Below are 509,657 nucleotides of genomic sequence, written 5' to 3' on the forward strand. Positions count from 1 at the left end.
TTAATCCTACTTGCCAAGGCCGAGTACTGAAACTTGTGTTGACCAACTGGCCAATGTTTTCATGGATATCTTCAACATTTCACTCTGACTGCATGGTACCCACCTTTTTCAAAGAGGCCTCAATTGTACGTGTACCCAAGAAGAATGTGGTAACCTGCCTAAGTGACTAGTGACCAATGGCACTCACATCCACAGTATGGAGAGGCTGGTGTTGAAGCATATCAGGTCCTGTCTGAGTGGCAGAACCGACCTGTCGACGGAGGGGATGGGGGAGTACTGGCAGGGGGAACCTATCTGTTGTTAAGGCCATTTCCCCCCCCCCCCCCTCTGACATTGGACATGAAGGAGCTCTTTTTAATTGCATTTTCTGTCAGTAGACGCTACTGATGCTTGACACACGCTGGTGTCATGGCCGAGTGGAGAGTGGCTAGCGTGTCCCCCCACTTTGGCGCCAACTCTGGGCCTCAGTACCCACTATGTAATTGGATCCTGGATTTTCTCATCTCCAGACTCCAGTCAGGGTATTTCCTCTACAATTTTCATCAGAAGCGGAGCACCACAGGGCTGAGTTCTCAGGCTCCTGCTCTACTCGCTTTACACTTACAACTGTATGGCTTGGTACAACAACAACAACACTTTACAAATTTGCTGACACCACCACAGTAGCGCATCGTATAAAAAGGGGAGATGAGTCAGCATATACGAGTGTGAAAATTTGACTCAATGGTGTACTAACCATAACCTTTTAATCCCACCAAAACTAAGGAGCTGATTGTCGACTTTAGGAAGGGAAAACCAGAGGTCTATGATCCAGTGATCATTGGGGGATCAGAGGTGGAGATGGTGAGCTAAATTAAATACCTGGGAGGTACTTCTTGGAAGATATTTTATGAACCCAATGTCGTTAGCGCCTCTATTCCTCAGGAATTTGCGGAGGTTTTGTATGACATCGGAAACACCGGCAAATTTCGACAGAGGTGTGCTGACCGGCTGCATCACAGTCTGATATGGGGGTACCAATACCCCTGAGCATAAAGCCCTGCGAAAGGTAGTGAACGTAGCCCAGGACACGACAGGCAAAACTCTCCCCACCATCAAGAACATCAGAGAATGCTACTCTTAGCAGCAGCAATTACCAAGAATCCACACCACCCAGCACACGTTCTGTTCTCTCCATCAGGAGAGATGTAGGTGCCACAAGACTCGCACCACCAAGTTCAGGAACAACTGCTATCCCCCACCATCAGTTTCCTTAACAAAAACTCAATCAGGGACTCATTTAAGGACATCCTTTGCTGATTTTTTTATTACCAAATACTTATTTTTCTGTATTTTATTGATCACATTTTTTGTATACATTTCTTTCTCAAGTGCAGTTTGCAGTTGCCTATAATTATAAATTCTGCCTGGCTCACAGGAAGAAGAATCTGAGGGTTGTATGTGTTGTCATCTATGAACTCTGATGATGTGGGCATCTTTCAGTCGTAGCTGAGAGAGGATCACAACTGGGAACTAAACATGGTGTATTGGAAGGATAGGTAGGTGGGATGGTTATGCTGGTAAAAAAAATAAACGGAATTGAATCTTTGGGAAAGAAGGGACATTGGATTGGAAGATGGGGAATCCCTGTGGGTAGAATTAAGAAACTGATGGGAGTTGTAGACAGACCTCCAAACAGTAGCCAGTATGTGTGTATATTAGTGGGAGATAGAGAAGGCATGCAAAAAGGGCAGTTCCAATAGTAGTGGGGGATTTAAATATGCAGGTTGGGAAAACAGAGTTGGTGCTGGATCCCAAGAGAAGGAATTTGATGAATTTGTAGAATGCCTCCAGGATAGTTTCTTAGAACAGTTTGTGCCTGAGCTGACCAGGGAAATGGCAATTCCCGATTGGATATTGTGTGAAGAACCAGAGTTGATAAGGGAGCTGAAGGTAAGGGAATCCCCTAAGAGGCACTAATTATGATAGAATTCACCCTGCCGTTTGAGAGGGAGAAACTAAAATCAGAAGTGTCAGTATACCAGAGGAATACAGGGGACTACAGAGGTATGAGAGAGGAGCTGGCCAAAGTTGATTGGAAGTGGACACTCGTGAGGATGACTGTAGAGAAGCAGTGGCTGGAGTTTTTGAGATTAACTCGGAAGACACAATACAAATTCATCCCAAGGAAGAAGTGTTCTGAAGGGAGGATGAGGCAGCCGTGGCTGATAAGGGAGATCAAAGACAGCAGAAAAGCAAAAGAGGGTGTACAATTTGGCAAAATTTATGGGAAGCAAAAGGATTGAGAAGCTTTAAAAGCCCAAAAGAAGGCAATAAGGAGAGATAGATGAAATAAGGTAAGTTAGCCAGCAATGTAAAAGAGGATGTGAAAAGTTTCTTCAGGTACATAAAGAGCAAAAGAGAGCGAGGGTGGATAATGGACTGCTGGAAAATGACACTGGGAAGATTAGTAATGGGGGAACTAATAAATGGCAGACTTAATAAGAATTTTGTGACTGTCTTCATTGTGGAAGACATCAGCAGTGTGCCAGAAGTTAGAGAGCGTCAAGGGGAAGAAGTGTGTGTCGTTGGAATTACCATGGAGAAGGTGCTGGGAAAGGTGAAAGGTCTGAAGGTGGCTAATCAGCTGGACCGGACTCCCAGGGTTTTGAAAGAGGTTGATGAGGAAATTGTGGAGGTATTGGTAGTGATCTTCTGGGCATTGCTAGATTCTGGAATGGTTCCAGAGGATTGGAAAATTGCAGATATCACTCTACTCTTTAAGAAAAGCGGGAGTCAAAGGACAGGAAGTTCTACATGGGTTAGTCTGACTTCGGTGGTTGGTAAGATGTTAGAATCTTATTATGGATGGGGTTTCAGTGCACTTGGAGGCACACGATAAAATGTCAAGGGGAAATCGTGCCTCACAAACTTGTTGGAATTCTTTGAGGAAATAACAGGAAGAGTCAGTGGATGTGGTTTACCTGGATTTTCCAAAGGCCTTTGACAAGGAGGTGCACGAGGCTGCTAAGCAAGTTGAGAGCCCATGGTATAATGGGAAGGATACTAGCATGGATAGAAGTAAAACATCAAAGTCTGCAGACACTGTGGTTGAAGAAAAAATGCAAAGCTGGAGAAAATCAGCAGGTCAAACAGTGTCCTTTATGTAGCAAAGGTAAAAATACAGAACCAATGTTTCAGGCTTCATCAAGGTATGGTACCTATATAAAGGATACTACTTGATCTGCTGGGTTTATCCAGCTTTATTAATAGAAGGATAGAAGGTTGGCTGACTGGCAGGAGGCAGAGAGTGGGGATAAAAAGGGCCTTTACTGGTTGTCTGCTGGTGTTTCATAGGGCTTGGTGCTGGGCCAGCTTCTTTTCACATTGTTGTCTGATTCGGATGATGGATTGGATCGCTTTGTAGCCAAGTTTGCGGTCGATACAAAGATCCAGAGGAGGGGCAGGTAGTGTTTTTTTTTTAAATTTTTTATTTTTCACACTATAAACCACATTGATCAAGATACATACATTTTCCCTCTTGAACATATACAGTGTCGTTTTCTCCTCCCCTCCCTACCTCCCCTCCCATTCATTTAAAGTTCAGAAAATAGGATACATTAAACCTGTCAAACAATGTTGTCACTCAATAAAAACAAACAAGAAATACCACTGAGTCAGTTCTTTTCATTCTCTTCTCCTTCTGTCATTTTAGGTGGTAGATGTCCCTGGTAGGTTTTCTCTATTATGTTTCATGTATGGCTCCCATATTTGTTCAAATATTGTAATATTATTTCTTAAATTATATGTTATTTTTTCTAATGGAATACATTTATTCATTTCTATATACCATTGTTGTATTCTCAAGTTATCTTCTAATTTCCAGGCTGACATAATACATTTTTTTGCTACAGCTAGGGCTATCATAACAAATCTTTTTTGTGCACCATCCAAATCGAGTCAAACTTCTTTGTTTTTTTTATGTTACTTAGGAGGAAGATCTCTGGGTTTTTTGGTATATTGCTTTTTGTGATTTTATTTAATATCTGGTTTAGATCTTCCCAAAATTTTTTCACTTTCTCACATGTCCATATTGCATGAATTGTTGTTCCCATTTCTTTTTACAGCGAAAACATCTGTCAGATACTGTTGGGTCCCATTTATTTAACTTTTGAGGTGTAATATATAGCCTGTGTATCCAGTTATATTGTATCATACGTAACCTCGTATTTATTGTATTTCTCATAGTTCCTGAGCATAACTTCTCCCATGTTTCCTTCTTTATCTTTATGTTTAGATTTTGTTCCCATTTTTGTTTAGTTTTACCATTTGTTTCCTCATTCTCCTTTTCTTGTAGTTTAATATACATGTTTGTTACAAATTTTTTGATTATCATTGTGTCTGTAATCACATATTCAAAATTACTTCCCTCTGGTAACCTCAGACTGCTTCCCAATTTGTCCTTCAAGTAGGTTTTCAGTTGGTTAGTAGTATGCCAACACTGTATCATGAGCTATATTTATCCTTCATTTGTTCAAAGAATAATAATTTATTTCCCGAAAAGCAATTTTCTATTCTTTTGATCTTTTTTTTCTCCCATTCTCTAAAGGAAAGGTTATCTATTGTAAAAGGGATTAGCTGATTTTGCGTCAGTATTAGTTTTGGTAGTTGGTAATTTGTTTTATTCCTTTCTACATGAATCTTCTTCCAAATATTGAGCAGATGATATAATACTGGAGAATTCCTACGTTGTACCAATTTTTCATCCCATTTATATAATATATGTTCAGGTATCTTCTCCCCTATTTTATCTAGTTCTAATTTAGTCCAATCTGGCTTTTCCCTTGTTTGATAAAAATCTGATACGTATCCTAATTGTGCGGCTCTATAATAATTTTTAAAGTTTGGCAGTTGTAAGCCTCCTTGTTTATACCATTCTGATAATTTATCTAGTGCTATCCTCGGTTTCCCCCCCTTTCCATAAAAATGTCCTTATTATTTTCTTTAACTTCTTGAAGAATTTCTCTGTCAAATGTATTGGCAATGCCTGAAATAGGTATTGTATCCTTGGGAAAATGTTCATTTTAATACAGTTTATCCTTCCTATTAGTGTTAGTGGTAAGTCTTTCCAATGCTCTAAGTCGTCCTGTAAATTTTTCATTAGTGGATAATAATTGAGTTTATACCGATGGCCGAGGTTTTTATTTATTTGTATACCTAGGTATCGCATTGCTTGCATTTGCCATCTGAATGGTGATTCTTTCTTAAATTTTGAGAAATCCGCATTATTCATTGGCATTGCTTCACTTTTATTTGCGTTAATCTTGTATCCCGACACTTCTCCATATTCCTTCAATTTCTTATGTAATTCTTTTATTGATATTTCTGGTTCTGTTAAGTATACTATAACGTCATCTGCAAATAGACTGATTTTATATTACTTCTCTTTTATTTTTATCCCTTTTATTTTATTTTATGTTCTTATCAGTTCTGCTAGTGGTTCTATGGCTAACGCGAACAATAATGGCGATAGTGGGCATCCCTGCCTTGTTGATCTGCTTAAGTTAAATTGTTTTGATATATATCCATTTACTGTCACTTTCGCCAATGGCCCCTTATATAATGCTTTAATCCAATTAATATATTTCTCTGGTAAGCTGAATTTTTGTAGTACTTTGAATAAATAATTCCATTCTACTCTGTCAAAGGCCTTCTCTGCGTCTAAAGCAACCGCTACTGTTGGAGCTTTATTTCTTTCTACTGCATGAATTAAGTTAATAAATTTACAAATATTGTCTGTTGTTCGTCTTTTTTTAATAAATCCAGTTTGGTCTAGATTTACTATTTTTGGTACATAGTCAGCTAATCTGTTTGCTAATAGTTTAGCTATTATCTTATAATCTGTGTTAAGTAAAGATATTGGTCTATATGACGCTGGTGTGAGTGGATCTTTCCCTGTCTTTGGTATTACTGTAATTATTGCTGTTCTGCATGAATCTGGTAAGCTTTGTGTTTTATCAATCTGGTTGTTTACTTCCAGGAGGGGAGGAATTAATAAATCTTTAAATGTTTTATAGAATTCTATTGGGAATCCATCCTCTCCTGGTGTCTTATTATTCGGTAGTTTTTTTTATTATCTCTTGTATTTCTACTATTTCAAATGGTTCTGTTAATTTATTTTGTTCCTCTGTTTGTAATTTCGGTAGTTCGATTTTAGTTAAAAATTCATCTATTTTGTCTTCTTTCCCTTCGTTTTCAGTTTGGTATAATTGTTCGTAGAATTCTCTGAAGTTTTCATTAATCTCCGTTGGATTATATGTGATTTGTTTGTCTTTTTTCCTTGATGCCAATAGCATTCTCTTAGTTTGTTCTGTCTTAAGCTGCCACGCTAGAATTTTGTGCGTTTTTTTTTCTCCAGTTCATAATATTTCTGTTTTGTCTTCATTATGTTCTTCTCCACCTTGCATGTTTGTAGTGTTTCATATTTTATTTTTTTATCTGTCAATTCTCTTTTAGTTGTGTCTTCCTTCATTGCTAATTCTTTTTCTATATTTGCTATTTCCCTTTCCAACTGCTCTGTTTCCTGATTGCAGTCCTTCTTCATCTTGGTTACGTAACTTATTATTTGCCCTCTGATGAACGCTTTCATTGCTTCCCATAGTATAAACTTATCTTTCGCTGATTCCGTATTTATTTCAAAGTACATTTTAATTTGTCGTTCAATTAATTCTCTAAAATCCTGCCTTTTAAGTAGCATGGAGTTTAATCTCCATCTATACATTCTTGGAGGGATGTCCTCTAACTCTATTGTCAATATCAGGGGTGAGTGGTCCGATAATATTCTAGCTTTATATTCTGTTTTTCTTACTCTGTCTTGCATATGAGCTGATAACAGGAATAGGTCTATTCTTGAGTATGTTTTATGTCTACCCGAATAATATGAATATTCCTTTTCCTTTGGGTGTTGTTTCCTCCATATATCCAAAAGTTGCATTTCTTGCATTGATTTAATTATAAATTTGGTTACTTTGTTCTTTCTGTTAATTTTTTTCCCAGTTTTATCCATGTTTGAATCCAAATTAAGGTTGAAATCCCCTCCTATTAGTATGTTCCCTTGCGTGTCTGCTATTGTTAAAAAAATATCTTGCATAAATTTTTGATCTTCTTCGTTAGGTGAATATACATTGAGTAAATTCCAAAACTCCGAATATATCTGACATTTTATCATTACATATCTCCCTGCTGGATCTATTAATTCCTCTTCTATTTTAATTGGTACATTTTTACTGATTAATATAGCTACTCCTCTAGCTTTTGAGTTATATGATACTGCTGTTACATGTCCTACCCAATCTCTCTTTAATTTCTTGTGCTCCGCTTCAGTTAAGAGTGCTTCTTGTACGAATGCTATATCAATTTTTTCTTTTTTCAGTAAATTTAGCAAGTTTCTTCCTTTTGATTTGGTTATGTATTCCATTAATATTTAAAGTCATATAGTTCAACATAGCCATTTCATACTTTGTTTATCTTTCCTTTCCATTTCCTCATCATCACCTTTCCTTCTTATCCATTTCTGCTTTCTTGTTTTGAACACTTTATAAGACAACATTTCTAAAACATCCAACATTTCCCTTATTCTCCTATCTAAAATTTCTTTAACCCCACTATCCCCTCCCCTTCCTGAGTTGCCCTTTATCTTTTGTCGGGCAACCACATCTCCCCTCTCCATTTGGATTTGCGAATTCACTAGCAAGCGTCAACTGATTTCGCGGTGACCGTAACTCTTCCCCACCCAGCCCCCCCCAGAAAAGATTTTAATTTTCATATATAACAAAGGTCACTCTCTTAATTCCCCCCATACTTCCTTTCTTTCCCTTCTCAGTTCTTACCTATATTCTATTTTTTTTTATATATACATACACACATACATATACATACATATAGTTTGTGGTCATTTTTGTTCTCGTTACATATCTTCCTCTCTGTCTGTTTTGTGGTTCTGCAAATTTTCTTGCTTCCTCCAGATCCAAGAATAGTCTGTTTTGCTGCCCTGGAATAACTATTTTAAGTACTGCTGGATACTTTAGCATAAATTTATATCCTTTTTTCCATAGGATCGTTTTTGCTGCATTAAACTCCTTCCTCTTCTTCAGGAGTTCAAAACTTATATCTGGATAGAAAAATTTTTTTCGACCTTTGTATTCCAGTGGTTTTTTTGTCTTCTCTTATTTTCCTCATTTCTTTCTCCAATATATTTTCTCTTGTTGTATATCTTAAGAATTTTACTAGAATGAATCTTGGTTTTTGTTGTGGTTGTGGTTTAGGGGCTAATGTTCTGTGTGCCCTTTCTATTTCCATTTCTTCCTATAGTTCTGGTCTTCCTAGGACCCTGGAGATCCATTTTTTTATAAATTCTCTCATATTCTTGCCTTCTTCATCTTCCTTAAGGCCCACTATCTTTATATTGTTTCTTCTACTATAATTTTCCATTAAATCTATCTTCTGAGCTAACAGCTCTTGTGTCTCTTTAAATTTTTTTATCAGATTCTTCTAATTTCTTTTTTAAGTCCTCTACTTCCATTTCTACGGCTGTTTCTCGTTCTTCCACCTTGTCCACTCTTTTTCCTATATCTGACATAATCATCTCTAATCTATTCATTTTTTCTTCTGTACTTTTTACTCTTTTTATTTCGCTGAATTCTTGTGACTGCCATTCTTTTACTGATTCCATATATTCTTTAAAAAAATATATATCAATTGTCTTGCCCTTCCCTCCATCTTCCATTTCTCTGTGTTCTTCCTCTTCTTCTTCTGAGTCCCCTCCAGGATCTGTGTCCTTTGCCTCTGTCTCTTCTGGTTTTCTTGTTGGGTTGTTTGTTTTATTTTGTTGGGTATTTTTGGTCTTATTTTTATTAGAAGTGTCTTGCTGCTGGTCTTCTTCCTCGGGGTTGGTCATCTGTTGTTTCTTTGATTTCTTTTTACTCTCTTCTTTCTTGCTCTCGTTATTTTTTGTGTTTTCCTCTTGCTGTTGTGTTGTGGCTGTCAATCTCAGCTGTGGAGATCGACTCCTCAGCTGGTGCCCCCTCCTGTCGGTATTATTTTTGTCTTGCGTATCGCGCATGCGCGGTTGCGCACTTTTGCTTGTCTCCATGAGCCATTTTTGTAGTCCCGATTTCGGGACTTCAACTGACCTTAGGGAGCGGGCTTCTCTCTCCGCGGCGGGCCTCCTCGGACAGGTAAGGCCTTCACCTTCTTCTTCTGACGTCCTTTCTTCTCTTCTTCCCGTTGCTTTTGACTTTTCTTTTTTCGCTGCCATTTTCTCCACACCTTTATTTTCACTTTATTTTGGTTTTTGTGTTTGTACCTTCATTTTTTCACTGTTTATTTTACTTTTCTGGAGAGGGCTGGAGTTCCCCGACCGGCCACTACTCCATCACGTGACTCCTCTCGAGGGGCAGGTAGTGTTGAAGATGCACTGAGTCTGCAGAAGGATTTAGGAAATTGGAGAAGGAAATGGCAGAAGGAGTACAAGGCAGAGAAGTGCAGTTTGTTGGAAGGAAGAAAGGCGTAGACTAGTTTTTAAACAGGAAACAAGTCTAGAAACAAGGGGTGGCATGGTTATCGAAGAGGTTTGTGCAACGTTGTTACAGCACCAGCTATCAGCACTGGAGTTCTAATCCTGTGTCATCTGTACATTCTCTGCATGTTTTCATGGCATTCCTTCGGGGGTTCCAGTTTCCTCCTACCATTCAAAACATGCTGGGGGTTGTAGGTCAATTGGGTGACGGTCTCGTGGGCTGAAATGACCTGTTATCTTGCTGTAAAAAAAAAAAAAAAAAAAAAAAAAAAATCGGGGCTGAGAGGGACTTGGGTGTCTCATGCAAGACTCCCTAAAAGTCAGCTTGCAGGTAGAGTCAATGATAAGAAAGGCAAATGGACTGCTTGCATTCATTTCAAGAGGGATAAAATGTAAAAGCAGGGATGTGATGTTGGGCTTTATAAGGCATTGGTCAGACCACACATGGAATATCATGAAGTTTTGGGCTCCACATCTAAGGAAGGACATCATGGCATTAGAGAAAGGTCCAGAAGAGGTTCACAGGGATAAACCCTGGAGTGAAAAGGTTATATGAGGAGTATTTGAAGCCTTTGGGATTGTACTCACTGGAGTTCAGAAGAACGAGGGGGATGTCATTGAAACCTATTGAATACTGAAAGGCCTGGATAGAGGATGGGAAGAGGATGTTTCCTATGGTGGGGGGAGTCTGGACCAGAAGGCAGAATACAAAAATGATTCCTTTAGAACAGAGATGAGGAGGAATTTCTTAACCCGAGTTTGGGGGGGGGGGGGGGGGGTGGAGTGAGGTGAATCTGGAATTTGTTACTGTGGAGGCCAATTTGGGGATATTTAAAGTAGAAGTAGATGGGAAGGGAATCGAGGGTTATGGGGAGAAGGCAGGAAAATGCATTGTAAAAGTAAATCAGCCATGATGGAATGGCAGGATGGACTTGATGGGCTGAATGGCCTGATTCTACTCTCATGGCGTGGTCTATAATTCTGTGTACATTCATCAGACTTACCTGAAATACTCCTTGCATTGAAACAAACATACTTCTGCCCAAAAGCCCCAACATGTTTATTAGCCTCGGCCTACCATTTCTTCCCATTCGATTTACTAGGCCTACCCCCTCAATCCATCCCCTTGGTGATCAACCACTTTGGTTCCCACCCTGCCACACAGATTCAACTCCTGAGCAGCACTAGCAAATCTCCCTGCAAGAATATTGGTTTTCTGCAACCTATCTGTATACAAGTGTTATTTGCCCAATGATCTGTTCACTTGAAACCCTCCCTCCACACTAGCTCCTTGGTCACACATTCCACTGCACTCTATTTCATAATTATCTCTAGCACGTGGGACAGGTAGTAATCCTGAGATTACAACCCTCAAGTTCCTGTTTTGTTTTTAGCTTTCTACTCATTTCCCCAAATTCTCTCCCGAAGGATGCCATCTCTCTCATAACCCAAGTTTTTGTTACAACTTCTGGGTGCTCAGCCTCCCTCTTCAGAATGTCCTGGGTGCTCTCGGAGGCATCCATAAGCCTGACACCAGGGGGGGCAACCCCACCAACATGGAGTCCTGCTTGCAACCACAGAGGCTGGCCTCCCTTTGCCGTAGCTCGCCAAGTCTTGCAGCAGAGGCACTCCGTGCCCATCGGCAGCAGTTTGCCACATTCGTCAGCTCAAAGAACCCAAAAGGCCTGATCAGCGAGCAGCTCCCCCTTGATCAATGTCACAAACTCTGGAACTGAAGAAGGGCTCCAGCCCAAAATGTCACTGCCTTTCACTGACAATGGATGCTGGCTTTCTCCAGCACTTTTGAGTACTGCCCTGGAACTGATGAACATTCAGAACAAAAGCCAAGAGACACCCGCCAGCTACATTTGTATTTTATTGTGGCTTGACTACAAATAGAATCTTTTCAGTGCACTGTACATTTTATACACTTGTCAGCGCTGCACAATTGCTTGGCAAAAGGTTGTGTAAGGTGCTCCTTTTGTCCGATAGTCTACAGATCACCCTTGGGCAAGGTGTAGAACCTGTTTAGTCTCCCAATCGATCACATGAAGCCATGTTTTTTACAAGCAAATTCTACAAATGGGAATTTATGGTTGCAAAACTAAAAGCGCTGGGCAGATGAATCTGCTGATCAATGGCCAGGGTGACCAGTCCAGTATGGACATTGCAACTGAAGAAGGCAACAGGAAACCGCATCATTATTTTTCCCTTGTTTAATCATGAACTCAACATTGACTACGATCTCAGTTCAAAGATGGAGCCTTCACTGAAGAACAGGGGAGGTAACAACTACAATTCGGAGGGTCAGAGATCGTGAAGGCTGGAGAGACATGATCGCACACGCCCAACGGCAAGGAAAGTCTGCACTGGCATTATTTTTAAAGTAGAATGCTTAGAGTTAAAATCTAATGAAGCACCAGGTTAAGAGCATTATACTTTTTTTTAAAAAACTTTAGACTTACAGCATTGTAACAGGCCTTTTTGGCACACAAGTCTGTGCCACCCAATTTACACCCCATTAACCTACACCTCCCAGTACATTTTGAACAGAAGGAGGAAACCAGAGACCCCAGAGAAAACCCATGCACACAAGGGGAGAATGTACAAACTCCTGAACTTGAGTCCAGTCCCGACCGCTGGCAACTGTTATACTAACCACTACGCTAACCATGCTGCCCCACTACAGTGATAACATGTATTTGTGGAGCTGGTTACATTTCAGTAGTGCTGAGTTTAAACCAGCTGTATTTCTGGTTTAGGTGACAGTAGGACTACACCCAACTGCTGCTAATTCGCCCCTCTCAGGCGTCTTCACTGCATCCACAAGGAAGGACAGCTCGTTGCTCAGGGTCTCATATCGGAAAGCCATCCGGATCTGAGCCACATTGGTCTTGCGAATATCGTTGCCCTCTGGCCCGTCCTTCAGGTAATTCATCCCCAAAAAGCATTGCTTCTCCTGTGGAGGGAGATGAGGTAGGGGAGGTTGTCATTAGAACTGATGTGCTCACTTCCATCTCCAGGGGCAGAATGAAACAAAACACCCGTTAGCTTCAACCCCAATTCCGCCCTTGGAAACAGCCAGATAGAGGAGAAACGAGCTCATCTAAAAGCAGCCTTCCAATGGTTAGCACAAAGCTACAACGATTGAATATCACCCATTTAAAACAGAGATGCAGAGGAGCTTCTTTAGATTTTTTATTTAAATTTAGGCATACAGCATGGTAACAGACCCTTTCATCCCATGAGCCCATGCCTCCCAATTACACCACAATCCCCAGTATGTTTTGAACAGTGGGAGGAAACCGGAGTATCCAAAGGAAACCCATGCAGACATGAGGAGAACATACAAACTCCTTACAGACAGCGCGGAATTCGAACCTTAGTCCTGATCATGCCGCACTTTAGCCAGAGAGTGGAGGCCAGGTTGTTGGGCTTATTTAAGGCAGAGATTGATAATTAGCTAAAAAGTCAGGGTGTCAAAGATTATGGGGAGAAGGCAGGGGAGTGGGGCTGTGTGGGAGAATGGATCAGCCCATGATACAATGGTGGAGAGGACTCTGTGGGCCGAATGGCCTACTTCTGTTCCTATATCTTATGGTCTATGATAGTGTCAGCAACCCGAATTCAAATCCGTTGCTGTCTGTACGAGTTTGTACTTTCGCACTGTGACCACATGGGTTTCCTCTGGGTGCTCTGATTTCTCCCACGCTCCAAAGCCGACCGGGGTTAATAGGTCACTAAATTTAAAAATTTTATTTGAAATTTAAATTGTGCAGGAAACTGTGGAAGATGGAATCCAGAGCCAAAGAGCAACCTGCTGGAGGAAGTCAGCGGGTCGAGCACCATCAATGGGAGAAGAATGGTTGTCATTTTAGGGCGGAACCCTTCATTGGTGGTCTTGAAGGGATTGACCCAAAAAAATGAACATTTTCTCCAAATTAGTTCCTCCGGCAGATGGTTCCAACTGTGCATCTCTGTGTCAGTGCTTCCCCTCCCTCGTCTGGTTCCAATGGTGCACTCCTCTCAGTGCCCTTTCCCACAGAATCATGGTCCCTCCATAAACCCTGTGCCAGTCAGAGCTTTATATAGCATGGAAACTTGCCCAGTCCAACCAAAATGTCCCACTCACTTGCCCCACCTGCCTGCATTTGGCCCATATCCCTCCCCATCCATGTCTCCTTTCCTCTAGTTTTCGGTCTCTCCCTCTTTCTCTCTTCCCGCTGTCTCCTTTCCCCAAACTCTATATTCACAGAGCCTCCCCCTGTCAATTCTCACCTTTCCTCTCCAGATCACTTTAACACCTTTTGTCTGTTGGTCTAAACTCCTCCCCTGCACTTTCTTCCCATCTCCCCCAACCTTTTTATTCAAGTGTCTGCCGACTTGTTACTCACATCTTGATGAAGGGCTCAGGTCTGAAAAGATATGGTTATATCTCTTTACCTCCTATGAATGCTGCAAGACCTGCCGAGTTCCTCCAGCATCTGTGTGTTTTTACCCATATCCCTCTAAGCCATTCTGAGCATGGTTCCGTCCAAATATTTCTTAAACTTTGCCTGAACCCCTCTTCTCTAGAAGCCCGTTCCATACACCCTCCGTGTTTAAAGGTTTGACAGTGCCGACTGAGGGATTGAATTTAGGAGCAGGGAGGTTATGCTGCAACTGTATAAAGTATTGGTGAGGCTGCATCTGAAGTTCAGGTCTCCTTACTTGAGGAAGGATGTTCTGGCATTGGAGGCGGTGCAGAGGAGGGTCACCAGGTTGATTTCAGAGATGAAGGGGATAGCCTATGAGGAGTGAATGAGTTGTCGGAGATTGTACTCACTGGAACTTAGAAGAATGAGAGGGATCTTATAGAAATGTAGAAAATTATGAAAGGCATAGATAAGATAAAGATAGGTAAGTTGTTTCCATTGGTGGGGGAGACCAGAACTAGGGGACATAGCCTCAACATCCAGGGTAGTAAATTTAGGATGAGATGAGGAGGAACTGCTTTTCCCAGAGGGTGGTGAATCTGTGGAACTCGCTGCCCATTGAAGCAGTGGAGACGACCTAAGTAAATATATTTAAGACCAGCTTGGATAGATTTTTACGAAGTAGGAAAATTAAGGGATAAGGGGAAAAGGCAAGTTGGGAGAAATTAGCCCATCATTAGATCAGCCATGATTTCATTGAATAGCAGAGCAGGCTCGACAGGCCAGATGGTCTACTCCTGCTCCTAGTTCTTATGATCTAATGCTCCCCTGAAGTGCAGCTCTCCCTCAGTTAGGGCCTGACATTGATTTGGGTCCCGATTCTGCAGAGTGCTCACATTGCTCCAAACTCATTGCAGGTCGCAGATGATTCCTCCCTTCAGTTGTAGCGAAAAGTTTTACGGAATACAACTTCTTGCAAAGAAACAGTGACATAATTGTAGGTCCTTCCACTGCCTAACTTGGACCCTTATCATAATCGGAGTTTCGAGTTAACCCATCACTTTGCTGATCAATAAACACAGCAAAGGTTCAGAAGTCAGTCTCAACATTACTTCCCATGATGGAATTTAACAGGCTCACAAGACTGTAAAAGAGATCATTCTTTGCAATCTACCATCCTGACTCCAACCATATCGATCAAGAGCTCTGCCAGCGAAATGGGAGACCAGCAGACTGTTCCCAGAGGGAGGAAGATGCCGAAGTGTGCAGTCCATCACTGATCACGTTTCACTGCAGAGACCAGTCCCTTCTCCGCAGAACAGAACATTGTTTGGTCGTTGTTAGTGAGGCTGTGGAAACCATCTGAATGCTGAGATGCTTCATTGAGGCATGATTACAGTGCAGAGCAGGTTCACTGGAATGCTGTGGTTTAGCCCCGAGAAGGGAGTGAGGTTCTGGCTGCCCAGCTATAGCAAAGATATCAATGTTGGAAGGTGCCAAGCAGATTGTTATCGGGACTGAAAGGCTTGAATTGTAGGGAAATGGTGGATCACCTAGGAGGCTGAGGGGTGAAATTTTAGAGGTTTTTAATTTTTGAGGGGCACAGATAAAGTAAAGATGCTTCTATAACTAGAGAGCAGAAGTTTCAAGTGAGAGGAGAGAGATTTAAGAAGGACTTGAAGGGAAACGTTTTCACTCAGAGGGTGGTTTTTGTCTGGAATGAGCTGCCAGAGGAGGCCCTAGAAATAGACACAATGTTGGCATTGGACAGGCAGTTAAGGAGGATATGGTAGGCATATGCCAACCTGCTCGAGTTGGGCCGAAGAGCTTGTTCTGCGTGACTGACTCTCATGGAGATGGGAGGAGGAGAAAATGAACATTTTCTTTGATGGGGAAGAGGCTGGGGGTGGGGGGGGAGAGTTGTGATAGAGGTGAACGGAATGATGAGGGTTATGGATAGGATAGGTAGCATAAAACCCACAGCAGAGGTATGGGAAGCTATAGTCAGCCATTCTCAATGGGGGCCATGCTCTCCACTCACCTCGGTGGGGGTGGGGGGCACGCAACACATTTAAGGAAGGGCCACAGACGGAAATCAATTTTTTTTAATGTAGTTGGTGGGAGAGAAGTACAGCAGAAACCAAAGCATGGCTGCTTCACAAGGAAGGGTTCCATAAATTTTGAGCAGAGTCCCAAGAGGGCCATAGGCAAAAAAATATAGTTAAGAATGGCTGATACAGAGTACGGGTTTTGGGTTTAAGAGGGGACATGAGAAAGAACTTGGAGATGAGGGGTGTCATTCTCTACAGAGTCACTCGTGTCAGAGGGCCGATAGAAATTAACGGGGAGGAGTGAACCACTTTCACCCTGAGGTAATGGGGGTCTGGAGCCTGCCAGGCGAAAAGGTGCACACTCCCTGCAGGAACTGGTGGAGAGTGGGGCCCATTGATTCACTGCTGGAAGGCAGGGATGGGCTTAGGAACTCTCTGAGTGGCCACAGGCAAGGTGGACAACTATTTGTGAAATCGTGCTGTGCCCACGAAGGCCACTTTGTTTTATAATCAGCTATGAAGCTCCAGAGATTGTGGGAAGCACAGACGGAATGCCCATTCAAAGCGGTCCATGTTACCATCACACCTTTAGGACAGTGTCCCTGACTGTGCCCTGTTTAACCCCAGCTGATCACACATCCATCTCAGTGGTGTCCTCTCCATCTGATGAGACAGTCTGACACAAGCCAGTGTCCTCAGCAACAGGGCAAGGATCTACATGGGTCCAATATGCAATGGAAAGGCATAGGGGCAAATGTGCACCAAAGGATGGGACAGGTCATTCCTCTGTTGCACCTGTCACCTGACAGGTCTTCTCACCTGCTCCACAGTTTCAAGGTCCTGGATTTGTACAAGGGATCAATGATAGGGATCTCGCAGTGACCAACTATCTCTACTCCTGTGCTGACGTCTGTCCGTGGCCACATGTACTGTTAAACCAAGATCACCTGTAAATTGGAGGAGCAACACCTGGTTATCTGTCTGGCCACTCTCCAACGGGATGGCATTAGCATTGACCTCTCTGGTTTCTGCTCAACTACTCCCCATTCTAACTATCTTTCACATTCTTCTGTCTCCTTTCCTCCAGCTCTCCACCATCTTCATTTGCAGAGCCATTCCCACCTACCCCTGTTTAAGTTGTGCCCTCTCTCCCTTATCCACCTATTGCCTCCTGTCTTTGGGACCTTGGCCCTCCCCCACCATTTAGTTTGGGCACCTGTCTACATTTTGCTCATATCTTGATGAAGGGCTCTAGCCCAAAACACTGGTTATGTATTTTTATCTCTGCTACATAAAGGACACTGTTTCATCTGCTGAGTTTCTCCAGCATTGTGTTTTTACTTCAACCACAGTGACTGCAGGCTTCCATGTTTTACTTCTTTGTACAAGGACAATAGGAGGTCATGTTGCACCTTTTTAAAACTTCTGGTCATACCATTGAAGGAAAGACATGGAAAGGAAACAGTAGAGGTTTCCCAGGACATTGGTCGGTTTAGAGGGTACGAATTATAGGGAGAGGTTGACAGATGCCCCTGTCTCTGTACCTGGTGAGATAAGCCACTTTGGAGCACACTGTTCCTCGCAATCTCGCATAGGTCGCAGGTGGTGAGTTTCCAGACTTGTGCAGCTATCGCGTACTCCTCCATCAGCGCCTCCTGGTGAAGAGAGACCAGAGCAGATCATTAGGGCCTTGCCCATAACACTACATGGACACAAAACAGCACAGGAACAGGCCTCAGCTCACTGTATATAGGCTGAACACGATGCCCAAATCTAAACTGCACACCTGCTATATCCCACCATCCCCTGCCTATTCACGCACCTGTCCAACACGTGCTTCCACCACTGCTCTGGGCACTCACTGCTGTGTTTTTTAAAAAAAAACAACTTGCCTCACACATCTCCCAAAACTTCCATCTCTCACCTTAAACCTCTATCTTCTACCCTGGAGAAAAAGGCACAATCCAGACGATCTCTGCCTCCCATTATTTCCTACATGTAACTGTCAGCCCCTAGTTTGCAAAGATTACGCTAATAGAACCTCCAAACTCAAATTCTTATCTTCAGCAGAAGTGGTTGGAGGAGATGCCTTTCCTGAGAGAGTTGGGCTTGGTCAGGTCAGCGACCTTCACTAACTTTCAAAGAGCCACACGGATTGGAAAAAGCCATGTTTTTTTTTTTTTTTTTTTTTTTAAATTTTTTTATTTTTCACACCATAAATCACATTAGCCATGATATACACTATTTCTTTTCACACATATACAGTGACTTTTTCTCCCCCCCCCCCTTTCCTCCCAAACCACCCCCCCACCCCCCCCTCTCATCCATTTTAGGTATACAATCTAGGTTGCATTAATCCAGTCAGACAATGTTGTCATTCAACAAAATTACACCAGAAATTCTACTGAGTCCATTCTTTTCTTTCCTTCTCCTTCTATCAACTTAGGTAATGTTTGTCCCCGGTAGGTTTTCGCTATTGTATTTAATGTAAGGCTCCTATACTTGTTCGAATATTTCAATATTATTTCTTAACCAATATGTTATTTTTTTTTCTAATGGAATACATTTATTCATTTAAATTTGGTAGTTTCTTCCTTTTAATTTGGTTATGTATTCCATTAATATTTAAAGACATATAGTTCAGCGTAGCCCTTTTATATTTTGTTTATCTTCTCTTTCCGTTTTTCCATCATTACCTTTCCTCCTTTTCCATTTCTGTTTTCTTATTTTCAACTCTTCATAAGACAACATTCCTACAACATCTAACATTTTCCTTATTCTCCTATTTCTATCTTATTTATCCCCAATCTCCCCTTCACCTCCTGAGTTGTCCTTTATCCCTTGTCGGACAACCACATCTCCCCTCTCCATTTGGATTTGCGAATCCACTCGCAAGCGTCAACTGATTGTGCAGTGACCGACCGCTATTTCCCCCCACCCCGCCTCCCCCAGAAAAGATTTCACTTTTCATATGTCACAAAGGTCCCTCTTTTAATTCCCTCCTTATTCTCTCTATTCCATTACCTTCCCTTATTAATTCTTGTCTATACTATCTATATTTTCCTCTAAGTACAGATACATTCATGTATGCTCATTGTCTCTATTCACTCTTATACCTCTTTACCTGCATACATATCAATCGTGATCATTTTTACTCTCATTACCCGTCTTCTTCCCTCAGTCTATTTTTGTCTTTACCCACATACATATCAGTCGTGATCATTTTAACTCTCATTACCCGTCTTCCTCCCTCAGTCTATTTTTGTAATTGTTCTGCAAATTTTCGTGCTTCTTCTGGATCCGAGAATAGTCTGTTTTGCTGTCCTGGAATAAATATTTTCAATACCGCTGGATGCTTTAGTATAAATTTATACCCTTTCTTCCATAAAATCGCCTTTGCTGTATTGAACTCTTTTCTCTTCTTTAGGAGTTCAAAACTTATATCTGGATAAATGAAGATTTTTTGCCCTTTATACTCCAGTGGTTTGTTGCCCTCTCTTACTTTTTCCATTGTCTTCTCCAGTACCTTTTCTCTTGTAGTATATCTTAGGAATTTTACTACAATAGATCTTGGTTTTTGTTGTGGTTGTGGTTTAGAGGCCAATACTCTATGTGCCCTTTCTATTTCCATTTCATGCTGTAGTTCTGGACATCCTAGGGTCTTAGGGATCCACTCTTTTATAAACTCCCTCATATTCTTGCCTTCTTCATCTTCCTTAAGGCCCACTATCTTTATGTTATTTCTTCTGTTATGGTTTTCCATTGTATCTATTTTTTGAGCTAGTAGTTCTTGTGTCTCTTTAGTTTTTTTATTAGATTTCTCCAATTTCTTTTTTAAGTCTTCTACCTCCATTTCTGCTGCTACTGCCCGCTCTTCCATCTTGTCCATTTTTTTTCCCATTTCTGTTAAGGTCATCTCCATTTTAATTATTTTCTCCTCTGTGTTGTTTATTCTTTTTCTTAAATCCTTAAATTCCTGTGTTTGCCATTCTTTAAATGATTCCATGTATCCTCTAATAAGAGCAAGTATATCCTTTACCTTGCCTCTCTTTTCTTCTTCTATTTCACCATACTCTTCCTCTTCTTCTTCCTCTGGGTTGGCCATCTGTTGTTTCTTTGTTGCCCTTTCCTCCTCTTCTTTCTTGTTTCTGTTGTCTTCTGTGGTCTCTTCTTGCTGCAGGTGTTCTGCAGCTGTCGTTGCCGGCTGTGGAGATCGACTCCCCAGCTGGTCCCCCCTCCCGTCGGTGTGTTTTTTTTCATTCGCATCGCGCATGCGCGAAACTTCGCGCATGCGCGTTTGCGCACTTTTGTTCGGCTCTGCGAGCCATTTTTGTAGTCCATTATTTACCGACCTGAGGGAGCGGGTTTCTCTCTCCGCAGCGGGCCTCTTCGGACAGGTAAGGCCTTCACCTTTTTCCTCCTTTGTCTTCTCTTCCTCTCTTCTTACCGTTGCTTTCGACTTTTCTTTTTTTGTCGCCATCTTCTTTCCACCTTTATACTCACTTTTCTGTAACTTTTATTTCTGTGCCTTTGTGTTTTCTCTTGTTTTTCCCGACTTTTCTGGAGAGGGCTGGAGTTCACCGTCCGGCCACTACTCCATCGCGTGACTCCTCCCGGAAAAAGCCATGTTCAATGGAGAACCAGCTTCTGTTGACCTTTCAGTGTCCGTCAATTCTCAATAGGCTGGTTCACCCTTCGATCCCAGTCTGTTGCCAGTGTTGAGATAGGTCAGGAGTGGATCAGCCAATGATCCGAGTATCTCTGATCATGTTGCCTGGATAAATGAATTCAGATGTTTCAGGCATGTGAGTGCAGATATTGGAATCTGGAATTAACTGCTGGAGGAACTCAGTGGATTAAGGGGCATCTGTGGATGCAGAGGGATGGTGATGATCCAGGTTGTGACGTGCATCGGGCCTGTCCCAAATCATTGATAGACCCTCTCCCTCTACAGATGCTGCTTCCTCCAGCAGTTTGGCATTAGAATGCAAACTTTTGGTGTGTTGTAGTGTCAGTAAGCTGTTCGGTAGATTTGACCTGTGGTCGAAGGGCTAGAGAGGGAATCTCTCCTCAAGGAGCTCCGAGCTGCTTTAGCTGGGAGTTCCTGTCATCCCCTCCCGAGGTCACCCCAAGTAGCTCAATCCCCATGGTCTGGGACTCCCCCACTGGTTTTGAGGAATGTCACCTCATGTTAGCCCCGCACTCTGAAACCATGTGGCATTCTTTAACACCGCCCCCCATCCCACTGCAGGCACTTTCCACCAACATATAGCTCACACAAAGCTTAGGCACCAGGGAACAATGAAGGGACATTGGCCAGTTCACAACCCTATTACACAGTGGGATAGTGTGATGTGGAGTGGGGGGGAACTCCGACTCATGAGCACAAACAGGGAGACGTGCACAGACCTTGGTATAATGGAATTGCATTGGGTCATCTGTGGACAGCGACACCTTCAATCCTTTATGCATGAACTCTCGTAGTGGATTTTTGGAGTATTCCAGGAAGAGGCTGTTGTTGCTGAGAGGGGACATGGCAATGGGTATCTGACAGAGATAGTAGAGGTACTGAAGAACTGGGCTCTGGAAAACCAAGCACACAGAGCATCGTGTCAGTCCAAGAAACGTGGCATTGAGCTGGTAATCAAAATAAAATGTGGTGAACAAAATAACAATAATGGGGGAGGGTTGGTGTTGAGGGCAACACTGGGAGCGGCGGGGCAGAAGTCACGGTCTGCAATGCCAGGAAGACGGAGAAAGATAAATGATTTAAACGGCTGAAATGGGAATTGAATGGAAAGGAGGGTTTGTGTGTGTGGCGTGGGAGTACTCAGGCAGGTCTCTTGTTCGAGAAGCCCGCTGCTTGTGAATAAAACTCTGCTGTCTCCAATTACACAGAATTAGCTGGCAGTTTACCAGGGTGGATTTACCCCATCACAGAACTATTATCTTTTGTTTAATTAGCTCATTAAAAGTTTAACATCAGTGACTCCACCACCATCACTGATTAGCTTAGTATTCGATTGTTGATGACTTTTCGAAAACGGCAAAGAGAGGCTGTACTGAGGGTGGTGGGGGTGGTCACACTGTTGTAGATGAAATACTGAAGGAGGGGGAGGTCACACTGTGGGGGGGGGGTCCACTGGGAGACATAGTACTGAAGGAGCGGTTCATATTGTGGGAGATGCAGTACTGAGGAAGGGGCAGGTGTGAGGGTCACCCTGTGGGAGGGGAAGTACTGGGGGAGTCACTGGGAGATTCAGAACTGAAGGAGGGGCAGGAAAGGGGGGGAAATCACACTGTGGGAGAGAAGTACTGAAGGGGGGTCTCTGTGAGAGATACAGTGAGGGAGGGGTTCACACTGTGGGAGACACAGTACTAAGGAAGGGGCAGTACCAGAGAGGGGTGGGGGGTGGAGGTCACACTAAGAGAGATGTAGTACCAAGGGAGGGGCAATGCTGAGGAGGGTGCTGCCGGCTTGTCTGACCGTACCTTTTTGAGGTTGAGTCCGTGTGAAATGTTGTCTGCTGTGAGGAAGGCGGTGACGAGGTGCGTGATGGAGCCAGCCTCTCCACAGTGGGGTCGGAAGAGGAAGGTGCTCAGACCACGCTCCCTGCAACACAGAGACAGTAAGTGCCTAGCTGTAGGGGTAGTGTCGTGGTCAGTTCAGGTGGGGGCTCAGTCTGACCACACTGGGCATTGTCGTTCACCACACTGAACCACTGACACTTCAGTGCCAGGGAGACCCTTTTTGCTTTTTCTTCATTAGACCGCACCCCTGTCCAGGGGCTAGACCAGTGTTTCTCAACCTTTTTCTTTCCACTCACATACCACTTTAAGTAATCCCTATGCCATCAGGTGCCCTGTGATTAGTAATGGATTGCTTAAGGTGTATGTGACTGGGAAGGGAAGGTTGAGAATCGCTGTTTTAGACCCAATTGTTACTGAAATATTTTGCTTGAGAAAAATTGTCATTGGCCCATTTCCTTTGGAGTTATGCCACAAACGAGCCTGCAGCTGACGTGGACATTTACCCCCTCTATAAATCTTTGTCCGCGAAGCCAAGCCAAAGAAGAAGATGAACCCGTGCAGATTGCAAGTCAATTAGGTACAATTAAAACAGTGGTTTTCAAACTTTTTTCTTTCTACCCACATCCCACCTTAAGCAATCCCTTACTAATCACAGAGAACTAATGACATAGCGAATACTTAAAGTGGGATGTGAGTGGAAAGAGAAAGGCTCAGAACCACTGCCTTAGACAGTTGCATCTGGATGTTGCGTGACCTGCTAGATTCTTCCAGGACTTTGTGTCCTGTGCCAGGCCCCAACATCTGCAGACCTTGTCCGGACCTACCTGCGCAGATTGTTGAGCACCATGATGTTGGCGTACATGTAGTAGAGGTAGTAGCTGTAGGGAGGGTTCTGCTCCTGGGTCCATTCTCCGGGGCTTGGGCTCTTTATGGAGAACATGTGGGCAGTGTGCTTTGATTCATCATCCACGCTGTCAAACCCTGTCACCTGCCAGAGAGAAGGGCACAGACTTGCTGGTTCGGGATGGAAGGACACAGATGGGCACTCAGACCATTCCTCGGCCTTACATTGGAAAATGAAACCTTACCAAAATGCATGTAAGCAGTACACATGAATGTGTGGCTTTTACATTCACAGTGTACAGATGGTGTACACTTGTCCTGAGCAAGTTTTTTTTTAGACAAACAGCACAGTAACAGGCTCTTTCGGCCATAAGTCCATACTACTCAATTAACCTACATCCCTGGTACATTTTGAACAGTAGGAAGAAACCAGAGCCCCCGGAGGTAACCCATGCAGACATAGGTTTCATATAAACTCCATACAGACAGCGCAGGATTTGAACCCCAGTCCCGATCGCTGGTGCTGTAACAGCATTGAACTAACCGCTATGCCAACCATGCTGCCCCAATAGGTGAAACAGCCTGTCTGGCCCATGTGAATCATGTTGTCTACCCAAGATGGACCCATCTGCCTGCAAATGACAGTGGACCATCACAGCACTCTGCCTTTGCATTGGCCCATAGTCCCCCAAACCCATCCTATCCATGTATCTATCTAATTCTTTCTTAAACATTCCAATAATACCTGCCTTAACCACTTCATTTGACCTTGTCAACCTTCTTGGTCACATCTTCAAAAAACTCAGTCAGATTTGTGAGATGATGACCTCCTAATTACAAAATCGTGCTGACTCTCCCTAATCAGCTCTTGTCCATCCAAGTGCACATACATAGTCTCCCTTGGAATACTCTCCAGTGACCTACCCACCACAGATGTTAGACTCACTGGCCTGTTGTTCCCAAGCATTTCCCTGCAGGCCTCTTGGACAGAGGCACAACATTTACCACCCTCCAAACTTCTGCCACCCCATCCGTACTTAATTGTTGATTCATCAGTTTCAGCCAGGATGCCTGCTATTTCCTCTCCAGCTTCCCACTGTATCCTCAGATATTATCTGTATTATCTGACCAGTCCCAGATTTGTCTATATTCATACACACGAGGGCCTTTAACACTTGTTATGACTCATGTCTTTCTCCACAGTAAACACAGAGAAGTACTTATTGACGATCTTGCCCATCTCCTGTGGCTTCACACACAGTTGACCACATTGATTTCTGAGAGGTCCCATCTGGTTTACCCCCTTTCTCTATATCTAAAATCTCTTGGAATTATCCTAATATTATCTGCCTTAGCTATTTCCTGTCCCCTTTTTGCCCTCCTAATCATATCTTCTGACTGGACATCATCCAACCGGATGGCATTAATATTGACATCTCTGGTTTTTGTTACCCCCCCCCCCCCCCCACCGGCTTCTTCCCCTGTCAACTTCCCCCAGCTCTGTCTCTCCCTTTTCCCTGTCTCCTTTTCCACAGACAATAAATTCTCACCTCTCCCCTTATCATATCCAATCATCTTTTGTTGGCCTGGACTCCTCCCCCACCCAGCACTGTCTGAAATCTGAGATTTCTGGCTCACTCTGCTTATTCTTAGAGGAAGGGCCCAGGCCCGAAATATTGACAATATATCTGGATGCTGAAAGACCGGCTGAGTTCCTCCAGCATTTTGGTGTGTTTGTCCTTTTTTTCAAGCTTGCACATCACTTCTCGAAACCCCTGCAGGTAAACGCTTGTTTGTATTTGTCCTTTTTTTCAAGCTTGCACATCACTTCTCGAAACCCCTGCAGGTAAACGCTTGTTTGTACGTACCCCGTGCCACCTTCTTGCTCTTGATTGCTCACGTCATCTAAGCCTCCCGATGCTTGCATGTCTGACTCTTCACTCCTAACAGGATCCACCAGTAATAATTAACTCAAGCTAGTTTTTGTTTTAAGGTTGGCCTTGCCCCAGTTCTGAAGTTTAACATGTGGTCCTGCCCTGTCTGTTACGGAATAAGGTAATACAATTTATGGAATAAAATATATAAAAAGGGGTAAAGATAGATTGTGGGGGGGGGGGGTTTAGATCACACTTCGCAAACAGTAACATTTCACAAAAGACATTCTCATTTGAAATGTCAGGGCTATGCCCAAGGTTAGATTTCATGTCTGCCAGTGTCTTTACAGAAACCATGAAGACTTCACGAGTAGATGGTAATGGGCTTGCTATTGTAGAATTGAAATGAACTATTGTCTTTAAAAGGAACAGATGTCCAGGCTCAGAAACTGATAAACCTTTTGCTGTTAAAACTGGTGCCATCTTGAAGTCTGTGTTTCTAAGAAGGGTCATGTAATTTTGCAAACAGAGAGAGAGAGAGAGAGAGAGAGTCAGTTTTTACAGCAAGAGTTGGTGTTGGAAACTGCAAGTTTTGCAGACCTGTTGCAAGACCCCATTTGAAGACAGATTTTGAGTTCTGAGTTCAGCCTTTTAGTTAATTAAAAGAGGATGTGGCTGGTTCATGTGTTCCCCCTGAAATAGGGGAAAAAGAAGAACTCTATGTGGTAACCTGGAATAAGAGGTTAACTTTTGGAAAACCCATGAGGGGCTGATTGAAGGAGGTGGGCGGGGGGGGGGGGGGTGTCTCCAATGAACAATGAATATCTCTCTCTGAAACCAAGGAAGACCTTCCTTTGCAGGAACAATTTAGATTAAAGCACCAGAGCCCAGTGAAGATCATAAATGTTAAATACTGTGCACAGTATAAAAACTGCCTGATCCCAGTGAATGTGGAGAAGTGAAAAGTGAATGATTGGACAGTGGAAAAGAACTTTCCTGAATGCATACACATTACATATATGTGCGCTTAGAATTAGAAGAATTAGTAATAAGTTAAATATTGATCATATTATTAGGTTTTTGTTTATATAATCATTAACCTGGTGAATTTCTGTTGCTGCTGGTATTTTGAGTTCCTCTGGGCTCGTAACAACACTCCCTCTCTCTCTCTCTCTCTCTCCCTTTTCTTTGGCTTGGCTTCGTGGACGAAGATTTATGGAGGGGTAAAGTCCACGTCAGCTGCAGGCTTGTTGGTGGCTGACATGTCCGATGCGGGACAGGCAGACACGGTTGCAAGGGAAAATTGGTTGGTTGGGGTTGGGTGTTGGGTTTTTCCTCCTTTGTCTTTTGTCAGTGAGGTGGGCTCTGCGGTCTTCTTCCAAGGAGGTTGCTACCCGCCCAACAGTGAGGTGCCAAGATGCACGGTTGGAGGCAAAATCAGCCCACTGGCGGTGGTCAATGTGGCAGGCACCAAGAGTTTTCTCTCTCTATAACTATCTTAAACCTAATAGACCCATGTTCGCTGGTCTCCAAAGGCTTATCCTTAAACACCTCATTCACTTGTCCTTCCTAATTTCAGAAGACTGGATCAAGCATTGCCCCCTCCAGTGTGGGACCCTCTACCAATTGCCAATGGAAGCTTCCCAGAACTTATTTGACCAATTCCACCCCATCTGAACCTTTCACACTATGACTTACCCAATCATCATTTGGCAAGTTAAAATCCTGTACTACAATAGTCTTATTTGACCTACAGCTGACACCAATCTCCTGGCAAATTTGTCCTTCTAATTCCCATTGACTATTTGAGGACCTGTGTTGCACTCCCCAACAAGGTGATCATGCCTTTCCTGTTCCTCAGCTCCATCCATGTAGCATCACCAGCTGTAATGCCACCTCTGACCATTGCTGTGACATCCTCCTTAACCAATTACAAGGACCTCCACCTCTTTTACCCTGTCTCTGTCCCTCCTGAAGCTTTGTACCTGGGAATGTGGAACTGCCAGTCTTGCCCCTCTCCAGCCAAGTTTAGTAATGACTCCCACAAGCCAAGCACACGTTTATCTATGCCCTCTGTTCACCTGCTTTACCGTACAAGCCTCCAGATTAAATTTGGTGCAATTTAACCAACCAATCCTTTCTCACTCCCTGCCTTTACTAGAGATGGAACACGCGAAAGAGAGCGCAGGAAGGAGATCTACGCACGTATTTCAGGAAGAGATGGAGTTCCGGATTTTGTTTGGGATTGATTGTTGCTTCAAACAGAGGCAGGAAAATATTCTCCAACATCTTCCCAAAACTTGGTAGGATTTTTTTTGTTTGAAATATGTCACTAGAAAAAAAAGCAATATTAGAATGTAAACCAGTCCAGATATCAGCTCTCATTGCATCCTCACTTATCACCAGTTACTATGGATAATCTGTGTGCATTCCATCAGACAGCTGGTTTAACAAACCCATCCATGGGCTAAAGCTCATTAACTGAGACAATGGATGCTTACACAGGGAGGGTCACAATGAGGGAGGGGTGGCACTGTGGGGGTAGCAGGGCAGAAGTCACAGTCTGCACCGCCGGGAAGATGGAGAAAGATAAAAGGCTGAAATGGGATTTGAATGGAAAGGAGGGTTTGTGTGTGTGATGTGGGAGTACTCAGGTTGACCTCTTGCTCAGAAGAAGTCCGCTGCTTGTGAGTAAAGCTCTGCTGTCTCCAACTATGCAGTTCCAGCAATTAGCTGGCAGTTTGCCAGGGTGGATTTAATTATATGGTTATGGTTATACCCCCACTGCAGAACTGCTATCTTTTAGCTAAGTTGCTCGTTAAAAGTTTAAGATTAGTGACCCCATCACCAGTTCATCACTGATTAGCTTGTCAGTCGGGTGTTGATGACTTTTCAATGGCATCTCGAAGGCCTGGGAGCTTCAGCCTTACCTTCGAGGATTTTGTGAGGCTTTGGCGGATTGCCAGGGAGTCAGTTCACGAAGCATCCAGGGATTTCTGTTCATCGCTCTGCTATCTCATCATCCAGATAAAGGCGTCACATCTTGGACTCTCGTTTTGACATGGAGAATACGGGATGGTGTGCTTGGAGAAGAACTGAGTTAGCACGTCTTCAATCAGCATGAGGTGGCCCTCTCCTGTGGTGGACTATTGTTTTATACAGTGGTCTAGTCTGTTTGTTTCTTGTAAATATGTTGGACCGGTCTTCTGAAAGACCAAGGCCCTACAGGAGTTGTGCTGGGGCAGTGACTTCAACGACTCCTGAAGCCGGGAATTCTTTCACATCACTGGAAGACGAGAATGCGGTCATGATACTTGTCCCTAGCTATCATGGTTGAAAAATGCACAAAGGCCATGGTGGGGAGCGATGGCACCCTGTCCATTACAGCGAGTGCAAAAATAGAGGGGAAATCCGTGATGAGCCAATGAACTGTGAAGGCAGTGGTCTAGACATGAATTGAGTGAGTCACAGACTCACCAGCCATCTGTCACTTCAGCGGCTTGGTTGAGACCATATTTCATGGAGATATGGAATGTGCAAGGGTGCAGCCCCTGTTCGCGGGCTTGAAGGGGTTGTCCCTCAAGCTTTGGCTGCATTTCAGCCCCACGCTCCTGATCTTTGGGCACCTAGTACGGAGGAGGGAGCGTCTAGGGTTGTCCTCATCAATCTGGTACTGGGCCTGGCCAAGATGGCCATCCATGGGTCCAGGCAGCGGGCAGTCGAGGGTTCAGCTCGGGCTGACTACCTGCCCCTCTTCTGAGGACACCTGTGTGGCAGTGTATCCCTGGAGAAGGAGCACTCAGTTTGGAGGGTCTCTGGGAATGGTCGTCTCCCCAAGGGTTTGACAGTATCGATGGAGATAATCATGTTTCATTTGTAACTTATGTTTTGTGTGAATTGTAGATGAATGCAGTACTTGTATCTTTCGGACGATGAATAATAAAGAGGCGAGATTGATTTACTGCCAAAAAGGCATACAAAATGGGACAATGCTGAGGGATCGCTGTGTTGGCAGTGTTACATTGCATGGATTTCCTCAGAAATATATCTGTTGGGACATTTGCAATCTGGAACTTACTATATGCGAGGAACCTGGATCATCCAGCGGATGTTTGGTGAGTAGACTCTGTGTTTGATGAACCACCTGGATAGGCTCAGCCATTCGTCAGGGGATCTGCCATAGATCGAGAGGCGTGGTTCCGTGTAATGGTACTTGCTCTCTTCCAGATCACGGGAGACTTCCTGCGGGGAAGCACAAAGCATTGAGAGCAATTACAGCCCAAAACTCCACCTCAAAACATCCCATAATGTCTCACAGCCAGATCCCACCAACCAGACTGTGACCAGACAGAGAACCCTTGAGAAAACATTGGTCAGTTCTTCCATGTCATGCTCCCACTGGGTTTTGAGATCAGTAGGTCCCTGATGGTTTATTGCACTGTGGGATCTTGCTGGACACAAGAATATCTGATTAGTAATGAAGGGGTTTGCATTTACAATCCAGGGCAGCTGGATTAAATCCCATATTTAATAAATAACACAGGACACTAAAGCATCACCAGATTTCCATCTAGTGCAGCAGTGTCTCTGGGGAGCAACTCTGTCCTTGCCCAGTTTAACCCAGCATTTCCATGCCCAGCAGTGTATCCCACTGTGCAAAGGAGATTTACCAGGATGTTGCCTGGATTGGTGAACATGTCATATGGAGCAAGGTTGACTGAGCTGGCGCTTTTCTCTTTGGAGTGATGAAGGATGAGAGGTGACTTGATAGCGGGCATGGATTGGGTGGACAGCCAGTACCTTTTCCTGGGGTGACAATAGCAAATACCAGAGGGCATCTGTTAGGTGAAAGGAGGAAAATTCAGGGGAAAATTTATTTGCGCATAGTTGTGGGTGCCTCGAATACCTTGCCAGGGTAGTGGTGGAGGCTGGAACAATAGGGGCGTTAGACAGGCACACAGATGTTAGGAAAATAGAGGATTATGGGTGTGACGTAGGGAAGGGTTAGATTGTTGTGGAGTAGTTTTCCATGGTTCGGCCATAATCATGGCTGAAGGCCCTGTATGGTGCTGGAATGCTCTACAAACCATCCAGAAGGCAGCTCCCCACCACCTGGAAGAGCATCTGGGCAGGGGAGATGGAAGCCTAGATCCCCAGAAATTCCCAAATAGATAGGCTGTCGTGTTTCCATCAGGGAAGCCCACACTGTGAATTCCCAGCAGGTCAGCCTGTGTTCATGGGGAGAGCCACTAAGCAGATGGTTCATGTGGGAGAGTCAGTCTCTCTCCCCCCTCCCTCGCCTTCCCCATCTCATTCTCTCTCTCCCCCCTCGCCTTCCTCATCTCTCTCTCTCCCTCTCTCCCCCCTCCCCCCCCCCTTCTCCTTCTCTCTCTCTCTCCATTGTAAAGTCCTCACACACCTTGATGATGCGGGCAAAGTACTCTCCCTGGATGTAGTTGTCAGTCTTGAGGTAGAGATCCCTCAGCTCACTGGCTCCCACTGGGTTATACTTTGAATTAAATTTATCAAATCGATGGAAGGTCTGACGATCCTAAAATCATTAATTTTTGCAAATGAGCTTTTTCAACATTCAAACAATTTCATGTTATCAAAATAAGCTCCAACTTCATGGTGCTCCTAAGGAGAGAGGCCATTTGTCAGTGCCACCTCAGACTGTCCACTGCTCCAGAATCCCCTTGCTGTTGGATTGTTCCTGTCGAACCTGTTCTCACAGATTACTGCAGCTCATTGCACAACATTCCCCTCCAGACCTTCGACCCTGCTCTGTAACCCCTGGGCTTTCCCCTTCCCTCCCTCCCTCTCTGTTTCCTTCACTCCCTCTGTACACACTCCCCTCCCTTGTTCAATCCACAAATCTGCAAAAGGCAGTCGGTGTTTCAGCCTGAGCCCTTCCACCCTCCCTCCCTCAGAGCACCCTTCCTTCCTCCTCCACTCCCTCTGGCACCTTCCCTCCATCACTTCCCCCCACCTCAGCTTTCCTCCCTTCCTCCTCTACCTATTCTAGTTTCCCCCTCCCTCCTTCCTTCACTCCCACTGGCGCCCTTCCTCCTTCACACCTTCTGTCCTTCACTCCCACCTTCCTTCATCCTTCCCTCCCCCCCACCCACCCTCACTTGCTCCTTCAATCCCACCCTGCCACCAGACCATGGTGATCTGTAGCCTCATTGACTCTCCTGTGACCCTCTGTAATAGGGGACCAGACCCCTGCAGATCACCCCCCTCCCACCTCAGCTCCATATCTACTCTAAATGATCGGTGACTGGGCCCAGGGTCCAGTGATGGATCCGACTCCCACCTGACACAATGACTGGAACCCTGGAGAACAGTGAGTGATGGAATTGGAACAGGAGGTCATTCTGCCCCTCATCTCTGTTGCACCAATCAGAATAGATGATCTGCCCTGGCTCCTTAACCTTGAATATACCCACCACCCCTAGTGATACAGCACTGCAACAGACCCATCACATCTATTCTCCCTCCCCAGTAGACCCTTCCCCTCCAAGCGGATGGCCCCCACTTTCTTGGGAGGGGTAGGGAATGAACTCCGACCTGGGCACCCGTTCTACCACCCAAGGGCAAATTGTCCACATACTCACCGCATGCACATCCAGAGAGTCGATGGTGAGGTCGTAGGGGTCCATGTGGAGCATGGCGAAGAGCTGGCGCAGGGTGAGCAATTGACCGTCCCTCTCCAGGACCACCCGCTCTGCCTCTTCTTTGTTGGTCTGCTGGATGAACCTAAGCAGATGTTTCTGGCTCATACAGGCAGCAGCGTGGATGTGAGTGTCCACCTAAGTACAACCAGACACACAATACCCTTCAGTTCGATCCATGCTGCATCCCTGACCATCCAGGAATGGGGGAGTTACATTTGCATAGCACCTTTCACAACCACTACCCACCAACTCATCTGACATGAAGCCACTTTACAAGCTGTGTGCAGTCTGTTGCAAACTCCATAGCAAAAGATATGAAGTTTGGAAGAATTCTGGATCATATTGAAGGATGTCGTAGGTTACAACAGGATATAGACAGGATGCAGAGTTGGGCAGAAAAGTAGCAAATGGAGTTCAATCCAGTTAAGTGTGAGGTGATGCTGTTTGGAAGGACAAACTAGAAGGATAACATTCTTCTCCAACATTCCAAAGGTGTGCAGGTCAGTGTGGGTGAGGGGAGAATCGGAGGCAGGGGGAAGAAAAGGGAGAAGTTTGGGGAGTGTAAAGAGGGATCAGTAGAGTGGCTGTCACCGATTTGATGGACTGCAGGGTCTGTTTCTGTGCTGGACTACCAAGATCCTCCTCTGGAACGTCCACCTACATTATGCCCTGTCTCAGGTGGGAGCTGAGTCTCTGACAGAAACAGGACCTTAAGGCCACTGGCTCATGCTGACCCACATCCCCATCAACACCATCCCATTTTCCAGCATTTGACCCAGATCCCTCTGTTCCTTTCCCATCTACCTCCCTGATTGATATTGTTGAAACTGTGACTGTCCCACCTCCCACGGAGCTGGTATCCCTCCCACCATCTCCCCACCCTCAGAGCTGCTTGTACATTTACCCTCTCACCTAAACTGGCATCTCAGGCTATCAGTGAACAAGTGGTTACTGGTGCCAGGGACAACACCACCCAGTGATGCCCGGTGCCCAGTAATGGTGATTGGTTTATGGTGCTGGTACACAGCCCTGCTTAGTACCTGGTGATGGTGGCCAGTGTATGGTGCCTATACTCAGCCCTACCCAGTGATGGTGAATGGTAAACAGTACCTGGTGATGGTGACCAGTAAACGGTGATCAGTGATGGTGCCTAATGAACAGTGATCAACGATGGTGACTGGTGCTAATGCCAGCTGAATGGTGACCAGTGAACGGTGATCAGTAATGGTGACTGGTCCCTGGCCGGGCACTTCCTTTCCATAGTGCCCTTACCTTCCGGACATTGTAAAAGTCGCGGTGCGGCACGCCCTTCAGCTCCCGCAATTCCGCCATCTCATTCAGCATCTCGTGCAGGTTGAACTTGGAGGCCAGGAAGTTGAGCCTGCGGTGACAGTAGGTCTTCCTGCAAGGAAATCGCAGGAGATCGACATCAACCAGACCATCCCTATCGGCAAACCTCACGAGAGCTGCTGAGTCACTCTAGGACCAACCAATGGTGTGCTGCCTCTAACATGTCCCTGCCTCTAACATGTCCCTCCCTCTTGTCCAACCATGGCTGGTGTTGAGTCCAGCAGCACTGCTGACACAGTGGGTTCCCAGTGGGGTCTTCAGACCGAAGACCAGCTGTGGAAGACACAATTGTACAATTGCTGTCTAGATACAGGAGGCATTTAGTCCATCCAACTCCTCCATTGGAACAATCCCATCTATCCCATTTCTCAAGGACCTGAAACTTCTCCCACTTGGCACAGAGCACAGTTCCAGATGTATGGTGTTTGTGAGTGCTCTTTGCATTCCAGAGACCCCCGCATCCTTGAACCTTCATTATCCACCCACCGACCTGTTACCGGTGACTGGTGACTGTAATGTTCCACCTGTTTCGAGAATGGAGAGCTCAGGTGCAGGCTCAGACTGACCGATGGCAAGACACGACTTAGAGTCAGTGACCAACAGCGTTCTACCCCAGCTCTCTGTCGGAGGCACAGAGAAACCTACCAGTTGCCATCTCCGCAGAATCGTAACTTACATGGGGCCGTCTGCGATCAGTGCGAGGATGTGGCTTAGGTCCAGTGTGAACGTCTCCAGGTCAGGGTATGGGAGGCCTTTGGGCTCTCCCTGTTCCAGCCTCTCCTTGTTCTCATAGACAAAGATAACTCCTTCCTTCATCATGGCCACATAGTCCAAGTCCTCCGGGGCATCGCTGAGATCGTACGGATCCTGACCATCTCCGGGGGCAGAGTGGACATCTGGCCAAGCGAGCACGGAACAGTTAGGCATTGGCTGAACAAATTTCAAACAGCAGGACGTCCAATCACTGAACAGAGAACACCATAGGAACAGGCCCTTCAGTCCAACGTGTCTCTGCTGAATATGCTGCTCTAGTAAAACACAAAAATCTGCAGACACCATGGATTTTTTTTTTCATTTAAGAACCCTTACTTGGGCACTTTATTGATTTTTCTCTGTCTTTTTTAGACAGTTTTGTTTACATTTCTTTATAGAGCTTCCCACCTTATTCGTGGTTTCACTTTCTTTTTTTAAATTTTTTTATTTTTCACACTGTAAACCACATTGATCAAGATACATACATTTTTCTTTTCAAATATATACTGTGTCGTTTTCTCCCCCCCTCCCTCTTCCTATCCCACCCTCACTACCTCCCCTCCCATTCATTTAAAGTTCAGAATCTAAGATACATTAAACCCGTCAAACAATGTTGTCACTCAATAAAAATAAACAAGAAATTCCACTGAGTCAATTCTTTTCATTTCCTTCTCCTTCTGTCATTTTAGGTGGTAGATGTCCTCGGTAGGTTTTCTCTATTGTGTTTTATGTATGGCTCCCATATTTGTTCAAATATTGTAATATAATTTCTTAAATTATATGTTATTTTTTCTAGTGGAATACATTTATTTATTTCTATATACCATTGTTATATTCTCAAGTTATCTTCTAATTTCCAGGCTGACATAATACATTTTTTTGCTACAGCTAGGGCTATCCTAACAAATCTATTTTGTGCACCATCCAAATCGAGTCCAAATTCTTTGTTTTTTATGTTACTTAAGAGGAAGATCTCTGGGTTTTTTGGTAAATTGCTTTCTGTGATTTTATTTAATACCTGGTTTAGATCTTCCCAAAATTTTTTCACTTTCTCACATGTCTAAATTGCATGAATTGTTGTTCCCATTTCTTTTTACAGCGAAAACATCTGTCAGATACTGTTGGGTCCCATTTATTTAACTTTTGAGGTGTAATGTATAGCCTGTGTATCCAGTTATACTGTATCATACGTAACCTCGTGTTTATTGTATTTCTCAAAGTTCCAGAGCATAACTTCTCTCATGCTTCCTTCTTTATCTTTATGTTTAAATCTTGTTCCCATTTTTGTTTAGTTTTACCATTTGTTTCCTCATTCTCCTTTTCTTGCAGTTTAATATACATATTTGTTATAAATTTTTTGATTATCATTGTGTCTGTAATCACATATTCAAAATTACTTCCCTCTGGTAACCTCAGACTGCTTCCCAATTTGTCCTTCAAGTAGGATTTTAGTTGGTAGTATGCCAACACTGTATCTTGAGCTATATTATATTTATCCTTCATTTGTTCAAAGGATAGTAATCTATTTCCTGAAAAGCAATTTTCTATTCTTTTGATCCCTTTTTTCTCCCATTCTCTAAAGGAAAGGTTATCTATTGTAAAAGGGATTAGCTGATTTTGCGTCAGTATTTGTTTTGATAATTGGTAATTTGTTTTATTCCTTTCTACATGAATCTTCTTCCAAATATTGAGCAGATGATGTAATACTGGAGAATTCCTACGTTGTACCAATTTTTCATCCCATTTATATAATATATGTTCAGGTATCTTCTCCCCTATTTTATCTAGTTCTAATCTAGTCCAATCTGGCTTTTCCCTTGTTTGATAAAAATCTGATAGGTATCTTAATTGTGCGGCTCTATAATAATTTTTAAAGTTTGGCAGTTGTAAGCCTCCTTGTTTATACCATTCTGTTAATTTATCTAGTGCTATCCTCGGTTTCCCCCCTTTCCATAAAAATTTCCTTATTATTTTCTTTAACTCCGTGAAGAATTTCTCCCTCAAATGTATTGGCAATGCCTGAAATAGGTATTGTATCCTTGGGAAAATGTTCATTTTAATACAGTTTATCCTTCCTATTAGTGTTAGTGGTAAGTCTTTCCAATGCTCTAAGTCGTTCTGTAATTTTTTCATCAGTGGATAATAATTGAGTTTATATAGATGGCCGAGGTTTTTATTTATTTGTATACCTAGGTAACGTATTGCTTGCATTTGCCATCTGAATGGTGATTCTATCTTAAATTTTGAGAAATCCGCATTATTCATTGGCATTGCTTCACTTTTATTTGCGTTAATCTTGTTACCTGCCATCTGAATGGTGATTCTATCTTAAATTTTGAGAAATACGCATTATTCATTGGCATTGCTTCACTTTTATTTGCGTTAATCTTGTAACCCGTCACTTCTCCATATTCCTTCAATTTCTTATGTAAATATTTTATTGATATTTCTGGTTCTCTTTAGTATACCATAACGTCATCTGCAAATAAACTGATTTTATATTCCTTGTCTTTTATTTTCATCCCTTTTATTTTATTTTCTGTTCTTATCAATTCAGCTAGTGGTTCTATAGCTAACGCGAACAATAAGGGTGATAGTGGGCATCCCTGTCTTGGTGATCTGCTTAAGTTAAATTGCTTTGATATATATCCATTTACTGTCACTTTCGCCAATGGCCCATTATATAATGCTTTAATCCAATTAATATATTTCTCTGGTAAACTGAATTTTTGTAATACTTTGAATAAATAATTCCGTTCTACTCTGTCAAAGGCCTTCTCTGCACCGAAAGCAACTGCTACTGTTGGAGCTTTATTTCCTTCTACTACATGAATTATGTTAATAAATTTACAAATATTGTCTGTTGTTCGTCTTTTTTTAATAAATCCAGTTTGGTCTAGATTTACTATTTTTGTTACATAGTCGGCTAATCTGTTTGCTAATAGTTTAGCTATTATCTTATAATCTGTGTAAAGATATTGGTCTATATGACGCTGGTGCGAGTGGATCTTTCCCTGTCTTTGGTATTACTGTAATTATTGCTGTTTTACATGAATCTGGTAAGCTTTGTGTTTTATCAATCTGGTTGATTACTTCCAGGAGGGGAGGAATTAATAAATCTTTAAATGTTTTATAGAATTCTATTGGGAATCCATCCTCTCCTGGTGTTTTATTATTTGGTAGTTTTTTTATTATCTCTTGTATTTCTACTATTTCAAATGGTTCTGTTAATTTATTTTGTTCCTCTATTTGTAATTTTGGTAGTTCAATTTTAGTTAAAAATTCATCTATTTTCCCTTCTTTCCCTTCGTTTTCAGTTTGGTATAATTGTTCATAGAATTCTCTGAAGTTTTCATTAATCTCTGTTGGATTATATGTGATTTGTTTGTCTTTTTTCCTTGATGCCAATACCATTCTCTTAGTTTGTTCTGTCTTAAGCTGCCACGCTAGAATTTTGTGCATTTTTTCTCCTAGTTCATAATATTTCTGTTTTGTCTTCATTATGTTCTTCTCCACCTTATATGTTTGTAGTGTTTCATATTTTATTTTTTTATCTGCCAATTCTCTTCTTTTAGTTGTGTCTTCCTTCATTGCTAATTCTTTTTCTATATTTGCTATTTCCCTTACCAACCGCTCTGTTTCCTGATTGCAGTCCTTCTTCATCTTGGTTACATAACTTATTATTTGCCCTCTGATGAACGCTTTCATTGTGTCCCATAGTATAAACTTATCTTTCACTGATTCCATATTTATTTCAAAGTACATTTTAATTTGACTTTCAATTAATTCTCTAAAATCCTGCCTTTTAAGTAGCATGGAGTTTAATCTCCATCTATACATTCTTGGAGGGATGTCCTCTAACTCTATTGTCAATATCAGGGGTGAGTGGTCCGATAATATTCTAGCTTTATATTTTGTTTTTCTTACTCTGTCTTGCATATGAGCTGATAACAGGAATAGGTCTATTCTTGAGTATGTTTTATGTCTACCCGAATAATATGAATATTCCTTTTCCTTTGGGTGTTGTTTCCTCCATATATCCAAAAGTTGCATTTCTTGCATCGATTTAATTATAAATTTGGTTACCTTGTTCTTTCTGTTAATTTTTTTCCCAGTTTTATCCATGTTTGAATCCAAATTAAGGTTGAAATCCCCTCCTATTAGTATGTTCCCTTGCGTGTCTGCTATTGTTAAAAAAATATCTTGCATAAATTTTTGATCTTCTTCGTTAGGTGAATATACATTGAGTAAATTCCAAAACTCCAAATATATCTGACATTTTATCATTACATATCTCCCTGCTGGATCTATTAATTCCTCTTCTATTTTAATTGGTACATTTTTACTGATTAATATAGCTACTCCTCTAGCTTTTGAGTTATATGACGCTGCTGTTACATGTCCTACCCAATCTCTCTTTAATTTCTTGTGCTCCATTTCAGTTAAATGTGTTTCTTGCACGAATGCTATATCAATTTTTTTCTTTTTTCAGTAAATTTAGCAGTTTCTTCCTTTTGATTTGGTTATGTATTCCGTTAATATTTAAAGTCATATAGTTCAACGTAGCCATTTCATACTTTGTTTATCTTTCCTTTCCGTTTCCTCATCATCACCTTTCCTTCTTATCCATTTCTGCTTTCTTGTTTTGAACACTTTATAAGACAACATTTCTAAAACATCCAACATTTCTCTTATTCTCCTATCTAAAATTTCTTTAACCCCACTATCCCCTCCCCTTCCTGAGTTGCCCTTTATCCCTTGTCGGGCAACCACATCTCCCCTCTCCATTTGGATTTGCGAATTCACTCACAAGCGTCAACTGATTTCGCAGTGACTGTAACTCCTCCCCACCCAGCCCCCCCCAGAAAAGATTTTAATTTTCATATATAACAAAGGTCACTCTCTTAATTCCCTCCTTACTTCCTCTCTTCCCTTTCTTTCCCTTATTAATTCTTATCTATACTCTATATATTTTCCTTTAAATACAGATACACTCATGTACAAACATATATACATACACACACACACACACATATATATATATATATATATATATATATATATATATATATATATATATATATATACACACACACACACATACATATAGTTCGTGGTCATTTTTACTCTCGTTACATGTCTTCATCTCTCTGCCTGTTTTGTAGTTGTTCTGCAAATTTTCATGTTTCCTCCGGAACTGAGAATAGTCTGTTTTGCTGCCCTGGAATAACTATTTTAAGTACCGCTGGGTACTTTAGCATAAATTTATATCCTTTTTTCCATAGGATTGCTTTTGCTGTATTAAACTCCTTTCTCTTCTTCAGGAGTTCAAAACTTATGTCTGGATAGAAAAAAATTTTTGACCTTTGTATTCCAGTGGCTTTTTGTCTTTTCTTATTTTCTTCATTGCTTTCTCCAATATATTTTCTCTTGTTGTATATCTTAAGAATTTTACTAAAATGGATCTTGGTTTTTGTTGTGGCTGTGGTTTCGGGGCTAATGTTCTATGTGCCCTTTCTATTTCCATTCCTTCCTGTAATTCTGGTCTTCCTAGGACCCTGGGGATCTAATCTTTTATAAATTCTCTCATATTCTTGCCTTCTTCATCTTCCTTAAGGCCCACTATCTTTATATTATTTCTTCTATTATAGTTTTCCATTATATCTATCTTCTGAGCTAACAGCTGTTGTGTCTCTTTAACTTTTTTATTAGATTCTTCTAATTTCTTTTTTAAGTCCTCTACTTCCATTTCTACGGCTGTTTCTCGTTCTTCCACCTTGTCCACTCTTTTTCCTATTTCCAACATGACCATCTCTAATCTATTCATTTTTTCTTTTGTACTTTTAATTCTTCTTTTTATTTCACTAAATTCTTGTAATTGCCATTCTTTTACTGATTCCATATATTCTTTAAAAAAATATATATCCATTTTCTTGCCTTTCTCTTCTTCTTCCATTTCTCTATGTTCTTCTTCTTCCTCTGGGTTGGTCATCTGTTGTTTCCTTGTTTTCTTTTTACTTTCTTCTTTCTTGTTCTCGTTGTTTTCTGTCTTCTCTTCCTGTTGTTGTGTTGCAGCTGTCATCCTCAGCTGTGGAGATCGACTCCTCAGCTGGTCCCCCCTCCCGTCAGTGTTTTTTTTTCATGCGCGGTTGCGCACTTTTACTCGGCTCCGCGAGCCATTTTTGTAGTCCCGAGCTCGGGACTTCAACTGACCTTAGGGAGTGGGCTTCTCTCTCCGCGGTGGGCCTCCTCGGACAGGTAAGGCCTTCACCTTCTTCTTCCAACATTCTTTCTTCTTCTCTTCTTCCCGTTGCTTTCGACTTTTCTTTCTTCGTTGCCATTTTCTTCCCACCTTTACTTTCACTTTGTTTTAATTTTTATGTTTGTGCCTTTGTGTTTTGTGTGTTTTTTTAAAACTTTTCCGGAGAGGGCTGGAGTTCCCCGACCGGCCACTACTCCATCACGTGACTCCTCCAGACACCATGGTTGAAGTAAAAACACAATGCTGGAGAAACTCAGCAGGACAAACAGTATCCTTTATATAGCAATGGTAAAAAAACATCACCTACATTTTGGGATAGAGCCCTTCATCAGGGTATGGGAAAAATGTCAGCAGGCACCTGAATAAAGAGGTAGTGGGGGAGGCATAGGGGAAGGATAATAGTCCCACAGGCAGGAGGTAATAGGTAGAGAAGGGAGGGGGGGGCACAACAGCAAGCAGGGGGAGGAGGGATGGCTGGGTGAATAGAGAGGGAAAGGGTGGAGAACAGAGGGAAAGTAGACAGAGGAAGGGAAGAGAGGGGGGAAAAGGAGAGCAGGTTAGCAGAAACTGGAAAAAGTCAATGTTAATGCCATGCGGCTAGAGAGTGCCCAGGTAGAAAATCCTTTCATTTGCAGGTAATCTTGGTGGGATAGTACATTAGGCCATGGACAGACATGAGCATAGAATTGAAATGGTTGTTCACTGGGAGATTCCAAGTCACTGGTGCAGACAGAGCAAAGGTTGGTCAGCGAAGCCATCTCCCAGTCTGCATCCAGTCTCTCTGATTTAGAGAAGTCAGCTCTGCTGCTTTCTCCTGACAAATGCCCCACCTCCCCTTCAATTTCACTTGTCTCTATGGAAACCTCTTAACTTGCTGTAACACCATGCCCTGCACTCTGACTTGTTGTACCACTGCACTCTGACTTGTTGTACCACTGCACCCTGCGCTCTGTGGCTCACTGTAACACAGCACCCTGCACTCTTGCTTTCCTATTTAAGTGTGGGTAGGCTTGCCTGATAGCACGTAAATCAAAGTTTTTCATTGTGCTTTTGGTCATCAATAGTTCATCATGAGACCGAGACCACGGCCACTGCATTGTTGTCTCCACCTACCTGGCATAACATTGCCATCCTCCTGCCAGTCACCACTGTGGAATGACCGCATGTACTGTGCTGTGATCCTGGGGAAGGTCTGGTAGGCGAGCTGCATGTACTTCTCCCGAATGAATAAAGCTTTCATCAGTCCTCGGGCTGCGTGTTCGTAGTCCTCCACAGTGACCTGGGGAAAGCACCAGCGAGACACAGACTTTACCACAAACCACCCTTGGCCCACAACTCCCTCCCCTACCCCCCTTCCACTTCTGAGTCACACTCCCACATTGTCAACCATTTCAATTCTGGGTCACACTCCCATGCTCACATGTCTTTCCATAGCCTTATGTACTATCCCAACCTGACCACCCGCAGATTGGAGGAACAGCACCTTACTTTCTGTCTGGGCACTCTCCAGCCAGATGGCATTAACATCAACTTCTCTGCTTTCTGCTAAACTTGCTCGCCTTTTCTTCCCCCTCTACCCACCCAGCTATTTCTCCTCCCCTGATCACTGCTGACCCTCCCTCCCTTCTCCACCTATCATCTCCTCCTGCCTTTGCCTCCCCCCCCCCCCCCCATCTTTTGGTTTGGACACCTTTCGAAATTCGCTCATACCTTTGCTACATAAAGGACATTGTTTGACCTGCTGAGTTTCTCTAGCTTTTTGTGTTTTTACTTCAACCATGGTGTCTACAGATTTTCGTGATTTACTCCTCCACCTCTCCCTGAATGCTGCCCCTTCCCCCCCCAATCGTGTTCACCTCCCACCAGTCCATCAGACATGGTATAAAATGCCAAGGTGCTGACTCCAGCTCCTGAGAGGACAGGTGATGGACAGAGGCTGGAAGAGCAGAGGGTTCAGGAAGGAATTCCAGACCATATCTTGGCAGTGGATCTACAGTACTGGGGAGTCCCCAGGAAATGAGAGATTGGAAAGGGTTATAGGGAGAGTTGTAGGCAATGCCAGCGAATCGCACTGCATAGAAACATGTATGGCGATCATCTATGCAGTTCCCATTCACCTGCATTCCCATTCCCATTCCATATCAGTTTCTGAAGAGGGCATGCAAAATCATTGAGGACCCCTTCCACCCCACTCACAGCATCTTTCAGCTGCTCCCATCAGAGAAGATATACAGGAGGATCAGAGCCAGCACCTCCAGGCTGAGGAACAGCCACGGGCAGTGAGAACACTGAATGACCAAAGGAACAGCTCACACTCACCATCTGAAACTCTCATATTCATGAAACTATTTATTTGTATAGATCAGTGGTTCTCAACCTTTATCTTTCCACTCACATCCCACCTTAAGTAATCCCTATGTCATCGGTGCTCTGTGATTAGTAAGAGATTGCTTAAGGTGGGATGTGAGTGGGAAGGGAAGGATGAGAATCACTGCCCTTGACCCAATTATGACTGAAAGATTTTGCTTGAGAAAAATTGTTATTGGCCCATTTCCTTTGGAGTTCTGAAACCGTGCACAATTAGGTACGATTAAAACAATGGTTTTCAACCTTTTTCTTTTCACCCACATCCTACCTCAAGCAATCCCTTACTAATCACAGAGCACCGATGGCATAGGAAATAGTTAAAGTGATATGTGAGTGGAAAGAAAAAGGTTGAGAACCACTGAGATGAAATACTCATCCTGCATATGTGTTTTTTGTTTGTATGTGTGTTACATCTGGTTGTGTGTCTGTGAGTTCTTGCACCAACATAGGCCTATCTAGGGTATGGCAGGTGGGGCAGAGAACAGGGGCGCCACTTGCAGAGGGGCCCCACTGTCTTCGCCTTACACCCCCCCCACCTAGTATCTGAGTCCCTAGCCCAATAATTAATCTCCATCCCAGGAGCGCAGTGCTACGCTGTTGGGACTGAGCACCGAGGACCAGAAAATGCTGTTCTGTCAGGTTGTACTTGTGCAATCAGATGACAGCAAACTTGATATGCGTTATCCCCACTTCCTCCAACAGCTCTTTCCACACACCCTCCACCCTCTGTTTTCCCCTCTGATCCCTTTTAAATCTTCCTCCTCATCACCTTAAACTCTGTCCCCTCTAGTTTGGGCTCTCCAACCCCGAGGAAAAGCTACGACCATTCATCATGACTATGTCCCTCATGATTTTATGCCTTCCATGCCATCATTCCTTAGCCTCCTACTCTCCAGAGAACAAAAGCCGCAGCCTATCCAGCTTCTCTTTATAACTCAAGCCCACCAGTCCCTGTCACACTCTTGTGAATCTTTTTCACTCCATTTTTATTCTTCCTAGAAATGGGTGACCAAAACTTCACATAATGAGTGTGGTCTCACCAGTGTCTGTGATATAACATCCCAGCTTCTGTACTTAGTGTCCTGACCAATGGTCAGACACCACCTCCACCATGCTGTCTACCTTTGTCGCAGAAAGGTTTAGAGGGATTTGGGCCAAATGCAAGTAAATGGAACTAGTTCAGGTTGGCACCTTGTTTGGCATGGAGGAGAGAGGCAGAGATTTCTCAGACATTTGCAATCAAGATACGTAGATATTACATTGGTGAGGAGATGTGGGCCAAGGAGAGGGAGGGGGCTAGAAAGAGTCAGCCTAGTCAGTTGAAGGCAGGATCACTATTGACAGATTTTAGAGCCCATAGGGGACCAGAGGGAGGTTACAGAGACAGAGAGGGGTTTAGGAGACTGGAGGGGGTTGCCAAGATGGGGAGGGGTGCAGGGGACTGGAAGGGGTTACAGAGACGGGGAGGGGTGTAGAGGACAGGAGCAGCTTTCAGGTGCTTGGACGCAGATAATGCGCCAGCAGACCCAGCTGGGGAAGTGCAGCTAGGACGTTCAGGTGGCCGCAGAGAAGACACCTTTCTGTCACCTGAAAGTCCCAGCTGAAGGAGAGCCATGTCCGAGCGAATGCCGGCTCCTGTGGACTGTGGCTGTAGTCCCACTGTTGCTTTCAGGTGCAACAGGGGATTCTCAGAACCAGAGATTATACCTACAGGAGGAGGGTTAGGTAAGTGCTCCTCCTTGCCAGGTTCTCCACTTTCAGATGGCCTCCCGACAGCTGCATAGGGGTAGAATATGCGGCTTTACATTGGGGTATTTTGGCCACCTGGAAGTGCCTAGAGACAGGGAAGGGTGTAGGGGACTGGAGGGGGTTACAGAATCAGGGAGGGGGTTACAGAGACAAGGAGGGGTGTAGGGGACCAGAGGGGGTTACAGAGACGGGTATAGGGAATACAACAATGTTACAGAGACAGGGAAAGGTATAGGGGCTGGAGGATTCTGTGTGTCAAAATCAGAGGGCGAATGTGGTTCTTACCCCAGCACAGTAATCTCCACTGATGGTCACACGTTGAAACTCAGGCACTTCATAGGGTGGCTGGATCCCAGACTGAATGGATATCTGTGAAGTCATGGACGGGGAGGCCAATGAGAATGCCCCATCAATGACTGGAATCTGTAAGGACAGCGAATGGGATCGAATCAGCCTCAAATTCTTCTTCCTGTAGAAGAATCCAGAGCACAGAGCAAAATGAAAGCATGGTAATCTCAGCATCCCTGCATTGGTAGCAGGGTTTTAGTTGAAAATGTTACATTGAAAAGTTCAGAGACAGCTGTGCCCAACAATTCTGTAGATTGCACCTTTCATATCATAACCCTTCAATGGAGATTTCTCAAACAATGGAGATATTACTGGGGAGGTGGTCTGGGCCGGGGAGAGAGAGGGGGCTAAAAAGATGGGGATGAGAAACAGTGGAAGTGGAGTAAGATGGGAGAGGGGAGGGGAGGGAGGAGAGAGGGAGTGGCAGAGTGAGCCCAGTCAGCTGAAGGCAGGGTCACTATTGTCAGATGCTGGAGCCCATGAACAGGTAGGGAAATCACAGATGGGTAACAGAGACGGAGGAGTGTAGGGACTGGAGGGGGTTCAGAGACTGGGAGGGGGGTAGGGGGCTGGAGGAGGGGACAAAGTCGGAGGGGTGTAGGGGACCGGAGGGGGGTTACAGAGACAGGGAGGGTTCTAGGGGACTGGAGGGGGGGGGGGGTTACGGGGACGGGAGGGTGTAGGGAAGAAAAGTTGATTCAAACAGGAATGGATGGATTTCCGGTCATTGAAGGAATGAAGGGTCACTGACATTGTGCTGGAACACGGTGTTGAGGTCAATTAACCACAATGTTGATGAGTGACAGGACAGGTTAGAGGGGCCAAATGTACTTCCTGTTCCTGATTCTTCTGTTCGTACATAATCTGAATCTCCTTGTGCATGGTCCCATCACACACCCAGGCCAGTGACGGTTGGACTCAGAGTGACTCATTCTGCACGAAAACAGTAATTATGCCATGTGTGGGGGAGGGGTGGTGGTGGGAAGGGGGTTAACGAACACTGCTGTCTCCTCGTGCACCATCTCAGCTTCACCAAGGTGGCTGAAATGGTCACTTCCAGGAGTCAGCGTGGGAAGATCAAAGCCCATGGAAGAAGGGGTTGATAGCTCCAACCCCGGTGCAGAGTTCAGCCCAGCTGAGTGCTCCCCTACCCAATGCATGGACAGACCTTCTGGCAGACATCTCCGACTGTTGCTCAGCGATTTCTCTAAGCAACTCCCTCTCCTTCGCCTCCTGTTTGCCAATTGGGCAATCTTCGGCAATGTCGAACAGAGACAGCACATCCTTAGTGTCTTCTTCACGCAGAACAGAGGCAAACACCTTCTCCGCGATGATCCTCACGTGCTCATCCTCCTCCGACTGGGCAGCTTTTGGGAACTGTCTCGGCATCTCCACTGACAGCCGACAGGGAAGGGAGAAAGGAAAGTAATCAGGGCTTAGACTGGAGTTAGCATTGAACACTTCTTGTCTAGTGGACTCATCTCTGAATATTTCTGATCTAGCATGTATTTATTTTCTTGAATGCGGGCTTGATTTCAGCATCTCAGAAGAATTTGGTCAGGTACATGGGTGGGAGGGGTATGGAGGGCTATGGACTGGGTGCAGATCACCAGGACGAGGCAGAATAATAGTTCAGCACAGACTAGAAGGATTGAAGGGCCTGTTTCTGTGATGTAATGTTCCTTGGTTCTAATATTTTTATCAATCATATTCTTATTTTGTTGAATATTTGTTTTTTTTGTTTCTTTTAATTAAATCACTTTATTATTATAGTCTTTCTTTGCAATAAAATCCCCATCATCCAATCAACCAGAAACTCAAACAACTGGCAAAATATAGAGCAGTGCTTCTCAACCTTTTTCTTTCCACTCACATCCCACTTTAAGGAATCCCTATACCTTCGGTGCTCTGAGATTAGTAAGAGTTTGCTTAAGGTGGTATGTGGGAGGAAAGAAAAAGTTTGAAAACCACTTTTTTAATTGTACCTAATTGACTTGCGATGTGCACGGTTTCATAACTCCAAAGGAAATGGGCCAATGACAATTTTTCTCAAGCAAAATATTTCAGTAACAATTGGGTCTAGAGCAGTGATTCTCAACCTTCCCTTCCCACTCACATCCCACCTTAAACAATCCCTTACCAATCACAGAGCACTGATGGCATAGGGATTGCTTAAAGTGGTATGTGAGTGGAAAGAAAAAGGTTGAGAACCACTGATAGAGAGGAAATAAATAAATTTAAATCAATAGGTCCGGGCAGATAGACCCCACGGTGGAGCGCTGAAACTTTGATGAACACGTGCAGGTTTGCCCCGCTGAACTAGCAATGCCCCTCAATGTGCGTGCGTTCTTTTCGCTGTCGCCACTTATGTGGAGGTGAGTCAGGTCGTCAATACAAGGAAGGTGCACTGAGCATCTGACCAGGACACTGGCGAGGATGTGAGTCAGATTGTCAGTGCGAGGGGAGGGGGTTAATTATGATGGCATCATGGTTAGCCTAGTGGCAAGCGACTGCGATTCAAATTTAAATTTGTAAGTTACGGAAATTAGCTGATTAACTTTACATAATTAAAAACTACAATACTGATTTTTTTTTTCCAAATTACTTTACATTTTGCAATGTATTTTACATGGTGTGTGTGTGTGTGTGTGTGTGTGTGTGTGTGTGTGTGTGTGTGTGTGTGTGTGTGTGTGTGTGTATCTTAGTTAGGCATTGGAAGAGAGTGCCAGTCAACCAGAAACTTTGCATATCTGACACCTGCGATCTCCCTAGATGCCAGATAATGGGGATTTTACTGTTCCTGTTTGGATGCAGCAAGTGTACCTTGTACAATGTGTATGACAATAAACTGGTCATTATCCCCAGAGTGTGAAAAGGATAAGTTTACACCTTAGTTCATTGTGAGAGAATACTACCTCGCCCAGAACAAGGACTCATTACCATCAGCACAGGAAAATGGTTTAAAACAGAGATTGATGGATTTTTGTCTGCCTGCATTCTCAGGGAGACAGGAGGGCAGGAGATGGAGCTAAGGAACTGAGGAGTTTGTTGCCTTGTGTACCAATGCAGACAAGTCAACCTCCACAAAGAACAGCCTTTCCCCTCACGTATGACTTTATGTAATCCCTTACTAACCACAGAGCATCTATGGCATAGGATGGCAAAGGTGCTCTATGGATAGTAGGGGATTACTTAAGGTGATATGTGAGTGGAAAGAAAAAGATTGAGAACCACTGGTGTGGTGTTGAAGACGAATTTACAGTTAAACAGGAAGAACCGGTCCTTGAATCTGGAGGTGTGTGCTTTAATCTGATGGATTGTCCGCCTGATTGTGGGGGAGGGAGGGCTAGAGAATGGATAGGGGCAGCAGAGGGTACCGCAGGGGCTGAATGGCCACCTTCTGCTACTGTTCTGGGGCAAGCAAGGCAGTGGTGCTGCAGGTAGTGCTGCTGTCTCACCGCTCCAGGGACCTGGGACCAATTCTGACCTCCAGTGCTGTCTGCGTGGAGTTTGCACGTTCACCCTGTGACTGGATGGGTTTCCCTTGGGGGCTCTGGGTTCCTCCCACACCCCAGGGACATGCGGGTCAGTGGGATAATGCCCCCCCCCCCAGGGTGTGGGTGAAGGGTAGAATTTGGGGCCTGGTTTTGTGCTGTAGAACTCAGTGACAACGTGGCGGACTTCTGCCTGAACTCTGGAGAGGATCAGTGAGGTGCTCAGATCAAGGACAGATCTTGGGAGTAATGGAGTTCACTTTGATGGGGGAGGGGGGGAGTTGGGGAAACAGAGCGACAGCTCGTGCCTGCGACATATCCTGGCAGGAAGCAAGCTGGCATGGATCTGCTTGTTCACAGGAGTTCACTTACGCTGAGTGCTGCCAAGTTAGACACAACTTGTTTTCAAAATCCCCCTACAATTAGTCAGGATGTAAATATAATTTCTGATGAGACCCCCAAGACACAGGAGCAATGTGAAAATGAACCTGCTCTGTCCTAATACCACTTTCTATTTATTCCTCCAGTCTCACTTACATCTTTATTGTTGCATAATGGCATTTTGAAATGAACCAGGGGCAGGAGTGTTGCACTGACAACTGTTCAATGACCATAATGTTTAGCATGAAGCTTCAATTCACACCCATAGATCGTTATAGCACAGTACAAACCCTTCTGCCCAGGATGTTGTGCTAACCCATATACACCCACCCAAAAAGTACTAAACCCTCCCTATCTCACATCCCTCTATTTTCCTTCCATCCATGTGCCTGTCTAAGAGTCTCTGAAATGCCCCTAATGTTCCAGACTCCACCACCACCAAGGCATTCCAGGCACCCACTCTGTAAAAAAAAACACCATGATGTCACCCCTAAACCTCCCTCACAGGTCTCTCCCCTACAGTCCTGAATCAGTCCCATACTAATCCCACTGCCCTGGTTTCTCCCCACAGCCCTACTCTCCCCACACCCCCCCCCCAGCCCTGTATCAATCCCACACTGATCCCACTGCTCCGCTCTATCCCCACAGCCCTGAATCAGGCCTACACTAATCTCACTGCCTCACTCTCTCCCCATAGCCCTGTTTCAATCTCACATTAATCCCACAGCCCTATATCAATCCAACATTGATCCCACTGCCCCACTCTCTCCACAGCCGTATGTCAGTCCCACATTAATCCCACTGCCCTGTTTCTCCCCACAGCCCTACTCTTCCCACACCACCCCCCCCCCCAGCCCTGTATCAATCCCACACTGATCCCACTGCTCCGCTCTATCCCCACAGCCCTGAATCAGGCCTACACTAATCTCACTGCCTCACTCTCTCCCCATAGCCCTGTTTCAATCTCACATTAATCCCACAGCCCTATATCAATCCAACATTGATCCCACTGCCCCACTCTCTCCACAGCTGTATGTCAGTCCCACATTGATCCCACTGCCCCACTCTCTCCACAGCCGTATGTCAGTCCCACATTGATCCCACTGCCCCACACTCTCCACAGCCATATGTCAGTCTCACATTGATCCCACTGCCCCACTCTCTCCACAGCCGTATGTCAGTCCCACATTGATCCCACTGCCCCACTCTCTCCACAGCCGTATGTCAGTCCCACATTGATCCCACTGCCCCACTCTCTCCACAGCCGTATGTCAGTCCCACATTGATCCCACTGCCCTGTTTCTCCCCACAGCCGTGTCAGTCCCACATTGATCCCACTGCCCTGTTTCTCTCCACAGCCGTATGTCAGTCCCACATTGATCCCACTGCCCTGTTTCTCCCCACAGCCGTATGTCAGTCCCACATTGATCCCACTGCCCTGTTTCTCCCCACAGCCGTATGTCAGTCCCACATTGATCCCACTGCCCTGTTTCTCCCCATAGCCGTATGTCAGTCCCACATTGATCCCACTGCCCTGTTTCTCCCCACAGCCGTATGTCAGTCCCACATTGATCCCACTGCCCTGTTTCTCCCCACAGCTCTATATCCAATCACACTAGTTTGCCAAATGAACAAATTATGCTCATCAGGAATAAAACATGAAAGTCTGAAGACACTGTTGTTGAAGTAAAAACACAAACCTGTAGAAACTCAACAGGTCGAACAGTGTCTTTTATATAGCAAAGGTAAAGACACATAACCAATGATTCAGGCTTGAGCCCTTCATCAAGGTCCTCTCTCTCATCCCCACTCCTTCCCCCTCCCTCTCCCCTCTTTTTCCCTCCCCTTTCCCCTCCCTCCATCTTTCCCTCCCCATCTATTGCTCCCCTTTCCTTCTCTTCCTCCCTGTCCATTCTCTTCCTCTCTCCACACCCTCTATCCTTCACCTTCTCTCACTCCTGCCTCTCTCCCCCTTCCTCCCCTCCATCTTTCTCCCTTTGTCCTCCTGCTCTCTCTTCATCTCCCCTTCTCTCCCTTCCCCCTCTCCCTCCCCCGCAGTCCCTCCCTCCATTCCCCTTTTCCCAGCCTCCACCCCTCTCCCTCCTACCGCCCCTTCATTCTGAGCCTCAGAGGCACAGTCCAGCTGCCCCCCTGACTCCAACAACGAACCTCATCGCCAGACCGAGAATGCGACAGGTGCTCCAGCAAGACTTCTGCCTGCTGTCACACCAACAGATACAAAGTCTGATCCCAGCCCGATCCTGCCCTTACCTTCCATGAGGGTCCCGGCCATTCGTGCTCTAGATTGCTGCTTTGTCTCCCAGAATCTATCCCTCTCCACAGCGACCACCCCGTTATGTGGTCCACGACCCCTCACCCTCTCTCTCCCCTGGTTTCTCTCTCTCCTGGTCTGTCTGTCTGTCAGTCTCGCCCTCTTCCTCTTGGTCTGTCTCTCTCTCTTTCTCTCTCCCAGGCTCTGAGTCTCTGTGTGTTTTATTTCTGGGACCTGTGGCTATTTTCAGAAAATGAGACAGAAGAGGGAGTGTTTCCGAACCTGGATTAACAGCATCCCTGAGTGACAGATACGGCAGGGTGTAGGGACACTGATAAGCATGGCAGGGGGTAGTGACATTGACAGTAAAAACACACACAAATGCTGGAAGAACTCAGCCACATTCGGTGGGGGGTTGGTCGGGATGGGAAGAGTATGCGGCAGGTTTGCTCTGGAACACAGGAGAGTATGAAGGAGCTGGAGACCAGTGCGGGAGGGGGACGGGAAAGTTTTGCTTCAAAGGGGTTAGTTGAAAGTAAAAGCCGAATCCTCTGTACTTCCTGCCTTCTCAGGACGACGGCCTTCCGCATCTTCCTGGTCCCAAGCAGAAAGAGCCGTTTCGGTGGGGGTGGGGGTTTGGGAAGGGAGAGGTCACCAGCCCCAGAACTACCCCATCCCCGGGTTGTGTCCCGGTGTGGGGGGGGGGGGGGGGGCGCCAACGATCCCTGGGCGAGGACAGCGCAGCATCGGCCGCAGGTGTCCGTGCCCTGTGCCCCCCTGGCCCGAGACGGGACAGCGGTCGTTGCCCACACTGACCGGCAGGAGCGGCCCGGCGGGGACAGGGCAGTTGTCTAACCTTTTATCCGGGATCGTTGGGACCCGACACCCGCCGTTGTTCGGAATCTTCCAGATTTTGGAATTATTTTGATCCCTTTAAGCCTGCCCGCCCGAGTCGCGCTGCCGTCTCTCCACTCCTTCAGCGCGGGGCTCCCTCACTACCCATCCCACAGCACATTGCTCCTCCCTCAATCCTGCCCCTTCGAACAGAGCACAGGATCAGTGCTCTCCGAAAGTCCCTGCCTCCCCTGAGGCGCTTCCTGGTTGTAAGTGCAGGGACTGCAGACCTGCCCCAACTTGCTCCCTCATCTCCACCCAGGGCCACAGGGACAGGTAAGGCTGATCTTATCTGCATGTCGGCCCAGTTCGGCTCCTCTCAACATCGGTTTGGGGACCGCTTCACCTGCGCAGTGTGGGTCTTTCTAAACCCATTACTCTCACCCTCGTCGTGAAATTATGAAGCCGACCATTTCAACTCCTCCAACAGGCCTGTCCTCTGCCTCATTCACTGTCAGGATGAGGCCATAAGTAAACGACCAGAGGAACAGCACATCACATTCCTCCTGGACAAGCATGAGGAATGAACATTGATCTGATTCCATCTCTTCCTTACCTACTCCTGTACTTGGGTTCCCCCCTCTCTAACATTTCTTCCACACACGCCCCCCCCCCCCACTTTCTTGGTGGCTTCTCTTACCACCTCTCCCCCTATCCCATTAGTCTGGGGCCCCTATCCAGCATTTTTCCCCTTTATGTACCCAACATCTCCCCTTATGTCTGGTCCTGTTTAATGGTCCTCACCCAACAGAATCAGAGGGCAGAGAGCTTACATCGTGGGACGGGGGAGCTGGGATGGACTGCCTCTGGATTATGGAAGTAGGGAGTGAAGAGGAAGGTGAATTGAAAAACAAAGGGGTGCAGGAAGGGGATGATTTGGGCAGTGGGCCACTGCGGACTGGCGAGTGCTCTCCCACTACTGGGTCAACTCCACCCAGCAGTCTGAGGAAGTTGTCATGTTGCAACTCTACAAATCTTTGGTGAGACCAGTTCTGGCCTCCTCATTATCGGAAGGATGTGGAAGCTATCGAGAGGGTGCAGAGGAGATTCACCAGGATGTTGCCTGGATTGGAAAATAAGTCTCATGAGGCAAGGTTAGCAGAGCTGGGTTTTTTTGGAACAAAGGAGAATGAGAGACTTAATAGAGGTCTACAAGGTAATGAGAGTCAGAGACAGGGCGGACAGCCAGCACTTTTTCCCAGGGCAGAAATAGTAAACACCAGAGGACATCTGTACAAAGTAAAGGGAGGGAAATTTAGGGGAGACATCAGAGTTAAGTTTTTTCCCCCCATAAAGAATTGTGGATGCCTGGAATGCCTTGCCAGGAGTGGTGGTGTAATAGGGGCATTTAAGACAGGCACATGATGGAATAAAAATAAAGGGTTATGAGGTAGGGAGGGTTTAGTATGTTTTTTGGAAGGAAATGTTTTTAGGTCAGCACAACATCAAAGGCTAAATGGCCTGTACTGTGCTGTAGTGCTTTATGTTCTATTTATGTATCCCCCTGCATATCTTCCATGGGGTGTGGAGAAAGCATGGCATGGGGAAGGTCCCTGTAACCTCTATCCAGAAGGCAGCCTGGGATGGCCAAGACATTCCCTCAGGCAAGAATAGAACAGGAACGTGCAACTGCCAGGCACAACTAGGATTTAGACCATGGCATGTTATTTACTGCACTGCTGCTTGCTCTCAGCTCCACATTACAGAACAGAGTTCAGGGTGACCGGCTACTGGCAGTCAGAAGTTCAAGTTCAGCATCATCTGACTACTGACTCTCGATAGTACTATTCAGTACAACCAGGTGGAATGGTACTTTTCTGGACCAGAATGCAGACAGACACACACACACACACTGACTGCAGCGTGTGGAGGTAACAGACACAAGGTTTGCCCTTCACGGTGTTCATGGACTTGAGTGAGTTACAAATCGATCATAAAAACCCTCTCCACAAAAGCAAACTAACTGCACAAGCCAAAAATTGTAAATTGAAACAGAACAATTCCGCAAACACTCAGCAGGTCAGGCAGACCCTGTGGGGAGAGGAACAATGAACCTCTCAGGATGAGAACTCCTTGGAGTTCCAGGGTGGAAAAGAAATTGTCTGCAGTGAAGCAACAATAATCTGCTTGGGTGTCCGGCGGAGAACTTCCTGACCCAAGACAAACCCCATGTACGCCCACCTCCAACCTTCCCCACCATTCAATATGAACTCAGCCAGCTCCATCATGGGCAGTCTTCAATCCATCGAGGACATCTACAAGAGGCGGTGTCTTAAGAAAGGCAGCCTCTATCCTAAAGGACCCCCACCACCCAGGCAAAGTTTAGGGGAAAGATCAGGAGTGAGGAAGGAGGTACAGAAGACAAACACCCAATGATTCAAAAGGAGCTTCTTCCCCTCAGCCATCAGAATGGACAATGAACCCTAGACACAGCCTCGCTTTCTTTTGCACTAATTTATTTATTTTTGAAATGTAATTTGCGCCTTTGACGCTGCTGCAAAACAATGAATTTCATGACATGTTCACGACAATAAATTCTGAATCTGACTTTCGCATTGAAGCTCCACAGCATGAGGGACCTTGTCACACCTTACTAAAATCTACGTAGGCAACATCCACTGCCTGACCTCCATCAAACATCTTTGTATCCTCTTGAAAAAAACAATCAAATTGAAAGAGAAAAAATTCCCCATGAAGCCTTATTGACTGTCTCTAATCTGACCACGCCAAACTTATCCCCAGACATCCCTTCCAAAATCTTGCTCGCCACTGATGTCAGGCTCACCAGTCTATAATTTCCTTACCTGCTTCTTGAACAAAGGGACAGCATTGGCCACTCTCCAGTCCTCCAGGAGTGTTCCTGTTGCTCGTTAGATTTTCACCAAGGACCCGGCTCACTCCTCACTGGGCTCTTTCAATGCCCTGGGACATGCATCTTCAGGCCAAAGGGATTTGTCCATTGCTCCACATACGACCCAGCATCACCTCTTCCTGCTGTAAAGTATCAACAATCCCCACACTGCTCCCACCATCTTCCACGTTCTCTCCCCTGGTAAACTCTGATGCAAAACACTCGTTTACCACCTCGCCCACTTCTGCCGACTCCAAGCACAAATTTTCTCCTTCATTCTTGAGTGGTCCTCTCATCTCCCTCTTGTTTTTAATCCAAATATAAAATACATGGGAATGCTCTTTAATCCATTCACCTTTAGCCTTCATTTCCTATAGTCTTTTAATTCCTTCAGGGCCCTGTCTGATTGGAGCTTCCTGAACCTCACATATAACTCCTTTCACCTTTTGACTATTCAGGACCTCTCTCGTCATTCAAGGTTCTCTCACCTTGCCTTCCCTGCCCTTCCTTCACATTGGAACATGCCGGTCCTGGACCTTAATTAGTTGGCCCTTAAACATCTCCCTCAGATAAGTTGTGGGCTTGCCTGATAACAACTGCTCCCAGTTCCTCCCCCCTCCCCCCCCTTACAATCTAATGCAGTACACAGACGGGCTGGAGAAACTCAGCAAGTCATGCAGTGTCCAAAGGAATTAAAAGGCAGTCAGTGTTTCAGGCCTGAGCCCTTCTTAAGGGGACCGAAAATCAGGCAGACACTTGAATAAGTTGGCCAGGGTGGGGGTCAGGGTTGGGTGGAGGGGGAGTATTGGGTAGCAGGTGATAGGTGGATATCAGTATGGGGGGAAAATATAGAACACTACAGTACAGCACAGGCTTTTCGGCCCACAATATTGTGTCAATCCAATGTTGTGTCCATCCATGAGCCTACGAGTCTCTTAAATGCCCCTAATGTTCCAGCCTCCATCACTATCCCTGGCAAGACATTCCAGGCACCCACAGCTCTCCATATAAATAAGCTTACCCTTGATGTCTCCCCTGAATTCTCTTTGTACACGTGGCCTCTGGTGTTTGCCCTGGAGAAATGGCACTGGCTGTCCACCCGATCTATGCCTCCCAGAATCTAGTAGAATTCTATTAAGCCACCATCCCCAGCATTTTTGCGTACTATCCTAGACCCCAGACCTCTTCCAATCTAGTATTTTCCTCACAAGGTCTTGGATTATCCATGTAACAATCATAAGAATTGTAATCACTTGTCCCTGGTTGAGTATCTAATGGTGCTGCAAGACCCCATCCTGGGTGCACCAGATTCTGCCCCATCTCAACTTCTGGCACAAATGACATGCTGGTCAATACTGGGGAAATTCATATACCACTGCCACAACCGAGTTGTGTTTACATCTATCCACAATCTGTTCCTCTCTCAGTGGCAATTGGGTGGCCCAGGTGATTGCATTTTTCTTATTTCAGATCACTACCCATACTGTCTTGGTGGACAGGACATCCTCTCTGAGTGTCTCTTGTACAGATCCCACTAGCCCTGTAAGAGAGCCCAATGATACAGCTACCTGAAGCCCTCTCTCCCTGCACAAGCTCCTCAGCCACATATCAAACTGTACTATCTTTGTCTAGCCTCAATAGCATGTGGCATCATTAGAGGTTACAACCCTGAAAGGCCTGCTTTTTAAACTTGCTACCCAGCTCCCTAAATCCTTGCCAAGGATCACATCTCTCTTCCTACAAGGACCATGACCTCAGGTTACTCTCGCTCTCCCTCTTCTCTCCCCCCCCCCCCCCCCCGCCAGAATGTCCTGCACCCACTCAGAGACATCCAGGCAGGTAACACCCCATCTTGGAGTCTCGTTTGCATCCACAGAAATACCCATCTGTGTTCCTGACCATGGAGTCTCCAATCACGGTTGTTCTTCTGACTGACTTCACCCTTTCCTGCTGAGCCCTGATCCAGTGATGGTGACACTGACCTTGCTGTTGCAGGTACCCTCTGATAGATCATTCCCCCTAGTTGTAGCCAAAGTGCTTACTTGTTACTGAGGTGAACCCTGTGAAACAAAGAAGTCTGATTGTAGTAAAAACAAAATGCTGGAGGAACTCAGCTGGTCTTGCAGCATCCACAGGAGACAAAGATAATATTACTGACATTCTGGCCTGAGCCCTTCAAGGTACAAGAACTCTGACCTGACTGCCTGATCCTTTTTTCTCTCCCAGTGGTCACCGGACTCTCTGCAGCCTTTACCTGAGGGGTGACCACCTCACTATACCTGTTACCCATGACCCTCTCTGCCTCCCAACCGATCCTGAGTTCGTGGATATTGTCTGAGCCGCTGATCCCCTCCACTGTCTAATAAAAACACACCGAAATGCTGGAGGGACTCAGCTGGTCTTTTCAGTATCTATAGGAGACAGATACATGGCCAATATTCCGGGCCAGAGGCCTCAAGGAATAACCAGAATGAGCCAAAAGTGGAAAATTTCAAAATTCAGACAGTTCTGGCTGGGGGAGGAATCCTGACCAAATGATAAAGGGGGAGGCGAGAGGTGGCTGTCCACCTTATCTATACCTCATATTTAAATTTAGACATACAGCACAGTAACAGGGCCTTCCACAAGCCCGTGCCATCCAATTACACCTGATTGACCTACATCCCAACCCCCCCCCCCGCCCGGTATGTTTCAAACAGTGGGAGTCCCCAGAGGAAACCAATAGACACGGGGAGAACATACACACACCTTACAGACAGCATGGGATTTGAAACCCGGTCCTGATCACTGGTGTTGTAATGGCGTTGCACTAACCACTACACCAAATGTGCTGCCCTGTCGGGAAAAGGTGCCCTTCCGGTCTCTTAAATCTCTCCCATCACCCCCCCCCCCCACCTCATCTGCGCCCTCTAGTTTTAGGCTCCCCTACCCTGGGAAAAAGACAGTCACCATTCACCTTATCCATGCTTCTCTATAAGAAGAGGCCCTAGTCTCTGACACTCCAAGGAAGAAAGCCTCAGCCTCACCTCAACTCATTCCCTCTTGTTGTGGTTCTTCCTTATGAATCTCTTTGACATCCTTCTGGTAACAAGGTGTTATCTTGCTCCCTTAGAATATTCCCACAGTTTTACTTCTAGCTCGTGGAGGTTTAAAAAAAACCATGAGAGGCCATGATAAGGTGGAGAGTAGGAATCCCCAGGGTTGAAAAAATGGCAAATACAAAAGGACATGCAGTTAAAGTGAGGGGGAGGAAGTTTAAAGGAAATGTTTTAATTTTTAAAAAAAATTTAGACATATAGCACAGTAACAGGGCCTTCTGGCCCATGAGCCCGTTCCGCCTAAATACCCCAATTAACTCTGAACCCCCATACGTTTTGAAGGGTTGGAGGAAACCGGAGCCTCTGGGGAAAACCCACGCAGGCACAGACAGCACAGGATTCGAACCCTGGTCCCCATCGTTGGTGCTGTAACAGTGTTGCGCTAACCGCTACGCTGACCTTGCCGCCCCAATATTTAGTATCTTTTTTCCCCCACACAGGTGATTTAACGTACCCTGCTGGAGTCAGATGTTTGATTACAAAAGGCCCTTTGTGGCTGCAGTAGGAATCTGTGTGTCTGTACATCGCACTTGTGTGTGCATTACAGTAAGCTCGTTCTTGCAGGGCAGCCACCTTGGGAAGCATCCTGGAAGATTCTCAAATGTCCCAGTGAGAGTCCCACTTCCCTGCAGGATGGAGGTTGCAGTGAGGAAGGAGACATTGTTTCAAATCACCTTTATTTCACCATGGAAATGTACAACGTGTTAAATAAAGCAAGAGCAGAGGCAGCTGGTGCCCAGGGACTGGCAAGATCGGGCTGGGGGTGGACACGTGACCGAGTGAAGAATCCAGAGATGGTGGAGCTCTCAGCCCTGGCCCATCCCAACAGGTGGCAGACTTCCAGCCCAACCCCCTGGGCAATGGGTGAGCCGTTACCCCACCCCTCCGGGGTCAAAGGCAGCTCGAGCTCCGGCCGAGACCAGGTAACGTTCTGGCCCTGTGGATGCACACCACAGCAGTGTCCCCCAACCCAGGGCTCAGTATGGCAAGGAAAGGGTAACTGTGGGCAGTGAAGTTGCCTCTTTTCAAGGGGGGGGGGGTGGGAGGTCTACACAGGGCACCACCCATCCCCATCCTAACCACAGTGCCCTTCCCACCGTGGGGTGGGGAAGAGACCTGCGTACAGGGGGTGAGGAGAGAGAGACATGTACAGAGAGTAGGGAGAGGTCTGTGCATAGGAGATGGGGGTGAGACAGGCATACAGTGGGGAAAAAGATCCATGCACGGGGGGATAGGGAGTGGGGAGGGGTCCATGCATAGTGGGGTGGGAGGAGACCTGAATACAGGGGTGGGGGGTGAGCTGGGCAGGTAGCTGTAGGAATATCTCAGTGTGACCAGCCCCACATTGGGATCCTTCAGGTCAGGGAGAGCTTGCCAGTCCCAGACACCACCCCCACCTCCACCAGCTGCTGTGCCTGCCTCACCCTTGGGCGGCTGGAGGAATCATCCACTGCTCCACGCACCTGCAGGGACAGAGACAAAGATCGTTACACACCCTCCGTGCAGTGACTCTCTGCACCACAGCTCCCTTCCCCACCTCCCACACACCGCAGAGGGTGGGATAACGAGGGGAAAAGGGAGATTATTCTCTGTACATCAAATGGAGTCACTGAAAGCTGGGCTTCAGCTATGATCTTCCAACAGGAGGTGAAGAAATAGCTTCCATGGCAGTGGGGAGGGGTTAAATCGAGACAAGTTGCTGCTAGTAGGAGCTAGGTGGGGAGAGTGAGCTTCCCTTGTGTTGCTGCGGGAGACATGGCTCGGCAGCGCCATCATGTGATGACAGCTGCAGTTGCAATCGAGTTATCCTTGACCCTTCTGCAGTCAGACCTGTCTCCTCATTCCCCCTCCACAAGATCAAAGCTCCCGTCCCCTCCTGCCACCCCCCTATTTGCAGAGACCACCTTCCCCTCCCTGCGCAAGGTGGCCCACAGCACTCTACCCTAAGCATGTGAGCAGCCCGTGCCAGCTGACGGGAGGCTGGGAGAGAAGCTGTGAACCTCTCGGATGTTATTGAGACTCAGATATATTCATGGGGAAGCAGCTGTGGCCCTTGTGGTTGAAGGGACTGAGGGAAATGGAGAGAAGGCCCCTTAATTGTAGATTGTGGTGCAGAACGAAGGGCTGAATGGCTTTGTGTCTGTATCTAGTTAGTCAAAGATGTCAGTCTCCAAGATTCACCACTCAGCCCTGGATATCACCGTCTCTGAGCTCCTCACCATCCATCCCCAGGGGGTTTCCAGGAGCAGCTTGGGCTTCCTGTAGAGTGTCCCACCCCCAATACCCCGAGGACTCTCCCCGTCTGCAAGGGAGGACAGAGCAGATGGTATTGCTGGTCCCCATGCCCCACACTTAACACTTCCTCCCTCGCCACCACCACCCTGCACGTCTTCACAAGACACCTCTGACAAATCTACCCCCCCTGCAGGTTCCCCTCCATGCCTCACACACCCCCCCAACCTCCCCCCCCCCCCCCCAGCAGTCTCTAAACTCTGGTACATCCTCACACCAGCACCTTCCCCGTATGGACCGCAGCGGTTCAACTCATTTCCCAAACCCCCACTTTCGAGGGTTGGGGCCTGTTCAGTACTCTATCAAAAATATAAAGAGTTTTCACAGGAGCTGCTAATTTGTGACCCCATCTATATCTTCCAGCAGTGATGAGGCAAATAACAGGATTGTCTGCTCTTGACTCAGCCCTCCTCTGAGAGGATACACAGGGCCTGGGGGTAACGCGATCTGAGGGAGTTGACCCCCTTCGCTCTCAAACTGTGAGCCACACCACTCCTGGCTCTGCGCATTCTCGGATGCTGTGCTAATCCCCAGCCAACATCGTCGTCCTCCTTGTTCTCCGCTGACCCTCACCTTGGCCAGCTCCCTCCCTTGGCCGACTGCCCTTCTTCTGCTCCAGTATCCTCTCCCACCCCCCCACCAACTCATGATAACATTATCCAAGTGCTTCTCCCAACCATCTCCACCAGTGTCCACCCAACATCCACACTGGATAAGCAAATTCTCTCCATGGTATGACAGTATCCAGCACCTGTGGGGATTGGTAGAGGCCGGATAAGTGAATCTTCCGGTTGCTTCAGATTGTGTGTTGCATGATTGGTGAACTGACGACAAGGCAGACCAATTTTAAACTTCTGAATTTTTTACCTATTTATTTTCTGCAATTGTTTTGCCGGTTGCTTGAGGCTGCTGGTTCCTTCAATTCCGGATAACGGGGGTTTTACTGTATTGGGAAGACAGAATCCATCATCTTCCACCCATCATGGACTGCTCTCCCCAACTTGGACCCCCACTGGTGATTAGGGAGGGGTAGGGAGGAGGAGCGATTGACTGCTGGCACTGCCTCCGGATTATATACTTACCCTGGTCACAATATCACACATTTACAGTTATTGCAGTCTTGGCCACTGTCGTCGGGAGGATTCGACTTCCTGACTTTGTGCTGACTAATCTCTCGCACCAAAGTGTAGAATGCATCCTCCACGCCCTGAAACCCAGAGCAGACAGGTCAGGAGGAACTGAGAGGTCAGGGGCTGGGCTGCAGCAGGACACTAAGGCTGTAGGGGCGGGGACAGATCGAGGGAGTAGGTGAGGGTGCAGCAATAGACAGCGACTTGGAAAGAGAGGAGTGCCACTGGGGGAACAGATCTGTGCACGATGGCGAGAGGCTGAGAAGTGATCACAGGTTTTCCTCACGCAAAAATCTGTGAACACCAATGCACGGTTCCAACAATAATCTCGCTCACTGCAACATCACAGGGGGCTGGTGGAGTGTGGGTAGGTCCAGTCTCCCCACACAAGATGGGATATGCTTGCATTAGAGGGCTCGCCTGCTGGGGTGCCCTTGCTCAAGTTCAGAAGTCGTACCAAACACTACTGAACCACAATTCCGGAGATGTAGGTTCCATCCTGACCTCGGATGCGGTCTTTGTAAAGTTTATATGTGAATCCCTTCATCCTAGAACCCATCCAGTAAATCTTCACACTCCCTCCAACCCAGAACATGTCCATAAATCTTCACACACTCCCTCCATCCCAGAACCAGTCCACAAATCTTCACACACTCCCTCCATCCCAGAACCAGTCCACAAATCTTCACACGCTCCCTCCATCCCAGAACCAGTCCACAAATCATCACACACTCCCTCCATCCCAGAACCAGTCCACAAATCTTCACACACTCCCTCCATCCCAGAACCAGTCCACAAATCTTCACACACTCCCTCCATCCCAGAACTAGTCCACAAATCTTCACACACTCCCTCCATCCCAGAACAAGTCCAGTAAATCTTCACATACTCCCTCCATCCCAGAACCCATCTATAAATCTTCACACATTCCCTCTATCCCAGAACAGGTCCAGTAAATCTTCACTCTCCCTCCACACCACACACATCCACAGCTCTCCCAGGAGTGGTTTCCACAAAACCATCCAAGTTCACAGCCTCTGTGAAGAAACATAACTTTTTGTCCTGGCAACCTCCAGCCCAATCACTTGAAATGGAGGAGTGTTTGGGGTGGCATTGAGAAGGGGTCTATGGTCCAGGAGTACACAGAGACACCCACCCACTGCTGATCATCGGTGGAGCTACCTACAGTTCCCACATTGACCTCAGCACCAGGTCAGCAGTGTAACCCTTCATTTCGAGGAGCAGGAGGCAATTAACCTCCAGATTCCTGAATTCAAGACCAACGAACCACCTGTTGCCCCTGCCTTCACAGATCATTGTGCACAGATGTGTGTCTAGGCAGGTCAACAAGCCAGGAGCTGGTGAGACCTGGGAATGGAGGTGGACGGGACAGATTTTGAATGTCTCCTACCTAGAGCCACACCACATACCACAGAGACTCAGCAGGTCAGGCAGCATCCAAGCAAGGCAATAGAGTGAACATTTTGGGCCGGAACCCTTCATCGGGGATCCTGATCCCCGTTCTGATGAAGGGATTTGGGCTGGAATGTCTACCACCTTCCACAGATACTGCCCTGCTGAGTCTCTCCAGTCTGGGACTCCAGTTTCCCAGCGCCTGTGGCTCTCGTTTACCTGTGGCTCCTACCTGTCTGGTTTTGGCCGAGGTTTCGATGTAGGGGATGTTGTAGCTCCGCGCCAGCTCCTGGGCTTGTCTCATCTCCACAGTCCGAGATGGAAGGTCACACTTGTTCCCCACCAAAACCATCGGAACATCATCAGAATCCTTCACCCTCTTGATCTGCTCCCTGCATTCAAGGAGAGTGTGTGGGTTACTATTCACAGATATCAAGAGGAACCGAGATACCAGTCTCATCGGCATGACCCATAGGAGGCTTTTTGGCGCACTCTACCCATGCTACTCTCAACAGGCTTCTCCAATCAGTCCCACTTCTCTGAACTTTCACAAACTACAGCCTTCCCACATCTTAATGGTGAATGGAAATAGTCTGAACAAGCTCTTAAAAGAATTTCCAATCCCCATCAGTCACTCGCTTTGAGCTCCATACTGCTCCTGGATCAGATTTTGTCCATAACATCTCATCACCCACCTGAAGTGCCTCAGCAGGGTGGATAAATCAAGGCAAGCAATGGATTGTTGGGCTTCATTGTTAGAGGGGTTGAATTTAAGAGCAGGGATGTTGTGCTGCAACTATACAGGGTACTGGGAGGCCACACCTGGCGCACTGGTCTCCTTACTGTGGAGAAAGGATATCACCGGCTTTGGAGACGGTGCATAGCTGGTTCACCAGGTTGATTCCAGAGATGAGGGGGTTGGCCTGAGAGGAGAGATCGAGTCACCTGGGACCGTACGTGGAGAACAAGGGAGGATATGATGTAAAAGGAATCAATGAGATAGAATATGGAGGCTGTTTCCTCTGGGAGGTGAGACTAGAACTCAGGAATTTGGGTAGTAGATTTAGGACGGAGATGAGAAGGAACTGCTTTTTCCAGGTGGTAGTGAATTGGAGGAATTCACTGCCCAACAAAGCAGTGGAGGACACTGCATTTAATTTATTTCAGATGCATTTAGATGGATTGTTTTGCATCTTTGGGGAATTAAGGCAGACAGGTGGAACTCAGACCCCAGATAGATCACCCACAACCTTATTGCATGGCACAGCAGGTTCGACAGGCCAGATGGCCACTCCTGCTCTGGTTTCTGATGTAAATCCCCAGGGCTGGATGGTTTGGGCTTTGTGTGGAGACAAGGGAAGGATTTGCAGGGGCTCTGGTTGAGATTTTTACATCTTCACTCGGCACACGAGGTACTAGATGACTGGAGGAGTGAAAATGTAGTCCCTCTTTTTGAGAAGGGCGGTAGGGAAATGCCTGGTAAATTCAGACGTGTGCCTAACATCAGTGGAAGGGGAAGAAGCTGGAAAACTTCTGTGGGAGACGAGGAATCATTTGAAAGGCAAGGATTAACCAGACAGCTAATGTGGATTTGTCAGGGGTATATCCTGTCTGACCAACGTGACTATGGATCACCCAGGCATAAAAGACTATGGGCTAAGTGTTTAACCCCAGTGGGTGCCCACTGGACTGCATAGGTGAGCTGGGCTGAATGGTCTCTTTTCGTGCTGTACGATTTTACAACTCTAAATAAATTTAAACACTTGCTTAACAGGTTTTCCATTTTACAAACAGTTTCTAGCCCTTTTGCGGAGCAGACCGGGCAGGCTGGCTGGGGGTCTGGGTTGGGTGCAGGGAGCAGAGCCGGCCGGCCCGGGGTGGGGGAGGGGTGCATACACACGTCAGCCCCAAGGGGACAGTGTGGGAGGCAAGCACCAACCTGTACTGGTGAATGTCTTCAAATGACTTGGTGTTATTGATGGCAAACACACAGAGAAAGCCCTCCCCGGTCCTCATGTACTGGTCTCTCATGGCGCTGTACTCTTCCTGCCCAGCTGTGTCCAGAATGTCCAACAAACACGTCTCCCCATCGATGACCACCTGCTTCCGGTAGGAGTCCTGCAATAGGAATGAACACTGTCACCGCCGGCTGCCTCCACCCTGCTTCAGAGCCTATCCACCTTAACCCAATTTCATATTCACCACTAATAACCCTTCATTTATCTTCCTGGAATTGGAAGAAATTCAGAGCCAACAGGAAACTGCTTCAAGGTGGGATGATAATCTGAAACTGCAGTTTGTGTTGGAAGGTAGATGGGAGCAATGGGATTAGAACGCAAGGAGTCCCCACTCTCCCAGTGGGTGCACCTTGCTCAGTCTCCCCTGGTCCACGCCAAGGCTCAGACTTTTCCATCACCCCTCTGCCCTTGCCCTTTTCTGTAATTTCAAATACATTTCATGCCTAATCTTCCCCAGTCTGATGACAGGTAATCAATCTGAGACACCAACTGTTTCCCTCCCCACAGGCAGGAAGGGAGGTGGAGACGCGAGGGGGGCACCGGGGGAGGGCCCGCGTACTCTCCCCCACACACGGGAATGAGTGAATGCTGGTGTGGATCCAATGGATGAATGAGTTCCTACTGTAGTGTTACAGGCAAGTCAGATTGGTTTGTAGGGTTACATAAGCAGGGCATTACTCAATGCATAATTTCAGATGTGTAGAGGCAGACAGCGTGGTGGAGACAGGAAGACGGTGGCGAAGGCAGCATTCTTGCCTTCCTCTGACAGGGCACCGAGTACACAGGAGCAGGCATGTCATATTACAATTGCATGGAGTATGGTGTGAATATGCAGGCAACATTAAACTGGAAAAGTTTCACGAGAAGCTTGCTGGGACTGGTGGGCTTGGGTTACAAGGAGAGTCTGGCACATTTCTCCCTGGAGTGTAGAAGACTGGTGTAGAAGGACAAGGCAAATGCTCAGTCCTCTCCTGGAGGAAAATCTTAAATGAGAAGCCAGAGATTCAAGGTGGCTGTGGGTGGGGGGATTTGAATGGGACCCATGAGGCATCATCTTCACGCAGAGGATAGTATGTCAATGGAAGAGGGAGAGGTGGAGGCATTTAGACACATGTATGGATGGGACAGTTTGAAGGGAATACAGACTGAGTGTAGGCAAGGGCGTGTCACCTGCATAGACAATGTGGTTGGTATGGATGTGTTGGGCCGAAGAGTCAGTTTCAGTCTGTAAAACTCAGTGACTGATCACAGACTGAGGCAGAGATCCCTAGACTTTGGGCCAAGTGGTGATTTGTGAATGTTTCCAGGTACGAAGAACTGGTTGGGAGTTTGACCCTAATAGTAGCTGGGACTATCTCTGCTCAGAGGAGGGAGATGTTCAGAACTATACAGGGTCAGTTTATTTTAAAACCCAAACCGTTAACAACTTTTGGTTCAGAGCAGAAAAAAGGGATCGGGGTAAAGGTGGGGAACGGACAATCTCACGGAATGGCAGAAGAGCAAAATGTTCTCCCCCGCTCAGAAATTCCCGAAGGAGCATTAGCTCTGGTAGGGTGAATGTTCCATTGCTGGGAGACTTGGATGGATTCTTCCGAGACTCAGTGCCCTCTCTGCCATCATCACAGGGAAAATCAGAGGGGGTGGAAGGCCACTCTCTGGAACCAGCTCCCCAGAGACAAGGGGCATTTGTACTTTATTAGTCAGGAGGAAGTTTCCAAGCAACACTTCTGAGAGGGCCACAGCTCTGAGGTATGAGTCATGGCAGCCACAGTGGAGGGAGAGGTTAGTGGGCTGTCCTAACTACACATCCTGACCCACACCCAGGGACAGATGGAAGCTTGCGGAGGGACACTGTGGAGGTGGGGGAGGGAGGGGCAGAGTGGGGGGGGGGGGTTTCATGCTTCAGTCACACGCAGTATGTGGGCAGTCACTCCCTACCTCGATCGTTGGGTCGTATTCATCGACGAAGTGGTTCTGAATGAGTTGGATGGTTAAGGCACTTTTGCCAACACCACCTGCTCCAACCACCACCAGCTTGTACTCCGTCATGATCCGGATCAGCTGATGCCTGTAATCCAGACAACAAGAGATCAGAGACAATTCCAGCCTCCACCCAGACCCAGGTGCCCAACACCCCTTCTGTGGGGTGATATCCCCACCTCTCAGCCACACCTGGGAGTGTTCTCCAGGAGGGTGTTTCACCGCTAGTCAGTCATCACAGAAACAACCCTTTGTCTGTGTCACGCATCCTGCTCCATTCTCCCCACACTGACAAGGGGCAGGAGTCACGAGGCAGCAGTCCAGCTCAGGTTCTAGAATAATCCATCCCAGAACCAGATCAGTAGATCTTCATACACTCCCTCTTCCCAGCTCATCCCTTGCAGCCTCACCCTCTGACCACTGGAGGCAGAGCAGGAGGAGCATTGAGGCAGCAGCGATCCCAGCCTGACCCCCAGACCCCCTGTCCCCTCTGCACATCCCAATCCGAGGGGAGGCCAGCACATTGCTCCCTCCAAAGTATCAGGGAACTTAGGCACAGGGAGCCGTACCCAAAATCAAATGAAACCACGAGGATACAGAGTTAATGTTCACTCCCCACGAATGCTGCCTTACGTACTAAGTGTTTCCAGCCACTGCTGTTTCATTTCACACTTGCAGAATCTGCACGATTTTCCTCTTGGACATCAGTCTCTTGGTACAGGTCGGGGAAGGCCAGGTGACCCGAGAGGTGGAGGCACCTGCGCGTTCAGGTGCCTGGGCGGCTGAAGTTCTGCAGGCGTGGGGCACCCTTCACAGGAGCTTGTTATGTACACAGTTAGCAGGTTGTGCTTTGGTTATATGAGAACATGTGAGACCACATTTAAATTTTAAATTTAGACACACAGCATAGTGACAGGTCCTTCTGGCCCACGTTGCCCAAATTCTCCAATTGATGCACGTTTTGAAAGGTGAGAGGAAACCGGAGCCCCAGGAGGAAACCCATGGAGACACAGGGAGAACGCACAAACTCCTTAGACACATCAGCAGATTTGAACCCGAGTCATTGTTGCTGAAATGGCGTTGGGCTAACCATGCTCCCCTGTGTACAGTAACCGTTTCCTTGTGTAAAGAAAGGCGTTGATGTTCAAAGGGTGTTGTTGGACCAAGATCTAGAATGGGTGGGTTGTTGTTTGAGTTCTTTCTTGGGCTTGGCTTCGCGGACGAAGATTTATGGAGGGGGTAAAAGTCCACGTCAGCTGCAGGCTCGTTTGTGGCTGACCAGTCCGATGCGGGACAGGCAGACACGGTTGCAGCGGCTGCAGGGGAAAATTGGTTGGTTGGGGTTGGGTGTTGGGTTTTTCCTCCTTTGCCTTTTGTCAGTGAGGTGGGCTCTGCGGTCTTCTTCAAAGGAGGTTGCTGCCCGCCAAATTGTGAGGCGCCAAGATGCACGGTTTGAGGCGATATCAGCCCACTGGCAGTGGTCAATGTGGCAGGCACCAAGAGATTTCTTTAGGCAGTCCTTGTACCTTTTCTTTGGTGCACCTCTGTCACGGTGGCCAGTGGAGAGCTCGCCATATAACACGATCTTGGGAAGGCGATGGTCCTCCATTCTGGAGACGTGACCCACCCAGCGCAGCTGGATCTTCAGCAGCGTGGACTCGATGCTGTCGACCTCTGCCATCTCGAGTACTTCGACGTTAGGGATGAAAGCGCTCCAATGGATGTTGAGGATGGAGCGGAGACAACGCTGGTGGAAGCGTTCTAGGAGCCGTAGGTGATGCCGGTAGAGGACCCATGATTCGGAGCCGAACAGGAGTGTGGGTATGACAACGGCTCTGTATATGCTTATCTTTGTGAGGTTTGTCAGTTGGGTGTTTTTCCAGACTCTTTTGTGTAGTCTTCCAAAGGCGCTATTTGCCTTGGCGAGTCTGTTGTCTATCTCATTGTCGATCCTTGCATCTGATGAAATGGTGCAGCCGAGATAGGTAAACTGGTTGACCGTTTTGAGTTTTGTGTGCCCGACGGAGATGTGGGGGGGCTGGTAGTCATGGTGGGGAGCTGGCTGATGGAGGACCTCAGTTTTCTTCAGGCTGACTTCCAGGCCAAACATTTTGGCAGTTTCCACAAAGCAGGACGTCAAGCGCTGAAGAGCTGGCTCTGAATGGGCAACTAAAGCGGCATCGTCTGCAAAGAGTAGTTCAAAGAGTAGTTTGAGTGAAGATTAGATAGACCTACATCACACCCTCAAAAGCTCAGAGCAGTAGATGGAGGTAGTCTCCTCTTGGGGAGAATCTACGACTGGAGGTCACTGTTTAAAAGATCTCACACGCAAGATAGTAATGAGGGGATTTTTATTTTCTCTCACAGAGCAGCGACGCTTTGGAATTCTCTTCTTCAAAAGTTGGAAGACATCAAATGATTTTTTTGACAGAGGGTGGAGTTTTGTATGGTTGGAGGGAGGTTACAGACCCAGACTGGTTCGATAAATGGCAGAGGATGTGTGTTTGACTGGACTGGATACAGGAAAGGTTTAGGGGTCTCTGGGCCAATGCAGGCGATGAGCCAAAGGGCCTTTCTCTGTGCTGATCCACTCGACCACTTCTCCTGGCCCTGATGTACAAGTTAAATCACTGCACTGGCCCAAAAATCAGGTGGTTTTGTTTAATCCATGTAAAAATCGACCCCCCCCCCCCCCAATTTTTGTCCCCAGCAGCCCACCCATCCGAGCCCCTGACAGCAGACCCTCACTTCAGCCGGTTGCCCACCAGAGCTCCTGATTCCCCGGCCACAGACTTTCCACCCAGTCCGGGCTGTCCAAGCTCCAGAGGCCTTGAACCATGTAGGGACTTACCAAGGTCAAAAGATTGACCTGTTTAAAAGACGACCCCCACCTCCCCCCCCCCCCCCACCAACCTTATTTTCTGGCCTGAAAAAATTGGCACACACACACACCTCCGCCCCATGCACAATGACAGGATACACCTTGTCCTCAGCTACCAGCCCATCAGTGTCCGCATTCAACACATTATCCCCTGCCATTTCCTACTACAGGATCCCACCACCAGACAGATCTTCCTTGATCCTCCCCTTTTCCACCTTCCACAGAGACCACTCCCCAACTCCTTTGTCCATTCCTCCCTCCCTACCAATTGTCCCCTTAACACCTATCCCTGTGACCGCAGGAGATGCACCACTTGCGCCCACACCTACTCCATCACTACCATTCAGGGCCCCAAGCAGTCCTTCCAAGAGAAGCAACACCTCATTTGTGAAACTGCAGGGGTCATCAACTGTATCCGGTGCTCCCATTGTGGTCTCCTCTACATTGGAGTCTGGATGCAGACTGGGAGATCACTTTGTTGAGCATCTCGACTTGGTCCACCTCAATATTGTGGATCTCCCAGGGACCACCCATTTCAGTTCACCATCTCATTCCCTTGCAGACATGTCTACAGCCTCATGCACTGCCAGACTAAGACCTCCCGCAAATTGGAGGAACAACATCCCATCTTCTGTCTGAGCACCCTCCAATCGGATGGCATTAACATTGACTTCTTTGGTTTCCATTCCCCCCCCCACCCCACCCCCCAATCTCAGCCCCTGGCTCCAATCACTGGGTCTTCCAATTTCTGGAGGGAGAGATCATTCTGTCTGTGCTGACCACACTGGTACCTTACTGTAAATGAAGGCAGAGACCACTCTGTGCTGACCATTCTAACACCACCCTGCTAGTATTTCATTGCAACCTACTTGCAGCCTGCCCAGTGCCTCTCAACGCACAACCAAACACAGTGACAACTGGTCAAACCCATCTTCCCCTTGATGAAGGGCTCAAACCCAAATCACTGACAGCCTTTTACTTCCTATTGATGCTGTGTGACTAGCAGAGTTTCTCCAACACGATTGTGTTATGCTCTCGATCTCAGAGTGCTTTGTTCTCCAAGCAGGGAGAAATGGATTACTATAGAGCCCACATATCACCCTGGGAAATCGATATGGCCTCTCTCTGAACTGGATTAAATTTAATCAGCAATGAAACAACAAGTGTTCGGACCAATGACATCATCCCTGCTCGAAGCCCAACATCAGCATTTCAACATCTGTTTGGTAGTCAAAGCCAGATTGGTTACTTTCCCAGTAAACAAGAGGGTAGCCACAACAGTTAGGCCCAACCGTCATGAGTCATCAGGTCACACAGTGGGGAAAACAGGCCCTTCAGCCCATCCTGACCAAACCGTCCCACCCATATTCGTCCCACTTGCCTGTGTTTGGCCCATATCCCCTAAACCAGGGTTGCCAAATATGCTTGATGCAAGAGCCACACACAAAGTTCAGATGTTTGAGAGCCACAAGAGATGAACAAATATTACACACGATCTTACATGAACATTTTGTTACAAAAATTGCATACAAATATTAAGAAATATGAATAGGTAATATTTATTCATGCATATTGTTTTTAAATTGCTACTTTGAATCAACAATAATCAACAAGTACACATACCACAAATATGTGTGTAAGTGGAATTTGTGGACCAATTTTAGAAGGTTGACCATTGCACGCATAATACTTTTGAACATGACAAGTACCTGCATTGTTCGAACTGCCAGGAGCTGGTTGGGCAGGCAGCCGGGGTGCTGGGAGCTCAGGCAGGCAGCCTGCCTGGGCCCAGTTGAGTCTGCAGTCACATGCAGCTCTGACATCTAGCACACAGCTCGCACATGATATGTCAAAGAGCCGCATGTGGCTTATGAGCTGCAGTTTGGCCCACGTTCCTCTAAACCCATCCTATCCACGTATCCATCCAAATGTTTTTTAAACATTGTTCTGGTCTCTGTCTCAGCCACCACCTCCGGTGGCCTGTTCCATACACCCACTTGTGTGTTTAAAAAAAAAAATTACCCCTTGGGATCCTGTTAAATTTCTCCCCCCTCATCCCAAACCTCTGTCCTCTGCTTTCCAATCCCCTACTCTGGCAAAAGATGAAGTTTGTGGAAGAATAAGTTTTACAAATATGCTTAATAAATGGTTAATGGATTAGGTAAGGCTTTCAGTTACTGTTGCTTGTGCAGGCGTAGCTTGCTTAACACCTGTGCCGTTTGTAAGATAACTAAGTTCGCAAGTATGTCAATAAGCCTTGAATTCGGGACACTCCAACTTTCCCAGAAACATTTGTAGACAATATGTAATGGTAAACACAAAATACAGGTGTGTGAGGCTTGTGTGAAACTTGAGGGTCTCATGCAGACAGACCCCTATCCAAATTGTGTATAAACGAGTGATGAACACTCTTGATACTTTGAGCGAGTGGGATTCAGTGCATGAATCCTCTCACTCCCGCTGGCGTTACAAAGGGTTAATAAATAAAAGCTGTTGTACATTTACTCCGTTCTCTGCTGTTGATTTCTGACTTTAACACATTCACCTAATCATTCCTTTTGTACACCTTGTGTCACCAATGGCCTTAGAATCAGTTTTAAAGCACAGAAACAGATCATTCAGCCCATCTCATCTATACCCGTCACATCATCTATTTGACCCCTTCGAACAGGGATGATGTCATTGGTCCGAACACTTGTTCCATTGCTGATTAAATTTAATCCAGTTCAGAGATCCCTTTAAACCTTTCCTATCTGTGCACCGAGCCAGATTGAGATGGGGACGATAAACAACACTCTCCAACAGGAGAGCATCTAACCTTCTACCCTTGATGTTCATTGGCATGACTATTGCCGATTCCTCCATCAACGCGCTGGGGAGGTCACCAAGATAACTGAAAATTCATTCACCATGGCCAAAGAGCAGGTCGGAGGCTGGGGAGTGAGTCACCAGCCAAGCCTTGCCAGACAAGTCAAGATTACTGCAGCTCCAATGACCCTCAAGAATCTCAACACCACCCAAGACAAAGCAGGATATTTCTCTGCTCCCCGTCCCCACCCTAAATATTCATCCCCAGCACAGTGCATCTGCTCCAAATTTACTCCAGCTCCTGCCCCCTCTACCCCAACACCACCTCCCCAAGCCAATAAGCTCCCAAGGGGAACACCACCATCGTCAAGTCCCACATAATGGTGGATGTGGAACTATCTCACCATTCCACAATCGTCACCAAGCCTGGATCCCGGAACTTGTTCCCCTTCACTGGAGGAACTTCACCAGGAGCAGCCTCCCCAGGGACACAACCAAGGTTCTGGTACAAACACCACCACCACAACCCTTCCCCTTGCTTCTCACAGCCCATGTCTTCAGTGTCACCGATACCTGGAATAACCCATTGAACACCTCCACCTCTGGTTGCACAGGGCAGGTAGAACAGGCCTTCTGCCCCACCACATCCATAATGACCACTGATTATGCTTAAATTTAGACATACCGTATGGTAACCGACAAATAGGTGCCCAATTAACCTACAACCCCAGGTCATTTTGAAGGGTGGGAGGAAACCCACACAAACACAGGGAGAACATACAAACTCCCGACAGACAGCATCTGATTCGAGGATTTGAACCTAGGTCACTGGAGCTGTAATAGCATCGTCCTAACCACCACACAAACCTTGCCGCTCAAGATTTTATACCAAAATTCAGTAATTAGCTTTGTTTTATGTGCTAACCAGGCAGATTGCTATCCAGGGCAGCACGGTTAGCGTGATACTGTGACAGCATCAGCGAAAGCAGGTTCAAATCCCGTGGGTGGTCTGTAAGGAGTTTGTACGTTCCCTCCCCTCCCCCCATCTGCATGGATTTTCTCCGGATGTTCAGGTTTCCAAACATACTGCAGGTTGTAAATTGGGTGGTATGGGCTCGTGGGCCAGAAGGGCCTATTACCGTGCTGCATGTCTAAATTGAAATTTATTTCACCACAGGTCGTGCAATAAACAAATAATTTAAAACCAGAGCATAGAGTCATGCAAGGAGTGGAGAAAGTACCAAAACAGTACAGGGAATAGAGGAAAGTACTATCATAAAAGAAAGAGCAAAGGCATCATCTATCCCAGTGGGTCCATTCAGGAGCCTGATAACAGCAGGTAAGAAACTGTTCTTGAATCTGGAGGTTCATGTTTTCTAGCTCATGCACCTTCTGGTGGGAGAAGGCAGGTGACCAGGTGAGATGGGCCAATTAATATTTTTAACCAGCTTTCCCAGACAGCAGGTACGGACATAATTGATGGAAGGAATGGGAAGTGCATGTGCACGTGACGGCCTGAGCTGTGTTCACAGCTCGATGCATTTTCTTGTGGTCTTGGGTAGAGCAGTTCCTTTCCTAAGCTGTGATGCATCAGGACAGGATATATTCTATGTTGCATCTGTAAAGGTTGGTGAGAGACCTTTGGGAATTGCCAAATTTCCTCAGGTTTTTGAGAAGGCAAAGTCTCCCATCCATGTAAATTGGATTGATGTGGAGTAGGTTTCCATAGGTTGGCACAACATTGTGGGCAAAGGGCCTGTACTGTGGCTATCACCCAGATAAGATTGCTTGCATTAATCACATTTAACTTCTATACCTTGGCCATTCACGTTTGAAGTCAACTGTGCCTTCCTGCGAACTCGTTTCTGCGGTGCTTTTAGTATTTAGAAAATAACTTTTCTCAAGGAGTCAGATTGCACAGACCTGAGTGGAGAAGAGGGATGGGCTCCTAGTGTGTTATTCCAGATCACCATCACTCCCATCCTCCAAGGATACCAGCCTACCCTAGTCAAAGCCAGCCACAAAAGCTGCAGTGATCTGAAGAGTGGTGGGAGCAGTTTACTAAGTGAATGGGAGCCATTCTGATGAAAGGAACAAGCTGGGGTGTGGACTGACTCCAGAGATTGTTCACAGAGCTAACACACACAACTGGTGTAGTTGTCTCAACATCAGGTTCACAGGACACCATCCCCACCCCACTCCCATTTAATGTGCTCTTTTGGTCACATAGCCCAAAGCATGTACACATTCTTTTCCACAACAATGGAAGGCCATTCCTTTGTTCTTACAGATTCAGAGAAAGCTCAGGCAGGTGAGGAACCAAGCCCACCTCACATTGCTTGCCTTGAACCTCAAGGGTCAGGGCAAGTCCTCCACCCTGCCCCAATTTATCCTGCTTCCCTTGACAAAGGCAATGATCTCTGTCTCAATCACTCCTTGTCATTTTGTATTCAACAAACCTTGAAAGCACACCCACTTCTCTCCTTATTCCTATGGTGACTCTATCCTGTCAACCCTCCACAGCCAACTCTCTCACAGATGAGCACCTTCCAACCCATCAAAACTCCCTTGATTGAAGAACCCCAGTGAACCTCCCCGTTTGATTAATACTGTACTCTGGCTCAATCTCTTCTCTCTCTCTCTGGGAAAGCAGGACTCCAGTGGGACTTCAATGACCTTTCCTAGATGTTGACCAGAACTCATTCCACATTGCTACTTCATCCCCATTTTTAAAAATCCCAAATTCCACTTCTCTTTAAATGAAATCTAAAAGGCACAGATGTGACAAATCATGTTTTGGATCAGATTTCAATGTGGGCATGCAGTACAATCCTGATTTCTTGAAGGCTGCTGTGGACATTATCTTTGACCTGGCACTATCAGCGACTGCTAGCCCATTTCTTCCTTGTACCTTCATTGCTGCTTCCTGACCTCCTATTACTCACCCCCCCCCCCCCCCACCTCAAATGTCCAGAATCATTGATCACTCCCTCAAACCAAATCAGGCTTAGTAATGACCCCAAGAATTCAATCTTTCAATCCAAATGAATTCAATTTCCCCTTGTCAACTGTTGAGAAACTTTTTACTCAGTTCTTCAACTCACAGGTCTGAAGCTAGCCTCTTGAGACCCATATTGATTGTCCTGTGCACATCTCTTGCACTGTGTTCCTCGGGAACAGGGAAGGAGAGGGGGATTCTCTCAGTTGCCCTCATCACATAACAGCTGATCAATGCAGAATTCCCTCCCCACCTTGGTTCTGAACTGCAGTGCCATTGTTCAACACAAATCTAAACAATAAACACCAGTTAACCAGACCCTGGCACCAAACAGCTGCCATCACCAAATTCAAGTTCAGGAAAATGTACAAAAAAAAATGATTGCCCAAGATTTGTTCAAAGGTTCTGCAACATATGAGCAACTAAACATTATTTCTCCACAGATTCAACTCAGCACTGCTGCAATTTCCTCTGGCATTTTACCAGCCCTCACACAGATCTTCCTGCTTGGCCAACACTGGGGTGGCCATTCCATTCACAAGGCAGTCTGTCTGAGCCAAGCCTGCTCCACATTCATGGTTTGGAGGGTTACAACATCAAACCTAGCCAAAGCCCCTCTTGCTGAACATAATAATCTCAGACATTCTCTTCCCAGCTGGATCAAGCCACCCTAGTTGGGATACAGCATCGTCCATCCACACCCTGCTGTTCTAATACCAGGATCGAGGTTCAAGTCAGCCTGCCACACACAGCCATCTTGCCTTTGGTTTGGGTTCTAGTCCAGCACATTGAAATTCTCTCCCTGGATATCACACTCCCCTGTGGTCTCATTTCTGAGCTACCTCCAGGCCCATGAAATATGCAAAACAGACCTTCAACCCATTTATTCCAGCCCAGTTTGCCCATAACCTTCCAAACCTTGCCTATCCTAATTGGATTAGCCACCTAGATGTCCTTTAAACACTGTAATTATACCTGCCTCTATCACTTCCTCTGGCAGCTAGTTCTACACACACCACCATCGTGTCTCTTTTAAATCTATCATCTTCAATCTGTTTTCTAGTTTTAGATTTCCCTACCTGAGGAGGTGGGGAGAAAGAATATGATTATCTACCCTATTTATAACCTTCATGTTTTATAACTGTCTCTAAAGTTCCCCAACCCATCATGTCTCAAAAACATACTTGTGAATTCTTTCTCCACCTTCTCTAACTTAATCATGTCCTTTGTATTAGAATGGAGGCTGTGGAAATGGTTCAGAGGACATTCACCAGGATGTTGTCTGGTTTAGAGGCTTTGAGCTACAAGGAGAGGTTGGACAAACTGGGTTGCTTTATCTGGAGCTGAGGGGATACCTGATAGAGGTTCACAGGATCATGAGGTGTTGATAGTCTGTCTTTTCCCCAGGGTAAAATTTTACAGAGTGCATGCACTTAAGGGGAGGAGAAAGAGGATTGAGGAAGTTGGGGAAGGGGCCATTTTTCTTTTGATCAGAGGTTCCTGGAACAGGCTACCAGGGCTAGTGGTGGAAGCAGATGTGGCAGTATCATTCAAGTGGCTTCTAGATAGAAACAGGAATACAAGAGGATTGCATGGGATGCATCACATGGAAGCCAGCTTTAATTTTAATTGTACATTGTGTCCAGCATAGACATATGGGCCAAAGGGCCTGTTCCTGAGCCGCACTTCTCTATTCTTCCTATCGCGTCCAGAGCAGCACACAACTCTGTACAACCTAACCAAATGACTTGTATGGCAGTAACACACCATCCCAGATGCCATAGACCATGCTACATGTGCCAGGCAGCTTCTTCACCACCCAGTCTACCCATCTCACTACTTTGGGGAAATAATACACCTGTACTTGATCTCTCCAGAGCCTCACCATTCACTGTGCAAGCCCTGTCTGGGTTTAACTTCCCAATTTTCAACACCAATTTTGATGTCAGCTGTAACTAATCAGACTACTCATTCTCTTTCAAAACAACAGTGGAACCAGCACTGATCCCTGTGACATACCACTGGCCACAGGCTTCTAATCTCAAACACAGCCCTCCAGCATTACCCTCGGACCACCAGGCCAAAATTACCTGTAACAGGCCAATTCACCCTGGATCCCAAGCACTGACCTCCCAGATCAGCCTTGTAAAAGGCCTTGCTGAAGTCCACGTCAATTACATTTACTACCTTCCCCTCATCAAGCTTTTTCACTTTCTCAAACACCACTCAGACATTTCCCAAAGCCATGCTGACCATCCTTAATTAGTCACTGAGCTCAGAAACCAACCCTTCTGTCTAACTTGTCCACATAACTAAGATATCTACCTGAACTGGTCCTATTTACATGCATTCAGCCCATATCCCTATAAACCAGCCCTATCTTGGCAACAACAGAATCAGGATTTATTGTCCTGAACAAGTCATGAAATTCAGTGTTTATGGAGCAGCGTCATAGAGCAAATATTCATATTATAACCATCTTACAACATCACTATAAATAAATAAAAAGGGCATGAAAAGGCAGTTAGTTCATTGATCAGTCAGGAATCTGATGGCAGTGGGGAAGAAGCTGCCTTTGAGTGCTCGTCTTTAGGCTCCTGCACCTTTTTCCTGATTGTAGCAGAGTGAAGAGGGGTGGCCTGGGTGGTGGGGGGGGGTCTTTGAGGATAGAGGCTTTTTTTTTTTTTAAAAAAGACACCTCCTGGCATAGATGTTCTTGAGTGAAGTCCAGTGCCTGTGATGTCACAGGCCAAGTTAACAACCCTCTGGAGTTTATTCTTGTCCTGAGCATTGGCGCCTCCATACCAGGCAGTGATGCAACCAGCCAGAAGGCTCTCCTCAGTACACCTGTAGAAGTTTACGAAAGTCTTTGGAGACATACTGAATATCCTCGGACACCTCACAAAGTGTAGCCACTGACAAGCCCTCTTTGTGATTGCATCTTAGTGGAGGCTCCAGGGCAGATCCTCGGAAATGTTGACATCCGTGAATTTGAAGTTCTTGACCCTCTCCACTACTGAGCCCTCGATGAGGACTGGGTCATGTTCCCCGACTTCCTCCTGAAGTCCACAATCATCTCCTTAGTTTTGCTGATTATTGTCATTACACCAGTCAACAAGTTGATGTATCTCCCTCCTGTACGCTTCCTCTTTGCAGTTTATGATTCTGCCAAAAACTGTAAATAGCATTGGAATTGTGCCTGTGCAACACTGTGACTACTTACCTTATCCAGGTTCCTTGTGATTTTATAAACCTCAGCCTCCTTCACTCCTGGAAAAAGATCCAGCTCACCTTGGACCTTACTTTCGAGACCAGCCTGCCATGAGGGACCTTGTCAAAGTCCTTGTCAGGTTCTTGAGATGCAATTCTCCACATACACAGACCTTGCCTTTCAAATGCAGAGAGGTCCCTTCCAAGAAATTCCCACAATGGACATCAGGTTCACCAGCTCTGGTTCCCACAACCTGCTCGCCCCAACACGTGTCCTTAAATAAGTGCACATCCCCAATTTCCACCTCAGCCCTTCCAGCTGCTCAGACATCACCTGGAAACTCTCCACACACCCCTGCTCCGTTCATTAGCTATTGCCAAACTCTGCCCTGCTCCCTCCTCACACATCTAGCACGAATCAAACACACCATTTGAGACATGGCTCACAGTAACTCCAGTCTGACATCTGAAGAAGGACTCAGGCCCAAAGCATCGACTGCCTATTGCTTTCCTCAGATGACGCGTGACCTGCCGAGTTTCCCCAGCACTGTGTACACTGCAACTTCACTCTCCACCCTGTCCAGGAGGAGGAACTGTCTCCTGATGGGTGGGAAGGCCATGAGATAACAGTCAGTACTCTGACAGCTATCAATCAACACCATCATCCATCAATCACATGCAGCCATGTCCCACAGACTGTCAATCGTACACCTACTCACTCCTGTGGTCAGCAGTTAAGGTAAAAACACACAAAATGCTGGAAGAACTCAGCCGGTCTTTTCAGCATTCATAGGAGACAAAGATATATTGCCGACATTTCAGGTGTGAGCCTTTCTTCAAGGAATAAGTAGAATGAGTAAAAAACAAGGAATCCTGTGTTCACATTGGCTAACCAGTAAATTGGCAGTGCAACAAACTGGTTCAAAATAGCATTTTTGCTGTTCACACTGGACCAATTTCACTCACCACCATTCTCTACGCCATTTCACACTCACCACTTGGCATCCCAGAGTAATGGGGCACCTATCCTCCAGCAGTGACATCCTGCATACCCCCATCCCTTTTACACTGAGCCAGTACACCGATTCAAAATTAGTTGATGCTGAAACACCCTCCCTAAGAGGTTCATCCCTGGGGTGATTGGACACCTGTGTGTTGGTTCTTGAGTGTTCACACTGGCGTGTTAATCGATAGATTAGCAGTTAATTACTGGGTTAAGTGCCAGTACAAACAATACTTTCTGGGCCCTGGGAGAGGAATCCAGACCAACAAAAGGTGTTAACTGGATATTATAAGGGGAGAGGTGAGAATTGATTACTACTGTGTGAAGGGAGACGGGGGAAAAGGGAGAGAGATAAAGCCGTGGGAAGGAGACTAGGAAAGAAATGGGGGAAGGTTTAAAGAAAACTAGAGAAGGCGCTATTAATGCCACCTGGTTGAAGGGTGCCCATTCGTTAGATGAGGTGTTGTTCCTCCAATTTGCGGGTGGTCTCAGTCTGGCAGTGCATGAGACCATGGACAGTCAAGGGAATGAGATGGAGCATTGAAATGGGTAGCCGCTGGGAGATCCACGCCATTACAGCGGACGGAGCAGTTAAGGTTCACACAGACAAGAACTGCGACTGTTGGCATCTTGAGCAGACAATAGAGAGGCTGAACAACATCCATGGAGGGAAATGGTCAGTGCTTCGGGAAGAGACTCTTTTTCAGGAGTCCAGTTTGTGAACACAAGCCTGAGTGGTCAGTTGGAATGTTTAGGTTAAGGCATTAACTCGCAGGCAGGCAAAAAGTTTCCAAACGGAGTACAAACCCGCTGGTTTATAAAATGCCAATCGTTACAGAAATGCAACAGCATATCTGTAAGAATTTACATTTCCTCAGCCCAGGGCTTGACGCGGAACACTGGCCCATCCCTCTGCCTCCACAGACGCTGAGATCCCCCAGCAGTTTGGCCAGAAAGGGCGTGCACGCTGACTGCTGGATCCAGAGGCAGCGGGAGGGATTCAGGCATAGCCAGCTGAGAAGGTGCTGCCCCACCCCGCCTTCCCCTCAAACCCGGCCCCATTGCCTCGACCGCTCCACGCCTGCAAGGCAGGCACAGCGTCGGGGTTTTGGTGGACAAGGCTAATTCACAACCACTCCAGACCAACACTGCGGGTGCTTCAGCCATAACAGCGCCTGCTCCGGTGTGCTTAGCCAGCGCGGCGCCCCGAATCTCGAGTGGATGACAGGTCGCTCTCGCTTCCCCTCACTCCACATTCCCATCTGAAGGGTGAACGCTGCAACAACAGCGTGCAGGTAGATGTCTGCCTCTTGCCCGCAGCATCTCCACTGCCTCTCCTGCATTGGAATATTGATCCCATTTACTCTGATAAGCAGAACTGCCCAGTGCCCAAATTGATTACTAATCAATTGATAAACAAAACCAGGCCGCGCCTCCCTTACCTTGTAAAGAAACAAATACAAAACGTTCTCAGGAACAAATACAAAACACTTATTTTTAAAACTTTTTCCCCCGAAAGCCGAATATTTGTAAATGAGATGTTATTACCAAACATTTGTATTATACAAGTGAGATGTTAAATTCACCCTCCATTCTAAGAGGGTTTGCAACCATGTGCGTGGAGCCGTGTTGTGCGGTGGGCTCGTCGCCCAGCTGCCGGGGCGGCACCCAGCGATGACATGCCTTGTAACTGTGCCTGTGTGAAGTGTTCACTGAGTGAGGAGTGCGGTGGGTTAGTCGCCCAGCAGCCGGGGCGGCACCCAGTGCTTTGTAACTATGTGCATGTAGTGCTCCCTGAGCCGCGTCGGGGGTTCGCTTCCCAACAAGCGGGGCTGACTTACCAGAAACTGCGCCGAGGAAACGCCGCAATCAGAAGCAGATCGAGAGACAACACATAGCAGTGCTGGGCGCCGGCGGACGCGGAGCTTGGCGGCTTCTGTCGTTCCCCTGGCTGCGGCAGCAGGAGTGGAGCCGACGCGGCACCCCCACTGCACGCTGTCTCGGTACGGTGCCTTCTGCCCCTTCCACTACTCCGGTGCCCGCACCCCCGCCGGTCTACGCTGCCCGGCAGCCGCTTCCAGCACTCCGGTGCCCGCACCCCCGCCGGTCTACGCTGCCCGGCTGCCGCTTCCAGCACTCCGGTGCGCAATCCCTCAAGCACGGGTGCCTGCCCGGCTCTTCGGTCCTTCGGTTCCCTCCTCCCCCCCCCCAACCCCCGGACCCGGTACCCGCTCCTCGCCACCCGGCTCTCTGATGCCGGCTGCCGCCTCCAAGCCCTCCGCGGCCAGGACAATGTAAAGTTAGATTGAGATGTAAGGTCCGCCTCAACCTAACTCGCTCGCTCCGTCTTATTGGTCCGGACAGGCTGCAGCAACACCGACACCTGATTGGCTCACATCCATCATCGAGAAAGCGGTTCGAGCGGGAATAACAACCGAGTTATAAGAACAACGAAGCAGACGAAGTACACGTGTATTTTCAACGTTTCGATGATTAAAATGTGATAGACTTGATTTATCTCCATATTTGCCTTTTTGAGCAAGATGCGTTCACTCATTGGAACAAGTGAACGATGTTTACTGACGGCGCACGCGCAGGTGAAAGGTGCCGTGGCCGACGGGAGTTGAAGTTTAATGTGAGGGATGGACATAGCATTTCCAGGACTACAGGTTCCATCATGCACCTCTCCCCGCCCGGAAAAGGAGGGACGCCTGGTGGTTGCTAAGGGAAACTGGCCAGGCTGGTGTAGCTGTCGAGAGAACGGGTGAGTGGTGGAGGCGGCTGCACCGGGTATAGGGGATGCCTGGCCTGAACCTGGGTATGGGAGGGCACCAGGTCCAGGTCCGGGCCTGGGGAAAAGGAGGGAGGGGGAGAAGGGGGATTGGGAAGGAGGGAGGGGGAGGATTGGGTGGGAGGGAGGGAGAGGATTGGGTGGGAGGATTGGGAGGGAGGGAGGATTGGGAGGGAGGGAGGATTGGGAGGGAGGGAGGGAGGATTGGGAGGGAGGGAGGGAGGATTGGGAGGGAGGGAGGGAGGATTGGGAGGGAGGGAGGGAGGATTGGGAGGGAGGGAGGGAGGATTGGGAGGGAGGGAGGGAGGATTGGGAGGGAGGGAGGGAGGATTGGGAGGGAGGGAGGGAGGATTGGGAGGGAGGGAGGGAGGATTGGGAGGGAGGGAGGGAGGATTGGGAGGGAGGGAGGGAGGATTGGGAGGGAGGGAGGGAGGATTGGGAGGGAGGGAGGGAGGATTGGGAGGGAGGGAGGGAGGATTGAGAGGGAGGGTAGGGGGGGATTGGGTGGGAGGGAGGGTAGGGGGGGATTGGGTGGGAGGGAGGGTAGGGGGGGATTGGGTGGGAGGGAGGGTAGGGGGGGATTGGGTGGGAGGGAGGGTAGGGGGGGATTGGGTGGGAGGGAGGGTAGGGGGGGATTGGGTGGGAGGGAGGGTAGGGGGGGATTGGGTGGGAGGGAGGGTAGGGGGGGATTGGGTGGGAGGGAGGGTAGGGGGGGATTGGGTGGGAGGGAGGGTAGGGGGGGATTGGGTGGGAGGGAGGGGGGGATTGGGAGGGAGGGAGGGGGGGATTGGGAGGGAGGGAGGGGGGGATTGGGAGGGAGGGAGGGGGGGATTGGGAGGGAGGGAGGGGGGGATTGGGAGGGAGGGAGGGGGGGATTGGGAGGGAGGGAGGGGGGATTGGGAGGGAGGGAGGGGGGGATTTGGAGGGGGGGAGGGGGGGGAGGGGGGGATTGGGAGGGTGGGGTGAGAGGGGGATTGGGGAGGCCAAGGGGGGGAGGGAGGGGGAAATGGGGGGAGCCCGGGAGGGGGAAATGGGGGGAGCCCGGGAGGGGGAAATGGGGGGAGCCCGGGAGGGGGAAATGGGGGGAGCCCGGGAGGGGGAAATGGGGGGAGCCCGGGAGGGGGAAATGGGGGGAGCCCGGGAGGGGGAAATGGGGGGAGCCCGGGAGGGGGAAATGGGGGGAGCCCGGGAGGGGGAAATGGGGGGAGCCCATGGAGGTGGGGTCCGGGAAGAGGAGGGGATTGGATGGAGGGGGCCCGGGAAGAGGAGGGGGCCTGAGAAAAGGAAGGGATTATATTGGGGGGCCCCGGAGAAAGGAGGGGATTGGATTGGGGGGACCCCGGAGAAAGGAGGGGATTGGATTGGGGGGGCCCCGGAGAAAGGAGGGGATTGGATTGGGGGGCCCCGGAGAAAGGAGGGGATTGGATTGGGGGGGCCCCGGAGAAAGGAGGGGATTGGATTGGGGGGGCCCCGGAGAAAGGAGGGGATTGGATTGGGGGGGCCCCGGAGCAAGGAGGGGATTGGATTGGGGGGGCCCCGGAGCAAGGAGGGGATTGGGGGGGCCTGGGGAAAGGTGGGGATTGGGGGGGCCGGGGAAAGGAGGGGATGGGGATGGCAGCGGCCCTGGGCAGGGGATGGGGAGTGGCCCTGGGAGGGGATTATAATGGGGGGGCCTCGGAGAAAGGAGGGGATTGGGGGGTGCCGGGGAAAGGAGGGAATGGGGGATGGGGATGGTGGCGGCCCTGGACAGGGGATGGGTAGTGGCCCTGGGAGGGGATTATAATGGGGGGGCCCCGGAGAAAGGAGGGGATTGGGGGTGCTTGGAGAAAGGAGGGGATTGGGGGGCCCGGGGAAAGGTGGGAATGGGGAATGGCGGCGGCCCTGGGCAGGGGATGGGGAGTGGCCCTGGGAGGGGCAGGCGCTGTGTTTCGTAAGTGTCACAACCACCTCCTCTGTCATTAAACTAGAAAGTCTGCAGATGCTGTGATTGTAGTTTACATAAAAATACTGAAGAAACTCAGCAGGTCATGCAGTATTCTTTATGTAGCTAAGGTAAAGCTGCATAACCAATGTTTCGAGCCTGATTCCTTCATCAAGCTATAGAGGAAAAAGCAGGCACCTCCTCTGGTAGCTTGTTCCATATACCTACCACCTTCTGTAGGATAAAAAAAGTTGCCTATCTCTTCCTGCTCCCTACCTTGAGCCTTTATCCTTTGGGTACTGATTTCCCCTACTCTGGGCTGGCAGAATTAATTATATTTGCTTGAAACATTGAGAGGAACAGTAGGATTCTATCAAAAGTTTTAATTTATTTTGCAATAGTACAAAGTCTAGAATCTCGCAGAGAAACAGCTGCTACTTATAGCAGCTCTGTACTACCTGTAGCACATCTGAAAATATGATAAATACTGCTTTCCATAAAGACGACTAATGCGATTAAAGATCTGCACTTTCCCTGTCTGCTTATTGTGTAACCAGTCATATCTTTGCCTTCTGGCTTGAAATGGTGCCAGTACTTGAGTACTGGTGGTTGCAAATGGCAATAGTTTGTGAGGGGATAATTAAGAGTGATGAAGCAAGGCGGTAAACCTTTCTGTTATGGACTTCAGTGAGGCATTTGACAATGTCTTGTACAGTAGATTTCTCTAGGAGGTTAGAGCACATGGGACATTTTTTTTTTAAATTTTTTATTTTTCACACCATAAATCACATTAGCCATGATATACACTATTTCTTTTTCACACATATACAGTGACTTTTTCTCCCCCCCCCCCCCCTTCCCTCCTCCCAAGCCACCCCCCACCCCCCCTCTCATGGACATTTTAAAGCAATGAGAGCAGAATAATTAAATCCTCAATTTCTTCGTGATAAGAGGCAAAAAAAAAAAAAAGCTGCTGAAGGATATTTTTTCTGGTTGGAAGACTGGTGCACAGTGTGTATCCTGCAGGGATTGGTGCTGCAACCCCATTTGTTTGTGATGTACATTAAAGAGTTGGATATGAATGTTGGAAGTGCGAATGGCACATCTGTGGATGACCTGAAAATTAGTGGTGTATGGATATCAAGGAAGGTTATCTCAGCTGCAGCAGGATTGCGGAACAGTTGGAAATTTAGCTCAAGACTGGATCAGTAATAGGTAGTGCACTAGTGAATGTTGTTGATGAGCAGAGGGACCTCGAGATCCAAGTCCATACGAAAATGGCAACAGCATAGATTGGATAGTGAGGAAATGTTGGGCCATAGAATGCAAAAGGTGGGGTATCATGTTGAAACTATACAAAAATTGGTTAAATTGCATGTGGCATGTTGTGTGTATTTTTGGTCACCTCACTTGGGAGGATGTGGTTGTGTTGAAGAGAGTTCAGAATGGATTCACCAGGATTTTCCTGGATTGGAGGACTTTATGGGGGGTGGGGGTGGTGAGATTGGATGAGTTAGCCTTATTTTCCCTGGAGCAAAGGAGACTAAGGTGTGACCTGATAGAAGTAAATAAGATTTTAATTTTAAAAAAATTAGACATACAACACTATAACAGGCCATTGAACCCGTGCAGCCCAATAAGCCTGCAACGTGGGTACGTTTTGAAGGGTGGGAGGAATCTGGAGCCCCCAGAGGAAACCCAAGCAGACACAGGGAGAATGTACAAACTCTTTACAGACAGTGCCAGATTTGAACCCCTGTCCTGATTGCTGGTGCTGTAAAGGCGTTGCGCTAACTGCTACGTTAACCTGAAATAGAGGAACTTGGGATGGGCAATAAATGCTGGATTTGCTAGTGATGTTTGTGTCCTATCGCTCAAAAGGAATGGGTATCCTTAGGATCTGAAAACACTTATGCAACCTGCAAGGTGCCAACTTTGGACGTCCCACATACATGTTTGTATGCTTCAGTTAACATCCTAGGAGCTGACTTTCAATGTGCCTTGCTCACATTGCTCTGCCTGGGAGGAAACTCCTTTGGCCTATAAACAAGTTAAATTATTGAACAAGCCATTCAGAAATACAGCTAATGATCCAGGGGTCCCAAGTTCAAATCCATCCAAGGCAGATGGAAGGTTGAAATTCAGTTAAATAATCAATAATTTAAAAGGCTATTATCAGTACTAGTGACTCACCTGCTTCAATAACGTACATTAGACGGGGAAATCTGATGTTCATTCCAAGGCTTAAAATTTATAGCATGCCCAGTAAAACTGATAATCTGGCACCCTTTGCATTGGTGGTGGACAAGCAGAGTTTCTGTACTATTGGATGTTACTTCTACTAATACCCAACAAACATATTTCACATTTTTAAAATGTTTTTTCAGAGCAAAAATTATTTCTTATTGAAACTGGTGAGGAGGAAATGTAACCTTTTCCCCTTGTTCCTTTGTGTGATATTCTGGGTGCAGACCCTGCTGGCACTGTAGTTCCTTAGAATGTCTTCTGTGCTGAGTGATCCAGATGCTGAATTTACAAACAGTTGTATGTTGGACAATCAGGGTTTACTGTAATTGATTGGTATCTGTCCTGTGAAATGGCTCAATTAGCTCCTCTATTCAAGGGTAAATCATATTTGTGATTAGGCAACATCCTGAAACATTACAATATTCCCATTAAATTTGCTCTGACATTGGGGACCATCAGAAGAACTTGATAACAGGCTTGAAAAGTTTCCTTGGATCAAGGATTTCAAAGTAGCCTGAGAAAGGTGCATTCATTAGATGGGGCTGGCAGATCTTTGGGATAGATAGCGCAGACACAGCCCCTCTGAACAAACTCATCCACGCAGACCAGGTTGTCCACCTGAGCTAGTCTCAATTGCCAGAGTTTGGCACACATCCTCCTCTAACCTTTCCTATCAAAGTACCCATCTAAATGTTCTTTAATCATCTTAATTGCATGTGCCTCTACAGCTTCCTCAGCAGCTCATCCCATTACACTCACCAGCACCTGTGGCAAACATTTTCTCCTTGGGTCTCTTTAAATCATTCCCCTCTTTGAATCTATGCCCCTTAGATTGGAACTTTATTGTCCTAGAAGGACTGTGCCCTTCACTGTATCTGTACTCCTCATGATTTTATAATCCTCATATGGATCACCCATCAGCTGCCTCACCTGCAGGGAAAAAATGCTCCAGGCTATCCATCCTTGTTGCTCAACCCTGCCAGTCCTGGACACATCTTCGTGTATCTTTTCTGCATCCTTTCCAGCTTAATGCCGTCCTTCGATTCGCTGGGTAACTAGAACTGTATACAAGACTCCAAATAAGGCCTCACCAATGTATAGTTGGAACGTGATGTCTCTACTCCTGAATACTATGTCCTGATCGATGAAGGCAACTCTGCCATGCATTTTCCTCACCAAGTTGTTTACCTGTGTTGTCACTTTTGGTTACTTTATCCTGATATGCCTAAGTCTGTCTGATCAACAGCATTCTCCATGGCCTCACCGTTCACTGTGGAAGTCCTGCCTCAAATTACCAAAGAACAACACCTCACATTTATCAGAGTTAAATTTCATCTGCCATTCTTTGACCCGCATTCCTAGTTGATTTAGATCCTTTTGTTATCTTGGACATTTTCACTCACTCTCCACTATAAAACCAATGCTGGTGTCACCTGCAAATTTACTAATCATGTTAACTATGTGTTGCAATCTCAGATGCTGATGGAAAAGATGAATGACAGCCAACCTAACATTAATGCATATGACACACTGTTGATTACAAGCCTCTAATCTGAGAACCAATTCTTCATGACCACTCTTTCATTCCTTCCACTGAGCCAATTCTCTATCCAATTGGCCATTTCACCTTGCATCCCATGAGATACAATCTTCTGAACTAGCCTAAAATGTAGGATCTCAAAGGCCTTGGTAAAATCCGCTAGACTGCCGAGTGTCCTGCCTCTTTGCTGTCTTTTCAGAACAACTCCGTCGTTTGTGAGACATGCCTCTCCTGCACAATCTTATGCTGAACATGATCATTTTGGTATGTCCTGTCCATCAGAATCTCCTTCAGTAACTCCCAGCATTGATGTTAGGTTTACTGGCCTGTAGTTCCCTGGGTTGATCTTGAAGATCTTCTTAAATAAAGGTATAAAATTAGCCACATTCCAGGCATCCTGTACCTTTTCCATGGCTAAAGATGATGCAAATATCTCTGCCAGGGCTCCAGAAATTTCCTCCCTAGCTTCCTGCCATTCCGAGGATGGACTTGGCCAGGCCCTGGGGACTTGTCCAACTCAGCTGCTTTACCACCACGAACACCTCTTCTGTAACAATATCCTAAATGAATATCTGAGAAGTGTATCATATGTATGCAAGCAATCCAAAGTTGGGATGAAATTGCATTGTTTGAAATAAGGAATTTGCTTGGGTATAATACCTTTCAGGTTCCCAGAAAAGATTTGGTAGTTAATAATTTGCTGATAATAGGTTAACAATATGTACATGGATTTTTACCAATTCAACTAAAGTTGCATCACTTTTTAGAAACATGTTGGATCTATTGCATGATCACAGTTCATAAGTATTTTTTTAATTACAAAATAATTAAAAACATTCTGAAAAGAGGCAGGTTTTTTTTGCACATCTTCATTCAGTTGAAGACACTGGTCAGAACTTCTAGGAAACCAGCATGGAGGAAGATCTGAGGGTAGACTTGTTAAGGAGTAAAACAGGAAAGTCTGCAGACTCTGGTTGAAGTAAAATCTCAATGCTGGAAAATCTCAGCAGGTCAGACAGTGTACTTTATATAACACAGATAAAGATAACCAACATCTTGGATTTGAGCCCTTAATTAAGGTATGAGCAAAATATAGGCAGGTGCTCAAAACAGGTGCCTGCCTACATTTTACTTGTACCTTGAGAGAACCAAAGAACACTACAACACGTAAACAGGCCCTTTGACCCTTCTAGTCTGTGCCAAAATCAAGTGCCTGCTTACATTTTTCTCATTCCTTGATGAAGGGCTTAAGCCCGAAACATTGGTTATGTATCTTTATCTTTATTATTGTAAAGTACACTGTTTGACTTGCTGAGTTTCTCCAGTATTGTGTTTTTACCTATTATTTATTGTGCTGTTTTGTGAATTTTGTCTTTGGTTTCCTTAAACCCCCTTAGATTGAGCTTATTTTGTCTTCTGCCTTTCACATTCCTTGGCTCAGTGTCAGATTCCACGATGTGCCTGCAGAATTTTGCAACCTGACAATTGAAAGCTATTTCTAAACAACAACATTCTTTAATGGCACAACTAAGGCACCTGCACTTGATTAGTAATTTGAGTTTGATTCTTGAAGGAAATTTATTATAAAATTAAAAATAATATTAATTAGTAACAATTTTAAGAGCTAAAAATTGAGTGATGATAGTCGGTCCAAAACTGAAGGGATTCACAGTTTTGAAAGAGTTAAGAGTGTCTACATCTCTGAAGATCTGTCCTGGAGGCTCCATATTGATGCAATCAAGAAGAAGTCTCACCAGCACCTATACTTCATGAAGAGTTTGAGGAGGTTTGGTATGTCACTGAAGGCTCCTGTAAATTTATGCAGATGTACCGTGAAGAGCATTCTGAATGGTTGCTTAGCTGTCTGGTACTTGGTATACAGGTGTCAATGTATAGGAAAAGGTTATAGAACTCAACCAGTGCCGTCGTGGGCATCAATATTCACTCCTTGGAGGACATCTTAAGGTTGTGTCTTAAGAAAGTAGCCTCTATCCTCCAGGACCCTCATTGCCCAGGCCATGCCCTCTTCACACTGCTACCATCGGGGAAGGAAGTACAGGAGCCTGGAAACGGACACCCAACGGCACAAAAACAGCTTCTTCCCCTCCACCATCAGATTTCTGAATGGAGAATACTCCTCTTTTGCATTAATTAATTAATTTTTAAATATAATTTATAGCAATTTTTGCATTGTATTGCAGTCGCATATTTTGTGACACGATCATGACAAGAAATTCTGATTCTGACTCCTCATCATTCTGTTTTTCAGGGTATCAATGGAACTTCACCAATGCCCAGCCTTTATTATGAATAGAGGGACTACAACAGTCAGGGTGCTGGAGTTTGGACATCCTGGTTTACTGAATCCCAAGCTGGATATTAAAGATGAAACTGCTCTTCTTATTGAAGAATATCTCTCCCCCTCCAAGCTGGTGAGACATTTTTTTAAAAAAAATTATAGAAGGAATTTTGTGCAAAAAAAACTTTTAAATGAACAAGTTAAATTATAGATATCTTTAAAAAGATGGTGTTGGATCTGCCAGATGCAGTGAGAGTTGCTGTCTGAGATGTGAAAGCATGGAGATGCGTACTGTTGTAACTCCAGACTCGACCAGCTATTGGCCTTTCCCTGGCCACGGGACTTGTGTCAAAATGGCTTTATACCATGTGCACTTGAAATTCATGATCATGCTTTGGTCCTGTTCTAATTTTTTTTTGAGTTTGCACTGCCGATCTGCTTTTGCTGTGCTAATTCATGTAAATTAGTGTAGGATGGCTGCTTGAGATATCAGCAATTGTTTGGAAACTAACTTTTTTATTGCGGGATAACCAGAAGGCACAGACTTGAAGAAATTGTAGCAATGTGTGAAGAAAATTTACGCAGAGATATGTTGTGATCTAGGATGTGTCTAAAACAAGTGGGAACTGATCCAGTATTAATTTTGTGGATAAATATAATCAAGTCTCTGAGGAAAGATTGGAGGAACTATTGGAAATCCCATAAGCATAGGGAATGAGAACAGGAGTAGTACAATTAATCCAGCACTACTTTTCAATGCTAACCCATATCCTTTAATTGCCTTCATATTTAAAAATCTATTGAATCCTGGTTTGAAACTGAGCCTCCACTGCCCTCTTAGGTAGAAGATTCACCACCCTCTGGTGGAAGAAATTTAGTCTTCTCTCTACTGAATGACACCTCTTTATTCTGAGACTATGATCCCTGGTTGATGACATCCCAACCAAGGAATATATCCTCAGGATTTACCTTGTGAATCCCATAAGAAACGTGAGAAATTTCAATGTGATCACCTTGCGTTCTTCTGAACACCAGAGTACTAGCCCAGTTGCAGTCAGTACAGGCACTACCTTATGGCACAGATACATTGATTCTTTCGGTCATTGGATGCTGCCTGTGTGGAGTCTGCATGTTCTCCCTCTGACCATATAGGTTTCTTCTGGGTGCTATGATTTCCTTTCATATACTCAAGATGTCGTCAAGATTATTGTCACCTGATTGTACAAGTATAACCCGATGAAACAGAGTTCTCCAGTCCTTGGTGCAAAACACGCAGACACACAAGAAGGCATAATATGTTTTTACAGACAAACAATATATATGCAGACAAGTATTTTATCCATACAAACAAATGAATAAATATTGTCCTTTACATATGAAAGTCTTGGATGGTTAGTGTGAACAGTTCCTTTGGTCGTTCAGCATTCTCACTGTCTGTGGGAAGAAGCTGTTTCTCAGCCTGGTGGTCCTGACTCTGATACTCCTGTATCTCTTCCCTGAGAGCAGCTGAAAGATGCTATGTGCAGGGTGGGAGGGGTCCTCAATGATTTTGTGCTCCCTCTTCAAACAATGATCCCAGTAAATTATGTTTGGTTGGGGGGGGGGGGGGGGAAAGAGGAGAACTCCAGTGATCCTCTCTGCCACTCTCATGGTCCTGTGGCAGTAACCGAATTACACTAATATGGGTTGGCAGGTTAATTGTTTGGTGTAAGTAGAATCTTGGGGGAGCTTGTAGAAATTTGGGAGAATAAGAATTGGAATCCATGCATTTGGGCTGCATCCTGTTTCTTTGCCATATGGATATATTAGAACATTGAACAGTTTGTAATAGGAAAGGGTCTTCAGCCCTCACATCAGTGCTAAACATAATGCTCAAGTTAAATGAAAGCTCTGTTTGCACTTGATCCATATGCCTCTATTCTCTTTGTACTTGCATATCTATCTCAAAGCCTTTTAAACACTACTGTTTTATTTGCTTCCACCACTGCTCCTAGAACCTAATCCAGGCACCCACCAATCTCTCTGTAACCTTGATGAAGGGCTCAAGCATGAAACATTGGTTATGTATCTTTGCTATATAAAGTACACTGTTTGACCAGCTGAGTTTCTCCAGCGTTGCACTTTTACTCTCTCTGTAAAATAGTTGTCCTGTACATCTCCTTTAAATTTAGCCCTCCCAATTCCTAACGCGTGCAATCTAGTGCAGTCATTCTCAACCTTTTTTTTTTGCCTCTGACCCCGTTTGGACTCTACTCAAAGTTTATGGACTCCCGTTCCTGTGAAGCAGTTTTGGTTTTTTCTGTACTTCTCTCCTACTGACTACATTAAAAAAAATTGTGTTGCGTGAGGTGAAAATAAAACGAGGCTTTTGCTTAAACATGCTATGGCCCCTGGTGGGCTGTAAGACCTCCATTGCAAATGGCCACTCGAGTGTGCGATGCTTTTGCCCTGGTGAAAAGAATCTTCTCAATCCATTCCAATATCAGATTTTATTCATTAATGTCTTGTGGGACCTTAATTGAAGGCCTCTGAAATCTTTTTGCATCACATCATCTGTCCTCAATGGTTCTTCAGATCAATCAGAGATGATACAAGCACAGCAGGTTCAATGACATCCTAGTCCATGATTTTACCATGAAGAAAAACAGAAAATTAGGGAATAAATACAAAGAAAGAATGAGTTCTGAAAGTGTATTAAAGCAGAATCCATGAATTTATTTGATCTGATGAGAAGTGTATGAAAGGTAAGAGGGTAATGGCTCGATGGGAATAAAGCAGACAGTGGTTCACAAGTTCGGATCATGGATTCACTTGACAAACATAATGGTGCATTTTATGAAGTTCCTTTTAATATAGACAAACATGGTATGAAATTTCACAAGTTGTTATTGAACACAATTTAACACTGAGCCAAAGATTAGGGCAGCTGACCTAAATTTTGGTCAGGGTTGAGTCTTAAGGCAAGGGGGCTGGAAATGTAGAGAGGTTTAGGACAAACCTAGGGCCTTGCTCACTGAGGTAAAACACTTAGTTACTGATAAGTGGTTGAAAGAGAAGGGGGCTTGGGGATCCAGGTTTGTCATGGGGTCTGAATCCCTCTGTCTTCCCAACTCTTTGTCAAATAGCAAATGTTGCACTGAGATATTGAGAGTGATGTGACTAGTGGTATGCATTTTATTAATTTTTGGAACCTGATGTTATTTTGGATAATATGCAATTTGTTCAATCCTATAATCTGTTTCTTACCAGTCAGATTAGAACAATATATTCTCCATGAGACCTGTGTGCAAAACCTGTTGTGAATGGGTTTTAAAATACAAATGCTTTACACTCTTGTCTATCCTGCTAGCTGCACTCTCCAAAAGGAACTCTTGGCTTGGTCAAATACCAGCTCTCTTTTCATCACAAATCCTCAATGATGTTGCCTAATTGTCTATTTTTTCCCTGTAACTAATAACAAAACACAAGGTCAGTACAGAATTGATGGGAGCAGCTCTGAGAAAGGTAATGCAGGTCTGGGAAAAAACTACTTGAAATTCTGTACAGGAGACAACGTTCAGTGTGGGTGAATTTCATTGATTGTTTTGAAATTTCAGATTTCTGGTGTGAAATATTGAAAACTGTTCAGCTCCAAAGTAATTACCTCAGTGAGTTCTATATGCATTTGCAATATGTACTGAATAGCATAAAATAAGGATACAACTCTCTACGACAACATACTATAATACTGTTACCAATGAACCAAATATACTGGCTTACTTTGTCTTTTCATGCACTATTTTTTTGGTAAGGTGGTTTACATAAATATTTACACTGTGATGCTGCCACAAAACAATAAATTTTGTGACTTGTTCATGACAATAAATTCTGATTCTGATAAAAGTAGTAAATTGTTAACAATATTAATGTCGAGATTTTTTCTTGCTCCAGAGAATTGCATTACTTTGCCATGGAGAGAAAAATGGACAATGTGCTGTCCTCCACTTCATCCTGACTCCATTAGCCTCCCCTAATTCTTTCAGCCTTGTGTGGCACCATTCCATACATCCCAGCCCATCTGTGGCAGGGTATTACATTCACCCCACCCTCTGGGTAAAGTAGTTTTATGGAATTTTGTATTAGATTTATTGGTGGACTGTAATAGGAGTAGGTGAAGGCCATTCAGACCTTCAAGCCTCCACCATCATTCAGTACTATCAAGGACAATCACATTAGTCCCCTATTCCTGCTTTCTCTCCATACAATCCTTTTAGCCACAGTCTAGCAGCAAATTACCAGCAACTCTCTGAAAAATATAACCCTCAAATCTCCTGTAAACCTCTGGTCTTCAACTCCTACTATGGGAAACAGACAGTGGCTATCTACCTTATCAATGATTATAATTCATATACTTCCATCACGCTGCCTTTCATCCTCTTTTGCTCCAGGGAAGAGAGTCTAACTTATCCAATTTTTCTTGTAATTCAAATTCTGCAATCCTGCCAACATTCTTTCAAATCTTTTTTGCACCTTCTAGTTTGTCACATCCTTCTTAAAGCATAGCAACCAGAATCGTGCACAATATTCTACGTGTAGCCTAATCAATGCTTTGTATATCTGTAAAAAGATGTTCTAAGTGTTATACATCACCAGTCAATCGAGCCAAGCATGCCATATACCTTCCTCGCTGCCCTTCCACCTGTATTGTCCCCCCAGTCTCTCTGCAACAACACTCTCTGGGTTTTGTCATTAGCTGTGTTTGTCCTACTCTGGCTTCCTTTCAGTCTCTGCCTCTAACATCTCAATAATTGAGGCTGAGATCCAAATCATTGCCAACTGATTCACTGAAAGATACAAGAGGATGTCCTTGCACTCAATATTGCAAGTTAAAGGTTCTCTGGCAACTTGTCCCCATCGTTAATTGAAAGCATTTATGTGAGCCCTGTCTTGAGAAGGCAGCCAATATCATAAAGGACCTTCAACACCCTGGTTGCAACCTCTTACTGCTGGTATCTGGCAAAAGTCTCAGAATCCTGAATACCAGCACCTTTAGGTTCAAGGACAGTTTTTTTTTTCCAACTGCTATCAGGCTCTTGAGCTACTCGTTACACTAATCAGGGATTAGTACTGACTGCATGATTACTAAGTTGCTTATTTTGCACTAGGATAATTAAATAATTGAATATTTATTATCTCTGTTTATTTTGACTCTTTAATTCAATTTATATATTGTAGTATTTTTTACAAAGTATGGGTTTGGCTGCAGCAAGTAAAAATTTTGGTGTACTACTCGTATATAAGATATTCTACACTCCAATGACATTTGTGGTAGACCTTAAAATGTGGACTGCTCTCCAGATCTTGAGAGCCACGTGTCGGTTCCGGGAGAGATTGATGGAAAGAAACCACCAATACTGCCTCTGCAAAATCCCCCTAATTTCATCGGCAAATAAGTAAAACAATGGTTTTCACCAATGAGGTCCTATTACACCTAGTAGGGCATGAACCTGACACCAGACATTCAAAATCAGACATTGCTCTTATTTTTAAACATTAGAAGGAATTACTAGCCAGACAGAAGAAAAGATTCAAGAGTGTTCTCATACCCTTTTTTGAGAAAGTTGAGGGCAGTCAGTCAGTAGGTCAAGCAGCATCCATGGGGAGAAATGAACAGTCAACATTTGGGTCAGGACCCTTGGGGAAGAAAATCTCACTAGCTACTGGGAATGCCTCGACTATGACCACTCAGTGACAAAGAAACGTCCTCAGAATGGCACTGAAAATCTCGAGCCAATGCATTAGGATCACACAAAGGCCCAGCAGAAAATGGAGGGAGGAACTCCACATCTTGCAAACTAACACTTGCCTACCTAATTGGGTACCTCCTGACCCATCCGTGAAACAATCTATGGGTACCACATTGGCCTCATCAGTTGTCATTATCCACAAAGCTGACTTGAGGGACTCCTGGGTGGTGGGGGGGGGGGGGTGTGGGGAGGGTGGAGAAAGTGTTATGCTCATTTATGGAATACATGTGTCATCCACTTTAATTGGAAAAAAAAAATTCTAGGGAGTTTAAAAATTGTCTACACTGATTTTGATTGTTAGTTTTTGGAATGGAAAGGTGCTTTAACCCATTAAGAACTCTTCATGGAATTACCCCAGTAAAATCTATTTTTTCAGAAGAAACCTGACAGTTTTTGAGGATATCCTTTCATTGTTCTTGTTTGTAAATGCTTTTCTTGCTGAGACAGCAGTCCCAGCTTGTGCAGGTTCATGTAAAGGGAACAAAATGAGTAACTTTCCACTTTGTAACTGTACATGTTAAGTAAATGATGCATGAAAACCTCTGTCCTCTGGCACCACTTTCTACTGAATGCTGAAGAAGCATTACTGAAAAAGTAGCAAACCATATGATCAGAGAAACTTGGTTCAGGAGGTATCTGTTCAGCCCATTGTGTCTCTAAAAGACCCCATAGTCTAGCATTACTGAAGTGTGGATATGATTCTTAAATCAAAGCTACTTGAAAATCTGCTTCTTTTACTGAAAAGATGGTCTTTTATCTGAATCTGCCTGGTGATGGGGGAGCGAAGAGTTGATGCTTTTGAGACTGGAAGCCTGTGGCCAATGGTCTACTGCAAGGATCAGTGCTGGGACCCTTGCTTTCGGATGTATGCATTAATGATATGGATGTTAGAATTAGGAGGAATGCAGATGACAAAAATTTCTGGTGGTGGGCAGTCTTCAGTTACAGAACAATATTGATGAATCAGTAAATTGAGCAGAGCAGTGGTAGATAAAATTTAATCGAGAAAAATGTTGTGTGGTAGGACTAGTAAGTCTGGAATCTACACCATCAATGGAAGGAATGTCTGCAAAGCAGAGGTACCTTTGCATACAAAGATCTCTGAAAGCATTATCAAAGTTAGTTGAGAAGGTATACAGGATAGCCTTCTTCATTGGCTACATGAGACCAGAGGGGTTATGACACAACTATATAAATTAAGTACTATATATCGTTTGATCACCACACCATATGAAGGATGTGATTGCATTGGTGGAGGAGCAGAGGAGATCTGCCAGAATGTTGCCAGGACTGCAGTGTTTCCCTTGTGAGGATGGATTGGCTTTTTTTTTCAGGAAAAGAGAAGGCTGAGGTGGGGGGGGGGCATTGAAGGGGAAATAGTAGAGACACCATGATGGATTTTGTTTTCATTCAGAGGGGTTTAAATCAGTAATATACTGCCTGAGTGGGTGGTGAAGGCATGTACTCTCATGGCACTGACATGTTTCATGGCGCGGAAGCCTACATACCACATGCTGGGAATGGACGACAATAGATAGATGCCTGATAGGTTGCTAGCTGTAAAGCACCTCACTCAAGGGATGGTGGTTGTGTTTGGAGGCCAAACATCCCAGTTAATTGTTGCTGGGCTTCCTTCACTGTTTCATCATTGCCATTCCTCTATCATGAGGTCAGACATGGGGATTGCACAATGCTTAATAATGTTGAATTTTTTTTAGTACGTTGTGTGGAAAATGATATCTGCTATTGCTAACAAATGAGAATAACCAACAGTGCTCTGTTCTTGAAATGCAGTGGCATTACTTACATTGGATCCCGACTGGGAATGTTCAAGAGTCTTTGGTCATAAATGACCGGTAACATGACTGTAGAATGCACACAACTACTGGGCTCTGGTTCAGATGTACTACTGAGAAAGGGCAGCAAAATTCAGCAAAATGGAGGATGTGTAGTATGAGGAACTTGTCAAAAACCAAAAGCTCAGCTCAAAATAAATCAAGAATGAAAAATAGAAAAGTCACTAGTTACCGAGGGGACAAAGCAATTATGTCACTGTTTTTAAATGTTCAGAAATTACATCTTGAATTGTAACTGGCAAAATACTAAAGTTGAAAATAACGTTGGGCTCAAGAATGGAAAAAAAAACAAAGAAAACTCCGAACATTGATATTTGGTTTGAAATGCATGATGCGATTTTTTTCATTTGCAGTTTGTTTTGGGATTAAATCCAAGATGGAATAATGGAAGCCAGGCCCTTCTAGTCTGTACAGAACTATCACTCTGCCTAGTCCCATGGCCTGCACCCAGTCCATAACCCTCCATACCCCTCCCATCCAAATTTTTCTTGGAGCCTGCATTCACCATTTCAGCTGGCAGTTCATTCCACACTCACTACTCTGTGTGAAGAAGTTCTCCCTCATGTTGAGAACCACTGGTTTAGGGGGAACCTTTTTCTTTCCACTCACATACCACTTTTAAGTAATCTCTTACTAAGCACAGAGCGCCTATGCCATTGGTGCTCTGTAGTTAGTAAGGGATTACTTAAGGTTATATGTGAGTGGGGAAAAAAGGTTGAGAACCACTGCCCTAAAGTTTTTCCCATTCATCATTAACCCATGTCCTCTGATTTGTATCTCACCTAACCTCAGTGGAAAAAGCCTATTTGCATTTACTCTATCTATACCTCTTGTAATTTTATATTCCTCTATTATCAAATCTCCTTCTTCTACGCTCTAGAGAATAATGTTCTATCCTGTTTAACCTTTCCCTGTAAATTGATATTTATTATTGTATATTATTTTCTTGGCATAGCAGGTCATGTCAGCTCTCTACATTTCCATTTATTCCAACCCCCTCCACGTGTTTCCCTGTAATCTATTTTCTCTCATATGTACCCATCAATTTCATGCCATCCATTTATACGAAGAGCAGTTACATAGTCAATCAACTTAACAACACATCTTTGGGATGTGGGATGAAATTGGAGCACCCAGGAGAACGCGTCCATTTAGAGGAAGATGTGCAAATTCCATTCAGACAGCATTCAAGCTCAGTGTTGAACCTTGGTTACTGGGAGCCGTGCCAACTGCTGCACACAGCTTTTAATTAATCTTGGATTTTCTCCCCAAAACTATAAATCAGCAAAAAGTCCCCTCCAAAATTATTCATCTGTGTTATGGGGAGAAGGTCAGGCAGTGGGGCTGAGTGGGAAAATGGATCAGCTCATGACTAAATGGTGGAGCAGACTTGATGGGCTGAATAGCCTATTTCTGCTCCCAGGTCTTATTATTTCAATTTGGTGAAAGAGGCAGCCAGTTTTCTACAGGGCAAGGTAAGACCAGAAGACGTGAGAAGCACACTTCAGCGGTTGAGTCTGCTCCACCATTCAAATTGTGGCTGGTGTATTTGTAAAGCCAGGAGATGCATACAAGCTCCATACAGACGGTGATCGAACCCCAGTCCCGATCACTGGCATTGTAACAGCACTGAGCTGACCACGACACAAACCATATTGTTTTTTTTAATTTTTTTATTTTTCACACTATAAACCATATTGACCAAGATACATACAGACATTTTTCTTCTTAAATATACACAGTGTCGTTTTCTCCCCCTTTTCCCCCCCTCCCTTCCCTCCCTCCCTCACTCCCTTTCCCATTTATTTAAAATTCAAACTATAAGATACATTAAACCCGTTAAACGATGTTGTCACTTAATAAAAATAAACAAGAAATTTTACTGAGTCAGTTCTTTTCATTGTCTTCTCCTTCTGTCATTTTAGGTGATGGAAGTCCACGGTAGGATTTCTCTCTTGTGTTTCATGTATGGCTCAAATATTTGTTCGAATATTGTAATATTATTTCTTAAATTATATGTTATTTTTTCTAATGGAATACATTTATTCATTTCTATATACCATTATTGTATTCTCAAGTTATCTTCTAATTTCCAGGTTGACATAATACATTTTTTTGCTACAGCTAGGGCTATCATAACAAATCTTTTTTGTGCTCCATCCAAATCGAGTCCAAATTCTTTGTTTCTTATATTACTGGGTTTTTTGGTATAGTGCTTTTTGTGATTTTATTTAATATCTGGTTTAGATCTTCCCAAATTTTTTCACTTTCTCACATGTCCAAATTGCATGAATTGTTGTTCCCGTTTCCTTTTTACAGCGAAAACATCTGTTTGATACTGTTGGGTCCCATTTATTTAACATTTGAGGTGTGATGTATAGCCTGTGTATCCAGTTATATTGTATCATACGTAACCTCATGTTTATTGTATTTCTCATAGTTCCGGAGCATAGCTTCATTCTTATCTTTATGTTTAGATCTTGTTCCCATTTTTGTTTAGTTTTACCATTTGTTTCCTCATTTTCCTTTTCTTGCAGTTTGATGTACATGTTTGTTACAAATTTTTTGATTATCATTGTGTCTGTAATCACATATTCAAAATTGCTTCCTTCTGGTAACCTCAGACTGTTTCCCAATTTGTCCTTCAAGTAGGTTTTCAGTTGGTAGTATGCAAACATTGTATCGTGAGTTATATTATATTTATCCTTCATTTGTTCAAAGGATAATAATTTATTTCCTGAAAAACAATTTTCTATTCTTTTGATCCCTTTTCTCTCCCATTCTCTAAAGGAAAGGTTATCTATTGTAAAAGGGATTAGTTGATTTTGTGTCAATATTAGTTTTGGTAGTTGGTAATTTGTTTTATTCCTTTCTACATGAATCTTCTTCCAAATGTTGAGCAGATGATGCAATACTGGTGAATTCCTACGTTGTACCAATTTTTCATCCCATTTATATAGTATATGTTCAGGTATCTTCTCCCCTATTTTATCTAGTTCTAATCTGGTCCAATCTTGTTTTTCCCTTGTTTGATAAAAATCTATTAGGTATCTTAATTGTTTGGTAGTTGGAAAGCTTCCTTGTTTGTACCATTCTGTTAATTTATCTAGTGCTATCCTCGGTTTCCCCCCCTTTCCATAAAAATTTCCTTACTATTTTCTTTAACTCCTTGAAGAATTTCTCTGTTAGGCGTATTGGTAATGACTGAAATAGGTATTGTATCCTTGGGAAAATGTTCATTTTAATACAGTTTATCCTTCCTATTAGTGTTAGTGGTAAGTCTTTCCAATGCTATAAGTCGTCTTGTAATTTTTTCATTAATGGATGGTAATTGATTTTGTATAGATGGTCGATGTTTTTATTTATTTGTATACCTAGGTATCGCATAGCTTGTGTTTGCCATCTAAATGGCGATTCTTTCTTAAACTTTGAGAAATCCGCATTATTCATTGGCATTGCTTCACTTTTATTTGCATTTATTTTATTGATATTTCTGGTTCTGTTAAGTATATTATAACGTCATCTGCAAATAGACTGATTTTATATTCTTTCTCTTTTATTTTTATCCCTCTTATTTTATTTTCTGTTCTTATCAGTTCTGCTAGTGGTTCTATAGCTAACGCCAACAGTGAGGGAGATAGTAGACATCCCTGCCTTGTTGATCTGCTTAAGTTAAATTGTTTTGATATATATCCATTTACTGTCACTTTCGCCAATGGCCGCTTATATAATGCTTTAATCCAATTAATATATTTCTCTGGTAAGCTGAATTTTTGTAGTACTTTGAATAAATAATTCCATTCTACTCTGTCAAAGGCCTTCTCTGCGTCTAAAGCAACCGCTACTGTTGGAGTTTTATTTCCTTCTACTGCATGAATTAAATTAATAAATTTACAGATATTGTCTGTTGTTGGTCTTTTTTTTAATAAATCCAGTTTGGTCTAGATTTACTATTTTTGGTACATAGTCGGCTAATCTGTTTGCTAATAGTTTAGCTATTATCTTATAATCTGTGTTAAGTAAAGATATTGGTCTATATGACGCTGGTGCAAGTGATCTTTCCCTGTCTTTGGTATTACTGTAATTATTGCTGTTTTGCATGAATCTGGTATGCTTTGTGTTTTATCAATTTGGTTGATTACTTCCAGAAGGGGAGGAATTAATAAGTCTTTAAATGTTTTATAGAATTCTATTGGGAATCTATCCTCTCCTGGTGTTTTATTGTTCGGTAGTTTTTTTATTATCTCCTGTAATTCTTCTATTTCAAATGGTTTTATTAATTTATTTTGCTCCTCTGTTTGTAATTTCGGTAGTTCAATTTTAGTTAGAAATTCATCTATTTTATCTTCTTTCCCTTCGTTTTCAGTTTGATATAGTTGCTCGTAGAATTCCCTGAAGTTTTCATTGATCTCAGTTGGATTATATGTAATTTGTTTGTCCTTTTTCCTTAATGCCAATATCATTCTTTTAGTTTGTTCTGTCTTAAGCTGCCACGCTAGAATTTTGTGCGTTTTTTCTCCTAGTTCATAATATTTCTGTTTTGTCTTCATTATGTTCTTCTCCACCTTATATGTTTGTAGTGTTTCATATTTTATTTTTTTATCTGCCAATTCTCTTCTTTTAGTTGTATCTTCCTTTATTGCTAATTCTTTTTCTATATTTGTTATTTCCCTTTCCAACTGTTCTGTTTCCAGATTGTAGTCCTTCTTCATCTTAGTTACATAACTTATTATTTGCCCTCTGATGAACGCTTTCATTGCGTCCCATAGTATAAACTTATCTTTCACTGATTCTGTATTTATTTCAAAGTACATTTTAATTTGTCATTCAATCAATTCTCTAAAATCCTGTCTTTTAAGTAGCATGGAGTTTAATCTCCATCTATACATTCATGGTGGTGGGATGTCCTCTAGCTCTATTGCCAATAATAGGGGTGAGTGTTCCGATAATAGTCTAGCTTTATATTCCGTTTTCCTAACTCTCCCTTGAATGTGGGCTGATAACAAGAATAGGTCTATCCTTGAATATGTTTTATGTCTGCCCGAATAATATGAATATTCCTTTTCCTTTGGTTGTTGTTTCCTCCATATATCCAAAAGTTGCATTTCTTGCATCGATTTAATTATAAATTTGGTAACTTTGTTCTTTCTGTTAGTTTTTTTTCCAGTTTTATCCATGTTTGAATCCAAATTAAGGTTAAAATCCCCTCCTATTAGTATGTTCCCTTGCGTGTCTGCTATCTTCAAAAAGATATGTTGCATAAATTTTTGATCTTCTTCATTAGGTGAATATGCATTGAGTAAATTCCAAAATTCTGAATATATCTGACATTTTATCATTACATATCTCCCTGCTGGATCTATTATTTCCTCTTCTATTTTGATTGGTACATTTTTATTGATTAATATAGCTACTCCTCTGGCTTTTGAATTATATGATGCTGCTGTTACATGTCCTATCCAATCTCTCTTTAATTTCTTGTGTTCCACTTCAGTTAGATGTGTTTCTTGTATGAATGCTATATCAATTTTTTCTTTTTTCAGTAAATTTAACAGTTTCTTCCTTTTGATTTGGTTATGTATTCCATTAATATTTAAAGTCATATAGTTCAACATAGCCATTTCATACTTTGTTTATCTTTCCTTTCCGCTTCCTCATCACCACCTTCCCTTCTTATCCATTTCTGCTTTCTTTTTTTGAACACATTATAAGACAACATTTCTAAAACATAAAATATTTCCACTATTCTCATATCTAAAATTCCTTTAACCCCAATAGTCCCTCCCCTTCCTGAGTTGCCCTTTGTCCCTTGTCGGGCAACCACATCTCCCCTCTCCATTTGGATTTGCGAATTCACTCGCAAGCGTCAGCTGATTTTGCAGTGACTGTAATTCTTCCCTACCCAGCCCCCCCAGAAAAGATTTTAATCTTCATATATAACAAAGGTCACTCTCTTAATTCCCTCCTTACTTCCTTTCTTCCCTTTCTTTCCCTTCTTAGATACATACACACATATACATATATATATATCACTTTTTCTTCTGTACTTTTTATTTCACTGAATTCTTGTGACTGCCATTCTTTTACTGTTTCCATATATTCTTTAAAAAAATATATATATCTATGTACTTGCCCTTCCCTTCATCTTCCATTTCTCTGTGTTCTTCCTCTTCTTCTGAGTCCACTCCAGGATTTGTGTCCTTTACCTCTGTCTCTTCTGGTTTTCTTGTTGGGTTGTTTGTTTTATTTTGTTGGGTATTTTTGGTCTTCTTATTTTTATTAGAAGTGTCTTGGTGTTGGTCTTCTTCCTCTGGGTTGGTCATCTATTGTTTCTTTGATTTCTTATTTTTATTCTCTTCTTTCTTGCTCTCGTTATTTTCTGTGTTTTCCTCTTGCTGTTGTGTTGTAGTTGTCAGTTTCAGCTGTGGAGATCGACTCCTCAGCTGGTCCCCCCTCCCGTCAGTGTTATTTTTGTCTTGCGCATCACGCATGTGCGGTTGCTCACTTTTGTTTGGCTCCGTGAGCCATTTTTGTAGTCCTGAGTTCGGGGCTTCGACTGACCTTAGGGAGCGGGCTTCTCTCTCCACGGCGGGCCTCCTCGTACAGGTAAGGCCTTCAACAACTTCTTCCGATGTCCTTCCTTCTTCTTTTCTTCCCATTTTTGGTTTTTCTTTCTTTGCTGCCATTTTCTCCACACTTTTACTTTCACTTTGTTTTGGTTTTTATGTTTGTGCCTTTGCTTTTTCTCTATCTTTTTTTTACTTTTCTGGAGAGGGCTGGAGTTCCCCAACCGGCCACTACTCCATCACGTGACTCCTCGCAAACCATGTTGTTTGATGAAAGATCAATTACGCAAAGACTGAAATTACTGGAACTGAAGGCTTTTATTAGCAAGAAGTGGACAGCATCCCTTGTGTTGCTGGTTCACACTGACTTGGGCTCGAACTGGGGGCAAGATTGTGGCATGACGACCTTTATGGGGGATAGAGGGGAGGAGTCACTAGCCGGCCAGTAAGAGCAGGATCAAACATAAAAGGTCATATCATTTATATACACAGTAGTGGTTTCACCACACTGCTCATATGCAAGACATTGATGAAGACATTCTTGGAATATTATGTGCAGTTTTGGTCACCTATCTATAAAAAGGATTCAAGTTAAAAGGGGATTGGAAGAGGTTTACAAAGTTGTTGCCAGGATTACGGAAATTGAGTTATCATGAGACACTGTAACACCAGGCCTGTTTTCCTTTGAGTGTGGGAGGTTGAGTGGGAATCTTATTGAGGTCTATAAAATTGTAAGGAGAATTGATAAGGTGAAAGTCAGACAAGAGAGCATAACTAAGGTGAGGGGTGTGGTGCCAGACAACATGGCGGAGTCAGATACATTAGCTTCCTTTAAGAAACACTTGGATAACTACCTTGATGGGTCAAGGCAAGTTGAACTAAAGCAAGAGGCCACGATGTTCAATATGGACAAGCTGGGCCTGTTCCATGCTGCAAGACTCTATGACAAAGTATCTTAAGATTGTTTTCTATTTAAAGTCATAAAAAAATCCAACATATTGTTCAAAGGCACTTTCAATAAGAAGCATATTTTATGAAATCCAGACTTTGTTTTTTCTTGATAATGTCAAAGTTGTTGCTTGTTATAAAAGCTGAGCACCTAGCAAGTGCTCAGACCTCTCGTATTAACGTTTTTGTTAAATCCATGGTTTTAAAAGATTTTTCTTTGGAAAGTGAGCTTCATGATTTTGAATATTGCAAAATTTTTTTTTGCCAAATTCTGAGGCTTGGTTATTGCACAGCAGAAAGTGGAATGTGTGGCGATTACGAGCAACCAATTTAGAATCCACTAAACATTTCCCCACTTACGCAGGTTGAAGGAGGCAGTGCAATGCTTGAAGGCTTTTACCAACTGGAGTTGTCATTTCACAGTTAAACAGTTTCAGTGTTATGAAAGAGCAGTCCCTATGACTGAACTGAAAGTACATTCGTGTTGCAGCAAATCACTGAATGTGGGCACTGTTTATTTAATTGAAAGTCAGATCAGAGACTGGAGTGATTCCATGTTTTCTGGGCAGAATGCCATTGAGAGATGGTGCATTGTTTGTATACGGGGCCAGCAGTCAGGGCTTCCCTGAACCAAGGTGGTCTAAATGTACTTTGGATGTACATGAGCGATCAAAGCAGGGTTGGGTCTTTTGATCACTTGCACCTGTGCCATCTCTAACTCCCGCTGTCTTGGATTAAGAGACGCATCCTATCCTGGCAATGCTCTCTTCACCCCTCCCCCCCATCAGGAAGAAGATTCACAAGGATGAGATCATGTACCACTAGATTCAAGGACAATTTCCTTCCTGCTGTTATTTAAATTTAGACATACAGCACAGTAACAAGCCTTTCCGGCCCACGAACCCATGCTGCCCAATTGACCTACAAACCCCGATATGCTTTTGGAGTATGGGAGGAAACCAGAGCACCCAGAGGAAACCCATGCAGATGCAGGGAGAACGTACAAACTCCTTACAGCATGGGATTCAAACCCCAGTTGCTGGCGCTGTAACAGTGTTGCACTAACAGCTCAGCAGCTTTTACAAACCTGGTGTTTCCCTCTGCAAGCTGCCCTTGGTGGTAGTGGAGGGCATGAATGGCTAGAGGGTGCTTATCAACTGGGCTGCTTTGTTCTCCATGGCATCAAACATTGAGAGACATTGGTAGCGTGCTCATTAAGAGTAAGTCAAAGAAGAACACCTCCCCCCCTCCCCCCCACTAGCTGAGAAGGAGTAAAGACGACCTTACAGGATGGTGACCATGGCAGCAGACTGGTGAGGCCCTCAGCAGCTGAGGGACCTACACAGGCTGTGGGCGTCCTGTGGTTGGGGGACCCGCATGGGTTGTGGGCTGCTGGAGACTGGCTCATGAGAACCAGATATCTGAGTCGAGATTCAAGAAAGTGCTGAGGGCAAGAAGGGCTCCCAAAGGGGCCTCGGGCTCCTGATCTTGTTGGAGGTTTGGATCAGGAGCTCAGGTTGCCAATGGATCAAACAGGAGTCTATGCGGCTGCAGGAGTGCTGGAGGCAAATCCATTGACACTCAGTGACTCTGAAGAGACTCTCTTTTGTTTCTATTTCTCCTATTGTTAGAGGTGCTGGGCAATGCTTTGGGTGACTTTGCCTTACAACAGACAAAATTATGGTATATCATATACAGTGCCTTCCATAATGTTTTGGACAAAGATTTTTTTTTCCTTCATTTGCCCTTGTGCTCCACAGTTTAGCTCATACCTTGATGAAGGGCTCAAGCCTGAAATGTTGGTTATGTATCTTTATCTTTGCCTTATGAAATACTTCTGTGTTGGTGCTGTGCAATTGCTCAGCAAAAGGAGGGGTAAGGCGCTCCTACAGGTCACCCTTGGGCAAGTTGTAGGACCTGCTTAGCCTCCCAATCAGGGTCCCGTGAAGCTATGGATTGCAGATGGTGGAGAGTTTTTACAAGCAGATTCTACAAATTGGAATTTATGGTTGTAAAACTAAAAAGGCTGGGCAGATTAATCTGTTGATCAATGGCCAGGGTTACCCGTCCAGTACGGACACTGTGTAGTGAACTGGGATTCACTAGAAGTGTGCTGTACTCGCGACCACTGCAATTGAAGAAGGCAACGAGAAACCACTTCCTATTTTCCATTGTATAATCATGAATTCAGCATCGGTTACAGTCTCAGCTCAAAGATGGAGCCTTCACTGAAGGAGAAGAGGCAACAACTACAATTTGGAGGGTCAGAGATTGTGATAGATGGAGAGACATGATCGCCTATGCTGAACCAGCAAGGCACCTGAATAAATATAAAGTACCCTGTTTGACCTGGTGAGTTTCTCCAGCATTGTGTTTTTACTTAAATCACGGTGTCTGCAGACTCTCATGTTTTACTACTGAATATATCGTTTGGTTCTGTCTAGGCAAGGATATTGTAGCAGGAGCCCCACGCGTACAGCAGAATCGCACATAGCCACGGCAGTTAAGCAAGCACATTACCAGAGCGCATAATCTCTAATGACATCCCAGTCCTTCAGCTACAGATCAGGAACCAGCAATTAGGAAAAGGACGCGAATAAGAGCCCGCACTTTTTATGGCACCCGAGGCTGGAAAGTGACTTCACTACCGCATCCCAGAAGGCTTAGCGTGAAACATGCAGTGGGAACAATAAAAGCTGTGGTTAAGCACAATAAAGTTACTGATTCCTGACTCTACTGACTCCAGTATCATTTATTGCCACTTGCGTAAGGTAGTGTTGTCAGATAGGCTACTGCAATGTGGCAGATGGAATATAAAGGGGAAAACGGTGAGTTTATCCAGTTTGGATGTAAAAAAAAAAACTGGTGAAGCAGGCATGAGAAGATGAATGGCCCATTCACTCTCCAGGTTTTCCTAATTTCTTGCCCAAGGGAAGACTGCTCACATGATCTTTTCTAAACAAGCCTGGTTTGGTTTAATATGTAATTCAAAGATGGTCCTTTAGTTTTCTTAATTTAAAAAAATATTTAGACATATAACACGGCAAGACGTCCTTTTGGCCCATGAGCCCATGCATTCCAATTGACCCACATTCCAGGTATGATTTTGCAGGGTCATTATGGACTCAGATATGTGAGCAAAAATTGAACACTTTGTAGACCCAAAGAATTTGCAGATCTGCATCTGCTCATAATGATAAGTGTTTCCAAAATACAAACGTGCAAGTTGTACCCTGAACAAATCAAGCATGGGTGTAAAGCAATTAAATGAATTGCTTTGATATGTGTCTCACATCATGATTGTCGATGTTTATGGTCACCTTTTAACTGAAATAAAGGTGTGGGTTAGAATTCTTTACAATTTGTATACTGAAATGGTTTCCTGTCTTTTGCTGTCTGATCCTTGTAACCATGTTGCAGAGTTACCGGCATCTGTCTTTATTTTTTCTTCCAGCGTGCCCTGACTGTGACAGAGGACTTGCAACAGGTGAAAGTTCTGGAGATGTGTGTGGACACGCAGGAAAACAGTCTGGGAAACTTCGGTGAGAAACTTGTTTCTAGAGGCACAGTATTTATTTGCCAAATTTTGTTCCAGGATCTTCTAGGTGGTTACCTTGTTTTCACGGAATTAGAGATTGTTTTAAAATGTTAAGAAGTTATCAAGAACTTTACTGGTACTTGTGACTATTTGAATACACATCCCTTTGCTGTGAAATTTATTCACTATTTAACCCAGGAGTGATCACAGGAACATTGTGAACTGAATATAACTGATCTGAAGGATATCTGACATCCCAGTGGCATTGGATTGAGGTCCATTCAGATTTTCCCATCTGCATCTTAACTCTCCCCATCCCATTTATCCTTCTCCTGCCCTTGTTAGCCTGCATTGGCTCCTAGTTTTAGAGCGACTCAGATTTCAAACATTTTATCCACATTTTCCAATTTGTCCCTGGTGTCACACTTCCCCATCTCTGTAATCTACTTCAGCTGCCAACAATGAACAAAGGACAGGCTGCTGGAGGAGCTCAATGGGTCAGGCAGGATCTGTGAGGGAAAATGGACAGTTAATGTTGAGTCCTGCTTCAGGGCTGAGCTACTGTGATTCCATTGCCAACTCTGCTTGTTCTCTTGTCTCTTGCTTAACTCTCATCATTAGGAGCCACATCTCATTCAACCAGGGTCTGAGGGCGAAGTTAGCTTAACGGTTAGTGCAATGTTCATACAGCACCTGCGACCCAGGTTTGAATTCTGTGATGTCTGTAAGGAGTTTGTACGTTCTCCCATGTCTGCATGGGTTTCCACCAGATGGTCTGGTTTCCTCCCTCCTTTCAAAATGTACAGCGGGTTGTATGTCAATTGGGTGTAATTGGGCAGCACAGGCTCGTAAGACACAAGAGTCTGTTACCTTGCTGTATGTCTAAATTTAAAATTTAAAAATTTGCATGTTCTTTCCAAACCCTTCTGCCTCTCCACCTTTCTGTCCTCTCTGACAGCCTTTAAAGTCTCTCTGGCAAGTTTGAAAGTACTGTCATATGCATAAAGATGAGATGCTGAGAAATGTTTCCTTCCCGTAGACATACAAGAACGCAAGATACACCAACAACAATCATAGACAAATTATCATATGCTCCATGAGATTTTAAAAAAATACATAAGAATATAAGAAATAGAAGCAGGAGTACCCATCAAACCCATCACGCTTGCTCTGCCATTCATATAAAAGGTTAAATATTCAGAGTTAAAACACGAGGCTGGAGAAACTCAGCAAGTCAAACAGTACTTTATGTAGAAAAGATAAAGATACATCACCAATGTTTCAGGCTTGTGCCTTTCATCAAAGTATTAGCAAAATGTAGGTAGGTGTCCGTTTCGGTCAGTAAAGACAAGTGCTCAGAGATTCTGTTTTTGTAGTTTAGAGGTGACAAATTGAAAGACTGATCGTCTTGGATGAGATTTATTTCGGTGATAGCCAGTCTTTCATCGTGGTTAATGGAGAATCCACAAGCCCATTTTGAGGCACTGCAATAAACCAACACAAAGAATGTGGTTCTGCTGTGAAACGGATGCAAAATGAATTCTCCATTCCCACCCCATCACATGCCTTTCCTTTCTTCTTGTTCAGGATTGTTTAGTGTTCAGGAAACAGAAGAAAATGATGAGATTGTGAGGTTCAGGCATGCCTGTTTGCTGCAATAATTATTCAAATTCCACAAATGTACTGTTTTGATTCAGAAAAGGTAAATTAAATGAGTGGGAAAAATGTAGAATTTCTATATATTTTGAAACATTTTTTTTGGTTCCTGAACTAGAAATAGATTTGATTGTGGTCTTGTTCTTCCAGCTGCTATATTATTTGTAACAGAATCATTTCTCATTATTTTTCTTTTTTGCCCACTGTGAAGCTTTATCTCTGGGGCTTCGAGACCTTTGGATGAAATAAGTACTATCTGTCCCTTTGTTAAAATTGTGAATTTCCCTGAGTAAGGCAGTGACAACCACACATGAAAACTTGCCAGCAATTGCATACTTTAAAGTACTGAGTTATGAGATCAGCCTTCTTAAGGAAATTGATTCCTCGGCCTTTCTGAATGCATTGTTTGTATTGATATTGTATGTGGCGTGCTGGATGTAGCTGGGACTGATTTAATGAAGTTCAGCAGCAGCTGCTGCAGGCCCTGGTCATTTTAATGTGCAATTTTAAATGTATGTTAACATTTGGGAACATTTTATTCATTCTAAAATTAAATTAATATAAAATTTTATCTATTTACAGGTGAATATTTGCCTAGTTTGGTTCAACTAAAGCTGAACAACAGCTTTATTGCGTCAGTAAGGTAGGTCAACAACAACATGGAGTAATACAACAGTGAAGCAGGCCTTTTGGCCCATCCATACTGACTATTAGGCATCCTTCTGTCCTAATCGCATCTCTCATTTCTTGGTCCAGAGATTTCAATGTCTGGATGATTCAAGTGATCATTCAGTGGCTTTTTAAATGCAAACAGCAGGTCTACTTTAACCACTCTCTGGCAGTGCATTCCAAGTATTCACCATCCTCTTGGTAATCTCCCTCAGACCCCTTTGAAATCTCTTCCCCTTGTCCTACTGTTTTATCTACCTTTTGATAAGGGGAAAAGATTCCTGAATTCAACATTCAAGATTTTATATATACCTCATTCATGTTCCCTCCTCTTCTCACAGTGTCTCCTTGTAATCGAGCTGCTCGATCCTATGCAACGCCCTGTTGAGTGTCCTCTGTACTCTCTCCAGTGCTACCAGATCTTTTAGCACTATGACCAGAACTGCATGCAGTACTCCAGCGGAGTCTCTTGCAGTCCTGGGTGGAGCAGTTCCTGTTTCACGCAGTAATGCGCTCTGACAGGGTACTTCGCTGAAGTTGTTGAGGGCTGCAGGATGACGTGCTGAATTTCCATGGGTTATTGAATAAGTAGAGGCATTGCTGTATTTTCTTGGCTGTAACATTGATGTGTTTTGACCTGGGCAGGTCATGGGAGGTGTTCACTCCTAGAAACTTAAGGCATGTCTACATTTTCCACCTCAGCACTGTTAATTTGACCGGGGTGTGAGCCACATCCCTCTTCCAGGAATCTGTGACTAGCTCCTGAATCTTGATGACATTGAGGGCGAACTTGTTGATTTTGCACCAAGCCACTCATCCCTCTATATTCTGACTTGTCACTGAGATCCCGCGATGGTGGTGGCATCTGAAAATTTATGGACAGAGTTGGAGTGGTGTTTGGCCATGCAGTCATGAATGTCAAGGATTTGGCTTCTTGGATCATTGGGATCTCTTTTGGGGAAGGCATGATCTTTACAAGAGGGACGGGTTGCACCTAAATCGAAAAGGTGTCAACATTTTGGCAAGTATGTTTGGTACAGCAGTAGGGCAAGGTTTAAACTAATTTGGCAGGGGTATTGGAACCAGAGTGATAGGGAAAAGGGTAGGGAAGATAAAGAAATGGCCAGGAAAAGTAATGTTGGGAGGAGAAAGTAAAAAATCAGATGGTGTAGTGAGTTTTCGGGTCAATGATAGTGTTAAGAAAATTACAAAGAAAAATAGTGGGCAGAAAAATCAAAAGAAAAGGTTACAGAAGTCACTAGATATTAAAAGGACAAAGAGCAGAAGAGCACTTTATCTGAATGCCCGCAGTATTCAAAATAAGGTTAGTGAACTTGAGGTGCAAATCGGTACCCATGCCTATGATTTGGTAGCCATCACGGTAACATGGCTACAAGGTGACCCTAAATGGGAATTAAAGTTTCAAGGGTATCAGGTGGTGCAAAGAGATAGACAGGATGGTAAGGGAGGTGGAGTTGCATTCTTAATCAAAGATGAGCTCCAGGCAATAGTGAGGAATGGTATAAGATCTAAAGGGTATAATGTTGAGTCCATTTGGGTAGAGATAAAGAATAACAAAGGGAAAAAATTATTGGTGGGTGTTATCTATCGCCCACCAAATAACAATAGTTTAGTGGCACAGTAAATAAATAGAGAGATAAGTGAGGCATGTAATAATGATACGTCAGTAGTCATGGGGGACTCTAACTTCCACATAGATTGGGAAAATCAAGTTGGTCGTGGGAGTCTGGAAGAGGACTTCATAGAATGCATCCGCGATAGCTTTCTTGAGCAGCATGTTAAGGAACCCACAAGAGAAAATGCTCTCCTGGATCTAGTGTTGTGCAATGAGATAGGTAGAGTAAATGATGTAATAGTCAGAGACCATCTGGGAAATAGCGATCATAGTATGACTGAATTTCTCATTCAGATGGAAGGGGAAATAGTTGGATCTAAAACTAATATATTATGCTTAAACAGGGGTGACTACCATAGGATGAGGGAGGAATTGGGCAGAGTGGACTGGGAGCACAGGCTAATTGATGAAACTGTTGAGGAACAGTGGAAGATTTTCAAAGAAATATTTTGTAATGCTCAACAAAAATATATTACGGTCAGGAAAAAGGGCAGCAAGGGAGGGTAAAATCAACCGTGGTTAACAAAGGAAATAAAGGAGAATATAAAATTGAAGGCGCAGGTGTACAAAGCTGCAAAGAGCAGTGGGAAACTGGAAGATTGGGAAAACTTTAAGAGACAACAAGGGGTTACAAAGCGGGTAATAAGTAATGGGAAAAAGGATTATGAAAGTAAATTGGCACAAAATATAAAAACAGAAAGCAAAACATTTTATAAATATATAAAACGGAAGAGGGTGGCCAGAGTTGACATAGGACCCTTGGAGGATGAGAAAGGAAAACTGGTAGCAAAAAATGAGGAAATGGCCGAGGCATTAAACAAATATTTTGTGTCAGTCTTCACGGTGGAAGACAGATCCAGCATGCCCAAGTGTGGAGTTAAGGATGCGAATGTTGGGGAGGGCCTTGATAAAATAGTTGTAACAAAGGAAGTAGTGATGGAGAAACTAATGAGACTAAAGCCAGACAAATCACCTGGTCCTGATGATATGCATCCAAGGGTTCTGAAGGAAATGGCAGAAGTTATAGTTGATGCATTGGTGGTCATATACCAAAATTCCTTGGATTCTGGGCAGGTCCCGGCAGACTGGAAGACATCAAACATCACGCTACTTTTTAAGAAGGGATGTAGGCAGAAGACTGGAAATTATCGGCCAATTAGCTTGATGTCTGTAGTTGGAAAAATGCTTGAAGCCGTCATTAAAGATGAAATAGTGAAACTTTTGGAACGTAAGGGTTCAATCAGGCAGACGCAGCATGGTTTTAGAAAGGGAAGATCTTGTTTGACAAACTTGTTAGGATTCTTTGAGGATATAATGGGTGCAGTGGATAGAGGGGAACAGGTTGATGTTGTATATTTGGATTTCCAGAAAGCGTTTGATAAGGTGCCGCACAAGAGACTTCTCAGTAAGTTACAGGAAACTGGAGTCCGGGGAAGTATATTGGCCTGGATTGAAAATTGGTTGTCTAACAGGAGGCAGAGAGTCAGGATAAATGGGAGTTTTTCAGGTTGGCAGAGAGTGGTAAGTGGGGTGCCGCAGGGGTCAGTGTTAGGCCCTCAACTGTTCATCATTTACATTGACGACTTGGAGGAGGGAACAAAATGTGGTGTAGCCAAGTTTGCGGATGACACCAAATTGAGTGGAAGAGCAAATTGTAATGAGGATGTGGAGAGTCTGCAGAGGGATATAGTTAAGCTGGATGAGTGGGCAAAGGTCTGGCAGATGGAGTACAATGTTAGTAAGTGTGAGGTTATCCACTTTGGCAAGAGAAATAAAAGAGCTGAATATTATTTAAAGGGTGAAAAACTACAGCATGCTGTTGTGCAGAGGGACTTGGGAGTGCTTGTGCATGAATCGCAAAAAGTTAGGTTGCAGGTGCAGCAGGTTATTAAGAAGGCAAATGGAATGTTGGCCTTCATCGCTAGAGGAATTGAATTCAGGAGTAGGGAGGTAATGTTGTAACTGTATAAGTTACTGGTGAGACCGCACCTGGAGTACTGTGTCCAGTTCAGGTCTCCATATTTGAGGAAGGATATACTGGCTTTGGCGATGATCCAGAGGAGGTTTACTAGGTTGATCCCTGGGATGAAGGGATTGACTTATGATGAAAGATTAAATCATCTAGGATTGTATTCGCTCGAGTTCAGAAGAATGAGAGGAGATCTTATAGAAACATAAGATTATGAAGGGTATGGATAGGATAGATGTAGGAAGGTTTTTTGAGCTGGCTGGGGAAACTAAAATGAGAGGACACAGTCTCAAGACTCGGGGGAGTAGATTTAGGACAGAGATGAGGAAAAATAGTTTTTTCCAGAGAGTAGTGAATGTTTGGAATTCTCTAACCAGGGAAGTGGTTGAGGCTGCCTCATTAAACATATTTAAAATTCGGTTAGATAAATTTTTACATGATAGAGGAATTAGGGGATATGGGGAGAAAGCAGGTAGGTGGAGTTAGGTCATAAATTAGATCAGCCATGATCGTATTGAATGGCGGAGCAGGCTCGATGGGCCATTTTTGGCCTACTCCTGTTCCTACTTCCTATGTTCCTATATTCCTATGTACAAGGAGTACTGTAAAGTGCTGAGTACACAACCTTGTAGGACATGCTGAAGCTAATGGTGGAGAGGGGACATTGATTGCAGACTACAGAACAGGAAGTTGTGGGTCAAGTTGCAGAAGTGGTACTGAGGCAGTCTCGGAGTTTGGGAATGAATGTATCTGGCACCATGGTGTTAATAGTGAGGCTGTAGTCAATGAATAATAGTCTGACATGGGTGTCCTTAATATCCAGATGTTCAAGGCTAAATGTAAGGTCAAGGAGATGGGGTCTATGTGGATCTGTCTTGGCAGTAGATAAATTAGAGTGGGTTGACCCTGGAGTTGATGTGAGCCATGACCAGCCTCTTGAAGCACTTCATGATGGTACTTATTCTATTCAGAAGTACTATATTAGCTGTAACATGCATTAAAAGGTGCTGAGTGTGTGTAAAAGGCTGCACAAATGCATGACTTGCCCTTTTAGATTTTATATTCATCTCATTCTACATTACACAGGTTTGCAAGGTCACAAGCTGAATGAAAGAAAAAGGAAGTGTTTGTGCTTTTGTCATTTTGGTCTGAAGTCTGAGTCTGCCTGCCATCCCATTCTAGTTCTCCAGCTGTTTTTTGAATGAGTCCAGAATCTGGTGTCCTGACCTCACCTCTCTTCCCTAGCAACCAGATCCAGCTGTGCAACCGTTTTTGTTGCAAAGAAATACAGTTCGAGCTGGCATCTTTCTGTCAATTGCGTTTGATACCAACTGGCTTTCAGCCATTTCAGGATTTGGATTGTTGATGCCCCAAATACTTGACATTCTGTTGGCTTCTGTAAGGTAAAACATCATGAGATGGGAATGTGTAGGGAGTTACCCTGTACAGGGCAGTAACAAGAAGGGGAGGTGTCCTTGAACTCCTGTTAGGTAAAACATCATGAGATGGGAATGTACAGGGCTGTAACAAGATGTAAATGCATCCTTGTACTTACAAGATAAGAGAGACATTGATGGATTGAGAGGCAGGAAGCTAGCAGGGAAAGGATAGCAACAGTTTTAGTCATTGGACAAGTAATGATATGATGATGTTCTAAGCATGTATCCAAGGGTATAAAAAATCACCATTTTGCTGATAACGGCAGAATGCATTCTCCGACTAACCTGGTTGGTCGCAAGTGTTACAATCCGGTAATAAAGAACAAAGAACCCTGATTTCGACTCAGTCTGGTGTTTGTCTCACTCATTCATGAACAAAGCAGACCTAACACTTCCCCTCACTACCTCGTTCCCCCCCACATCCCCACCTTTCCTACTAATCACAATGCAATTTTAAAAACTCAAATATGCCTGTGATAATTGGGCAAAGCTCATTTCATTGGATCTATTAGGCGATCTCTGAGAAATCTTTCCATTTTGTTTCCTACTTTGGATTTGATTTGGTTTCTGCTTGAGGTTGAATCCATGACCCTTGGGTTAACACCAGTTCTGTCAATGTTCTGTGTTTTCTACTGCTGAACTCAATGAACTTAAGTTGCAAGTCCACAGCTCTCTAAAGGGCCCACACACGATGGTAAAGAAGGTGTGCAGCAGATGTGTCTTCATCAGTGGGTGATATATAAAAGTCAGGAAGCCATGTTTTAACTCTGGTTAGACCTCATCTGAAGTATTCTGGTCTCGCCATTACAGGAAGGCTGTGGAGATTTTGAAGAAGGTCACCTGAACGTTGTTTGCTTTGCCTGCATCAGGAGAGGTTGCACAGTTAGCGTAGCAGTTAGTGCAACACTCTTACAGTGCCAATTATTGCAATGGGGATTTGAATCCTGCACTGTCCGTAAGGAGTTTATACATTCTACCCATGTCTGTGTGGATTTTCCCCAGAGGCTCCAGTTTCCTCCCGTCATTCAAGACGTAATGGGGGTTTGTAGTGAACTGGGATTCACTCGAAGTATTCTGTTCTGATGACTGGCCCCGCCTCCTGGCTCCTCCCTGGGAGCTCGAATATAACCCTGGTTTCCCACCTCAACCCTGAACCCCTCTGAAGCCAGTTCATGAACCCTACCTGTGTTGTAAGCTAATAAAAGTGTTAGTTCTCCCTACAGTCAAGGGTGAATTTTATCTACACTACATGGTTTTAGGTTAATTGGATGTAATTGGACAGCATGGGCTTGTGGGCAGAAAGGGCCTATTACTGTGCTTATGTCTAAATTTAAAAAAATTAAATTGAAAGTTGTTTTCTCTGGAGCATTGAAGGTTGAGGGCAGATCTGATCGAAGTTGATAAAATGATGAGAGGTATTGACAGGGTCAATAGTCTTTTTTCAGGGTGGAAATTTCAGATATTAGAGGATTTAGGACTAAGATGGTAGGGGGAAAGTTTAAAGAAGATTGCAGAGGCAGTTTTATTTTAACAAAGAGCATATTACGGGTCTGGTTTGTGCATCCTGAGGTGGTGAAACAGATAGGGTACCAACATTATAAAGGCATTTAGGCACATGAACAGGCAGGGAATAGACCACGCACAGGCAGATGAGCAGTTTACATTGGTGTCATGCTTGGCAGATATCATGGTGTATTTTTTATTTAAATTTAGACATACAGCACAGAAACAGGCTCTTTTTGGCCATGAGCCTGTGCAGCCCAATTACACACAATTAACCTACACCCCCAGATCATTTTGAAGGGTGGGAGGCAATGTTCCCTCTCATTTTCAGTAGTCAGTCTGCACAAAAAATCTTATGTTGTGCAATTTTTTCCTGAAACAAAAGTCTGTGTGCACTGAATGCTTGTGCAAATGTAAACTTGAAATTGTTTCAAGATAATTTTGGCACAGTCAATTTCTCATGGTGAATAAAACTGTCTCGGCATGTTTTAATATAATACAAGTATGATTGTATTCTATGAAGTAACATATTTAGTTAAGATTTTATTTTATTTTGGGTAACTAAATTGTGTGTGCACATTAATTTCCTTTGTGTGCTGGTTGCAAAAACGTGCACGCAGCCATGCGCACAGCTTAGAGGCAACATTGGTAGGAGGAAACTGGAGCCCCTGGAGAGAATCTCCGCAGGCACAGGGAGAATGTATAAACTCCTTACAGACAGCGTGGGATTCATATCCCAGTCCCGCTTGCTGGCGCTGTAATAACATTGTGCTCACTGTGCCACCCTGTGTACTGTTCTATACAAAAAAAACAGAAGTGCTGGGGGAGCTCAGCAGGTTTTGCAGCATCCTACTTGCTGAGGTCCTCCAGCACTTCTGTGTTTCTACTACCATCGCAGCATCTGCAGACTGTTCTATGTTGACCATTCCAAGTCTATTGCTCTTTTTGAATACAATCCCAATGCATTCACCTGTTAGAAGTTTAATTCAACTTTAAAAAAAAATGTTTTATTTTTCACACTATGAACTATATTAACCAAAATACACACAAATATTTCCCTCTTGAATATACACAGTATCATTTTCTCCCCTTTTCCCCCCTCCCTTCCCTCCCTCCTTCACCCCTCCTCCCACCCACTCAACGTTCAACATATATGATACATTAAACCCATTAAACAATGTCCTAACACAATGAAAATAAACAAGAAAATTATGTCATCTACATTTACATACTGGGTCAGTTCATTTCGTCTTCTTCTCCTTCTGTCATTTTAGGCGGTAGAGGTCCGCAGTAGGACTTCTCTGTTGTGTTCCATGTACGGTTCCCAAATTTGTTCGAATACTGTGATGTTATTTCTTAAATTATTTGTTATTTTTTCCAATGGAATACATTTATTCATTTCTATGTACCATTGCTGTATTCTCAAGCTATCTTCTGATTTCCAGGTTGACATAATACATTTTTTGCTACAGCTAAGGCTATCATAATAAATCTTTTTTGTGCTCCATCCAAATCGAGTCCAAGTTCTTTACTTCTTGTATTTACTTAGAAGAAAGATCTCTGGATTTTTTGGTATGTTGATTTTTGTGATTTAGATCTTCCCAAAACTTTTCCACTTTCTCACATGCCCAAATTGCATGTACTGTTGTTCCTGTTTCCTCCTTACAGCGAAAACATCTATCTGATACTGTTGGGTCCATTTATTTAACTTTTGGGGCGTGGTGTGTAGCCGGTATAACCAATTATATTGTATCATGCATAACCTCGTGTTTATTGTATTTCTCATAGTTCCAGAGCATAGCTTTTCCCATGTTTCATTCTTTATCTTTACGTTTAGAGCTTGTTCCCATTTTTGTTTGGGTTTACAGCTTGTTTCCTCATTCTCTTTCTCTTGCAGTTTGATGTACATGTTTGTTATAAATCTTTTAGTTATCATTGTGTCTGTAATCACATATTCAAAATTGCTTCCTTCTGGTAACCTCAGCCTGCTTCCCAATTTGTCCTTCAAGTAGGTTTTCAATTGGTGGTATGCAAACATTGTACCATGAGTTATACCATATTTGCACTTCATTTGTTCAAAAGATAATAATTTATTTCCCGAAAAACAATTTTCTATTCTTTTGATCCCTTTCCTCTCCCATTCTCTAAAGGAAAGGTTATCTATTGTGAAGGGATTAATTGTTTTTGAGTCAATATTAATTTTGGTAGTTGATAATTTGTTTTTTTTACTTTCTACGTGAATCTTCTTCCAAATGTTGAGCAGATGGTGTAGTACTGGTGAACTTCTATATTGCACCAGTTTTTCATCCCACTTGTATAGTATATATTCAGGTACCTTCTCCCATATTTTATCTTGCTCTATTTGGTCCAATCTGGTTTTTCCCTTGTTTGATAAAAATCTGATAGGTATCTTAATTGTGCTGCTTTGTAATAATTCTTAAAGTTTGGTAGCTGTAAGCCCCCTTGTTTGTACCATTCTGTTAATTTATCTGTTTAATTCAACTTGATAGGTGTTTGAGCATAGCCCTCATGAATCTTCCCTTGAGTAAAAATAAATTTAAAAGTAAAAAAAAATGAATTTTCCCTCAATTGTTCATTGGGTTGTTCCCTGTTTAAAAGATGCCTGTGAAACTGGGTTCTGTCCATGGCCACCTTGTGTCTGCTCCAAAATGTGCACCCTTGGAACACAGAAGTATGCAGACCATCTGCTCTTTGCTCTCGTCAAAGCCAAACTATTTCTGTCATTTTTATTTTCTTCCTTGGTTGCCTTTGTTATGTAATAGTATTGCTTTTTTAAATATATTTTTGATAATGTACACCCTGACTGCTTATTTTGAGATTTTTTTTCTAGGTCATTCTCTTTTTTTTTGGCCATCCCATGCTGCTCAATTACACCCAATTAACCTACAACCCCGGTATGTTTGGAACAGTGGGAGGAACCCAGAGCCCCCAAGGAAAACTCACTCAGACACAGGGAGAATGTACAAACTCCTATAGACAGCACAAGATTCAAACCCAAGTCCCGCTTACAGTGCCAAGCTAACTGTTTCTTTTGTCAAAATGGAATGCAAATCCCCTTCCCTAATTGCCTGTAAACTGATAAGATGGTTAATCGACAAGCAGCTGGGTGCAAATTCCCCTCACTCAACAGATTGGGTAAGGAGGGCAGGATCCAGTGATCTAGCTGGGTTTTTATGTCCCTTCCTGATCATTTCATAGATTCCATCATTGATAGCAGCCTTTTTTTTTTATTGTTATGAGTTCAAAGTGATGGAATTATTTGAGTTCAAATTCCCTGTGAGACCTTTGTCTCTGGATTAATGATGTGATTGTCGTATACATGTTCAATATATAAATGCAGTGAAATTCTTCCTTGCTACAGCCACTCAAGTACACAAAACATACTATCAAATGATAAATATGAATTAAGTTAACAAGTTTCAACATAAAAGAGAGGAAAAGATAATAAATATTCACAGAGGGTGAAGACTCTGATGGCAGAGAACTGAAAATCTGTGCCAATCAACTAGCCAGAATGTTCATGGATACTTTCAGTCTCTCAATGCTGCAGTCGAAGGTTCCCACCTGCTTCAAATGGGCATCAATCATCCTGGTGCCCAAGAAGAACAGGGAGAGCTGCCTCAATAACTATTGCTCAGTAGCACTCATACCTACTGTGGTGAAATGTTTTGAGAGGTTAGTCTTGGCCAAGAATTAACTCGTACCAAAGTAAAGAACTGGACCTGCTGCAATTCACCCATCATCGCAATCATTCCACAGCAGATGCAACCTCACTGGCTCTCCGCTCAGCCCTGGATCACTGAGACCACAGCAGTACTTTCATCAGGGCTGCTTTTCAGCGGCTGCTGAACTGTATAAATGGAGCACTGAATTTTCTCTCCCTCTCTGTGAAAAAAACCACATGACCCTCTTAGAACAGCAAACTGCACTCAGACTGCAGCGCCGTGAGTTCATTCATCTGCTGTTTTCCAAAACACCTACTTGTGAAGTCCTTATAGGCATTTTGCAAAGGCGCCTAGACTGTCTGGCTTGATCACAGCTCTGGCATTTTAAATGAGATCTATTTTGAAGTGTTTGTATGTGACCTACACTTTAAAAAAAAAACCTGCCACAATTTGTCCTTTTAAAACATCTATATACAATATAAAATATAATCTGTCACAACAGGAAGTGGCTATAGAGAGTTGTGAACTCAGCCAATGCCATCATTGGCGTCAATCTTCACTTCAGCGGGGACTTCTACATGTGGCAGTGTCTTAAAAAAGCAGCTTCTATCATCAAGGACCCTCACCTCCCAGGCCATGCCCTCTTCTCACTGCTACCATCGGGAAGGAGGTACAGGAGCCTGAAGACAAGCACTCAGCTGCACAAGAAAAACTTCTTCCCCTCTACCATCAGATTTCTGAATGGACAATGTACTACAGGCATGACCTTTTTTCTCTTGCACTATTTTTTTTAAGCAGTGTATTTATAGAAATGTAACTTATAGCAATTTCTGCACTTGTGTGCACAATAATTCTGCCGCAAAACAACAAATTTCGTGACACATGCTCATGACAATAAATTCTGCATCAGTGGTTCAGGTTGCTGGATACTGGTCTAACTTGATTGCTTTGCCACTGTACTCCTGAACCTAAGTTTAACTTCAGCGAGTTCTGCCATGTAGGGTCCAGATAAACATAAACCTAAGATTTAGCTCTTGGAGGTCAAACAATGTATTCAGCTCATGTCTATTCTCATTGGATTCGATGTGATAGAATAAAGATCTTTGTGTAAAGCTAGAAGTTGTGGAAATATTTCTCTCTGTTTCTCATTTGGCTACTTTTGCTTTTCAACTGTGGATAGCAAAGCAGTGTTTGAACCATAGAACATTACAGTGCAGAAACTGGCCCATTCGACCCATTTAGTCTGTTCCGAACCATTTTTTTTTTGCCTAGTCTCGCTGACCTGCACCCTGTCCATAGCCCTCCATGTCCATAGCCCTCCATATCCCTCCCATCCATGTACCTGTCCATATTCTTTGTAAATGTTAAAATTGAGCCCACATTCACCACTTCGGCTGGAAGCTCAATCCACACTCCCACCACTCTGAGAAGCTGTTTTCCATCATGTTTCCCCTAACTTTTCCCCTTTCATTCTTAACCCATGTCCTCTGGTTTGTATCTCACCTGCCCTCAGTGGAAAAAGCCTATTAACATTTACTCTGTCTATTCCCCTCATAATTTTAAATACTACTATCAAATCTTCCCTCATTCTTCTATGCTCCAGGTAATAAAGTCTTAACCTGTTTAACCTTTCCTTGTAACTCAGTTCCCGAAGTCCAGGCAACATCCTAGTAAATTTTCTCTGCACGATCTATCTAATAGATGTCTTTCCTGTAGTTAGGCGACCAGGACTGTATGCAATATTTCAAATTTGGCCTCACCAATGTCTTGTATAACTTTAACATAACATCCAAGGTCCTATACTCAATTCTTTGATTTATGAAAGCCAATATGCCAAAAGCTCTCTTTACTACCCTATCCATCTGTGATGTTACTTTCAGGGAATTATGTAACTGTATTTCCAGATCCCTCTGTTCTACTGCACTCCTCAGTGCCCTACAATTTACTATGTATGTCCTTTCTTGGTTTGTCCTTTCAAAATGTAACACCTCACACATCTGCATTAAATTCCATCTGCTATTTTTCAGCCCATTTTTCCAGCTGGTCTATATCCCTCAACAAGCTCTGAAAACCTTCACTGTCTACAACACTTCCAATCTTAGTATCATCAGAAAACTTGCTGATCCAAATAGCATCCAGATCATTGATACAGATGACAAACAACAATGGTCCTAGCTCCGTTCCCTGAGACACATCATTAGTTACAGGCCTCCAATCTGAGAACCAATCATCCATGAGCGTTTGAACCTTCCTGACTAATCTCCCATGTAGGACCTTGTCAAATGCCTTACGAAAGTCTATGCATACAACATCCACAGCCTTTCCTTCATTAACTTTCCTGGTAACCTCCTTGAAAAACTCTAAGATTGGTTAAGCATGATGTACCACATCAAAGCCTTACAACTCTGACTTAGTCCGCTTCCTCGATGACTGCTCTGCTACACATTCCCTTACTTTTATCGGATACTCAGCTTCTTCCTCCAATCAGCTTTTTACATTCCAACTGCTGCTGCTCCTCAGGTCACCTGACCTCTCTTGCTCCAACAGCTTCTTCCTCCAGTATGATGGAAGAATGGGACATTTGTTGGGCATTTCCACATATGGGGAAGGGCAAAACAAAAGATCATCACTGTCATTAAGACATCAATAGAGTCAGAGGTATATCAGTCCTCAAACATGCCCTTTGTTTCAAGCCTATCAGAGCTTCACCATTTTCCGGTGTCCAACCCATGTCCCTCGAAACCTTTCCTGTCCATGTACGTCCAGTTGCGTTTTAAATGTTGTAATGGTTTCCACCTTTATAGCTTCCTCTGCCAATTAGTTCCATTTACCCATTCCCCTCTGTGGAAGGAAGAAAAACAAGGAATTAAAAAGATGACAAGAGCAGAATTTATCCCCACAAGGAACATTTGGGATGTATAGGAAGAATACATTTAAAGGGATGCTAGAAAGAGCAAGGAGGGGAAGATTTAGGAGGGCCATGTAGATGTAGTTAAAAAGGGAAGAAGATAAGGAAATATAAGTGCAGTTTAAATGCTAATATGTATTGGTTGGGCTGAATAGTCTACTGCTGAGATGTAAGTACTTGGTTATGCACTAAGAATTTGAGGTGTATTTTGAGGTAGGATGAATAAAAATATTTTGATTGAAGGCAGTCTGAAGAATTTCACACAGAAAGTGGTGGGAGTGTAGGATGAGCTGCCAGCTGAATTGGTGAAGTTAGGTGCAATTTTGACATTTGAGAAAAATTTAGATAGGTTAATGGGTGGGAGGAGTGTGGAGAGCTATCATCTGGGTGCACATCAATGGGACTAGGCAGAGTAATATTAGGTATAGAGTAGATGGGCTGAATGGCCTGTTTCTATCACACAATGGACAGTTAACCACAGACTCTACCTAACTTTTTTCTCTTCTTTTGCATTAATTTATTGATTTTTTTAAACAGTATATTTATGGAAATAAAATTAATACCAATTTTTGGACCTGTAATGAATGATTCTGCTGTCACAAAACAACGAATTTTGTGACACATGTTTATGACACTAAATCTGATTCTGAAATGCCCAACAAATGTCCCATTCTTCCATCATACTGGAGGAAGAAGCTGATTGGAGCAAGAGAGGTCAGGTGACCTGAGGAGCAGCAGCAGTTGGAATGTAAAAAGCTGATTGGAGGAAGAAGCTGAGTATCCGATAAAAGTAAGGGAATCAGAATGTTGCATGTGTTTGTACACTCATTTCATTTGTGTATGAGTGCGAGTTGAGGAGTGGGCAAGATGTTTGATCCTGTCAAATCAAATTCTGATTGCACACTGGCAAGATATTCAAGAGTTTAAGCTAAGTCCTTTAGCAAGGAACCATGCCAAGGTATATTCTGAGTAGACACCAATGTCCACCAACAAGACTAGTTCAATTGCACCAAATAGGTTGAATCTTTTTCAGACATTGTGTATTCAACAACTTATTTATTGAAGTCATCTGGATATTAAAAAAAAGTAATGGACACAAAATGAAATGTAATTTCCCCAGGAGCAGCATCTTCTTTTGTTAGCATGGCACGACCACCAGTTGAGGAGAGAGAAAGGAACAATAAATGTTAGTGGCCTTTCCTTGAACCGTGTCGATGCCAGGCCGTTTCTTAGATAGTTCCTGAATGATGAGGGAAGCACCACATGGACTCTTACCACTGCCTCTCCCCACACTCCCAATGAAACAGCAACAACTGCTCACACTAACCATCTGAGCCTCTTAAATGTAGAAAACAATGTTTATTTATATGGATAAAATACTTGTCCTGCATTTGTATTGTTTATCTGTATTTGTATTTATGTCTGGTTGTGTGTTTGTGTTCTTTGCACCGAGGACGGAGAATGTTGTTTTGTCGGGTTGTACTTGTATAAGCAGATGTCAATAAATTTGATTTGACAGGATCAAACATCTTGCCCACTCCTCAACTCGCACTCATACACAAATGAAATGAGTGTACAAACACATGCACACAAAAACACACTCACGAACTATGTGGAGTATTGTTTAATAAATCTGATCACAGTTGAAGCTATAGTATATTATATGCAGTGAGTTACACAGAGACCAAAGAGAGGAAAACATTAACTGAGGCAATCTGTTCATTCAGTACAATATAGATCATCTTGTGTTTTGTTTCAAGACTGCAATCTGTGTAATGTCTCAAGCAGTTTGCTTCATGTGGTCTAGACTATTGCCTCTGAGGTCTAGTTGCCTGAACAGTAGAAGTTGCTGTCTGGAAACTCCATCTGATGAATTCATAATTGCTTAAAAAAAATTGTTTTTAAAAGTTCTTTACATTTGAAACATGTTGCGCCTTTCTACAACTTCACTCAGCCTGTATTTTACTGGCAACCCATAAATAATTGTTAAAACAGTGGTGAAAAGCGTGATGGCGGCCACGGATGACTGATTTGGTTCTTTGCAAGTGACTCGAGTGCTGTTCTGTGCAGCTGCAAGGGTGGGATCATTTGGACTGTGAGGACTTGCAGGGTCCCCTGTGGATAATGCTCCATGCTGTCAGTTCATGGTTCATTTCAAGCAGGAAGCAAGCTCGTGTCTATCAGTCTTATTTTTTTGGCTCAAGTTCCTTCCCCCACCCCTGAAGCTGGAAGTGAACTGCTTTTTATATTGCTTACTTGATTACTTCAAGTTACAGTACAGATTGACATTGTAGAAAACCAGATTATCTGAGGTAGAAATGTTTTGAGTGAGATATGGCTTCAGGACTTGGTGTTGCAACATTCTGCCTGCTTGAGAAATGGGGTTTCCTGTTTTGTGTTTGTAGTCAGTTAAAATATTACCTTCTGCCTTTTTAAGACAGATATTTTTGCATTCTGAGGCTATGTGCCAGACTGTAGCTAATTCAGTTAAAAAAAATGGTGAAGCTGCTGTTACGGCAGTGCTGTCACTGGTGCAGACCTGGAGAGAGCAAGGAGCGAAGACACAGCTCTCCTCCAAAGGATCCTAGCACCCAGTCCACCTGCTGATGGCTTTGTACAGGCTTTAGACAGTTTTATTTAAAATCCTGCAACCTCAGGGTCTAGACCCAAGATGATGACACTTGTGTAGAAGAAGGAGAAGCAGAGGATACAACCCTAAGGTTGGTGACCATGGTGGGGAACCAGTGAATGGCTCTGCAGCTGAAGGACACACATGGGTGGCGAGCTGTTAGCGACTTATGGGTGAAGAGCCTACGCAGGTTGTGAGCTGCTGGCAACTTGAGGTCAAAGGACTCACTCCAGGCTGTGGGCTGCTGGAGATTGGCTCACAAGAGCCAGGTATCGGAACTGGGATTCAAGAGGGTGTTGAGGGCAAGAAGGGTTCCTGAAGGGTCCTGGACGCTGAAGGCTTCTTCATCATGTCAGAGGTTTGGATCTGAGTTAGGGTTGCCGATGGTTTGAAATGAACAAGAGACTTTGCCGGCAGCAAGAGCACTGGAGGTGAATCCATGGACATACAGTGACTCTGGGGAAACTCTCTTTTCCTCTAAATGTGAGGGGCACCAGGCAATGCGCGTAGAGAATCTGCATTATGGCAAACTAAAGGCAATTTTGTGTAATATAATATTTTTTTTATCACAATAAATAGTTTCCGATCTGGTCTGAAGTTACCATCTTTGTTATATTTGTTTTTCCAAGAATTCCTTTCATAATTGATAACTGGCAACCTCCTGGAGACATACTGCCTGTTTATGTGGTTCTGTGGCACAGGTCTTCATACAAGGTAATGTTGTGAATCTCTGAAGCAATCCTTTAAAACTTTCCTTTTCAATTTTCTCTTGGTGATCTTCTGTGGTTGTTGACAAAATCTCTTAGATGTCTCGACACAGTGTATTGGAAGGTGTCTGACCTCTTCCTGAATGCTGCACGTTAGATCTATTTGATTGGTTTGATTGGACAAGATGATTCTGCTGCAGGTGGTGATGGCATCTAATTACTTGCACTATTTATAAGTATGGCAAGTAACATGCAGAAACCCATAATACTGAATCATCAGAATTACAGCATGTGAAGAGTTGTTTGACCCATTGTGCCCACATTGGAATACTTTGAGCTGCATTTGGGTAGTTTCCTTAACTGGGAACTATGCTATATATAAATAAAATCAAGGCATGGACCTGAGGAATACAGGGGTTCAGCGCAGCTCCTGGTTTCCCACTGCCCCATTCCTTCCCTTACTTTGTCTCTCATGGCCAAGCAACTTTTGTTAAATTCTCCAATCCTCTTTCCTCGCTAACAGAAACTGCTCACCATTCAAAGGAACTAATGTTGAAAACAGTTTAATTTTCTCACATCCTTCTCAGCTGCAGAGCATTTCATTCCCAGATGCTGATTTTTTTTTTTTGTAACTGATGTTTTTGCACTTAAATGTGCAAAATGCTCTGTTCTTAACATCATGCACTTGAATCTGTATCATCAAACTATGGAAAGAATGCAAGTGTTCACTCTTACATTGACCCCTCATCTCCAGGTTCACTTGTCATGAGAAATCTGTTCTAATTACTGACCCTTGTACTGAAGAGAATTTCTCTTTATCTCATCTCTCAAAACATTTAACAACTTTGAGTATAATTATCAATCTTTTCCAGTGAATGTTTCCATTTCTCCATGTACCTGAAGTCTCTTGTTTTTAGTATCTTCTGCACTGTCCAGCAGAGACCCAGGTTCAGTGCTGATCTGCAGTGCCGTTGTTGTTGATTTCGAATGGTCTCCCTCCTGGTTTTGTTTTCTTTTTTGTTTTGTTTCTTAGTTAAAGGGAAATTTTTGGAATAAAATTTGATTCCTTTTCACGTTTTGGCCTTTAAGAGACTGAGAGCTCAGTTTACATATGCATTCGATGTCTGTTTGTATACGTTTGTTAATGCAACCCCAATCTCTTTGTATCATTCTTGTGTTTATTAATCTGAAACTTTAAAAAATTGAAAAAGAAATAGGAGCAGGAGGATGTCACCTGTCCTGTTGAGCTTGCTGCACTATTTAACAAGATTATGCTCTGCCTTCCCACTCATAGTCTTAATTCCCCTATTCATGAACAATCCATCTATCTGTGTCTTAAATACATTTAATGAAGCAGCCTGTACTGCTTCAATTCTTTGAGGATGTTACGAAGAACATTGATGAAGATAGGGCAGTGAATGTGGGTTTCAGTAAGGCACTTGATAAGGTTCCCATGCAAGGCTCATTCAGAATGTAAGGAGGCCTTGCTTTGTGGATTCAGAATTGGCTTGCCCACAGAAGGCAGGGAGTGGTTGTAGGTGGTTCAACACGAACCACCTACAAAAAAAAATGCTTGGAGGTCGGTGACCAGTGGTGGTCCGCAGGGATCTGTTCTGTGACACCCCCCTTATGATTTTTTTAACTGACCAGTTGAGGAAGTGGAATGGTTGGTTAGTAAGTTTGTGGATGACATGAAAGTGAGTGGTGTAGTGGATAGTCTAGAGCAGCCATTCTCATTGGGGGACTCTGGGGGCCACAGGACATTTAAGGATGGGCCATGGATTAAGATCTCAAATATTTTTTCATGTTTTTTATGTAGTTAGTAGGAGAGAACTACGGAAATAACCAAATAAACTTGACTGCTTCACAGGGAAGGGGGCCCATAAATTTTGAGCAGAGTCCTCAGGGGATCATTGCCAAAAAAAAGGTCCAGAGAGTTGCCAGGGTCATTGGTGGAATGCAGAGCTGGGCTGAGAAGTGGGAGATGAAGTTTCACACAGAAAAGTTCAAGGTGATTCATTTCAGTGGGTCAAATTTGAAGGCAGAATACAATGTCAATGGGAGAACTCTGAGCAGTGAGAATGAACTGAGAGATCTGGGTCCACGTCCATAGGACATCCAAAGCAGTGGTGCAAGTTGATAATGTTGTTAAGAAGGTGAATAGTGTGTTTTCAGTTCTGGTAACCTCATTACAGGAAGGATGTGGATGCTATAAAGAGGGTGCAGAGCAGATTTGCAAGTACATTGCCTGGATTGGAGAGCATGCTTTATGAGGTTAGGTTGAGTGAACTTGATTTTTCCCTCTGTAGTGTTGGAGGATGGCCAGAGGCTTTTTTCCCTAGGTCTAAAATGGCTAACATGAGGGGGTCATAGTTTTAAGGTGCTTGGGAGTAAGTACAGGGGGGATGTAAGAGGCAAATTCTTCACATAGAGAGTGGTGGGTGCATGGAATGCATTGACAACAACAGTGGTGGAGGCAGGTACAATAAAATCTTTCAAGAGACTGTTAGATAGGTACATGGAACTGAGAAAATCGAGAGTTATACAGATGGGAAATTCTAGGCAGTTGTTAGAGTAGGTTATTATGTCGACCAACTCTGTGGGCCAAAGGGCCAGTACTATGCTGTAGATTTCTATGCTTTGACTTTTATAAAGGTAACATGGAATGGAAGGTTGACATGGCATGGAAACAGGCTGTTCAGCTGACTGAGTCTGCTCTGATCATCAAGCAGACGCATCACTCAAAATTTTATTTTCTCCATATTCCCACCAACTCGCCTGGAGGTGGGTGGGGGTGTGACGTTGCATCAGGACCAAATTCATGAAGCTCCCAATCTTTGAGCATTGCTCAGACACCTCCAAAGTTACAGTCAAAAGAAAATCCCAGCTATTTTAACCCCACCTAGTCTTCTTTTAAGTTATCGCCTCACCATTCAGTGCACACTATATTCTCACTCACTCTGTGCTTTATGTTAAGGTATTAGTAGGTTGGTCATTCAAACATCAGCTATGCTGCAGTTGTGCTAGATTTTTAACACAGCAAGCTTGGATATGTCTGGACATTAATATCCTATCCTTTGTCCCAAAATATTCCACCCTCTCTTTAACTGTTCTTCCAATTTACTTTGATGAAATCTTGTATTATCAAATACCTCCTGCCTTTACCAAATTCCTTATCCTCTTTTTATATTTTTCATGTTAGTAGTGCTGTTATCATAATTTCCTTTCTGTTCTTGACTCTCCATGTGAATTGTGTCTTTTGCAGCCCCTCAGGGCAACCACTAGAAACCAATCCTAAACTAACAATATCCCCACACCCTTATTTCCTTCTGTATCTCTCTTGAAAAAGATATAACCAGCCATTGTGCACTTCCAAGTCTATCCCATCGGTTGTAGTTCTAATAACACATCCATCATGCTGCTCCAGACTGAAAGCATTGTGGAAATGGTATTGTTCCCCTTTAACTTTAACTTCAGCCTGATGCACTGTAAAGAAAATGGAAGCCTGAAGACCTGGGAAATCTAAATGAAAAGCATAAAATTGCTCCAATGAAAGGTGATGTGAAGTGTTACCTATTTCACTTATCACAGGTGCTGACATTGCCTGCTGACCTATTCCACGGTTTCTTTTTTATTTCAGTCTGGTGGAATGTATATAGAGCAGTTCAGTACAGGAACAGGGCTTTTGGATCATGTGGCTGTACCATCCATGATGCCAAAATTAAACTATCCCTCAAATGTCTGTCTCGAAGTCTCCATATCTGCTTCCCCCACTATCTCTGGCAGCTCATTCCAGACTCCTACCTCTCTCAAAAAACCTTGACCCCACATCTTCTGAAAAGTTTCCCCTACCTACTAACCTTAGACACAAAACCTCTAGTGTTTGACATTTTTGCCTGGGAGAAAGGTGATGACTGGCTATCCTTTCTACACCTATCAGAATTTTACAAACTTCTCTCAGGTCTCCCCTTAGCCTCTGGCACTCCAGAGAAGGCAACTCATTTGTCTGGCTTCCCCTTGTAGTTCATACTCTCTTCCAGGTTCCATCCTGGTAAACTCTTCCATACCATTTCCAAAGTCTCCCCATCTCTCCTGTAATGTGGTGACTAAAATCGTGCAAAATAATTCAAGTTTGACCTAATAATGTATAGCTGCAATATGACATTTTAATTCTATATTCAATACTCACCCAGTGAAGGCAAGCATACTATATGCCTTCTTTATTTCCCCAGCTATTTTTCCTGGCCACTTCACCTAAACCCCAGATCCCTCTTCGCATGAATGCTTTTGAGATTCCTGTCATTAACTGGATGCCTTTCCCGGTACGAGATGCTGAAGTTCTATTGGGCTGCTGCTGAACCTCATGATAATGTTGATCTTTCCCTGGGAAACAACATGAACAGCTAGTTCGAGCCACTTCTAACAGATTTCTGGGAATTTTAAATATTTTTAAATTTTAGACATGCAGCATGGTAACAGGCCATTTTGGGTCTGCATATTGTTCAAATTTATTTATCATCCAATTGTACCAGGACAACCCAATGAAACAGTGTTCTCTGGTCCACGGTGCAAAATCAGAGCACATACAGATATTCTTTGGCTTGGCTTCGTGGACGAAGATTTATGGAGGGGGTAAAAAGTCCACGTCAGCTGCAGGCTCGTTTGTGGCTGACAAGTCCGATGCGGGACAGGCAGACACGGTTGCAGTGGTTGCAGGGGAAAATTGGTTGGTTGGGGTTGGGTGTTGGGTTTTTCCTCCTTTGCCTTTTGTCAGTGAGGTGGGCTCTGCGGTCTTCTTCAAAGGAGGTTGCTGCCCGCCAAACTGTGAGGCGCCAGGATGCACGGTTTGAGGTGTTATCAGCCCACTGGCGGTGGTCAATGTGGCAGGCACCAAGAGATTTCTTTAGGCAGTCCTTGTACCTTTTCTTTGGTGCACCTCTGTTACGGTGGCCAGTGGAGAGTGCAAAATCAGACCACATACAGATATTACAGACATACAAACAATACAGATACACAGAACCTATATCTAAATACAGTATATTAAAAATAAATGCCATGAATAAATAGTAGAGTCACAAGGGGTTATCAACTGTCATTCAGCACTCTCACTGCCCATGGGAAGAAGTTGCTTCTCAATCTAGTAGATCTGACTCTAATTCTTCCCAATAAATGTAGCTGATTGATGCTGCGTGTGAGGTGGTAGAGGTCCTCACTGATTTTGCTCTGGCTAGTTAGTTGGCGCAGATCTTAGTACCCTTCCAGGTACGCCGTCAGGCCCTGATGCCTTGTGAGGGTTCACCCTCTTGAATTATATTCTTTTTTTAAAATTTTTAAAATTTTTTATTTTTCACACCATAAATCACGTTAGCCATGATATACACTTTTTCTTTTTCACACATATACAGTGACTTTTTCTCCCCCCCCCCCCTCCTCCCAAGCCACCCCCCCACCCCCCCCTCTCATCCATTTTAGGTATACAATCTAGGTTGCATTAAGCCAGTCAGACAATGTTGTCATTCAACAAAAATACACCAGAAATTCTACTGAGTCCATTCTTTTCTTTCCTTCTCCTTCCATCAACTTAGGTAATGTTTTTCCCCGGTAGGTTTTCGCTATTGTATTTAATGTAAGGCTCCCATACTTGTTCGAATATTTCAATATTATTTCTTAAACTATATGTTATTTTTTCTAATGGAATACATTTATTCATTTCTATATACCATTGTTGTATTTTCAAATTATCTTCCAATTTCCAGGTGACATAATACATTTTTTTGCTACGGCTAGGGCTATCTTAACAAATCTTTTTTGTGCATCCTCCAAGTCAATTCCAAATTCTTTATTTTTTATGTTACTTAGGAGAAAGATCTCTGGATTCTTTGGTATATTGTTTTCTGTTATTTTATTTAATATCTGATTGAGATCATCCCAAAATTTTTCTACTCTCTCACATGTCCAGATTGCATGAATTGTTGTTCCCCTTTCTTTTTTACATCGAAAACATCTATCAGATACTGTTGGGTCCCATTTATTTAACTTTTGCGGTGTAATGTATAGTCTGTGTAACCAATTATATTGTATCATACGTAGCCTCATATTTATTGTATTTCTCATCGTTCCAGAACATAATTTCTCCCATGTTTCCTTTTTTATCTTTGTATTTAAATCTTGTTCCCATTTTTGTTTAGTTTTACCATTTGTTTCCTTATTCTCCTTTTTTTGCAATTTAATATACATATTTGTTATAAATCTTTTGATTAACATTGTATCTGTAATCACATATTCAAGGTTACTTCCCTCTGGTAAACTCAAATTGCTTCCTAATTTATCTTTCAAGTAGGATCTCAGTTGGTAATATGCCAGCGCTGTATCTCCAGTTATATTGTACTTATCTCTCATTTGTTCAAAGGATAAGAATCTACTTCCTGAAAAACAATTTTCTATTCTTTTAATCCCTTTTTTTTCCCATTTTCTAAAGGAAAGGTTGTCTATTGTAAAAGGGAGTAGCTTATTTTGCGTCAATATTAGTTTTGGTAATTGATAATTTGTTTTATTTCTTTCTACATGAATCTTTTTTCCAAATATTGAGGAGATGGTGTAATACTGGAGAACTTCTATGTTGTACCAATTTTTCGTCCCATTTATATAATATGTGTTCAGGTATCTTTTCCCCTATTTTATCTAATTCTAATCTCGTCCAGTCTGGTTTTTCCCTTGTTTGATAAAAATCTGATAGGTATCTTAATTGTGCGGCTCTATAATAATTTTTGAAGTTTGGCAATTGTAAGCCTCCTTGTTTATACCATTCTGTTAATTTATCTAGTGCTATCCTCGGTTTCCCCCCTCTCCATAAAAATTTCCTTATTATTTTCTTTAACTCTTTGAATAATTTTTCTGTCAGTTGTATTGGCAATGCCTGAAATAAGTATAGTATCCTTGGAAAAATGTTCATTTTAATACAGTTTATCCTTCCTATCAGTGTTAGTGGTAGCTCTTTCCAATGCTCTAAATCGTCCTGTAATTTTTTTATTAGTGGATTGTAATTGAGTTTATATAATTGGCCTAGATTTTTGTTTATTTGTACACCTAGGTATCTTATTGCCTGCATTTGCCATCTGAATGGGGATTCCTTCTTAAATTTTGAGAAATCCGCGTTATTCATAGGCATTGCATCACTTTTATTTACGTTTATCTTGTATCCCGACACTTCTCCATATTCCTTCAATTTCTTATATAATTCTTTTATTGATAGTTCTGGTTCTGTTAAGTACACTATCACATCATCCGCAAATAGACTGATTTTATATTCCCTGTCTTTTATTTTTATTCCTTTTATATTATTATCTATTCTTATCAATTCTGCTAGTGGTTCTATAGCTAGCGCAAACAATAACGGTGATAGTGGGCATCCCTGCCGCGTTGACCTGCTTAAGTTAAATTGTTTTGATACATGTCCATTTACTGTCACTTTCGCTAACGGTCCCTTATATAATGCTTTAATCCAATTAATATACTTCTCCGGTAAACTGAATTTTTGCAATACTTTGAACAAATAATTCCATTCTACTCTGTCAAAGGCCTTCTCTGCGTCTAAAGCAACTGCTACTGCAGGTGCTTTATTCCCTTCTACTGCATGAATTAAGTTAATAAATTTACAAATATTGTCTGTTGTGCGTCTTTTTTTGATAAATCCAGTTTGGTCTAAATTTACCATTTTTGGTACCTGTTCTGCTAATCTGTTTGCTAATAGTTTAGCTATTATCTTATAATCTGTGTTTAGCAAAGATATTGGTCTATATGACGCTGGTGAGAGTTGATCTTTCCCTTGTTTTAGTATCACTGTAATTATTGCTGTTTTACATGAATCTGGTAAGTTTTGTGTCTCATCAATCTGGTTGATTACATCCAGGAGGGGCGGTATTAATAGGTCTTTAAATGTTTTGTAGAATTCTATTGGGAGTCCATCCTCTCCTGGTGTCTTATTATTTGGTAATTTTTTTATTATCTCTTGTATTTCTACTGTTCCAAATGGTTCTGTTAATTTATTTTGTTCCTCTATTTGTAGTTTTGGTAGTTCAATTTTAGTCAAAAATTCATCTATTTTCCCTTCATTCCCTTCGTTTTCAGTTCGGTATAATTGTTCATAAAATTCTCTGAAGTTTTCCTTAATTTCTTTCGGATTATATGTAATTTGTTTGTCTTTTTTCCTTGTTGCCAATACCATTTTCTTAGTTTGCTCTGCCTTAAGCTGCCATGCTAAGATTTTGTGTGTTTTTTCACCTAGTTCATAATATTTCTGTTTTGTCTTCATTATATTCTTCTCCACCTTATATGTTTGTAATGTTTCATATTTTATTTTTTTATCCGCCAATTCTCTTCTTTTAGTTGTATCTTCCTTCATTGCTAATTTTTTTTCTATGTTTACTATTTCCCTTTCCAACTGCTCTGTTTCCTGATTGTAGTCCTTCTTCATCTTGGTTACATAACTTATTATTTGCCCTCTAATGAATGCTTTCATTGCGTCCCATAGTATAAACTTATCTTCCACTGATTCCGTATTTACTTCAAAATACATTTTTAATTGTTTTTCAATAAATTCTCTAAAATCCTGTCTTTTAAGTAGCATGGGGTTTAATCTCCATCTATACATTCTTGGAGGGATGTCCTCTAGCTTTACTGTCAGTATTAAGGGTGAATGGTCCGATAGCATTCTCGCTTTCGTTTTTCTTACTCTATCCTGCATACTAGCTGATAACAAAAATAGGTCTATTCTTGAGTATGTTTTATGTCTAGTCGAGTAGTATGAGTATTCCTTTTCTTTTGGGTTTTGTTTCCTCCATATGTCCACAAGTTTCATTTCTTGCATTGATTAATTATAAATTTGGTTACTTTGTTCTTCCTGTTAATTTTTTTCCCCGTTTTATCCATATTTGGATCCAAATTCAGATTGAAATCCCCTCCTATTAGTATGTTCCCTTGCGTATTAGCTACCTTCAAAAAGATATCTTGCATAAACTTTTGATCTTCTTCGTTAGGTGAATATATATTAAGTAGATTCCAATGCTCCGAATATATCTGACATTTTATCATAACATATCTCCCTGCTGGATCTATTATTTCCTCTTCTATTTTAAATGGCACATTTTTGCTAATTAATATAGCCACTCCTCTTGCTTTTGAATTATATGATGCTGCTGTTACATGTCCTACCCAATCTCTCTTTAATTTCTTGTGCTCCAATTCAGTTAAGTGTGTTTCTTGGACAAATGCTATATCTATTTTTTCCTTTTTCAGTAAATTTAGTAGTTTCTTCCTTTTAATTTGGTTATGTATTCCATTAATATTTAAAGTCATATAGTTCAGCGTAGCCATTTTATATTTTGTTTATCTTCTCTTTCCATTTTTCCATCATTACCTTTCCTCCTTTTCCATTTCTGTTTTCTTATTTTCAACTCTTTACAAGACAACATTCCTACAACATCCAACATTTTCCTTATTCTCCTATTTCTATCTTCTTTATCCCCAATCTCTCCTTCCCCTCCTGAGTTGTCCTTTATCCCTTGTCGGACAACCACATCTCCCCTCTCCATTTGGAATTGCGAATCCACTCGCAAGCGTCAACTGATTTTGCAGTGACCGCTATTTTCCCCCACGCAGCCCCCCCCAGAAAAGATTTCACTTTTCATATGTCACAAAGGTCACTCTTTTAATTCCCTCCTTATTCTCTCTATTCCATTACCTTCCCTTATTAATTCTTGTCTATACTATCTATATTTTCCTCTAATTACAGATACATTCACGTATGCACATTGTCTCTATTCACTCTTATACCTCTTTACCCGCATACATATCAATCGTGGTCATTTTTACCCTCATTACCCGTCTTCATCCCTCAGTCTATTTTTGTCTTTACCCACATACATATCATTCGTGATCATTTTTACTCTCATAACCCGTCTTCATCCCTCAGTCTATTTTTGTAATTGTTCTGCAAATTTTCGTGCTTCTTCTGGATCCGAGAATAGTCTGTTTTGTTGTCCTGGAATAAATATTTTCAATACCGCAGGATGCTTCAGTATAAATTTATACCCTTTCTTCCATAAAATCGCCTTTGCTGTATTGAACTCTTTTCTCTTCTTTAGGAGTTCAAAACTTATATCTGGATAAATGAAGATTTTTTGCCCTTTATATTCCAGTGGTTTGTTGCCCTCTCTTAGTTTTCCATTGTCTTCTCCAGTACCTTTTCTCTTGTAGTATATCTTAGGAATTTTACTACAATAGATCTTGGTTTTTGTTGTGGTTGTTGTTTAGAGGCCAATGCTCTATGTGCCCTTTCTATTTCCATTTCTTGCTGTAGTTCTGGACATCCTAGGGCCTTAGGGATCCATTCTTTTATAAACTCCCTCATATTCTTGCCTTCTTCATCTTCCTTAAGTCCCACTATCTTTATGTTATTTCTTCTGTTATAATTTTCCATTATATCTATTTTCTGAGCTAGTAGTTCTTGTGTCTCTTTAGTTTTTTTATTAGATTCCTCCAATTTCTTTTTTAAGTTTTCTACCTCCATTTCTGCTGCTATTGCCCGTTCTTCCATCTTGTCCATTTTTTTCCCCATTTCTGTTAAGGTCATATCTATTTTATTCACTTTCTCTTCTGTGTTGTTTATTCTTCTTAAATCATTGAATTCCTGTGTTTGCCATTCTTTAAATGACTCCATGTATCCTCTAACAAGAGAAAGTATATCCTTTACCTTGCCTTTCCCTTTATCTATTTCACTGTATTCTTCCTCTTCTTCTTCCTCTGGGTTGGCCATCTGTTGTTTCTTTGTTGCCCTTTCCTTCTCTTCTTTCTTGTTTCTATTGTCTTCTGTGGTCTCTTCTTGCTGCAGGTGTTCTGCAGCTGTCGTTGCCGGCTGTGGAGATCGACTCCCCAGCTGGTCCCCCCTCCCGTCGGTGTGTTTTTTTTCATGCGCGGTTGCGCACTTTTACTCGGCTCTGCGAGCCATTGTTGTAGTTCTTTTTCTACCGACCTGAGGATGCGGGCTCCTCTCTCCACAGCGGGCCTCTTCGGACAGGTAAGGCCTTCACCTTTTTCCTCCGTTGTCTTCTCTTCCTCTCTTCTTACCGTTGATTTTGATTTTTCTTTTTTTGTCTCCATCTTCTTTCCACCTTTATACTCACTTTTCTTTAACTTTTATTTCTGTGCCTTTGTATTTTCTCTTGTTTTTCCCGACTTTTCTGGAGAGGGCTGGAGTTCTCCGTCCGGCCACTACTCCATCACGTGACCCACCTTGAATGATGTTCTGATGTCCCCCTCAGACACCAATATCACAGGGTCCTCAGCCTTGGTTCTTCTTCTTAAGTGGGCATAGGTGTTCAGCTCATCAAGTAGTGAACCACAGCCATCTATTGTGTTCGCCCTCACATTGTAGGCTGTAATGGCCTGCACTCCCTGCCATAACTGGTGTGTATCTGTCTCTAGCTTCCTCCAGAACTGCTACCAAACCCTAGGCCTCTCCACCCCCATCTGCTGCAACTGGATTGTTGACTTCCTCATCAGAAGACCACAGTCAGTTTGAATTGGAAACAACATCTCCTCCTTACAGACGATCAACACAGTATGTGCGATTAGCCCCTGCTCTATTCACTATAAACCCTTGACTGTATGGCCAGGCATAATTCCAAAGCTCGCTACAAATTTGCCAATGACATTATGGTTGTCGGCAGAATCACAAATTGCAATGAGAAAGCATACAGGAGGGAGATAGAACAGCTTGTTGAGCGGTGTCATACCAACAATCTTGCACTCAACATGAGCAAAACCAAAGAGATGATTGTGGAAATCAGAACACTATCCAGTCCTCATCAAGGGCTCAGTATGGAGAGGGTCAAGAACTTCAAATTCCTAAGGTCAACATCTCCGAGGATCTGTTCTGGAGCCTCCATGTTGATGCAATCACAAAGAAGGCTCGCCAGTGGCTATACTTTATGAAGTGTTTGAGGAGATTCGGAATGTCACAAAAGACTCTTGAAAACTTCTACAGGTGTGCCATGGAGAGCATTCTGTCTCGTATGGAGGTGCCAACGCTCAGGACAAGAAAAAATTCCAGCTGGTTGTAATTTCAGCCTGCAACATCATGGGCACAGACTTCACTCTATCAAGGATATCTATAAGAGGGGGTGTCTTAAGAAAGCCGTCTCTATTTTCAAGGACCCCCATCAACCAAGTCATGCCTTCTTCACTCTGCTACCATCAGGGAAAAGGTACAGGAGCCTGAAGGACATCACAAGGACAGCTTGTTCCCTGAAGCCATCAGATTTCTGAATGATCAATGAACCAAAGACACGGCCTTACTTTGACTTTTCGTGAACTATTTTTATTTATTGTTGTAAGGTGGTTTATTTGAATGTTTGGACTGTGATGCTGCTCCAAAACAACAAATTTCGTGACTTGCTCATGACAATAAATTCTGATTCAGAAGTTCACATACAGAAAGGTACTATAAATATGGAAGTATTTTTGACAAATTTCATTTATCATATGACAAAGAAGTAGGCCAGTTTATGACAACTTGCAGCAATGCTGTTTTTTCACTAATTTTCCCCATTACCTCTTTACCTATATACCCATTAGCTCCCCTCAGTTGTTCCCACTCACCTGCACACTAGAGACAAGTTACATTAACCAATGCATTTTCCAGCCCACATGTCTATGGGATGTGGGAAGAAACCAGAGCATTCAGGGGGAACCAACATGTCATGGGGGAGAATATGTGAACTCCACCCAGACAGCTCCAGAGGTCAGCATTGAACCTGGGTCTCTGGAGCTGTGAGGCAATGGCTCTGCTACCTGCACCGCCATGCGACTCTGTCTTCTGTGTCCTGGGTGATTTCTGTTCTCTTGTTGGGTTTGTGATATTTTATCTGCTTGAATACTGCACTTTTGTACCAGCTCGTAGTGCAGGAATTTAATACAAAACAGCTGATATGTTGTCACTTTGCTATATATTCCAGATAAGTATGCCATTGATGGGTGAAAAAATGTGAGTAAATGCAGAAATCTAAACAACATGTCCCATTTCTAATTCTGTGCATTTGATAACTGAGCATTGATGAAGATGTATGGGCTGAGACTGTGGAGTAACTCAGTAGGTCAATCAATGTCCAGTGGAATCACAGCATCCTTGACCTTGACAGACTCTCTCAGATGAAGATGACTTGGTTACTTTCTAATCTCCTGTCTTAACCAGAATAAAATGTTTTCTCTGTACAATGAATGCACATTTCAATCTTTTTTTTTTAAATCTCGATGGCCTTGGTAATATATGATGTACAGCTTCTGTGTCATTTCTTTTGACACGTAATAACTTCATCCAGCAACTTTCTGAAATACCAGACTAGCGTGTGACTTAATCATGAAATCCTTCAACAAAAGACTCTATTGGAACATGTTGATGTTTGGACCTTGAATATAATGCAAGTGGCTCAATCATAAACAGAGTCTTTTATTTATTAAAAAAAATTCTGTGATGCTGATAACTATTACAAAGTGTTAGACTTTGCTGCTAAAATCGAGCATTTCAGTCAGTTCGAAAGTTTGATCTTCAATATTTTGAATGTTTATATCAACTTTTCAGTTATTGTCATTTTCAAAAGCAAAATTAGATTAAATCCTTTTTCACAAGTAGATATTTCCATTCTAAACACTTCATCTGGCTCCTCTGATCAATGTAAGTACAAAAATTATGTGACGGGCAAATGAACAGGAGACACACTAACACTTGTCTCGTGTACATGGACAGGAAACATACTATCACAAGTCTCGTGTACATGGTCAGGAGGTGGCTGGCATGAGTATCGTGTACGTGGACAAGAGGCATGCTCAGACAAGTCTCAGGTACGTGGGCAGGAGATACGCTGATACGAGCCTGTGAACATGGACAGGAGACAGGCCGGCATGGCCTCGTGTGCATGGGTAGGAGATGCGCCGGCACTGACCTTGTGTGCACGGGCCAGAGGCACACTAACATGAGTTCAACAGGAAAGTCAGGAGATGTTGTGATTCGGTGCTATACACAAAAGTGCTGGAGAACTTCAGCAGGTCAAGCAGCATCGATAGGAAGCAAGGGGATATAATCAACATTTCAGACCTGAGCCGTTCATCAAGGTATGAATAAAAAGGTGGGGAGTGTGGGTCCTTATTATTGCAGTGGACCTCCCATTCGCCAACCATTTTAACTCCACACCTTTATGTCTGTCCGTGGCCTCATGCACTGCCAAACTGAGGCCACCAGCAAATTGGGGGAACAACACCTAATGTTCCACCTGGATGCCCTCCAACCAGATGGCATTAACATTGACTTCTCCATTTTCTGTTATTCTGTTAGGGGACTTTCTCTCTCTCTGTTTCCTTTTCTCCAGTGCCCTACCCCTTCCCTTTCCATTCAGAGAGCTACTCCCTCCTCATCACTTCCCAGCTTTTTTTCTCTTTTTATCCTCTTACCCATATCCACCTATGAACTCTTGCCTATGGAGTTGTATTCCTCCCTCTGCCCCCTCTCTCCTTCCCCCACCTTTTTGTTAAGATGACTGCCCACTTTCTGCTCATAGCTTGATGAAAGGCTCAGGCCTGAAACATTGGTTCTCTAGCTTGGCTTCCTACGGATGCTGGGTGACCTGCTGAGGTTCTCCAATGCCTTATGTATTACACACTGACATGAGACAGTGGACAGCACACTTGCCTTTCCTACTTCACTGTCTTCATGCAATGTCACAGAAAGCACTATCAACTGAGCACAAAGTTTTGGAATTTGGACAGACAAGCAGAGGTGTGCCTTAGTACCTTTCAAAGAAAAGTAGAGTTGATAAATTAACAAATATTTAATCACCTCCACTGGTAAAGCAGCTTGGGGAAAGTGTTGAAATGGGAGAGGGCTTGAATTTTGGTTCTTAAATAAATGGAGTCATGGCAGAATCTCTGTCCATAGGAAGAACATCCTGCAGAGTGTGGGAAATCAGAAAGCATCCCACATCCTGAACAATCATATGTGGCATATAACATATGTCTGCAGATGCTGTGATTGTAGTAAAACACACCAAAATGCTGGAGGAACTCAGCTGGTCTTTAAAAGCAAAGATATATTGCTGGCATTTCGAACATGGGCCCTTCTTCAAGGAAGAAGCAGAATGTGCCAGGACATGTGGTGTAAGCATTCCCAACTGAAAGAACCCAAGGTCTTGATTTTGGACTAGGAACAATGACTGATCCCATGGATCTTTGAGACTGAGAGCTACCTTCAAAGAGATGGTCGCACACAGCTAGCCTGTCCTCTGCAGACAGAAACAGTATAGGAAGGCCAGCCAGGTCATCCACAGTGGATCAAACTAGCAGATTGGTATTCCCCTTTGAGTAATGGAGGCAAAGGCATCTAGGATCAGTCCAAGACTCCTTGGTATGGAATGGCACACTGACACATCTGTCCATGACCTTATGTATTGCCTGGTGAGACCACCCACAAATATGAGAAAACTCTCAAAAACTTCTACAGGTGTACTATGGAGAGCATTCTGGCTAGATGAAATAAATTTATTTCAACCATGGTGTCTGAAGATTTTCTTGATTTAATTCTGGTTGGTTACATCACTGTCTGGTAGGGAGGGGCCAATGGACAGGACAGGAAAAACTCCAGAGGGCTGTTAACTCGGCCTGTGACATCATGGATACCACTCTTCACTCCATTGAGGACATCGACGAGAGCCGGTGTCGTTAAAAAAAGCAGCCTCAATCCTCAAGGACCCAACCACCACCCAGGCCATGCCCTTTTCACTTTTCTACCATCAGGAGGGAGTTACAGGAGCCTGAAGACGAGTACTGAGTGGCACAAGGGCAGCTTCTTCCCCTCTGTCATCAGGTTCCTGAATGGACAATGGACCCCAGACACTGCCTCACGTTCTCTTCTTTTGCATGAATGTATTTATTTTTTATGTAATTTATAGCAAAATTTGCACCTGTAACGCTGCCACAAAACAACGAATTTTGTGACAAGTTCACAGCACAGCATGACTTTGACTTTCTTTAGCATTTTTTAAATTTTATTTTGTAAGGTGGTTTATATAAATATTTGCTCTTTGATGCTGCTGCAAAACAAGGAATTTTGTGACATGTTCATATCAATAAATTCTGATCCCTTCTCTTTTTGAGAGCTGACTTCCTTGTCCTTCTGCCCTCCTCCCTTATCACTTCGACCCTCCCACCTGTATCTACTGACTACCTCTTACTTGAGCTTGTGCTCCCCTTCCCCCCCACACACCTTTTTTATTTGGGTGTCTGACTTATTTACTGCGCACTGAATGAAGGCTTTGTCCTGAAGCATCATCTGCCTTTTATTTCCTGTGGCTCCTGGGAGACCTGCTGAGTTCCCCAGTGTTTATGTGCACTTCACTAACTAACATGACCCACCAACATCTTTCACAGGCCCACAGATTCCCAGATCATCTCTCCCTGCTTCCCTTCTCCATTTCTTCTGTATTTGTTCCCATGACGAGACCATCTGTTGAAATGGCCTCTCATGAAATGTCTTTTTCCCTCTGCTGTGGTGGATACACCACAATATTTCCCCACATCTTCTCGCATCTCACCCTCAGGAAGAGCAAAGCCAGGGCACCCCAAGACTCATCTTCCTCTACATCCACCTTCACATTCAACAGATTCTCCAGTTCCAATATGATCCCACCATCAGTCACAAAGCCCTCTCCTTTCCTTTCTGTATTTTGCAGGTACCAGCCACTTTGTGACTCTTGGTTTGTTCTTTCGTCCCCACCCACCATTCCCACAGCACCTCCCATGCAACCGAGGAGATGCAATACTTGTCCATTCACCTCTTCCCCTTCCCACCCAGGGATCCAAACAGTTATTCCGAGTGAAGCAGTGATTTGCTTCCATTTCCTCTCATCTTCTCTACCGCATCCAGTGCAGACGGGGGCCTTTAAAAAATTTTAGACATACGTTACGGTAACAGCCTCTTTCAGCCCATGGGCCCATTTAGACCCAATTGACCTACATCCCTGGTACTTTTTGAAGGGTGGGAGGAAACCAGAGCACTCTGAGGAAACCCATGCAGACACGGGGAGAACGTACACTCCTTACAGCGGTGGATTCAAACCCAGGTCATTGGTGCTGTAACACCGTTGCGCTAACTGCTTTGCTAACCAGGTCTTCTACTGGAGAAACCAAACACACATCAGTGATCATGTGTGGGGTGTCTGCTCTCAGTGAACAGGATGCCACAGACCTTACTGTAGCCTCCAGTTTAACTCACAATCCCGCTCGCACTCTGACCGACCGGTCTGTCTGCAGCCTTCTCCACTGCTGTATTGAGGAATAACATCCCATCCATAGTGTCTCCACCTCTGGGATGAATGTTAAATCCTCCAACTTCATGCTGATCACTCTTTCTCACTTCTAGAAAATTAATCCTAAAGATTAGTTCTTATGCCCCTCTCAACCTGATTTAGTCTTTTGTTTTACATTTCATTCCCCACCTCCCCTAGCTCTGGATCTGAACATTGGTAACCTTGCAATTTCCTGCCAGTTGAGAGGAAGTTTGACTGACCGGAAATATTAACCGGTTTTTCTCTCCACAAATGAATTCGTCCAGCTTTTCCTTTTATGTTTCATATTTTGGCACATTCTGGGTTTTTTTCTAATTATAATTAACAATCTTAGCTCTGTTGTTTCGGATTGTCTTTTGGGAAGACTGACTATAACCTGACTGCTTTTCTTTAAGGGGGGATGTGAAGTAACCCCCCCCCCCCCCCGCCCCCCGAACAAGTGAACCACCAGGGTGTGAGGTGTGAATTGGTGCTGATAGATTGGGGGACTTCACTAAAAAAGGTTGATGTGCATAGGTCATGGATAATTGTTAATGTCTACGTCAATAACAAAATGGTACATTCTTGAATGGCACGAAAACAAGTATGGGTGGCTTACATAGGAAATTAGGGATGATGTCGGAGGAAACATTGCCAGAGAAAGCAGCTGGCCTGAGTTTAGAATTCAGCAAAAGTGCATGAAATGATTGATTAAGAGGCACAGGTGGAGTATGAGATAAGTTTGCAGGGAATAGAAAAACTGCCTGTTAAAGTTTCTATAAATATGTGAAGAGGAAAAAAAAGCAGTGAAATCAAAACAGGATCATTGGCAAGTGAGAGTGTGAAAAGGGGCTAGAGATGGGGGGAGTGGAACTGGGAACAAAAAAATACTGTCCTGTTTCATAAAGGCCACAAATCACCTGAGAAAGATCAGGAACTTGAAGGGCTCGTCTCAAACGTAGGTTATGTATTTTTACCTTTGCTATATAAAGGACCCTGCTTGACCTGCTGAGTTTCCCCAGCTTTTTGTTTTGACTTCAACCATGGTGTCTGCAGATTTCATGTTTTACTTCCCCACCACCAACATTTTGGGTACACTGCTGTCCAAGCATAAGAGAGATTCTAAGGCTTGATATCTCTCGTGACTGACTCACCTCTTGCAGCCTTCACAGTATCTACAAGACACAAGTCAGGAATTAAATGTAAACCTATGTAAACCTCTTCATGCAGCTCCAGGAACTCTGAGGAAATTCAATACTAGCCAGATCAAAACAGCCCACTTCATTGACACCCTATATCAACCCACTAAACCTTCCTTGATCATTGCTGAAGTGTTCAATATCTGTGTAATGTGCTGTAGTTATTTTCCCAGGCTAGTCTGTCAGCATCTTCTAGTGCAGACCTCGATCACCAAGAAGGATTTGGGCAGCAGGTTTTTGGGAACTTAAGCCTTGCAGGTTCTCCTCCAGGTCACACCATTTTGACTGAAGGTATTGCCTCTCCTTTGTTACTGCTGTCACTAAATCCTGGTATGTTCTCCTCAGAAGGAGTGCAGTGGTTTAAAAAGGCAGATCACTACCACCTTATGGTGAAGGCGCTCCCAAGAAGTAATTAGGGAGAATATACCACAATTTAGGCACTGTTTGCACAATGCTGTTACAGCACCAGGGGATCTGGTTTTCTCCCACCCTTCAAAAAAAATCGGGGGTGTAACTCATTGGGGTGTAATTGGGTGGCATGAGCTCATGGGCTGAAAGACCTGCTACTATGCTGTATGTCTAAATTTAAATTTAAAAAATTCTTGAGTCCATTTAGGGATGGGCAGTAGGTACTGCTCTGTAATTATTGCCAGATCTTGAAAATCAAAAAGTACTGTAATAAAAGTCTTAATAACTCCAGAGGGAGTTGTGTTTCAACCTGGAGCCTTTTGGGGTGAGGGTACAGGCATTGGTGGTTTGAACTGGGCTTAGTAGGAGAAAGGCAACCATAGATAGATCAGTTTCCGAGAGGTAGGGGCTAAAATTGGACATAGAAGAGAGCAATTCAGCACAAAAGCTCAGAAATGTGTTTAGAAGGCACAGGTCTTGATGGGCTCAGGCCTGAAGCATCAACCATTATTTTTCTCCCACGGATACTGCTTGCATTTGTGTTTGGCTTTTGAGTTATATAGATTGTTGATAAGACTGCATCTTGAGCATGGTGTGCATGATCTCCAATCCAGCAAGAATTAACGTAAATTGAATGTATCAAATTGTGGGAGTCCGAGACCAGGATGAACAGAAAAGCTAATTTCCTTAGCCATTATGGAAAGGGCATAGCTTGAAGCTGATTGGTAGAATTATGAAAGGGAGATAAGAAAATGTCTTCACAAATTTCCTGGTCAGAAATGGAGTTCACTGCCTTAAAAGGTAGAGGGGGCAGAAGCCTTCACCACACTTCACAAATACTTGGAGGAATACTTGAAGAGCCCAATCTCCAGGCAGTTTACCGAGAGGTAGATAGCAATGAGCTGATGAATTAGGCACTGTAAATTTCAGTGGGTCTATTCTACTGTCCTCATTCTTTTGAATATACTTCAACAATGAATAGCTCTCCAACCCCATTCCTCCTCACCCTGCTTGTGTTGTGCCCTCCCTCTCTTATCTACCTATTACCTCCTGCCTTTGGGACCGTGCTGCATCCCTCTACCTTTTTGTTCGGACACCTACCTACATTTTGCTCATACTGTGATGAAGGGCTCAAGCCTTATGTATCTTTATCGTTGCTATATAAAGTATCTTTATCATTGTTATATAAAGTACACTGTTTCACCTGCTAAGTTTCTCTAGCATTGTGTTTTTACTGAATATACTTCAGAATCAGAATTTGTCATGAACATGTCACAAAATTTGTTGTTTTGTGGCAGCACTGCAGATGCAAATGTTGCTATGAATTACATTTTTAAAAATAAATAATTTAGTGTAAAAGGAAGAGAAAGTGAGGTAGTATTTGTGGTTCACTGCCCATTCAGAAATCTGTTAGTGGATAGGATGAAGCTGTTTTTGTACCACTGGGTGTTCGTCTTCAGGCTCCTGTACCTCCTTCCTGATGTTAGCAGTGTGAAGAGGGCATGGCCTGGGTGGTGGGGGTCCTTGGTGATAGAGGCTACTTTCTTGAGACACCGCCTCTTGTAGATATCCTTAATGGAGTGAAAACTAATGTCTGTGATGCCACTGGCTGAGTTCACAACTCTCTGTATCCTTTTCCTGTCCTGTGCATTGGCAGCTCCACATGAAATGCAACCAGTCTGAATGCTCTCCACAGTCCACCTGTAGAAATTTGCAACAGTATTTGGTGACATATCGAATCTCCTCAAACTCCTCACGAAGTATACCCTCTGGTGAGCCTTCTTCATGATTGCATCGACTTGGAGGACCCAGGACTGATCTTCTCAGATGTTGACTCCCAGGAATTTGAAGTTCTTAATCCATTCCACTGCTGATTCCTTGATGAGGACTGGTTCATACTCCCTTGACCTCCCCCCTCCTGAACTCCACAATCATAGTCCAGCCTGATAACTATGCAGCACATTTAACACACAGTTGTCAGTGTGAATGGACTCGCTCAATGGTATAGTCAAAGAGTTGGAAGTTCCTTCAGAGTGAGTTTTCTCATGTGGCAGTTTCTTTAGAAATTGTTTCTGCCTTGTGGCATCATTTGAACACCTTGAGACAAGACAACATTGTTCCTCCTTGATGCTATCTGCTGCTGTACTGTGAATTGGCCTCATTAATTCCAGTTTCCATTGCATTGTGGGAGTTGTCCAGAGGGATTTTTGGGGTGCCATTATCTCTCTTCCATGTACTTTGTGAAATTGGGAGGAAGAATAAGAGCACAATTAACTTCTCTATCTTAATTAGCTAAATCCAATAAAGCGCTGAAATGCATAGTAATGTTATTGCTGCACTCCAGTCAAATATTCTGCTAGATTTTGGCAATATTGATAGGTTCAGCATTTTTTAAAATTGCCTTCATGCTGCATATTGACGTCCCTGTGATTAAACATACCAAAATGCTGGAGGAACTCAGTGGTCTTTTCAGCATCTATAGGAGACAAAGATATATTGTCAACGTTACAGGCCTGAGCCCTTCTTCAAGGAAAAATAAGAAAAGGCAGAAGCAGGATATATCAGAATTCAAAGGGGGAGGAATCCAGACCAACAAAGGGTGTTAATTGGATATGATAAGGGACCAGGACTTCTATGCCAGATTATCAGAGATGTCCTCTTTCTTTAAACAATGTAGCTTTCCCTCTACCACCATCAACTCGACACTCTCTCGCATATCCTCCATTACCCGCACATCTGCCCTCGCCCCATCCACCCCCCCCCATGTGCAACAAGGACAGGATTCCTCTTGTGCTTACCTGCCACCCCTCCAGCCTCAGCATTCAACACATCCTCCTCCGCCACCTACTACATGATTCCACCACTAGATGCATTTCCCTCTCCTTCCCTCTCTGCTTTCCGCAGGGACTGTTCCCTCCGTGACTCCCTTGTCCACTCCTCCCTCCCCACCAATCGTCCCCTTGGAACCTACCCTGTGACTGCAGGGGATGCTCCACTTATGCCCAAACCTCCTTCCCCAGCACCATTAGGGGCCCCAAACAGACCTTCCAAGTGAAGCATCATTTCACGTGAATCTGCAGTGGTCATCTACTACAAATGGTTCTCCTGCTATGGTTTCCTGTACATTGGAGATACTAAACGCAGACTGGGAGATCACTTTGTGGAGCACTTCAGCTTTGTCTGCCGCAATAGCATAGATCTCCCAATGGCCACCCATTTCAATTCTCCATCCCATTCCCTTGTCGACATGTCTGTCCATCGAGATTAGAATTAGATAAAATAGGGGAAAAGATACCTGAACACATATTATATAAATGGGACGAAAAATTGATACAACATAGAACTTCTCCAGTATTACATCATCTCCTCAATATTTGGAAGAAGATTCATGTAGAAAGAAATAAAATAAATTATCAATTACCAAAACTAATATTGATGCAAAATAAGCTACTCCCTTTTACAATAGACAACCTTTCCTTTAGAAAATGGGAAAAAAAAGGGATTAAAAGAATAGAAAATTGTTTTTCAGGAAGTAGATTCTTATCCTTTGAACAAATGAGAGATAAGTACAATATAACTGGAGATACAGCGCTGGCATATTACCAACTGAGATCCTACTTGAAAGATAAATTAGGAAGCAATTTGAGTTTACCAGAGGGAAGTAACCTTGAATATGTGATTACAGATACAATGTTAATCAAAAGATTTATAACAAATATGTATATTAAACTGCAAGAAAAGGAGAATGAGGAAACAAATGGTAAAAATAAACAAAAATGGGAACAAGATTTAAATATAAAGATAAAAAAGGAAACATGGGAGAAATTATGTTCTGGAACGATGAGAAATACAATAAATACGAGGCTACGTATGATACAATATAATTGGTTACACAGACTATACATTACACCGCAAAAGTTAAATAAATGGGACCCAACAGTATCTGATAGATGTTTTCGATGTAAAAAAGAAATGGGAACAACAATTCATGCAATCTGGACATGTGAGAGAGTAGAAAAATTTTGGGATGATCTCAGTCAGATATTAAATAAAATAACAGAAAACAATATACCAAAGAATCCAGAGATCTTTCTCCTAAGTAACATAACAAACAAAGAATTTGGAATTGATTTGGAGGATGCACAAAAAAGATTTGTTAAGATAGCCCTAGCCGTAGCAAAAAAAATGTATTATGTCAACCTGGAAATTGGAAGATAATTTGAAAATACAACTATGGTATATAGAAATGAATAAATGTATTCCATTAGAAAAAATAACATATAGTTTAAGAAATAATATTGAAATATTCGAACAAGTATGGGAGCCTTACATTAAATACAATAGCGAAAACCTACCGGGGACAAACATTACTTAAGTTGATGGAAGGAGAAGGAAAGAAAAGAATGGACTCAGTAGAAATTCTGGTGTATTTTTGTTGAATGACAACATTGTCTGACTGGCTTAATGCAACCTAGATTGTATACCTAAAATGGATGAGAGGGGGGGGGGGGTGGGGGGGTGGCTTGGGAGGAGGGGGGGGGGGGGGAAGAAAAAGTCACTGTATATGTGTGAAAAAGAAAAAGTGTATATCATGGCTAATGTGATTTATGGTGTGAAAAATAAAAATTAAAAAAAAAAGACATGTCTGTCCATGGTCTCATGTACTGCCAGACTTAGGAACAACACCTCATCTTCCAAATGGGCCCCTCAAACCGGATGGCATTAATATTGACTTCTCTGGCTTTCATTAAACCATCCCCTCTTTTCCCCCCCCCCCACCCCCCCCCCCCCCCCCACAACTCCCTTTTTTGTCTCTCCCACAGACAAGATAAATTCTTACTTGTCCCTTATCACATCCAATTGTCACCCTTGTTGGTCTGGATTCCTCCCCCATTGTTTGAATTCTGAGACTTTTTAATATTACCTGCTTCTGCCATTTCTGATTTTTCCTTGAGGAAGGGCTCAGGTCTGAAACATCAGCGATATATCTTTGTCTCCTATAGATGCTGAACAGACCAGCTGAGTTCCTCCATCATTTTGGTGTGTTTACTATAATCTGAAACCTATTGTGTTTCTCCCCATCTGTTTTGTTCAGGTCAAATTGAACAATCCTGTGAGGCACTTTGAAGAACAGAAACTTTCCCCTAGCATTCATCACCAATCCATTCTCACTTATCCCATCTGCTGTTTGTGGAATAACTACAAAAAGTGTTGAAAATACTTAGCAGGTCAGTTACATCTGAGGAAAGAGTTAACGTTTCACATCTTAGTCAGAACTGAAAGTAAGAAAACAAGTTAGCTTTAAATTGCGGGGGTTGGGGGGGTGGTGGAATAGATAGGACAGAGCAATTATCTCTAATAAGGTGAAGGCCATGGTGATATACTGTATACAAATTACAGGATTAATCAGGACTGTTGGAGAGAGAAAACATAGGGACATGTAAAACCTGAACAAAGATGTTCCACAAAGTGCCTCTCTGTCACCCAATCATTCCGTCTGGGTGGACTGAACTTACAGATGCCTGTAGTAAAACACAAAAGTCTGCAGACACAGTGGTTTTTTTAAAAAAATTTATTTTTCACACTATGCATCTTATTAATCAAAAAACTCACAAACATTTCCCTCTTGAATATACACAGTATCATTTTTCTCCCCTTTTCCCGCCCTCCCTTCCCTCCCTCCTTTCCATCCCCTCCAAACCCATTAAACGTTCAACATATACCCACTAAACAATGTCATCACACAATGAAAATAAACAAGAAAATTGTGTCATCTACTTTTACACACTGGGTCAGTTCATTTCGTCTTCTCATTCTATCGTTTTAGGGGATAAGCCCTCTCTGTTGCTCTGTTGTGTTCCAAGTACGGTTCCCAAATTTGTTCAAATAATGTGACTTTATTTTTTAAATTATATGTTATTTTTTTCCAATGGAATACATTTATTCATTTCCATGTACCATTGCTGTACTCTCAGGCTCTCTTCTGATTTCCAAGTTGACATTATACATTTTTTTGCTACAACTAAGTCTATCATAATAAATCTTTTTTGCGCTTCATCCAGTTTGAGGCCTAATTCTTTATTTCTTATATTACTTAGAAGAAAGATCTCTGGATTTTTTGGTATGTTGCTTTTTGTAATTTTATTTAATACCTGATTTAGATCTTCCCAAAACTTTCTCAATTTCTCACATGCCCAAATTGCATGTACTGTTGTTCTCATTTCCTTCTTACAGCGAAAACATCTATTTGATAATGTTGGATCCCATTTATTTAACTTTTGGGGCGTGATATATAGCCTGTGTAACCAATTATATTGTATCATGCGTAACCTCATATTTATTATATTTCTCATAGTTCCGGAGCATAACTTTTCCCATATTTTTTTTTATCTTTATGTTTACATCTTTTTCCCACTTTTGTTTGGGTTTATAGCTTATTTCATCATTTACCTTCTCTTGCAGCTTGATGTACATGTTTGTTATAAATCTTTTTATTATCATTGTGTCTGTAATCACATATTCAAAGCTGCTTCCTTCTGGTAATCTCAGTCTGCTTCCCAATTTGTCCTTTAAGTAGGTTTTCAGTTGGTGGGATGCAAACATTGTACCATGAGTTATTCCATATTTATACTTCATTTGTTCAAATGATAATAGAAAATTATTTTTTGGGAAATAATTTATTCTTTTAACTCCTTTTTTCTCCCATACTCTAAAGGAAAGGTTATCTATTGTGAAAGGGATTAGTTGATTTTGCGTCAATAATAATTTTGGTAGTTGGTAATTTGTTTTTTTCCTTTCTCCGTGAATCTTCTTCCAAATGTTGAGTAAATGGTGTAGTACTGGTAAACTTCTATATTGTACCAGTTTTTCATCCCACTTATAAAGTATATGTTCTGGTACCTTCTCCCCTATTTTATCTAGCTCTATCTTGGTCCAATCTGGTTTTTCCCTTGTTTGATAAAAATCTAATAGATACCTTATTTGTGCTGCTCTATAATAATTTTTAAAGTTTGGTAGCTGCAAACCACCTTGTTTGTACCATTCTGTTAATTTATCTAGCGCTATCCTCGGTTTCCCCCCCCCCCCCCTTCCCTTTCCATAAGAATTTCCTTATTATACTCTAGTTCATTGAAGAATTTCTCTGTTAAGGGAATTGGTAACAATTGAAATAGGTATTGTATCCTTGGGAAGATATTCATTTTAATGCAATTTACCCTTCCTATCAGTGTTAGTGGTAAATCTTTCCAATGTCCTAAGTCATCTTGTAATTTCTTCATTAATGGCTGATAATTTAATTTGGAAAGATGGCCTAAATTATTATCTAATCTAATACCTAGGTATCGGATTGCTTGTGTTTGCCATTTAAATGGTGATTCTTTTCTAAACTCTGTGTAATCCGCATTATTCATTGGCATCGCTTCACTTTTATTTGCGTTGATCTTGTATCCCGATATTTCTCCATATTCCTTCAATTTCTTATGTAATTCTTTTATTGATAATTCTGGTTCTGTTAAGTATATGATGTCATCTGCAAATAAACTGATTTTATATTTCTTCTCTTTTATTTTTATCCCTTTTATTTTACTTTCTGTTCTTATCAGTTCTGCCAATGGTTCTATTGCTAAAGTGAACAGTGAGGGAGATAGTGGACATCCCTGCCTAGTAGACCTGAATTCAATATATATCCATTTACTGTCACCTTTGCCATTGGTCCCTTATATAATGCTTTAATCCAATTAATATATTTCTCTGGTAGGTTGAACTTCAGTAATACTTTGAATGAATAATTCCATTCTACCCTGTCAAAGGCTTTCTCTGCGTCTAAAGCAACAGCCTCTGTTGGTATCTTATTTCCTTGTACTGTATGGATTAAGTTAATGAACTTACAGACATTGTCCGTTGTTCGTCTTTTCTTAATAAATCCAGTTTGATCTAGTTTTACTATTTTTGGTACACAGTTGGCTAATCTGTTTGCTAGTAGTTTTGCTATTATCTTATAATCTGAATTAAGTGGAGATATTGGTCTATACGATGCTGGTGTTAGTGAATCTTTCCCCATCTTTGATATTACTGTAATTATTGCTGTTTTACATGAATCTGGCAAGTTTTGCGCTTCTTCTATCTGGGTTCATTACTTCCAGGAGAGGAGGAATTAATAACTCTTTAAATGTTTTATAGAATTCTATTGGGAGTCTGTCCTCTCCAAGCATTTTATTTTTCGGTAGCTTTTTTAATATATCCTGTATTTCCTCTATTTCAAATGGTTTTATCAATTTGTTTTGCTCCTCTTCTTGCAATTTTGGTAGTTCAATTTTAGCTAAAAACTCATCTATTTTGTCAGACACTGTGGTTGAAGTAAAAACAATGCTGGAGAAACTCAGCAGGTCAAACAGTGTCCTTTATATAGCAAAGATAAAGATACATAATCAACATTTTGGGTTTGAGCCTTTCATCAAGGTATAGACAAAATGGTGAAGGGAGGAGCATGGTATCACAGGCAAGAGGTAATAGTGGAATACTAGCAGTTTATTTATATAGCACATTTAACCCAATGCACGTTGATCTAATGCACGGAACATACAATTAGGAATCAATTGGTTACTGTCTAAACGATGACAGGCACCCAAAATACACTGGCGCAGCCATCTTTTTACATAGACTATCCAACTTAGAACATTAATTATTTAATCACAGCAATGAACAACTTCCCAATTTCAAATGAACAACAGTGCTACAAACACCAGACTTCAAAGAACAAGCAGTGAACACAAATAAGCCCAGTTGCAGTTCCATTTGGATGTTACAAAAAGTCCAACCGCTGCCATCATAGGGCTGGTTTACCAGCATAGGCAGGACTTAGATGTTAAAGTCTACCAGCTTCAAGAGGGGAAATACCAACCAAGTCACAGTTTATCGAGGTGGTGGAGCAACAGTTTGCCTCAAACCCCAACCCCACTCCCTCCCAACCTTGGGCAATCCTCAGGTTGACATCGACCATGACCAACAGATCCTTTGGAATTTCTCAGGGCTAACACTGCTCCACCGCTCCAGTCATATTGGGACACCATCTCCGTCTCTGCCTCGTTGCATCATTTCCACAACTATCAAAGCAGGCACCACTAGAAGACCATGGCCAAAGCCACATCACCATGATACTCACAGCTCGGTCTCTTCAGTAGACCTCACTCCACAACCATCGAGATGCAAACCTTGTGGCTTCGTCTCAGCGACCTGCTCATTGTTTCGCAACCCAGGTTGCAGTTCCAGACACACTGTGTTTCACCAAAAACTCTTGTCGAATCCAAGTTTGTGCCCAGCGGGTCTACTTGTTAATTACAGCAGTCCTGGGATCCAGAGCAGCTGCAGCTGCGACCGGAAGGGAGGGAGGGCATCCCTCTATCTTTCCTACAGCTCTCCATCCCCATCCCTCTCCATTCACAGAGCCACCGCACCTCTCCTATTTGCTGGTGTGCCCTCCCTCCTTTATCTACATATTGCCTCCTGCCTGTGGGTCTGTGCTCCTGGTCCCTGCCCCTCAATACCCCATCCCACCATTTTGTTCAGGCCCCTGCCTACATTTTGGTCATATCTTGATGAAGGGTTCAAGCTCAAAACATTGGTTATGCATCTTTATCTTTGCTACATATGTATTGTTTGTCTGTACAGTATATGTGTTATGCTGGTTGTGTTTTGCACCGAGGACTGCAGAATGTGGTTTCGTCGGGTTGTACTTGTACAATCAGATGACAATAAACTTGACGTGATAAAGTACAGTTTGACCTGCTGAGATTCTCCAGCATTGTGTTTTTACATGCCTATCACTTGAATTCTCCATCCCACTTCCACTCATGCTTGGCATTTTGCCTGTTACATCCAAGCCCAGTGCAACCTGAGGGATCAGTTCCTCGCCTTCCATCTGAACACCTTGTAGTCTTCAAGATTTAATCATTCCCAATATCTTGCTTCTTCAGATTGTATCCAGACTGACTGTTTCTGCTGTAATCAAGTCATCAAATTTATTGTCATCTGATTGTACAAGTACAATCCAATTAAACAACGTTCTCCAGCCTTCAGTACAAAATACATAGACACACAACCAGGTATAACACTCTTACAGACAAACAAAACAATCCGATCCATTTCTCTGCGGCAGCCATACCACACTGTGATGCAGCCAGCCAGGATACTCTCGATATAGCTTCTCTAGAAGGTTGACATAATGGTGGCCAGTAGCTTTGCCTGATTCAATCTTCTCAGAAAGTGCAGTCACTGTTGCACCTTCCTGACAAATGAGGAGATGTTGAGGGTCCACAATAGGTCACTAGTTAAATGAACTCCACTCTCTCTACTAGTGTAGTGGAGGGTTGTCGTTCGTGGTCCTCCTGAAGTCCATGATCATCATCTCCTTTGTCTTGTCCACATTGACGTTCAGGTTGTTACTTTTACACCATTTCATGAGATTCTCCACCTCTTCTCTGTAGTGCGACTCATTGTTGTTGCTGATGAGGCCAATGACTGTTGTGTCATCTGCAAGCTTGATGACACTGTTGGAGCTGGGTCTGGCGACGCAGTTGTAGGTCAGTAGCAGGCTGAGCACACAGCTCAGTGTGATGGTGCTCAACATTCTGCTACTGACCCAGACAGATTGTGGTTTTTCTGTTAGGAAGTCAGGTTCCAGTTTTAAAGAAATTTTGAGTCCCATCAAGGACAGCTCTACCAGCCTCTAGGGAATGATTATATTAAACAACAAGTTGAAGAAAATGAACAGTAGTCTGGCAAATGAGCTGACATTCTCCAGGTGGGTCAGGACAGAGCGAAGGGACAAGGCTATAGCGTCGGTTTCTTCCATAGGTGAATTGAAATGGGTCCAGCATCCATGAGAGGTGTCCTTTGATGTGTTGTATCACCAAACGCTTGAAGCATTTCATAATGGTGTTCAGTGCCACAGGGTGGTAGTCATTGAGACCTGTTGCCCTGTGGGATGATGGTGGCTGTCTAATATTAACTTCCTGAATCATAATAGGCTACAGATGCTGTGACTGTAGTGAACAGTCGAAAATGCTGGAGGAACTCAGCTGGTCTTTTCAGCAACTATAGGAGACAAAGATATATCGCCGACATTTTGGACGAGCTTCTTCAAGAAAAAAAATCAGAAATGGCAGAAGCAGAGTATATCAGAAAATCTCAGAATTCAAACATGGGTGAGGTGTTAATTGGATATGATAAGGGACGAGGTAGAATTGATCATGTCTGTGCAAAAGAAGACAGGGAATGGAGAGACGATGGGGTGGGGGTGGAGAAGTGCATGGGGGGGTGGTTTTAATGAAAGCCAGAGGTGTCAATATTAATGCCATTCGGTTGAAGGTACCCAATTGGAAGATGAAGTGTTGTTCCTCCAATTTACAGGTGGCCAAAGACTGGCAGTGCATGAGACTATGGACAGACATGTCGGCAAGGGAATGGGATGGAGAATTGAAATGGGTGGTCTCTGGGAAATCCACACTATGTGGCAGACAGAGCCAAGGTGTTCAACAAAGCAGTCTTATGAACTTTCTCCTAACTTTCTTCATTACTATCAGTGGGCATCCCCAGCAACCTCCTTTCGATTTTGGGTCTCGGTAACAACTCTGAACTGGATTTCACAGCCTTGGTTTGATTTTTCTTTCTGCTGAACCACACTTGTTTGGTATGCACTGGCTCTCAGTAAAGCAGCGAGAGCTGTGGTCTGAACTCCCCTGGATAGCTTCCAGTGATCACTGCTCCAGATTGAATGTTGAAAGTTTTTTTCTGCAAGGTAACATAACTATGTTTAAGTTGTAATGACTCAATAATTATAAAATAAAAGTAATTGATGTTCCTCTTTCCCTTTAAATGTTCAGGGACCTCGGAACATCATTAACAAATCTCCAGGTGCTCTGGATGGCTCGCTGTGGACTGACAGACTTGGATGGAATTCCTTCTTTCTGTTCTTTAAAGGTTTGTAAAGTCATTGATTTATTAAGCAGTTATCACCAGTGAGGGCCACAAAGTGTTTAAATCTGTTATTAAGGCAAGGGAACAGATGAAATTATGCGGAGAGGAATGAGAGGCTCCATGGACATTTTATTGTTTCTTTTTTTATTGGATTAATGAAGCAGGAGCTCTCTAAAATAATTTGGGCACCACCCAGTCCCACATGTTCCTGTCAGTAAGGATATTGACGTCTATGCCCCATCCACATTCACAGCACCAAAGGAGGCCATCTACCCCATCTTTGTCACTGCATTTCAACATATTTCATTCCTTTCTTTCCATGTGCTTGACTTGCCCCTGCATCAGTCCACAACTAGCCTACTAACTCTACTGCTCTTCATAACCACAAATCAATCCCAAATTAATTCCAGTGCCTTCTCTCCTGGATCAGTTCCAAATTGCTTCTGCTCTCCTGGTATTCCCTCACATTTCCTATTCTTCTCTTCAATGTTTTTGTGGCTTCTATTAACGATGCAATTGTCTGCCTCATTAGCTTCTTGTCACAAAGCATTCCCTGCTCCATCACTCCTCTGTGGAAATGTTGAGCTAACCTTTTCCCTTGCTCCCTTGGTGATAATTTTCTTTTTCACTGATTCACATGAAAGGAAATGATCTGTCCCCATTTACTGAATGTAAGGTTGGCTATTAATACCCAGGCCTGGGTGTTTAGACCCTCAGCAGGCTCTGCTTCTGTGTCACTAGGATACACAGTGCTGTCGAGGTCTTTTTTTTTGCTTTGAATGTGCAATTACATTTTATGAATTTTTCATCTTTATATCTGAAAGTATGTGACAGAGTGGAGCAAAGATACCTGTGGATCCCTGCTGTTTAAAGATTAATGTTTTGTGTTGGAACATGAAAGGAGACATAAAATCCATGAAGTAAGGGTTCATGTCACAAGATTGGTGAATAATAGGAATGGAAAGTGACCAGTTGGAAAAGTGAAATTGCAGAATGACTGTGGCACACTAAAACCTGAATATTATTGCAGCTGGGGGAGTCACGTGATGGAGTAGTGGCCGGTCAGGGAATTCCAGCCCTCTCCCGAAAAGTTTAAAAAAAACACACAAAGCACAAAGGTACAAGATTAAAATTTATAATAAAGTAAAAATAAAGGTGAGAAGAAAATGGCAGCGAAGAGAGAAAAGTTGAAAACAACGGGAAAAAAAGAGGAAGAAAGAATGTCAGAGGAAGAAGGTGAAGGCCTTACCTGTCCGAAGAGGCCTGCCGCAGAGAGAGAAGCCCGCTCCCGCAGGTCAGTGGAAGTCCCGGGCTCGGGACTACAAAAATGGCTCGCAGAGCCGAGTAAAAGTGCGCAACCGCGCATGAAAAAAAACGAACTGATGGGAGGGGGGAACAGCTGCGGAGTCGATCTCCACAGCTGAGAGAGACACCTGCAGCACAGCAGCAGGTGCAGAACACAGACAATAACGACAACAAGAAAGAAGAGGGTAAAAAGAAAACAAGGAAACAACAGATGGTCAATCCAGAGGAAGAAGAACAGAAAGAAGTGGAAGAAGAAGAGACAGGCAAGACAATGGATGTATCTTTTTTTAAAGAATATATGGAATCAGTGAAAGAATGGCAATTACAAGAATTTAATGAGATAAAAAGAAGAATTAAGAATGCAGAAGAAAAAATGAATAAAATGGAAATGGCCATGTCAGAGATAGGAAAAAGAGTGAAAAATATGGAAGAACGAGAAACAATTGTAGAAATGGAAGTAGAGGAATTAAAAGAGAAATTAGAAGAATCTAATAAAAAAGTTAAAGAGGCACATGAGCTGTCAGCTCAGAAGATAGATATAATAGAAAACTATAATAGAAGAAATAATATAAAGATAGTGGGCCTTAAGGAAGATGAAGAAGGCAAGAATATGAGAGAATTGGATCCCCAGGGTCCTAGGAAGACCAGAATTACAGGAAGAAATGGAAATAGAGAGGGCACATAGAACTTTAGCCCCGAAACCACAACCGCAGCAAAAACCAAGATCCATTTTAGAAAAATTCTTAAGATATACAATAAGAGAAAATATATTGGAGAAAGCAATGAAGAAAGTAAGAGAAGACAAAAAGCCACTGGAATATAAAGGTCAAAAATTTTTTTTCTATCCAGACATAAGTTTTGAACTCTTGAAGAAGAGGAAGGAGTTCAATACAGCAAAAACGATCTTATGGAAAAAAGGATATAAATTTATGTTAAAGTACCCAGCGGTACTTAAAATAGTTATTCCAAGGCAACAAAACAGACTATTCTCGGATCCAGAGGAAGCAAGGAAATTTGCAGAACAACTACAAAACAAGCAGAGAGATGAAGACATGTAATGAGAGTAAAAATGACCACGAACTATATGTATGTGTGTAAAGGGGTATATGTGTGTATATATATATATAGTGTGTATACATGAATGTATCCGTATTTAGAGGAAAATATATAGAGTATAGACAAGAATAAATAAGGGAGGGAAAGGGAATAGAGGGAATAAGGAGGGAATTAAAAGAGTGACCTTTGTTACATATGAAAATTGAAATCTTTTCTTGGGGGTCTGGGTGGGGAGGAGTTACGGTCACTACAAAATCAGTTGACATTTGCGAGTGAATTCGCAAATCCAAATGGAGAGGGGAGATGTGGTTGCCCGACAAGGGATAAAGGGCAACTCAGGAGGGGAAGGGGAGAATGGGGTTAAAGAAGATAGAAATAGGAGAATAAGGAAAATGTTCGATGTTGTAGGAATGTTGTCTTATAAAGAGTTGAAAATAAGAAAACAGAAATGGAAAAGGAGGAAAGGTAATGATGGAAAAACGGAAAGAGAAGATAAACAAAATATAAAATGGCTACGCTGAACTATATGACTTTAAATATTAATGGATACATAACCAAATTAAAAGGAAGAAACTACTAAATTTACTGAAAAAGGAAAAAATTGATATAGCATTTGTCCAAGAAACACACTTAACTGAATTGGAGCACAAGAAAGTAAAGAGAGATTGGGTAGGACATGTAACAGCAGCATCGTATAATTCAAAAGCAAGAGGAGTGGCTATATTAATTAGCAAAAATGTGCCATTTAAAATAGAAGAGGAAATAATAGATCCAGCAGGGAGATATGTTATGATAAAATGTCAGATATATTCGGAGTTTTGGAATCTACTTAATATATATTCACCTAACGAAGAAGATCAAAAGTTTATGCAAGATATCTTTTTGAAGGTAGCTAATACGCAAGGGAACATACTAATAGGAGGGGATTTCAACCTGAATTTGGATCCAAATATGGATAAAACGGGGAAAAAAAGTAACAGGAAGAACAAAGTAACCAAATTTATAAATAAATCAATGCAAGAAATGAAACTTTTGGATATATGGAGGAAACAAAACCCAAAAGAAAAGGAATACTCATACTACTCGACTAGACATAAAACGTACTCAAGAATAGACCTATTTTTGTTATCAGCTAGTATGCAGGATAGAGTAAGAAAAACAGGATATAAAGCGAGAATGCTATCGGACCATTCACCCTTAATACTGACAGTAAAGCTAGAGGACATCCCTCCAAGAATGTATAGATGGAGATTAAACCCCATGCTACTTAAAAGACAAGATTTTAGAGAATTTATTGAAAAACAATTAAAAATGTATTTTGAAGTAAATACGGAATCAGTGGAAGATAAGTTTATACTATGGGACGCAATGAAAGCATTCATTAGAGGGCAAATAATAAGTTACGTAACCAAGATGAAGAAGGACTATAATCAGGAAACAGAGCAGTTGGAAAGGGAAATAGTAAACATAGAAAAAAAATTAGCATTGAAGGAAGATACAACTAAAAGAAGAGAATTGGCGGATAAAAAAATAAAATATGAAACATTACAAACATATAAGGTAGAGAAGAATATAATGAAGACAAAACAGAAATATTATGAACTAGGTGAAAAAACGCACAAAATCCTAGCATGGCAGCTTAAGACAGAGCAAACTAAGAAAATGGTACTGGCAACAAGGAAAAAAGACAAACAAATTACATATAATCCAAAAGAAATTAAGGAAAACTTTAGAGAATTCTATGAACAATTATACCAAACTGAAAACGAAGGGAAAGAAGGGAAAATAGATGAATTTTTGACTAAAATTGAACTACCAAAACTACAAATAGAGGAACAAAATAAATTAACAGAACCATTTGGAACAGTAGAAATACAAGAGATAATAAAAAATTTACCAAATAATAAGACACCAGGAGAGGATGGATTTCCAATAGAATTCTACAAAACATTTAAAGACTTATTAATACCGCCCCTCCTGGATGTAATCAACCAGATTGATGAGACACAAAACTTACCAGATTCATGTAAAACAGCAATAATTACAGTAATACTAAAAGAAGGGAAAGATCCACTCTCACCAGATAAACCAGATAGACCAATATCTTTGCTAAACACAGATTATAAGATAATAGCTAAACTATTAGCAAACAGATTAGCAGAACAGGTACCGAAAATGGTAAATTTAGACCAAACTGGATTTATCAAAAAAAGACGCACAACAGACAATATTTGTAAATTTATTAACTTAATTCATGCAGTAGAAGGAAATAAAGCACCTACAGTAGCAGTTGCTTTAGACGCAGAGAAGGCCTTCGACAGAGTAGAATGGAATTATTTGTTCAAAGTATTGCAAAAATTCAGTTTACCGGAGAAGTAGATTAATTGGATTAAAGCATTATATAAGGGACCGTTAGCGAAAGTGACAGTAAATGGACATGTATCAAAGCAATTTAACTTAAGCAGGTCAACGCGGCAGGGATGCGCTAGCTATAAAACCACTAGCAGAATTGATAAGAATAGATAATAATATAAAAGGAATAAAAATAAAAGACAGGGAATATAAAATCAGTCTATTTGCGGATGATGTTATAGTGTACTTAACAGAACCAGAACTATCAATAAAAGAATTATATAAGAAATTGAAGGAATATGGAGAAGTGTCGGGTTACAAGATAAACGTAAATAAAAGTGAAGCAATGCCTATGAATAATGCGGATTTCTCAAAATTTAAGAAGGAATCTCCATTCAGATGGCAAATGCAGGCAATAAGATACCTAGGGGTACAAATAAACAAAAATCTAGGCCAATTATATAAACTCAATTACAATCCACTAATGAAAAAATTACAGGACGATTTAGAGCATTGGAAAGATCTACCACTAACACTGAAAGGAAGGATAAACTGTATTAAAATGAACATTTTTCCAAGGATACTATACTTATTTCAGGCATTGCCAATACAACTGACAGAAAAATTCATCGAAGAGTTAAAGAAAATAAAAAGGAAATTTTTATGGAGAGGGGGGAAACCGAGGATAGCACTAGATAAATTAACAGAATGGTATAAACAAGGAGGCTTACAATTGCCAAACTTCAAAAATTATTATAGAGCCGCACAATTAAGATACCTATCAGATTTTTATCAAACAAGGGAAAAACCAGACTGGACAAGATTAGAATTAGATAAAATAGGGGAAAAGATACCTGAACACATATTATATAAATGGGACGAAAAATTGGTACAACATAGAACTTCTCCAGTATTACATCATCTCCTCAATATTTGGAAGAAGATTCATGTAGAAAGAAATAAAACAAATTATCAATTACCAAAACTAATATTGACGCAAAATAAGCTACTCCCTTTTACAATAGATAACCTTTCCTTTAGAGAATGGGAGAAAAAAGGGATCAAAAGAATAGAAAATTGTTTTTCAGGAAGTAGATTCTTATCCTTTGAACAAATGAGAAGTAAGTACAATATAACTGGAGATACAGCGCTGGCATATTACCAACTGAGATCCTACTTGAAAGATAAATTAGGAAGCAATTTGAGTTTACCAGAGGGAAGTAACCTTGAATATGTGATTACAGATACAATGTTAATCAAAAGATTTATAACAAATATGTATATTAAACTGCAAGAAAAGGAGAAAGAGGAAACAAATGGTAAAACTAAACAAAAATGGGAACAAGATTTAAATATAAAGATAAAAAAGGAAACATGGGAGAAATTATGTTCTGGAACGATGAGAAATACAATAAATACGAGGCTACGTATGATACAATATAATTGGTTACACAGACTATACATTACACCGCAAAAGTTAAATAAATGGGACCCAACAGTATCTGATAGATGTTTTCGATGTAAAAAAGAAATGGGAACAACAATTCATGGAATCTGGACATGTGAGAGAGTAGAAAAATTTTCGGATGATCTCAATCAGATATTAAATAAAATAACAGAAAACAATATACCAAAGAATCCAGAGATCGTTCTCCTAAGCAACATAAAAAACAAAGAATTTGGAATTGATTTGGAGGATGCACAAAAAAGATTTGTTAAGATAGCCCTAGCCGTAGCAAAAAAAATGTATTATGTCAACCTGGAAATTGGAAGATAATCTGAAAATACAACAATGGTATATAGAAATGAATAAATGTATTCCATTAGAAAAAATAACATATAATTTAAGAAATAATATTGAAATATTCGAACAAGTATGGGAGCCTTACATTAAATACAATAGCGAAAACCTACCGGGGACAAACATACAAACATTACCTAAGTTGATGGAAGGAGAAGGAAAGAAAAGAATGGACTCAGTAGAATTTCTGGTGTATTTTTGTTGAATGACAACATTGACTGACTGGCTTAATGCAACCTAGATTGTATACCTAAAATGGATGGGGGGGGGTGGGGGGGTGGCTTGGGAGGAGGGAGGGGGGGGGGAGAAAAAGTCACTGTATATGTGTGAAAAAGAACAAGTGTATATCATGGCTAATGTGATTTATGGTGTGAAAAATAAAAAATTTAAAAAAAAAGAGTTTTAAATAGGAGAATAAGGAAAATGTTTGATGTTTTAGAAATGTTGTCTTATAAAGTGTTCAAAACAAGAAAGCAGAAATGGATAAGAAGGAAAGGTGATGATGGAGAAACGGAAAGGGAAGATAAACAAAGTATGAAATGGCTACGCTGAACTATATGACTTTAAATATTAACAGAATACATAACCAAATTAAAAGGAAGAAACTGTTAAATTTACTGAAAAAAGAAAAAATTGATATAGCATTTGTGCAAGAAACACATTTAACTGAATTGGAGCACAAGAAATTAAAGTGAGATTGGATAGGACACGTAACAGCAGCGTCGTATAATTCAAAATCAAGAGGAGTAGCTATATTAATTAGTAAAAATGTGCCAATTAAATTAGAAGAGGAAATAATAGATCCAGCAGGGAGATATGTAATGATAAAATGTCAGATATATTCGGAGTTTTGGAATCTATTCAATGTATATTCACCTAACGAAGAAGATCAAAAGTTTATGCAAGATATTTTTTTGAAGATAGCAGATACGCAAGGGGACATATTAATAGGAGGGGATTTCAACCTGAATTTGGATTCAAATATGGACAAAACTGGGAAAAAAATTAACAGAAAGAACAAAGTAACCAAATTTATAATTAAATCAATGCAAGAAATGCAACTTTTGGATATATGGAGCAAGCAACACCCAAATGAAAAGGAATATTCATATTACTCGGGTAGACATAAAACATACTCAAGAATAGACCTATTTTTGTTATCAGCTTGTATTCAAGATAGAGTAAGAAAAACAGAATATAAAGCTAGAATATTATCGGACCATTCACCCTTAATATTGACAATAGAGTTAGAGGACATCCCTCCAAGAATGTATAGATGGAGATTAAACTCCATGCTACTTAAAAGGCAGGATTTTAGAGAATTCATTGAAAGACAAATTAAAATGTACTTTGAAATAAATACGGAATCAGTGAAAGATAAGTTTATACTATGGGATGCATTGAAAGCGTTCATTAGAGGGCAAATAACAAGTTATGTAACCAAGATGAAAAAGGACTATTATCAGGAAACAGAGCAGTTGGAAAGGGAAATAGTAAATATAGAAAAAGAATTAGCAATGAAGGAAGATACAACTAAAAGAAGAGAATTGGCAGATAAAAAAATAAAATATGAAACATTACAAAAAAATAAGGTGTAGAAGAACATAATGAAGACAAAACAGAAATATTATGAATTAGGGGAAAAAACGCACAAAATTCTAGCATGGCAGCTTAAGACAGAACAAGCTAAGAAAATGGTATTGGCATCAAGGAAAAAAGACAAACAAATCACATATAATCCAACGGAGATCAAGGAAAACTTTAGAGAATTCTATGAACATTTATACCAAACTGAAAACGAAGGGAAAGAAGGGAAAATAGATGAATTTTTAACTAAAATTGAACTACCAAAATTACAAATAGAGGAACAAAATAAATTAACAGAACCATTTGAAATAGTAGAAATACAAGAGATAATAAAAAAATTACCAAATAATAAAACACCAGTAGAGGATGGATTCCCAATGGAATTCTATAAAACATTTAAAGATTTATTAATTCCTCCCCTCCTGGAAGTAATCAACCAGATTGATAAAACACAAAGCTTCCCAGATTCATGTAAAACAGCAATAATTACAGTAATACGAATGCAAGGGAAAGATCCACTTGCACCAGCGTCATATAGTCCAATATCATTACTTAACACAGATTATAAGATAATAGCTAAACTATTAGCAAACAGATTAGCAGAGTATGTACCTAAAATGGTAAATCTAGACCAAACTGTATTTATTTAAAAAAGACGCACAACAGACAATATTTGTAAATTTATTAACTTAATTCATGCAGTAGAAGGGAGTAAAGCGCCAACAGTAGCAGTTGCTTTAGACGCAGAGAAGGCCTTCGACAGAGTAGAATGGAATTATTTATTCAAAGTATTGCAAAAATTCAGTTTACCAGAGAAGTATATTAATTGGATTAAAGCATTATATAAGGGGCCATTGGCGAAAGTGACAGTAAATGGATATATATCAAAGCAATTTAACTTAAGCAGATCACCAATGCAGGGATGCCCATTATCACCCTTATTGTTCACCTTAGCTATAGAACCACTAGCAGAATTGATAAGAACAGAAAATAATATAAAAGGGATAAAAATAAAAGACAAGGAATATAAAATCAGTTTATTTGCGGATGATGTTATAGTATACTTAACAGAACCAGAACTATCAATAAAAGAATTATATAAGAAATTGAAGGAATATGGAGAAGTGTCGGGTTACAAGATTAACATAAATAAGAGTGAAGCAATGCCAATGAATAATGTGGATTTCTCAAAATTTAAGAAGGAATCACCATTCAGATGGCAAATGCAAGCAATAAGATACCTAGGTATACAAATAAATAAAAATCTCGACCATCTATATAAACTCAATTATTATCCACTAATGAAAAAATTGCAGGACGATTTAGAGCATTGGAAAGATTTACCATTAACACTAATACGAAGGATAAACTGTATTAAAATGAACATTTTCCCAAGGATATTATACCTATTTCAGGCATTGCCAATACACTTGACAGAGAAATTCTTCAAAGAGTTAAAGAAAATAATAAGGAAATTTTTATGGAAAGGGGGGAAACCGAGGATAGCACTAGATAAATTAACAGAATAGTATAAACAAGGAGGCTTACAACTGCCAAACTTTAAAAATTATTATAGAGCCGCACAATTAAGATAACTATCAGATTTTTATCAAACAAGGGAAAAGCCAGATTGGACTAGATTAGAATTGGATAAAATAGGGGAAAAGACACCTGAACACCTATTATATAAATGGGATGAAAAATTGGTACAACGTAGGAGTTCTCCAGTATTACATCATCTACTCAATATTTGGAAAATGATTCATGTAGAAAGGAATAAAACAAATTACAAATTACCAAAACTAATATTGACGCAAAATAAGTTACTCCCTTTTACAATAGATAACCTTTCCTTTAGAGAATGGGAGAAAAAAGGGATCAAAAGAATAGAAAATTGTTTTTCAGGAAGTAGATTATTATCCTTTGAACAAATGAAAGATAAATACAATATAACTCAAGATACAGTGCTGGCATATTACCAATTGAGATCCTACTTGAAGAACAAATTAGGAAGCAGTCTGAGGTTACCAGAGGGAAGTAACTTTGAATATGTGATTACAGATACAATGATAATCAAAAGATTTATAACAAATATGTATATTAAACTGCAAGAAAAGGAGAATGAGGAAACAAATGGTAAAACTAAACAAAAATGGGAACAAGATTTAAATATAAAGATAAAAAAGGAAACATGGGAGAAATTATGTTCTGGAACGATGAGAAATACAATAAATACAAGGTTACGTATGATACAATATAACTGGATACACAGGCTATACATCACACCTCAAAAGTTAAATAAATGGGACCCAACAGTATCAGACAGATGTTTTCGCTGTAAAAAGAAAACGGGAACAACAATTCATGCAATTTGGACATGTGAGAAAGTGAAAAAATTTTGGGAAGATCTAAACCAAATGTTAAATAAAATTACAGAAAACAATATACCAAAAAATCCAGAGATCTTCCTCCTAAGTAACATAAAAAACAAAGAATTTGGAATTGATTTGGATGGTGCCCAAAAAAGATTTGTTAAGATAGCTCTAGCCATAGCAAAAAAATATATTATGTCAACCTGGAAATTGGAAGATAATTTGAAAATACAACAATGGTATATAGAAATGAATAAATGTATTCCATTAGAAAAAATAACATATAGTTTAAGAAATAATATTGAAATATTTGAACAAATATGGGAGCCTTACATGAAACACAATAGAGAAAACCTACCGGGGACATTCACTACCTAAATTAACGGAAGGAGAAGGAAATGAAAAGAATTGACTCAGTGGAATTTCTTGTTTATTTTTATTGAATGACAACATTGTTTGACTGGTTTAATGTATCTTAGATTTTGTACTTTAAATGGATGGGGGGGGAGGTAGGGAGGGTGGGATGGGAGGAGGGAGGGGGGAGAAAATGACACTGTATATATTTGAAAAGGAAAATGTATGTATCATGGTTAATGTGGTTTATGGTGTGAAAAATAAAAAAAATTTAAAAATTAAAAAAAAAATTATTGCAGCTGAAAATCTTGCAACAGCATGTCATGCAGCACCATGACGAGTGAAATAGAGTTCAGAATTTAGGTAGAAATACAGCAGGTCTTGCAGCCTGCATAGGAGGTAAAGATACAATACCAATGTTTTGGGCTTGAGCCCTTTTTCAAGGTACGAGTTAAAAGCAGGCCGGTGTCTGAATTAAAAGGCTGGAGAGAAGAGAAGAAAGGGCAGGGGGAGGAGTTCAGACCAACAGAAAAAAAGCATTAATTGGATATGATAAGGGGACAGGAGGGAGAATGCTCATACCTTGATGAAGGGTTCAAGCCTGAAACATTTGTTATGTATCTTTATCTTTGCCATATAAAGTACACTCTTTGACATAATGAATTTCTCCAGTATTGTGTTTTTGCACCACTCTTTAGAAGTTGACTTCACGATATTACAGTTTTTGTCCCTACTGCATTCTTGCAGAAGAATGGGCTGTTTCACTAGTGTTCCACTACCAAACTGGCATAATAACTTGGAGCAAGATTAGAATAACATCTTGGTGAGGCAGTGAACTAAGATGGGGTAATTTATAGACCAAAACAGCAGGGATTGGTAATGATTTAGATGAGAATGCAGATGACAGTAAAATTGGTGGTATTGCGAACAATGAAGAAGGTTATAATAGGTTTGTAATAGGATCTAGATCGGGGGTGGGAAACTATGCCCCACGGGCCACTTGTGGCCCACGATCTAAATTTATCTGGCCTATAACACAATGCTCAGCAATTAGCTACATTTTTTAAAAACTTGGTTAACATTGTCTTGTGAAAAACAGGACACAAGAAGGCCATTCAACTGCTTGAGCCAACTCTGTCATTCAACTACAATGGTTCATCCATACGGCAACCTCAGTCAGGCAGCTTGGTTCCACATCCTGAATCACAAAATCAACCTCAAGTTTTCAACTTTTAATTCACTCCTAGGATTCAAACAGTCTGCAGTTTGCTTCTCTGGACAGGATAGGAGTCTCCTCTGCCATTCTAATCATCCCACTCAGCCCCACTCCCCGGCTTTCTACCCGTAACCCTGACTAATCAAATACCTGTCAATCTCTGCCTTAAATACACCCAATGATCTGGTGGCAACAAGTTCCACATGCTCACCACCCTCTTACTAAAGAAATCTTTCCTCATCTCTGTTTTAAATTGACATCCTTTTATCTTGAAATTATGCTGCAGGAGCTGTATTTGGCGTATAACAGTATTTCAGATGTTAGTCCAGTGTGCATGCTGGAGCAGCTGGAGGTATTGGACCTGGAAGGCAACAACATAGAAGATATTGTCCAGATCCACTACATTGCCCTGTGCAATGAGCTGAATACTCTCACACTGGAAGGAAACCCCTTGTGCTTTCGAAAAAAAACAGGGGCCCCAGAGGTAAAAAGAGTAAATGCATTTTTACTGAGTGTGTTTGAGGTTTTAATTCATTAAATTTTATAATCACCTAATTTGAGGGCTACAGTGATGTAGAGATTATATTACTGGATGACAATCCAGAGACTGATGATCTGATGAGTTCAAACTCAACATTACACTTCGGGATTTGAAGTTTCTTTAATGAAATAAATGTTGAATAAAAATTACCAATAAAGTACACGTGGATAAATACTTGAGGGAGAAAACAAAAATCAGTCATAAACTAGTATAATTAAGGGACAAAGAGAATACCAGATTGTGGTAAATCCTCACTGGTTGGGAGAAGGAAATTCACCAACCTTGCCTCTTCTGGCCTTTCTGTGACTCCAGACACACAGCAACATGGTTAACTCTTAACTACCCTGGAAACAGCCAAGTGGATCATCTGGTTTTGGAGTAATTACAGATGGGCAATAAATGTTGGTCTTGTAAATGATGACTGGAACAGATCTTCCTGCAAAGGAAAGACATAGATTTACTTTCTCCTTTGTGATATTTTCTTTTCAAATGGTGAAAAAAATAGTAAAAGATGTTAAGATATAATGAACTCTTCGAGCTTTTAACTGATTGAGGGAATGTTGTGGTTAAGAACGTCGAGCATTAAAGCACAATAAAGGCCTTTCAGCCCACAAATTGTGTTGACATATGTCAACCTACTCCTGATTCCAATCTCGTGCTACTGTAGATGTGCACATTAAAGTTGTGAGAAGCTCTATATATTCTGGAATAAACTTCAATGGGGAACATGTAAGGCTTTTGTAAGAACATATTGGACTAATTAATTCAATCACATTAGAAAGGAGATTCTGATAATATGAATATACTTATGAATATCATTTATCTAAAACAAAAAAGTTACCAATTAATTTTAAAAGATAAAACAATTTTTTGTTTCTCATTATTTCCCACACTAGAAGCTGCTCAACTCCCTTTCACTGCTAACCAGTAACCAATCTGTGTGCTCTTGCACACAGCATTACTACCATCCCGTGTCACATGTAATTTATTGACTCACTTCTTTTGTTTTAATACAAGTTCACCAGAAATGGGAAAGAATTCTCACTGCATTCTTTCTGTCACCATCTTTGCGCACTGAGGTAATGCCATTAGATTCAGTCAGTGGTTCTGAATGGAGTTGTTGGAAGCGTCAGTGTTCAAGAGTCCTTTCTCTGCCCATGTAACGGAGGGTTGGATCTCTGTAGAGACAAGAGTGTGGTGCATTTCCTGCCTCAGTGTAGACCCACTGTAGACCCATTGTAGAGATGGGAGCACAGGGCATCTCCTGCCCCAGTGTAGAGAAGGAGGCATGGAGTATCTTTCCCATTGTAGAGATGGTGGCATGAGGCATCTCGTGCCCCAGTGTAAATCCAGTATAGAGTTGGGGGGAGTGGGACATCTCCTACCCCAGTGTAGAGATTGGGGTGTGGGGCATATGTCCCAGTGTAGAGATGGATTGTGGGTCCTCTGCTGCCCTAGTATAGAGATGGAGTATGGAGTACCTTCTGCCTCAATGTACAGATGGGGGTGTGGGACATCTCCTACCCCAGTGTAGATAGGGGCATGTGGCATCTCCTGCCACAGTATAGACCCAGTTTAGAGATGGGATCAAGGGGCATCTCCTGCTGCAGCATGGACCCAATTTTGATATCAGTGGATTGGGAAATATCAAAATTTCCAGCTGTGAGTACTGTTCATGGACAAAGTTTCTCTTCCAGTGCTTTTGTGATGACGAGTATCATTGAGGAATTCCCTTAGTTTTTTCTTTATTTATTTTCATGTTTTGTCCTATCCTCACAGGTTTATAATCCTTTCTATGGATGTATTATCCCTTCTGCTAAGATTCCAGTCTCACCTGAGTTTATATTATATAACCATAGAACATTGCAGCACGGCAACAGACCCTTCAGTCCATCTTGTCTGTGCCAAACTATTATTCTGCTTGTCCAATTGATCTGCACCCAATCAATATCCCTCCATACCTCTCCCATCCAGGTATCTGTCCCAATTTTTATACAATTTCAAATTGAGCTCACATTCACCACTTCATTTGGCAACTTGTTCCACACTCCCACCACTTTCTTTGTGAAGAGGTTTCCCCTAATGTTCCCCCTAAACCTTTCCGCTTTCATCTTTAACCCATGTCCTCTAGTTTTTGTCTCATCTACCCTCAGTGGAAAAAGCCTGCTTGCATTTACTCTATCTATAACCCTCATTTGTATGCCTCTGTGAAATCTCCCCTCATTCCCTGATGTTACAGGGACTAAAGTCCTAACCTGTTTAACCTTTCCCTAACTCAGATCCTCAAATCCTGGCAACATCCTTGACAATGTTCTCTACACTCTTTCTATAGTATTGTTATTTCCTGAGCATATGTGCATACAATATTCCAAATTTGACTTCACCATAGCATCCTAACTCCTCTACTCTACACTTTTGATTTATAAAGGCCAACATGGCAAAAGCTCTTTTTACCACCCTATCCACCTGCGACACCACTTTCAGGGAATTATGTACAGGTGCCTAACCTTTTATTGGGGATTCCAAAAAATGGCAACCTCCAAAAACCACACTTTTTTCAGTAGATGGCATCTGCTCATCAAAAATGGAGTTTGGCACCAAACGCAACCTGACGTGACCTTCACTCAACTCCAGTGTATCCTGTCACTAATTAGTGGTCTCATTACTTTATAAGTACCCTATCCATCCAGCATGACCCTCATTCAATAGGTGGTTTTAAAGGGACTGCCATTTTAAAATGATACCGAAATCCAGAAGATTCCGAACAACGGCAGATGTCCACTCCCGACAATCACGGATCCTCCACTCCACCTCCAATCTTTGTATCATTTACCACATTATCACCAGCGTGTTGATCTAGATGACAAACGACAATGGACCCAGCATCAATCCTGAGGCACACCACTAGTCACAGGGCTCCACTTCGAGAGGCAATCATGTACATCGAGTAGGATAGCACTTTCCTGTTCCATTGCTCACACCAGCATCCCATGAAATGGTGTGCTTCCGTTCCATCCAACACTTCTGTTACGTGCCAATTTCAAAACTACCAAGACCAAAGAGCCTGGAGCAAAAAACAGAACCCTGGCGGACTTAGCAGGTCAAGCAGCATCTGTTATGGCAAAAGGTTTGAGTCTAGTCAAAGCCATCAGGACTGAGACAGAAAATCGACAATGTATCACAGTGCCAAGGGCAGGTTGGTGATAGGTGGAAGATGAAGAGGGGATGATGGGCAGATGGAACTAAGTGGGGGAGGGAGCTAGGACAAAGGCTGGTTGGTGATAGGTGGAACAAGATGGAGAGGGGATGAAGGGCAGATGGAGGCAGCAGTGGGGAAGGTACAATCAGAGCAACTGATAATTAGAGGCTCAAAGCAGTAATTTTTTCCAAAAATTGGTCGAATACCCCTTATCCGAAATGCATGGGACCAGAAGTGTTTCTGATTTTGGAACAATATGTTTAGGGTAACTAAGCAGCACACTGGCATCAGCAGAATATCTGTATCAGCTGGTAAATAACAACAACAAATAACGGCAGGCTTTCTGTCTCCACCTATGATGCTGTGTTTTGATCAAAAGGTTACAATAAGCTGGATTTTATTTTTTCAATCCAATAATGTTGCTGGTCATGTTGCACTCAAATGTGGCATTTTAGGTAGAGATAAATTTCAGATTTCACATGAAAATAATGTTTTGTACTTACCAAAAAAAACCTTTATCTCTGCTTTCAAAAGAAGGTAAATGCAGTACCAAATACTAGAAATTCTGCAGGATGGCTTTTTAAAATGTTTCCTCCAGAGTTGTCTGCCCCATTAAGAATGGTTTTTGACTGGCGGTGACAATGGTTAGTAACAAACTGGTGCCAACAGACCATCAGAGCCCCACATGGCCAAGTGAAGTTAGGTGTGCAATTTTCCACTTGTGGCATCATGTCAGCGCTCAAAAGGTTTCAGGTTTTGTAGCATTTTGGATTTTAAGATAAGGGGTACTTGACCTGTAGCTGCCTTTGCTCTACACCAGCTAATCCCTCCCTGTAACTCTGTACTTTTGTACTATCTTATTTATTGTACTACATATGAGGTGCCTAACTGATATACTTGCAAAACAATCTCTATCACTGCATCTTGTTTCATATGACAATAACCTTAAAATTGAGTCAAGCAAGAAAATCTGCTAACACTGGGGTCAAGTGCAATACACAAGTAGAGAAACTCAGCAGGTCACACAGCATCCATAGGAGGTAAAGGTAGCCACCATTTGGGGCCTAAGCCTTTAATCAGGAACTATTTCTGACCAAGAACCCAACTTCTCTTGAACTTGAATTTTAAAATGCCAGAAAACTTTTATATAACTCTTCCTTTGCTAAATCCTTGTGCACTGGGAAGATAAGCCAACCAACAATGTCCTCACCCATTATTGAGGCCCTAATTACTGTCCACAGGTCCACAGTATTCACCTGCCTAACACCAGCCTTGGGTCTGCCTGAGAAGACCCGGAAGGACGAGGCTAATAGGTTTGCTGATGAATCCTGAGTTTTGGTTTTCTGTGTGTGTGCCTAGTCAATGAAGACACCGTCTGGTGCTGTATCAGTATCTGTGTGAGCAGCTGCCTCTGATTATGGATTGACTCTTCTTAACCACTTGGGCAACTGCTCTTAGCCTGGCAAGAAAGTCAGAGTCACAGAGAGTGCCAACTAGCGACCACCGAGTTAAGTTGCTCCCATGATGATGCTGTGTTTTGTTTTATCTTCCCCACATTCCGATCAACTCCTCCACATTCTACTACTCATCCACACACTCAAGCAGTTTACTGTGGCCAATTAACATCCAATGATTTAGGGTGAAGGGGAGTCAAAGATAATTGGAGACCTTTCTCTGCTGTCCTCACTCGTGTGGACACACCAACTACCAGATTAAGTACGCAAATGCTTTATACATACCTCCTCATGGACTGCTCCTGCTTTCTCCTGATCATAATGCTTTGTTTCCCACAATCCACTCAACCCCATCACTACACCAGCAGTCCTGTTCAGACCAGGTTGGGCAGAATAGGCTTGTTTCCCTTGGAGCTTAGAGAATGAAGGTGCGATGGGAACATCTCTCCAACAAGAGTGAACAGATGTTTTGACAAAACATCAACACTTTCTTTCCTTCCATAAATGTTGAGTTCCCCTATCAGTTTGATTTTTATTTGCACCAGATTTCAGTGTCTGCAGACTCCAGTCTCCCTAGAATTATTGGAAGTCTGGTGTGTGCATTGGTATTTGCAGCTTTGGCAGCATTGTATCAATGATATGCAAGTGTAGATTTAGGAGATTTTCTGGCAACCTTAGAGGCAATTAAAACAAATTTTACATCCAGAGCCTTAGGAGGTCAAGAACCTAGAGTTGGAAAGGATGGTGAAAGCAAAAAGATTCAATATATTGAAGTTAATACATTTAAGTGCTGGAGAAGCTCAGCAGGTCTTGCAGCATCCATAGGAGGCAGAGTTAACAACTCTAGCAGTAGGCATTTCTCATATCAGTCCTGTGGGTAAACAAGAAAATCTGCAGACACTGGGGTCAAATGCAGCACCCCATACCCATACAAATTTCCTAAGGATGCTTCATGACCTGCTGAGTTTCTCCAGCACTTTTATCTTAATAGTATAGCATCGACCATCAAGAAAAGAATAGAAACTGATCCCCACCACCCTCTGCGTAAAGAAATTTCCCCTGGGAGGAGTCACGTGATGGAGTAGTGGCCGGACGGTGAACTCCAGCCCTCTCCAGAAAAGTCGGGAAAAACAAGAGAAAATACAAAGGCACAGAAATACAAGTTAAAGAAAAGTGAGTATAAAGGTGGAAAGAAGATGGAGACAAAAGGAGAAAAATCAAAATCAACGGAAAGAAGAGAGGAAGAGAAGACAACGGAGGAAAAAGGTGAAGGCCTTACCTGTCCGAAGAGGCCCGCTGTGGAGAGAGGGCCCCACTACCTCAGGTCGGTAGAAAAAGAACTACAACAATGGCTCACAGAGCCGAGTAAAAGTGCGCAACCGCGCATGCGCGACTCCTCGCGCATGCGCGATGCGCATGCAAAAAAACACACCGACGGGAGGGGGGACCAGCTGGGGAGTCGATCTCCACAGCCGGCAACGACAGCTGCAGAACACCTGCAGCAAGAAGAGACCACAGAAGACAATGGAAACAAGAAAGAAGAGGAGGAAAGGGCAGCAAAGAAACAACAGATGGTCAACCCAGAGGAAGAAGAAGAGGAAGAGTACAGTGAAATAGATAAAGGGAAAGGCAAGGTAAAGGATATACTTGCTCTTGTTAGAGGATACATGGAGTCATTTAAAGAATGGCAAACACAGGAATTCAATGATTTAAGAAGAAGAATAAACAACACAGAAGAGAAAATAAATAAAATGGATATGACCTTAACAGAAATGGGGAAAAAAATGGACAAGATGGAAGAACGGGCAATAGCAGCAGAAATGGAGGTAGAAGACTTAAAAAAGAAATTGGAGGAATCTAATAAAAAAACTAAAGAGACACAAGAATTACTAGCCCAAAAAATAGATATAATGGAAAATTATAACAGAAGAAATAACATAAAGATAGTGGGCCTTAAGGAAGATGAAGAAGGCAAGAATATGAGGGAGTTTATAAAAGAGTGGATCCCTAAGGCCCTAGGATGTCCAGAACTACAGCAAGAAATGGAAATAGAAAGGGCACATAGAGCATTGGCCCCTAAACCACAACCACAACAAAAACCAAGATCTATTGTAGTAAAATTCCTAAGATATACTACAAGAGAAAAGGTACTGGAGAAGACAATGGAAAAAGTAAGAGAGGGCAACAAACCACTGGAGTATAAAGGGCAAAAAATCTTCATTTATCCAGATATAAGCTTTGAACTCCTAAAGAAGAGAAAAGAGTTCAATACAGCAAAAGCGATTTTATGGAAGAAAGGATATAAATTTACACTGAAGCATCCTGCGGTATTGAAAATATTTATTCCAGGACAACAAAACAGACTATTCTCGGATCCAGAAGAAGCACGAAAATTTGCAGAACAATTACAAAAATAGACTGAGGGATGAAGACGGGTAATGAGAGCAAAAATTATCACGATTGATATGTATGTGGGTAAAGACAAAAATAGACTGAGGGATGAAGAAGGGTAAGGAGGGTAAAAATGACCACGATTGATATGTATGCGGGTAAAGAGGTATAAGAGTGAATAGAGACAATGGGCATATGTGAAAGTATCTGTAATTAGAGGAAAACATAGAGAGTATAGACAAGAATTAATAAGAGAAGGTAATGGAATAGAGAGAATAAGGAGGGAATTAAAAGAGTGACCTTTGTGACATATAAAAAGCGAAATCTTTTCTGGGGGGGGCTGGGTGGGGGAAAAGAGCGGTCACTGCAAAATCAGTTGACGCTTGCGAGTGGATTCGCAAATCCAAATGGAGAGGGGAGATGTGGTTGTCCGACAAGGGATAAAGGGCAACTCAGGAGGGGAAGGGGAGATTGGGGATAAAGAAGATAGAAATAGGAGAATAAGGAAAATGTTGGATGTTGTAGGAATGTTGTCTGGTAAAGAGTTGAAAATAAGAAAACAGAAATGGAAAAGGAGGAAAGGTAATGATGGAAAAACGGAAAGAGAAGATAAACAAAATATAAAATGGCTACGCTGAACTATATGACTCTAAATATTAATGGAATACATAACCAAATTAAAAGGAAGAAACTACTAAATTTACTGAAAAAGGAAAAAATAGATATAGCATTTGTCCAAGAAACACACTTAACTGAATTGGAGCACAAGAAATTAAAGAGAGATTGGGTAGGACATGTAACAGCAGCATCGTATAATTCAAAAGCAAGAGGAGTGGCTATATTAATTAGCAAAAATGTGCCATTTAAAATAGAAGAGGAAATAATAGATCCAGCAGGGAGATATGTTATGATAAAATGTCAGATATATTCAGAGCTTTGGAATCTACTTAATATATATTCACCTAACGAAGAAGATCAAAAGTTTATGCAAGATATCTTTTTGAAGGTAGCTAATACGCAAGGGAACATACTAATAGGAGGGGATTTCAATCTGAATTTGGATCCAAATATGGATAAAACGGGGAAAAAAATTAACAGGAAGAACAAAGTAACCAAATTTATAATTAAATCAATGCAAGAAATGAAACTTGTGGACATATGGAGGAAACAAAAACCAAAAGAAAAGGAATACTCATACTACTCGACTAGACATAAAACATACTCAAGGATAGACCTATTCCTGTTATCAGCCCACATTCAAGGGAGAGTTAGGAAAACGGAATATAAAGCTAGACTATTATCGGACCACTCACCCCTGTTATTGGCAATAGAGCTAGAGGACATCCCTCCAAGAATGTATAGATGGAGATTAAACCCCATGCTACTTAAAAGACAGGATTTTAGAGAATTTATTGAAAAACAATTAAAAATGTACTTTGAAGTAAATACGGAATCAGTGGAAGATAAGTTTATACTATGGGACGCAATGAAAGCATTCATTAGAGGGCAAATAATAAGTTATGCAACCAAGATGAAGAAGGACTATAACCAGGAAACAGAGCAGTTGGAACGGGAAATAATAAACATAGAAAAAAAATTAGCAATAAAGGAAGATACAACCAAAAGAAGAGAATTGGCAGATAAAAAAATAAAATATGAAACATTACAAACATATAAGGTGGAGAAGAATATAATGAAGACAAAACAGAAATATTATGAACTAGGTGAAAAAACACACAAAATCTTAGCATGGCAGCTTAAGACAGAGCAAACTAAGAAAATGGTATTGGCAACAAGGAAAAAAGACAAACAAATTACATATAATCCAAAAGAAATTAAGGAAAACTTCAGAGAATTCTATGAACAATTATACCGAACCGAAAACGAAGGGAAAGAAGGGAAAATAGATGAATTTTTGACTAAAATTGAACTACCAAAACTACAAATAGAGGAACAAAATAAATTAACAGAACCATTTGGAACAGTAGAAATACAAGAGATAATAAAAAATTTACCAAATAATAAGACACCAGGAGAGGATGGACTCCCAATAGAATTCTACAAAACATTTAAAGACCTAATAATACCGCCCCTCCTGGATGTAATCAACCAGATTGATGAGACACAAAACTTACCAGATTCATGTAAAACAGCAATAATTACAGTGATACTAAAACAAGGGAAAGATCCACTCTCACCAGCGTCATATAGACCAATATCTCTGCTAAACACAGATTATAAGATAATAGCTAAACTATTAGCGAACAGATTAGCAGAACAGGTACCGAAAATGGTAAATTTAGACCAAACTGGATTTATCAAAAAAAGACGCACAACAGACAATATTTGTAAATGTATTAACTTAATTCATGCAGTAGAAGGAAATAAAGCACCGGCAGTAGCAGTTGGTAGTTGGTAGTTACTTCGACAGAGTAGAATGGAATTACTTGTTCAAAGTATTGCAAAAATTCAGTTTACCGGAGAAGTATATTAATTGTATTAAAGCATTATATAAGGGACCGTTAGCGAAAGTGACAGTAAATGGACATGTATCAAAGCAATTTAACTTAAGCAGGTCAACGCGGCAGGGATGCCCACTATCACCATTATTGTTTGCGCTAGCTATAGAACCACTAGCAGAATCGATAAGAAGAGATAATAATATAAAAGGAATAAAAATAAAAGACAGGGAATATAAAATCAGTCTGTTTGCGGATGATGTGATAGTGTACTTAACAGAACCAGAATTATCAATAAAAGAACTATATAAGAAATTGAAGGAATATGGAGAAGTGTCGGGATACAAGATAAACGTAAATAAAAGTGAAGCAATGCCTATGAATAACGCGGATTTCTCAAAATTTAAGGAGGAATCCCCATTCAGATGGCAAACGCAGGCAATAAGATACCTAGGTGTGCAAATAAACAAAAATCTAGGCCAATTATATAAACTCAATTACAATCCACTAATGAAAAAATTACAGGACGATTTAGAGCATTGGAAAGAGCTACCACTTACACTGATAGGAAGGATAAACTGTATTAAAATGAACATTTTTCCAAGGATACTATACTTATTTCAGGCATTGCCAATACAACTGACAGAAAAATTCTTCAAAGAGTTAAAGAAAATAATAAGGAGATTTTTATGGAGAGGGGGGAAACCGAGGATAGCACTAGATAAATTAACAGAATGGTATAAACAAGGAGGCTTACAATTGCCAAACTTCAAAAATTATTATAGAGCCGCACAATTAAGGTACCTATCAGATTTTTATCAAACAAGGGAAAAACCAGACTGGACGAGACTAGAATTAGATAAAATAGGGGAAAAGATACCTGAACACATATTATATAAATGGGACGAAAAATTGGTACAACATAGAACTTCTCCAGTATTACACCATCTCCTCAATATATGGAAGAAGATTCAAGTAGAAAGAAATAAAATAAATTACCAAATACCAAAACTAATATTGACGCAAAATAAGCTACTCCCTTTTACAATAGACAACCTTGCCTTTAGAAAATGGGAAAAAAAAGGGATTAAAAGAATAGAAAATTGTTTTTCAGGAAGTAGATTCTTATCCTTTGAACAAATGAGAGATAAGTACAATATAACTGGAGATACAGCGCTGGCATATTACCAACTGAGATCCTACTTGAAAGATAAATTAGGAAGCAACTTGAGTTTACCAGAGGGAAGTAACCTTGAATATGTGATTACAGATACAATGTTAATCAAAAGATTTATAAAAAATATGTATATTAAACTGCAAGAAAAGGAGAATGAGGAAACAAATGGTAAAACCAAACAAAAATGGGAACAAGATTTAAATATAAAGATAAAAAAGGAAACATGGGAGAAGTTATGCTCTGGAACGATGAGAAATACAATAAATACGAGGCTGCGTATGATACAATATAATTGGTTACACAGACTATACATTACACCGCAAAAGTTAAATAAATGGGACCCAACAGTATCTGATAGATGTTTTCGATGTAAAAAAGAAAGGGGAACAACAATTCATGCAATCTGGACATGTGAGAGAGTAGAAAAATTTTGGGATGATCTCAATCAGATATTAAATAAAATAACAGAAAACAATATACCAAAGAATCCAGAGATCTTTCTCCTAAGTAACATAAAAAATAAAGAATTTGGAATTGACTTGGAAGATGCACAAAAAAGATTTGTCAAGATAGCCCTAGCCGTAGCAAAAAAATGTATTATGTCAACCTGGAAATTGGAAGATAATTTGAAAATACAACAATGGTATATAGAAATGAATAAATGTATTCCATTAGAAAAAATAACATATAGTTTAAGAAATAATATTGAAATATTCGAACAAGTATGGGAGCCTTACATTAAATACAATAGCGAAAACCTACCGGGAACAAACATTACCTAAGTTGATGGAAGGAGAAGAAAAGAAAGGAATGGACTCAGTAGAATTTCTGGTGTATTTTTGTTGAATGACAACATTGTCTAACTGAATTAATGCAACCTAGATTGTATACCTAAAATGGATGAGAGGGGGGGGGGTGGGGGGGTGGCTTGGGAGGAGGGAGGGGGGAGGGAGAAAAAAGTCACTGTAAATGTGTGGAAAAGAAAAAGTGTATATCATGGCTATTGTGATTTATGGTGTGAAAAATAAAAAATTAAAAAAAAAAAAAAAGAAAAGAATAGAAACTCCTTGAGTCTTTTTGAAAAAGGCAGTAGTCCTGCTCATCATAAGCTCCCTTAAACAGAAAATGAGGGACACCTGGTTGAATGTTTTGTGAGGCAACATTTGAGGGAGAACTCCTCAGCCCTCATTGTTTGATGGTGGGGAATGTAGGTGGCACTCCATGGCTGATTTTACATTTTTCCCTTTCTGGAGTTGATCATCTTATGTTTATCAGATATTCAGATACTGTTATTGTCACGTAATAAAACAGAATGTAATATTACACAAAATTTCCTTCTGTCTGCCATAAGGGCAGACAAAGGTTCACCTAACCCCTCACAGTCAGAGAAAGAGAAACTAAAGAGAGTCGCCTAGTGTCCATGGATTCACCTCCAGTGCTCCCGCACCCTCTGCATCCACCCAAGACTCCAGTTCAGTTCAAACCATTGGCAACCCAACCCCAGATCCAAACCTTTAACATTATGAGGCAGCCCCAGGGCCCTTCGGGAGACCTCTTTGCCCTTAGAAGCCTTTCGAATCCCAGTTCTGATACCTGGTTTTCACTGGCCAGTTGCCAGCAGCCCGCAGCCTGGAGTAAGTCCTCTGAGCTCGTGGCCAGCAATCCACGGCCTGAGTGGGTTTCTCACCCACAAGTCACCAACAGTTAGTAGCCTATGCATGTCATTCAGCTGCAGTGTCCCTCACTGGTCCACCACCATGGTCACTATCCTGTGAGATTGTCTCTCATGTATGTATGATTGCAACAAGTGGAGCAGGAAACAATAATGATATGAAAAAGCAACTGGCAAGCTTCGGTACAACAGAGAGATGTGTAGATTGTCAGAGCTGTATTGATTACACCAGTGGTTCTCAACCTTTTTCTTTCCACTCACATAACACTTCAAGTAATCCCTATTCCACGAGTGTTCTGGGATTAGTAAGGGATTATTTAAGGCGGGATGTGAGTGGGAAGGGATGGTTGAGAACAACTGCTCTAGACCCAATTGTTACTGAAATATTTTGATTGGGAAAAATTGTCATTGGCCCGTTTCCTTTGGAGTTCTGAAACCGTGCACATAACGAGTCAATTAGGTAAGATTAAAAGTGTGGTTTTAAAACTTTTGCTTTCCACCTACATACCACCTTAAGCAATCTTAATCACAGAGCACCGATGGCATAGGGAATACTTAAAGTGGTATGTGAATGGAAAGAAAAATGTTGAGAACCACTGGATTAGACCCTGGAATTAGGTGGGCAGGACTTGCCGGGTACACATTTTCTGCCTAAGTCTGAAACTGAATCACAGCTGTTAAATTACTGCCATTCATCTCAACAGTTTTGTTGTATCCTTGTCCCATGTGCAAATCGATCTGCAGTGTCCAACAAGTAGTTTTCAGTCATGCAGCAAGGAAAAAGCCCTTTGGCCCAACTCATCCCTGCTAAACCAGTTGTCATTCTGGCTCAGCCCCTTTTGACTGCATCTGGTCCACATTCTTCTAAGGCCTTCCTATCCTCTTTAATCTGCATAGTAGACCATTGGTTTCACGGCAGAGACGAGAAAAAATTCCAGCCTCACACTCACAGTCCAGTATAGAAGGAGTAAGGCACTGTTGGCATTAGTTGTTCTAAAACCATGGAAATGCTGGAGGAACAGCAGGTCTTGCAATGTCTAGAGGAGGTAAAGGTTTATAACTGATATTTTGTGCCTGAGCCCTTCTTCAAAGTATAGTGTTCTCCCAAGGGAACATTCCACTGAGATCTGCCCTGACCTATCAGATGGGTGTAGGGGATCCTTACTGATCTGGCCAATCCCTGACTCAAAGTCACTTCAAATAACAAATTATCCAATTGTCATCAGTTTGCTGTTTGCACACAAATTGGCTTCTATGGGTCTGCTATGTTACCATGGTTATCTTTTAGGTGTAGTTAATTTTGTTTAAGACTGTAGATGTGAAAAACATATATAAATGTAAATCTCTTTGTCAGTAACATTAGTTACATTTCATTGTAAAGGTCTGCACATTCCAGTTGCTGTGAAGGTTATGTGTTTGATGCTTCATCCCTCAGTTTAGTCTGTGTGCTGCACTTGCCTTTCCTGCTGGCTGCAAGAACCACAAATAGCCCTTATTACTCCAGAACATTATGTTGACAGAGCTGAGCATAAAGACCTGATTGAAAACTGTCTTTTAACTAACGCCTGCACGTCTGTCATATATTTCGAAAGACGAGTGTGGATTACTGCTGAAGGATTATATCATTTATTTCTCTTGAGGATTTGAATATAACTAGTGCATTCCTCATCCCTTTCTGAACACCCCAAAACGCTTTAAAGTGATGAGGTATTTTGTAATGCAGGAAGAGTGGATCAATTTATGCAGTTGCCACAAGCAGCAATGTGGTCATATAATCAGCTTTCACATTGTTGGCTGAAGGATAGTGGTCCATAATAAGTAATGCAGATGAGCTCAGAGCCTAGATTAGTACATGGAACTCCAATGTTGTGGCCAGGACAGAGCTGTGGTTGAGAGAAAAGTAAGGCTGGTAATCTTAGCTTCAATCAATGGAATCATTTCGTTTCACCAAAACCCAGGAATTGAGTTCATGACAGGTGATACTGTGTTGGATCACTGCAGGACTATTATCTTTTGCCTTCTGACAAAGGATTCAAACTATGACCTTATGTGCTCATTCAATATAAAATAAAGTGAGATGGGAGAGGTGAGGTAGATTATTTGTAATTTGCAGCCTGAACTTGAATTTGGTCTGGCATCATTTGAAGAAGAGCAGCATACTAATCCTGCCCGTGAAAGTTCTTTCCCTTCTCATGGTGACAAAACAGTTACCTGATCATTTGCCCTGTGTTGCTTGTGGAATCTTTCAAAGCAGAGCAGCACCATCTTTCCCAAATGTGAAATATCTTCAGAAATGATTGGATGTATTTTTGTTGAATGACAACATTGTCTGACTGGCTTAATGCAACCTAGATAAGTGGGGGGTGGGGGGGGTGGCTTGGGAGGAGGGAGTGGGGGGGGGGGAGAAAAAGTCACTGTATATGTGTGAAAAAGAAAAAGTGTATATCATGGCTAATGTGATTTATGGTGTGAAAAATAAAAAATTAAAAAAAAAAGAAAAAGAAATTATTGGATGTGAGGCAGCTTGAATATATGAGAGAATTTTGCTGAAATAGAAAATAGAACTGTACCCTTTGGCCCATGATGTTGTGCCGACCTATATAAACCTACTCAATAATCTAAACCCATGGTTCTCAACCATTTTCTTTCCACTCATGTACCACTTTAAGTAATTCCTAAGCCATCGGTGCTCTGTGATTAGTAAGGGATTGCTTAAGGTGGTATGTGGGTGGAAAGAAAAAATTGGAAAACCACTGTTTTAGTGGTTCCTAATTGACTCATTAGGTGCATGAGTTTCATAACTCTAAAGGAAATGGGCAAATTACAATTTTTCTCAAGCAAAATAATTCAGCAACAATTGGGTCTAGATCAGTGATTCTCAACCTTCCCTTCCCACTCACATCCCACCTTAAGCAATCCCTTACTAATCACAGAGCACTCATGGCATAGGGATTACTTAAAGTGTTATGTGAGTGGAAAGAAAAAGGTTGAGAACCACTGATCTAATCCTTGCCTACCTCACACCCATAACCCTCTATAATTTTGCATCTATGTGCCTGTCTAAAAGTCCCTATTGTACCAGCCTCCACCACCACCCTGGCAATGCATTCCAGGCACCCACCACTCTCTGTGTAAAAAAAAAAATTACCCCTGATGTCTCCATTAAACTTCCTCCCCTCACTGTATGCAGATGTTCTTTAATATTTGTTACTGTCTCCTTGAGTAAAAAGCGCGGGGTGTCCACCTTGTCCGTGCATCTCATAATCTTGTAGACCTCTATTAATTCATCTCTTATCCTTCTTCACTCCAAAGAGAAAAGCCCTTGCTCTGTTAACCTTGCCTCATGAGATACATTCTCCTATCCAGGCATTATCCTGGTAAATCTCCTCTGCATCCTTTCTGTAATGAGGCGACCAGAACTGAATGCAATATTTCAAATGTGGTCAAATTAGAGTTTTATAAAACTGCAACATTACCTCATGACTCTTGAACTCAATCACCAGCCTCCTTAACTACCCTGTCAATAGTTGTCTTGAAATCCTGATGTATAAACATTTTGGAGACATAGGGTTGCAGGTGCTGGAATCTGAAGTGAAACAAAACAATCTGCTGGAAGAACACAGTAGGTCAGGTAACATCTGTGGAGGCCAAGGATGGTCAACATTTCAGGTTGAGAGCCTTCTTCTCAACCCAAAACAGCAGAATCAGAATTTATTGTCATGAACATATCACAAAATTTGTTGTTTTGTGGCAGCATCACAGTCCAAACATTCATTAAAAACCACTTTACAAAGTAAATCAAAATAGTGCACAAAAAGTCAAAATAAGGCAGTGACTTTCGTTCATTGATTATTCAGGAATCTGATGGCAGCAGGGAAGAAGCTGTCCTTGTGCCACTGAGTACTCGTCTTTAGGCTCCCGATGGTAGCAGAGTAAAGAAGGCATGGCCGAGATGATGAGGGTCATTGAGGATAGAGACTGCTTACTTAAGGCGCCGCCATTCAATGGAGTGAAGTCTGGTGGGGGCCATGATGTTGCAGGCCGAGTTAACAACCTTCTGGAATTTTTTCTTGTTCTGAGTGTTGGTGCCTCTATACCAGACAGTGATGCAACCAGCCAGAATGCTCTCCACTGTATACCTGTAGAAGTTTACGAGAATCTTCAGTGACATACTGAATTTCCTCAAACATTTTATAAAGTATAGCCACTGGTGAGCCTTCTTTGTGATTGTATCAATATAAAGACTCCAGGACAGATCCTCAGAGATATTGACAGGAATTTGAAGTTTTTGGTCCTCTCCACTATGGAACCTTCGCCTCCCTCCTGAAGTTCACAATCAGCTAATGTTGAGTGCACGTCTGCTGATGTGACGCCACTCAACGAGCTGATCTACCTCCCTCCTGAATACTTCCTCATTGCCATTTGTGATTCTGTCAACAACTATGGTGTCATCCACAAATTTGCAGATAGCATTTGAATTGTGCCTGGCCACGGTCATGGGTGTAGAGTGAGTAAAGCAGTGGACTAAGCATGCATGCTTGAGGTGCCTCTGTGTTGATCGTCAGTGAGGACAAGATATTGTTACCAATTCATACTGACTGTTTGTGAATTAATTCATACATCAACCTCTTCATTTAACCTGCACCTGCATCCCAAGACAGTTCACTGGAGCATTATGAAACAAAAAGTTATAGCTATAATTTTTGAATGAAACACGAAAGTCTGCAGATGTTGTGATTGTAGTAAAAATGTTGGTCTCACTGCATCCACAGGAGGAAAAGATATATTACCAACGTTTCAGGCATGAGCCCTTCTTCATACCTTGGTTTTATATGCCTTTACCTCCTATAGATGTTGTGTGATCTCCTGAGTTCCTACAGCATTATTGTTTATGCTAACTATAATTTTGTTTGTTTTACCCATTGAATCCAAACTATATTTCTCAGTTAACAGAGGTCAACATTACCACATATATCTCCTTTACTAGTCTGTTTATCCAATCAATCTACAAGGCAATAACCTTGATTAATGCAGGAGGTGTCAACCTTTGTCCCCATCCACACTAGAATTTATTAGATTGCACAGTTGGTTCTCTAACAGCCTGAGTAGCTATATTAATTGAGATGGTGATTCAAGTTCTGGACTTAGCAGACACATGTGTCTTTTAAAATGTCCAGTGTCAACGGTTACAAAGGTAAGTACAGATTAAGTAAGCTGTTCACTTAGATACACAGTTTCCCATCAACTGATCCTTGAGTAACTGCACTGACCTCCTTGGGGAGTAAGATGAATCAATCACTCACTCGGAACTAATACTATTTCGGACTACTGCCCCTAGTGGAAGATCACTTGAAATTGCAAATTCACCTTTCCAACTTCTGCAGACTCTAGTGTTCCCAAAGTATGGTTAACAGAATTAGCAGCTCACTATCTACACCCCCTTTAAGTTACCCTTTCATGAACCTCCCTTTAAGGTCAAAAATCCCCCAGGTTTTTTCAACTTGTCCTTGATTTTCAATGCAATGGTACCAGAGATCAGTTCCAGACCTCTCCAGGGTCTGCTTGTTGGTAGCTGTGATTCAACAGCTGTATTCTCCTCTGAGAATCAGTGTGCCGATCAGTGACATCAGGTTTGAGAGGGTGCTGCAAATGCTTTGAGATATCAAACCAGTGTGTCCTCTTTACTTTCATCATTTTCAAGGAAATGCTGCTGAGTTCTCAATATTTTGGTCATTGTTATCCTTCAAGCAACATAGTTAAAACAGAAAATCTGATCAAAATTTAATTCTTATTATGGGATCTTGCCATGTACAATCCTCCACTTCCAGAGTGTTTGACACTGGAAAGGAGTACATTCAAGGTAAGCTCTGTTGTAACCATCTCTGTAGTAACCTCTTCCATGGTAACCTCCACAGTAACAATCTGCATGGAAACCTCCTCTGTGGTAACCTCCTCCATGGTAACCTCCATTGTAACCTCCGTGGTAACTTTCTCCGTGGTAACCTACTCCATAGTAACCTCCTCTGTGGTAACTTGCGCCATGGTAACTTCCTCTTCCGTGGTAACCTCCTCCATGGTAACTTTCTCCAGGTAACTTCCTCTGTGGTAACCTCCTCCATGGTAATTTCCTCCTTGGTAAACCCCTCCGTGGTAACCTCCTCTGTGCTAACCTTCTCCATGGTAAACTCATCTGTGGTAACCATGTTAAAATTTCTGTAAATTCCCCATTATTATTACTGTTGAGGTAAGCAAATTCTTCCAGAGATTTATTGGTGATAATGTTGTAGTTATAGACCCTCATATTCCCTCAAATAGAAACATTTTCTCTATTTCCTCCACATCTCTGACTCATGTGGAAGCGGTGTGACTTGAAATACCAGGATTGATCACTCAGAGAGATTATGTCCAATCTTCAACTCAACTTTTGTTGCCTTATTTCCAGTGCCTCTTGATTTACTGAACATCCAAAGGAGAGGAGCAAATCTATAGAATTCTAAGCACATGGAAGCAGTGCAAACTGCTTCATTGAATGTGTTTAAGACATAATAGAGAATTTTGAATAATGGGGGAATTAAGGGTTATGGGGAAATTAAGGGTTATGGGGAATGGGCCGGAAAGTGGCGCTGAGTTCAAATCCAGATCAGCAATGATCTTGAATGATGGCCCAGTGGCCTGACTCCTGCTGCTAATTCCTATTATGCACTCATTATTATTAAACTCTGGTGTATACAAGTCTTTCCATTCTATGTCGGGAGTAAGGTGGGGTTGAGACAAAAAGATAAGCATTTTAAATTTTGTGACCACGAATCAGTATTTGTGTGACCGAGAATTGGTGCAGTCTAAGTGACAAGACAATGCACTGTAGGGTGCAGGCAATAGAGATTTCGCTCTTCTGCTGCTTATGAATCATGGGAGGTGGGAGGCCAGCCAATAGAGAGTTAGAAGAAAGAGGATTAATAACAAATTCCTGGTGTCAGCATCTCTGAGGATCTGTCCTGAGGGCCTCCATGTCAATACAATCACAAAGAAGGCTCGCCAGCGGTTATACTTTGTGAGGAGATTGAGCATGTTTGGTACATCACCGAAGTCTCTTGCAAATTCATACAGGTGTAGCGTGGAGAGCATTCTGACAGGTTGCATCATGGATTGGAATGGAGGTGCCAGTGCACAGGACAGGAAATGGCTGCAGAGACTTGTTAACTTGTCCAGCACCATAATGAGCACTAGTCTTCACCCCATCGAGGACATCTACAAGAGGCGGTGTCTTAACAAAGTAGCCTCTATCCTCAAGGACCCCCACTGCCCAGGGCATGCCCTCTTCTCACTGCTTCCATCAGGGAAGGAGGTGCAGGAGCCTGAAGATGAACACTCCATACAACCATATAACCATTTACGGAGCGGAAACAGGCCATGTTGGCCTTTTGAGTCCACACCGGTTCACTGATTTTGTGCACCCTCTTTCGGCATTGGTCCCGATAGATCTTCATTCAATAACGATGGGCGAATTCAATGCAGGTGGAATCAGACGTAGAAATGTTTGTAAAACATGAAGTTCAATACTTCTGGGCACATTCAATACAGGGTCAAATAGTCCGAGAAATGTTTGTGAAACGCATCTTGATTGATTTTCACTCAACGATACAAAACCAGCTTCTTCCCCTCCGCCAGCAGATTTCTGAGCAGATAATGAACCACAGGCACTAGCTCACGTTTTCTATTCCCTAGCGTTAATGTATTTGTTTTAAATGTAATTTATAGCAATATTTGGATCTATAATGTTGCTGCAAATCAGCAAATTTCATGACACGTTCATGGTTCTAGGTCACTCAGCTCCTTGATCTTAAAAATAATCACATGATTTAAAATGGAATTCAGATCACTTCACCATTGCCTTAGAGTGGGTATCATTCTCCTTCCCGTCCTCCTCCTGAAGATCATGTATGATCTGAAATCCCCAAGCGGTACACCAGCGATGGTCTAATGCAATATTATTGAGTGGATGTTTCTGTGTGAGAACAGAATTCTCCCTCCCAACCATATTGAGTTAATGGCTGAATGACTGATGAAGTGCTCATACAAACCCTATTTATTTAACAATAATATATTTATTTTAATAGTTGTATATAAGTACTGTACAAATGTATTATTTGCCTGGATGTGTTATGTCTGTATGTGAGTCTGCAGGTTTTGCACCAAGGACCAGAGAACAGGGTTTCATTGGGTTGTACTTGTACAATCAGATGGCAAGTATACTTGAACTTGAATCATATAAAAAGTAAATTGTGTGTGTGTGAATGCAGTCATTAAACATTCTTTATTGCAAGTTACCCAGAATAGCTAAATATTTTGTAATTTACATTTAATACAAAGGTTATGGGAGAAGGCAAGGGAGTGGGGATGAATGGGAGAATGGATCAACTCATGATGGATTGTTGGATTGGACTTAACGGACTACTTCTGCTCCTAGATCTTATTCAAAACATGGCCCTGCATTCGGTAATTAATGGGTGAAATTATTACCGAATTGCAGCTCAAGGATCTTCACTGCAACCCCCCCCCCACCACCCCCCAACAAGATGCTTTCCCTTACATTTCACTGATCAGTTTTCTGTGACATTGTCACCGTAACATACCATGTATTCTGCAGGTATTCTCTTCAGATCAGCAACATAGAAGTACATAAATGCTGAAGCAATCTGCAGTGTATTAAGGACAGCAGCCTTAATGCATTGGGTAATGCTTCCTCGTTAGCTGAGCACTTTACATTGCTTGAACCTGAGAAATGCAATTCATGATGGGTCTTGGAAGTGAACCACACTGTGCATTATTTAATGGATGTTGCTGACCAAAGAAGTTCCACAGAATGAAGATTGCTTCCAGAGGTCTTTTATGCATCCAGTAATTGGATATATTTTAAAAACTATTTTGAAAGATCAAATCCATCAGACGTTGATAGAAGATCCGTTCCGATTACCAGCCATTGCAATAGCTGAGACCAGACCAGGATTTCATTTTTAGATTGGTGATACCAGTGAGGATTTTTGAAGACCAGAGTGATGTGTTCACTACTGGGAAAGTTAGAGTCTCTCCAGCTGGACCACTCCTTGAAACAGAAGCTGTTGCTGCTTCCTGCTTTTACACCCTTCCCTTAGCCACTTCTGTGCTGTATGCCAGTGAGATTGACTTTGGGTGGTCTGCTTCTCGGAGAAAATGCTCCTGATCATTGCAGGCCTTATATGTCAACACACAAGATGCTGGAGGAACTCAGTGGGTCAGGCAGAATGCATGGAAGGCAACAGGCAGTCAACGTTCCAAGCTGCAACCCTTCATCATTCCTGATCAGCAGACGGTGACTACTCTGCAAGTAAATGATAGTCTCAGTCATGGTGATGTGGACAAGGGATCGGCCCTGCTGAAAGGTTTCAGCCCAAAACATCACAAGATATAGGAGCAGAAGTAGGCTTATCGGCCCATCGAGACTACTCCGCCATTCTAATCATGAGCTGATCTATCCTCCCACTCTCCGGCTTTATCCCCGTAACCCTTGATGTCCTGACAATACACAACATCCTCGCTTCTACAGTTGCTTGTGGCAACAAGTTCCACAGACTCACGACCCTCTGACTAAAGAAATTACTCCACATTTCTATTCTAAATTAACGCCCTTTTATCCTGAAATTATACCCTCTTGTCCTAGAATCCTTTACAATGGGAAATATCCTTGCCATATCTACTCTGTCTATGCCTTAAAGCATTCGAAATGTTACTTACCACCTATCTGTTCATGCATGGGGATTGGTCAGGTCTTGATGCATTTGGACGTTGACTGTTTCATCCTCTAAGGCACGCATGTCAAACTCTGGCCCGCGGGCCAAATTTGGCCCGCGATATAATTATATTTGGCCCGCAAGATCATATCAAAAATGTATTAGAGGTGGCCCGCTGGCCGCCGCGCCAGTATAGCGCATGCACAGTAACCGCTGTGTCCCAGGGTGAGAGAGAGAGAGAGAAAAATCCTGGTCCTTGAAAAGTAGTGGTGGGTGGTTTTATAAACACACTGTCGTGTACCCCCGCCCACCCCCCCACTTCCCAGCGCCCGGAACCCCAGTGGCACAGCGTTTCTTGGAGCTGCAGATGGAGTCGGGACGCCAGAGGGTAGATTGGGGCTCCCAATCTTACCGAATGCAGGGCCATGTTTTGAATAAGATCTAGGAGCAGAAGTAGTCCATTAAGTCCAATCCAACAATCCATCATGAGTTGATCCATTCTCCCATTCATCCCCACTCCCTTGCCTTCTCCCATAACCTTTGTATTAAATGTAAATTACAAAATATTTAGCTATTCTGGGTAACTTGCAATAAAAATTGTTTAATGACTGCATTCACACACACACAATTTACTTTTTATATGATTCAAGTTCAAGTGTACTTGCCATCTGATTGTACAAGTACAACCCAATGAAACCCTGTTCTCTGGTCCTTGGTGCAAAACCTGCAGACTCACATACAGACATAACACATCCAGGCAAACAATACATTTGTACAGTACTTATATACAACTATTAAAATAAATATATTATTGTTAAATAAATAGGGTTTGTATGAGCACTTCATCAGTCATTCAGCCATTAACTCAATATGGTTGGGAGGGAGAATTCTGTTCAATATTAAAACATTTTAAATGTTGATAATGTTCATTTATCATACTGGAAATAATTATAATTTCTGTCATTTCCATGATCTCAGGATTCAAATGCTAACTACAGGGAGACAGTCAAAAAGCTCATTCCACACTTGAAGTATTTGGACGACATTCCTGTGAGTGAGACCTACATTCAGTCTAACAGTACCATCAATAAGGATTGGCAAATTGTGAAGGAAACCATTAAGGATGGCATCTCTGCTGAGGATCTGGAAAACCTAGGTCTGTGAAATAACTCCCATGATGATTAAAAACACCACAAGAACCAATGAAATGTGCTCATTAGCAGGAAAGGCAGAGTTATTTCTGGCATCTTGTGCTGTTGATATCTGTATAAAGAGTGGATCAGTCAGTTGTCAGTTAAAAAAATAAATTTAAAGTATTTTAAAATGGGCAACACGTCATGCTTTAACTTCAATCCTTTAACTCTAGCAGGACTCATTTTATTTATTTATTTATTGGAAATACTGTAGAGAACTAATCCCTAATTTGATTGTCTTGCAAAATTAAAAGGAAAGTGTATGTTTTGAATACCTTGCAGGTGATGATGTTAGCACAGGGAGGGCAGCTTCTCGATACAACCAAAGGTTTTCATCCCAGAGACCGTCAACTTGCCAGAGGCTCCGGAGTGCATGGAGGATCTGCACAGGGCCACCCGTCGGCATCTCTCAGGCTGGAGCTCTTGATGCCAGTCTACAAGATGGTGCCAGTGACCTAACACACGGTACTCAGTTCCAATTCATTCTGCAATTGACTGCTTTTGAACTACTGGTTTTCTATCCCATGAGTCTTCACCCTTAAGAATATTGGTTTTCCAAAGTACATTAGATGGATGGAATACCATGGGATATTTAGCATTCAAATAGCCCATTCAACCCAATCACTCCCAGTCAGCATTTGTGCACCACTCAAGTATCCTCCAATTGTTCCTTAACGAACCGTTTTGGGCGGCAGTTAGCATAGTGGTAAGCGCAACACCGTTACAGCGCCAGCGATCAAGACATGGGTTCGAATCCTGCGCTGCTGTAAGGAGTTGGTATGTTCTCCCTGTGTCTGCGTGGGTTTTCCCTGGGGTCTCCCACCATTCAAAATGTACTGGGGGTGTAGATTAATTGGCTGTAAATTGGGCGGCATGGGCTTGTGGATCAAAAGGGCCTGTTATCGTGCTGTATGTCTAAATTTATTTTTTAAAATTGTATAAAACATATTATAAAAGAACTCTCAGTATAACACAGTATTTCCCCTCACATTTACTTAGTTTTCTTTTGAATGCATGTACACTTTTTTACCTTGGTCCAGATTCAGCCCACATCCCCAAAGGCATGCAGATTGATAGCTGTAAATTTCCCCAAGTGTAAACAACTCCAAAGTTTTAAACCCCCTGTAAAGGAACTCAACTCTTTGCTGACCAAAGCAAACCTGTGGTTCTGAGATTGTCCGGAGTCCTTTGCCAAGCAAAAGAATCATTCAGCTTTTAGATGTTGTGGAGTGAAACACAGAAGTTTGCAGTTGCAGTGACTGTAATAAAACAGAAATGCTGGAGGAACTCAGCTGATCCCACAGTATCCATGTGAGATTCAAAAACTTGGTGGCTGCTTTCCAAGCTTTACTCAACTTAATTATACAGTTACAGTCTAAAAATGAGAAATAAAATCTGCTTAGTTCATACAACACATTCTACATAAGTGGATTTAAACTAATTCTTCTCGACCGTATACGATCTAAATAGTATGAAAATAAAGCTAATAGTACGAATTTTAAAAAGACACGAGGCAGCAGCTAAAAGAGAGGTCAGGTGACCTGAGGAGTAGCGGCAGCCAGGATCAACTAAATATGAATCGCAACCAGGATCAACTATGAAATGCAATCTCATTAACAATTAAAGAATAGCTTTGTAATACTACACAGGGCAAAGTGGAAGAGGTAGAAATGGAAAAGTAGAGAGAGAAGGGTCTTCAGATTTAAATAGAATGAGAAATCTTATGTAAACATTTCTGAACTAAAATCAGAAAACGCTGGAAAAACTCAACAAGCCAGACATCTGTAGAGATAGTAGCAGAGCTGATGTTCGTTAGAAACCTTTCACCTGAAACCGATAAGCCATGCTTCAAGTTTGGAAGGTGTGATGTGGGTCTGCAAGTTCATTGCACCTATGTAAGAGCCCACAGACATCAAGGAAATATACTTGGAGATTCATTCATGTGGAGGGTAGTTAGAAACAGGCAGTAAAGTCAACAAGGTTTTCAGATTCAGGTCAAACTCTGCAAAGGTCACCTATAAAGTGACAGAGATGAGAGGGGTCCTGTGTAAAATGAGCACAGACCCTGTGAAAGACCAGGCAGAGCCTGGATATCACTACATGTCCAGAATTACCCACTCACCATTTAATGGATCCCTTGATTTTGTTCCCAGGTTCAGGAAGCATCTTTTGTGGAAATCCTATCACAGCTCTTCGTGCAAGGAAGAAGAAACAAGGTGTAAGGTTTTAATTCACTGTTAATTGAACTAAGTCTGGCATGAAATAGTGTTGTACCAGAGCTTGTGCAGAGATGGGTTTAAATCCTTCAGCTGATGCTATATCCGTAATCCAAGTCAAAAGTGAATCCTGCATTCCAGTCCAGAGCAATTGAGTCTATCCACCCTCCTCTCCTTCCTCCTTTGTGCCTACCATTGATGCTGTCTAGGAACCCTCCACTCCTCATCCACAACCTTGCATCCAAAATATGCAGGCAATGTAGGAAGTTAAACATATTTACATATGTTTGGATGATATGATTAGCATTTGGGCAGCATGATTAGCACAATGCTGTTACAGTGCCAGCAACTGGGGTTCAAATCTGGTATGGTCTTGAGGAGTTTGTACTTCTCCCCGTGTCGGCATGGGTTTCCTTTGGTGCTCCAGTTTCCACCCACCCTTCAAAACGTACAGGGGTTGTAAGTTAAATAGGTGTAATTAGACAGCATGGGCTCATGGGCAGAAAGGACCTGTTACCATGCTGTATGTCTAAAAAAATGTGTGAGTGCCTGGTAGTCTCAATGGAACCTCCCTTTTATTGACCTTTGATTGAGCAAACATTGAAGAGCAGAGGGACTTGGCAGGACAGGAGGCTTCATGGGGTCAGTCAACTTTATCAAAACTAAAGTGGGAAGGGGAGATAGGAAGCATAAGAAGGGCAAGGGGAAGGGTCTGGGGAAGGATCAGGACAAATAGTGAGAAGGTGGAGAGATGAAGAGGAGACCACAATGGATGGAAGGGTGGGGGGGACTGAGAGAAAGGGAGCAGGTAAAGGACAGGTGTTGACAGTGGACTCAGCTCAGGCTTGGTCTTACCTCATGATGGGAGTGTTCCTGAAGTGGAGTTTTATTTTTTTAATCCCTGGCTTGGGCTGTACCTGACTCTAGACCCACAATAACTGTCTTCCAACACTGACCCCGAGGTGCAGGAAGTGCTTTGGCCATCACTACCAGAAAGAAACTCAGGGAGGGCAAGAAACGTGTGGTGGAAAGTGTGCTGACCAGCTGCACTGCGGCACCTGAGTGTAAAGCCCTGCAAAAGGTAGAGGACACAGCCCAGGACATAACAGGAAAAACCCTCCCCACCATCGAGAACGATTACAGGGAACCCTGCCTTCAGAGAGCAGCAGCAATCATTAAGGAGCTACACAACCATCAGAAAGAGGTGTAGGTGTCACAAGGCTCGCACCACCAGGTTCAGGAACAGCTGCTACTCCTCCACCACCAGACTCCTCAATCAGGGATTTATTTAAGAAGTGCACTTTATTGATTTTTTAAATTCTCTCTGTATTGCACAGTTGGTTTGTTTACATTCGTTATCGGTTTACATTTCTTTATTTGTTTACATGTATACATTGAGTACATTTTTTTTGGACTACCAGTAAGTGGTAATTCTGCTTGGCCCACAAGAAAAAGAATCTCAGTGTTATATGTGATGACATGTATGTATTCTGACAGTAAATCTGAAATGCTGGCTTTACCACTTACCATCACATCTGACTAATTTTATCAAGTCTGTAAACTTCACTACAGCAACACTGGCCTCCTTCTCCATTAAGATAAATGTAAACTATCTCTGGACCGATCATGGAAACTGCTGAAACAGACATCTGCTGTAAGCATTGTCACAGGAAGAGACAACTGGCCTCAGTGTGCACTCAGATCTGCCTCAGTAACTGCTCCATCTCCACTGACTCCTGAAACCTAGCCCATTTCCGCTCAGAGTGGAAAGTGGCAGAGAGAACCTCCTGTCCTTGTGTTCGGCTCAGCTTCAATGGCAGAAACTAAGGAAGATTCTGCAGTCTCAACATGGGCCTCATCATCCACCTCTGAAGCCACAAAACCAGACTGGATGTGTGGCCAGGCACAATTCCAATGCTATCTACAAATTTGTCGATGACACTACGGTTGATGGCAGAATCACAAATGGCAATGAGGAAGCGTACAGGAGGGGGGAATGGATCAGTCATTAAATGGTGTCACACCAACATCCTTGCACTCAATGTTAGCAAAACCAAGGAGATGATTGTGGACTAGAGGAGGAAATCAGAACATGAACCAGTTTTCATTGAGGAGTCAGCAATGGAGAGGGTCAAGAACTTCAAATTCCTGTGTATCATCATCTCTGAGGATCTGTCCTGGAGCCTCCATGTCAATGCAATCATTGAACTTCTTTACTCAGAGAGTGGTAGCCGTGTGGAATGAGCTTCCGGGAGAAATAGTGGCGGCGGAGTCAATTGTATTATTTAAGAAAAGGTTGGACAGGTATATGGATGAGAAGAAGATGGAGGGTTATGGGCATTGTGCAGGGAGGTGGGACTAGAAAGGGGTGTTTGGTTCGGTGCGGACTAGAACGGCCTAATGGCCTGTTTCCGTGCTGTAATTGTTATGTTATGTTATGTTTAAGATTTGCCAGGGTCTAATCTTTGTGACGAGTTTGAGGAATTCTGAATGTCACCGAAGACTCTCTGAAACCTCTATAGGTGTACTGAGGAGAGAATTCTGTCTGGTTGCATCACTGTCTGGTACAGAGGTACCAACACTCAGGCCAGGGTTGTTAACTCGGCCTGTGACATCACGGGCTTCAGTCTTCACTCCATCAAGGACATCAGCAAGAGGCAGCCTCCATCCTCAAGGACTCCCAAGGTCATGTCCTCTTCACATTGGTACCGTCGGGAAAAAGGTACAGGAGCCTGAAGATCAGCACTCAGCGGCACAAGGACAGGTTCTTCACCTCTGCCATCAGATTCCTGAATGACCAATGAACCACAGAATTTGAGGAGCACCATCTTCATAGAGGGCGGTAGGTGCATGGACCAATCTGCCAGAAGACATGGTAGAAACGGGTACAGTTACAATGTTAACAAGACATTTAGACAGGATGTAAAAGGTTTAGAGGGATATGGGCTGGAGGCAAGCAAATGAGACAAGCTTGGGAAGGGAACAAGGCTAGCATGGATGTGTGAGGATGAAGGGCCTGTTTCCATGGTCTATGACCGTGCTAGTGGACTTTTGGCCCAGCTATAATGACAGTCTTGGTACATGATTTCAGGCGCTGAGGTGTTATGCACACCAGGACGTAAGAGTATATCAGATGAAGGTTGAAATTAGGTTGTTGTGGCAAGATTTGTATTGATAGCTGTTGCTCTCAATTCACAGGCATCAAGTAGTTTCACAAGCAATTGGTTCACTCAGTTCACTCACGCATCAGAACACACGTATGATTCACCAGACGTTGACAGTAGAACACGTGAAGATATTTTTGCAGAGCTGAGGGCCTGGAGGGAGGAGCACAACAGGTAGGTCCCTCCAGCCCGAGCTCCGCTGACACCTTTAAATCTGATAAGTTGCATGGAAGAGCCCTCATGCCACACCCATAAATCAGAGGAGCAACACCCAATATTAATTCTGGGCACTCTCCAACCAGATGGCATTAACATAGACTTCTCTACTAGTTTCGTTAGGACCCTCCCTGTCTGTGTCTGTCTCTCTATCTACCCCTCTCTCTCTTTTACCCCCATCCCTCAGTCTTCTTTCCTCCAGCTCTCCACCCCCTTTCCTCTCCATTTACAGAACCATTCCCCCATCCCTTTGCTTACTGGTGTACCCTCCCTCCCTTATTCACCTATTACCTCTTGTTTGTGGGCCTGTGCTCCTCCCCTTGCCCCTCCCACCATCAATTTTATTTAGTCATCTGCCAACATTTTGCTCATACCTTGGTTCAAGCCCACAACTTTGGTTACTTATCTTTTCCTTTGCTATATAAAGAACACTGACCTGCTGTGTTTCTCCAGCATTGTGTTTTTACTTCAACCACAGTGCCTGCAGACTTTCGTGTTTTACTTTTTTTTTACCTTAATGTTGTTTCTTCAGATCTATTCAGAAAGTAAACCGAAAGATGGCTTTCCAGTATGAAAGAGTTTTCTTTGAAAAAGAACTGTGTTGAGATGGGCTGGTATTTCCTCAAGGATGAAGGTTGAATTGATGTACATATTTGGGAATTGATACTCTGAAGACACTTGCAGCCTCCTGAAACCTCTGTCCAATACTGGCCTCTCCTAATCGCTGAAATTATTCGTTTCACCATTGTGCCATGAACTGTGCCATGAACTGCCTATACCCTGAGCTCTGGACTTCCCTCTCTGAACTCCAACTCTATTTCTTATTCTAAATTTGCAAACACAATGATTCACAGAGTTGTAAGTCTTGAGGAAGATTGTCAAAGATGGAAATATGGGTAGAGAAGTGGCAAATGGAGTTTAACCTGGACAAGTGTGCAGGAGGTCAAATGTCAACTAAATTATGTACCTGTTCCCCTAAACCTCTCTGTTCAGCAATTGTCAGGGCCCTGACATTCACTGGGAGTGCCCTGCCTTGGTTTAACTTCCCAAAACTCATTACTGCAAACAGAATGGTATGGCACAGGAACAGACCTCTCACCCCATGAGTCTGTGATGAACGTGATCTCCAAATCAAGGGCACTATAATTTTGCTGATGAGAGGTGCATTCAGTATTCCGATAACAGCAGAGCAAGACTGTCTGAAGATGTGTTTTCAAACTCGTGTATCTTCTGCTGAACCTAAGTGTGGAGAATAGAGTGTGGTCGGGGTGGGACAGTTGCTTTTCTGAGACAGCAGGCCTTCTAGTTGGTGTGCACAACTCTCTATATAAACATTGGTGAGATACTTTGGGGCCATGCCAAATTTCTTGAGGCTTCTAAGGGAGTAGAGGTGTGAGAGAAAGAGGATGGAGGTGGAGACAATTAGAACCTTTAAAAAACATTTGGATATGCAGGTGGACAGGAGGTTCAGAGGGTTAGGAACCCAATACAGGCAGCTGGGTAGACCACCTGGCAGTGTGTAAAAACTGGGCCAAAGAACCTGTTTCTGTTCTGTATAATTATAATTCAACATCCAGATAGTCTACTCCTCTTATTATGTTATTTCCCCCTAAAACCTCTCACTTCTCTAATTTTTCTTCAAGGTAATTTGACGAAACTGTGATTGCAGAGGTGTGAATACATGATAGCTGAGCATTGAAATGCATTTATACTTAAATGTGCCAAATCTCTTGCAAATCCCCATGGCTGAAGCCTCTTCTGAGGTAACATCTCCTTCCTTAGTGAAAGAAATATCAAAGACACGAACACTGCACCAACACTTACTAACTCCCTTTTCAAAAGGCGCCTTGAAGCTATTGTTCAGGAACAAGGACCGGAGGTTTTAAAGATTGGTGATGGTGATGTTCTAAAAGACAGCACTGATGACGAGGAGGTGGCAGACTGCCCCGATGTACAGGGTGACTCACTGTTACCAGAAGCTGCGCACACATCTCCACAAGGCCCTTCACCCTCGAGTAAGATAACCTTGTTTGATTTAATAAAGCGTTTGGGTTAGCTGTATTTTTTTAATGTATGCATTCAGCAATATGGACATTGCTGGCATGGCCAATGTTTATTGACCATCCCTGCTTGCTTCCAAACAGAATGGCTTAATGAGCATCAGCCACATTCGCCAGCTTGGGCAAGGATGGGAGCTTCCCTTCTGTGAAGGACGTTAATAAACTCCAGGATTTTACAATCACCTTCACCATCACAAATCTTTTGTTGCAAATTCATTTAATTCCTTCAGTTTAAATTTCCCAGCTGTCGTGGTTTTATTTAAATTACTGGTTCCGATTAATAGTCCAGGCCATTGCTTGTCAACGAACTTACGCCATTTATTTTTGACATACGGGGCTGGTCCCTGGTTGTTCTGCCATACTGTCAAACCTTTGGTGGAGAGAAAAATGGATTCAGTGTTTCAGGTCCATGACCTTTTGTTGGGATAGTTTCCCTTTAATAACACAGCCAGCTTAATAAAGATTTGTCTACAAACACACCCAGTTCTCTCTGTACCTTCACCCTGTAAAATTCTACATTTCATTTACATTGCCTCTTCATTCTTTCACAAAAATCTATCACATGGTTCTGCTTAGCTTCTCTTGAGACAGCACCATTCCTAAAACCTCTAATTTTTCTTCAAGGTAATTTGACGAAACTGTGATTGCAGAGGTGTGAATACATGATAGCTGAGCATTGAAATGCATTTATACTTAAATGTGCCAAATCTCTTGCAAATCCCCATGGCTGAAGCCTCTTCTGAGGTAACATCTCCAGTACACTGGTCTGTACTTTCCTGAACTTTGTTACTACCCTGTTCATTTCCATCCTTTGTGTAATATACGGTTGATATTCTGAATTTCCAGCTCCAGATTATAATGCATAGTCCCTGCACCAGGTCCTTAGAAACACCAAGGCATGGAATCATTCTGCTGGTGAAGCTCCTCACAGTTTAGTTTTCAGATACCTACAATCCCCTCACAGGTCAATGTGTCATGAAGTACAACGAGAACCCATTGCTTTGTTGCTGTTACCCAGATGAGGAAAGTTTGCATCCTTTTCAGGGGGTAATCACTGGGCTGGGAATGTTCAGCACAGAGTGTAGGGGGTTTATTGTCATGTCTCATTCCAATGCCACTACGCTCGCTCAGCAGAGTTGGAGGCAAGCTTGTAAATAACAGCTGGAAGTGGTTCATTCAGCCCATCCAACCACCTTGAGATAACACTGTTCAATATCAGTGTGGAAACAGGCCCTTTGGCTCAACTTGCTCAAGCTGACCAAAATGTCCCACAGACACTATTCCCACCTGCCTGCAATCGCCTACATCTCATCCATGTATCAGTCTGAGTTTGGGTTCACATTCCATAAATCACTCTACTTTGAGGTTTTCATTGAGGTTGACCTCAGCAGAGCTCAGAGAAGATTTCCGTTATCTACACTGTGAGGATCATGCCCCTCGTCTGGCCTCCTTTCACCAGGACCAAAGGTTTTGTCCTTCTGCCTATACCCTAGCAAGTTGAATTACCCTCAGCACCTCACTGCAACAGTCTCCTAAACATCTGCAGTCAGTGTACACCAGCCTGGTCCATTACCTCTTGTCACAGTGGGGCCCAGAATCATCCAGGTGAATGTAGGCCACATGCCTTCCAAGGCCCAGATGCAGAGTCCAGACTCGGCAATCTTGCAGAGGTGTACTGATTGACAAGGTCAGATGGTGCTTCACTAATCAGTGCATGTATTTCTCTTTCAGCTTTGACTACTGATACTGAAGGCTTGCTGATGACGGCCTTTAATCAGGCACTGTCTCCAAGTCCTCCATCGCCTGAGAAACCAACTGCAAGATCACACAAAGTGCGCGACTTCAGGTTTAGATATTTAAGAGGAGCTCCCCAGATGGAAAATGAATGGTTGCAGGAAGATGACAGGCCAGCCACATCTTCACTCAGAGTGAGGGCTAAGGATAAGCTTGGCACTGGGCTAGATGTCCACTGTAGCATGGAGGGCCTCAGACCTGTGTCCAGACCGGCAGCTGTTGGCCTGCACACTGGGAGGTATGACTCATACTGCTGGGCTTTCGATTTCACACTCACAGCGTTTTGGGGAGACAAAACGGGGCAAATGGCTGCTCAGACCAAAATGTTGGTTACCCTTTACTTCCTATAGATGCTATGTGACCTGCTGAGTTTCTCCACACATTTGTGTACTGCAACAGCTTGGAAATGCTGCCCTGTGCTTCATAGGGTAGAAGGAAGGGATACACAGCTGTGCACCCTGGGGAAGTGTCAGTCCATGTACCCTAAGACTGTGCCAAGACCAACATTCATGATTCCTTTTTTGTCATATAATAATACAGAATATGTAAGAATACATGAAATTGCATTCTTCTTGCCTTGGGGCAGACAAAGAGTCATCATCAATGTCGCCCAGCGCACCCTTACAGTAAGAGACAAAGAGAAGATTCCATTTTCTATGTCCCCAGATTTTCCTCCAGCGATCCCCAGCCTCTGCAGTTGTACAGACTCTTATTTGATTCACCGGCAACTCAAGCTCCATGATCAACAAAGCACGGACACCTGAACCCTGTCCAGACCAGTCCCATTGACCCAAGACCCATTGACATAGTCCCACTGAGCCCAGATTCATGGACCTCAGTCCCATTGACCCCAGTCCCACTGACTCCAGTGCCACTGACCCTAGACCTACTGACCCCAGTCCAACTGACCCAGACCCACTGAGCCAGAACCACAGACCCCAGACATTGATCCCAGTCCTGTTAGGCTTGTAGGAAGGTGTGCAGAGGAGATTCACCAGGACATTACCTGGATTGAGGACATAATGGGTGGGAGGGGGTGTGGTGGTGGTGGAGATTGGATCATCTGGGCAAGTTTTCCCCTGAGTAAAATAGGCCGATGGATGATCTGGAAGAAATCAACAAATGGCAATAAAACTGGTTCCAGGAACCAAAGAGCATCCTACTGGAGGAACAGCAGGTCAAGCTGAGTGTTTTGATCATCCACTATTCCCCTCACCTACCTTCCCCTCACCTACCCACCCCGACCCCAAGTTCCTCCAGCATCTGCAGTCTCCCATGAGAATGGCCATGATTATGTCAGTTGTGTGCACACCTGGTGACCTCACAAATATCCCGTTGTGGGCCACAGGTTGAGGAAGAGTGAAGAGTCCAAGGCTTTAAAAAAATTTAAATTTAGACATACACCACGATAACAGGCTCTTTTGGCCTATGAATCCACGCTGCCCAATTTACACCCCCAGTACATTTTAAAGGTTGGGAGGAAACCGGAGCCCTCGGGGAAAACCCACGCAGACACAGGGAGAACGTACAAACCTCTTACAGACAACGTGGGATTCGAACTCACATCCCGATCATTGGCGCTGTAACAGCTTTGCACTAATCGCTATGCTAACTGTGCCACCCCTAGTTGTGGGAAATAGATTTGTCGGTCCCCTCTGGCGCTCGGACATGAAAGTGGCAGATTACCAGCCTGTGAGTGAATCATCTGTCCCCACTCCCATACCTGGACTTGCCATCTTTAACAACCAATGGGTTGGTGACCAGACCAGAGATCAGGAAACAAAAAGTTGAAATCTTTTGGATTGTAGATAGTTGTAAAAGTCCAGCATTTTCATTGGGGAAATATCTTGCCTTCACCTTGTGTGGGTTTTACTTATTCCCCACATCCATCACTTGCAGCCCAATGGAGCCACTGTTTAACCACGGCCAGAGCAACGAGAAATGACTCACTCATGTGGCCAGTTTGAAACCTGGATACTAATTTATTTAAGTAAATGACCCAGAACATAAAATCCGATGTTCCCTCAGATGATTCATTTTCTTTGGCAGGCCGCTCATTGACGGGAAATTACAAAAAGTTTTTGATAACCATCGGCCAATAATCCGCTCGTCCACCAAATCTCCAGAGAGGCCTCTTCCCTGGAACGCTGTCCGACCCCTGACGGCCAAGGCTGCCTTACAGCGGTTGCCCAACAGGTCATTCCTTCTGCCCAACAAAAGAGGCAGCACCAGCTGATGACCAGGTAGGATCCACAGTACTGGAGAGATTAGCTCAACCTTAACTCTTCCCTGTTGCATGGTGTCCATAGTGCATTAAATCTTTGTGATCCTGAGATGGGGAATGTAATACATGATAATTTCAGTGCCCTCAGCTCCCATGTCTATCCTATCTAAATCACCCACCCGCATCCCATCCTCCCAGATCCAGAGCCCTCCCACCCTCTGATCCCCTGCCCTTGCTTTCTCCTGGCACACTGTCTAAATCAATGTTGGAACCTTGCCGTTCACAACTTTCCTCAGCCATTATCCTCTTCCAGCCTTGCATCCTTCTGTACTCACCTCCCTGCCTCTGTCTGCTACCCTACATCAGTTTACACTGACAGGCGAAGCTACCTGACCTTGGGCCCTTCACTTACAACTCCGCAGCTACTGATGCTCTCTGCATTACATTGATAGCAAGGCAGCGGCATCAGCTGCCTCTGTGCTGTCCCCTCTCCTTGTCTGCCTGTCAAACCTAACCCTAAACCTTCATTGGTGTCAAAAAAAATCTCCAGAGGATTGTTAACTCGGCCAGCGTCATTATAGGCACCAGACTTCACTCCATCGAGGAGATCCACAAGAGGCAGTGTCTTAAGAAAGCAGCCTCTTCAAGGAGCCCCACCACCCAGGCCAGCCCCTCTTCACTCTGCTACCATCAGGAAAAAGGTACAGGAGCCTGAAGACACCACCAAGGACAGCTTCTTCCCCCTCCACCATCAGATTTCTGAATGATCAATGAACCACAAGCACTGCCTTACTTTAACTTTATGTACGTTATTTTTATTTATTGTTGTAAGGTGGTTTATATGAATGTTTGCTCTATGATACTGCCACAAAACAATGAATTTCATGACTTGTTCATGACAATAAATTCTGATTCTGATGGTGTGTATCTCCGTCTTCCTGTTGCTCCTTCTGCTCCTATCACATCCTGAGACAACTTTCCTGCACCAGTGGCTTCATTCCTACTTCTGATCACATAGCTTTCATTTGATTCTCTCCAAGCGGCTGATGGCCACTGCAAGCAGTTGTTTCTGTCACAGTCACTCCTCTCACCACATCCATGTACTGCAGTCCACAGTCTCACCTCCACTGCTTGACATCAAAGCTACCATTAGACTCCATCTCCTGTCACTGATGGACATGAGCCCCCCCCCACATTTCCCATAATTGATGGACATAAGCCCCCCTCAGACCCTGTCATGACAATCACAAGGTCCCCTAAACCCTGTCACTGATGGACACGAGCCCACCCAGAGCCCATCTCCTGTCACTGACTGACTCGAGCCCCCGCCCCAGATCCCATTACTTAAGAGTGAAAGTGAAGAGACAGAGAAAGAGGTGGTTGGCGCACAAGTAGAGAAAGCTGGTGTCGAGTTTGGGGAAGGACAGGCAGATGGAAAGTTGCAGCCATGAGAATGCGTTGCAATGCAACGGGGACACAAGGTAAAATAAAACAAAGGCATGGCTAAAAACTTTATATATAAATGCACACAGCATAAGAAATAAAGTGGATGATCTTGTAGTACTGCTACAGATTAGCAGGTACGATGTTGTGGCCATCATGGAATTGTGGCTAAAGGATGGATGTCTGGGAGCTGAATGTCCAAGAATACACAGCATATCGAAAGGATAGGCAGGCAGGCAGGGGGATGGCGTGGCTCTGTTGGTGAGGAATGACATTAAATCATTAAAAAGATTTAGGATGATGTAGGATCAGAAGATTTAGAACCATTGTGGATTGAATTAAGAAGTGGCAAGGGTACAAGGATAATGTTGGCTGTTAAAAAGAGACTTCCATACAGTTGCCAGGCTGTGGACAACAAATTGCAATAGCAAATAGAAAAGGCATGAGAGAAGGGCAAAGTTATGGGATTCATGGGGGATTTTAACAGCCAAGAGAAAACCGGGTTGGGAGTGGATCGCAAGAGACGATTTGTAGAATGCCTACAAAATGTCTTTTTAGAACAGCTTGTTGATGAGCCCACAAGGTATTGGATGTTGTGTAATGCACCAGAGGTGATGAGAGAGCTTTGAGTAAAGGAACCATTAGAGGGCAGTGATCACAATATGATTGAGTTCATTTTGAGATTTAACAAGGTCAAATTAGTCAAACTGGTCAGATGTGTTGGTATTTTAGTGGAGTAAAGGGAATTACAGTGGCATGAGAGAGGAAATGACTAAAGTAGATTGCAAGGGGCCATTGGTAGGGAGGAAGGCAGAGCAGCTATGGATGGAGGAAGGTGCAGGATGGATACACACTGAAATATTCAATTGGAAAAATGTCACAATTGTGGCTGACAAGGGAAGTCAAAGCCAACATAAAAGCAAAAGAGAAGACATACAAGGAAGCAAAAATTAGTGGGAAGATAAAGGATTGTGAAATGTTTAAAAACTTGCAGACAGTAACTAAAAAAATTCATAAGGAGGGACATATGAAAGTGAGCTAGCAAATAATATCAAAGAGGATGCAAAAGAGTGAAAGAGAGGAGAGAGTAGATATAGGACCACTATAAAATGACACCAGAGAAATAATGGGAGACAAGGAACTAAATACATTTTGCATCATCTTCTCTGTGGAAGACATTAGCAGTGTGCCAGATTTCCAAGGATATCAGGGAAGGGAAGTGAGTGCAGTTACTATTTCAAGAGAGAAAGTGCTCAGAAAGTTGAATGGTCTAAGGGTGAATCAGTCATGATCTTTCAGGATTCTGGTAATGTCCCGCAGGACTGAAAAATTGCAAATGTCACCCCACTGTTCAAGGAGGGAGGGAGGCAGCAGAAAATAAATTATGGACCGGTTTCCCTGACTTCAGTAGTTGGGGAGATATTGGAGTCGATTGTCAAGAATGAGGTTATGGAGTACGTGGAGGCTTATGACAAGATAGGCCAAAGGCAGCATGGTTTCCTCAAGGTAAAATCTTGCCTGACAAACCCAGTGGAATTCTTGAGGAAGTGACAAACAGGCTGGATAAAGTAGATCCAGTGTATGTTGTGTATTTGGATTTTCAGAAGGTAGTCGACAAGGTGCTTGTACATGAGGCTACCTAAGAGTTCCTGGTATAACAGCAAACACACTAGTGTGGGTAGAGCACTGGCTGATTGACAGGAAGCAGAGAGTTTGATTACAGGGATCATATTCTGCTTGGCTGCCAGTTGCTAGTGGTGTTCCAGGGTTGGTGTTGGGGCCACTGCTTTTTGTGTAGAATATTAATGATTTAGATTGGGGAATGAATGGCTCGGTGGGCAAGTTTGCAGATGATACAAAGGTAGGTGGAGGAGCAGATAGTGTTGAGGAAACATGGAGGCTGCAGAAGGACTTGGGCATATCAAGAGGCTGGGAAGAGAACTTGCAGATGAAATACAATGTTGGAAAGTGTGTGGTCATGCACTTAGAAAAAAAATAAATGGACAGAATATTATCTAAATAGGGAGAAAATTGAAAATTCCAGATCCTTCAATCGTCTTATCCTAGACTCCCACCATGGGAAACAACCTTTCTATATCTACTCTGTCCACGCCTTTTAAATTTCAATATGTTTCAATGAGATATCCCCCCCCCCCCCCCCATTCTCAATGAGTGCAGGCCAAGAGTTGCCAAATGTTACTCATATGATAACCTTGTCACTCCTGGAATCATCCTTGGGAACCTCTTCTGAACCCTCTCCAATGTCAGCACATCCTTTCTTAAATGAGGAGCCCAAAACTGCACACACATTACTCCAAGTGAGGTCTCGACAGTGCCTTATAAAGCCTCCACACATCTCTATTCTCTTGAAATGAATGCCAGCATTGCATTTGCCTTGTTCACCACCCTCTCAACCTGCAAGTTTACCTTCAGGATATCAAAGGTTATGGGGAGACAGCAGGGAGTGGCGTTGAGTGGGAGAATGGTTCAGCTCACGATGGAATGTGAAATGGTCTTGAAGGGCCATATAGCCTACTCCTCCTATATCTTATGGTCTATGGTCTTAAGGATGAAGGTCAGCATTAGTACAGTGGGCTGAAGAACCTGTTTATGGGCTGTATATCCCTATCTCAAATGTGTCAACTGGACTCCATTTTATCGATTCCTTTAATAATTCAAATGACATCAGGAATACTTAACATTAAATGGTCATGTCCAAAGATGAATTGTTTCTATGCACACGATTCCTTCCCAATCATATCACACCAGACTGCACATCTAACTAATGTACAGCCATTAACAATAAAAGAAAGTAAGTTGTCAGTATTTGTAAACCTAACTGACATCATGGTTCCAGCTAATCAAATGACTCGCCCTTGTTGTCGGGAAAACTCTTGCTCAGTAATCATGTGATTTCATTCTATTTTTCTGAGACAAATGTGATTATGAACACTTGTTGCAATGGTGATATAAACCTTACGAAGAGTAATTGGATTTGCAGAATGAATCAGTTGACTGAGCACAGTCCATCCTGCTGACCAAGTAAGTTGCAGTCCCTGAGCAACTCATCCTCACCACCCAACTCACTCTGCTGGGCATGATGCAGCATCAGGGGGTGTAAATCGCCCAGCCCATCCTGTGACTCACCTTCCTCCACCTGACCCCTTTTGGCCTCTCTCCCCCAATCTACTGCTTCTGTATGTCATAAGATATAGGAGCAGAAGAGGCCATTCTGCCATTGACTCCGCTCCACCATTCTATCATGAGCTGAGTAGGGAGGCACAATTAGCGTAGCAGTTAGCGTAATGCCATTACAGTGCCTGCATTCAGGACCAGGGTTCAAATTCTGCACTCTCTGTAAGCAGTGTGTACATTCTCCTCATGTCTGCATAGGTTTTCCCCAGGGCTTTAATTTCCTCCTACCATTTAATTTAACTGGGGTATTTGGACGGCATGGGCTCTTGGGCCAAAAGAGCCTGTTACCATGCTGTATGACTACATTTTTAAAAAATTTGATCCATTCTCCCACTTAGCCACACATGCCTTCTCTCCATACCTTTGATACCTTGACTAATCAGATACCTATCAATCTCTTTCTTAAATACACCCAATGACCTGGCCTCCACAGCCTCCCCTGGTAGCAAATTCCAGAGGTTCACCACTCTCTGGCTAAAGAGAGTGGTGACCCTCTCCCTGGTCCACCAATCTCACCCTGCCCTTCCCCTTCAGTCCTGGCCTCTTGGCTTCGCTTCTACATATCCCAAGTCTCACCAGACACGTCAACTTTTCTTTTTCTTCCACTGATGCTGCTTGACCCGATGAATTCCTTAGGCAGATCATGTTTAGCACCTGCAGTCTCCCTCACCTCCAATCCTTGTCACCTTGTTCACAACCACCCTTCACAATTCCTCAATGCATTAGTTTGAGTTTATGGATATATTATGATTATTGCACTGTTGGTGCTTGCCAACTACTTCTGCACTGGAGCTACCATACAATCTCTCCACCTCACCTCTCCTCCACCCTCAGGCCCTCCTTTCCAAATATCTTTACAGCTCAATGTCCAGCAAGTTGCTTGCAAATGCTTCTCTGCACTGTTTTTCTTCTTTGGCTTGGCTTCACGGATGAAGATTTATGGGGGGTAATGTCCACGTCAGCTGCAGGCTCGTTTGTGGCTGAAAAGTCTGATGCAGGACAGGCAGACATGGTTGCAGCGATTGCAAGGGAAAATTGGTTGGTTGGGGTTGGGTGTTGGGCTTTTCCTCCTTTGACTTTTGTCAGTGAGGTGGGCTCTGCGGTCTTCTTCAAAGGAGGTTGCTGCCCGCCAAACTGTGAGGCGCCAAGATGCACAGTTTGAGGCGATATCAGCCCACTGGCGGTGGTCAATGTGGCAGGCACCAAGAGATTTCTTTAGGCAGTCCTTGTACCACTTCTTTGGTGCACCTCTGTCTCGGTGGCCAGTGGAGAGCTCGCCATATAACACGATCTTGGGAAGGCGATGGTCCTCCATTCTGGAGACGCGACCTACCCAGCGCAGTGGGATCTTCAGCAGCGTGGATTCGATGCTGTCGGCCTCTGCCATCTCGAGTACTTCGATGTTGGAGATGAAGTCGCTCCAATGAATGTTGAGGATGGAGTGGAGACAACGCTGGTGGAAGCGTTCTAGGAGTCGTAGTTGATGCCGGTAGAGGACCCATGATTCGGAGCCGAACAGGAGTGTGGGTATGACAACGGCTCTGTATACGCTTATCTTTGTGAGGTTTTTCATTTGGTTGTTTTTCCAGACTCTTTTGTGTAGTCTTCCAAAGGCGCTATTTGCCTATGTCATTCCAACCTGTTGTTGTCTTCATGTGTCTGTGTGACTCATAATCAGAATTTATGTCACAAAATTCACTGTTTTTCAGCAGCGTGACAGGTCCAAAGTTGTGATAAATTACTTTTTTTTTAAAATAAATAAATCAGTTCAGAAGAAGAGTAAGTGAGGTAGGGTCTGTGGTTCATTGTCCATTCAGAAATCTGATATTGAACTGTAATTCTCTTGGCAATAAGTGATGTTTTATAGAATTGCTGCAAGTCATTCTGAAGCAACGCTGGTTCCATTATGTGGCAGCTGGGAGGTGCATGGCTTGCTTTTGCAGGGGACTGTCAGAGAAAAGAACAAAGGGAGAGCAGTGTACAGGGATCCCCTGAGTGTCAAAGCTGAGGAGCATCCCAATGCCTGTCATGTCCCTCTGCTTTGTTCATTGAGTCTGATCTTCACAAAGGTTGCAAGCCTTCAGAATCCAGCAGTGGTACAGAAGTGTTGTGTGGGCTCCTCATCCTTCTTGCTTTTATCTGAGGGTTCAGCATTTAAATCTGAAACATGTCAGTTGATGCATAAATTGAACTGTGGAATAATTAGAGTGAAGTACCTTAAAAGCCAGGCCTGTCATGAAATTGAACATTCTGTTCTACATATATTGTGCTTTTCTTCAGGAATGAACAGTGCAGAATGGATATATATCCCAATAGGCACATTGGCCTCCATTGCCAGGGCAGAGGTCTGGAGAGAAGGCAGCATGTACACACGTATTCGGGTGAAGTGCCCTGGGGGTTGATGAAGGCTGCAGCCTTTCCTGATGCTCTGCTCCACTTTGAAGTGTAAATGATGTTCCTTTGTGATGCCCGGAAAGAGTTGTGGAAGTGGGCAGTAAGTAGGCCACGCCATTCAAGTGTAAAGTGGGCCTCTCTCTAGCGCTTTGCTGATCAAAGGGGAGGGAGTACTGTAAACAACCCCTCACCCACCACCTTTGTGTTGCCTGGCGTTCTCACAGCTTCTGATTCACCATTTCCACAGGGTGTGCTTTTGCTGAACCTGCAGGTTTACTGAGCATAATTTCACCCTAAACTTTATCACATACCATGGCTCCTTCAACACGAGTTTTTTTTTGTGGTGAACTTCGAGTGATTTTAGAGAACACAACTGGACGTCTGCATGAGCAAGAACCTGCCATGGGCTGGAATGACAATAGACTCTGGCACGCATTGCCACACTCGGTTAATTTTTCTCCGTCTTTGTGTAAGCAGTGTGTGAATTCTGCAGGGAAGGCACCGTCCTTGAAATTGACTGCACGTGTACTATGATCTACGTACACCGACTCATCTCACCTGCTTCTCCTTGTACCTCCTCAGTGCTTGGGGCGGCCTGCCCTTTGCCAAATTCATAGGAAGGAAGCAGCTGGCTAAGTCTATTATGTCCAGAGTCTTGGAAGCCTTGACCTAAAAGAGCAGCTTTGTAAAGCAACAGCGACCGTGTTTAAACCCCACCACCCACCCTCACCCCGGGGATTGAACCATCAGTGCTGTGCAATAATGTGATGTACCTCCTGGTCAAATGAGATGGAAAGAATGATGTAGAATTGTACTTAATATTTATTTTTACTTAAATTCTTGGATTGTCAGTGCTTAAAATTGATTGTTTTTATAAATAAAACAGCAGATTTGTAAAATGAGGGAGTGTCTCACTGGGGGGGGTAACATTGTGGTAGTAGGGGGGCAGAGGTCATGGTCTGCACCGCTGGGAAGATGGAGAAAGATAAATGATTTAAACGTCTGAAATGGGATTTGAATGGAAAGGAGGGTTTGTGTGTGTGGTGTGGGAGTACTTGGGTAGAATTCTTGCTCAGGAGAAATCCGTTGCTTGTGAGTAAAGCTCTGCTGTCTCCAACTACGCAGTTCCAGCAATTAGCTGGCAGTTTCCAGGGTGGATTTACCCCACCGCAGAACTGCTATATTTTGGCTAATTTGCTTGTTAAAAATTTAACATTAGTGACCCCACCTCCAGTTTTTACTGATGAGCTCGTCGGTCGGGTGTTGATGACTTTTTGATAGCATTTCGCAGGCCTGGGAGCCTTGGCCTCACCTTCGAGGATTTTGCGAGGCTTTGGCAGATTGCCAGGGAGCCAGTTCACAAAGCATCCAGGGATTTCTGTTCATTGCTCTGCTATCTCATCATCCAGATAAAGGTGTGACATCTTGGACTCTCGTTTTCGATGTGGGGAATACGGGATGGTCTGCTTTGAGGTGGGCTAAGTTAGCACGTCTTCAATAAGCATGAGACTTTCCCTCTTCTGTTGTGGACTATTGTTTTATACAGTGGTCTGGATTGTTTGTTTCTTGAAAATATTCCAGACCCATCTTCTGAAAGACCTGGGCCCTACAGGAGTTGTGCTGGGTCAGTGATTTCAACGACCCCTGTGGCCGGGAATTCTTTTACATCACTGGAAGATGAGGATGCGGTCATGGTACTTGTCCCCCAACTATCACGGTCAGAAAATGCACAAAGATAATAGTGGGGAGCGATGGCACCCCGTCCATTACGAGTGTGAAAATGGAGGGAAAATCTCTCTAGCGCTTTGCTGATCAAAGGGGAGGGAGTACTGTAAACAACCCCTCACCCACCACCTTTGTGTTGCCTGGCGTTCTCACAGCTTCTGATTCACCATTTCCACAGGGTGTGCTTTTGCTGAACCTGCAGGTTTCCTGAACATAATTTCACCCTAAACTTTATCACATACCATGGCTCCTTCAACACGAGTTTTTTTTTGTGTGGTGAACTTTGAGTGATTTTAGAGAACACAACATGAAGTGGCGCAAAGGCGGTGGGTCTAGTCACGAGTTGAACTGATTCACGGACTCACCAGCTGTCTGTCACTTCAGCAGCTTGGTTAAGACCGTGTTTCACAGAGATATGAAGTGTGCAAGGGTGGAGCCCCTGCTCGTGGGCTTGAAGGGGTTGTTCCTCAAGTTCTGGCTGTATTTCAGACCCAAGCTCCTGATCTTTGGGCACCTGGTACGGAAGGGGGGGGGGGGGTCAGTCTAGAGTTGTCCTCATTAGTCTGGTACTGGGTCTGGCCAAGATGGCCATCTATTGGGTCCAGGCAGTGGGCAGTCAAGGGTTCAGCTTGGGCTGACTACCTGCCCCTCTTCTGAGGACACCTGTGTGGCGATGTATCCCTGGAGAAGGAGCTCTCAGTGCTCACGGGCCGTTTGGAGGGTCTCCTGGAACGGTCGTCTTCCAATGGGTTTGATGATATCGATGGAGATAATCATGTTTCATTTGTAACTTATGTTTTGTATGAATTGTAGACGAAGGCAGTACTTGTAACTTTTGGACAATGAATAATAAAGGGGTGGGATTGATTTACTGCTGAAGACAAAAAAATGGGCAGGGAAGGGTCTCATTGTGGGATGGACAGACACAATGAGATTCTCCTGCACCGTGTCAGTCATGGTGCGTGGTGGTGACATGCCCGACAATCTCTTCTACCTTGAAGTTAAGAAGGAAGCTGTTCACGGTGGGAGCTTCCCTCAGTGGGTTGCTGTCCATGAAAGATACAAGGATGGATGTAGAGAAGACCTTGGCCTTGGAGGGGGGGGGGGTGGGGTGGGGGAGGCTGATGTGAGTCATTTAGATGTAGAGGGATTTACAGCTTCAATTTAATCCAGACCCAAAGTCAACTTTCCATCAGCTCCCCAATCCTTTTCCTCTTCATTCAAAGATCTGCCCTCCCCCTTCCCATCATTTCCCAGCCTTTTTCTCTTCTACCTGCCCACCCGTATCCACCTCTGACCTGTAGGCTTGTTCTCTTTTCTCCTCCCAACCGTAGTATTCAGGCACCTGCCTGCTTTTAGCTCTCACTTTGATGGGGGTTCATTGCACTGCAGTCGCCGCGTCTGCACACATTCCTGTTTAACTCTAGCGGGTTCCATGTTGTCTGCTGTCCAAGCCTGCTAACCACTCCCATCCTCTGGCAATGTGTCGACATGGCAAGCCAACCCCAGGTCTGATCATGGCAGTGTCCAGGGGACATGTGGACCCCCAAGTCTGACCTGGGCAGTATCCAGGGGACTTGTGAAGCTCCACATCTGACCTGGGAAGTGTCCAGGGGGACGTATGCAGGTATGATGCCCTTCTCTACCTCTCACATTTAGGATCTTTTCAAGCTGCCTTGTGAGTGGGGCACTAACCGGGCAAATTGCTCGGTTAACCCGATTTTACAAGGCTGCTTGAAAGCGCCTAATGTTATTCAAGTCTCTGACCTGTACCTGGGTCTGAGGTGCAGTGGGTCTGTTGCTGGAGCTGGATTTTACTGGCAGACTAGTTGTCCGGTTGCTGACCACTCGCTTTATGGTCAGTTGACTACCCATCGCTCTGCTATCTCTGACCTCATGCTCAGATCCCAGGCCCCTCCCTAAGTTCTGGAGAGGCTGTGTGACTAATCTCCAGCACAGCCTGTGTCCTATAGTGCATAGGCCCATCCTCAAACACATTGCCTGCTCCTGACTCTCTGATCATCCCGTCTCTACAATAAAGGTCTTGGCAAGACAGGCCCTCGTTTGCCAGGCTAGGCAGGAAATAAACTTTGTGTAACACAGAAGTCTGCATAAGCTGTGACTGTAGTAAAAACAGAAATGCTCGAGGAACTCAACAGGTCTTCCAGTTGTCCATAGGAGGTAAAGATTTATTACCGACATTTTGGGCCTGAGCCCTGCAAGACAAACCTCATCAGGTGTCAGGGAACTGTGTACACGGATCAGGCTCCAGTGCTGTGGGAACTTGCTGGGCGACTCTCCTGCCCTATTGTTCTCACTTTGCCTTTACACAAAAGGGTGATTCAACTCCAGACACCAGCAGAGCTGTCCCACATATGAGGAGCATTTCCTTGTCACTGTGCCCTGTTCCCATCCCCCATGAGAACCTCCTGGATGTTAATCTGTGCTTGTGAGAACACACTGAAATCCTGGAGGAACTCAGCTGGTCTTGCAGTGTCCATAGGAGATAGATATATTACCAAGGTATAAGCAAAAGCCAGGGATGGTCAGAATGCTTGGCTGGGAGTCCAGACCAACAAAAATTGTAAATTGGACATAAGAATTAACTTTATCTGTGTGAAAGACAGGGAAAAGGGAGAGAGACAGAGCTGGAGGAAGGCAGTGGGGGGAAGAAATGGGGGTCTGGGGGAGTTTAACAAAGGCCAGAGGACTTAATCTCTGTTTGCCCAAGCTCCTGTGAAGGCCATGTTGCCTCAGTGGTTTGGATTCTGTCAGTATTGGGTCAGTGTGAAGCGCAGCAGAATCACAGTGAAGCCACAATATACTCAGCAAATCAGGCAGCATCTGTGCAGAGAGATGATGGCCTTTTGACAGACAGGTCAGTTCTGTCACAAACTGAAAGGATGGGGTATCTGAGATGGCTATATTCTGTGCTGAGACCCGTGCGTGGTGCAGCAGATGATTTGGTGTATAGGAGCTACACAGTGTGATCACATTCACGCAGCACAGTACAGGCTGTTCGGCTGTGTGCATCCATGCCAGCCATCAACAGTCACCAAATTTCCAGCACTTCTGTCGCGGCTATTCCAGTGGTCCTCTGGATATGTGAATGTTGTCAAAAAATCAGCTTCCACCACCTTCCAAATTTCCCATCCCCTTTGTTCCCCTGACACCCTTCTACCCCTCAAATCTTGGAGGGGACATGAGAGGGGAATGTTTCTCACAGCCTGCTCTGAGAATAGCCCCTTTTGTCACTCGCTCTTCCATGCCCTCCCACCACCCACGCCAACTGTCCCAACATAACCCCACCTCTGTTCCTCACTGTATTTAAACTGGAACAGGGAACACACTTCCGAGTGGGAAGTCCCAGTCCCAAATAAGAAGTGGCAGGTCCCCCTCATTGTAAACCCCCTCACTGATACCCCCTTCATTGACCCCACTCACTGTAATCTCCTCCCACTGTAACCTCCCTACTGAACCCCCCTCACTAAATGCACCCGTATCTGAACCCCCCCCCCCCAATGTCTCCAAGACCCACTATCGGCAGTCCACTCCCTCTGGGCTGTCTGCCCTGACTCTCAGTGCGGTGACCAAGTCTATGGTGCAGCCATGACTTGGTCACCATGCTGAGCTACTGGGCCAACTCACCCTGGCTTCACTCATTCACACACAAAGATCCACTCTCACACCCAGACACAACATTGATGTGATCAGTGGGGAGGGGACGGGCAGATCCATCAATGAGGGCCAAATCCTTCATTGATGAGGGGCAGAATGTATTTCTCCCAGTGTTAGTCACCACTGCCTCCCCCATCCCAATGGGACGCCCCAGCTCCTGAGAACCCAGCCTCCCCTCACTGCTCCGGGAGTAGGGGGGCGTTCTAGAGCTCACAACAGGAGCGGGTATCCGATCTATGGGCCAGTCGGGCTGGTGTGGATTGGGAGTCACCCGGATCAGGCCCAGGGATTTTGATGTGAGTCGGTGGGGAGTTATTTGGAGGTGAAGCCTGGCCCTGGGACGGTACATCAATATCCTGGCCCCCACCTCATTCAGCACTGGGTCTGGTCGGGTCGGTTCGCAACAGGACGAGGCAGATTCCCCTCCTCAAGGAGTTTGGTGACACGGGGAACTCCTGGTGACGATCCTGTCCATGGGCGCTCATCGTTTCTGACGGTCCGGCTTTCCCCAACTCTCTGTGTTCACGCCCACAGGAGGTGACACGCCTCGATCTCGCCAACACCAGCCCAGTGTCTGTGACAAAAACACGATGGCTCGCACACATTGACTAAATCCTCGCATGGTGCAGGGGCACACGTACTCCACCCCCACACACAGACTTTCCCCCAGTGGGACTGACTGATCGTGCTCCACATCCCTCTCTGTCACTGTAAACATCCAACATTGGGAAGTTGAGTGGTGGATTCGTTCTCTCTGCATTTGACTGATTGTCTGATTTGATGTGGAATCCCAGCTCCGAAAAGCAGAGGTCGTTGCTGAACTTGAGACTGTTCTTGTGTCGCACTCAGGGTCAGAATAATGACAGAGTCCACCTGCACCGACATTCCCACCTGCTGCAGCCGAGCAGGTTAAAACAATAAAAGGAATAAGACCGATAATAAATATTTACAGGAATCCTAGTGCAGAAAAAAAGTGACTCAACAGCGCGGCAGAACTTCCTGGAGCCGTCGTCCCCCGACCATGGGTCCCACCTGAACCGGAGAAACTGCCGATCTCCCTACTCCCACCTGCCCCGCCGCTTCCACTGAGCGAGGCGACGCCATCCTGCGGGCGAGCCTCTCCCTGCCCTGGTTGCGGAGGAGGTTCCAGCGCCGGCACCTCCCACACCTGTTGGAGGGAGCGCGTCCTCGTCCCTCATCTTCCCCGGGACCTTCGTCCCAACTTCCCGCCGCCTAGACCACGTCCCTGTCCGGGGCGAAGCGAGACGGAGCCCGAGCGCCGGGGCACGGTGAGTGTGGGGTCGGGGGAAGGCGGAGGCGGGAGAAGAGAAAGGGGACTGGGGGGAGGAGGGAGGGAGGGCGAGCCCCGGGGGGAGGAGGGAGGGAGAGCCCCGGGGGGAGGAGGGAGGGAGAGCGAGCCCCGGGGGGAGGAGGGAGGGAGAGGGCGAGCCCCGGGGGGAGGAGGGAGGGAGAGGGCGAGCCCCGGGGGGAGGAGGGAGGGAGAGGGCGAGCCCCGGGGGGAGGAGGGAGGGAGAGGGCGAGCCCCGGGGAGCTGGGGGGGAGAGAGGCGAGCCCGGGGAGCTGGGGGGGGGGGGGAGAGGGCGAGCCCCGGGGAGCTGGGGGGGGGGGAGAGGGCGAGCCCCGGGGGGCTGGGGGGGGAGAGGGCGAGCGCCGGGGGGCTGGGGGGGGAGAGGGCGAGCCCCGGGGGGCTGGGGGGGGAGAGGGCGAGCCCCGGGGGGCTGGGGGGGGAGAGGGCGAGCCCCGGGGGGCTGGGGGGGGGAGAGGGCGAGCCCCGGGGGGCTGGGGGGGGAGAGGGCGAGCCCCGGGGGGCTGGAGGGGGCGAGCCCCGGGGGGCTGGAGGGGGCGAGCCCCGGGGGGCTGGAGGGGGCGAGCCCCGGGGGGCTGGAGGGGGCGAGCCCCGGGGGGCTGGAGGGGGCGAGCCCCGGGGGGCTGGAGGGGGCGAGCCCCGGGGGGCTGGAGGGGGCGAGCCCCGGGGGGCTGGAGGGGGCGAGCCCCGGGGGGCTGGGGGGGGGGAGAGGGCCCCAACCTCCGCAACGTGAATCTAGCGAAACTTTAGATGATCCTGGAAGGTGCGGGACCGGGACGCCTTGGGGGTGCAGGTGAGTCCCGGGTTACAGCCACCTGGACCCGGTGTTGGTTCACCTGCGGCCGTTGCCCTGCAGAAAGGGAGGAGCCGGGGAGGGAGGGTTGGGGCGGCAGGCGCAACAGTGAGGAACGCAGGAATTGTTGCTGTGACCTCCAGTCGGAGATCGGACGGGGGTTCCCGGGAGCGGGAGGTTAGCGTTGGACCTGCTGCAGGTCATGGATCCGTGGACCAGGTTAGGGGGAGGGAGAGGGGAGAGAGAGAATGAATTACGGAGAACTGGAGCACAGACCAAGCCCCTCCTTCCCCCAGTTCATCCATATCACCTACTTATCTGGGGCGTCCATCTCTCTCTGAATCCCTCCATCCACTCACCTATGCAACGTCCTCACTTTCCCACTTCCTCAGGCAGCTCGTTCCACATACCCACCACCCCTGTGTGGGGAAAACCTGCCACTCAGTTCTCCTTCATGTTTAAAATGCGTGCCCTCTAGTTTTTGATCCCCTTCCCTGGGGAGAAAGGCTGTGACCTTGGCCGTCTTAATTTTATAAACCTCCATAAGGTTGCCCCCTCGCCCTCCTTGTAACTCCAGCTCTCCAGTCCCGGTAACATCCTGTTGAATGTTTTCTGTGCCCTTTCCAGCTCAGTGTTGTCCTTCCCACAGCTGGGTGACCAGAACTGAACTGAATAATTCAAGTGTGGTTGCACCAATATCTGTCCCTGCTCCTGTACCCAATGCCCTTCCTGATGAAGGTGAGCATGCCAAATGCCTTCCCCACCACCCAGTTGACCAGTTGCCACTTTCAGGGAACTACATCGCTGCAGTCCAGCTCTTAAACTCATAAAGCATGTGTGGTATAGCTGTAAAAACACCATAGGGAGACTCTGAGTGACCCAGCCTGGAACCTGGTTGTTCAGCCACACTCTCCACTGTGATTACCTTTCCTTGGTTTGATGTATCAAAATCCAACACCTTGCACTTATCCAAATTAAACTTCATCTGCCATTCCTTTGCCCACTGATAGGCTTGGTTAAGATCCCACTGTAGTCTAATATCTTTTCTCTCTTCCAACTAATCTCCCTGTAATTCTGTGCTCTTTTATTTAAAAAAAGACTATTGTCCTATGTCTGGGTGGACTAGCTGAACTGCTCAGAATACAAACTTTCTCAACCTCCCAACAGGACAGTGATCTTGAAAGGATTCACTTCTTTTGACCAGAGCTTTGATGTTGAGCTTTGATCTGTTGTCACCCATCTTGTGCAGTGAGATCTTAGAGAGGTTTCATGGGAGGATTCATGACTAGAAAACAATTAGTCTCCTGTGGGAATTCTGTACCTTTGTGTAGAAGGGAGCTGCTGCGACGCGGTAGAGTGTATGAGCTCAGAATTTGGAACCAGAGGCGTGATGGTAATGGCTAAAGATGCTGAAAATCTGAGCTAAACAAAGTAAAGGAAATACTCAACAGGCCGAGCAGCGAAGTCACTAGGGTTGGTATCACCAGTGCAGTAGTTCGTAGTGTTCCCCAGCCCCACGATGGACTTGCTACCGTACCAGACCAGACAGAAACCTTAGTAATGTTTTTTGTACTAATGTTCCTCATAAATTGTAATTCCCGTTGATCACTGAATGTAATAGTGAGATAAACAACTAGCAAAATTAAAATTACACCTTTAAATTACAATATCATACACACAGCCTAAACGTATTTGTATAGTTTCATGTGGTTAAAGTGAAAATTCGGTAAGAAAACATTATTAATTACAACATAATCAGTTACCACAATATTAGTAACTGAGCAGAACCTTCTGATTTTTCTCCTTTTCCTTTAATAGAAGATAGGAGCAGGAGTAGGTCATTCGGCCGTTCGAGCCTGCTCCACCATTCAACAAGATCATGGCTGATCTTAAAGTTCAGTACCCCGTCCCCGCCTTCTCTCCGTAACCTTTAATACCCTTCGACTGAAGAAATAGATCTAATTCCCTCTTAAATACATTTAATGAACCTGCCTCTACTGCCCTCTGTGGCAATGAATTCCACAGATTCACCACCCTCTGCGTAAAGAAATTCCTCCTCATCTCGGTCCTAAATGGTTTGCCTATTATCCTCAAACCATGGCCCCGGGTTCTGGATTTTCCCATCATTGGAAACATCCCATCTGCATCCATTCTGTCCAGTCCTGCCAGAATTTTATAGGTCTCTATGAGATCCCCTCTCAATCTTCTAAACTCCAGCGAGTACAATTCCAATTTGCGCAATCTTTCCTCATAAGTCATTCCTGCCATTCCAGGTATCAGCCTGGTGAATTGCCTCTGCACTCCCTCCATTGCAAGAACATCCTTCCTTAGATAAGGTGACCAAAACTGCACACAATACTCCAGGTGGGGTCTCACCAAGGCCCTGTACAGCTGCAGTAAGGTATCCTTGTTCCTATACTCAAACTCTCTTGATATGAAGGCTAACATACCATTTGCCTTTTTAACCGCCTGCTGTACCTGCATGCTCGCCTTCAGAGACTGATGTACAAGTACCCCTAGGTCTCTCTGCACTTCCCCATCTCTTAGTCTATTGCCATTCAAATAGTAATCTGCCCTCCGGTTTGTATTACCAAAGTGGATAACTTCACATTTATCCACATTGTAGTGCATTTGCCATGGATCTGCCCAGTCCCTCAATTTATCCAAATCACACTGGAGCTTCCTGACCCCCTCTTCCGTGCACACAACCCCTCCTAGCTTAGTGTCATCTGCAAATTTGGAGATATTACATCCAATCCCCTCATCCAGATCATTAATGTAAATTGTGAACAGCTGGGGTCCCAGTACAGATCCCTGTGGCACCCCACTGGTCACCACCTGCCACTCAGTAAACGAGCCATTTATCCCAACTCTCTGTCTTCTACCTGCCAGCCAGTTCTCGATCCACATCAATACTTTGCCCCCAATCCCATGAGCCTTGATCTTGGAAGCCAGTCGTTTATGCGGGACCTTATCGAAGGCCTTTTGGAAGTCCAGGTACACCACATCCACTGGCTACTTCATTCTCAAAAAAGTTATTGATATCGGTTCACAAATACAAGTGACCACAATATTGTTGTTAAAACACCAGAATATTTGAGAAAAGCAACAATGAAATCAACAGTGCATGCTTGGAGAGCGTGCAGACGAAACCACGTGATTCAAAATGTCATTGTCATTGGGTAATAATGGAAGGTTCATAAGATAAATTGGCATAGAGTTTTAGGATGCATGTAGGATGGGCTTCTGAAAAAATGTTTTTGTTTTTAAGAAACACTGCACAAAAATTTGATAGGTGATCATTTTGGCATCTCGTGACACCAATGATCCGAGCAGATGGCTTGGGATGGTTTTCTTCAGGATGCCTCCAAATTAATGAGGAATGAAACATTAGGCCAGAACAAACACGGAACATAGACATTCCCACACAGTACAGGCCCTTTGGCCCACAATGTTGTGCTGACCTAGATTAACCTATTCAGCACACTAAAATTTCCCTATGTCATAACCAAGTATTTTTTTGCATCCATGTGTCTAAGTTTCTTAAATGCCCTTAATGTTCCAGCATCCATCTCCATCCCTGGCAATGCATTTCAGGCACCCACAACTCTGTTTTGAAAAAAAAAAATACCCCTGATGCCTCCCCTAAATTTCCTTCCCTTCACTTTGTACAGATGTTCCCTGGAGTTTGCAACTGTGGTTCCAGGAGGAAGGTGCTGGCTGTCCACCCTATGCCTCTCATAATCTTGTAACCTCCAACAAGTCTTCTCTCATCCTTGTTTGATCCAAAGAGAAAAGTTCCAGCTCTGCTAATCTTGCCTCATAAGACATATTTTCCAATCCATGCAACATCCTGGTCAATCTCCTCTGCACTCTCTCCGTAGCTTCCACATTCCTTCCTATAATGAGGTGACCAGAACTGAACACAATATTCCAAGTGTGATCTAACCAGAGTTTTATAGAGCTGCAACATCTCATGACTACTGAACTCAATCCCCAAACAAATGAAGCTAAGCCTTCTTAATTACCCTATCAACCTTCATGGTCAGCAACCTGAGAGATCTACGGATTTGGACTTCAAGGTCCTTCTGTTCTTCCACATACTTAAGAATCCTGCCATTAACCATGTACTCTCCCTTCAAGTTCAATAACTGAGCTGGGTTTATTAACAGCCAATTAATGTGTGAGCATTTATCAGCAACTTTGTGTCAGTATTTATAAAAAGGTGGAAAAGCACTAAGTGCAGACCGAAAGCAGATGTGGGGAATTTGAATGAGAATTTATTGTCATAAAAATTGCTACAAATTACATTTTGGGAAAAAAAATCATCAAGTAATGCAAAAGAAAAGTCTGTGGATTATTGATCATTCAGGAATCTGATGGTGGAAGGGAAGAAGCTGTTTTTGTACCAACGGGTGTTCGTCTTCAGGCCCCTGTAACTCCTTCCTGATGGTAGCAGTGAGAAGAGGGCATTGACAGAATCTCCCATCTGCTCACAGGTCTGATCAAATCAGCAGGCAGAGCAAGGATCAGTGGCAATGTTTTGGCAGAAAAGAACTGGTAGAAGTTTTGTCACAAAACATTTGCAATTCTAATGAAAGATCACTGACCTGACCAGCTCGTTCAGTTCTCTCCTTGTTTACTGAGTATTCCTGGTGTTTGGTGTTTACTGCCTCTTATCTCTATGTGTGAGCAAGGTTGACTCAGTGTAGTAGGTCACGCGCTTTCCAGTGTGCTGGCAAGACCATGTAGAACCGCAAGTGACGTGGAACCAGGCAGGGATTAACCATTAAGCAAAATAAGCACGTCCTTAGGGCACCAAGGGAAGGGGACACCACAGAGTTTTATCCAGTGCTAGATGTACCATGTAGTGGGGTCTGGCCTGGAAGTAAACTGAATTTTTAATGTATTATTTCACATCAGCACTTATTGAGTCTTAATGTCTTGACCCTTCCATTGTCTAACTGACGAGGGGGGACCATTCTTGGGCTGTGCTGAGGGCATCAGTTGGCTTTCATCCAGCCCTGCATGGAGCAACTTTCAAAAGTGTACCTGCTGGCAAAACTCTCACAACTGACGAGCTGGGGATACGTCTCAGTACCCATGGAAAAGCAGCCACAAAGCGAAAAGCTAGGTTTTTTTTTTGAACTGCCAGTGAGTGGTAATTCTGCCTGGCCCACAGGAAAATTAATCTCAGGATTGTAAGTGATGCCATGTATGTACTCTGGCAATACTCTGGATTCTGGTGTGTGGACCAACAGTGACAAAGATTCCATTGAGCAATGGAAACGGAGGATGGGAGTGGAGGGAGTGATAACATTGATGATGAGATTATTGTTGTACACATTGTGTAACGTACACAACCCCAACGTTCTTACTTCCTGCAGCTGAAAAGGTACTTGTAAATCAATAATTCAAAAATAATTGATTTAAATTAAAAGAGACAACATACACACAAGCTAGGTAATAAATATTCACAGTGATCCTAATGCAGAAAAATGACTTGAAATAGTGCAGTCCCTGATCAATGCAACTTTGGAAAGTTCAGGAGCCTGATCGCTGTTGGAAAGAATCCGTTCTTGAACCTAGAGATGCTGGTCTTCAGGTTTCTGCATCTTCTGCTTGAAGGAAGCAATGAGAAGAGGTTGTGACCTGGGTGATGGTGACCCTTTATGGTGTTGGCTGCCTTCTTGAGATGTCTGCAGCAGTTGGGAGGTCAGAGCCTGTGATGGACCTGGCTGTGTTTGCTGCCTTCTGCAGCCCTCTGTGTTCCTTGGCATTCTCAAACTGGGCTGTGAGTCAGTATATGCTCCACAAGGCACCTGTTGTTTGATCTGCCAAGTCTCCTCAGAAAGTCAAGGTGTTGGTGTGCATTTTTCATGGTTGCTTTGATGAGCTAGATCCAGAAGAGGTCCTCTGACGTGGACCCACAGGAACATGAAGGTTCTGTCCGTGCAGACAGGAGTGTGGTTCGCCCAGCCTCTCCTAGAATCAACAATGAACTCCTTGGTGACTTTGAGAGGAAGGTTGTTGATCTGGCACCACCAACCAGGTTCTCCATTTCCATTTTGTATTCAAATTCATCATTTCCAGTTATTCGACCAGTGGCTGTGGTGTTCCCCTAAATCTTTCCCCTTTCACTCTTAATCCACGTCCTCTGGTTTGTATCTCACCTACCCTCAGTGGAAAAAGCCTACCTACATTTACTCTGTCTATCCCCCTCATAATTTTAAATACCTCTATCAAGTCTCCTCTCATTCTTCTATGCTCCAGGGAATAAAGTCCTAACCTGTTTAACCTTTCCCTGTAACTCAGTTCCACAATACTCCACATTTGATTTTGTACAGCTTTAACATAACATCCCAAATCCTGTACTCAATACTTTGATTTATGAAGGCCAATATGCCAAAAGCTTTCTTTATAACTCTATCCTCTTGTGACACCACTTTCAGGGAATTATGTATCTGTATTCCCAGATGCCTTGGTTCTACCGCACTCCTCAGTGCCCAACCATTTACTGTGTATGTCCTTTCTGCATTAAATTCCATCTGCCATATTTCAATCCATTTTCCAGCTGGTCCAGATCCCTCTGCAAGCTTTGAAAATCTTCTTCGCTGTCCACAACGGCTCCAATCTTAATGTCACTTGCAAACTTACTGATCCAATTTACCATATTATCATACAGGTCATTGATATAAATGACAAACAGAAATGGTCCCAGCACTGATCCTTGAGGCACACCACTAGTCACAGGCCTCCAGTCTGAGAAGCAATCATCCACCACTATTTTGGCTTCTCCCATTCAACTATTGTCGAATCCAGTTCACTACTTCACCGTGAATACCAAGCATCTGAACCTTCCTGACTAACCTCCCACGCAGGACCTTGTAAAAGACCTTACTAAAGTCCATGTAGACAACATTCACCATGTTTTCTTCATCAACTGCCCTGGAAACCTCCTCAAAAAAACTCGATCAGATTGGTTAAACATGACCTATCACACACAAAACCATGTTGTCTATCCAAATAATTATATATCTGATCTCTTAGAACTCCTTCCAATAATTTACCTCCTCCTGATATCAGACTCACTGGCCTATAATTTACATAGTTACTTTTGGAACCTTTTTTTAACCAATGGAACAACGCAAGCTACCCTCCCATCCTTGGGCACCACACCAGTGGCTAAGGACATTTTAAATATTTCTGCCAGGGCCCCTGAAATTTCTACTCTAGCCTCCCTCAAGGCCTGAGGGAATATTTTGTCAGGACCTGAGGATTCATCCATCCTTGTTTGTTTTAAGACATCAAGCACTTTCTCCTCTTTAATCTGTATAGGTTCCATTACCTCACTGCTTGCTTTCCTTACTTTCCAAAACTCTGCCCTTTTCCGAAGTGAATTCTGAATGGGGGGGGGGGCACATTTAAGACCTCTCCCATCTCTTTGGCTTCATACAAAGCCAAACACACTGATCTTCAAGGGGATCAATTCTGTCCATTACTATCTTTATACTCCTCAAGTACCTAATTTGCTCCTTGTTGCTTATACCTGCTATACCCCTCTTCTTCCTAACCAGATCCTCAATATCCCTTGAAAACCAAGGTTCCCTATGCCTGTGAACCTTGCCTTTGATCGTGACAGGGATATAGAAACTCTGTACTCTCCAAATTCACCTTGCTCAAAAGCTATTTATCCCAATCTGTGCATTCTTGATTCTTTCTTATTTCCTCAAAATTGGCCTTGCTCCAGTTTAGAATCTCAACCCGAGCCCCAGACCTATCCTTCTCCACAATTGACTTGTAACTAATGGCATTATGGACCCAAAGTGTTCCCCTACACATACTTCTGTCATCTGTCCTGTCTCATTCTCTAATTGAGATCCAGTAATAGTACTCTCCCTAGTTGATTTAGAAAACTTTCATGAACACATTTGACAAACTCCAAGCCATCCAGCCCCTTTAAAGTATGGGAGTCCCAGTCAATATGTGGAAAGTTAAAAATACCCTACTATCACAACCTTGGGTTTCCTGCAGCTGTCTGCTATCTCTCTACAGATTTGCTCCTCCAATTCTCATTGACTATTGAATGGCCTGTTATACAACTCCATGAGGGTGGTCATACCTTTCCCGCTCCTCAGCTCCATCCATGTAGCCTCAGTAGACGAGCCCTCTGGTCTGTCCTGCCTGAGCACAGCTGTGATATTTTCTCTGATAAGCAATGCCACTCCTCCCCTTTTCATCTCCCCTGTTCTATCACATCTAAAGCAACGGAAGCCAGGAACATTAAGTTGCCAGTCCTGCCCCTCCTGCAACCAAGTTTCACTAATGGCCACAATGTCATATTTCCACATGCCAATCCACGCTCTAAGCTTGTTTGCCTTTCCTACAATACTCCTTGCATTGAAATAGATGCACCTGAGAACATTTCCACCACATTCAACCCTTTGACATCTGACGGTGCAGTTCATTTTAACATAATCTTTTCTCTGCTCTGGTTTTCTGGTTCTCCTCCCCCTGCAAATCTAGTTTAAACCCATTGGAGAAGCACTAGTAAACCTTCCTACAAGCATATTAGTCCATTTCCAGTTCAGATGCAAACCATCCCACCGGAACATGTTCCACCTATCCTCCTATTTCTAACCTCACAAGCACGTAGCACTCCCCTGGAGGTCCTGTCCTTCAACCTAGCGCCTAACCCCCTGATCTCTCCTTGCAGGTCCTCCTTACCTTTCCTACCCATGTCATTGGTCCCTACATAGACCACAACATTTGGCTGCACACCCTCCCTCTTGAGAATGCTGTGAACTTAATCTGAGATATCTCTGATTCTGGCACCAGGGAGACAACATACCATCTGGGATACTCAATCTCTTCCACTGAACCTCTTCTCTGTCAGGTGATCCGTGCACAGGCAGGGAGTTGGAGGGATATGGTCTGCATGTAGGCAGTCCGGGCCCCCATATGCCAATCAATCCACCCCCAACCCCAGCCCTGTGCTGACCAGCCAATCTCCCACACTCTGTGGGTGTGTGAATTGGAGCTCACTCTACACGGTGTCTGAGATGCTGCAGGGTTTAAATGACTCCACCTATGCCTATGGACCCCCGAGCCTCTTGCTGGGCACTGCACCCTGCCCACATCTGGCACAGTCCATTTAAACTACAGGGTCGAGCTGTGGGGAAGGGGTCCGGGATTGGGGATCACAGCATAGAGATTGGGTCCGGGATCTGGGGTGATTGGGTCCGGGAAGTCAGAAAGGATGGGGTCTGGGGCGAATGGGGTCCAGAGTCTGGGGGAATGGCGTTTGAGGGGTTCAGAGTTTTGGGGAATGGTGTTTGGGGGGGTCCAGAGTCTGGGGGAATGGGGTTCGGGGTGGGGGCCCCAGAGTCTGGGGGAATGATGTTTGGGGGGGGGGCCCAGAGTCTGGGGGAATGGTGTTCGGGGGGGGTCCCAGAGTCTGGGGGAATGGTGCTCGGGGGGTCCAGAGTCTGGGGGAATGGTGTTCGGGGGATCCAGAGTCTGGGGTAATGGGGTTCGGGGGTCCAGAGTCTGGGGGAATGGGGTTTGGGGGGGGTCCAGAGTCTGGGGAATGGGGTTCAGGGGGTCCAGAGTCTGGGGGAATGGGGTTCATGGGGTCCCAGAGTCTGGGGGAATGGGGTTCGGGGGGGTCCATAGTCTGGGGGAATGGTGTTCGGGAGGGGGGGGGTCCCAGAGTCTGGGGGAATGGTGTTTGGGGGGTACCAGAGTCTGGGGGAATGGTGTTCGGGGGGTACCAGAGTCTGGGGGAATGGTGTTCGGGGGGTACCAGAGTCTGGGGGAATGGTGTTCGGGGGGTACCAGAGTCTGGGGGAATGGTGTCTGGGGGGGTCCCAGAGTCTGGGGTGGGGTCCCAGAGTCTGAGGGAATGGGGTTCGGGGGGGTCCAGAGTCTGGGGGAATAGGGTCTGGGGATCAAGCTCTCCTCTCCTCCCTCTGCTCTCTTCCCCGCCGTCTGTTCCTCCCCCCTCCCAGCCTCTCCCTCCCTCCAGGTACTCTGGTGGGGAGAGGACCCAGTGGTAGGTGAGCTGGTGCTGTGGACTGGACCCATACACATCTTGCATGTGAGTTGCTCCAGCTGCTGGGAGCTGTGAATTAGCCACTAACACCAGTGAGCTCCACATAACACTCTTGCCTCAGCGTTGTGGAATGTCTGGCAGAAAGTGTCTGGTCGCTGTGGCAACCAGGGTAGCAGCAGGCATGGGACCAGCAGTGACCCAGACAGACCATGCGACCTTAAAGAGACCACCCTGGGAGCCTGGTGATCAGAGGCTCTGGGTGAGGGAGAGTGTGGCAGATGAACCACTCGTATGCCTGTAGTTACCATGGATGGCACGGATTGGTGCAGTGGGCACGAAGAGGCTTGCCCAAGTCTCCAACAGGTTCTGGATGCCCTGGGGAAATGGCAGATGGGGTTTAACTGGGTCAAGGGCGAGGCGTGGGACTTTAGGGGCTGGATCAGCTCGGGCTCTTTATCCTGGAGTAATGGAGAGGTAACATTACGAGGGGCATGGATAAAGTCAGAATCTGCTTCCCAGATCTAAAACTTAGATCTCAGGCAAGGGGGAGTGGAGGAGTAGGTCTTTCATCCAGAGGTTGGAGGGAGAGGAGGGAGTACAGGGGTTTTGAGGGACACAGTCTGAGTGCAGTAAAACGGGAGGAAAGCAGACAATGGTCAGCATGGATGTAGGGCTGAAGGGCCAGTTTCCATGCTGAAGAACTGACCAGTTGCCTTTAGCTGGAGTCCCTGTCCTCACCCATTTTGAATTGTTTCCCAACTGGACACTGGGACTGGGGTGGGGGCAGTAGTCAGCAGGTTGAAAGATGAAGGGTAACTGGTGCTGCATTAACATGGTGCCTGTCTCTATGCCCGTGCCCCTCCCACGTGTGCTGGTGTCCATGTGCCTGGCACACGTTCCCGTGTACTTGGCAAGCGTTTCTACATGCCAGATACCTGACACACATTCCTGTGTTACCGTGATCCTAGCGTATGATACTGTTTGCTGTGTCCCTGTGCCCCCTTCTCTCCATGGCCACTGTCTGACCTGTGGAGACCCTCCCGTTCTTTGTTGCTTCTCTCGGGGACCAATTACTTGGAGCGAGGACAGGCAGTGGTGCCTCTGCCCTGGACCTGCATCTTAATCATAACCTGCGAGCTCACCATTCACTCTGGGGGGCATTGTCCCCTCTTCAAGTTTCCCCACCCCTTCCTCAAGGTTCTCAGCCAGATACAAACTTCCCTTGAAATGATCTCCACTGGTTCAAATGACAGACTGGGGTCCAGAGGTTACACCAACTGCTCAGTCTCTTTGAGCCCCAGTAGCTGCTGGTCATCAGCTTCTGGCCACAGGGTCAGAGCCCACATCCCTGCCCTCCCCATCGCTGGGGTTCTCCCACCCCACACCCACTGGTTAAATGCATGCCTGATGACAGTTGCAGAATATTTGGGGTTAGCGGTGAAGAGTTAATGATTACACTGTTCGTGTACTGTGTGAACCTTTAGCTTTCACTCGTTATACAGAACCTCCCATCCGTGTGGCCTTGGGGCAGAGCAAGGGGACCCAGGGCCTCAGAGACAAGCCCCTCCTTCCTCCTGGGCTGGTCTCCTGTCAGTTACAAGGACGGGGCTCCTCAGGTTAGCTCCCACCCCCACCTCAACTCTCCATCTCCTCCCTACCCATATCTGCTCATCCCTCCCTCTCCTCCCCACTCATTCCTCCACCCCATCCCACACCTCCCTCCCCCTCACTACTTCCCCCTCCACCCCTCCCCACGCCCTCCTCTCGCCCCTCCCCATCCCTCTCCCCATTCCCTATTGCTCCTCCCTGGTACCTGACCATAACTGGTCCCACCCTGGGAATGCCCCATTGCCCCGCACAATGACTACATCACGTGCATCCGTGTGGCGCCTATCGAGTACACATCCGCTTGTTCTCCTCTCGCCCAGCCGGGGAACTGGAATGCATTTGTCTTTGACAGGGGAGAAGGGTGGAGATGTGTCGCTGGGCCCTGCAGGGTAGGGCAGCTCCTCTCCACCCCCCCCAAGGCTGCCGGCTGCTGGCCTGGAATGCAGAGCAGGCTTGGAATGCGGAGGCTTTCTCAGGTGGCCCTGCCCCCTTCCTCTCCCTGTCCGCCTGCCAGCAGCAACCTGCAGCAGCTCCCTGCAGACCTGTGCAACACACTGTGTAAAAGGTATTGGGTGTTGCTCACTGAGAGCTCCAACCTCTCCTCCATTACACTTCCGGAATCATAGATCAGACCCGCGTTCTCGCCTGTGGTAGGACTCCCATCTCACTCTCTTCTCTCCCCACGGCCTGTAAGTATTCCTCTCATGTCGTGCCCTTCAGGAAGTTTCTGCTGGACCTAAGACAAACAGGTTTTGGGGAGGAGGTCTGGGATTTAGGGAAGGGGGCACAGTTCATTGAGGATCTGGGGTTGTGGGAGGGGGTTACAGAGATAGGGAGGGGTGTAGGGGACCTGAGGGAGTTATAGAGACGGGGGTGTAGGGGACCAGAGGAGGTTTACAAGTACAGGGAGTAGTGTAGAGGACTGGGGGGGGGGGGGGAAGGGTCACAGAGACAGGGAGGGGTGAAGGGGTTACATAGATATGAAGGGGTGTAGGGGAGCAGAGGGATTACAGAGACTGAAAAGGGGTGTAGGTGCCTGGAGACCAGAATCAGTATAGGGGACCAGAGATGGTTACAGACACTGTGAGGGGTGTAGGGGACTGGAGGGGTATAGACAGGGGAGGTGTGTTGTGGTCCAGAGGGGTTACAGAGACAGGGATGGTATAGGAGACCAGAGGGAATTGCAGAGATCAGGATAGGTAATGGGGACCAGAGGGAGTTACAGATTCGGGGAGGGGTGTAGGGGACCAAAGGAGTTTCAGAGATGAGGAGGGGTGTAGGGGACCAGAGGGGGGGGGGTTTCAGAGACGGGGAGGGGTGTAAGGGATCGGAGGGGGTTACAAAGTAGTGTAGGAGACCTGGGGGGGTGGTGATTACAGAGACAGGGAGAAGTGTCAGGGGATTTCTGAGGCAGGGAGGGAATGTAGGGGTCTGGGGGGGGGGTGTATTACAGAGAAAGGGAGGAGGGTCAGGGACCAGAGGGGGTGACATTGATGGGCAGTGCCCGGATCACTGTAACACCATGTACAAACATTTCACGTGTAGGATGGTTTGTTACCAAGGGTGCTGGTTGTCTGGTAGAGGGTGTTAGGGAAGCTGTGAGAGCAGGGTTTGAGGTTGGGGCAGGGTGGGGGACATGAGTTGAGTGTGGGTTTAAGTTGAGCATTATTTTCAGTGAAGAGTGGGAGAAGGAGGTCTTGACTCTTGTTGCTTACAATCACACCCCCCCTTATGTTTAAGAGCCATTCAGGACCTGACCCCAGTTGGACTGGATGCCGGAATCGAACAGCGCCCTGATGGAGTTGAAGGTGTGGGTGGACGGGGTACAGAGGGTGGTGTGTGGCGTCACCGAGGGCACCAGCTGCCAGCAAGTGGTGATCGCGTTGGCACAGGCCATGGGTGAGTGATGGCACCATAGGGTTGGAGGCAGCGAGGGGGGGGCCTAAGGGTGGGGCAGGTGGTGAGGGTGGGGCTGGAAGGAGATTGGGGTCCCCCCTCCCTCCATCCCTGAGACCCCCAGATGAGATGGTCCCCCCTCTGCCCTCCTGCCCCTGGCCTACTGATCTCTCCTCCCCATCCCCTCACAGCTACATCTTGGGCCTGATGGCCTGGGTGGGTCATTCAGTGTCCGTGGAGGGAAGACTCCCAGACAACAAGCAGAAAGGGCTGCTGACCCTGTTTCCCCACCCCTCCTTCGGACGCTGCCCGACCCTCTGACCCTTTCCCATTCAGTGGTCAGACCCTGTCCCTCCTCTTCACACCCTCCCCCCCACCCCAGCCCTCTCTCCAGCCCTCCTGCGCTCCCCCCCCAATCCTTATCCCAAGCCCCTGTCCTTCCCTTTCCCCCTGTTCCTTCCCCTCAGGCCCTGCCCGATCCACTGAGCATTCTCCATTCGTTGATCGGACACCCCCTGCATTCTGATGATTTGAACCCTGATATGTGACCCTTTCTCCCGCTACAGGTCAGACTGGCCGCTACGTGCTTGTGCAGACCCTACGTGACTGTGAGCGGCAGCTCCTGCCCAATGAGTGCCCCCTACAGCTACTGGCCAAGAGTGGACAGTCGGCCAGCGATGTGTGCTTCCTGCTGCGTCGCACAGGATCTGCTCAGTCTGAATGGCCCCCCTCAGACATGGCACTCCCCTTGAGGAATATCACTCCCAGCCAGCCCCCTAGGCGCAGGGAGCCGAAGAAGTCCCTGAGCTTCACAGGCGGGGCGCTGGATGCTTCCCCTCGTCACAAGCGGAGGCCCCAAAGGGCGGATGCACCGGAGGCTGGGGTGGGGCCTCCTCCGACTAAGGACCAACTCTTTAGACTGATCCTGAGACAGCAACAGCAGCTGATGGAGATCGCAGGGCGCCACGCTTCGGTCAACTCAGAGATGGAAACCGTGGAGGCGAAGGGCTCCCCCGAGCTGGCCCACAGACTGCATGAGCTGGAGGAAGTGGTGAGGAGGAACGAGGAGCAGGGCGAGGAGGAGGACTACTGGCAGCAGGAGCTGCGAGCAGAGAAGGAACGGGAGAAAGAGCTGCAGAGGCAGCTGGCCCAGCTGAGGAAGAACTTGCAGGACAACGTTCAGAGGCTGCTGGGCCTCAGCCACAGAGCGGAGGTGCTGGATCAGGAGGTGGTGGAGGAGGGCGAGAAAAACAGGATACAACAGGCAGCGCAGAGCGCCCAGACTCGCAGCACGAGGGAGGCCATTGCTCAAGTGCGGGCGGAGATCGAAGCCAAAGCCCAGCAGAACCAGCAGATCCAGAGCTCCCTCGTGGAGGTGGGCCGGTCTCTCCAGGATACAGAGAGACAGCTGCAGGTGAGACCGAGAAAACTGATCAATCAGGTGGCACTGACAAGCCATTTGGCCCATCGCTGCAGTGTGCTCTTTGACTGAATCCCTAATCGGTCCCACTCCTTGTTATTCTGCCCCTCTTCCAGGGTTTCTCCAACTTTTTACTGGACAGTTTCAGTTGGATCGCAGCCACTCCCCAACTCCTGTCAGTTCCTCCGGCCCGAGGGGCTGCCACCACCTTCAACTCTCAGGTTTAATTCTCCCCCAATCCTCATCAGCTCATGGGGACAATCCAACTGCTCCTTGGAGAACTGTCACATACTCCCTCCCTCTCCTCTCACCTCCTCCTTCCTCCACCCTCCCCTCTCCACCCTCCTTCCCTCCTTGCTGTTAAGGGATGTAAAACCTGGTGCTGCTCCTCTCTCCCCACCACCCCTGGTTATAGCCCTGGGTCAGAGGAGTAGGGATAAGCAGGAAGAGAGAGAGAGAAGGCCCTGCTGACCTCCACCCTGTGCCAACAGTGAGACCGGCCTGGGGAAGAGACCCAGGGGTGCCATCTGCCCAGGCTGAACCCCTGCAGCCGGGATCTTGCCATGCCTTCCCACCTCTCCCCTGCTCTGTGCCGACTGCTGTGAGGTGAAACTCTGCTGCCACACAGTGGAGGAAATCGGTTACTGCTGAGTGAGTGATCTGTGTCCACTGACCGACTGAGCTCCCTGCAGCATGGAATTTGGGCAGGACTGTTTTTTCAACTCAAGGTTCGTGCACAGAGCAGTTTAACATCTCAAAAAGCACCACAGCCCTCCCTCTGTGGCACCCTTCCTCTGCCTGTGACCACTCAGCCCTGCCCCAGCCTCCTCCCTCCACAGTCCAGGGATCATTCAGAGTGTTCTTAAATCAACAAAGGTACTGAGGAAATTACGAGAGATTTCAAGCATCAGAGGGCCGGCAAATTACTCAGAACAGGCTCTTCAGCCTAACCTGTCCATGCCAACCAAGGTGCTTCATTGGCTAGTCCCAATGCCTGCGTTTGACCCACGTCCCCCTCACCATTCCCCATGCTCAGTGGTGCTCTTGTTTAAAACAATGCGAGACGGTTCGCTGGGTCGATTCCTGGGATGAGGCGATTGGTTTGGTTGAGAAGGTGGATCTGAAACTCATTGGAGATCGGAAGAATGAGATGTGGGGGGAGGAGGGGAGTGTTCCATAGGGTGGGAGTTGAGAGAGTATCACTGTCAGAGGAGGGGTTCAGAATAAGGAGTCACCTGTTTTGGGCAGAATGGAGGTGGAATTTCTTCTTGCGGTTTGGTGAGTCTTTGGAGGTTTGTGGAATAGAGGTGTTGAGAAATACTAGAGGAACTCAGCAGGTCTCACAGCATCCATAGGAAGTAAAGAGATATTAGTGACATTTCGTGCCTGAGGCTGTCCAAAGCATTGATAAAACAGTACATCTTTATCTCCTATGGATGCTGCAAGACCTGCTGGGTTTCTCCAGCATTTCTACGTTTTGACTACAATCACAGCATCTGCAGACTTTCGTGCTTCATTTGAATATATCGGTTGGTTGGGTGGAGGACAGCCTTTGGAGACTTTCAGATTCATTGTCCGAGTACATACATTACATCACATACAACCCTGAGATTCTTTTTCCAGCGGGTGAGCCAGAATTACCACTTTTTGATATGGCAAAAATAAACCGTACTTAACGTATACATGTCTCCAAATTATAGGAAGGATATCAAGGTAGAGGGTGCAGAGATTTACTAAAATGTTGCCTGGATTGCAATATATAGAATACGGAGAAAGATTGAGTTGACTGGGTCTTTATTCATTGGAGCATAGAAGGTTGAGAGGGGATTTGATAGAAGTATATAAAATTATGAGGGGAATAGATAGAGATGTGAATAGGAATAGAATGGATGTGAATAGGCTCTTCCCCTTGAGGGTAGGGGAGATTGGAACGAGGGGTCATAAGTTAAGGGTTGGGAGCAAAACTTTAGGAGTGATTATAAGAGGAAGCTTCTTAACTCAGAGAGTGGTGGCTGAGTGGAATGACCTTCCGGAAGAGGTGGTTGCAGCAGGGTCAATTCTGTCATTTAAGAGGAGGTTGGATGAGTACATGGATGTGAGGAGGTTGGAGGGTTATGGGCAGGGAGCAGGTAGGTGGAACTAGTGGAGTTTCACTTTAATCGGTGCGGACTAGAAGGGCCAATATGACCTGTTTTTGTACTGTAATTGTTATGTGGTTATATGTAAACAAATAAAGAAATGTAAATAAACTGACAGAGAGAGAGAGAGAGAGAGAGAGAGTGTTGAGGAGTCTGGTGGAGAGGTAGCAGCTGTTCCTGAACCTGGTGGTGCGAGTCTTGTGGCACCGAGACCTCTTTCCTGATGGCAGCAGCCAGAAATTATTGAAAGGAGGGGCATGGGCAGCACAGGTGCTGAGGCTGAAGATTGATCAATTCTGGTCAAGATGGTGGTGAGATTAGTTGAGGCATCCATGTTGGTCATGTCCCAGGGACGGCATGGAGCAAAGCTGGCAGAGATTGACTGGGAGAGGCTGTTTGTGGGTAAGTGGGCTTTTGACAAGTGGAAGAGAGACTGTAGGGGCTGTTCCTTGGATTTGTTTCTGACAGGAGGAGCTGGAGGGACCGAGTGGCCTCCTGCTGCCCTTGTGTCTTCCTGCCAGTTCCGGAACATCTTGTATTATAGGCCAAGGCGCTGGACCTGGAGGAGCTGAACAAGGAGCTGAGGCAGTGTAACCTACAGCAGTTCATCCAGCAGACGGGAGCAGCAGGGGGGCACCCAAGGACAGAGGAGGAGCTCACACCTGAGGGACCTCATCATCACAGCCTGCAGCCCGACAGCACTGGAGGTGAGATGTCAGAGCCCTGCACCCATACAGCACTCCTGCTGGCCCACAGCAGGCACAGCCCCACACTCGTGCTAGCCGAGCACCCCTCGGGTCTCTCCTCTGTACCCTCCTGGGTCCTCACTGCCCTCCTGGTTCCCCCTCCCCCTGGACACCCACAGCCTCCCTGAACTCCACCACACAGTTACCCCCCCCCATACACCCCTCATGAACACCCCCACACTCCCATCTGGACACCTCACTCCCACCCCCCAGGACACACTCCCCATTCTGAACTCACTACACTCTCCTCCCTTCTCCCCCCACCCGGACTCTCACACTCCTCTCGTGGTTTCCCCCACCACAGCCCTGCACACACTTCTCTTTCCCCCCCTAGACCCCCCTACTCCCATCAGCCCACTCTCTCTTTGGGAGTAGCCCCCCCAGCATCCCTCCCATCCTCACTGCTCTCCTTTCTTTCCTCCCAGAGCCGGACCCTCTGAGAGACATGACCTCCAGGAACACGGTGGGGAATCCACGGATGCTGCAGAGCCCGCTGACGGTGAACTTGGGCCCGGATGGCGTGTTTGTGTGACCTGAGTGGCCCAGGGGTCCACAACTCACCCCACTGAGGGCAACGCTCTGTGGTGAACCCCATCACCCTGCCTCATCTGATGCTTCAAGTTGCTGCAGTCACCCTGGGGACCGGTGACACTTGTCCTTCAACTAGATTCCAGCAACTCCCACCTCCATTACATGAGCCCCTGAGTACTCTCAGCCACCCACTTCCTGCCCCCTCTAAGCATCACAGAAAGCTAGAGACACATGGAGCCCCTTTGGCCCATCAGCTCTGCCAGGATGCACACATGGGAAGGCAGACACTGGAAATGGGGCTGAACATATCTGGCAGAGGAACTCGGCAGGTTGAGCAGCTTCTGTGGAAGAGGAAGAATGGTTGACAATTCCACTAGAACCCTTAAAGAAACAAAATCACAATAAAAGGCTCCAGCCCATAATGATCCCCCCCCCCCCCCACGGATGCTGCTCCAAATTGCCAGGAGGTCCTGCCTGTTGCTGGGGTTGGGGCTTAACAGTGGTGTGACCAAATCATCAACTCCCTCTCTTCCCGTGTCCATCCAGCCTCTCCTCGAACCCCTGCTGCTGTAACCCTGATCCCAGTCGTGGTGACAATGCTGGGGGATCTGATCTCTGCAGTTGGACGGGTGATTGTGTTGGGTGGGGTACAAGAGAGAGAGTTCTGTGATTGGAGCTGTGTCATAAAGGATATACATCAGTGCAGCAAGATCCCACTAACCAAAGCTTCTGACCAACCTCTTCCCCACCCTCAGCAACTGATCCAAGCTCTGGGGGTTTCTCAGTTCACTCAACACCCCCCAGTCCTCTTGCCCACTATGGGGAGGTATCAGGTCAATGGAGTGTTGTTTAAGAAAGCTATAAAGAAAACCTCTAAGGAGCAGGTAGCAGTAAATGTGAGAATAAAATTTATTGTAGGATAAATAGCTATTTGAATTTCCTCTCCCTGTAACTTATTTACATGTCTTTGTTTCAGTGTTTACCCATTGGTAACTAACAGATTGAAGGAATAGTGGAAGGTGTAATCTCACTTTTGGACAATCTTTGACAACTCCAGCTAAGCCTGCCTGTGCACTGAGCAGATGTCAGCTTGGCTGTCTCAGGAGCACCAGACTCTATCCAAATTATTTTATGTTCATAATAAATAACAACTGGAAATTGTTGCCTCATTTTTTTTATTGAGTATTTATGTAAAGATCAATTGGTTATGGCTGCTGAAGCGTTAAGAATGCCTGAACTTCCCCAGACTGCAGTTGTTGCCTATACGTGTCTACCTGTATCTGCCCAGTGCTGCCTGTATCTATTTTGCCAGGGCTGCCTCTATAGACCTCTGTCCAGGGCTGCCTGTGCCCATCTCCCTTGGCAAGTTAGCATTGTAGTGGAAATGATTAAGCCGACCACCTTCTCCGAATCACCGCTCGTGACTAATCTGTGGGTTTTATGGAAATCAAAGTTCCTTTTATTGACACTTAACAATACATAAAAATAGAATATATTTCAACATTTGATATGAGTCACCATTAGATTTGCCCAATACCCTGAACAACAGGAGAAAGAAGCAAAAGAAAGTCCCTTCAAAGTTACCGAGTGCCCATATATTCCCCTCCAGCAGCCTCTGTGGGCGCACAGACCCCTGTCCAGCCCAGTGACAACCTGATCCCCAGGTTCAAACCTCTGACATGATCAGGAAGCTGCCTTCCTTGCCAAAATGCATATGCATTGCATCCTTATCTACTTTGCTGGTTACATTCTCCAAGAGTGCCAACACACGAATCATGTTTTCCATAAGTCTGTGCAGACTCCCATTGTTCTGGAGGTCAGATGCAGTATTTCCCCATCACTGACCACAGGCAACAGGTTGCTGATTTGATGGGTCAAATTTGGTACCTCCAATCCGAGGAACGTTTCAAAACATGTCCATAGAACAATACAGCACAGAAACAGGCCCTTCTAGTCTGTGCTGAACTATTCTGCCTAGTCCTACTGACCTGTATCCCGAACATATCCCTCCCATCCACGTACCTGTCCAAATTTTTCTTAAATGTTAAATAGAGGAACAGCTCATGGGTCACACAGCACTTTGCCAAGTGGGTTTGATGATGGATGCATCCCCACTGACCATCCCAGAGACCGGGTGCACATTGACCATCCTCACCCAGAGACCGTCTACCCTGACCATCCTCACCCAGAGATCATGTCCCCACCCATAGACCGCGCCCCACTGACTGTCCCCGAGACCATGTCCCCACCAACCATCCCCTCATAACAGTGATCATCCTCACCCAGTGACTGTATCCCCGCTGACCAGCCCCACCAACTGTCCCAGAGCCCAGGTCATCCCCGAGAGACCCCGTCCCTGCCGTCCGACCCCACGGACCGCCCAGAGACACTTGTCCACCCATAGTTGGTGTGTCTAGAGACCACGTCACAGAGACTGCATGTCCACCCAGACAATGCACGCCCACCCAGAAACCATGTGCCCAACCACATGCCCATTCAAAGACCATGTGTCCAGAGACCAGGTGCCCATTGACACGAGGCAGAGACCATGTGACTAACAACAGTCTGCATGTCTAGAGATCGTGTATCCAGAGACCACATCCCCAGAGACCATGTGTGCACTGAGACCACATGTCCACTCAGACCGCGTGACCACCCAGAGACCATGTGTCCACTGACAATCAGTGCGTCCACTCAGACTGCATGTCCAGACACCACGTGTCTGAGAACACGTGCCCACCCATGGCTGTGTGCCAACCGAGACCGCGTGCCCATCCAGATACCATGTGTCCAGAGACCACATGTCCACCCAGAGACTCTATCCACCCAGAGTTCATTTCAACCCAGAGACTACATACCCATGCAGAGACCATCTGCCCACCTACAAACCATGTCCACCCACTGACCGCATGTCCGCACCCACAGACCATGTGCTCGCCCAGAGACGTGCCCGCCCTGACTGTATGCACACCCAGAGACGTGCCTACCCAGACCACGTTCCCACCCACAGATCACATACCCATACGGGCTCCAGGCACTAACCTGAGACCACATGCCCATGCTGACCACTTGCCTACCAACAGACCTCGTGCTCACCCACGGACCACGTGCCCGCTGCTCCACTGACCACGTGTCACCGACACCCTGTCTGCACGGCTGTTGTCAGTGAAGGACGTCCCGCGAGGATGATTTAACGCATCGTGGGGCCGGGGACGGTTCCCGCAGGTCTTCCGGGGGACAGGGAGCCCTAACCAACGCCGCCACGCTTCCCTTCGATTCCACGGGCACTGCAAGATCCCACATCTGCAGCGCGGGCGGAGCCTCCCCTCAGCACAGCCAGGCAGTTAGGGGTGTCACCCGGGTCTGGAGCGCCATCCCTCATTGGCTATAGGGCCAGTTCATCTGGTGCTAGCTCGCCTTCATCTTCTCGCCATTGGCTCTCTGACACGTCCATCACAACCATGGCTTTCCTCTATTAGTCGGGTAATGTCTATCATCGCCTCGTCTCACCCCTTGGCTGATTGACGGGATGACCAAACAAACAAATTCCCCTGCAGACGCCGGAATACCGACACCGAGACAAACCGCGTGGGAACATTTAGCAGGCCGGGCAGCGTTGGTGGAGAGGGAAACAACGGTGCAGGTCAGTGTCTAAACCACACTGGGATTCAGCATAATCTTTTCTACACCTGCTGACTTACTTGGATGCCACGCTAAACAAAGCTTTTCCATTTTGGAATATGTGAGTGTTTCCATTGGAGGAGATAAAGGAAACTTATAAAGAGGCACAGAGGTTGGGGATGCATCTGGCAGGATGGACGGGGTGACCGTGGGGAATCTGGTCTCTGTGTCCAGCATAGTGGAACAGAGGTGACCATGGGGACCTGATCATTGTGTCCGGCAAGGTGAAATGGGGTGACCATGGGGATCCGCTCACTGTGTTTGGCAGGGTGGAATGTGGGTGACCATGTGGATGTGATGTAACTGGTCAATGTATCCTTCGGGGTAGAACAGGGCGGCCTGGTCAATAAGGGGGAGTAGTTAAAGAGTGAGAACATTGACAGAAGGAGTTGTTGAGCTGGGGGATGGGTCTGGCAGGTCCCCTGAGATCCAGAGTCTGGTGGACAATATGGCTGTGATCTTAGCCTTCTGTTCTACTCACTTTACACCTATGACTGTGTGTCTCGGTATAGCAATAACACCATCTGCAAATTTGTGGACGATTCCACAGTAGTGGGTTGTATAAATAAAGGTGATGAGTTTGCATACAGGAGGGAAATTGAAAACTTGGCTGAATGGTGCACCAACAGCAACCTCACACTCAATGTCACCTAAACTAAGGTGAATTTGACTTCAGGAAGGGAAAATCAGAGGTATACAATCCAGTGATCACTGGGGAAATCAAAGATGGAGAGGATGAACAAATTTAAGTTCTTGGGAGTCTCTATCTTGGAGGATCTTTCCTAGACCCAACACACTAATGATATAATGAAGAAAGCATGCCAGCACCTCTACTTCCTCAGGAGTATGCAGAGGTTTGGTGTGACAAAGGAAACCCTAGTAAATTTTTACAGAGGTGTGGTGGAAGTGTGCTGATCGGCTGCGTCACGGCCTGGTATGGGGACACCAATACCTCTGAGCAGAAAGCCTTGCGAAAGGTAATGAACTCAGCCCAGGATATCACAGGCAAAACTTTTCCCACCATTGAGAACATCTACCGGGAACGCTGCTGTCTGAGAGCATCAAAGACCTTCACCACCCAGCACACGCTCTGTTCTTGCTGCTACCATCAGGAAATGTGCTACAAGACTCACACCACCAAGTTCAAAAATAGCTGCTACTCCTTCTCCATCAGGCTCCTCAACAACAAACTCAATAAGGGACTCATTTAAGGACTCTTACTTGTGCATTTTATAGCTTTTTTAAATTCTCTCTGTATTGCACAGAGCAGCAACAGACCTCGAGCTCCCGGCAGCAGCGGGGACCTCATGCTCTCGGGCAGGAGCGGGACCCTTGGGCTCCTGGAATGAGTGGGGCCTCAGTAGGGAAGTGTTGGTGATCAGCAGCACTTTTCTGTTGAGAATTAAACTTTATTTTAATGCTTAAATAGCCTTACCTTGTTTGTTATTGTATAAACACTTACAAGTGATTTGCTGTTGCTACTGGGCTGTTTTTTAAAAAATGACCAGTTCTCCAAAAAAACCGTAATCGGAGTTGTACTGTATTTGTATACATGTGTTCGTTGTGTACAATTTTTTTACCTCACCCATAGGAAAAAGAATCTCAGGGTTGTATGTGATGTCATGTATATAATGTGACAATAAATCAGATTCAGTACAATTGAGTTGATGTTAGGAGACAGGATGGCGGTAGAAGCCTGTTACTCAGATTGGAGCCCATACAGCAGAGATCGGTGTGGGGTCCACTGGTGATTGAAAAACATATGAAGGACTTGGATGACAATGTCAAAGCGTGATTAGTGAGTTTGTGAATGACAGCAACATTGGAGGCTTAGTTGATAATGAAGATGGACGTGAAAGATTACACAGGATCTATGAAGTGGGAAAGTGTAACAAAGAATGGCAAATAGAATTTTACCCTGACAAACATGAGGTGTTGGACTTTAGGAAGTTGAACCAGGATTGATGAGTAGTGAGGTCTAGGGGAGAAGAGAGAGATCAAGGGGAACAGGGTCAAATTTCCATGAGAGCAACGGCACAGGTAGATGGTGTGGTGAAGAAGGTATCTAGCACATTTGTTGCCATTGGTGAGGGCACTGACTACAGGAGCAGGATGTACAAGTTGTTGATGAGACTACACTTGGAGTATTGAGGGCAGTTCTGGTCACCCATCATCGAACAAATTCACTAAATGTTCCTGTGGCTAGAAAGCTGGAGTTCTAAGAAAAGGCTGGACTAGCTGGGTAATTTCTCCCTGAAACTTGACCGTACAAGGTTTCTAAACCATGAGAGGCAGAGATGACATGCTTAGTCATTGTCCTCTTCCCTGGTTACTGGAATATTAAATTGGAGGGTATAGATTTAAGGTGGAAGATTTAAAGGGGATCTTAGGGACACCTTTTCTCCATTCTCCTTACAGCTTTACAGACTTATTTTGTCTCCTTTTCAGTTGCTTGGGCCTGAAATCTTGGCTCTGTTCCTCTACTCACAGATGCTGCCCAACCTGCTGAGTTTTTCTTTCTTCTCTTTGTTAGTTCAGCTTCTGCGGTTGTTTGTGTTCAGGAGCAGGCATGGCAATGGATGGCCTCAGAACCACATTGCAACATTGCCTCCTCCTCTTGTTTCCTTGTGATGTGGGAGACCATTCAGACTACCCAATCTGTGATGGTCATTTATTTCTTGGTCACCTGTTCTTCTTCAAAGTTGATGAGTGCACCTCTGATTCTCCCCCCACCCCCCACCTTCCATCCACTACAGTGGCCCATAAACAGAATGTGGTCTCCTCCTCATCAGAGAGACTGGGCGATCATTTTGTTAAGCACCTCGGCTCTGTCTGCCACAATAGCAGGGACACCCATTTTAATTCTCTGTCCCATTCCCTTGCCGACATGTTGGTTCATGGTCTCATGCACTGCCAGACGAAGACCACCCACATATTAGAGGATCAACACCTCATCTTCCATGCTCCAATAGGATGACATTAAGCATCGACTGCCCCAATTTCCATTAAACTCCACCCCCCCTTCTTCTTCCCTCTGTTGCCTTTCCCCCCACTCTGTCTGTGTCTCTCTCAACCCATTTCCCTCTGTCTTCTTTCACAGAGCTAAAATCAATTCTCACCTCTCCTCTTATCATATCCAAATTAACATCTTTTGACTGTTGGCCTGGACTCTTCCTTCAGTCTTTATTCTGATGCCATCCATACCTGTTCTTTGCTCATTCCTTGAGGAAGGGCTGGACACTGCCAGACCTGCTGAGTTCCTCCAGCTTTTCTGTGTTTTTCCTACAATTACAGCATCTGCAGACTTTCATGTTTGTTTCACTCAATAAACAGAAGGAGCAGCATTACTTTAGGATATGGGAGGTAAGTGGAGCACCCATGGGATACCCATGCAGTCACAGGGAGAACTCCACTGGCGGTCACAGTTAAACTCAGGCCATTAGGCCTGTGATTTTGTCACATTACCTGCTGCACGTGCCCCGTGGGGAGAGACAAAGCTCATCCACCTCCACAATTCACATCTGAGTGAGGAACACTCTCCCCTGCCAGGCTAAGTGCAGCACCAATACCTCTCAAGAAGCCAACTCTGAGTGCAGTGGAAACAGATTCACTGCAACTTTCAAAAGGGGATCGGAGAAATACTTGCATAGTATGGCATCCTTATAAACCATTCACTCCCTCTGCCTGCGCCTGTGCACCTGCCTCCACGCGCTCTCCTCATAGCCCACCATGTTCTCCAGCTCCCCTTTGAGAAGTGCTGTTGCCTCTGTTCCCACCGCTCTCCCAAGGCAGCCCTCTGTGCATACACTTCCCTGTCGCTGGGAGAACTTCTAGATATCGCATGCCTCACTGAGGCCTTTCTGGACGTGAGTTTGTTTTTATATATCCATCTGCAGGATGTTTATATGCTGGCTTTGTATTATATTTAGATAGGGCCTGTTACTGGGCTGTATGTCTAAATTTTAAAAAAAATCAACAAGTATGTGTGTGGCTGGGCTGTGCTTTGGGACTTCCTGAGGTGGAGCACCCTCTTCCTTACTTATTCAACCAAACTGTAGATTCTGGAATCTGGAGCCAAACACAATCTGCTGGAGGGTAGGGCAGCATCCATGGGAGAGAAAGATTTGAGGGGGAAGGTTTCTGGCCTGAAATGTTGACCATTCTCTCCCATTGATGCTGCTTGACCTGTTGAGTTCCTCCAGCAAATTGTGTTTGGCTCCTTCACGATCTTGAATCCTTTGATTAAATCTTCCCTAAACCTTCAAGGAGGACACTATCCTCTCCCCATGGTCTATTGTCCCAGGGCCATTCCAGTAACCCCCTCCACCCCTTCTTCCAGGATGGAATATCATGTTTGAGATAACATCTGGGATCACCGCCCGAGAACAATGTCCCAGGACATTTCTATGTCCCACACCAGATCTCCATCTGGTAGGGGTGGAGAATTGGATAAGCAAGTTTGCGGATGATACAAAGATTGGTGGTGTTGTGGACAGTGAGGAAGATTACCGTAGATTAAAAGGTGGTTGTTTCAACATGCCTTGATGCTGAGGCTGCAATTGTGGAAAGGGCCATCCCCTTTTCCAGGGAGCCATGAGAAGGAAGTGTGACATGACATCTGCCCCCCACCCCCCCCCATCTTCAATTGGGAATTTCAGATCCTTAGAGATGGGGCCTGGGGCCATGTCACGTTTAAATTTAGAGACAATTGGATGCTCAATTTATGATTTAAATGTAAATTTTCAAACACTGTGGAGACCCTTTTAGAATTACTTTCAAAACCTTTGATTTGATATGAAGGTAGAAATGTTGACTAATTAGGTAATTTATTACTCTGATAAGAATTTTGTCTTTATTTTGGCCAAACAGCTTATTTCTTGGTAGTGGGTTTAGATTTTCTTTTATTTTATATAAAATAATAAAAATATTAATACAATACAGGTATAATGTTTGTTTGAGAATCTGGGGTACCTCAGATGAAATGTTATGATTTAAGTGTAATGGATCTTTTTGACTTTTAACATATATCCTTATGTATAGGTACACAATCCTTTATCCGGACAACTAAAATCTGGAAAGCTCCAAAATCCGGCATTTTTTTTCCTGGTGCTGGTACAGCAGAGGGAGAGAGAGAGCAGCGTGACTTGGGTGGGCGGGGAGGGGAGAGATGGGAGCGCGACTTGGGTGGATGGGGGGGGAGACACAGCAGCATGACTGGTGGGCAGGGGGGAGAGAGATGGCAGCGCGACTGGTGGGCGGGTGGGGGGAGAGCCGCCAGTGTGACTGGAAGGGGCTGGACACAGCAGCACAATTCGGGTGGGCTTAAATCTGGGGCAGCCGGCTTTTGTTCTGAAATCCGGAAAAATCCGAAATTTGGAACACACTGTCCCCCAAGGGTTCCAGACAAAGGATTGTGTACCTGTACTCTGTATTGTTTGTTGTTAAATTTCAATGCTATTAAAAATATTGAAAAGACAAAGAGTGTAGTGTTAGGCAAATGAGAGAGACTGCAGTTGCTGGGAAAATGGAGCAATACACAGAGTGCCGGAAGAATTTGCTGGGTCAGGCAGTGTCCATGGAAAGCATAGACAGTTGACGTTTCGGGCCAGAAACCTTCATCTGGAGTAGGTAGGAGTGTAGATGGAGAGAGGTGAGTGTCCCTTCACCCAAGGCAAATCATTTCACTAACAGCAGAGAGGAAACGATCAGTCCCTGTTTCTTTCAGCCCCGTAAATGATTTAAATGTTTATCATCATCTGGATACTGGGCTCTGCTCTGTTCTGTCAACACACTCCTAGCACAACAACTCACTGCATGTAAACCTTTCTTCCCTCCTGCTGTGGGTTCTCTTCACTCCATGGCCCTGGGCATGCACTCTCCTGCAACAGGAGCCAGCTTTGCCTTTATTCAGTCACACTGACCCCTATCACCTGTTAAATATTTTCTAAACCAGCCATTCTCAACCTTATTTCAGCAATGGCCCCCTTAGGACTCTACTCAAAGTTTGTGGGCCCCCTTCCCTGTGAAGCAGTCAAGTTTAATTTTCTTCTGTACTTCTCTCGTACCGACTACATAAGAAATATTTATGTTACTTGAGGTGAAAAATTTCTGTTTTACTGAAATGGGCTATGACCCTCTTGAGAATGGCTGCTCTAAAACATTACCACCTCCTTGCCAGAAGTGCCCTTGCCTGCCTGTGACCACCCCCCTCCCCCACTACACTGCACGCACCCTATCACACGGCATGATTCGCACTTCTTACCACACACTCCTGCGCATGCACGCGCGCACGCACACACACACACACACACACACACACACACACACACACACACACACACACACAGAGTCCTTAACACATTCACCTGTGTATGCACACACAAACATTTCTCTACCACACACGTATATTCCTTCACCTTATACATACACGATCCAGACATACATAAACAGAGATATTTAGGATGTCATTGGTCACGGGGGTAGTGCCAAAGGATTGGAGGGTGGCGCATGTGGTTCCGCTGTTTTAGAAAGGGTCCAAATGTAAACCTAGGAATTATAGGTCCGTGAGTCTGATGTCTATGGTGGGTAAGTTGATGGAAAGTGTTCTGAGGGATGGTATTTACAAATGTTTGGAGGTACAGGGATTAATAGGGAGTAATCAGCATGGTTTTGTCAGGGGTAGATCATGCTTGACAAACCTGATGGAGTTTTTCGAAGGTTGATGAAGGGAAAGCTGTGGATGTTGTCTATTTAGACTTTAGTAAAGCTTTTGACAAAGTTCCCCACAGGAGGTTAGGAAAAAAGGTGGAGGCATTAGGAATAAATAAGGAGGTAGTGAAATGGATTCAGCAATGGTTGGATGGGAGGTGTCAGAGAGTAGTGGTAGAAAATTGTTTGTCCAATTGGAGGCCGGTGACTAGTGGAGTTCCTCAGGGATCGGTCCTGGGTCCACTATTGTTTGTTATATATATTAACGATATGGAAGTAGGGGTGGAGAATTGGATAAGCAAGTTTGCGGATGATACAAAGATTGGTGGTGTTGTGGACAGTGAGGAAGATTACCGTAGATTAAAAGGTGATTTAGGGAGGCTGGAGGTGTGAGCTGAGAAATGGCTGATGGAATTTAATACAGATAAGTGTGAGGTGTTACATTTTGGAAAGGCAAATCTAAATAGGTCATATGCATTAAATGGTAGGCTATTGAGATGTGCAGAGCAACAAAGGGATTTAGGAGTTATGGTAAATAGTACCCTCAAGGCTGATACTCAGGTAGATGGTGTGGTGGAGAAGGCATTTGGAATGTTGGCCTTCATAAATTGGAGTATTGAATTCAAGAGTAGGGAGGTTATGATGAAATTGTACAAGGCATTGGTGAGGCCAAATTTGGAGTACTGTGTACAGTTTTGGTCACCAAATTATAGGGAAGATATAAACAAAATAGAGAGAGTGCAGAGAAGGTGCACAAGAATGTTGACAGGATTTCAAGATTTGAGTTACAGGGAAAGGTTGTGCAGACTGGGGCTTTTTTCTCTGGAGCGTAGAAGATTGAAGGAGGACTTGATAGAGGTGTTTAAGATTTTAAAAGGGACAGACAGAGTAAATGTGGATAGGCTTTTTCAATTAAGAGTGGGGGAGATTCAAACTAGAGGGCATGGTTTAAGATTGAAAGGGGAGAATTATAAGGGGAACATGAGGGGAAATTTCTTTACGCAAAGGGTGGTAGGGATGTGGAATGAGCTTCCGGCAGACGTGGTCGAGGCGGGATCATTGGTTACATTTAAGGAAAGACTGGATCGTTACATGGATAGGAGGGGACTAGAGGGGTATGGACCGGGTGCTGGTTAGTGGAACTGGGAGGGTGGGGATTTGTTACAGCATGGACTAGTAGGGCTAAACTGGCCTATTCTGTGCTGTAAGTGGTTATATGGTTATATGGTTATAAACAACCAAACCACAGACACATTCTTTGCAACTGCATATGTGTAGCCAAGAGTCCTACTGTATATGCCCAAACCCAGACACACATGCCCTCACAAAATGTGGTATTACCTCACACAGACATGGCATACAAACACTGTACATCCTTTCAATCTTTCACCACATGCATGCTGCCAGGTCAGAGTGCCCACATAAGTGCAAACATACTTCCCACCCCATAACACATAATCCCATCCTGTTCACACTCAGAAATACTCTCATCCTCTGCTCACATGTACGCACACTCACACCCTGTGTACACACACAGGCAGACTCACATCAGCGTAACACACACCCAGCCCATGTATATGTACAGAAATGCACTCCCAGCCCATGTAACTCAGATGGACACACTTCCACCTCATGTATATGCACACATATTCCTTTTCTGTGTTCACACACTCCCAGGCTGTATACACAGTGACACTCTCCTGAGCCATGAACACACAGACACTTTCCCAGGCTGTGTACACGCAGACATCCTCCTGGCACATGTACACACATAAAAACTCTCCTGGCCTATGAATACACATAGACACACTCCTTTCCCATGTACACACACACACAATTTCCCTCCCCATGTATGCAGAGACACTTTCTCCCTGTGTATACACAAACAGACTCACTCCTTCCCTGTGTACTCACACAAACACACACCCTCCCCATGTACACACACAGACACAGCCCCTTCCCATGTAGACACACACAGACACACTCCCTCCCCGTGTACAGACACATTCCCTCTCTGCATACACACAGAGACACTTTCCCTCCCATGTACTCACAGACATTCTCCCTCCCCTTATACACATAGACTTACTCCTTACCCGTGTACTCACACAAACACACACCCTCCCCATGTACACACACAGACACAGCCCCTTCCCATGTAGACACACACAGGCACACTCCCTCCCCGTGTACAGGCACACTCCCTCCCTGCATACACACAGAGACACTTTCCCTCCCATGTACTCAGACATTCTCCCTCCCCTTATACACATAGACACTCTCCCTCCCTGTATACTTACACAGACACACTCCCTCCCCATGTATACACAAGAGACACTCCCAGCCTGTTTACACACACAGACACTTTTCTGGCCTGTGTACACACATATACATACTTCCTTCCCATGTACACACAGTGATACACTGCGGAGTGGGTGCAGTGTTTCAAGGGCTGGTCGTTGCCAGATTTCTGCAACAGTCAGGAGGAAGTTACAGTCTGTTGTTTTATATTGCTGACCTTTGCCTGAACTCCGGCTATCTACAAAATTCCATTCAGATAACACGAAGCCCCAGCTCCACCCTCAGCCGGGAACAGAGTCCTCTATCCTGTCAGAGTATCACGTGGGCATACACGGCCCATGTCCCAGCCCTAGCCAGTCCTGTTCACCAGCCTCGGTACCCAACTGGAACACAGTTCAGAGAAGCCCCCTGCCCCTGCACCCCAGGAAGACTACCCTGGACCCCCAACACTGCTCCTGTACCGCTGGACAGACTACCCCCTGTACCGCTGGACAGACTACCCCCTGTACCGCTGGACAGACTACCCCCTGTACCGCTGGACAGACTACCCCCTGTACCGCTGGACAGACTACCCCCTGTACCGCTGGACAGACTACCCCCTGTACCGCTGGACAGACTACCCCCTGTACCGCTGGACAGACTACCCCCTGTACCGCTGGACAGACTACCCCCTGTACCGCTGGACAGACTACCCCCTGTACCGCTGGACAGACTACCCCCTGTACCGCTGGACAGACTACCCCCTGTACCGCTGGACAGACTACCCCCTGTACCGCTGGACAGACTACCCCCTGTACCGCTGGACAGACTACCCCCTGTACCGCTGGACAGACTACCCCCTGTACCGCTGGACAGACTACCCCCTGTACCGCTGGACAGACTACCCCCTGTACCGCTGGACAGACTACCCCCTGTACCGCTGGACAGACTACCCCCTGTACCGCTGGACAGACTACCCCCTGTACCGCTGGACAGACTACCCCCTGTACCGCTGGACAGACTACCCCCTGTACCGCTGGACAGACTACCCCCTGTACCGCTGGACAGACTACCCCCTGTACCGCTGGACAGACTACCCCCTGTACCGCTGGACAGACTACCCCCTGTACCGCTGGACAGACTACCCCCTGTACCGCTGGACAGACTACCCCCTGTACCGCTGGACAGACTACCCCCTGTACCGCTGGACAGACTACCCCCTGTACCGCTGGACAGACTACCCCCTGTACCGCTGGACAGACTACCCCCTGTACCACAGGACAGACTACCATGGACACCAACACTGCCCCTATACCCCGGGACTGGCTATCCCAAACCTCACATTGCCCCTTCCCTCTTACACTCTCCCTCTCCCCATCTCACCTCACCTCCTCACCCCCCCACCCCTTTCCCTCTCCCATCCCATTCCTTCTAATCTTCTCCTCGAACCCCCCTTCTCCCCTCTCCCACTCCCCTCACCCCACTCCTATTTCCATCACCCCTCTCCCCCTCCCCCTCCCACTCCAACCCGCACCGCTGTGATCCATAAAATAAGTTAGCCGCTGTCACACGCACAGTGGATCTATGAATACGCAGTATGCGAGGGTCAGTGGCTCACTTGCCCTTGGGGTCTGTGATCCACCTCCCCCTTCCTCCACCTCCTCCCTCCCTCTCTCCTCTTCCTCTCCTCCCAGTCCAGCTTTTAACTTTCTCAGGATTTGCTTCTTTCATCCACATCAACCTTCCCCCTCCCCTACATCCTCACTCCTTCCTTCCCCCCTCTCCCCTCCCCTCCCCATCCTCATTGTCTCCCCCTCCCCATCCTCATTGTCTCCCCCTCCCCCACCTGACATCCCCTCCATTCTCGCTGCCTCCCCCTCCTCCACCCCATCTCTCCTCCCCATCCTCACCTCTACCTCACCATCATTGTCCTCACCCCTCTCCCCTCCCTCACTCTCCCCCCTCCTCCACCTCACCTCTCCCCCTCCCTTCCCATCCTCACCACCATCTAATCCTTCCTCCTCCCCTCCCTTCTATCCATGTCGTCTTCTCCCATCCTGCTTCCCGATCACTCCCTCCCCTTCATCACCACCTCCCCATCTGTTCCCCTTCCCCATTTCATCATCCACATCCCCATCCCTCTTCTCACCCCTCCCTTATCCTCACCTGTCCTCATAACCCCTCCTTTCCCTCGTCCTCATTCCCTGTTTTCCCCCTCATCCTCTCCACCTCCCCATCTCTCTCCTCCCCTTCCCCTCCGCCACATCCTCATTCTCCCCTCCATTGTTCTTATCCACCCTCTTCCTCAAGTTTGCTCCCCCTCGCCTCCTCCCACTCTCCCTCCTCCCTCTCATCCCTTCTCCTCTCCTGTGTCTCTCTCAGTCCCGATCTTGGCCCCGTTGTCCTCCCTTAGCATTACCTTCCCATCTGCACCCACCTCTCCTTGCTCCTCAATATTACACTCTCTCTCTCTCTTCTCCTCTCTCTCTTTCTGCTGTACACACTCTCTCTGCCTTACATTCTCTCTCCCTCTCTCTTTCTGCCTTTCTCTCTCTCTGTAGGCTTTCGCTGCATCTTTCTCAATATCTCTTCCCTTCTCACCCTGTCTCCTTCTCTTCATCTCTGCCCCTCCTCTCCCCTCCCACCTCCCTTTCTCTTCCTCATTCATCACTCTTTCACTTTCTCCTCGTCCCACCTCATCCCCATCTGTCAGTGACTGGCAGCAGAATTCACCAGTCACCAGCCCAATCCCTGGCACCTTACATCATGCATGTACATTTTCCCCAATGACCACACTCATGCATCAGGGAGGAACAAGGGGGAGGTTGAGGGAATGGGAGAGAGTAGGAGGGAGGGACATGGGAAGGTGAGGGAATGGGAGGGAGTGATGAGGGGAGGTGAGGGAGAGGGAAGGAGGGATGAGGGGAAGTGAGGGTATGTGAAGGGAGGGGAGAGAAGGATGGGTGAAGAGAAGGGGAACATGTGGGAGGAGGGGATGGAGCAGGTGAGGAGTGGAAGATGGAGGGAGTAGGAGGGGAAGGAGTGGAGAGAGGTGAAAAGCAGAAAAGAGGAAGAGTGGAAAGAGATTGTGGACTCTCCTTCAGTACCTCCCCCTCCCTGAGTCCCCCCACTCACTCAGTTTTTTCCTCCCTCAGTCCCCCACTCCCTCAGTACCTCCCGCTCCCTCAATCCCCCATTCCATCAGTACCTCCTCCTCCCTGTCCCCCCATCCTGTTCCCCCTTCCTCAATATCTCCCCCTCCCCTCCCTCAGCCCCCCTCAGTACCCCCCTCCCTCAGTACCCCCCTCCCTCAGTACCCCCCTCCCTCAGTACCCCCCTCCCTCAGTACCCCCCTCCCTCAGTACCCCCCTCCCTCAGTACCCCCCTCCCTCAGTACCCCCCTCCCTCAGTACCCCCCTCCCTCAGTACCCCCCTCCCTCAGTACCCCCCTCCCTCAGTACCCCCCTCCCTCAGTACCCCCCTCCCTCAGTACCCCCCTCCCTCAGTACCCCCCTCCCTCAGTACCCCCCTCCCTCAGTACCCCCCTCCCTCAGTACCCCCCTCCCTCAGTACCCCCCTCCCTCAGTACCCCCCTCCCTCAGTTCCCCCCTCCCTCAGTTCCCCCCTCCCTCAGTACCCCCCTCCCTCAGTACCCCCCTCCCTCAGTACCCCCCTCCCTCAGTACCCCCCTCCCTCAGTACCCCCCTCCCTCAGTACCCCCCTCCCTCAGTACCCCCCTCCCTCAGTACCCCCCTCCCTCAGTACCCCCCTCCCTCAGTACCCCCCTCCCTCAGTACCCCCCTCCCTCAGTACCCCCCTCCCTCAGTACCCCCCTCCCTCAGTACCCCCCTCCCTCAGTACCCCCCTCCCTCAGTACCCCCCTCCCTCAGTACCCCCCTCCCTCAGTACCCCCCTCCCTCAGTACCCCCCTCCCTCAGTACCCCCCTCCCTCAGTACCCCCCTCCCTCAGTACCCCCCTCCCTCAGTACCCCCCTCCCTCAGTACCCCCCTCCCTCAGTACCCCCCTCCCTCAGTACCCCCCTCCCTCAGTACCCCCCTCCCTCAGTACCCCCCTCCCTCAGTACCCCCCTCCCTCAGTACCCCCCTCCCTCAGTACCCCCCTCCCTCAGTACCCCCCTCCCTCAGTACCCCCCTCCCTCAGTACCCCCCTCCCTCAGTACCCCCCTCCCTCAGTACCCCCCTCCCTCAGTACCCCCCTCCCTCAGTACCCCCCTCCCTCAGTACCCCCCTCCCTCAGTACCCCCCTCCCTCAGTACCCCCCTCCCTCAGTACCCCCCTCCCTCAGTACCCCCCTCCCTCAGTACCCCCCGCCCTCAGTACCCCCCGCCCTCAGTACCCCCCGCCCTCAGTACCCCCCGCCCTCAGTACCCCCCGCCCTCAGTACCCCCCGCCCTCAGTACCCCCCGCCCTCAGTACCCCCCGCCCTCAGTACCCCCCGCCCTCAGTACCCCCCGCCCTCAGTACCCCCCGCCCTCAGTACCCCCCGCCCTCAGTACCCCCCGCCCTCAGTACCCCCCGCCCTCAGTACCCCCCGCCCTCAGTACCCCCCGCCCTCAGTACCCCCCGCCCTCAGTACCCCCCGCCCTCAGTACCCCCCGCCCTCAGTACCCCCCGCCCTCAGTACCCCCCGCCCTCAGTACCCCCCGCCCTCAGTACCCCCCGCCCTCAGTACCCCCCGCCCTCAGTACCCCCCGCCCTCAGTACCCCCCGCCCTCAGTACCCCCCTCCCTCAGTACCCCCCTCCCTCAGTACCCCCTCCCTCAGTACCCCCCTCCCTCAGTACCCCCTCCCTCAGTACCCCCTCCCTCAGTACCCCCTCCCTCAGTACCCCCTCCCTCAGTACCCCCTCCCTCAGTACCCCCTCCCTCAGTACCCCCTCCCTCAGTACCCCCTCCCTCAGTACCCCCTCCCTCAGTACCCCCTCCCTCAGTACCCCCTCCCTCAGTACCCCCTCCCTCAGTACCCCCTCCCTCAGTACCCCCTCCCTCAGTACCCCCCTCCCTCAGTACCCCCCTCCCTCAGTACCCCCCTCCCTCAGTACCCCCCTCCCTCAGTACCCCCCTCCCTCAGTACCCCCCTCCCTCAGTACCCCCCTCCCTCAGTACCCCCCTCCCTCAGTACCCCCCTCCCTCAGTACCCCCCTCCCTCAGTACCCCCCTCCCTCAGTACCCCCCTCCCTCAGTACCCCCCTCCCTCAGTACCCCCCTCCCTCAGTACCCCCCTCCCTCAGTACCCCCCTCCCTCAGTACCCCCCTCCCTCAGTACCCCCCTCCCTCAGTACCCCCCTCCCTCAGTACCCCCCTCCCTCAGTACCCCCCTCCCTCAGTACCCCCCTCCCTCAGTACCCCCCTCCCTCAGTACCCCCCTCCCTCAGTACCCCCCTCCCTCAGTACCCCCCTCCCTCAGTACCCCCCTCCCTCAGTACCCCCCTCCCTCAGTACCCCCCTCCCTCAGTACCCCCCTCCCTCAGTACCCCCCTCCCTCAGTACCCCCCTCCCTCAGTACCCCCCTCCCTCAGTACCCCCCTCCCTCAGTACCCCCCCTCCCTCAGTGCTTCCCCCCCTCAGTGCCCCCTCCCTGAGCAACCCCCTTACTGTCCCTCGGTACCAACTCCTCTCTCAGTACTGCCCCCTCCCTCAATATCTCCTCCCCTCGGTACTTCCCCTCCCTCAGTAATGCCCCCTCCACAGTATCGACCCCTCCCAGCTGTGCTCAACTACTTCAAGCCCTTACCCCACTGGTTCTGTTGAAGCCGAAGTCTCTGCTTCTTTGGAGAACTCTGCTGAGTTTTGTCCCATGCCTGCCCACTCGGTACCTCAGTTTCCCCCGTCCCAGTCAACCTGTCACCAAGTCCGTGTTCACAGTGGTGTGAAGGGTTAATCTTACTCACCATCAGCAGGGGATATGCGAGCTGGGTTCCTGAATTCTGTTTGTCTTTCAGTGGGGGATGGCCACTCCCAGCGTTCTTCACTGGCAGCTCCCCAAGGTGCTGTCTGAAAACAGCAGCTCAATGGCTCCTTGCCCCGTCCTTGCTCCTGTCCCTGCCCTGCACTGTCCCTGGCCCTTCCCCAACTTGTTCCCCCTCCCTGACCCATCCCCACCCTGCTCCCCCTCCCTGTCACCCTGCCCCATACCTATCCCTGCCCCCCACCTTGTTCCTCCTCCCCGTCACCCTCTCATTGCCCCCTCCCACCCTGCTCCTGCCCCCTCCTCACCCTGCCCCACCTTCCCCTAATGATTCCAATCCTTATTCCCGCCGCATCCCATTCTCCTTCCTGCCCATTCCCCATCCATACCCCTGCCCCGTCCCCACTCTATCCCTGCCCCATCCCCATCCTTGTCCTCTTCTCACCCTGCTTCCCCTCCTTGTCACCCTGCCTCCAACTCATCACCCTGTCTCCCACCCCGTCACCCTGCCCCCTCCTCTCCGTGCCTCCCACTCCACATTACCCTGCCCCCTCTATTCTTCCCACTGTCTATTTTTAATGTTTAATATTTAAGAAACATTTTGATGAATGCATGGATAGGATGGGTTTAGAGATTGGGGACCATATGCCTTTCCTCTGGGGGCCGCAGCACATTTAAGTGGGGGGGGGGAGGTGGTGGCACAGACTGAAATAATTTTTTGTTTTCTATTTAGTCTGTAGGAGAAAGTCAAAACCAACTAAACTTGACTGCTTCACAGGGAAGGAGGCCATAAACTTTGAGTAGAGTCATAAAGAGGCCATAGCCAAAAAAAAAGTTGAGAACGGCTGGTTTAGAAGGTTCTGAGCCAAACATAGGCAGGTGGGAGTAGGATGTTTTGGTCAGCATGGGCAAGTTGGGCCGAAGAGCGTGTTTCCATGCTGTATGATTATGCATCTCTGTGTTTGGCATTAGTTGTGTTGTGACAATTGTTCGGGATCAGAGCAACCCCTCCAGCTGCAACATTTACATCTCATCCAAATATCATTAGTTCCAAAACTGCAACACTCATAGGCACTATAGAAAATGAAGTAAGAAGGGGTTGTGACCAGGGGGAAATGGGGGTCCTTTATGATGTTGGCTGCCTCCTTGAGGACATCTGCAGCAGATGGACCTAACTATGTTCACTAACTTCTGCAAACTTCTGTGCTCCTCACCACTCGAATTGCCAAACCAGGCAGCAATGCAACCATCTAGTATACTTTCCACAGTGCATCAGTAGAAGCTTGATAGAGTATCCGACAACATGCCAGGCGTTGGTGGAAGTAAAATATGAAAGTCTGCAGGCACCATGGTTGAAATAAAAACACACAAAGCTGGAGAAACTCAGCTGGTCACACAGGGTACTTTATATGGCAATACATAATCAACTTTGGTGTGCGTCCTTCACAGTTGCTTCCATGTGTTGGCTGCAGGAGAAGTCTAATGAAGTATAACTACCTCAAATCTGGCCTTCTCAGTTGTTCTGTAAATATTTATTACTTATCCTGTGCTTATTGGTCTCTTTTTAATTTAATGTATGCTATTGCAGGCTTTTTTACATGCAATAAGTAGGAATTTCTATGCATATAGATATTGAAAATAAACCCGGTATCATTTTCCTCAGGAGGCTAAAACTGGTTGCTGCAAAGATGTTTGTGGAACTAGGAAAGACGGGCATTTGGTAAACGCTGGCGAGGGGCGAAGAGCCCTCTCGGTCAGCAGAGGGAGCTCCGCTCGGCTCTTTCCGAGGCTTCGCCACACGTCATACTCAGCACGACCAATCACTCCGTTCTTTTGACTTGCCAGGCTCGGCTTTCTCCGGCGGCCCTCCTCGGCTATCTCCGGCGGCCCACTCGGCCGTCTCCGGCGGCCCCGCTCATTCTGTGCTGCGTTCGCTGAGGGTCGTGAGGCGGCTGACAGGCGGATCAAGCGGTCCGGGAGTTTCTAGACCCGGGGCGCTGGAGCGGCAGGAGGTGCGTGGGGACGGGTGAGACGACGGCGGCGACTGGCCGAGGGTGCGGAGCAAGGCCCGAGCGCTGCCTGAGGCACGGCGCAGCCTGCGGCCTACACCGCCCAGGTGACTGGGAGAACGCGCTCACAGCAGCGGCCGCGGGAAAGACAGGCTGGGCCCGGGCCGTACAGGCGGGGAGGACAAGGGTGAAATCCTGCAGTGTCCCGGGCCCGAGGACGGGAGATCTCCGGCGGTCTCTGGGCCCTTATACGGGAGGTTTTCTCCGGGCCTCGGCCCCTGTGCTCACCCACAGCCTCTCTCATGGGGCCACACTCATGCACTCTCCTTGTGTGTCTCCGTTTGCAGACAGTTTATTGAAGGGGGGGCCGATTGAACTCACAGGGTTCCACATTAAATATCCTTCAAGCCTGTTCCTGCGATCAGGCTGATGACGAGGAACAGGATCGGCTTGACTGAATGGCCTCCTCTCATTATGTATGTTCTAAATTATACAATGTGTACCTACTGTGAGATCCCAATCTTGCAGCACAAAACGGGTCTCTGCTGGCTCTTTCTAGATCAATTTCTTCCCGACCAGCACTCAAAATAATACTCTATTTATCCGCTTTCCCTTTGAAGTTAACGGTAGCATCAGAATAAAAAGAAACATGAAATACAAAAGTAGGTCATCCATACGGCTCATGTATTCAACAAGATCATGGCTGATCTGTTACCTAGACATCTTTGTCTTTTGAATACATTCAGTGTCTGCCCCACCAGGGTAGAGAATTCCAAAGATCCAGTACTATTTGGGCAGCAAGGTCTCCTGGGCCTAAATTTAAAATGTGATTGGTTGAAGAACTTTCTCTTCATTTTGTTCCTTAATGGTGTATCTGTTATTCTCAAATTACGCCCCATGGTTAAACCCTTCATTGAGGGAAACATCTCCACATCCAGCTTGTAAAGCCTGCTATGAAGTTTGAATATTTCAACGTGGTCACCTCTCAATAGGCAATAGAGTCCAGGACTACTCAATCTCTCCTCATTTGACAGACAAGCCATCCTAGCAACCATGTTGTACTCTTGTCTGTGGTAACTAATAGCTATAGTTGGGGAAAAGCTTTAAAAGGAAGAAATAACAAGAGATTTAGATAGAAATTGTTCCATCAGGTGGACACAGCATGGGGCAGTGCATGTTTAGCTAATTTACTGGAGTTCTTTGAGGATACAATTGAGAATAATGGATAGAGGGAAAGGTGGATGTGATATTCTTGATTTCCAAAAGGCATTCAGTAAGGTGCCTTACAAAAGCAGTTTGGGGTAATGTTTTGGTTCACTGAGTAGAATTAAATAGATGTTTCTCTGGATGGCAATCAGTGGTGAATGGAGTGCCGCAGGGGTCGATGCTTTTTCCTTTATTTGCCCCTGTGCTCCACAGTTTTAAATTTGTAATCAATTTACATCTGATTAAAGTGCACATTCCAGGTTTTATTAAAGGGTATTTGTGTACATTTTGGTTTGACCATGTAGAAATTATAGCACTTTTTACACATAGTCCCCTCATTTCAGGGACCATGATATTTGGGACATAGCAATGGTATGTATATTAAACTAGTCACGTTCAGTACTTCACTGCATATCCCTTGCCTGCAATGACAGCTTGAAATCTGTGATTCATAGACATCACCAGGTGTTATCTTCTCCGGTGATGCTTTGCCAGGCCTCTACTGCAGACATATTCAGCTCCTGCTTGTTTAGGGGGCTTGTTCCCTTAGGTTTTCTCTTCTGCATATGGAAGGCATACTCAGTTGGATTTAGATCGGGTGGATGACTTGGCCATTCAAGAATTTTCCAGTTGTTAGCTTTGAAAAACTCCTTTGTTGCTTTATCGGTATGTTTGGGATCACTGTCATGCTGTAGGATGAAGTGCTGTTAATGAGTTTGGGGGCATTTTCTCAAGCTTGAGCAGATAAAATATTTTTATGCACATCATATTTCATGTTGCTACTTCGATCAGCTGCAACATCATCAATGAAGATAAATGCACCAATTCCTATGACAGCCATACATGCCCAGGTCAGAACACCCTCACCACCATTTTTCACAGATGGGGTGGTATGCTTTAGATATTGGGCAATTCCTTTATGCCACTACTCTTTACTCTGATGCAGGTTAATCTTGGTCTCATCTGTCCACAAGACCTTGTTCCAGAATTCTGAAGACTCTTTTAAATACTTGTTGGCAAACTGTAATCTGGCCATCCTGTTTCTGTGGCCAACTAGTGGTTTGCTTCTTGCAGTGTCGCCTCTGTCTTTCGAAGTCTTCTGCAAATAGTAGTTACTGACACATCCACACCTGCCTCCTGAATGTTTCTGATCTGTCAGACAGGTGTTTGGGAATCTTTCTTCATTTTGATGAGAATTCTTCTGTCAGCAGCAGGTGAGGTCTTCCTCGGAATACCAGACTCTTTGTGATTACTGAGCTCACCAGTACGCTCTACCTTCCTAATGATGTTCCAAACAGTTCAATTTGGTAATCCTAAGGTTTGGGTGATGTCTCTTACTGTTTTATTCTTGTTTTACAGCCTCATTGGCTTCTTTGTCTTTCATTGGCACAACTCTGCTCCTCATGTTGAAACATGGCAACTACAGACTCCAAAGGTGTCAGACTCAAAAGCTTCAAAGCAAGCCTAGCCTAGCACCAATGAAGCAATTAAACATACCTGAGTAATCACAAACACTTGTGAAGCCAAAGGACCCGACCATTATGATGTCCTGAAATGGGGGAACCATGTATAAACAGTGCTGTAATTTCTACATGGTCAAACCAAAATGTATACAAATAACTTTTAATAAAATCTGGAATGTGCACTTTAATCACTTGTGAATTGTTTGATTACAAATTTAAAACTGTGGAACACGGGCAAATAAAGGAAAAAATGTCTTTGTCCCAAACATTATGGAGGACACTGTACATAAATGATTTGAGGAGGAGATCAAGTATAGCTTGTCTAAGGTTGCTGAGGACAATAAATTGAGTGGAAAAAGCAAATTTCATAGAGGATGTCTCTGTAAAGTGATCTGTAGTTTATACTTATGACATTGAGATATTGATGGATTAAGTGAAATGGGCAAGGCTCTGGCAGATGGGGTGCCATGTTGGCAAATGTGAGATCATCTACTGTGGAAAGTAAAATAGTAAATCGTAAACGGTGAAAGCTTCAACAAGCTATTAAAGAGACCAGTCAGTGCTTGTGCATGAATCACAAAAATGAGATGTTGGCTTTCATTGTTAGATATAGCTGATGCAAAAAATTGTATTCTACCAATCTACATCTTACATTAATTGTATTGGTCATGCAGTCCTGACATAAATTGTTAGATAAGTTCTTATCCATCTCCAATACTAATATTCAAGTCTGATTCCCATCTTTGTTTTGATTTATATTACTCCCGCTTTGGAGTGCCCGACTGAAGTAAGGAAGATGTTCCCCTTTCAAATCAGAATCTCTGTTTCACTGCACTCTCTTAACATCATGGTCGGTCCTAATTCATCTCTGAAAAAAAACTCTTAATTGAAAGAAGCAGAAGATTGTATTTTTAAGAACATTGTATTTATTTTTAACTATTCAAATGACATTAGTTGCCCTTGCAGATAACAATCTCCCACATACCTGATCCCTTTATGTAGAATTTTATTATCCGTTGTTGAAAGAATTTATCTGTTTTGAGTCAAGGATATTTTTGGAGATACTTTTCCGTTTGATCCAATTAAATTATTCAATTTGTACCAAATATTCAAAATATACTTTGTTAAAGATGCTTCCTTTTCACCAGAAATAGATCTATAAGATTTTCTGCTACTCTTGCTCCGACTTTGTGCATTTCAATTTCTACCCATGAAGACTTGTCTCTTCTGTCAAAGAGGAAAGTGACAAATTTCATCTGGGCCGCCCAATAGTAATATTTAAAATTTGGGAGTTGCAAACCCCCCCCATATGGTATTTTCAAGTTAATTTTTTCATGGAGACTCTGGCTAACCAACCTTTCCAATTAAACTTCCTAACATTCAAACTTCTATGGTAATGGTATTGGAAGAGACTGAAAGAGGTACTGTATACAAGGAAATATATTCATTTTAATGCAGTTAACTCTTCTGATCAAAGTTATCGGAAGAGTTACCCATTTATTTAAATCTTCCTCAATCTTTTTAAGCTAGGGGAGGTAATTCATTTTATACAAATTTTTCAAGTCATTATTGTTTAATAAGTTTACTATGTGGGACACTTTAAAAGCTTATTTAAGGGGTCAAATAATTGGTTATACCTCAAGCATTAAAAAAGAATATACAAGGGAGGTAGACAAATTGGAATGAGATGCATCATTTGTAGAAAGACCTGCAGATGAGGAGCTCAGAACAGAAACAAAGAGAACTTATTAATAAAAAGCTCGAGTATAATACATTACAAACCTATAAGATAGAGAAAGCAATAATGAGAACAAAACAAAGGCACTATGAGCTGGGAGAAACTCATATTTTGGCAAGTGGAAACAGAATAGGTCTCTCCTACAATTAATGCAATTGAAACAGAAGCCAGAGAATTTCTTATCAATCACAGGAAATTAATGAGGCTTTCAAATCATTCTATTCCAAATAATATAAATTGGAATCCCAAAGAGATATTAATAAAATAAATGATTATTTGTCACAATTGGTTTTCCAAAATTTGGATTTGGTTGAGCAGATGGAACTAAGTGCATCTTTTACTCCATTGGAGATAGAGGAGGCATTGAATTCATTGCATGTTAAGAGATCTCCCAGCGAGGATGATTTTCTGCTGGAATTTTATAAAGAATTGAAGGATTTGTTAATGCCTCTTTTTATGGAGGTGTTGGATCACATACCTTGCCAGGTTCTTTCCCAACAGCAATAATGATGGTAATTCCCAAAAAAGATAAGGATCTATTAACCCATCATCACATAGGCTGATTTCCTTGTTGAATATGAACTATAAAATACTAGCCAAAGATTCGTGAAATTTTTGCCAAAATTAATAAATAAGGACTAAACAGGATTTGTAAAGAAAAAGCAATCAGCAGATAATGTAACAAGATTGCTTAGTTTAATTTATTTGGCCCAGAAAAGAGAAGATTTGAGTGTGGCAGTTGCCTTGGATGCGGAAAAGGCTTTTGATAGAGTAGAGTGGGATTTTTTAAAAATGTAAAGTACTGGAGACATTTGGATTAGGTCAACATTTTATAAACTGGATTTGAGCCCTATATAATGAACCTAAGGCCAGAGTTGCGAAGAATCGTCAAGTATCTCCAACATTCCCATTGCCCAGATCTAGTAGACAAGAATGTCCATTATCTCTGGCTCTTTTCGTTATTGGCTATAGAACATTTGGTGGAAATTATTTGATGGGATCCAGACATTAAGGGGTTCAGGATTGACCAAGATGAACATAAGATTAGTCTGATTGCAGATGATATACTAACATATCTGACAGAACTGGAAACTTCTTTTCAAAGGTTGCATTTACAACTGGAAGATTATGGGATGGTTTCTGGGTATAAAATAAATTGGGATAAGAGTGAGATTATGCCTTTAATTGATGGGGATTATACAAATTGTCAAAGAAATATGCAATTTATATGGCCGAAAAATGGGATAAAGTATTTGGGGATCAAAATGGAAATGACTTGAAAAATTTGTATAAAATAAATCATTGATATTTATGTTGTGGAGCACAGAAACAGGCCTTTTGGTTTATCATGTCCATGCTGACCCATTTGACCATCTACAATAATCCCTTTTCCCTTGTCTATGCTATGTGTATTTACGTATCTGTCTAAATATCTCCTGATTTCAGATACCAACCAAAAAAAAACTTTGCCCCTGAGATCCCTTTTCAAACTGCTTCCTCTAAACTTGAAACTTGTGCTTTGTTTTCTCTGTTTTTGATGCTGACGTCATGGGAAAATCGATTTTGATTATCCATGCCTTTCATAATTTTATGTTTAAGTCACCCTTAGCCTCCTTTGTTCTCAGCCTGTACAATCATTCCCCATAAAGTCCTTCAATTCTTGCAACATTCTGGTGAATCTCTTCAGCATTCTCTCCAGCACAGTCATAGTGTGGTGACTGGAATTGCACACTATTCCAATTGCAGTATGACCAGTGTTTGTAAAGTTGTAGTGTAATCTCCCAATTTTTATCTTCTGTGGTTCGACCTGAAGAGGCAATCATGCTAAATGATGCCTTAACCACCCTATCTACCTGCGTTACCTTTCACAGACAACTATGGACTTGGGTCCCCAAGATGTTCATGTTCATCTGCATTCTTTAGTGCTTGAGCATTTGCTGAATTTCTCCGAACCCTATTTGACTTCATAAGATGTATCACATTGCTCTTGTCAGGATTAAATTCCATCTCCGAACACTCCACCCAACTTTCCATCTGATCTGTAGCCTCCTGTAGCCTTGGACAATCTTCCTTGCAATTCACAGCACCACTGTTTTTGCATCATCTGCAAAATTCACACTTGGATGAGCAGTGGAAGTGTTAGCACTTTGAAGGCCCTAGTTGTGTTGGGAAGTGATACTTGTTTGGCTTACTTTAGCTGTGTATATAATTTCTATGATTACACAAACTAAAGGTTTAGAATGATATGAGTCAAATGCAGGAAAATGGGACTAGCTGGGAATGGACTGGTCAGAATGGGTGCATTGGGCCAAAGGACCTGTTTCCTTGCTATACAACTCGATGATTAATGTTTGAATCACCAGTGAAACTGGGTTACGTCTGTAATCTTGATGACTAGCCTCACTCATTCATTGCTACAGCGTGAGATGTTGCCTCTTGACACATCCAATTTGGAAGGATGATATCTTTCAGATTGGATATCCATTGGGTTGTCACATTGTGTTATCAGATCACTGTTGACTTGTGGTAGTGCACTGATTTATTGTCCTGGATTGTATAGATGAGTGACTGCTCTGGGAGCTTTTACATTAAAATTCCTTTAAGATGGTGTCTGCATGCTTTGTTTATAAATATTTAGAAATTGTTTGATAAAACTTCATTTGTTTTACTGGAGGTGATTTTGATTCATAGAGCCATTGGTGTTGGCAGTTTATCCGATTGCACCAAACTGCGATGGTGTCAGAGCATATGAGGTGAGTAGCAAGATGGCATACTCTGCAGCCATGTGGATGAGTGAGGTATGTGCATTAATGTGTTCTTTGGGTGAAAGTATCTTGAGAGTGTAGTTGGAACTAAGTGGTGATTATTTCACCTCACTGAACTGTGAAGATTTGAAGGGACCGGAGATGTATCACTAAGCTGATTGTGTTGTGCAGTCATGGGGTTGAACAGCACAGGAATGAGTCACTTGGCCCACTGGGTCCATGCTGAACTTTCTGCCCTTCTACACTACGACCATGACATAGGAGCAGAAATAGGCCATTCAGCCCATTGAGTCTGCCCCATCATTTAATCATAAGCTGATCCATTTCCCCACTTAGCACCACTGCTAGTGTTTTATAAGGTTGACTAGGAGATTGCTTCGATGAATACCTTCACTGTCTGCTGCAATAGCAAGGACCTCACAATGTCCAACCACTTCAATTCCACAACCCATTCCCACACTGACTTGTCTACCCATGGCCTCAGGTTTGCCAGATTCATGTAAGACAGCAATAATTACAGTCATACCAAAGACGGGGAAGGATCCACTAACACCAGCATCATATAGACCAATATCTCTACTTAATTCAGATGATAAGATAATAGCAAAACTATTAGCAAACAGATTGGCCAACTTTGTACCAAAAATAGTAAAACAAGATTAAACTGGATTTATTAAGAAAAGACGAACAGTGGATAATGTCTGTAAATTTATTAATCTAACTCATGTAGTTCAAGGAAATAAGAAGCTAACAGTGGCTGTAGCTTTAGATGCAGAAAAAGCCTTTACAGGGTAGAATGGAATTATTTATTCAAAGTACTACAGAGGTTCAGTCTACCAGAAAAATATATTAATTGGATTAAAACATTATATAATGGATCATTGGTGAAGGTATCAGTAAATGGATATGTATCGAGCCAATTTAAATTAAGTAGGTCAACTAGGCGGGGGAGTCCACTATCTCCCTCACTGTTTGCTTTAGCAATAGAACCATTGGCAGAACTGATAAGAACAGAAAATAAAATAAAAGGGATAAAAATAAAGGAGAAGCAGTATAAAATCAGTTTATTTGCAGATAACATCATAGTATACTTAACAGAACCAGAAATATCAATAAAAGAACTACATAAGAAATTGAAGGAATATGGAGAAATATCGGGGTACAAGATCAACACAAATAAAAGTGAAGTGATGCCAATGAGTAATGTGGATTATACAGAATTTAAAAAAGAATCACCATTTAAATGGCAAACACAAGCAATCTGATACCTAGGTATTAGATTAGATAATAATTTAAGTCACCTGTACAAATTAAATTATCAGCCACTAATAAAGAAATTGCAGGATGACTTAGATCATTGGAAAGAATTACCATTAACGTTGATAGGGAGGGTAAATTGTATTAAAATGAATGTCTTCCCAAGGATACAATACTTATTTCAATCGTTACCAATTCCCTTAACAGAGAAATTCTTTAATAAACTAAAGAGAATAATAAGGAAATTTTTATGGAAAGGGGGGAAACTGAGGATAGCGTTAGATAAATTAACAGCGAGGTACAACCAAGGTGGTTTGCATTTACCAAACTTTAAAAATTATTATAGAGCAGCACAATTAAGGTATTTATCAGATTTTTATCATACAAGGGAAAAACCAGATTGGACTAAGATAGAGCTAGATAAAATAGGGGCGAAGGTACCGGAACATATACTTTATAAGTGGGATGAAAAGCTGATACGATGTAAAAGCTCACCAGTATTGCATCATTTACTCAATATATGGAAGAAGATTAATTTAGAAAGGAAAAAAAAAACAAATGACCAAATACCAAAATTATTATTGACGCAAAATCCTCTAATCCCTTTTACAATAGATAACCTTTCCTTTAGAGAATGGGAGAGAAAAGGAATCAAAAGAATAGAAAATTGTGTTTTGGGAATTAATTTATTATAATTTGAACAAATGAAGTACAAATATGGAATAACTCATGGTACAATGTTTGCATACCATCAACTGAAAACCTACTTAAAGGATAAATTGGGAAACAAACTGAGATTTCCAGAAGGAAGCAGCTTTGAATATGTGATTACATACACAATGATAATAAAAAGATTTATAATGAACATGTACATCAAGCGGCAAGAGAAGGAAAATGATGAAATAAGCTATAAACCCAAACAAGTGGGAAAAAGATTTAAACATAAAGATAAAAAATGAAACATGGGAAAAGTTATACTCTGGAACTATGAAGAATATAATAAACACAAGGATATGCATGATACAGTATAATTGGTTACACAGGTTATATATCACGCCCCAAAAGTTAAATAAATGGGATCCAACATTATCAGATAGATGTTTTCGCTATAAGAAGGAAATGGGAACAACAGTACATGCAATTTGGGCATGTGAGAAAGTTAAAAAGTTTTGGGAAGATCTAAATCAGGTTAATACAGATAAATGTGAGGTGCTACATTTTGGAAAGGCAAATTTAAATAGGTCATATACATTGAATGGTAGACAATTGAGGAGTGCAGAGCAACAAAGGAATTTAGGAGTTATGGTAAATAGTACCCTCAAGGCTGATACTCAGGTAGATGGTGTGGTGAAGAAGGCATTTGGAATGTTGGCCTTCATAAATCGGAGTATTGAATTCAAGAGTAGGGAGGTTATGATGAAATTGTACAAGGCATTGGTGAAGCCAAATTTGGAGTACTGTATACAGTTTTGGTCACCAAGTTATAGGAAAGATATAAACAAAATAGAGAGAGTACAGAGAAGGTTCACGAGAATGTTGACAGGATTTCAGGGTCTGAGTTACAGGGAAAGGTTGTGCAGACTGGAGCTTTTTTCTCTGGAGCGTAGAAGATTGAGAGGGGACTTGATAGAGGTGTTTAAGATTTTAAAAGGGACAGACAGAGTAAATGTGGATAGGCTTTTTCAATTAAGAGTGGGGGAGATTCAAACTAGAGGACATGGTTTAAGATTGAAGGGGAAAATTATAAGGGGAACATGAGGGGAAATTTCTTTACGCAGAGGGTGGTGGGGATGTGGAATGAGCTTCCGGCAGACATGGTCGAGGCGGGATCATTGGTTACATTTAAGGAAAGACTGGCTCGTTACATGGATAGGAGGGGACTAGAGGGGTATGGACCGGGTGCTGGTCAGTGGGACTAGGAGGGTGGGGATTTGCTACGGCATGGACTAGTAGGGCCGAACTGGCCTGTTCTGTGCTGTAAGTGGTTATATGGTATTAAATAAAATGACAAAAAACAACATACCAAAAAATCCAGAGATCTTTCTTCTAAGTAATATCTTCTTTTTTTTTTTCTTTGGCTTGGCTTCGCGGACGAAGATTTATGGAGGGGGTAAAAGTCCACGTCAGCTGCAGGCTCGTTTGTGGCTGACAAGTCCGATGTGGGACAGGCAGACACGGTTGCAGCGGTTGCAGGGGAAAATTGGTTGGTTGGGGTTGGGTGTTGGGTTTTTCCTCCTTTGCCTTTTGTCAGTGAGGTGGGCTCTGCGGTCTTCTTCAAAGGAGGTTGCTGCCCGCCAAACTGTGAGGCGCCAAGATGCACGGTTTGAGGTGTTATCAGCCCACTGGCGGTGGTCAATGTGGCAAGCACCAAGAGATTTCTTTAGGCAGTCCTTGTACCTTTTCTTTGGTGCACCTCTGTCACGGTGGCCAGTGGAGAGCTCGCCATATAACACGATCTTGGGAAGGCGATGGTCCTCCATTCTGGAGACGTGACCCATCCAGCGCAGCTGGATCTTCAGCAGCGTGGACTCGATGCTGTCGACCTCTGCCATCTCGAGTACTTCGACGTTAGGGATGAAAGCGCTCCAATGGATGTTGAGGATGGAGCGGAGACAACGCTGGTGGAAGCGTTCTAGGAGCCGTAGGTGGTGCCGGTAGAGGACCCATGATTCAGAGCCGAACAGGAGTGTGGGTATGACAACGACTCTGTATACCCTTATCTTTGTGAGGTTTTTCAGTTGGTTGTTTTTCCAGACTCTTTTGTGTAGTCTTCCAAAGGCGCTATTTGCCTTGGCGAGTCTGTTGTCTATCTCATTGTCGATCCTTGCATCTGATGAAATGGTGCAGCCGAGATAGGTAAACTGGTTGACCGTTTTGAGTTTTGTGTGCCCGATGGAGATGTGGGGGGGCTGGTAGTCATGGTGGGGAGCTGGCTGATGGAGGACCTCAGTTTTCTTCAGGCTGACTTCCAGGCCAAACATTTTGGCAGTTTCCGCAAAGCAGGACGTCAAGCGCTGAAGAGCTGGCTCTGAATGGGCAACTAAAGTGGCATCGTCTGCAAAGAGTAGTTCACGGACAAGTTGCTCTTGTGTCTTGGTGTGAGCTTGCAGGCGCCTCAGATTGAAGAGGCTGCCATCCGTGCGGTACCGGATGTAAACAGCGTCTTCATTGTTGGGGTCTTTCATGGCTTGGTTCAGCATCATGCTGAAGAAGATTGAAAAGAGGGTTGGTGCGAGAACACAGCACTAAGTAATATAAGAAGTAAAGAATTAGGCCTCAAACTGGATGAAGCGCAAAAAAGATTTATTATGATAGCCTGAGCTGTAGCAAAAAAATGTATAACGTCAACTTGGAAATCAGTAGAGAGCCTGAGAATGCAGCAATGGTATATGGAAATGAATAAATGTATTCCATTGGAAAACATAACATAATTTAAAAAATAAAGTCACATTATTTGAACAAATTTAGGAGCCATACATGGAACACAACAGAAAGGGCTTGTCTCGGACCTCTACTCCCAAAAATGATAAGAATACAAAATGACTTGATCCAATGTGTAAAAGTAGATGACACAATTTTCTTCTTTATTTTCATTGTATGATGACATTGTTTAATGGTTTTATTGTATTGTATATGTTGAACGTTTAATGGGTTTGGAGGGGATGGGAAGATGGGAGGGAAGGGAGTGGGGAAATAACGGGTGAAAATGACACTGTATATTTAAGAGGGAAATCTTTGTATGTATTTTGATTGATATGGTTCACAGTTTGAAAAATAAAAAAAAATTAAAAAAGTACCACCGGATGGCCTCAACCATAAAATGGAGGAAGAGTGCTTTGTATTCCGTCTCAGCAGTGTCCAACCAGACAGCATCAATATTGAGGTCTCTAATTTTGGTTAATCCCATCATCCAGACTCTCTCTTTATCTCACTCCTGTGTTTTCCTTCCTCCAGCTTCCCTCCCCTTCTCACCTCCTATCAGAGAGTCATCTTTCTTATCTCTCTGTCCTCTCCCCTATAATTTCTCAGATTCTTTCTCTTCTACCCTATCACCTGTATCCACCTATTACCTCTTAGCTTTTGTTCCTTTCCCTTCTCTCTCTACCCCACCCCAACCTTTTTATTTGGGTGCCTGCCTGAATTTCAGCCTGACAAAAGGTTCAGGCCTGAAACTGCCTTTTACTTTCTCTGGATGCTGTGTGACCTGCTGAGTTTCTTCATAATTTTTTGTGTATGGCACTGCACCCCATCATCTTCAGATTTTCTTGTTTACCTTTGAAAGAGGCATCTGCTTCCTCTGGCCTCCCTGCAACTTTACAAGTTGCTTTTGGTCGGTTCTTTGGCTGACTTTTAATTGATAGAAGTTTTGTTTCTTTGCAGACATCTCATTTCTGAATGTAACCATGGATGAGGATCAGGATGAGCCGATTAATAGAAATGCAGCACTGGGAAAAGCACAGCGGAAGCGGGAAACTTTCTCCATTTTCAGCGATGAAGGTAATGTCACAGAAACAGGCCACTCAACCCATCTCATTAATGCTGACATGTGGATGTCCATCCATAATTAATTCCACTTTTCATAACTGAGCCCATGGCCATCTAGACCCAGGTGATTCAAATGCTCATCTGGACACTTCTCAAGTCAATCAGCACCTCTGTTTCCTCCATTCTTTCAGGCAGTGTGTTGGTGCTCACCACTCTGGGTTTAAAAAGGTCCTCCAATACCTTCTAATCCCTTACTGTAAATCAATAATTTATCTACTCCTGATGTGGAGGACAGTTCCCTGCCATCTAATCTATCTATAGCCTGTAATGCGCGTCTAAAGAACCAAAGACTTGTTGATCCAAACCAAGGCTTTTATTAACTAAAAGACTGAAGCATATCACAAGTAGGTTGACCAGTCCAGAATGACCTAGGAGCAATCCTTTAAGACCTGCCAGTAGGTGTGGCTACACTCTCAGCCAATCACAGTCATCCTACACTACCATCTGTACATATATACATATACACATTGGTGATAGAATCTGTACTATCACCTAGCCCTCATAATTTCATTTTTTAATTTAATTTAGACATATAGCATGAGCCCATGCTACCCAATCACACCCAATTAATCGACAACCTTATTATGTTTTGAAGAGTGATAGGAAACCAGAGCACTCGGAGGAAACCCTCACAGACATAGGGGGAATTATAAAACTCCTTACAGGCAGTACTAGATTCAAACCCAGGTCACTGGCACTGTATAGATAGTCTCCAATTTATGATGGTCCAACTCACGATTTTTCAAAATTACAATGCTTTGAATCCGTTCTATACTTTGAATTTTGTCTAGGCTGTGATGTTCAGTGTCTCACGACAGCACTGTATCAGTTCTCACACTAATCCCACTGCTCTACTCTCTCCCGCCAGCCCTGTGTTAGTCCCCACACTCATCCCTCTGCCCCGCTCTCTCCCGACAACACCTTGTCATTACCTACGTTGATCCCACTGCCCCGCTGTCTCCTCGCAGCCTTTGTCAGTCCCCATATCTCTCAAATTCATGTCCCCTCTTATCCAAACTAGAGTCCCAGCAGCTTCACTCTCTTCACTCTACCTTTTTAGAGCCATAGGAACACCACAGGAAAAACAGGCCCTTCGGTCCTTCTAATCTGTGCTGGATTATCAATCTGCCTAGTCCCACTGATGTGCATCCATTCCATAACCTTCTATATCCCTCCCATCCACGTATCTGTCCATCTTTAGCTGGCAGTTTGTTCCACACTACTCTGTGTGAAGAAATTCCCCCAAATTTTCCTCCTAAACCTCCCCTTTCACCATTCACCTCAGTGGAAATTCAAATAGTCAATGTAGATGATAAACAGCAGTGGACCCAACACCAATCCTGGTGGCACATCCTTGGTCATAAGCCTGCCTCCACCACAATTGATCTAACCCTCCAGAATAATCTATAATCTGCGTGTAGTGACTACCATCCTGCCATTGTCAATCCATTTTGATACCCTGAATCTTATAGTATGGAAACAAGCCTGCAGGCCCAGCTTGTCCATACCAAATCTGCTTTAATCCCACTTGCCCTTATCGGGCCCAACTCCTCCAATCCCCTCCCATCAGAGTAGTTATCCAAGTGATTCTTAAGGGAAGCTAACATACCTGCCTCCACCACTCTGTCTGGCAGCTTGTTTTGTATGCCCACCATCCTCTTGAGAGAAGAAATGAACCCCTCTTGAGAGAAGAAATGAACCCCTCATGCCCCTTCGAAACCCCACTGCTCTCACTTATAGTTATGCCCTATCAACTTAGCTTCTCCCACCCTGGGAAACAGACTGTCAGTATTCACCTTATCTATGCTCCCAATAAGATCTCTTCTCAATCTGTTATAAGGAAAATTGCTCTCATGAATGGAACTTCCCTAATCCTAACAACAACTTCAATCACATCCTTTCAAAAGCTAGGTGACCAAAATGCCACACTATTCCAAGTGTGGCCTCATCAGCAACTTCTATAACTTCAATATGATGTCCCAACACTTGTATTCATTGCCCCGACTGATGAAAGTAAGCATCCCAAACACTCCTCACTACTCTGCCTACATTTCCTGTCACCTTCAAAGAACTACGTACCTGCACGCCTTGGTCCCTCTGCTCCACAGCACTCTAGGTCACTGCCATTAACAGAATAAGTCCTGCCATGGTTCCATTTACCCAAATTTAACACCTCATACTTCTCTGAATTGAACTGCATGTACTATTTCTTGGCCTAGAATGGATTGCAATCCATAAGCACATTTTTGTGTCATCAGTAAATGTCCAAATCATTATGTATATTACAAAAAACAAGGGACCTAATACCAAACCTTGATGGCACTCCACTGGTCACGCCCTTCTTTTCTGAAAAACTGCCCTCTACAAACCTTTCTGATTCCTGTCACTACCAAATTTTTATACATATGGCCTCCTATCTAGTAAGCCTATAACAACCTAACATGTGTAACCTTATCACATGCTTCACTAAAATCTACTTAAATAACATCAATGACCTTATTCTCATGTAGCCTCTTTGTTACCGCTTCAAAAATTATCTCGCTCTTGAGACACGATTTCCCCTCAAACAAATTCATTTTCCCGTGCTATTCAACTGATGATAGATTCTCTCTCTCTGATCCTCTCCAGATGTTTCCCAACCATTGAAATGAGAATGACGGGTCTATAGTTACCTGGATTATCCTTACAGCCCTTTTTAAATAATGGCACCACATTTGCCATCCTCCAGTCTTCATGTTAAAAATGTTTGTCAAGGCCCCAACCTTTTCCTTCTTGCCTTCCCACAATGTTCTGGGGTGTACCTGGTCTGGACGGATTGCTAGCCCCTCTTTATTACTGAAGCATACAAGCCCGGGGTTGTCTTTAGTTACCTCCCTCTTCTCCCACTCCTGTTTATCCTGTTCCACACTAAACATATCCACAAAATATGCTTGTTCTGCTAAGGGAGCTTGCTGTTTTACTTGGCCTTTGCTGTTGCATAGAGATTTTGCTAATCTGGCCAAACTTGGACTACGGGTTGTCCACGTTCCCGCAGAAGAGGAGGATGGGATTCCAAACACAATGCTCTTTGTAAAGTACTGAATGATCCCTTTGCTTAGAGGAGTCCAGTAGTGAAGATGGTGATGACGTGGATGAGGGCGAAACAGATGAAGATGATGATGCAGAAGGAGCTGAAGATGATGACCTAGAGGATGATGACGATGAGGAAGAAGAAGATGAAGATGCAGAGGAAGGTAGATATCATTTAATTTGCCATTTGGTTAATTTTAAACCATGTACTCGTGTTAATTGATCAGATTGTCGCGGATTTGAAATTTGTAGCAGTGCTTGGTGTTTTCAGGTGTATTAATGCGATAGCAAAAAAAAGCTTTTTTGAAATGTAAGTTGCACTTTTGAGCTTGAAAGTAAGATATGGAAGCTCCAGTCCTGCAGCATTGAGATTTGATTGGTGCCAGATGACAGGTTACTGTAAAGGCTGGTGTGGTTCTGTCATTGGGTTTCCTCTGGTGTGTGACCCATTGATCTGTGTACAAGTGAGAACCAACTGAACCAACATTACGGAACCTGATTCTGCCCTGATCACACTTGCTCTGGTAGATGCTCTTGAGTGGTGATGGAGAACAGGATCTCTGCCCTATAGTTTTAACTACTCCCTTTCAGACTGGTTGTACCTGGTTGCCTGTGATCTGACACAAGGCCCTTTCATGTAGTGAAAAAGCCTGACTGTAAACGCAGAGGTCCTTGCCCTTGTATCAAGAGACTTGCTTCTATGAATGCACTGTGGCTGGCTCCAAGGCACCGACTGCAATCCTTCTTGGGGAAGGATCATCAGTGGAGTGCTGCACTCTGTCATCCTCATGAATGTATAGCCGCTGCAAGCAACATCATCAGCCCACCCCCCCCCATCTCCCCTCTATCTCCCACCCACTCACCCCTCAAGGCAGGGGGGGCCGGCAGGAGCCGTCAGGGCGGGGGGGCCTGCGGGGGCCATCAGAGGGTGGCTGGTGCGGGCTTCGGCCTTCAAAGCCACTCGTCAGCAGCTCAAAATGTAGCAGAGCAATGGCCATCTTCCTACCCATAATCCCCCACACAGCTGGAACCATTCTGGGAAACACAGAGTGGTTCAAGCTGCATGGGGGATTATCGGTAGGGAAGACAGCCACTGCTCTGCCGTGCATTATGAAGGCGGTGCCACGGCCCTAGTCATCCCGTCTCCATTGGCTCCTGAGGGCACTACAAGGTGTCGTTCAACATGAATGTGACACAAGAGCATTGTTTTAGGGCTCTGTCCCTCTGTGCTATAGATTGGGTCCCTCTGCAATCTGAGAAGAGTGAAATTTTTTGAAATTTTTTTATTTTTCACACTGAACCATATCAATCAAAATACATAGAAACATTTCCCTCTTAAATATACACAGTGGCATTTTCTCCCCTTTTTTCCCCCCTACCCACCCCCCTCCAAACCCATTAAACGTTCAACATATACAATACAATAAAACCATTAAACAATGTCATGACGCAATGAAAATAAACAAGAAAAATGTGTCATCTACTTTTACATACTGGATCAAGTCATTTTGTCCTCTTATCATTTTATCATTTTATGGGGTGGAGGTCCAAGGCAAGCCCTCTCTGTTATGTTCCATGTACGGTTGAGAAGAGTGAAAATTGAGCTCTTCTGAAATGCTCTGGCAAACAATGCCATAGTCATTAAAATACAGGTCGGAACTCTCGAGTCTGGCACCACAGAAATTGTCCCATGATCATCTTCCTTTAAGCAGCAGAACTGTTTATTATCAGCATGGTGGGATATTTATGGGGAAATGGAAGCTGAGAGTTCAGAGAACTGTCTACAATACCAAGTTTGAGCAAGCTGGAAACTTAGCTGAGATAATATAATAATAATAAGATACTAAGCTAAAGATTGGTCCAGATCTTTGTTGGAACTATTTAATGAGTATAGATCTGCACTACAGGTTCAAAATATGCCAGACTATAGGAATTTCAACCTATACTTCAAGCCATTAGCTACAGTAAAATCCCCATTATCTGGCACCTTGGGAGTTTGCAGGTGTCGGATATGCAAATTTTATGGTTGACTGTGATTCGCTCTTCCAATGCCTAACTAAGACACACACAGATTAAAAGACAAAGAGAGTGTAAAATGTAAAGTAATTTGGAAAAAAAAATCAATATTGTAGTATTCTGACAGTCCAGAGAAAATATATAGTTTTCCCATTTTTCCCTTGTATCTAGTACTCTATAATCCAGACAGCTTCTGATGAACCTCTTCTGTATTCTCTCCAAAGCCTCCACATCCTTCATGTAGTGTGGCCCAACCAAAGTTTTAAACAACTGTAACATGACTTCTCAAATTATACTCAAATGTCCCCGACTGATGAAGCAAAGTATTTATGGTCAGATAGTGAACTGGATCCCACATTGGGTGTACAGGAGAAGCCAGTGAATGGTAATGGATGATTGCCTCTCTGACTGGAGGCCTGTGACTAGTGGTGCCTCATGAATCTGTGCTGGAACCATTGTTGTTTGTTATCTATATCAATGATCTGGATGATAGTATGGTAATTTGGATCAGGAAGTTTGCAGATGACACTAAGATTAGAGGTGTGGTGGATAGCAAGGAAGGATTTCAAAGCCTGCAGAGGGATCTGGACCAGCTGGAAAAAGTGGGCTGAAAAATGGCATATGGAATTTAATGCACCCTTTAGAGAGGGTGTAGTGGAGATTTACAAGGATGTTGCTTGGATTGGAGAACAGGCCTCATGAGATTAGGTTGAGAGAACTTTGTCTTTTTTCCTTGCAGTGATGGATGATAAAAGGCATTGATCATGTTGATGGCCAGAGACATTTTCCCAGGGCTTGGGTATAGGGGGATATTAGAGGTAGGTTCTTCACAGACGGTGCATGGAATGCACTGGTGGCATCAGTGGTGGAGGCAGGTGCAATAGGATCTTTTAAGAGACTAGATGGGTTCATGGAACTGAGAAAAACGGCGTGTTATGCAGTAGGGAAATTCTAGGCAGTTATTTGAGTAGGTTATTATGTTGGCACAGCACTGTGGCCAAGGGGCCAGTACTATGATGTAGATTTTTGTGTTATATCTAAGACATGATGTACTGGCGCTGGATAGGGTCCAAAAGAGATTTACAAGAATGATCTTGGGCATGAGAGGGTTATAAAGAGTGTTTGATGCTCTGGGCCAATTCTCGCTAGAGTTAGAAGGATGAGGGGCGATCTCATTCAAAAGGGCATCAATCATTCAGGTGCTCAAGAAGAGCAGTGTGAGCTGTCTCAACAACTATCGTCCAGTAACACTAACTTCTACTGTGATGAAATGCTTTGAGAGGCTGGTCATGGCCAGAATTAACATGGACCTAAGTAAAGGTCTGGACCCACTGCAATTCCCCCATCATCACAATCGGTCCACAGCAGTTGCAATATCACTGACTGTCCACTCAGCTCTGGATCACCTTGAAAACAGAAACTCATATATATGGCTGCTCTTCATCAACTACAGGCCAGCCTTCAATGCCATTATTCCCTCAGTGCTGATCAAGAAGCAACAAACTCAAGGCCTCTGTACCCCCCTCTGTAACTGGATCCTTGACTTTCTCATCGGAAGACCACAGTCAGTATGAATTGGAAGCAACGTCTCCTTCTCCCTGATTATCAATACAAGCACACCCCAAAGATGTGTGCTTAGCCCACTTCTTTGCTCGTTATACACCCATGACTGTGTGGCTAGGCACAATTTCAATGCCATCAATGAGTTTGTCTATGATAACACAGTTGTTGGCAGAATCACGAACAGCAATGAGAAAGCGTACAGGAGGGAGATAGATCAGCTTGTTGAATGGTGTAATGACTGCAAAACCAAGGAGATGACTATAGACTTCAGGAGGGAGTCAGGGGAACACGACCCAGACCTCATCGAGGACTCATTAGTGGAGAGGGTCAAGAACTTCAAATTCCTGGGTGTCATCATCTCTGAGGATCTGTCCTGGAGCCTCTACATTGATGCAATCACGAAGAAGGCTTGTCAGTGGCTATACTTTGTGAGATACTTGAGGAGATCCGGTATGTCACCGAAGACTCTCAAAAGCCTCTACAGGTGGTGTGTGGAGAACATTCTGGCTGGTTGTATCACTGTCTGGTATGGAGGCGCCAAATCTCAGGACAAGAATAAACTCCAGAGGGCTGTTAACTTGGCCTGTGACATCACAGACACCAGACTTCACTCCATCGAGGACATGTACTTGAGGTGGTGTCTTAAAAAAGCAGCCTCAAAGACCCCACCACCCAGACTATGCCCTCTTCACTCTGCTTTCATCGGAAAGGAGGTGCAAGAGCCTAAAGACGAGCACTCAGTGGCACAGGGACACTGCCTTACTTTTTGTGCACTACTATTTTGTTCCCTGCAGCCATCAGGCTCCTGAATGAAGCCCTTAACAGACCTCTCATGCTGCTACTGCTTGGTGCTAATTCAGTGGTTCTCAACCTTTTCCTTTCCACTCACATCCCACTTTAAGTGTTCCCTATACCATAGGTGCTCTGTGATTAGTAAAGGATTGCTTAAGGAGGTATGTGGGTGGAAAGAAAAAGTTTGAAAACCACTGTTTTAATTGTATCTAATTGACTTGTTATGTGCACGGTTTCAGAACACCAAAGGAAATGGGCCAATGACAATTTTTCTCAAGCAAAATATTTCAATAACAATTGGGTCTAGAGCAGTGATTCTCAACCTTCCCTTCCCATTCATCACCAATAGTATAGGAGTGGAAAGGAAAAAATTGAGAACCACTGATCTAGGACCAGAGGATAAAATCTCAGAATAAATAAATGTTCCTTGAGAACAGAGAAGAGGCATTACAGCCAGAGGGTGGTGAATCTGTGGAATTCCTGCCATAGACAGCTGTGGTTTCCACATCATCGAGTAGATTTAAAGCAGAGGTTGATAAGATTCTTAATTAGTAAGGGGTCACAGGCTATAGGTAGAAGGCAGGAGAATAGGGTTGAGAGGTAGAATACATCAGCCATTATTTGAATGGTGGAACAGACCCGATGGATTGTCTAGCCTAATTCTGCTCCTATCTCATGATCTTATAGTGCCTTGCTATTTGAAGGTCACCTTGGGTTAAGAGTGATGCTATTACAGTGCCAGTGACCTTGGTTTAAATCTGGCACTGTCTGTAAAGAGTTTGTACATTCTCCCATTTCTGCATGGGTTTCCTCTGGGTGTTCCAGTTTCCTCCCACCATAGAAAACATAAAGGGGTTGAGGGTGTAATTTGGTGGCACGGATTTAAATGTCTGGAATTGGCTTCTGCCGTGCTATAAATAAAATTTAAAAATTTCAAATTACAAAAAAATAACATTTATCAGGAATGAATTCTTGACTGTTAACTCTTTTTGTGCTTGGTGTCAGAGTTGATTGGAATAACATTTTTATCTAGGTTCTCTGGAACTGACCACAATATTAAAGATGGGTGATAAATGCAGGCAGTAATTTGTTTGCTTTCACTGTTGTGCCCAACTGGGATTGAAAGTTGATTCATTTGAATGTCATTGATCTTTTGTTGTGACTTTGAAGATGACGAAGAGGCTGATGGTGCTGAAGGAATGGACACTGAGAAACCTGGCTCTGGAGAGAAGTGGGCAAGTGGCTCTGATGAGGAGGGCGAGAATTGCCCAATCTGTCTCAATGTTTTCCGTGACCAGGCTATTGGAACTCCAGAGAGCTGTATGCATTACTTTTGCCTTGATTGCATCCTTGAATGGGCAAAGGTGAGTGCTCTGAGCCACTAACGTTTGTGAAACTGTTACTAAATTTACAAACCTCCAAGCAATGACGACATCACCATCATCCTTGGAACTGTTCCAGAAAACTTTCGCTCCAAATCTTGGTGTAAGCAACGGAGTTTTATTTTAATTTGGGCATGATGGTCAGCACAGACACAATGGGATGAAGGGCCTGTTCTTGTGCTGAGTTATGGACTGGGTGCAAATCAGTGGGACTAGGAAAACAAATACTTTGGCAAATACTACAAGGCCTGAAGGGGCCTTTTTCTGTGCTGTAATGTTCTGTGGTTCAATGATATCCTTGGTGACATGCTTTGTCTGAAATGGAATATAATGCTCCAACTGGGATGGCACGGTTAGTGCAACACTATTGCAGTGCAGTGACATGAATTAGAATTGTACGCTCTCTCCATGACCTGCAGGAGATTTCCCTGGGTGCTCCAACCTTCAAAAATACATGGGGTTGGTAGGATAATTGGGTGTAATTGGGCAGCATGCGTTTCAATGCTTGGAATCCACTTTTACCATTTTGTAAATAAAATTTAAAAGTTTAACTTCAATTTGATGAATACTTTTTCTCCTAAATCACATACTGTCCTAGATTGGAAATATATTGCCATTTCCTCATCTTCTCTGAAACCAAATCCTGGAATTGCCTTGTCACAAGAAGGACTGCATTAGTTCATGAAGGCAGCTCACCATCACCTGCCTTAGAGACAGTAGGGATGTGTAATGCCCTTGCTGGCACTGCCCAGATCATGCATGTTAATAAAATTGTGCTCTATCACCTTCAAAGATTTGTATACATTCATCTCTGCATTCCCAACCTTCATCCCACATGTACACCTCAATTGGAGCCTCTATCCTCAAAGATCTCCACCACCTAGGCCATGCCCTCTTCACACTGCTACCATCAGGAAGGGGGTATAGGAGCCTGAGGACACACACCTAATGTTACAAAAACAGCTCACTCCCACCTGGCCATCAGATTTCTGAATGGACAATGTACCAAAAGAATTTGCTTCACTTTTTTTCTGTCCTTTTGCACTAATTATTTATTTTTAAATATTGTATGTACGGAACTAATATATAGCAAGTTGTACAGTACAACTGCTGCAGAACATTTTGTGACACGTTCATGACAATAAACCCAATTCTGATTCTGTATTTATCCTGCACCTTCTTCATTTCTTGCAGAAACTCTATCCATTTCTGCTCTGCCGTTTTCCCTACTACTGTCCCCTTCCAATCTACTTTTGCCAGTTTCTTACCCATGTCACTGTAATTCCCTTTACTCCACTGAAATATCAACACTTCTGACTTCTGTTTCCCTTTGTTAAATCTCAAATTGAACTCAATCATATTGTGATCACTACCCCTAATGGCTCCTTTACTCTAAGCTCTCTAATCACCTTTGGTGCATTACACAACATCCAATCCAGTACAGCCAATCTTTACTGGGCTTATCAACAAGCTGCTCTCAAAAAGGCATCTCGTAGGCATTCTTCCTGGCAGGAGGAGGGTGAATAGTGTGTAGCCAAGGTGGGGTGAGTTTTTTTAAAACATTTACTGCTGTGCCAATGCTTTAGAACCATAGAATGCTACTGCACAGAAAACAGGCCATTTGTCCCTTCTAATCTGTGCCAACCATCATCTCCCTAGTCCCACTGACCTGCACCAAAACTATAACCCTCCAGTCCTCTCACATCCAATTTAGTATTAAAACACACGATTGACCCCACATTCACCAAATCAGATGGCCGCTCATTCCACACTCCAACCACCTTCTGATTGAAAAGTTTCCCCCTAATGTTCCCCCTAAACCCCTCCCCTTTCAGCTTAAAACTATCGCCTCTCATATTTATCTCCACCAATCTAAGTATAAAAAGCCTATTCGCATTCACTCTGTCTATACCTCATAATCTTGTAAAACTCGATCAAATCTCCCCACATTCTTCTTTGCTCCAAGGAATAATCTTTCCCTGTACCTCACCCCTGAAGACCCAGCAACATTCTAGTAAATCTCTGCTCTCTTTCAATCTTATTGATATCCTTCCTGTAAGTTAGGTGCCCAGAACTGGACACAATATTCCAAATTTGGTCATACCAATGTCTTAAACAACTTCAACATAACATCCTAACTCCTGTACTCAATAATTTAATTTATAAAAGCTAAGATACCAAAAGCATTCTTTAGAACCTTGTCCACCTGTGACTCCACCTTCAGGGAACAATGTATCTGCACTCCTAGATCCCTCTGCTCCTCTGCACTCCTCAGTGCCTTATCATTTACTGTATATCTCCTACCTTGGTTTGCCCTTCCAAAATTCATCACCTCACACTTGTCTGCATTAAACTCCATCTACCACTTTCTGGCCCATTCTTACTGGTCTAGATCCCTCTGCAAGCTTTGATAATTCTTCTCGCTGTCCACAGCGCCTCCTATCTTTGTATCATCAGAAAATTTGCTGATCCAATTCACAACTTATCATCCAGATCATTGGTGTATACAGCAAACAATAATGGTCCCAACATGGATCCCTTTCTGCTTTAGGTTGAAATTATAATTTATAATTCCACATTCTTTCTAACAAAATGTATATTTTCATGTAATACATCAGATTTCATCTGACATGTCCACCATTTCAACTGCCTCTTTACCTCCTGCTGAAATGTTTTACTCCCCCCTCCTTCCCCTTTTTGCTTCACATGAAATTTGTATCTACACAGACGTTGGCATTTCTCCACAGTACCTACATCCAGGTCATTGATATACATTGTAGTCCTTTTTCAGGCTCCTAGGGTATATCACATTTTCTTCCATTAATCTGTCCTCCTTTTCATTCTTAAGGAGGGAAGGACTTGTGTTTCTTGACATTAGATTAACTGCTCCTTTAGTAAATCAAGATTTTATTCATTTTCCTTTGAGCAAATGCAAGATTTATAAACATTAAGTTAAATTAAGCATCAGGGATTTTGTTTTCAGCCAGAGAATGGGTGTGCAGATTCTGGTCCAAGAGAAGAGGTTGTTCCCTGAAAAATTGAATCGATAACTGTTGAGCAACTTTATTTTTTGCCACAGTAACAGTACTCCATTGTAAGACACCACCAATCCATTTAAGGTCAAGTGATAGCATTTGTTGGGCTTGAAGAGCTCTGGGACATTCTGGGCTGGTGAAAGATGCTGAAGAAATGTGTCTGTCTTTATTGCTCCAAGATGAGGAAGCACAGATCTTGGTGAGCAGGTCCTTGGAAGCACTTGGGATAAATCTTTAGGAACCAAGTCATAGAATTATAAAGCAAAAAGAAAATCCCTGATGGGGTTTAAAATTTACTTCTCCAACAGAATGCCAACTCGTGCCCTGTGGACCGAATAAAGTTCAAGTACATCTGTGTTCGCACACATTTCGGAGGGACAGTTTTAAAGAAGGTGAGTTGGCATGCACTGTTCCCTGTGCTGATACGTGATTGTTTAAACAGAGAAGACATTTGTCTTTTAGCACACTGAATTCTGCTTGGTAATGATGCTGATTGGTTGGGTGCATGGTTGGGATTCAGAGGCCATTCTCTGACACTTTGCCCAAGTCGAGAGAGACTCGGGATATTCCTCTCCTCTCCTGATGTTCAGAGTTCTACTTAACACAACCTTAATACTGGAACATGCAAGAGCAAATGTCTGCTATATGTTATTTCATGTGCACAAGTAAATCTGATGTAACTCCCTCTCCCATAACCAATCCCCACCCTCTGGAAAGCTGACACATGCATATCAATGAGGAAATTATTAGCCTAAGATTTATCAAATTCTTAATTGCTAAGAGCTGAAATTCCTTTTGAAGCTTCCAGTTCAGAATCCGAATAAAGACAATGAAGAGGAACAAGAGGACGTGACAAACTGTGAGGTGTGTGGACGAAGTGACCGGGAAGATAGCCTTCTCCTCTGTGACGGTTGTGATGCGGGGTATGTAAACAGCTGGACATGGTGGTGATGTAATACTATGGAGATGTTGGCAATTGCTTTAATTATAGTGGGAAGCTATTATCTGATCTGTTGTTAATCCAAAGGCTAGCACCATTGAAAGGAAAATTTCAGTCCATGTCCCTGGGAACTGAATCCCTCACTGTTGTCTGACCTTTGGGTCTATCTGTAGGCAGCATTGTCTCTGCTTCAGGTAGTGAACATGTTGAAGGACAGTTCTTATTTATGTCACTCCCAAAATAGATTTGTCTTTGATGTTCCTGAAATTAAGTGCACAGACAATAATTTGACAATAATTGCAAACAATTAACTGCAGAACTACTTCAGAGTTCATGCTGCCAGCTCTGAAGTTCAAGGTTCATATCTGCTCAACCCAAATTTAAATACCATGCCTCTCCCTTTTATGCCCTGACAACCTGAGAACATGCTGGTTCCATACCATTATCTCATTCAGTTAGATTATTTCCTCTAGGAATAACTGCAGTGTTTGCAATAACTCCTCAAACAATATCATTGTTTCAATGGCATGTTAGAACAGCTTACCAGTAATAAATGCAAGCCTCACCTCCATTTGATAACATCAAGAGTTAGCTACATCTCAAAAAATACAGCAATTAAAGCACAAGTTTATAGTCCCGAACAGTATCTTAACTAAACTGGAATCGTCTCATCTGGAGAGAGTTGCACTGAGATTTGTGAATGAGGACCACATAGGTTTTACCACTGGGGTTTGGAGGATGTCTCAAGGGAACACAGTGTCCTGTGTATCATTGGGACCAGAACAATGGAAACTTGCAGCTGAATACATAGAGCCAAATGTATTTGGTTAGCTCTGATTCCCATCTCCTTAAAGTCCAGGTATTCTAACACCTAATGAACACAAACATGTGTCTTTAACAGATACCCCTGGTGCACCAGGGAATACAATGAAAATGGAGGAGGAAAGGTTGCAATAGAAGCTGAGTGGCTGTATCCTGAACTTGCAGCACTGCCTAAAAGGCCCATGCTGACTAATTACATTGTTTTCAGTTTCAAATGTTGACATTATTTTTGGCTTTATGTTATTACTGCAAGAAAGTAAATTTAAGACTAGGATATGCATAGACACAAATTTCTAATGGGTTACTGGTGATCTCACATTGAGTTACAAAGTTGAAATGAATCCAGAACATAGAACATAACTGAACAGTACAGGCCCTACAGCTCTCGATGTTGTGCTGGCCTATATATTCCTATCAAAAAATAATAAACCTTCCTACCTATTAACCCTCTATTTTTCTTTTATAAGTGCCTGCCTAAGAGTCTCTTAAATGCCCCTATTTTCCAGTCTTCACCACCATCCCTGGCAAGGCATTCTCAATCTCTGTGTTTTTAAAAAAAAAACTTATCCCTGAAATTTTTCTCCCTTCACTTATTACAGATGTGCTCTGGTGTTTGCTACTCTTGCCCTGGGGAAAAAAGGCAATGACTGTCTACCTTATCTATGCCTCTCATAATCTTGTGAACACTATTAAGTACCCTCTTACCCTTCTTTGTTCTAAAAAGAAAAGCCTGAGCTCTGCTAACCTTGCCTCATAAGACTTATTTTCCTATCAGACAACAACCTGGTAAATCTCCTCTGCACCATCTCCACAGCTTCCACATCCTTCCTTTAATGAGGTGACGAGAACTGAACACAATACTTTAGGCGTGGTCTCACCAGAGATTTGTAGAGTTGAAACATAGAACAGCACAGAAACAGGACCCTTCAGCCCTTCTAGTCTGTGCTGAACCATTTTTTTTGCCTAGTCCTACAGGGGTGCACCCAGTCCAAAGCCCTCCATATCTTTCCCATCAATGTACCTGTCCAAATGCTTCTTAAATGTAAAATTGAGCCTGCATTTACCACCTCAGTTGACAGACATTCCACATGCCCACCCTCTGTGAAGAAGTTCCCTCGCATGTTCCTGCTAAACTTTTCCCCTTTCACTTCTAACCCATATCCTCTGGTTTGTATCTCACCTACCCTCAGTAGAAATTGTCTGTCTACATTTATTCTGTCTATCCCCCTCATAATTTTAAATATTGCTATCAAATTTCCCCTCATTCTTCAGGGAATAAAATCCTAACCTGTTTAAGTTTTCCTGAAGTCTGGGAAACATTCTAGTAGATTTTCTCTTCACACTTTCTATCTTATTGATATCATCCCTGTAGTTAGGTGACCAAAACTGCACACAATACTCCAAATATGGCTTCACCAATATCAAATCAGAATTTATTGTCATGAACAAGTCATGAAATTCAGTGTTTTGCGGTAGCATCATAGAGCAAACATTCATATTATAACCGTCTTACAACATTACTATAAAAAAAAGTAGGGCACAAAAAGTAAGGCAGTGATTTTGGTTCATTGATTATTCAGGAATCTGATGGCAGTGGGGAAGAAGATGTCCTTGTGCCATTTAGAGTATGGGTCCACTACAATTAGGTAGTACTCCCTATTAATTGGTCCTGCATAGTTAATATGAAGACAATTTCATGGCCTGCTTGATTGAGGCCAGGATTGTAGATTTGTCTTAATGGAATTTCACAGTTGAGGTACATCGGATACATTGCCCTGTCAGTTGTTTAATCTGGTCATCCATCAGAGGTCAATAAACATAGCTTCATGCAAGTGTTTTTCCTCTATTTGTTCCAGGATGTCCACTGTGAAACTGTTTGAGGATTGTAGATTGCAGAGCTTTGGGAATCACAATCCTTCCTGTAAACAAAAGACAGCCATTAGTGATTGCCAATGAATCTCATCTTTTGAGGATGGCTGGATTTCCATTCGTGGACAAGTTTTTGGCCACCCTGAATGATGATAATGCATTATCTCTTGCAGGAGGTTGTCTTTACTCATTGCTTGTCTGACTCTTTCTGCTCTAACTGGTAGTGAGTTAATAATATCTTTGAATACCTGGTTGACCTCTGCCTCTACAGAGAGTTCCATAAGAAAATCTTCCGGCTCTATTTCCTGCTCACAAATGAGTTGTGACAATGCATCTGCTTGCCGGAAACTTGTCATCAGGTATTTAATTTTGAAGTCATAACCAAAAAGCATGGTTGCCCATCTTTGCAGTTTGCTGTGTAAATTGGAATTCCTTTCTTTGAACCAAATACTGCTAGTAGTGGCTTGTGATTTGTCAGAAGAGTTCATTGCCATCCATAGAACATTTTATGGAATTTCTTCACTGCACAAATGATTGCTAGAGCTTCCTTTTCAATTTATCCATAGTTACGCTCTGCTGCTGTTAGAGACTGTGCTGCGTGTACTATGGCCTTTTGATTCCCACCTGGGAATATTGAGTAATGACTGCACCCACCCCAGACTGTGATGCATCTGAAGCTACGACAATCTCCAAGTTTAGATCATAGTGCATCAAAAGAAGGTTCGAGTTTAGCATCGACTTAACTCAATTGAACGACTCTTGATATTTTGATGTCCAGTTCCATTTGCTACCCATGGTAAGAAGCTTGTTGAGTGGATCACGGAGTTTGTGCATCTCTGGCAGAAATGAACTGTAGTGACTGATAAGACCCAGGAATGAATGTAGCATGGTCACATCTGTGGGTTCAGGCATGTGCTTGATAGCGTCAGTGTTTTATGGATCTGGCCGTTGTCCATATTTGTCAATGATGAAACCAAGATATTTCACTGACTTGATGAAAAATGCATTTTTCTGGGCGCATGCAAAAACCTTAAACTTTGATGCAGGTCAGAATGCAATCAAGATGATCAAACAATTCTCAAGGTTGTGCTCCCATTAACAGGATGTCATCTAGGGACACTGCAGCTCCCGGAACATCGTGTCTGTGATCTGTTGAAAGATAGCTGGAGCAGTCTTCACTCTGAATGGTAGACACGTGTATCTGAACAGTCCACGGTGTGCGTTGATTGTTAACAATTCCTTGGATTCGTCATCACCCTCCACTTGTAGCTAAGCCTCTGCTAAGTCGATCGTCACAAAGCATTTGACACCATTCTGCTTAGCGAAGAGGTCCTCAGGCAATGGCAGTGGTTATTGATGGGTATCCAATGCTGCAGTCAGACAGTTGAGAATTAGCACATGGATGTATGGAACCATTCAACTTTTTTTCATCACCACAATAGGTGCAGCCCATGATGAGCAGTTGACCTGTTCGATTACTCCTTCATGTTGTAGCCATTCCATTTCTTGCTCCACTTCTTGTAGTGTTGCAGATGGACAGGTTGTTTTGGCTTGAAAGTTGTTTTCACATTTGGACTTCGGAAAAATCCATTGCATGTCGTTGCTGTAGATGTGCCAACAACTTTTGTGGGATATTTTCCGCTGGTGGGGTATGTACTACTTGCAACTTCTGGCAAATATTGAGTGGCCGGTCTAGAAGATTCAACCTTTCGATTCATTCGAGACCCATGAGATCGAGGTTAGGACATTTTACCAGATAACGTATTCCATTTACTTCTGCACCATTTAAGCTGATGGAACAGTCAACTGAACCTAACAACTCCAGGATTCCCCCGGAAGCGTTCCGTGCTGTGTTTTCAGTTGGAGTCACCTCTGACTGACCAATCATTTTCCACAATTTCTTTGATAATTAGGGTATTGTTAGACCCTGTATCAATTTGAAGCCTTATTGGGATCCCATTAATGTCCACTTTCACATATTTTCTGCATTTGGTGTTAGCCACCTTCAAAGTCACTGTGATAGGTTTCACTTTTGAGGGTGACGCGAACTTATCAGGTGTTTTCTGTCTTCCAGCTCCACAGCATTCCGCTTTATGCCCCAGGCACTTGCATTTACTGCAGTGTTGACGTCTGTATAGGCAGTCGCGACGTAGTGCCACTCATTGCATTTCCAATAGGTGCTGGGCGGGATACACCTTTGTCTAGAGGGGTCTGCTGACTTGACTGTCTGAACACAACCGCTTGAAGATGGGAGTGCTGCTTCCACCATTTTACTGTCGTGTTTCAGATTAATTAAGCTTTGGCATTTGGTTGTTAATCTTTGAAGAGTCATATCTGACTCCTACTCAGTCTTCACTAGCAGATGTGTTCTGAGGTCGGCATCTTGGTGTGACTGCATTCCTGCTACAAAGACTAGACACAAACTGGTCTTCAGTCAGCGTAGGGAGTTTAAAATGCTTGCACTGTCGATTCACCATACTCGCATATGTCACAAAATTTTTGGTATCTTTCTTAGTCATTTTGAGGCACTGATTCCGAATCTTGAACTGTGATGTTTGCTCACCTAATATCTCTGCCAACACGTTAAGTGTTTCCCTGAAGCTGAGCTCATGGGGAAGTTTTGGCAGAATGAAGTTTGTGTAGCACTTGTGTTCTCGAGTGCCTAACTTCCAAAACAACAGCCTAATTTTTCAGGCATCATTGAATTTGGAAGTTAATTGCAAATAAGTCTTCATACTTTTTGAACCAAGTTTTAACTGTGCTTGACTCTGGGTCAAATGAGAACTCGGTGATAGAGCTCATTAAAGCATCTGCCGAATTTGAATTAACTTCAGGCTCACCTTCTACAATGGACTGACATTTTCTCTGCCAGCTGGTCACTTAGCCTCACTTGCCTTTCTTCGAAGTTTTTCTGCTGCAGCTTGAGGACACCCTGCAGCAGTTCCATTGTGACTGACATTGTCACCTCATCGCTAGAATGATGTAAATGTGCTGAATATTTGTGCTGTGCACGTTTTGTGTGGGGTACAAGCTTCCACCTTGTTAGACCCAGAGAAAAATGACAGATACCAGTGTTTCCCAAGTCCAAAGAACGTACCCTTTTATTTATAATTAGAGAACTATTTATAGTATTTACAATGCCTTTGGTCCCGAGGGAACTCTTGCGACCCATCTCACACCTCTGTGACTTGATTAGTTAATTGATGACTCAAGTCCCAAGAATCAGTAACACCCACTCCTGGTGACGGTGGGCTCACTCTGTTTAGGGTGCCCTAGCACACCTCACCCTTGTCTGCGTTAAATTCCATCTGCAATTTTTCAACCCGTTTCCTGCTGGTCCAGATCCCTCTGCAAACTTTGAAAACCTTTTTCGCTGTCCACAACGCCTCCAATCTTTGTGTCCTATACAAACTTGCTGATTCAATTTACCACATCATCCTTCAGATCATTGATATAGATGACAAACAACAATGGTCCCAGCACTGATCCCTGAGACACACCACTAGTCGCAGGCCTCCAGTCTGAGAAGCAATCATCCATCACTACTCTTTGGCTTCTGCCATCCAGCCATTGTTGAATCCAGATCACTACTTCATGAAAACCAAGCATCTGAATCTTCCTGACTAACCTCCCATGTGAGACCTTGTCAAAGACCTTACTGAAGTCCATGTTCATCAACTTATTTGGTAACCTCCTTGAAAAACTTATCAGATTGGTTAAACACAACCTACCATGCACAAAGCCATGTTGCCTATCCCTAATCAGTTTCTGGCTATCCAAATTATTGTATATCTGATCTCTTAGAACATCTTCCAATAATTTACCTACTACTGGCATCAGACTCACCAGCCTATAATTTCCAGGGTTATTTTTGGAGCCTTTTTTTTAAAGAATGGAACAGCATGTGCTACCCTCCAATCCTCTGGCACCACACCTATGTGGCTAAGGGCATTTTAAATATTTCTGCCATTTCTACACTAGCTTCCCTCAAGGTCTAAAGGGGTCTGCTGACTTGACTGTCTGGACACAACCGCTTGAAGATGGGTGTTGCTGCTTCCACCATTTTACTGTCGTGTTTCAGATTAATTAAGCTTTGGCATTTGGTTGTTAATCTTTGAAGAGTCATATCTGACTCCTACTCAATCTTCACTAGCAAACGTGTTCTGAGGTCGGCATCTTGGTATGACTGCATTCCTGCTACAAAGACTAGACACAAACTGGTCTTCAGTCAGCGTAGGGAATGACAGTCTTAGCAGAGAGTACTTGTTTTAGATTTGGGTTTTAGGCATGTGGACATCAATGGCTTATGGGAGGGAGCTGGTTCAACATGACAGAGCTTTGATCCTGCCCCTGCATGCTTGGGAGAAGGCACTGATATTCGTTTACCCGTGCTATTTATGAATTTAGAGGATTTTGCAGAAACGTCTTTGAAGTATCTACATTCTGCAGGTTATCCTTTTCCCTAAGATATACATGGGGTTGGGCTCATTGCTGTTTCATGAGCTTAGTGCTAGTCATGACGTTTCGTCCTTCAAATGCACTTTCTCTCAATCAGGTAAAGACTTTCCTGGTACATTGGAGAGTGCACATATGTACATGACTGAACACTGTAAATCTATGATTGCTTTTGGGATTAGGTTTCTGGGTTGAGAAGATTGAGCAGTTTCTCATTCACTTTGAAAATAAAGGATATGTAGAGTGTAAAAGTGAGGAAGATTGAGAAGTGTTGGTGTGATGGCCTAGCCTTCTTCAAGGTCTGTTGGTGCACAAGGTTCCCCATAAGATGTTAGTCAGGAAGGGGGAAGCATTAGGTATTAATGATGAAGTAGTGAAATGGATTCAACAGTGGTTGGTTGGGGAGGAGTCACATGATGGAGTAGTGGCCGGTAGGGGAACTCCAGCCCTCTCCAGAAAAGTAAAAAAAAAGGTAGAGAAAAAGACAAAGGCACTAACACAGAAACCATAACAAATTGAAAGTGAAAGTGTGGAGAAAATGGCAGCAAAGAAAGAAAAACCAAAAACAACGGGAAGAAAAGAAGAAGGAAGGACGTTGGAGGAGGAAGGTGAAGGCATTACCGGTACGAGGAGGCCCGCCGAGAAGAGAGAAGCCCGCTCCCTGAGGTCAGTGGAAACCCCGAACTCAGGACTACAAAAATGGCTCACGGAGCCAAACAAAAGTGCGCAACCGCGCATGCGCGATGCGCAAGACAAAAATAACACCGACGGGAGGGGGACCAGCTGAGGAGTAAATCTCCACAGCTGAAACAGACAAGTACAACACAACAACAAGACTCTCAACAGGAAAACATAGAAAATAACGAGAATAAGAAGAAAGAGAATAAAAATAGGAAATCAAAGAAACAACAGATGACCAACCCAGAGGAAGAAGACCAACACCAAGACACTTCTAATAAAAATAAGAAAAACAAAAATACCCAACAAAATAAAATAAACAACTCAACAAGAAGATCAGAAGAGACAGAGGTAAAGGACACAGATCCTGGAGTGGAGCCAGAAGAAGAGGAGGGAGAACACAGAGAAATGGAAGATGAAGGGAAGGGACAGTACATGGATATTTTTTTTTAAAGAATATATGGAAACAGTAAAAGAATGGCAATCACAAGAATTCAGTGAAATAAAAAGAAGAATAAAAGGTACAGAAGAAAAAGTGAATAGATTAGAGATGATCATGTCAGATATAGGAAAAAGAGTGGACAAGGTGGAAGAACGAGAAACAGCCATAGAAATGGAGGTAGATGACTTAAAAAAGAAATTAAAAGAATCTGATAAAAAAGTTAAAGAAACACAGGAGCTGTTAGCTCAGAAGATAGATATAATGGAAAACTATAATAGGAGAAACAATATAAAGATAGTGGGCCTTAAGGAAGATGAAGAAAGCAAAAATATGAAAGAATTTATAAAAGAATGGATCCCCAGGGTCCTAGGAAGACCAGAATTACAGGAAGGAATGGAAATAGAAAGGGCACACAGAACATTAGCCCCTAAACCACAACCACAACAAAAACCAAGATCCATTCTAGTAAAATTCCTAAGATATACAACAAGAGAAAATATATTGGAGAAGGCAATGAAAAAAATAAGAGAAGACAAAAAACCATTGGAATACAAGGGTCAAGAAATTATTTTCTATCCAGATATAAGTTTTGAACTCCTGAAGAAGAGGGTGGAGTTTAATGCAGCAAAAACGACCCTATGGAAAAAAGGTTATAAATTTATGTTAAAATACCCAGCGGTACTTAAAATAGTTATCCCGGGGCAGCAAGGCAAACTACTCTCGGATCCGGAAAAAGCACGAAAATTTGCAGAACAACTACAAAACAGACAGAGAGATGAAGAGATGTAACAAGAACAAAAATGACAACAAACTATATATGTATATATTAAAATAAAATAGAGTATAAGTAAGAACTAAGAAGGGAAAGAAAGGGAAGAAAGGAAGTAAGGAGGGAATTAAGAGAGTGACCTTTGTTATATATGAAGATTAAAATCTTTTCTGGGGGGGGGCTGGGTGGGGAAGAATAACAGTCACTGCGAAATCAGTTGACGCTTGCGAGCGGCTTAGCAAATCCAAATGGAGAGGGGAGATGTGGTTGCCCGACAAGGGACAAAGGGCAACTCAGAAAGGGGAGGGACTATTGGGGTTAAAAGAATTTTAGATATGAGAATAGTGGAAATATTTTATGTTTTAGAAATGTTGTCTTATAATGTGTTCAAAAAAAGAAAGCAGAAATGGATAAGAAGGAAAGGTGATGATGGAGAAACGGAAAGGGAATATAAACAAAGTATGAAATGGCTACGCTGAACTATATGACTTTAAATATTAACGGAATACATAACCAAATCAAAAGGAAGAAACTGCTAAATTTACTGAAAAAAGAAAAAATTGAAATAGCATTTGTGCAAGAAACACATTTAACTGAATTGGAGCACAAGAAATTAAAGAGAGATTGGGTAGGACATGTAACAGCAGCGTCGTATAATTCAAAAGCAAGAGGAGTAGCTATATTAATTAGTAAAAATGTGCCAATTAAAATAGAAGAGGAAATAATAGATCCAGCAGGGAGATATGTGATGATAAAATGTCAGATATATTCGGAGTTTTGGAATCTACTCAATGTATATTCACCTAACGAAGAAGATCAAAAGTTTATGCAAGATATTTTTTTGAAGATAGCAGATACGCAAGGGAACATATTAATAGGAGGGGATTTCAACCTGAATTTGGATTCAAATATGGACAAAACTGGGAAAAAAATTAACAGAAAGAACAAAGTAACCAAATTTATAATTAAATCGATGCAAGAAATGCAACTTTTGGATATATGGAGAAAACAACACCCAAAGGGAAAGGAATATTCATATTATTCGGGTAGACACAAAACATACTCATGGATAGACCTATTCCTGTTATCAGCCCACATTCAAGGGAGAGTTAGGAAAACGGAATATAAAGCTAGACTATTATCGGACCACTCACCCCTGTTATTGGCAATAGAGCTAGAGGACATCCCACCAAGAATATATAAACTCCATGCTACTTAAAACACAGGATTTTAGAGAATTAATTGAACGACAAATTAAAATGTACTTTGAAATAAATACGGAATCAGTGAAAGATAAGTTTATACTATGGAACACAATGAAAGCGTTCATCAGAGGGCAAATAATAAGTTATGTAACTACGATGAAGAAGGACTACAATCGGGAAACAGAATAGTTGGAAAGGGAAATAACAAATATAGAAAAATAATTAGCAATAAAGGAAGATACACCTAAAAGAAGAGAATTGGCAAACAAAAAAATAAAATATGAAATACTACAAACATATAAGGTGGAGAAAAACATAATGAAGACAAAACTGAAATATGAGCTAGGAGAAAAAACGCACAAAATTCTAGCGTGGCAGCTTAAGACAGAACAAACTAAAAGAATAGTATTGGCATTAAGGAAAAAGGACAAACAAATTACATATAATCCAACGGAGATCAATGAAAACTTCAGGGAATTCTACGAGCAACTATATCAAACTGAAAATGAAGGGAAAGAAGACAAAATAGATGAATTTCTAACTAAAATTGAACTACCGAAATTACAAACAGAGGAGCAAAATAAATTAATAAAACCATTTGAAATAGAAGAATTACAGGATATATTAAAAAAAACTACCGAACAATAAAACACCAGGAGAGGATGGATTCCCAATAGAATTCTATAAAACGTTTAAAGACTTATTAATTCCTCCCCTCCTGGAAGTAATCAACCAGATTGATAAAACGCAAAACATACCAGATTCATGCAAAACAGCAATAATTACAGTAATACCAAAGACAGGGAAAGATCCACTAGCACCAGCGTCATATAGACCAATATCTCTACTTAACACAGATTATTAGCTAAACTATTAGCAAACAGATTGGCTGACTATGTACCAAAAATAGTAAATCTAGACCAAACTGGATTTATTAAAAAAAGATGAACAACGGACAATATCTGTAAATTTATTAACTTAATTCATGCAGTAGAAGGAAATAAAACTCCAACAGTAGCGGTTGCTTTAGACGCAGAGAAGGTCTTTGACAGAGTAGAATGGAATTATTTATTCAAAGTACTGCAAAAATTCAGCCTACCAGAGAAATATATTAATTGGATTAAAGCATTATATAAGGGGCCATTGGCGAAAGTGACAGTAAATGGATATATATCAAAACAATTTAACTTAAGCAGATCAACAAGGCAGGGATATCCACTATCTCCCTCACTGTTCGCGTTAGCTATAGAACCACTAGCAGAACTGATAAGAACAGAAAATAAAATAAGAGGGATAAAAATAAGAGAAGGAATATAAAATCAGTCTATTTGCACATGACGTTATAATATACTTAACAGAACCAGGAATATCAATAAAAGAATTACATAGGAAATTGAAGGAATATGGAAAAGTATCAGGGTACAAGATCAATGCAAATAAAAGTGAAGCAATGCCAATGAATAATGCGAATTTTACAAAGTTCAAGAAAGAATCACCATTTAGATGGCAAACACAAGCAATGCGATACCTAGGTATACAACTAAATAAAAATCTCGGCTATCTATATAAACTAAATTATCATCCATTCATGAAAAAATTACAAGACGACTTAGAGCATTGGAAAGACTTACCACTAACACTGATAGGAAGGATAAACTGTATTAAAATGAACATTTTCCCAAGGATACAATACCTATTTCAGTCATTACCAATTCACCTAACAGAGAAATTCTTCAAGGAGTTAAAGAAAATAGTAAGGAAATTCTTATGGAAAGGGGGGAAACTGAGGATAGCACTAGATAAATTAACAGAATGGTACAAACAAGGAGGCTTACAACTACCAAACTTTAAAAATTATTATAGAGCCACACAATTAAGATACCTATCAGATTTTTATCAAACAAGGGAAAAACCAGATTGGACCAGATTAGAACTAGATAAAATAGGGGAGCAGATACCTGAACATATACTATATAAATGGGATGAAAAATTGGTGCAAGGTAGGAATTCACTGATATTGCATCATCTGCTCAACATTTGGAAGAAGATTCATGTAGAAAGGAATAAAACAAATTACCAACTACCAAAACTAATATTGACGCAAAATCAACTAATTCCTTTCACAATAGATAACCTTTCCTTTAGAGAATGGGAGAGAAAAGGGATCAAAAGAATAGAAAATTGTTTTTCGGGAAATAAATTATTATCCTTTGAACAAATGAAGGATAAATATAATATAACTCACAATACAGTGTTTGCATACCACCAACTGAAAACCTACTTGAAGGACAAATTGGGAAACAGTCTGAGGTTACCAGACGGAAACAATTTTGAATATGTGATTACAGACACAATGATAATTTTAAAAGTTGTAACAAATATGTACATCAAACTGCAAGAAAAGGAGAACGAGAAAACAAACGGTAAACCTAAAAAATGGGAACAAGATCTAAACATAAAGATAAAGAATAAAACATGGGAAAAGCTATGCTCCGGAACTATGAGAAATACAATAAACACGAGGTTACGCATGATGCAATATAACTGGATACACAGGCTATACATCACACCTCAAAAGTTTAATAAATGGGACCCAACAGTATCGGACAGATGTTTTCGCTGTAAAAAGGAAATGGGAACAACAATTCATGCAATTTGGACATGTGAGAAAGTGAAAAAATTTTGGGAGATCTAAACCAGGTATTAAATAAAATCACAAAAAGCAATATACCAAAAAACCCAGAGATCTTCTTCCTAAGTAATATAAGAAATAAAGAATTTGGACTCAATTTGGATGGAGCACAAAAAAGATTTGTTATGATAGCCTTAGCTGTAGCAAAAAAATGTATTATGTCAACCTGGAAATTAGAAGATAACTTGAGAATACAACAATGATACATAGAAATGAATAAATGTATTCCATTAGAAAAAATAACTTATAATTTAAGAAATAACATCACAATATTCGAACAAATATGGGAGCCATACATGAAATACAATAGAGAAATCCTACTATGGACTTCCACCACCTAAAATGACAGAAGGAGAAGATAACGAAAAGAACTGACTCAGTAAAATTTCTTGTTTATTTTTATTAAGTGACAACATTGTTTAACGGGTTTAATGTATCTTATAGATTGAACTTCAAATAAATGGGGAAGGGGGTGAGGGAGGAAAGGAAGGGAGGGGGGAAAAGGGGAGAAAATGACACTATATATTCAAGAAAAAAATGTCTGTATGTATCTTGGTCAATATGGTTTATAGTGTGAAAAATAAAAAATAAAAAAAAAACAGTGGTTGGCTGGGAGATCTCAGAGAGTAGTTGTGGAAAATTGTTTGTCGAATTGGAGGCTAGTGACTAGTGGAGCGCTGATTGTCATATATTCAAGTATACAATCCTTTATCCAGATATCTAAAATCCAGAAAGCTCCAAAATCCGGAAACTGGGGAGAGAGATGGCAGCATGAGTCAGGCGTGCGAGGGGGCAGACCGGCAGCACGAATCGGCCAGGCGAGGTGGGGGGGGGGGGTGTCTGGCAGCCCGAGTCAGGCAGGCGAGGGGAGGGGAGACCGGCGGCACGAGTCGGGGAGTCGAGGTGGGAGCTGGCAGCGCAAGTTGTGGCCGGGGGGGGCGGGGAATTCTGGCAGTGCGAGGCAGGCGAGGGGAGGGGGGAGATTGGTAGCATGAGGTGGGGGGAGACCGGCAGCACGAGCCTGGCGGAGACCAGCAGCACGAGCTGGGCGGCCGTGGGGCAGCGTGGGACCGGCAGCGCAAGTGGGGTGGGTGAGGGGTGGGGACTGGCAACGTGAGTCGGACTGGTGAGGCAGGGAGACCGGCAGCGCGTCGGGCGGGCAAAGGGGGTAGAAGAGATGGCAGCGAGAGTCGGGCGGGCGAGGGGGGGGGAGAGAGACCAGCAGTGTGAGTTGGGCAGAAGAGGGGGGGAGAGACCAGCAGCGTGAGTTGGGTGGGTGAGGGGGGGGGAGAGACCAGCAGCGGGTGGTAAGACGGTAGCGCGATTGGAAGGGGGTGGGGGTGGATACGGCAGCACAATTCGGTTTGGTTTAAATCTGGCTTTCCGAAATCCAGAAAATTCCGAAATTCGGAATACACTGTCCCCCACGGGTTCCAGATAAAGGATCGTGTACTTGTATTAACGATCTCGATGATAGGGTGCCAAATTGGATTAGTAAGTTTGCAGATGATACAAAGGTTGGTGGTGTTGTGGACAGTGAGGAAGATTATCAAAGCTTACAGGGTGATATAGGACAGTTAGAAGAGTTGGTTTTGGTAGAACTAATCAAAACAAGTCAAACACATTAAACGGTAGATAATTGAGGAGTGCAGTGGAACAAAGGGATTAGGAGTCATGGTACATAATTCCCTGAAAGTTGAATCATTTGTAGATAAGGTGGTGAAGAAGGCTTTCATAAATCAGAGTATTGAATACAGGAGTTAGGATGTTATGTTGAAGTTGTTTGGCATGGACCCCTCTGGGGGCTCCGGTTTCCTCCCACCATTCAAGACGTACCATGGATATATGTAAATTGGACGTCACAGACTCGAGGGCTGAAGTGGCTGTTACCATGCTCTATGTCTAAATTATTATAAAATATTGTGAAATTCAACATAACGTGGATGGTGTAAGTCTTTGCGTTCATCGTGAGTTTGCTTCAAGGTAAAGATCACATCAGAGGAACCACGTGATGACAGAATCCACTGTAATTCAGGGAGGAGCTCTTCAGCCACTGGGAGAAAGTTGTTGTGGCGGACCATAGCAATGAACTTATCTGAGAACCCTTGGCATTTGCCATCATAAAACAGGATGTGAGAATTAGTATTGGAAAAGGTCAGAGGAACTGCCTGCTAGTGTTCAGTTTTTGAATTTACATTGTTAAGTTAGTCGGAGCACTAATTTATTACAGGAGAGAGCTTTGAGTTACAGTCCAGCTCTACTTAACAACAGGACACAGTGTTACAAATCAGTTCTACATTACTACAGGGTACAGTGTGTTACAGACCAGCTCTACATTACAACAAGGCACAGTGTATTACAGACTAGTTCTACATTACAACAGGGCACAGTATGTTACAGACCAGTTGTACATTACAACAGGACACAGTGTGTTACAGACCAGCTCTGCATTAGAACAGGTCACAATATACTACAGAAAAGGTCTACATTACAACAGAACAGCTCTACATTACAGCAGGACTCAGTGTGTTACAGACCTGCTCTATATTACAGTTGGGTGCTCTATGTTACAAGCCATTTCTATATTACAATGAGCTGCTCTATGTTAAATGCCAGTTCTATATTACAGTAGGGTGCTGTATATAAGCCAGTTCTAAAAAAATGCAGTGCTTTTACAAGCTAGTTCTATGTTACAGTATGGTGCTGTTACAAGCTAGTTCTATGTTACAGTGGAGTGCTGTTACAAGCCAGTTCTATGTATGGTTCAGTGTGGTGTTGTTTCAAGCCAGATTAATGTTACAATGTGGTGCTGTGTATTACGAGCCTGGTCTATGTTACAGTGTGGTGCTGTATGTTACAAGCCATTTCTATATTACAGTGGGGTGCTGTGTGTTACAAGCCAGTTCTATATTACAGTGCAGTGCTGTGTGTTACAATCTAGTTCTATATTACAATGCGGTGCTGTTACAAGCCAGTTCTATGTTACAGTGTGGTGCTGTTACAAGCTAGTTCTATGTTACAGTGCAGTGCTGTTACAAGCCAGTTCTATGGTTCAGTGTGGTGCTGTTACAAGCCAGATTAATGATACAGTGTGGTGCTGTGTATTACGAGCCTTGTCTATGTTCCAGTGAAGTGCTGCATGTTGCAAGCCATTTCTATATTACAGTGGGGTGCTGTGTGTTACAAGCCAGTTCTATATTACAGTGCAGTGCTGTGTGTTACAATCTAGTTCTATATTACAGTGGGGTGATGTGTGTTACAAGCCATTTCTATATTACAGTGGGGTGTTGTGTGTTACAAGCTAGTTCTATATTACAGTGCAGTGATGTGTGTTACAAGCCCAATTCTATATTACAATGCGGTGCTGTTACAAGCCAGTTCTATGTTACAGTGTGGTGCTGTTACAAGCCAGTTCAATGATACAGTGTGGTGCTGTGTTTTACAAGCCTGGTCTATGCTACAGTCCAGAGTGTTACAAGCCATTTCTATATTACAGTGCAGTGCTGTGTATTACAAGCCAGTTTTATATTACAGTGCAGTACTGTGTGTTACAAGCCAGTTCTATATTACAGTAGGGTGCTGTATGTTACAAGCTAGTTCTATGGTACAGTGCAGTACTGTATGCTGCAAGCCCAAAAGCAATTTTGGGCCTAGGACACTGGGAAAAAATGCCCCTGTTCTTGGAGATACTGGCTTTGGGATCTTTGTGTTCACTGCTCAGAGCAGATTTAGACAGACATACAGCATGGTAACAGATCATTTTAGCCCATGAGTCCGCGCCACTCAGTTTACACCCAATTAACCTACAACCTCTGGTTCATTTCAAACGGTGAGGAAACCATAGCCCTTGGGGAAAACTCTCACAGACATGGGGAGCATGCACAAACTCCTTACAGTGCAGAATTCGAACCCTGGTCCAATCACTGGTACTGTAATGGCGTTGCACTAACCACTACACCAATCGTGCTGCTCAGATGGATCCTTCAAAATCTTACCCCCTTCCTTCCCACCCCAGCTAGGTAACACTACACTTTCAGTCTGGGTAAACAGGTTACAGTGGATGGAGTTGGGGAGAGCTATAGGTTTCTATGTGAATTTAAGAATGCATAGCTCGGCTCCCTCTGATAGATTTATAATATCACCAAGTGGCTTCAGTGGGTAGTTGTTCCCAGTTTTGTCAAAAGCAGGAATGATTACCACGGACTGCATCTTTGAAAATAAAATTGAAAATGATAGTTATCTATTATCATGAGTTGTGGGGTGTTGAAATTATTATTTGGACCCTAAGCATTAAAGAGTTCCCAAAATATACAGATGAATGAGAACAAGAGAAGGATGTGACATTTTACATTGATGCAGTGTAGTGGGGATGGTAACACTGTGGTTATTCACAAGAATGTTTTTGATAATGGGAGATCAGTGGGAGTCGGGGCTGTCAGCAATGTCTTTCTCTTTAGAGATGGATAGTCGTGGGCTTCCTGCCGACAAGATGACCAGACCTTGGAGGACTTGATCAGTCAGATGATCTTCTGGCTTTTCCTCCGTATCTGCTTGGAGGCCATTCCTTTGAGCCAGCTCCACCTTAGAATGCGGCTGAACTCCACCTAAAAGAACCAGCCAAAGACCTGAGGGAGGTGGCCAAACACACTCCATTGATGTCTCCCAGGCTACAGGGGTGAGTGTAAAAGACTATGTCTGCTCATCTCAAGTTGTCCCAGCAGCTGCGCTGCTATGCTGATGTGTGCAGAGCTGCTTGGAGCCTGTCTATTTGATGCAGTTGCAGGCTTGAGTAAGAATGCCTGTTTGTCTGAGCCTCTGACACTATCTATTGAGGACATTAGAAACAGGACCATTGTCCATGATGCCCCCTGAATCTGCTCTGACGTTCAATAATGCCATGTCTGAATGCCCTCCAGCTTTGCTTTCTGCCCAGAGAACAGATGCTTTGAATCCCTTGTGCCATAAAGTACCAGCTGGGAGCAGCAGTGCACTGTGTCTCCACAGTTAGTAAATCATGCTTGATTTGTATCTGAACACTGCATGCTGGCCTGGGCTCTGCTACTTATCCAAACAAAAATGAATCCATCTCTGGCCACAGAGTCAGGATTTTTTCTATTCGTGCGAAGTGCTTAATTATCTTTAAGACCACGTACTTTCATTCTGGATTTTTTTGGGGGGAAGGGAATAGTTAGAATCTACCCTATCTATTTCTTCAATCGACTTCAACAGAGTGGGCAGATCAAGCCTAATCGGCTGCCCACTGTGTTCCTCTGCTTTTGCACTTTTCCAAGTCTGCTGCAGTTCCAGTTGAGCTCAAGGCCTCGCTATTGCCATGAGTGGAGCAGCATGCAAGAGACTAGGCCTCAAAGGTGGAAACAAAGCCCAGTCCCCTGAAGTCCGTTTGGCCGTTCACACATTGAAATGATAACAATGATCAATAAATAGCTTCATCTCCCAGAGATTAATTAAGTTTGTTTGTTACAAAATCCCTAGTACAGTGAGAAGGTTGTTATGCGAGCAGACTAACAGGTTATGTCTAACATTCATACAGCCCTGTACAGAGCACAATTACAGAGTGTAGGTTTGTAGTGAAGGCTTGGCTTTTTAATTAAGGTCACCATCCCTATTCAGTGGGTGAGGGTCATACTGTGGGTGCCAATCCATCCCTTGGGTGAGGCTCAGGGGTTGATGCCTGAACGTTGACATCAGCAGAGGAGAGGCTGGTTGGGTGAGCTGGCACCTGACCTCCAGCTAATCGCAGTACACAGTTAGGGTATCAGAGGTAGTGGAGTGGGAGAATGGATCAGCTCATGGTAGAATGGCAGAGCAGACTCAATGGGCTACTTCTGCTCCTATATCTTGCCTTATGGACATCAGGAGAGCTGATTTTCAAGGAGGTTGAGCAGAACACACTGCTGGTGGAACTCAGCAGGTTGAGCAGCAATTGGGGGGGAGGAAGAACAGTCAGCTTTTTGGGGTGGAACCTTTCAGTCTCGACCCACTGAGTTCCTACCGCAGATTGTTTTTTTGCTCCAGTTTCAGCATCTACATTCTTTTGACTGTCTCCTATAAGGATGTTGTTGCAAACAGTTTGGTGCGAGCTGCTGGCTACATGATTCAACCTATAACTCCATGCAATAAGTTTCTGCAACTTAACCCTTGTCATTCCAGTCATTCTACCGAATCTGGACTGACTTCCATCCCAAGTCAACCCTTTGTAAGGTGCGAAGCCCAGAATTGAATGTTGCCATCTAAAACTTGTCTGAACTGGTTTGTAACAATACTGTACTATTTTTGAGAGTTAATATAGCTAGAGTTATGGATCATAGTTAATCCCCTAACCAGCATCACAAGAACAGATTGCCTGCACATTATCATTTGGTTATTTGGATATGTGGATAGAAATTCATCAGGAGCCGGAGAATAATGAGAGTGTCTTATTGGACAAAAGGGAAGAATGTTTTGGTACTATTTAATGAGATGATTAATTAATTATCCCTGGGAAAGGATTGAGGAAATGGCATAGCAGAACTTCAGACTCAGTTAAAGGGTGAGAAAGTTGGATTTCAAAGCCTGATATTCTCAACAAGTATTGGTATGAAGATAGAGTTGATTAACTCCTTGTTCCGATAAGTTCCCAGGGGTTCTTGCTATAAGCAATGCTTTTCTTGATTGTTAATGATGGAGTCATAGATGGTCATCGCTTTGCAGCATGGAAACAAGCCCTTCAGCCAAACTTGTGTGTACTGGCCACACTAGTCACATTTGCCTGCATTTGGCCCATATCCTTCTAAATTGTTCCTGTCCATATTCAGTAAAACCTCCCTTATCTGATACCTATATGGATTTTGGTAGATGCTGGATAAATTAACTTGCTGGTTGCTTGAGATTGTGTGTTGCGTGGATTGGTGAACTGACTGCTGGGGTGGGGGCACCAATTATAAACTGTTGTGATTTTTACCAATTTATTTTCCATAATTTTTTTTGCCGGTTGTTTGAATTCTGGATAATGGGGATTTTGCTGTACCTGTCTAAATGTCTATTAAACATTGTAATTGTCATTGCTTCTCCCAGTTCTTCTGGTAGCTCATTCCATGGAACCACCATCCTCTGTGCAAAGAAGGTGTCCTTCAGGTCCCTTTTCAAACTTTCCCTCTCATTTTAAATCTATGCCTTCTAGTTAGTTTAGATTCACCTATTCTCAGGGTGGGGAGAAGGCTATGATATTTTACCCTATCTATGTCCCTCATTATTTTATAAATCTATAATCCTTAGCTTCCTATGTTCCAGGGAGAATAGTCCCAGACTATTCGGCCTCTTATAATTCAAGCCCACTAGTCGTGATAACATTCTTATGAGTCGTTCTGCATCCTATCTTAAAATTCCCTTTAGCTGAGTGACCAGAACTGTGCACAATACTCAAAGTGTAGTCTCACCTTGAACAGTTGTAACATGATGTCTACTCCAGTTTTCAATGCCCTGACCAATGAAGGCCAGTGTGCCAAATGCTTGCTTCACCATATACTGTCTATCTGCATTGCCATTTTCCTTGTGCTATGTACCTGTGTTCACTCTCCAGGGCCTTGTCAATCGCCATGCAAGACCTGTTCTTATTCCATCTCCCAAAGTGCAACATGTCACATTTGTTCAAGTTAAATTCCACCTTCCATTCCTTGGCTAAGTTAAATTCTACCTTCCATTCCTTGTCCAATTGACCCAGATCCTGCTGTAATTTTAGGCAAACCTTCCACAGTGTCTTCTATACCATCAATTTTTGTATCCTCAACAAACTTACTAACCATGCCAAAACTATATTGTCATTCAAATTGTCTATATAGACAATAAGCATAAGTGGATCCAGCACCGATCCCTGCTGCACTCAACTGATCACAGGCCTTCAATCTGAGTAACAACCTTCCACGACCACCCTCTGTCTCCTACCGTTGCTAATTCTGTATCCAATTGGCCAACTCACCCTAGATTCCATGCATCTGAATATCCAGACCATGAAAGATCTTGTCAAAGGCTTTACTAAAGTCCATGTACAATGTCCATAGCTCTCCCTTCATCAATCTTCTTGGTCACCTCTTCACAAAACTCAATCAAATTCCTGAGATGATTTCCCACACAAAGCCATGCTGACTACCTCCAGTCAGCCCCTGACTAAATACTAATTGGTCCCATCTCTCAAATTATTTGTGCTTTGCTGCACATCGAATTTTTTCCCAGTATTCAGATGATACAAAACTTGGAGGCACAGCCAAGTGTGAGGGGGCTAGTCTTCGAGATATCATCAGGCTGATGGAATGTGTGACTAGGTAGCTGATGAAATATGCTGAGCAATGGCATTTTGGTGAGAAGAATGAGACCGGGTGATGTAAACAATTTAGCAAAGTTCCAAACGATGGATAGATTAGAAAGATCAGGGAACACACATATTATATTTATATATATGCGGGGGGGGAGTGTAGAACACAGGATTCTGTTGACACCGTGGTTAAGTGAAAAAACACACAAATGCTGGAAAAACTCAGCAGGTCAAACAGTGCCTTTATGTAGCAATGGTGAAGATACATCACCAACGTTTCAGGCTTGAGCCCTTCATCAAGGTGTGGGGGAACATGAAGGACTCAAGCCTGAAACGGTGGTGATATATCTTCACCTTTGCTACATAAAGGCACCATTTTGACCTGCTAAGTTTCTCCAACATTTGTGTGTTTTTTTCAGGGAATATATATGTATATTATATCGAAAGTGGGAGGCAGATGAGGGTAGTTTAAAAAAGCCACAGGGATCCTCAGTATTTTCTATAGGGCACAAGATGAAGGAAGTTGTTGTCATCCTTGGAAAAGCTTTGGTTTAATGAGTTTTGGGTACTGCACTGTTGGATTTATGGAAGATGCAGAAAAATTTTACTCTGATTCCAGGTATGGAGAATTTGAGTTGTGTGAATCTAGAAAACTTCCATTTATTCTTGGGAAAGAGAAGGTCGGGAGGGGATTTGATAGAATGTTAAAATCATGGACATTAAATGAAAGCAGTTAGTGAAAGAAAAGTTTGCACAGCAGATAATTGGAGTTGGGAATGTCTGGATGAGGGAGGAGAAGAAGCAGATACAATTGTAATGTTTCATGGGGAGCTGGATAAATATCTGAAGGGAAAGAACTTGCTGGGCTGTGGGAAGAGGCATAGGTGAGTAGTGAAAACTTGATGGACCAAATGGACTCTTTCCATGCTGTAACCATTATTTGGTTTTGGGAGTCCATGGGGCATAGTTTGGTTCTTGTATTTCCTGATTATCAGAATGTACTTTGGAGTGTCCAGAGGGAGTGAAGTGCATCATATCACATCTTCTTTTAACATGGTCTATCTGTTATTTTAAAAGAACTGAGTTATTTTGCTGAAAAAGTACACTAACTTCTACTTCCCATGACATGATGGCTGTGATAGATGTCAGAGTTAGCCTGTAGTTTGCCCCTAGTGTGTTAGTTGCTTAAAAGAAAACCAGATGATCTGCTTATGGAAGAGACAGAAACTCAGAAGGACATGTTTATTCAGATGCTTGCCTGCTTTTTGCTCATACCAGACAAAGGGCCCAGGCCTAAAATATTGGTTACCCTTTACTTTCTATAGATACTGCATTACCTGCTGAGTTTCTCCAGGACTTTTGTGTATAGCACTGCAACCCCAGTTTCTGCTGACTTTCCTGTTTAAATCAGTTGATATTTTTGTTTTGTGGTGACAGACTAGCAAGATTGACCAACTACTGAATTGTATTTGAGCCATGCCTTGGTACCGTGCAGGAACAGACACACTCATTAGCCAATGCAGCTCCATTACTGCTTTGCTCCCAACCCAGCCACTCTGCTGAATATGGGTAATCTGATGGGACATCTCTACCATGGCCATTTCCGAACTGCTTTCACACTGGGGAAAGTGACTGGCTGTCTGAAAACACAGGAATCATGATCGAACCATGTTCCAGTACAAGATATTCCCAAGGCACTCATTTCTACTGGTAATGCCCCCATTTCTACTGGTAATGCCCCCGTCTCAATGATAAAGAGTTTATTGTCAGAAATGTTGTACACTGTACATAAGCACCAACATTTTTCCATGCAGCTGAACTGAACCTACAACAACAAATGCAATAGTATGTTTGATTGAATTTAAACAGTGCATCTGTAGAGGTTTGATCAAGTATCTGAAGACATGTCAAATGTCCTTAGAAAGTAGAGGCATTGTTGTACCTTCTTCACAGTTGCCTTGAAGTGCTGGCTCCAGGAGAGAGAGGTCTAATGAAGTATGGATTCCCAGGAACATGAAGGTTTTGACCCTCTCCTCCATCCCATCAGTGTGGACAGAGTTGGCCAGAGGAGTAGGAGTTGCAATATCAGTGTCACTACTTGGGTTGCTGTGGAACCATTGAGATGTACTGTTCATTCAGTCCATGTGCATGCTGGCTGTGCAGGGTTTAAGCCCAGTGTCACAATCTCTTTTTTTAATTTTTATTTATTAAATCATGGTTAAACATACAATAATGGATACAACTTAGAAATCAGTGTCACAATCTCGAGTATAAATCTGTTCCAGATATTTATAAAGATTGTCACGAAGAGATTCAAAATAAATTTAAATACTGTGAATATTTATTAATGCCTTATTGTGAATTCATGTTTTGCATATTCATATTGAAACAATTGATTCCACAATTGAGCTCTGTTTTCGCAAGATAAACTGAGGGAGACAAATTGGTCTTTCCTGAGAGAACTAACTGAAGTGAGGCTAGTTCCCTTTGAAACAAAGCATGGGAAACTTGGAACTAGGAAAGTTCTTGAATTTGAAACTTGAGAGATTGAGTGTGTTAAACATGACAAGTCTCACATGAGGAGAGATTTGAAAGCTGAGCTCGCCTCATGGAAAGTGTTCTGGGTTTTGTGGAACCGAGGAACAGAACGAGGCCATTCATTCCATCATCTTTCACTTAGGTGGATGAAATGAGAATGCATAACTGTACCTCCATACAGTTAATGTGCTCTGTGGCCATGCATAGATTCAGCACTAGGTTCTCCTTTTGTACACAAATGTCACCTCAAGTTGTAAAAGTAAACACTTCCTGAGATTGGGGGTACTGGTCTGGAAAGTATTCACTACTGCTTTATCAATTATTGTTCATTGTTCTGTTTATCTGCTTGCTACACTCTCAACTCACCTGCTCTGCAGCTTTTTGTTGATCAGCCTGTCACCATTTTGTTAAAGGTACCACTTGGACTGTCTAACGCCTGCCCTTCACACCGTCCCAGTGGAAGAATGGTTTTGTCCAGAATGTGCTGTAAACAATCCCACAGCTGGTAAGTAAGCTAGCAATAATACTTTAAGCTGCATGGAATAGATGTGCAGAGCTGGTTTCATATTCAGCCTAGCTCAGATGGTGAATGGCCCTCACCATGCAGAAGATTGCAATCTGGGTGAGAAGTGGAGGAGCTAAAAGTCGATCAGCCCATTGAGAATGGTGCACTAAAGATGGAGGAAACTGGTGGTGAAATCAGCAAATAACAATCACAAACCAAATGCTGGAAGACTAAAACAAAAACTGGCATGCTGGACACACTCACCAGGCCGGACAGCATCTGTGAAGGGAGAAACTGGCAGTATGTGTTTAGCAGTTGGTACTGTGGGCACAGAGAGGCATGGATGATAATTGAGGAATGGTGGACAAGAAAGGAAGAGTTGTGCCAGTGATTTATACCAGATAAAATGTGTCAGTACATTTGGACAAGTCCTTGTGAGCAACGAGCAGCCAAACATCATTGGCCATCTCCTGAAACAATTGTAAATCCAACCGTTCAGAGTTGAAACAATCCCTGCAGAATAAATACTTGTATATGTGCCACAACTGAGTTATCACAGGAACAGGTCAAATACAACAGCTATTTTCACCACAGGAAATCAAAACGTCTCGTATGCCCCTCCCACAGTGTGTCTCCTGCTCAGAACTGCCCCTCCCACAGTGACCCCCTCACAATGTGTCTCCCACTCAACACTGCCCCTCCCACAGTGACCTCCCCTCAGTACTGCCCCTCTCACAGTGTGTTCTCCTGCTCAACACTGCCCCTCCCACAGTGACCCCGTCTCAGTACTGCCCCTCTCACAGTGTGTCTCCCGCTTAACACTGCCCCTCCCACAGACCCCCTCCCACAATGTGTCTCCTGTTCAGTACTTCCCCTCCCACAGAAAGCCCCCCAGTACTGCCCATCTCACAGTATTTCTCCCACTCAGCACTGCCCCTTCCACAGTGACACCCCCCCCCCCCCGCACTGCCCCTTCCACAGTGACCCCCCCCATACTTCCCCTCCCACAGTACAACCTCCTCCGTACTGCCCCTCCCACAGTGTGGCAGACATTGTCATGACAACACAGTGATGAACTGTTGTCATGACAATGTTCTCTTTTCAAACAGGCCACCCTGTTCAGTTGGATTGAATCATAGTGACCTAATTAGCATGGATTATTAATAGGGAATTCACACTCATCAAATGATCTCAAATTGTTTGAGGATGTAATCTCTAGAGTAGACAACAGTAAACCAGTTGATGTGTATTTGGACTTTCAGTTGTCCCCTGCAAGGGATTGGTTTGCAAGATTGGAGATGTGGATAGAAATCAAGCAGTACGTTGGTCTTTATTGTGAGAGGTTTTGAATATAGAAGCGGGGAGGTCTGACTGCAGTTGTACAGGGCCTTGGTGAGGCCGCACCTTGAGTATTGTGCACAGTTCTTGTTTCGTCTGAGGAAGGATATTCTTGACATTGAGGGGATGCATTGAAGGTTCACCAGATTAATCCCTGGTACGGCAGGACTGATGGATGAAATAAGGCTTTATGGACCACTGAAATGAAATACTCACTGAAATTTAGAAAATTAAGAGGGATATAAAATTCTGACAAGACGAGGCAGGTTAGATACAGAAAAAATGTTCTTGATGTTGAGGAAGTCCAGAACAAGGGGTCACAGTTCAAGGATAAGGGAGAAGCTCTTTTGGACTGAAATGAGAAGACACTTTCTTCATTCAGAGTTGAGGTCGCATGATCAATCACGATTGTATTGAATGGTGGAATAGGCTTAAAGGAATGAATGGTCTTCTGCTATTTACATTCTCATCAACTCTGACCACAGTTAGTCTTAGCTTTGATAGAATTTGTCAACATATAGAGCAATCTCATTTAGGGGTTTAAATTGTACCAGAATATTGATTATTCTGTTTTATAAATATATGATAGGTATTAAATATCTAACCATTCCTGAGGTTGATTCTAAATTAATCCTCTTTGCTGCTTAACCTCATTCACTTCTAGGATAATGAAAGATGGAAAATTCTAGCACCATACAGGCCCTTCAGCTCATGATGTTGTTCCAAACTACAGTATGTAAGCCTACTCAACAAACTAAACCTTCCCTACATCACATCCACAACCCTCTATTTCTCTTGCACCCATGTACCTGTCTAAAAGTTATTTAAATGTCCCCATTGTACCAGCTTCCACCGCCACCCCTAGCAATGCATTCCAGGCATTGAAAAGAAACAGCAACACCTTACCCTTTATGTCTCCCCTAAACTTGTACAAATATCCCCTGGTGTTTGCTACTCTTGCCCCGGGAAAAAGATGCTGGCTATCCACCCTATCTATGTTTCTTATAATCTTGTAGATCCGCTGAGATGAATGTGCCAGCTGTGTCCAGCAATAAATGAGAAAACTACTTACCCTATATACCATCGTATAGGATGTTTCGAAACTTTAAAATTTCAACTTAAAATCAGAATTTGTCAATTATCTCCCTTTGCTCTGGAAGATTGAGGAGAATCTCAGTCAATGGAGAACTCACCACATAACTTTAATGGGCAGAGTTAACTGTGTTAAGATGAAGGTGAGGCCAAGGCTACAATATCTATTTCAATCGTTAGCCATTCCGTTGTCCCAGGGTTTCTTTAAGATGATCAGCGGATGTGTCAGAAAGTACCTGTGGAACAGGAAAGGGACTAGAAACTCCATGGAAAAGTTGACTTGGGATTAAAAATTGGGGGTTTAAAATTCCTAGATTTCAAAAAATGTTACTGGGCTGCCCAGGTGAGGTTTATCACCGGACTTTTCGAGGAAGGGGATCCCCCCCAACCCCGGGCACAAATTGGATTACATGCAATAGATGAAGAGATAGCAGGAGAATTTATTTATATAAATGGGACACTAAATTAATCTCAAAGGAAATGAATAACCCCACACTAAAGCCTATATTTCAGACATGGCAAAGAATAAATCAATGTATTAGATTGAAGGTGGAGATATCTCTCAAAACGCCCTTGATCCAGAACAACTTTATACCCATGACTCTGGACAATAAGATCCTGGACACCTGGTGCCAGAAGGGGATCAAGTGTATTGAGGATTGGTACAAGCGAGGGCAGCTCCTGTCATTCGAACAGTTGAGGAATAAATGTGATTTGTCTAATAAAACATTTTTCTGCTGTCTGCAACTATGATATTTTTTGAGGGACATATTGGGACCACCTATGAACCTGCCCATGTGTAGTGACATGGGGATTCTAATTCAAAGGGGGAATGTGAGTAAATTTATTTCTATGATGTATTTCATATTCCAAAGTGAGGGCCTGAAGCTGGACTTGTACAGGTTGAGGGAAAGGTGGGAGTTGGACTTGGGCACAACAATCCACGAGAGGTGTTGGTCAGATCTGTGTCTGGACAGATTACAGCTATTATAATTGCCAGGTACAGATTTTTACATCAACGGCACCTCACACCACAAAAATTACATAAATCCAAACAGAAATTTTCGAATAGTTCTTTAGGTGTGGTGTTATCTATTCAACCTGGCTGTGTACAAAGGTGAGGTCCTTCTGGGGGACATTCTGAAAAAAATTACAAAGGTGGATTTTCCACAAGATTTGGAATTGTACCTTCTGGGTAACATTAAGGACGTGTGTTTTAAACTGTCCAAATACCAAATTCTGTTTGTGAAGGTTGCCTTGGCAGGAGCCAGGAAATGTATAGTGGTCGCGTGGAAGTCTGACTCCCAACTAAATATTACACAATGGAATATGGAAAAGTAGAGTTGCATTCCCCTGGAGAAAAACATGTACAATTTAAGGAAAAAATATGACACATTTGTTAGAGTGTAGGTATACAGACATAATTTTCTCCCTTTCAGAATAAAGGAAATGAAGTAATCTGTCCCAGCAGGGAAACGATTTGGATCAAAGAAGAGGGACATGGCGCAGATGACGAGCTCTTGTTTTTTTTTGTCCCTTACCATTTTTTATTTAAGTACCTGGGTATTTTTAGTTTTTCTTCAGTTTTTTGCAAGGGTCATTGACCTCACTGGTATTTGTGGGTTTTTTTGTTTTCTTTGTATTTTTATAATTTATATAACTTTATTCCTGATTGAATTTGGGGATGGGGGCAGGGGAAAAACAGACTTAGTTTGTTATACATAAGTGTTGTAAAAAAGTGTATTGTTGCCTGAATACATGAATCTTTGAAAATCAAAAATGAAATATTCCCCCCCAAAAAAAATCAGGTTGTCCTAAAATCCAACTCTTGACACTGCAATCTTGCCGTTGGCTCCAACTCTTGACACTGCAATCTTGCCACCGGCTCCGATGCATGCCCTGTTAATTATCAGCAAAGACTCAGTACTCCTCCGTGGGGTCCATTCGCCCTGTCTGACTGCTGTCGCTCTACAGGCTTAAAACAGCTGGTTACAGGAGCTGATGGTGGTTTATTTTAAAATATGCAAATAAAATTAAAACCTTTACATGGAATTTGTATTAAAATATTGTGATATGCTTTTAACAGCAATCATTGGTCAGCGGTAAGTGTCAGATTTTGGGGTCGTCTTATATAAAGACTATTGCTCAAACCTTAGGTGGAAATTCTGCATTGTCCTATACAGAGTTGCCCTATATGATTGCATATATGGTCATCTGCAAAAGGTTGAGAGTGGAAGAGCTTTATCAGAAAAGATATTGATGTAATATTTGACCCTGATTTCCTCTGTCTGCAGTTGTGGAAGAGATCGATGATGAAGAGGTTGCTTTCCTTGTTGCTGATGCAGCTCAAGAGCCTACTACTTCTCGATTACGTCCGACTGCTAGAAGAACCCGGGCTATAGCAAGGACTCGTCAGAGTGAGAGAGTCCGAGCAAATGTAAACAGGAACAGGATAACCCGTGCACATCAGATCAGGGTGTGTTGACTTCATTGTACAAAGCTACCTTGTCCAGAGATAGTGGTTTAATTACTAGCAAACAGAATCAAATGCTGGCATTTACGAAGATAAGAAATAGAAGCAGACGAAGGCAGTTCAGCCCCTTGTTCTGTCACTCAGTAGGATCTTGGCTGATCTTTCACTGGAGTTCCACCTTCTTGTGGTGACTACCTCAGATGTACCTCATTGTAATTTCATGTACAATTTCCTGCTAAGATGAGTCTCTGTTGGGAAGTAGAGTAAAACCCCACCGTATCTGGCACCTATGGGGATTGGTAGATGCCAGATGAGTGAATTTGCCAGTTGCTTGAGATTGTGTGTTACTTGATTGGCGAACTAACTGCTAGGTGGAGCAAATTTTAAAGTTCTGTATTTTCTACCTTTTTCTGCAATTTTTTTGCAGGTTGCTTGAGGCTGCCAATTGTTAGAATTCTGGATAACAGGGGTTTTACTGTAACTGGTTTAAGGCTGTGTTAAATCTCCTTTCACTATGTGTTTTGTGTAACCAAATGATTCCTGTAACATTATATCTGTGAGATAAGTTTTGTGACTCTGATGTCTTTGGAATTGAAAACTATTCAGTTAAATATATAAATCCTATTAGATATGATGCATCTTAGAACCTAAGATTCTCTGGCGTGCCCTTAGCAATTGATGATTTACTGCCAGCGTTAATGTTTGGGTTGTAATAGCTTGCTGCTGCTAATGCCTGAGATCCAGTACCCTCCCACTGGACAACGCCATAAACACCAGTTCTATGTTAGCTTAGCAGATGCCCAGTGATTTGCCCACTGACTTCACAAGGTTCAGTTCCTACCTGATTCCAGTCCAGGTACTGAATCTGCACTGGTCACCAGAGTGACAGGCTGCACCTACAAGTTGCACAAGAATACAGACAGGATAGTCTAGGGTTGCACTTAACACTATTTCAAAGAATGAGAGGGAGTCTCAATTGGATGTAAAAAAAAATCTTCACTCTGAGCATTGTGAACTTGTGGAACTGTCTGCTGCAGAAAGTAGTTGAGGCCGAATTATTAGATGTATTCCTCGGGAGTTAGATTGCCCCTTAAGGCTAAAGGGATCAAGAGGTGTGGAGAGAAAGCAGGAATAGGGTACTAAGGTGGTATGACCAGCCATGGTTATGAATTGTGGTGCAGGCTGAATGGCCATGACCTCACTTGAAAATGGCTGTAAGATAAGTTCACCATCTTTCCTGGAAGGAAGTAGCTTTGCATCCTAGCCCACACTTACTGCTCACAATGACTGCAGAGTTGAGGAATGTTTCCCTCATCTTTCATTGAGAAAACAAGGATAATTGAGCAGTCGGCCACTCAGCCCCTGAGTCTGTCCACTTGTTCATTGCTATCACGGGTGATCTGGCCCAGGACTCATCACTTTACTGCCAGTTACCCCCCAGCCCTCCACTCCCTGATCCACGTCTATTTGGGGCAGTGCTTTTAGCGCAACACTGTTACAGCACCAGTGACCTGTGTCTGCGTGGATTTCTTGCGATATGTATTTTTACCTTTGCTACATAAAGGACACTATTTGACCTGCTGAGCTTCTCCAGCATTTTGTGTTTTATTGACCAGCAATAAAGATTAGTTTGACAGAGGTGGAACACCTATTCACTGAATGTTAATCCAGGATGAAAAGGCAATGTAATAGTTCCAACTTGTTGATGACACAAAGTTCTTTGGGAGAGTGAATAGTTGAAGGGGACAGTTTTAAGTGAGGAAGTGAGGACAGAAGGGGCTAGTCTGAGAAGCTATTGTCCACGGCCACTCACTGGCTTCTCCCACACACCCAATGTTTTTGAATATTTTAATATGAGATTTCACATCCAAAGTACAGAGTACCTATGGATAGATGTTAAAATTCTCAAAGATACACTACACTTAAATCACCAATGCCTGAAGAGGGCGCACAAAATCAGTGAACCGGTGCGGACTCGAAAGGCCAACATGGCCTGTTTCCGCTCCGTAAATGATTATATGGTATGGGTATAATGTAGAGCACAGAGCAAGTCTTTCTCCAATTGTGATCTAATGAGAGTACACGTAGAAAACTACAGCTCTTCCCAAGAAGTACAAACCCACCACAGAGGAGTAGAGATGGTGCAACCAGGTCAAGCAGATTGTTTTCTGGGATGGAGTCGAATGTTTTTGGCTTGGAAGCTGGGGTCATAAAGTGTGAGAAATGATGCAAAAACAGAAAATGTGGGAACAGCAGCAAGTCAGGGAGCATGAGTGGAGAGAAACATCATTAATGGTACAGCTTGAAGTCCCTTCATCACAATAGGGAAAGGTGACCTGAAACCTTAACTATTTTTTATCTTTCCACAGCTACTGCTTGACCTGCTGAGATTTTCATTTCAGGTTTTCAGTATCTGTGTTTTTTGAGAGATACACTAACCATGATGTCAGATTTCTCAGGATTGATAGGGTTCCAGACAGACAAAATACACTAGGAGCATTCTCAGGATGAGAGGTTCCTCTTAGGTGTGAGGAGGACTTTTTCCCCCCTTGGAGAATTCTTTGGATTACTTCAAGAGTGTGGATTTGTTGTTGCGATTATTCAGTGTTGAAAATATTGGAGGTTTTTCCACATATTACTGAATCTGGGGATGTGGGCTCAAGTGAGGCAGTACAGTTAAGATGAATTATGATGTCAAGTACACAGGGAGTGTGTCCTACCCTTATGTTACTTTGGAAGAGGAAAGAATGATTTTGCAGGAATGTTTTTGATGAAAGCTCCAGGTTTAATGGTATTGGAGAGGAGACACTGGGTTTGCTTGCACAGCTGTGGTAATGGGGCTGTTTTGTGTTGGGAATTTTCACTGTTCTTCATCAACCTTTGTCACAAAAGTTGAGATGACAGAAGCAGACTGTAACCCAGCTTGGACTGTAACGTGTGCAATTCTTTTTGTCCACAGGATGTTCCCCAGTACCTAATGAATGCAAGTCTGTTGGATGAAACCATTGAGAGTGTTGTTGCAGGCTTAAACACAGCTGTATACCATCGACCCCTCATCCCTCGCAGTCAGAGCACAAAGAAACGTAGGAAAAGAAAAGGTAATGGAAACTAGCTTAAAGCATGCGAGAATGGAAATAAAACAAGGTGTCGTGGATGGAGCAACACCTGAACATGTAGTTGAGCTTTGAAGGTTGGCTGCAGTCCACGTAGTCTTTGTGGCGAAAGTCTGGGTTGAGAAGGAGGTGTGGGCTGGATGATGTTAGAAAATAACTCGTGTGTGGGGGGGTGGGAAGAAGAGGGGGAAGGACCCCACACTGTTTGGGGACAGGGATGGAGGTTCTGGGACATTCAGATTGATACCAGGGCTGGAGTAAGTGGCTGGACTGAGGATGGTCTAGTGGTTCAAGGAACCTTAGCTGCTTGGATTCAGAATTGGCTTGTCAACAGAAGGAAGATGGAGTGTGTTCTGCCTGGAGGTTGGTGGCTAGTGGGCCTTGCAGGGATCTGTTCTGGGATCTCTGCTGTTCACAAAGTTTAGAAGTGACTTAGATGAAGAAGTGGATGGGTATGTCACTAAGTTTGCAGATGATACAGTGTAGAAGTGGATAGTTTAGAAGGTAGTCGTAAGTTACTCAGGATGTAGAGTTGGGCAGAGAACTGGCATTTCAATTGAGAAAAGTGAAATGCACTTTGGAAGGTCAAACGAAGGTGGTGTACATGGTTAATGGCAGGGTTCTTAAATGTGGAGAACAGGAACCTTGGGGTCTGAATCCATAAATCTCTCAAGGTTGCCATGCAAGTTGATAGGTAATTGAGAAGGTTTTTGGTATGCTGGCCTTCATTAATCTTGGGATTGAGTTCAAGAATCGTGAGTAATGTTACAGCTCTTTAAAACTCTGGTCAGACCACACTTGGAATATTGTGTTCAGTTCTGGTCACCTCATTACAGGAAGGTTGTGGAAGCTTTAGAGAGGGTGCAGAGGAGATTACCAGGATGTTGCCTGGATTGGAGAATGTCTTGTATGTAAAGATTAACCAAACTAGGCTTTTTCTCTTTGAAGTGACAGAGTCTGAGAGATGACTTAATAGAAGTGTATAAGATTATGAAGTGGATAGCCAGCACCTTTTTCCCAGGGCAGCAATAGCTAATTTCAGAGGACATCTATTTAAGGTGTGAGAAACAGAAGTACCTTCACAGAAATTGCTCGAGACAAAAATTGAGAATAAAGAACATTTATTATACAACAATGCAAAGTTGGGTGCTTCCCCTTACCCTGGGAATACACACACATACTGGGGCTCACCCAACTTTTATACAGTTTATTTCAGTATAGAAGTACCCTCCCCCTTACATTCTTCTGCCTCCTGGGTGAGTTTGGCATGAGGCAATCCTGTCTGCCTATGTGCTGTTTCTGTGAACTTGGAGGACACATATATCCATACTAGTTTTCTTCATCTTTCATATTTTCATATTAGTTTTACTCATCTCTCACAAAGGTGAGTGAGGAAAATTTAGGGTAAATGTCAGAGGTAATTTTTTTTTAGAGAGTCTCTAGAATGCACTGACCAGGGTGGTATTAGAGGCTTGTACAATAGGGACATTTATGAGATGCTTTGATATACACCTGGATGTCAGAAGAATAGAGGGTTATGGGTGTGAGGAAGGATGAGCTGGTTGTGGAGTAGGTTTACATGGGTTGGCATAGCACTGTTGTTATAGTTCAGTCCTGTCAAGGTACAAGAAGTACAACACACAGAATTTATTAGAGTCTCGCTAGTGGGAATGAGCAGTAATTAGGGTTGGGTAGACAAGGTCACCTCCCTAATACTGTTGAACCTCATTCAAAGTACAAGGTTACAGGGTACAATGTTGAAGGCATTTTACTGCATATTATTAAGTTAATAATTCCTTTAAGGGTATTGTTTCAAGCTGAAGTTTTACAGTCAGTGTTTTGCTCATTTCTAAAGACAGGGAAAATATTTATTATCATTGATTGGCTTTCTATAATTAAAAGATATGGATTCGGGCAGACATGATCAAAAGGATCCTTTAAGACAGTGTTAACCTGGCTCTTTGCACATGTAAATGGTTGCTTCCCCAGTGATCTCCATATTCATTATCTTTAACAGGGGTTAGTTGATTTCTAGATTTCAAAGGCATTGGCGCCCTTGGTTGTTCTGCAGGGGTTTGATGTTTCCACATTCTGTTTGACAACTTGTAGTGCCATCAACTGCTTTTGGGCGGGAACCCCTTTATGAATGGGCTGCGTCTGACAGCTCGTTATGTGTAATGGCAGGTAATAGCACTATTGTGTACAGAGCACCAGGAGATGGCTTTATGGAAGAGGTGATAATGGATAGTAGTTGCAGCTGACCTGTCTGTGTGAGTGTCCCAATACCCATTTCTTAGTAATTTACAGCAATAATTTAAAAGTCTACTCTACCTTTCATAATATGGTTATAATAATTGTTTCAAAATATCCAACATCTTAACTCTTATACACAGCACATTCAGTTCATTACATTGTCAACCAATACCACACTGTGGGCTAAAGGGGCTGGATTGTGCTGTAATGTTCTATGTTCTATGTTCTAATGGATTGGGGAAGAGATTGAGTGGAGTTGAAGGCAGGACGAGAGATGTGGGATGATGAAGAAATCCACGTATCTATTAATTATGAGACAATATTTGTTCTGTGTTAGAAGTTTAGATTCAATCTTTTAAAATTCTTCATCTGTCATATATGTGGAAGCTTCAAAAACCTACATATCCCAAATACTTTTTCAAGCCCTAATCTTTGCATTATTGATTACAAATTCACATTATGTCAGTTATTTCCATGTTATGGAATATATTTTCAAGCTTTAGTAATTTATCTTTTTATTTCATTACATTTTTCTTCCAGTCCTTTCCCTGTCCCAGCCACCTCTGGAATATATTTGGGTCGTGACTCTGACTTCCACCTGCACTATTAGCCTATAAGGGTTGTGTGGCCTCATGCAGGCAGTCCGGTCTGTCATCTTAACATCTGAACTTACATCTGAACATATAACTCTATCCTCTTGCATCCTTTTGACTTGACGATGACCATTGGTGCTCAGCCCCAGCTCAGCTTATGCAGTAGTATGGTTGTTTAATTGCCATCTCCAATCTCTCCACTGTGACACCTCTTGTAACAGAGTGCTGTGGACTTACAGCAAGCAAAAGTTGTTCAAATGCTTGATGTTGGATCATGAACTGATTAGTGTGCTTTAAACTTGGGTCCTAAGTTGTGGTGATATCCAGCTGCACTACTCAGACTTGTATTTTGATCTAATTTTAGTTCTTGTTGCTTTCCCTCTTTGTTCTTGATGAGGTGTGTTTCTAATGGCACTTACCTGTGACCCTCTGGGCTTTGATGTCATGTATTGAACAGATCAAGCTTTGCATCAACAGGATGATGGGATTAATATTGTGCAGCAATAGATTGATTCTATCTTTGTGGCTGAGAATGCTATAATCTTTCTTTGTTCCTACAGGTAAAAAAAGGAAGCGAGCTGGAACACAGAAACCTCGCGGTAAAACCAGCCTCTCATCTGGAACGACAACGAGAAAACACAGGCGAAAGACGAGGAGAAGGAAAGGTGCAAAGAAAGTGGTGAGAGCAGCTTTAATTCTGCAGTGTGCAATAGGGCGGAATTTCCGCTTGAAAATCAGGGTAACGCTTCTGTCTCTTCAATTAGATCAAGGCTAGCATTACAACACGCTCACGCATTGCAAAGAGCCTTGGGCTGGGTAGACCTGTCAATGGGATCTTGGTTCCCTCTGTCTACAAGCCACTGGAGCCATCTCTGAAGGTTATGCGGACAGATATCGGAGCAGCTTCGTTGTCTGTGTACGGAGACCCCAATGACCTGGATCCATTTGAAAGGTGAGTTTTCTTTTGTATTCCAGTGGATTTTCTAAAATGCTTCCCGAGAGTCCCAGTGCAAAATCTTTTTGGAGCCAATTCCCATTAAGCCTTGCTGTAGGATTAGAGCCTAGGAAGATGAGAAAATGGACAGCACAGTAGATCTGGATTCAGTACTCTCTGGAGTTTGCACATTCTCCCTGCGACTAGGTGGGGTTCCTCTGGGGGCTCTGTTTTCCTCCCACATCCCAAAAATATGTGGATGGTCAGTTCATTGGTCTCTATTAATTGTCTGTATTGTGTAGGTGAGTAGGGGAATCTTGAGGGAGTTGATGGAATTGTGGGGCAAATAAAAATTGAATTAATGTGGGATTAGTGTATGTGGGTGGCTGAGGCTGATCTTGGTTAATGCCTTATTTCTGCACTGTATCACTCTAATGCTCAGAGGTCATCAGAATGAGAATCAGAATTTATTGTCATGAACATCATGAAATTTGTTGTTTTGCAGCACCTTCACAGGGACAAACATTGCAATTAAAAATAAATTAGTGCAAAGAAAGTGAGATAGTGTCTGTGATTTTTTTTGTTCATTAAGAAATCTGATGGCGGAGGGGAAGAAGCTATTTTTATACTGTTGGGTGTTTGTCCTCAACTCGTGTGTATCTCCTTCCCGGTGGTAGCACTGAAAAGAAGGCATGGCCTGAGTGGAGGGAGTCCTTGAAGAGAGAGGCTGCTTTCTTGAGATACAGCCTCTTGTAGATATCCTTAATGGAGTGAAGACTGATGTTGCTCTCTGTAGTCTTTTCCTGTCCTGTGCATTGGCACCAGACAGTGATGCAACCAGACAGAATGCTCTACTGTGGAGATTCAAAGAATGAAAACCAACTAAGGGGGGGGGGTGGGAATGAGAGCACAGAGGATAAATGGAATATTGCTGCTGATGGGAGAGGAGAAAATGGAATGAGGGAGGGATGGAATGTTGCACCCCTTGTGAGCATCTTTCACTCTCCTCTCCCGAACAGATCCGAACATTGGCTGTCTGGGTTCTGCCCTCTGGGTTTTCCTACTGGGACTCTGCATCTTACCAAACCAAGTGAATCCCAGTGTAGAGTGACCCTTTTGCTATCCCCTCAACTGGTTGATCAGACACTTTCTTTCTGCCCTTCAGAATATGGAGCAGAATAGGAGTGGGAGGAGGTTGTCCTTTCAGACAAATTCATGCCTGATCCATTTTCCAGCACTATCCCCTGTTACCCATCAACCTCTATTTAATGAGCTTGACAACAGAACCTTCACCACAGTCTAGCACATAGAACTTCCAGATGTTCATCAACCTTATATCCTTTCTGGTCCTGAATGGCCCCCAACTCCTCATTCCTACACATCAGCTGGGGCATCCTCCTAGCATTTAACCCATCAAGCATTGCTGTAGGTTTCAGGAAGATCCCATATACTTCTGAACTAGAAAGTACAGCCACAGTCTACACCACCTCTATCAATGCCAGCTCAGCATCACTGGAACCAGTCCAGTGAATCTCCCTTGATGAAAGCCCATCCTTTTATGAGTAAGGGATGCCCAACACTGCACACAATACTCCAAGTACGGTATCACAAAGACCATAAAGAATTGCAATGACACATGCCAGTAATCAAACCCTCTCATTATCTTCTGCACCTGCATGTTAGCCTTCATTGTAAACAATTTCCTGCAATATCCAGGTTCCAACAGGGGGAAACAGTCTCATGTGATGGAACAGATACTCGACATTTCTGTCTTGTGCCACAAAGTAGATGATTCTGGAGACACGAGACTGGAGACATACTGGAAGAACTCAATGGGTTGAGCAGCATCTGGAGGCAAAGGGATGGGTGGTGTTTCAATCCAGATGTTGCATCAGGACTTAGTGTTTAAAGGGAAGATAGTAGTATGTAGCAGTGAGAGGGAAGGGTGAATCAGACGCAGGTAGGTGATAGGTTGAACTAGATGAGGGGTTGAGACAGATGCTGCTGTGATAAGGAAGAATGATGGGCCAACGTAACCAGTTGAGAGGGGGAAACAAAAGGTGTACCAAGGCAGCAGGGAGATAATTGTGTGGGTGATGGGCACATGGAGCCAGGGAGGGGAAGAGGGAGTGGTGAAACTATGGAAAAGATGAACAAAGAGAGAGACAGGTGTGGCACCTGTGGTTTCAGGGGAAAATGGCAGGGTTTAGGAAGAGGCTCAGGTCAAAACATTGGTCACCCTTTACTTTCTATTAAATGATGCGTGTCCTAGTGAGTTTTATCAGCACTTTTGTGTATTGCACGATAACCCAGCATCTACAGACTTTCCTGTTTACCCTTTATCGATTGAATTAGTCACATAGGTTAGTTAATGTTTACTGTTCATAAACTTATGTTGACTCTGCTCAGCCCTTCTGTTTTATTTTGTGTTTTTTTATGGCATCTTTCATTATTGATTCCTGTGTTTTCTCTACTACTGATCTTAGGCTAGCAGCTTGGTTTACTTTTTTTTCTCTCTCCCTCATCTCTTAAATATTGGAGTAACATTTACTAACCGTCATTCCACAAATCCAGAAAATGTAGGACTGTGGAGATATACCCAAAGCATCCGTATCTCCAACCCAGATGGCACAAAACTTGAATGTAGATCATTGGACCCTAAGGAATTTTCAGCTCAGGTTCACCAACATCATAAGTACTATTTTTGATTAGTTCCCTCAGTTCCTCAGCCTCACTTGAACTCGATTGTCTGATATATCCAGTAGGTTTAGTGTGTGTTCTTTCACGATAGACAGAATTCAGTTGTTTAATTCCTCCTCAGTTTTCTTATTCCCAATTACGGGTGCTCTCCTACTTACGATGGTCCGATGTATGATTTTTCGAAGTTATGAAGGTACGAATCCGTACTTTCACTTTCAAATTCTGATCTATTCCCATGCTTGTGATATGCGGCACGCTACTCTCGCACAGTGGTGGGCAATTGTAGGTGCATTTTTCTTTTTCGAATTACGACTTTTTTAGACTTATGATGGGTTTGCCGGAATGCATCCTGTCGTAAGTTGAAGAGCCCCTGTATTGTATAACCTTTTCTTTCTATAAAATGGCTATACTTGCCCCTTTTTTAACCTTTAAGGGTGGTCTATTTTTCTGATTCTTTCTTGTTTACTCTGGTATCTTACTGTGCTTCATTTTTCTGGACTTGCTTTTGCTGGGTTTCGAATGCTCCCCATCAGCAGGCTTTCTACTTTTGCTGGTAATTTTTACAAGTTCTTAGATATAATACTATCTTTAAACTCTCTTGTCAACCACTTTCACTTTTTATTGTGCCTTAAAGGAAGGTTCAACTTTATCTTTAAATGCTCACACCCCTTTCCACAAGTGTTCACAATCACACTTTTCAACATTAAGCACTTTTACACAGGCACTGAGAAGCAGAAAATTTCCACATATTTTATGCTCCCCTGGCTGTGTAAAAATGTCCTGATGGAATTTATTTGCTCAATTCTATCCTGTAATTTTTCCACCAAGACCCCTACACATTTTTACGGAGTGGCTGCAGTGTAAATCGACTGCAGGCACTCCATAAGAAACTGGGCTAATGAGTACGACATTCACTCTCTTGACAAACTCTGCAACACAGGAAGGCAGTGTAAAAATGTTTAGGAAAAGTGCTGTGTAAACAACCTCTCCGGAGGTAAGTTACGCAAATTTTTAACAGAATTTTTCCTTTATTTCTGTGTAAAAATCATAATTAGTCTCCCCATTACCCATAGGTAACCCTTTTGACCTAAATAGTTTTATTTGTTTAAATTTAAGTCTAATTTCAAACATCTTATGCGTGTGATCATTTAAAACTTAGGAGCACAGAAATTTCTTCTCGTAAAGGGTGGAGAAGCTCTGGAGTTTTGTACGCGGAAGGTCACAGGCTGAGTTACGGAGGGGGGTTAAAGAAAGAGGCGATATATTTTTGTAAATTCTATCATGTTATGATCAGTCTCCCTTGAAAACTTAAGGCTCCAAAAAAATCAGATCATCAACCAACCTCTGCACAAAACCAAATTCAAAATAGGGTTTTCCCCAATTTGTTTCAGACAGATTTCTGGGTATTAAGGGAAGAGGTGTGGGAATAGTGCTAGGAACTGGCTTCCTGGTAGAAGGTATGCCATAACCTTGATTACTGAGCAAGTTCATGGGTCTGTGTGGCTCACTCTACTTGTATTTCTCTCGTATGCTGATCCAGAAAATCTTCTCGTATGCATTCTCTTATCACAGAGATTAAAGGTTCTCATGATTCTGTATTGCCCCGTCACATAAACTATTCTAATTCACTGCCTTCCACAATATTATGACAACCATATGGTCTCCAATAAATAACTCATCAAGATTTTGATGATGGGGTTTTCCCCCATGGGTGCTTCCCGACTGGGTAAGTTCCTCCAGCAGATTGATTTTGCTCCAGGTTCTAGCATCTGCAGCCTCTCGTGCACCTGCTATCAATGCTTTTTTTTAACCTTTGCTTCTTGATTCAACAAAAATTGAGTCCATTTCTGCTTCATGGTCCGATGAGTGAAGATCACCAATGCACTTCCCCCCCATAACTGTCAGGTGCCATGGAGTAGTCTTTAGAACACAAGAAAACAGGAGCAGATCCCCAGACCTTCAGTGTGACGATGGCAAATCTGCCCCAGGCTTAAACTCTTCTCATTCCCCATAGCCTGCTTTCAAAAATGGATCACTTCTCTCCAGTGATCTCGTCTCATGACTCTCCATGTAGAAAATTCCAGATTTACTACCCTTTATGAGAAGAGATTAATCAGTTTTACATAACCCTGCACTTTTCTGATCCGTACACTCCCACTCGTGAAATCATCTCAATATTTATTATGCCTCATTAGAACCCCAGCAATTTGTCAAATGTGATTCTTATTTCACAAAACTGGGTTTGCTTGCTTTGATTAGTTAGCTCTTCAAAACGGACAGTTGTGTTTCTTCCATGATTCCAGACACCAGCATTTTATTCCGTCCAGGGTGCTCAAAAAAATTGAGCAAAGAAATGGGGGCTGGAGGGATTTAGCAGGTCAGGCAGCAGCTGTGGAGAGAAATGGTCAGTCAGCATTTCAGGTTGGGAAATCTTTTCTGAAATATTGTTGGTCCATTTCTCTCTACAGATGCTGCCTGACCTGCTGAGTCCTTCCAGCTTCTTTCAGTTTGTATTTATTCATTCAAGGTCTTTGGGACTTTTTACATTGTAGAAGAGTTGGTGTGGAAAGATCAATGAGTGCTGATGTCTAATTGTGCATAGTATTTCTGCATAAAATCATCAAGGTTTTAATGCTTAAAAACTAAACATTGTAGAATTGGTTGTTATCTTTTAGTGCTTACGAACCTGTGTGTGAGGACACTACAAATCTTGGGTCCCCCTTCAGTAACAAGAGAAGGATTCTTTCCCACTCAGCCCTGCGATCTCATCGGCCAGTAGCTCGACCCATCTCTGTAAAAATATCAAGGTAGGAGATCTGTTGATTTATCATGACTATGGCAGGAAGTTTGCTTGGGCTATCGGTAACAGCTGTTCTCACTAACATATAGTGAGGTCACTGAGAGTGTCAGAGGTTTGTTCAGCACCATCTTGCTTTCCAAAGTCTGTTGGAAAGTCTAATTGCTTAATGTTTTAATACTCTTCAATGTTTCGCAGCCATAAACGTTTGGTGGTGGGTGCTGCTCATTCTTCCATGCACCAGCTCATCTCTACTCACAGAAGGATGAACTCATTGGCTTTTGTTGTTTCTTTCTTCACGTTTTTGATTCTGACCATCAGCTTATATTTCTTCCTTTGTCTCGTTACAACAAAAAAAGAACCATTTGACCAATCAGTTCCATACTAGTTCCAAGCAGGGAACCCCCATCAGTTCTTCAGAATATAGAACAGGATGGCCCACCTTGTCTATACTGACCATGATGCCAATTTAAACAGCTCCCCTGCCTGCGCATGGTCCTTATCCCTTTGTTCCCTGCTTGTTTAAAATTCACATTTATTATCAGTACATACATGACATCACATACAACCCTGAGATTCTTTTTTCTGCAAGCCAGGCAGAATTTCTACTTATCGGTAATGCAAAAAAACTCTACTCAAGAAAAGATATGTATACAAAAGAGAGAAATGTAAGCAAGAAGCAAGTGCAAACAAACTGCAATACAGAAAATAAATATTCAATAATAATGTGCAAAGTAGGAGTCCTTAAATCAATCCCTGATTGAGTTTGTTGTTGAGGTGTCTGATGGTGGAGGGGGAGCAGCTGTTCCTGAACCTGGTGGTGCGAGTCTTGTGACACCTATACCTCTTTCCTGATGGCAGCAGTGAGAACAGAGCGTGTACTGGGGGCATTTTAAATGATACTATAGTATAGAGTCATAGAATGAACATCATGGAAACAAGCCCTTCATTAAACCTATCCCCTCCAGCCTGGTTACCAATCCCATTTGCCTGCTTTGGCGCTTATCCCTCAAGCCTTCCCTGTCCATGTGCCTGTCTAAAACTCTTTTAAATAATAACATTGTCTCTGCCTCTACCAATTCTGCACACCTACCACCCTCTGTGGAGAAAAAGTTGTCCTGGTCCCCTTTAAATCTTTCCCCATTCACCTTAAACTTGTGCCTTTTTGTTTTAGACTTGTCCATCCTGGGAAAAGTGCTATAACCTTTCACCTTATCTATGCCCCTCATGAATTTATAAGCCTCTATAACAGGATTGGCCAAACTACAGCCTGTTGCCCATTTTTAAGTGGCCTGTAGAACATAGATTCTAACAATAAATTGCACTGAATGTACATTGCACTTCTTAGACTAGACTACATGGCAGTGCATAACTAAATAAATAAATAGATGCTAAATAACTAGAAATGATGTCATTTTTCTTGCAGTGTAAATGGTTGAAAACTGCTGGGCTTTATATTGTTTGGCCTGTGCTTCTTTATATTTTTCTGTATGTGGCCCACAACATAAAATGTTTGACCACCCCTGCTCTATAATGTCCCCCCCTCAGTCTCCTACAGTCCTGGGGAAAAGCACAAGCCCATTCAGTCACGCGTTAAGCCTGCCAGTCCCAATTACATTTTCGTGAATATTTTCTGCACCCTTTTCAGCTTAACAAAATCCAGTAACAATTGGGGTGACCAAAACTGCACACAATGCTCCAACCACGGTCTCACCAACAGCCTGTGTCACTGTAGCATGATGTCCCAAAATGCAATGATTCACACTTGTCTGAGATACAGCCCCTTGGCCAATTTCCCATTTGATTTAATCATGTTGAAAGCTTAAATACCCTCTAACTGTACACCGTACCACCAGTTTTGGTCTCTTCACAAACTTCCTAACCAAGCCCAATACAATCGTCAATGTACATTGGTGAGATCAAGTGCAGACTTGACAGCAGAGAGCACTTACACTCTGACAGCACTGGTCATCCTGTTGAGTTCCCAATTGCTGCCATTTCAGTTTCCCTTCCTGTTCCCACACCGACCTGTCCATTGACTGCCTTCTCCACTGTCAGAGTGAGGCCCAATGTAAACTAGAGGAACAGCACTTCTTCCGCCTGGGTGATCCACAGCCCAGTCCATGAACACTGAATCAGGTAACCCTTATCTCCTGTTTTCCCTCTACCCTCCCTCTCCCTCCCCCTCTCTCCTCCCCCCTCCCCCCACATCACCTTCCATCAGCCTTATTCTTTTACCCTCCCCCACCTTATTCCCCCTGACCTTTTCTTTCTCCTTGTCCAATTCCACCCATCACCAACCTGCTCTTGTGTCCTAAATATTCAATAATAATGTGCAAAGTAGGAGTCCTTAAATCAATCCCAGATTGAGTTTGTTGTTGAGGTGTCTGATGGTGGAGGGGGAGCTCTTGTGGCTCCATCTACCTGTCATTTTTCATTCATTCTCAGACTACCTATCACACATTTCCCCCTCCCCCCCTCTAGCCTCTTTATACTAGGTATCATCCCCCTCCTGATTCAGGGTCTATCTGATCTGAAATGAAATAGTGACACTTCCTTCCCCCCCCCCCCCCCCCCACCCCCATCACTTCTGCTGCTAGACCCCTGAGTTCATCTGGAGATTTGTTTTTTGGCACCAGTAACTGATACTATCCAATCCAGGCAACATCCTGGTGAACCTGTTTTGCATGCTCTCTGAAGCCCCCACTACTTTCCTGTAAAGTAGTGATAACCATTGGTCGGCAGCAGTTAGTGCAACACTGTTCTAGCACTGGCGATTGAGACCAGGGTTTAAATCCCATGCTATCTGTAGGTTCTCCCCTGTGTCTGCGTGGTTTTTCCCCGGGTGCTTCGTTTTCCTCCCACCGTTCAAAACTTACCAAGGGTTTAGGTCAATTGAGTGGCATGGTCCGAAAGGGCTTCTTACCATGGTGTATATTCAATTTTAATTTTTTTTTTAAAACTGCACGCAGTATTCCAAAAGTGGCTTTGCCCAGCTGCAATATGACCTCGCCTTTCATGCTCACTGCTCTGATGCACAAAGGTAAATTATGCCATAGTTTGAGACTGAATCAATAAATGGAATTATGATGTTGTAACCATTACACAGAGCTGGCTGCAGGAGAACAGGTATATCAGGTCGATATTCCAGAGTTTTGATATTTTAGATGGGATAAAAGAAGTGGAGGGATTATATTACGAGCGAAAGTGTTACTGTTGCACTCAGAAGGGACATGATCCACTAAGGCAGAATGAGAAGAGATCAGAAATAAGAAAGGTACTTGATACTGTAGGCTTCCCATTAGCCACTGAGAGACAGAAACAGGCATGCACTGGAAGTGCAGTTCTTTACAATGTGGTAGGAACAGGGGTACAATGTTTCATCATTAATCTGAATGTGGAGTGGAGTGGAGCAGCAAAGATTTAGGACCCAGCCACCACAATACTGATGCTTATGTTCAAAGCTGAGGGCTGCTCAGTCCATTGATAGTTGGTGCAAAATTAAAGTGGTAGAGCAAACATCCCAGAGTGGAGTGGTCAGCTCATCGTGCAACCAGATTGCAAAGGTAGGACCTGCAAGATGTATTCCTGAGGTTTTCTCTACCTCTGCACTTGCACTATGGGCTTGCAGCAAAGGGAATTGGTCCTGGTTGCAAGAAAACAATGAGCCTTGTTTTCCCTGTGTGACAGTAATGGGCGACTTCCAGCTGTGGGCTCAGAGGCACAACCAGAAGCCACGCATGTACCAGACGTGCTGGAAAGTATCCTAGCTGAGCAGAATGTTCTATTGATGGACAGCTCCAACATCGTGATTAACAGGGATGGATCACTGAAGACGAAAGGTAAGACCGAAACCGCAGCTTGTTCGTTTATCTCAACAGCTTGAACTAATTTCCATTGTTAATAATTCTGTTAGAGCCATAAACTGGTCCTTTGGCCCATCGAGTCCAAACTCTGTCTAGTCCCATTGACCCACACCCAGACCATAGCCCTCCATGCCCCACCCATCCATGCCCCTATCCAAACCTTTCTTAAATGTTGAAATCAAATCTGCATTAGGGTTAAGGTTCCCACCACCCTGTGAGTTAGATGATTAGCAAGCGGGAAACACCACCACAGCTGGCACCCATCCGCATTACTCAAACGTGTTTGAGCATCATTATATTCTCAGTCTCCTAGGCCCAGTTTGTTCAGTAGTTCCAACTTTACATACACTCCCAGTGGTCACTTACCTACTCTCAATGCATAAGTGGGGCTGAGGGCTTGAATAGGTTGGGTCGGTTTTCCCTGGAGTGGACAATACTGAGGATGGACCTTCTCAAGGTTTATAAAATCATGAGGGGCTTCTCTAAGTATGAATATTAATATAAATATAGTATAGCTGTATGACTCTATAAGGTGAATAGTCAGTGTTTTCCCCAGGGTATGGGAGTCTTAAACTAGAGGACATAGGTTCAAAGTTGCAAGGGGTGAGATTCAGATGGAACTTCAGGAGCATCTTTTTTTCACAGAGGGTGGTGGGTTATATGGAATCAGCTGCCAGAGGAAATGGTAGAGGAGGGTACAATAAAGGTATTGAAAGGACATTTGGATAGATACAGGGATGAGAAATGCTTTGAGGGATTTGTGCCAAGTGCAGGTAAATGGGACAAGCTTAAATGTGCGTAAACAAGTCTGCGGATGCTGGGGAACTAGTGCAATGCACAATGTTGGAAGAACTCGCAGCATCGATGGAAAGCAGCAGGAAATCTCCTCAGTATTCTCTCCAGTGCAACCACATACTTATAGTGTGATGACCAGAAATGCTCACAGCCTCCAAGTGTGGTCTAAAGTTCCAACATAATGTTCCAACCTTTATATTCTACATCAGACCTATGAAGGAAAGCACGCCACATGTCTTCTTTGGCATCCTCAGAAAACTGTGGACTTGAACCCCTAAGTCCTTCTGATCATCAACATTCTTTGGGGCTCCAACCCCCATTTGACTTCTCAAACAGATGGACCTTGGAGCTCAAATCCATGCAGCCCCTAAGGTTGCTGTGCAGATTGATAGGATAGTTAAGAATACCTATGGGATGCTGGGCTTCGTTAAATTTTAAATTTAGACATACAGCATGGTAACAGGTCATTTCACCCCACATGCCTGTACTACTCAATTACACCCAATTGACCTACAACCCCCAGTATGCTTTGAAAAGTGGGAGGAAACTTGACCCCCCCAGGAAAAACCCAAAACGCAGATATGGGGAGAATGTTACAGCACTGGATTCAAACCCTGGTCCCGATCGCTGGTGCTATTACAGGGTTGTGCTAACCCCTATGCCGACCATGCTGAGAGATTGAGTTTGAGTCAAGATGTCATGTTGCAGCTGTATAAATCTCTGGAGAGTCCATACTTAGGGTCTATGTTCAGTTCTGGTCTCCCTCATGGTAGGAAGAATGTGGAAGCTATGGAGAGGGTGCAGAGGAAATTTTAGAAAAAAAGCATTTTAGACAAACAGCATGGTAATAAGCCCTTTCGGCCATGAGTCTGTGCTGTCCAATTTACCAATTTACGCCCAATTAACCTACACCCCCAGTACATTTTGAAAGGTGGGAGGAAACCGGAACCCCCGGGGAAAACCCACGCAGACACGGGGAGAATGTACAAACTCGTTACAGACAGCGAAGGCCAGCATGCCAAACCCTGATTTTCCATTACTAAAGCTCATATAAACAACATCTACCACTCTGCATTCATCAATTTTCTTAATTACCTCCTCAATAAACTCAATTAAACTAGTGAGACAGGATTTCTCCTTCACAAAGCCCTGCCTTTCCAAATGTACACAAGTCCTATCCCTCAGGATTCTGCCCTTTCACTAGCTCACTGGCTTGTAGATACCTGGCATATCCCTGTTGCCCTTCCAGAAGAGAAACACTAGCTTTCCTCTGGTCTTCTGTCACCTCACACCCCTAGCTAATTCCTCCCTTGATTCCCACACCAACCTCAGATTAATCTCATCCACCCAGAGGGATTTAGCAATCTTTGCATGTCCCATGGCATCTAACACTTCCCATTTTATGATACTGATATTCTCTGGACTATCAGAGTACCCCTCCATGAATTCACCATTTTCCATGTCTTTCTCCTTGGTGGAAAACATTATGTAGGATGTTGCCCATCTCCATGCTAGATTGTCAATATTGCCCCTAAGGGGACCTGCTCTTTCCCTGCCTCACAACACTCTGTACATAAATGAAACAGCATTTTATAGTGGTTCTCAACATTTTTCTTTCCACCCACATACCATCTTAAGCAATTCCTTACTAATCACAGAACACCTATGGCATAGGGAATACTTAAAATGGTATGTGAGTGGAAAGAAAAAGGTTGAGAATAACTGGTTTAAACTGTGCTCCCTCTTTGTACTTGGTTACTTGTTCATTTTATCATTTGCTCTCTCCAGCTGCATCAGGCCAACCTCCGCTGTTACCATCAGATAGAAGTAAAACAGGGGAGACTACCAGTGGGTGTTCGTCATCAAGTGCTTCTAACTCAGGAAACTTCACAAATGCCCCAAAAGGGGGCTGGAAATTTGCTGGCTTCACTGCTCCTGTGAAATCCACCTCAGCTGCTTTTCCAACATCTGATTTGCCATCAACTCCTCGGAAACAAAGTGTATCCAGCAACTTGCGGCCTGCCTTCTCGGGAACATTTACTCCAATGCCCGAGGTATCAGTTGGCTGTGGACCAGGAGAGTCCATTTCTTTCCCTGGTACACAACGGGCAGGAGCACCTGGTAAAAGTGCAGGGGACAGTCAGAAGGGTCCCAGTGGCTTTACACCCTTCAGATGGTTAAATAGCGCTTCCAATTTGCATATAAAAAACAATGTAGGCACATTGAACCGAGCTCCACCTAAACTATCTCCTCGGCTTGATATTTCCGAGTTGCCAAGGATACCAAAGATCAAGAATCAAACTGGCAGTAACATGCAAGGTGATGGAATGCCTCGGATCAGCAGACTTGTGGGCAATGACAACAATACTCTTGCTGCAGAGTTTGAAAAGAGTAGCAAAAGTCCATTCCAGGAAAGACTTCAGTCTTCTCTTGCCTCTGGCTCAGCTAACTCCTCCAGCATTTTCCAGGGAAAGCTCCAAGCTCCAGGTACAACTCCCAGGTCGTCCTCTCAGAGTTGGAGGAAGGTGGTAGGTGGCACTGATCACCCAGCAAGGTTGCCTAAGTTGGATGCATACGACCCATTCGAACCCACAGACGATGAAATTCAGCACTGCGGCAAACAAGACTCTCATTCACATTTGCAACCCAATGTAAAAAACACAGATGATATATATGATCCTTTTGAACCCACGGGTTCTGACCCAAGTTCATCCAATTCTACCCCGGCTAGGAATGAGTCAAGATCTGAAGGTGAGAGAGAGTCCCCGGCATCCAGCCCTGGTAACACCATTTCTGGAGGAGATAAAAATGCAGCTGAAGCATTAAGTGTTTATTTTGATTCTGATGCTGCACAGTTATCCTACACACGACAAACTGAATCTTGCAGAATCGAGCCTCGAGAAACAGAAAACCCAGCCTCAAATCTTGATACTCATGAATCTTTGGCCGCACCTTCTTTGGACTCTGATTTGGAGCCCACTTGTGACTCTGGGGATAAGACTGAACCCAGGGTTATGACATTAAGTGCAGAATTCAGTGTGGACAATGAGCACACGAGGCAAATGTTTTGCAGCTTTTTGGTGTCTGAAGATGGTCCAAGGTCTGAGCAACAACCAGTAAATGTAGACAGTGCCAGTGTTCTGTCATCTACATGTTCTGATGAAGGGACTTTGAAAGCTGTTGACAAAATGGTTCCCACTAGTATGAGAAATGATGTTGATATCTCGCCAGAAAATGAACTAAGAAGCAGAATTGATAAAAAAGTCCACACTGACTCAAAGGTTCGTTCAAGGTCAAGATCAAGTTCTCGCAGCCGGCGTAGAAGCAAGAATATGGTTCACGAGAAACACGGGGGCTACAGATCAAGGTCAAGATCTAAGGAGTGGAAAAGGTTGAGATCACATTCAAGAGACCAATGGAGATCAAAATCTAGATCCCGGTCTCGGTCCAGTAGCTCTGAAAGGTACCGGAGGCGGAAAGTTAAACAGGAAAGGTTCCGGGAAAAGAGAGGAAGGCATTCTAGATCACGGTCGAGAGAGCGAAGGTCAGGCAGCTCATCCTCTGAAGCATCCACTGACAGCCACAAGAGGAGGAGAAGAGTCTCTGGATCATGGGACCACAAAGGTTCCTACAAACACTCCTGGAGTAGCACTGAGAAAGGAAAGAGAAGGCAATACCGACGGGACCCAAGTCGGGAACAGTATGAAAGACGAAGCAGGCGCTCAACCTCCTGGTCAAGGGAGAGAAGGCACTCGAGATCCAGTTCAAGATCCAGAGATAAGAAAAAGCCTTGGCCGAAGTTTAGAGAGAAGGCCAGGTCTTGGTCCAGATCTAGTTCTCGAGAAAGAAGATCAAGGTCTAGATCCAGTTCACGGGATAAGAGACGGTCACGGACTAGATCAAGTTCAAGGGAGAAAAGAAGGTCTTCGAGGTACAAGGAAAAGCGAAGGTCAAGGACTCGGTCCCGATCCAAAGAAAGGAGGAAACCAAGAACTCGATCAAGAACGCGTTCACGGTCAAGGGACCAGAGTAGATCCAGGTCTAGAGATAGAGGCTTACAGTCAAAGTGGCAAGCCATAGAAGTCGAACGAAGACGGAACTATACTCAGGAGAAAGTGGTATCTGGTGAGAAAGATTCAGAGCAAAAGAAAATGTCACCTTCCACCAAACTGGAGTCTACAGAAGAGGATGCCTCCATGCCAGAGCTAACCAGTTCCCGTCATGCTGAGAGCTCACAACATGCTCATGATGTGCCTGTTGACCAGAGCTCTTCCCACTCAGTAGACCTAAAAGAGGAATCAATGGTGCCCAATGAAGCAGTACAAGAAGAAGCAAAGCAGATTGAACTTCCTGAACAAAGCAAGGAGTCCAGCTCCCAATGTGAGAACTCAGGGGCCAACAATATGGACAGGTTTCCTGCAGTTGATCATGGCACACTGACAAGTCAAGCGGAAGCAGAAATTAAAGGTCATAGTGCTCCCTCTGAGTATTTCCTGGTCAGAAGTCCTTCTCAGGTGCATGCTGTTGCAGAGGAGGTTTCTATTCCGCTGTTATGTCTATGTAAAGAAGAGGAGATTGCACCTATGGCAGAAAATGAAGAAGCCTTGCCACTTGAAGACCAGCCACTTCCCCAACCTTTTCCAGCAAAAACTGAGCCACCTTTGGCTGGAGCTGATGCTTTGGAATCTGTTAAGCCAGCAATATCAGCAGATGATCAAAAAGAAGCTGTGGACATGAGTACGACGGAGAAGCCACAAAGCCCTGTCCCTTCAGGTATGGAGGCAGAGACCTGTAAAAGTGAGCAAGTAGAAAACGGTGCACCACGTGTGTGCTTCCAGAAGGAAGAACCAAAGCAAGAGACGGTGTGCCTTGCTTCAAGCAGTATAACTAAGCAAGAGGAATCGGAAATCGATGGAAATAAATCATCAGAGAAAAACCTGGGATCAGTGAAAACGGAGAGCAGTAAGGAATGTGGAGAGATTCCACTCCTGCAGTTGCCAGAGCCTGTGAAAATAAAGACAGAGCCTGAAGCAGGTGCACAAAGTACCGGAGTTAAAGCCAAGCCTCTCGTGAAGAGAGTAACTTGGAACTTGGACTCGGAGAAGGATGAAGTTCCCTCTGGGAGGCCTGCAAGTGAGTGTCCCAATTTCTTTTGGATCAGACTGCATTTAAATTCTGATCACAGTGTCATTACAGATTAATTGTTTTCAACACACAAAATGCTGGAGGAGTCAATGGACAGTCAACGTTTCAGTCCATAACCCTTCACCGGGAAAGCTGAGGCCCTCCAGCATTTTGTGTGTTGCTCCAGTTTTTCAGCATCTGCCACCTTTCTTGTTCATTGTTTTCACTCAGTTTGCACTGAAGCCCAAAATGTTGTTGGATGTTCCTCCTGCTGCAATTAATCTGGTGCTTGATCTAATGTCAATGCAGGATGGTGTATTTGCACAGTTTTAGAACCTAGATCAGTACGGCACAAGAATGGGTCTCTCAGCCCACGTGTCTGTGCCAAATATAATGTCCAAGTGAAACCAAAACTGCTGCTTGTGCACAAGAGATATCTCTCCTTCCTCTTCATATTGATGTGTTTACACACCATGACCCTCCAACTTCCATGGGTCAGCCAATTCTGTATCAAAACCTGTCAATTAGTCATGAACTCCATGCATCTGTAGCTTCTGGATCAGCCTACCATATGAAATGCCTCACTAACGTCCATGTTGGCAGCATTCACTGCCTTACCCTCATCATCCATCTTTGACACCTCCTCAGATTGGTAAGACATGATCTACCTCTCACAAAGCTATGTTTGCTGTCCCTAATCTGACTGTGACTTTCCAAATGTGCATAAATCTCATCTCTAAATTTCCTCTCCAATAGCTTCCCTGCAACTGATGTGAAGCTCATTTGCCTATAATTTACTAGATTATCCTTATTTCCTTCTTGAAGAAAGGTACAACAATAGCCACTCTCCAGACCTCTGAGACCTCTCCTGTAACTAGTGAGGATGCACAGATCTTTGTTAAGTCCCCAACAATCTCCTTTACTTGCTTGTGCTTCTTTCACTATCTGATGATATGTTCCATCAGATCCTGGGGACATCCACATTAATTCTCCTCAAAAGAACCAACATCACCCTTGATTTTCAAACAACCTAACATGTGAGCATTCTCCACATTATGCTCCCTGTTACTGTCCTCCATGTTCTTCTCCCTGGTAAACACTGAAGCAAAGTTCTCATTTAATACCTCAGCTACTTCCTCTGACTCCAAGCATAAATTCCCTCCTTTGTCCTTGAGTGGTCCTTCTCTCCCTCGTAATCCATTTGTTTCTAATGCAAGTATAAAATGCCTTGCTCACCAAGGACATTTCATTGCCTCTTTTGACCTTATTACCCTGCTTGAGCTATTTTCTGCCATCTATATTATCCCATTATACATCCCAGGCCCTGTATGATTGTAGCTCCCTGAACCTTGCATGCCTTCCTTTTTCTCACATCATCCCTCTTACCTTGCCATCCCTGTTCTTTTTATTTTGCACTGGAACATTCTGGTCTGGACGCTAATAGAGTAAAACCCCCGGTATCCACACCTATGGGGATTAGTTGCAGGATAAGTAAATTTTCCAGTTGCTTGAGATTGTGTGTGGCATATTTTGGCAAACTGGCCACTAGGGGGTGCCAATTTTAAACTTGCGTATTATTTACTTATTTATTTTACTTTTAAAATATTTTATTTTAAAATTTTAATTGTAAATCACATCAATAAGTACATAAATGTATATTTATTTTTTGCCAGTTGATTGAATTCTGGATAATGGGTTTTACTTGTTGATCCATAAACAACTCCTAAATGTCAATGTGGGCTTGCCTGATAACAGCTGTTCCGAAAGAAAATCCCTAAGCTCTGTCTAACTCTGTCATTTGCTTTTCTACAAGACTTAAGTGTGTCCTTATCCATAAGCTCCTTGAAATTTAAGGAGTTCTGATTACTCTTCAAGGTATCATTAACTTGGCACTGAGTGAATTTTCTGCCACTGCTTTAACTTCCATTGGCATCCTAAGCTTGAATTTGTGTCTATTTAGCATATTGTAGAAAAAACACACCGAAATGCTGGAGGAACTCAGCCAGTCTTTCAGCGTCCATAGGAGACAAAGATATATTGCCAATGTTTTGTAGACACCTAGTAGAACCTGGGCTGGAAGGTGTTATTGATTATAGAAATTGCATAATGTTTATAATAGCTGGTGACACTAGAATATCTCATTGCACCACCTCTAACCTCACCAGTGTTTCATACTACCAGCACAGAGAGCCACCTTTAGATAACACAAAATCTTTCTCATCTTGGGTGGGCTTCCTGATTTCAGAATTAATACCACCGACAATGACCAAGGAAATTGATAATAAAAGTGAGTGAGGCTGCTGGGATGGTTTCTGCTCGTCTCTATTGCCAAGTTCCCAATGAATCAAGGAACACCAAAGCTCAAAGTCAGCATTGCAGGATATCTGGTTTTTTTTAAATACCTTGTGTCATTCCATTATAGATCCTGTGGTTAAATTCTGGCCATACTTTATTTCTACGTTGCATACTCTTTATCAGAACCAGTACACAGTTTTCTACTTTGGTCATTAGTTGTTGCAAATAATAAATAGAAAGAAACATTCTGTGAACAGATCAAATCAAAGCTCTGCTTTGAATGATGGTGGATAAGTAATAAACTCCTGGCAGGAGGAAAAGGCTCCAACAATATTGTAAGCAATGGTGGATCACATGGCCAAACAGAAGGCTAAGCATTTGCAGCCATCTTATAATGAGGTGTGCGGAGGGTATAATCCATTCTGCCTTCCTCCTGAGCTTCCCTCTACAACCGTAGCTAGTCTCCAGCGAATTCAATTTCCTCTGTGTGATGTGAAGAAACTGTAGCTCCTGGGTGCAAAAGCTGGAGCCTGGGTGCAGCATCCAGGTGATGGGTGTGAAGCCATCACACTGCAACTAGCTCAGATAATGTTTTGAGAAGTTTAACCAAGATGGGACTTGCACAGTGAATGGTAGGGCCCAAGCCAGTGTTGTAGATCTTGTGGTGACATGGATAGACAGGGTGAAAAGGATGGCTTGGCATGCTTACCTTCATAAGGGCATTGAGTACAGGAGCAGGAACATGTAGGTGAGACCAGACAGAGAATTTTCCACAATTGTGGTGACCCAACTCTGGGAATGATGTCAATAAGCTGGAAAGGGTGTTGCAGGAACTGGCAATCTTGAGATATAAGGAGCGACTGAATAGCTTGGGAGTATTTTCTCTGTCATGTAGAAGACTGAGGGGTGACCTTGGAGAGGTTCATAAAATCATGGATAAGGTGAATGGTCACAGTCTTTCTCGTAGGGTAGGAGAGTCTAAAACTGGAGGGCATAGATTTAGGCTGAGGGGGAAAAATTTAAGAGGGACAACTTTTTCCACACAGTAAGTGAAATGACAAAACCTTTCAGAATGGGTAAGTCTGCTGGTCATGGATAAGCATTGAATTGTAGCTTCTGGCAGCATGGATGACCTCCACTCATAGGTATTAGCCCATGGGTAGCTTGAGAAAAGTTAGGTGTGTTGTTAGATTCATAAACAGGTCCTTCATCCCACTATCTCCCATCTATACTAATCCTATTTTCCACCATGAAGCCCTTCTAGACGAATGGCTCTCAACCTTTTTCTTTCCATTCATATACCACCTTAAGTAATCCCTTACTAACCACAGCATACCTATGTCATACTTAAGGTGGTATGTGAGTGGAAATAAAAAAGTTGGGAACCACTGTTCTGTAGCAAGTGCTCATCTTGATGTTTCATAAATATTGGGAGAAGATTTGTCTCCACCACCCCCACAACAGAGTGTTCCAGATAGCAAGATTTAAAAAATTCCTCTGCACTCCCCCAAGCCTTTCTTTCTTTGGCTTGGCTTCGCGGACGAAGATTTATGGAGGGGTAATGTCCACGTCAGCTGCAGGCTCGTTTGTGGCTGACAAGTCCGATGCGGTACAGGCAGACACGGTTGCAGCGGTTGCAAGGGAAAATTGGTTGGTTGGGGTTGGGTGTTGGGTTTTTCCTCCTTTGTCTTTTGTCAGTGAGGTGAGCTCTGCGGTCTTCTTCAAAGGAGGTTGCTGCCCGCCAAACTGTGAGGTGCCAAGATGCACGGTTTGAGGTGATATCAGCCCACTGGCGATGGTCAATGTGGCAGGCACCAAGAGCTTTCTTTAACCCGTTTTTAAACCCACATCATGTCTACTTGAATGAGTGGTACTATAAGGACACTATTTGGATTTTGCAAGATGGCTTGGTTTTACACTAACCTATCTGTTTATTTGCAGGGTCCTCACTGTCTTACAGAACGCACAGATACAACAAAGAAAGCAGCTGGAAACCCCCAGAAACCAGTCAACCACCAAACCAAGTGCCGATGTTTCAGCTTCCAGCCCCAAATTACATGATCCCTCCTCCGATTTTCCCCACTCTATTTCCACCGCAGGTTGGTGATAACACTCCATCTTGCTGTGCGTCTGCTTTATTCCTGACTGGTGGTTAGGCTTTACATCAAAAACAATGCTTTTAATTCCTTTCCAGGCAAGTTTCATGGTCAAATTCTCTCCACTAGCCTGACTTGTGTAACCTTCAGCAACACCACCCAGTCTTTGTAACATTGATGCGCCTGGAGCTTGCTCAGTGAAGAAGGCCTGTTGCATTTCCAACATTACAACAATGACTCTAGAACAAAGTATTTCACTGTAATGGACCCTGGGAGGTCCAGAGGTTGCGAGAAATACACAGAAACACAATTCATTTTTCTTTTTATCATTTCTTATTTAATTAAAACATATTGAATAATAGCAGAAAGTAAAAGTACGTCCCAAGTTAAGGACACACTTGGTAAGATAGTGCCCCAGAAAACATTTCAACATGAAAAGTTTTGGTGATAGGTTATCACCATGAATGCCTCCTTGCACACACTGCTTAATTCACTAAATATTTCATGCATTTTCTGATTTAGTTTAGACATCCAGGAGCTGTTTTTGTTTTTGCCTTTTGGGACGTCAAGTTTAGGGTACTAATTTTAATGGTGAAATACATGACTCGATTTGAAGGTTGCTCCTGTTGAGAAAAGACATGGTTAAAAGATCCTTGTAGCCAGATGTAGGCCTACAGATGGGACCACTGTTCTTGTAATCAAGGCCAGCTCTGACTGCACTTGTAGGGGGGAATTGTAGGTTAATTGGCTGTATTGGGCGGCACAAGCTCGTATGCCAGAAGAGCCTATTACCGTGCCGTATGTTTAAATTTAAATTTATAGGTACATTTGAAAATATGCAAAGGTCCATCACCCTCATGGGATTTTTCATTAAAGCCCAGTACAGTGAATATTTCCTTGCTGCTCAGGACTTTTCCTTGGTTGTATGTTGTTTTTGGGATGTAATAGACTGTCATTGTCCAATACTCCCATGTGTATCGGTGCGAGGTAGAGTAAAGCTTGCTCTTGGGCACAGCTGGCCATGTTAGTTCTCCTGGCCCAGTGAGCCCTAGCCCTCGCACTGAGAATGGTCTCATCACCCCTTGCATAAGGTGCATCTTGTGGGGGTGGGTGGCGGATCACAGAGCACCACGGAACCACCATTTCCCCACAGCTGTAAGGGTCTATGAAACAACTGCTCCAGTGATGGCTGTGTAGCAACCAGGGCTCGTTGGTGAACTTTGGGAGCTAGCACTCAAAACGGTGTCTCTGAAACAGCAGGGAGTGCCACTGCTTGTTGGTGGTACACTGGCTGAATGCTGACACAGACTGGGCATTGATTGAGTCTCACGTTAGCGGATGAAGCATGTGGTGCGCTAAGTCCTGTCGCCTGGCTTCTGTTGTAGCTCTTCATCCTCTCATATCTTTTCTCTTTCCCTCCTTCAGGCATTTAACCAACTCAACATGCCACCTCCGTTTATGCCACCGTTCCCACCACTTCATCCACCCCCCTACGCACCAGTCAGCCAGCCAGCCCCTCCGTATGTCGTCCAAGGAAATATCCCTCTGATTGGGTCCACTCCTGTGCCTCCATTACTGTCACAGCCCACCTACCAAGCTGGGACTGGAGCCTCTTCTCTGGCTGCTGAAACACATGGACCACAAGTGGAAGGAAATCTGGACACTGATAACAAAGCCTCCGAGGACAGAACTCAGAGTGAGAATGTAAGAGAATGTGAATGCAGCTCGTTCAGCTGCCACTGTCTGGTCAGAGCATTTCACATCTTGGGGCTCTTGCTTCATTGGTCTCAGCAGCTGGATCATGGAAGTGTTTATGTGGTCCTTTGCTTTCTGCAGATCCCCAATGAGCCCGTGATTCTGTGATGTGTCCCTCCACTAGCTTTAACACTGTGCTTGTAAAAATCTTTCCCACACAGCACTTTGGATGCCACCTACTCAGCAGGAGAGGAAATCTTTTGTTGCGCAGCCTACTGTGGCTTGAGAGTCATTGCTAGAGCAGGCAATGAAAGCAGATCTCATGCCAACTTTAAAAAAGCAATTCAGAAAATAATCAAAGATCTACAGTGAAAAGCAGGGTAGAGATCAAGGGATAGTGACATTTGTGTCCACTTTATTCCTTTATGGGATGGGGAAGTTGCTGATATCCACTATTTATTGTCTCTGAGGCAGGAGTCACCCGTAGGGCAGACTTCTTCCCCTGAGTCTCTTCTCTGGTCTGGAGGTTTCTCCAAACCCGTTACTGATGCCAGCTTTTGATTCCAGATTTATTTGCCTATTTGAATGTAAATTCTCTTAATGCCAGGGTAGAATTCAAACTACAGATCATGTGATTTTTACCTCTGAACACCAGTTAAGTAACTTAGCCACTGTGTGCACAGACCACCTCTAAGGCCCTACACTGAGCCTAGCTGTAAGGTCATCTTTATGGAAGGATTAACTGGAGACTTGCATCTTCTCCAGGTGACTAGTGTCTCATCGATTGAAGTGTAATTTCATCTTTGACACAGGATACAGCAGATGCTGGAATCTAAAACAAAACACTATTGGAGAAACTTGGCATCATCCATGGAGAGGAATGGACTGGGAGCATTTAATCTCCAAACATCATCTGTCTGTTACTCCACTCAGTTGCTGTGAGACTCTCTGAGTTCCTCTAGCAATTTGTTTTTGTCCCTATTACAACTTTTCTCTCCTTAATCAAATTCTCAAAAACTATTTTTTTCAAAACAATAACTTGGTTACCAACCCAAAACTATGTTCAAAATATTCTCCATAAATTTTCATAGTGAATGCTTGGTAAAGTGAGCTCATCCATGACCTGATCATAGTCTCCCTTACTCCTTTGATAGATTAATTTTTCCCTTCCCTAGATGTTGAGCTCAGCCACTGGCTAGTACACAATGCTGAATTATTCCTGGGCTATCAACTCTACACTCTCACTCCGCATTCCCATCAGCCACAATCTCCCAATTATTCGGATAGGAAGTCTGAAGGGATATAGGTCCAACGAAGGCATGTAGGAAGAGCACTGATCAGCTTCACAGTCAATGTGGATGAGGTGGGTACAGGGCTGTATAATTCTCCATTCCCTTGTTTCACCTGTCACTCACTCACACTAAGGATTAACCTACGAGCACCTGCTTGAAATGTGGGTAGGAATTGGAGCACCAGGGTGAAACCCATACATTCGCAGGGAGAATGTGCAATATCTACACAGACAGCACTTGAGGTCACTGGAGTTGGGAGGCCACCTCAGTGCTGGAAGAAGTCAGTAGGTTGAGCAGCAACACTGAAGGGAAAACAATGGTTGATAATTTGTGCACTGATGAAGGGTTTTGATCCCAAACATCAATCATCCCTTTGTTTCCACAGATGCTGCTGGAAACCTGCTGGGTTTCTCCAGCAGTGTTCTGAGCTCCTAAAAAAAAGATGTTCCTTTTAACAAGTTTGTGCTCCAGATGCCAGCACCTGTCATCTCCTGTGTTTAGTCTTGCTGGCTGTCTCACTGCACCATCCTTAGCTTACTTGAAATGTTAAATTACAGATGTGTTTACGTGCTCTGCTGCCACACCTATCACTAACATGTTTTTCATCTTGTTTACTCAGAACTCTTTGAACTGAAGCCTTCATCATAACACTGTGCTAGGAGCTGGGGGTACTCCAGGAGTTGGGGGAACTCTAGTAGAACCTAGGAACTCCAGGAGTTGGGGACACTCTAGTAGAACCCAGCCACTAGTAGGCACTCCAGGAGTTGGGGGCACACTAGTAGAAACTTAATGCAGCAAACTCCTGTATTATACTGCCAAACTAATTTCCCAGCATGTTCTCACTGTCTTAGTGAGGGGGGGGGTTTCACAGGGCTGTGGTATGCTAATTATTCCCCAATTCCCAACAGGTGATTGGGATCAAAGACAAGTTTATACAACATGTTACCACAATGAGGGCATTCACAATAGGTGAACATGCAAAGGTCTTGTCTGTGGCCAGGGGTTTTCACAATAGGCTCTGCCTTCATAGCTACAGCAGTAAATACTTGCCCTTCGTTTCAGATAAATTTGATTCTTCTGGGTTCCTAGCTCCTAAAAAAATGTTATTTTTAACATGTACATTGTTATCTGTCAGGAGTTGTTCATTCTCTGACCATGATGCATGGTCTTGATTTTGTTGTTTCATTAAACGCCATTCACTTGTCTTGTAGTTCTTTAACCTTTCTTGTGAATTGTAGAATTTAGCTCAATTTATACAGGCAAGTCCCTTCCCTCAGACGTGCCAGATGCCTTTGGACGGCCCTATTGGAGCTGCATGTGCTTCATGTGACAACCATTTATCCCGTCCATTCTCATAGTTGCTTCACTGATAATAGTTCCCTGCTCAAGCTTCATTTTCTCCTGCTCTTTTAAACCTTGTTTTTAATATTTTAAGGATGTTTTTTTTTTCTTCCTGGCAATGGGGAGAATGTTCAGCCAGCTGAAAAGAGCACAGGTGAACTGGTTCAACCCGGTGAACTGGTTCAACCCCCTGAACTGGTTCTGCCAAAACAGAGAAGGCTGTCAGATCCTTAACCAGTTAGATGGACTCCTTAACCTGAGGTAAACTTCTCCAAGATTTGGCAGCTTTTGTAGGTAAAGAATTCCAGCTTATTACTATTTTCTGTGATGTAATGCTTCCTGACATTACCGTCAATAGTCTGGCCCACATTTGTGCATTTCAAGACTCTTAGTCACATCCTAATCTCACCCAGGTGAGGAAATAAGTTTTCCCCCAGATCACGCTATGGTGTGGAGATGTGACCAGGTGACAAAGCCTCTGTCATCCAGGCTGACAGTGCAGTGAATGCTGAATCTGCAGAGGCCCCACCTTCAGATGAGGTGTTAAACAAGTCCCCACTGCCATCTTGGTTGGATGTTTGCAGAACATCTCCCATTTGCCTTGGCCAGTGTTTACAACTTGACCAAGAACCCGTCAATAAAAACATGGAATAGGACATCGCCTTCATTTTTTTAGAAGGACTTAGCCAGCAGAGAGCACCTCTGTTTGTACTCACACTGCAGCAGTTACTTCACTAGAAATATTGTGGGCATTAAAGCTTTGGGATATTCTCAAGTTAGGAAATGGTTATATTTGTGCAAACCTTTCTTCAACATCTAATGCTCTAAGATCTGTTCCTCTCCCCAACTAAAGAGTGTATAACTTTAGAGCTTAGTCCCAAATATCTTCATCATTACTGACTCTCTTTTCCCAATGTGGTCCTGATGTTCCAGTATCAAGGCTGTGACATCTATGTCACCATTCATTCATGGTGAAGCCTTCACCCTGCTGGTATTGACCACAGTAAGTGGCAGCTGTGGTTTTGGAACCGTCAGGTCATGTTACTGGCGGAGTTGATTGATCCTGCCTGCCTGCTGGAGAATTTAAAACAAAAATTATATTATAGACAAATTGGCTGAATGAAAATCAAAACACTGCAGATTCTGGAAATCTGAAAAGAAAAAAGAACCATAATAAGAAAAAAAAGAGGCATGGAATCAGCGAAACCTTAGCTGTGTGGATAAATTATTGGCGTAGGAAGAAAGCAGAGAGTAGGAAGAGTAGTGGTGGAAGGAAAGTATTCTGTCTGGAGGTCAGTGACTAGTGGAGGGTCACAATGATCTGTTCTGGTACCTCTGTTCTTTGTGATTTTTATAAATGACCTGGATGAAGAGGTGGAAGGATGGGTCAGTAAGTTTGCAGATGGCACAAAGGTTGAGGGAGTTGTGAATGAATCTGAGGGTTGTCAAAGGTTTGACAGAATGTGGAGTTGAGCAGAAAAGTGGCAGATGGAGTTCAATCCGGATAAGTGTGAGGTGATGCATTTTGGAAGGACAAACCAGAAGGATGACCACAGGGTTAATAGTTAGTTACTTAAGAGTATGGATGAACAGAGGGGTCTTGGGGTTCAAATCCATACATCCCTCCAGGTTGCCACACAAGTTGATAGGATAGTTAAGAAGGGCTATGGGATGATGGGTTCAAGAGTAGAGACGTCATGTTGCAACTCTACAAATCTTTGGAAAGCCGCACATAGAGCATTGTGTTCAGTCCTGGTCACCTCATTATAAGAAGGACGTGGAATCTATGGAGAGGGTGCAGAGGAGATTTACCAGGATGTTGCCTAGATTGGAAAACAAGTCTTATGAGGCAAGGTGAGCAGAGCTGGGACTTTTCTCTTTGTAGTGTAGAAGGATGAGAGGAGACTTGATAGAGGTCTACGAGATTATGAGACTCATAGGGTGGGCAGCCAGCATTTGTTTGCCAGGGCAGGAATAGAAAAACCAGAGTTAAGGGAGGGAAGTTCAGGGGTAAATTTTTTTACACACAGAGTTGTAAGTGCCTGAAATGCATTGCCAGCGATAGTGGTGGAGGGTGAAGTATTAGCGGCATTTAAGAGACTCTTAAGACACATGGATGAAAGAAAATTAGAGGTTTACGGGGTTAGGGTTGGTTTAGTACTTTTAAGGAATTTATGGGTTGGCACATTGAAAATAGGTGTAGGAGTTGGCCATGTTGCCCTTGAAGCCTACACTACCATTCATTTTGAACATGGCTGATCATCTACTCTATACCCAGTACCTGCCTTCTGCCCATACCCACTGATCCCTTTAGGCACAACATCAAGGGCCAAAGAGATTGGACTGTGCTCTAGTGTCCTGTGCTCTAACCTGCTAGAAATATTTAGCAATGAGACACAATTTGAAGCCCCTTCTTGAGAACTGATAAAGGACAAAGTTAATTTCTTTCATTGCCTATTCAAGTGAGGGAATGTTGACCTGAAACATTAGCTCAGTTTCTCTTTTCGTAGCTGATGACTGAGTGTTTCCAGCATTTTCTGTTCCTCTTACTGAAAATTGACCACACCTGTGGAATTGAAAACAATTTTGGTCTACCTAGACAAGCAATTATATATTTGCCTTGAAGCAGAGTGCAGTAGATTCAAGAGATTGGGAGAGATGGCTGAAGGAAGAGTGATTTACTTGGGAGTAGACTTTTTTTCTACTGACATCCCATTTAATTCATTGTGGAGTGTCCTGGTTAAAGAAGCTGTTTTTGCTGTTTCCACTGGGCCACTTTTAACCAGGACACCAACTGCTTTCCCACTGGCTGCAAGTTATCCCCAGGGATAGATGAATGGACTTTCTACAATAGTCCCAGGGTGCAACTTGTCCTTTGTCCACTGGTTTAATTGGCACGCTAGCATCAGCTGATGCTGGGGATGTGAGTAGGGGTCGAGGTCATCAATCCCCTGCGTGATTTTACATCATTTAACGCCAGCATGCTGATTGTTTCAGTTTTCCACTGTATCCTCAACGGGTAAATTGGCCGTCAATTCCTGGGATAAGGTTCCATTGGAAAAGGGGCTATTGACTCATGGTTTTACAGAGAGTTTTGACAAGGTGGATGCTGAGGGATTTGTTAGAGAGTGTAGGCATTGTTCTGGAGTGCGGTGGGTGGTGGCAGAATGGCCATTTAAGACTGAATAAGTAGAAGTTCTTTCACTGCAAGATTGCAAATCTTTGGAATTTACCTAAATGGCAATGGTAGTTCTGTTTTGGGGTATATTTGACTGATATGCATGGATTTTCACACTAAGTTCTGGGATATGGGGATTGTGTGAGAAACCTAACCTGAGTTGGAAGTTTAGCTGTAATACTGGATGCTGATCCAGTTCTCCATCCCCTCCCTCCCCTCTCTCTTCACCCAGCCTTCTCTCCTCCCCTTGGTCGCTGCTGTCCCCTCCCTCCCTTCTCCACCTATTACCTCCTGCCTTTGAGACCACACCTCCCTCCCCCTTTTACTCTTGTTGACATTTTTCAATACCTTGATTAAGGGCTCAAGCCTGAAACATCGATTGTGTATTTGTACCGTTGCAATATAAAGGACACTGCTTGACCTGCTGAGTTTCTTCAGTATTGTGTTTTTACTGGATGGTGGAGCAGTTGAATGGTTGTCCTGTTTTTTGTGTGTTGCTGAAGAAACAATAAATCAAATAGGTGAACAGTCAAAGATGTGCTGGAGGACCTCAGCAAGTCAGACAACGTCCATAGGTAGGCATGGTCAGTTGACATTTTGGGTCGAGACCCTCTCAGGAATGAAGGGAGGGGAAAGGGGTGATATATAAATAAAGGGGGAAAGAAGTTGGGGGAGAAGCCCAAAGGGGATGGGTCAGAAGGTGTGGGAGGTGGGGAGTGAGGGAGAGAAAATATTAGGAATTAAGGGGGGGGGGGAGGAGAAATGAAATCAGAGTAGGCCAAAGTGGAAACTGGAACCAGGTGAGGTTACCTAAAATTAAAAACATTCATGTTCATGCCGTTTGGTTTAAGGCTGACCAGGAGGAAGAAAATGTGTTGTGCCTTCAGCTTATGTTAACGCAAGTTGGGCTTGAGATGTTGTTAGCTAATAATGTCAACCAGAATGAGGAGGAAATATCTACCATAAAGGATTTCTGTCCAAGACCAATGGTGGTCTGAACCTAGCTTCCCAAAAAGTGGCTGAGACAAAAGCAGACATGGATTCAAAGACCACAAGAGTTGACAAAGAATTGCTAGAGAGACTCAGCTTGTCAGTCAGCATTCATAGATAGAAATGGTCAATGTTTCAGGGCAGGACCCTTCATCAGGACTAGAGGGAAAGCAGTGAAATGTATGTAAAGGGGGAAATATGCCCCCCTAATGTTTTCTCCACCTACCTATCTCTCCACCTCTCACACTTACTGTCCTATCCCTCTGCCCCCCCCCCCCACTTTATATATGTAATATCACCCCTTTCCCTGACACCTGTTAAAGCATCCCAACCTGAGATGTTGGCTGACCATTTCTACCCATGGATGCTGAGTTCCTCCAGCAATTCTTTGTCTGCTTGTGGATTTAATGTGGGGGAAGATGACAATAAAACGTAACTGTGTATAGCAGAGGTGGTGATGGAATAGCATGCTCTTCAACTATGTGCTGAAAGTTGTTAGAGTTATATTGGGGGTTTATGATGAGTGGAAAAAATGTTGATCTTAAAGCTTGCACTCCCTGTTTCAGTATATAAAGAAGCTTCATGTGCAAGAGAGAGCTGTGGAAGAAGCCAAGTTAGCTCTGAAGCCGTATTACCAGAACAAAGAGATCACCAAAGAGGAGTACAAGGAAATCCTGCGTAAAGCTGTACAGAAGGTGAGCTGAGAACATGTGACTGTAGCCTGCCTTCTGGTGGAAATGATGAACTAGATTTAGGTACTGAGTTCTCAGCTTGGTTTGCTGACTGTTCATTTGAAAATTAAAATTAAAAAAAGTTCAAATCTACTGCGGCTGTTTTGAAAATCTGGAAATGGAAAGAAAGCTGGCCAGTAAAACAGCAGTGATTGTGTTCTGCTGGAGAAATAAACCTCTGTCCCTGCCTAGTGCAGTCCTCGTCTTCCTTTTCTGTTCTGTTCTTTGCCAGCCAAAGCTAGTAAACATAGAAATCCCAAGGTGATGTTTACTGTGGCCATGTTACTTCCTATTTCCAAATTCTCAAGGCAGGCTTGAACGTGTTCTTTGAGCTGCTATTCTTCACCTGTTCCTGGTTTCTGGGAACAGAATACCTATTGGCCATTCCAACATTGAGTCCACACTACAGGTGCACCCTAACCCTAACCTTAACTCCTCAAAAAAGTTGTCAGTGGCCTGGATGAATTTTTACCATGATCTGACGGTTTTATGGTCATGAACTGACACTAGCTTTTTTAATTCCAGATTTACTAAATAAACTCTTTAGTTTCCCTGTGAAATTGAAACATGATTCTGGATCATTTCTGATAGAATATCTGCACCAGGGTGCTATAGTACTCTAATTCCACATTGACTAATTCTATCAAGCCCCCCCCCCCCCCCCCCCTTGTAGCATCAGGATGTGGCTTACCTGCAACTGTTCTCTCAGAATAATTACAGAGGGCAGTGAAAGAAACCTGGAGCATAGGAAACAGGCACAGGAGTTTGCCCCATTGACTGACCAATGGCTTTCTTTGGGAATCCCTTGGAGCAGTGCTCTACCTCCTGCTAGGGTCAACCACAGCAGCCCCTTTATACAGAGCGAGGGATCCCAGATACCAATTGAAATCCAGTTAATTTGTGATGTTGTTCAAGAGTGGACTGGGCAAGAGCAAGATAAAGCCTGCTGGAGCATTTATTACATTTGAAAATAAATGCCTGCATCATTCCCTCACCCCGAGGCTCCATTAGAGGTTGCTGTCTCTGCAGAGAATGCTACTGGATATTGCTTTATCACAGGCTTTGAGGAATGTCTTTGTTTCGTGCTGCAGATCTGCCACAGCAAGAGTGGTGAAATCAATCCCGTCAAGGTTGCCAACCTTGTGAAAGGCTATGTGGAGAAATACAAACATATCCGAAAATACAAGAAAGGGGCAGAGGGAGAAAGCAGCAAAGAGTCGGACACAAAGGCCGAGGAAATCTGAAGGCTGTGATGCTGCTCAGTTCATTGTTTCTCCTGTGAATGTGGAATCCAATCAGAGCAACACTGGCTGTAACACCGGACCCTTTCTATTTTGTGGTATTGTCAATCAATGTGTATTGCTGCTGGAAGAAAGGAGACAATCGGCTGGAGAATCATCTGGAACCTTCCTGCTTAATTTTCTTCTTGTACAATAGAACCAAATTTCACACTGTGACTGTCCCATCTCCCACCAAACCAGATCGGAGACATTGGTTTCCCTGAGTATAATGTTCCTTTTACTTAAAACAAATTGAATACTTGAAGCTCCATTTGGCCAGCCGATTCTGCCTGGAAAAGGTCAAAGTCTAAACAACTTGGGTTTATAAAACATTCGTCACTTTTTCAAACAGTCTCTTATTTTTTAGGTTCTTCATTTCTGGGTAAAACATAACATTCTTTGGCTTCTCAAAATCTGCTCTAAACTGCTTGTCATAAATCATAATTTAAAAGCCATAATTGCATCTTTTAATGCTGTAAATAATATTTGAAATTCATTTGTTAGAGATTTGGAGTGTTTTCTTTTTCTCTTTCCCAGTGTGAATAATTCTGGGTTGGCGATGATAAAATGCAGTGTAAATGGTATAAATTCATGCTGGGCTTATTATTTCTGTTTGCCCTTTGTTTCAACAAACTAATATTTGAATAACAGTTCACAGAAAACCCTGGCAGGGCACTCACCGCTTCTCTTCGATCATTTGCACAGAATGGTCAGTATTTCAGCTGCCAATGGACAAGGCTGGGGCTATGGACCATCTCTGAGATATGGCAATTTGACTTCTTGCGTCTGTTACACAGGAACTACAGCCCATTGCAGTCTGCTCAAACCTGTGACTCAAAAACCAGAAGTAATTGGGCCCCTCAAGCTGGGACCAGCATTTGGTCAGATCCACTGCTGAGCTGCACCATCCCAATGATCGGAGTTAACACCAATAAAACTGACAGTTCCCATTGTCATTTAGATCCACACCTCATTGGGAGAGAGTTACCCTGTAAGAGTGGTGAAGGTGTTTGTCCCGCACCTTTATCATTCTGGGTATTGAGTACAGGAGCAGGGACGTCATTGTTACAGTTTCACCAGACATTAGTCAGATTGTACTTGGAATATTGTGTGCAGGTTTGGTCACTCAGCGTAGGAAAAATACTATTACATTGGAAAGGGTACAGGAAGGTTCACAAGTCCATGACCAGTAGGCTTGCATTAGAAGCAAGGGTTGAAGAGGCTGGGCCCTTTCTATCTGGAACATAGGAGGCTGAGGAGGACCTTGTAAAATCATGAGAGATGTAGATAAGTAGATGTAGTCATCGTCTCTTCCAAGGTAGGCTATTTAAAAGTCGAGGGCACAGATTTAAGGTGAGGGAGGAAAGATCTAAAGGAAGCAGAAGGGCACCTTCTTCACACACAGGGTGGTGGGTATATGGATCAAGCTGCACAGGAAGTTATAGAGGTGGGGACAGTCGTAACATTCAGAAGGCAATTAGGTACAGGGATGGATATGGACCAATCAATGGCAAATATGACTAGCTCAGGTTAACGATTTGCTCAACGTGGACGAGCTGGGCTGTAGGGCCTGCTTACTGCTGTCAAACTGTGATTCTATCATGTTCCCTGATTGAGGTAATCAGATTATTTTTGTGTCTCTCCCCCCCTCCCACTCACAGCACCCCCCTTGAGATCGCAGTATTCACTGCCTGGCAACTAAGAAGCCTGTCTGTCCACCCTAATGTGTGAGCTGGTGTCACGTGCAGGCTTGGACTGGATGACCCCTTCCCTGATGTCCAGTGCTAGCCACAGAAATCTGAAATAAAACAGAACTACCCAGCAATCTGTGGAGAAGAGTCAGATCTATGAGCATTTGGAGAAGTCCAGTCTACTCAAGGATAGTCGGCATGGCTTTGTGAAGGGAAGGTCATGCCCCATGAGCTTAATTGAGTTTTTTGAGGAGGTAAAATAAATTGATGAGGATAAGGCAGTAGAAACAGTCTAAATGGATTTTAGCATGGCATGTGACAAGGTCCCCCACGAGAGACTCATCCAGAAAGTTAGGCATGGGATCACTGGAACCTTGGCTGTGTAGATTTTAAAAATTGGCTTGAAGGAAGAAAGCAAAGTAGTAGTGAAAAGAAAGTATTCTGCTGGAGGTCAGTGAGTAGAGGAGGGCCACAAGGATCTGTTCTGGAACCCTTGCTCTATGTGATTTTTATAAATGGCCTGGATGAAGAGGCGGATGGATGGGTCAGTAAGTTTATGGATGACACAAAGGTTGGAGGAGTTGTGGAAGGAGCTGAAGATTGTCAAAGGTTACAAAAGGATAAAGACAGAATACAGAGTTAGGCAGAAAAGTGGCAAATTTTCCCCATATGGAATGATAGGAAATTTCCAGGCGAGGATGACCTGAACTGGAGGCAGCTCTCCCACTGTGGTCGAATGAGTGTTTCTACAGGTTCAACTTTGTACTCTGCTTTTGGCCTTCCCTGCTCTTTACCAGCTGCTCTCTCAATATAACCCCAATGCACCCAGCTCCCTCTGCACCTCCTCTCCCTATATAGCAGTGCATTTTAGTCTGTAGAGTCTGTCAAATTCCTTTGCTTCAAATTTTGTCTGCTGAGAAACACTCAACATCAAGCCACCACTTCCCACTGGGTTGCAGAATTTCAGTAAAACCCCTGGTATCTGGCCCCTATGGGAGTTGTTAGATGCTGAATGTGAATTTTCTGGTTGCTTGAGATTGGGTGTTGCACAGATTGACAAATTGAATTTTAAACTTTCATATTTCTGCAATTTTTGAATTCTGGAGATTTTACTGTATTTATGTTTCCACCCTTCTAATGCAAGAAATTCTCACTCATTTCAGCCCGTATCTGAGACTGCACTCCCCACTTCCAGAGCGAGGTGGCACGGTTAGCACAACAGGTTTGAATCCCGCACTGTAAGGAGTTTGTACGTTTTCCTTGTGACCTGCGTGGATTTTCACCGGGTGCTTCGGTTTCCTCCCACACTCCAAAACATGAAGGGGTTTAGGTTAATGTGTGGCATGGGTTTCAATGGCTGGAATCTGCTTCTACCATGTGGTAAATAAAATTTAAAAGTTTAGCTGGAGGGAACAACCTCATAAACTATCTCTTAAAACCCTGCATATCTCCATCTTCTTAACTCCACTGACTATATCAGTCATACTCCTGAGCCAAACACTGTCTAGCTGCCAGAACACCAGGTAGAGCTGTGTTTCTCAACCTTTCTCTTTCCACTCACATACCACTAATTATTCCCTATGCCATCAGTGCTCTGTGCTTAGTAAGGGATTGCTTGAGGTGGGATGTAGGTGGAAAGAAAAAGTTTGAAAACCACTGTTTTAATCGTACCTCATTGACTCATTATGTGCACGGTTTCATAACTCCAAAGGAAATGGGCCAATGACAATTTTTCTCAAGCAAAATATTTCAATAACAATTGGGTCTAGAGCAGTGATTCTCAACCTTCCCTTCCCATTCACATCCCACCTTAAGAAATCCTTTACTAATCACAGAGCACTGATGGCACAGGGATTACTTAAAGTGGGATGTGAATGGAAAGAAAATGGTTGAGAACCACTAAGGTAGAGGGTAGCCTTGCACTGTGCACTGGCAGGGGCCTTTATAACAATCCTGGCCTTGCATTGCATTCCCGATTGGGATCTTCTGCAGCTCTGTGAAACGTGCCGGCTTACTTTGTTTTGCACTCCCAACACTTTGCAATGCTGTTTGTCTTTGTGCAGAGCTGCACCTCTCCCACCTCCCTCACTGAATTACAATACCTCACCGATGAAACCACTTCTTTCAGCCACCACCGCGTTATTCTCTTTGTCAACTCAACCCCAAATCCCTGCTGTCTAACAGCTCACTGTCCACTTTGATGTGTCAGCAAGTGAACATGTTTTCCATCAGCTGAGGGCCCAGGACTGAAATCTAACAACAAAAAGTATTTGTATTGTTAACTTTCTGCCCTTTCACCCATCCTTTGTGTCATATTTTTATCACTAGGGCCCTGGTTTCCTCTTACAGACACAAAATGAAGAGACTTATCCAACAATTGTACATCAACTGCTAATGCAGAGACTTGCTGCCAGAAGAGATACAAGAGATATTTGGCAAATGCTTAAACTGGCAAAAGTAGAATGCCAGAGGAACAGTCAGTTGAACCACATCTGTGGTGGCAGCAGGTGCAAGGGTCCACTTACATGTTTTCCCTCCACAGATGGAACTGGGTCAGGTCAATGGGACTAGCAGAATAATAATCCAGCATAGACTAGATGGGGTGAAGGGCCTGTTTCTGTGCTGTTGTTCTATAGGGGCTGATTGACCTCGGGTTTGTTTCAGTTTCTAGGGTCTCCTTTTGTCTCCATCCTTAAACATTCAAGGCAGAGGATACAGTGCTGACGTACATGGGCAAAAGGGTGAGCACAGGCTGAAGACCCTGTTTCTGTGCTGCACCACTCTAGGACTCCCCCCACCTTCTGAACCTTTGATACAACTTTATTTTCTAAATGAAAGACGAATGTCTGCAGATGCTGTGATTGTAGAAAAACAGAAATGCTGGAGGAACTCGGCAGGTCTCGCAGCGTCCACAGGAGGTGAAATCTGGTGATCCCATTGTGTCTCCTCTACATTAGGTGCCAACTGGAAGATCATTTTGTTGAGCACCACGGTTCAGCCACAATAGCGTGAATCTCCCAGTGGCCATGCATTTCAATTCCCCATCCCCTTCCCTTGTTGATCTGTCTCTTCCATGGTCTCGTGCGCTGCCAGACTGAGACCACCTGTAAACTGGAGGAACACCACCTCGTAATTCAGTCCTCAGTAAGTTCTTGAACCTTATTTAAGCAAAGAAATGCTGGGGGAAGTCAACCAGGCTCGCACCATCCATAGGAAGTAGAGATGCATAACCGACGTTTCCAGTCTGAGCCTTTCTTCAAGGAATGAGCAAAAGGTCAGCAGGCACCTGAATTAAAAGGCTGGGGAGGAGTGACAGACAAAAGGTGTTCATTGGGTCTGGAGAGGACAGGAGAGAAAGAATTGATGGGGGAGGGGAGAGTGTAGAGGGGCCTCTGGCTCTTGTAGTGAAACTGTTAATGTTTTTAAGATAATGCCTGTCAATCCTTTTTTGATTGCTTCTGCCCAACTTAGCAAGCAAATTATGTTTGTTCTTTTGCTTAATTACAGGTTGTTTATTTCTGAAGGTTCAATGTTCAGAGTGCAACTTAAAAGTTAATACGGATAGGCTTCTTCCTCTGAGAGTGGGGGAGATTCAAACAAGAGGGCCCAGATTGAGAGTAAAAGGGAAAAAGTTTAAGGGAAACACAAGGGGGAAATTTCTTCACACAGAGGGTGGTGGGGGGTTGGAATGAACTTCTGACAGTGGTGGTAGAAGCGAGATCGATGTTAATATTCAAGGAAAGGTTGGATAGGTATATGGACGGGGAACAGGTGTGGAGGATTATGGGCCAAATGCGGATCAATGGGTGGGAGATGATATTCAGCACAGACTAGAAGGGCTGAACTGGCCTCTTTCTGTGCTGTAAATGGTTATTTGGTTATATGGTTAGATTTATCCTGCCTGGATTATATCCTCAACATTCTTCCAACCTCTGAGAGCTTGAACACAGGGATGCAGGAGGAACTCAGCCGGTCTCGCAGTGTCCACAGTGTGGTGATATGTAATTACACCACTAGGTCACCAGGGATCATCCTGGTGACCTTGTATATAAAACAGTCCAGAGCTACAGTCTCTAGCCTTCCAGGTTCGTCTTGCAGAGAGAAGACCTCTTAGTGTACACATTAGTTTATTAAAGCTGTCTTATACTTGCACTGCTGGTGTGGTTATTGTCTTCAGTTTAATAAACTAATATCATAGCAAGTAGGATGGAAGTTGCTTCTGCTCCAATGCGCTTTCCCAACCACCTGAAGACTCTTCCTGAGGAATGGAATCCGGGGACAACCAGCACGCACGTGCATCCGAGGACAGAGACGGTGAGGAACCGCTGCACTGGAATTATGGTGGAATGTGGGGAAGACCACAGAAGTACAATAGGGCAGGTAAGAAACGGCCAAGAGCCCTGCCTGCTGAGTTTGCCGGTATAGGCACTGCCGACCCTAAATCCCAGTCCTATCAGAAAGGGGCCACTACAAGCGTGGGTGGAAGGATCTCCACAAGTCGTGCTCCCGATTGCCACATATGTGCAGAATTCCCGACCATTCCAGAGCCAGGAAAAGGAGACACCGCTACCATCACTCCCCCCAGCAGCAGTTTCCCCAGTACCACGGAGACCTGACTCTATTGCTGGGATCCCCCCCCTAAGCCCACTGCAAACGTTCCAAAGCCAGAGACTCCGCCAACAGCCCCAAGCACCCAGGTTACTCCTCCAGAAGACAAGCCCCACAGAGGCTCTACCAGCAGCTCCCAGTACCCCAGGAACTGCCCTTGCTACACCTAGACCCAGAGACCACATGGAGACTGGGAAAGATCCCCGGTGTGTCCCCACATTATCTAAGGGTTCAGAGGCTGCAGCTTAGCCATGTGCTGTGACCAGACAGGCTGGAGCTCGACCCCAGAAATCCCGGAGCTGGCATGCACTTCGGCCGCTGGCAGAGATGCTTTCTGAATTATGTGGAGGGTGCTGAGGCATAGGATAAAGAACTATTAATGCTGCTGTTAGCGCAGCTGAGAGACCACCCTTACTCCCTTATACAGGATGCCAGGTCCTACCAAGAGGCAATGAGCATTTACAGAGGCATTACAGTAAGGGTCATAGTGAACCCCACTCCCGGTACAGACTAATGACCAGGTTACAAACAAGTAGGGGAGTCCGCCAGAGACTTTATACTCTCTCTGAAAGACCTGGCGAGAGATTGCAACTTTAAAGCAGTATCAGCTCAAGAGTATGTGGAGGACCATATTATGGACAGAATTGTTGTGGGCATACGGTCCACTGAGATGAGACATTGATTGCTGGAGAAAGGAATGGTGGGGCTAGATGAGGCAGAGACTATTGCAGAAGCTTTAGAAAGCACCAGGAAAGAATTGGAGGAGTACTCACAGGACCCTGGGGCTGGGACAAATGTCACACTGCTGGACGCTCTAGCCCCACGAAAAGAAAAGTATGCTGTCTCACAGGAATTCACAGCAGCAGCAGCACAACTTGAGGGTCCCAAGTGCTTTTTCTGAGGATAATGAAAGGACCCCAGAGCCCTCTGCCCTGCCAGAGAAAATGTCTGTTCCAACTGTGGAAAACGTGGGCGTTATGCAAAAGTCTGCAGAAGCCCCAAGGCCACAGCCAAGGCCCATTCTCATGCTAATGAGAGGCGGGAAAGCTCTTCTTTCTCCACAGACAAACAGAAGAAGAAGAATGCCATGTGCAGCCAGCCATCTTGGACAAATGCTACAGAGCAGACAGTCTTGTGAGAGATGAGCAAAACTAATATGAAAATATGAGAGATGAAGAAAGCTAGGATGGATATATATGTAATGAATAAAGCCAGTATGAATAGGATAAGGGTAGATAATAGAATGTAGGAAGTAAAGTTAGTCTGAAAATAAGATAAGGGTCTTCTAGCCTAGACAGAGTCAGCAAGTTCTGCATACAAGAGTTAGTAAGCCCTGAGGGTCGGGAAGGTGTGAATAAGGATAATAAGGACAATGACATGATGGGACACCAACAGGATACCCCCCTGGTCCTCCAAGTTCACAGAAACAGCACATAGGCAGACAGGATTGCCTAATGCCAAACTCATCCAGGAGGCAGAAGACTGTAAGGGGGAGGGTACTTCTATACTGAAATAAACTGTATAAAAGTTGGGTGAGCCCCAGTGTATGTGTGTATTCCCAGGGTAAGGGGAAGCACCCAACTTTGCATTGTTGTATAATAAATGTTCTTTATTCTCAATTTTTGTCTCGAGCAATTTCTGTGAAGGTACTTCTGTTTCTCACAAATGAGGGCTCGTCCGGGATCCCACTCCCTCCACTGACAGAGTGCCCGACGACGAGGGTAGGTGTACCCCGGCTGATTCAGCTGGACTCACGGACGAAGGGTGACTGGTCAGTGGATGAAGCGAATGATATCCGAGAAGAGGCATTGAGAACAAACGACGGGAGGACGTTAAGGAAGCGCGCTAGGAATAGCTACTGGATCCCGGTAAGAGGAATTTTACTTACCTGTTAGTATGGGAGGTGTGAGTAGCAGGGGAGATAGTCCTAAGGAAGGATGGGACGATCAGATAACTAAGCAAAGTCCATTAGGATTAATGCTATCTGATTGGGGTGCGGGGAGAACCCGCGGGAAAGACAAACAGACCATGGTCAGGTATTGCTGTCTGGAATGGGTTAAAAACCTGATAAAAGGGAATTCGGTATATTGGCCAAAGTTCAGATCCGATGAGGACTGGATGTGTCAGGCATTGAACATCTGGCTCTATCAAAATCAAAGAGATAATATTGAAAGCAGAGAATATGCAGCCTGCTGGCTCAGTGGATCAGTTGATCAACTGGTTTTGAATGAAAAGGAATGTAAGGACAAGAAGGATGAGGAACCTTTTGTCCCTGAAACACAAGGATGGGATGCTCCTCCTATGCCGGCTCCTATCTTTCCCCTCTCTCCTATGCTCTACCCTTCTTCACTTTCCCCTCCTCCCCCACAGCTAAAGAAAGGAGAAGAAAGTAGGGGTGGTATGATGACCCGTTCACAAAGTACTAGATTACCACCTCAATTGACAAGAGAGGGAGGAAACTTTGATTCAAAACAGTGTGAGACCCTCCAGGAGGGAAGGGCAGAACCCTTTGATTCATTTCCCGGAGAACAGGAACCTAGACATTATAAAGTAGAGGACAAACCAGAAATTAACTGGATGACACCGTTACGGGAAGTTCCCGTGGGAGGGGGTCTTGGTTTCGTAAATGTGCCCATGACTAGTACAGAGGTGCGTAACTTTAAGAGAGAAATGACCTCCCTGATAGAGGATCCTCAGGGATGTGCCGAACAATTAGATCAATTTTTGGGACCAAATATATATACATGGGATGAGTTAACATCGATCTTTAGGGCTCTGTTCACTTTGGATGAATGTGGAATGATTCGCCAGGCAGGGATTAGAGTCTGGGATAGGGAACACCAAGGGGGACCAGAGGCGATACCTGGGGAACTTAAAATCCCCCTGGCAAAACCAAATTGGGATAAGAATACTAATGATGGTCACACATTAATGGAGGAATATAGGGTTAATCTGATAAAAGGAATCAAGGAATCTGTTCCAAAGGGACAGAATTTTAAGAAAGCATTTGAGGTTCCCCAAGGTCCCGAGGAGACCCCCTCTGCATTTCTGAATAGATTGCGTACGGCCATACAGCAATATGGGGGTCTGGATATAGAATCCCCAGCGGGTGAACAATTGGTATTAACGGGCTTCGTTATAAATTCAGCCCCAGACATTAGAAGGAAATTGCAGAAGACTGAGAACTGGCATGAACAGGGAATAACACAGCTTTTACAGATCGCACAAAGGGCATGCGTCCGGAGGTCTGAGGATAAACAGAAAGGAAAGGCTAAGATTTTGATGCAGGCAGTCAAGGAAGTCGAAAAGGGACAGCAAGGAAAGGGTAGGGGCTGTGTGCCAGCTCCTGGACATTGGGAGGAGTGCCGGGAGTGGGAGAATAGAGACCAGAGCAGGGACAAGGGTAGAGGGGAATTCCGGGGACGACGACCGTTCCCGGGACCTTGTGGTAATCCTGGTAGGAATTGGGAAACAGGAGCATTAGTTTACTACCATTGTAAAAGGAGGGACATTTTAAGAGAGAATGCCCAATGCGAGCCAGGGAGACGCGATCTTACGCACTGATGGAAGCAGATTATGAATAGGGGAGATCACGGTTCTTATTCAATACACACCGTGGGGCTGCACGGAGAACCATTGGTAAATTTAAGCATAGGACCCCACAGTGACAAGATGACCTTTTTAGTAGATTCTGGGGCAGCCCGGTCTATTATTTTACAACCACCCGAGAGTGTTAAGATAGAGGGGACAGTGATGATTTCGGGAGTAGGAGGAAGAGATTTTACGGTCCCTGTATTAAGGTATGTAAGAATACAAATGGGAGAGAAGATAGTAACGGTGGACATTCTACTAGTTCCCCAAGCTGGAGTTTGTTTGTTAGGACGAGATTTAATTGGCTATCAGCACCAGACCACAGGAATCAGGTATCGGGGTTCTATTGTATGTATTAACCAAGGAAGATCGGGAACTAATAAATCCTGGAGTATGGGCAAAAAGAGGCAATAGAGGAGTGTTAGATATTCCTCCCTTGCAAGTTACTGTAAAAGATCCTGAGCAAGTAATTAGATGAAAGCAGTATCCAATTCTGATGGCTGGCCGAAAGGGGCTGCAGCCAGTAATTGACCAGTTGGTGAAAGATGGTATACTCGAACCTTGTATGTCACCTTTTAATACCCCAATTTTGCCTGTCCAGAAACCAGACAGTGTGGCCACCGGAGTACTAACACAAGAGAGGGCAGGCTGTAGACAGCCAGTTGCTTTTCTGTCAAAAGTTTTAGACCCTGTTTGCCGTGGTTGGCCAGAATGTGTGCAAGCCATCGCAGCCACTGCTATTTTAGTTGAGGAAAGACGAAAGATTACGTTTGGTGCCCTGATGATAGTTCACACCCCTCACACAGTCCGCAATATTCTCTTACAACATGCTGGAAGGTGGCTTACAGACTCTAGAATTTTAAAATATGAAGCGATCCTAATGGATAGGGATGATTTGACCCTGATTACGAATAAAGAACAGAATCCAGCAGCTTTCTTGGTTTCTCCAAATTCTGACAATACCATAAATGTATGTTTGGAGGTAATAGATTTACAGACCAAAATTAGAGAGGATTTAAGCGATGAGCCTTTACAGGAGGGTGAAAGGTGGTTTATTGATGGATCTTCTCGTTGCATTGATGGCACTCGTTATAGCGGGTATAGTGTAGTGGATGGGAAGGAAGGAGTAGTGATTGAAGCCGGCCGCCTTCCCGGTCATTGGTCAGCACAATCTTGTGAATTGTATGCCCTCTGTAGAGCTCTCCAGGGTCTAGAGAACAAGGTGGGCACGATCTACACAGACTCAAAGTACGCTTTTGGTGTAGTGCACACCTTTGGGAAGATCTGGAAAGAGCGAGGAACGATAACTGGAAAAGAACAAAAATTGATCCATGAAAATTTAATTGTCCAATCTCTAGATGCTCTTACATTACCTGAGGAGATAGCTGTAGTTCATGGACGGAGCCATCAAAGTGGTGACAGTCCTGAAGCACAGGGGAACAGACAGGCAAATGCAGCTGCCAAACAGGCTGCGCTCACGGACAAAATAGACATGCAGCTGTTACTGCCCACCCCATATGAGGTTCAAAAGACTCCCATCTTTTCACGGGAAGAGGAGGTTTACATGAAGGACCAGGGAATGCGTCAAACTGTTGATGGGTTGTGGTGGACGGCAGAAGGACGCCAAGTGCTAAACAAAGCCTTGTCTCGGCAAATTATTGATCAGCTCCACCAGCAGACACACTGGGGAACACAGGCCCTTGTGGATACTTTTGTACGGTCTTTTCATTGCTCGGGAATATACACTATAGCCAAGCAGAGTACTCGGGGTTGTCCAATCTGTCAGAGAGTAAATAATAAAGTTATGCGCCAGGTAATGCCTGGCGGTCGCGATATAGCTGTACACCCGTTTCAATGGATACAAATTGATTTTACGGAATTACCTAAGATAGGGGTTTACAAATACCTCCTGGTGATGGTCGATCATTTCACACGATGGGTTGAGGCTTTCCCGACCCCTAATGATCGTGGCAGCACCGTTATCAGGATACTACTGGAGTCTGTGATTCCACGATATGGTATGATTCAAACCATTGACTCAGATTGAGGTACACATTTTACCTCTCAGGTACTCCAGGGTGTATGTAAAATACTGGGAATAGATTGGCAGCTACATACCCCATGACACCCCCAGAGCTCAGGCCGTGTTGAACGAATGAATCAGACCTTGAAAAATCAGCTCACTCGACTTCATGAGGAAACTGGCCTCTCCTGGATTAAATGCTTACCCTTAGCTTTAATTAGGACTCGCACAGCTCCTCGTAAGGACCTTGCTGTCTCACCATATGAAATGATGTATGGTCTTCCTTACATGGGATTCCACACTGATACCCCTATCCCTGAGGCTAATGACCAGTACATATCTAAATATTTACAGGGATTTTCTACTTCTCTGTATGACTTACAACAGAAGGGTTTATTAGCTCAAAGCCCACCCCTGGACTATCCTATTCATTCTGTTAAACCTGGTGATTGGGTATACATAAAAGCATGGCAAAATCACCAACTAAAACCTGTCTGGGATGGCCCCTATTGTGTACTTTTGATTACAGACACTGCCGTGCGAACGAAAGAAAAGGGATGGAGCCACATCCAACGAATTAAACAAGCTGCTGATCCACGGACTAACGACATTGATAATCTACCCTCCACCTGGCGTGCATTCCTTCATCCTTCTGATCTGAAAGTTACACTACGCCCGGAAAAAGTGCTGTAATGCTGTTTTTATGATTTGTTGTTATGTTCACTTGTTGGTTCCCAATTTTTGGGAAATCACCAAATTGCTCACGATGTATTAAGTCCTCCTGGAACAGGGGCAGCAGAGGTGACAATTATTTAACTTTAGAATATAGACAGAGCGCAGGTATAGAGTATAGTCATAGTGAGGTATGGGTTAATATAAGATCCCAACATGGACCAGGGGAACAGAACGGCCCTAGGGGAATAGATTTGATTTGTATTTTGGCCTCTACAAGTATTAAAAAGAGGAGTTTTAAAGAGATAGCTCAAAGAAGATGGTGGGACAATGACAGACAGAATGTTAGTCAGAATTATACATGTGGCAGAGATAGAGTGAATACGGATGCTAATGTTCGCAGACAAGCTGCAACTCACAGGTTAAGTGACAAGAAACCCCCCTCCCCAACTTGGTCTCCTGTAAATCATCCTTTGGGTCACACAGACATTCGGAATGTTAAGAACCACCACTGTAAGGGGAGTTCCAGTTGTAAATGACGTAAGCTGCTCCAGAACACCACAGCTGCTTGGCATTTAAATCGTTTAATCAGACTCCAGGCAGCCTTGGAGATCATCACCGAATAGACAGCGATTGCCCTGAATTTATGGGCTGAAGAAAGATGACAGATACGAGCCACAGTTCAACAAAACCGCCTGGCTCTCGATTACTCGTTGGCTGCTGAAGGCGGCGTTTGTGAAAGACTGGTTAATGACAATGCTCACAACGGTCAGGCGGTTAAAGACACTTCTTCAGGAGTTCGAAAATCTTCCCATGCCCAGGTTCAGACTTGGCAACATCGGACCGGTGTGGGATGGACTAGACTTTTTATTGGTAACTGGAGTCTGATACCCACAGCCCTTATAGCAGCTGGACTCACTATTCTGGCCATTATGGTGCTCCCCTGTCTAAAGACTGTGTGCAGAATTTAATTCAACGGATCCCTCGTCAGATCTCTATAACCCAAAGGATGTATGTTTCTAAAATTCTGTCTGATGTTGCTGAGACTGCAGTTCATTTACTGACTCGCTGGGAAAAAGACCAAGTTTATAAGTAATACATTCCAGTTGAGAATTCATGAAGCGTAGCTAAAAGAAAAGTGAGGATTGTGAGAGATGAGTAAAACTAATATGAAAATATGAGAGATGAAGAAAGCTAGTATGGATATATGTGTAATGAATAAAGCCAGTATTGAATAGGATAAGGGTAGATAATAGAATGTAGGAAGTAAAGTTAGTCTGAATAAGATAAGGGTCTAGCCTTAGCTTGGACAGAGTCAGCAAATTCTGCATATAAGAAGTTGGTAAGCCCTGAGGGTTGGGAAGGTGTGAATAAGAACAAAGGCAGGTTTGTGAATAAGGACAATAAGGACAATGACATGATGGGGACAGGATACCCCCTGGTCCTCCAAGTTCACAGAAACAGCAGGTCGGCAGACAGGATTGCCTAATGCCAAACTCATCCAGGAGGCAGAAGAATGTAAGGGGGAGGGTACTTCTATACTGAAATAAACTGTATAAAAGTTGGGTGAGCCCCAGTGTGTGTGTGTGTATTCCCAGGGTAAGGGAAAGCACCCAACTTTGCATTGTTGTATAATAAATGTTCTTTGTTCTCAATTTTTGATTCGAGCAATTTCTGTGAAGGTACTTCTGTTTCTCACAGTCTTCAGGAGAGGAACATGACGCTGAGTACTATTGGATGGAAGGGCACGAAGGACACACCAGACTCGCTTCCCTACGCATGAATCAGGCGAGTCCACACAATTTATCCGATGCCACTGTGTGCATCAAAATTAATGATGTGAGTGTAAATTGCTTAATAGATAGTGGAAGCACTGAAAGTTTTATTGACCAGGGGTTAGTCAAATGCCTTGCCCATCCCACATGCCCGAGTGACCACCGGATCCTGTTAGCAGCCAGCAGCCTTGTGGCTGAGGTAAAACAGCTTTGCAGGGTTACTCTAGAAATCCAGGGCACAAAATACGAAGGGTTCAAATTACTAGTACTCCCTCACCTTTGTGCCCCGGTACTATTGGGGTTAGATTTTCAGTGCCAGTGAGATAGCATTACAATAGTGCACAATGGGCCTCACCCCCCACTACGCCTTACGAAGAAACAACACTGCAGCCTGTCTGTCCTGAACATAGAACCCCCTCCGCTGTTCACACACCTGACCCCAGAATGCACACCAATAGCCACAAAGAGCAGGAGGTACAGCCCGAGGGACAGAGCCTTCATTAGGACAGAGGTCCTCAGGCTACTACAAGAGGACATCATAGAGCAGAGCACCAGCCCCTGGAGAGCCCAGGTGGTTGTAGTAAAATCAGGAGAAAAACTGTGCATGGTAGTGGATTACAGCCAATCAACAAATTTACACAACTAGATGCCTACCCCCCTGCCATGCATAGCAGACATAGTCAACAACATTGCGCAGTATAAGGTGTTCTCCACCATAGACCTGAAGGCAGCATACAACCAACTGCCCATTAGAAACAGCGATTGCATTTACACGGCATTTGAGGCAGACAGCAATTTGGTGTCACCAATGGAGTGTCCCTGTTTCAGAGAAAAATGCATCGAATAGTAGATGAGTTCCAACTGAAAGCGGTGTTCCCCTTCTTAGACAACGTGACAATCTGTGGCCACACTCAGGAGGATCATGACACGAATTTAAAACCCTTCTTCCAGGCAGCCGAGGAAAGGAACCTAACATACAACAGGACAAATGCATCTTTTGCACCAGGAAATTGCCAATCCTGGGCTACATAGTGCAGAACGGGGAAATCAGCCCAGACCCAGCCTGTATGCGCCCTCTCCTAGATCTCCCAGTGCCACACATGCTGAAAGCACTAAAAAGGTGTTTGGGACTGTTCGCCTACTACGCCCAATGGGTCCCCAACTACGCCAACAGGGCCCACCCACTTATAAAAACCTCAGTTTTCCCACTGCGCCCAGAGATTCAGGGACATTAGGGACCATATTGCTAAAGGTCCATAGATGAGTCGATCCCATTTTAAGTAGAAACGGATGCATCCGATGTGGCTCTGGCAGCCACCCTAAACCAAGACAGGCTAGGGCCTTTTTATTGCGAACCCTACAGGGGTCAGAGGTAAGACACTCAGCAGAAGAGAAGGAGGTCCTAGCCATTATGGAAGCAGTAAGGCACTGGTGACATTATCTGGCGTGCAAGCACTTCACGCTTGTCACGAACCAATGGTCTGTGGCTTTTATGTTCGATAACCAGAAAAGGGGGAGAATTAAGAACAACAAAATCCTGGACTGGCGGATAGAATTTTCTACATTTAACTATGACATTCTATACCACTCCGGGAGATGCGCTGTCCAGAGGCACTTGTGCCATCCTTAACCACACGTCCCAGTTGCAGAGCTTGTACAATGAGCTGGGCCACCCGAGGGTTGCTAGACTGTTTCAGTTCATTAAAACCCAAAACCTCCCATTTTCGGTAGAGGAAGTGAGGTCAGTGAACAAGAGCGGAATGCAAACCACAATTTTACCGGCCAGGCAAAGCCACCCTGATAAAAGCTACCAAACCTTTTGAGCACCTCAGCCTCGATTTTAAAGGCCCTCTCCCGTCCAATAATAGAAATGTCTATTTCCTAAACATAATAGATGAATATTCCCGTTTCCCCTTTGCAATCCCGTGTTCTGATATATCAACAACCACTGTTATAAAATGCCTCCAATCCATCTTCAGAATATTTGGGTACCCGAACTACATACATACAGACAGGGGTGCTGCATTCATGAGCACAGAGGTACAGCAGTACCTGCACGAGAGAGGGATTGCTACCAGCCGCACTACAAGTTACAATCCCGGGGAGAATGGACAAGTCGAAAGGGAAAATGCCACTATCTGTAAAATGGTCCTCTTGACCTTAAAAGCAAAAGACCTGCCTGTTACTAGATGGCAAGAAGTGTTGCCAGAATCCCTACACTCTATACGTTCTTTGTTGAGTACTGCCACTAACATGACCCCACAAGAAAAGCCACGACGGCACAGTGCTGCCTAAATGGATGATGACACCGGGACCTGTTCTCTTCCGGAAGCACTGCAGACCCCACAAAGCGGACCCACTGGTGGATCAAGTGGAACTGAGGCATGCGAACCCTCAGTACGTCTTTGTCACATTCCCAGATGGAACATAAAACTCGGTGGCCACCAGGGATCTTGCGCCGGCCGGATGTGTGAACAACGCGGAGGAAACACAGATGTCTACGGATCAACAAGGAACGCAGCAGCAGTCACTAGAACAGTCGTCCATCGAGCCACCCAGAGGACTATACCACGCACCCCGTAAATCAGGACCCTGGGTACGCCCGCCCCACAAAATATCACCACCCTAGACTTGATGGCAGGACCTAATCCCATACAAGAGGATCCCCAGCCCACATGGCCATCTAGTACTTCCCACTCCCACTCCTCCACCAAGAAAGGCCGAGCAGACTGCACTCCCCATCTCTATACCACTACTGAGAAGGTCCAGAAGGCAATGGAAGCCACGAAAAATTTTAGACTTATGAACTTACAAACAAGGGAAGGAGGACAGGGGTGGGGGGTGGGGGGATAACAATTTTTAAGGGTGGGTGAATGTGGTGATATGTAATTACACAACTAGGGCACCAGGGGTCATCCCGGAGACCTTGTATATAAAGCAGTCCAGAGCTTCCAGGTTAATCTTGCAAAGAGACAAGACTTCTTAGTGTACATATTAGTTTATTAAAGCTGTCTTATACTCGCACTGCTGGTGTGATTATTGTCAGTACATAGGGGAGGTAAAGATATATTTCCAACGTTTCGGGCCTGAGCCCTTCCTCCAACTTGAAGAAGGGCTCAAGCCTGAAACATCAGTTATTTATCTTTACCTCCTATGGATGCTGCAAGACCTGCTGAGTTCCTTCAGTGTCTCTGTGCTCTTACTACAATCACAATGTCTGCAGACCTCTGTTTCACCCTTCAGAGCGTGAACCAGTGATGAATTTTCCAAACCCATCTTGTACAGAGATTTATGAGTACAACGTCCATCTCGTATGGCATTATTTATCAGTTCACACCCTCAATAGGCAGCAGACTTTCGACTCTGCTGGACGAACTCTGCGTCCCAAACACCCATCGTTCTGCTCTCACTGATCCTGCTTGGCCTGAGGTTCCTTTCCCAGACAGGGCTTTTAAACCCTGGAATTGCCAGAACAATTGAAGGTTCTGTTCTGTGAAGGAGGGTTTGAAGGGATGAAACAGTTGCTTTGGTTGATGCCACGTAACTACTGGGTGTTTCAAAATTCTTTTAGTGTCATGTAATAAAACAGAACATGTAATAAAGTGAAACCGCGTTAGAACGCGATTCGTTAATCTGCAGAATCGCTTATAGCGCGGGTGTCTGTGGACCCCAAACATTGATTTTAGGATGCAAACTCAAAAATGGACTCTTATGACGGGCAAAGGGGGAGACCGGCAGCGCGAATCGGGCGAGCAAAGTGGGGAGACTGGCAGCGCGAGTTGGGAGGGCGAGAGACTGGCAGTGCGTCGGGCGGGTGAGGGGGAGACCAGCAGCATGAGTCAGGCGGGCGAGGAGGGGGGAAGATGGCAGCACGACTGGAAGGGGGTGGGGGTGGATACGGCAGCACAATTTGGGTGGGCTTAAATCAGGCTTTCTGAAATAAGGAAAAATCCAAAATTTGGAACACACTGTCCCCCAAGGGTTCCGGATAAAGGATTGTGTACCTTTATGTAGAGTTTAAAGGTCTTATTATAGGGTTTGAGTCACAGAATTCTGTTTTCCTGCTTCCTGAATCATGACTCGGCTATAACGTGGTATGAAATCTTGGACCCCAACTACCGTGTTCTAACGAGGTTTTACTGTATTACAAAACTGCCTTCTGCCTACTGTAAGGCTGGCAGTCGGCTTTAGTGTTACCCAGTGCCCTTTGCAGTGAGAGAAACAGAAACAAAAGAGAGACACTGAGTGTCCGTAGATTCACATCCAGCCGCACAGTCTCCTATTCAATCCATCAGCAACCCGAGCTCCAAATCCAAACCTCTGACACAATCAGCACTTGAGCCCCTCCTTGCCCTCAGCACCTTCTCGAATCCCAGTTCCAATACCAGAGCCAGTCTCCAGCATCATGTAAGGTCGTCTCCTCTGCTTTTCCTCAATGAGGCGGTGTTCTCTCCATTTCTGGTGGCCTGCGCCGATTCACTGCTCATCCCCCCCACCACCACCCCCAGAGTCTACGACCCCTCATGGCCACTGCCGAGCACAGGTTCCTGCCATCCTGGGCACATTGCTGGCCAGATGCCAGTACTCAGAAACAATGTGACTGGGGTGCAAGTCTCAAAACTATCAAACTACTTACACACAGCTCCAGATTTGAACATTGGTCCTGATCACTGGTGTTGTAAAGGCGTTGTGCAAACTGCTACGCGAACCTTGTCGCTCATCACGACCAAAATGAGTACAGAGAGGTGGCTGATGGCCAACATGGATGGCCTGAAGGACCTGTTTCCACACTGAGTCACATAGAAGCACTCAGCAGAACTCCAGGATTATTCTTTCTGAGCCTGTGTGGTTAACTGAATCTGGGCCCATTAACTAGTTCTGACAAAAAGCACAATTGTGAGAACTGTCATGTTAGCCCAAAATAAACTTAAAAAAAAGATTTCAGAGAGCTTGAAGGGGGCACGAGAAGGCTTTGGCATGTCGGATTAAAGAGAACCCCAAGATGTTCTATGCATACATGGACAACAGAAGGATGACGAGAATGAAGGTGGGACCGATAAAGGAAGCGACATGTTTCTGGAGTTGGAGGAGGTTGTGGAGGTCCTAAATGAATACTTTGCTTCAGCATTCACAAGAGAAAAGGGTGAGGTCAGAAAAGGACAGACTTGTGTGCTGGATGATATTGAGATTAAAGAAGAGAAAGTGTTGGATTGTAGCGGCGGCTACACTGCTCCTACACACGCAACCAGACGGGTTGAGCTCAGTGAGCAGACTAGTTTACAGCAGACTGCTGGGCTGCACTTATACTCCCAGCCCTGACCTGGTTGAGAACCGCGCTGGAGGGCACTGATGCGGGTTTCTGAGCCCCAAGTTGGAAGGAAGGTGCCATTTTGGTCAGCTGCCACGCCGCATAGCTTACAAGCGGAGCCAGTTCGCCTGCCTTGTGGTGAGCCATCACACAGCCCCTCCCCCCCAGAACTGGCGCCAATGCCCTTTTTTGCTGGGCGGCCTCACTTCTTGGGCTGGGCAATGACCACGGGTTCGGTGGGATCGAGGTGTGCTGGCTTCAGTCTGTCTTTTGTAAACAGCTCATGCCTGCCGCCCAAGTCCAGCGTGAACGTCAAGCCGGAACACTGTATTACCCTGTTCGGCCCCTTGTACGGTCGCTGCAAAGGTACTGCGGTCAGGCCCTGCCGAACGAAGACGAACTCCGTGGAAAGCAGCTCGCCAGGAACGTGAGTCAGGCAGGTGCCATGCCTGGGTGGCAGTGGGGGTTTGATGGAATCCAAGCGTGCCCTGAGGTTCATGCAGCGACCACTGGGGATTGTGAGGTGTGTTGACGAACTCACCAGGTAGTGCCAGTGGCACACCGTAGACCAGCTCAGCTGATGACGCCTGCAGATCTTCCTTGGGAGTAGAGTGGATGCCCAGGAGCACCCAAGGCAGTTCGTCAGTCCAGTTGGGACCGGTGAGGCGGGCCATGAGTGCCGACTTAAGGTGGTGATGCAGACGTTCAACCAGTCCATTGGCCTGCAGGTGGTAGGCCATGGTGTGGTGTAGCTGTATCCTCAACCTGTTGGCGAGCTGTGCCCAGAACGCAGATGTAAGCTGGGCACTCCGATCGCTGGTGAGGTGAGCCGGGACGCCGAACCGGGTACACAAACCATGCAACAGGGCTCAGGAGCAGGAGTCGGTGGAGGCATCTGGCATCAGGATCACCTCGGGCCAGTGAGTAGTGCAGTCCACCACTGTAAACAGGTAAAGGTTGCCCCGGGAAATGGGTAAGGGCCTGAAGAAGTCCACGTGAATGTGGCTGAACCATTCCCGGATGTGCTCGAACACCTGTACGGGCACCCTGGTGTGCCTGTGCACCTTGGACATCTGGCAATAGGTGCATGTTCTGGCCCAGCCCGTGATCTCCTTCCGCAGCCCATGCCATATGAACCATTCTGCCACCATCTGGACCGTGGACCTGATGAACGGATGTGAAAGGCCATGGATGTGACGGAAGATCTGCCTGCGCCACTTCTGCGGAACCAGTGGTCACGGGGTGCCCAAGGAGATATCGTACAGGATGGTACTTTTGCCGCTCAGAGTCAGGAGGTCTTGGAACCGCAGGCTGGTGATGGCGGTCTTGAAGGCCCTCATCTCCTCATCAGCTTCCTGGTCCCGGGCGAGCTGGTCGAAGTCGAGGCCGGGTGTCAGCGCGCAGATGGCCGATCACGAGAGTGCATCGGCAACCACATTGTCCTTCCTTGACTTGTGCCGAATATCGGAAGTAAGCACGAAGGAGAGGTGACGCTGCTGGCGGGCCGACCAGGGATCCTTTGCCATCACGAGCGCCTGGGTGAGGGATTTGTGGTCATTGAAGATGGTAAAAGTCCTCCCCTCCAAAAAATAGCAGAAATGCCTCACCTGCCCAGTAACTCGTGGTCGAAGGCACTATACTTGTGTTCTGGTGGGCGGAGTAGGCAGCTGAAGAATGCCAGCTGCTTCCAATACCCATTCACCTGCTGCTCCAGGACGGCACCAATGGCTGTGGTAAAGGGATCAACAAAGAGTGCCATATGCAGGTTGGTGTGCGGGTGGGCGAGCATGGCGGCCTTCACAAGGGCGTCCTTGTTGGCCTCGAATGCGGTGCAGGCTTCTGGGTTCCAAGCGAGCGTCTTATGCTTGGCTGCGATGAGGGCGAACAGCGGCTGCATGATACGCGCAGCACCCGGGATGAAGCGGTTGTAAAAGTTGACCAAACCCGCAAACTCTTGCAGCCCCTTGAGGCTGTTCAGGCGTGGAAACTCCCTGATTGCGGCAATCTTCGCAGCGGCGGGTGTGGCTCCTTCGGCCGTGATGTTATGGCCTGGGAACTGCATGGAATCTTTCCTGAACTGGCACTTGGCGGGTTGATGGTAAGGCCGAAGTCGGCCAGCCAGGAGAAAAGGGCACATAAGTGGGCCTTGTGTTGCGCCCAGTCCTTGCTGTCAACAAGGATGTCATCCAAATAAATAAAGACGAAATCCAAGTCCCTGCCCACAAAGTCCATGAGGCGCTGGAAGGTCTGAGCGGCGTGCTTGAGCCTGAATGACATGCGCAGGAATTTGAACAAGCCAAAGGGAGTGATGATGGCCATCTTGGGTATGTCCTCAGGATGCACCGGGATCTGGTGATATCCGCGCACCAGGTTAACCTTGGAGAAGACCCTCATGCTGTGCAGGTTGGCCATAAAGTCCTGGATGTGAGGGATGGGATAACGGTCAGGAATGGTTGCCTCGTTGAGCCATCGATAATCTCCGCAGGGACACCAGCCGCTGGAGGCTTTTGGGACCAGGTGGAGCGGTGAGGCCCACGGGCTGTCGAACTGCCGAATGATCCCCAGCTCCAACAGGTGCAAAAACTCCTCCTTCGCTACCTGGAGCTTGTCAGGCGGGAACTGGCGTGCCTTGGCGTGAACAGGCGGGCCCTGGGTTGGGATATAGTGGAACACCCCGTGGCACGGCGAGGCAGTGGAGAACTGTGGCTTGAGGAGTGTCGGGAACTTGTCCATTATCTGCTGGAACTCATCTCTGGGGGTGCTGATCATGGCCATCTGTAGTTGCTCCAAGTGGGAGATGTTGAAGCGAACGGCCTGGAAGGTACGGGCGTTCACCAGGTGCCTACCTCGAATGTCCACCAGAAGCCCGTGTGCGAGGAGGAAGTCTGCACCCAGGATGGCAGTCGGGAGGGACAAGGCAGTGAACCTCCACGCGAAATTCTGTTGGCTGATCTGGAAGTGGACTATCTTGTCTCCATACGTCCAGATTGCTGTTGCGTTGGCCGCACGGAGGGGAGGTGCACAAGGTCGGTTCCTGGATTCAATGGCCGTGCCCAGTATGATGCTGATCTGGGCTCCAGTTTCAAAGAGGAACCGCCGGCTGCTGACTGAGTCCCGCAGGTAGAGAAGGCTGTGTCCTTGGCCAGCCGCCGCAGCCATTAACAGCGTCCAGAGTGGTCGTTTCCCTGGAATGAGCAGGGCTGATGACACTTCCGAGCCTTGGCTCCCCAGCACTGGTGGTAGAAGCAGAGGCCTGAAGCAGATGCTGTGGCCTTAGTTATGCTCTTGGGGGCCCCTGCAGGGGCCGGGTGTTATAACAGATAAAAAAGGAAACATGGGAGAAGTTATGTTCTGGAACGATGAGAAATACAATAAATACGAGGTTACATATGATACAATATAACTGGATACACAGGCTATACATTACACCTCAAAAGTTAAATAAATGGGACCCAACAGTATCTGATAGATGTTTTCGATGTAAAAAAAGAAATGGGAACAACAATTCATGCAACCTGGATATGTGAGAAAGTAGAAAAATTTTGGGAAGATCTAAACCAAATATTAAATAAAATTACAGAAAACAATATACCAAAGAATCCAGGGATCTTCCTCCTAAGTAACATAAAAAACAAAGAATTTGGAATTGATTTGGAGGATGCACAAAAAAGATTTGTTAAAATAGCTCTAGCCGTAGCAAAAAAATGTATTATGTCAACCTGGAAATCGGAAGATAATTTGAAAATACAACAATGGTATATAGAAATGAATAAATGTATTCCATTAGAAAAAATAACATATAGTTTAAGAAATAATATTGAAATATTTGAACAAATATGGGAGCCTTACATGAAACACAATAGCGAAAACCTACCGGGGACATTCACTACCTAAATTAACGAAAGGAGAAGGAAATGAAAAGAATTGACTCAGTGGAATTTCTTGTTTATTTTTATTGAATGACAACATTGTTTGACTGGTTTAATGTATCCTAGATTTTGTACTTTAAATGGACGGGAGGGGGGAGGTAGGGAGGGTGGGATGGGAGGGGTGGGGGGGGGGGGGAAGAAAATGGCACTGTAGATATTTGAAAAGGAAAAAGTATATATCATGGTTAATGTGGTTTATGGTGTGAAAAATAAAAAATTAAAAAAAAAAAAAGTGGAGGCAGACCTCAGGTGGGCATTGCTTACGACAGAACCAAGGATGTGGAAACTGGTGACGAAACTTGAAGAACAGGGGTCTCATTAAACTGGCTTGAGTTTTGATTTTGATTGGGAGTTTTTATGTTCAGTGTAGGCTTGCAGTGTTTTTGTTCTTTAAAAATGTTAAATAAAATACTTTATATTAGATAAAGATGCTTCTTACAGAGCAGCCTTTGACTTGAAAATATTGCTCAGCCATTACTACTAGTGGGCCATGGCATGTTAGGCCGGAATGCATGTGGGCCTTAGACCAAAGAAGGCTGAGAACATTGCCTTAGCTCCATTATGGTTCCAATCAACATGAGGGAAAAATCACTTGATTATTACAGCTATCCGTGATGTCCCCAGTTCCCACTGCCTATTGGGGGCCCACAATACAGTCCTATCAAGCTATTCATCGCCTTGTCTCTGTTATCCACCCATGTAGTCTGACTGGATGACCCTCTTGGTATTTACTTTGCAGGTAGCAAGACAGCAACTCCCCTCCCCTCTGACCGCCATCTCAATCACCACAAGGGCAAGGGTTCTGAGGGATGTTCAGCTGCTGTGACAGTTGGCAGGATGTGGTGAGAACTTCATTCCAACAAAAGGGGAACATGTCTCGTACATCCCTGAGCCACTGATTATTTCAGGAAGGTGAGTGTCAGTGAAGTGCAGGTGAAACCCAGAACCACAAGACAGGTTGGGTTTCAGTGAACAGTAGTTTGATTAATCTTCTCTCACACACATACAAAAAAATGCAAGAAAAAGAAAAAGTATATTAAGAGCATTTTGGTGAGGTCAACAAAGGTGATGTAGAGTCCTTTGTTTTGTTCTCTGCACCGTGAGCAGGAAAGGGCTTTGGAAAATACTAGAGCGCATCGGATGTCCCCCAAAGTTCCTCAACATGATTATCCAACTGCACGAAAACCAACAAGGTCGGGTCAGATACAGCAATGAGCTCTCCATTAACAATGGCGTGAAGCAAGGCTGTGTTCTCGCACCAACCCTCTTTTCAATCTTCTTCAGCATGATGCTGAACCAAGCCATGAAAGACCCCAACAATGAAGACGCTGTTTACATCCGGTACCGCACGGATGGCAGTCTCTTCAATCTGAGGCGCCTGCAAGCTCACACCAAGACACAAGAGAAACTTGTCCGTGAACTACTCTTTGCAGACGATGCCGCTTTAGTTGCCCATTCAGAGCCAGCTCTTCAGCGCTTGACGTCATGCTTTGCGGAAACTGCCAAAATGTTTGGCCTGGAAGTCAGCCTGAAGAAAACTGAGGTCCTCCATCAGCCAGCTCCCCACCATGACTACCAGCCCCCCCACATCTCCATCGGGCACACAAAACTCAAAACGGTCAACCAGTTTACCTATCTCGGCTGCACCATTTCATCAGATGCAAGGATCGACAATGAGATAGACAACAGACTCGCCAAGGCAAATAGCGCCTTTGGAAGACTACACAAAAGAGTCTGGAAAAAGAACCAACTGAAAAACCTCACAAAATTAAGCGTATACAGAGCCGTTGTCATACCCACACTCCTGTTCGGCTCCGAATCATGAGTCCTCTACCGGCACCACCTACAGCTCCTAGAACGCTTCCACCAGCATTGTCTCCGCTCCATCCTCAACATCCATTGGAGCGCTTTCATCCCTAACGTCGAAGTACTCGAGATGGCAGAGGTTGACAGCATCGAGTCCACTCTGCTGAAGATCCAGCTGCGCTGGGTGGGTCACGTCTCCAGAATGGAGGACCATCGCCTTCCCAAGATCATGTTATATGGCGAGCTCTCCACTGGCCACCGTAACAGAGGTGCACCAAAGAAAAGGTACAAGGACTGCCTAAAGAAATCTCTTGGTGCCTGCCACATTGACCACCGCCAGTGGGCTGATATCGCCTCAAACCGTGCATCTTGGTGCCTCACAGTTTGGCGGGCAGCAACCTCCTTTGAAGAAGACCGCAGAGCCCACCTCACTGACAAAAGGCAAAGGAGGAAAAACCCAACACCCAACCCCAACCAACCAATTTTCCCCTGCAACCACTGCAACCGTGTCTGCCTGTCCCGCATCGGACTTGTCAGCCACAAACGAGCCTGCAGCTGACGTGGACTTTTTACCCCCTCCATAAATCTTCGTCCGCGAAGCCAAGCCAAAGAGAAAAGAATAGAATATAGGAAGTAGAGTTAGTATGAATGAGATAAGGGTCTCCTAGCCCTAGACAGAAGTACCAAGTTCTACATATATAATTAGTAAGCCTTACACAGATTTATCAAGTTATGTATATTAAATTAGGGTAGACAGGATTAGCGAACTCTGCATATGAAGAGACTGTAGCTCTGAGAGTTGGAAAGGTGTGAATGGGGACAAGGGCAAGGTTGTGAATAAGGACAATGAGGATAATGACATGAGAAGACACCGACAGGATACCCCTTGGTCCTCCAAGTGCACAGAAACAGCACGTAGGCAGGCAGGATTACCTAATGCCAAACCTCTCCAGCAGGCAGAAGAATATAAGGGGGAGGGTATTCCTATACTGAAATTCACTGTATAAAAATTGGGTGAGCCCCAGTATATGTGTGTATTCCCAGGGTAAGGGGAAGCACCCAACTTTGCATTGTTGTTTAATAAATGTTCTTTGTTCTCAATTTTTGTCTCGAGCAATTTCTGTGAAGGTACATCTATTTCTAACAAAATGAACCTATTGTCCGTCTCCTCCTTGGCCACCTCCCCCGGCAGCCTGGGCCCCATGCCGTCTGCAAGGAAATTCTCCCTCTCAGGTCCCTTTTAAATCTTTCCCCTTTCACCTTCACCACATGTCCTCAAGTTTTAGATTCCTCTATCCCGAGAAACAGTCTGTCAGCTTCCACCTTATCCATGACCCCAACGCCTTGGAGAAGGTTCCCCCTCACCCTCCTCTCCTCCTTGGGGAAAAGCCCCGGTCTCTCAAGCCTTCCATAACCCAAGCCTGCCTGTCCTGGCAACTTTCTAGAGAGTGCTCAGGACAGGACCAGGATCTGTGGGTCAGAACTGGGCAACTGGGTCTTCCCATTTATTAGCTTTCACTGGTTGACCTGGGTTTTAAGAGGAGGAACAGGGGGATCTGAGCCGAATAATGTAGAGCAGGTACAGGGTAGATTGTGAGAACTCTTTCCTTGGTAGAGCAGTCTATAACTAGAAGGTAAAGGCATAGGCTATGGAACATGTTGGCAAATGGCATTGTAACAGGTCTCCAAGATTGGAGTGAGTAGGCTGGAGGTCGTGTACCTGTGCTGTACAATACTGTCACCTACATTCTCTCACCTTTCTTAAATCCTCTGAGCTCCAATTTTCCACTGATCTGGGTATTTTCCACCATGGAAATCAAAACCCAAAGCTGATTGAAGCAGGATGTGAGAGATGGGAAAAATTGATCTAAAATTATGAACATGGAAGAAACTAAAATTCATACATCAGTTAATGGCTGTAACCAGTACAAACAGGATGAGCTTGGGGATTAGGATGCAGGAAAGCAGAGTCAGCACGATTAGCATAAGAATCTTCTAGTCCTTGTGGACAAGAGCCACCATAAGACTAACTAAGGAGTGGTAAGGAACAATAGAATGTAGGAAGTTGAGGTAGTCTGGATCAGATAAGGGTCTCCTAGCCCTAGGCAGAAGTACCAAGTCCTACATTTCTAATTAGTTAACCTTTCACAGATTTATACATATTAAATTAGCCAACCCTAGACAGGATGAGCCAACCCTGCATACCAAGAGACTGTAGCCCCAAGAATCAGGAAGGTGTGAATAAGGACAATAACATGAAGGGACACCGACAGGATACCCCCTGGTCCTCCAAGTATACTGAAACTGCACGTAGGCAGGAAGGATTACCTAATGCCAAACCTCTCCAGCAGGAGGCAGAAGAATGTAAGGGGGAGGGTATTCCTATACTGAAATCAACTGTATAAAAGTTGGGTGAGCCCCAGTGTATGTGTGTATTCCCAGGGTAAGGGGAAGCACCCAACTTTGCATTGTTGTTGTAATAAATGTTCTTTGTTCTCAATTTTTGTCTCGAGCTATTTCTTTAAAGGTAAATTCTGTTTCTAACAAGGAAAACCAAACTTCCTTGACTTAAACAACTGGGAAATGAAAGGTTCAGCTGTGCAGACAAGATTTTCCACACACAGGGAGGTGAGTGTGTGGAACGAGCTGCCATAGGATGTAATCGAGGAGGGGACTGTTACAATGTTTAAAGGACATTTGGACAGGTCCATGGATAGGAAAGGTTTCGAGGATCTGGCAATGGGAGTGGCTCAGGTAGACAATACAGTTGGATGTTGGTTCCTCGCCACGCAACTGATGGAAGAGATGGACTATCCTGTCTGCCTGTGGGACATTAGCCGCAAAGCATCGGACTGGAAATCAATACAGAGGATAATCGAAACAGCTGAGAAGTTCCTTTGGGTCTCCCTTTCCTCTATTGACCACATTCACCAGTAGCGTTACTTAAGTAGGGGGGAAGTTGAGAGTGGGGTGGGGGTGGGGGGGGGGAAAACGGAAGTCTGCAGACCTTGCAATTGTAGTAGAAAAACAGAAATGCTAGAGGAACTCAGCCAACTTTGCAATGTCCATAGGATGTAAAATCTGGTCCACCAAATGTGGTCTCCTCTACATCAGAGACTGGATGCAGACTGGGAGATTGCTTTGTTGAGCATCTTGGCTCTATCCACCACAATAGCTTGGATCTCCCAGTGGCCACCCATTTCTTTGCCAATGTGTCTGTCCATGGTCTCTTGCCCTGTCAAACTGAGACCATCCGCAAATTACAGGAATGACAACTCATCTTCCATCTGGCCACCCTCCAACTAGATGGCATTAATGTCAACTTCTCTGGTTTCCTTTAGGCCCCCACCCCATCACCACCCCCCCATCTTTCCTTCTCTTTCCTTTCCTCTAACTCTGTCTCACTGTCGCTCTGTTTCTTTTTCTCCAGTTCTGCACTCACAGAACCACCCCCTCCACTATCAATTCTCACCTTTTCCTCTCTATCCATACCCAATTAACACCCTTTGTCTGTAGTCTGCACTCCTCCCCCTGCCCTTCTGCCCCAGCCATTCTCTTTATTCACACCATGAGGGAAACTTTAGGCCCAAAACATCAATTATATATCCTTACCTCCTATGGACGCTGTGAGACCTGCTGAGTTCCTCCAACATTTATTGTGTTTTTTGTTTAAATAGGGTTCAAGAACTTACTGAGGACCCTCTCCACCCCCCACACAGTATCTGTGACCCACTACATTCAGGAAGGAGGTACAGAAGCATCAAAATCAGGACTGCTAGGCTGGGAAATAGCTTCTTCCCTCAGGCTGTGAGTGTCCTGTAACTGAGTAAATTATTCCAAAGTATCTATACGCATTTATGTTAAATGATATCTTTATTGCGTGTGTACCATGGTCCGGAGAAATGTTACTTTGTCGGGTTGTACATATTCTTTCTTTGGCTTGGCTTCGCGGACGAAGATTTATGGAGGGGGTAAAAAGTCCACGTCAGCTGCAGGCTCGTTTGTGGCTGACCAGTCCGATGCGGGACAGGCAGACACGATTGCAGCGGTTGCAAGGGAAAATTGGTTGGTTGGGGTTGGGTGTTGGGTTTTTCCTCCTTTGCCTTTTGTCAGTGAGGTGGGCTCTGCGGTCTTCTTCAAAGGAGGCTGCTGCCCGCCAAACTGTGAGGCGCCAAGATGCACGGTTTGAGGCGTTATCAGCCCACTGGCGGTGGTCAATGTGGCAGGCACCAAGAGATTTCTTTAGGCAGTCCTTGTACCTTTTCTTTGGTGCACCTCTGTCACGGTGGCCAGTGGAGAGCTCGCCATATAATACGATCTTGGGAAGGCGATGGTCCTCCATTCTGGAGACGTGACCCATCCAGCGCAGCTGGATCTTCAGCAGCGTGGACTCGATGCTGTCGACCTCTGCCATCTCGAGTACCTCGACGTTAGGGGTGTGAGCGCTCCAATGGATGTTGAGGATGGAGCGGAGACAACGCTGGTGGAAGCGTTCTAGGAGCCGTAGGTGGTGCCGGTAGAGGACCCATGATTCGGAGCCGAACAGGAGTGTGGGTATGACAACGGCTCTGTATACGCTTATCTTTGTGAGGTTTTTCAGTTGGTTGTTTTTCCAGACTCTTTTGTGTAGTCTTCCAAAGGCGCTATTTGCCTTGGCGAGTCTGTTGTCTATCTCATTGTCGATCCTTGCATCTGATGAAATTTGACATATAGTCAAATGATAATGAACACACTTGAACTTGGCTCTCTGCATAACCTGAAGAGATATGTGTACAGTGACAATGTCCCAGAATATGTGAGCTGGTGACCTGGGGATGAACTCCCAGCTATCTCTTGTTGGAATCTAGGGGTTAAAACATTATGAAAGAAATGATTAATTAATAAGTTTATATGTACTGCATGGTTCAGGGAAAAAGAGGAATGTGATTAAGTGGCAATCACAGCATGGAGCAAAGTTGGCTGAGCAAAATTGTCTGCTCCCAAATACAGGGAGAGGAAATGCATAAAACGATTTAGGAGGAATGCTCAAACTGAGGAGGTGGTGAGTAGGACAGGAGACACAGGCCAGACCAGAACAAAGAATGGCCTGCAAGAAACAAAGGGAATGGAAAAACAGTCTAAGAGGAAGATTAAGGCAGGAGGAGGTGTTAAAGAGAACAGCAGAAATTGGCCAGACAGGGACAGAATGGTGATTAGAAATATCTGGGGATGAATTAATTTCTGATCAAAACAACAGGATAGTCTGGCCTGGAGGATTAAGATGGGAGAGTGCTACACCCCAAATATCTGCAAAAGAGGAGATGATGACTTGTGATAACCTTTATGCAAAAAGATCTAGCAAAGAAAGACAACTTTTGTTCTGTATGATAATGAAATCTAGCAAAGGAAGCCAACTTTTGTTCTGTATGATAATGAAATCTAGCAAAGGAAGCCAACTTTTGTTCTGTATGATAATGAAATCTAGCAAAGGAAGCCAACTTTTGTTCTGTATGATAAGGTTGACCTATATAAACTGAGCCAACTGGACAATAGGGGTCAGTCTTGGGGAATAGCTCACTGTGCAGGTGACCTATGAACTAACGACTGACCCAGAGCTCTGTTAAGTTTTATTCTTGTGCTGTGTAATAAATTGACTGTTGAACCGAATACCTTCTCCTATCACTTCATTCAAAGAACACGGTGGACTCAGATCACACATAGACTAAATTAAGAGTAAGGTAAAGCCAGAGTCCGACACTCTGCAGCTCTGTGGAAGGGAGGCAGCCCTAGAGGTGGTGCCCTAATCTTGTTACCATCTGCGACCTCAACACGGCCAGGCCTCCAGACCAGCTCCTAATCTGCCTCCAGTCCTGCTAGATAATGTCACCTCATAATCGCAGCATGAGCTCGGCCAAACCACATGCAAACCATCCTCCCTCCACAGGCAGTTGGATCACCTGCAGGACAGTCCCACATCACACTGCCCATTCCTGCACAATATTTATCCTTGGGACTGTCTCCAAACTAATTGAGGGCAGGTGGGTGGGCACTGCTGGAAACACTGGAGGGTGGTGGTGGGGGGTAACACAGACACTGAAGGGACTGTTAAACAAGAACGCATGCAGAACTAGAGGAGGCTGTGGGGTGCTTGGAGAATGTGGTCAAGGGATTCACATCAGGTTGGAGACTGTCTTGAGGGTACCAGGTATGCGAGAGGGTGCTGAAGGGTTGTGTCAGAGGTTCGGATCTGGGTTGCCAATGCTTTGAACAGGAGCCTGTGTGGCTGCAGAGGGGAGCGCTGGAGGTGAATCTAAGGACACTTGGTGACTCTGAAGGGAACTCTCTTTGCTTCTCTGACTGTAAGAGGCGCTTCCGGCAATTTCTGCACCAATGTAATATTGCACTGCCTTTATTCCATGACAGTAATGCTGGGCTCCGGTGCTTGTTATTGTACTGTCTTATGTTTTGCTGGTTCTGATTGGAGAACGGGGATATGGGGCTGTGTCTGATTGGACGACGGTTTGGAGTTGATCGAACTAAAAGGGAAGATTGTTCGGCCCGTCACTTTGGTGCCCGCTCTGCGCGCCCGACGTGGGGGGGAGGGGGACAGAACCCAGCAGCCGTTTGAACGTCCGGGTGAGTTCTCGGGGAATGGGGGTGGAGAGAAGATCGGAACGGGAGGGGAGGGGAGGGGGGGGGGGGAGAACGGGCTCGCTGGGCCGTGTCGGGAGGCGAGAACTCCCCGCCCGGGGACCGCTTTGGTGGGGAAGGGGGAGGGAAAGGGCGTCTGTGCCGTGGGCTTTCCTCCTATTGCTGGGACAAGCTCGTCCCCATTCCCCCCCCCCCCCCTCCTTCTCCGTTCGCCCCTCTTCCTTCCCCTCGCCTGACCCCGCCTCTCTCTCTCTCTCTCTCTCCTCCTCCTCCTCCTCCAACCCCCCTCCCACTGTGGTGGTCCCGGCAGGATGAGCCACTCCAAGCCGCAGCTGCGACCCTGGCTGATCGAACAGATAGAGAGTGGCCGGTATCAGGGCCTCTGCTGGATCAATGAGCAGAGGAACACGTTCCGCATCCCATGGAAACACGCTTCACGCCACGATCTGTCCGAGGATGACTATCGCATCTTCAAGGTGGGAGGGGTCGTCCAGAGGTGGAGTCACCTGGGGAAGGGGGAGGAGACATCTGGGTTGGAGTCGTCCGGGGGTGGGGAGAAGTCGTCAGGAGGCGGGGACACCGGTGGGAGGGAGGGGTCTGCGGGAGAGGGTCGAACTTTGCACTGTCACCATCCCCTGGACTTTCTCTGTCCCAGACTCGGGTCCACGTTGGGAGTGAGCTGGGACTCTGAGCTCCCAGGTCAGCAGCCAGGGTTGGAGAGATGCCCCTCTGTCTTGTGGTAGGAGCCCAGCTAGTCTGGGGGCCAGGGGTCCTTCCCTAGCTCTGGGCCACTCAGCGGGAGAACCTTCCCTGCACCATGCTGCTGCCCATGGGTCCTCCTCTCCCTGTTCCAGCAAACATGGTCCCAGTGCACTCCATCCCCCTCCCGCCCCCCCCATCTCTGGAACCCATCCAGTGCATCTCCACGGAGCCAGTTTAGGCCCTACACGTCCTCGGGAAGGAGACACAAATGATGCTTGCTGCTCCAGCTGTGGCCTTACTAGGGCTGCCAACAGACTTGCTCACATCATTCCACGGTGGCCCACTGTACTGAGTACCATCCTGATCACTTGCTGCATCAAACACACCCAGCTCTCACCAATTCACATTAATTGATTCAGATATTGTCAGAGGACATACATGACATCACATACAACCCTGAGATTATTTTACCTGTGTGTGGGCGAGGCAGAATTGCCAGACTCTGTACACATGTCAACAAATAATTTAAACAAACTGTGCAATATAGAGGAAAAAAAATCAATAAAGTGCAAAAATAAGAGGCCTGAATGAGTTTGTTGAGGAGTCTGATGGTGGAGGGATAGAACAACACTGCTGTTCTCCTGTGTCTGCCAAAGCCAGTAATTTCACAACTCTCCACAATTTATCTGCCGCTTCTTGCGTGCTCACTCAACTTGTCTGTACCCTTGTCCCCCACTCATTTTGTACCATCAGCAAACGTGGAGTTATGTGGGTTCCTCAGCTAATCCTTGAGATGGGCACTGGTCAGATGGAGTTCAGCACCCATCCCTGTGGAACCCGTAGGTTAAGGCAGGAGATCCTAGGAAGGATAGAACTATAGAACACAACAGCACAGAAACAGGCCCCTTTGGCCCTTCTATTCTGTGCCAAATCATTTTTTTTCTTGCTTAGCCCCACTGACCTGCACCCAGTCCATAGCCCTCCACACTCTTCTTAAATGTTACAATTGAGTCCGCATTCACCACTTCAGCTGGCAGCTCATTCCACACTCCCACCACTCTCTGTGTGTGAAGAAGTTCCCCACTGATGTTCCCCCTAAACCTTTCCCATCTCAACCTTAACCCATGTCATTTGGTTAGTGTAGAGGTGTATTAGTGAAACGTTGTTTCGGCACCAGCGACTCGGCTTCGAGTTTGTATGCTCTCCCCGTGTCTGCGTGAGTTTTCCCCGGGAGCTCCAGTTTCCTCTGCCTACAGAGGAGGTTATTTGTGGGGCATGTACTCGTGGCTGGAAGGGCCTGCAATCATTGTCAACCTTAAAAATTCAATTTGATACTTAGTCAACCTCAAAGTCTTTAACATTCCCTAATAAAAATAATACTGGATCCGTTGGTAATTGGATCTTTAAAACATCCTTTAGTGTTATCCAAAAAGATTTAACTTTACCACATAACCAAGTCGAATGTAAAAAAGAACCTACTTCTTTAGTACATCTAAAACATAAATCTTAAGAAATTGAATTATATTTATTTAATTTCTGAGGGGTTAAATACAATTGATGTATAAAATTATATTGAACATTAGTAATCTTAGTCATGCTGTCCTTACATATAGATCTCTAATCGTCTTGATCAATTAATATTCCCAAATAATTTACCCACTTTAATCTTGATTTATGAATATCTAATTAGGCATCTTTGTAATAGTTTATACATTTCAAAAATAATTTTTTTGCACCATCTTCCGTAAGTAAAATTTCAAATTTAATTTGTCTTGGCGGTCTTGAAGAAGATCCAAAATTCTCCACCAATAAAACCTTAACGTGCTAATAACAAAAAAATGTATTGCTTTGAATTTCATATTTTCTTTCATTCTTTGAAAATAAATAAAATATCCAGCTTCATAACAGTCTCCAACTGTTTTAATTCCTTTCTGATCCCATATTTTCAAAAACTGATTGTTAAGAGTATTAACAATTAGCAACTTCTTATTCCATTTATCAATAAATTGTGACATGTTCTTCTCACCAATAGTAAATAATTAAATATTAGCCCATACGAACGAACTTTCCAAATCAAACATTATATTAATAAACCTCAATTGTGCCGCTTTATAATAATTTTGAAAATTTGGAAGTTGTAGACCTCCCAATTCATATTTCCAGGTTAATTTTAGTAAAGAAACCCTAACCATTTTATCTTTCCACAAAAACTTTCTAATTTTAAATTCAAATCTTAAAAAAAAAATTTTTTGAGGAACTTTACAAGGAATAGATTGAGAGAGGTTTTGAATTCTTGGAAAAACATTTATTTCGATATAATTAACCCTACCTATTAACATTATAGGTAAGTCTTTCCATCTATTTAAATCCTCTTTTATTTTGTAAAATAAATGCAAATAATTTAATTTATACAAAAGATCTAAATCATTATCCAATTTAATTCCAAAATATTTATTTTGTTCTGACCATTTAAATTGAGAAATTTTCTTGCATTGAGTATAGTCACCAATAACTAACAGCATAATTTCACTTTTGACCCAATTTATCTTATAACCTGATATTTGTCCATATTGTTTCAATCTCTCATATAATGATTATAAAGAATGTTGTGGTTCTATTAAATAAATCAAAACATCATCAGCAAACAAATTGATTTTAAATTGCTCAGAATTAACTTTAATTCCCTGGATACTACTATCTTCTGTTATTAATTGCACTAAAGGTTCAATACCAGGCAGGGACAAAGGACATCCTTGCCTAGTAGATCTCTTTAATAAAAATGGCGATGATATTTTGCCATTTGTCACCACTCTAGTCTTTCAAACATTGTAATTGTCCCTGCCTCTACCACTTTGTCAGTAGCTCGTTCCACACTCCCACCGCCCTCTGTACTTTGCATCCCTTTTAAATCTTTTCCCACTCAACTTAGTCCTGTATCACTTAGGGTTGGTCTCCTCTACCCTGGGGATTAAACACTGTGACCACATGATTTGACTTCTATAAGGTTCGCTCTTTAGCCTTCTGTGCTCCAAGGAGGAATATCTGGTCTCTCCTTTGAACTTAAGCTTTCACATCCTGGTCACACCCTTGGGAATCTTTTCAGCACCCTTTCCAACTCAGTGACATAATTCCAACATCTGGGTGTTCAGAACAGCCCACAGTACTCTGTGATCATGTTATTAGAAATAGAAGCCAACCAACCAATTTTCCCCTGCAACCGCTGCAACCGTGTCTGCCTGACCCGCATCGGACTTGTCAGCCACAAACGAGCCTGCAGCTGACGTGGACTTTTACCCCCTCCATAAATCTTCGTCCGCGAAGCCAAGCCAAAGAAGAAGAAACCTTTAAAGAAATTGCTCAAGACAAAAATTGAGAACAAAGAACATTTATTACAGCAACAATGCAAAGTTGGGTGCTTCCCCTTACCCTGAGAATACACACATACACTGGGGCTCACCCAACTTTTATACAGTTGATTTCAGTATAGGAATACCCTTCCCCTTACATTCTTCTGCCTCCTGCTGGAGAGGTTTGGCATTAGGGAATCCTTCCTGCCTACGTGCAGTTTCAGTATACTTGGAGGACCAGGGGGTATCCTGTCGGTGTCCCTTCATGTTATTGTCCTTATTCACACCTTCCTGATTCTCAGGGCTACAGTCTCTTGGTATGCAGAGTTGGCTCATCCTGTCTAGGGTTGGCTAATTTAATATGTATAAATCTGTGTAAGGTTAGCTAATTAGATATGTAGGACTTGGTACTTCTGTCCAGGGCTAGGAGACCCTTATCTGATCCAGACTACCTCAACTTCCTACATTCTATTGTTCCTTACCACTCCTTATCTTAGTCTTATGGTGGCTCTTGTCACAAAGAGTAGAAGATTCTTATGTTAATCGTGCTGACTCTGCTTTCCTGCATCCTAATCCCCAAGCTCATCCTGTTTATACTGGTTACAGCCATTAACTGATGTATGAATTTTAGTTTCCTTCATGTTCATAATTTTAGATCAGTTTTCCCATCTCTCACAACGTCATGTGTCATACATTTATAACATAAACTTCTCTCTCCTGACATTCTAAACACCTTCTTGGGCTTTGTTGACCCGTCACCACTTTCTGGGAACCATGTGTCTGTAGCCCAATGTCTCCAGGTTCTGCCATTTCCTTGGTTTATTGTACCCAAATGGTATACCCTCCACCTATCTGGGTTCAATTCCATCTGTTGTTCCTTCGCCACTTCCCCGGTTGGGAAAGCTTAATGGGCCTGAATGTCGAGTTCGGTCATTTCGTCTTCACTGAGGGTGTGATGCTCCCTGGATGTTGCCCACTCAGGGCTGTCACTCAAAACACAGAGAGTAGATAATGGGCATTGAAACGGTGGGACGTGGGGACAGTGAAGGGAAATGAGCTAGAATATCAGCCCTGCCTGTAATGAAGGAGCAGCAGGTTTGAAGGGCTGAATGGTCTCTAGTTCCTGTGTCTTGTGGTTTTATTTAGGTTTCTGGCAGTTCCAGGTTTCTGCCATTCCTGTAGAGTTTTGACGACTGTTCTAGCGTGACACCTGCTCCCAATACTTGTCTCCATTTACAGTACACCATTCACCCTCTTATACATTTTTTTCTTTCTTTGGCTTGGTTTCGCGGACAAAGATTTATGGAGGGGGTAAAAAGTCCACGTCAGCTGCAGGCTCGTTTGTGGCTGACAAGTCCGATGCGGGACAGGCAGACACGGTTGCAGCGGCTGCAGGGGAAAATTGGTTGGTTGGGGTTGGGTGTTGGGTTTTTCCTCCTTTGCCTTTTGTCAGTGAGGTGGGCTCTGCGGTCTTCTTCAAAGGAGGTTGCTGCCCGCCAAACTGTGAGGCACCAAGATGCACGGTTTGAGGCGTTATCAGCCCACTGGCGGTGGTCAATGTGGCAGGCACCAAGAGATTTCTTTAGGCAGTCCTTGTACCTTTTCTTTGGTGCACCTCTGTCACGGTGGCCAGTGGAGAGAGCTCGCCATATAACACGATCTTGGGAAGGCGATGGTCCTCCATTCTGGAGACGTGACCCATCTTTATTTTTCTTCTTTATATGAAGTTTGTCGTCATTCTTGTTCTTGTTACATCTCTTCATCTCTCTGTCTGTTTTGCAGGCGTTCTGCAAATTCTCGTGCTTTCTCAGGATCCGAGAACAGTCTGCTTTGCTGCCCCGGGACAACTATTTTAAGCACTGCTGGATATCTTAACATAAATTTATAGCCTTTCTTCCATAGGATCAATTTTGCTGCGTTAAACTCCTTCCTCTTCTTCAGGAGCTCAAAACATGTCTGGGTAGAAAAAATTTTTTTGACCTTTGTATTCCAGTGGCTTTATGTCTTCTCTCATTTTTTTCATTGCCTTCTCCAATATATTTTCTCTTGTCGTATATCTCAGGAATTTTACTAGAATGGATCTTGGTTTTTGTTGTGGTTGTGGTTTAGGGGCTAATGTTCTGTGTACCCTTTCTATTTCCATTCCTTCCTGTATTTCTGGCATTCCTAGGACCCTGGGGATCCATTCTTTTATAAATTCTTTCATATCTTTGCTTTCTTCATCTTCCTTAAGGCCCACTATCTTTATATTGTTTCTCCTATTATAGTTTTCCATTATATCCATCTTCTGAGCTAACAACTCCTGTGTTTCTTTAACTTTTTTATCAGATTCTTCCAATTTCCTTTTTAAGTCGTCCACTTCCATTTCTACGACTGTTTCTCGTTCTTCCACCTTGTCTACTCTTTTCCCTATTTCTGTCATGACCATCTCTAATCTATTCATTTTATCTTCTGTACCTTTTATTCTTCTTTTTATTTCACTAAATTGTCGTGTCAGCCATTCTTTTAATGCTTCCATATATTCTTGAAAATTTTTAAAATCCATGTACTGTCCATTCCCTTCATCTTCCATTTCTCTGTACAGAGCTTGATGTTCTCCCTCCTCTTCCCTTGTGTCCGCTCCAGGACCTGTGTCCTCTACCTCTCTTCCTTGTATCTGTGTCTCTTCTGACTTTCTTGTTGGGCTGTTTATCTCAGTTTGCTGGGTATTTTTTTTAATTAATGGTGTCTTGATGTTGGTCCTCTTCCTCTGGGCTGGTCATCTGCTGTGTCTCTGATTTCCTTTTTTCATTCTCCTCCCTCCCGTTCCCATTATCTTCTATATCTTCCCACTGGGAGCCCTGCTGTCGGGTCTTTCTCAGCTGTTCCACTCCACAGCTGGTCCCCCCTCCTGTCGGTGTTGTCTTTGTCGTGCGCATCGCGCATGCGCGGTTGCGCACCTGTTTGGCTCCATGAGCCATCTTTGTAGTCCTGCGTTAGATGAGTCGTGACCCTGCGGGGTTTCCACTGACCTCAGAGAGTGGGCTCCTCTTTCCATGGCGGGTCCCTGCTTCTTCGTACAGGTAAGGCCTTCACCTTCCTCTTCTGGCGTCTTTCCTTCCCGTTGTTTTTGGGTTTTCTTTCTTTGATGCCATTTATTTTTTATTTGTTGTGGTTTGTGTGTCTGTGGCTTTTTCTTTTCTTTTTTCCTTCTTTTCTGGAGAGGGCTGGTATTCTCCTACCAGCCACTACTCCATCACGTGACTGTCTCCAGTACACCATTCACACTCCAGGTCACACCCAGCCTGCAGAATCCGAATCAACCCAACATGTCCATGCTGACCTTGATGTCACCAAACTGATCCCCGTCACCTGCAATCTGACTCAGACATTCTCTGCCTTGCCTTTCCAATGTGTTGAAATGCTTCTTAACTACAGTGTGTGTGCACGCATGCCTGTGTACATGCCGGTGTGTGGATGTGTACATGTGTGGGTCTGTGTGTGTGGAGCACCACAGGGCTGTGTTCCTAGCCCACTGCTCTACTCTCTTTACACCTGCCACCATGTAGGTTGGTATGACAATAACACCATCTACAAATTTGCTGACGATACCACGGTAGTGGGTTATATAAAGGGAGGGGATGAGTCAACATACAGGAGGGAGGTTGAAGACTTGGCTGAATGTGCACCAACAACAGTCTTGCACTCAATGTCACCAAAACTAAGGAGCTGATTGTTGACTTCAGGAAAGGAAAGCCAGAGGTTTACAATCCAGTGATCATTGGGGGATCAGAGGTGGAGAGAGTGAACAAATTTAGGTTCTTGGGAGTCACTTTTTTGGAGGATCTTTGCTGGACCCAACACACTAATGGTATCGTGAAGAAAGAACGTCAGCGCCTCTACTTTCTCAGGAATTTGCGGAAGTTTGGTATGACAACAGAAACCCCGGCAAATTTCTACAGAGGTGTGGTGTGCTGACCAGTTGCATCATGGTTGGTCTGGGAACACCAATACTCCTGAGAAGCCCTCCAAAAGGTAGTGGACATAGCCCAGGACATCACAGGCAAAACTGTCCCCCAGTATCGAGAATAACTATGGGGAACGCTGCCGTCGGAGAGCAGCAGTAATCATTCAAGGATCCACCCACCTAGCACACGGTCTGTTCTCGCTGCTGCCATCAGGAAAGAGGTGTAGGTGCCACAAGACTCGTACCAACAGGTTCAGGAACAGCTGCTACCCCTCCACCATCAGATTCCCCAACAACAAACTCAATCAGGGATTCATTTAAGGACTCTTACTTGTGCCCTTTATTGATTTTCTTTTTGTTCTCTCTGTATTGCACAGTCAGTTTGTTTACATTCATTATCTATTTACAGTTCTTTGTTTGTTTACTCTGGGTACAGTTTTTTTTGTACTATCAATAAGTCGTAATTCTGTCTGGTCCACAGGAAAAAGAATCTCAGGATTGTATGTGATGTCATCTATGTACTCTGACAATAAATCTGAAATCTGTGTGGTCTGTGTTTGTGTGTCTGTCTATGTGTGTCTGTGTGTGAATGTATCTGTGTGCGTATATGTATGTGCCTGTGCATGAGTATGTATGTTTGCATCTGTCAGTGTGCGATTCGATATGTGATTGTGTGTGTGTGAATGAGTGGACGCATGTGCGTGTCTGATTGCATCTTGCTCTTCTGGCACTGAGTGCCAGGTGCGCACACCCAGGTGGGGAGGGGGGTGCCGAGGGAGGGGGAAATCACTGGGGAAGTGGCCAAGAGAAGGGGTGAGGGACTGAGGGTGGGGGCTGGAAGGAAGGGAGGTGGAGTGCCGAGGGGGGAGGAGGTTGCCAGGGAGGGGGTGGGGGACCAGAGGGAGGGGAGTGGGTGGGGATCACCAAAGGATAGATGGGGCGGTACTGAGGGAGGGCTGATTTGGGGAAAGTTTTCCGGGAGCTGCGTGTTCCCCTCACTGCAGGACTGGGCCATCGTGAGCGGCAAGTTCACCAGCCAGGATGCCAGTGATCCTCCAAAGTGGAAAACCAACTTCCGATGTGCCCTCAACAGCAATGAGTCGTTTAAGAAGTTGGCCGACAACTCCAAGGTTTCCTTGGATCCACACAAAGTCTACTGCATCATTGACCTCAAGCCCAGTGTGGCTGCAGGTACCTCTCCATGTCCTTCCCCTATCTATGACTGCTCCACCAAGGCTGTCATCCATCCCTACCCTAATCCATGGGTCCTCCCATCAACCCCACCATAACCATTCCTGTGTCTTCTTCCCCCACCCCCACAGTGACATCCTCCTTGGTCATGGATCTTCATCGTAACATTCTGGAATGTCAAATCCCTCCAATATTGTCCCAGCTAAGATCACCCTGTGCCTCCAAGGGGGCGGGGGGAAGGGAGAGGATGGGATGGGGAGGGACAGGAGTTGGAGGAGGTGGAAGGGGAGGGGAGGGGCAGCTGGAGAAACGGTGAGGGCAAGATAACACAGTGAGGGCAACACATAGGAGGGTCATAGAAGAGCCAGCAGGGATCAATGGACTGAATTGTCTGCCTTTGGAAGAGACAGCAGGGGCCGATGGGCTGAATGGCTTGCCATGCAAAGCAAGTGGTGCTGCAGCTTCAGATGTGCAGTGTGGAGTGGTGGAAGTGGACGAGGAATTGGAATCGATCTTGTTTGTCAGCCCGGAGACCAAGCACTCCCAGCCAGACTTCACACTGCTCATGGACCCTGACTCCCAGGTAGGCACCCCCCTACCCCCAGCATGTACACCCCGACTCCCCTCCCCCACCTGCAGATGAACCCCCGACTCCCTTTCACCAAGAAATGTCCCCCTACCTCTCCCTTCTGACAGAGCCCACACTCTCCCCATCCTCCTCCCCTTTAGCAGTCCCCTTTCTACCAGAACACTCCCCTCCCCTCCATCTTCCTCCATCCGGGCCTCCATCCTCCATCCACGCCGCCTTCCTCCATCCCTGCCCCCTGTCCTCCATTTGCCCTCCGGTCCCCCGGCCCAGCCTCAGAGAGTGAGTGCTGCTCCCCTTCTCTCCCAGGTGGGGTGGGATGAGTTCCTGCCCAGTGCAAGGGTGTGGGGGATGATCCTGCGCTGATGTCTCTGCTGTATTCACCAGGATCGTGTAGAGGAAGTGATGCCCGACTTCAGATTGATGAGCCTGTCGGATGCTCCAGCAGGTCAGTGTGTTCTACCAATGGGGGTGGGGTTGGGTGGTTGTCGTTATGTACACGTGTACAATGTGCCACTGGAGGTAAAAGTGCTCCAGCTATCTGTAGTCCCTTCCTCAGACACACGACGAACAAATCTGGGTATCCTATGTTTACCCTCCCTCACTTCCCCACCTACTACCTCATGGCTTTGGGACTCTGCTTCTACCCTGCCCCTCAACCCCCATTACCCTTTTGTTCAGAAGCCTGCCTACATTTTGCTCACATTTTGATGTACGGTACCTGTACTATATAAAGTACGTTGTTTTACCTGCTGAGTTTCTCCAGCATCATGTTTTTACGATGGGTGCTGGGGTCAGCCTGGTGGTCCTTGGGCGGGCTTCCTGTACAGAACCTCTGCTCCATCCCATCATCCCCCCCCCCCCGGGGTCGCTGGCACAGGATGGTGGAGTCTGGAAGGCCAGTCTCCAAAACCCGACCAACACCAGCTATTGCCTCTGTGGGTGGGTGCAGCTCCGCCCGCCAACAGAGCTGAGGAGCAGGGGGCTGTCCCTCCCTAAGGTGATGGGAGGTCCCCATGGGGAGCGGGTCAGCCCGTTGCTAGCAATGCTCCAAGACTCTGATTCCCGTGCCTGGGGGTTCCAGCATTAAACCTGGGACAGGGTGGGGTTCATGTCATGGGTGGAGGGGATGGATGGGCAGGTTTAACCCTTCTCTCCCCCCCAACATACGGGCTGGTTTAACCCTTTGCTCCTCCAATGTACGGGCAAGTTTAACCCTCCCCCCCCTCCCCCCAATGTACTGGCAGGTTTAACCCTTCTCTCCTCTCCTCACATTTGGGCCAGTTTAATGCTTCTCTCTCCTTTGCAGGCCACCTGGATGATGTTGTTGTCCCACAGAGCTTCTACTCCCAGCCCACAGACGCACCCGTCATCGGTCATATCCCCCTGGGAGCCCCTCCGCTGGAAAGTTCCAGGACAATCCTCACACAGGCTGTGCCTGGTGGTGAGTTCAGGATGGGGTAGTGTGAGAGGAGTGTGGGGTTGTGTAGGAGGAGTGTGGGGGTGGGGTTATGGTTGGTGAGTTCACTGTGTGGTTGGGGTGTTGCAGGCCGCAGGGGTGCACATGAACGGGGATAAAAATGCTGGAGTGACTCGGTCGGTCTCACAGCATCCGTAGGAGGTAAAGATATATTACAGATGTTTTGGGCCTGAGCCCTTCCTCAAGGATTTGGGGGTGCAGGGTATAGGCAGGCAGGTCTGGAGTAATTTTAGTGTAGAGTTGCAGGGGAGGGTGGGGGTCCTTAGAGGGGGTGAAGCACAGACTTGGCTTGAACATGACAACTGAGCAGTTAGTGGGACTCCAGTGCCTCTCAGAATCTGACACCAGCTCGCTGTCTCCCCCTTCCATCCCCATCAATTTCCCCTTACTCGCCCCTCCCCATACTCCATCAGTCCCTCTCCAGTGATATGCCCTCTGACCCTATTGTGGGGCTAGGCTGCGACTGCAACCTTTGACCTCAGGGAGGCTGGAATTATGATAGCAACCTTTCCCCTCGCGGAGGTTGGCTTGATTGGGGTGCGACCTTTGCCCTTGTGGTGACGGGGGCACGACCTTTGCCCTTTCAGTAGTTATGGGTGCGACCTCTGCAGTCGTGAAGGATGAGGGTGTATGGTCATGATCCCCACCCAGAATGTGGCTCCTTCCCCTGGAGGTCACCTTGAAACCAACTATCCCAGTGCAGAAACTTCGAGAATCCTTGGCTGTGAGGAGGAAGGGATCAGGAATGAAGCAGGAGTGTGGAGTTGGGCAGAGTGGCCTCCTCTGTGACCTTGGGTGCTGGGTGAGCAGTGGGTGGGAATGGGACCTGACCTTTATCCCTTCTGTCCCAGATCAGCGCTGGGAGCCTGAGGTTGTGCCTGGTGTAATGGTGAACTTTGGCCATGAAGGACCCATCGACGTCCAGCCCGCTGGACCAGGACCACTTCTTGGGGCCGAAGGGTGTCTGTCTGCTCTGGGTATGTAGAACATCTGGCCTTTGGATGCACATCCTATGTAATATAGTACGATCAAGACATTAATCGTCCTACAGGAAACAGGCCTTTCCTCCCATCTCCTCTGTGCTGACCTGGTTGGAGCTCTAAGCCAGTCCCATTGGCCTACATGGGCTCAAATTCCACCCCCCCCACCCCCCCCCCACACCTTCCCTATCCTCCGATATCATGCTGCAGATTCAGAACCCAATGTACGCGTCCTATGGAAGTGTGTGCAGACTGCTCCGTGACCCTGCCTCCCTTGACTCAGCCACATGATCCCCGCACCACTGCCCCACAACCCTGCTCCCCATGACCCTACCCCTCACATGTCTGTAACTGCTTCTACCACTCCCTCTGGTCGCTTGTTCCACACACCTTCTTTCCCCTTTTTAAATCTGTCCCCTCACCTTAAGTCTCTGCCCCCTAAGTGTAGACCTTGCCTTCCCTCCAGGTGTAGACCACCCCATGTAGGCCCCCCAGAGGGGGTGAAGCACCGTCTTGGCTTGAATATGACAACTGAGCAGTTAGTGGGACTCCAGTGCCTCTCAGACTCTGACATCAGCTCGCTGTCTCCCCCTTCCATCCCCATCAATTTCCCCTTACTCACCCCTCCCCATACTCCATCAGTTCCTCTCCAGTGATATGCCCTCTGACCCTATTGTGGAGCTGGTCTGCCACCACCCCTCCCAGAGTCTATGGTTATAGAGGTGCAACCTTTAACCTCATGGAAGCTGGAATTATGATAGCAACCTTTCCCCCCGCGGAGGTTGGCTTGATTGGGTGCGACCTTTGCCCTTGTGGTGACGGGAGCATGACCTTTGCCCTTTCAGTAGTTATGGGTGTGACCTCTGCAGTCGTGAAGGATGAGGGTGTATGGTCATGATCCCCACCCAGAATGTGGCTCCTTCCCCTGGAGGTCACCTTGAAACCAACTATCCCAGTGCAGAAACTTCGAGAAGCTTTGGCTGTGAGGAGGAAGGGATTAGGAATGAAGCAGGAGTGTGGAGTTGGGCAGAGTGGCCTCCTCTGTGACCTTGGGTGCTGGGTGAGCAGTGGGTGGGAATGGGACCTGACCTTTATCCCTTTTGTCCCAGATCAGCGCTGGGAGCCTGAGGTTGTGCCTGGTGTAATGGTGAACTTTGGCCACGAAGGACCCATTGACGACCAGCCCGCTGGACCAGGACCACTTCTTGGCGCCGAAGGGTGTCTGTCTGCTCTGGGTACGTGAACATCTCGCCTTTGGATGCACATCCTGTGTAACATAGTACCATCATGACATTCATCGTCCTACAGGAAACAGGCCTTTCCTCCTATCTCCTCTGTGCTGACCTGGTTGGAGCTCTAAGCCAGTCCCATTGGCCTACATTGGCTCAAATTTCTCCCCCCCCCCCCCCCCACCCCAACACACCTTCCCTATCCTCTAATATCAGGCTGCAGATGCAAAACCCAATGTGCGCATCCTGTGGAAGTGTGTGCAGACTGCCCCGTGATCCTGCCCCCCTCGACTCAGCCACATGATCCCTGCCCCACTGCCCCACATCCCTGCCCCCCCATGACCCTACCCCTTACATGTCTGTAACTGCTTCTACCACTCCTTCTGGTCGCTTGTTCCACTCGCCCTTTCCCCTTTTTAAATCTGTCCCCTCACCTTAAGTCTCTGCCCCCTAAATGTAGACCTTGCCTTCCCTCCAGGTGTAGACCACCCCGTGTAGACCCCCACCGTGTATACCCCCCCAGGTGTCGGCCACCCTCCCCCATAAGTGTCGACTCCAACTTCCCTTCAAGTGCAGACCACCCCAGATGTATGCCCCCCCCACGATGTAGACCACCCTCCCTCATGTATGCTAACCCATGCAATATATACTTTAAAAAAAACCCTCCCTACCCGTAACCCTCCATTTTTCTTCCATCCATGTGTCTGTCTGAAGCCCCTTTTATACTGCAAAGCCGCAATTTTCCCGAAAACATGTCTTAGGAAGACGGCTTGCGTGTTCACACAGAATTGAATAAAGCTGGCTCCGTGTGTCGAGTACATTCCACCGCTGAGACTACCTACCTAGGTAGACAGAAGCCAGGTAAGTCTAAATCCACCATGCGATTCCTTCACACAGTGTTCGAAAAGCAGATAAAACCTGGCTTTCAAGAACTGTGTAAAAGGGGCTTGAGTCTCTTAAATGCCCCTATAGTTCCAGCCTCCACCACCACCCTGGCAAGGCATTCCAGGTTTCCATAACTCACTATGTAAAACAAAAACTTACCGCTGATGTCTCCCCTAAACTTCCCTCCCTTGACTTTGTACATATGTCTTCTGGTGTTTGCTGTTCCTGTCCTGGGAAACAGGCTCTGGCTTTCCACTCTGTATATGTCTCTCATAATCTTGTTGACTTTTATTAATTCTCTTCTTCTACGCTATAAAGAGAAAAGTCCCTGCTCTGCTATCCTTGCCTCATAAGACTTGTTTTTCCAGTCCAGGTAACATGCTGATAAATCTCCTCTGCATCCTCTCCACAGTTTCCACATCCTTTCTGCAATGAGGTAACCAGAACTGAACACATTGGTCTCACCAGAGATTTGTAAAGTTGCAGCATGACCTCTCAGCTCTTGAACTTAATCTCCTATTAATGAAGCCCAGCATCTCTTAGGCCTTCTTAACTATCCTATCAACCTGTGCGGCAACCTTGAGGGATGCATGGATTGGACTCCAAGGTCCCTCTGTTCCTCCACACTGTTAAGTATCTGATTATTAACTAGTCACTGACCTCCAGACAGAATACTTTCCATCCACTACTTCTCTCTGCTTTCTACATGCATGACAGTTTTAATCCATGCAGCCAAGCCTCTATGGAACCTATTGCCTCAAGGCTTTTTGACAGCCTTCTGCCCCCTTCTCCTCTCCTCTGTCATCCTGCTCACCAATCTCTGCCCAGTTTATGACTTCTGCCCCCAGACCTTGCTGATGGCCGAATGCAGATTGTTGGTGGAGTGAGTGATGGGTTTCCATCTTCTTACCACAGTTTCCAGCGATCTGGACGTCACCATCTACTACAGAGGCAAGGAGGTTCTCCACACCACCGTCACCAGTCACGTTGGCTGCCGCCTGTACTTCCAGGAGGAAGACCAGAGGTTTGCTGACCTGCAACCTGTACGTTTCCCATCCACTGATGGCCTCTCCGATCACAAGCAGCGAAAGTTCACCGACCGCATCCTCAACAGCATTGAGGGCGGCCTCCTGCTGTGGCACAGGACCGGGGATGTGTTAGCACAACGGCTGGGCAAATGTCAGGTCTTCTGGGCTTGCTCGGAAAATGGCATCAATCACGAGTCCCAGAAACTGAACCGAAATGAGCCGACCCGAATATTCTGCCTGAAGGACTTTATACAAGGTGAGGGCCACCTCAAGTGCAGGTAGGAAAAGGACCTTTCTCTGGGGTTAGGGGCCTCCAATACTGCTGGGTCTTGTCTCGGGTCAGGCAGTTAGTCCCTCACCTCCAGTGCTGTCTGTGTGGAGTTGGCATGTTTCCCCCTGTGACTGTGTGTGTTTCTGCCCTGGACTCCTCCCACCTCCTGAAGGCCTGAGGCTTGGCTACATTATCTTCTGCTGTGAGTGAAAGTATCAGTTCTGATGCTCGTCACGGGAGGGAGAGAATGTTGCCATAAATAATGTGAGACATGGGACCAATCGGAAGGCAGGCACTAGAAGGGCAGAAAGGTCTCTTGAAGCTGAACAAAGGGGGAAGAGAGGAGGCCTCACAAATGGAACCCACTAGGGATGAGGGAACAGGTCAGACCAGACCACTGGTATGTCCCTGGATTCATGTCCAGTACCCTATGAGGCAACAACCCCCTACCCTTGGTCCCCATGGGTCTTCCCATCCCCATGGGAAGAGGAGGGGACCCATGGGTGGGGGAGAGGACCCAGCCATGTGCCAGGTTTCCTGGCCCTGTGGGGGAGGTTGTACCCGGGGGCTGTGTTCTCTGATGTCCAGCTGGTTTCGAACATGTCCTGCTATCTGTCTCTGAGGGGGGTGTGGGGGGTGGGGAGAGTGTTGTGCCTGGGGTCTGTGAGTTGGCTCCTTCTCGTTGCAGATATGCTGAGCTTCATGGAGCGGGAAGGTGGAGCACCACCCTGTGAGACCTACCTGTGCTTCGGACAACAATTCCTGGAGAGCAGTCTGAGGAAGAAACTCATCCTGGTCAAGGTAAGGAGGAGCCCGCCGTTCACTAACATCTGGCAGGTATGGATGGACCTCTCGCATCTTCACCACCCACTCATCCCTGCATGCTCCACCAACAGAGAGCACTGGAGTTATAACCTTGATCAATGTAGGCAAGAGAGCGTAATCCATGCACAGCAAGTTCCCACAGCTACTCTCTGAACCTGAGGGTGGGGGGAGGGGGGAAGGCTTGGGTGAAGCGGAGACCAAGTGGACTGACCTCCTGCCTCAGATCGGTGACCTCAGCTCGATATCCAATCCCCACCGACTCCAGGATTTCCCGCACTGCCTCGCTGGTTTGTACAGGGTCCGTGGCCTAGCCTATCGAACTGCACAGATCACGGGTTCCCACCCTCCCACCTGCTATCAGGACCCCTCCAGACCCACCACCAAGGACAGGGACATGGGGTTAAGGTAACAGGAAAGCAGGTTTATAAGGGGATCTGAGGGATGTATTTTACATAGGGAGTGGTTGATATCCAGAACTCTCTGCCAGAGGAGGTGGTGGTCCCAGACAGAGTCACTGTGTTCGGAGACATGTGGCCAGGCACTTAAATAAGGAAGGCAGGGAGAATACTCCCAGTGCAAGATTAGTCCAGATGGGGAAAGGATTAGCATGGATGTGTGAGCTGAAGGACCTATTTCTCTGCTGGACAACCGACTCTGGAGAGGACGGGTTCCCCTGTAGTCACACTCCATCCTGATTGGGAAATGTCTTACTGTTCCTTCATTGTCATAGGATTGCAATAAAACCAAAAGACATAGGAGCAGAAGTAGGCCATTTAGCCCATTGAGTCTGCCCTGTGATTTAATCATGAGCTGATTCATTTTCGCACTCAGCCCCACTGCCTGGCCTTCTCCCCATAACCTTCGATGCCCTGGCTAATCAAGAACCTATCAATCTCTACCTTAAATACACCCAGTGACCTGGGCTCCACAACCACCTGTGGAAACAAATTTACCCTCTGGCAGAAGAAATTCCTCCGCATCTCTGTTCTAAGCGGACACCCTTCAATCATAAAGTTGTGCCCTCTTGTCCTAGACTCTCCCACTATGGGAAACAACCTTTCTACATCTACTTTGTCCACACCTTTCAACATACAAAATGTTTCAATGAGAACCACCCCCCCTTTCAACATACAAAATGTTTCAATGAGAACCACCCCCTCCTTTCAACATACAAAATGTTTCAATGAGAACCACCCCCCCCCCCCTTTTAAATCCCAATGAGTACAGGCCAAGAGCCATCAAATGCTTTCATAACCCTTTCATTCCCGAACCATCCCAGTGAACCTCCTCTGAGCCCTCTCCAACGTCAGCACATCCTTTCTTAAACGAGGAGCCCAAAACTGCTCACAATACTCCAAATGAGGTCTCACTAGTGCCTTATAAATCCTCCACCACATCCCTGCCCTTGTATCCTATTTCTCTTGAAATGAACGCCAGCATTGCTTTTGCCTTCTTCACCACTGACTCAACCTGAAAGTTTATCTTCAGGCGATCCTACACGAGGTCTCCCAGCTCCCTTTGCATCTGGGCATTTCCAATTTTCTCCCCATTTAGAAAATAGTCCCCCTATTTATTTTTACAACCAAAGTGCACGACCGTATTATTTCCGACACTGGATTTAACTGGCCACTACAAGTTCTTCTGCAGCCTCCGTGTTTCCTCAACACAACCTGCTTCTCCACCTACCTTTGATTCATCTGCAAACGTGGCCACAAAGCCATTCATTCCACAATCTAAATCATTAATAGGGATTAAAAGAAACAGCCCCAACACTGACCTCTGTGGAACACCCCTAGCAAATGGCAGTCAATCAGAACGTGATCTCTGTATTCCGATTCTCTGCTTCCTGGCAATCAGCCAATGCTCTACTCACACTAGTATGTTTCCTGTTATACATGGGCTCTTAAGTAGCCTCATGTGCGGCACCTTGTCAAAGGCCTTCTGAGGACCTCCCTTTCCAACAGCACCGTGAAATCACCTTCACCAAGATTCAAGATTCCTTTATTGTCATGTGATGGTACAGAATATGTAATATTACACAAAATTTCCTTCTGCTTGCTGTAATTGTCGCCGTTAGTGTTGCTTAGCGCCCCTTACAGTAAGAGAAAAGCAAAAGGGAGTCCCTTCAGAGACACTGAGTGCCTGTGGATTTGTCTCCAGCCTCCCGCAGCTGCACAGACTCCTGTTTGAGCCATCAGCCACCCGAGCTCCAGGTCCAAACTTCCAACACCATCAAGAAGCTTCAGCGCCCAAGACCCTTCAGAGCCCTTCTTTCCCCCAGCATTCTCTTGAATCCCGGTTCCGATATCTGGTTCCCTTGAGCCAGTCTCCAGCACCCCGTGTGAGTCCCCTGACCACAAGTTGACCACAGCCTGTGTGGGTCCCTAAGCCGCTGAGCCCCTTGCTAGTCTGCCGCCGTGGTCACTGTCATGTAGGGTCGTCTCCTCTTCCTCTCCTTCTCAATGGGGGGTGGGGGTGCTTTTCATGCCCTGCATTGATCTGCTGCTCTCCCGGAAGTCTGCAACCCCTCGTGTCTGCTGCTGAGCTCAGCCGCCGCCATGAAGAAGGTTTGGGGTCATCCACTGCCTGAGAAGGGGGTGAGGGCTGGAGGCAGAGACCAGTTGTGGGTTAGTATGGATGAGGCAGCAGAGACAGAATAGACTGAAGGCCCATGTGATCATTGGCTTTAAATTTCTGTCAGGACTTCAGTGGAAAAATCTGTGCTAATGTTATCTGCTGGGGTGATGGTGGAGGTCAAGGTGGGGAGTGGGGGGGGGGGGGAAGCTTTGAAATGGTTTTGTTTCTCCAAAGTGTTTGCCCGTTTGCTTCATTCTACTGTCTAGAACAGTTCCCAGAAAACTGAAAGTGTGACATTATGGTTTAAGGAAGGAAGGAGAGAGAAAACAACGAATGTCTGACCTGTACGACTAATGCCAGTAGCAGGGTATACTGGGGTAACCCTGAACATTGACATTAGTAGGGGTGAGTAGTTGACAGGATTGCGTTTGACCAATCCACATTACTTACTGAGGTTGGAACCAGCATAGTAGATGAAGCAGTTGAAGTGGTGCAGTGAACTTTGATAAGGCATTACACAAGGTCATTCAGGAAAAATTAGAGCATGTTATGGGGTAATAGGCATAGTTTGAGAAACAGGCAGATTAGGGTTCAGGTTGGGTGCCCCAGATGCTGTGGGTTGGAATCATTGACTTGGATGAGGGGATCAAGTGGATATACCCAAATTCACTGACGGCACGTAGTTTGGTGGCAGTGAGAAAGATGCAGAGGCTTTGTGGCTATGTGGTCTAAGTGGATGGGCAAGAACACAGTGGACGTGGGAAGTCTCCACTTTGGAATGCTTTCAAAGAATGAGCAGTTTGGGGTAGCTACACACCATTCACCAGAAGTGGCTGGAGGTGTGTACATGGGCATTTGTTGCAAGGGAACGTGAGAACTAGAGTGAAGTTCATCATCTCCAATGATGGTGAGACTGCATCTGGATTTTAAAAAAATTTAGCAAGGTCACAGGCCCTTCCAGCCCAAGAGTGCATTCTGTCCAAACACACCGACGTGACCAATCAACCTTCTGATTCCTATGCTGTTGGGAGGAAACCTGTACGGCTGTAGGACATACAAACTCTAGTCTAACAGTGATGGATTCAAGCCCCGAATTGTGGGTAGGGGCTGAACTCCCCATCTCTTGTGGTGTCTGCCATCTAGATGGGGAAGGGGGGGTTTGAAATGAGGAAAGAGTGGGCTTGTATTCACCCAAGTTTAGAAGTGATCCCATTGAAAACGCTAAATTCTTGCAGGGAGCAAAACACAAGAGTCTGCAGACAACGTGGTTGAAATGATAAAATGCTGGAGAAACTTGATAGGTCAGTGTTCTTTAAATAGTAACGTTTAAAGATACATAACTGACATTTCAGACTTGAGCGCTCACTGTTTGACCTGCTGAATTTCTCCAGCATTAGCTTTTAGTTCTTGCAAGGAGAGCAGGTTGATTCGAGAGTTGTGTTCATTAGACTATTAGGATCAGGCCATTCAGCCCTTCAAGCTAGCACTGTCATTCACTGATCATGGATGATCATCCACGGTCAGTTCCCCATTCCTGCCTTCTCTTATCCCTTGACTCTGCTATCTTTAAGAGCTCCATCTAACTCTTTCTTTCAGAGAATTGGCCTCCACTGCCTTCTGAGGCAGAGCATTCCACAGATTCAAAGCTCGCTGGGTGAAAAAAGTTTTTCCTCAACTCTAAATAGCTGACCCCTTATTCTTAAACTGGGCTCTGGTCCTGGCTTGAGCTCTGACCGACCTGACTGTGGTTGACAACACAGGACAGAAAAAAACACTAGAGAGAGTTGTGAACGCAGCCAGCACCATCACAGGCATCAGACTCTATCCATTGAGGACACCGACAAGAGGCGGTGTCTCAAGAAAGCAGCCCCTATCCTCGAGGACCCTCACCTCTTCATGCCCTCTTCACACTGCCACCATCAGGAAGGAGGTACAGGAGTTGAAGACAAGCACCTAATGGTACAAAAACAGCTTCTTCCCCTCTGCCATTAGATTCTTGAACGGTCAATGAGCAACAGACACTACCTCACTTCTATTCTTTTTTCACCAATTATTTATTTTTAAAATGTAATTTTATAGCAATATTAACATTGTGATTCTGCTGCAAAACAACAAATTTTGTGACACGTTCATGACAAAAAGTTGTGCTTGTGACCTGGCAGGTTGTGCCCAAGGCGTGTGTCTTGCTGACAGAGATGGCCCATCAGGGTGGTGCCTCATCGCTGGACAGTGACAATGTCAGCCTGCTCATCTCCAACTCCACATCGCTTGATAATCTGCGGCAGCTGCTGAGGGAGATCGAGGACATGGAGGTGGATCTGTAGTGAGGCCTCAGTTGTAACCTTCCCCACCAATCTCCTGCAGCCTCTTCTGGACAGCATTCCTCTCATACCAGCCGAGTAGGCGCCTATTCCCCTGGGCCCAGACACCAGTGTCTGAGGAAAGGCCAGCCAGAGGCACTGCAGTGAGCACCAGCAGCCCGAATATTCTGGGGTCACGGACAAACCTGGGCAAAGTCACAGCCAAGTTGGAAACGTTTGCATTTTCCACTGGGGCTCCCATTGAGGGGGTGAAGGGGGAGTTCCATAGGAACTGGTGTGCCCTTGTCAAGGGGGGGGGGGGACGAGATGGGTGCTGCAGGAGCAGAGATCCCATGGGGGGGGGTCTGCGGGAGGGGAGCCCAACACTCTCCAGGTGTTTGCTTCCGCGATTGCTCACCCCGGCAGCCACCCCGGCAGCTCTGCAGCTCCTACCTTGGCACTTCCACACAGCCCTGTGGCATTGCAGCCACGACATGTTGCGGGAATGTGTCTGTGCCCTGCCGGTGCCCGACGCTGGCCAGCGCTGCTCCTCACTGCCCCACTGCTAGATGTTTGCAAAGCAAGATCCCATTGCTGCTCAGCAGAGCTTGCACCTGTGTAGCTCTCTCTCTCTCGAGCATCTGGTGATGTGTGCGGGTCAGGGGGTAGCTTCACTGCCTATCCTTGCTGCAGTGGGAGCGGTCAGACCAGATCAAGGGGAACACGGAGCCCAAGCACCCAGAATACATGGTTAGAGAGTAATGGTCAGCTTACCCCAATTACAGCGCCAGCGACCCTGGTTCAAATCCAGTGCTGGGCGTTGAGATTGGGGCTGCACACAGGTAGCTCAAGTGCCTGAAGCCGGGTGGTATGACATTAGCCATTTACTGTTTTGCTCCCTCTGAGCACTGGCTGCTGTTACACATTCAATAAAACCAGGGAAAACACTTGCCAATGCATCTTCTGCTTCACCAACAACGTTTTCCTCAGTGGAATCTAAGAATCAGCCCTTCAGCCACGACACAGGGTGAAATGAGAGCTTATTGTCATGTCCACAGTACAATGTACAGATGTACCAACATTCTCCATGGCAGCAGCACACAGGTGGGGAAGGCAGTGTAAATCACCACACTTTAACATAGAACACAATGGTACAGGCCCTTCCATCCACGATGTGGTGCTAACCTACATAAACCTCCTTAACAACCTTTCCTCCCTACCCTGTAATGCTCTATTTTTCTTCCATCCATGTGCCTGAGTCTCTTAAATGTCTCTTAATGTTCCAGCCTCCACCCACCATCCCTGGCAAAGCATTCCAGGCACCCACACACTCTGTGTTTAAAAAAGATACCCCTAAACTTCCTTCCCTTTGTACAGATGCCCTCTGGTGTTTGCTATTCCTGCTCTGGGAAAAAGACGCTGGCTGTCCACCCTATCTATGCCTCTCAGAATCTTCTAGACCTTCTATTAAGTGGTCTCTCATTCTTCTTCACTCCAAAGAGAAAAGCCCCAGCTCTGATAACCTTGCCTCATATGGCTTACTTTCCAATCCAGGCAACATCTTGGTCAATCTCTTCTGCACCCTCTCCATAGCTTCCACATCCTTCCTGTAATGATGCAACCAGAGTAAATATTTCAAGTGTGGTTTCACCAGAGATTTATACAGCTGCAACATCACCTCATGACTCTTGAACTCAATCCCCTAACTAATGAACCTCAGCATCCCATAGATCTTCTTAATTACTCAATCAACCTGCACACCAACCTTAGGAGATCTGTGGATGTTGTCTACATGGTCTTTAGTAAGGCCTTTGACAAGGTCCCACATGGGAGGTTAGTCAGGAAGGTTCAGAAGTTAGGTATTCATGGTGAAGTAGTGAATTGGATTCGACAAAGACTGGATGGGAGAAGCCAGAGAATAGTGGTGGATGATTGCTTCTCAGATTGGAGACCTGTGTCTTGTGGTGTCCTCAAGCATCAGTGTTGGGACCTGTAATGGAGGATTTAGACCAACTTATGCAAGAAGGGATGCAGTTGCATCAGAAGATATAATCTAAATTCCACCATGAGGCCCAGGATGCATATGAATTAGTAGACACAATCTAATTTACACCATGAGGCCCAGAGATGCAGTTGCCTTTTGTTGGTCGCAGACTGTCAGACCTTGAAGATAATTAAATCATTTATTCAAAGAGATAAGCTGTGAGTAAACATTTTTTGGGTAATATAAGCCATGGTCCCACTTCTGAAGTGGAGACTCTCTGAGGGGTGGAAATGTCTCTCAGCAAGAAAAAGAACTAGAGTCCAGGTAACGTCCCGGTTGGGGTAGGTGGAGAAGCTGCTACCGGCACCCCAACAACCTACTACAAGTGTGTGGTCATTGCTTCGCTTCGGCAGTTGGGACCAGTCCAGGCGTTGATAAGTATAATTGGGAAGGACTTGCATATTGTATTTTGAAATCAGCTTTTGAATTTGTAATAAACATTTGTATAAACTGAACTGCTTTCGGAGTGGGTGCCTATTTTCTTTCGGTAGCTCGAACACTGTGACCAATCTAAAACGAACAAAGTGAGAGGTACAAGTTTACCCAGGACAGGACCAATGTTGTTTATCATCTATATCAATGAGCTGGATGATAATGTGGTAAATTGAATCAGCAAGTTTGTATATGACACTAAGATTGGAGACGTTGTGGACAGTGAAGAAGGTTTCAAAACTTGCAGAGGAATCTGGACTAGCTGGAAAATTGGGGTGAAAAAACAGCAGATGGAATTTAATGCAAACAAGCATGAGGTGTTGCATTTTGGAAGGACAAACCAAGAAAAGACATACCAGTAAATGGTAGGGCACTGAGGGACCTGAGAATACAGATACATAATTCCCTGAAAGTGACATCACAGGTGGACAGGGTGGTAAAGAGAGCTTTTGGCATATTGGCTTTCATAAATCAAAATATTAAGTACAGGAGTTGGGATGTTGTGGTAAAGTATAAGACATTAGTGAGGCCAAAATTTGGAGCATTGTGCAGTTTTGGTCAGCGAACTCGAGAAAAGATATCAATAAGATAGAAAGAGTTTAGAGAAGATTTACTACGATGTTGCCTGGATTCAGGACCTGAGTTACAGGGAAAGGTTAAACAGGTTAGGACTTTAGCGCAGAAAATGAGGTGAGATTTGATAGAAGTATTTAAAATTATGAGGGGGGGATAGACTGTTAATTTAGATAGGCTTTTTCCATTGAGGGTAGGTGAGATATAAACCATAGGGCATGGTTTAAAAGTGAAAGGGGATAAGTTTAGGGGGAATTTCTTAACAGAGAGAAGTGTGGGTGTGGAACAAGCTGAATGTGAACTCAATTTTAAGAAGAATTTGGACAGATATATGGATATGGACTGGGTGCAGGTCAGTGGGACTAGGCAGAAAAATGGTTTAGTACAGACTAGAATGGCTGAAAGGGCCTGTTCTATGGTTCTATGCATTTGAACTCCAAGGTCCCTATTACCTTTTATTTTGAAACAAAGGAACCATTTTTGCCATTCTCCAAACCCCTGGCACCTTCCCTATGGCCAGGGAGGAAGCAAAGATCATCACCAATGACCCAGCAATCGCTTCTCTCATTTCCCACAGCAACCTGGGATTTTCTCATATGGTCCAAGGGACATCAATCTTAATGTTTTACAGAAGATCCATCACGTCCTCTTTCTTAACCTCAACATGCTCCAGCACATAAGCCTGTTCTATACTGGCCTCACATTGATCAAGGTCCCTGTCACCTGTGAATACTGAAGCAAAGTATTCACTTCGGACCTCCTCTGCCTCCAGGACTCCTTTAGTAGTCCCACCTTCATTCTCGTCATCCATAGAATGCCTTGGGGGTACTCCTTAATCCAACAAAGCCTTCTCATGCCCCCTTCCAGCTCTCCCAAGTCGTTTTTTAAAAATTTTAAAACATTTTTTACACTGTGAACCATATCAATCAAAATACATACAAACATTTCCCTTTTAAGTATACACAGTGGCATTTTCTCCCCTTTCCCCCCCCCACCTTCCCTCCCCCCTTCCCACCCCCCTCCAAACCAATTAAACAATGTCATCACACAATGAAAATAAACAAGAAAATTGTGTCATCTACTTTTACACACTGGATCAAGTAATTTTGTCTTATCATTTTAGGAGGTGGAGGTCCGAGGCAAGCCCTCTGTTATGTTCCATGTACGGTTCCCAAATTTGTTAAAATAATGTAACTTTATTTTTTAAATTATTTTTTCCAATGGAATACATGTATTCATTTCCATGTACCATTGCTGTACTCTTAGGCTCTCTTCTGATTTCCAAGTTGACATTATACATTTTTTTGCTACAGCTAAGGCTATCATAATAAATCTCTTTTGCGCTTCATCCAGTTTGAGGCCTAATTCCTTACTTCTTATATTACTTAGAAGAAAGATCTCTAGATTTTTTGGTATGTTGCATTTTGTGATTTTGTTTAATACCTGATTTAGATCTTCCCAAAACTTTTTCACTTTCTCACATGCCCGAATTGCATGTACTGTTGTTCCTGTTTCCTTCTTACAGCGAAAACATCTGTCTGATATTGTTGGATCCCATTTTTTTAAACTTTTGGGGTGTGATACCTGTGTAACCAATTATATTGTATCATGCATAACCTTGTGTTTATCATATTCTTCATAGTTCCAGAGCATAACTTTTCCCATATTTCATTTTTTTAATCTCTGTTTAAATCTTTTTCCCACTTTTGTTTGGGTTTTATAGCTGATTTCATCATTTTTCTTCTCTTGCAGCTTGATGTACATGTTCATTATAAATCTTTTAATTATCATTGTGTCTGTAATCACATATTCAAAGCTGCTTCCTTCTGGTAAACTCAGTCTGCTTCCCAATTTATACTTTAAATAAGCTTTCAGTTGGTGATATGCAAACATGAGTTATTCTATATTTGTACTCCATTTGTTCAAATGATAATAAATTATTTCCCAAAAAACAATTTTCTATTCTTTTAATTCTTTTTCTCTCCCATTCTCTAAAGGAAAGGTTATCTATTGTAAAAGGGATTAGTTGATTTTGCGTCAATAATAATTTTGGTTGTTGGTAATTCATTTTTTTCCTTTCTTAGTGAATCTTCTTCCATATATTGAGTAAATGATGCAATACTGGTGAGCTTTTATATTGGGCCAGCTTTTCATCCCACTTATAAAGTATATGTTCCGGTACCTTCTCCCCTATTTTATCTAGCTCTATCTTAGTCCAATCTGGTTTTTCCCTTGTCTGATAAAAATCTGATAAATACCTTAATTGTGCTGCTCTATAATAATTTTTAAAGTTTGGTAACTGCAAACCACCTTGTTTGTACCACTCTGTTAATTTATCTAATGCTATCCTCAGTTTCCCCCCCTTTCCTTAAGAATTTCCTTATTATTCTCTTTAGTTCATTGAAGAATTTCTCTGCTAAGGGAATTGGTAATGATTGAAATAAGTATTGTATCCTTGGGAAGACATTCATTTTAATGCAATTTACCCTCCCTATCAATGTTAGTGGCAATTCTTTCCCATGTTCCAAGTCTTCCTGCAATTTCTTCATTAATGGCTGATAATTTAATTTGTACAAGTGGCTTAAATTATTATCTAATCTATTACCTAGGTATTGGATTGCTTGTGTTTGCCTTTTAAATGGTGTTTCTTTTTTAAATTCTGTATAATCCACATTACTCATTGGCATCGCTTCACTTTTATTTGCGTTGATCTTGTACCTTGATATTTCTTCATATTCCTTCAATTTCTTATGTAATTCTTTTATTGATATCTCTGGTTCTGTTAAGTATATTATGATGTCATCTGCAAATAAACTGATTTTATACTCCTCTTTTATTTTTATCCCTTTTATTTTATTTTCTGTTCTTATTAGTTCTGCCAATGGTTCTATTGCTAAAGCGAACAGTGAGGGAGATGGGAGATAGTGGACATCCCTGCCTAGTTGACCTAATTAATTTAAATTGGTTCGATACATATCCATTTATTGTCACCTTCGCCAATGGTCCATTATATAATGCTTTAATCCAATTAATATATTTTTCTGGTAGGTTGAACCTCTGTAATACTTTAAATAAATAATTCCATTCTACCCTGTCAAAGGCTTTTTCTGTGTCTAAAGCAACAGCCACTGTTGGCATCTTATTTCCTTGAACTGCATGAATTAAATTAATAAATTTATAGACATTATCCGCTGTTCATCTTTTCTTAATAAATCCAGTTTGATCTTGTTTTACTATTTTTGGTACACAGCCAATCTGTTGACCAATAATTTTGCTATTATCTTATAATCTGAATTAAGTAGAGATATTGGTCTATATGATGCTGGTGTTAGTGGATCCTTCCCCGTCTTTGGTATGACTGTAATTATTGCTGTCTTGCATGAATCTGGCAAGTTTTGTGTTTCTTCTATCTGGTTCATTACTTCCAGGAAAGGTGGAATTAATAAATGTTTTATAGAATTCTATTGGGAATCCATCCTCTCCAGGCGTTTTATTGTTCGGCAGGTTTTTTAATATATCCTGTACTTCCCCTATTTCAAATAGTTTTATCAGTTTGTTTTGTTCTTCGTCTTGCAATTTCGGTAGTTCAACTTTAGCTAAAAACTCTTCAATTTTATCATCTTTCCCCTCGTTCTCAGTTTGGTATAAATGTTCATAAAATTCCTTAATCTTCTCATTAATCTCCATTGGATTATATGTAATTTGTTTGTCCTTTTTCCTTGATGCCAATACAGTTGTTTTAGTTTGTTCTGTTCTAAGTTGCCAGGCAAATATTTTGTGTGTTTTTTCTCCTAGCTCATAATACTTTTGCTTTATTTTCATTGTTTTTCTCCACCTTATACATTTGTAATGTTTCGTATTTTATTTTTTTGTCCGCCAATTCTCTCTTTTTGTTATATTATCCCTTTTTGCTTGTTCCTTTTCTGTACTTACTATCTCCCTTTCCAACTGTTCTAGTTCCCGATTGTAGTCCTTTTTCATCTTAGTTACATAACATTATCTGCCCTCTAATGAAAGCTTTCATTGCATCCCATAATATAAATTTGTCTTCCACTGATTCCGTATTTATTTCAAAGTACGTTTTAATTTGGCGTTTAATAAACTCCCTAAATTCCTGACTTTTAAGTAGCATGGAGTTTAACCTCCATCTACATGTTCTTGGTGGGATGTCCTCCAGTTCTATTGCTAATAACGGGTGAATGATCAGATAGTATTCTAGTTTTAACCATATAACCATATAACCATTTACGGAGCAGAAACAGGCCATGTTGGCCTTTCGAGTCTGCACTGGTTCACTGATTATGTGCGCCCTCTTCAGGCATTGGTCCCGGTAGATCTTCATTCAATAACGATGGGCGAATTATATTCAGTTTTCCTAACTCTCCCTTGAATTTGGGCCGACAACAAAAACATATAAATCCTTGAGTATGTTTTATGCCTACTCAAATAATATGAGTACTCCTTCTCCCTTGGGTGCTGCCTCCTCTATATATCCAAAAGTTGCATTTCCTCCATTGATTTAACCATAAATTTGGCCACTTTATTCTTTTTGCTAGTCTTTTGTCCAGTTTTATCCAACATTGGATCCAAATTGAGGTTAAAATTCTCTCCTATCAATATATTCCCTTGCGTATCTACAATCTTCAAAAAAATATCTTGCATAAACTTTTGATCCTCTTCATTAGGTGCATATATATTGACCAAATTCCAAAATTCTGAATATATCTGACACTTTATCATTACATACCTCCCTGCTGAATCTATTATTTCCTCCTCTATTTTGATTGGTACACTTTTATTAATTAATATAGCTACACCTCTAGCTTTTAAATTATATGATGCTGCCGCTACATGTCCTACCCAGTCTCTCTTGAATTTATTATGTTCCACTTCAGTTAGATGCGTTTCCTGCACAAATGCTATGTCTATTTTTTCAGTAAATTTCATAGCCTCTTCCGTTTAATTTGGTTATGTATTCCATTAATATTTATAGTCATATCGTTCAACATGGCCATCTCATATTCTGTTTACACGTCATTTCCACTTCCTCACCACCACCACCTTTTTCCCATTTTCATTTCTCAGTTTTCCCTTTTTGAACTCAATGTATGACAACACTTTTAAAACATAAAATACTTCAACAACTCCCACATCTAAAATTCCCCTAACCCCAAATCTCCCCCCCACCTCTGAGTTCCCCTTTGTCCCTTACCAGGCAACCACAACACTCCCCTCTCCATTTGGATTGCGAACCCACTCGCAAGCGTCAACTGATTTCACAGTGACTGTTATTCTCTCCCACCCAACCCCCTCCAGAAAAGACTTTTTTCTTCACATATAACAAAGCTCACCCTCATTTCTTCCCTTTTCTTTCCCTTCTTTAGTTCTTACTTGTACATTATTTTTTACATCTTTGACCCTTGTATTCTAATGGTTTTTTGTCTTCTCTAATTTTATTCCTTGCCCTCTCTAGTATATTTTTTCTTGTCGTGTATCTCAGAAATTTTACTAAAATGGATCTTTGTTTTTGTTGTGTCTGTGATTTTGGGGCTAGTGTTCTGTGTGCCCTTTCTATTTCCATTCCTTCCTGTATTTCTGGCATTCCCAGGACCTTTGAGATCCATTCTTTTATAAATTATTTCATATTTTTGCCTTCTTCATCTCCTTTAGGCCCACTATCTTTATATTGTTTCGCCTACTATAGTTTTCCATTATATCCATCTTCTGAGCTAACAACTTTTGTGACTCTTTAACTTTTTTGTCACTTTCTTCCAATTTTCTTCTTAAGTCATTCACTTCCATTTCTACAGCCGTTTCTCATTCTTCCACATTTTCTAATCTTTTCCCTATTTCTCTCATGACCAGCTCTATTCTACTCACTTTTTCTTCTGTACTTTTCATTTCACTAAACTCTAATGTCAACCATTCTTTTAATGCTCTCATTTGTTCTTGAAATCTTTTTAATCTATATTTTCTCCATCTATTTTACTTTCTATTCCTCTGTTCAGAGCATGGTCTTTTTCTTCCTCTTCTCCTTGTCTGCACCTGTGTTTGTGTCTTCTACTTCTCTTCCTTGTATCTGTGTCTCCTCTGACTTTCTTGTTGAGTTGCTGGGCATCTTCTTGCATGGCTTCTTGCTGTTGGTTCTCTTCTTCTGGGCTAGTCATCTGTTGGGCCTCCTGTTGCTGTTCTTTCCTATCAGTCCCTTTCCTGTCACTTTCCTCTTCTTCCAGCTGAGAGCCCTGATGTCAGGCATCCCTCAGCTGGTTGCGTTGTGTTAGTTCGTTCCTCAGCTGGGTCCCCTTCCCGTTGGTGTTTTCTTTTTTCCTGAGTGTTTTTGTTTGGCTCAGAGCACCATTTTTACAGTCCAGCGGTTGGGAGGTCGTGACTCTGCGGGGTCGTCACCAACCTTGGGGAGCAGGCTCTTTGCTCCACGACGGCTCCCTGTTTCTTCACGCAGGTAAGGCCTTCTCCTTTCTCTTCCGGCGTCTTTTCTTTTTTTTTCCTGTTGTTTTTACTTTTTGTATTGGGTGCCTTTTTCTTTCTTTTCTCCACAACTTTATCTTTTATTTGTTGTGTTTTGTCTTTCTTGAACTTTGTATTTTCTTCACTTTATTTCTTCTTTTCTGGAGAGAGCTGGTATTCTCCTACCGGCCACTACTCCATCACGTGATTCCTTGCAAGTCCTTTCTTAAGTTCCTTCCTGGCGACCATATACTTCTCCTGAGTACTTCCTGTCTTTCCTCTGAACCAGCTCTCTCACCTGTTTTGACAATTTCTTTTCCCTGTCTCATTGGGATAAACCTATCCAAGAACCTGCACATGGTCCCTAACATTCTCCACATTAGTTCTGCGCTTTTCCCCCCAGAGAACATCTGTTCCCAATTCACTCTCTATTGTACCTGCCTCATCCCATTGTAATTAGTTAACCCTTCCTCAATTAAACACTTTCCCATCTTGCATGCATTTATCATTGTCCACAGCTGTGCTAAAGGTCAGAGTTGTGGTAACAATCACTGAAATGCTTCCCCACCAAGAGTTATTTCACCTGACCAGGTTCATTACCCAGTACTAGATCCATACAGCCCCTCTGGTCAGCCAGTCCACATACTATGTCAGGAATCATTTTGACACACCTGACAATTTCTGTCCCATTGATCCCTCTTGCAGGAAATGTCCATCAATATGAGGGAAGTTGAAGTCTCCCATAATGACAACCCTGTAATTTCTACCCCATTCCAAAATCTGCCTGCAGATTTGAGCAGCAGGTGATGGGGGACACAATAGATGTTCCTATAGGGGCACCTGTTGACCACCCCCAGCACAGTAATTGCTCCATTCCTATTTCTGACTTCCATTCACATTGACTCGGTAGACAGCCGCTCAGCAGTGTCCACCTTATCTATAGCTGTGATACTATCCATAACCAGCAATGCTACTCCCCCCAACCCTCCTTTTTCCTTCCATCCTATTCCTTTTAAAACACCTAAACCTGCATCAGCCAATCCTGCCCTTCCTCTGGCCAAGTCTCTGTAACGGCCACTACATCGAAGTTCCATGTAGTGATCCATGCTCCAAGTTCATTTCCTTTATTCCTAATCCTTCCAACATTGAAATAGACACATTTCAACCCCTCCAACTGATTACATTTATGCCTCCTCCCTTGCCCATCCTTCCTCGCTATCTCACTGCACAGTCCATCAACTTTACCACCATCTGCTCTGTTCTCTTCCCTAGAATTCTGTTTCCAATCTGTGGGCCAAAGTGGCCTGTTACCGTACTGTGTATCTAAAAAAAATCCTTACTAGAAGTCTACAAGATTCTGAGAGGCATAGATAAGGTGGAGCCAGCACCTTTTCACTTAGGGCAGGAGGAGCAAATACCAGAGGACATCTGTACAAAGTGAAGGGAGGGAAGTTTAGGGAAGTCATCAGGGTCAAGTTTTTTTTTAAACAGAGTTGTGGGTGCCTGGAATGCCTTGCCAGGGATGTGGTGGAGGCTGGAACATTAGGGGCATTTAAGAGACTCTTAGACAGACACATGGATGGAAGGAAATTAGAGAGTTACGGGGTAGGGAGAGTTTAGTTTATTTAGTAGGTACATATGGGTCAGCACAAAACTCATGGGCTGAAGGGCCTGTACTGTGCTGTTATGTTCAAGGTTATAGTATGGTGATTTACACTGCTGTGGTTGGTGTACCTTCCCTACCTGTGTGCTGCTGCCATGGAGAATGTCAGTACATCTGTACATTGTACTGTGGACATGGCAATAACCTCTCGATCTGCTGAGTTCCTCTAGCTGATTCGGATTTCAGCATCTGCACAATTCTAGCCTGGTTCACTGGGAAATGAATTATAACACAGCATAATCACCAGAAAACAGCACATTCAAACTGGGAAAGAATCAGAGCAACATCCAAGAGTTTGGGAAAGTCCTGAGAATGTTGGATTAGCAAAGTTTTATCCCAAGTGGAATAACAAATCAGATAAAAGGAAACTACGAGGGTTGGTTGTGGTGGGTCGAGGAACAGCGGTTCCAACAGAGATGAACACTCACCTGTCCACTCCGGAAGGTTCTGTCACACTCCAGGGCAGAGAAGATCACACACAGACGTGAGTCGATAGGTGTGCATATAATGTATTGCATATAGTGTCAACGTACATGTGATGTATGTGTGGTAAGAGTACACATACGTGTAATGTATGTGTGTGGCATGTGCCCATGTAATGTGCGTGCATGGTGAGTATATATGCGATGTATGTGTACAAGAGATATATGCATGGTGAGAGTGCACATACATGCAATAGAAGTATATGATATGTATGCATGTGGCGGGAGTATAAACATGCAAGCAATGTCTGCGGTGTCTAAGTGCATTTGCAATATACTGTATATACGTGTAAAAGTCAACTCCCCTGTTTTTGGCCAGGCTGCTTCCCTGACCTCGGGAGCTCCCAGTGTCCAGACCGCAGACTCTTGGCCAGGCCCCACCCATCCGTCCATCCTCCGGAGCTTGCAGCGCTCCAACCATGGACTCTGACTTGGCCCCAACTGGCTGCCCATCCTAGCTCCCGGTATCCCAACCACGGACTTTCACTTTGGCCCCAGCCATCTACCCTCCTGAGCTCCTGACGCCCAGAATGTCGCAGGTACTTACCAAGGTCAAAAGTAGTCAATCCCCTAAATTTTACCATAAAATTGGTCCACAAAATTTGACTATTACATGCTTGTCCTGGCTATGGGTCTACACACCCGTGACGTATATGCGTGTGCACGTGCAAATGTCTGTAACGTAGGTGTTGAAATGAGGGGGGACCATGTGACTACACAGGGGCGGCAGTTGATCAATTGACTTTTCACAAAGTGAACTGTTGTCTCATAAGAAATTTTATTAGAATTTACAATATTCATCAACATTATGAATAAAAAATAAAGTGTTTCAAAAATATTTTGTCATGTCATCTAATTGCACATAAATGTGGGATTAATGTGGTTGGGTTATAGGATTTTGGGGAGAGCGTGGGGCAGTGGGATTAGTGTAATTTTGATTCTTTGCAGTGTTGAATTATAATAAATGTAATTTGGTCAGATTGGTTTCATCCAAATTTGAAGATTGTAGAGTGTGTGAACTGGAATGAACAAAGAGTTGTAGAGATGCTCCTGGGTTGAGTGTGGCATTGACTGTGTGGTGTGTGGAATGGTTGACCCACCAGTGCTGGAACCACTGCCCCATTACAGACTTGAGGAGAAGCCACTCCTGTCATTGTGATCACCATCTATGCCTTCTCCTGCATCCTCCTCGTCTAAGGTGTCCCCCATCACCTGCTGCTCAATATCTTGCTGAAACCACACTGCCTTGTACCCTTCCCCATTCCTCCTCTCTTTGGTGAGGATGGATTTCACCTCGATGTCACTTGTGTTATCTTGCAGCATGCTGTACTCATTGTTCACCACCTGGGGTTTGTCCCCAACCTGTGCCAGTCCCATCGTCTCGCTGCTCTTTTCTCCTGATCCCAGGACAGACTCAAGCGCCAGGGCTGTTCCCACGGCAGAGGACTCCACTGGCGGCTGCAGGAAATTCAGGGATCCTTTCACTTCTCCCTCCTCCAGCAACACTTTGTTTGTGAACTGCAGTGAACCAACCCCTGATGATCCTGGTCTTCTGGAAAACTGTTGGAACACGGAACATGGAACCATTAATCCATAGAAGCAGGCCCTTCAGCCTTTCCAGTCTGTGCTGAACTATTATTCTACCTAGTCCCACTGACTTGCACTCACTCCCTACCCCTCCCATCCATGTTCCTGTCTGAATTTTTCTTAATCGTTATACATTCACCACTTCAGCTGGAAGCCTGTTCCACACCCTCACCGCTCTCTATGTGAAGAAGTTCCCCCCTCATGTGCCCCCTAAACCTCTCCCCTTTCACCCTTAACCCATGTCCTCTGGTTTATATTTCACCTACCCTTAGAGTAAAAACCAACTAGTATCTAGGTATTTAAAATTATGAAGGGAATAGGTAGAGTAGATGTGAATAGGCTCTTTCCACTGAGGATATGGAAGATTGGAACAAGGGGTCACAAGTTAAGGGTTAGGGGGAAAAACTTTAGAAGAGGATGCTTCTTCACTCAGAGAGTGGTGGCTGAGTGGAATGATCTACCGGAAGAAGTTGTGGCAGTAGTTCTGTCATTTAAGAGGAGGTTAGATGAGTACATGGATGTGAGGGGGTTAGAGGGTTATGGGCAGGGAGGGGGTAGGTGGAACTAGTGGAGTTTCAAGTAAATCATTGTGGACTAGAAGGGCCAATATGGCCTGTTTCCATACTGTAAGTTGTTATATGGATATGTGGTTATATACCCATCATCATTTTGTATACCTCTATCAAAACTCCCCTCATTCTTCTACGATCCAGGGAATAAAGTCCTAACCTGTTTAACCTTTCCTTGTAACTCAGATCCTGAAGTCTGGGAAACATTGTATTAAATCTTCTCTGCACTCTTTCTAGCTTATTGATATCTTTCCTGTAGTTAGGTGACCAAAACTGCACACAATACTCCAAATTTGGCCTCACCAATCTCTTATACAACTTTACCATGTCATCCAAACTCCTGTACTCTCTACTTTGATTTATGAAGGCCAATATGCTAAAAGTTCTCTTTACTACCCTATCCACCTGTGACACCACTTTCAGATAATTATGTATCTGTATTTCAAGGTCCCTCTGTTTTACCGCACTCCTCAGTGCCCTACTATTTACCATGTATATCCTTTCTTTGTTTATCCTTCCAAAATGCAACACCTCACACTTGTCAGCATTAAATCTCATCTGCAATTTTTCAGCTCATTTTCCCAGCTGGTCCAGATCCATCTGCAAGATTTGAACGCCTTCTTTGCTGTCCACAACACTTCTAACTTTAGTGTCATCTGCAAACTTGCTGATCCTATTTGCCACATTATCATCCAGACCATTGATATAAACGATAAAACAACAATAGTCCCAGCACTGATCCTTGAGGCACCACTAGTCACAGGTCTGCAGTCTGAGAAGGAATCATCCACTACCACTCTCTGGCTTCTCCCGTAGAGCCAATATCAAATCTAGTTCACTAACTTATCATAAACACCGAGCGTCTGAACCTTCCTGACTAACCTCCCCTGAGTGTCTTGTTACTGAAGTCCATGTAGACAACATCCACAGCCTTTCCTTCATCAACTTGTTTGGTAATCTTCTCAAAAATACTCTACAAGATTGGTTAAACATGACTTAACACTCAAAGCCATGTTAACTATCCCTAATCAGTTTCTGTCTATCCAAATACTTGTATATCTGATCTCTTAGAACAAAATCCAATAATTTACCTACTACTGACATCAGGCTCACCAGTCTATAATTTCCTGGGTTACTTTTGGAGCCTTTTTTAAACAACAGATCAACGCGAGTTACCCTCCAATCCTCTGGCACCACACCGTGGCTAAGGACATTATAAATATTTCTGCCTGAGTCCCTGCAATGTCTACACTAGCCTCCCTCAAGGTCTGAAGAAATACCTTGTCAGGCAATGGAGATTTATCCATCCTTATTTGCTTTAAGACAGCAAGCACTTCCTCCTCTTTAATCTGTATGGATTCCATGAACTCACTGCTGGTTTTCTATACTTCGTACATTTCCTGAGTAAATACTGATGCAAAAAAGACCTTTATGATACTCTCCCATCTCTTCTGACTCCACACAAAGCTGACCACTCTGATTTACAGGGGGACCAATTTTGTCCCTTACTATCCTTTTGCTCTTAATGTACCTGCAATAACCCTAAGGACTTTCTTTCACATTGTCAACTTAATGTCTTTTAGCCTTCCTGATTTCCTTCTGTTTTTCTCTTGCATTTTTCATACTCCTCGAGTACCTCATTGGCTTCATGTTGCCTATACCTTCAGGAACATGGAACAAGGAATGCGGAATATGAAACATGGAAGATAGAACATAGCACACATCATATGGAACATAGAACATGGAAGTAGGACATAGATCATAGAACATGGAACATGTAATATGGAACTTAGAACGAAATACGGAACATAGAATATGGAAGTGGGACATAGTTCATAGAACATGTAATATGGAACTTAGATCACAAAATATGGAACATAGAATATGGAGGTAGGGCATAGATCATAGAACATGGAACAAGTAATATGGAACTTAGAACATGAAATATGGCACATAGAATATGGAAGTAGGACATAGTTCATAGAACATGGAACATGTAATATGGAACATAGAACATGTAATCTAGAACATTGAACATGGAGCATAACATGTAAGATTGAACATGGAAGATTGAACACGTTAGATAGAAGGTTCAGCACAGGGACCAGACCTTTGGCCCATGTGTCTTAGCCGAACATGTTGCCCATTTTACTGAAAACTCTGCTGCTGGGACCAGGTAACTATCCCCTTTATATTCATGGGGCTCTTTGAAAAGCATCTTAAAGGCTTCCATCATATCTGCTTCCATTACTACTCTTGGCCGACCATTCCACGCACCCACCGACCCCAGACATTTCCATTAAAGCCCCCTCCTACACTTTAAACACGTCCTGCAGTATGTGAAATTTTTACCCTCTGGAAAAGATTTGGACTGTCCACCCTATCCATGCCTCTCATGATTTTATAAGCCTCTATCAGGTCACCGCCCCCCCCCCCCACCCCCCAGCCTCCGATGCTCCAGAGTAAACAACTCGTTTGTCCAATCTCTCCCCATAACTCATACCCTCTAAACCAGGCAGCACCTGGTAAACATTCAATTCAAGAAGAATAGAATATAAGAGCAGGAATGTGATGTTGAGGTTTAGGTTTCTATTATAGACGAGAAGGATGCAGGAGAATGCGCTGTGAGTCGGAGGAGGAGGAGCTTGGTGAAAGTGACAAGAAGGTAAGCTATAAAAGTCGGGGGGCTTACTGGGGCTTGGGCCTACTTGGTTTGGCTGGGAGTCTGAGGAGGAGCTCGGAGATATTTGGGCTGTGAGTCAGAGGAGGAGGAGCTTGGTGAAAGTGTCGAGAAGGTAAGCTATAAAAGTCGGGGACTTAGGCCTACTTGGTTCGGCTGGGAGTCGGAGGAGGAGCTCAGAGAGAGTTGGGCTGTGAGTCGGAGGAGGAGGAGCTTGGTGAAAGTGACGAGAAGGTTAGGTGAGTGGCCTGGCGAGCGGGCAACGCGGCAAAGGAGTGGGACTTCCAGGCTTTGGCTCAACAGGCTTAGGCGAAAGGAGAGGAGAAAGGTAAGCGGCATTATTTTAACTCAGTCATGCCTATGGGCTTAGTGCTTTGTACTGGGTGTCAGATGTGGGAACCATGGGTGAGTTCCACCCTCCCAGATAGCCACATCTGCATCAGGTGCACCGAGATGCAGTTCCTTAAGGACCTAGTTGGGGATCTGGAGCTGCAGCTTGAGGACCTGCGGCTGGTAATGGAAAGTGAGGGGTTAATAGATTCAACTTTCAGGGAAATAGTTATCCCAAGACCAGATGTTTCAGGTAAGTGGGTAACTGTCAGGAGAGGGAAGAAAAATGCCTGGAAAATGGAGAGCACACCTGTGACTACTCCTCTCAGCAACAGGTATATTGTGTTGAATGCTGTTGAGAGAGATGACCTGACAGAAGCTGGCCGCAGTGATCAGGTCGCTGGCACTGAACCTGGTATGGTGGTACAAAAGGTAAGAAGGAATGCAGTGGTCATTGGGGACTCCATGGTCAGAGGTACAGACAAGAGATTCTGTGAGCCAGATAGGTATACCTGCATGGTGTACTGCCTCCCTGGTGCAAGGGTACAGGATATCTCAAATCGGGTCCAGAGTATTCTGAAAGGAGAGGGCGAGCAGCCTGATGTCTTGGTACATTTGGGTACCAATGACATAGATAAAAAGAGGGAGGAAGTACTAAAAAAGGATTACAGCGAGCTAGGACAGAAGCTAAGAAACAAGACCGCCAGGGTGGTGATCTCTGGATTGCTACCTGTGCCAAGTGCAACTGAGAACAAAAATGGAAGGTTAAGACAAATTAATGTGTGGCTGAGGGGCTGGTGTAAAAGACAGGGTTTTGGCTTCTTTGGGATCTCTTTTGGGGAAGGCATGACCTTTACAAGAAGGATGGGTTACACCTAAACCCAAAAGGGGTCAATATATTGGCAGCTAGGTTTGGTGCGGCTGTCGGATGCAGTTTAAACTAATTTGGCAGGGGGATGGGAACCTGTATGATAGGGCAAAGGACAGGAAAGATAAAATAGGAAAAGTTAGGTTAGGCAGCGAAAGTTAAAAATCAGAAAGAGCAAGGAGGGTAAAAAAAGCAAATCTGAAGGCTTTATATCTTAATGCAAGAAGCATTCGGAACAAGGTAGATGAAGCTGTGGAAATTGAGACAAACAAATACGATTTGATTGGGATTACAGAAACATGGCTACAAGGTGGGCAAGCCTGGGAACTTAACATCCCGGGGTATACAATATTTAGGAGGGATTGGCAAGAAAGAAAAGGGGGTGGGGTAGCTTTGATGGTGGGAGATTGACAGGAAGGATATTAACTCGGAAGATGCGGAATCTATATGGGTAGAACTGAGGAATAGCAAAGGGCGGAAAACATTAGTGGAGGTGATATATAGGCCTCCAAATACTTATGTAGAGGTGAGGGAAGGCATAAAAAGAGAAATTAGAGAAGCGTGCAATAAGGGAACAGCTGTCATCATGGGAGACTTTAATTTACATATAGATTGGACTAGTCAAATTAGTAAAAGTACTGAGGAGGACGAATTCCTTGAATATTTACAGGACGGTTATCTAGACCAATATGTCGAGGAACCAACTCGGAAGCAGGCCATTTTAGACTGGGTATTATGTAATGAAAAGGGGCTAATCACCAATCTTGTTGTACGAGGCCCTTTGGGTAGGAGCGATCACAATATGATCGAATTCTCACTCGACATGGAGAGACTAAGGTCCTGAATTTAAATAAAGGGAATTATGATGGTATGAGACGGGAGTTGAGTAATATTGATTGGGTGGTGTTTATGGGGGGGTTGACAGTAGACAATGGAAAGCATTCAAAGATCTAATGGAAGAATTGCAGAAATTGTTTATACCGGTTTGGCATAAAAATAAACCAAAAAAGGTGACTCAACCGTGGATAACAAGGGAAATTAGAGACAGCATTAGGTCCAAAGAGAGAGCATATCAATTGGCCAAAAAAAGTACCAAATCCGAAGCCTGGGAACAGTTCAAGATGCAGCAAAGGAGGAGAAAGGGATTAATCAAGAGGGCAAAAATAAATTACGAAAGTAAGCTTGCGGCAAACATAAAACCAACTGCAAAAGCTTTTATAGATATGTCAAGAGGAAAAGATTGGTGAAATCCAGAGTAGGTCCCTTGCAGAATGAATCAGGGGAATATATAATGGGGAATAAGGAAATGGCAGACCAATTAAATTCTTACTTTAGTTCTGTTTTCACAAGAGAGGATATAAATAACCTCCCAAGGATGTTGGGAAACAGAGACTAATGCAAGGGAGGAACTGAAAGAAATTAGTATCTCTAAGGACATGGTCTTGGGGAAATTGAAGGGATTGAAGGCCGATAAATCCCAAGGGTCTGATAATCTACATCCTAGGGTACTTAAAGAAGTGGACATTCAGATAGCAGATGCTTTAAGAATTATTTTCCAGAACTCGATAGATTCAGGATCAGTACCCATGGATTGGAGGGTAGCTAATGTTATCCCACTATTTAAAAAGGGGGGTAGAGAAAAAGCGGGGAATTATCGGCCGGTGAGCCTTACATCAGTAGTGGGCAAAATGATGGAATCCATTATTAAGGATGTAATAGCAGAGCATATGACAAGCAGAGAAAGGATTGGACAGAGTCAACATGGATTTACAAAAGGTAAATCGTGCTTGACAAATCTATTGGAATTCTTTGAGATGGTGACAGGTAAAATAGATGGGGAGAGCCAGTGGATGTGGTGTATCTGGATTTCCAAAAGGCCTTCGATAAGGTCCCACATAAACGACTGGCATGCAAAATCAAGGCTCATGGGATTGGGGGCAAGGTATTGATGTGGATCGAGAACTGGCTGGCAGATAGAAGACAGAGAGTTGGGATAAATGGCTCATTTTATGAGTGGCAGGCGGTGACCAGTGGGGTGCCACAGGGATCTGTACTGGGACCCCAGCTGTTCACAATTTACATTAATGATCTAGATGAGGGGATTGGATGTAATATCTCCAAATTTGCAGATGACACTAAGCTAGGAGGGGTTGTGTGCACGGAAGAGGGGGTCAGGAAGCTCCAGTGTGATTTGGATAAATTGGGGGACTGGGCAGAGACATGGCAAATGCACTACAATGTGGATAAATGTGAGGTTATCCACTTTGGTAATACAAACCGGAGGGCAGATTACTATTTGAATGGCAATAGGTTAAGAGATGGGGAAGTGCAGAGAGACCTAGGGGTACTTGTACACCAGTCACTGAAGGCGAGCATGCAGGTACAGCAGGCAGTTAAAAAGGCAAATGGTATGTTGGCCTTCATATCAAGAGGGTTTGAGTATAGGAATAAGGATACCTTACTGCAGCTGTACAGAGCCTTGGTGAGACCACACCTGGTGTACTGTGTGTAGTTTGGGTCGCCTTATCTGAGGAAGGATGTTCTTGCAATGGAGGGAGTGCAAAGGCGATTCACCAGGCTGATACCTGGAATGGCAGGAATAACTTATGAGGAAAGATTGCGCAATTTGGGATTGTACTCGCTGGAGTTTAGAAGATTGAGAGGGGATCTCATAGAGACATATAAAATTCTGGCAGGACTGGACAGAATGGATGCGGAAGGGATGTTTCCAATGGTGAGGGAGTCCAGAACCCGGGGCCATGGTTCGAGGATAATAGGCAAACAATTTAGAACCGAGATGAGGAGGAATTTCTTTACCCAGAGGGTGGTGAATCTGTGGAATTCATTGCCACAAAGAGCAGTAGAGGCAGGTTCATTGAATATTTAAGAGGGAATTAGATATATTTCTTCAGTATAAGGGAATTAGGGGTTACGGAGAGAAGGCGGGGATGGGGTACTGAACTTTAAGATCAGCCATGATTTCACTGAATGGCGGAGCAGGCTCGAATGGCTGAATGACCTACTCCTGCTCCTATCTTCTCTGTTTCTATTATAAGATGCTGGCAAGACATCACAGAGTACTGTGAGCAGTTTTAGGGTCCTCATTTAAGAAAGGATGTGCTGACATTGGAGAGGGTTCAGAGGAGGTTAACAAGGATGACTCTGGGAATGAAAAGGTCATGATATGAGAAGCGTTCGACAGCTCTTGGCCTGAACTCATTGGAATTTAGGAGAATGAGGAGGGATTTCACGGAAACATTTCAAATGTTGAAAGGCATGGACAGAGTAGATGTGGAAAGGTTGTTTCCCACAAGCATTGGTCCTCTATGGTTAATAAGATTGAGAACCACTGTCTTAAACCTATGTCCGCCAGTTATCGATTCCCTGACTCTGGGCAAAAGACTCTGCATTCACAAATCATGATTTTGTACACCTCTATGAGATCACCCCTCATTCTCCGGCACTCCAAGGAATAAAGCCCCAGCCTGCTTGCTCAACATCTCCCTGAAGCTCAGGCCCCAGGGTCTTGGAAACATCCTCGGGTGGCACGGTTGGCGTAGCAGTTAGCTCAATGCCTTTACGGTGCCAGCGATCGGGATTGGGGTTTGAATCCCACACTGTAAGGAGTTTGTGTGTTCTCCCTGTGTCTGCATGGGTTTTCCCCAGGGGCTCTGGTTTCCTCCCACCCTTCAAAATGTACCAGGGGGTGTAATTGGTCAGCACAGACTTGTGGGCCGAAATGGCCTGTTACTGTGCTGTCTAAATTAAATTAAAAATCAAAATTAAAATTAAATTTTTTTCTGTACCCTCTTCAACTTGACAACATCTTTCCTGCAGCATGAAAGACTAAAACTGAACACAATACTCTAATTGGGACTTCACCAACATCTTGTATAACTGCACCATGACTTCCCAACTTCTGTACTCAATACTCTGGCTAATGACAGCCAATGTGCAGGAAGTGTTGGTGCCCACCCTATCTCTTGGTGACACTACATTCCAGGTAGTGTGTACTGGTCCTACATCCCTCTGCTCTACCACACTCCCCAGATCCCAGCTGGCCAGGACCCCTGTCCATCTCCTGCCCACCTCCCGAACCCTGCTCTGCACAAACTGTGGAGACGTAACAGTGGGCGATACGACTTACCACCTTTAGCTTTGCCGCTGATCTTTGTTTAATGTTCTTCCAGCCCACGTCCCGCACAAGGATGGTGATAATGACAAGACAAACCAGAAGGAGCACAGACAGAGGCACGCCGACTGCTGCCATGTGTCGGGCACTGTAGACCAGTGACAGGCTCGAGGGGCCAGCTGGGGATGAATGGGAGCGAGGTGAACTGTCACACAGTGGGATCAGATACCAGGACAGTCATGCAACAGAACCCCCACCCTCCCACCAGACCTCCATGTGCTCCCCAGACCCAGACCCCCAACTAGGACCCACCACACACCCAGATCTCTACCCAGACTGTCACCCACCGAGACCTCCCCACCTGGCCTGTCATGCACTGAGACCGCCATCCAGACCCACCAACTGGAACCCCACCCAGACCCACCAACTGGAACCCCACCCAGACCCAATCCCCCCCCTCCACCCAGACCATCACGCACCAGGACCCACCACCCAGTCCCACCATTCAGACCACCCACCTGGACCAGGACCACCAGCAATGACCCCAGGACCCAACACCAGACCCTCACCTGGATACCCCATCTGGACCCAGATCCCACATCCACACCATCACACAATGGGACCCACTACCCAAACCCCCTACTCAGACCATCACACACCTGGACCTCTCACACAGACCCAGATCCCACAACCAGACTCCCTACCTAGACACCTAGAGCTCGGGGAGGCCGTAAGATTAGTGGGAGGGGGAGGATTAGAAGCCAGCCTCCAGTGGGAGGTTTCAGCATGGTGACACAGGGTGATGCTGGAAGTGGCCGTACCTGTTGTTTCAGGAACACTGGACAGAGTGGCCCCCGGCCTTGAGGATCCTACCTCCGGCATGGCAGTCGTGCCACTGATTGTCGGCTGTGGAGGGGTGGGTCTAGATCCAGGTGCGGCCCCTGTGGTGGAGATGAGAGGTCCAGGTGAGTTTGGGGACCCTGACGATGACCCAGGGTGGGTGGTCATGGAACCAGCAGGGTTCGACACAGGTTTCCGAGTTGTTGTTGCTTTCCCCGGAGTTAGCGCTGTGACAAAACAATTGAATTGGATTCAGAATCAACTTGTGTATAGAATGCAGAGAGTAGTAGTGGATGGGAAGTATTGAACCTAGAGATCAGTGACTAGTGGTGTGTGGATTTATTCTGGGACCCCCCTGCTCTTTGTGATTTTTATAAATAACCTGGAGGAAGAGGATGGGTCAGTAAATTTGTGAATGATACGAAGGTTGGAGAAGTTGTAGTTGGATCTGAGGATTGTTGAAGGTTACAAAAGGATATAGACAGGATACAGAATTGGGCGGAGAAGTGGCAGATGGAGCTCAATCTGGATGTGTGAGGTGATGCATTTTGGAAGGACAAATCAGAAGGCTGAGTACAGGGTTAATGGTCAGTTACTTAAGAGTGTGGATGAACAGAGGGACCTTGGAATCCAAATTCATAGATCCCTCAAGGTCATTACACAGATTGATAGGATAGTTAAGAAGGTCAATGGAATGCTGAGATTCATTTAATAGAGGGATTGAATTCAGGAGTAGAGAGGACATGTTGCAACTCTACAAATCTCTGGTGAGACCACACTTAGAGTATTGCATTCAGTGCTGGTCACCTCATTACATGAAGGATGTGGAAGCTATGGAGAGGGTGCAGAGATTTACCAGGATGTTGCCTGGATTGGAAAATAAGCCATATGAGGCAAGGTTATCAGAGCTGGGGCTTTTCTCTTTGGAGTGAAGAAGGATGAGAAGCCACTTAATAGAAGGTCTAGAAGATTCTGAGAGGCATAGATAGGGTAGACAGCCAGTACCTGTTTCCCAGGGTAGGATCAGCTAACATTAGAGGACATGTGTACAAAGTGAAGGGAGGAAAATTTAGGGGAGACGTCAGGGGTATGTTTTTTTAAAATACTGAGAGTTGTGGGTGCCTGGAATGCCTTGCTGGGGATGGTAGTGGTGACTGAAACACTGGGAGTATTTTAGAGACTCTTAGACAGACACATGGATAAAAGAAAAATAGAGGGTTATAGAATAGGGAGGGTTTAGTACTTTTTTTAAAAAAGGTAAATATATGTACATTGGCATAATATTGTGGGTTGAAGGATCTGTACTGTGCTGTGGTGTTCTACATTCAAACTGAGTTCAGCTGTGAGTTTGTTGAGAGGGATTGTGAGGGAGCTCTGTGTGGGGGAGGGGTGATGAAGGAGCTCTGTACGTGGGGGTGGGGGGGCAAGAGGTGGTGAGGGAGCACTGTATGGTGAGAGGGTGTGGGGTGGGAGGGAAGCGCCAGGCTGCACTGGCTGTGCCGGAATCAGCACAGTGACACAGGGCGATGGCAGAAGTGGCTGTACCTGTTCCTCCGGGAACACTGGATGGGGAGGCCCCTGGCCCCGAGGGTCCTACCCCCGGCGTGATGGTTGTGCCACTAACTGCCGGCTGCTGAGATGTGGGTCTGGGTCCTGGTGCGGCTCCTGTGGTGGAGACGAGCGGCCCGGGTGAGTTCGGGGACCCTGATGATGCCCCAGAGTGGGTGGGCAGGGAACCGGCAGGGTTCGACATAGGCGGCGATGCTCCTGGTTTCCGAGTTGTTGTTGCTTTCCCCGGAGTTAGCGCTGCGACAAAACAATTGAATTGGATTCAGAATCAACTTGTGTATATAATGCAGAGAGTAGTAGTGGATGGGAAGTATTGTACCTAGAGATCAGTGACTAGTGGTGTGTGGATTTATTCTGGGACCCCCTGCTCTTTGTGATTTTTATAAATAACCTGGAGGAAGAGGATGGGTCAGTAAATTTGTGAATGATACGAAGGTTGGAGAAGTTGTAGTTGGAGCTGAGGATTGTTGAAGGTTACAAAAGGATATAGACAGGATACAGAATTGGGCGGAGAAGTGGCAGATACAGCTCAATCTGGATGTGTGAGGTGATGCATTTTGGAAGGACAAATCAGAAGGCTGAGTACAGGGTTAATCGTCAGTTACTTAAGAGAGTGGATGAACAGAGTGACCTTGGAATCCAAATTCATAGATCCCTCAAGGTCATTACACAGATTTATAGGATAGTTAAGAAGGTCAATGGAATGCTGAGATTCATTTAATAGAGGGATTGAATTCAGGAGTAGAGAGGACATGTTGCAACTCTACAAATCTCTGGTGAGACCACACTTAGAGTATTGCGTTCAGTGCTGGTCACCTCATTACATGAAGGATGTGGAAGCTATGGAGAGGGTGCAGAGATTTACCAGGATGTTGCCTGGATTGGAAAATAAGCCATATGAGGCAAGGTTATCAGAGCTGGGGCTTTTCTCTTTGGAGTGAAGAAGGATGAGAAGCCACTTAATAGAAGGTCTAGAAGATTCTGAGAGGCATAGATAGGGTAGACAGCCAGTACCTGTTTCCCAGGGTAGGATCAGCAAACATTAGAGGACATGTGTACAAAGTGAAGGGAGGAAAATTTAGGGGAGACGTCAGGGGTATGTTTTTTTAAAATACTGAGAGTTGTGGGTGCCTGGAATGCCTTGCTGGGGATGTTAGTGGAGACTGAAACACTGGGAGTATTTTAGAGACTCTTAGACAGACACATGGATAAAAGAAAAATAGAGGGTTATAGAATAGGGAGGGTTTAGTACTTTTTTTTTAAAAAAGGTTAATATATGTACATTGGCATAATATTGTGGGATGAAGGATCTGTACTGTGCTGTGGTGTTCTACATTCAAACTGAGTTCAGCTGTGAGTTTGTTGAGAGGGATTGTGAGGGAGCTCTGTGTGGGGGAGGGGTGATGAAGGAGCTCTGTACGTGGGGGTGTGGGGACAAGGGGTGGTGAGGGAGCACTGTATGGTGAGAGGGTGTGGGGTGGGAGGGAAGCACCAGGCTGCATTGGCTGTGCCGGAATCAGCACAGTGACACAGGGCGATGGCAGAAGTGGCTGTACCTGTTCCTCCGGGAACACTGGACGGGGAGGCCCCTGGCCCCGAAGGTCCTACCCCCGGCGTGATGGTTGTGCCACTAACTGCCGGCTGCTGAGATGTGGGTCTGGGTCCTGGTGCGGCCCCTGTGGTGGAGACGAGCGGCCCGGGTGAGTTCGGGGACCCTGATGATGCCCCAGAGTGGGTGGGCAGGGAACCGGCAGGGTTCGACACAGGCGGCGATGCTCCTGGTTTCCGAGTTGTTGTTGCTTTCCCCGGAGTTAGCGCTGCGACAAAACAATTGAATTGAATTGGATTCAGAATCAACTTGTCTGTAGAATGCAGAGAGTAGTAGTGGACAGGAAGTATTGTACCTAGAGATCAGTGACTAGTGGTGTGTGGATTTGTTCTGGGACCACCTGCTCTTTGTGATTTTTATAAATGACCTAGAGGAAGAGGATGGGTCAGTAAGTTTGCTGTTGCCATGAAGGTTGGAGGAGTTGTGGTTGGAGCTGAAGGTTGTCATACATTTCAACAGGAATATAGACAGGATGCAGAGTTGGGTGGAGAAGTGGGAGATGGAGTTTAATCCAGATAAATATGAGGTGATGCTTTTTGGAAGGACAAACCAGAAGGCTGAGTACAGGGTTAATGGTCAGATACTTAAGAGTGTGGATGAACAAAGGGGACTTGAGGCCCAAATCCATACATCCCTCAAGGTCGCTGCACAGGTTGATAGGATAGTTAAGAACGCCTTTGGGCTTCAATGGTCAGGGGTGATTAAATTCAGGGCATACTTAACCATTGAGGACCCCTTCCACACAGCATCTTTCAGCTGCTCCCGTCGGGTAAAAGATACAGGAGGATCAGAGCCAGCACCACCAGGCTGAGGAACAGCTTCTTCCCATGGGCAGTGAGAACGCTGAATGACCAAAGGGACTGCTCTCACTGACCCTTTGAGACTTTCATATTCGTGAAGCAATATCTATTAATTTATATGTTTATTTGTATAGATGAAATACTTGACCTGCATGTGTATTGTTTGTCTGTATGTGATTTATGTCTGGTTGTATGTCTTCTTGTTTTGCACAAAGGACTGGAGAACACTGTTTTGTCAGATTGTACTTGTACAATCAGATGACAAACTTGACTCAAGACTTGTCTCCTCCCCTCCCATTCTTCCCTCTTTCTCTCCCCTGCCTTGAGGAAGGGGTAGAGGGGAGGTGTGAGGGGATGAGGGAAGAGGGGATGGAGGGTGCATATGTGAGGGGATAAGGAAAGGGGAGGGAGGGTGGGGTGCGAGAGGACGTGAAGGAGAGGGAAGGGACAAAGGGAGGGGGATGAGGAGTGGGTTGATGTGGGGGATGAGGGAATGTGGATGGGGAGGGGGGACGTGGGATGAGGGGATGGGGAGGGAGGAATGGGGTTGGGGGTGGGTGAGAAGCCAGCCTGCAGTGGGAGATGCTGGGATCTTGGGTGCAGCTGCAGTGGAGGTTCCGGAATCAGCACGGTGGGGCAGGGCAATACCAGAAGCGGCCATACCTGTTGTTCCAGGGACACTGGACAGGGAGGCCCCTGGCCCTGAGGGTCCTACTTCCGGCATGGCAGTCGTGCCACTGACTCCTGGCTGTGGAGGGGTGGGTCTGGGTCCTGGTGCAGCCCCTGTGGTGGAAACGAGCAGCTCGGGTTGGTTTGGGGATCCTGACGACGCCCCAGGGTGGGTGGGAAGGGATCCAGCAGGGTTTGACACAGGTGGTGACATTCCCGGTACCCAAATTGTTGTTGCTTTCCCTGGAGTTGGTGTTGAGACAAAAACAATCCCTGTTCGGTTGTGGGTTTGTGGGTGGGTCAGTGAGGGAGATTTCCACTGAGGGAGGGGTGGTGAGGGAGCTCCCCACTTGGGGGAGGGGTGGTGAGGGCCATGTAAGGAGAGGGGGTGGTGAGGGAGCTCCATCCAGGGGGAGGGGTATTGAGGGAACTCTGTGCTCATTCTCCCAACCATGGCCAGGGCACGGACCTCGTGCGAAACTCTCTCCCTGGGGTCCTGTGAGTCTCTGTACGACTGGCCCTCTGTCCTGGTTCCTCACACGGGATGCTGAGCTTGGACATCGCTGAATGCTTGCAGTGTTCAGTGACTGCAGACCTCAACCTGGCCCCATGAGCACTGTCCTGGGCCAGAGGGAGGTGTGAGGACTTCCTCGGAGTGAAAGGGCTGTTACCTGGAGATGTAAGCGTCCCACTGCTGGGTGAAGTGCCTGGAGGTCCCGTCACTTCAGGTCGCTGGGTGCTTAGACCTGCAACAGGGTGGGAATACAAATAGTTCACATCTTGGTGGGAAATCGGCAACCCGTGTAACAGACCAGCCCACACATGGGTGACACAGTGGTTAGTGTGATCACCTGCAATTGGGGCCAAGGTTCAAATCATCCGCTGTTTGTAAGGAGTTTGCACATTCTCCCCTTGTCTGCATGGATTTCTCCTGGAGGCTCTGGTTTCCTCCCATCCTTCAAAAACATATCCGGGGAGGGGGGTGGGTGAGGGTGCGGTGTAGGTTAATTGGGCGGCATAGGCTCATGGGCTAAAATGGCTTGTTACAGTGCTGTATGTCTAAATTACATTTAAAAAAATTAAATCGCACAGGGCTCAAATAATGGACCGTGTCGGCGCATCACATGGGGTCTGCGTAACAGATAGGGCCTGCATAACATACACAGGGCCCATGAATTGGGCATGGCCCTCATCATGGACAGGGTAACACACTGGAACTGTTATAGTTATGGCCTGTGTAACGCTCATGACCTGCATAACAGACATGGCCTCTGTAAACGGACAAGGCCTGCGTAACGGACGGGGCCTGCGTTACGGACGGGGCCTGCGTTACGGACGGGGCCTGCGTTACGGACGGGGCCTGCGTTACGGACGGGGCCTGCGTTACGGACGGGGCCTGCGTAACTAAAGTGGGTGCCATCACAATGTAGGAAATGCTGCAGCCAATCAGCACTCAGCCTGGTGTACAGAGACCGGGTGATGGGCAGGTTATTGCTGGGATGTTGGCTGAGGAACGAACATTCAGCAGTGGAGAAAATCCCTCTCCTGAAACAATGGAGCCCAAAGAGGAATTAGACCAGGAATGCAGAAAGGGAGGCAGTTGCTAGCAAACAACAGAATCCTCCTTTTTGACAGTAAATCAATCCCAGCCCTTTATTATCCATCGTCCAAAAGTTACAAGTATTGCCTTCATCTACAATTCACACAAAACATAAGTTACAAATGAAACATGATTATCTCCGTCGATATCATCAAGCCCTTGGGTATACGACCATTCCAGGAGACCCTCCAAACTGCACGTGAGCACTGAGTGCTCCTTCTCCAGGGATACATGAACACACAGGTGTCCTCAGAAGAGGGGCAGGTAGTCAGCCTGAGCTGAACCCACAAATGCCCAGTGCCTGGACCCATGGATGGCCATCTTGGCCAGGCCCAGTACTAGACTAATGAGGACAACCCTACACTGACCCTCCCTCCTCCATACCAGGTGCCCAAAGTTCAGGAGGTGGGGGTGAAATGCAGCCAGAACTTGAGGGACAACCCCTTCAAGCCCATGAGCAGGGGCTGCACCCTTGCACACTTCATATCTCTGTGAAACACGGTCTTAACCAAGCTGCCGAAGTGACAGATGGCCGGTGAGTCCGTGAATCAGCCCAACTCGTGACGAGACCCACGGCCTTTGCACCACTTCATGGATTTTCCCTCCACAGCCCGGCCACAGGGTCTATTGAAGTCGTTGACTGAGCCCAACTCCTGTAGGGCCCAGGTATTTCAGAAGATGGGTCTGGAATATTTTCAAGAAACAAACAGTTCGACCACTGTATAAAACAATAGTCCATTGAGTACTGGCCATCTAGTACTTCCCACTCTCACACCTCCACCAAGAAAGGCCAAAAGGCAGTCTGCACTCCCCACCCCTCTACCACTACCGAAGAGGTCCAGAAGGCAATGAAAGCCACAAAAACTTTTGGACTTATTAACTTACAAACAAGGGAAGGAGGATGGGGGTGGGGGGGAGTGGAAGGGGAATAACAATTCTTTTAAGGGGGGATGAAAGACTGCAAGGTCTTGTCTCTGCAAGATGAACTCGAAATGCTAGACTGTAGCCCTGGACTGCTTTAAATACAAGGTCATCTGGATGAACCCTGGTGACCTCGTGGTGTAATTACATATCACCACAGAGACAGCAGAGCTTTACTCACAAGCAACAGACTTCTCCTGAGCAAGAACTCTACGCGAGTACTCCCACACCACACATACAAACCCTCCTTTCCATTCTAATCCCGTTTCACTGCTTAAATAATTTATCTTTCTCTGTTTTCCCAGTGGGTGCAGACCATGACTTCTACCCCACAAACCACCCCCCCCCGAGTACTGTCCCTCCCACCCCCTCCACAGTGCGTGCAAGTTTTCCACCTATAGGCCACCCTGACCTTTGCTTTGCTGCCCACTGGGGGTTTGCCCTCCAACCACTGCTAAGTGCCTGCCTTGTGCAGGGTGGGGGAAGTATTCCCTATGGGGGGGGTCCCTACGGTGGAGGGGGGGGGGGTTTTGCCGGGTTGATAGGCGACTCTCCAGATCTCTGCCCTGGACGGCCAACTGACATGCCTGAAATTGAGGAGCTGGTCTCAGCACACCCCCCACCCCAGTCACCCCTGTCCCACAGGGAGAAACATTTATGGGGATACTCAGCAAGTCAGTCAGTGCCTGTGGAGGTGGGACGTCCAGGCAGCCCATCTCAACCTTGGCCAGAGAGTGGAGGCTGACAGCCAATCAGCTTCCCCCAGCAAGGCCCCCTGCAGTGTGTGTGTGTGTGAGGTGTGAACCCACTCACCATCAGTTGCCATCACCACCACAGTGACCCTGGCTGATGCTGTCTCTGCATGCTCATCATCTGTCGCTGTCACCTGTCCAAGCACAAAACATGGGGTCACGGAGGAACACGGATCAGCCGGGGTCACGTATCCCTGCTCAGATCTGCAGGTGTTACGCATGTACACCGATCTTTAGGGGATCATGCAACAACACAGATCTGCAGGAGTCATGGACCAACATAGATCCATGGTGTCCATGGACCAACATAGATCCATGGTGTCCACGGACCAACATAGATCCATGGTGATCACGGACAAACATAGATCCATGGTGTTCACGGACCACATACATCCATGGTGTCCACGGACCAACATAGATCCATGGTGTCCACGGACCAACATAGATCCATGGTGTCCATGGACCACATAGATCCATGGTGTCCACGGACCATGGTGGTCCTACTGGAGTCATGCAGAACACGGATGGGCTGAGGTCATGCAGGAATTGATGTAACACATGTAACCTGTGCGCACACTGCAACGCAGCATGGATGTCATTAACGGAAGTCAAGCACTCACCCTGTAGAACCGCACATTTCTCTACACGCTGCCTGCTATCGTTAGGGATAGGCTAACCAGCCTGGATAGCACACTAAATACTGGTAATTCTTTCACGGTGTCTCAGTGCAGCTGAGAGTGAACATCAGTTCACTGTGAGTTGGCTGTGTTCCAGTACAGCTCTGGGTGGAGACTGTTGCTAGTGAGCGCCAGGGTGTTGGGGAGAGGGGTTGGGAGCTGTGCAGAGCCTGGTGGTCACATCCCCTTCCTCAGGGTGGGCCGTTCGCCAGGTGTCAGAGGTCATCTCTGAGTGTCAGGGTCACTGCCAGACGTCACCGCTGGAATTCACCACTGGGTGTCACTGCCAGGCGTAATGAGTCACCACTGAGTGTCACCACCGGCTGTCATGGTCACTGCCAGGTGTTAAGGATTACCCTGGGTGTTACTGCCGGGTTTTAGTGGTCAACGCTGGGTGTCAGGGTCACTGCCAAGTGTCACCGTCTGGTATCAGGGATCACCTCTCTGGCATGTTCCTTTGCTCTAGTGTGGGCATGAAGCATCCCCCTCCATTGACAGAACTCCTGCCACCACTTAGGCAGGGAATAACTTACACACAAGTCCTTCTTGGTATGCGCAGTAACAGCGGTGTTAAACAAAAAATTGCGACAGGTTTATTAAGGTGGGCTGAAGGGTCTGTACTGGGCTGGAATGTTCCATGTACTCTACAACCTTGGGGAGGAGCTGGATAAGGGTTGCTAGGGGAGGACATCACCTGGTTTGTTGCTATGTGCTCAGGTCAAAAGCCATGGAGATAAGAAGGTGCTAACAAATTGCATGTCATGGAAAAGTCTGAATTACAGGCGTAGCTGGGGCTGCAAGATGTCCTTGGTCCACTGGAGCTTCGTCCGTGGATCGGAGCAGGAAGGTGTGACCAGGAGACAGAGGATCGGGCTGTTGGTTCACCTGCGCTGACGTGATCAGTGCGTTTCATGACGTGTTGTTGCTGTGGTCGCCTGCTTGCCACCAACAAAGTTCTGTACACGATTCTCAATGCATATAGGGCAGGACGGGTTAGCATAGCAGTTAGTGCAACGCTATTACAGTGCCAGTGACCAGGGTTCAAATCCTGCGCTGTCTATAAGGAATTTGTACATTCTCCCTGAATCTGTGTGGGTTTTCCCCCGGGGGGGGGGGGGGGGGGGGAGGGCTGCAGATTCCTCCCACCATTCAAAACGTACCTAGGGTTATAGGTTAATTGGATGTAATTGGGCAGCACGGGCTAGAACAAACTCCAGTAGCTCAAACCTCCTGCTCACCGCCAATAACCCTCCAATCCCCTCACCTCCATGTACACATCCAACCTTCTCTTAAATGACAGAAGGGATCCTGCGCAACTATCTCATTCGGAAGATCATTCCATTCTGCCACCACTCGCTGAGTGAAAAAGCCACCTCTAATATTTCTCCTAAAGTGTTGCCCCCTTACGTGAGAAAATGCCACTGTGTATATTTAAGAGGGAAATGTTTGTATGTATTTTGATTGATATGGTTCACAGTGTAAAAAATAAAAAAATTATAAAAAAGTGTTGCCCCCTTACGAAACCATGTGAGTTGGAAGAGTCTTTCCTTGTGACCCTTCCCCCACACAACACCCACTCCCTGGATACAGGCCACAGAGAACTTTAGAGCAGGCCCAGGCTCCACACCAGTCCCACACCTGCCCAACCCTGGTGCAGATTTACCATCAGATTGTACTCGCTTGGGGAAGCCGACAAGGTGGTCTTGGTGAGGAGGATCCCATCTCGGCTGATGGAGAAGAAATGGCCTGGGGTCAGGGAGTAGGTCAGTCTGGGATTGGTCATCTGTGGAGAGAGATCACTGACAGGACACACAGTCACATCAGGCCCCCACCCAATGGAGACACCCCACAAACCAGAAATGTCTGGGACCACCCCCATCTTGCTGTATCGTTCCCCACTGTCCTTCCTTCCCAAATGTCCCTCCCCTCTTTCTGATAGGGATCAAGGGGGCAGGACTGAGGGACCGGGTGTTGGGGGAGGATAAGATGCAGGAAGGGGGGGGTAAAGAGGGAAGGGGGGAGAAGGAGTGGTGGGGTGGGAGTTATAGGAAGGGGGGGTGAGGGGGAAGTGAGGGGGAAGGGGGGGTGAGGGGGAAGGGGGGTGAGGGGGAAGGGGGGTGAGGGGGAAGGGGGGGTGAGGGGGAAGGGGGGGTGAGGGGGAAGGGGGGGTGAGGGGGAAGGGGGGGTGAGGGGGAAGGGGGGGTGAGGGGGAAGGGGGGGTGAGGGGGAAGGGGGGGTGAGGGGGGAGGGGGGGGTGAGGGGGAAGGGGGGCGAGGGGGAAGGGGGGCGAGGGGGAAGGGGGGCGAGGGGGAAGGGGGGCGAGGGGGAAGGGGGGGCGAGGGGGAAGGGGGGGCGAGGGGGAAGGGGGGGCGAGGGGGAAGGGGGGGCGAGGGGAAAGGGGGGGTGAGGGGAAAGGGGGGGCGAGGGGGAAGGGGGGTGAGGGGGAAGGGGGGTGAGGGGGAAGGGGGGTGAGGGGGGAAGGGGGGGTGAGGGGGAAGGGGGGGTGAGGGGGAAGGGGGGGTGAGGGGGAAGGGGGGCGAGGGGGAAGGGGGGGCGAGGGGGAAGGGGGGCGAGGGGGAAGGGGGGGGCGAGGGGGAAGGGGGGGCGAGGGGGAAGGGGGGGCGAGGGGGAAGGGGGGGCGAGGGGGAAGGGGGGGCGAGGGGGAAGGGGGCGAGGGGGAAGGGGGCGTGAGGGGGAAGGGGGGGCGAGGGGAAGGGGGGGCGAGGGGGAAGGGGGGCGAGGGGGTGAGGGGGGGCGAGGGGGCGAGGGGGAAGGGGGGCGAGGGGGAAGGGGGGGCGAGGGGGAAGGGGGGGCGAGGGGGAAGGGGGGGCGAGGGGGAGGGGGGGCGAGGGGGAGGGGGGGAAGGGGGGGCGAGGGGGAAGGGGGGCGAGGGGGAAGGGGGGGCGAGGGGGAAGGGGGGGCGAGGGGGAAGGGGTGGCGAGGGGGAAGGGGGGCGAGGGGGAAGGGGGGGCGAGGGGGAAGGGGGGCGAGGGGGAAGGGGGGGCGAGGGGGAAGGGGGGGCGAGGGGGAAGGGGGGGCGAGGGGGAAGGGGGGGCGAGGGGGAAGGGGGGGCGAGGGGGAAGGGGGGGCGAGGGGGAAGGGGGGGCGAGGGGGAAGGGGGGGCGAGGGGGAAGGGGGGGCGAGGGGGAAGGGGGGGCGAGGGGGAAGGGGGGGCGAGGGGGAAGGGGGGGCGAGGGGGAAGGGGGGGCGAGGGGGAAGGGGGGGCGAGGGGGAAGGGGGGGCGAGGGGGAAGGGGGGGCGAGGGGGAAGGGGGGGCGAGGGGGAAGGGGGGGCGAGGGGGAAGGGGGGGCGAGGGGGAAGGGGGGGCGAGGGGGGAGGGGGGGGCGAGGGGGGAGGGGGGGCGAGGGGGGAGGGGGGGCGAGGGGGGAGGGGGGGCGAGGGGGGAGGGGGGCGAGGGGGAGGGGGGGCGAGGGGGAAGGGGGTTGAGGGGGAAGGGGGTTGAGGGGGAAGGGGGTTGAGGGGGAAGGGGGTTGAGGGGGAAGGGGGTTGAGGGGGAAGGGGTGATGGTGTGAAAGGTGGGTGAAGGGATGTAGGGAAGGGGTAATGAGGTGGGTGTGGGGTATCTGACTAGAGCTGTGGTACCTTATGCTGTGTTTATCTCCATCCTGTGGCCACATGGTGAAGGGCTGTGTGGGGGAGGGTGTGGGGGAAGGGGTAATGGGGTGGGTGTGGGGAGTCTGAGAAGAGCTGTGGTACCTACGTTGGGGTAGTCTCCGTCCTGTGCCTGCACGATGAGGGGCAGGGAGGGGAAGTCCCTGCAGAGAATGATGCTCCCAGATGGGGAGCCTTTGGCCACGACCCCGTGGAAGTCGGTGTTAGAGAAGTTGAGCGGGTGCTTGTTGACCCTCAGCACAGTGAGGGTGACGCTGGTCACGGTGTACTTGTAAGGATCGTCCACCTGAGAGGCCTGGAGAACAAAAACACAGTGGTCACATTGGCCAGGGGCTTCCAGAACCTTCTCCCACTGCTCGAGGAGCTCTCCAGGTCCCTTCTATGGAGAGGTCAGTCCAGGCACCGACAGTTCTGGGCTTTGTGAAGGGTGGGGGGTGGGTGAAGGGTGTGTTTGCCTGTGTCCATGTTGTAGTCCCAGAGGGAAGGAGAGACCAACTACCGACTTCCCACTGATTACCAATCGAGGGGTGAGGCACTTCCCCAAACCCATCCTCAGCCACCCAGCCTCCACACCACCAGGAATGGGTTGGGTTCCCCGTGTGGGCTGTGAGAAGGCACATTTTTCTGATTGCCCAGGGAACATCCTGACTGCTGTCCCATCTCGCACGGGGAGCACAGGGCTGGCAGTCAGGGCCAGCGGCTGCCATTCCTTCTGGGGCAACAGAGGGAGCTGTGGTCCCAGGCCAGGATTCCACGAGGACTTCTCTGCCGGGCAAGACCGAGTGCGGAGAGAACCTACCAGGACGGTGAGCACTATTGGGTTAATGCTGGTGGCAGCTTTGCGCATGGTCAATGTTCCCTTGGCTTTGTCAATCTGAAAACCGTTGCTGTGGTCTCCTGGGAAAGCAAAATAGCAGATGGTCAATATGCATACACTTTCCTCACCCGTTCCAGGCAGGTTTGCTCGCTGGTTCACGTCACCCATGGGTACCCAGGGAACCAGTCTAATCCAGTGGACAACTGTGGGCAGCTGTGGTTCCTGTCTAATTCCATGGGCCCCTGTGGACACCCATGGCCACTTGACTAATTCCAGACACCCAAGGGCATCCGTGGGCACCCATGCACACCTGTGTGCACCCATGACAATTCTGCACACTAGTGGACACCCGTACACACTCATCCAAACTCATGCACACTAGTAGTTACCTATACTCGTGGAAACTACACACCCATGGACAGTCATGAACACCCATTCATACCCATGGACAGTTGTGCACACTTATTCATGCCCATTCACACTTGTGGACATCCATGAAAACATGCACATCTACTGCTACACCTGAGAGTGGGTGGTGTCTCATCAACTGTTTATTGAGGAACTGGTTGTATGGCGAAGATGGGTGGGCTAGCAGTGAGAATGATGGGCAAGGCATCCAGCCCTGGGTTTCTGCAGCACCATGTGCACACACCGCTGATAATCTGGTAGGAGATGGTGGCGTTGATGCCGGTGTCTCCATCCACAGCGCAGATCTCCTGTGGCTGCAAGCTCAGCGGTCCCACCTGCAACACACCGAAGGGGGCGGGTCAGCATGGGAGGTAGGGGGAGCAGGGAAGGGTGGAGGCTAACAAACCCAGGGAGTGGGTCAGTAGGGGAGGCAAATAGTGAGGTGTGGGAACACACCCAGGGGGTGGGTCAGTGAGGGGAGGGGGTGTGAACAGGGAGGGGAAGGATGACGAGGTGGAACAAGGAGTGGGGGGGAACATGATCAGGGGTGGGTTGGGGTGACTGACGGGGGGGGGGGGGTGGGGAGACTGACCAGGGGTAGGTTGGAGACACTGACGATGGGGGGGAACCGACGATGACGGGGGTGGGGGGGGGGAATCATACCTCCAGGGTGTACTGGGTGATGCGGCCGTGGTACACGGCATTGAGGCAGACACCGTTCCCCAGGACGATGGTGCAGGGCAGGAACACCGGAAGCAGGTTATCCTCATCCACCACACAGACCGTAATGTTCACTGTGTCACTGACACTCGTGCTGTTCTCAGCCTCCTGTGAAAGTAACGGCAGTGGGGGGTCTTAGCTTGTTATTTATATCCAGAGTGTAAAAAGTGTGACTCTTCCCCCACACCCCACAGATAATGCTTTGCCTTTTTGTCAGTAAGTCATTCTCGCCCATTTATTATTCATTGTCCAAAAGTTACAAGTACTGCCTTCATCTACAATTCACACAAAACAAAGTTACAAATGAAACATGATTATCTCCATTGATACTGTCAAACCGTTAGGGAGATGACCGTTGCAGGAGACCCTCCAAACTGCCCGTGAGCACTGAGTGCTCCTTCTCCAGGGATACACGGCCACACAGATGTCCTCAGAAGAGGGGCAGGTAGTCAGCCCGAGCCGAACCCTCGACTGCCCGCTGCCTGGACCCATGGATGGTCCTCGGCCAGGCCCAGTTCAAGACTAATGAGAACAACCCTAGACGGTTCCCCCCTCCATACCAGGTGCCCAAAGATCAGGAGGTGGGGGTGAAATGCAGCCAGAACTTGAGGGACAACCCCTTCAAACCCATGAGCAGGGGCTGCATCCTTGCACACTTCTGTGAAACACGGTCTTAACCAAGCTGCTGAAGTGACAGACGGCTGGTGAGTTCGTGAATCAGCTCAACTTGTGACTAGACCCATAGCCTTCGCACCACTTCATGGATTTTCCCTCCACAGCCTGGCCTCAGGGTCTTTTGAAGTCATTGACTGAGCACAACTCCTGTAGGGCCCAGGTCTTTCAGAAGATGGGTCCGGAATATTTTTGAGAAACAAACAGTTCGACCACTGTATAAAACAATAGTCCATTGAGTACTGACCATCTAGTACTTCCCATTCCCACTCCCACACCTCCACCAAGAAAGGCCAAAAGGCAGACCCTCCCTTATCTGTACCAGGTGCCCAAAGATCAGGAGGTGGGGCTGAAATGCAGCCAGAACTTGAGGAATAACCCCTTCAAGCCCGCAAGCAGATGCTGCACCCTTGCATGCTCCATATCTCCGTGAAACATGGTCTCAACCAAGCTGCTGAAGTGACAGATGGCTGGTGAGTCTGTGAATCAGCTCAACTCATGACTAGACCCACCATCTTCACGGTTCGTAGGCACATCATGGATTTTCCCCTCCATTTTCACACTCGCTGTAATGGATGGGGTGCCATCGTTCCCACTATTATCTTTGTGTATTTTCTGACCGTGATAGTTGGGGCACAAGTACCATGACCGCATCCTTGTCTTCCAGTGATGCGAAAGAATTCCTGGCCACAGGGGTTGTTGAAGTCGTTGACCCAGCACAACTCCTGTAGGGCCCAGGTCTTTCAGAAGATGGGTCTGGAATATTTTCGAGAAACGAACAGTTCGACCACTGTGTAAAACAATAGTCCACAACAGGAGATGGCAAGTCTCACACTTATTGAAGACGTGCTAACTCAGTCCGCTTCAGAGCAGACCATCCCATATTCCCTACATCGAAAATGAGAGTCCAAGACGTGACGCCTTTATCTGGATGATGAAATAGCAGAGCAATGAACAGAAATCCTCGGATGCTTCATGAACTGACTCCCTGGCAACTCGCCAAAGCCTCCCAATCTCCTTGAAAGTGAGGCCGAAGCTCCCAGACTTTCAAGACGTCATCAACAGTTGACGGCTGAGCTAATCAGTGATGAACTGGTGGTGGTCTCACTAATGTGAAACTTTTAACAAGTAAATTAGGTGAACGATATTTCTACATTGGAGCAAATCCACGTCAGTACCACCGCTCCCACTGGCAGCCTCGTTTTAAAAAAAATTAAAACATTCAAACTTTATTCAAACTTACATTACAGGACATAAAACACACACAGAGGGTCAACTAACCACCATAAACATGTGGCAACAAAACCATGAGAAGCAGTAATCACGACCACCTCTCCATTTCACATTATTACACATCAAATTAAAACGTGATTTTCATCATCAACCATACCCGCGATCCTCTGGGGGGGGGGGCATGTGATATTTCGTCAGTACTACCCCATCTACAGTCTGACCCCACCCCATTCAGCCCCCGGATTGTGAACCCCTATTTCTCTGGAACAGGGAGCTGGGTGGGAGGGGATGTGGCAGTGTGGAGACCAGGCCTTTATGATGCCCAAGACCGCCCTGTTCTCTGGACAAGAGCACTCACCTTGGCGTTCAGCACCAGTGTTAACTGTGGTTTTGTGGCAAAGTCCAAGCGGTGTGTCAGGTAGAGCTCGGGGGTGTTCTCAGTCTTCAGACGGAAGAAGTTGGCTCCGTCCTGTTGGGGAGAGGGCAGACATGAGTTGGGTGTGGGAGCTGGTTGATCCTGCCTCAACCTGGAGGCCTACTCACCGTGCTGGAGTCCATATTGTAGTAGATCAAGTCCTGGTCGAGGTCAATGGCTTTCACCATCATCCAGGCCTGGCCCACTGGATAGAGCTGCAGGAGAAAAGGGAACAGGAGACACTCTGGAAACTCATTGGAAAGTTCCTGAACCATCCTGTGTTCCAAAACCCAAGGGTCTGTATCATCACGATCAGGGGGAGTTTATTCAGACCCTTGATCTGCTCTGACCAGCAAGCCATTTCCAGCTGGGCCAATCCCACTTACTCGCCTCCCTACAACTACTCCCTCCCCATCCCCCCACAAGGTGGGTAACCCCCCCTCCATGCCTCTTCCCCACTTCACTCTGCTCCCCTCCCTCCAGCCTTTCCCACTAGTCACACATGCACATGTTCTCTCCCTTTTCCCTCTGTCTCGCCCCCCACCCTCAGGCCCCCACCTTCTTGTAACCCACCCTCCCCCCACCATTCCAACCCTTGCGCACCCACACCCTCACATGAATGCATTGACTGTACTGATGACTGTAGGCCTCTCCTTCCAGCCCACAGTCTGTCAGCCCCTCACCACACCTTGTTGCTCGCTCTCTGAGTGACCTGCAGGCTCACCACCATCTTACCTCACTAATGTTTAAGCTCAGCACCTTCTCTGGAAACTCTGGCTGGTTGTCATTAACGTTGATAACCTCGATGATCAGGGCCAGAGAGTTCTGGAAAGGAGTACCAGTTACAGAATGATGTTGCCTGATGGAGCTACACAGGTCATCGGACAGGTGGGTTGCTCAGACCAGCTCCAGCATTAAGCCTCGTCCAGAGGCCACACTGTGCTGAACGAGCTGTGTGCACGCGGTGGGCCGACTGGATTGGGTGCTCGCACGCGGTGGGCCGACTGGATTGGGTGCTCGCACGCGGTGGGCCGACTGGATTGGGTGCTCGCACGCGGTGGGCCGACTGGATTGGGTGCTCGCACGCGGTGGGCCGACTGGATTGGGTGCTCGCACGCGGTGGGCCGACTGGATTGGGTGCTCGCACGCGGTGGGCCGACTGGATTGGGTGCTCGCACGCGGTGGGCCAACTGGATTGGGTGCTCGCACGCGGTGGGCCGACTGGATTGGGTGCTCGCACGCGGTGGGCCGACTGGATTGGGTGCTCGCACGCGGTGGGCCGACTGGATTGGGTGCTCGCACGCGGTGGGCCGACTGGATTGGGTGCTCGCACGCGGTGGGCCGACTGGATTGGGTGCTCGCACGCGGTGGGCCGACTGGATTGGGTGCTCGCACGCGGTGGGCCGACTGGATTGGGTGCTCGCACGCGGTGGGCCGACTGGATTGGGTGCTCGCACGCGGTGGGCCGACTGGATTGGGTGCTCGCACGCGGAGGGCCGACTGGATTGGGTGCTCGCACGCGGTGGGCCGACTGGATTGGGTGCTCGCACGCGGTGGGCCGACTGGATTGGGTGCTCGCACGCGGTGGGCCGACTGGATTGGGTGCTCGCACGCGGTGGGCCGACTGGATTGGGTGCTCGCACGCGGTGGGCCGACTGGATTGGGTGCTCGCACGCGGTGGGCCGACTGGATTGGTGTTCGGACGCGGTGGACAGACTGAATTGGCTGTTCGGACACGGTGGACAGCTTGGATTGGTTGTGTTACAGAGGACCGGGAATGCCTCGGTATCCATTGATACAGTGAAGGGTGAGGAGCTGTGATGTTGACAGACTGGATTGGTTGTTCGGACATGGTGGAGAGACTGGATTGGGTGTGGACACGGTGGACAGATTGGATTGGTTGTGGGACAGAGGACCAGGAATGCCTCGGTATCCATTGATACAGTGAAGGGTGAGGAGCTGTGATGTTGACAGACTGGATTGGTTGTTCGGACATGGTGGACAGACTGGATTGGGTGTGGACAAGGTGGACAGATTGGATTGGTTGTGGGACAGAGGACCAGGAATGCCTCGGTATCCATTGATACAGTGAAGGGTGAGGAGCTGTGATGTTGAGTTTGGATTCATCAGCTTCAATCCCCCTCCCCTCTCACAATCTGTCCTGATCTTGTCCCCTTGTAATACCTTATCTGCTCTAAAGGAGATCAGCACTACTTCATGTCCTTCACCCTGCCATCTGGAAACCTCTGGAATGGGAGCATGGAATGGGTCGTGAAGCTCCAGGATAGACCACAGGGAATGAAACATAGATCCTTAGCCTTGGATCCTGCCAAATGCCCTATTCCTGAGTATTTGCCAATCTGCTCCTTAACCTACCTTGTTTGGTCCGCAGAGCAGAGATACGAAAATCAGGGGTTCCTCCATTTCCTATGGAGACAATAGTACACAGAGAGCAGGTCAGTGACTGTATCCATGAGTGCCAGCCCACCCCTCAGCTAACCGCAGAAAACAAGTGCTGCCCGCGGAGAACCGCGGAGAAGCAGTGCTGCCCGCGGAGAACCGCGGAGAAGCAGTGCTGCCCGCGGAGAACCGCGGAGAAGCAGTGCTGCCCGCGGAGAACCGCGGAGAAGCAGTGCTGCCCGCGGAGAACCGCGGAGAAGCAGTGCTGCCCGCGGAGAACCGCGGAGAAGCAGTGCTGCCCGCGGAGAACCGCGGAGAAGCAGTGCTGCCCGCGGAGAACCGCGGAGAAGCAGTGCTGCCCGCGGAGACCCACAGCGAAGCAGTGCTGCCCGCAGAGAACCACAGAGAACCAGTGCTGACCACAGAGAACCAGTGCTGACCACAGAGAACCAGTGCTGACCACAGAGAACCAGTGCTGACCACAGAGAACCAGTGCTGACCACAGAGAACCAGTGCTGACCACAGAGAACCACAGAGAACCAGTGCTGTCCACAGTACTGGAGAAGTAAACTTTCTTGCACCTCTGTTTTAAACTGATGCCCTTTTATCCTGAAATTATACCCTCAACCTTGAATCCCCTACCATGGGAAACATCCTTGCCACATCTACTCTGTCCAGGTCTTTCAGCTTTCAAAATGCCTCTCTGAGGCCTCCCTCATCCCTCTATACTCCAACAAGTACAGTCCAAAAGCTGACAATCATTCCTCATCTGCTAACCCTTTCATTCCTGGTATCATTTTAGTAAATCTTCTCTAAACTCTCTCCAATGCCAGCAAATACAGTTCCCAGAACTGTACACAGAACTCCAAGTGAGGTCTCACCAGGGCTTTATAGAGTCTCAACCTTACACCCCTGCTCTTGTATGTTTTGCCTCTAGAAATTAATGTCAACATTGCATTCGCCATCTTCAGCACCGATTCAACCTGGAGGTCATCCTTTAGGGTATCCTGCACAAGGACTCCCAAGTCCCTTTGCCCCTCAGAATTTTGAATTTTCTCCCCATCTATATGATGGTCACCCCATCTATTTCTTCTACCAAAGTGTTTAACCATACACATTCCAACATTGTATACACCTGCCATCTCTTTGCCCAGACTCCTAATCTATCCAAGTCTCTCTGTAGCTTTTCTGTACCCTCAGCTTCACCTGCCCTACCACCTATTTTGATGTCATCTGCAAATTTAGCCACAAAGTCATCTATTCCATAATCCAAATTATTTATACACAACGTAAAAAGAAGCTGCCTGCCCCTGAAGGACACCACTGGTAACCAGTAGCCAACCAGCATAGGATCCCTTTATTTCCATTCTCTGTTTGCTGCCGATCAACCAATGCTCCACCCATGTGAGTATCCTTGAAAATTCCATGGGCTCTCATCTTGTTTAGCTGTCTTATGTGTGGCACCTTGTTGAAGGTCTTTTGAAAGTCCAAATACACAACATCCAATGTGTAGTGCACGTCGAAAGAATCAAAGGCTGATTGATCCAAACCAAGGCTTTTATTAACTAGAGGACTGGAGCATATCACATGTAGGTCGACCAGTCCAGAATGACCTGGTCTGGCTAGGGGCAACCCTTTAAGACCTGCCAGTAGGCGTGGCTACGCTCTTAGCCAATTTCAGTCATCCTACACTACAATCTATACATATACACATTGGTGATAGAATCTGTACTATCACACACTGCATCTCCCCTGTTGATCCAACTTGAGATCTCTTCAAAAATTGCAGGAAAATCAAAGAAACCGTGCTGACTTGGGCTTGTCTTTTTATGCACCTCCAGGTATTCTGTAACCTCATCCTTGACAATTGACTCCAACAGCTTCCCAACCACTGACGTCAGGCTAACCGGTCTATAATTTCCTTTCTGCTGCCTCGCTCCCTTCTTAAACAGTGGGGTGATGTTTGTGATCCTCCTGTCCACCAGAACCATGCCAGAATTCATCGATTCTTGAAAGATCATTACCAATGCCTCCACATTCTCTGCAGCTGCGTCCTTCAGTCCCGAGGGTGCATTCCACCCGGATCTGAAGACTTCTCTACCCTTGGGCTATTTAGCTTCCTAAGTACCTTCTCTCTCATGGCCTTGACTGCATTCACTTCTTTTCCGAGAAAGCCACGAGAGTCTGATATCTAGTAATGTCTTCCACAGTGAAGACTGATCCAAAATATTCACTCAATTCCTCTGCCATCTCCTTGTCTCCCATTACAATTTCGGTCCCATGTCTACTTTGGTCACTCTTTATCTTTTAAAAAAAAGCTTTTAGTACTCTCTTTGATATTATTTGCTAAACCTCCTTTCAAAATTCATCTTTTCCTTCCTAATCACCTTCTCAGTTGTCTTCTCTAAGTTTTTAATAGTTTCCCACTCCTCTTTCTTCCCAGTTCCCACTAATTTTTCCTTCCTTCTTTGCCCTCTCTTTTGCTTTCACCTTCCCCCGTCAGCCACACTGGTCTCAACTTTCTTTTTGGTATGTGCCTGCCTGCACGCTCCTTATTTCACACAGAACCTCCATCCACTGCTGATCTTCTGTCTTTCCCATTAGTGTGTTTTAATTTTTTAAATATTTTTACAAATTTCTTACAATAAAAAAAGTTGAACATTATGTTACAAGACCAGAAAAAAAGTTAAGTACAAGATCCCAGGCACAGTCATAACAATAAAATAGAAAACAAAAGAAAAGAAAACCCTTCGCCTAAACAAGGTTGAAGATCAACATTCATAAATCCAAGTAGCACAGTGTTAGAGAGGGACAGCACAATGCCAGGATTCCAGGTTCACATTACATGGTTCACTAGTCCATGAATGAGCCCCATATAATTTTAGATTTAATATTTGAATCAGTGATTGGATATCTAATCTTTTCCAAATTTAAACAATGTCCCTGAGCCATTGTGCATGTGTGGTGGGGTATTATCTTTCCATTTAATCAAAATTGCATGTATGCCCATCTAAAAGGTAAAATGAGGCTTTGAATGGAAGTTCGTAACATCATCTTCCCAGAATGCTCCAAAAAAAAGCAATTAAAGGACCAGGTTCCAATTTTAAATTGAGAATCACCAATAATGTTTGAAAAACAACATTCCAAATCTAGGACAGGTCCAGAACACATGAATTAAAGAAGCATCATCCATTTTACATGTATCACATCAGGGATTTATGTCCGAATAAAAACAAAACAATTAAACTTTAGACATATGTGCTCTGAGGTGTCATCAGCAAATTTAAATTTAAAATTTAGATATACAGCACGGTAACAGGCCATTTCAGCCCATGAATCTGTGCTGCCCAATTTACGCCCAATTAACCTACACATTTCAAACAGTGGGAGGAAACTGGGGTCCCCGGGAAAACCCATTCAGACAAGGGGAGAACGTACAAAGTCCAGACAGACAGAGAGGGATTCAAACCCCGGTCTTAATCGCTGGTGTTGTAAAGGCAACACCATCTGTACCATCCTATTTGCAGATAGGATTGGAGTTGTGCCTGGCAATGAGTGTAGAATGAGTAGAGCAGCAGGTTAAGCAGACATCCTTGAGGTGCACCTGTGTTGATCATCAGTAAGGAGACTGTTGATCATCTTATTTCTCCAGAACTTCAACCTGGAACAAGGGCCCCTATGGTCTGTCCCTTCTCCACATTCTTCTGTTATTATTTCTTTGGCTTGGCTTCGCGGACGAAGATTTATGGAGGGGGTAAATGTCCACGTCAGCTGCAGGCTCGTTTGTGGCTGACAAGTCCGATGCGGGACAGGCAGACACGGTTGCAGCGGTTGCAGGGGAAAATTGGTGGGTTGGGGTTGGGTGTTGGGTTTTTCCTCCTTTGTCTTTTGTCAGTGAGGTGGGCTCTGCGGTCTTCTTCAAAGGAGGTTGCTGCCCGCCAAACTGTGAGGCGCCAAGATGCACGGTTTGAGGCGATATCAGCCCACTGGCGGTGGTCAATGTGGCAGGCACCAAGAGAAATCTTTTGGCAGTCTTTGTACCTCTTCTTTGGTGCACCTCTGTCACGGTGGCCAGTGGAGAGCTCACCATATAACACGATCTTGGGAAGGCGATGGTCCTCCATTCTGGAGACGTGACCCACCCAGCGCAGCTGGATCTTCAGCAGCGTGGACTCGATGCTGTCGACCTCTGCCATCTCGAGTACTTCGACGTTAGGGATGAAGGCGCTCCAATGAATGTTGAGGATGGAGTGGAGACAACGCTGGTGGGAGCGTTCTAGGAGCCATAGGTGATGCCGGTAGAGGACCCATGATTCGGAGCCGAACAGGAGTGTGGGTATGACAACGGCTCTGTATACGCTTATCTTTGTGAGGTTTTTCAGTTGGTTGTTTTTCCAGACTCTTTTGTGTAGTCTTCCAAAGGCGCTATTTGCCTTGGCGAGTCTGTTGTCTATCTCGTTGTCGATCCTTGCATCTGATGAAATGGTGCAGCCGAGATAGGTAAACTGGTTGACCGTTTTGAGTTTTGTGTGCCTGATGGAGATGTGGGGGGGCTGGTAGTCATGGTGGGGAGCTGGCTGATGGAGGACCTCAGTTTTCTTCAGGCTGACTTCCAGGCCAAATATTTTGGCAGTTTTCGCAAAACAGGACGTCAAGCGCTGAAGAGCTGGCTCTGAATGGGCAACTAAAGCGGCATCGTCTGCAAAGAGTAGTTCGCGGACAAGTTTCTCTTGTGTCTTGGTGTGAGCTTGCAGGCGCCTCAGATTGAAGAGACTGCCATCCGTGCGGTACCGGATGTAAACAGCGTCTTCATTGTTGAGGTCTTTCATGGCTTGGTTCAGCATCATGCTGAAGAAGATTGAAAAGAGGGTTGGTGCGAGAACACAGCCTTGCTTCACGCCATTGTTAATGGAGAAGGGTTCAGAGAGCTCATTGCTGTATCTGACCCGACCTTGTTGGTTTTCGTGCAGTTGGATAATCATGTTGAGGAACTTTGGGGGACATCCGATGCGCTCTAGTATTTGCCAAAGCCCTTTCCTGCTCACGGTGTCGAAGGCTTTGGTGAGGTCAACAAAGGTGATGTAGAGTCCTTTGTTTTGTTCTCTGCACTTTTCTTGGAGCTGTCTGAGGGCAAAGACCATGTCAGTGGTTCCTCTGTTTGCGCGAAAGCCGCACTGTGATTCTGGGAGAATATTCTCGGCGACTCTAGGTATTATTCTATTTAGTAGAATCCTAGCGAAGATTTTGGAGAGCAACGTGATTCCCCTGTAGTTTGAGCAGTCTGATTTCTCGCCTTTGTTTTTGTACAGGGTGATGATGGTGGCATCACGAAGATCCTGAGGCAGTTTACCTTGGTCCCAACAAAGCTTGAAAAACTCATGCAGTTTGGCATGCAGAGTTTTGCCGCCAGCCTTCCAGACTTCTGGGGGGATTCCATCCATACCTGCTGCTTTGCCACTTTTCAGTTGTTCGATTGCCTTATATGTCTCATCCTGGGTGAGGACCTCATCCAGCTCTAGCCTTAGGGGCTGTTGAGGGAGCTGGAGCTGGAGCAGGGCGGATCTTTGGGATCCATTCAAAATGCCGCAAGATAAGCAGGCGTCTTCTCTGGCAGCTATTCAGCTCAGTCCTACACTCATCCTCAAATCCCTCCAAGGTTATCCACAATGTATCAATGAAATTATTCAACTTACGAGCAGGTGGATGGTCTCTAGCAGACTCCATTACTGCTTGCACATGAGGATGCTGATAAAACCTGTCTGTTTGGCGATAGAATCAGGATGAATCAAGCGATCAATCTGACGTCTGCCATTGGAGAAAAGAAGATAATGTCACTTCCAGCTTGTGCATGTTACATCACTCGGGGTGTCTCCGGAGGAGGATAGAATCCCATACCTCCAGGGATGCCTTAAGATGACTGTGAAAGGATGCAGAGAATTGATTAACAGTGGTCCAGTGTGAAGGGCAAAAACAGCTTCCTTAACAGGTTCACTGAACGGCCAATCTACTGTTCACCAGTACTGACTGTGGTCTTCCAATGAGGAAGTCAAGGATTCAGTTGCAGAGTGAGGTGCAGAGGCCCAGGGTTTGGAGCTTCTTGACCAGCAATGAGGGAACAATGGAATTGAAGACTGAGTTGTAGTCAATGAAGAACAGCCGTATGTATGATTTGCTGTTTTCGAGATGTTCCAGAGCTGAATGGAGAGCCAGCGATATTGCATTTGTGATGACAGGCGAATTGCAGTGAGTCCAGACCTTTGCTTAGGTATGTGCTAATTCTGGCCATGACCAGCCTCTCAAAGCATTTAATCACAGTAGATGTTAGTGCTATTGGGCGATAGTCATTGAGGCAGCTCACTCAATTCTTTTTGGGTACCAGGATGATTGATGTCCTTTTGAATCAGCAATGAGAGTTTGAAAATGTCTGTGAACACTCTGGCTAGTTGGTTGGCACAGATTCTCAGCACCCTGCCAGGTACGCCGTCAGAGCCTGACGCCTTCACCCTCATGAATGATGTTCTGACGTCAGCCTCAGAGATGGATATCAGAGTTCTCAGCCTTTGCAGGGATTCTCATAGGCACTGTTGGGTGGTCCTTCCAAAATGGGCATAGAAGGTATTCAGTTCATCAGGTAATGAAGCATCACAGCCATCTATGATGTTCACCCTCGTTTTGTAGGCTGTAATGGCCTGCACTGCCTGCCATTGCTGGTGTGTATCTGTCTCTGTCTCCAGCTTCCTCCAGAATTGCCACTTTGTTTCAGAGATGGCCTTCTGCAGTTCGTATCTGGACTTCTTGAAGAGATCCCAAAGATCCAAGAATCTGAAGTCCTTCCCCCTGCACATCTATCTGCCTGATCTCACTATTCTTGCCATCACGAGTCTGTGGAACAGGCAGTAATCCCGAGATTACCACCCTGGGGGGTCTTGCTTCTCAGCTTCCTCCCTTCCCTCTTTAGGACCTCTTCAACTGTCCTTTGTCCAGATTGGAGGCTGGTGCTCCCAGGAAGAGGTCTTTCATGCCTGATCAATAGAGATGTCTTCCTTCTTCAAACAACGTGGCTTCCCCTCTACCACCATTCACTCAGCACTCACCCACATCTCCTCCATTATCCGCACATCCGCCCTGGCCCCCTTTGCTTCCACGCGCAACAATGACAGGATTCCCCTTATCCTCACCTACAACCTCACCAGCCTCTGCACCCAATATATTATCCTCCAACATTTCCACCACCAGACATATATTCCCTTCTCCTACCCTCTCCTCCTTCTGTAGGGACCACTCCCTCCATGATTCCCTTGCCTACTTCTCCATCCCCACCAATTATCCCCTTGGCACCTACCCTTGTGACTGCAGACCTGTGCCCACACCTCCTCCCCCAACACCATTCAGGGCCCCAAATAGTGCTTCCAGGCAAACTAACACTCAAGTTATGAATCTGCAGGTGTCATCTACTGCATCAGGTACTCCCATTGTGGCCTTCTCTACATCAGAGAGACTGGATGCAGACTGGGAGATCGCTTTGTTGAGCATCTCAGCTCTGGCCTTCGCAATAGCGTGGATCTCCCAGTGGCCACCTATTTCTATTCCCCATCCCATTCCCTTACCAACATGTCTGTCTCATGCACTGACAGACTGAGACCACCCATAAATTGAAGGAACAACACCTCATCTTCTGTCTGGATTTCAAGTGAAGCAACACTTCTCTTGTGTATCAGCAGGATTCACTTACTGCATCTGATGCTCCCCTTTGTGGCATCTCTGCTCCATCCACACTAGTGACAGAGACCTCCTAGTAGCCAACCATTTCAGTTCAGTGACCCACTCCCATACTCACATGTCTGTCCACGGTCTCATGTACTGTCCCACCAAGACCACCCGTAAATTATTATTATTTTGTTTTTTATAGTGATGTTGTAAGATGGTTATAATATGAATGTTTGCACTATGATGCCGTCGCAACAAACCAAATTTCATGACTTGTTCATGACAAGTCATCCTGATTCTGATTTTCCGTCTGGGCACTCTCCCGCCAGATGGCATTAACATCGACTTCTCCGATTTCTGCTAACCTGCTCTCCCCTCTCAGCTCTCCTCACCCCTACCCTCTCTATTCACCCAGCCATCCCTCCTCCCCTGTTCGCTGCTGTCCCCTCCCTCCCTTCTCCACCTATCTCCCCTTGCCTTTGTAACCATGCCTTCGGATGTATACCGAAGTTTTTCCATGCCTTTACGAAGGGCTCAGGCCCAAAACATCAGTTAAGTATTTTTATCTTTGGTACATAAATGGCACTGTTTCTCCAGCATTTTGTGTTTTTACTTCAACCATGGTATCTTCAGATTTTTGTGATTTACTTTCTTATCTTTTGTCTGGGCACCATCCAACCAGATGGGATTAACATAGAATTCTCTAGTTTCTGTTGAAACCGCCCCCCCCCCCCCCACCCTTCTTCTTCCCCTGTTGCCTTTCCCCCAGCTCTGCCTCTCTCTCTCTTCCCTTTTCCCTCTGTCTCCTTTCACATAGGCAAAATCAATTCTCACATTTTCTTTTATCATATCCCATTAATACCTTCTTTTGTTGGTCTGGAATTCTATGTACGATTTGATGAGAACAGGATGATGCCGAAGAAAGCTCAGAGCCCCCCTGATGAATGGGCCACCTTCATAGCTACGGCTGAGGTAAGGAGAACCCCATCTACAGTGAACCCAATAGAACAGTGGGACCAGAGATCATACCATCCTGGAAGATCATGTCAGTGGGTGGGGAGGGTGATGAAAGACTACGCAGACCAATTGATGGAGATCTTCACAAACATCTTCAACACCTCTCTCCAGCAGTCCATCATTCCCACAGGGTTCAAAACAGTCACCATCATCCAGATACCCAAGACGGCAACAATAACAGGCATCAATTCCACTATTATGAAATGCTTCAAGTGTCTGGTGATGGAATGCATCAAAGCACACCTCCCAGAGAAGCTGGACCCATTTCAATTCACTTATAGAAGAAACCGTTGCACAGACAATGCTATAGCCTTGTCCCTTCACTCTGTCCCTGGCCCACCTGGAGAATGACGTCTCATTTGTCATGCTGTTGTTCATTGACTTCAGCTCAACGTTAAATACGATCAATCCCTAGAGGCTGATGGAGAAGCTGTCCTCATTGGGACTAAATATCCTTCTCTGTAATTGATTCCTGGACTTCCTAAAAGAAAGATCACAGTCTGTCCAAGCCAGTAGCAGAATGTCAAGCACTGTCACATTGAGCACTGGTGCACCACAGGGCTGTGTGCTCAGCCCACTCCTGTTCACAATACTGACCCACGAGTGCATCGCCACATCCAGGTCCAACAGTGTCATCAGGTTTGCAGGTAACGCAACAGGAGTTGGCCTGACCAGTAGATGAGTCACACTACAGAGAAGGGGTGGAAAATCTCATGAGATTAACAACCCAAGTCTCAAGTGGACAAGATGAAGGAGATGATTGTGGACTTCAGGAGGACCAGGAATGACCACCCTCCACTACACATCAACAATACAGTAGTGGCACAGACTTCCTTGTAGTTTACTTAACTAGTGACCTATCGTGGACACTCAAATTTTCATTACTTGTCAGGAAGGCATAGCAGCAACTGCACTTCCTGATAAGACTGAAATGGATAAGGCTACAGGCCACCATCATGTCAACCTTCTACAGGAGCTCTATCACAGAGTGATAAGGTTGATGCAGAGAAATGGATCGGAGGTCAATCCACAGGACCATAAGAGTGGCAGAGAGGAACACTGGAGTCACCCTCCCCACCCACTGACATGATCTTCCAGGATGGTTATCTGAAGAGGGCACACAAAATCATTGAGAATACCTTCCACCTCACACACAGCATCTTTCAGCTGCTCCCGTCAGGGAAGAGATAAAGGAGGATCAGGACCAGCACCACCAGGCTGAGGAGCAGCTTCTTCCCATGAGCTATGAGAATGTTGAATGCCCAAAGGAACGGCTCACACTAACCTCTGAGACTCCCATCTTCATGAAACAATATTTATATATTTATAGATAAAATGTATTGCATATGTATTGTTTGTCTGTATGTGTGTAATATCTGGTTGTGTGTCTGCATGTTTTGCACTGAGGACCAGAGAACACTGTACTTGTGGAATCAGATGATAATAAACCTGACTCATAAAACTCATCAAACCTTGCTTCATAAGGCTTGGCTCCTCCCTCTCCCATTCTTTCCCCTTCCTCTCCCCAACCTTTAATACAGACACCTGCCTGCTTTTAATTCACAACTTGAAGAAGAGCTCAGGCTCTAAATGTTGGTAATAAATCTTTACCTCCTATGGTGGCTGCAAGACAGTGGAGTTCTTCCAGCATTTCTGAGTTTCTCCTGGTGTTCTTACCTCGAAGTCGAGAGACTGTGTCAACTGCAGACTGTTGCCAACCACAATGACACGTCCTGCCACATTCTCTCCCGCTATGGAGATGGGGGGTGTGGTTATGGTGATCAGACTGATGATATCCCCTGGTTTATTATTCTCTTTCACGCGAATATGCGTGTCTGGAACACAACATTCTGAAGGAAGGGACAGAGCTTTCAGTACAAGTTGTCAAGAGATCAAACTTTCTCACTGGGCCAGCAGAAACCTGCAGATGCCACAATTCTGAAATTAAAGCAGCAAATATGGAGAGATTCAACAGGCTAGTCAGCACTTGTGGAGGGGGACCAGTTCCCCACCAGCTCCACATTCAGTAGATCATCCTTCACGGTTTCTGCCAGTTCCCACAGGATTCCACAATCAGAAAATGCCCTCTCCCACCTTGTGGGTCCCTGGTTCCCTCCTTCATCCCCCCCACCACTGATCCCCACCACCAGGCACCTTGTGGCCAGAGGCAGGGTAGGTCAGCAGCTCGTCCCCCTCTCCCCTTCTCACCATCCAGGGACCCCCACACTCCCACCATGGCAGGAGCCACTGCCCCGAGTGCCAAGTTCTCCCCTCACCATGCACTCTCCTCATCCAGGGAGGGAGCGTGGGCTGGGGGAAAGAGTGGGGGGCTTCATTCAGACCAGCATTCAGTTGGGAGGGTGACCTCAGCTCCCCACTTACTGCTGCTCTGACCTCTGGCTTGGTCACAGAGGCTGAGCACCTACTGGAGGCAGCTGGAACATAGTGTTGAGTTCTCCTCCTGCAGGGTCGGCCCTGAGGTTTGGGGGAGAATGGGTCACTCCTGCCAGCTCCCTGTTCCCTTTCCATCCGGCAAGGAGGGACGGCCCTATGTCAGATGGGGGGGACGCCAACATTGCACAGCAGCAGGTCAGTGAGTAGACCAGCAGCCCCTTCAGGCTGCCCTCCATGTACTCCCCCCCAACTATACTCTGTCCCACCCCTTCCACCCACTGCCCATACTCATCACTCTTCCCCTCCACCAATCCACTCTGCCCCGTATCAAACCCTCCCCCACCCAACGTACTCCTCCCTCACCCGCCTCTACACACCCTCCGCCACCAGGGCCCTCCCCCAGACCACCCAATCCCACCCCACCCACGTTCCCCCAACCCCCACCGATCCCAGCCTGATGTTCCCAACACTGAGCCCCCCCCCCCAGCCTGATGTTTCCCCGTTGCTCAGATCAGCAGGGGTAGCCCCTCCACAGACACTGACCGATCCTGCGAGCGGTTCCAAGGCTCCTCCAGCCCCGCCCCCCCTTCCTGCCCCGGGAATCTGCCCTCCCCTCCCTCTCCTCCTGCCCCGGGGAATCTGTCCTCCTCCTGCCCCGGGGAATCTGCCCTCCTCCTGCCCCGGGGAATCTGCCCTCCTCCTGCCCCGGGGAAACTGCCCCCCTCCTGCCCCGGGGAATCTGCCCCCCTCCTGCCCCGGGGAATCTGCCCCCCTCCTGCCCCGGGGAATCTGCCCCCCTCCTGCCCCGGGAACCTGCCCTCCCTGCCCCTCTCCCTTCCTGCCCTTCTCCCTTCCTGCCCCTCTCCTTTCCTGCCCCGGGGGGCTTCCCTCTCCTTTCCTCCCCTCCCCGCCGCCCCACGGTGAACTACCGTTGAACGCCGAGCATTTCGACGGTACAGCCTCCTGAGGACGGGCTGTGGGGAAGACCCCCGCCCAGACGAGGAGGAGACCGCAGAGTGTTGGCAGCGAGCCCATCGCCTCCACCAAGCCCGAGAGGCACCTTTGTGTGACGGGCCAGGGTGTGTATCCCGATCAAACTGTCACCGCAACCTTTGGTACCTGAGCTCACTCTGTTCCTGCTCCTTCCAACCGCACTCGCTACCGCCTTCCATCCTCTGCAGGCAGTCAACCTCTAGGTTCAAGGTTGGCAGCCCCCATCCCCCACAAGGCGCTGAACACCCAAACTCAGGCGTTCCCCTTCCTCCGCTTCACTTTAACCCTTTCACTCCTGCTTTCAAATTTAGGCGCTTCCCCCAACCGGCCCTCGCAACCCCCTCCCATACAGTACAGGGCAAGTTGTGATGCCACTCACCTGGGGTCAGGGGGTGACTCAGGGTCTGGGCTGAGGTCAGGGGGTGACTAGGGGTCAGGACTGGGGTCACTGGGTGAGTCGGGTTAGGTCTGGGGTCAGTGGGTGACCCTGGGGTCAAGGTTGAGATTAGTGAGTGATCCTGGGGTCAGGACTGGGGTAAGTGAATGGCTCTGGGGTTGGGACGAGGGTCAGTGGGATCCTCAGTGTCTCTGCTCCAAACCATCTGCTTTCCACACAGTCTGCGTGTACAGAAGTGATATTAAAAAGTTGTGGCAGCTCACCACAAGGCAGGCAAACCGGCCCCACTTGTAAGCCACACGGCAGGTCGGCCGGCCAAAATGGCGCTGTTGGGGGGGTTTCCCTTCCTTCCGGCATGGGGCTCAGAAAGCCACGCTCTGGGGACCACTTGACACCCAGGTGATGTCAGAGCCCTCCAGCACGATTCTCAGCCAGGTCTGGGCTGAGAGTAAAAGTGCTGCCCATAGCCTGCAATAAACTAGTCTGCTCACTGAGTTCAACCCATCTGGTTGTGTGTGTTATTGCAGGAGCAGTGTAGTCACCACTACAATTGGTGACCCCAACTGGTTCAAACGTCTTTGAACCCTTCATGAGCGAGCCTGGGATCAGGGCTATAGCCGTGAAACTGTCTGAATTCTGGGTTCAGGAGCTGGAGACCTGGTTCGTCCATGCGGAGGCCCAGTTTCACCTCCGCCAGATTTCATCCGACACGACCAAATTCTACCATGTGGTCGCTGCCCTGGACCAGGCCAGCACCTTGTTCAGCACCCACCTGCCAAGCACAAGTACAAGACCATCAAGCGAGTGCTTAGCGGGTCCCTCGGACTATCCAGACACCAGCGTGCCGCTCGGGTGCTGCACCTCAACGCCCTGGAGGACAGGTTCCCGATGGAGCTGATGGCCAAGATGCTCGCGCTCATGAGTGAGCACACCAACAGCCCACTCTTCAAGCTCATCTTCTTCGAACATATGCCCGGGGACATCCGGCTGCTGGTGGTTCAGGAGAGCTTCACTGACCCGAGGAAGGTCACCCAGAAGGCCCAAGAGCTATGGCTCATACGATTCTTGGAAGGCTCAGTGGTCCAGCAGGTCATGAGGCACAGGCACGGGCACGACCACACCAAGCCCGCTCCTAGTGCTGCGGTAGAGGACCCGGCCCCTGCAGGGGCCCCCAAGAGCATAACCAAGGCCACAGCATCTGCTTCAGGCCTCTGCTTCTACCACCAGCGCTGGGGAGCCAAGGCTCGGAAGTGTTGTGAGCCCTGTTCGTTCCAAGGAAATGACCTGGCTGGCCGCTTTTAATGGCTGCGGCAGCTGGCCAAGGACACAGCCTTCTCTACCTGCGGGACTCAGTCAGTGGCCGGCGGTTCCTCGTTGACACTGGAGCCCAGATCAGCATCATCCCGGCCACAGCCATTGAATCCAGGAACCGACCTCGTGGACCTCCCCTCCGTGCGGCCAACGCAATGACAATCCAGACGTATGGAGACAAGACAGTCCACTTCCAGATCGGCCAATGGAATTTCGTGTGGAAGTTCACCGTCTCGTCCCTCCCAACTGCCATCCTGGGTGCAGACTTCCTCCTCGCACACGGACTTCTGGTGGACATTCGAGGTGGGCGCCTGGTGAATGCCCCTACCTTCCAGGCCATTTGCCTTGACGCCTCCTGCTCAGAGCAATCGCAGATGGCCACAATCAGCACTCCCAGAGACGAGTTCCAGCAGTTCCTGGATGAGTTCCCAACACTCCTCAAGCAACAGTTCTCTGGTGCCTTGCTGCGTCATGGGGTGTTCCACCACATCCCAACCCAGGGCCCGTTGGTTCACACCAAGGCACACCGTCTCCTGCCTGACAAGTTCCAGGTAGGGAAGGAGGTGTTTTCGCACCTGTTGGAGCTGGGGATCATTCGGTGGTCCAACAGCCGGAGGGCCTTGCTGCTCTACCTGGTCCCAAAAGCCTCTGGCGGCTGGCATCCCTGCGGAGACTATCGACAGCTAAACAAGGCAACCGTTCCTGACTATTACCCCATCCCTCACATCCAGGACTTTATGGCCAACCTGCACGGCATGAGGGTCTTCTCCAAGGTTGACCTGGTGCGTGGATATCACCAGATCCCAGTGCACTCTGAGGACATACCCAAGACGGCCATCATCTCCCCCTTTGGCTTGTTCGAATTCCTGCGCATGCCGTTCGGGCTTAAGAATGCCGCTCAGACCTTCCAGCGCCTCATGGACTCTGTGGACAGGGACTTGGATTTCATCTTTATTTTTTTGGACAACATCCTTGTCGCCAGCAAGGACCGGGTGCAACACAAGGCCCACCTACGTGCCCTTTTCTCCCGGCTGGCCAATTTCAGCCTTACCATCAACCCGGCCAAGTGCCAGTTCGGGAAAGAGTCCATGCAGTTCCCGGGCCATACCATCACGGCCGAAGGAGCCACGCCTGCCGCTGCGAAGGTCGCCCCTCTCAGGGAGTTCCCACGCCCGGACAGCCTCAAGGGGCTGCAGAAGTTGGTGGGTATGGTCAACTTTTAAAACCACTTCATCCTGGGAGCTGCGCTCATCATGCAGCTGCTGTTCACCCTCATCGCAGCCAAGCACAAGACGCTCGCTTGGAACCCAGAAGCCTGCAGTGCATTTGAGGTCACCAAGGATGCCCTGGAGAAGGCCGCCATGCTCGCCCACCCGCACACCGACCTCCATATGGCATTCTCTATCGATGCCTCTGCCAAAGACGTCAGTGCCGTCCTGGAGCAGCAGGTGAATGGACATTGGAAGCCACTGGCATTCTTCAGCCGCCTGATTCGCCCTCCAGAATGCAAGTATGGTGCCTTCGACTGCAAGTTACTGGGCATGTACCTGGCAGTGCAGCATTTCCGCTATTTTTTGGAGGGGAGGACTTTTACCATTTTCACAGACCACAAACCCCCTCACCCAGGCGCTTGCGATGGCAAAGGATCCCTGGTCGGCCCGCCAGCAGTGTCACCTCTCCTTCGTGTCGGAATTTACCAACGACATTCGGCACAAGGCGGGGAAGGACAACGTGGTTGCCAATGCACTCTCTGAACAAACTGGCCATTTGCGTGCTGACACACGGCCTTGACTTCGATCAGCTCCTGTACAATATCTCCTTGGGCACCCCGCGGCCAGTGGTTCCCCAGCAGTGGCACAGGCAGGTCTTCCGTCACATCCACGACCTTTCACATCCATCCATCATGTCCACGGACCGGATGGTGGCAGCACAGTTCGTGTGACATGGGCTGCGGAAGCAGGTCACGGGTTGAGCCAGAACATGCTCCCATTGCCAGACGTCCAAGGATCACAGGAACACCAGGGCGCCCGTACAGGAGTTCGAGCATGTCCAGGAACGGATCAGCCAGATTCATGTGGACATTGTCGGGCCCTTACCCGTTTCCCGGGCAACCGTTACCTGTTTACGGTGGTGGATCCCGATGCCAGACGCCTTCACCAACTCCTGCTCCCGAGCCCTGTTGCATGGTTGGGTCGCCCGGTTCGGCGTCCTGGCTCACCTCACCCGCGATCGGGCCGCCCAATTCACATCTGCGCTCTGGGCACAGCTCACCAACAGATTGGGGATACAGCTACACCACACTATGCCCTACCACCCGCAGGCCAATGGACTGGTCGAACATCTGCCCCGCCACCTTAAGTTGGTGCTCACGGCCCGCTTCATCAGTCCCAACTGGATGGACAGCTGCCTTGGATGCTCCTGGGCATCTGCTCCACTCCCAAGGAAGATCTGCAGCCCAGCAGCCTGCAATAAACTAGTCTGCTCACTGAGCTCAACCTGTCTAGTTGTGTGTGTTATTGCAGGAGCAGTGTAGCCACCGCTACAAAGTGACCAATGTGTAGCTTTGTGCTTGGATGAAGTTGCATGCACCGCTCTTCTTTGGGTACACAGGCTGTGTATGGAGGCTGGGTGTGTAGAGTGGATGTGTACACAGGATGGGTGTATAGATTGGATTTGTACACAGGCTGTGTATGCAGGCTGGGTGTGTAGTCTACATGTGTACACAAGCAGTGTATGCAGGCTGGGTGTGTAGACTGGATGTATACACAGGCTGGGCATGTACAAGTCCTACCCACAATGTTGTGCCGACCTATACAAACCTACTCAACAATCTCACCCTTCCCTCCCTCACACCCATAACTTGCTATTTTCCTTCCATCCATGTCCCTGTCTAGGAGTCGTTTAAATATCCCTATTGTACCAGCCTCCACCACCACCCCTGGCAACGCATTCCAGGCACCCACAACACTGTTAAAAAAAAAAATACCCTGGTATCTCCCCTAAAATTCTTGCCCTCCCTTATACACTTTACCCATGCCCTCTAGAATTTTGATAGGTCTATGAGATCCCCTCTCCCCCCTGAGGCTCTTACACTGCAGGGAGAAACATTCCTCATCACTCAGAGCCTTTGGCCCTCCTGGTTCCTCCCTCTGTGATGCTTGTCAACGGGAATCCTATTACCCACACAGGGTCTGTGTCCCTCTGTCCTTCTGATCTGAGTACCTGTCCAATCGTCAGTCTGTATCAAATACATCCCGCAGATTTCCATTAGATTTCTCCTGTCTCGGCTCAAACCTTTCTGGCTAAAGGCCCTGCTACTATTAATTTTATAAACCACTATGAGGTGCCTCATGACCCCAACTCCAGTGAGAATAAATCAAACCTATCCTAGGTCTTGCAGCACATAGATCAGCACATTACAGGCCCATTGGCCCAAAATCTTGGGTTGACCCATATATACAAGCCCAAAATTAATTAAACCCTCCCTCCCTTGTAACCCTCTATTTTTATTTAATCTGTGTCCCTGTCTAAAAGTCTCTTAAACTCCCTAATATTTCAGTCTCCACCACCATCCCTGGCAAGGCATTCCAGGCACCCACAACTCTCTGTAAAAATCTTGCCCCTGATGTCTCCCCTAAACTTCCCTCCCTTCACTTTGTACAGATGTCCTCTGGTGTTTGCTACTCCTGTCCTGGCTGTCCACCCAATCTATGCCTCTCGTAATCTTGTAGACCTCTATTATATCAGGTAACATTCTAGGCAACATCTATGCGAGTCTCTTCTGCACTCCCTCTATTAATGCCACAGGCTTCCTGGAGTGGTGTCAAGAATTCGATTTGTTTGTTCTGGTTCCTTCTTCTATTACAGATGTTTTTTCAAGTGACAGAGGGAGAGAGAGGGGGGGGGGGGGTTGGGTCTGGGCAAGGATTGGCCTTTGGCCTATGTCTCCAGTGTAAACAGGTCCAGGGTGCACAGACTTATTCCAGCCCCTACTGTGTTCTTTGTGCTGTTAACATTCCTAGGCCTTCCCTAACTAGGCCACATCATCTGAAGCCTAACAATGGGGTTAGGCTTCAGAGGGTGCGCATGGTGTCCATAGAACCATAGAACACTACAGCACAGAAATAGGTCCATTCCACCTTTCTAGTCTGCTCTGAACCACTTTTTTTTTGCCTAGTCCCTCTGATCTGCATCCTGACCATAGCCCTTCATACCCCTCCCATCCATGTACCTGTTCAAGTTCTTCTTAAATTAAAATTGAGCTCGCATTCAGTTCGTTCCACACCCCCACCACTCTGTGTGAAGAAGTTCCTGCTAAACTTTTCCCCTTTCACATTTAACCCATGTCCTCTGGTTTTTATCTCGCCAGCCCTCAGTGGTAAAAGCCTACCTACATTTACTCTGTCTAACCCCCTCATAATTTTAAATTCCTCTATCAAATCTCCCCTCATTCTTCTATGTTCAGGGAATAATAAAGTCCTAACTTGTTTAATCTTTCCTTGAAACTTAGTTCCTGGGTATGATGAGGGAATTTCCGGGACCAGTGGGCACCACAGGCTCTGGAGTGCATTCTGGATGCTTGTGTTATAGATCGAATGTAAATAGTGTGTAACTGAAATACTGTAAAACTGTACTAATGTGATTTCTTGTAGTCACTGAATAAGCTACCTTGGTGAAAGGAAAATATAACAAGTGGGGTTTGTTTAAGAACCAACGAAGTGTCCATCCCTCCAAGGTGACTGGTAAGATAGCAAGATTTCCCCCGAGTAAGCTTGGAATTGAAAATCAGAAACCAGATAAATGTTGCTCAGAATGTGATGTTTACTGGGAAAGTTCAATAATCAGGAGTAAATGCTGAATTACAGAAGCTTCCACCTTGATGTCACCACAAAAGGAATAGAAGAGTGAGAGGAGTCCCATATTAAGCTCATCTTGCCCAGCCCTCCCTTCAGTCAGGGAGAGACCAGTGGGAATGGTTGTGTCGGAAGCAAACAGAAATGAGGGATGTGGACGCTGTCATCTCATCCATCGGCAGGATCACTGGAACCAATACGAGAGCAGTGGCAGCTTGTCCTGTCTCATATCTCCCGCCATCTGGGTGAACATGGGGCACAGAACCTCTTCAGCCAGATGCTTCACCTCCCTCACTTCCATCTCGGGGGAACTGCGTAGAAAGCAAAGTTTTTTAGACCACCGTCAGCATTATCTTCACCACCATGTGGTGTGGTGGGCAGCTTTGAATGCAGTGCTCACAGTGAGCCCTGCATCACCAGTCTCTGCTCCTGTGCATCAGACTGCCTTCTCTTAGCATGCAGACAGCCCTGCTTCTCATCCAGGTTAACCCCCTCCTTCCCCCCACCACAACAACTGCTCAGTCCAGCCACACTCTGTGCACCAGGGCTGCAGGCAGTGGGGTGAACCTGGGCTAGGACAGTATCTGAAGCAGATGGCTCTCTGTTCTGGCTCCAGGCCCCTCATCATGGGGGGCCGTTCCTCAGGGATCCCTCTCCCTCACCTTTGTTTGGGACCCCAAGTTTCAGACGGGCTGGGAGCAGAGTTAAGGAGATCTGTGTTAATGAGAACATTACTGGAGAACCTGCTGTTGTCCTGGGAACCCCAAGGACAAGCTGGTACAAGAGCCCTTACACTTCATTCATTCAGTTTCAGCACTCAGCACGGCCAGCATTTACTGCTATTCTCGGGAAGGTGGGAGCGAGGTGGCCCTGTTGAGAGATGGCATGCAGTGCTAATACTGGAGGGGGTCCAGGGTTTGGACCCTGTATGGAGAAGGAACAGATATCTACTTGCATGTCAGGGTGGAGTATGAGCTGGAGGGGAACCTGCAGATGGTGACATTCCCATTCTGGGCAATGGTGGGGTAGGAGAGGCCCTTGATCCTATATCCACCACTCACTCAGATTGTGGCTGATCTGTCACCACAGTCCTCACTCTGCCCACCCCCAATTCCAGGACAGGCCATGTCTAACGTAAACTGAACCATCGATTCCTGGAGACATTATCAGAACTTACCTTCTGGTGAGTAAATTGTCGTGGAGCCACTTAGTACAGAATGTGTTGTGTCCGCTCTCCAGTCCAGACTCTGTATTCTCCCCATGGCCGGAGACACTGGGTACAGATTATTCATTAGTCAGATGTCACTTGGTTCTGCTCTGGCTACAGTTTACAGAATATGGAACATATAGCTGAAGAATAACCTCTATGTCAGTGTCAGGGAAGACAGCCAGCATGTTGTTCCCAGGGTTGCAATGGCCAATATCAGAGGACATCTGTTTAAGGTGAGGGCAGCAAAGCTTTGGGGAGATGTCAGAGGCAGGTTTTTTTCAACTGAGAGTGACCTAATAGAAATCTACAAGATTTTGAGAGGCATCGATAAGGTGGACAGCCAGTGCCTTTTTCCCCAGGGCGGGAGTAGCAAATGCCAGGGATATCTGTACAAAGTGAAGGGAGGGAAGTTTAGGGGAGATGTCAGGGGTAAATTATTTTACACAGAGAGTTGTGGGTGCCTGGAATGCCTTTTCAGGGATGGTGGTGGAAGCTGAAACATTAGAGACATTGAAGAGACTTTTAGACAGACATGTGGATGGAAGAAAAATAGAGGGTTATGGTGTAGGGAGAGAAAGGTTAGATTGTTGCGGAGTAGGTCTATATGGGTTGGCACAGCATTCTGGGCTGAAGGGTCTGAACTCCACATACTGTGAACCAGTCTAACTCATGTCATCAGCTTGTTGGTGGTCTGCATCTTAACATATCTGCCTCTTCATCTGTCTCTGAAACATCCCCTTCGCCCATGTCCAGACATCCACCACTCTCTCCACAACAAACCTCATTACCCCTCTCACCTTCAACACATCTCCTTGAGTTTGTGACATTTTCACCCTGGGGAAAAGATTCTGACTGTTAACCAATCAACATTCCCTCATTATTTTATAACCTTCTACCGGGACACTCCTGATGCCCACTTACTCACAGAGAAAATGAACCAAGTTCCTCCAATTTCTCCGCACACCTTAAACCCCTCTCAACCAGGCAGCTTCTCTGTGATAAGGAGGAGACATTTGCGGGCAGCATCATCCCAAAGACAGCTCCAGCCTCAGAACATGTGGCCACGCATTGAGGCCCCCTTGTCCGGACCCTCTGTCCCATTGTAAGAAAAGAAGAGAGATGTACATTGTGCAGAAATTGGCTCCAGTGTCAGCCTCCTGTCAGAGTGAGGACAGAGGTGGGGATCACATGGGGTCCCGGCAGCACCTAAAGTGGGGGGGGGGGGGTGTGGTGGGGGGAAGTAGTTCAGACCCAGTGTTGGGCGCCTCCAGCACTCCTGGCCCAGTTGTCGACAGGTTTCTCCCCTGTGCTGGCCGGTTTTTGGGGACCAAGCGTCCATGTGCGTGGGATCACCCTCCCCACCCTCACCCAGATATTCACACCCTATCCCATCCTCACCATCCCCTCATCCCTCCCCAATCCCACCCTCCCCTTCATCCATCACCCCTCCTCACCTTCACACTCCCCCTCCCCTCAACCCTCCCTTATTCTCCCCTCACCCCTCCCCAATCCCACCCTCACCTATACCTCCCCCTCCCCACCCTCCCCTCACCCATCCCCTCACCTCCACTCCCTCCCATCACCCACACTACCCATTCACCTTCTCTTGGACTGGCCAAGTGACTTCAGAATCTTCCGGGCAGCAACACGTGAGCGCAGGGTGCTTAACAGGCTGGTGAAGTACCCATCCACATGCCTCTGGGTCCTGTGGACAGAGTGTATCCATATGTCCATCTGCTGTATATCCTATGCATCCTTTGTAAGCTTCCTCACTATTCACACATCCATCCATTGCCCCAACATGATCCTGTGGATGCTTCCCTCTGCTCAAGGCATCTGCCTGCATTTGGTCCATATCCCTCAACCCTTCCTTTCCATAAAGTTGACCAAATGTCCTTAAATGTTGTAATCTACCCACCTCTCCAGCACATTCTACACACCCACCACCCTCGATGTGGAGATGTTTTTCTTCAGGATTTCTTTGAACCCTTCCTTTCTCACCATATCAGTGCCCCCCATGATTTTATAAACTTCCATAGCCACCCTACCACCCCCCTCAGTCTTCTACATTCAAAGAGAGAAGTTCAGTCTGCAAACTTACTGTTTACCCATTTACATTGTCCTCCAAGTCATTCAGTTATCTCGCAGAGAACGGGGGTCTCAGTGCTGATGCTGGCAGAACCCCAGTGGTCACAGACCTCCAGATTGAGAATCATTCCTTCACCAATACCCTCCGTCTTCCATGGCCAAGCCAATTTGGAAACCAATCTCCCACATCTCCATGCATCTCATGCACCTGGATCTATCTCCCCTGAGATACATTGCTGAAGGCTTCACTGAGGTCCTTGTAGATCACATCTGTTCCCTACCAGTTACCTGGTTTGGGAACTCAAATGCCCAGGAACACAGAGGGCTACAGATAGTAGCAAACACAGCCAGGTCCTGACCTCCCATCTGCTGCAGACATCTATGTGAGACACTGCCACCATAAAGGACCCCCATCACCCTGGTCACAATGTCTTCTCGCTGCAATCTCTGGGCAAAAGGTACAGAATCCAGAAGACCTCTAGGTTCAAGAACAATTTCTTTCCAACTGCTATCAGGTTCCGTTTTACACTGATCAGGAACTGTCTGCTTTATTGCAAATTATATTTTTGCACTAGGTTCACTGTGAATCTATCTTACATAGTCATTATCTGATGTAAAAACACAGTGCTGGAGAAACTCAGCAGGTCAGTGTCCTTTATGTAGCAAAGTTAAAGATACAGAACCGACGTTTCGGCCTTGAGCTGTTCATCAAGGTATGAGCAAAATGTATGCAAGCGCCCGAACAAAAGGGGGGGGGTATGGGGGGAGGGGCATAGACCCACAGGCAGGAGATAATAGGTCTATAAGGGAGGGAGGGCACACCAGCAAGCAGGGGGAGGAGGGATGGCTCTGTAAATGGAGAGAGAAAGGGGTGGAGAGCTGGAGTAAAGGAGACCGGGGGGTGGGGAAGGGAGAGAGAACGGGGAGCAGGATAGCAGAAACCGGAGAAGTCAGCGTTAATGCCAACTAGTTGGAGAGAGCCCATACAGAAAATCCTCCAGTTTGTGGGATGTCTTAGTGGAACAGTACATGAGGCCATGGACAGATTTTGTTCAGACACTTGCGGACATTTTTCCACACCTTGATGAAGGGCTGAAGCCCAAAACATTGGTTCTGTAATTTTGTCTTTGCTACATAAAGGACACTGTTTGACCTGCTGAGTTTCTCCAACATTGTGCTTTTACTTCAACCACGGTGTCTAGGGGGGAGTCATGTGATGGAGTAGTGGCTGGTTGGGTAAAACCAGCCCTCTCCAGAAAAAAAGTCAGGAAAAAGCTCAACAAATATAAAATACAAGAAATAGAAGATAAAGTTATAGAGAAGAGAAAGAAGATGGCACCCAAGAAGGAGAAAGTAAAAATAACTGGAAAAAAGAAGAAAAGTCACCAGAGAAGAAAGAAGAAGGCTTTACCTGCACGAAGGAACAGGGAGCTGTGGTGGCGAGGAGTGCCCGATCCCCAAGGTTGGTGCCTGCCCTGTGGAGTTGAGACCTCCCGACCGATGGACTTCAAAAATGGCTCTCGGAGCCAAACAAAAGTGCACAGTGCGCAATCAAAGGAAAAAGAAAACACCGATGGGAGGGGGACTCAGCAGAGGAGCAGACAGCCACAGCGCGACCAGCTGAGCGACGCCCGACACCAGGGTGCTCAGCTGGAGGATGAGGATGGCGGCAGGGGAGGGAGCGAGGAAACAGACGAGGGAGAAAGACGGCTGGGTGACCGACAAGAGGATCAATGGCAGGAAGCCCGACAGACAGGCAGCCCAGGAGGGGAGGACCAACTGCAAGAGGCCCAGCAAGAGGAGGCCAGACAAAGAGATATAAGCAACTCATCAGGAAAAACAGAAGAGACACAGACACAAAGAAGAGAAGAAGAAGACACAAACACAGATACAGACATAGAAGAAGAGGAAGAAGAAGACCAAGATCTTCACAGAGAAACAGAAGGTAAAACAGATGGACAGAATATAGATAAAGCCATTTTTGAAGAACATCTAAGATCATTAAAAGAATGGTTATCATTAGAATTTAGTGCAATTAAAAGAAAAATGAAAAGAACTGAAGATAAAATGCAAAGTTTAGAACTGGTCATGACAGAAATAGGGAAAAGAGTAGAGAATGTGGAAGAGCGGGAAACGGCTGTAGAAATGGAAGTAAATGACTTAAGAAGAAAATTGGAAGAAAGTGACAAAAGAATTAAAGACACACAAGAGTTGTTATCTCAGAAAAATTGATATGTTGGAAAATTATACCAGGCGAAACAACATAAAAATAATGGGCCTGAAGGAGGGGAAACGAAGGAGAACGAGGGGAAAGATGATAAAATAGCGGAGTTTTTTAGCTAAAATTGAACTGCCAAATTTGCAAGAAGAGGAACAAAACAAATTAATAAAACCATTTGAAATAGAGGAAGTACAGGATATATTAAAAAGGCTGGCAAACAATAAAACACCAGGAGAGGATGGATTTCCAATAGAATTTTATAAAACATTTAAAGAGTTATTAATTCCTCCTCTCCAGGAAGTAATAAACCAGGTAGAAGAAACACAAAACTTGCCAGATTCATGTAAGACAGCAATAATTACAGTAATACCAAAGACGGGGAAGGATCCACTAACACCAGCATCATATAGACCAATATCTCTACTTAATTCAGATTATAAGATAATAGCAAAATTATTAACAAACAGATTGGCCGATTGTGTACCAAAAATAGTAAAACAAGATCAAACTGGATTTATTAAGAAAAGATGAACAGCGGATAATGTCTGTAAACTTATTAATCTAATTCATGCAGTTCAAGGAAATAAGAAACCAACAGTGGCTGTTGCTTTAGATGCAGTAAAAGCCTTTGACAGAGTAGAGTGGAACTACTTATTTAAAGTATTACAGAAGTTCAATCTACTAGAAAAATATATTAATTGGATCAAAGGATTGTATAATGGACCATTGGCAAAGGTAGCAGTAAATGGATATGTATCGAATCAATTTAAATTAAGTAGATCAACTACACAGGGATGTCCATTATCCCCCTCATTCTTCGCCTTAGCAATAGAATCTTTGGCAGAACTGATAAAAACAGAAAATAAAATAAAAGGGATAAAAATAAAGGAGTATAAAATCAGTTTATTTGCAGATGACATCATAGTATACCTAACAGAACCAGAGATATCAATAAAAGAATTACATAAGAAATTGAAGGAATATGGAGAAATATCAGGGTACAAGATCAATGCAAAGAAAAGTGAAGTGATGCCAATGAGTAATGCGGATTATACAGAATTTTAAAAAGAATCACCATTCAAATGCAAGCACAAGCAATCCAATACCTAGGTATCAGGTTAGATAATAAATTAAGCCACTTGTACAAACTAAATTATCAGCCATTAATACAGAAATTGCAGGAAGACTTAGAACATTGGAAAGAATTACCGCTAACATTGATAGGGAGGGTAAACTGCATTAAAATGAACGTGTTCCCAAGGATACAAAACTTATTTCAAAAGTTACCAATTCCCTTAACAGAGAAATTCTTTAATGAACTAAAGAGAATAATAAGGAAATTCTTGTGGAAAGGGAGGAAACCGAGGGTAGCGTTAGATAAATTAAAAGAGTGGTACAAACAAGGTGGTTTGAAGTTACCAAACTTTAAAAATTATTATAGAGCAGCACAATTAAGGTATTTATCAGATTTTTATCAGACAATTGGAAAACCAGACAGGACTAAGATAGAACTAGATAAAATAAGGGAGAAGGTACCGGAACATATACTTTATAAATGGGATGAAAAGTTGGTGCAATATAAAAGCTCACCAGTATTACATCATTTACTTAATATATGGAAGAAGATACACTTAGAAAGGAAAAAAATGAATTACCAAATACCAAGTTTATTATTGATGCAAAATCCACTAATCCCTTTTACAAATGATAACCTTTCCTTTAGAGAATGGGAGAGAAAAGGAATTAAAAGAATAGAAAATTGTTTTTTGGGAAATAATTTATTAACATTTGAACAGTTGAACTACAAATATGGAATAATTCATGGTACAATGTTTGCATATCATCAACTGAAAGCTTATTTAAAGGATAAATTGGGAAACAAATTGGGATTACCAGAAGGAAGCAGCTTTGAATACGTGATTACAGACACAATGATAATTAAAAGATTTATAACGAACGTGCACATTTAGCTGCAAGATAAACCTAGACAAAAGTAGGAAAAGAATTTAAATATAAAGATAAAAAATGAAGCATGGGAAAAGTTATGTTCTGGAACTATGAAGAATACAATAAACACAAGGTTACGCATGATACAGTATAATTGGTTACACAGGGTATATATCGCTCCTCCAAAATTAAAAGAATGGGATCCAACATTATCAGATAGATGTTTTCGCTGTAAGAAGGAAATGGGAACAACAGTACATACAATTTGGGCATGTACGAAAGTGAATATGTTTTGGGAAGAACTAAATCAGGTATTAAATAAAATCACAAAAAATAACATGCCAAAAAATCCAGAGATCTTTCTTTTAAGTAACATAAGAAGTAAAGAATTAGGCCTCAAATTGGATAAAGTGCAAAAAGGATTCATTATGATAGTCTTAGCTGTAGCAAAAAAATGTATCATGTCAACTTGGAAAATGGAAGAGAGCCTGAGAGTACAGCAATGGTACATGGAAATAAATAAATGTATCCCATTGGAAAAAAATAACATAATTTAAAAATAAAGTCACATTGGTTGAAAAAATTTGGAAACCACACATGGAACATAACAGACAGAGCTTGCCTTGGACCTCCACCCCTAAATGAGAAGAAGACAAAACGATTTGATTCAGTGTGTAACAAATAGATGACGCACTTTTCTTGTATATTTTCCTTTGTGTGAAGATATTGTTTTATATTTTTATTGTATTGTATATGTTGAATATTTATGGGTTTTGGAGAGGGGTGGGAAGGGGGGAGGGAGGGAAATGCGGAAAAAAGGGAGAAAATGCCACTGAGTATATTTAATGAGAAATGTTTGTACATATTTTGGTTGTTGTGGTTCACAGCATGAAAATAAAAAATTATAAATTAAAAAAACCACGGTGTCTCTCATGCTTTACTTCAATTATCTCCAGTTTACTATTATAGTTTTTAGCAAGTATCTATTCAGCTCCTTCCCCGGAGACCCTCCAAATGGCCCGTGAAAACTGTACATAAACTCATCATTGTTTATCACCATCAACCTTCAAATAAATCTATTGAATTTTCCAAACAGGATCTCCCCAAACAAAGCCATGTGTGCTGAATAAGTCCTGCCGCATAGAACCTTCTCCAATGTTTCCCTCCTCCGGCCGTGTAATTTCTGGATTACCCCTGTTAGCTTCCTTAAACAAAGCAGCAATCCCTCCCTTGCCAGCATCCTTCGCCGTTGTGAACACTGGTGTGAGATACTCGTTTGGAACCCTGCCCATTTCTTCCAATCACACTCAGTCTCCCGTGAGTTACCCAACAATTATATCTCCCGCACTGTGGCGATCACTCCGACGGTGATTCCGGGGAACTCGGAGGATGAGGGAAGACTAACTGGAGGAGTGCTGGGCTCTGGGACTCAATATATCTCCGGCCAGTGTGTCCCTCCCCCCCAATACTGCCCCTTTTTTTGCCTTTTCGACAGTAAGTCAATCCCAACCCTTTATTATTCATCATCCAAAAGTTACAAGTACTGCATTCATCTACAATTCACACAAAACAAAAGTTACGAATGAAACATGATTATCTCCATCGATACCGTCAAACCCTTGGGGAGACGACCATTCCTGGAAACCCTCCAAATTGCCAGTGAACACTGAGTGTTCTTTCTCCAGGGATACACGGCCGCACAGATGTCCTCAGAAGAGGGGCAGGAGTTAGCCCGAGCTGAACCCTTGACTGCCCGCTGCCTAGACCCATGGATGGTCCTCGGCCAGTCCTAGTACCAGACTAATGAGGACACCCTAGACTGACCCTCCCTCATCTGTACCAGGTGCCCAAAGATCAGGAGGTGGGGCTGAAATGCAGCCAGAACTTGAGGAATAACCCCTTCAAGCCCTCAAGCAGATGCTGCACCCTTGCATGCTCCATATCTCCGTGAAACATGGTCTCAACCAAGCTGCTGAAGTGACAGATGGCTGGTGAGTCTGTGAATCAGCTCAACTCGTGACTAGTCCCACCATCTTCACGGTTCGTAGGCATATCATGGATTTTCCCCTCCATTTTCACACTCGCTGTAATGGACGGAGTGTCATCGCTCCCCACCATTATCTTTGTGCATTTTCTGACCGTGATAGTTGGGGACAAGAACCATGACCGTATCCTCGTCTTCCAGTAATGTGAAAAATTCCCAGCCACAGGGTTCATTGAAGCCGCTGACCCAGAACAACTCCTTTAGGGCCCAGGTCTTTCAGAAGATGGATCTGGAATATTTACAAGAAACAAACAGTCCAGACCACTGTATAAAACAATAGTCCACAACAGGAGAGAGCAAGTCTCATGCTGATTGAAGACATGCTAACTCAGTCCACCTCAGAACATACCATCCCCTATTCCCCACTTCGAAAGCGAGAGTTTAAGATGTGACGCGTTTATCTAGATGATGAGATAGCAGAGCGATGAACAGAAATCCCCGGATGCTTCGTGAACTGGCTCCCTAGCAATCCGCCAAAGTCTCTCAAAATCCTCGAAGATGAGGCTGAGTCTCCCAGGCCTTCGAGATGCCATTGAAAATTCATCAACAATTGACCGACGAGCTAATCAGTGATGAACTGGTGATGGAGTCACTAATGTTAAACTTTTAACGAGCAAATTAGTTAAAAAATAGTAGTTCTGCGGTGGGGTAAATCCACCCTGGCAAAGTACTCAAAAGCAGCCGGGCTTCTCCTGAGCCAGAGGTTGTGGTGAAATGACCACCAGCCTACTGCAGGGGGCGATCTCTGTACCTGCAGGAAGACCAACTAAGGGACTGACTTTCAATCATCCGACTGAATAGACCAGCTAGGGGGCTGACTCCACTGCCGGCTGTCAATTAACTGACCTGAACATAGACCTGAGCCGGCCCCTCCTGAGCCAGTCACATGGGGAGCCACCAAGACTTGAACTGGTGTTCAGACCTTTACTGGGATAAAGCCTGTCGTACCATCTTTCGACGGTTGTGCTTGCTCGCTGCTACTTCAGTGCACTACAGAAGTCTACCCAAATACTCCCACACCACACATACAAACCCTCCTTTCCATTCAAATCCCATTTCTTTCTCCGTCTTCCAGGCGGTGCAGATCATGACTTCTGCCCCCCCCCCCCACTAAAGCGTTACCCTCCCTCAGAACCTCTCCCACCCACAGAGGGGAGCTCCCTCAGTGCCACCCCTCCCTCAGTGGGGAGCTCCCTCAGTCCTGCTCCTCCCACAGTGGGGAGCTCCCTTGTCCTACCTCTGTGGCACTCCATGTGTTTGGGTCATGAGGTGAATGGTGAGAATGAAGAGACAGGCACTGGTGCAGCCCAATAAGCGACTCATCCCTCCTCCTGGATCAGGGATAAACATGGGTCAGGGTCTGGCCCTGGACTGGTCATCTCCTCCCCCATCCTCATCCCCTCCCCTTCACTCCACCCTCTCACCTCCTTCCGCCACACCTCCCTCACCTTCTCAACCCCTCCCTCCCTCCCTGCTCTCCCTTCCTCCTTCCCTTTCCTACACTCACCCCCTCACCCTTCCCCACTCCCCTTCATCTCCTCTTCCCCCTCTCCCTCCTGGTCCCACCCCCTCACCCACCCCTCCCTCTCCCCATCCTCACACAGCCACTCACTCCTACCTGCTCCCTCTCCCTCCTGTCCTACTTTCACCTTCTTACCCCTGCCTACCCCTCCTTCCTTCACCTCCTCTCCCCTAATGCTGCCACCCTCTCACCCCCTCCCCACCCCCCCTCCCCATACTCACTCAGCCACTCATCCCCTACCCACTCCCCTTCCATCATCCTTCTCACCCTGCTCACACATCCCTCACACCCTCCCATGACCCAGTTCAACCCACCCCTCCCCCTCACCCCTCATCCCCACTCCTCACTCTCACCACTCATCCCTTCATCTCACCCCCTACCTCTCACTCTCACCCCTCCCTCCTCCTCTCACACCTCACACACACTCCATCACCCCCACATAGTCCCTCCACCTCTCCCTCAGTCCTCCTCCTCCTGCCCTAATACCCCACTCTCTCCTCCAGCTCCTGGTCCCCTCCCCACCCTCTTCCTCCTCCTACCCTCATACCCCATCGCCTCCTCTCCCATCATCACACACCTATCACGCACCTGTTGCACACTTGTTGCACCCCTGTCTGCCCCGTCTTCGTGCTCTCACTCCCCTGCTACCGTGACAGCTGGGACTGGATGGTGGTTCTGAATAGATTCCATCTCCTGCAGGTCTCTTAAATACCCCTTCTTATCTACATGTCCTGGACGATGGGTTTGCCCCTGTTGTTGAAATGCATCATTAACTCCGATCAGTATTCTGCAATCATCCGTGTGATTTCATTTATAGCTTTTATTGGGAACTGAGATACTGTTTATTTTGTGAGATGTAGATTGCCACAATCACATTTTCAATCCACGCCATTTCCCCATCTCCTTGTTTCCTCTCAAGCTGTTTTAATTTCCCTACTTCCCAAAGTTTATGATTTTATTTCCGAAGTGTAAATCACCAAAGATTAGATATGATGAATTTATTTGGTGATTATTACATTCTAGTTCATTGGAGAGAACTCCATAGCAGTCTGATGTGGTCTCTAAGGAACAGGTCAAAGGTGAAACGCACTACCCAGTGTACACATCCTGCCAGCATACAAACCTAGCGTACAGAGCCTGCATACACACTGAGCATACACACCAATGTACGCATTCTGACAGCGTGGACACCCAGCAAATATACCCAGCATATACACCCAGTGTACACACCCAGCATACACACTATGTACACACTCAGCATACACACTATGTACACACTCAGTGTACACACCTAGTGTACAAATCCAGTATACATACCCAGCATTCAAACCCAGTGTACATATTCAACGTACACACCCAGTGTACACACTTAATATACAAACCCAGCATACACACTCAGCATACACAACCAGCATACACAGCCAGTGTACACACCCATTGAATTCAAAACAAGCTCAGTGAACTTGTGGCACAGATTGTACAGAAGGGTATGATGTAGTGGTCGTTACAGAAACGTGGATGTACGGTGGAGATGATTGGGAATTAAACAGCCAGGTTATTCAGAATGGGGGGCAGGAAGGGAAGGGAGGTGGGGCAGCTTACTGTTAAGGATGAGATAAACGTGACAGTAAGAGATGATGCAAGATCTAAGGAGCAGAATCTGGGTAGAGATTGCGAATAGTAAGGGTGGGGGGCGGGGGGGGGGGGGGGGAGTCACTGGTGGGAGTTGTCTGTAGGTCACCAAATCATAACATTACAGTGGCACAGGCAATAGACAATGTCAGAATGGTACGGCAGTTGTCATGGGGACTTTAACTTACACATAGATTGGGTGAATCAGGTTGGTCGAGGCAGTCCTGAGGAGGACTTCATGCTCATTTTCATGAACAGCATGTTACTGAATCTACAAGGGAACATGCCTTAGATCTGGTGCAATGAAACAGGTTTATCAATGACCTTGTAGTTAGGGATCCTCTCGGAAAGAGTGATCACAGAATGACTGAAATTCTCATATAAATGGAGGGCGTAATTGTTTGATCTAAAAAAGTGTTCTACACCTAAACTAGAGAGCCCTCAACAGGATGGTGAAGAGGGGATTCGCGTAGACTGGGAACACAGGACAACGTGGTGGGGCAGTTGAGGAACAGTGATCACCTTCAAAGAGGTTTTTCACAGTGCTCAACAAAAGTATATTCCAGTTAAAAGCAAGGACAGGAAGGGTGGGGGATGGCAGCCTTGGATAACGAAGGAAATAAAGGAAGGCTTTCATCTAAAAGCTCATGGGTACAAACTCACCGAGGGTAGTGGGAAAATGGAAGACTGGGGAAACTTCATAAAGTAACAGAGAACCACTAAGCAAACAATAAAGAAAGGGAAGATAGATTATGGAAGTAAAATATAAACTATAAATACAGACAGTAAAACATTTTACAATGATGTAAAGTGGAACAATGTGGTGGAAGGTAGCTTGAAAAATGAGAATTAATCTGAGATAATGTGGAAATGGATGAGGCTTTGAACAATGTTGGTCTTCACAGTGGAGGTCATATCTAACGTGCCAAAGGGAGAAGTTAAGGATGTGATGGGAGGTGAGGACCTCGATACAATCACCATCACTAACGAGGTAGACTGAGCAAACAAGTGGGCCTCGAGGTAGATCAATCCCCTGGTCCTGATGGAATTCATCCCAGGGCACTGAAAGAAATAGTGGAGGTTATAGTCGAGGTGTTCATGGTAATTTACCAAAATTCTCTGGACTCTGGGCAGGTCCCGGAGGGTTGGAGGACAGTGAATGTCACACCACTGTTTTAAAAAGGAAGCAAGATAAAAGCTGATAACTGTAAACCAGTTAGTTTAATGTCTGTAGTCAGGAAGGAAGAAATAGTGAGATATCTGGATAGAAATAGTTCCATCAGGTAGGCACAGGATGGAAAGAGAAAGAGAGAGAGAGAGAGAGAGAGAGAGAGAGAGAGAGAAAGGGGGGGGGGGGGGTGGAACTACTATGTTTTAGTGAGTGTAGAGCGCGTCGAAAGAACCAAAGACTTGTTGATCCAAACCAAGGCTTTTATTAACTAAAAGACAAAAGACTGGAGCATATCACAAGTAGGTCGACCAGTCCAGAATGATCTGGTCTGGCTAGGAGCAATCCTTTAAGACCTGCCAGTAGGTGTGGCTACACTCTCAGCCAATCACAGTCATCCTACAATCTGTACACATACACATTGGTGATAGAATCTGTACTATCACAGGGAGTTTTTCTGTAGGATGAATAAATCAGCTCCAACTGCTCGTCATTAGAAAGTAATCTCAATTTTTAATCCTGCAGGGAACCACTTTTGTGGTTTTCATCTTGATATCCGTGTATCAGGGAGGAGGTCCTGCAGCGACAGGAAAAGGTAATTCCACACTATCTGTGCTTGCTCATTTTGCCCACGTCAAGGCAGTGATTACAGCTCAATTTAACAGAAGGATGAACACAAAGAGCTCGTCCTGGGCAATGTCAGCAGAGCAAGGGACAGGTTTGTCATGTTGAAACTCAGTCAAATATCAAATGCAGATGTAGGTCGTGGACCATAGTGAAATGTTGGCAGAAAGATCCCATTCACATCATCACATCCTACCACATACACCTGCTGCCAACAGCCAGCTTCCCTCGGAAATGAACCACTCTATCCCTTCCCTGACCATCCTGCCAGTGCGGGGTCCTGCCCACACCCCCCCCCCCCACCCCATGGCAGTGTGGAAACCCTCTCCCACACCTTCCCCACCCCCCTGGCAGTTTGGAGACTCTCTCCCCCGCCATCCCTGCAATGCAGAGATGGCCTCCCTCACATCCCCCACCCTCTCTGCAGTGCTGAGACCCTCTTCCTCTTCCCCACCCCACAGTGTGATACCAGTCCACCACACGGAACACCATCTGCAGCCAAGCCAAAGCTTGGCCACTGATCTCTGCCACGTGATGCGTAAGGTTCAGGATGGGTCTCCTTCCTTCCAACCTTCACTGGGAGCTCCATCTCCCAACCCCCTCCCACTTCCCTCACATCCTCACTGGGACCTTCTCCCAGCCCCCTCCCATCCTTATTGGGAGCTCCATCTCTCAGGCTCCTCCAACTTCAATCCAATGTTCTTCAGTACATAATCTACCGGGATTGTTGTCTGAAGAGGGCGCACAAAATCATTGAGGAGCCCTTCCACCCTGCCCACAGCATCTTTTAGCTGCTCCCGTCAGGGAAGAGATACAGGAGGATCAGAGCCAGCACCACCAGGCTGAGGGACAGCTTCTTCCCACGGGCAGTGAGAATGCTGAACAACCAATGAAACTGCTCGCACTAACCATCTGAGACTTTCATATTAATGAAACTATATTTATTTGTTTGTATGTATGAGCACTTGTCCTCCATATGTATTGTTTGTCTGTATGTGAGTTATATGTGGTTGTGTGTCTGCACAGGGACCAGTGAACGCTGTTTTGTCAGGTTGTACTTGTATAATTGGATGGCAATAAATTTGATTTGACTTGATCTGTCATTGCCAGATTGTTGAATCATCTACAAACTTGGATGTTACTTGTGACCTCCTTATCTCAATTCTCAGTCAGCACCAATCCCCTTTGGGAATTTGCTCTCCTGTGCTTGAGCCCAAGTACCGAGGTCTCACTTCATCTTTTTCTTTTCTTTGGCTTGGCTTCGTGGACAAAGATTTATGGAGGGGTATGTCCACGTCTGCTGCAGGCTCGTTGGTGACTGACAAGTCCGATGTGGGACAGGCAGGCACGGTTGCAGCGATTGCAAAGGAAAATTGGTGGGTTGGGGTTGGGTGTTGGGTTTTTCCTCCTTTGTCTTTTGTCAGTGAGGTGGGCTCTGTGGTCTTCTTCAAAGGAGGTTGCTGCCCGCCGAACTGTGAGGCGCCAAGATGCACGGTTTGAGGCGATATCAGCCCACTGGCGGTGGTCAATGTGCCAGGCACCAAGAGATTTCTTTAAGCAGTCCTTGTACCTCTTCTTTGGTGCACCTCTGTCACGTTGGCCAGTGGAGAGCTTGCCATATAACATGATCTTGGGAAGGCGATGGTCCTCCATTCTGGAGACGTGACCCACCCAGGGTAGTTGGGTCTTCAGCAGCGTGGATTCGATGCTTGCGGACTCTGCCAGCTCGAGTACTTCGATGTTGGTGATGAAGTCATTCCAATGAATGTTGAGGATGGAGCAGAGACAACGCTGATGGAAGTGTTCTAGGAGCCCTAGGTGATGCTGGTAGAGGACCCATGATTCAGAGCCAAACAGGAGCGTGGGTATGACAATGGCTCTGTACACGCTGATCTTTGTGTGTTTCTTCAGGTGATTGTTTTTCCAGACTCTTTTGTGTAGTCTTCCAAAGTCGCTATTTGCCTTGGTGAGTCTGTTGTCTATCTCTTTGTCGATCCTTGCATCAGATGAAATGGTGCAGCCGAGGTAGGTAAACTGGTTGACTGTTTTGAGTTCTGTGTGCCCGATGGAGATATGGGGGGCTGGTAGTCACGGTGGGGAGCTGGCTGATGGAGGACCTCAGTTTTCTTCAGGCTGTCTTCCAGGCCAAACATTTTGGCAGTTTCCGCAAAACAGGACGTCATGCGCTGGAGAGCTGGCTCTGAATGGGCAACTAAAGCGGCATCGTCTGCAAAGAGTAGTTCGCGGACAAGTTGCTCTTGTGTCTTGGTGTGAGCTTGCAGGCGCCTCAGATTGAAGAGACTGCCATCCGTGCGATACCGGATGTAAACAGCGTCTTCATTGTTGAGGTCTTTCATGGCTGCTCTCCATTGCAGGCAAAATTTTCGCTAGGACTCTCCTTAATAGATTAATACCTAGTGTCGCCGAAAATGTCCTCCCAGAATCACAGTGTGGCTTTCGCGCAAACAGAGGAACTACTGACATGGTCTTTGCCCTCAGACAGCTCCAAGAAAAGTGCAGAGAACAAAACAAAGGACTCTACATCACCTTTGTTGACCTCACCAAAGCCTTTGACACCGTGAGCATTAAAGGGCTTTGGCTAATACTAGAGCCCCTCGGATGCCCCCTCAAGTTCCTCAACATGGTTATCCAACTGCACGAAAACCAACAAGGTCGAGTCAGATACAGAAATGAGCTCTCCGAACCCTTCTCCATTGACAACGGCGTGAAGCAAGGCTGCGTCCTCGCACCAACCCTCTTACTTCATCTAATAACCTTGTGTGCCACCTTGTGGCAGATGCCATGTGGTACAACACATCCACTGCTCCCTCAGATGTTAATGTATCAAGCAGAATCTCCTTCCCTGAATCCACAGGCACCCACAACACACATCAAATAGTTGCAACCCTTGCTTACTGGAGCCCAGCATTTTTCCACTCCCAATATTACTTGTCCGAACACTAGCTGCTGGGGGGAAAGGGTGGGGGGGGGGGGGGCGCGGCTCCATGGAAGAGACAGCATTAGTGGTCAATGTTCCGAGCCAGCAGTTCCTCCAGCAGATTTCAGCACCTGCAGTCTCCAGTGTGTCTCCATCTTTCAGTACTGATCCACATTCTGTAGGTTCACACCCAGCCTCTGTATGGCCAAGTTGGGGGTCTCAGCTCCCCCAACCTTAGGCAATGGGGGATGGGGAGGTGGGGGGGAGGCGCGGTCTGTGACCTAATCTCTTCTCAATCTTTTCATCAATGGTGGCTCAATCTTTGGCTATCAAGGAAGACATGTTCCTTCACTCCCTCTCAGCCCTCTGAGGGAGACAGGGTCCTCTCCAATGCCTTTGAGGGAGACAGGGTCCTCTCCAACCCCACTGGTCCCTCCGAGAGAGACAGGGTCCTCTCCAACCCCTCTGGACCCTCCGAGGGAGACCGGGTCTTCTCCTCTAATCCTTCTGAGGGAGACAGGATCTTCTCCTCTGGACCCTCTGAGGGAGACATGGTCCTCTCCAACCCCTCTGGACCCTCTGAGGGAGATAGGGTCCTCTTCAACATTTCTGGACCCTCTGAGGGAGACAGGGTCCTCTCCACCCAGTCTGGACCCTCCAAGGGAGACAGGATCCTCTCCTCTGGACCCTCTGAGGGAGACAGGGTCCTCTCCAACCCCTCTTGACCCTCCAAGGGAGACAGGGTCCTCTCCATCACATCTGGGCATCTCCACTCCTCTCCACTCCCTCTTTATTTTATATACTTACGTCCTTCCACAGCCTCTGAGCAGAGACAACCACCTCACCCTCTCCAATCAGCCCCACCAGCTTTAACCCTTTTGACCCATCAATATCCTTACAAGCCCTTGCACCCCGTACTTCACCTCTCTCCTATAACCTGTTGACCAGCATTAAACCGATTGGTCTAACTAAGGCAGCATGACTGGTATAGCGGTCAGTTCAATGCAGTTAGAGCTCCAGCGATCAGGACCAGAGTTCAAATCCTATGCTGCCTGTAAGGAGTTTGTATGTTCTCTCTGCATGGGTTTTCCCCAGGTGTGAGGAAATCCCACCATTCAAAATGTACCGGGGTTGTAGGTTAATTGGGTGTAATTGGGCGGCATGGGCTCGAGGGCCCATGCTGTGTATCTAAATTAAAAAATATAGTGTTGCGCAGTAATCTCCAGCTCTCGTGAAAATCAGTGGAGCTCAGAATAACTTTCTCTCTCTACAGAATTGACCAGTCTCACTTCCATTTTGTGGCCTAGTTAAAGATCATCCTTTTCAGTCCTTTGCAACCCATGATCCAACCTGCACGGATCTGGGATGAGGCTCCATGCTCCCTCTGCCCCTCCATCCAACAGCCCCCTCAATTCTCACAGAGCCATGCACAGACATAATACCTCCCTGCCCAGGCACAGTAACCACCTTCTGACCCCTCAAATGTAATGGGTCCATCACCATTTACCTCCCACCCAACTGCCGCCAAGCTTGGGATCGGTCCAGGAATTTCACCAGGGCTTGGGATCAGTCTGGGAATATCACCAGGCCTAATGATATGTCTGGGAATGTCACCAGAGTTTGGTATCAGTCCGGGAATTTCACTAGCGCTTAGGATATGTCCAGGAATTTCACCAGGGCTTGGTACCAGTCTGGGAATTTCACCAGGGCTTGGGATCTGTCTGTAAGTTTCATCAGGGCTTGGGATCAGTCTGGGAATTTCACAAGGGCTTGGGATCTGTCCAGGAATTTCACCAGGGCTTGGGTTCAGTCTGGGAATTTCACCAGGGCTTAGGATCTATCTGGGAATTTCACCGGGGGTTGGGATCTGTCTAGGAATTTCACCAAGGATTGGGATCTGTCTGGGAATATCACCAGGCCTAATGATATGTCTGGGAATTTCACCAGAGCTTGGGATCAGTCCGGGAATTTAACCAGGGCTTAGGATATGTCCAGGAATTTCACCAGGACTTGGGACCAGTCCGGGAATTTCACCAGGGCTTGGATTCAGTCTGGGAATTTCACCATGGAATTTTGGGTCTGTTTGAGAATTTCACCGAGGAATTTGGGTTCGTTCTAGGAATTTCACCAGGGTTTGTGATCTGTCTGAGGATTTCACCAAGGAGTTTGGAATCTGTCCAGGAATTTCACCAGGGTGTCTGGGAATTCCCAGCCTTGACCACAGGTCCTTGTTTCTCCTTCTGGCTATCCATCCCATAGGACAATGATGGTTCCTTTCAGTCAGTTTGTGGGGTTTGATATGAGGATATTGTGAGAGATGGGAAAATTGATCTAAAATTATGAACATGGAAGAAACTAAAAATCATCAGTTAATGGCTGTAACCAGTACAAACAGGATAAGCTTGGGGGTTAGGATGCAGGAAAGCAGAGTCAGCACGATTAACATAAGAATCTTCTAGTCTTTGTGACAAGACCATAAGACTAAGAAAAGGAATGGTAAGGTACAATAGAATGTAGGAAGTTGAGGTAGTCTGGATCAGATAAAGGTCTCCTAGCCCTGGACAGAAGTACCAAGTCCTACATATCTAATTAGCTAACCATACACAGATTTATACATATGAAATTAGCCAACCCTAGATAGAATGAGTCAACTCCGCATACCAAGAGATTGTAGCCCCGAGAATCAGGAAGGTGTGAATAAGGACAATGACATGATGGGGCACCCACAGGATACCCCCTGGTCCTCCAAGTGTACTGAAACTGCACGTAGGCAGGAAGGATTACCTATGCCAAACCCATCCAGGGGGCAGAAGAATGTAAGGGGGAGGGCACTCTGATACTGAAATTGACTGTATAAAAGTTGGGTGAGCCCCAGTATGTGTGTGTATTCCCAGGGTAAGGGGAAGCACCCAACTTTGCATTGTTGTTGTAATAAATGTTCTTTGTTCTCAATTTTTGTCTTGAGCAATTTCTTTAAAGGTACTTTAATTGCATGAGTTTTTCAAGCTTTGTTGGGACCAAGGTAAACTGCCTCAGGATCTTCGTGATGCCACCATCATCACCCTGTACAAAAACAAAGGCGAGAAATCAGACTGCTCAAACTACAGGGGAATCACGTTGCTCTCCATTGCAGGCAAAATCTTCGCTAGGATTCTACTAAATAGAATAATACCTAGTGTCGCCGAGAATATTCTCCCAGAATCACAGTGCGGCTTTCGCGCAAACAGAGGAACTACTGACATGGTCTTTGCCCTCAGACATTTCCAAGAAAAGTGCAGAGAACAAAACAAAGGACTCTACATCACCTTTGTTGACCTCACCAAAGCCTTCGACACCGTGAGCAGGAAAGGGCTTTGGCAAATACTAGAGCGCATCGGATGTCCCCCAAAGTTCCTCAACATGATTATCCAACTGCACGAAAACCAACAAGGTCGGGTCAGATACAGCAATGAGCTCTCTGAACCCTTCTCCATTAACAATGGCGTGAAGCAAGGCTGTGTTCTCGCACCAACCCTCTTTTCAATCTTCTTCAGCATGATGCTGAACCAAGCCGTGAAAGACCCCAACAATGAAGACGCTGTTTACATCCGGTACTGCACGGATGGCAGTCTCTTCAATCTGAGGCGCCTGCAAGCTCACACCAAGACACAAGAGAAACTTGTCTGTGAACTACTCTTTGCAGACGATGCCGCTTTAGTTGCCCATTCAGAGCCAGCTCTTCAGCGCTTGACGTCCTGCTTTGCGGAAACTGTCAAAATGTTTGGCCTGGAAGTCAGCCTGAAGAAAACTGAGGTCCTCCATCAGCCATCTCCCCACCATGATTACCAGCCCCCCCACATCTCCATCGGGCACACAAAACTCAAAACGGTCAACCAGTTTACCTATCTCGGCTGCACCATTTCATCAGATGCAAGGATCGACAATGAGATAGACAACAGACTCGCCAAGGCAAATAGCGCCTTTGGAAGACTACACAAAAGAGTCTGGAAAAACAACCAACTGAAAAACCTCACAAAGATAAGCGTATACAGAGCCGTTGTCATACCCACACTCCTGTTCGGCTCCGAATCATGGGTCCTCTACCGGCACCACCTACGGCTCCTAGAAAGCTTCCACCAGCGTTGTCTCCGCTCCATCCTCAACATCCATTGGAGCGCTTACATCCCTAACGTCGAAGTACTCGAGATGGCAGAGGTCGACAGCATCGAGTCCACGCTGCTAAAGATCCAGCTGCGCTGGATGGGTCACGTCTCCAGAATGGAGGACCATCGCCTTCCCAAGATCGTGTTATATGGCGAGCTCTCCACTGGCCACCGTGACAGAGGTGCACCAAAGAAAAGGTACAAGGACTGCCTAAAGAAATCTCTTGGTGCCTGCCACATTGACCACCGCCAGTGGGCTGATATCGCCTCAAACCGTGCATCTTGGCGCCTCACAGTTTGGCGGGCAGCAACCTCCTTTGAAGATGACCGCAGAGCCCACCTCACTGACAAAAGGCAAAGGAGGAAAAACCCAACACCCAACCCCAACCAACCAATTTTCCCCTGCAACCGCTGCAATCGTGTCTGCCTGTCCCGCATCGGACTTGTCAGCCACAAACGAGCCTGCAGCTGACGTGGACTTTTTACCCCCTCCATAAATCTTCGTCCGCGAAGCCAAGCCAAAGAAACTTTAATTTCTAACAAATGGGGGCTCGTCCGGGATCACACTCCCTCCACTGACAGAGTACCCCGACGACGAGAGTAGGTGCACCCCAGCTGATTCAGCTGGACTCACGGGCGACGGGTGGCTGGTCAGTGGAAGAAGCGAGTGATATCCGAGAAGAGGCATTGAGAACAAACGACGGAAGGAAGCGCGCTAGAGCATTACTACTGGAACTCGGTAAGAGTAATTTTACTTGTTTATAAGTATGGGAATAATGAGTGGCAAGGAAGAGAGTCTTGGTTCAGGATGTGAACACCAGATAGCTACGTACAGCCCGCTTGGGTTGATGTTATCTGAGTGGGGCACAGGAAAGACCCGTGGGAAAGACAAACTGACAATGGTCAGGTATTGTTGTAGTCCTGGTTCAGGATGTGAACTCCAGATAGCTACGTACAGCCCGCTTGGGTTGATGTTATCTGAGTGGGGCACAGGAAAGACCCGTGGGAAAGACAAACTGACATTGGTCAGGTATTGTTGTATTGAATGGGTTAAATACCAGGTTAAAGGGAGCTCCGTGTACTGGCCAAAATTCGGATCCGAGGATGAATGGATGTGTCAAGCTTTGAACCTATGGCTCTATGAAAACCAGAAAGACAATGTTGAGAGCAGGGAATATGCAGCCTGCTGGCTCAAGGGACCCATTGAACAACTGGTTTTGAATTAGAAAGAATTCAGGGATAAGAGAGAGGAGGAACCTTTTGTCCCTGAATCACAGGGTTGGGATGTGTTACATTCCCTCCCTCCACCTTATGTTCCTCCTATGCCGGCTCCTATCTTTCCTTCCCCTCCTATGACCTACCCTTCTGCACCTTCCCCTCCTCCCCCACAGCTAGAGAAGAGAGAAGAGAATAGGAGTGGTATGGTAACTCACTCACAAGGTGCTCGATTACCACCTCCGTTGACAGTAGAGGTAGAACATTGTAATTCAGAACAGCGTGAGATCCCTCAGGAAGAAGTGGCAGAACCCTGCGATTCACTTCTCAGGGAACAGGAACACAAATCTAAGAAACCAGAAATTAGCTGGATGCGACCCCTGCGGGAGGTTCCCGTGGGAGAAGGTCTTGGGTTCGTAAATGTGCCCCTGACCAGCACTGAAGTACGTAATTTTAAGAAAGAACTGACCTCCCTGATAGAAGATCCCCAGGGATGTGCCGAACAGTTAGACCAATTTTTGGGACCAAATATATATACAATATGGGGGTCTCGACATAGAATCCCCAGCAGGGGAACAATTGGTACTAACAGGTTTTGTTACCAACTCAGCCCCAGACATTAGGAGAAAATTACAAAAGACAGAAAATTGGCATGAGCAGGGAATAACCCAGCTTCTACAGATCACACAAAAAGCATTTGTCCAGACATCTGAGGATAAGCAGAAAGCAAAGGCTAACATTTTGATGCAAGCAGTTAAAGTAATAGTAGATGAGTAACATGAAAAAGGCAGGGACTGTGTGCCAGCTCCTGAATGTTCGGAGAAGCGTCGGGAGTGGGAGAGTAGAGATCAGAGATAATTTCATAAATCACGACTTCCCACTTCAGTCACTGACCAATATTGATTAAAATTCATGCTAAAAATTAAATGTCATAAATGATCGTTTTTCAATACTGTAGAATTAGCGAATTTAACTACCAGTTAATTCCAATTTATGAAATAAATTGTATTCAAATGTGATTTTGCACAGGGAGTACCTGAGAGTTGAGTGATGTTATAACATTTGCAGGGAGAAATGTTTGCGCAAATAGGGTGAGTTCTACACATCTTATTTTAAGTGTATGTAAGATAAAGAAAGGATCTGATGTGTAAAGTGGCTGGATCAGCCAGTTGAAGGGGGAGTGTGCATGTCCCTTTAAGTGCACTGTGGCACTTGAAATTGATGCTTCAGGCTCTTATCTTGCAGTTAGAGGTATTTCTTCTACACATTCAGCAGTCAAGGTCCGTGAGTTTAAAGATCACCCACCTCTGGAGAATAAAGATACCTCTGGGGATTCCTATGGGGATTCCTATAAGTTTAATCATTCATTTCTCTGGTGCATTTTCCTCCGGAGTGAAATTAATGCCTCAGCACAATTTCTCTGTATTGCCGCTGTTATTTAATTCATGATAACTTTCCCCATTCATCAGGTTTATATTTAAATCCGGTAGTGCGGAAGTTACATTGTAAATAATCACGGAGGTAAACCCTGCGCGACTGGATTCAGCTTAATGGAGAAATAAACCTGCAAACTGGTCTATGGTGGTGTGTGAGTACTGCAATAGGTGGAATATGATTTACATTGGTGGCATCGTTCAGAACAATTGGGCGCATAGGAATAATAATAGCATTAATTACTCACAGATCTTGTACCTGATACTATTCACTACGTCCCGGCTTCAGGACTGGGAAATTGGCATGGTACAGAGAAATTGCCATGGCACCAATATTTCTTGATTCACTAATGACTCCACAAGCTCCAGGATTCATGCAGCTAAACTTTAAGTGCAATATTATAGAAACTAGCCGGTACTTAAATGATTGTGTGTGCAATCAACATTGCAAAAATATGAAAGGTAATACAGGTGCTCCCCTACTTATGATTTTACGATGACACAATAGCATGACTGTCATTTACTTTCATATAATGTGTTAAAGGTCATCACAAGCATCGTTGATTTTTCCAATAAACTTTGATAATTCCTCTAAAGTGAATTTTTTGTAGCCTCGTTGGTTAATCACATTTACGGAAAGCTTACAGGGACTGTTGGGAGAGAGCAAGGCAGCGGGATCCGTATGTGGACTGATACAGCGCTGTCATTAGAGAGTGGGGCAGCGGGATCAGTATGAGGACTGATACAGTGCTGTCAATGTTAGACAAGGTACGTCTCCAATTAAGATTTTTTTTCAACTTATGCTGGGTCTGCTGGAACGCAACCCTATCGTAAATTGAGGAGCATCTGTGATGTTCTTCTATCTACAGCCAGCTTTAGATAAACTCTTATCATTCTGACAAATCCAGGTCTAAGTCTAATTTTCCTCCAGCCTTTGAGCAAGCGCTTCCACTGCTGCATCTTACTGATCACCTCCTCACCAATGAATCAGAAGACCATGGTGTATGGCACTCACTGCACAAGCAGTCTGAAAATGTGAACAAGTCTGCTCAACTTCATTTTACAAAATCAACAATCGGTTCCAGGCTCCCCAATGCTCTCTGTGGAGAGAAAATTGCCAGATTTTTACCCTTTTAATGCCCTTGGTTATGTTTGCCTCTTCTCAAAGATTACATGGCTGCACAGAGGAGCAAGGCTGAAAGTGCCTTGAAGTAATCTGTTGGCTGCACTTGTGACCTTTAGTCAGAAAATGCATGGGCTCTTGTCTCACTTTGGGTAGTGTAGCGGTTAGTTCAACTATATTACAGTGGCAGTGATGAGTACATGGATGTGAGGGGGTTGGAGGGTTATGGGCAGGGAGTAGGTAGGTGGAACTAGTTGGAGTTTCATGTAAATCGGTGCGGACTAGAAGGGCCAATATGGCCTGTTTCTGTACTGTTATTGCTATATGGTTATTATATGGAATATGGTTGTGAGCTGTGGCACAAGGCATTTTACTTAAGGCAGAACTAAAGGTTGAATATGTTTCAAGTTCTCTTGCAGAGGCTCTTGTGCTACAATGTCTTTTATGTACTCTAACAAATTGGAGGGTTGTGTCCCATACAGACAAGCAGCTCCAACTGCATTTTAATAAGGTCTAACATATTCAAAACCCATGCAAATATGGTTTGTGTTTCATTTTACAATTTTTACACTAACACAAAGGAAAGTCAGATTGTTATTCATTTTATTAAAATCTAGTGATTGGTTATATGTAAAAGCATGGCAAGAGGATCAACTAAAACCTGCTTGGGATGGTCCCTTCTGTGTACTTTTAATTACAGACACTGCAGTAAGAACAAGAGAGAAAGGCTGGACCCACGTTCAAAGAATCAAACCAGCTTCTGAACCACAACATCACGACACACAGATTCAACCCTCAACCTGGCGTGCAGTTCCTCATCCTTCAGACCTGAAACTTACACTGCGCCGTGACAAAGTGCCGTAATGTTACATTTATTGTCGTATTTTAATGGTTTATACAGTTATTGTTGTATTTTTTATTGTCGTATTTTAATGGTTTATACAGTTATTGTTGTATTTTTTTATTGCCGTATTTTAATGGTTTTTACATTTATTGTTGTTTATTACTTTTTTTGAAAAATGTTCGTTAAATGGATATGTCACTTCAGTACTCGCTATGTTTTAAGTCCTCCTGGAATAGGGGCAGCAGAGGTTACAATTGTGCTCCTTTAGAATGTAGACAGGGCATAGATTTAATGTATAGTCATAGTGGGATATGGGTTAACAAGGGATTCCAATCCGGACCAGGGGAACTGAACAGCTTTAGTGGAGTACATCTAATTTGTATCCTAGCCTACACAGGTATTAAAGACAGGAGTTTTAAAACGATAGCACAAAGGACATGGTGGGACAAAGACAGAGAGAATGGTAGTCAGGATTGTACATGTCGCAGAGAGAGAGAGTTAATACATATGCTAATGTACACAGACAGGCTGCAACACACAGTTAAATCACAAGAAACAATCCCCCCCCAGCTTGGTCTCTTTTCATCACCCCGTGAAGGGGAGCACCAGTTACCAACAACGTGAGCTGCTTGACACTTTAATATCAGGCTCCAGACAGCCTTCGGAGATCGGTGGCCCTAGGGTTCGGGGCTGAAGAGGACATCAGATACTAGCCACAATTCAACGGAACCGCCTGACTACTGCTACTCGTTCGCTGCTGAAGGCAGCGTTTCTCACAGACCGCTACTCGTTCGCTGCTGAAGGCAGCGTTTCTCACAGACTGCTACTCGTTCGCTGCTGAAGGCAGCGTCTCTCACAGACTTCGTCAGGACAATGCTTACAAAAGTCGGGTGGTTAAAAGACACTGCTTCAATGTTTCAACGTGAATCTGCCTATGCCCATGTTCAGACGTGGCAACTTCGGACTGATGTGGGATGGACTAGACTCTTTACTGAGAACTGGAGCCTGATACTCGCAACCCTAATAAGCAGCTGGACTCGCTACTCTGACCTTCATGGTGCTCCCCTACCTAAAGACTTTACACAGAGATTACAATTCGGTTATTGACCAGCTGGGTAAAACTACACCTTACACTTGAAAGATCAGTATTACTGATCTAAAAGAAAAGTGAGGAGTGGGGGGGGGGGATCAGTCACACTGACACTAGTAACCAAAGATCAGTAACACTGATCATGGTGAAAGATCAGTATTACTGATCTAAAAGAAAAGTGAGGATTGTGAGAGATGGGAAAATTGATCTAAAATTATGAACATGGAAGAAACTAAAAATCATCAGTTAATGGCTGTAACCAGTACAAACAGGATAAGCTTGGGGGTTAGGATGCAGGAAAGCAGAGTCAGCACGATTAACATAAGAATCTTCTAGTCTTTGTGACAAGACCATAAGACTAAGAAAAGGAATGGTACTTACTTAAAGTACCTTTAAAGAAATTGCTCGAGACAAAAATTGAGAACAAAGAACATTTATTACAACAACAATGCAAAGTTGGGTGCTTCCCCTTACCCTGGGAATACACACACATACTGGGGCTCACCCAACTTTTATACAGTCAATTTCAGTATCAGAGTGCCCTCCCCCTTACATTCTTCTGCCCCCTGGAGGGGTTTGGCATAGGTAATCCTTCCTGCCTACGTGCAGTTTCAGTACACTTGGAGGACCAGGGGGTATCCTGTGGGTGTCCCATCATGTCATTGTCCTTATTCACACCTTCCTGATTCTCGGGGCTACAATCTCTTGGTATGCGGAGTTGACTCATTCTATCTAGGGTTGGCTAGTTTCATATGTATAAATCTGTGTATGGTTAGCTAATTAGATATGTAGGACTTGGTACTTCTGTCCAGGTTTAGGAGACCTTTATCTGATCCAGACTACCTCAACTTCCTACATTCTATTGTACCTTACCATTCCTTTTCTTAGTCTTATGGTGGCTCTTGTCACACAGAAGATTCTTATGTTAATCGTGCTGACTCTGCTTTCCTGCATCCTAACCCCCAAGCTCATCCTGTTTGTACTGGTTACAGCCATTAACTGATGAATTTTAGTTTCTTCCATGTTCATAATTTTAGATAAATTTTCCCATCTCTCACAATCCTCACTTTTTTTTTAGATCAGTAATACTGATCTTTCACCATGATCAGTGTTACTGATCTTTGGTTACTGGTCAGTGTGACTGATCCCCCCCCCCCCCACTCCTCACTTTTCCTTTAGATCAGTAATACTGATCTTTCAAGTGTAAGGTGTTGTTTTACCCAGCTGGTCAATAACCGAATTGTAATACCTGTGTAAAGTCTTTTGGTAGGGGAGCACCATGAAGGTCAGAGTAGCGAGTCCAGCTGCTTATTAGGGTTGCGAGTATCAGGCTCCAGTTCTCAGTAAAGAGTCTAGTCCATCCCACATCAGTCCAAAGTTGGCACGTCTGAACATGGGCATGGGCAGATTCACGTTGAAATCTTGAAGCAGTGTCTTTAACCGCCCGACTTTTGTAAGCTTTGTCCTGACGAAGTCTGTGAGAGACGCTGCCTTCAGCAGCGAACAAGTAGCAGTCTGTGAGAAACGCTGCCTTCAGCAGCGAACGAGTAGCAGTAGTCAGGCGGTTCTGTTGAATTGTGGCTAGTATCTGATGTCCTCTTCAGCCCCGAACCCTAGGGCCACCGATCTCCGAAGGCTGTCTGGAGTCTGATATTGAGGTGCCAAGCAGCTCACGTTGTTGGTAACTGGTGCTCCCCTTCACGGGGTGATGAAAAGAGACCAAGCTGGGGAGGGATTGTTTCTTGTGATTTAACTGTGTGTTGCAGCTTGTCTGCTAACATTAGCATGGGTATCATTGAACTTGTGAGTTGCAGCCTGTCTGTGTACATTAGCATATGTATTAACTCTCTCTCTCTGTGACATGTACAATCCTGACTACCATTCTGTCTGTCTTTGTCCCACCATGTCCTTTGTGCTATCGCTTTAAAACTCCTGTCTTTAATACCTGTGTAGGCTAAGATACAAATTAGATGTACTCCACTAAAGCTGTTCAGTTCCCCTGGTCCGTACTGGAATCCCTTGTTAACCCATACCCCACTATGACTAGACATTAAATCTATGCCCTGTCTACATTCTAAAGGAAAATAATTGTCACCTCTGCTGCCCCTATCCCAGGAGGACTTAAAACATAGCGAGTAATGAAGTGACATAAACAGTTAACAAACAATACCCCAATAAATTAATAAACAGTTAAAAAAATAAACAGTTAAAAATACAACAATAAATGTATAAACAGTTAAAAAAATACCACAATAAATGTAACATTACGGCACTTTGTCACGGCGCAGTGTAAGTTTCAAGTCTGAAGGATGAGGAACTGCACGCCAGGTTGAGGGTTGTGTCTGTGTGTCGTGATGTTGTGGTTCAGAAGCTGGTTTGATTCTTTGAACGTGGGTCCAGCCTTTTTCTCTTGTTCTTACTGCGGTGTCTGTAATTAAAAGTACACAGAAGGGACCATCCCAAGCAGGTTTTAGTTGATCCTCTTGCCATGCTTTTACATATAACCAATCACTAGATTTTAATAAAATGAATAACAATCTGACTTTCCTTTGTGTTAGTGTAAAAATTGTAAAATGAAACACAAACCATATTTGCATGGGTTTTGAATATGTTAGACCTTATTAAAATGCAGTTGGAGCTGCTTGTCTGTATGGGGCACAACCCTCCAATTTGTTAGAGTGAGTACATAACAGACATTGCAGCACAAGAGCCCCTGCAAGAGAACTTGAAACATATTCAACCTTTAGTTCTGCCTTAAGAACACAATTAGCCATAATGATTCGGCGAGTGATATTAACTGTATTGTAACTGAATTTATTTTAAAATAGCCGAGTGGGAATAAGACATGTCTTTTTTACTGCCGCCGGCAATGAATTTGACGATTATTTAACATCGCTATTGTAATTGTAAAATTAAATGCCTTGTGCCACAGCTCACAACCATATTCCATATAATAACCATATAACAATAACAGTACGGAAACAGGCCATATTGGCCCTTCTAGTCCACACCGATTTACATGATACTCCAACTAGTTCAACCTACCTACTCCCTGCCCATAACCCTCCAACCCCCTCACATCCATGTACTCTCAGTGCCACTGTAATATAGTTGAACTAACCGCTACACTACCCAAAGTGAGACAAGAGTCCATGCATTTTCTGACTAAAGGTCACAAGTGCAGCCAACAGACTACTTCAAGGCACTTTCAGCCTTGCTCCTCTGTGCAGCCATGTAATCTTTGAGAAGAGGCAAACATAACCAAGGGCATTAAAAGGGTAAAAATCTGGCAATTTTCTCTCCACAGAGAGCATTGGGGAGCCTGGAACCGATTGTTGATTTTGTAAAATGAAGTTGAACAGGCTTGTACACATTTTCAGACTGCTTGTGCAGTGAGTGCCATACACCATGGTCTTCTGATTCATTGGTGAGGAGGTGATCAGTAAGATGCAGCAGTGGAAGCGCTTGCTCAAAGGCTGGAGGAAAATTAGACTTAGACCTAGATTTGTCAGAATGATAAGAGTTTATCTAAAGCTGGCTGTAGATAGAAGAACATCACAGGTGCTCCTCAATTTACGATAGGGTTGCGTTCCAGCAGACCCAGCATAAGTTGGAAAAAAAAAATCTTAATTGGAGACGTACCTTGTCTAATATTGACAACACTGTATCAGTCCTCATACTGATCCCGCTGCCCCACTCTCTAACGACAGCGCTGTATCAGTCCCCATACGGATCCCACTACCTTGCTCTCTCCCAACAGTCCCTGTAAGCTTTCCGAAAATGTGATTAACCAACGAGGCTACAAAAAATTCACCTTAGAGGAATTATCAAAGTTTATTGGAAAAATCAACGATGCTTGTGATGACCTTTAACACATTATATGAAAGTAAATGGCAGTCATGCTATTGTGTCATCGTAAAATCATAAGTAGGGGAGCACCTGTATTACCTTTCATATTTTTGCAATGTTGATTGCACACACAATCATTTAAGTACCGGCTAGTTTCTATATATTGTACTTTAAGTTTTGCTGCATGAATCCTGGAGCTTGTGGAGTCATTAGTGAATCAAGAAATATTGGTGCCATGCCAATTTCTCTGTACCATGCCAATTTCCCAGTCCTGAAGCCGGGACGTAGTGAATAGTATCAGGTACAAGATCTGTGAGTAATTAATGCTATTATTATTCCTATGCGCCCAATTGTTCTGAACGATGCCACCAATGTAAATCATATTCCACCTATTGCAGTACTCACACACCACCATAGACCAGTTCGCAGGTTTATTTCTCCATTAAGCTGAATCCAGTCGCGCAAGGTTTACCTCCGTGATTATTTACAATGTAACTTCCGCACTACCGGATTTAAATATAAACCTGATGAATGGGGGAAAGTTATCATGAATTAAATAACAGCGGCAATACAGAGAAATTGTGCTGAGGCATTAATTTCACTCCGGAGGAAAATGCACCAGAGAAATGAATGATTAAACTTATAGGAATCCCCATAGGAATCCCCAGAGGTATCTTTATTCTCCAGAGGTGGGTGATCTTTAAACTCACGGACCTTGACTGCTGAATGTGTAGAAGAAATGTACTAAATCTATTGATAGGGCTCCATACCTCTAACTGCAAGACAAGAGCCTGAAGCCTCAATTTCAAGTGCCACAGTGCACTTAAAGGGACATGCACACTCCCCCTTCAACTGGCTGATCCAGCCACTTTACACATCAGATCCTTTCTTTATCTTACATACACTTAAAATAAGATGTGTAGAACTCACCCTATTTGCGCAAACATTTCTCCCTGCAAATGTTATAACATCACTCAACTCTCAGGTACTCCCTGTGCAAAATCACATTTGAATACAATTTATTTCATAAATTGGAATTAACTGGTAGTTAAATTCACTAATTCTACAGTATTGAAAAACGATCATTTATGACATTTAATTTTTAGCATGAATTTTAATCAATATTGGTCAGTGACTGAAGTGGGAAGTCGTGATTTATGAAATTATTTCTGGTCTCTACTCTCCCACTCCCGACGCTTCTCCCAACATTCAGGAGCTGGCACACAAGTCCCTGCCTTTTTCATGTTACTCATCTACTATTCCTTTAACTGCTTGCATCAAAATATTAGCCTTTGCTTTCTGCTTATCCTCAGATGTCTGGACAAATGCTTTTTGTGTGATCTGTCTTCTTTGGCTTGGCTTCGCGGACGAAGATTTATGGAGGGGGTAAAAAGTCCACGTCAGCTGCAGGCTCGTTTGTGGCTGACAAGTCCGATGCGGGACAGGCAGACACGATTGCAGCGATTGCAGGGGAAAATTGGTTGGTTGGGGTTGGGTGTTGGGTTTTTCCTCCTTTGCCTTTTGTCAGTGAGGTGGGCTCTGCGGTCTTCTTCAAAGGAGGTTGCTGCCCGCCAAACTGTGAGGCGCCAAGATGCACGGTTTGAGGCGTTATCAGCCCACTGGCGGTGGTCAATGTGGCAGGCACCAAGAGATTTCTTTAGGCAGTCCTTGTACCTTTTCTTTGGTGCACCTCTGTTACGGTGGCCAGTGGAGAGCTCGCCATATAACACGATCTTGGGAAGGCGATGGTCCTCCATTCTGGAGACGTGACCCATCCAGCGCAGCTGGATCTTCAGCAGCGTGGACTCGATGCTGTCGACCTCTGCCATCTCGAGTACTTCGACGTTAGGGATGTAAGCGCTCCAATGGATGTTGAGGATGGAGCGGAGACAACGCTGGTGGAAGCGTTCTAGGAGCCGTAGGTGGTGCCGGTAGAGGACCCATGATTCGGAGCCGAACAGGAGTGTGGGTATGACAACGGCTCTGTATACGCTTATCTTTGTGAGGTTTTTCAGTTGGTTGTTTTTCCAGACTCTTTTGTGTAGTCTTCCAAAGGCGCTATTTGCCTTGGCGAGTCTGTTGTCTATCTCAATGTCGATCCTTGCATCTGATGAAATGGTGCAGCCGAGATAGGTAAACTGGTTGACCGTTTACCTATCTGTAGAAGCTGGGTTATTCCCTGCTCATGCCAATTTTCTGTCTTTTGTAATTTTCTCCTAATGTCTGGGGCTGAGTTGGTAACAAAACCTGTTAGTACCAATTGTTCCCCTGCTGGGGATTCTATGTCGAGACCCCCATATTGTATATATATTTGGTCCCAAAAATTGGTCTAACTGTTTGGCACATCCCTGGGGATCTTCTATCAGGGAGGTCAGTTCTTTCTTAAAGTTACGCACTTCAGTACTGGTCAGGGGCACATTTACGAAACCGAGACCCTCTCCCATGGGAACTTCCCGCAGTGGTCTCATCCATTTGGTTTCTGGCTTATTAGGTCTGGGTTCCTGCTCCCTGGGAAATGAATCAAAGGGTTCTGCCCTTTCTTCCTGAAGAGTCTCACGCTGTTCTGAATTAAAGTTACCTCTCTCTGCTGTCAACAGAGGTGGTAATCGAGTGCTTTGTGAGCAAGTCATCATACCACTCCTGCTCTCTTCTCTCTTCTCTAGTGGTGGGGGAGGTGGGGAAGGTGCAGAAGGGTAGGTCATAGGAGGGGAAGGAAAGATAGGAGCCGGCATAGGAGGAACATAAGATGGAGGGAGGGAATGTAGCACATCCCACCCCTGTGATTCAGGGACAAAAGGTTCCTCCTCTCTCTTATCCCTGAGTTCTTTCTCACTCAAAACCAGTTGTTCAATGGGTCCCTTGAGCCAGCAGGGTGCATATTCCCTGCTCTCAACATTGTCTCTCTCTGGTTTTGATTGAGCCAGATGTTCAAAGCTTGACACATCCATTCATCCTCGGATCCGAACTTTGGCCAGTACACGGAGGTCCCTTTAACCGGGCTTTTAACCCATTCAATACAACAATACCTGACCATTGTCAGTTTGTCTTTCCCACGGGTCTTTCCCGTGCCCCACTCAGATAACATCAACCCAAGCGGGTTGTACGTAGCTATCTGGTGTTCACATCCTGAACCAGGACTCACTTCCTTGCTACTCATAATTCCCATACTTATAGGCAAGTAAAATTCCTCTTACCGAGTTCCAGTAGCAATGCTCTAGCGCGCTTCCTCCCGTCGTTTGTTCTCAATGCCTCTTCTCGGATATCACTCGCTTCTTCCACTGACCAGCCACCCGTCGCCCGTGAGTCCAGCTGAATCAGCCAGGGTGCACCTACTCTCGTCGTCGGGGTACTCTGTCAGTGGAGGGAGTGTGATCCCGGACGAGCCCCCATTTGTTAGAAATTAAAGTACCTTTAAAGAAATTGCTCGAGACAAAAATTGAGAACAAAGAACATTTATTACAACAACAATGCAAAGTTGGGTGCTTCCCCTTACCCTGGGAATACACACACATACTGGGGCTCACCCAACTTTTATACAGTCAATTTCAGTATCAGAGTGCCCTCCCCCTTACATTCTTCTGCCCCCTGGATGGGTTTGGCATAGGTAATCCTTCCTGCCTATGTGCAGTTTCAGTACACTTGGAGGACCAGGGGGTATCCTGTGGGTGTCCCATCATGTCATTGTCCTTATTCACACCTTCCTGATTCTCGGGGCCACAATCTCTTGGTATGCGGAGTTGACTCATTCTATCTAGGGTTGGCTAGTTTCATATGTATAAATCTGTGTATGGTTAGCTAATTAGATATGTAGGACTTGGTACTTCTGTCCAGGTTTAGGAGACCTTTATCTGATCCAGACTACCTCAACTTCCTACATTCTATTGTACCTTACCATTCCTTTTCTTAGTCTTATGGTGGCTCTTGTCACACAGAAGATTCTTATGTTAATCGTGCTGACTCTGCTTTCCTGCATCCTAATCCCCAAGCTCATCCTGTTTGTACTGGTTACAGCCATTAACTGATGAATTTTAGTTTCTTCCATGTTCATAATTTTAGATCAATTTTCCCATCTCTCACAATATTCTACTCCTCAGAAAGGTACAGTGTGCTCGTGAATGGATTTAGGTGAGTAGGGGATTGCACAGGTCCAGACCCACCCTCTCGACACCTTGTCCCAGATCCAGTGGCATGGTGAGTTCCAGGGCAGCCGGGGGAAGTTCTGCTGCAGTGAATGACCAGACCAAGCTTTGATGCAAGGGATGCCCTTTTGGTGCTTCACGGCTCGTCTTTGCTGAATGGCCATTGATCCTATGAGAGGGTTTGGTCCACCCTTTATCAGGTCTTGTTTTTCATCCTGCAGAGTGTCCAGCCACCCTCCGCACCAGGCAATCCTGGTGGGGGAGCTGGTTTAGTCGCCGACCACCCAACCATGTGACAGGTAGTACTGGATTACATGATACCAGTAGCACTCTGACGAGTGACCACAGGTCCAATAACAGTATGAGAAAGTGGAACCACTACCTCATTGTATCAGAAGCTTGGTCTCAACCCTGACCTCAGGTGCTGTCTGTGTGGAGTTTGCATGCCTTCCTCTTGCCTATGGATGACATAGGTCAGATAGAATCTGGCAGAGCTGAAAATGTGGGAGAATAGAAGTTGGATTAATGCAGGATTAGTGAATGCTAGCACAAAAGCAATGGGCTTCAGGGCTGACATTTGAATCCATAAACTTCCGACACTGAAGCACGTTGCAGTATAACGTGACAGAGAGTTGAAAGGGGGTCAATGCAGGGATTGTGGAAGTTCTGTGGTTTAAATCAAAGGCTAGAACCAGAGGAGGGAAGGGGTGGGTTGCAAGAATTACCAGTCCCAGAGGTGGCAAAGAGAGCACGGCTGGAGAGGTGACACCTTGGACACCCTCACGAGACCCCCTTGACTAAGTCCTCCCCACACACCTGTCCGAATGCCTTTAGAATGTTGCAATCATTCCCACTTCCCCTACAGCTCCACACACCCACCACCCTGTGAGGGGGAAGGTGCCTCTCTCCAGATTCGGCTTCCAGCTTCACATCTTGCCCAACTCTGCCATTAATCCCATTAATCACCTGTCATGAGGATTAAGAACATTTCACAAAGACTGGGAAACTGATAAGAACTTTCCTTAAGGCACGCATCCGAAATGAACAGGAGGCAGGTTTATGGGACAAAGAATGCACGATTATCACATGCCAATCTTCCCAGATTAATTACGTCACTGAGACTCCTATTTGACCTGAATCCATCCCACGTTAGTTCATTCCAGAGTAGTGTAATCCAGGGATGAATTTACAGCACCACACACATCCACCACCTCACCCCACAGCAAGGATTTGCATAGCTCCAGGATAAAAAAACACAGAAATGCTGGAGGAACTCAGAGGGTCTTGCAGAGTCCACAGGAAGTAAAGATATATAGCCCTTGAGGAAGGGCTCAGGCCCGAAACACCAGTTATATATATTTACCTCCTATGGACAATGCGAGATCTGCTGACTTCCTCTGGCATTTACTGTGTGATTTTACAACAACCTCAGCGTCTGCATGCAGGCTTTTGTGTTTAACTCCCAAGCAGGACACCCAGTATGCCTTGCATTCAATGACACACACAAAGAAACACGCAGTACAGGCCCTTCAACCCATTGTTGTGCCAATCTCCGTAAACCTACTCCACAACAATCTAACCCTTCTCTCCCTCACGCCCACAACTTTCTAATTTTTCTTACATCTATGTGCCTGTCTAAGAGACTTTTAAATGTCCCTATTGTGTCAGCCTCCACCACCACCCCTTGGAAGATATTCTAAGCACCAACCAGGTGGAGGATTGAGTCGGCAGTAAGGAAGGCAAATGCAATGTTAGAATTAGAACCATAGAACATTACAGGGCTGAAAACAGGCCTTTCGGCCATTCTAGTCTGTGCTGAAATATTATTCAAGATTCAAGATTCAATTTATTGTCATGTAATAAGAACAGTGTTGTATTACACAAAATTGCCTTTTGCCTGCTGAAAGGCAGACAGATTCGCCATTGGCAGAAATTGCCTGAAGTGCCTCTTACAGTCGGAGAAAGAGAAGCAAAAGAAAGTTCCCCCGAGAATCACTGAATCACAGAGTTACAGAGCTCTTTTGCACCCCCCGCAGCCTCACAGAGTCCAGTCCAAGCCATCGGCAACCTGAGCTCCAGATCTGAACCTTCGATACAATCAGGAACCCTCCAGTGTCCTCGATTCCCTCTTGCATCCCAGTTCAGATACCTGGTACCCCTATAGCCAGTCGAGTCAGTCTCCAGCAGTCCGTAGCCCGGTGCAAGTCCTTCTACTGTAGTCACCAGCAGTCCGCAGCCTGCATAGGTTCCTCTCCTCGTGTCACCAACAGCCCGCCTCCTGTGTTCTTCAGCTGTAGAACCCCTCACTGGTCCACCACTGTGGTCACTGTCCCATGGGTCATCTTCTCTGCTTCTCCTTCTCAGGCAGGGTGTTCTCCCTGTTTGCTGGTGCCCTGCACCAGTCCTCTGCTTCCCCTGAGACTGCAATCCCTTGTGGCCGCTGCTGCTGATCATAGGTGCCGCCATCTTGGCTGCAGACCCCGCAGTCATAGGATTTTAAGTAAAACCACCACCAGCTCCTTTAACGGGTCATTCAAAGTCGGACCAGGCCATTGGACCCTGTTGGGAGCACTGTGCTTCTCTTTCCACTCCTAATTGGGTCCATATCAGTGGCACCGCTGCAGTTACAACAGCTCCATCAGTGGTGTCATGTTCCCTTTTTCTATTCTGCGTAGTCCCACTGACCTGAACCCAGTCCATCCCTCTCCTATTCACATACCTATCCAAAATTTTCTGCTAGTCCCACTGTCTATGAGATAGAGAAAGCAATTAGAAAAACCTGTCCTCATCTGTGCCTCCTTGCCAAATTCTTTGGTTCCTCAACAAGGTTGTCCTTTCCTCAACTCCTGCACCACTCCCTCAGCCTCTGTTCTCCAAAGCCTCTGACTCACCACTGGGCCACTCACACACTGTGCACTCCAACAATCACTGCTCCACTTGTACCTGCTTTATTGTCACTTGTTCCTGCTGCTGAGTCGCGATTTGATTGGTCCACTGAAGCGCCAAGCTCCTCATTTGTTCCTTTTTAAACTCTCCTCCCCGACCTGCGCTTAACTCTCTCCCTGTGTGATTCAATTGGTCTGCTAAATTCATTCTATGATGACTGCAAGATCAGGAGGAACAGTTAGCGTAATGGTTAGTGCAACGCTGTTATAGCGCCGACGACCTGGGGTTTGAATCCCGTGCTGTCTGGAAGGAGTTTGTACAATCTCCCTGTGTCTGCGTGGGTTTCCGTCGGAGGCTCTGGTTTCCTCCCACCATTTGAAACATACTGGGGGTTGTTGATTAATTGGGTGGAACGTGTTTTATAGAATTCTTTTGGGAGTCCATCCTCTCCAGGCGTTTTATTGTTTGGTAGTTTTTTTTAATATATCCTGTATTTCCTCTATTTCAAATGATTTTATTAATTTGTTTTGCTCCTTGTCTTGCAATTTTGGTAGTTCAATTTTAGCTAGAAACTCATCTATTTTGTCTTCTTTCCCTTTGTTCTCAGTTCAATATAATTGCTTGTAGAATTCCTTGAAGTTTTCATTGATCTCCGTTGGGTTATATGTAATTTGTTTGTCCTTTTTCCTTGATGCCAATACCGTTCTTTTAGTTTGTTCTGTTTTAAGCTGCCAAGCTAGTATTTTGTGCGTTTTTTCTCCTAGCTCATAATACTTCTGTTTTGTCTTTATTATGTTCTTCTCCACCTTGTACGTTTGTAGTATTTCGTATTTTATTTTTTGTCTGCCAATTCTCTTCTTTTTGTTGTATCTTCCCTTGTTGCTAATTCTTTTTCTGTACTTGCTATTTCCCTTTGCAGCTGTTCTATTTCCTAATTGTAGTCCTTCTTCATCTTCGTTACATAACTTATTATCTGCCCTCTGAGGGTGGAACGGGTTTCATGTTTCCCCTCACATCCCTTCCAAATCCTACCCCACAATCTATTTGTTGTATTTATGCCCCTCACAATTTTATAGACCTCCTTAAGATCCCCCTCAACCAACTACACTCTAAAGAAATTAGGCCTAGTCTGATTACATCCCTCAATAACTCAACTTCTCTAATTCTGGAAACAATGCTGTAAACCTTTTTTCCGTACCCTTTCTAACTTGATCTCCTTTCTATAGCTAGGTGACCAAACCTACACACAATATTCCAAGAGTGTCCTCACCAATGTCTTTTATAATTTTAACATGATGTCCCAACACTTATATTCAGTGCCCCTAAATGAAGGCAATCATCCCCGACACTCTCTTCACCACTCCGTTTGCCTGTGCTGCTATCTTTAAAGAGCCATGTCCCTGCACCCCGAGGTCCCTCTGCTCCACAATGCTCCTTTGGTCACTGCCACTTAACAGAGTAAGTCCTGCCCTGATTCGATTTACTTGCACTTTTCGAGTTGAGCTACCTCTGCAATTGCTTTGCCCAGCTCTCCATTGGATCTAGATCCCATTGCATCCCATGTTACCTTCTTCATGGTCCACTGTCACAGATATATTCAAGTCATCAAACTTTCCTTGTCATAAACATCCTTGTCCAAATCACTTATACATTGTAAAAGCAAGGATTCTGGTGCTGAACCCTAAGGCAGTCTGCTGGTCATAACTGTCCAGTCTGGAAACCTGCCCTCTGCACCCAGTCACTGAACCAGATTTTCTATAGACAATAGACAGTAGGTGCTGGAGTAGGCTGATTGGCCCGTCGAGCCAGCACCACCATTTTTCAGATCATGGCTGATCATTCTCTGTCAGTATCCATTCCCTGCCTTTCATCTAGTTAGCGAGCTAGCCTGTGTGCCATCACTTTCCACCCCAACCTTCCATGTGGAACCTTCGCAAACATTTTACAAAATTCCACGTTTTATTATATAGAATATCAAAACCCTTTATCTCATCACCTGTCACCGCTCAGAAAAGTGGATCAAATTTGTGAGACACTATTTCCCACACACAAATTCTCCCCTGGCCATGCAAATTGTGATAGATTTTCTCTCAGAACCCTCTCCAGGAGTTTCCCTAACCAGATGACCAGGTCTGTGGTTACCTGGATGATCCTTTCACCTCTTTGCCATTCTCCATAGTGCTGTCCTCAGCAATGAGTTAAAAATGTTTGTCAAGGCCCCATCCTTCCTGCCTTCCTGGGATGTACCTGGTCTGGACTTGGAGATTTACAGAATAACAATCAATATTTATTGTCATGAACAAGGCACGAAATTCACTGTTTTGTGTCAGTGTCACAGAGCAAACATTCATATAAACTACCTTAGAGCAACAAATAAAAATAGTGCAAGAAAAATCAAAATAAGGCAGTGTCTGTGGTTCATTGATTATTCAGGAATCTGATGGGAGCGGGGAAGAAGCTGTCCCTGTGCTGCTGAGTGCTCGTCTTCAGGCTCCTGTACCTTTTCCCGATGGAAGCAGAGTGAAGAGGGCATGGGCTCTATCCTTGAGGATAGAGGCTGTGTTTTTAAGACACTGCCTCTTGTAGATGTCCTCAATGGAGTGAAGTCTGTGCATGTGGTGTCGCAGGCTGAGTTATCAACCCTCTAGAGCTTTATCTTGTCTTGTCTTGAGCATTGGGATCTCCATACCAGGCAGTGATGCTGTTCTTTTAGCTTTTTCTGTTTTAAGTTGCCAGGCTAATATTTTATGTGTTTTTTCTCCTAGCTCATAATACTTTTGCTTTATTATCATTAGGTTCTTCTCCACCTTATACGTTTGTAATGTTTCGTATTTCATCTTTTGTCCGCCAATTCTCTTCTTTTTGATATATCGTCCCTTGTTGCTAGTTCTTTTTCTCTACTTATTATCTCCCTTTCCAATTGTTCTATAGGCAAAGGAGGAAAAACCCAACACCCAACCCCAACCAACCAATTTTCCCCTGCAACCGCTGCAACCGTGTCTGCCTGTCCCGCATCGGACTTGTCAGCCACAAACGAGCCTGCAGCTGACGTGGACATTTACCCCCTCCATAAATCTTCGTCCGCGAAGCCAAGCCAAAGAAGATTTCTTTTAGTCCATTTTCATCTTAGTTACATAACTTATTATCTGCCCTCTGATGAAAGCTTTCATTGTATCCCATAATATAAATTTGTCTTTCACTGATTCCAAAGTACATTTTAATTTGGTGTTCAATAAATTCTCTAAATTCCTGTCTTTTAAGTAGCATGGAGTTTAATCTCCATCAATATGTTCTTGGTGGGATGTCCTCCAGTTCTATTGCTAATAACAGGGGTGAATGATCAGATAACAATCTAGCTTTATATTCAGTTTTCCTAACTCTCCCTTGAATATGGGCTGACAACAAAAACATATCAATCCTTGAGTATGTTTTATGTCTACTCAAATAATATGACTATTCCTTCTCCCTTGGGTGCTGCCTCCTCCATATATCCATAAGTTTCATTTCCTGCATTGATTTAACCATAAATTTGGCCATTTTATTATTTTTGCTAGTCTTTTGTCCAGTTTTATCCAATATTGGATCCAAATTAAGGTTAAAATCCCCTCCTATCAATATATTTCCCTGCATATCTACAATCTTCAAAGAAAATCTTTCATAAACTTTTGACCCACTTCATTTGGTACATATATATTGATCAAATTCCAAAATTCTGAATATATCTGACACTTTATCATTACATACCTCCCTGCTGGATCTATTATTTCCTCCTCTATTTTGATAGGTACATTTTTATTAATTAATATAGCTACACCTCTAGCTTTTGAATTATATGATGTTGCCGCTACGTGCCCTACCCAGTCTCTCTTTAATTTATTATGTTCTACTTCAGTTAGATGTATTTCCTGCACAAATGCTATGTCTATTTTTTTTCAGACAATTTAATAGCCTTTTTCATTTAATTTGGTTATGTATTCCATGAATATTTATAGTCAGATAGTTCAACATGGCCATCTCATATCCTGTTTACACCTCATTTCCGCTTCCTCACCACTACCATCCTCCTTTTCCCCATTTTCATCTCTCACTTTTCCCTTTTTGAACTCAATGTATGACAACACACTTAAAACAAAATACTTCAACCACTCCCAGATCTAAATTTCCCTTAACCCCAGAGTTGCCTCTTATCCCTTGCCGGGCAACCACAACTCCCCTTTTCATTGGAACCCAATCAACTGATTTCGCAGTGATGGTTATTCTTTCCCACCCAATCCCCTCCAGAAAAGACTTTTTTCCTCAGATATAACAAAGCTCAACCTCTTTTTTCCCCCCTTACTTCCTTTCTTCCCTTTTCTTTCCCTTCTTTAGTTCTTACATATACATTATTTTTACATCTTTATATATATTTTATCATCGTTCTTCATTCTTGTTACATCTCTTCATCTCTCCTTCTGTCCTGCAGGCATTCTGCATATTTTCGTGCTTTCTCAGGATCCGAGATAAGTCTGTTTTGCTCCCCAGGGGTAAATATTTTAAGCACAGCTGGATATCTTAACATGAATTTATAACCTTTTTTCCATAGGATCGATTTTGCTGTATTAAACTCCTTCCTCTTCTTTAAGAGTTCAAAACTTATGTCTGGGTAAAAAAATATTTTTTGACCCTTGTATTCCAATGGTTTTTTGTCTTCTCTAATTTTATTCCTTGCCCGCTCCAGTATATTTTCTCTTGTCGTGTATCTCAAAAATTTTATTAAAACGGATCTTGGTTTTTGATGTATCTGTGGTTTCGGAGCTAGTGTTCTGTGTGCCCCTTCTATTTCCATTCCTTCCTGTATTTCTGTCATTCCCAGAACCTTCGGGATCCATTCTTTTATAAATTCTTTCATATTTGTGCCTTCTTCATCTTCCTTTAGTCCCACTATCTTTATGTTGTTTCACCTACTATAGTTTTCCATTATATCCATCTTCTGAGCTAACAACTCTTGTGGCTCTTTAACTTTTTTGTCACTTTCTTCCAATTTTCTTCTTAAGTCATTCACTTCCATTTCTACTGCTGTTTCCCGTTCTTCCACATTTTCTAATCTTTTCCCTATTTCTGTCATGACCATTTCTATTCTACTCACTTTTTCTTCTGTACTTTTCATTTCTCTAAATTCTAATGTCAACCATTCTTTTAATGCTCTCATTTGTTCTTGAAAATGTTTTTTTATCTATATTCTGTCCATCTATTTCACCTTCTATTTCTCTGTGCAGATCTTGGTCTTCTTCTTCCTCTTCTCTGTGTCTGCACTTGTATTTGTGTCTTCTTCTTCTCTTCCTTGTATCTGTGTCTCTTCTGACTTTCCTGATGAGTTGCTTGTCTCACTTTGTTGGGCTCCTTCTTGCTTAGCTTCTTGCTGTTGATCCTCTTCTTCTGAGCTACTCATCTGTTGGGCCTCCTGCTCTTCTTTCCTATCACTCCCTTTCCTGTTGCTTTCCTCTTCTTCCAGCTGAGAGCCCTGATGTCAGGCATCTCTCTGCTGGTCGCACTATGTTTGCCTGCTCCTCAGCTGTCCCCCCCCCCACCCCCCCCCCCCATTGGTGTTCTCCTTTTCCTTAGTGAGTGCACTGCGCACTTTTGTTTGGCTCAAAGAGCCATTTTTGCAGTCCAGCGGTCGGGGAGTGGCGACTCTGCTGGGTCGTCACCAACCTTGGAGAATGGGCTCTCTTCTCCATGATGGCTCCCTGTTTCTTCATGCAGGTAAGGCCTTCTCCTTTCTCTTCTGGCGTCTTTTCTTCTTCTTTTTTTCCCATTTTTACTTTTTCCTTCTTGGGTGTCATTTTCTTTTTTTTCTCTACAACTTTATCTTTTATTTGTTATATTTTGTGTTTCTTGAACTTTGTATTTTCTTCACTTTATTTCTTCTTTTCTGGAGAGGGCTAGTATTCTCCTACCGGCCACTACTCTATCATGTGACTCCTCCCCGACGAGCATGCTGGGTGTTCTGCATTGGGAAGAGAGATCTGACTCGAGTCCTTCCCCCCCTTCCTCA

General features: G+C 45.0%; 7 protein-coding genes and 2 long non-coding RNA genes across 48 annotated transcripts; 5 read left to right on the forward strand and 4 right to left on the reverse strand.

Annotated features, from left to right (window-relative positions):
• Nucleotides 1-11,414: 11,414 nt before the first annotated feature.
• Nucleotides 11,415-56,441, reverse strand: LOC138746109 (AMP deaminase 3-like). Of its 6 annotated transcripts, none has more exons than XM_069903997.1 (15): nucleotides 54,622-56,441; nucleotides 45,945-46,170; nucleotides 44,714-44,897; nucleotides 41,426-41,591; nucleotides 33,974-34,193; nucleotides 33,220-33,349; nucleotides 31,888-32,082; nucleotides 30,690-30,821; nucleotides 29,349-29,512; nucleotides 27,476-27,602; nucleotides 23,378-23,541; nucleotides 22,515-22,635; nucleotides 21,432-21,605; nucleotides 17,567-17,677; nucleotides 11,415-12,515 (listed from the first exon to the last, which is right to left on the reverse strand). In XM_069903997.1, the coding sequence occupies exons 2-15, from the start codon at nucleotides 46,163-46,165 to the stop codon at nucleotides 12,315-12,317; spliced, it is 2,310 nt and encodes a 769-aa protein (XP_069760098.1). In that variant the 5' UTR covers nucleotides 46,166-46,170; nucleotides 54,622-56,441; the 3' UTR covers nucleotides 11,415-12,314. The 6 variants fall into 6 exon arrangements, with proteins under 6 accessions (XP_069760098.1, XP_069760089.1, XP_069760079.1 ...); XM_069903988.1 differs by lacking the exon at nucleotides 54,622-56,441 and adding an exon at nucleotides 51,780-51,987; XM_069903978.1 differs by lacking the exon at nucleotides 54,622-56,441 and adding an exon at nucleotides 50,923-51,719.
• LOC138746188 (uncharacterized) lies at nucleotides 27,650-29,241 on the forward strand. The gene is made up of 2 exons (XR_011346786.1): nucleotides 27,650-27,957; nucleotides 29,174-29,241. It is a non-coding gene; the product is annotated as an uncharacterized lncRNA (long non-coding RNA).
• lrrc56 (leucine rich repeat containing 56) lies at nucleotides 51,931-214,235 on the forward strand. 5 transcript variants are annotated; one of them, XM_069904033.1, is made up of 16 exons: nucleotides 51,933-52,093; nucleotides 73,466-73,627; nucleotides 81,864-82,263; nucleotides 90,268-90,430; nucleotides 108,908-108,995; nucleotides 111,230-111,290; nucleotides 158,649-158,745; nucleotides 171,072-171,269; nucleotides 194,424-194,601; nucleotides 194,921-195,103; nucleotides 196,792-196,856; nucleotides 200,053-200,192; nucleotides 202,077-202,249; nucleotides 204,026-204,326; nucleotides 206,138-206,331; nucleotides 213,231-214,235. In XM_069904033.1, exons 3-15 carry the CDS (start codon nucleotides 82,142-82,144, stop codon nucleotides 206,322-206,324), a joined length of 1,956 nt encoding a protein of 651 aa, XP_069760134.1. In that variant the 5' UTR covers nucleotides 51,933-52,093; nucleotides 73,466-73,627; nucleotides 81,864-82,141; the 3' UTR covers nucleotides 206,325-206,331; nucleotides 213,231-214,235. The 5 variants fall into 5 exon arrangements, with proteins under 5 accessions (XP_069760142.1, XP_069760134.1, XP_069760150.1 ...); XM_069904041.1 differs by lacking the exon at nucleotides 213,231-214,235 and having other exon boundaries at nucleotides 51,931-52,093; nucleotides 206,138-207,294; XM_069904049.1 differs by lacking the exon at nucleotides 81,864-82,263 and having other exon boundaries at nucleotides 51,935-52,093.
• Nucleotides 58,427-81,719, reverse strand: LOC138746171 (GTPase HRas). Of its 6 annotated transcripts, XR_011346743.1 has the most exons (7): nucleotides 81,341-81,715; nucleotides 66,558-66,687; nucleotides 64,541-64,719; nucleotides 62,834-62,993; nucleotides 61,141-61,265; nucleotides 60,926-61,001; nucleotides 59,143-59,229 (listed from the first exon to the last, which is right to left on the reverse strand). XR_011346743.1 is itself a non-coding variant. In XM_069904136.1 (6 exons), exons 2-5 carry the CDS (start codon nucleotides 66,666-66,668, stop codon nucleotides 61,146-61,148), a joined length of 570 nt encoding a protein of 189 aa, XP_069760237.1. In that variant the 5' UTR covers nucleotides 66,669-66,687; nucleotides 81,341-81,714; the 3' UTR covers nucleotides 59,141-59,229; nucleotides 61,141-61,145. The 6 variants fall into 6 exon arrangements, 3 of the variants coding, with proteins under 3 accessions (XP_069760252.1, XP_069760237.1, XP_069760262.1); XM_069904136.1 differs by lacking the exon at nucleotides 60,926-61,001 and having other exon boundaries at nucleotides 59,141-59,229; nucleotides 81,341-81,714; XR_011346749.1 differs by lacking the exon at nucleotides 62,834-62,993 and having other exon boundaries at nucleotides 81,341-81,719.
• LOC138746187 (uncharacterized) lies at nucleotides 198,138-220,057 on the reverse strand. Its single transcript, XR_011346766.1, has 2 exons — nucleotides 219,115-220,057; nucleotides 198,138-199,714 (listed from the first exon to the last, which is right to left on the reverse strand). It is a non-coding gene; the product is annotated as an uncharacterized lncRNA (long non-coding RNA).
• Nucleotides 219,946-240,418, forward strand: rassf7a (Ras association domain family member 7a). Of its 6 annotated transcripts, XM_069904097.1 has the most exons (6): nucleotides 219,972-220,036; nucleotides 230,878-230,966; nucleotides 234,270-234,428; nucleotides 234,992-235,839; nucleotides 238,528-238,690; nucleotides 239,155-240,418. In XM_069904097.1, exons 3-6 carry the CDS (start codon nucleotides 234,302-234,304, stop codon nucleotides 239,259-239,261), a joined length of 1,245 nt encoding a protein of 414 aa, XP_069760198.1. In that variant the 5' UTR covers nucleotides 219,972-220,036; nucleotides 230,878-230,966; nucleotides 234,270-234,301; the 3' UTR covers nucleotides 239,262-240,418. The 6 variants fall into 6 exon arrangements, with proteins under 6 accessions (XP_069760188.1, XP_069760198.1, XP_069760223.1 ...); XM_069904087.1 differs by lacking the exon at nucleotides 230,878-230,966 and having other exon boundaries at nucleotides 219,946-220,036; XM_069904122.1 differs by lacking the exons at nucleotides 219,972-220,036; nucleotides 230,878-230,966 and adding an exon at nucleotides 220,785-220,867.
• A 2,010-nt stretch (nucleotides 240,419-242,428) lies between these two features.
• phrf1 (PHD and ring finger domains 1) lies at nucleotides 242,429-352,502 on the forward strand. 11 transcript variants are annotated; one of them, XM_069903897.1, is made up of 19 exons: nucleotides 242,429-242,903; nucleotides 266,965-267,026; nucleotides 272,676-272,792; nucleotides 275,939-276,073; nucleotides 281,451-281,644; nucleotides 285,006-285,089; nucleotides 285,499-285,620; nucleotides 309,829-309,920; nucleotides 314,645-314,826; nucleotides 317,783-317,921; nucleotides 321,343-321,461; nucleotides 321,547-321,734; nucleotides 327,092-327,223; nucleotides 330,904-331,055; nucleotides 333,663-337,007; nucleotides 341,235-341,392; nucleotides 342,815-343,093; nucleotides 350,452-350,580; nucleotides 351,708-352,502. In XM_069903897.1, the coding sequence occupies exons 3-19, from the start codon at nucleotides 272,699-272,701 to the stop codon at nucleotides 351,858-351,860; spliced, it is 5,697 nt and encodes a 1,898-aa protein (XP_069759998.1). In that variant the 5' UTR covers nucleotides 242,429-242,903; nucleotides 266,965-267,026; nucleotides 272,676-272,698; the 3' UTR covers nucleotides 351,861-352,502. The 11 variants fall into 11 exon arrangements, with proteins under 11 accessions (XP_069759998.1, XP_069760003.1, XP_069759989.1 ...); XM_069903902.1 differs by lacking the exon at nucleotides 266,965-267,026; XM_069903888.1 differs by lacking the exons at nucleotides 242,429-242,903; nucleotides 266,965-267,026 and adding an exon at nucleotides 259,785-259,869.
• A 31,253-nt stretch (nucleotides 352,503-383,755) lies between these two features.
• Nucleotides 383,756-405,574, forward strand: irf7 (interferon regulatory factor 7). Of its 2 annotated transcripts, none has more exons than XM_069904194.1 (11): nucleotides 383,756-383,914; nucleotides 384,240-384,405; nucleotides 392,929-393,115; nucleotides 393,520-393,698; nucleotides 394,089-394,149; nucleotides 395,011-395,145; nucleotides 396,033-396,158; nucleotides 397,271-397,396; nucleotides 399,191-399,559; nucleotides 400,263-400,375; nucleotides 405,139-405,574. In XM_069904194.1, the coding sequence occupies exons 2-11, from the start codon at nucleotides 384,241-384,243 to the stop codon at nucleotides 405,298-405,300; spliced, it is 1,623 nt and encodes a 540-aa protein (XP_069760295.1). In that variant the 5' UTR covers nucleotides 383,756-383,914; nucleotide 384,240; the 3' UTR covers nucleotides 405,301-405,574. The 2 variants fall into 2 exon arrangements, with proteins under 2 accessions (XP_069760295.1, XP_069760302.1); XM_069904201.1 differs by having other exon boundaries at nucleotides 393,526-393,698.
• A 12,131-nt stretch (nucleotides 405,575-417,705) lies between these two features.
• On the reverse strand, nucleotides 417,706-459,719 carry LOC138751753 (cadherin-related family member 5-like). Of its 10 annotated transcripts, none has more exons than XM_069914475.1 (19): nucleotides 459,608-459,719; nucleotides 457,238-457,410; nucleotides 446,813-446,863; nucleotides 445,172-445,261; nucleotides 444,565-444,651; nucleotides 444,380-444,490; nucleotides 442,060-442,224; nucleotides 441,641-441,731; nucleotides 440,971-441,068; nucleotides 440,260-440,466; nucleotides 438,202-438,321; nucleotides 435,923-435,995; nucleotides 433,260-433,334; nucleotides 432,583-432,702; nucleotides 431,067-431,327; nucleotides 429,487-429,747; nucleotides 427,923-428,168; nucleotides 427,117-427,280; nucleotides 417,706-418,495 (listed from the first exon to the last, which is right to left on the reverse strand). In XM_069914475.1, the coding sequence occupies exons 1-19, from the start codon at nucleotides 459,699-459,701 to the stop codon at nucleotides 418,058-418,060; spliced, it is 2,925 nt and encodes a 974-aa protein (XP_069770576.1). In that variant the 5' UTR covers nucleotides 459,702-459,719; the 3' UTR covers nucleotides 417,706-418,057. The 10 variants fall into 10 exon arrangements, with proteins under 10 accessions (XP_069770576.1, XP_069770589.1, XP_069770566.1 ...); XM_069914488.1 differs by lacking the exon at nucleotides 459,608-459,719 and adding an exon at nucleotides 458,884-459,065 and having other exon boundaries at nucleotides 427,923-428,042; XM_069914465.1 differs by lacking the exon at nucleotides 459,608-459,719 and adding an exon at nucleotides 458,884-459,065.
• Between the last annotated feature and the right edge of the window lie 49,938 nt (nucleotides 459,720-509,657).

This window comes from Narcine bancroftii, chromosome 1, assembly GCF_036971445.1.
Source record: "Narcine bancroftii isolate sNarBan1 chromosome 1, sNarBan1.hap1, whole genome shotgun sequence".
NCBI lineage: Eukaryota > Metazoa > Chordata > Chondrichthyes > Torpediniformes > Narcinidae > Narcine > Narcine bancroftii.

Coding starts and splice junctions, on each gene's coding strand:
- LOC138751753 (XM_069914465.1), bottom strand. CDS start 458,989: ATGGGCTCGCTGCCAACACTCTGCGGTCTCCTCCTCGTCTGGGCGGGG. Junction 445,262..446,812: donor TGCTCTGCGGACCAAACAAG/GTAGGTTAAGGA, acceptor ACTCCTTTCCAG/AACTCTCTGGCCCTGATCAT. Junction 431,328..432,582: donor CAGTGTCCCTGGAACAACAG/GTATGGCCGCTT, acceptor GTTTTGTCGCAG/CGCTAACTCCGGGGAAAGCA.
- irf7 (XM_069904194.1), top strand. CDS start 384,241: ATGAGCCACTCCAAGCCGCAGCTGCGACCCTGGCTGATCGAACAGATA. Junction 393,116..393,519: donor CAAGCCCAGTGTGGCTGCAG/GTACCTCTCCAT, acceptor TGCCTTTGGAAG/AGACAGCAGGGGCCGATGGG. Junction 395,146..396,032: donor CACACAGGCTGTGCCTGGTG/GTGAGTTCAGGA, acceptor CTTCTGTCCCAG/ATCAGCGCTGGGAGCCTGAG.
- lrrc56 (XM_069904041.1), top strand. CDS start 82,142: ATGGACATAGCATTTCCAGGACTACAGGTTCCATCATGCACCTCTCCC. Junction 90,431..108,907: donor ATCTCTCCCCCTCCAAGCTG/GTGAGACATTTT, acceptor TTTTTCTTCCAG/CGTGCCCTGACTGTGACAGA. Junction 200,193..202,076: donor TGGAGGGAGGAGCACAACAG/GTAGGTCCCTCC, acceptor CCTTTTCAAAAG/GCGCCTTGAAGCTATTGTTC.
- LOC138746171 (XM_069904136.1), bottom strand. CDS start 66,668: ATGACGGAGTACAAGCTGGTGGTGGTTGGAGCAGGTGGTGTTGGCAAA. Junction 62,994..64,540: donor GAAGACATTCACCAGTACAG/GTTGGTGCTTGC, acceptor CCTTGAATGCAG/GGAGCAGATCAAGAGGGTGA. Junction 61,266..62,833: donor CCTCGGCCAAAACCAGACAG/GTAGGAGCCACA, acceptor TCTGGGTTTCAG/GGCGTGGAGGATGCATTCTA.
- phrf1 (XM_069903897.1), top strand. CDS start 272,699: ATGGATGAGGATCAGGATGAGCCGATTAATAGAAATGCAGCACTGGGA. Junction 272,793..275,938: donor CTCCATTTTCAGCGATGAAG/GTAATGTCACAG, acceptor CCCTTTGCTTAG/AGGAGTCCAGTAGTGAAGAT. Junction 350,581..351,707: donor TGCGTAAAGCTGTACAGAAG/GTGAGCTGAGAA, acceptor TTCGTGCTGCAG/ATCTGCCACAGCAAGAGTGG.
- LOC138746109 (XM_069903978.1), bottom strand. CDS start 50,944: ATGGCCGGGACCCTCATGGAAG. Junction 32,083..33,219: donor ACTTTTACAATGTCCGGAAG/GTAAGGGCACTA, acceptor GGTTGTACTTAG/GTGGACACTCACATCCACGC. Junction 12,516..17,566: donor AAAGTGGCTTATCTCACCAG/GTACAGAGACAG, acceptor CTCCCTCCACAG/GAGAAGCAATGCTTTTTGGG.
- rassf7a (XM_069904077.1), top strand. CDS start 220,825: ATGATCCTGGAAGGTGCGGGACCGGGACGCCTTGGGGGTGCAG. Junction 220,868..232,423: donor GGGACGCCTTGGGGGTGCAG/GTGAGTCCCGGG, acceptor CTCGTTATACAG/AACCTCCCATCCGTGTGGCC. Junction 238,691..239,154: donor GCAGCCCGACAGCACTGGAG/GTGAGATGTCAG, acceptor CTTTCCTCCCAG/AGCCGGACCCTCTGAGAGAC.